The sequence below is a fragment of the Centropristis striata genome, chromosome 3 (genome assembly GCF_030273125.1).
Source record: "Centropristis striata isolate RG_2023a ecotype Rhode Island chromosome 3, C.striata_1.0, whole genome shotgun sequence".
Taxonomy (NCBI): domain Eukaryota; kingdom Metazoa; phylum Chordata; class Actinopteri; order Perciformes; family Serranidae; genus Centropristis; species Centropristis striata.
In genome coordinates this window covers 6,087,588-6,543,679 of record NC_081519.1, presented here as the reverse complement: position 1 = coordinate 6,543,679, position 456,092 = coordinate 6,087,588, and the positions used below count along the sequence as shown (strand labels likewise).

Below are 456,092 nucleotides of genomic sequence, written 5' to 3'. Positions count from 1 at the left end.
GCAGCCTTCAAATGCTCACGTGGTGAACCCCAAAATCACCATTATGTACCGTTCTTTGGTGCTGTGGTGGAGAGTCCAACCAACTCACCACATGAGTTTCAGCATCATGTAGCAGCTGTTAATGAGCAAGTCCCAGTTAAAGCTGGTATTACACGAAGTGTCCTAGAGGAAGAAAGAGACTGAATGCAATATTTTTTTTTATTTTTTTTTTTATTTATATTTTTTATCACACAATCAACAGGTTACAGAGGATATGCACAAAATTCCAACCCCCACAACTCATATTCCCTCACGTAGGGTAAATCAAAATAGCTCTAGTATGCACAGAAACACAAGCTTGCCAAAGTCAAAAACTTATTACAGAAAGTGAGACACCTTCCAATCTTAAGCGGGGGGCTGGTCCCTTTCACACCACTCAGAAAACCAAAATAATATCCAAACCTATACCCTCAACACACAACAGACATTGTTACACAGCATAAATAAGGAACAAATAAAACATATGAGAAAAAAAAAAGCATGAGAAAACAAACAGATGAGAAAAACAATCAAACAAAAAAGAACAGACAAACTGAATGCAATATTATAAAATCTTTTTAGCCATCCTATTGACGTAGTCTATCTGTCTACCACTTTGATCATGACTGAAATATCTCAACTGTTACATGGATGGCCATAAAATTTTAAATGGACATTTATGCTCCCCAGGGGATGATCCAGTTAGGTGTCACCAGTGGTGGGAAAGTATTCAAATCCCTTACTTATGTAAAAGTACTAACACCACACTGTCTAATTACTCCACTACAAGTAAAGATCCTGCATTCAAAAATTATTTGAGTAAATATACAAAAACATCATCAAAATGTACTTAAAGTATCAAAAGTAAAAGTATTCATTCAGAAAGGACCCACTCAGATTGTTTCATATATTCCAAATATATACTTGTATTAATATTATTGATGCATATACAGTTGAAACCAGAAGTTTACATACACTATATAAAAAGACACATATGCTTTTTTTCTCACTGTCTGACATGAAATCAGAGAATCACTTTTCCTGTTTTAGGTCCGTTAGGATTAACAAAATTATTTATATTTGCTAAATGCCAGAATATTGAGAGAAGGATTTTTTAAAACAATTTTTTATTACTTTCTTCAAAGTCAGAAGTTTACATACACTAACAGTATTATGCCTTGAAACAATTTGGGAAAGCTCAGATGATGCTGTCATGTCTTTGGAAGCTTCTGATAGGTTTATTGACAACATTTGAGTTAATTCGACGCACCTGTGGATGTTTTTTTAGGCACACCTGAAACACACTGCTTCTTTGTGGAACATCATGGGAAAGTCAAAAGAAATCAACCAAGATATCAGGAAGAGAATTGTGGACTTGCACAAGTCTGGTTCATCCTTTGGTACAATTTCCAGATGCCTGAAGGTGCCACATTCATCTGTTCAAATAATTATACCCAAGTATAAACACCATGGGAATGTCTAGCCATCATAGCGCTCAGGAAGGAGACGGGCTCAGTGTCCCAGAGATGAACGTGCTTTGGTCCAAAATGTGCATTTCAACCCAAGAACAAAAGCAAAAGACCTTGTGAAGATGCTGGCTGAAGCTGGTAAAAGTGTGATTATCCACAGTGAAACGAGTACTGTACCGACATGGGCTGAAAGGCCACTCTGCCAGGAAGAAGCCATTACTCCAAAAGAAACATAAAACAGCCAGATAACAGTTTTTTTTTGTCAGACCACAGGACATGTCTCCAAAAAGGTCTTTGTCCCTGTGTGCATTTGCAAACTGTAATCTGGCTTTTTTATGTTTATTTTGGAGTAATGGCTTCTTCCTGGCAGAGTGGCCTTTCAGCCCATGTCGGTACAGTACTCGTTTCACTGTGGATAATCACACTTTTACCAGCTTCAGCCAGCATCTTCACAAGGTCTTTTGCTTTTGTTCTGGGGTTGATATGCACATTTTGGACCAAAGCACGTTCATCTCTGGGACACAGAGCCCGTCTCCTTCCTGAGCGCTATGATGGCTGGACATTCCCATGGTGTTTATACTTGGGTATAATTATTTGAACAGATGAATGTGGAACCTTCAGGCATCTGGAAATTGTACCAAAGGATGAACCAGACTTGTGCAAGCCCACAATTCTCTTCCTGATATCTTGGTTCATTTCTTTTGACTTTCCCATGATGTTACACAAAGAATCAGTGTGTTTCAGGTGTGCCTTAAAATACATCCACAGGTGTGTCTCGAATTAACTCAAATGTTGTCAATAAACCTATCAGAAGCTTCCAAAGACATGACAGCATCATCTGGGCTTTCCCAAATTGTTTCAAGGCATAATACTGTTAGTGTATGTAAACTTCTGACTTTGAAGAAAGTAATAAAAAATTGTCTAAAAAAATCTTTCTCTCATTATTCTGGCATTTAGCAAATATAAATAATTTTGTTAATCCTAACGGACCTAAAACAGGAAAAGTGATTGTCTGATTTCATGTCAGACAGTGAAAAAAGAGCATATGTGTCTTTTTATATAGTGTATGTAAACTTCTGGTTTCAACTGTACGTAAGCAGCATTTTACTGTTGTCAAGTTAGGGCTCATTTTAACTACTTGATATACTATTATGAGGTTTAATTTTTTTTAATGTCTAATTACTTTAAATGGGTCATGTTTTTTATGTTGAATCTTGACATGAAAATTAACTAAAGCTGTCGGCTAAATGTAGGTGATCCACTTTTCTGTGCTGCCAGCAGGTTGTCTTTTAGTGAATTAAGCCTTTCTCAACATCCACCATATAGATTCACACAAGCAGGCATTCATCATGAATTAAAATCACAATGCTTCAGATTTTTTTAAAGTGACAACATACAACATACATTTCAACTATATTGATTTTTTTAATTGGCTTAAATTCATTTTGCTGAAGACATTCCCATCGGCCTAAGCAGTCCTTTTGGTGAGCACATGTTAGCATGCTAACACATGCAGATTTAGATTTCGAACATGGAAAACCTTATACAAGCTAAACCATAGCTTCTGAACATTAGCATTTAACTTAAAGTACTGCTGTGCCTGGAAGCAGTTTTATAGAGCAAGTAGCATGCAGTGGTAGAAAAAGTATTTTGATACCTATTTAAGTAACAGTACAAAAGTATCAGTACTTAAATAGTATCTAAAAGTACTTGTTATGCTATCATATATTTTCATGTTAAATCTTGACCTGAAAAGTAACTTAAGCTGCTGGCTAAATGTAGTGGAGTAAAAAGTTCAATTTTTTCCTTTAAAATGTAGTGGAGTAGAAGTATAAAGTTACATAAATTGGAAATACTCAAGTAAGTCCAGTACGTGAGTAAATGTACTTAGGAACATTCCACCACTGGTAGCATGGTGTCTTGCTGTCACACTAATATAAATGCAGTCAAAATATCTAATATTGAGTATAATAATAACTCATATGAGAAACCCAAATCATTTTAATGAAATGTATCTATTATAGCAAGCCAAATTATTAAGGGACTAAAACTGTTCCCACAGCAGATCACCTAACAAAAAGTTATTCGCATTTATTAGAAATACTTCGCCCTAAATTATGCAGATAAAAAGGGAATTGTTGTAAACAAGGCTGTTGTGAAATGGAGGTGCAATACGGGAAATGAGAAATAAATTAAAAAAATCTGTTCATATGTAATGCTGTTTACGTGAGGCAAAGGTCACTCTCGTCTACAGTTCAGCTCCCTTTGGAGTTGTCGTCCAATTAACAGTGTATGGCTCTCTGAGGGGGACTGGCAGGAAGACTGTGCAGTCAGTAATTAGTCTTCTCTCTCCCCAGGACATGACAGCAGTATTAGCACATGGGGCTGTCAGGGAGACGACTAAAAGCTGAACCCACATCCTTCCTCCCAGAGGGGGCAGAAATAGGTGCAGTCATCCTGTCGGTGAGCTGTCGAGCATCTGAGAGCCTGGCTGTGGAAAAAATAGAGGTGCTGTTCAACAGTTCATCGAGGAAAAAGTTGCATATCTCGCTGTACAGCACAAGTACTTCCACTATTTAATCACAGCCAGGCAAGGTTATTATAGTTAACGAAAACTAACAAAATAACGAAAACTAAAATTGAAAAAACATTTTCGTTAACTGAATTAAAAATAAAAACAAGAGTTTTTTAAAAAACGATAACTAACTTAAACTGTATTGTGTGGTTACAAAACTAACTAAAATTATAGTGAAAATGTCCTTAGTTTTCGTCTTTGTCAACTTTTTTCATACATAATTCAGTGTTTCTATTTCAACATGCAGGAACACATGGTAAATATGTTTACTGAGACTGGGATGTTTACACTTCAACCAAAATACAAAACACCCCGAACTGTAAGAGTTAATAACCTTACTGAGGCAAAGATGTATAAATCAAAGGAAATGAAGGCACATACCCATTACAAAAAAACTAAAACTAACACTAAAACTAATAAAAACTAAACTAAAACTAAGCATTTTCTAAAAATAAAAACTAAACTAAAACTAGTAAACTCACTCTAAAAACTAACTAAAACTAACTGAATTTGAAAACAAAAATTCACAACGAAATTAAAACTAAAACTATGAAAATCCAAAACTATTATAACCTTGCAGCCAGGTCCTTGTGGTTACAGGCCAAAGTCATTTACATGCTTGGTATTTTTCAGGAAGTAAAAACCCCTTGATAGTTGTAGCCTCTTACTCGCTCTCTCAGTCAGGGGTCAGGATCAGATCCAATAAGAGCGACTCTTAGGTGAAGTGGGGATTCGAGTCTCGGTCAAGGACGCCTGAGGCTGGAGCTCACCCACATGGAGAGATTTCACCTGACTCCTGCAGTGTCTCCACATCCACCCTGCTGTGGCCTTATCAGCACCAATATTAGTATGTACAAACAGCTCGCACCTGTGGTAGTCGTGACCTGCACTATTACAGGGTGAGATGGAAAGGTTAGAAAGCAACAAGAACATAAAAAACATCATAAATTTAAAGTGATAAGACATTCTTTTTTAAAAATTAAACCTCACAACTGTATATTAAGTAGTTAAAATGAGCCGTAGAATTCAAAACGCTGCTTACATAAATGCATCAATACAAATCATACTTTAAATACATTCTGTACTTTCACTTAAATATGTTTTGAAAGCAGGACTTTTACTTGTAGTGGAGTAATTTGTGTGGTATTAGAACTTTTACTAAAGTACTGGATCTGAATACTTTTTCCACCACTGCTCATCTTTGTGGAGTGGTTAGTAGAGTAACCTGACCTGCACTATTACAGGGTGAAATGGAAAGGTTAGAAAGCAACAAGAAGAGGGAGAAAAGGAGTATCTGCTTTATTTTACTGTATTTTACTGTGAGAGATCACTATGTACATATTCACCAAATCAATCTCCATTTCACCGTCTCCGGTTTTCTTGCTCCTGGGTAGAGCTGTTTATATTCACAGATGCTGCAGCGTATGAAGGAACTGCATGCTGTAAATCTCCGGCTGAATAGCATCTCTCTGCTGAGCTCTCCTGCTGTGCAGCTACGACTGTCCTCTGGAGGTAATTACTGACAAACACCTTTGTGATTAGCCACAAGATTCTCCTTTAAGTGGGAGTTAATTATAGTCCGTCTGATTGCAGTTCCACAATCACTTTACTGCGGTCAATACAATTTTGTTGTCCAGTCGCACTATTTTTCATTGTTTTTTTTGTTTAGGATATTTATTTTTGCACATTATCTGCACATCTACAGGTTTTTATTGGAGATTAGATAAAGATTAAAGAGGGTATCTGGTGTAGGATGACTGATCATTATTTGAAGATGTCTGATTACATTTATATTTTTAGACAGGCTGTGACTAGTTAGTTACCTGGAGGGTTAACTGTAAAGAGTTGACAGCTGAGAGAGAGACTCTAACCTCAAAAACATTTTTTGTACAGTGTACCAGGAGTGCCTTTTTTTTTTGGACTCAATATATTGTCATTTACATGCATGACTTTTTGTGCTTTTTTGTGTTGTGTTTAAAGTAAAGCTGCAAATGTTTGACAGGCAGTACAAATTGCTGAAAAAAACTTTATTTGCCAAGCAGCAATTCCAACTGTTTATGTTATTTTAATAATAAAATAATAGAATACATTATCTCTGATTATCTCAGTGCAATGTTTCGTTAACAGAGCCTGAAAGTCTATTTCATTTGTTTTGGTTGTAGTTCATTGATTTATGTTTTATTTATCGAGGATATTTTAATATTTCTTTTCCACATTTCAATTCCAGTGTTTAATATTCTCAAGATTTAAAAATGAATTGCTGTGGAAAAGGATGTACTTATTATGCTCTAATATCGTTATAAAACTAAAACAACATCGATGCAACAATACTATCGTTTATCGTGATAGTTTCTGAGAAAATGTATCGTCCTAAAAAATGTGTTATCATGACAGGCCTACCAATGAGTCAATAATGAAGTTCATTAATTTACTTAAACAGATTCAATCTGTTGTAAAAGAATCAAAACATTTACATTTTCCTGCATCAGATGATGAAATAACTTGTATTTTCATTTTCACACATTCTTTTTCTCTCACTTGTTTTCATTTGCAGCCCCGCTGTTTTCCTATGTGATTTGCCCTAGTACATTTTTTTATTGTTTATTTTCCATGCAACATTTCTGAATTTCTCTCGTGCTTATATCGAGCATGTCTAAAATGCCTGGACAGTGCTGTATGTGTTGCATCATCTGAGGTCTCCCACTGCCAGACTTCTATCTGTGCTCTGCTTCTGTTGTTCCTGCACAGCACAGAGATCCCTGTGTGCATCTAGCAGAACCATGCATGAGTACGTAATAGCCATAGAGATGAGTGATATTATGATAAATATTCAACTGAATGTTGTCTGCCTCTTTCATCATCCTTGCAATTGCTCTAATCTGTATTCTGCAGGCAGGTTTGATTTTTAACAGGCTGGACATGAAAGACAGGTTTGTCTTTCTTATAAGAACATATATATGTAGGCAGAATGAGAAATAGATTAGACTTTTTTCACAGAGGTGTGAAGAACACATTCACAATCTTTTCCAGCTGCTATTCATGTTATTAGTTACACCTAATTTTAACAAGTCAAAATGTCTGCTGGGAGGAAAGTCAATTTATTAAATATATAGTCGGGCAGCCAAAGTCTCAAAAGTGGGTTGAACCCGACACCGTCTGTTATAATTTTATTTGTGTTTTTTTTGTTAACTTAGACCCTGAGGACCAATAATTGGAGGGTCTGCTCTGCCGGAAATATCGCGGAAAAAAAATGTGGCCATTTTAGTGTTTGCACCCTATCTTTTTTATCAGAAAAATGGGAAAAAGGTTTTTTTCCCTCAACTCTTCAGTGGGTTGGGTAGGCTGTCAATAAATTCATTCCAGATGCACAGAACACATGTGCTGACAACAGGAACAGGAAATCACAAGACCTTACGCACGAACATTAGGAATTAATACCAGAAATAGAAAAACTGCCCAGTTGCTGTTCACACCAAAGACCTGTTTGTGTATCTTGAATATTGTATCTGTTTTTTGATACTTGCATTAAAATCCTGCACTGGGTTGTCTTTCTAAGAAACTTTTGTTGTCTGTTAAGATTTACCACAACATTGGTTTTATAATATTATAAAAAAATGAGGAGATGAGAAATAAGAAGACCAAGTAAAAGAGAATAATGTATTTTAGCAAGACACATACTGTTATTAATTGATTTTATATTTATATGTAATGCTTGTTATGATTCATTTTTGTTTCATTTATGCCCTTTGTTTATCTATTTCTCTATAAATCCAACCGACTTGACTATTTTCTCCATACATTCTTAAATCTCTTTAATTATTTAACACAATCCATCATGTATTTATATGTAATAATGCAAAAAGGTAGTTGTGTGCATCTCCCAGCCTGTATTCAGTCGACTCATCTACACACGCAAAGAACCATACTGGACTCAAAAACAATTTCCCACTGTATAAATTCACTTAAAATAGCCACAGTTTTCACATCTGGGTCTCCATAATTTAATGTTTTATGTGCTCAGTTCAGTGGTGGAATGTAACTAAGTACATTTACTCAAGTACTGTACTTAAGAACAATTTTGAGGTATGTGTACTTTATTTGAGTATTTCCATTTTGTGTAACTTTATATGTCTACTCCATTACAATTTATATTTCTTGTTAATATTGGTTGTCTCTATTTATTGTTATTTTTATTGATACTTCTTTCTATTTTTGCTGCTGTTAAACTGAAAATTTCCCTATTGTGGGCTCATAAAGGAATATCTAATCTAATCTAATTTTGGGGCAAATATTGTACTTTTTACTCCACTATATTAAGCTGCCAGCTTAGTTATTTTTCAGGTTAAGATTTAACATAAAAAAACATGATACATTTAAAGTGATAAGACATTCTTTTAAAAAAATTAAACCTCACAACTGTATATTAAGTAGTTAAAATGAGCCGTAGAATTCAAAACGCTGCTTACATAAATGCATCAATACAAATCTTACTTAAAATACATTTTGTACTTTCACTTAAATATGTCTTGAAAGCAGGACTTTTACTTGTAGTGGAGCAATTTGTGTGGTATTAGAACTTTTACTAAAGTACTGGATCTGAATACTTTTTTCTGTGGAGTGGTTGGTAGAGTAACCTGAGCCCCGGGGGAAATATTTTTCTGTTGACGCCCCTCGTACTGCACCCTGTCACCTCCAAGTTCCCAATTAGTACAACGCCCATAACCGACATAATCAGCAGTTTCAACATCAGACATTTAGATATGTCACTGCAGGAGAAGCACCCATGTACTGCATTCACTTTTAGATGTCCAAGTACCATGATGGTCCTGGTGTCACTGTCTCTCTCTGATTTAATGGGACACTTAAATGGAGAAGAAGCATTATTAATGTTATAAGTTACACTTTTGTTTTTACAGCCATAACAAGTCAAAATCTTTCTATTTACCATGTCCCAAATCCATACTAATTCCATTCAGTATGTACCACTGGTTGACTGTATACAGTTTTAGCAGCTATTGATAAATATCAACATAGTTTCATATTTCATACCAACAGGAAAATATCTATATCAGATGTCAGTGAAAAGCAACTTTGAAATGTCGTTGCCAATGTTGTGGAAAATCTTAACAGACAACAAAAGTTTCTTAGAAAGACAGCCCTGTGCAGGATTTTAATGCAAGTATGAAAAAACAGATACAATATTCAAGATACAGAAACAGGTCTTTGGTGTGAACAGCAACTGGGCAGTTTTCCTATTTCTGTTATTAATTACTAATGTTCGTGCGTAAGGACTTGTGATTTCCTGTTGTTGTTCTCAAATGATACAGTGGGATTTTCCATATCAGAGCTGCTCTTATCTTAATCAAGCAGGAGTTTCCTGTACAGAGAGACAGTGACTGTTGGTCAAATTCTGTGTGTTTGTCAAATCACATGTGATGCATTTTGAAACTGCTATATGTCTGATATTTTAATACATCTTCAAATTAATTCACAGCACATCCCCCTTTTAAAGGAGATAACCATTAACAACATCTACAGAAATTCATTTGGAAGATGTGAGTTTCTATATATACATGGGAACATGGGAGATTTCCAAATTGAGATCATACAACAGGATACATCAGGCAGATTTGGCCAGTGAGTTTTTCCTTTTGGGTGCTGCAAGATTTCCTTGTGGACAAATAGGTGTTGGGTATACTGGCATCTATACATTTTCCAATGCTTTTATCGCAAAATGAACAATTGGTATGATATTTTGAGCTAACCTATTGTTCATTTTGTGATAAAAGCACCAAATTTGGTACATATATAACTTAATATATTTAGAAAAAGACTGGATATTGGGCCATCGCATATTCACATTCTGATGAGCATGGCTGCCAAATGGCGGCCAGCTGTTACAAGTAAGTAGAACCTGGGCTGTCTCCAAACTGCTGTTCACATGTTTACAACACCACAAATATTAATTACATAAAAGTTCAAGTGAAAATATGTTTTTTTGAAAATGTAAAACAATAACACATTTTTAAAAATGCAACAAAATGGTGAGATTGCTTCTGCATGTTATAGTAATAAATGGTTCTGATGTTCCATCCGCAGCACATGGGACCCAGCCGGTGGACTCACGGGGCTGTAGTGCACTCAATTTTATCTAGTCCCTGAGGCAGCAAAGCAGTCCCAAGTCATGATGCTCCCTTCATCATACTTCACTGTTGGGATGATGTTCTCATATTGGAGTGCAGGGCTCTTTTTACACCATACGGAGTGCTACGTGTTCCTGCATGATAAATTCAGCCTATGTTTTGTGGACTGATGAAACATTTTCTCAGAAGTGTCATGGAGTGTCAGGTTGCTGTTTGGCAAACTTCAGGTGTGCAGTGATGTTTTTTTGGAAATCAGCGACTTCCTCCTTGGTGTCCTGCAAACGATACTAGACCTGTTCAATCTTGTGTGTGTGAGGTGGACTCCTTTTTACACCATACATAGTGCTGCATGTTCTTTTTGAACAATTCAGCTTTTTTTTTTGTGGACTGATGAAACATTTCATGAAACAACAAGTGTCATGGAGTGTCAGGTTGCTCTTTGGATATCAGCGGCTTCCTCCATAGTGTCACACCGTGGACACTACACTTGTTCAATCTTCTGTGTGTGGTAGAACAGAGATGTTAACCAGTTTCAATAATTCCTTCAAGTCTTTACTTGTTACTCTGGAGTTCTTTTTACCTCACTGAGCTTTCTGCGTTGGGCCTTTGGAGTGAACTTGACTGGGTGCCCACTTCTAGGGAGAGTTGCCACAGTACTAAATCCTCTCTATTTGTGGACAATTTGTCTAACTGTGGACTGGTGAATACCTAAAGTCTCTGTTACTTTGTAACCCGTTACAGTCTGAAGCAAATCAACAATTCTTGATCACTGGTCTTCTGAGAGATCTCTTTTTTGCGAGGCATGGTTCACATCCTTTTTCTACCAGCATTATGAATGTTTCATGGATATATTCAATAAAGACATGAAATATTATAATTGTTTGCATGGTATGAGGTTAAGCATGTTGTGTTTGTCTATAATCAGGACTTAGATGCAGATCAGATCACATTTTATGACAAATTAATGCAGAAAACTAGAAAATTTCACAGGGTTTACATACTTTTTCTTGCAACTGTATATTGGGAACAAAACTGGTTATTGGGCCATCACAAATTCAGACCCTGGTTGCCGTGGGGCTAATGGTTTCTCAGCACTTCTAAGAACAGAAGTGCTTGCTCTCCAATCATTGAAAATACAGAAATCTCCAAAATGACTAAGGTTTTTGAAGCCAAATCACAGCATGGATTTTTCTATGTTGTTCCAAATGTCTTATTGTATTGATGTAATATTCTGGAGGGGTTTTGATCATTTTTATACATTCTTGGTATTAGATTGATGACATTGATTTATTGAATAATTGATGATCATTCCTCTTCATTTTAACATATATATATTTAACATATTTATCAACACATCTGCCAAATTTGGTGCTTTTTTTCACAAAATGAACAATTGGTATAATATATTGAGCTATGCCGCTCCACTAATATACATTCTGAATATATTATTAGAATATTATTTTTGCTGTATTTGTGTAAGCAGCACTTTTATGTGGTTTAATTAATACAAAGGCAGAATCATTTTAAATTGATCATATGTTTTTGTTGTTAAATCTTCACCTGAAAAGTAACCAAAGATGGCAGCTAAATGTAGCAGAGGAAAAAGTACAATATTTTCCTCAAACTTAGATTAGATTAGATATTCCTTTATTAGTCCCACAATGGGGACATTTTCAGTGTAACAGCATCAAAAAGTGTAGAGCAAAAATAGAAAGAAGTATCAATACAAATAACAATACATTGAGACAAGCACAAGAAATATAAAACGCAGTGGAGTAGAAGTATAAAGTTGCACATAATGGAAATACTCAAGTAAAGTACACACACCTCAAAATTGTTCTTGAGTACAATACTTGAGTGAATGTACTTAGTTACATTTCACCACTGAGCTGAGCACATAAAACATTAAATTATGTAGGAAAAGTATAAAGTTACATATCGACACCCATAATGGCCTTTGTAATTTCTTCAGGTTTTTCTGGCGATTTTACCAGAGCTGGTCAGCGTCACGAGGAGATGATTTAGGGCAAAAAAGAGATCATTTTTGTAATAAATAAATAAATAAATAAATAATAATAATTTAAAATGACTTTGGCCACTATTTCAGGAAGGCGATGATATGTGGAAAATACTAAAGTGAAGTAAAAATGTACAATAATAATAGGTGCATGAGAATAATAATACAATCGAATATAAATAACACAGTATGTTGCCCCTAGAATAGACTATCTAATGTAATCTAGTATAATATTACTTTATTACTGTGCCTGCTCCGTCCTGTTGGCCTACAGTACCCACACAGAAGAGCAGCGGCCGGTTCTTGTATAAAAACTAAATTTATGCCGATGACAAATCCCACGTGGCTCTGCAGAGATAAATAAAGCCTAAACCAGATTCATCTTCTGCTCCTCTGTTGCCTGGTGAGCGTGAACGCGCCTGGATCCACGCGCTGCTGATGAGAGAGAGAGAGAGAGAGAGAGAGAGAGAGAGAGAGAGAGAGAGAGAGAGAGAGAGAGAGAGAGAGAGAGAGCTGTGTCGTGGACGCGCCGGCCTGTGTGTTGGTGGTGTTGGTGTTGGTGTTGGTGGTGTATATGTGGGAGCAGGAGGAGAGACTCTGCAGTGTCTTGGCAGCTGCATTAGTGCATCTCCCACCGTCCGCGATGCCTCCGCGGCCAATGCCTGCCTCCTCCGCGTCCACTTGACAGCAGAAACCAATATGAACTCGTCGGGAAACTGAGCCGGACGTTCACACTAGGCTATATATCGCCGTGTGCCCCCGGAGACGGTCCGGAGCGCTTCATTCACGCACAGAAACCCCGTGACGAGAATTGTTAATGGAAAATGGCGATAGGCAAAAGGTCTTGCAGCATCGTCTGCTTGGTATCTATCCAGATTATCTTGATTTTCAGCGCATCGTGGCCTGGAGCAGCGGCTCTCACATTCCCCCAGCAGTACACGTAAGTGACGGCCGCACTGATTGAAAACACACCGGGGCTCGTGGAGGGATGGAGGTGGGGGGACAACTTTGGGCTTGTCCACTCAGCTTTGGTGTCCAGAGATACTTGAGTTTTTATTTTTCTGCTGTTATATAATTTGGCGATTGCATCAATGTAAAAGCTGGGTATTGCTGTGTAAGGTGTAGTCCACAATATGACTGGGCATACATTGGAAAGCTATTCAGGGATGTATATGAACCATCACATTTCAGTGCCTCAGGTAAACAGAAGAAATGTTTTTTTAATCAAGTTGGCTTTTATAGGAGATAAAATGTGAATTTGAGCAAGTATTTAGCCACTCCATTAACAATAACCTTTGTTTTATAACACTGAAGGTTATAGATGTATTGACACATTGCCTCAAATCAGATCTCTGTTTCTTTTATGCAAAATGACTCTTATTACTGTGTTTTTTAAATCTGTTATGGCAAGGGTGGAGAGATGTATTCGCAGTGACACTTTTACTTTAAAGAACTGAAGTCACAGTGGAGGCTGATCCTGGGTTTTATTAGTTAAAGCAGTCAGAGGCTCATTGTATCTTGACAGGCAACATTAAGTCTGTGCAGTTGTGAAACTGAGAAGATCTTCTGTTTTTTTATTAGCATTCCCCCTGCTGTTCTTGTGCGCCACTACTAGATTTTTCCATGCAGGCTTTCTAGTTTCTTTATCATCTGAGACACTCGCTTCTCTGGCAACCTCCTGAGAACATCAACATTGCAGTAATAGCTTCTGCATGTTGCTGCATGTGGTACTGCATGTTCAGTACAAACACAGCAGCAGGCTTACCATGTTGCATGGAAGAGGAAAGGTGTGGTTTTGCAGTGAATTCCTGCTAAAAGTGACTCGAAAATGAACATTTTCTCTGTTTTTTTTAATCAATTCCGTGCTTAGTTCTTAATTATTAACCTTTAACCCATTGCTGTTAAGTACAGCTGGCACTTAACTTGAGACTACAGTTATCTGGGCCCACCTCCAGGCTCTGCAATCAGGCTGCTCTGGAGGGAGGAACAGGCCAGATGGTCCACTCATCTTTGGGGCACACAGTGAGGGATTTCTGGCCAATCACAACTGGAGATTTGAGGTGTATTTACCAATTAGGAGAGGGGTCCATAAATCAGGGAGGTGTGGGGGTGTGTGTATGTGTGTGTTTTATGATAAATTAGGTTATTTCAAGTAGGGTATAGCCGTTGCTTTCTCCACCTCCTCCTCCTCCTCCTCCTTTCCGCTGATTTTTCTGCTGAGTGCTCTGAAACCGCTACATAGCCCTCTGCCCTGGGTCTCTTCATGTAAGCTAAATGAAGCAGAATCGCTACGCTGAAGAACAGCATCTCTTTCCAATTAAGAATTAATACTGCAGCAGTGAGGATTTATTCCCCTTCGCCCTTTTCACTCCCGCCCCTTCTGTCTTGACTCTGTCTGTCTGTGGCTTTCTCTCTCTGCATACAGATAGATAGATAGATAGATAGATAGATAGATAGATAGATAGATAGATAGATAGATAGATAGATAGATAGCAACCCTAGTCTCTTCATATATATTTACTACTTAATACTTAATCCTACTTAATTGCTCTCCAAGGATGTTGTGGAGGAAGTGTAATTGATGCCTGGATTAGATTCACTGCCGATGTTTCTTCTGAGCCTGGAAATGTGACATAGAGAGCAGGACTTTGACACTGGAGGTTAGAGTTTGCATCTTGCTTTACTCGTGTTTTCAGCTACCGAAAAAACTTGGTGAAGGTTAGAGAAAGATCACAGCTCTAGGGCTGCATCTGTCGATTTTTTTTTTTTTTGATGTATCCAGTGATTCTCTAACTGGCAGGCTTGAGATTTATTCTAACAACACCACATAAAGGGCAGAGTGTGTGGAGTTTTAACAAGGAAAGGAAAGAAAGACTGGTGATGCTCGTCCAGTATCATCGAGTCAAATCTGAAAGATGACAAAGCCTGTCATGCTCTCAACATGACTGTCAATGGTGAGGGGAAAGCCTTGTGTCTGTAGTGCATATAAATATGCATATAAATATGCACAACTCATAAATATTTAATATTCTACATTTTCCATGCAGTAACTCGTGAGAAATATGCACGAAAATAAACAGTTATTTTTCTCGATAATGTAATATCAAGATAATTTCGTTAAATTGTTTCTTTTGGCTTCCAAATGGAAAGAATATGTACACAAACATTGGACAGAGCTGGGGTAGACAAGGTTTCTTTTGGCATAATCAAATCTTCTGATTATTGTAAGTTAATTGTAACTTTTTGTTGTCTAAAAGTGTTATACCAGCATTTGGTTGTAATAACAGACACTCTACAGAGTCGACTGTTCATTTTGAAATATGGATGCCAAACTCAAGGCTTCAAACCTGTAATCTACTAACCAATGTGTGACACCACCTCTTTTATACAGTCTCTGCTACAGACGTGTGAGCAGCTCTGAGACTCTGAAGTCCTAACATGCTGATGTTTAGTACTAGGTACAGAATAATGTTTATCATGCTCAACCAGTTTTATGTGTTCACATTATAACATTTTCCTTTAAACACAAAGTACAACTGAGGTTGATTATAATCTCATTATACCTGCAGATATTTGGTTTACGTTAGAGATCACAGTTTGGCCTGAGAGGGTCATGAATGTCTGAACATGCGTGGCAACTTTTCATTTAAAACCACCAATGTCGGCTTTGTGGTGGCGCTAGAAGTAAAGGCAGAGGATCACTAAAGTCATTAGGATTAATCCACTGTGGGACATGGATGGCTGTACAAAGTGTCTGTAGTTGTGAAGATATTTCAGCCTGAACCAAAGTGGTGGACAGAAAGACATTGCTATCCCCATGGCTAAAAAATAAATTCAGATGTGCTAGATGGACTGATGTATGGATTTATACTGTAGATTGATACTGTAGATCAGCTTCTCGTTGTTTTACAAGAACGGTAACACTTTACAATAACCATCATTTATAAATGGTAAACAGATACAGTTTATTAATGTTTAATCATCATTTATAAACTGTATATAGGCCGTTTAGAATGGTAAATGCATCATTTATTAATGTTTAACTAACTAGATAGTTTATAAATGGCAAATAGATGGTATATTAATGTATGTTTCTACTAAGTTACTTTACCATTAACAAACAATTAAATTATGATTAATAGTTTTAGTTGCACTCATTATAACATTTTTAACACCATATTAAGTATTTTAATGATTTTGAAATTATTCATACACCTTTAAGAAATTGGTTGAAAACATTTAACGATTAAATATGTATAGCACTTTGTAAATGGTTAATAATCGGTTTATAAACCATCTATAAACATCACTTAGTTGGTTATTGTAAAGTGTTACCCCCTTAACTAACAGGGAGACAGAGCAGGGACCCTCTACTACAGATATTGTACAAAATTGCACCCTGTTCCACTAGGCTGACGTTCCAGGATGCATCACTTCAAACCCACCGGGCTCACAGATCATTTGTGCCTACCAGAGTGGCACTGCTAAACAAACTGTAAAACCAAAATAACTGTGTGTGTTTGGATGCTACGCATAATTTTATGTGAAGTAATAACGCTGTGAAGAGGTCTATGTTGAGCTGCTCTCGTTACTGATGGTGTTGTAATCGTCCGTTTAGTTATTTATCTGACATTTGCTATAATATCTATCCATCTATTGTGTTTCATATTAAATTGGGCCTGCAGTCGACCTTTGTGCCATGTATAAACAGACCTTGTTATGGTACATACAATAGGCAATAAAATAATAACTATTGACTAAACCTAACCCAGTGTATCAATGTCAAATGATCCATTGTGGCTCACAAGAATATCTGCAAACTTGAGATAATAATTCTAACTAATTCTAAAAGCTTACTGGCCAAAATGTTTGCTAACTAGTTCCTAGTTATGGAATAGCTCATGATTGAAGTTCATCATCAGTGCTGTGTAAATTGTGTAAAGTTTTTTATTGTTTCATTTAAATAAAATAGGTGTTTATCTTTGCTAATAACATGTTGAATTGATGTTAATGTGTATTTTCAGACATATTTTAATTTTGAAGAGCATTTAAAACATTTTCTACAGTGAAGAGGGTCGGGTTTGCGGGCCCCCTGTTAAAAACCGAGGCTGTAGAGCAGGGGTGTCAAACTCAAATTCACAATGGGCCAAAATTTAAAACTTGAATAAAATCGCGGGCCAACATTGAACAAAGAAACCTTTTAATATATACCAAACATGTTTTGCTTTAACATTGAATATGGAACCAGCAACGCTTATAAACATACAATATATAACTAAATAGTGCAGACATGCAAATCAAATTTCAAATAAAAAACACATCAATGTCATTAATTTATTAAATAAAAATTAAATAAAATTCTGCCTTTCTTTTCGGGAATTTTTGGGAAGGGGTAGCTCGGAGACAGCTCTAGCTTGAGGTTGCTATGACGACTGTCACGGAGGAGCGCGTTTCTGGGTCCTGTCCTGATTGACGCGCCAAAACAACAGCAGGGCATTGTGGGATTTGTAGTATTAGCGGTAAATGCGCCGTATAATACCGGCGGGTCAAATTTGGCCCGCGGGCCAGAGTTTGACACCCCTGCTGTAGAGAGACAGTAATTGATTTTAGGGGGTATGACATTCCCATTGTTCGCAAACTGGTTTAAATGCTTAACTCCCTTGTTCACCTGCCATCCCCCCTCTCAAACATGTACTGTAAGAGCAGAGAAAGTTCAGGGCAGAGGGGATGTTTAGAGGAATATGTTAGTCTGCCTGACTCATTGATCTTTTATCTGACTGAGGTTTGTGTAAATTTGAATCTATAGCCTCCATCACTGTAATATTTGTAGCCTGTAATATCAGTAGCCTAACTGTGCTCCATATTGATAAAGCCATGACGCTGTCCGTGGTGCTGAAGTAGCAGACGGATTTATTGTTGTCACTTTTTTCCCTCTTTCAGTTGTAATCTTGGATAATTTTCGATCTAACTACACTGTAAAAAAAAACAACGTTGTTTTTACGGTTAAAAATTGGCAGCTGTGGTTGCCAGAACATTACCATAATAAATACGGTGCAACTTTTTTCTAATATTACGGTAAAAAGATATTGACACTGTTGATTTCACATTTAAGATTGCATTTATTCCATTTTTTACCGTATAAATAAAAGGTTTTTCCATCAAAAGATTTGACATATAATTGACAAGAAAATACTTTATGAATGCCGCATCAATTAAAGATTTTACCATTAAATATTACAGTATATTTTTGTTAGAGATAGGGTGTTAAGTACATTTAATAGTGAGAAAAAGTATTTTTTACAAAAAATAAATGCAAAAATTACAGTGATGCTTTTTGTTACAAACACGGTGCCAATGTATTTTACAGTAATAGAGTAATGTATTTAAAAATACTGTTCTGGCTGATATATAGATTTACAGTGTTTAATTGTTACTGAAACTGAATTAACCCATTTGGCTTTGGTAGTCGCAGGTGAACTGAATGAACCTGGTCCATCCCCCCTGTTAAAAATGAACAAATCACCTCCTGCAGACGGATATAGCACCTCGGGCTACATATAGCTGTAAATGTCTCCTCTCCCTGCTTCTTAAACTCCACCTATCGCTCTGCCGCTCCACCCTCTCAACCCCTCACTCTCTCTGCTGTAAGTGAATATAGGTCACTTGACGTAGAGCTTCTCTCGATCTCCTCCCTAGGGTGTGTGCGTATGGCAGGTAACAGAGTAGAGGCACAAGTGCGCTGTGCTGTTCAGCCGCCTCATCGCAGCACTGCGATACAGACTTTTCTGACGTCCCACAGGGCTCGAGAGGAGAGGAAATGGAGCACACAGTAAAAAACTTCGGTTTGTGCTTCAGCTGCACTGACTCATGCCGTTAAAGCTGCTCTGCAGTTCTGTTACAGTCATGCAACAAACCTGATTTATTCACACAGGAGGGTTTTTACAAGGCTTTGCAAAGGCATTTTGAATAATTTTATTTATTTATTTGATGCAGCAAGCTTGTTGACTCTATCTATGACTCTATATCTACTCTGACTCTTGTCTTTTAACAGTTTGTGTCAAAATTCTGATAATGCCAGAAATTTAGGGCCAAATTCTCACGATGAGTCTGATGCTATAAATTACAACTACAAACAAACAAGTCAAAATATGCCATAAAATGATGGCTGGTTAATGCAACAATGAAAGTGCTATTTATGTATAAAGTGAAATAAATATATGCCTACTTTTGCTGCATTTTTCAGACATGAATCATGCAGATGGATGGCAGCGTGAGTTCATGATGCGGCTCTGCCTGCATGTTCTTTTAAAATTTTAATGCCTCAAATGATACTGAGAACATCTCTTACAGTGAATACATACTTCAAAAACGTTTGACTTGGATTCTGTATTATTTAATTTACTTGTGCACTCTATGCACTTTTCTGTTTTATACGTAATTAATTAATCTGGCAATTGTTTTCTATAGTTCATTGATTAATTGCAAGAACATATTAGAAAATAGTGAAAAATGTCCCAGTTTCTCAGAGTCCAAGGTGATGTCTTTAAATGTGTTGTTCTGTCAGTCCAAAACCCAAAGACATTCAGTTTAATGTGATATAAAACAGAGAAAAGCAGGAAATGTCCATATCTGAGAGGCGGAAAACAGCATTTTATGCCATTTTTGCATTACAAATTAACGATTTAATGACATTTTCTGTTGAAAAATGATTAAATAAAACATTTCTATACTATTTAACTGTGTGGTGTTAACTCCTTTGTGAGAATCACTAGTGGTGTCCCCAAAGCATACATAAGAAGACATAACAGAATTAGAGAGAATAAAGTCAGACTGATTTAAATCTTGAGTATAATCCCAAGATTGCATTTGCAAATCTGCTTTAGGGATCTTTTTTTGCTACATATTTTACAAGAATTGTGTGACAATCACAAGATGCTGACTCACCATTGTTCTCCATAATGTTTCATCTTTGGAAATGTGTCTCTGTTGCAAGAAAGAACGGTTCAGTGATCATTATTATAAACATTTTCAATCAAACAGCCGAGGTGGTCTTTGTGTCAGGTAATAAATTGACACATTTGTCAAGGACAGATTAATAGAAAATTAAGCGTAACGACAACAGGAATGCATTTTAAAGGAAAAAAGCAACATATTTTTTTCAACCTTTGCAGATGTAAATATGGACAGAGATAAAAAGCCCTGCTTGCTGTTCACTTTTCTGTTGCTGCCTTGACTGCTTCAAGCTGAAAATAATTTCACTTTTAAATGGTGCTGTGCTTGTCTGAGACACTTTGTCAGGCATTCAATCAAATCTTCACTGGACCTTTGGAGTGATAGTCAACAACAACTAAAAAACTAAATTGCTAACATCTTAGTTTTCCACACCACTTCTTTAACTTGGCACTTTTCTATCAGAAGTCAGGCATGCGTAGTGAGGGCTGTCTATTCATTATCAGGTCTAAAAGTCTTTTACTCAAGTTCAGCTCATAATAAGTTAAAAAAGCTGGGAAACAAGTAATATTCAAATATAGGCTCCCCATTGTAAAGAGTGTCTTTCTGTGGATCTGGACAGATGAGTTGAGATTTGTGTCTCGTCCAACACAAGAAACAAGACTTTAATCTGCAATGTTGTCTCGTAACTCTGCTGGGAGCTGTCTGACTGATAATTAATCGACTCTCTGGGCACTTACAGGATCCAGGGAGATTTTCTGTGTATTGAGATTTATTTCCTGGTTCGAACTCATTTAGTTGAAAGCTCAAATAAATGTTTCACTCTCCACAAAGTCTCAAATGCATTTGACCAGGCCGAGCAGCGAGATTCTATGTGGAGGCAGTGAATGAAAGACAGATCTCTAATGAGACTGCAGTCATTCAGTGATCCTCAAGGTCTTTGAGGACCCTCTTTGAGGAGTCAGGACTTATAAAAGGAGGCTGGTTCTAGTCTTTTAAAGAACATTTTGCATCTTAAGCAATTCAGTTCCCTGTGCCTAATAGCAGGCGCTTCTACATTGATGCACTGACCATGAAACCCACTACTTCTCCTAATACTGCAGGATTCTGCTTTAGTTCTGATAAATTGTGCAGGATTGTGTGTGTGAGCTGCTCTGAAATTGCAGTTTGGGATGAGATTATGCTGTTTATCACTGAGAACACATTTAAGAAGAAGACATAGAGAGGACATACTGTATGAGTTATGGGTGTTTTTCCATACTGTATCAAAAACAAATTCCACAGAGGTAGTGCGATCGTTACAGCTGGGGTAGGCAGGTTTTTAGGAATAAATTCCATTAAAAAAAACAACTTTCAGCATATTGTAAGTCAAGTAGTCTAAGAAAAAATAGGGTTCTGCACCTCCTCTGTATTCACACTTTGGATCTGGGGTACTAAAAGTATTGATGGCAGAATGCCAATTTTTTGGAGCCAGCACATGATTGAGAGCCTCACAGGGAAAAAAAGTTGTTCAGCACAATCATTAAGTTTACGGAACAGCACTAACATTGATCACAATGCTGCCAGGAGCTTTCTACAAGCCGTCATTGCCAACTTGACAGATTCTTGTTCTGATGCGCAGTTTGACGCAGTAGTTGAGAAGTATATTACATGTAAGCTGCTACTGAAAGTAATGAAATTGACTTTGGGTGATTAAAATACAATACAGGCTTCTATTGGCTGCTCTGTAAATGCAGATTTGCATGCACATCTCTTCAGATGGTGAAAGCCTCATTCAATGTTGGGAAATCCTGCAGTAAACGTTGCTTTTCTAGTATTGAAAACAACTGCCCACACTGCAAAACAACCCAAATGAATCTTAAATAGAGTCCGACAATAAACACAATGAAACCTGTGTCAGTATTGGTGAAGAATTTTAGAAATGGAGAGAAAATGTTGATAAAAGTTTAGCCTTCTGCTAACTGTCGCCAAAGGCACCTTACTGCAACTAGCTGAGGCCTAATAGCAATAGCCGCAAAGGCTAAACTATTTATCTCCATCTCTAAAATGCTTGAAATTATATTGCAAGCATTTATTCATGAACATGAACTTGAGCTGGTTTGCTTGAGGCTCAAATTACAGTTGTTATCTTCAAGGGCCATTACAGTAATTTTCATAGAATTTCTGCTATATAACTGTATCACGATCAAAATTACGATTGGGATGACTCAAATGTATGAAGTGCGTGCATATGCTCTTGCTCGTCTGGTTGGAGAGGCTGTCTTTATCCTTTTCCAGAAAACTGCCTACCCCAGCTTTAAAGTAAAATGAAGGTTACGGTTCATTAAAATGAAAGATTTTCAGTCAAATGATCAGTTATGTGAAGGCCGTTTGAGACTGTTTCACTGTTAACTGTTTTTACTGTTGATTTAATGAGGTAAATTCATGAGTGTATTGGTCTGTTTATCAAAAAATATTCCACACAGATGTTTGAATCAATGAAAGTACTGAGAAATATTTGGCTTTATGAGTTAAATATTGATGTTACCACAGTGAGTCACAGCTGATGATCCACTTTAAGTGATTGGTTGGCTGGTTTAAGTACACAGACTCCAAAAAACTTCACAGCACTGAGCCTAAAGATCTCAACTCAGCATCTGAAAACGTTATATATCTTAATATCTTCTGTGGCTCTGAAGGGAGATTTTCCAAAGTCTGAGAAAATAAATCTGAGAAGCTTTGACAGGAAACATAAAACAGCAATTAGATATTCACTTTGATATGTATTTTTATCTCTTAATAATTCAGTGCAGAGAAACATTAAAAAACACATTAATATTGGACCATATTCAGTTCAATACGGCCGTCTGTTGTTTGCTTTGTCCCGTTGCTATCTGACCTCAGCTTGTGTTTATCCAGTGATCATTTAGAGAACGAGCTCTCACCTCAGGCCCGGTCAAGTCAATCCTGAAGTCTTGTTGATCAGCAGCAGCATGACTTTGTCTGCAGTTTCATCAAAACAGGAGAAAAATGTCTGCAGATTTCTGTTTTCCTGATATTGCAAGGACACACGTAGCCCCTGAAGATCTATCTGAAGTTTGTTTTACCTCTCTGTTTGATGTTTCTCTCTGCTCTAAAAATAATGGAATTGGTCACAAAGGAAAGATATTTTGTTTCTGAAAGACCTACTTAGACCATACACTTGTTTTATTCAGACACTCTGCAGGTCTGAATGAACAAGCATCCCAAAGCAAAATCCACATTCCTTGCAAAAGCACAGTAAGCTTCTTCTTCCTCTTCCTCTCTTTGTAACTGAAGCCCTGGGTTGGTTTGCGTGGGCTGGTAGGGAATTAGCTGCTGGAACCACATGTGCTCATACAGCGCTGGTGGTTCTGGCGTTTCTGGTGTGCAGCCGATGGTGGGTGTGATTCTGTGTTGGAGTTGACATTTCACAGAGGTATTGGTAGGAGTGCAGATACTGCCTCATACTACTGAGTAGCCAAGAACCAAAACCTTGAAAAACTTTCTCTTTTAATGTTATTTCAATAAAAATGTTGGTGCTGGCAGTCGTCCATCGTAGGATGCAGGATAGTTGTTGTCCATGTGTTTCTGCTGCTGAATTTGATGTATTTGCAACAAAACTGCACTGTGTGGAGACTTTCTCTAACAAACACAGTTCATGTTACAAAATATTGTAAGACATAAACAAAATCAATAGGATGAAACATGGACAAGGAAGGGTACAAATGGCAGATATCCATTGTTGGTATAGGATAAGTGAGCAGTCCACTGTGGCTAAGAATATTTTTGCTTTCTATTTTTTTTAATATAAAAACTACAGAATATAATCTTTTATTCTCATACTTACTATTATGCAAATATTTATCTGATTGTAACAAAATGACTTGACCTTCAGATTACTTCTCTACTGAGCACAGGATCCATGCGAACAGCTGTGCATATTTAAGACCTTAACTTATTTAAAGCTCATTACAGCAGCATTTTGTGATATGTGTAGTTCTGGGCTCTGGGGTTAAAAAGTTATAGAGAGACACATTGAAGTCGCTATGATATAAAGATTTAAGATATCTTTTCCTAGTCCTGCAATGGGGAAAACCAGCCTCTGCATTTAACTCATCCTTCTTCTTTTTTACACAGCAGGGTACACACCATGCTTAGGGTTAGGGCAGCACTTTTCTGCACCTGAGGAGCTGTGGGGGGTTAGGTGCCTTGCTCAAGGTCACTTCAGTCCACGACCTGTCAGTCCTAGGATTCGAGCTGTCGACCAACCTCTAGGCCAGGGGTGTCAAACTCTGGCCCGCGAGGCAATACCAAATTATTATATTATTATTGTACTATAAAAGCTGACCCGCCAGTATTATACGGCGCATTTACCGCTAATACTAAAAATCCCACAATGCCCTGCTGTTGTTTTGGCGCGTCAATCAGGACAGGACCCAGAAACGCACTCCTCTGTGACAGTCGTCATAGCAACCTCAAGCTAGAGCTGTCTCCGAGCTACCCCTTCCCAAAAATGGCGAAAAGAAAGGCAGAATTTATTAACCTGTTGAAAAAGTTTATTTTGATATTTAAATCAGAAGGATGCAAATAGAAAAGAGGCATACGATTTTTTTATTTAATTTTTATTCAATAAATTAATGACATTGATGTGTTTTTTATTTGAAATTTGATTTTGCATGTCTGCACTATTTAGTTATATATTGTATGTTTATAAGCGTTGCTGGTTCCATATTTAATGTTAAAGCAAAACATGTTTGGTATATATTAAAAGGTTTATTTGTTCAATGTTGGCCCGCGATTTTATTCAAGTTTTAAATTTTGTGAATTTGAGTTTGACACCCCTGCTCTAGGCCATATGCTGCCCAATAAATTATATTTCAATGGAAACATTTTTTATCAAATGACTAAGTGAGAGGAGTCAGAACCTATACAGCCGATGATCACCTGAATCTGCAGCTTAATTATTCAAGAAAATGAAAACAATTGTTACTTCACCTTGTGGTCTGTCCTCATATGTATGGGTTACAGTCCAGTTTCACTACAGAAAGATAATGAATAAATAAATAAATGGGTAATAGTGTTTGGAGTGCTGGTGCGGACAGAGATATGTTGTTAAACAATGGTTATGTAGGGTTTTTTTAAATAGTGGGGTAAATATCTCTGTAGTTGAAGACAAGGTTGGTTTATAGTTTATCTGTTTTGGTTCATTCTCACCGCACGCATAGGATGGTTTTCAGATGGAAACCCCCTGTATACTACCTGTTCAGCACCAAAGAGCAGACAAAAGCAGATAGTGACTAGCTGGTGGACAAAATGCAACACAAAGCTGTTAGAGAAACCAGATATTTCCCTCTGGAGTTGGTGGAGACCAAAAACAGAGCTAAAAGAGTGAATATTGGACTTAAAATCACCGGGTAGCCCAAAAATTAAATCCAAATTAGTTATAATGTTGCTTCATAACTGCTGGATCAGAAAATCAGTAAAAGAAGGTCACTATATCAGTCATCAAAAGATGATGATATTCAACATCGGATCTTTTTGTTTTTATTTATTTGGCATACCCAAATGGAAAAGCTTATAACAGACAAACTGCAAGGCCAACATGTATCAAGGTAACATCTTCTAGTTTCTGAAAATAGCCTGTTTTAAACACAACCTAAACTTCTTTATGTATGACATTCCAGACCTCTTGGTCTTACCTTATGGGAGCGAGAGAGTTTTTGGTTCATGGTGTCCCTGAATCTCTCCAAAAACTGTGTTTGAAATAAACACTGCAGTGTAGCAGCTTAAGCTCATCCCTTGTGGGTTTTAAGAGGTCAAGCATTCTGAATATATGCATAATGATTGTATATTTTTAGACAAAATGGATTTAGAGTAAACTTTTGGATTCCACTTGCAACAAATTGTATACAATGTGGTTCTGGCTCTGTGTCTCTGCCATACGCTGCAAAGTTATGAATGACCAAAAATCAAAACAACTTGTGGGGAGGATTTCAGCCTCTTCTGGTTCAGAAGTGATAACACAGTGTTGAATATGATGGACTGGTTTAACCCTTTGATGCACAACATATAAACACCTTCTAATGCACAACATGGGTCACCCACATTCATTTCCCATTTTATTTCATGCTGGCCGTGTGTTTGAACCTTTTTTTTTTTTTATTACAACAGATCATTATATCCATTTATCCTTTCATACATTGTGCAGAAAAATATTTTTTGTATTTTTACATCAAGTTTACACACATGGGTCAAAAATGACCTTGTGTATTAGAAGCATAGTGATACAAAAGGGGTTTTTATTCAAAAAACAAAAAGGGTTTTTAGAAGTAAGAAATGAAAACAAAAAAATTAGGACTTATGATGATCAGAAACAAGTTAATTGAGGAAAACCTGGAATACTGAATGATGAAATTAATTTATTACAAAGATATAGGATATGAAAACGTAGTTGGGTCACTTTAGACCCATGTTGTGCATCAAAGGGTTAAGAAAACAGACAAACAGAACCTACATTTTACTGCTTGTCTTAAGAGCAGCTTCACAACACAAAATCCTCACAGCTCTGAGCCGTATTCATAGACCGTCATTGCTTTCATGAATATCAGTGTGTTGATCTTAAACATTTTTATCCGTCATTTGTAGAGCCCAGGGACCGTTAAATCACTTAGCTCTACATCCACACATTAAACCTCTCCTTTATTGAATTGTCTCTGTTATTGTTACTCTTAACGCTCTCAACACAGTGGATGTTTTGTTTATGCCGCCTCATTAGTTGCTCTATTTTCGGGGCTTTGCGAGAAATTCCAGCTGCATCAAGTGATGTTGGCTGTCGCAGCAGCTTTTAAAACCTGTTTATGTACTTATGTAATAATGATGTAGCAAATTATAGATTTTTTCTTCGCTCCGGAAATATCCTTTTTACGGAATTATGATGATGAGTCAACCAAGCTGATTAGGTAGCGTTACTAACGTTTCGAGGCTTACTCTCAACCGCAACCTGTTGTCTAAGCTTCTTCTCTGTTCCTGTTGTCGCTCAGTGAATTGAATTAAGTGCTAAATTGGTGTCATCAGTGTTTTTTTTATTCTTAAAAAGATAGTGTTGTATCAAAGAGTTGCAAGAAATCTGCAAGTTTTGCTTTTCATTCTGCTGGATCACTGATGTCTTAATAATAGTGTTTGTTGTATTTTTATATATTTAGTGCGTCTTGTACAATATTCTCTTATTCTAATAAGATCCTAAATAATTAGAGATATTAATGTGTTTCAGTTAGAGCTTGATTGATATCCTGGTCAACCTGTATTATTTGTCAATATTGTCCTATCACAGACATATTAGAATCAGCATATACTTATTCCAATATGCACTAAAATGAAAACTTTTTTTTCACAACATATTGTGCAGTAAACAATGATTTAAGTTGATTGAGAAGTGGTATTAGTGATTTATTTATTTTTTTATTTATACTTTATTTAAATGGTCAGCATTTGTCTGAGACAGAACATTTTGATGATGTTGATAAAAATATTATTATTATTATTATTATTATTATTATTATTAATTAGTCAGCAATTGAGTAATGCTGAATACACAGGACTGATGTTTATTTGGGTATTTATTTCATTTTTTTGTGCTGTTATTACTAGATTACTAGTGATAACAGCAAAATAATAGATATCACTAGATATTACTCGACATATCGATATTATAGATTATATGTACAATGTATAATAATGTTGTTTCTTGTATGAAGTTATTAGTAGGTTAGAGTCCTTTTGCATGTTCATATGGGTGCAAAAATTTCAGTATTGTGTGAATTTTCCCACTCTATTGGCATCCCGCCTCTAGTTTTAGTTTTTGTTCAATGAAGTATGTTTTTATAATTTGTGTTTTAATCCATGAACAGATAACAGCTATTTTTGTTGCAAAGTCACTGCTTACTTCTGCACACACACACACACACACACACACACACACACACACACACAAACACAAAGACATATCTGTTTCATTTGTTTGTGTTGTGTGACAGTCAGCGTGTGATGTTTATCCACAGGATAATGCACTGGGCCAGGCGTATCGAGCAGGAGATTGACAGAGTCTTTCAGCACATCACTGGAGCTCAGCAGTTGAAAGGGGTGAGTGTGTAGCTCTCTTTTTATAGTGCACGGGTCTTACTCATCACAGTGCTGCATAAACTCAACAAGAAATGCACAGAGCAGAGAGGTCAGCGAGCAAAATAGCTGTAAATCCATTACGTTTAAGAGCTGGAGCTAAATAGGTGCATAAAACAAGAAGACAATTACTGCCTGCCTTTTAGAAACCATTTTCTTTCTTTTTTTTTTCATGATTTTCTGGGAGTCTTTGAAGAGATACGAGCAGCCAATAACACAATGTTTCTGTTTTCCCTGGACAGACATAAAACTCTCTCTAATAGCTTTCATATTCATCAGTTTCCTGAATGTATGCTCTGTTTTTTAGATGCCATAGCCAAATTCTGCTGGCACTTTTTTTTATTATTTGCAATAATTATCAATCTTGCACACATTGCACAATTTCTGCAAAGTGAATGAGATGCCCAAGCACACACCCACAGTAGTTGCATTCAGAATGCATGAATGTTTCATGAAGTCATGATCTTAATAACACCTACAATCAGGAATACTAATTTAAGTCTTTCATAAGCTGATCATGTAACCCCCTTTTCTGTTGTTTGTCACCAGTGGAACAATTCACATATATGAGGGCCCGTGTAGGCCATAATCTTCCCTCTCACATACACAAAAATACCTTACACATACACAATTTTACCTCTCACATACACAATTTTATCTTGCACATACACAAAACACACCTCTTACATACACCATTTTTAGCTATTACATTCACTTTTTTGTGAGAGCTAAAAATAACTACAGTCATGGAAAAAAATATTAGACCACCCTTGTTTTGTTCAATTTCTTGTTCATTATAATGCCTACAACTAAAAGTACATTTGTTTGGACTTATATAATGATAACAACAAAAATAGGTCATAAGAGTTTAATTTATGTAGCTCGTTTTCTTGATAATTATTTTGGTTATTATGAAGAAAACCATGGAAAATGTCTAGATATCAGCTCTGAAATTAAACTCTTATGAGCTATTTTGTTGTTATCATTATATAAGTCCAAACAAATGTACCTTTGGTTGTACCAGGCATTATAATGAACAAGAAATTGAAGAAAACAAGGGTGGTCTAATAATTTTTCCACGACTGTATGTGAGAGCTAAAAAAAAAAGTGAATGTGACAGCTAATAAAAAGTGAATGTGAGAGCCATAAATAGTGTATGTGAGAGGTGTGTTTTGTGTATGTGAGAGGTAAAATTGTGCATATGGAAGAGGGAAGATATGAATTATGGCCTATATACACATACCCCTCATACACGCACATGAACTGTTTCATTGCTTTATTCATGTTTCATCTTGCTTTCAATCTTTATATTACATTTTAGATTGCATGCATTAAGGTAATCTGAGTCATCGCTCTGCAGCGACCTGATGTCTAATTTCCTGTAAATAGCTGGTTTCCTCATAAAGAATAAATGATTGATTTTTTTTTCCAACTATTTCTTCTTTAAAAAGCTCCAGTAAAAGCTGTTGCCAGCGAGTTCTCCAGATTATTCAGAATAACAAGGACTTTGCCTCATTTACATTTTTTTTTATAAGGAGAAGGTTTTTTAGCATGGCGTGACTATGTAGAAAGTGAATGCAGATGCACATAGACAAGGTTACTGCAATGCAAATGTGTGATATTCAGGTCATAGTGTACAGTTTTCAACTCAAATGGGAAATATGGCGATGCTGTGCTTCAACAGTTTATCAGTTTTGAGATTATCCTTGCCATAGCTCTAATTGATCCAAACTCCATTCAGAAAACAAGCATTTTAAAAGCTGTTTGCCTGTCATCTTGTAGACAGACCTGACAAAGCATTAATTAATACTTTTTGCCCATCAGCATCATGATGTAGTTATTTCAGCATACTTTCTATTAGGGGTGGGCGATATGGCCCTCAAAGAATGTCACGATATTTCAGACTATTTTTGCGATAACGATATTCTTGACGATATTAGGAAATACTTAAAAAGATATAGAAAATATGTTGGGGTTTTTTAAGTCTGTATAAATAAATAAAAATCTAAAATGTAGTGTAAAGTGCAAATCTCAACAGTTGCCAAATACAAAAAAATTTACTCTTGACTCTTGAGTAGGAGCAAATAATAAAAATAACCATTTAGGGGTTCTGGGGGCATATTTAATGAAATTCTGTAAAGGAGAATAAAGGTTCTTGTATGTTTTATTTAAGGCATCTTATTTTGACAGTCTTCTTGTAAATTATGTGGTGGATTCTCTTAACACACTGTGCTCTTATTTTGAAAGCTGCATGTGTTTAGCGAGAGGGAGTAAGTAGCTTTTTGTGATTAAAACAACTTTAACCACTACATCAAGAAGTAGGAACATTGCCAATATCATGATATGCATTTTTTTTTTTAACCATAAAAAAAATATACCGATATTATCGTGAACGATACGATATGGCACACCCCTACTTTCTATTTTTTTATTGCAATCAAGTCATAGTGAAATCAGTTTATTTTGGGTACATTTCACGCTGCTGTAGTGGCCATCCTTAAAGACAGTTTCTGGAGAAGGTGTTGAAATATTACCAATCTGTGTTCACCTCAGGATGATGCTATGAATCCAGATTCAATAGCATTTTGGTTTAGCAACGTATTTGGGACTTCCACAACAGTTACAGCAATAATGGTTATTTGTTCATGTCGTGAACACACTGATACTCAAATTCACAAACATACCTGGTCCATCCAATCAGCTATAAAGGTTATTCCACATCATGGCAGGTGGCTGGGGCTGTCCCTGAGGAAGCAAATGCCAAAAAACAGGACCAAAGATCATCTGTAGGGGGCAAGAGAGCCCCGCTCTGTGAAGATGTGTGGGGGCGTTTCCCTCAGCAGAGAGCAGCGGCACGTGTCCTCTCTGTTTGTGTCACAGCAGAGCAGATGGTCAGCCTGCAGTAATGCCTTGATGTGAGACTCACTTGTTCATTGAGTCCTCATTAATCCCTCCGTGCTCCTGAAACACTCTGGATCTGTTAAAGAAATTGTTCCTCTTTGCCCCGGAAAGCTCAGTGCAATCCTCTCGTGTCGAGGAAACGCTTGTAATTTAAAGGGAACATGATATTCAATTGCCCAACTGATAAAAAGACACAATTTTACATTTGCAGATACAGTACATTCATTGGGCTCTGTGATGCAGCTCTTGTCTACATGAGGGTTTATTTTTTACCACTCAGACTGCAATGTGGCAGGACTGTTTCAGATGAAATCTCAAAGGTCGTCTGGAGGTTGGGCAAAATCTGTAATGTTACATTGCATTGCTAGTAAAAACCCTCTTACATGCCCATATAGTCCATACAGAGTGCACATTCATGCAGCTCTGTGAGTCTGTACTTAGGCACAGTAGTGCTTTCAGCTCAGTGCTCACAATGACAATGCTAACATGATGTTTAGCAGGAAATTCTCACCGTCTCCACCATAGTAGTTCAGCATGTTAGCTTGCTAAAGACAAAGTAAAGCTGAGGATGAATCCATGAGATAGATGAGATAATTTAGTTCGTGACAGCCTCAACAATCACGCAGTCGGCTTAAACACACAATATGTCATTTTCTGTGCTTTCAATCAAAACAATAAAGAAAGACAGAGTTGCAATGTGGTCCAGCTGAGGCCTTTAGTACCTGCATCCAGCCTCATCATTTCTTCAGTGTTCTTTCTTTCTTTCTGTCTTCATGACCCGTTGATAAAAACCTTTAAAAACACTGAATAAATTGGTATTTGCCTGAAACTGTTTGACGTCCTGGAGGGGCTGTGAGCCAAGCTGCTGCTAACATTTGCTCAGCTTGTTTCTCTGCTAACTTAAGATCCAGATGTCCAATGACTAAAATACTTTATCTGGGTCAAAATATATGTTTAAAAAACGACTAAGATGAGATAAAAAACTGACAGCTTCTGGCAGACAATGCTGGTGTTTTCTACTGACAGGCGGCTAAATAAATGGTAACAAACTGTGTCCTTGATTCAAATTACGGGTTGCTTCAGGTTTTAAATTTTGTCCCACATATGACTTACTGTGGAGTACAACCGAACAAATATGCAACTATACAGGCCTAGTTGTATTTAGACAGTTTAATGCAAAAAAGTTACATATTATACCTTTAATACTGCAGCTGGGATTGCAAGACATTTTAATTTGGTGGACTTTACGTGGACATTTCCTGGTCCCAGGTGTGACTGGTTTGCTAAAGTTTTTATCTACATCTTATCTATCGTCAGTAGTGCATCTTGATTCTGAATTTATTCTCCACAGGACCTAGTTCACAAGAACACCCTGTTCATTACTGCATGTTCCCATCTGTGCAGCTCGGGCCAATAAAGCATCTGGTCAGCGCACAACATGAGGGATGTCTTGAAGTTCATTTTGTGAAGTCCATTTATAGGGACAGGGCTGTCGTACAGTATGCAGGTCTGCCAAATGTATTCATCCAGGTCACAGTCTGTCTTCATCTTCATCTCTCAGACGAGAGTCTGATGGCCTGAAACCCATCAGGCAGAAATCTTATAGCGAGGTACTCAAGGTATCTTATTACCTGCATATATGATGATGGTGAACCTTTTGAACTCCTGCTTCGTGTGTGTAATAATGTACAGACAATGTTTGTGCAGGCAAAACTGAGCATATGTAATAAAAGGCGTTTGTTTTTTGGAGAGGTCTGAATGTGGGCAGCCGCCAGCTTAAGCTATGAAAGTTCCTTTGTGCTCCTGTTTGTGAATGCATGTGTTCTGAGCACGTGTAAGCAGGCAGCATTTCATGCCAAATGGTACCAAACTTTCCCTTCACCAAACTTTCTCTAAAGGGAGAAGTTAGTTTGAAACAAAATAGTTACCCAGACATTTGCTCATGCAGTTCATGCAGCTCTGTTTCGGTCCCAGACGTCTCCTGATGACCCATAAAGTTCTCTGGTGTGAGAAATCTTAACGAATACTTTGTGAGCATGTTGAAAGGCCACATTTCAGAAGATAACTGTGATGTGTTTCCATGTGTGGTCTAATTTAACTTCAGGTCCTCTGGAGAAGAGCATAAAGAGCAGAATCTGGGTGAATCACTTTAGACCCAACTCAAATTGAGAAAAAAAAAGGGGATTTTGTTAGATTTTTGTAGTCTTGTAGGGTTTAAATACACTGTACACATCAAGCTAAAGCGCTCACAAAGGATGACATTTAGCTTTTAGGTCAATTTGTTCACTTTTTTTCTCCAAATGCTCCATTAGCTGTTTTCAAGAGAAATTTCATTAATAGTTATTTCATAAACGTCATAAAAAAGATTATTATTATTATTATTAGAGATTACTTTTTTGTAATGTTTTTTACACAATAATGCAGAAAATGTTGCTTGGCGTGATTTAGAAATGGTGTTCGTTTTAAAAAAAAATCTGCAATTGTCTGAAACTGAACAGTATAATACTTATACTTATATACTTATTTTCTCAGTCATCATTTATGAAAATTGGCTGACAATATATAACATTGTTTGTATAATGTATAATAATAAAATGTTAAAACAATAAAAATGTTAAATATGATTTAGTTTTATGTGTGTTTTAATGAGAAAATAGCTCTCTTGTTACATTTGCAGAGTGGTGACAAAATTGGTGCACAATCTACCTAAAAAGGTCTATTTTTCCAGCTTTAAAAAAATGACCATATCTGCCACGATATCGGTTATCGATTAATTTTTCAGTATCATCATCAGTCTCAAAAAACCCATATCGGTTGGGCTCTAATTATTATTTGTTTGTGACATTTTGGTGTGAAACTGCAGTAATGTGATTCTTCACTGAAAACTTTGTTCAAAGACAGCAGACATTGTGTGTGAATAGATTAGATGAAAGGATCCATATTTAGATTTGGATTGAACACACAAACACAACAAGTGACTGTTCCCCCGTGTCCTCAGTATTTAAATATAAAAAGGATTTGCTTGTACAAATTCAAGAGCTGTGAATTTTTATTATTATAATTATTATCAGAATCATTCTGAGCTGCTGAGCTTTAATCTTTCTAATCATCCTTTAAGTGTTTGTTTTACAAGATGCAGGCTTGCAAATGATCATAACGCCACACAGATACTGCCCGTAACAATCAGCTGCACTAATGGTAACACAGATTTATGTTAAGTCAGCTCCGGCGAAGTGTCCAAGGTTACAAATAGTCAATAGCGAGATGTCGGGTCAGCAGAAACAGACTTAATAGGTTGACTCTTCAGCTGTTATTGCTCTTATTTTTTTTAACTTTGTGCATTAAAAATTTACAGATTTACAATGAAGAAAGACGACGGTTCAGTCTGGTGAAGAATCAGCCTCGGAAGATTGTGGAGAAAGTGGCCTCGGACATAGAGAAACTCCTGGCTAAGAAGCGCAAAGCACTCGATGTAAGTTTCTGACAAATATGAAGCAATTTGTTGCTACAATGTTGCATTTTTTCTACAGCTACTCATTTCTCTCTATGCTTTTTTTAACTGTAAATATTTACTGCAAGTCAACTGATCTCTCTCAAAACTACATTGAACAATTTTGAGTACTAAAGTTGTAGCTCCTTGCTTATTTAAAAGGGAGATTAATAGGATTTGTCGGTTGCAGTTTGTAAACACAATATTAAGCAGACAATACATTAAACTTTATTGAATTATTTATTCCTTCATCTGTATATGAATACATGCATTGCAATACTTGGTCAGATGGCAGAAGTAACATTTCAAATTGAATTAAATGTATGCATGTTATTCATTTTTCAGAATACATGCACTATATATGACCTATATTAATATATGTCTGACCGCTTAGGAACTGAGTTGGAAATTACGTAAATACATGGAAAAATGAACATATCTATTTGATCTATTTTGATCATCTAGTGATATTCTCAAGAGCTTTAAATGATTCCTTTACCCAGAAAATGGATATTTTGACACCAAGATATATATTGGTTCTCATAGACTTTATATGGCTGCCATCCCCGATCCACAATCTTGATGAAGTGGCTTCCATCAAAAATTGAAACTTATGGTAATAGAGAGTATGGAAAAATTTGGTGCGTTTGTCCGACGTGTTCCCATTCTTCTCAGATCTGGTCCTAAGCCGCCTGACTAAATCAAAACATTAGACATTGATAGAAAAGTATTTTTACATTAATTTTTTTTATTTGACAACATTCTTAACACTGTTTGAACATTTATTCTGTAGAACAAAGTGCTGGTTCGGTTTCATTATTTGCAGAAGCCGGTAAACTCAGTTCTGTCTCTGCATCATGTTTCAGTGTTTCTGCTCGACGACATGTTGTCGTACTGGCTCCTCTGATTGTTGAGTTTTTCTCTGTTTTCATCATGTAGAGATTAGCCAGCGAAGCAGAGCGGCTCCAGAGAGAGCACCCATGGCAGGATGGAATCAAGGTAAAGTACATTTTTCTCACTGTGGCCTTGTATTTTACTGCAATATTCACCTCTACAGAATAAGCACAATAATGAGGTCAAAGTGGGAACAACTCAAAAATGTCATTTGTGCAGAATAACACAGTTAAAATGAAATACATCATAAAAAACAAGTTGAATTTCTCTGACATGTTATTTTTTAAAAATTGGAATAAAATGGAATCTAAATATACAACACTTTTCCAAGTGCCCACAAGTGCCATGAATATTGGGAAAAAATGGGTGTCCACATGTTATACATGTTAAACTATTTGCTTACAACCTCTCCCGTCCTCTCCTCTCTGATCTATGTAAAGAGCCTGCAGTTCAGTGCAACTTCAGTGAATATTTGTTTTGTGACCATTCGTCTCAGAAGAATCGATCATGGCTTCCCAGTTGCACTGAAAATCGCAAAAAATTTAATGTTTTTAAGAGTATCTAGTTATTCCTGCCAGAAAGTTCAAATTCAGACGGCAATGTCTGTTTTCATAGTTTTTTCCTGTGATAAACAGTGTATTTTTATCAACTTTTTAAAACAAACAAACATACTTTTCAGGTACTTAACTTTTGGTGGGGTTCAGAGGGTTAAATATCATGAAATAATGTGTTTGTAACAAGGTTATAATAGTTTTGGATTTTTCATTAGTTTGAGTTAGTTTTTAGAGTGAGTTTGCTAGTTTTAGTTTAGTTTTTAGTTTTTGAAAATGCTTAGTTTTAGTTTAGTTTTTATTAGTTTTAGTGTTAGTTTTAGTTTTTTTTGTAATGGGCTATACGTTGGGTGCCAGATTGAAAGTGGTCATAATAAATTTTTCCTTTGTTGCCTTTTGTTTATCCATCTCAGCCCCAATAAGGTTATTAACTCTTACAGTTCCAGGTGTTTTGAATTTTGGTTGGAGTGTAGACATCCCAGTCTCAGTAAACATATTCACCATGTGTTGCATGTTCAAATAGAAACACTGAATTATGAATGAAAAAAGTTGACAAAAACGAAAACTAAGGACATTTTCACTATAATTTTAGTTAGTTTTAGTTAGTTTTGTAACCACAAAATACAGTTTCAGTTAGTTATCGTTTTTTTAAAAACTCTAGTTTTTATTTTTATTTCAGTTAATGAAAATGTTTTTTCAATTCTAGTTTTCGTTATTTCGTTAGTTTCCGTTAACTATAATAACCTTGGTTTGTAAGTGTGTTACATGGACCACAGTCAGTATCATTGAGAACCTCTGACCAGTGTAAATGCCACCCCAGCATGTTGCTTTTTTATGCCATCCCAAAAACTTTCATTTGTCTGTTTTGTTTTGTTTTGTTTTTTGTAATTTTTCTTTTTGAATCATCTAGTGGAAACATTGTGCAGTGAAATTAAAGCACTGATGTAAATTCAGAGCAGATGGGTCTGATGTCTCTGAGCGTTGTGACTCTAAATGGGACGACCTGAGAAAGACGGAACATTTCCACCAGTCAGCTGAGCAGATCCCTCAGCGCTCAGCTGGCTGAAACAGATGACCGAGTGCACTCAGCCGTGCTGCTCGCTTGAGTCCTACACGCATTGGCATTCCACTTTTCCACTCGGCCTGCTTCATTTGCCCAACAAAATCAGATGGGGTTAACCTCATCCTCTCACATGGCCTCTCACGTCCTTCCCTGCGGTGCCGGATCCCTCTGTCACTTTAGAAAACGCTTGTGGTTTTGCATGTTTTAGCTCATTCACTGAAAATGGTGAAGACTTTTCAACACTGTCATCCTTTTACCAAAGCATAACACGGCTTTTAGATTTATTTCTGAGTATCCAGTGAGTTTCCCATTATCTACTGGGAGTGATAAATATCTAGTCAATACAAAATTATATAAAAATCAACCGAAAATGAATTGTAAATGTTTTCTGACTGTGAAAAAGGAAGCCAACATAACTTGAAGGTTAACATACTGGCTTGATATATTGGGAAAAATATGCTTTTTTGCTTGGAGATTTATCTCATGCTTGTCTGGACTCTTCTTGTAAACCCAGATGGCAGCTTTTGTTACTGCTGAACAGATTCAGGCTAGCTGTTTCCAGACCTCATGCTAAGCTAAGCTATAAAAAAGCTTAGCTTTAAATTTGCTTTAAATTGTCTACATTTGTCACACAACTGTTGTATTTTTTAAAAAAGTGTACAGTGTGATTAAAAAAAAAGCTGATTTCATAGAAGATTGGAGACAAAATATTAGTTTTATAAAAAAAAACCAACTAGTGACAAGACATTTTGTTACTTTTGTACAGGAATAAAACTCAAAGATTAACTTGAATAAATAACGTAAATAACAAAGATGCTTACTCTCACACACCTTTGTTTCTGTCAGTCAGACAATAATCTTCATCAAGACCCTCATTCACTCACGATCCATAATCACTCAGCCTAATGAGGAGGGCAGAGATCTCTAGCTGAGCCAACACACAAACACAGACGACCACTCACACTCACATTCACACCTCGAGCCACCAGTTAGCCTCCCCTGCATGTCTCTGGACTGTGGGAGGAAGCTGGAGAACTCCCACGCTGAGATGAGAACATGCAAACTTCACCCTCAGCTGGGCTCGAACCCGGAGGCGTTGTTGCTGTGAGGCGACAGCGCTAACCGCTGCACCTACGTGCTTTCGCTTAACTGTCAGTTACGTTTCATTTGCAGCTCAGTGAGCAGAGGACAGGAGTCGATGGTTCGGCATGCAGCACGCTAAGGTGTCACAATAGCAGAATTTTAAACTTCTATACTACACTTGTATAGAAAAAGATGCTCTTACAGTCCCTCTTTCGTTTGCACAGCAAAAAGAAGATAAAAGTCCCTAGCATGCATAATTTTTTTTTTTTTATAATGTTTTTCTTTTCCCTTTTTTTTAATTTACAACCTGCACACAATAGTTGTACAGAAAAACTCACTGAAAACACATACTAACACATTTGTAATAATGCTAGTAGTTGTTGTTTTTATTTGTGCAGCCTTGGATTGAAAATCTAATTTTAGATCTGTTTTGTGTGTCTGTTTTGGGGCGGCTTTGGCTCAGTTGGTAGAGAGGTCACCCACTGATCGGAAGGTTGGTGGTTCGATCCCCGACCATGGCAGCCTACATGTCGAAGTATCCTTGAGCAAGATACTGAAACCTCAAATTGCTCCCAATGCTGCGTTCATCGGTGTATGAATGAATTCCCAATGGTGGAAGGTGGCACCAGTGTGCCCTGGTAGCCTCTAACACCAGTATGAATGTGTTTGTGAATGGGTGAATGAGCGTAGTGTAAAGCGCTTTGGATAAAAGCTCTATATAATTGCACTCCATTTACCATTTTGGTGGTTTTGGTTTTGGTGTTTAATGCATAATTAATGGAAATCGTATCATTTTAATCATGTGGTATTGAAATAGAAGTAGTATTTATACTTGTAGAAAAATTACAGCCCAGTTGAGTAAAAGCCAAAATATAGTGCTCTCCCTTACTTATTTATTGACATAATAATTATTTAGAATTTTTCTGATTATTAAACAAAAAATTGGAATAAAATGGAATTTACATATACAACACTTTCCCAAGTGCCCACAAATGTCATGAATATTCGAAAAAGAAATTGGTCTCCACATGCAATACATATTGAACTATTTGCATTATCAACCTGTAACCTCTCCTGTCCTGTCCTGTCCCCTCTGCTCTGTGTAAACAGCCTGCAATTCTGTCCTATTTTCAGTGAATATTTGTCACATGACCGTTCGTCTCAGCAGAATCAATTAACACTTCCCAGTTGTGCTGAAGGGTGCAGAATTTAATGTTTTCATTCAATGTTTTTTATTCCTCTCAGAAAGTTAAAATTCCAGCAATAATATCTGTTTTCAGCCATAAACATTTTCTTTATCATATATATAAAAAACAGGTGAAACATTTTCTGGAAGCCAGAAACACTGCTGACAGACTCAGATCTAAAGAAGCAGAGAAGTAAACATGGAGGATGAGCAACGAAACGTCTCTGAACTGATAAAGAACTCTGATGTTTTCAGAGCTGCTCTCCTCTGAGGACAGGAGATCTGCATTACTTACAGCAACAAGACAAACAGCAGACAGAGAGAGACTTGTCATATTTAGCTGAAGTGTAATATAGGCTGAGGCGCTCCGTGGAGATAAGATTTGGTAATCAGAACAGGCCATGAATAGGAGCATCGCAGGCTCCGAGTAGATGTCACGCTTATACTAAAGTATGTTAGGTCTCTTCAGAAACTAAGTCTAACAGATGGCGATGCTCTATCCAAGCCGCGCAGCCTGTCTACTGATTCATAATGTGACAGTGCTGAGCTGAAAACAATAGCAAACATTTGGTGCTTACAACTTCACAAGGATTTCAGGCTTTGCTCAGTTTTTGTAAACTAAACATGTCGAAATCAGCAACTTTTAGAAATAAAGCGGGGATGTTGTACATTCGTCATTACAGGTGCATCTCAATACATTAGAATATGATGGAAAAGTCAATTTCCAGTAGTTAAAGTCAAATGGCCCCAACCAAATATTAAGTGCATATAGATGGACATACTTTTTCAGAGGCCAACATTTACATATTAAACATACTTTTTAAAATTTGTCTTTTGGAATATTCAGCTTTTTTGAGACACTGAATTTTGGGTCTTCATTAAATGTAAGCCATAATCATTATAATTAGAAAAAATAAATAAATTAAGTGTGTGTAATGGATCTATGTAATGTGTTATTTCCACTTTTTGAATTGAATTACTGACATAAATATACTTTTCTATGATATTCTAATTTATTGAGATGCACATGTAGTGTTTTCAAGATTGAAAAAGCCTTATTGTCCATGACGTGGTGATAGGAAAATGTCTTAGGTTACGGACTCCAAACATCATAAAAACCTTGAGTATGAAAGACTCACATAAAATGTAATTTAGACACAAGCGAGTCACTCAAACAACGGAGCGCCCTGAACGGCCATTTACACATGGATTTTTTCTGTTTGTTTGTTTGTTTGTCTGTTTGTCAGGATTACTGAAAAAGAAACTACTGGCCTTGTTTTCATCAAATTTGTTGGAAGCATGTAGCATTGGCCAAGAAAGAACCCATTCATTTTCTTTTGGAGCTGATCCAAATCATGAAGCAAAACAAACTTTTTTTTCACTTCATTAAAATTACATGACAAATCACGGCCTTGGTGGAGGTCTGTGCTCTCCGAGTGCCCTTCTAGTTTTTATTTGTAAACAGCTCATGTTATCCTGAAAGAACATGTGCACTATGTCCATGTTGCAAACTAATAAGGGACTTTGAGAGGCAGATGAATGTACAAAAATGCAGTTTTTATTATTGATATGGTTTCATCGTTATTGGAGAATAATTACAATCTCTAGTTACGGTAACACTTTACAATAACCAACTAAATAATGTTTATAGATGGTTTATAAACCAATTATTAACCATTTACAAAGTGCTTTACATATTTAATCGTTAAATGTTTTCAACCAATTTATTAAAGGTATATGAATCATTTCAAAATCATTAACATACTTAATATGGAGTTAAAAATATTAAAATGGGTGCAACTAAAACTATTTATAAACAATAATATAATTATTATTATTAACTAATTATAATTTAATTGTTTGTTAATGGTAAAGTAACTATAAACGTACATTAATAGACATGTTTATAAATAAATATACATCTATTTGCCATTTATACGTGATCAAGTTAGTTAAACATTAATAAATGATGTATTTACCATTCTAAATGGTCTATAAACAGTTTATAAATGATGATTAAACATTAATAAACTATCTGTTTACCGTTTATAAATGATGGTTATTGTAAAGTGTTACCCTAGTTACAGTTACACGTGTGTTCATATGACTTTTAGTCCTCATGTTGTTTCACAGTTTCCAACACTGCAGCTTTCTCATATTTGCATCGATTTTCCCGCAGGAGCTGGACATGGCTTATTATGACTCCAAGGCAGAGCTGGATTATGTGAGTAAAAGACAAATGAACAGATTTGTCTGCTTTATTTATATTTACTGAGGCTGTTCGACAGCAGGAGGATTATTTGATTTGTTATGAATTAAAACAAATAGACTTAGAAACTGTCAAAATAATATTATATATAAAAGTTACAAGTGCTTGTTATAATACTGCTGATGAGATGATGGCGGTTACTGTGACATGTGCTTTCTTTCTTCTTCATGTTCTCAGTACTCCATGGACGGAGAAGGAGAGGTGGAGAATCCTTCACACATCAAGCTGGAGTTTGTTTACGATCCAAACTTCAAAAACAACGTCAACTATTCCTACACAGCCGTTCAGATTCCCACAGATATTTATAAAGGAGGCAAGTGAAGCTCTGTTTATATTATTTATTTACACAAACACTGGACTCATGCATTTTTCATCATCTTGAAATGATCCAAACTGTGACTCCTCTATAACCTTACAGTAAAATCTGAATGTGTTTTTGCACTACTTGCACCATGTGTACCTCATATGTATATATATATATAAGTATGCATATACATTTCTTGCAAGTATTGTATATGTCTTGGTTGTTTTAACCCTCCTGTTATGTTCATTTTTTCAGGGACAGCAATAACCCAGGGCATGTTTTTTATCATCCAAAAGTGTCAGAAACTAAAAAATCCCAATAAACGTTGTTTATATTTCATTAATAACCCCATTACTAACCATTTCAACCAATATTTAGTGCAATAGTGTTCTTTACCTCTCACAGATCATAGTTCAATGAGGATAATTCACTTGTTTTTCATTTTAAAAAAATCATGGTAAAACTTTTTTTAATCTACATTGGAAATACCTACATATAAAATGCAATGTTTTACATGACATTGATTTTTTTTCAATTTTATTTTACTTTTATTTTTTTTTAATTAAAAAATACTTTTAAGGGGCATCTCCGGTGGCACTCCTGGTAGAGCGCATACCATAGAGGCTCAGTCCTCGTTTCCACATGTCTTCCCCTCTGTCTCTCCCTTTCACTCTGAATGTCTCTCTATTATCAAAAAAAGCTATAAAATGTCTGAAAAAATACTTTAAACTATTTTATTTTTATTTTTAAACGTTGAAATGGGTCAATTTGACCGGAGACATAACAGGAGGGTTTAAATCTTGTTTTAAATACCCTAAGAAGCTGTAACAGAAAATAAAATAAAATAAAAATCTTGCTGAGATTGATAAAGTACTGTATTTATCTACCTAGTTATCTGATCACTAAATTGAAATTTTTTATTTTTATTATTTTGCACAATTTAAAATTACAAATGTAAGAAACAACAACAACATAAAGTACAGTGCAGAAAGAGACAGAAAGCCCCTAACCCTCTACTTAACCCATAAGAACCCACAGTGCCACGGGTGTCACAAACATTTTAAATGTTCTAGTAATGTTCATGTGTTTTCTTAAGTACATAAGTGTGTTTTTCAGTGTTTTGCAGCTACAGTAGGTTGTTGAGAAGCCCTCCAATGAGGCAGTTTTATTTATATTTATTTATTATTGATTTATTATCATTTTGTTACTTAAAAACAAATCTGAAATGGAATTTGTTGTCTAACATCACTATTCTGGTCACAATAATGATATATGTTATGGAGATTTGTTTTATGTATAATTGATTTATTATTATTTTGTTACTTAAAAAAAAGGAAAAATTGTGTCTCTGTAAGCAGAAAATGTGTCTAGTTTATTCATTTAAAAATAAGAAATATCATAAACATAAATACCATAACAGCCCAATGTTACGTATATATGTCACATCACAGATCTTTGACATTTAGGGGTAGTATTTTTTAAAACATCATAAATGTGTTCTATGTGGTCCACTTGGTCTGTGGTATATCCCCCATAATGTTCCATTAAGGATTACTGGGTCTGGGTTCTTATGGGTTAAATATTGTTAAAATTTAGGATCAAGTATCATATCTAATAAGTTTAACTCTTCTCCCCTCAGCTCCAGTCATTTTGAATGAGTTGAACTGGACGCAGGCGCTGGAGAAAGTGTTCATGGAGAACAGTCAGGAGGATCCGTCGCTGCTGTGGCAGGCGTTTGGGAGCGCAACAGGTGTCACTCGCTACTACCCAGGTAGACTCCAACATCTTTAGGACTTTTCTGTGCTTCCTAACCTAATGTTCAATAAGAACTTGATAGATGTCTTGATTTCTCCAGCTACACCTTGGAAAGCCCCCGATAAAATCGACTTGTATGACGTCAGGAGGAGACCCTGGTACAGTATGCTGCTGAAACATGTTTTCATACCACAGGTGCAGTAGATTGACAGGCTGACGCTGCTGCTTCCTCTCTCCTCTCTCTGTCACAGGTACATCCAGGGAGCCTCCTCCCCCAAAGACATGGTCATCCTTGTTGATGTGTAAGTAATTGGTAATAAATCAATAAGTTCATTTGGTTTAGTAATTCTTGTTTTGTTATTAAACTTTTTATTTGAAGAAAAACAAAACAGCACATACATGTTGCTCTACATCTTGTAAACATGTCAAGTCTTTTCATCAAAACATAAAAAGAAAGAAATGGTTTTAAAAAATAAAAATAAAAAAAATAATATAAATAAAATCAAAATCACATCCTTGCAAAAGCATTTAAACTCTATTACAATACTCTTACAAAGACATACTTATACCTAAATTGATAGGCAACTTGAAAATAAGAACAAAAATAAAATAAAGAAAATAATGATAATTCGAAAATCATAATAACAGCCTTAATAATAGTGAGTTTATCTGCCCAATGTAAACCTTCCTTCATCCATGTTTTAGTAATTCTTGTTTTAGATGTTTTTTATTCACAGATAGTAAAATATAGTATTGCCATGCTTCTTTGCCATATGAACAAACATAATGTCATAAAGAGACAGGAAGAACGACTAGATACATAGATACATAAAAATATAATAAATTAATATGAAACAAATAAATAAAATATATACATAAATATATAATACATGAATATGAAGTAAATAAAAGAAAGAAAGAAAGAAAGAAAAAAATAATTATAAAAATGATTTAATCAAATTATAATTCATGATAATAACAAAAACAAATAATAAAATAATAATAAGAATAGTATTACTGCTTGTATGACATTACCTGTGTTGCTTCTAAGTCTTGCTTCTACACTAAAAAATGGTGTTTATATCCATCTGCAAAATTTTCCTCACCCTTCCGTGAACTTCTTTCTCACTCACAAGTGAAGTGAAGAGACCAACTCTGGTGTTATTTCTCAGAAGCCAGCTGCCTCTTTGTGCTTCTGGTCCTAAAGGCCGGCAACACTAGAGAAAGAAGGGAGACTAAAATTGCATTGCACCTGGCACTGACTCGCACCAATACCAGCTGAGGGTGCAGCTCATACTGCTCATCATGTCTTAAGGTCGAGTTAGAGATGATTCAGACACAAGAACAACATCTCAATGACTCATTTGAGATGTTGTATTGTAGTTTATAATTGGAAAATCAATTTGGTGAGATATGAGCGTCACTATTTAAAGGAATAGTTCGATGTTTTGGGAAAGATGCTAATTTTCTTTCTAGTGGACAGTCAAAAAAAGAAAAACATTTTTGTGAATCCTGTGGGTCACAGGAGTCTATTTCATCATGGTACATGAAAAAAAGTCAACAGGAGTAGACTGGACAGGACTAAATAACAACAGTTCAGTTTTCATATACACGGCTGCCCATAAAGTTGGAATATATATATTTTTTTTACCTCTTTCCATGAAATGATTGTGAAAATGTAATTTATTCTTGACAGATAAAGTGTATATAATAACTTTACAACTTTATTAATCAATCTCTTCCGAACAAATCACATTAAAAATGAAACCACAATTAACAGAAGATTGTGTCTGAAAACTAAATTATTCCAACTTTATGTGCGACCGTGTATAAATAAAAAGACAGACTTGTGTAACAGGGATCTAGCAGCTGGCCTTAAAAAAAGGAACCCCCTTGCCAATTAGTTTCTGTCTTTTTGTGCACTTTAGTGAGGCCTTTTGGTTCCTAACACCAGAATGGGACAGGACAGGAGTAAAAATACACTACTACTACTACTACTACTACTACTACTCTAATTGATGCTACTGGTGGAGTCAGCGATTGCAGAAAAGTTTGTGGTAACACTTTACAATAACCAACTAAGTAATGTTTATAGATGGTTTATAAACCAATTATTAACCATTCACAGAGTGCTAAACATATTTAATCTTTAAATGTTTTTAACCAATTTCTTTCATGCTTAATATGGTGTTAAAAATGTTATAATGAGTGCAACTAAAACTATTAATAAACTATTAATTATAATTTATTTGTTTGTTAATGGTAAAGTAACTATAAACTTTATAAACGGTTTATAAATGATGATTAAACATTAATAAACTATCTGTTTACCATTTATAAATGATGGTTATTGTAAAGTGTTACCAAGTTTGTTGTTGTATATCAAGAGATAAATTAACAATTGGCACAGGAAAACATCAACATGGTTCATGATAATTACTGAGGCAGCCATGTGTTCAGGGACAAAACCATGTGTTGTTTTTCATTATTATTTTTCACCTATTCTGTAGAAATAGTGCACAGGCTAAAGGCCAAAAACCTGAAAATAATTTGCTCTACATTTATTTATACAGACGCTTTTAAAGGACACCTTATTTATTACATTTCCCATACTTTCTCTGGGGCTGCTTTTAGGCTTGTTGTGCTTGCAGTTTTATCAGCTGCTGAGAATTGTCTTTTGGCAAACAAACAAATAATTCATTAGCTAAAATGTACATTAGTGTTCCTCTGTGGGCTGCAAAAGATGGGAGAACGAAATGCAAACAAATAGCCACTGAAAAGGATTTATCAGTGCTGATTAATAGCTGCTGCAGGGGAAATCATGTCTGTGATTGAACATCTGGAAGGAACATATGTCAAGTTTACAGCAGCAGCTGAACACTTTGGCTGCAGGCTCAGAGGGAGAGAAAATACCTTGTAGTTAATTATACTGTTATTCAGTTAAAATAGACCTATTAAAGGTAAAAGTTTTCCTAAAAATCTTTTACAATATTTTTTTTCTGTAATTCTGACAATTTAAAATGCAATCACTGACCAGTTGTTGTGGGGAGAGTTTGCATTTATTTTGCATGAAATGTGTCTTAAACAGCACAAGATAAGTTCCTATTTAGCACCACTTTATATATATAAACAATCTATACTGTCACCTTTAGCATGACCAAAAACTCTCTTTAGAGATTTTTAAGACAGATACCAAAACTGATTTTAGAGGGAAACATTTCCCTAATTACCATTATGGCAATCAACATTGTGAATTTTCTAAGCTGAAAGTAAAAATACACTTCTTCTATGTGAACTGTGCACATATTTCTGCACTCATTTTCAAGATTCAAGATTTTTTATTGTCAACGAAAATTCCATTTGGTATTTCTCTGTAAAAAGGCTGTGCAGAAAGTGTCACCGTTTTTAGGGGGGCGAGGTAAAGGTACTCAGAAGGCTTTCTTAAACAAACATCAATGCAGAACATTAATAAACATTACACATGCAGTGTATTTCTTTATAAATATAAAATAAATTAAAAAGTAAACTAATTAAACCTCAGGACTGTATATCCAGTATCAGTCAGTTAGATAGATGGATAAATAAATAAATAGCTGACACAATTTCTAAATCACTAGTTAGACAGTTACCAGATAGTAATCTGCATTACATGTTCTGTAAAAAAGTTACTGGAAAACATATTCACCAATATGTACATGGTGGCCCATTACCCTTGGTATACCCATACTGCCTTGCGCGCTCGAATTTCATTTCGAACCTCCATCCAGTCTGGCAACCAGAGAGCTTTCTTAGCCCTGTTTTAGGGATCCAATCACAGAGCGGGGAGGGACGGCAAGACGATGACGCGTACTACTCGACACTTGGAAGCTTGTAGTTTTCTTACGGATCCAACATGGCTGCTGCAGTCGCAAAACTCTCTTTAGCTGTAGATGGTGTTTTAAATATTTTAGAGCGAAAGTTGAAAGGCGAAAGGTCTCTCGGCGGCTCCGCTGTCCCCCGCTCGTAGCGAGATCACTGCTGTTACTGTAGCGGGGCTATTAGCGCCGCGGCTAATCAGCGGCGCTACCGTAACGCCGGTGATCTGGCTACGAGCGGGGGACAGCGGAGCCGCCGAGAGACCCGCAGCAGCTTGTTTATTGCCCATAAAATCAGTGGATGTGTGGCTGAATGACATGAGGGGGAACAAAGCGTGAAAATAAATAATCTTGCAGAAAGCGAGAACTGGAGAAGCAACGCAGCAGCACCACTCTCACAGACACACACACAACAAACATCAATTTCTGTTGCTCTACTACGTCATCTGGTATAACTGATCTGATTGGCTAAGAGCTACCTACAGACGCTTTTGATAGACATTCTAAGCGCCAAATAAATGGCTCCGGAGGATCGTAAACCATGCCTCCTCTACGGAGAAATGAACGGCTGGTTTCCAGACCACATCTCATTTGAGATTAGTCTGGTGTTAGCCAGGCTAGTGGCCCATAAAGTTGGGATAAAATATTTTTTACTTCTCGATTAAATGATTGTGACAATGTGATTTATTCTTGACAGATAAAGTCTCAAAAATTCCTTAATCAATCTCTTCCAAACATATCACAATGAAAATGAAACCACAATTAACAGAGGATTGTGTCTGAAAACAAAATTATTCTAACTCTTTGGGTGACTGTGTATATGATTGCCTAATGTTGGCCAATAAAATTGGTTGACCAATATATCGGTCGGGATCAGACCTTTATGTAAAGTGATCTTTTTGCTCCTGTTTGTCTTTAGTTCTGTGATTGAGACGATGCTTGTGTTTCCTCAGGAGCGGCAGCGTCAGTGGACTCACCCTGAAGCTCATCAAAGCGTCAGTGATGGAAATGCTCGACACGTTGTCTGATGACGACTACGTCAACGTGGCCAGGGTTCGTATCTGCTGTACTCTCGACTCTTCATCGCTGATTCTCCACTATTTCACAGAACCTGGTCTCACAGGAATCCGTGAAATAGCCACGGATTCGCTAAACTCAAAATCCGTGGAATAGCCACGGAATAACTCAAATTTCCGTGAAACTGACACAGATGTCGCTACAATGCAAGTTAATATTTTTTCCTATTGGTTTGTTCCAAGTCACGTGACTTTCAAGGTCCCGGCGGTCAGAACAAAAAACATGGGGGACAGTTCTCTCATTTTTAGTGAAAAAAATCAATATTTTGACTTAGTTTCTGCATAAAAATGGATTTTGATCACATTTCTAGCGAGAAATATATGTTTTATTTTCTAAATATTCACTCAGTGAATGTACATAATCACTTTGTATGTCGGAATAGCCACGGGATATGACTGTCATTAACTTGCATTGTAGCGAAATCCGTGTCAGTTTCACGGAAATTTGAGTGATTCCGTGGCTATTCCACGGATTTTGAGTTAAGCAAATCCGTGGCTATTCCACGGATTTTGAGTTAAGCGAATCCGTGGCTATTCCACGGATTTTGAGTTAAGCGAATCCGTGGCTATTTCACGGATTCCTGTGAGACCAGGTTGATTTCACATCACTCAAACTGAATCTCCTTCTGTGTTTCAGTTTAACGAGAAGGCCGAGGCTGTGGTTCCCTGCTTCAAACACCTCGTCCAGGCTAACGTGCGCAACAAAAAGATCTTCAAGGATGCAGTGCAGCAGATGCAGGCTAAAGGCACCACCGACTACAAGTCTGGATTTCATTTTGCCTTCAACCAGCTGTTAAATGTATGTCACGTACTGACTTTCAGCAACTGGGGATGATGTTTTACTGTATTGACCTGCCCTTCTGTTCACTCTCATTCATCTCTCTCTGTTTTAAATGTATTTTTCAGAAGACAAATGTTCCTCGGGCCAACTGCAATAAAATAATCATGCTGTTTACTGACGGAGGAGAGGACAGAGCTCAGGATGTCTTCATGCAATACAACTGGCCCAACAAAACGGTTTGTTTCTTCTGTTTGTAACCTTTGAGATCTATCAGTTACATCTGCATCTTCTTCATCTTCTGAGAACTTTATTGTACTGCTTTTGTTCCTCTGAAGGTTCGAGTTTTCACCTTTTCTGTGGGTCAACACAACTATGATGTCACACCTTTACAGTGGATCGCATGCACCAATAAAGGTGAGCTCTGCCTTCTGTATGATTCATTAATTTTACTCTCGTCCTGCAGAGCAATGGTGTCCGTCGTAACACAGCCCTTCAGTGATACCACCCATCATGTTACAAATATATTCTTCTAAAGAGATTATTATCTGTATGTTTTTCATACAATGTCAGTTTTTAGGCTGCTTTGGTCAGGTTTATATTCATGCAATCGTTGTTCTTTACAACTAATTTCCCTGTACACTATTAGACTAGTCTAAAAGTAAGAAAACAGTCAGAAAACAGTCAAAATTGAGCACATTTAAGCGAACAAATATTGCATGTATTATTACAGCTATTTAAAATGAACACAAATCAAATTTTAAATGCCACTTAAATGTGTTCCACTTTGCACCGTGCATTGTGAATTTTTATTATTAAAGAAAACTTAAGAAATAACATTTATTTAAGACTTTAATTTAAGAAAATAAATCTTTGGTCACATGCCGGATTATTTATCGGATGCTTTTTCTTTAAATAAATTTGACAAGAAAGAAATTAAATTTCAGTGCAAATTATGTCAATACTTCATGCAATTTAATTGTAATAAAATAATTATAATTTCAATAATATGTTTAACCAGCTAGTATTTCTGGTGCCGACTAGCAAGGGTAGAAATACTAAAGTAAAGAAATACTAGTCGACTAATCTTCCACATCAGCTGGATGTTTCAACCATTTCTCCGCTGCTTTAAGCTCACAGTTTCAACTTTTAGCCAAATATTTCAACCTCTCTGCTTGGCTGCTAACTAGTTTTCACATATTGGCATCTCACTGGCTATCTTATGTGACTAAAAACCAGACCAAAACCAGTCTGTAATACTATGTGGCAGTTTATTTTGTCTTTAAATGTTATAATTACATCACAATTGTTATTTTTAGCTGAGTTTGGTTGATGAGTAGAGCTTTCTACTCTCCCCCTGGCAGCTGCAGATGTACCACCTGGAGCATGAGTCCCCTTGGCTTGGAATCACTGCAGCGAATCGCCCAGTGTTATTTAAAAACTGATACTATAGGAGCTTTTCAGAAGTTAAGACTGCAGTCTGTGGCTCACTTGAAATACCACACGCTGCGCCTCCTGCCATGTGTAAAGCATTTACAGTAAATTGGGTTTTTGTAGCTGAGCAGATAATCTTTATATGCATCGCTGTACAGTTATAGCTGCACTCAGTCTGTACTTTAAAATAGTCGTCTGCTTTATATTTATTAATCAATTCCGAGACAGAGGAACAAATAGATAAATCACTGAGCTTAATGTACAGTACAGTGCACTGACCCGGCTAATGACTCTGCCTCTCAGATCAGCGTTGGTCCTCACAAGGCAACGTTTACTCTGTTTGCTCTGTTTGCTCATGCAGAGGTCACTTATTCTCGTGTAGATCAGATCTGCTCCCGGCTGAAGGCTGACCGTGATCTTTCCTGGACCACTCGTGTTCGTGAGGGTGCTTTTTTTCTTGTGCAGGGACGGTGACTTAATGGCACCCAGAATAGTTGAGTCGCCTTTTGGTTTTGTTATTATTCTGATGCAACAGACTGGTTTCAAACTGAGGGAGAACAAAATGTATCTGAGGGGGAAATACCCTTTTATGAGTTAAATAAAGCTAAATGGTTGTATATGTTATTTATATTGTATTATATTTTAAGTCATGGACAAACCAGAAGGTGACACATAATATATAAGATAATTTCTTGTCCATTCTAGTACACATATTAATAGTCATTGGATTGCATTTTTGTTGTTGATTAGATAAGATAAAATAATTATTTACTGATCCTCAGAGAGGAAATTCAGCTGTTGCAGCAGTAAAAGGACAGAGCAGTGTAGACAAGTATGGAAAGTAACAGAAATAAATAATAACAATATAAATATAACAAATATAAATATCCTAAATAAACTGAAATAACAACAGAATAACAATAGAAAGTATATTATATGATTAGTCAATCAACATAGAATTAATATGCAGCTATTTTGATAACATAAATTGTTTAATTATTTTTTTTTTTTACAAAAAAATCAACACACCAAGTTGAAGCTTATGAAGCTTTGGAGCTGCTTTTCTTTGTCACATATAATTTTAAATGGATTATATAAGGGTTTAGACAAAATCATATCACAGGCATTTGAAGACACTATTTTCTGGTATTTTATAGCATCATGTAATTCATATAGTTAGAGAGTATTGTAGTATTATAAGAGTATTATTGAGAAAATGATAGGCAGAAATATTTTGATTAGATTAGATCATTTATATAATCATTTGTAAATCTGTAATTTTCTTTAGCAATTACTCTGCAGATTATTTTCTCAATTAAACGTCAATAAAATGTCAGAAAATAGTGAAAAATGTCCCCAAGTTGATGTTTTTAAATATTTTTTTTTTTCCAAAATCCAAAGATGTCCAATTGAATATGATATAAAACAGAGAAAAGGCAGGAATCTACAATATTTGCATGATAAATCATTTTTAAGATGATTTTCTAAATATCTGTCAGTTTTTCTGTCAGTAATCAATTAGTCGACTAATCATTGCAGCTCTAATCATTAGCTGCAGCTACTGCAATAAAACATGTTGGGAAACCAGAGCGTATATTATATTAGAGATAATTCAGGTTCAAAAGGTACTTTTTTTCCGCTGATCTAATGGTCTTGACTTAATTGTGCAAATACGGATACATCAGTTTAAAGCTCGGTGGTATTCCTCTTTAAGCTTCCTATCTGTGGGAGTTAAGTGGCTGAGTCACCGGTCTAGTAACATCTAGTAAAATCTGGAATATTTATGAGCACCACTCTTGTGGCTTTTTTTTCCTGATAGCATTGCTCACACATGCTCTCACTCTCTCTCTCTCTCTCTCTCTCTTTCTCTGTTTGTCTTTTTTTCTCTGTCGCTTGCCAGGTTACTATTTTGAGATCCGTTCCATCTGTGCTATAAGGATTAACACCCAGGTGGGTTTGTCTAGTGCCTCCGACACAGCTGATCCCCGTTCACTGTTTTAAATTCTCCTTGTGGAGCTCGCTCTCTCTGTAGAAACACACACTTCCATTTGTTTGCACACTTATTATCCCCGTGGCCTGATGCTGTTGTTGTTGTTGTTGTTGTTGTTGTTGTTTTTTAAGCTGCAGCCGGTCACGTACCTCTTTTGTTTTGTCAGGAGTACCTCGACGTGCTCGGGCGCCCCATGGTTCTGGCAGGCAGCGAGGCCAAGCAGGTTCAGTGGACCAATGTGTATCAGGATGCTCTGGTGAGGCTGCATGTGATCAAATATAGTAAATGCACCAAACATGCAGTATATTCAAATACACACACTAAATAAATATGCTCATAATTTATACGATTTGGTACTTTATCTTCTGACTCTGTAGGGCCTTGGCATGGTAGTAACTGGGACTTTGCCTGTATTCAATCTCACCATGGATGGAAACTCACAGGTAAAAAAAAACAAACTGGTTATTATATGATGAAGGTTGAGTGTTATTATGATTGCAGGTTATGGTTATGTTTGATTTATGTAAGATATGCTGCTACTTGCTCCTGTCTCCTGCCTTATAGGGACCACAATGGAAATAAGCCTTAGGGCTTTATTGTGTCATCCCTGACTATTTTTTATCTATTTATATTACGTATGACACAGGTTGCTGTTTCATATTTTTTATATCAAGAATGGTCAAATAAAATCAATCAATCAATGGTCACTTTCTCTTTTCTTTTTCGTTTAAAGGCAGAATAAGAAATCACCCCCATTAAAAGAATTGTTTGACATTTTGGGAAGATCATAATCTCAATATGAAGCTACTGCTAGGAGGGGGTTAGCTTAGCTTAGCACAAAGACTAAAAACAGGGAGAAACAGCTAGCCTGGCTCTCTCTCGTTAGCCTAATAGCATAGTTACCGAAGTCATATTTAAACGTTATCGGAAAACAAGAAAGAACATGATTTTTAGCAAGCACATTGGTTATTTTGAATGATATTGTAACAGTAAGTTAGAAATTACTTAGCCAATTATGCTATTAGGCTTTTAGGCTAAGGAAATGTAACATAATCCGTCTACCAGCTCCTCTAAAGCTTACCAATTAACATGTTACATTGTTTACAAAAATTAGTTTAAAATCAATTTATGGCAGGATATGTGTTTTGACTATTTCTTGGCTTGGCTGACATATTCATCAGACAGACTTTAGATCAGTATCAATTGTCTCATATAAGGGTGTTTTCTCACCTGCATTGTTTAGTTTGGTTTAATCGAATCTTGGAGCGTTTACCCCCCTCAGTGCAGTTTGTTGTTGAACACAACATCCGAACTTGCATCCAGACCAAAACAACCACAGTGAGGAGATGGTCTTGGTCTAGCAGCTTTACTTTGTAAGACTAAGCTAAATGGCTCATGCAGCCAGGTGTGTTTGCACTCTGTGATGCTGCAGAGTAACAAACTGTAGCAGCTTGCGTAGTAAAAGGAGCAGCTGGCCGGAGAATTGCATTTTTCTGCATATGAAATGATTCTCTCACAGTATGCACTAGGCCAAAACACAAGACCTGCTTCGTACTTACTTCTTGCTCCAGAGTGACCATTCTCACATGATTTGTGGTGATACATTGGGTTCGCTTGGATTTTAGTCTGAGAAAAGAAACCAAACAAAGGGGGAAATGCTCCAAGTTTACAAACTAATCAGCAGATTCACACCAAGTTTATAATAGATTTGGATTTTTCATTAGTTTTAGTTTTAATTTCGTTGTGAATTTTTGTTTTCAAATTCAGTTAGTTTTAGTTAGTTTTTAGAGTGAGTTTGCTAGTTTTAGTTTAGTTTTTATTTTTTGAAAATGCTTAGTTTTAGTTTAGTTTTTATTAGTTTTAGTGTTAGTTTTAGTTTTTTGTAATGGGTATGTGCCTTCATTTCCTTTGGTTTATCCATCTCAGCCTCAATAAGGTTATTAACTCTTACAGTTCGGGGTGTTTTGTATTTTGGTTGAAGTGTAAACATCCCAATCTCAGTAAACATATTTACCATGTGTTCCTGCATGTTGAAATAGAAACACTGAATTATGTATGAAAAAAGTTGAAAAAAGACAAAAACTAAGGACTGTTTCACTATAATTTTAGTTAGTTTTAGTTAGTTTTGTAACCACACAATACAGTTTCAGTTAGTTATCGTTTTTTAAAAAAACTCTTGTTTTTATTTTTATTTCAGTTAACGAAAATGTTTTTTCAATTTTAGTTTTCGTTATTTTGTTAGTTTTCGTTAACTATAATAACCTTGATTCACACAACAGCAAATTAACTATAATTTTTTTTAAAACCTTCTTTTGCAGCATGTAAGCAAATACAGTAAACATATATCCCAAAATGTCAAACTATTCTTTTAACAAGCTTTATGTATGTATGTTGTCTGAGCAGAATCAGCTGATATTAGGTGTCATGGGAGTCGACGTGCATCTTGACGAGATAAAGCGACTAACACCGCGGTACAATGTATGTACATCACATTAGCACCTTGATTAGTCACATTTTTCTTAATTTGTACGTGTGATGGAGAGGACAGACTGTCACATCAAAGCTTGTTTCTTGTTTTTTTATTACTTCCAACAGCTTGGAGCCAATGGATACATATTTGCAATCGATCCAAATGGATATCTTCTGCTTCACCCGAATCTTCAGCCAAAGGTGGTGTATATTTAACTTGCCAACAAATATATTTTACTGCTGATTGAAGGAAGAAGGAGGAGTATGGAGAATACTGGTTCTTTGAGGTTTCACATCATGATCGTTTATATATAGCTTAGATGATTATGATGCTGGTTTACCTGTTCAAGTCAATGTAAATGATTCTTCTCAGCTGGTGAACCTCCCTGAGCCTGTGACTCTGGACTTCCTGGATGCAGAGGTGGAAGACAGCAGTAAAGAGGAGGTGAGCACATAGTGGCTGTTGTTGTCTGACAATGTCACAAATAACATGTTTGTGACGTGTTTGTGACTGGAAAAAAAATGTATTTCTATTTCTCTTTTTTTTGTTTTCTAGATCCGGCGACAGATGATTGATGGAAGACCAGGCGAAATGCAGATCAAAACTCTCATCAAGTCGATTGATGAGGCAAGTAAATTCTTGTTCTGAAAAGCTTCACATTTTTCTTTGGTCTGACCGAAGCCACCATGTCACCTTCACAAACACGTGTAGGGATCAGATCTCATACGGGGTATGATGAAAACATTATCTATTTCTTTGAAAACCTGTTTCTTGTTTTTATTATACAATTATTGCCATTCAATTTTACTGAACAAATTGTAGAACTGATACTCACAGATTCACAGCATTGTTCAGTAAATCCAAGACAGTTAAAACAAGTCATATTTAGCCTTGTTATTTCATTTTCGAATTGAAGTAGAAGTCAAAATGTTTTAATTGAAGCATTTGTCACCATAGGACAATTTTATAGGTTGACTGTGTCTTATTCTTCCTACCACAACACTCTACTCTATGTTGAGCAGTGGTGGAAGTACATTAACTTAAGTATTTCTGTTTTATGTAACTTTATACTTCTACTCCACTACATTTTGAGGCAAATATTGTACTTTTTACTCCACTACATTTAGCTGACAGCTTTAGTTACTTTTCAGGTCGAGATTTAACATAAAAAAAGGTCAATTTAAAGTGATTACCGGGTAAGTTTTTTTTTTTTTTAAGAAACCACATAGAAGTATACTAAGTAGTTAAAATGAGTCCTACCTTTACTAAATCAAGACACAGTTTACGCAAATGCATCAATACAAATAATATTATAATATATTTAGAATGTCTGATGAGTACACTTACTTTTGATACTTTAAGTACATTTTGATGCTGATACTTGTACTTTTACTTAAATATGTTTTGAATGCAGAACTTTAACTTGCAGTGGAGTAATTTCACAGTATGTTTTTAGTACTTTTACTGAATTAAGGGATCTAAATACTGTTGTTGAGTGAGTTATGATTTAAAATCCTAACTACAGTTTCGTCTTGTTCCTCAGACTGTTGTTCCTCAGTGCAGTGAACATTCAAAATGTGTCTGTAAAGAGCGAGTTGATTGCTTGACCTCCAGTATTTCAGCTTTCTCGAAAAACTGCTGATCCGAACAACTTCACGCTCGACACTGCGCTTCATTGTGTCTCTGAGCGATATACCTGCCAAGCGTGAAGTCAGACGGAAAAACGGTTGTCTCGTAAAATGGACAGGCTGAGACGTTTAGGTCGATGGAAGTAGTGTACATCATACTGCATGTAAAGAAAAGACACATAACCATTATACATATGCAGGTTTAAGCTGAAAGTACATCTTTAATGTAGAGTAATAATGTTCAAATTTCAGTGTATTTACTTCCCAATAAGTGGTTTAAATAACTGTGTTAAAGGGAAAAAAATACATTTTCCATCCAATATAATTCTTTAAATTGAGCTCTCTGCAGATTATATTCTGTGGTTTGATATTAGTTTATTGTTGCATCCTCATATCCAAAACACCCAATAAAAAACACATTACACACTCGTTACATAAAGTGAAAGCAGGTGAGCTGTAGCCTGTGCAGAGGTGGGTAGTAACGCGCTACATTTACTCCGTTACAAATACTTGAGTAACTTTTTGGATAAATTGTAATTTTAGGAGTAGTTTTTTTGGACCATACTTTTACTTTTACTTGAGTATATATTTGAAGAAGGAACGGTACTTTTATGCCGTTCTATTTGGCTACGTGATGGTAGTTACTTTTTTTTTTTTAATCTTTTTTTTTTATTACATGCGAGATCTATTTCTACGTCTTCAGCTTTCAACCAATAAAAAACATTAGAAAATGATCTTGCCAATCAAATGCAGCTATTTGGGTCAGATGACAAGTGTTGTCATGTTGGTCGTAGCCATAGCAACAGTGAACGTGCACTTTTTAACGGCCCGTCACCTGCCTTGACTCACATATGAACTAAAGTGACATCCCATCCTTAATCCATAGGGTTTAATATGATGTCGGCCCACCCTTTGCAATTTATGGCAATATATTGTATCTTTAGTTTGAAGATTGCAGTTTTATATGTTGTTTGCTACTATTTTATACCGTTTGTGTTGCTTTCAAAAATAAATCCGGAGAAAACGCAGTACTTGTACTCTTGAGTACTTGAGTAGTCTTTTCACTGCATACTTTTTTACTCTTACTTGAGTAATTATTTTTATAAGTACTTTTACTTTTACTTGAGTAATTATAATCTTAAGTAACAGTACTGTTACTTGAGTACATTTTTTGGCTACTCTGCCCACCTCTGAGCCTGTGTACTTTGGCTGACTGAAGTGTCCTCACATGTCTCCTCTACTGCAGCAATACATTGACGAGGTGTTCAGAAGTTACACCTGGACTCCGATCAACGGCACAGATTACAGGTGAGTTACACTGTTATCAAATGACAACTAATAACCAGCCAGATGTGGCCTCATGAGGACTGCAGGTACAGATGGACTCACTCTCTCTGTCCCCTCATTCATGTGTCTCCCTGTTGGGATGCTGCCACCTGCAGTCTCGGTCTGGTATTACCCCCCTACAATGAGTATTTCATCCAGGCTGACCTGAGCGATGTGATGCTGCAGCTCCAGTGTGAGTACAGAGAGGCAGAGCGTTCAAGACTCTCTGTTTATTAAAATGTCACGCAAAGAAGAGATGAAATCACTAACATCACTGTCTGTGCTGCAGATATGCAGTCGCTGCTGCCCAGCTCCTTTGAATCCTCAGGACATGTGTTTCTGGCTCCAAGGTGATGACTAACAACTCTTTTCATCTCTTGATCTCTCACTCTTTCTCAGCCTGTTAGTAAAGGAAAAGCTCTTAATATTTCTGTGCTGTCTTTCTACAGGGAATACTGCAAACGGCTGCATCTCTCTGACAACAACACGCAGTTTTTGCAGAACTTCCTCTCGCTCATGCTGGACATTTCCCCAGAATCTGATGAGTGTGAGTGTGTTAATAGTTTAATATTAATATTTGATACCGCTGCATATTCACAGATAAGCTAATACACTTGTTGTTGTGTGTTTCAGGTGACCAAGGCCTCATCCACAACCTCATTTTGGATTCCAGGATCATCGGGCAGCTGGCCTCTCGCGTTTGGAAGAACAAGGACCTGAATTCGTGAGTCAGCTTGTTGTTGTTTTGCATTTTCACACTCAGTCAACCACGGTGAACAAAGCAAACCTTGTGCATATTAATAGTAAGGGTGTCACAGTTTTCCAAATCGGAATGAGCTTTAAAGTTCAGTTGTTGGAAGGATCAGCAATTTTTGTTTTTGGTGTTTACTGGTATAATAAGTTGTTATTTACAACATTCTAACAACATTTTTTAAATTTTAACACATGGCCTAATTATGGTACATAAAAAAGTCAGTTATATTACACACACAATAAAGGTTTCGAGAAATGGAATAAAATTGTGAGCTTAAAATCAAAAGGCTAACTGAATCGTGGCATCCCTAATTAACTGCAAACTGCTCTCATTTTACCTCAGTTAAAAGAGTTTCTAAGTAAAAACAAATTATTTCAGGTACGGCTTCCTGGCTGTATTTGCGTCCACTGATGGAGGAATAACACGTGTGTTTCCCAAGATGTGAGTAACATTAATGCACTTACTAAAGCAAAGAAATACATCATAATCCCACAGATATAAACATTGAATGATCTGTGTTGTGTTTGTACAGAGCTGCTGAGCTTTGGGACGAGGACCCTGAACCCTTCAACTCAAATTATTACAGAAGGAGCCTTGATAACAAAGGCTACATGTTCAGAGCTCCATCGAGATCCTGTGAGTGACTTTAAACTCATCTTTAAGTGCCCACAATCAAATTTTTTTAAATAACAAAGGATCATATGACTGTATAGAAAAAAATTTCATGCACTGGTCAATTGTGAGATTTTGGGTTATCTTGCTTCCATGAGATGTCTTCTTTCAGACTAGCGGAAATACAATGAGTGTGTGACATCAGATGATCTCCAAACTGTTTTTTAAATCACATTTTGTTTGTGAACAGCGTTGGACGACCCTATCGGTGCAGAAAACGGCACAATTGGGATTCTGGTCAGTTCCGCTATAGAGGTGAATTTGGGAGGCAAACTGCTCAAACCTTCAGGTAAAAAAAAACAGTTTTATGTGACAAAGTTAATGTGGACTTTTTTGTTACGTCCCAGGGATGTTCTTTGTCCAAGATGTTTTTTTTCTCCAGATATTTAAGCTGCCTCTGTTTTGTACTCCTTTCACCAAAACACTGCTTCTTGCCCTCTTTTCCTCTCTTTGCTCTGGTCCTGTGGGTGTTGCCTCTCAGTGGTCGGGGTGAAGCTGGACTTGGAGGCGTGGGTGGACAAGTTTAAGATCCTGGCCAGCAACGTGTCAGACAGTCGACAGGGCTCACACAAGGTACAGCACAGGGCCACTAACTTATTAATAATAATCACAAACTGCTCAATTAGACTGCATTTACTCATTACATACTTTGCTAAAACAGTGTGGACCATCCAGAAGCTGTGAGATGGACTGTGAAGTGAACACTGACGTAAGAATATTTTGTCTTTTATTGTCACATTAACACAACCATGAGACAGCAGCAGGCCTGATACTGCAGCCAGCCCTTCAGTTTTGTGGCCACAGCTAAAATAAAAAGGTTCTTAATACTTAATGTGTCACAAAGGAACATGTTACATTTTTTAATGCCAGAATAGAGCTGTTTTCTCTCTCTTAGTCAGTCAATTCACCGATACACGGATAACAATTGTAGAGGAGTGTGCCCAGTGTAATCAATGCTAGGGTCAGCAGCTCCTCTTGGCTGTTTTTAGGCTTTAGATAATATAACCTGTGACTGGTCAGTCACAGGTTAGGTTATGATAGAAAAGGGTCGCAGAACAGAAAATTGTTTTGCCACATGCACGGGCACCAGCTAGTCCTTATGTATATTTTCTAAAATCTCCCATATTGCTTGGATTAAAAAAAAAATACTAATAAAAAAAAGTAATAAAATGATCAGGTGAACAAAACAGTAAGTTTGGAGGAACAATAAATCACTAATAAACAGTCTCCTCGGAGCACAGAGAATAGGTAGATATCTATATATTTTTTGTTCTTATTTTGCTACTTTTTTCTTAAGATACATGTATCTTTTTCTGTGTATACTTTTCCTGGGAGAAAGTGCTAGGTGCCGTTAAAAATGCGAATGTGGGAGATCTCTTAAAAAGGTAAAAGTTAAAAGAGAGTAAAAATAAAAATAAATATTATATAATTTACATTGTATAAGAACATTTCTCTATATATGCATTAAAGTACACAAGTCACACAAAAAATAAAAAACTGGGAAAAAACATGCTCATGACATAAGTCATTTATAGTAAAGATTTTATATGTATATATTCATGTCTATATTTATATACATATATATAACATGCACATACATGCATATACATTTCCACTCTAATTTATACAAGGTTATAATTAATACTCATGCAATAAAAAAGAGGGTCCACTGTGAAGTCAGTCCTTGAAAGCAACACCCCGCCTCTCTCATGTGGAGAGTCATGCAGAAGAGAAACCAGACCAATGGCCCGGCCGCCTTGTGAAACCTGCAAATGCGAGCCGTTAATTTAAGGATAATTATATTTATTTTACTGGTTTTTAGGGTTAGGGACATTTCAGAGAGAGGGCCTTCTACAAATGCAAATTTGGGTTCCCTTAAGATGCATGAAAGGCTGATTCAGTGGCTGCCAACACTGCAAAGCAACCTGAAACAAGCCAGACAGACTTATTTAAGAGAGTCTAATAATAAATGCAATGAAACACGTGTCCATATTGCAAGTTTCAGAGATGGAGAGAGTGTTGCTCGTGGTTTAGCCTTCTGCTAACCATAGCCAAAGGCTCACTGCTGCAGCAAATTCAAGTTCATGTTATCCACAACAGCGAATAATTCTGTATCACTCGCCAGACGACAGCTGGGTGAAAAAAAAGAGAAAATTTGTGGTGGTTTGAGATTATTCCATCAGTATCTTCACATTCATACATATCAGCTTAATTTATCATTAAAACTTGACATTAAAACAATTATTTCCTTTGTTCTGTTTTGACAAGTTGGAAAAAAATGTGTCGCTTTACATATTATAAATAGATTTGTTTTGACATTGGAGTCTGGCATGCTTGGTTTGAGACTAAATGACTCATAACAAAAATGTTCTTGCAGTTTTGTATATTTTAAATAGAACATATTCATATTGTACTCTATCTTTGGCTTTTATTGTTTTTTTGCTTTTCACACTTGCTTCAGCTGTCTTCTCTTATGCTCACATCAACCTGTATCTTGATGGTAAAAAGAATTCAAAATGTAAACTGTGTTGTCTGTAGGACCTCCTCTGCTATCTCATCGATGATGGTGGATTCCTGGTCATGTCCAACCAGAGAGATCACTGGAAAAAGGTACGTCTCTCTGTGGTAAAGTGCTTACTCTAAAATAGTATCATGTACTGTCTACGTTTACAATAAAGTATGCACTATGTCTTAGTTACTATCTTTTAAAAGTGATGCAGTGATCAACCCTGCTATGCTATTGGTGTTAATATTATTCCATGTTTTACATCATATTTTGTATGTTTGCTGGCTTCAAAAATATAGTTTTTTACAGGATTATTTAAGTATCCAATTCAAATTTCTCTTATTTTTTCTCATGATTGAATAATAAATCGCACTTGATCATATTTGTTTATTAGCATAGGTAACACCCCCTGAACACAAAATACACATTAAGTTCATTTTTATTTTTATATGTTTGGTAGAGATTGATAAACACAGTTTTGAGAAGATATATATTTATCTGTCAAGAATAAATCACATTTTCACATTAATCATTTATCATTAATTAGCAACTGTGTACATAAATATGTTGTATGCCATTTTCACATATACCACCAAATACCAAAAAGGCCAGAAAAAGAAAAACTTCCATTTGTGGACTGAAAATGTGATGCTAGTTTTTTATTTATCATGGTAAAATTGCTTTCAACCACTTTGTCAACATTTTCTCTTACCTAAGAGAAGAGCACAACCAAAAAAAATGGTGAACCCCAGAATCCAATGGGTACTTACAAAACTAAGAGGAAATGTGTTTTCTGTATCGTTTCCTGCATGAGGCCCAATGAATTTTAAGTCATCTCAGCTTCCTTTCATTTATTGCAGCAGAGTCAGTTGTCACTGCAGAGCCAAATGAGTAAAACAAAACAAATACAGAAGAAAGGAACAGGTGGAAAACATGAATAATGATTATGATTATGACACTGTATGGTACTGTTTCCCTGATGCACTTTCTTTTCCTCTCCTGTGACTGTCCTTCCTTTCTTTGAACCATCACAGATCGGTCTTTTCTTCGGTGACGTGGACCCTTACCTGATGCACGCTCTCTACAACAACACAATCTTCAGCCGCCGTCAGTCTTTCCACTTCCAGTCTGCGTGTGAACCGGTCACCAGCAGCCACACTGGTGCAGCACCGAGGGGCATCTTTGTGGTAAGAGACCACCTGCCGATTTGAGATTCTGGGACAGTCACATTTACAGACATTTAAAATCTCTCATCTGTAACTTTGTTTCTGCAGCCGTCCATTGCAGACATCCTCAGCTTGGCCTGGTGGACGTCCACGATGGCTTGGTGAGACTTTGTTTACTGCAAGTGACACCGAGAGCATGTGTGCCCTTTGAAACAATCTGAGCTGTGTGCAGACTTCTGCATATGAAACCTTGACGGCTATTGTTAGCTCAATGTTGCTGTAGCCGTGACATGTGTTTACTGAAATTTATTGATGTGTGCAGATTGTATTTCCTTTATTGATGAAGTGCGATGTGAACACTTTTTCAGGTCCGTGACCCAGCAGCTACTGTATGGACTTGTGTACAACAGCTGGTTCTACCAAGGTGAATCTGTGTCTTTTAACACAATCTCATGAATGTCTTTGTGGATTAATGAGTTCAGGGATTTTTAAGGCAACAGCATTTATATGAATGTAATTCATTCTCCTTTTAGTCTCTCTCTCTCTCTCTCTCTCTCTCTCTCTCTCTGTCTCTCTCTCAATTTCAATTCAATTCAATTCAATTGAATTGGCTTTATTGGCATGACGTAACAATGTATATATTGCCAAAGCAAGCATCAGAAAAAAAGATAACAATAAAAGAAAGCAATATTCACAATCATTGAATTACAATCAACATGTAATTTATACAATCTAACTGTCCCAGCAAAAAAAGAAGAAAAAATAAAATAAAAACAAAAAAACAAAACAACCAACAGCTGTGTGTCACTCGCTGTCCCTCAGTGTGTGACAGGCGGAAACATAGACTGCTGCTAATCTAATCTACAGCTCTGTGACTCTTCCCCGAGGAGGAGCGGTAGTTTTTCCTCATCTGACCATTTTAAAAAACCTTTTTTGACGGATTCAAATTTTTGGAAATATGTTTCTCTAATTAGTTCATATTTTTTACATTTGGTGAGGAAGTGTAGTGTCTCTCTCTCTCTCTCTCTCTCTCTCTCTCTCTCTCTCTGTCTCTCTCTCTTAAAAAACAAAATGAGTGTTTAGAATGTAATAAACATTATATAAAATGTAAAATTTGCATGTGTTTGTGTTCTAGATGACGTTCTGGTGGAAGGTTTTGAGACGAGGGAGAGCAGCTGTGTGACCATCCAAAGCCAGTTCTACTTTACAAACACCACCAACTCCTACAACGTGCTGCAGGACTGTGGAAACTGCTCACGGTGTGTTTTTCTGAAAGGGTCAGCAGAATGTATTTGTGCTCTCATACCTGCTCTGTACACACTGTAAATATCCATCACTGTCTCCCACAGGCTGTTCCACGCCAAGCGGATAGAGAACACCAACCTGCTCTTCGTGGTCGCTGAGACGCTGCCCTGCAGCTCATGTGAGATAGAGAGACTGACACAGATCAGGACAGAGTGTATCCTTTTCATGCTCATATACTATGCAATGCTTTCATTTGTGCAGTGAGGTTGAAGTCTCATCAATCTTGTGTGGATGGTCAGTTCACGGTTGCTTCCCTTAACTAAAAACAGTTCAGGAGGAGAATCCATGTGAAGTGCTGAGCAACGCACGGTATCGTAAAGGCCCGACATCCTGCTTTGACTACAGTGCCTTAGTAAGTAGACACTCTATATGTGTGGCCTTATATTTGTGACTCAATCCTGAGTTTCTGATGGGACATTTTCAGCACAGCAAAGTATTTTTGTAAGCGCATAAGCTACATTCAAATTATTATAACACCAATAACTAGAAAGGCTTGGACAGCGTAGGCATGCCCTATTTGCAATGTCTGACATTAATGTGAATTTTACCAGCCTGGAACTAATTTTTCCAATTTTTCCGACACCACATGAAAGCAGCACAAATGCCCTATCTCCCAATGTTAATGACAAAAAAAAAAATTAATGTACCTGCTACAAAATTCGTCTTCCCCCACACTAGATCATCCTTGGTAAATATAATATGAGTTTTAAAGCCACGACAAGGAATTTTTTGTGATTTTTTACATTTTATTTTGGCGCCCCCTGTGGACAAAAAGTGATCATGTTTCCATGAGCGCTGCCGCCTTGTGTCATAAAGATATTGATGTGTCTACTGCGTGCATTTGTTCTGTGAGTGAGTGAAAGAATGATGTAACTTATTGTTATGACTCTAACAATCATCATAGAAGCAGCTGGATTGAAGACAAATAAGTTTTGCATAAACGATATTCTCCAATTTTCAATTTAGCTGTAATTGTGGCACATTGCATTAATGTGATTTCACTACTATAAACTATAATTCAATTGCTTGCAAAATGAAAAAAAAAATTCTCTTTACAAAGTGTTCCATCACACACTTAGAAATGAAGCACAAATGCATGATTGAAGTGCAAAACCAACCATATGTTTTTTCTACTGTACAAGCCATGAATCATTTCCTTTTAAAAAAAAGTATTTATTGTTAACTCTCGTTGCAGGAAAACACGTCAGAGTGTGGACGGGGTCATGCACTGCAGTCCTCCTTAGGAGTCCTTCTCTTTATTCAGCTCATTCTGCCTCTTTTTCATCTCTGACACGTGCAAACACTCTAACTGACATCTTTCATCTCTTTGGGTTTAGGCTCGGATCTACTGAAGGTCAGATCAAACAGAAACTGCAAAATTCTTCTTTTTTGATCTACAAATGGCACACTTGTGCTTGAAAAAAAACGGGGATCAGCTCTTAGTGTTTTTTGCCTTATTGCTTATGCATTTGCTGGTGTTTCAGGGCTTGAGTGCAAAATATAGGAAGAGAATGTGTTGAGTGTGCATGCTACTTAAACTAGGACAAGCATGTTTAACATTTTTGCACACAGGCTCAGCCATATAAGCAACCACCAAAAAGTCAGGGAGGCAGCTGAAATGTATTTTAAACAGGCCAATAAATGATCAGCCAGCAGGAACTGACGTCAGTCACAGCTTTAAGTTTGATTCTGGTGGTGAAATGATAAAAGATATAAAACTCATCTGCACCTTTTTGCTTTGTGGTGAATACACAGTGGTGGAAAGAAGCATTCAGATCTTAAACCTGTAAAGTTCCTCTAGAAAAAGCAGTAAAAGTCTTGCATTCGCGATCGACTTAAAAGCACAATGGGTATGATTTGAAACGGCTTTGTTTACATCAAAGCCCTTAAGAACAGAGCTGAGCTTTGTAGCAAATTTGGCATAATGGCCAAACAGAGGAATTAAAATCTCCTTGGTCTTTCATCTGATGCCATGAGGCCCAGAAAGACTTTTTCCATAAACTTGCATTGTGAAAGAGACGTCTGTAAATTGATTGATAATTAATCTTACTTATTTAAATCATTATTTCCTAAAAAAATGTCTAAATCACTAAATCAAGAGTTATTTTCCTTCTTCTGTTCACGTAAATGAGCCTGAAACTAAGCAGTTGGAGGGCGTGGCTAAAGGAAATGCTGCTGTGCTTGCTTTATGGGCAAGGGTCACCATAAAATCAGAGTAATTTTATACACAGAATTAATTGGATTCATGCACCACTGAACAACTCTCATAGGAATGAACGGGGCCCCTCCTCCAACACTGTTTCCAGTTCCCTTTATACATCCACAGTTTACATCCACAATTATTTGCTCCCTGTCTTCTTCTTCCCTATATTTTTCTGCCGTATTGCAGCATTTCTTGACACGGTACTGCCATGAGTAGATCTTTTATTTTCATCGTCTGAACAGCTCTGAGTATATTTATATGACTTTAGCTGTGGGTTAAACAGCATCCTGGATGGCTCATTAGATGAGTCCCACCTCAGAAGTTAACTGTTTATATGGATTCAGAATTTCCATACAACTGCTGGGTAAAGCTATCCAAGGCATTTACACAACTTTACATTGTGCACACCACACATAAAGCTTACTGCTGCAGCATGAAAATGTAAATAGACTGAATCTGCTGAGCTCAGACGCTGCTGCTGCTGCTGCTGCTTCTGCCAACTTCTGCTTTTGTTGGCTTTGTGAGATTCAAAATGAATTATCTTTGCCAGTTTTCATTTGCATGTCCGGTCCTAGTAAATGTCTTTGCACATGGAGGATCTCCCTGCACCTGCAGCAGTTTTTACATGATAGTAAATCCGGGCCTTAACCTCACATTCACTTCAGTGTCTTTCAATCCACCTCTGACCTTTGCCAAGACAGTTTCAGTACTATAAATTGTATCAAACATGACATGACTCAGAATGATTTCTCTCTGCCGTTTCAAGTCTCTTACATATCTACGTCTAAGTATATCCAGAAGTAATTTTCCCCCCTAAAATTACTTTCTAAGAGCACTTTGACAAATGAAAAAGCCAGTATGAGGAAAAATACCAGTGTTCGACCTCCAGATATTTTGTGACTTTCAACATAAAAGGAATTTCACTGATATAATTGTCAAAGTCAACATTTGTTTTTGCAGAAATGCCTCCACCGATAGTCGGTATGATCCTGAAGTGCTTCCAGTTGAAAATAATTATTAAAGGTTGTAAAATCAGACAGAAACAAACCAAAACTATCAAATGTTCACAGTGATTTTGTTAGAAAAACGTATTCCTCCAAACCACTGCATGGTTTAGTGCAATAATGCTGTGATAATCTAATTATTTTAGCAGTAATTATCATCAATTTATCAGATTTAGATTTAAAATAATGTACATGCCGTGTTAATTATCTTTGTGGTCTTATAGCACAAAACCTGCAGACGTCAGTGTGTGGCCGACGTGTTTTAAACATCAGTTGTTTGTTACAAGGGAAGCTCTCTGTTCTTTTTTGTATCTTGTATCGCCACTATTTGTCAAACCTGAATTTATGCACTTACGTATGCTTCTGTATGAGGAATGTAGCTTCTGAACAGCTTTCGGTGTTATCAATATGTTATTAGTATGTGATGCTTTTTGACCCTCTGTTGAGATTCCTCTGATGTCTCTTTGAAAGTGATGATTCGCTGCAGCAGAATATTCAGATTTTAACATGCAGACCTCATCACGGTGATGATATCTGATTCAACTTTTTAATATATTATCCAGCTGTAACACTCAGTTACTTATTCACAATGTCCAGTTTGAATGCATGGGATCACACAGGTCATTTGTTTTATTCCAAGATCAAATAGTAAGCAGGTTGTTTTCACTAAAACTCTTCATCTCTTGTTTAATTTGATGAACAAGGCTGCAACATAACTATTGTGCGATAGTAAAAATCCAGCTTTAACATAGAAAAATATATCATTTAATTTAAATTTAAAGTTTTTGGACTACAAAATAACTCTATTTGTGGAAACCGTCAAATGTTGTATTTTCTAACCTATATTTATTTGCAATGCTATTTTTGTGCCTTCAAAGCATTAAATCAATTCAATATTTGCATTCAATTAATTCGGAAATGCATTTTCATATCCTCATAGTGTACTTTTATCATATCAAAAAACACACGTGTAACTCCTGTCTTCTCTCCCCTCGAATAATAACAAGGAACTTTGAACAGAATAAATATCTGTTACAGTCACATTATTTGTGCTTTCCCTAATAACTTATTCAGACTCTCGTACATTCCTTTTCCACTTTCAGCAGATAAATGTGAAAACTCTGCACATACATCATTCTGCAGTGAAGCTCCAACACCCGAGCGAAGTAACAATACGCAAAACACATTTTCAGGCCAAGAGGGTTTTAAATTATTAAAAACAACTCTAGTAAAGAAGACTGAACAGTGGTCGAGTCTTTGGATCACTGTCTTGTCCGTGAGGAGTTATGCATGATAAAATCCTGAAAACATTTCCCCACAGTGATTCATCAGCCCCTGATGTCTCTTTGTGTTTTTGATCTGGTTAAAGAGTTAAAGGGGGATATTTTTAAAAAGCTTTTTTGACAAAATATTTGTAAAATGCTGTTTATCTCCGTCTGCCTGGTGTTCCACCCTGCAGTGCCTTGCTGCACTCATCTTGGATGGCAGGAACATTTGGCTCTTAGACGTGTAGACGTTCATCCTGCAGGGCCAAGCAAAGGACACACTTGAACTTCAAGGGTTCAGCTCTACAAATGGACTTCTTGGTCAGGGAACAAAAAAAAAAAAGAGACTCTTCATGAACTTATGAAGCATTTTAAAGGAGCACAGTTGTGAAAGAGCACAACAGAAGTGTGTGAGCAGCTGGCCTGTCCTCCTGCCTTCTCGTGGACAGATGTTTGTCAAAGCAGCGAGAACGAACCCTGCTGCCCTTCTGCTACGTGTTGTCTATCTCTACACTGTGGTTCAGCCTCGAATCAAAGCACAGACACTGTCCATCATCATAGATTTACTTCCTCCCATCTGCACACTGTATATTCTATATTTGAAGCCTGTCGGAAACATGTACTTTACCATTAGGACTGACTGAAACGAGTGAATGTTTATGTACAGTAATAGCTACTGTTGTGCATCTCTGCTGTACCCGAGCATGGTGGGAACCCAGAGAAGCAGATTAAAGCTCAACACTGTTTGGAGACCTCAGCAGAAACACTGCTTTAAAAACAAAAAAAGGAGGAAAAAATGAAGGGTTTTAGTCTGAGACCTGCAGTATTAACTTTAGGTCGTATTGCAACACTGTTGTACATTGAGGGAAAGACATTTTGTGGAAGTCTTTATAGCCTACAATATATTAACTACTGTTGAGGTCAGTGTTGTAGTTTCGTTTTGAATTACCGGTATTTATTTGCATGATATTTTGAAAATTTACAAATTTGTGTACATACTCTGATGGATATTTTACATTCCTGTCCACATCCAGCTCTCCAGTACTGTGGGGAGAAGTGGGGGCGCACTATGTGGATATTCGGGGTGAGAACTCTTTGCTGTGTGTAATCGAATGAAGCTGAAAGTTTGACTTCAGTGAAGCCTACAATAACTGTCAGTATTTGCAATTTAGGTATTTTGCAGCAGGTAAAAGCACAGAGAAGTTAAGAGTTTTGAGCAACAAACTGCCTGATTAAACCTTTGTCATTTATTTAGGAAACAAGTGACACAAAACCGCGAAGATGATTTATGCATTTAAAGGCTGTATAACAAGGCAGTGGCATGTGTGGGGACACCCCTTTATTAATTAACTTTGTTTATGAAATAGATTAAGTGTTGCTTATTTAATTTATTTCAGTATTATTTTACTTGTTTATTTATTTGGGTATTGTGAATTATATTTGTATTGAACAGAAAGGAACTGAATGTGTTTGAAGCTTGCGTGGGCACACTAAACAGTTTACAAGAAAATTGCAAAACAGACAAAAAATATATATATACTGTATGTCCATGTCCTTTTATTTACTGAGTATCAAAACATAAGAATGTTAATGTTTTTCGCTGTAACTTTTCATTTTGCTGACGTTGTCGTTTACTCGGGACAGTTTCCTCTCTTTGTGCCAGTCTCCAATGCCACCTCATTTTTGTACAGACGATGTGAAGCAGTCAGCAGAAGATGAAGGCTAACTTTGTAAAGATTTTGTCAGTCACATTACAAAAATGGATATTTAAATGTTTATATCTTTGGTGATTAAATGCTGTTGATATTTTTCACTTCACCTCTGATTCCTTATTGTTCGACACTGATCTGTTATTTTCTAGTCCATAGCTTCCTAAAGTGTGGCCCACAAGCCAATGGCGCCCTCACAAACATTATGTACATAAAATGCATGCATTATATCATCTGGATTCTGTTTTAATACTTTCAATAGGTTAAATATGATGGTAAAAAAAGACAATTAATATACCATGATATGAAAAATGTCATTCTGTAGTATTGTATGCCTAAAAAGATGTCATGTAAATGTCATAGTATAGTATGTTATCATAATATAATAAAAAAGTAACAGTATAGTATGTATAGTACATTTTATAGAAATAGGTCATAGTATTGTATGTCTTCAAGATTTCACGAAAGACGTCATAGTATAGCATGTTGTCAAAATGTTATGAAAAAAGTCTGTATAGTAGGGTATGTCGTCAAAATTTCATAAAAATAAGTCATAGTATTGTACGTCCTCAAAAATTCAAGAATAACGTCATAGTATAGTATGTCATCAAAATTACATTAAAAGTCATATAATAGTATGTCGTCAAAACTGCATCAAAAAGTCTTAATATAGTATGTCGTCAAAATTTCACAAAAAAAGTCATAGTGTAGTTTGTCATCAAAATTCCATAAAAAAAGTTATAGTGAAGTATTTCGTCGAAATTTCACAAAAAACGTCCTAGTATAGTTTGTCGTCAAAATTTCATAAAAAAGTCATAGTATAGTATGGCATCAAAATTTCACTAAAAACGTTATATGTCGTACGTCGTCAAATTCCATTGAAAAAAAGTCATAGTTTAGTGTTTCTTCATAATTTCATAAAAAGTCATAGTGTAGCATGTCATCAAAATTTCACAAAAAAGTCATAGCATGGTATGTCAGCATAATTTCATTAAAAAGTCATAGTATTTTGTCATAATTTCATTAAAAAAGTCATAGTGTGTCGTCAAAATTTCACAAAAAACGTCATAGTATAGTATGTTGTCAAAATTTCATTAAAAAAAGTCATACTATAGTATATCGTCAAAATTTCTCAAAAAAAATGAAAGCATAGTATGTTGTCAAAATTTCACAAAAAAGTCCTAGTGTAGTATGTCGTCAAAATGTTATAAAAATTAGTCATATGTCCTCAAAATTTCTTTTAAAAGAGTCAAAGTATTGTATGTCCTCAAAATTTCATTAAAAACGTCATATATCGTATGTCGTAAATTCCATTGAAAAAAGTCATAGTATAGTGTTTCGTCATAATTTCATAAAAAAGTCATAGTATAGTATGTTGTCAAAATTTCATTAAAAAGGTCATAGTATAGTTTGTCGTCAAAATTTAATTTTAAAAAAGTCATAGTATAGTATGATGTAAAAATTTTGTAAAAAACGGTTAAAAAAAAGTATGTAGCCTAAACTGACTTTCAGTCATCAAAACCTTCAGAATCCTTTAGACAAATCGTTTTAATATATAAAAATGCCCAGTTGGAAGTTTGTGCTTGTGCAGCAACGAGATCAAAGGGGGACTTTTGCCCTCTAGGCAAGACAGACAGATGAGAGTAGTTGTCCTTGCAGTAAACTGCAGCTTTACTGTGCAGTAAACTTTGTCTGTCCAGTATGTTCCACTGAGCAGACCCTCCATTATCTAAAGCATAGAGACTGTTTCTGTGTCAGCTGTCGAGGATTAAAACATGAGGTTTAGGCGGCCTGGCCAGGACCAGAAAAGAAATCCAAGAGTCAAGCAGCGTGTGTGCTCATCATTCGTGCATTTGGACATAATGTCAGTCAGTAAAGATATCTCTAAGCTGAGGTCTTCTGGGGAAACATGATAGGTCGCTGGCCGCTTCCACAGACACAAAAAGCTCTGGATGGGAGTCCGGGATGTTTTGGCTCCTGTGATTCCATAAAGCAACAGTCCTGCATGCCAGCTGCTCTCAGTGGTATTGTTTGGATTAGTGATACCTTCTATCCAGCCGGCAAAGTGCCTCGTTATGCGGCTCAAAGAGAATACACTGTCTGATTTAGCTATGATATCAGACCATCAGTGTTTGGCAAAGCACTTGGAATCTTATTGTCATTTTAATGCATCATATGAGGTATAACCAGCAGACCTCAGAGGCTCTCCTCTCATAAGTTGAACATCAGACACATTGAACAGATGAGGCTTTCAGGAGAGACGAGGTCTGCTGCAGAACACGACTTCCTTTTGGGTAAAACTGTTTTTATTTACAATTTATCAGATGAGAGATGTTGTGTCCAAATATTTGTCTTTTTTAGTGTAAAGTCTAGCAGCTTCGAAATATGATCGCATTGTTTCAGCATTGTGTGTGCATTTCTTTTTATAAAACAATATTCAAAAGGTAGTTTATTCTTGCAATATCTTTTTTTTTTTAAGCAACCTTTTCTAAGGAATAATTTATGATAAAACACTTGCGATACGGTATGTAAAATGGGCTAACAAGTGTAACATGTGCAAGACTTTGGTAATTGTCTAACATGTATATAGTATTTGGGCTCTTGACAGAATTTAAACTTGGTTATTTAGAGAAAATACTACTTTTATACAGGCTACCACTGGCCTAATGAGCTGTGTGTTGATATTTGTGCATGGGAACTGAAAAAGAGAAACAAATGTAACATTTAAAAATACAAATACCTGTCCCCTGTGTGTGCAGTAAAGAAAGATCTCTGATAATAATAAAGTAATATCCGGTGCCACAGATTCAGGAGTAAACAGGTGCAGGGTATTGGTGGAAGAAAGGCAGCTGTCTTGTTGAAGAAATGGCTCCCCAAAGAGGAAGCACACAGTACTGGATGGATGGCAGCTTTTCTCCCAAAGAATTTGTGGAATTCATTTTCTTCCCTGCTGTCAGGCAGTGATGCCAGAAATCCGTCTTCACTCCCTCACAGTTTGGATATACTGTATGTCTGTCTTAACCCTTTGATGCACAACATGGGTCTAAAGTGACCCGAAAGTTTTTATGTTCTATATCTTTGCAATAATTCATCATTCAGTATTCCAGGTTTTCCTCAATAAGTTTGTTTTTGATCATCATACATCCTAATTTTTATGTTTTCCTTTATTCATTTTTGAATAAAATCCCTTTTTCTGTCACTACTCTTCTAATACACAACATGGGTGAAGAATGAGCCATATCCATTTTTTAGCTAAGTAGCTTGTTAAGCTAACTACTTAGCTAAGTATTTAGCTAAGTAGTTAGCTTAACAAGCTACTTAACTAACTTCTTGGCTAAGCAGTTAGCTTAGCAAGCTACTTAGCCAAGTAGTTAGATATGTAATAATGCAAAAACTTTTTTCTTCATAAATTATGAAAAGGAAAAATGAAAATAATGATCTGTTGTTATCAAAAACAAGATATTTAAAGAATATTTATAATATTCAATCATAAAATAAGTTGATATCAAAAGATAGAGCACAGAAACACACACAGCAAGCATTAAATAACATGGGAAATGAATGCGGGTCATTTTTGACCCATGTTGTGCATCAAAGGGTTAAAAATGTTGCATCTAATGACTCCTAGTGTTACATTGTGAGATATTAGTGCCATGGTAATTCTAATTTTGTCTTGTTAAAGCAGTATTGGGGAGTAGTGAACTGCAATATGAATGTCATTAAATTAGTAGTTAGTATTTTTGCAGTAGTTTGTTGTTAGTTCAACTGCATTAATATTTGTGTAGTTAAAATATTTTTTTGAGGGCATTTTTATATTTGTGATAAAAATTTGTACCCCCTCCCACCAACACACACACACACACACACACACACACTCAAAGACGTTTGTTAGCTTCCCCAACATTGTGATGAATGTTGTGTTTTAACTGTTTCACAGGTAAACCTGCCCAGTGGTAAAAGTGAGAAACACCACAGACAGGATATTATGATAAAGCTGTTACTTTAATATAAAAGCGTTATAGTAAAGATGAAAGCAAGACCGATCACTTTACTTGTAGCCGTTTTGGAAAATATGGTTATCTGCCTTCTTGTTGCTAAGAGTTTGGAATGCCTGGCAACAGGTTACCATGGAGTTACTGCCCAGCCATGAAATACTCAGGCAGAGGTATTTAACACCGTAAAACGTCAGAATGTAGTTTTAAAACTTTAGTATTTATACCACCTAAACAAATGAGATATAACATGTTAATGAGTGAGCTTAAAGTGTAGCAGGTAGGTGTATTTTGTTTCTGTTGGACGGGGCTAGGCTAACGTTAGCTGTTTCCTCCTCCTGAGTTTTGAACAAAGACTGTCACACATACTGTAAATTTCCCATCAACAAAACAAACTTTCAGTTAATTGAATTGGATTAAAATAGAATGAATGAAAAAAACTAACTAAGACTATTGTGTGTTTCAGTGAGTGAGTTTCATTTGTAGATTCAGATTGCAGACTGAGCAACAAGACAGCTGAACACCATAATGAGACAATATGTTAAAGGTTACTAATACTACACTTGCTCAAGACCTCAGTTGTATCAACAACTGCATCTTTTTTCCTCTTCCATAAACCAAGTAGTAGTACTGGTATGTTTGTGTTGTGCAGAGAAAAATGCAAAGAGAGAAGACTGGCCACATAATTTATTTAATATAGTGCTACAATATTTAGTGAGAGATGTTCAATGAAAAAGCATATTTTATGATTCTCCTTGATGTCTCTCGATGAGGTTGCAGATTTTTATTCAGCCTCCTTTCCCTACAATGGATAGAAAATGGAAAGAAAAAATTAATGACAGTTCACCTATGAAACGAAAACATTTTGTCATGTAACCTGCATGTAGCTTTAGCTCCATTTAAAATGAATACAACTAAAAAACAGCACATGCATAAAAAATCTTGAGCTGTTCATGTACTAATTATGTTGTTTCCTTGTAAAATTATTATTATTTTACTGCCCAAGGTTTATGTATCACTCACTTTTCCAATGTCCCGACTCTTTACTCTCAGCTTGTTGACCTGAGACTCAGCGATGTCAGCGCGCTCCTGAGCTTCCTCCATCTCATGCTGCACCTTCCTGTACCTGGACAGGTGAGTGTTGGCCTGCTCCTCCTGTGAGGAAATTTAACACTGGAGTCAACATCCACCATCATTATACACATTAAAAAACAGTAAATAAGTTATAAAAGTTTCTGACTCACAGCCTCCTCGGCCTGCCTCTTGTAGGCCTTCACTTTCAGCTGCAGTTTGTCGACCAGATCCTGGAGTCGGGTGACATTCTTCTTGTCTTCCTCTGTCTGCAGTTAACACAATCAAAATTGATTAAATTGCACCTTTGTCAGACGACTGTATCAATCAATAGGAATAAAAAAACTGCCTACCTGATAGGTGAGCTCTTTCACTCTTCTCTCATATTTACGAACACCTTTGATAGCGTCTGCTCCTCGTCTCTGCTCACCTTCAACTTCAGCCTCAAGCTCACGTACCTGAAAAATGAACAATGTATGTTTTCACATGGAGGGCAAGATTTTCATATAAAACCAAACTGCTAAATTACATTGTAGAATAAAATTTTCTTTACCCTAGCCTCCAGTTTCTGGAGCTGCTTCTTGCCACCCTTCATGGCCAGATTCTCAGCTTCATCCAGGCGGTGCTGCAGGTCCTTCACTGTCACCTCCAGGTTCTTCTTCATCCTCTCCAGGTGAGCGCTGGTGTCCTGCTCCTTCTTCAACTCTTCTGCCATCATGGCAGCCTACAGGGTTGAGTTATATATTACTGAATACAAACCTATTGAACTCTAATGTTTCAGCTGCTATAAAACTAGATTTAGTGGAGAAACATACAATATTATGCACTGACATATTATCCTTTATACTTTGTGTTTGGTTACAAAGAAATGCGTAAAGATGACTCACATCAGTGATGGCCTTCTTGGCCTTATCCTCAGCATTTCTTGCTTCCTGTACAGAATCTTCCACTTCACCTTGGATTTGGACAAAGTCAGCTTCCAACTTCTTCTTGGTGTTGATGAGGCTGGTGTTCTATTATTAAAGAAGCAGACATACATTTTCCCATATTGAACTATAGGAGAACATTCTTGTTTGTTAACCTGTGAGCATACCTGAGAGTGCAGCAGCCCCACACGCTCGCTGGCATCAACCAGCTCCTGTTCAGCCACTTTGCGGCTTCTCTCTGTCTGCTCCAGTGCAGCTCTGAGCTCCTCGATCTCAGCCAGCATCAGGCCGTTCCTGCGCTCCACCATGGCAACCTGCTCTTTCATGTCTTCTTGGCCTCTTATGGCTTCATCAAGGTGAAGTTGGGCATCCTAAATCATAAAACATTGATTCAATCAATGTCAATCTGTCAGTCAGTCAATCAGCAACCACTTTAAGCTTTTAAGCAAGATGCTCTGCCACAAAACCTTCAGTGAGTCATACCTTAAGCTGCCCCTGCACGTTTCTCAGCTGTTTCTGGGCTTCAGCTGCCTGGCGGTTGGCGTGGCTCAGCTGAATCTCCATCTCATTAAGGTCTCCCTCCATCTTCTTCTTGATTCTCAGGGCATCATTCCTGCTCCTGACCTCAGAATCTAAATTGCTCTGCATGGACTCGATCACCCTCTGACTGTTCCTCTTGATCTGCTCGATCTCCTCATCCTTCTCTGCAAGTTTTCTGTCAACTTCACTCTTAACTTGGGTGAGCTCTAGTTGAACACGCATAATCTTGGATTCCTCATGCTCCAGGGTAGCCTGTAAACAAGTGTGACTATTATCATCTAGAGCAGAGAACAGTTCCTTTTTTAAAAAATGCAGAAACGAGAGAAAAATAGTCTGGGTCACAGGGAATTAAAAAAGCACTGAGGTGTCCAGTCCAACGCCGTGGCAAGGTGAGTCTCACACAGGTGAGCTCTAAAGCTCTGCTAATGTTTACCTCTGCCTCCTCCAGAGCAGTCTGGATCTCTGTCTTCTCACTCTCCACCGTCTTCTTTCCCTTCTCGAGCTCATGAATCGTCTTACCAGTGTCCCCAAGTTGTTCACTCAAGTCTGAGATCTCCTCTGTTGTACACAAGTATAAATTTCACCATTATAAAAAATTAAGTAAGAGACACTTTAGATGACTAAACTGACACTGAATTGCCTTACGTTGCAGGTTCTTGTTCTCTCTCTTCATTGTCTCTAGTTGGTCCAAAGCTTCTTCATATGAGTTTTTCATTTTGAACAGCTCCGTGCTCATTGAGCGAGCCTCCTTCTGAGCTCCCTCCAGCTCTGCCTGGCTTTCCTCGTACTTCTGTTTCCACTCTGCAAGAACCTGAAAGTACAAAAAAAAAAAAAACGGTATGTTTTTTTTGTCACCTTACATTCATCTGTCAAAACCACAAGTTTATACAAAAATATCTGACCTTGTCAAAGTTCCTCTGCTTCTTGTCAAGGTTAGCAGCCAGAGCATTAGCTCTCTCCACATCAATCATCAGGTCCTCCACTTCACCCTGCAGTCTCTGTTTCGTCTTTTCCAGAGAGGCACATTTTGCATTCACTGCCTCGATGGATTCCTCTGCATCCTGAAGACGCTGGGCAAGCTTTTTCCTGGAGAAATATACAGAAAACAGGTTATTGTTGAGGTACTAAATTAATGCGTGTGGAAACAGTGCGATTTCAGGACTGTTCATTACTTAGCCTCCTCCAGCTCCTCAGTGCGCTGAATGGCATCAGTCTCATATTTAGTTCTCCACTGAGCGACCTCACTGTTGGCTTTGGACATTCCACGCTGCAGCTCAGCTTTGGCCTCCTGCTCCTCCTCATACTGCTCTCTCAGCAGGTCGCAGTCATGACGAGATGACTGAACAGCGTGAGCCAGGGCGTTCTTGGCCTATGAACCAAATTACAGTCTGATTAATATTTGATACCGTCGCCTTGTGGCTTTTTCCTTTTCTTATTATCCTACTGATTTCATAGACTATTACCTTTACTTCCTCCTCTATGTGCCTCTTCAGCTCCTCAATCTGCTGAGTGTAAGCCTGCTTGGCTCTTGTCAGCTGAGAAACAAGAGCTTCTTTCTCCTCCAGCTGACGTGCATTTTCACCTAATAAAGATATTAGTTGACTTAATGAACATCAGAAACAAAGTGCAACAGCTAACATAATAATGTATATATATAATATACTTAATAGATACGTTTTTAACATTATCAGCGTAAAGGTTTTCCACTTAAGCCATTTCATTAAACAGAGATACATTTTTGCAAGTTTACAGCTAGTGACAATAGGTGTTGCAATGTTCAGCAAAATCTTAAATTTAGGGAAGGTTGAATAGGGTTGTTATAAACAAAAGTAGGTTAAGTTAATATACAGAATGTATACAACAGAAGGCCAGTTTTTGAACGCCCCAAATTATATTCTTACCGGTTTCAGTTTGAAGTCTTGCTTTCTGTGCACTCAGGTCATTTAGCTGACGAACATTTTCATCACTTTTGGATTTGAGCTCACTCAGTTGATCTTCTAATGTCCTGCACATTTTTTCAAGGTTTCCCTGGTAAAAGAGAACATGTATTAATATAAATGTGTTAGCATTATAATTTGCTCCGTGGAAGGGAAAATTAGCTTTCTCACCTTTGCTTTGGCGACTGACTCCATATTGCTGCTGAGGTCATCGATCTCCATCCTGTATTCGCTTTTCTCTTTCTCCAGCTTCTGTTTGACTCTTTGGAGGTTGTCAATCTGCTCTCCCAGCTCTGCCACACTGTCAGCCTGCTTCTTGCGGAGAGCCGCAGCGGTGGCCTCGTGCTGCAGGGTGGACTCTTCGAGATCGCGACGCAGCTTCTGGAACTCGGCCTCCCGCTTCTTGTTCATCTCGATCTGAGCAGCAGTTGCCCCGCCAGCTTCTTCCAGCCTCTCGCTGATCTCCTCAAGTTCCCTGGAGAGATCTGCCCTCTGCTTCTCCACTTTGGCTCGAGCAGCTCGCTCAGCCTCAATCTCCTCTTCCAGCTCCTCAATACGAGCCTGAAACACACAATGTTTCACTGAGAATCTTTCAAGATATGTGATTGTTCCTATTACCTTCTACGAACACTTCAAATTGTACCTGCAGTTCCTTTATCTTTTTCTGTAGCTGGATTCCAAGAGACTGCTCATCCTCGATCTTACTGAGAAGCTGGCTTGTCTCAAAGTCCTTCCTGCATGGGACAGAATGAATCGGCATATTAAAATTACATCTAAGTGACTTTCAAATAATTCATTGCAAGTAGGTAGTTGTTTAGTTAGTTGTTTTCTTACTTCTTTAATTTCTCATCTGACTGCTGCTTGTCATTCTCCAGATCCATTATGGATTCCTGGGCCAGTTTCAGATCTCCTTCAAGCTTCCTTTTCGCTCGCTCCAGATCCATCCGGAGCTTCTTCTCTTGCTCCAGAGAACCTTCAAGCTAAACACAAAATATATGTTTATAAAATTAAAAAGTCATTATTTTTTAGAAAACAAAATGTATGGTTTGCTTTTTTCTGCAATAGCCATTTACTGTATTTACATCAAGCAGTTAAAGGAAAGGCAGTCATTGAGGTTTTTGCTGTTGTGTGTAGATGTTACTCACATCATCCACTTGCTGCTCCAGCTTGGTCTTGGCCTTCGTCAGAGTGTTGACTTTGTCTTCCTCTGCCTGCAGATCATCAAGGGTCTGTTGATGGGCCTCTTGGAGGGCTTTCTTCTCTTTGGTCAGCTTGGCAATGGTGTCATCTTGAGATGTCATTTCCTCTGTGAGGTTTTTGACCTAGAAAAGTTGACATGGATCTTAATTATCAAACAGGTTTCAATCTACTGGAATATTTAGAATTGAAAAGCTTTCTTGATACCTTGTTCTCGGTGGCATGTTTCTCCTTCTCCACTTTAGCCAGGGTGAGCTCCAAGTCATCAATGTCTTTCTTCAACTCAGAGCACTCGTCCTCCAGCTTCCTCTTCTTTGCAGTCAGCTCCCCATTCATTTCCTCCTCATCCTCCAGTCTCTCAGACGTCTCTTTGAGTTTGGCCTCAAGCTGGATTTTTGCTTTAATGAGCCCCTCACACCTTTCCTCTGAATCACTGAGATTCTCAGATTCCTTAAAATCAATGCAACAGATTCAAATCATTGCCAAATCAGTGATTTGGTGTAGGATATTTAGTATACATGCTATACAGTGTGATGACAGAACTTACAGACTGCACTTGCAACAACAGGTCATTCTTCTCCTGTACGAGGGAAACCATCTTTTCCTCCAGTTCTTTCTTCTTAGCCAGAGCCTTTGCTAGATCTTCTTTGGTCTTTCCAAATTCCTCTTTCATTACGGCCATCTCCTTTTCAGTCTCTGCACTCTTCAGCAGTGGCTTAATCTTGAAGTACAGCTTCATCCATGGCCAGGTTTTGACATTCATGAATGAGCGGATGTTGTACTGAATGGCGAAAACGGCCTCTCTGTCAACAAAGAAAAAGCAAGTCAGAAAATGTTGCAAATTTGAAGACTTTAAAGCATGCTATAAAATTTTAAAATGTATCAATAACGGACACATTACCTCCTCTCCATCATCTTGACAAACTCTGTCCTCATCAGGTAAGCTCTGCAGAGAGCCTGAGTCATTGTGACCAGCTCAGCCAGTTTCTCATCTCTCATCTCCTCCAGAACACCCAGCAGACCGGCTTTGAAGAACACCTGAGAATCAATAAAAATATAAATTGAATCAATATATAAATTGATGGTAGTTAATCCTTTTTGCAAACATCTTTGTTGAAGGAAAGCATTTCTTACTCTACCTTGGTGTGGCCAAACTTATACTGACTGTGGTCCACATCAATGGATCCGAGCAGTTTCTCTGAAGCTTTCTTGTTGTCAATGAATTGGCCCTCTGGGATGACACTGGCATTCAATACTTTGTATCTAAGAGTAAATATTTCATTCAGTTAGAGACACTTGCTTGACAATAGTAAATGCTCTTCAATGACGTTCAAGTTTATATTTCTGCTACCTCTGCTTGAAGTCACCGTATTGGATTCTGCTGGGGAAACCTTTCCTGCAGATCCTGATACCTTCCAGCACACCGTTACACCTCAGCTGGTGGATGACCAGGAAGTTCTCCATGAGACCTGTGATATTTCATTAAGTAGTTGTAGATTAGTAACTGTAAAAGATCACATGAATTATTTATTATTTCCTTTCCTGACTTGCCAATAATTGTGTTGTGTTTTTGCTTTTTTCCTGTCAATACAAAAAACTTAAACATAAAAAGAAAAGATAAAACAAAAAGAAAAAAAAAACTATAATCCATAGGCAAGACTTGACCAAACAGATTAGACTATGTAAAGCAATGTCTAAGTTAGGCACATCCCAAAACTTCATTTAATAAAGCAACATCAACACAAGAGCACATACCTGGTGTCTTTGATTCATTGGGAATCAGGCAGCGCACAAAATGAGGATGTGTGCTCCTCAAATTTGTCATCAGCTTGCCCAAATTCTCCTGAAGAAGCAAAAGGAAATTAAATCGGCAAAAGGCACTTAATTAATCCAATGAAGTACAAAAAGTCCTTCTGTCATATCTCACCCTGAACAATGCAGACACAGTCTGGAAGGAACCACCCTTCTTCTTGCCACCTTTCTTTCCGCCACCGCCTTCAGCTGTCAGAGGAGTGAGGATTATATTAAAATAATTAAATCAACATATGCAATAAATTTAAATGTTTTACATCTCATCATGTAGAAATGGGTAACAGCATGTACCTTCTGCTCCAGGGTGTGCTGCATAGAGGTGAGCCAACAGTTTGACTGAAGACTTCTGGTAGAGCTGAACCACTGAGTCATTCAGGGGGTCTTTGTTCTTGTCGAGCCAACCAAAGATGTTGTAATCAACAGTGCCGGCATAGTGCACCAGAGAAAAGTGAGCCTCGGCTTTGCCTTTGGCTGGCTTTGGCTTCTCAAAAGCTTTGGTTTTACCAAGATGCTGGTCATACAGCTTGTTCTTGAAGGTCATGTCTGTTGCCTTGGGGAACATACACTCCTCCTCAAGGATGGAGAAGATGCCCATTGGCTGTCAAAATGAAAATATTAATTATTAAAACACTTCAAGTCATCAGATAGTTTTCTATGTTTATGAAAATACAGCATGTCACTGACCTTCTCAATCAGCTCAATGCAGGCAGCTAAGTCCATACCAAAATCAATGAACTCCCATTCAATCCCCTCTTTCTTGTACTCTTCTTGCTCCAGGACAAACATGTGGTGGTTGAAAAACTGTTGCAGTTTTTCATTGGTGAAGTTGATGCACAGCTGCTCCAAGCTGTTGAACTAATTAATTTGTAACAGAACAAAGTTACTTCACTAAAGTTGAAACAGACAACTTTACTTCATAATAATAAGTTAAAACAATAAATTGTCTATTGCCACTTTGACAACAAAAGCATCACCATCATAAAAAAAAAAAAGATATCATGTCACCAAACTTACGTCAAAGATTTCAAAGCCAGCAATATCCAGGACACCGATGAAATAGCTTCTGGGCTGCTTGGTATCCAACATCTCATTAATTCTGACGACCATCCACAGGAACATTTTCTCATAGACAGACTTGCAGAGGGCCATGACGGAATTGTTGACCTGATTTTTACAGATACAAGAATAATCAAACGTTGATATTGTTGCAAGAGTGAACAATAAAATAATTCAATAAAATAACAAGTTGTCAGGGGTTAAACAGGCTCCAGCGTTAAGATTCACAGGACTGTGTGAACATTTCACCTGAGGGACAGTCTGGCCTTTAGTCACAAACTCATTTCCGACTTTCACCCTCGGATAGCACAAGGCCTTCAGCACATCAGCAGAGTTCAGCCCCATGAGGTACGCGATTTTATCGGCGACTAAAAAATAAGAGAAAATGTGTTAGTTTGAAGAGAATAAAAAAAAGATTCCAATTCATACTTTTCCCTTGTTTTCAAAAGTGCAACATACCCTCAGTGCCATCAGGCTCAGCCTGCTCTTCACGCTGCTTCTGCTTGAACTTCATGGCTCCGTGATGCATCACAGCTCCAGTCAGCTTGTAAATGCCTGCCTTCTCATCTGCAGTAAAGCCCAGGATGTCGATAGCAGTCTGTGAGTATTCAAAGAAAAGTCATGAGTTCTGCTCTCACACTGAAACATTTCTAAATTCAGACATTTTTCCTTGAGTCAGTGGATTTGATCATCTTCTTACATCAGTGGCAATGAATTCCTCAATGTCATCGATACTCTTGACAGTGATTTCACCCTGACTGATCATGGGATAGTCGTAAGGGTTGGTGGTGATGAGGAGAGCCTCTGAAGAAAGAAAGCATTTGTGGTTAATTCTTGTAAGCAAATATGCACAATGCAGCAGGTAATGAATGACCTTTAAAAATGACAAATGTCTCACCTATCAGCTCAGGTTTGTGGCCTGTCATGAGCTGATAGAAGATGTGGTAGCTCCTCTCAGCAGACAGCTGGAACGTCACTCGAGACTTCTCCAGCAGATCTGTCAATCACACAGTCGGACAACAGTCAGTTCAGTGACGTGTACAAAAGCAAACTGAGGTATCTGCTTTACTATTTCTAGCCTTACATGTTTCAATGTCTGCTGAGGCCAGCTTCCCAGTTGTTCCAAAATGGATTCTGATGAATTTACCCTATTCAAAAGAGGACAGTAGATTCAATTTATAACTTTTTGCATTTTGATATTGTTTAAAAAGAGAAACACTGAACACACACTTACGAATCGGGATGAGTTGTCATTCCTCACAGTTTTGGCATTACCATAAGCCTCCAGCAGGGGATTGGCTGCAATGATTTGATCTTCCAGCGAGCCCTTATTTTAGAAAACAAGTTAGGGAAAAACGTAAATTCATGCTCCATGTCCAAGATCACATTATATAATCCAAAAACAGATGTGTTCATTCACCTGCATTTTCCCAGAGCTCGGCGAGTCCTTCTTTCCTCCAGCCACTGCGATTGTTGCAAAGTACTGGATGACACGTTTGGTGTTGACAGTCTTTCCAGCACCAGATTCTCCACTTTGAGCATAAAAAACAGATCAATTAGCATCAGAAACATCTTGGTTTAGGTGAACTGAAACATTGAAAGAAACTTGTTTGGACTTGAATTTGAGCATACTGTCCAGTCAATGTTACTGTATGCTATTTATGTTAAAAAGTGCTGATATTTTTATATCACACAGGTACATTGATTTCAGGATACTGTATGTTAGGTAAGTAATTAAGTAAATGTGCAAACTTACGTGATAAGGATAGACTGATTCTCACGGTCTGTGGAAAAAACAACAACGTTTTATTACTTTTTTTCAGATAACTTATAGGGGTGTTAGGACACATCGATTCAATGATCAAATACCATCGATACCAAGAAAACTATTGATACAAGAGCATGTGAGTGGAGCGGAGTGTCACCTTATCTTCAGCTCCCTCTCACTCCAATACCGCTCACACCATTTTGGAGTTTGGAAGCATGCCTGAGCTCAACCCCGAATGCATCTTTGTATTGCACACCCACATTATTTTCTGACAAAAAAAATCAGCTATTGAGACCTCAACAATGGAGTTCACAAAGGATTTTCTTTTTTCAGAGCAGATGGAAATTTGAGATGAGGACAGAGCGATATTGAGCATTGTGGCCTCAGCTCTGTGAGAAAAGGTTCAGAAAATCTCACCTGTCCACTCCACTCACATGCTTGGAATAATACATATCATCACCTTTAAGATGTGCCTTCATTTGACATTTCCCAATTTATATATTTATTCTTCTTTTAAATTAGGAACAGAGTGTTTCTCATTCAAGTGTCTGGAAGAGCAATCGTATTTTAGTTAATTTAGTCCAAGATATGCTTGAAATGTACACCGATGATGTGTTGTTATAATGTCTTACAATGTTAAGATATTTAAAAACGAAACAAGACTAGGTCAACTGCTAGTATAGCTGACTATTATAGGAAAAATGAATGGTAGTGTGTGTCTGTGATGTGATTTTTTTTTTTATATTACAAAAGTGTGATCACTCAGTCACTCAGTCACATACACACCCATGTGTAGAGCTGACCTCGTCACTTAGCCAAATATGAGCTTCTGTTAGCTGCTACTTGCTTAATATTTTTCACATGACATGTTTTAATTTTAATAACACCTGACATATGCTATAATAATTGCATTTAAAACATGCACATTTTCATCACACTTCCCACCCACCAGTGAGCATGAACTGATAGGCGTTATCAGAGATGGAGAAGATGTGGGGTGGAGCCTCAATCCTCTTCTTGCCTCTGTATCCTGCTACAACCACTGAATCATACACTGGGAGCCACTTGTAGGGGTTCACAGTGACGCAGAACAGCCCTGAGTAGGTCTGTGGAGAAAGAGAGGATTTTTACTGACATGTGTCTTCATGTAGTCATTGCTTCATCTGCTGCTGTGACGATCCGGGCAAACTCACGTAGATCATCCATGCTGCATAACGCTCTTTGAGGTTATACAACACAGAAGGCTCACTGAGGTGGGTCATCATGGCCATGTCCTCAATCTTATCGTACTTTGGAGGGTTCATGGGGAAGACTTCAGTTTCTTTTACAGTAAGGGTCTGTGACACGGACAGAAACAACACAGGACATCAGTTCTGACAGTAGACAGGTGATGAGAGCAAACTGGTGAGTATTCAGCCTATTACAGACAGTATTCCCATTTAGAAAACCATGAATGTTAAGGTCAGTTTAAAATATTTTACCTTTCCCTTTATTACAGAGAAATCATAGAGTTCCATCACTAGACATGCACTGGCATCCATACAAATATATTTTACTTGAGTGTAAAATAAAACATTTTAATTTCATTCCAGGCTAACCTTTCCACAGAGAGTCTCCACGGTGGCCTTGCCGCCCTCTTTCTTAACGAGCTTCCCCTTGAGGTACATCTCTGCAGGCTCGGTCACAAAGTATGCAGTTTTAGCATCAAACGGAGTGTTTTGAGCTTCAATTCTCTCTCTTTCTGGCTTCCGGAGGTAAACGGCCGCCGGGCCAAAACACTCCATTTCCGCATCACCCATGTTGACGCTTTACTGCAGGTAAGTAAAAACAGCACAGCAGTCAAGTATTGAATTCATTTAAGTCATAATATCTTCTCATGATGGCATCTCCACCAATGAACAAAGCTGTTAACACTGATTAATTTACACTAGCCTGAAGAGATGAATAATGGTATATTTCTACTTATTTATGATTGATACAAAATCAAAAAGTTAAACATAAAAGCTACATTTACATTTTTAAACAATGCAGTGACATCAGAGGTAACAGTGTCATTCATTGTAAATTATCCTTGTTGATGCCATGACTTGTTACATGTGCCAATAAATCATTGTTTAAAAGAATCAGACACAAAAGGAAACTACATCTATATACAGAATGAGATGCACAGATTTGCTATGTTAATTGACTTCTTTACCCATGACACACAAGGTTAATGAACATATAAAAATGCTATAACAAAGTCTGACATTTTTACATAAGTAATTGATGAAAAATGTCTTTACCTTCTTCCTTCCCCTGAGATGAACAGATATTGATGGTCCTAGGGCTCTGAAGAAAATAGTTTACATTAATAGCTGGAATTAAACTATTAAAAATGAACTTACTGTATGTACTCTGAAGTCAAGTCACATAAAAGTTCTGTATTGACTTTGTAGTATCTGGTAGTAAGTGACTAAGTCATGTCCTGCATTGTTCATTAAGCTGCTGCTGTGTCTCCTGCTAATAAAAGACTGTAAGGCACTCACCTTGACTGGTCGTCTGTCAGTCCTTGGGGCTGTCCAGCCTCCCTTCTTATATAGAGAGATCAGGGTTCCCTCACTAGGAAGGACTTGCTTTATTTGGTCACATACTTTTACGCACTCATGCTTGAGTATTTTTTTTTTTTCTAACTCTGGCTTCTTTTGTAACTGAACAACACAGACAGTTTATCAATCCGTCACTTTTACTTTCAGGGTGACTGCTTTGATAAAAAGGTGAGTAACAAGAATTTAAATGAGAAATACATAAAAATATTGTTCTTTGAAATTATTATGATTAATAGTGTGTGCTTTAGACTTTATTACTTTATTTCATTATTGGTGTCATGTCCAGATTAACTCAGCTTTATCAACAAAAACATACATGCACAGAGTGTCGATCTAAAGAATTTTAATCATTTGTTTTAAATAGAAGCCACAATGTCCTTAGGGGTTACAGTATATGGCAAGACAAAGCACATGAAACATTTGTCTCGTTGTAATTTTTTACAGGAAGAGTGGTGGTGCCACACATTAGACCCAGTTAAACAAGAGACTGAATTTAAAAGTGTATAAATAGATCAAGACACTCACAATGCAGCATTTTTTAACCTTGTGTAAATATTGTTCTGGCAGGCGTATCGGTTACTGAAGTTCAGACATTGTTTTGGTATTTACAGTAATCTCCTTAATGCACCTTGGCACTGCACAGGATCCGACTTTAGCCATGGAGAAGCTCTCATATGTCACTGGTATTCTGTTGCAGAAGCCTTGCAAGTCTTTCCTGTGACAAAGGAGCAGAATTGGGCCTAACAGTTGCTAATCTAAGAACCTGTGGAAATGATGATACCACATGATAGCAGAAACACTGGCTGGGGTCTGTGTTTTATTAAATCCCAATCTTAATTAGATTTGTTCTGTAGGGAAGGAAGGACAATACAAGGAAGAACAATACTCATATTTATAGCGCTTTTAATTTCCTCTGCTGTTTAATCAATGTGTCCAGGAGGTATTTATATATCCGGTAAAACATGACATATGCATCCCGTGAAAGATAACTTGTCAAACAACTGGTGATGGAATTTGCTTTGAAGTTCCTTTCATACAAAAGTCTATAATTCCCTAATTTCCGCACCGCTTTGTTTTGTATTACCTATTCCAAAGAGTGTATGGAGTACGTCCCCTGAACTGTAAGTAATGCATGGAAATGGAAATCTCTTTACAGATTTACTGGTTTGTGATCTTTGCCAGCCAGTGTTATGAAATATGCACATGGAGCATTACAAGGACAAAAACAAACCATATATTTTAGCAACATAGCTTAAATTTACAATATGTTGAATAATTAATTTTTTAAATTACAAAATAGAATGTTTATGCTAATTGGAATTTTATACTTATTGCACCCCTGTAGTGTAGAGAGAGGAATATTGCACACACATTGGAATGAATGAGGTTCTGGTTGACTCGCATACATACACAGACCTATGTGTAAATGAGAATAAATTAACAATTTAGGTACTGTTTTGTATGTGCCACCACATCTTATCAAAACTACAAATTAAAATATCACTATTTTACAATATTTCATGCTAAATATTGTATTTTTAGCCAAAAACTGCAGTGTGCTCAATTGGTAGAGTGGCCGCACACTGATGGAATGTTAGTGGTTTGATCTCTGACCAGCAGCCTACATGTCGAATAACCTTGAGCAAGATACTGAACCCCAAATTGCTCCTGATGCTGCTTTCATCGTTGTGTGAATGAATTCCCAATGGTGGCAGGTGGCACCAGTGTGCCCTGGTAGCCTCTAACACCAGTATTAGTGTGTGTGTGAATGTGCGTAGTGTATAGCGCTTTGTATAAAAGCGCTGTACAAGTGCACTCTTTTTATCTATAAAGAGGTGATGAAGCTGGACAAAGTGTCAATTTTGTCATTATCTCCTTATGAAAGCCACAGGTGGATGTTGGGGCAGGGCCAAAGTTTGAGTTAATGGGACAAGATTTCACATGCCACGACAACGCTGCATCACACTTTTTTAGTTGACATGGAGTCTAACAACAATTTTGCATGCTGTGATCATACAATAAATTTTGGCAACACAAAGTATTTAGCATTCTTGAGCAGTGAATAAACATTGAATAAATGGTTAATGACACATGACAAACAAGAGTTTAGTTAACCTCATAAAACATTACAGATGAACTGAGAAACCAAGATGCATGCATAAGGATTAATTTGAAAGGTAACATCTTCTAACCCTACTCCTAGCCTCTTCTTTCAAGAAAGGTATGTGAAATGTGAAATTAATTTTTGTTAGTGGATAAAACAAAATTTACTCTGTGTCACCATCCTCATATTAGTGATTAATCTTACATAGCCACAAATAGATATATTACCTCATCACATTATGATATTTACTTGACTCGCTTCCAAAACAAACGCACACGTTAGCAAGATTAAGATAGGAGAACTATCGCTTTTGTCATCAACCAAATCAATCAACCAAAAAATCAACAAAAAGTTCTTGATAGTTGCTTTAATTTAATATAAATATATTGGTCACTTACTATTGTACATGCAAGAGGATGCTGGTATTTAAACTGATAATGATTGACAAGATATTAAACACACCTGTAATGATATAAATTATGTCTTGATAGGAGAAGATGAAGAATTAATAAAAACAAACATTTCTGTACAACTACATGATGCATGACTACATGGCTTCATACTGCTCATAAATGCTAAAATGTTTTGCCCAAATGTCTGGAATTTTGACGTTTATCATGCAGTCACACAGCTCAAAATTTTACCAGATATTATTTAAACTGGTCTAAGAAAAGCAGTCTGATTTTATACTAATGGCATATTATCCTAAAGAATTTTTGCAATTACTAAGAATAATTTCAGACAGAACAGACAGGCGATGATTGCTGGGGTCCTCGTTCTATTTTTGCACTTACTACTTTCAGGCAGTCTGGGTCATTGCAATCTGTGTGAAATTATGGCACATAAATAAACTTGAACTTGAACTGTCTGGAGAGTGAAGGGAGCCTGTGTGGAGTTAGTTACTTGATTTGGGTCACGTGATGGAAGGAGATCTGGACATACTATATGAACGTAAGGAGTGAAAACTTGTTGCCATGTTTACACTCTCTGGCCGCTGACATTAGTATACATGACTTCTAGTGAGGTGTCTGGAGGGGGAAACGGTGTAAGGTGTCCCTTAATCCCCTACTGACAGTCCTCTAACACAGTCTGAGGCTTCGTTTTCACTATTTTGACCCACGATTGGCCCTAAAACCTCAAGCTACTCTTGCGAATCTCCAGAATGACAAATATTTCTTGATCTACAGGCTCAGATGTCTCATTTTCGCGGCGGTTTATGAGGGTGTGATGATCCCGGAGCTCAGACGGATGACAGACGTGTCCATCCTAAATGGGGTCGTCTGGCAGGGTCAAAGGGCCTCAGCTTTCTAGGGACTGTCTCTGAAATCTGATATAATGGACATCGTCACACTGTCGGTGCCACATAACTCAGAGAGACGTTAGAATATTATCACATGGTCAGTTTTGTATTTATTTTCTAACACACTGAGTTTGACTCATACAGTAACCTGCAGGGTGTTTCTCAACTGTTTATGATTCAAAATACAACACCCATGTTTACAAATAGTCATAATGTAAACAGAGTGACTGCACTACAACATCTGTTTACTCAGATTACAAGCCAAATGATAGTAATTCAATAGCCAGATATGGATTAGCCACTCTCATTTATCCACGTGTATTTCAACTTTCTTATCATCCAGTTCCTGTGAATTATATGCAAAATTCACTGCCTTGAATATAATGTGCATACTACACTTAATATTTTTTTTAAGGTACTGTTTTTCTACAATGTATATTTATTTGCTTCTTAGATTGTATTAGATTTTATTTCATTATATTTGTGTCTTTTTTTATATTTGCTGTTTTTCTATAATGGAGCCTCTCAGCAAAATTATTTCACCAGATTATATTTATACAACTGGAGTTACAATAAAGGTCTTGAATCTTAACACTATCATATTTTTGATTGTTCTGACTGTGTGAATCACTTGTTTGTGAGTATTTGTGTTGCCTCAAATTGCCACTTAAAGGACAAATAAAATATTTTGAATTAAACTGATTTGGACTGACATGTATTTTATATCAGGATCATTGATTATGGGTTCAAGATTAGCATGACAATCTGAAACTGAAAAAAACAACAACAAAAACCTGCTAATTATTGGAGGAAGAGAAAAACTATACTATACTATACTATTTTTTTTAACTCACTTAACTAAATTGTGTTACTTGTTTATTACTTAGCATGACGGCCTTTTACTGATAAACCTTTAATAAAGTTTCAGATCAGCAGAAATTTAAATGGCCTGTTACAGCAGAAACAGTCACTACATTTTAATTTAAATAATTTCTCTTATTTAACTTGAACAGTTTTATGATATATATTCTATTAAAATCTAAAATGTGCTATTATATATATATATATATATATATATATATATATATATATATAAAATGTGAAGAAGGGAGCCTGAGATTTGCATTTTAATTTGCCAGTGACAGCTGCTCTGTATGTGTTGTGCACATGAACTTAAAATGACTTTAAACAAACAATCAACAACATTAATCATTTAGTAGCCCAAATAAGGAACAACCAATCAGCTCACTTTGTCACTCTTTACATTTTAATCATTATGTTTCCAGCCTACTGAGCATTACAGCTTGCTCACATAAACAACACTAATGTTGACTGAAAATCATATTAAGGTTTCTGATTTTAACACTTTTCTCTCTCACTTATATTATTCTGATACACTGGAACATTTTTAAATGTTTGTAACTAATATCTTTATGTCACTTTCACCCGTTGATTGTCACACCTCCCCTCTGTGCTGCTAAAAGTCAAAGGTTCCAAGGTTTGCTGTTGACAACTCAACTGTCAGTATAAGACATAAGTAACGGTTTTGACCCCAGTGCACCGCCTATTCTCGTGGCTTACGTGACTCTGGACGTGGCTCTAGAAGGCCGATACGTCGTTCTCCATAAACTGTCTCGGTTTATTTGTCAGTAAACTTTATTAATGTCAACTACAGCTCTATTGTCCAATGTGGAATCTTCAGTGAACAGGTGATCAGATTTGTGTCTCCAGGTTTTTTGAGGCAGGCACTTGTGTTGTCTCGAGGGCACAGATGTATTTATAAACCCTTTCTTTAAATGGTCTTGTACTGTGTGTCCTGACAGATGAACTGAAGACAAGGCCAGGCTTGTCGCCTGACCTTCCCTCAAGACAAGTGTTTGTTCCCCATACGCGGCAAGAAGGGGATCATGTTATATGATGTGTAGTAGTTTGCATTCTTTCCTTGTTGAAAGATGACACTGAACTGGCAAAGATGGGGAGAGGGCATTAGGAGCCAAATACTGAGGACTTCACACCCCACCAAACAGGCCTATATATTCAATAAAAATGTGAAACTTGATCTCTTTTGCCCCCGGGTGTTCTTATTTGGTAGAAATACAAATATAGCTGTCTCCTCAGCAATGCTCTCAGGGCTCAGCCATTTGTCACGACCTCAAGTCTCGTTGTGGAACAACCTTTGATATAAAACAACTTCCTTGGAGGTCTAAGTCTCAAATATAACAAATGACTGACGCTAATATCAAAATATCTGAGCCTTATGACTTTTAATTCATATTTTGTTTATTCATTGTGTATCAAATCTTATTGTTTTCTGCAGTTTTCTGCAGCACTAACTGTATACACTGATATGAGATAAATAAGCAATATTAAGGGATAACTAATGAATAAGAGAGAATAGTCAGGTCCAATATGTCATAGGTCTAAAAAAAAAACTGAATAAGGATGAGGAATAAAAATACAATATGGGAATAATGTACAACATACAGTATACAAGTGCATAACTTATAGGGATAAGCCAATAAGTCCTTTAACCCATACGACCTCTTATGTCACAAACCCTTTGATACAAACCACAGGAGTGTTTCTTAAATTAGCCCTTTACAGGTGGCAGGAGATCAACACGTCCTCATACCTAAACATAGCAGTCGCAGTTTTTGTATAACCTGTCATGCCAGATGTTACAAGAAACAAACAGAGAATCCGTCATGGAAAACTGTTTGGAAAAGTTGGCAGATTGGATAAACCATCTGTCTATCATGGGCTGCCAAAGCTAGAGGGAAAATCTGTTTCCATTCAGGAAAGCTGTCAGTGCTGTTTATTGCTCTTTAGGAAAATATCACATTTTGGGTGTAAACAGGTATGTCTGTTACATTACTGAAGGTACGTATGTAAGATAACCTGTGTTAAGTACATGATGTAAATATGTTGCATGAGTTAACTTGCATGGATAAAATGAAATAACTGAACGTTGACAGGACACAAACAGAGATCTCCTGAGTCAAAGTCCTGTGCTTGTGTGACCAGTCCATCAGCCTACTTGGACTTTGTTACTCTTTATACTACATCACCTGGCTTCTTCTTTTGCTCCCATCATAATTACTTAAGCCACAAGGGGGCACTGCCTTACAATTAACCTAAATGCAGGCCATAATAAACCACTTGTACAAGTAGCAACAACCCAACCCAGATGTAATTTCATACCGAAATATCGATGTGTAGCATAATAAAATGGATTTTCCAGAAAATCTATCGCGATTTTTTTTGTAAATAAATAACCAGTTTGGTATGTCTGTTTCTGGCTAATAAACAAAATAATTTTCCTGATAAATCAAGCTCCTTCATCACATTCTTACCAAACCCTGTAAATGCAGTATTACCACCAAACATGCTTGTTCACTGCAGAGTGCAGATTTGCCCTCAATGCAACAATATAACCAGATATTAAATGTATCTTGCTTCTTTCCTACCAACATTTTAATTGTGATTAATTTGCTCCCTTCTCTTGTGATGCTCTTAATTTAACCATGTATGAACATTTGAGAGGTTAAGTATAGATGACTAAGGTATATTTTAATACAAGGCCAGTTTAAACCTTAGACACCTAAAAGTAAGTGTCAACCAAATAATGAATGTCAATTATTTTTTTTTTAAAGATTATTTTTTTGGCATTTTTACATGCTTTATTGAAAGTGAGAGACAGATAGAAAGGGGGTGACAGAGGGGAGGACATGCGGTAAAGGGAATGAATGTCAATTATTAGCTTTCCTTTTCATTTATCTTCTCAATTCACCAGTATTATAATGTTACTTCATTATGTTTTAAGTCAGAATACTGGTCAAGCATCAAGTAAGAATATAATTGCATTATATGCAAAGTGCTTTATTTCTTTATATTTTCTTTCATCTGCATTCTTAAATTACCAACATGTTGATTTACAACAAATAATTATATATATATAATTGACCTACAGTGCAGTTATCTAAGTAGAGGCATCAGTGTGTGCAGACACAGTGATGTGTGCTGCAGTTCACTAATAGGTCTATTTTCATCACGACTTGACAGGGTGCAGCATGTGTTTTGAAGCACATAAAAAAACTGTAAGGTCACCAGACTGTCAGTAACATTATCACCATGAGGCAAACATTGGCAGTTATCGTAACCTGGAGCACTTTTACATGATAACGGGCGACAGTTGACAACTGTGCTATGGTGCATGAAGTTACATGCACTGCTGCTGATCAGATTTAGATGTAAAACACACCAGACAGTTTCAAGTTCTACCACTGGAATCAGGTTTATGTTCTCCTGAAGAACGTTTGTCTGATTTATGACACTTTAAGTTTAAATAAACAAAGATACAATTAATTTATCTTTTTAAAGACTATAAATTGTGTTTGAAATGTATGATTGTAATGTTTTTAATACATCATTTGAATTAAAAATGAAGTGAAACAGCCATTCAGTTGCTTGCAGTTTTATTTCTTGTTGCATACTCAACCCATCAGACAGTCATATTTTATGATTTCTTGTCCTGCGTCTGAGTCAGACTTATATTCATTCTTCAGCATCCTTTCCCTTAAATCAAATACAAAAGAGACAGTAAGAACTTAGTGGTTAGAAACTTTGTCAAGATGTAAAAAATATTTAAATTCCTTGTGTAAATTAGAATGTACTGGTGAATGATGAGAAATAAAAATGAATATACCCTGACAATCTCACGGCTTTTGGCTCTCAGCTTGTTGACCTGAGACTCAGCGATGTCAGCGCGCTCCTGAGCTTCCTCCATCTCATGCTGCACCTTCCTGTACCTGGACAGGTGAGTGTTGGCCTGCTCCTCCTGGAATATTAAAGATGTCTTGAACAATCTTACCAGATGTTTTAGATGAAAACATCACAGTTATTAAATCACGCTACATGCTGCTGTCAGTCCTCTGGTGTCAGATAAGGTGTTGGTGGTGTGACGCCTATTTGCGTTGCATGTGTCAAATATTTCTCACTCACAGCTTCCTCAGACTGCCTCTTGTAGGCCTTCACTTTCAGCTGCAGCTTGTCCACCAGATCCTGGAGTCGGGTGATATTCTTCTTGTCCTCCTCAGTCTAGAGGCGGTATACAGTATAGTCTGTTTGAGACCGACACTCGGACAACACCGTGATCCCAACGTCTTGGGTCTTTAAAAACACTCAAGAGCTCACAGCACTTTATTACATACAGCTTACGAAGTGAAGGCGTATTAGAAAGAATGGGGAAAAAACACTGAAGATATGAATTAATGCAGCAGACAGCAGAGAATTTTACATATTTTCATCTTCTACAAGTGGTTCATCTTCTCCTCTGGTGCTGTCAATCAAGCTGCCTGTGAGAACTGAGTGTACATTTTCCTCTTTCCATTTTTTCCTCTGTTAAACAGATCTATAAATATCACATGTGGCCATACCAATATACGCACATAACTGCATGGATTTATAGCTGCAACTGTAGAGTGTTTATTTTTAGCTGTGGTCATCTCTGTATCACTTCAGTATGTCTGCCAGTCTTATGATGGGGATGTATGCCCTCTAGGGGTTTAAACTATATTCTACAGCAAAATTATCTTCACCAGAATAGAATTGATTTAGAAAAATAGAATATGATGAGAAGAAGATTAATGTTTTTGTTCTGTACCTGGTAAGTCAGTTCCTTCACTCTGCGTTCATATTTGCGGACGCCTTTCACAGCTTCAGCTCCACGTCTCTGCTCAGCCTCGACCTCAGACTCAAGCTCCCGGACCTGGACCATATAAAGTGATTTTATGGTGATGGGACTGAATATGTTTAAATAGATAAGCAAAATGATCTTTTATAAGTTTGTTAGGTAAACAAGTTTGTTGCTATGGAATGCCATTTAAAGGGAAAATAATTATAATTTCTAGGTTCATACTTGTATTTTGGGATACTTTCAAAATACTCAACTAGATTCAACGTCAATTATGGTTTAGTTACAAAATTGGAAAACAAAGAAGCAAAGACCAAAACCCCAATAATTTTCGAATTTAGTAAACTCACCCTAGCCTCCAGTTTCTGGAGCTGCTTCTTGCCACCCTTCATGGCCAGATTCTCAGCTTCGTCCAGGCGGTGCTGCAGGTCCTTCACTGTCACCTCCAGGTTCTTCTTCATCCTCTCCAGGTGAGAGCTGGTGTCCTGCTCCTTCTTCAACTCTTCTGCCATCATGGCAGCCTAAAGATGAGATTGTAAGTGATTGTAAAAAAGAAAAAGGAGCAGAATGATAAAGGAAAACTAGAAAATTTCCTCTGGGGAAATTTTGAAAGGGCCACGGGGGCTACTGCTGGTGTGTGTACACTATGATGAGACTCTTCAGAGATTTCAAACTATGCCCTTTAACCTCAAAATGTGTGTGTGTGTGTAATTAAAGTCACATAAAGTTACCTGTGTGTGTGTTTGAAGCATGTGTATGCATGTGTGAGGAGTGTGAGCGCTTCCGCGCATGTGTGTGTGTGTGTGTGTGTGTGTGTATCTGTAACTGCAATCACATCAAAGCTCAAAGGCAATCAGATCAAAGCAATCAACAGAATTAACTGACACCTGCCAGTGACAGCAGCCAGAGGTGAACAGAGGTCCAGAGGTGGATTTCTGGCCTCGAACAGAAAGCATTTTTTGGCAAAACCATAATACCTATCATTGATCCGACTTCACTTTGAGCATCCCGAGTTCTTCCTGAACGTCTACATATGATTTTTTTTAAAGAAAAATTAAAAAATAGCTTTGTTAGAGCGATCTAAAAAAACTGTTCCATCTTCCTTTTTTCCAAAATCTTCCTGCGTTTTTAATATGGGACCCAATGAGGCTGTTGGTGGTGTTGGTGGCGCATCTGTGCATCGTACGCCCAAACTATAACTCTGACAGCTTTACCAGAGGATTGTGAGTGAGAAGACAAATTTTCCTACGTTTCTATGTATAAATTATCTCTGTAGAGTGAAATTTGCGGCCTGGAGCTCAGTTTTCAAATTTATTTTTTGACAATTTTTTCTCTCCCTCTACACTCTGGCGATGATGTCACACACTGTGACACGAACATTCCATGCAATACACACCCATTATAATCTCAGAATTTCTCCAAAAATGACCATGGTCATTGAACAGGGATTGATAAAAAACTATATGACCTATCGAAACATGGATTAATACACCGATACACAAGACTTGTGTCTACTGTTTAAAGTTTAAATGCCGTCTCTAGGTGAAATTATGCCTGAGAGGTAGACGTTTAAATATCTCCAATTATTATTCTTTTTCGCTTATTTTTTGCCGGCCGTCCCATTCATTTCAATGCAAAATTTTGGGCAGTATTCTGTCAAGAAAAGTAATAGCACACCGATCCCGATCAGACCGCACGTTTTGATATATAATTTGTCCTGCAACTCTTCAAGTTGTAGGACTAGTAGTGGGACGAAATTGCATCCGGAAGAGGAATAAGAAAAAATCCACAGTATAACAGTAGTGCTCGGTGCGATTGCCCCGAGGCCCTAATAAGGTCTAATTCGAATGCCAATGTTCAGCGTTAAACATAGAACAATATAGATGTAGAGTACAGTGAATAATCCATGATTAATTATAAAGATGCTTCAGACGGATAACTTTTTGAGTTAGTGATTGTTACAGTTTAGTTATACAGAAACAATTTTAAAAGTATTACCCTTTTATAACCAAGATACATTGACCATGGTATAGCTATAGTTTCCAACATTGGATATGTTGTATATTCTACTTTATCATTAGTCATTAGTTTCATTTAGTTGTACATTATTTCAACCCAGGCTGGCTGCTCCAAAGTGATTACTGAAATTTCTTTCTGAATAAGCAGCTGGGTTTCAAATTAAATACAATAAGCACAGGTTAAAATAAAGATGACTCACATCAGTGATGGCCTTCTTGGCCTTTTCTTCAGCATTTCTTGCTTCCTGGACAGCATCTTCCACTTCACCTTGGACTTGGACAAAGTCAGCTTCCAACTTCTTCTTGGTGTTGATGAGGCTGATATTCTATACAAATAATAGTTTAAATCAAATTAGAAGTCGTGTTCAGTTGTCACATGTCATTGTTTGGATTTTTTGTTTTTTTACCTGAGAGTGCAGCAGCCCCACACGCTCGCTGGCATCAACCAGCTCCTGTTCAGCCACTTTGCGGCTTCTCTCTGTCTGCTCCAGTGCAGCTCTGAGCTCCTCGATCTCAGCCAGCATCAGGCTGTTCCTGCGCTCCACCATGGCAACCTGCTCCCTCATATCCGCCTCACCTCTAATAGCTTCATCAAGATGCAGCTGGGCATCCTAAATAAATCATTAAAAAAACATTTTCAGTGCAGTCCGACTAAAGTAAACTTTACCGTTAATTTAGTTTAATAAGCCCCATACCTTAAGCTGCCCCTGCACGTTTCTCAGCTGTTTCTGGGCTTCAGCTGCCTGGCGGTTGGCGTGGCTCAGCTGAATCTCCATCTCATTAAGGTCTCCCTCCATCTTCTTCTTGACTCTCAGGGCATCATTCCTGCTCCGGACCTCAGCATCTAAAGTCGTTTGCATGGACTCGATCACCCTCTGACTGTTCCTCTTGATCTGCTCGATCTCCTCGTCCTTCTCTGCAAGTTTTCTGTCAATTTCACCCTTGACTTGGGTGAGTTCAAGCTGAGCGCGGAGAATTTTTGATTCTTCATGCTCCAGGGTAGCCTACAAAATAAAATGTAAGGTGGAAAAGAAAGATTAAAAAATAAAGATTCTTAACTCCAAAGGTCCTCTAATTATTCCTTGATAACTAGTCATTTTGAAATACCTCTGCCTCCTCTAGGGCAGCCTGGATTTCTACTTTGTCGTTTTCTGCAGACTTCTTCCCTTTTTCCAGCTCATGAATTGTCTTTCCTGATTCACCAATATGTTCAGTCAAATCTGAGATTTCCTCTGTTGAGAAAACAAAACAATAATTATTTGCCACCAAAGTGTCTAGTTGTAATAATAGTATTGCATAAATTAATTATCTAATTTTCTCAAGCAAGATTAGGCCTGACTATAAACCCAAACCCCACCTCAGAATTTGGAGTGTTATGTTTGCAAGAAACAATTTAACCTGTGTTTCTTTTTTGTCTTTCCTTAATTATAAATCTTTACATGTTTAGTGAAGAATATATTTAATATCAACAATCACACGCAGGATTTGTGGTCTTACGTTGCAGATTTTTGTTCTCTCTTTTCAAGGTCTCCAGGTGATCCAAAGCTTCTTCAAATGAATTTTTCAGCTTGAACATCTCAGTGCTGAGAGAACGAGATTCTTTAAGAGATCCCTCCAGCTCTGCCTGGCTCTCCTCATACTTCTGCTTCCACTCGGCAAGAACCTGAAAACATATAAAAGATCCATGTATTTCAGTATGTCATAACTCCACAGCCTTCACTTCAGCACACAAGAGACAAATAAAAAACAAACCTTGTCGAAGTTCCTCTGCTTCTTGTCGAGGCTAGCAGCCAGAGCATTAGCTCTCTCCACATCAATCATCATGTCTTCCACTTCACCCTGCAGTCTCTGTTTTGTCTTTTCCAGAGAGGCACATTTTGCATTCACTGCCTCGATGGATTCCTCTGCATCCTGAAGACGCTGTGCAAGCTTTTTCCTGGAGAAACATGGGACAGAGTTATGAGTTAAAGTTCTACAGTGAAAGAGCTTAAATTTGCGACAGATGGTAAAATTGTAATGACTTACTTAGCCTCCTCCAGCTCCTCAGTGCGCTGAATAGCATCAGTCTCGTATTTGGCTCTCCACTGAGCAACTTCGCTGTTGGCCTTTGACATTCCACGCTGCAGCTCAGCTTTGGCCTCCTGCTCCTCCTCATACTGCTCTCTGAGCAGGTCGCAGTCATGACGAGATGACTGAACAGCGTGAGCCAGGGCGTTCTTGGCCTAAAATTTAGAAAAAAACATAATGTTGCAAATCAAATTCCTTATTAAGAAATACATTAAACAATAAAACATGCTGTTGTGTTACCTTAACTTCTTCTTCAAGTTGCCTTTTCAGCTCCTCAATTTGGTGAATATAAGCCTGTTTTCCTCTTGTAAGCTGTGAAACAAGAGACTCCTTTTCCTCCACCTGACGACCAAATTCCCCTGATTGGAAAATTATTATTTAGTTACTGATTTATAGTGAACTGTAATGTAATACACTGCAGGTTCAGTCAGTTTCATTTTTTTCTTATTCCAGACTCACCATTTTCAGTCATTAGTCTTGATCTTTGAACATTAATTTCATTTAGCTGTCGCACATGCTCTTCATTTTTACTCTTCATCTCACTCAGTTGATCCTCAAGAGTACGACACATTTTCTCCAGATTGCCCTGAAATTAATAAAAAGCTGTGTCATCCCAAAGTAGTGCATTGTAGTGAGCTGAATAAATGCAGGGATGTACTACAGTACGTTTTGTTGACTCGGTTGTAAGTTGTAAGATTGTTTTTTTTACTTTACCTTTGACTTTGCGACTGACTCCATATTGCTGCTGAGGTCATCGATCTCCATCTTGTATTCACTTTTCTCTTTCTCCAGCTTCTGTTTGACTCTTTGGAGGTTGTCAATCTGCTCTCCCAGCTCTGCCACACTGTCAGCCTGCTTCTTGCGGAGAGCCGCAGCGGTGGCCTCGTGCTGCAGGGTGGACTCTTCAAGATCGCGACGCAGCTTCTGAAACTCGGCCTCGCGCTTCTTGTTCATCTCGATCTGAACAGACGTTGCTCCGCCAGCTTCTTCCAGCCTCTCGCTGATCTCCTCAAGTTCCCTGGAGAGATCTGACCTCTGCTTCTCCACCTTGGCTCGAGCAGCTCGCTCAGCCTCAATCTCCTCCTCCAGCTCCTCAATACGAGCCTGTCATATAAAAAAAAAACAAATACAGTCATGTTCCAACAGCCTGTATGCCCATCCTTATTTGAAATGTATCAGGTTTTCTGCCTTGAAATGGAACCTGAGCTTGTTGTTACAACATTGGATGTTGTGTGCAAAAAAAGTTTGTTTGGTATATTAAAATTTACCTCGACACAATATAAAATTAAGGAGAAAAATAATATAGTGTAAAATTACATTATATTTGGTTCCAACACAATGAAAAATGAACTTCCATGGCCTGTCATTTTCAGCAAACATGTCACAACACATGAAACACAGAAAATTTCTCTCACGTTTATATGAACTCTTCCCATTTACATGATAAATACGACCCCATTCAAAGGCAGCAACAATCAAAAACAACCGCCAACCAGCCCAAATACACATTTACACATTACCTGCAGTTCCTTGATCTTCTTATGAAGTTGAATACTAATTGACTGTTCATCTTCTATCTTGCCAAGAAGCTGACTCATTTCGAAGTCCCTCCTGAGTTAGCAAAAGTAATTTAAAAAAAAGTTAGATGCAAAGTTATTTTGGAAAATGATTTAGGTTATAAATTAGGTTTACATTATTACATACTTCTTTAATTTCTCCTCTGACTGCTGCTTGTCGTTCTCCAGATCCATTATGGATTCATGGGCCAGTTTCAGATCACCTTCAAGCTTCCTTTTTGATCGCTCGAGATCCATTCGGAGCTTCTTCTCTTGCTCCAGGGAACCTTCAAGCTAGTGTATTCACATGTAATGTAATAAGTATCAGTGGAAAAATGAGTAGAACTTTGGGGCAATTGTTTCAATCCAAAACACAGTGTCTTACATCATCCACTTGCTGCTCCAGCTTGGTCTTGGCCTTCGTCAGAGTGTTGACTTTGTCTTCCTCTGCCTGCAGATCATCAAGGACCTGTTGATGGGCCTCTTGGAGGGCTTTCTTCTCTTTGGACAACTTGGCAATGGTCTCATCTTGAGATGTCATTTCCTCTACCAGGTTTTTAACCTTAACAGTATATACAAATACATATTATTTAATCACAGTGTATTTCTAGTAAGTATAGTTCAGTAAAGTGAAATCAGAGACATTAACCTTGTTCTCGGTGGCATGTTTCTCCTTCTCCACTTTAGCCAGGGTGAGCTCCAAGTCATCAATGTCTTTCTTCAACTCAGAGCACTCGTCCTCCAGCTTCCTCTTCTTTGCAGTCAGCTCCCCATTCATTTCCTCCTCATCCTCCAGTCTCTCACCGATTTCTTTGACTTTGGCTTCAAGCTGGATTTTTGCTTTAATGAGCCCCTCACACCTTTCCTCTGCATCACTGAGGGTTTCAGATTCCTAGATTTGATATGACATACAGTTAAAATTATCTTTATTGAACTTTAAAAACTAGAATCTCACATAAAAAGAAATCCCCTCTTTCTTCTTAACGTACAGACTGAATTTGTAGCTGCAAGTCATTCTTCTCCTGTACGAGGGAAACCATCTTCTCCTCCAGTTCTTTCTTCTTCGCCAGAGCCTTTGCTAGATCTTCTTTCATCTTGTCAAAGTCCTCTTTCATTTGGGCCATCTCCTTTTCAGTCTCTGCACTCTTCAGCAGAGGCTTTATTCTGAAGTACAGCTTCATCCATGGCCAGGTTTTGACATTCATGAATGAGCGGATGTTGTACTGGATAGAGTAAATGGCTTCCCTGGTGACACAAGAAAAGAAAAAAATAAAATAAATAAATAAATAAAATCACCACTATTCTTCTTCTCCAGTGTTATAGAATGCACACATTTCATGTTATTGCAACACTTACATGTTACTGTGTTGTGGACAGTTGACATATGTGACCAAGTCTTAGCTGATTATCTCTTGATCAATAAAGGAAGAGCCATCAGAATGCACCCCAGATATTAACCCAGAGATCAGACCAACGCAGTGTATCCATCTCTTCTCTGTTATTCCTCCAGAGTAGGAAAGATATCATGTGGTCTATCTGATAAAAAACTGAAGTTAAGTAAATATTTATAATCGGATGGTATTAATAGTGTATACTGCTGGAGCCTGAAACCTCACATGCCATGAAAAACACTGTCCACAGCTGACAACATGTTATGAAAGACAAAAAAAACGGTTTTGTTAAGATCCTGAATTACACACAGCTACACACACTGACCTTTCTTATACATACATTGAAAAGTTCACACAATTTAATTGAAATAAAGAGGGTACTTTAGCTCCCTTTGCATCAAATTTAATAATTTGAGAAGTACATGACCCTATATAGTCTCCCCAGTGGCTTGCACTTACCATGGCACTGGAGGGTGCCAAATGAGATATAATGCATGCAAAAACACCTTCCATCTAGTCTTAATTATTTCTTTTGCTCGATTTAATATCAGGATTAAATAAAATCTTGAACTCCATAATTTAAGTATTTTAGTAGAAAATAAAATCAAAATGTATGTCATCCATTCCTTTAGTCTGCAGAGCGAGAGGAGCAGACTCCTCTGTCTCCCTGGATCTTATTAGGATGTCAGACATATACTGAACAGGATTAAATATTAACCAGAAGCGACCACTTTGAAGCAACCCTAGATATCTCCACACACTTGCCCAGAGTCAGCAAAAGCAAGTCCTTTTACCTGCACACCAAACAAGACTACTTACAGTAATCTGATCAGAAATAGTTGCTGCCATTAAAATGAGTAAAACAAAACTGATATAAAATACTGTGGCATTGCATACCTACAACAAATATTTTTATAATATAAAAAATCAATTTCAATGTTTATTGTATTTGCTGTAGGTGCCATAGTATATTTGTATCTTACAAAATATTAAGCCCACCTTCTCGCCATCATTTTGACAAATTCTCGTCTCATCACGTAACCTCTGCAGAGAGCCTGAGTCATTGTGACCAGCTCAACCAGTTTCTCATCTCTCATCTCCTCCAGAACACCCAGCAGACCGGCCTTGAAGAATACCTGATGAGAGATGCAATAACATTGGTTTAACCAAAACATTTCTCTGTTTCAAGACCCACAATGATTTTACTCAGTGATGATTTAACTAAGTCTGTTTATTTACCTTAGTATGGCCAAATCTGTACTGTGATTTTTCCACATTTATGGATTCAAGCAGTTTCTCTGAGGCCTTCTTGTTGTCGATGAACTGTCCCTCAGGGATGATACTAGCATTTAATACTTTGTATCTGAAAGGATTTACTTCAATCAGATAATCGACAGAACAGAATCAACAAATATGGACTGACAGGTGGAGAGATAACTGCTGTACCTCTGCTTGAAGTCACCGTATTGGATTCTGCTGGGGAAACCTTTCCTGCAGATCCTGATACCTTCCAGCACACCGTTACACCTCAGCTGGTGGATGACCAGGAAGTTCTCCATGAGACCTTAATAAGTAACAAGCACACACAATGTCATGGCTGATGAAGCCCCTTCACAGATCAGTGGTAACGAGAGGTCTGCCATTTGGAGACATTGCCCTGATTTGTCCTCTAGATTTGTTACAGAAAATCACATTGCCCTCCCCAAGGAAATCATTTAAAGTGGAGGAAATGTCTGAGTGAAGATATAAACGGAGTGTAATGAGTTGACAATCCTGTCTGCTATCGGGTAAGGTTGATAGAAATGTCTCTTGTCTCAATATAGGGCTTCTGTCAGTCACAGACATTTTTTTTTCTGGGACCTACCTGGTGTTTTTGATTCATTGGGAATCAAACAGCGCACAAAGTGTGGGTGAGTGCTCCTTAGATTGGTCATCAGCTTGCCCAAGTTTTCCTGTTGACGAACAAAACAATAATCATTTATATTTTCCCCTAAAATCTTGATTCAAAAATGACTATACTACTCTAGAACAGAAAAAAAAAAAAACATGGTTGAAAGCTAGAAGTAGTGTGGTGCTTCTGAATGTAAGTATATAAAATGTAAAGGTAAAATGTATGTATGTTTTCTTTTTTTTAATTAATAAACATTTTACATATAATCTGAAATAAAATTTTGCTTCACTACCCAGTTTCCTTTATCAGTCAAGATGTTCATTCAGGTAACAAACCTGGTCTGAAGTTTATGGTATTAACGAGTCAGTGGTAAACTACATGCATGCCTCTTGTGTTATGATATGCTAAGCTTATTTTTATGATCTCCTATCATAAATAAACTCCCTGCACATTAGACGGTCAATCATTTAATTATTTAGAAGTGAGTGAAAATGTATTTGTGAAAATGACATTACCCTGAAAAGTGCTGATACTGTCTGGAAGGAGCCACCCTTCTTCTTTCCACCACCCTTCTTTCCACCTTTACCCTCTGTAAAAAGCATTTAATTTCTTTTAAAACCTAAATTCATTAGGTGGGGGGCACTACAGTAAATTTCCTTCCATCCTTAAAATATAATCCTTACCATCTGCTCCAGCGTGTGCTGCATAGAGGTGAGCCAACAGTTTGACTGAAGACTTCTGGTAGAGCTGAACCACTGAGTCATTCAGGGGGTCTTTGTTCTTATCCAGCCAGCCAGTAACATTGTAATCAACAGTGCCGGCATAGTGCACCAGGGAGAAATGGGCCTCAGCTTTGCCTTTGGCAGGTTTGGGTTTCTGGAAGGGAGCACTTTTACCAAGATGCTGGTCGTACAGCTTGTTCTTGAAAGTCGTGTCTGATGCCTTGGGGAACATGCACTCCTCTTCAAGGATGGAGAAGATGCCCATTGGCTGTTGTGATGAAAATATTATTTAAAACAAAAATGTTCAAGCCATCAAATTTCTGTGTTTATGAAAATACAGCATGTCACTGACCTTCTCAATCAGCTCAATGCAGGCAGCTAAGTCCATACCAAAATCAATGAACTCCCATTCGATTCCCTCTTTCTTGTACTCTTCTTGCTCCAGGACAAACATGTGGTGGTTGAAAAACTGTTGCAGTTTTTCATTGGTGAAGTTGATGCACAGCTGCTCCAAGCTGTTGTACTTGATTTGGGGAAGAAGATACAGTGTTAAATTTCCATTGTGTTGGTTCACTCTGCAAAACTTAACAACTGCAATGTGTGGTTTACTTACATCAAAGATTTCAAATCCTGCAATGTCTAAGACACCAATAAAAAAGTTTCTGGGCTGCTTGGTATCCAGCATCTCATTAATTCTGACGACCATCCACAAGAACATTTTCTCATAGACAGACTTGGAGAGAGCCATCACTGAATTATGCACCTAAAAATTAAAAGAGTTGAAATTCTGGTTATATAAGTGGTATTTGTATATTAAATAACACATTTATGTTCATAAACCTTTATTTTTATGTATATTACCTGTGGCACTGTTTGACCTTTAACCACCATTTCATTGCCAACCTTGACTCTTGGGTAACATAAAGCCTTGAGCATATCAGCAGAGTTCAGGCCCATGAGGTAGGCGATTTTATCAGCCTCTGATAAAAACAGAAACAGAAAATGATTAATTACAAAATCTATCCATTTTTCCTGTGCTGTATATTTGGAAGGAAGTCACTGTGACAACAGGCTACTTGTAGGGTAGCCCAGAAATTGTTCTCCTCAGTTTAATCCTCCAGCGCCTCCGTGGGAATCCTAAGGAATTCCCAAGTCAGATGGGTTTCAGGGCTTCTTCTATTTGGTTGTGCTAAGAATACATCTCTTGGGAAGCATCTGATCAGAAGCCCAAACCACCTCAACTGGCTCCTGTCTCCTCCTTCTGGCAAAAGGCCAGCAGTCTACTCTGAGCTCCTCCAGTTTTCTGTACTCCTTGATGGTATAGTGGAGCGGCTAAGTGCTCATTTTTGGCAGAATCGTTCAGTTTATGATACAAGCGTGAAAATTGGCATGAACACTCTCCATGGGTCACTTAACAAGAAAATTGTCCGAGACATTTGAAATTTTAAGATGGCAGCCATTTTTCAAGATGGCCGACACCTAAGTGGAGCAGTTAAGTGATATAATGGTTTATTTGGTGATACAAGCATAAAAATTGGCATGAGCAGTCTCTCTTGGTCACTTGACAATAACCCACCTACAGTTACTTGAAATTCCAAGATGGCGGCCATTTTTCAAGATGGCCGACACCTTAGTGGAGCAATTAAATTATATCATGGTTTATTTGGTGATACAAGCATAAAAAAATGCCAATTTTTATGCTTGTATCACCAAATAAACCATTATTTCAAATGTCTCGGACAATTTTCTTGTCAAGTGACCCATGGAGAGTGTTCATGCCGATTTTCACGCTTGTATCATAAACTGAACGATTATATCACCGCTCCACTAGTAAGGACAACCTAACTTTTAAAATGCCATCTCTCAATTGTGGAAGCATGGTTGAATTAACAGAAACACAGTATATTAAATCATTACAGTATGTTAGTAATAATTAATTACACACGTATGATCTTAGGAATGTTTCTCCAGCATTTACCCTCAGTGCCATCAGGCTCAGCCTGCTCTTCACGTTGCTTCTGCTTGAACTTCATGTTTCCATGATGCATCACAGCTCCAGTCAGCTTGTAAATGCCAATCTTCTCTTCAGCATTGAAGCCCAGGATGTCGATGGCAGTCTGCAGAATAAATAATCAAAAACACAGATTCATTGTGATGTTTTTTTCTTAGGTTATTAACAGTTATTTTGTCTTTTAGTAAATCTCTTGCTTATTGACAAAGATTTACTGGTTCACTTTGAAACACAGAATAATATAACAATGTACTCTGGAGAACATCAAGAATTCATAGAACCTTAGTTATATCCGTAACTCTTGTCAGTTTATTTTCTTCCTGACAGCCAGAGTTCATTCATCCAGGTATTTCGTACCATCTCTGGTAGTTAGGAGGAATTCATAGAACCTTAGTTACATTCATATCTCTTGTTTTGATGTCAGTTTCTCTCTTCTTCTTTGATCTCAGAGTAGAGAGAAAGGTGCAGTGGAAATTCGCCAATCAGTATTGCTCTCACCACCAATATTAACTATTTTAAGCTTTAACTTAACTTATTTAAGCAACTGAAAATATGCACATGTAGGCGGGAATTCAGCCATAGTGTTTAGTTAGGATTAAAAGGAAACACCTGTACTTCCTCCATGCTGCAGCACATGGAGCTTGTGTCATCCGAGGCACAATTTAGGCATCGACTTTGAATGGAAGCAACGGATCTCGTGACATCCCTACTGTAAGGTATCCCTACTTTAAAATAGGGATTACAGCTGCGTATATACTCACATCAGTGGCTATGAATTCTTCAACGTCATCGATACTCTTGACAGTGATTTCACCCTGACTGATCATGGGGAAATCGTAAGGGTTGGTGGTGATGAGGAGACCCTCTGAAAAACATTCATAGTATTTTATTATACAGACTCAGGTGAAGCATACATGTATTCTATAAAATGATATATATCTAAATCTCACACCTATCAGTTCAGGTTTGTGGCCTGTCATGAGCTGATAGAAGATGTGGTAGCTCCTCTCAGCAGACAGCTGGAACGTCACTCGAGACTTCTCCAGCAGATCTGTCAATCACACAGTCGGACAACAGTCAGTTCAGTGACGTGTACAAAAAAGTAAACTGAGGTATCTGCTTTACTATTTCTAGCCTTACATGTTTCAATGTCTGCTGAGGCCAGCTTCCCAGTTGTTCCAAAATGGATTCTGATGAATTTACCCTACAGAAGAACAGTGTGGTAATATATGTGACTCACTCTGCAAGAACATGTACATACTTGAGAGTAAATATTAGATTTGAATCATATTGAAGTTTTTTTTAATTCAAACCACACAGAGAGTGAGAAAAAAACAAAACAAAAACAGCATTTTTCTATATTATGATACTGCACTAAATTCTGTAGTGCAAAGCTGCAGGATTTAATGAATCAAAACTTACAAAGCGGGATGAGTTGTCATTCCTCACAGTTTTGGCATTACCATAAGCCTCCAGCAGGGGATTGGCTGCAATGATTTGATCTTCCAGCGAGCCCTTAAAACAATGTTACATGTGTTTGTAATAACACTTGCATACATATATAGTTATACATACAGTATACCACATTATTCACCTGCATTTTCCCAGAGGTCGCCGTGTCCTTCTTTCCTCCAGCCACTGCGATTGTCGCAAAGTACTGGATGACACGTTTGGTGTTGACAGTCTTTCCTGCACCAGATTCTCCGCTAGAATGCAGATAATTATATGACACACATGTTGGTGAAAGTTAGACATAATACAGTACAGACAAAATCACTCTGAGTTATAATCCAAATTAGCTTCAGAACTGACTTACGTAATCAGGATTGACTGGTTCTCACGGTCTGTTGATTGAAAAAGATTTGAACACTCACATTGTGTTATTGCATTCACTGTACTAAAACACTATTATTGCATTATATTTTATTATTACAGCTATATTACAGCTGTTAGAGTGCCACATTAAACTGACCACAAACTGTAGCCTAAAAACTGATTGATACCTTGGAGCATGAACTGATAGGCGTTATCAGAGATGGAGAAGATGTGGGGTGGAGCCTCAATCCTCTTCTTGCCTCTGTATCCTGCTACAACCACTGAATCATACACTGGGAGCCACTTGTAGGGGTTCACAGTGACACAGAACAGCCCTGAGTAGGTCTGTGGAGAAAGAGAGGATTTTTACTGACATGTGTCTTCATGTAGTCATTGCTTCATCTGCTGCTGTGACGATCCGGGCAAACTCACGTAGATCATCCATGCTGCATAACGCTCTTTGAGGTTATACAACACAGAAGGCTCACTGAGGTGGGTCATCATGGCCATGTCCTCAATCTTATCGTACTTTGGAGGGTTCATGGGGAAGACTTCATCGTCCTTTACAGTAAGTGTCTGCAAAAAAAACAGTGAAAAGTTAGATCTAAGAATGTGCAGCACCAAAAAGAAAAAAAGAGGGAGGATATGTAGCCATTTCCTTTACTTGTGTCTACTGTATTATATGACAATAGATGTCTACATACCTTCCCACCTGCAACTTCCACTGTGGCTTTGCCACCTTCCTTTTTCACTAGTTTCCCCTTCAAATACATCTCAGCGGGTTCCGTCACATAATAAGCTGTTTTGGCATCAAAGGGAGTGTTTTGAGCCTCTATACGCTCCCTTTCAGGTTTCCGGAGGTACATGGCCGCCGGGCCAAAACACTGCATTTCCGCGTCAGTACTCATGGCACCTCTGTAAAAAAGAATAGACTTTAGATTCATAAGAAGATATTTTAACATTAGATCCGATCAAATAAAATGTTTACAACTCTTCAGTACATTTTTTATTTAATTTGCTGTCCCTTTTCCAGCTGAGACAATGTCATTTACCTTTTTGTTGCCAAGTGATGCAGTTGTTATGTGGATACTGAAAAAAAGTCAAAGTCAAGTTATAAAAAGAAACAGATACACTGAAGCTAAAATAGCTTATCTCAAATAACTAATTAATTAGAAGCAGTGATCACTGTATAAAGTGTGATGGAGGACTCACCTTTGTTGGCAGCCTGTCAGTCCAACACTTCTGCTGAGCCTGGAAGTGCTTCTTTTATACTGAAATCTCTGGACACCGCGCAGGAGCAGTCCTCCTGTTTAGGTCACAGAGCTTGTTTTGAGAACGATATCAGATGGTGTTCTCCAATCCATCATCATAACTGGTGTCACCTTATCCTACATGATAGAAAAACAACATTAAGATTAAATGAAACCCCAGATCAAAATCATAAATTCCTGTCCTGTTCTTGGTTATGACCATGTATTTTAACATCACAATATGTTGCAATAAGTAGTTTAACAAGGAGGAATAATTAATATATACTGTATTTTTGATTTATTATAGGACTTTAAGAAAATATAAATTAATATAATCATTATTCAAAATCTTTGAAATTGTGTGCCAGAAAGTCTTATTACAGGATTTTTTTGTCCATCTGCATGCACACAAGTTTGTTATACCATCAAACAAACCTTTGGTTGTGACATTGTTTCAAACATCTCTTGAGGATTGGGCCAAGTGTTCAGATGAGGCTAATTTAAGATCCCATTATGGTCCATTATACTGTTGTGCCTTCTCTCCAAAGAAAGATGACACCTCAGACACTGTGAAAGTATTCTCTTGTGGTGCGATTAAGTTGCAATAAAAGGTGATATTCAATATGTCTGGCCTTTCTTTCCGGTCTTATTAGGACTTAAAGCAAATATAGCCTCCAGCTCACAAATGCCCAGGCTCTTACTATTGCATTTGTTGACAAATTCATTGAACGCTTCTGTTAATTACATGTCAGATGTATTTCAGCATCCTATTACTAAGCACCTCAGAAGAAATTCCAGGCTGTGAAGCTCCTTATTTTTGCTTCAGACTATTAGTATTCTGACTTGGTTATAAACGCATCAAGTACAATTTAGTTAGGTTCTGTACCATGGTAAGTAGACATCTATGGAAGTTTGTTGTGTTTGATGGGCGCATGGTGCTAGCATTGCTTATTGTTTGGTTCCTGTGAAGGGCCTCTGATGCTAGAAATAATTGCGCTGTAAATATTTGAAAAGATGTGCCACCCAAACGAGCCAATGAGGTACTGAGTCATTTATGGTACTTAGAGTTGATATAGTTTAGAAAGAGAAAAAAGCAATTAATCTATCTTAATTTTAAGCATTAGCAATGTTTGTATGAGCCAATGTGTGAACTTCAGTCAGAAAAATACAATCTTGGAAATCGTTCCGTGAGAACTTGCTTTTTCAATTACCTTTAACATTCATCATCATTTTGTGTTGAGTTTATGTTGCTGTAATGTAATGTTGTATGATGGTCTTTATTGAGTTGTGTAAGCCAGTATTGTAAAGCCACTGTTAAAAAAGTATCTTAATAGCAAACACATGAAAAATCTGGTACATGCACATTTGCGATTGTAAGAAATATCTGACAGGGAAGCTTCTGCAAGCAAAGAATTACCTATAAAAGCTACAGGTTTACTACAGAATACTACACAATGTGCTGTTTTATCTGAATTGATTCATTTATAAGCCTTCAGATGTATTAATATAATGAAATAATAGCAAAATTAGACTGCAAATACTTGCCTAAATGAAACCAGATTAACAGCTTGTTCACATAATACACCACCTGTTGGTTTTAAGTAAACATCATCCCGTCTTCAGGGTGGCCAAGACATTTTTGAGTGCCACAGCAGCTAATATTCCCTTGTGTGTAATAAATAAGACATCTTTGTGCAGGTGTTACTCAACACACTGACATTTTTGTTTATGTATGCATGCATTAGTTTGTGTGTGCATATGTGTGTGTGTGTGTGTGTGTGTGTGTGTTACCATTTACTGTTGGGTTAACAGAGAAATCCATATTACTAAGTGTAGAATGGGAGTGAGGAAAGGGGAGATGAGAGTGATGCTTTTCTTTGCCGTTTTCTTGAGTCGACATCGAAAAAGGACATGTTCTGAATTGCGTTTAACATACTGAAAGCAGCGACTTCAAGTAAGTTAAATACTTGAATAATGTTGTTATCTGTGAAATGAAATGTACTTATCATGGTATTATCTGGTGTGTATATTGAAGGGGGTACCTGTAAAGTTTAAACTTCCAATAACAGCCAAGATATTTTTGTGAGATTGCATTGATGTGTTTTGTATACAACATGGTTTGTTAATGTATGATGCAATGATGGTATGGTGCATGCTAAAACATATCTGGCCTGAGAGTAAAATGCCTTTTGGATCAACTGAAATTTCAAAGTATGTACTGTATAGGGATGTCAATGCCGGCCACTTAAAATTCCTTGTCTCCTTTTCAAGTTGTTTGTATAATTGCATATGCAGAAAGTGATAACTCTCTACATTAGTCTGAGTGTGTGCACATGTATTAATTCTGCATGCAATAAATTGAGTGTATTTTTTTGTTTACTACTACTCTAATTTAGGTTGACATATTTAGGCACAGTGTGTCAAGATTAGGATAAGGCTGAGGTAATCTTTTGCTGAACATTTAAGCCCAAGTCATAAAGCACAAATTGTTTGTATGAAGTTGAAGGTACTGTGTACACGGCCATCACAACCACAGAACTTACCAAACAACTCACTTTCTGAATGTATTGATTATGGAGATGAGGTGAATGTACGAAGCCTGATGTCAAAACATTTCATGAAATCAGCATGTCATCATAAGATGTAAATACATCGTCTCTATTTGCATTTCAGTAATGATCATCATTCAAATGTGTTTGTTCAGTTTGTTGTCATGAGAATCAGGAATGTCAGGTAACCCCTGCAAATTCCAGCTGGTTCTAGATCTCCATGAACAGAGATGTGAGTACATGAGTCTGTCAGTGATTGATGACAGTGATGACTCTGGATTAATTTATTTTGGTAAGTGTGCTGAATGCATAAGTCCTGCTAAAGTCCCCCTGTATTTGTGGGTGGTGCTTTTTAATAAAACTACTGATAAACTTTTTTATCATTATTATTATTATGCTTAAGAATGTTTGTCTTTTTATGTATGTATGCCCTTCAATGACTAAGCATTGCAGAAAGGGCAATTCTGCCTAAGACAATTAAGATTCAGTTATTTTTACACAGGATTTGTTCTACACAACATGGTATCTGGTAACTATCAGTTACTTCTCTTCACTTGCATGTTTGTTCATTTCTAAATGAGCCTTTCCATTACCGTATCCCCAAAACAACATCTTTTTTATTCCACAAACTGCCAATTAATGTGCAAATTATGTTGCTTTTTGCATTGGTTGTGCAATCTGAATGAAAATTTTACAAAACTCAGTATATTTTATGTTCAAACTGATAAACCTTTGTTTTTGCAAATATACACTCATGCATTCTGTTTTTATTTACGTTTGACAAGTCACTCCACCATTTTTGGGACCAGGGTTGTACACAGGAATTACAATTTGTGAAATATATATATATAGAGAGAGAGAAGTGTAAATGTGTCATACCAGATTTTAAAAAGGTTATGAAGCACCGTCCAGGGTGTTTCCCTGCCTTCTGTCCAAATGCATGGTGTGATAGATTTAAACATTGCCTTTGTGACCTAGAGTGGAAACAAATAAAGACGAAACATGAGTTAATTTGTACTTCTAAATTGATATTTGCAACCTAATACCAATGATAACATATTAGAAAACTTAATTCACTACTAAATGAACTTATGAGTTGGTGAGTTGGTGTAATGTGAAGGGACAAAGAATGGTAATATGAGCAGCCTATTGGCACATTTGCAACTTGAGGCTCCCTCTGGTGTTTATAAGATGTCAGTGACCCCTAACACAAACATTATTACACATATCCTTGTGACAGTCATGAGCACCAACAAGGAACTGACATAACCCCAAGCAACCACTCTCAACGTCGTTGAAAAAAAAGTTGTTCCTTCACAAAGGTTGTGAGTCAGCCGTTTATTTTCATCATACAGACGACACATTTAGGCGAATGAAATGGTTTCTTGAAGAATATTAAGCATAATTTGCTCAATGGCATGATGATGCCAAATTTCATCTATGCACATTATTTAAAGCCAGTAGCTTCCAAGATATAATGAGTGACTAATAAACCGTTGGAGTCCTCAGTCATCGTCCACGTCTCACCTCCTCACACCCTAATCCCAGAAGCTCTACGGTAACATGGTTAAGTAAACAGGTTTAAAAGTCAAACACTGAGACCTAATTTTAACCAAAGAACATTAAACGTTGTCATAAACAAAATGTTTTCTTTAAAATGACAGTCACTGTGTCCTGGAGCACTATTTCAGTACAGCTTAAAGAGAACTTCATTGAAATGTTGCAAGATAATATTACGATGTACATCATGAATCATAAATGACACCGAAGCAGCTTTATTACAGAGGTTCTTTAAAAGGAAAAATATTCTTGAGATGGTTGAGGACCTTCATGCTAAGGCTGCAAAATGAGTTAGCAAGCTTGACATAGACATACAACCCACACCTGAGTGCTGAAACTCTGAAACAGTTTACTTTACTGTTCTAAAACAAATAGTCTGACTGGCTACCATACCACAAAATACAGTCAAATCGCAGTAATTACAAATGCAATAAAAATGTTTGTACTCACAATGTAAGACATGGATGTATCGCTACTGTAAATGTATATCCATGCTCCTTGTGGCCAGCTTGTAAACTGGAATGTTACTCAACACTCACCTTGGTTTGTTATCCCGAGCACAGTTGTTGCTGCTTGATAAATGCAGAAACTGACAGACGAAGATCAAAGACTATAAAAACACAATAAGCCCCTTGAGCACTTGGCCTGAGCATAAACACAAGCCGGGTGCTATATTTGAATTTTGCCCTAATAAGACAGAAGATTTCAGAGCAGGTATCGTGTAACACATGTTTGTGGAAGACAGTGCCTCATTATATCTTCTGGGTAACCACTTCAGAATTTCTTCTTCTTAATCCATGCCGTAAGTAGATACTCTTTCCAGTGGAAACAGTGCCTAGTGGCTGTCTCCTCACACTTTTGCGTGCCAGGTTCTTGGCAAAAATGTTTGATGATGAATGCACTTGCCATTGATGAGAACATCTTCTATACCTCAACACAAACTGCAGACTTTCAATAGACAAAACAGCTAAGAAATGAATGCCCGAAACATTCTGAACTTTGAGATACACAAAATCCCTCACGGTGATGTGTGAAACAAAGGAAGTAGAAGTGGAATCCATCACTCAGCTGCTCTACATTCAGGGACCGTCTCAGTCTCCCTTGTTTATCCCTTAAGAGCAAGAATAAGAACAGCTGTTGGCAGTGTTGTGAGAAAGAATCCCTTGGTAATCCTTTCCTTTTCTTTAATGCTCGTTGGCACTCATTTCGTTTTTTAATAATTTCTGACTTGTAAGGACTCTGAAACAGTATATCAGTGACTTTTTAAAGCTTCGCCAAAGCATGGCAAGGCGCTACTGTTGTGCCAGGGGACATTAAAAAGATGCATTAGTCACACCTTTGGACTGTCTGTAACTACCAAACTGACCTTCGGCAAAGGCTGAACCAACTTCACATCTGTAGCTTATGCCCATACACAGTAGTATGAACAAGCAGAAAAAAATTAACATCTGTGTGCTATATTAAACTTAATTAATCAAACTCAATAAATCGAATATGTAGATACATCTTAACATATTGCTCCTGTCTTCACAATGTAGGACAACATTTATTCCTAAAGCCAACATAACAGCCTAATTGTTTGCCTGTAATCACAGGAATATGGATAATATTTCTAAACTCCCAACAATGAGCCAGCACGGAAGACATCCTCTTAACAGTGTAATGTGACAGCGAGAGGCAAGAACTACTGCACACGCATTGTGCCAGGCGACATGACCAAATACAGCGATACACATGTGATAGGCTCCCATCACACTATATAAAAGGCACAGCAAACCTCCAACAAGGACAGACACCCAGCAAAGGTAAGTTTCTTTGTGGCTCAGACTCATTTAGAGTCATTCAATTAATCCAATACAAGATATCATAATTGCATGCATGAATCATTTGTATCAAGTAAATAGTTTTTAAATTATAGAAGATAAAAATGTATATGGATGCAGACAGTTTGAAAAGTTTGATTAATATATTTACATTTAATTTTCCTCAATTTATTTGAAAATAAAGTATGATTGATGTAATGCTAAGAAGCAACCTTTTCTGAACCTTACATCTTTACTATTTTTTTTTTATGAAGTCTGCATTGAAGTCTGCCAGAAGAACCCCTGCTGCTCACCTGGTGTCATCCAAAGTAAATGACATTTGTTTTTGTCCCGGAGTATTATTCAAGATGAGATTTGGTTTAAAATCGAGTCTATATGCAATATACATGTTAAACTGATCCCCTGTGAACACCACACTCTTGTTAGTACTTTAATTACCTATCTGTACTTAACCAATCTTAAAAGGTAGAGCATTAATGCAACTACAGTAATTATAGACAGTGTAAAAGTGACAACATCATTCTATTTTCGTGGCATTTAAACTGACTATTGTCTTGTTTCCTCTCATACAGTTAGAGCAGGCATGTCCAAACTATTCCACAAAGGGCCGTGTGGCTGCAGGTTTTCGTTTCAACCAAGCAAAAGCACACAGTTTGACCAATAAACTGTGTGAAGACTGAGATCAGTTGATTAACTGAGTCAAGTCTGGTGTGCTGCTGCTTGGTTGGAACGAAAACCTGCAGCCACACGGCCCTTTGTGGAATAGTTTGGACATGTCTGAGTTAGAGGGTCATCATGAGTGTCGACCCTGAAATGCAGTGTTTTGGCCTGGCGGCCCTTTACCTCCGGAAGCCTTTCGGAAGCTTTGTTCAAACAGCTTTGGTCATTGGTGGAGATGCCATCATTAGAAGATATTATGACTTAAATTAATTCAATAATTGACTGCTGTGCTGTTTTTACTTACTTGCAGTAAAGCGTCAACATGGGTGATGGGGAAATGGAGTGTTTTGGCCCGGCGGCCGTTTACCTCCGGAAGCCAGAAAGAGAGAGAATTGAAGCTCAAAACACTCCGTTTGATGCTAAAACTGCATACTTTGTGACCGAGCCTGCAGAGATGTACCTCAAGGGGAAGCTCATTAAGAAAGAGGGCGGCAAGGCCACCGTGGAGACTCTCTGTAAAAAGGTTAGCCTGGAATGAAATCAAAATGTTTTATTTTACACTCGAGTAAAATGTATTTGTATGGATGCCAGTGCATGTCTAGTGATGGAACTCTATGATTTCTCTGTAATAAAGGGAAAGGTAAAATATTTTAAACTGATCTTAACATTCATGGTTTTCTAAATGGGAATACTGTCTGTAATAGGATGAATACTCACCAGTTTGCTCTCATCACCTGTCTACTGTCAGAATTGATGTCCTGTGTTGTTTCTGTCCGTGTCACAGACCCTTACTGTAAAGGAAGATGAAGTCTTCCCCATGAACCCTCCAAAGTACGATAAGATTGAGGACATGGCCATGATGACCCACCTCAGTGAGCCTTCTGTGTTGTATAACCTCAAAGAGCGTTATGCAGCATGGATGATCTACGTGAGTTTGCCCGGATCATCACAGCAGCAGATGAAGCAATGACTACATGAAGACACATGTCAGTGAAAATCCTCTCTTTCTCCACAGACCTACTCAGGGCTGTTCTGTGTCACTGTGAACCCCTACAAGTGGCTCCCAGTGTATGATTCAGTGGTTGTAGCAGGATACAGAGGCAAGAAGAGGATTGAGGCTCCACCCCACATCTTCTCCATCTCTGATAACGCCTATCAGTTCATGCTCCAAGGTATCAGTCAGTCAGTCAGCCTGATGACTAAGACAGTAGCTTTACTTTATGAGAAGTCAACTCCTAACTTTACACTATTTTGATGTCTTGCAGATAGAGAAAACCAGTCAATCCTGATTACGTAAGTGACCATTTTTCTATACTATAAGTACTGGCATCAGTAGTAAAATCAGGCAATTGAAATAACATTTATGAACACACTCCTAAACCCAGTGGAGAATCCGGTGCAGGAAAGACTGTCAACACCAAACGTGTCATCCAGTACTTTGCGACAATCGCAGTGGCTGGAGGAAAGAAGGAGGCACCGCCGGTTGCTGGAAAAATGCAGGTAAGAGGAGTGAAACAATATTAATATTAAATCTAAAATGAAAAAAAGCTGAGAGTTGTCACAGCGATTAATGTTATTTCCAGGGGTCACTGGAAGATCAAATCATTGCAGCAAACCCACTGTTGGAAGCTTATGGCAATGCCAAGACTGTGAGAAATGACAACTCTTCACGTTTTGTAAGTTATTTTTAAGATTTCACTTTGACTTAAACTTTGTGTTATTTTGTGACAACGATCATTCAACGTGACATTAATCAAGATGTTATCCCGTTTTGTATAGGGTAAATTTATCAGAATTCACTTTGGAACAACTGGAAAGCTGGCTTCAGCTGATATTGAAACATGTAAGGTTTTTTGTGGAACTCATCAAGCATTATACATTTTATAAAAAGGCCAACTTCTTTTGCTGTGCTTCACAGGAGTTTTCCCTTAATTTTTCCAACACATAAATCCCTACAGATCTGCTGGAGAAGTCTCGAGTGACGTTCCAGCTGTCTGCTGAGAGGAGCTACCACATCTTCTATCAGCTCATGACAGGCCACAAACCTGAACTGATAGGTGTGAGATTAGTAAATAATATAATACTGAGTAATATTGTCAGCTATTCTACAGGAATTTAACAACATGTGCTTATCAGTTCTAACCAGTATATACTGTTATAACAACTTTTTTTTTAATCTTTTTTTTTCCCCAGAGGCCCTCCTGATCACCAAAAACCCATATGACTATCATATGATCAGTCAGGGTGAAATCACTGTCAAGAGTATCGATGACATAGAAGAATTCGTCGCCACTGATGTAAAAACAAGTTCACTTTGCATTTACAGTGATTGCAGCTCAGTCAGATGTTCACTTTTATGATAACTGTTTTTATTACGTACACTAAGGTACCAATTTGTTATGTCTCAGCAATAAAATCCTATCATTATTTCGACTGAACTCCAATTTTTTAGGCAGTAATGCATGGAAATGTATTTAATGGTATGTATTTTGCATTGTAGGTCATTAGTACTACTAGTCAAAAATGTAGTAGATAGAACTGATATTACACCACTAGATTTACCCAAACCATACTGTTTTTTTTTTACTTTCAAGCAAAATAACTTGTATTGGACTCTAAACATTTCAGGAGGCAGGGCAACAGTTAAATAATCTAATTTTGCATTTTAAAGTGACTCTTCATTTTACAGACTGCTATCGACATCCTGGGCTTCACTGCAGATGAGAAAGCAAACATCTTCAAGCTGACTGGAGCTGTGATGCATCACGGAAACATGAAGTTCAAGCAGAAGCAGCGTGAAGAGCAGGCTGAGCCTGATGGCACTGAGGGTATAAAAACAAAACACCATGAGTAGTCCAGTATTCGCCACTGGAAAAATAATTTGTGATTTAGAAGTACATTTATGAAGTTATCCTGAAAAATGGACATGGTTTATGTTCTTCTTCTAGTGGCAGATAAAATCGCCTACCTCATGGGTCTGAACTCTGCCGATTTGCTGAAAGCACTTTGCTATCCCAGAGTGAAGGTTGGGAACGAGTATGTGACCAAAGGTCAAACTGTCAATCAGGTATGGGATGTTGACAACAATATGCAAGAACAAAACAAATTAACACTTGAAAAAGATGGTCTTCCAGACATTAAATGTATATTAAAGACAATATTTTTCTGACTTAAGGCTCACTATGCAACCATGACTCTTTTTAACCTGTTTTAACCCCGAAAATGGTGTTCATTTTTACAACACCTGTTAATCTTGTAATATTAATTTACAAAAATCAGGTCAACAATTCCGTCATGGCCCTCTGCAAGTCTGTCTATGAGAAAATGTTCCTGTGGATGGTCGTCAGAATTAATGAGATGTTGGATACCAAGCAGTCCAGAAGCTATTTCATCGGTGTCCTGGATATTGCTGGGTTTGAAATCTTTGATGTAAGTATGCTTGGCTGATATAAAACCTAATCTTACGCAGCTTTAATCAAACCAGAGAGATCAACCCAATTCATTTTTAAGTAATGTTATTTGTGGCCCTTGCTGAACTTTCATATTTGAATTTCATTAGTACAACAGCTTGGAGCAGCTGTGCATCAACTTCACCAATGAAAAACTGCAACAGTTTTTCAACCACCACATGTTTGTCCTGGAGCAAGAAGAGTACAAGAAAGAGGGGATTGAATGGGAGTTCATTGATTTTGGTATGGACTTAGCTGCCTGCATTGAGCTGATTGAGAAGGTCAGTGACATGCTCTATATTCACAAACATAGAAAACTATCTGATGACTTGAAGTGTTTTAATAATTAATATTTTCATTTTGACAGCCAATGGGCATCTTCTCCATCCTTGAAGAGGAGTGTATGTTCCCCAAGGCAACAGACATGACCTTCAAGAACAAGATGTACGACCAGCACATGGGTAAAAGTGCTCCCTTCCAGAAACCCAAACCTGCCAAAGGCAAAGCTGAGGCCCATTTCTCCCTGGTGCACTATGCCGGCACTGTTGATTACAATGTTACTGGCTGGCTGGATAAGAACAAAGACCCCCTGAATGACTCAGTGGTTCAGCTCTACCAGAAGTCTTCAGCTAAACTGTTGGCTCACCTCTATGCAGCACACCCTGGAGCAGATGGTACATACTGTTACCCATTTCTACATGATGAGATATAAAACATTTAAATGTATTGCATATGTTGATTTAATTATTTTAATATAATCCTCACTCCTCTGACAGCTGAAGGCGGTGGCGGAAAGAAAGGTGGCAAGAAGAAGGGTGGTTCCTTCCAGACTGTGTCTGCATTGTTCAGGGTGAGATATGACAGAAGGACTTTTTATACTTCATTGGATTAATTAAGTGCCTTTTGCCAATTTAATTTCCTTTTGCTTCTTCAGGAGAATTTGGGCAAGCTGATGACAAATTTGAGGAGCACACATCCTCATTTTGTGCGCTGCCTGATTCCCAATGAATCAAAGACACCAGGTATGTGCTATGTGTCTAATCTGATTTTATCAAGTCTTGCCTATAGACTATACGTGTTTAAGTTTCATGTATTGATGGAAAAAAAGTGAAAAAGCATGTCAGGAAAGGAAATGATTCATTCATTTCTTTTCACAGTTACTAATGTATGACAAATACTTAATGAAATATCACAGGTCTCATGGAGAACTTCCTGGTCATCCACCAGCTGAGGTGTAACGGTGTGCTGGAAGGTATCAGGATCTGCAGGAAAGGTTTCCCCAGCAGAATCCTCTACGGTGACTTCAAGCAGAGGTAATTACTACTGTGGTTAAAATCTTAAGAAATGTTTTATCAATTATTAATTTTTTATTCAATTTATTTTATTAGATACAAAGTTTTGAATGCCAGTGTCATCCCCGAGGGACAATTTATCGACAACAAAAAGGCCTCAGAGAAACTCTTGGGCTCCATTGATGTTGACCAATCTCAGTATAAATTTGGACACACAAAGGTAATCTGTTTGTGTGTTATGGGTGTTTTAAAAAAAATAATAAACTGCTAACCCTGATACGGAAAGTTAGCGTAACAATTCATAGTACATTCAACTTTATTTTAGGTGTTTTTCAAAGCCGGTCTGCTGGGAACTCTTGAGGAGATGAGAGATGATAAACTTGCTATCCTGGTCACAATGACACAGGCTCTCTGCAGAGGTTACCTTATGAGGACAGAATTTGTCAAGATGATGGAGCGCAGGTACTGTAGACAGTTAGCTTCATACATCAAAGGGCAACTGTAGCTTTGTAGATCACAAGTTAAATGTACATTTTCAAGTCAAATATTAACTTTGAAAACCTAATCAATACCTCTGTTATCCCCAGGGAGGCAATTTATTCTATTCAGTACAACATCCGCTCATTCATGAATGTCAAAACCTGGCCATGGATGAAGCTGTACTTCAAGATTAAGCCTCTGCTGAAGAGTGCAGAGACTGAAAAGGAGATGGCCCAAATGAAACAGGACTTTGAAAAGACCAAAGAAGATCTAGCAAAGGCTCTGGCTAAGAAGAAAGAACTGGAGGAGAAGATGGTTTCCCTGCTACAGGAGAAGAATGACTTGCAGCTACAGATTCAGTCTGTAAGATAACTAGAGCAAGACAGTTTGCTACTTTAATGGTGTACAAATTTACAAATAACTAAATATTTATTTATTTTATAATTGTATGCCATTGCAAATCTAGGAAGCTGAAACCCTCAGTGATTCAGAGGAAAGGTGTGAGGGGCTTATTAAAGCAAAAATCCAGCTTGAGGCCAAACTCAAAGAGACGTCTGAGAGACTGGAGGATGAGGAGGAAATGAATGCGGAGCTGACTGCAAAGAAGAGGAAGCTGGAGGACGAGTGCTCTGAGTTGAAGAAAGACATTGATGACTTGGAGCTCACCCTGGCTAAAGTGGAGAAGGAGAAACATGCCACCGAGAACAAGGTTGGTGTATCTTCCATAAGGCCTCAAAGTCTTATATTTGTATTATACTAACACCCCCTAAAATAATTCACAATATTGTGAATACAGGTTAAGAACCTGGTAGAGGAAATGACATCTCAAGATGAGACCATTGCCAAGTTGACCAAAGAGAAGAAAGCCCTCCAAGAGGCCCATCAACAGGTCCTTGATGATCTGCAGGCAGAGGAAGACAAAGTCAACACTCTGACGAAGGCCAAGACCAAGCTGGAGCAGCAAGTGGATGACGTATGTATATAGTAATAACAAACAGTGATTTCAGTCCCCTTGAAAATGAAAGAAATGTATAATTTTTCGTCTTGGTTAACAGCTTGAAGGTTCCCTAGAGCAAGAAAAGAAGCTGCGTATGGACCTTGAGCGATCAAAAAGAAAGCTTGAAGGTGATCTGAAACTCGCCCATGAAACCATAATGGATCTGGAGAACGACAAGCAGCAGTCTGAGGAGAAATTAAAGAAGTGAGTACAATTAGACTCATCAGTGTGATCATGTTTGACCTATTACTCCAACATATAGCAGCCAGGATAAAATCTTCCTGTGGACAAAGACTCAACTGAAATAAATGGAAAAGTTTTACACAAGAAAAATTAAATGCTGACATGCAAAGATTAAGTTAACACATCACTTATTCAAAGCAATCAAAACCAAATAACTATGCTTAATAAATATTCTAGAAAATGAATCTAGAGTGTGAATCTTGCAATGACTTTATCCTAACAATAGACACTCAAGAAATGAATGTTAATGTAATGTTTATCATTTTTTGTCCCTAAACAGGAAGGACTTTGAAACTAGCCAACTTCTTGGCAGGATTGAGGATGAGCAAACACTCTCTATTCAGCTTCAGAAAAAAATTAAAGAACTTCAGGTTGGTACAGTATGGTAACATTATCTTACAATGACTGCACTCAACTTAATTTGGATGGTCCGGATGTGCTTAGACTTTTAGACAAAAATATAATAGGTTGTGGCTATGTTTATGGATTTTTTTCCAACATGTAAATATTAGGCTCGTATTGAGGAGCTGGAGGAGGAGATTGAGGCTGAGCGAGCTGCTCGAGCCAAAGTGGAGAAGCAGAGGGCAGATCTCTCCAGGGAACTTGAGGAGATCAGCGAGAGGCTGGAAGAAGCTGGCGGTGCAACGTCTGTTCAGATCGAGATGAACAAGAAGCGGGAGGCCGAGTTCCAGAAGCTGCGTCGCGATCTCGAAGAGTCCACCCTGCAGCACGAGGCCACCGCTGCGGCTCTCCGCAAGAAGCAGGCTGACAGTGTGGCAGAGCTGGGAGAGCAGATTGACAACCTCCAAAGAGTCAAACAGAAGCTGGAGAAGGAGAAAAGTGAATGCAAGATGGAGATCGATGACCTCAGCAGCAATATGGAGGCTGTCGCAAAATCAAAGGTAAAGTAAAAAAAACAACAACTTACAACCGAGTCATCAAAACGTACTGTAGTACATCCCTGCATTTATTCAGCTCACTACAATGCACTACTTTGGGATGACACAACTCATTTCAGGGCAATCTGGAGAAAATGTGTCGTACTCTTGAGGATCAACTGAGTGAGATGAAGAGCAAAAATGAAGAGCATGTGCGACAGCTAAATGACATTGGGGCACAAAGGGCAAGACTGCTAACAGAGAATGGTGAGAAAAACATATTTAATGTATTTTAGTGATCCTAAGCTTGTATTTCCAATAAAATGCTCATATTTGCATATAGATTTATTCCAACCCTCTGTCTTTCTTCAGGTGAATTCAGTCGCCAACTGGAGGAGAAAGAAGCACTGATCTCTCAGCTGACAAGGAGCAAACAGGCTTATACCCAGCAGATTGAAGAGCTCAAGAGGCACGTTGAAGAGGAGGTCAAAGTATGTGCACATAAAAAAAAGTTTTACTTAATAAAACAACTAATGTACGTATGTTTGAGACATTCTATTTAATAAAAAATGTCTCTTATTTCTTTGTAAGGCCAAGAACGCCCTGGCTCACGCTGTTCAGTCATCTCGTCATGACTGCGACCTGCTCAGAGAGCAGTATGAGGAGGAGCAGGAGGCCAAATCTGAGCTGCAGCGTGGAATGTCAAAGGCCAACAGCGAAGTTGCTCAGTGGAGAGCCAAATACGAGACTGATGCTATTCAGCGCACTGAGGAGCTGGAGGAGGCTAAGTAAGTCATTACAATTTTACCATCTGTCGCAAATTTAAGCTCTTTCACTGTAGAACTTTAACTCATAACTCTGTCCCATGTTTCTCCAGGAAAAAGCTTGCCCAGCGTCTTCAGGATGCAGAGGAATCCATCGAGGCAGTGAATGCAAAATGTGCCTCTCTGGAAAAGACAAAACAGAGACTGCAGGGTGAAGTGGAAGACATGATGATTGATGTGGAGAGAGCTAATGCTCTGGCTGCTAGCCTCGACAAGAAGCAGAGGAACTTCGACAAGGTTTGTTGTTTTGTGCCTTGTGTGCTGAAGTGAAGGCTGTGGAGTTATGACATACTGAAATACATGGATCTTTTATATGTTTTCAGGTTCTTGCCGAGTGGAAGCAGAAGTATGAGGAGAGCCAGGCAGAGCTGGAGGGATCTCTTAAAGAATCTCGTTCTCTCAGCACTGAGATGTTCAAGCTGAAAAATTCATATGAAGAAGCTTTGGATCACCTGGAGACCTTGAAGAGAGAGAACAAAAATCTGCAACGTATGCAAACCTTTAAAAAAGCAGAATACTAAAATAGGCCACTTATAAAAAGAGTTCAGAGTGGTCTGAATGTGCAGAGTTGTACAGACTTTATAAGAGAAGCTGTGCTATAGGCTTGACTGAACTGACAGGAATGGAAAAGTGTGCCCCCCAGTGGGCCAACAGGTTTAATGTGCATAGTCTATGATTTTGAACAGACATAAAATGTCACACAAAATATTAGTTTAAAAAATAGATGTACATGTGTACAGAATATTGAATCTAAATGTCTAACAAGAGACAAAATAAATAATCATTTGTACATTTTGCTTCTTTCAGAGGAGATTTCCGATCTCACCGAGCAAATTGGTGAGAGTGGAAAAACCATTCATGAACTGGAAAAAGCTAAAAAGACTGTTGAGTGTGAGAAGTGTGAACTCCAGACATCACTTGAAGAGGCAGAGGTACTGTCTGAAAAGATATATCTCATTTAACACAATTTCAAGTGTTGCCGAGGCTACACTATAAACATTCATGTTTTTGTCAAGGCTACCCTGGAGCATGAAGAATCAAAGATTCTCCGCATTCAGCTCGAACTCACCCAAGTCAAGGGTGAAATTGACAGAAAACTTGCAGAGAAGGACGAGGAGATCGAGCAGATCAAGAGGAACAGTCAGAGGGTGATCGAGTCCATGCAGACCACTTTGGATGCTGAGGTCAGGAGCAGGAATGATGCCCTGAGAATCAAGAAGAAGATGGAGGGAGACCTCAATGAGATGGAGGTTCAGCTGAGCCACGCCAACCGCCAGGCAGCTGAAGCCCAGAAACAGCTGAGAAACGTGCAGGGGCAGCTTAAGGTATGGGGCTTATTAAACTAAATTAACGGTAAAGTTTACTTTAGTCGGACTGCATTGAAAATGTTTTTTTTATTATTTATTTAGGATGCCCAGCTGCATCTTGATGAAGCTATTAGAGGTGAGGCGGATATGAGGGAGCAGGTTGCCATGGTGGAGCGCAGGAACAGCCTGATGCTGGCTGAGATCGAGGAGCTCAGAGCTGCACTGGAGCAGACAGAGAGAAGCCGCAAAGTGGCTGAACAGGAGCTGGTTGATGCCAGCGAGCGTGTGGCGCTGCTGCACTCTCAGGTGAAAAAACAAAAAAATAAAAAATGTAAACAACAATGTGATACATTTGACAACTGAAAATGACTTCTTATTCAATTTGAACTTCAATTCAAATAGAATACCAGTCTTATCAACACCAAAAAGAAGTTGGAGGCTGACCTTATTCAGATCCAAGGTGAAGTGGAAGATTCTGTACAGGAAGCAAGAAATGCTGAGGATAAGGCCAAGAAGGCCATCACTGATGTGAGTCATCTTTACACATTTCTTTGTAACTAAACACAAAGTACAGAGGATAATATGTCAGTGCATAATATTGTATGTTTCTCCACCATATATTGTGTTATAGCAGTTGAAACATTAAAATGCAGTAGGCATATATTCCATAATATATAACTCAACCCTGTAGGCTGCCATGATGGCAGAAGAGTTGAAGAAGGAGCAGGACACCAGCGCTCACCTGGAGAGGATGAAGAAGAACCTGGAGGTGACAGTGAAGGACCTGCAGCACCGCCTGGACGAAGCTGAGAATCTGGCCATGAAGGGTGGCAAGAAGCAGCTCCAGAAACTGGAGGCTAGGGTGAGTAGCACAAGAACCAATCCTTTAATAATTACTGAAAGCCCTGACAACATTTTGCATTGTAAAATCTCTGCATTCTTCTTCATTCAAGGTCCGAGAATTGGAGGGTGAAGTCGATGCAGAGCAGAGGCGTGCTGCTGAGGCTGTCAAAGGAGTGCGAAAATATGAAAGAAAAGTAAAGGAGCTCACCTATCAGGTAAATTGTTATTCAAAACTAGGGAAAGTACTTAAGGTCATAAAATATATAGTCAACAAAACAGTAGGCTTGAGCTAGTATTTAGACTGTATTACAATTTTCTGTCATTCTGTCAGTTTGAGGAGGACAAGAAGAATATCACCCGACTCCAGGATCTGGTGGACAAGCTGCAGCTCAAAGTGAAGGCCTACAAGAGGCAGTCTGAGGAGTCTGTAAGTATTATACTATTTCTGAAAATGAGTGAATCAGTCCACAGACTTCACTGACTTTTTGACTTTACTGTTGCTTATCATACAGGAGGAGCAGGCCAACACCCACCTGTCCAGGTACAGGAAGGTGCAGCATGAGATGGAGGAAGCTCAGGAGCGTGCTGACATCGCTGAGTCTCAGGTCAACAAGCTGAGAGCCAAAAGCCGCGAGATTGTCAGGGTATGTTCATTTTTATTTCTCATCACTGAGCAGTACATTCTAATGATATTTACACAAGGAGATTCAATATGAATATATTGACAAAACATTGAACCACTAACTCCTCACTGTCTCTTTTGTATTTGATTAAAGGGAAAGGATGCTGAAGAATGAGTATAAGTCCAAGCAGGAGAAGAAATCATAAAATATGATCCTTTTTGTCTGATGTGTCGAGTGTGCAACAAGAAATAAACAAGCAAGCAATTGAATACCTGTTTTGTTTCATTAATCTGTTTGTTTCACTTTACACTTAATGAAATGGTTTCATGGAGTACATACATTACAAGCAGAAAGTTCAAAAGGAAGGTCTCAAAGAACATAGCGAATTGGCATATAATATATTTACACAAATCAAAATCATCAAAACTGACTCCCTGCGTCTTGCCCCCACCAGGGTGGTGAGAAACTTAGTCATGTTGCCTCTGTTGCCCGGTCATGCCGCTTTGCAATTTACAACATCAGCAAAATCAGGCCTTACCTAACTCATGACACTCAACTCTTGACACAAGCTGTCGTCATCTCAAAACTTGACTACTTCAACGCCCTCCTGACGGGCCTCCCAGACTGCACAGTAAAACTGCTTCAGATGATCCAGAACGCGCCTGGTCTACAACCAGCCAAAAAGGTCACATGTCACTCCGCTGCTCATTGAGCTCTACTGGCTACCTGTTGCAGCCCGCATCAAATTCAAATCTCTAATGCTGGCCTACAAAGTTGTCTCCGGTACTGCACCCAGCAAATGAACGCCCTGATTCAGGCATATGCTACCTCACGACCGTTACGCTCTTCCAATGAACGACGCCTGGCTCTGCCACCTGTTCGCCCAAGGCAGTCCTAACTTTTTGCATGTCTTGTTCCCCGTTGGTGGAACGATGGAACGTGTTCTTCTTTTAAAATAAACTTTGGCTCTAAACTATCTAGAACACTGTCTACAGATAGATCGAAAGAGATCTTCACGTCTGTTACAGCCATGTTGGAATAGTACGCGTCATCATCTCGCCCCGCCCCCCATGATCTGATTTAGCTTTTACCACACTGTAAAATGTAAAAAAGGTTTGTAGAAACAACAGTAAAACACTGTCTATTACATCAGAAATAGGACGTAAAATTAAAAATTGTATATCACCGTATTAGACACTTTTAATTACCGTAAATCAAAGAATAGCACAACATTTTCATGCAAAATGAATGGCGAAATGCCAGGATGTGTGAATGAATGACACAATTACCCTAAAAATAACAGGATTATTCAGTCTAAATTACAGTTTTTGCTGATATTTACATTTAAATTTACAGTAGAAAACCCTACTCACTGTATTTTTTATGGTGAAGTTCTGGCAACCACAGCTGTTGGTATTTTACCCTAAATTAAACAGATTATTTTTTACAGTGCAACATTGGAGAACAATGAAATTATTTCAATTTAGCCTTGCCACGCCCCTCTTTTGTAACCCTGGGCCCCCCTAGGGGTCACGCTCTGTGGCCAAACGACATTACCCCGGACTAGAGCTAACGGTAAATGCGTTACCGTTAGCGTTTACGTTAGCAAATGAGCCGTAACGTTATTGGCAACTGTAGTTTAGCTAGTTTGACATTAAGTTCAAGCTTGTTAATTAAGAACCAGAAGTAACTCAATCCTTTAACTAAATCCTTTTTCGTTTTTTTTTTACATGTTAAACCCTTTTTTATACCAACTGTTCAAGTTGAACTGCTAACGTTAGCTAACGTCCCCAGTAGCCATGGTAACGGTAACTTTAGTGTGATTACAAAGATCAATAACTTCACGCTACAATGTTAACACGGCACACTTTACAACACTTACCCCGCTTTTTAAGACATTCTGGGTTGGATCAAAGCATCTCTTCTCATCTTCTCTTCACAAGTGATAAAACCACAATACAATTGGCTGCAAAAAAAATAAAAATGTTTTCACCTGTTTCTCAAGTAAGACCATAGGCTCACTCTTTCAGCTAAATCAAAATGGTAAAAAAATTATTTTAAAACGTTCATGTCTCACAGTTTTTGACAAACAAAATTCCTACATGTGACAAATGGACTATCTGTAGGCCTAGCTTTGGCTCAAGAACATATATCTGGTAAAAAAAAAATAAATAAATAAAAAGGAATAAATAAACATATTTCCTGAACATGGTATAGGCTATTACACTGTTTAGATTTCCGTCTATTTTCCTTTTGAGGCATGTTGCTCTGACAATAATTTGTGTGTTGTTAGAGAAATGCATTGGGGTAACCTTTAAAATTGAATTATCTGACACCAACAGAAAATCCTCACCTATTTCTCTGCGCAGATCGTTTGATAGGGAATGATGAGCAGGAGACGTACAAGTTCTCAGTTTAACATAATTTCATTACAATACGTCAAGAAATGTGCATTTTACAGAGATCCCTGGGTTCAAAACTCACTTCCCTGATTTACATGATTAAGGCAGATCAGTTCATGAGGTCTGACCCTCCTTCTGTCCCTCGAACCCTTTTTTATCCTGACAATGGTTTACCAAGACATAAAGGTAGATTTCTTCCAGGAAGTGCCGCCTTCTTGATCCGCTGATTCGTCAGTTTTAATCAATCTAGGGACACGTCATGTCACCGGGCAGAGAAGATAGTTACCTCCTCTCCCCAGCACACTGTGTCCTTGACCTGGCCTGTTCCTCAAAACATTCAACAAAACGTCCTTCCTTGTTATGACTTACAGAGATAGAATTGGAGACACAGATGTTGCAATGTGCACACAAGCTATAAAACATAAAATATAAAACATACAATATATTTTTGTGATTATAAAATCTTACTAAGTTTAAGCAGTTGGGATACATGTATTTAAAGTAATCATAGTTTTAAAACAATATATAATGGTCATTGTATCAAAAGCATCTTACATGATTAATATATAAATGCATAGAGAGAGGGCACACACACAGTGAATTACACATGCATTTGATAGTGACCTTTGATAGTGACCTGCGAGACAGACAACAGAGACAGGATAACAGATTATTTTAACAGTGTATATGTTGTATTATTTTGTTGCAGTCATTAACACAACTATAAAACATTTTTTTTTTTTTTAGAAAAGATGTATCATGTTAGCAGGCTTATGTCATGTCATGTAATGGAGGTGGACCGTTTCACAAGGACTATTTCTCCAATGGGAAACACTCACATGAGATGCAGACAGTTAATCTACTTAACCCCATTGTATTTGGGCACTGATTATGGAAAGAGATCCAGAATCCAGTTTGATATTACTAGACTTTACTTGGAAATACTAATGCTGATAGTAAGTTAGGTGAACTGGTCGTTTAAGTAGCCTGGAGGGAGTTACTTAAGCCACATATTTCATATTTGGTTGTAAACATCTTATAAACATTGCCAACTATCAATAAATGCTGATTTTTATTAGTAATAGTACTTCATCCATAAAATAAGATATAGTGTGTGTGTGTGTGTGTGAGAGAGAGAGAGAGAGAGAGAGAGAGAGAGAGAGAGAGACAGAGAGAGAGAGAGAGAGAGAGAGAGAGAGATAGAGAGAGAGAGAGAGAGAGAGAGAGAGACTGCACTGCACTGTGGCACAAAGACATGAGTGTGTTATTAGTTTAGGTCACCAGAGGTCAGCATTGTACGGTCTGCAGACTGTTGCTCTGAACGACAGGAGAGCTCGGGCGCTGGCGTGTAAATAGTAGGATAGACTGCAGACCATGATGGTTTATGCTCACAGATCATGTTTCTTTTATTTTAGATTGTAATTGTTGTACTCGGTTGGTGCTGGATCGGGTTAGGGACCAGGTTTCTGAGATGAGCTCCTCGGTGGTTTGGGATGCGCAGTGCGCTTCGCTGCCGCTGCTGACTGGGACTGCTGCTGCTGCTGCTGCTGCAGTGTAAACAAGACGGTCCGAGCCTGCAGCGCTGCTGTCTGTGGGCGCACAGAAAAACGACACAGTGCCAAACGGCAGTTGACTTTTCATCTTAAAACGAGCACAGTGCCATCATGAGCCCTCGGTGGGTTTTCAGTACGCAACGACGTCATTTCTGCAGCGGAGAAACTGGCTTTCTTATTTAATTAAACTGGACATCTGTCAGTCAGCGCATCCGCTACTTCTAAGAAACCAGCAAGCGGTAATCTCGCCGGTCGGCTAATCAGATGGACTTTGCAGCGGGGGAAGTATTAACTTCTTGGATCTCAGGAAAATGAGTGACAACCAGGAAACATCAGACGCTGAGGACACGACTCCGTCCGGGAGCGCGACCTTGCCGCTCCGGCCGCCTTGCGAGCGCCTTTCTGGCCACAAAAGCAGCGTGTGCTCCCGCTCCTACTTCGTGGTAGTGATGGTGTTTTTTCACGTGTACATCATTAATGTCATAGCGCTGCTATTTTACGTTCACTACAACAGCGGGCAGGAAGACGCCAATCAGAGCCGTGATGCTCCGAGCGGTGACCACCAGTCCCGCGAGTCGCGACGTCCGCCATCAAAGCCTGAGTTTCTGCGTGATGTTTCCCTCACAAGGATCGAGGGGATAAGGGTGAGTAATGTGATGATGCATCACTCCCACTCTTTCATTTACTCCCTCTGTGTTTACCTCTCACACACATCGAGCACCACCACAACACTTCTCTGATTTATCTCTCAGGTGGGACACGTCCAGAAGGTGTCACTGGTGCCGAACAAAGTGCATGAAATGCGGACTCTAAGTCTTAAACCTCTCCTGTTTGGTAAGAGCAGAAACACCCATGTGTCAAAACAAATTTGCAGCACGAGCCTCTAGTGGCCGAAGAGGCTTCTTCTTCTTCTGGTGAAGATGATGCAAGCAAACATGCATTCACCACACACACTCGTCATCCCTATTTTCATTTTTCATCATCACCACCCCCAAACACATAACCTAGTTTACACATATGTGCATGTTCAGGTCAGGAAATAGGTCAATATGTCCTGAGGCTACTACTCTAATTAAGGGCTCATAGCTGACTAACTAAAGAGCAGAAATACAACTAACAATGCAAAAACATGCAGGAGGTAAACATTAGATGTGCTGGAGTATAACCATTTTGCAGAGGAAAAATGTAAAGTGTAGGCTATTATTTTTCCGTCTGCTCTCTGCATCATTGTTTTGAATTGGTATCAAGCATATATTAACTATAAGTTTATATGGTTAAATGTTGATATTAATGGTTACTGTAGACATGGGGTCTGCAAAACTGATTGCATAATCGTCTACATTTGAGCCTTAACTAACTATTATTTTGACTGTCTATATTTCTCAGTTAAGACAGCAATCCTTATGTGCCTCATTTTAGGTATACTGTAAATAGATGTGTATTTTTGATAGAGGAGAATAATATTGTGTTGTTTAGTCTCATAAGATCACTAAAATAGTCATAACATGAAGAAATTCACCTTCAGAAATTACTTCATTCATCTGAAGCAATGCAATTCAGAGTATTTCAGGCAAACGTTAAGAAAAAAAAAGACTAATTTCTATCATCAAATACTACAAAATAGCGAAAATATATATTAAAATGTCCAAGAACCCAAAGGTTTTCAGTTTCATGAGGAAAACGTAGCAGATGCTTAATGTGGAGAAGCTGGAAAAGTTTTGCTTTCTTGCTTTATGAAGGAAATGATGAATCAAATATCAAATTATCGCTGCTGATTAATCTTGTTTTGATTTACTAATTGACTGACCAAATACTTCAGCTTCATTCTTTTTCCTTATCTTTAGCATGTTTGTTATTTGTGATATTAGGGTGCATAAATAAAATTGACTTGATCAGAAGATGTGAAGTACGCAGCAGAGGAAATGCTGCATTCCTGTCGATCCGAGAGATTGTACTCTTGTGTCTCTGCAGAGATCCCTGGGTTTTTGTCGGAGGATGAGTGCCGTGTTGTGATGCAGCTTGCACAGCTAAAGGGTCTAATGGAGAGTCAGCTAATGGTGCAAGAAGGCCAAGAAGAGCTAGCCAAAGAGCTCAACCTCAGCCCAGAGGAGATCTTCAACCTTCTTGATATCAACCAGGACGCACAGTTGCAGCTCCATGAGGTGTATGTCAGTTTGTAGATTATGACCATGTGCTGTTGTGTAGGACATGGAGTAGTTTTTTGGGTTCAGAGTTGATTAACTCATCCTGTCTTTACTGCAGATACTGACTCACTCTCGAGTAAGAGACGGCATCTGGCTCACACCGGAGAATCTGCGAGAAATCTACACTGGGCTCAAAGCTGACAAGGACGGTGATGGTAAGAAATCAACTTTGCACAAGAAATGTATGTATTTATTTATTTATTCATATCTACAAATCTACTTTGCAAGAGCGTTCTTGCCAAGACAGTCAGACTTTTCATTCTGCCACTTAAAAACTGTTTACCATGCCATGTTGATATAATTTTTTTTAGCACAACCTCCAATACAAATATTAGTTTTTCACTTTGACTTACTGGATCCAAATTATTAACCCAAAAGAAACAAAAAAAACAACAACATAAAATCTTACTTTGAAAATGATGGGGTTTTTTTTAACTTTCAAAACAATCATGTTTAATAAAGAGTAAATGTTCAAATTTTAAATATAACATGGAAAATAAGGATAACACCTAGTTATATATTTTATACTAAATATATTTGACCATATCTCTAGTTTTACTTTGCCTGTCATAATCAAACAAAAACTGGCCTGGAGTTTCATGCCAGTACTTTAGAGGGATGTTGACGTCAAGGCTAGGTCCTGCTTCATTTTTACGTCAAGACGTCATGAAAAAGTGTGCTGTGCTTTCATGGACTCCAGAGGGACTTTAGAGGGCTACTCAAAGTTTCAGACATACAACACATGACAGTTACAGAGCACACATTTTTGGAGTTTTGGAGAGGAAATTTCAAATTTTAATTTCAATTCAGATCTGAATGTAATAACCAAAATCTTCAATTATTTTGTGGCAAAAAACACATGACATCAAAATCTGACAATGAGGGAGTCCAATTAGAAGATATGGAGGCCTGAGAGGAAATCATTTTTGGGAAATGAATCATTTTGGAGGTGGCATTTCAATTATTACCACTAAACTGTTTTATTTCTATTCATACGTTTTTCTTACGATACGGTTTGTTTCCATCCGCATATGACATATTTAATACAGCCAGAGTAAATAACCCCTATTTTTCCCTGTTAATTGATGAAAGTTTTCCACCTTTCATTTCCCTGGAATTTTGCAACCTTGAGTGTGAGTAATGCAGGAAATTCAGACTTACGCAAGGCATCAGAATAATATGTGCATACTCATATTTTGGACAGGTTTGTTGAGTCTAGAAGAGTTCAAGCTTCTGAGCAATGATGCCTTCCAGCGCTTCCTGCTGCAACGAGGAGTGAAGAGGAGTCAGCTGGTGAGGAACAGCAGACACACCTGGCTGTATCAGGGCAAAGGAGCACACCAGGTCCTGCAAGACATCAAGGAGAGGTAAACGCGTCAAACTATGTTTTGTGATTGCTGCGGTGCTTTAATAACTGTAATAAAAGGTTTTATAATTGTTCTTTACCTTTATCTGATAGAGTGACTCGCCTCACTCGGCTCCCGCCTGCGTTAGTGGATCTTAGTGAGCCGCTGCAGGTTGTTCGCTATGAGGAGGGAGGACACTACCACGCCCACCACGACAGCGGCCCCGTGTATCCTGAAACAGCCTGTACACACACACGCCTCGCGGCCAACACCTCCACCCCTTTTGAGACGTCTTGCAGGTGAGTTTACCGACATGTACAGTGTTGATTCTCTTCAAAAATATCTGTGATTGTTCAGATCTGAATTCATCTGTGCAGTGTGACTACTAAACTCCATTGTGACAGCTGGCATGTTAGTTTGTGTGACTGTCAAGTTGGAAAATGTGTGTGCTTGCATATTGTGTGTATGTGTGTGTGTTTGCACCATACATGTGTGTGTCAATTTAAATCTGTGTTGCACACCTAGGTACATCACAGTTCTCTTCTACCTGAACTCTGTTGAGGGGGGCGGGGAGACCGCATTCCCTGTGGCAGACAACAGGACCTATGATGAAGTGGTGCGTAATTGTGTGTGGGTCTGGATATGTGCAGGCGAGCCCTGCAAAGTACTGTGTACATACTGTGCATGTCTTTCATATCTGTGTTAACTCACTAATGTTTGTCAGTGAGTGCATGACCCTGACGTTTAGTAAACTGTATCACTGAGTGTGAGTGTGTCTTTCAGTGTCTCATACAGAATGACGTCGACCTTTTGGACACCAGAAGGAACTGTGACAAGAGCAACTTGAAGGTGAAACCGACCAAAGGGACAGCTGTCTTCTGGTACAACTATCTGTCTGATGGCAGAGGTAGGATCCCCATTTAAAAAAAATGCAGCACACCTTTTTAACCCTCTATGGTACGGTGTTGCCCTCAGGCAACATACCCATTTTTGGCCTGTCAAATTTCTACAATGTATGTTTTTGAGCGATGCAATACTTTAAAAAAGAGGGAAGAGTATAAGGAACCAATAGCAATGCTTTAATTTGCCACATGACCTCCAGGCGGCCATATTGAAACCCTATTTTGCAGACTTTTCCAAAGGAAACAGCTTTTCAATTTTGCGACACAAAAAAACACTCAAAATGTCATTTCCAGGCCCTTTTCCATCTGAAAAAAAAATATTTCGACTAATAGGTGAGTAAACATTCATTTTCGATAGTTTCATGCAATTTATTTTCTAATTAAATAATGGAAACTTGTTAAATGCAACTGAATTTAGACTGTTCAAGACATTCATGTCAATGGGTCGTTGGTTCAATGGTACAATGTTGCCTAAAGGCTACATACAGACAAGAAACCGGTTAAAAAAGTTCCTTTTATTATGTTTTCAATTTTTTTGTATTGTATCCTGTTAAAGCTACTGAATCTTTTACCCATGTTTATTAAATAACTAATGTTCAAATTATGTATAAATTATGTTAAAAAAATACAACACTGTCAATTTTGCCTACGAGCAACAAACCCCAAAAACTTCCAAAATATATATATAAAATTTCTTCAAATGATGTTGATTTTGTCTATTTTGAGACAAAAAAACCCATTCCAAACATTGTTTTTCCTTACTGGTATCATAATGCGTACCATAGAGGGTTAACATGTTGCAATAAAGATGCACATCAGCAACTAATGATTTAATTTTCAGTGGATGTAAAAGCATACAACCCTGATTACCAAAAAGTTGGGATGCTGTGTAAATAAAAACAGAATGCATCAGATTCAGAATTCAGAGTGTATGTATAGAAAAAACAAATGTTAAATCAGTTTGAACATTGAAAATAGTCTTTGTACAGTCTTCAATTGACTATACAGTATGATGATGAAATAATGATTCTCAAATTTTCACAGTGTGTTTTACAGTATTTATATAATCACTGTATTTACGTACAGTGCATGGCACAAAGCCGGTAAAAAATAGGCAAATTTCCCCTTTAAGTGAGAACTTTGATCTGATGATGCCACGAAATTAAAAGTCTAGGTGTCCCCAACATTTTATTACCATCCATCCTGTTGTTGCAGAGAAATTTCAATCTGGATCAAAGTCTGACAGTGGCATTATGTAGCTAAAAAATGTAGCAAATATAATAGCAGTATAGTAGTTGTATAGTTTATTTCAAATCAACATGGCAGTTAACACATCATTTTCATGCTGTGACATATAGTACAAGTCAACGTATAAAATGCAGTCAAAAGGCTGAGATTCAAGCCCATGTTGGTGTTGTAAAGATTAAAGTTAATCTAGAAAAACAGCAACATACTATACAAATGTATCAAATACACTATATAAACGGTATAAAAGTGCATTAACTCTTTGATGCACAACATATAAACACCATCTAATGCACAACATGGGTCAAAAATGACCTGCATTCATTTCCCATGTTATTTCATGCTGGCTGTGTGTTTGAAAATCTTTTTTTTATTACAACAGATAATTATATCATTTTTTCCTTTCATACTTTATGAAGAAAATAGTTTTTGTATTATGACATCAAGTTTACACACATGAGTCAAAAATGACCTTGTGCATTAGAAGTGTAGTGATACAAAAAGTGATACACTAAATTAACAATTTGGGTATATGTGTAACTATGTTTGCCTTATTTTTAAGGTTTCACTTTAAAAGAGTTGTTAGAACCACCAGATTACATTGGAAAATCACATATTTTAACATTTGAGACTTATTAGAGCCACCAAATAATAATTTCCATTGGAAAAACATCAATTTAACAAAATAGGATAGTTAATATTTGTGTCTTCTTTGTCAGGTTTTAAATTGGTGATTGGTGAATTAATGACAACATATAAACACCTTCTAATACACAACATGGGTCAAAAATGACCTTGTGCATGAGAAGCATAGTGATAAAAAAAAGGGGTTTTATTCAAGAAGTAAGAAATTTAAAAAAAAATTGGATGTATGATGATCAAAAACAAGTTATTTGAGTAAAACCTGCAATACTGAATGATGATTATTAATTTATTGCAAAGATATAGAATATAAAAAAACATAGTCGGGTCACTTTGGACCCATGTTGTGCATCAAAGGGTTAAAGTTGATTTCTGTCTGATTGAAACTAGGAATGCATGTTAGCATGTTAGCTGGTATAATAAAAATGCAGTCAAAGTAATTAATCTTGACCAACCAGTTTTGTGTTTGGTATCCATAACATCAGTGGGAACCCTAACAAATATTTTTTTTTCTCTCTTTAAAGGGTGGGTAGGAGAGCAGGATGAATACGCTCTGCATGGAGGCTGTGTGGTCACCCGTGGAACTAAGTGGGTCGCAAATAAATGGATCAACATTGATCCTGATTACCAGCGGCAAGCTCGATACCAACAGCTGGTTTCACAGCATCCAGAGGACGAGGATGATGAAGGTCTGACTCTGAACCCGGACATTCAGAGTTCTGATATCCATCAAGACTTGTAGCTTGTAAACCAAATTCATCTAAAAAAAAAATAAAAAAAACTACCTAGCCTTCTTCAGTCCTGTGCACAACTTGCAACATCCTCTGTGGCCGGTATGTAGAGACAAGATTTATTCAGGGAATGAGGTCGCAGTGGGTTTATGCAACTGTAAAGAGATGCTTTTGTTAACTCTTGCTTGGATATTGTTATCCTGTTATTTTGTAATATCCTATAGTTTCCCATTTTTGGAATGTTGCACTTGAAGCTCATTAAACGAGTTGAGACATGAAATAATTCCCTTTGCATGCATTAGCTTCACAGATTTTGCTGTTGCTATGAGCAGAAATTGCACTTGAAAATTGAAATGGCTTCTGTCAACATTTCAATGTTTGTTATTGCTGCCATGACCAAAAAAGGCTCACACACTTGTCAGTGTGATGCATGATGTCGTGTATTTGTTGCTTGAATTCCTCATTATTTTCTACCGGATTTTTCTTGAAATATATTGTTTGGATGGTTTATTTTATTAACTTATTTTTTTTCCTCTAAAAATGCACTCTGTCACTCTCCTACAATGAATAAAGTTAAATAAAGCTTCATCTGTCTTCAGTCTTCCTACTTTAAAGATATTATTTGTAAGTATAAATATTACCTAATACTTATTCAGCATCTGTTAATTTACAAATAAAATTTGATAAAAGCTTCAGATATTCCCTCCTGTAGATGTTGAGACAGTTTTCCCCTCTTCAGCGCTGAATGTTCTGTTTGAAGTCTTTAAAATTTTGTATCACTATATGTGTCCTGAAATGAAACAGAATGTAATTTAGTTTAAATCAACTGATATACACTACCGGTCAAAAGTTTTAGAACACCCCAATTTTTTCAGAAATTCAAGCAGTTCAAGTCAAATGAACAGCTTGAAAGGGTACAAAGGTAAGTGGTGAACTGCCAGAGGTAAATAAAAAAAGGTAAGCTTAACCAAAACTGAAAGATAATGTACATTTCAGAATTATACAAGTAGGCCTTTTTCAGGGAACAAGAAATGGGTTAACAACTTAACTCTATGGAGTCTTGGGCTATTTTGTCAATTTTTTAAATTCTTTTCATGTCTTTGTAAGTCATTTTGTGTCTTTTTGTGTCTTTTTTTTTTGTCATTTTGTGTCTTTAGGTGTCTTTTTTGTCATTTTGTGTTTTTTTTTGGTCATTTTGTGTCTTTTTTTAAGTCCTTTAGTCCAACATAAAATGTGATTTTGAATCTTTTTTTTACTTTCAAAACACTATCATGCTCAATAAAGAATTTTAAATGTTGCAAATGTGCATTAATTTCAGAGTACACTTAGACATTAAACTGCATCATTTTCAATTAAATTCTGGAAAAGTTAGTGTGTTCTAAAACTTTTGACCAGTAGTGTATATTTTAGTTTAATACCAAAGCATCAACAATCGACAGGATCAGGAACACTGGATCAGCTGCAAAATACTCACTGCTGACGGCACGTATCTGGGGAAGGATGTGGCTCCACGGTGGTTCAGACAGTAGAGCACAGCGTCGTGAACAGAAACGAAAAGATGTCTCTTTGTAATCGAATCACAGAAGAAATCACCCCGCTCTAATTGTTCCACCACCGAGGCTGAAGAGAAAATAGTTTACAGAAAAATTACCACCACGATGAAGCCTCGTCATGTCAAGAATGTGAGAAGGTGTTCACTGACTTTGACAACCAGCGAGGTAGATGTCCACATCAATCTCACTGAAGTCCAGGAAAATCTGTCAATCATGTAAATACAACACATTTACTCATATCAAAAGTTAACACCGCACCAACATTTAAAATCATCACAGCGATAGAGTAAAGTTATCCTTTATGTCTGACTAGGAGTTGATAAGCTCATTTTTCAGTGATCTGGGGATGCACTAGCAATGACTTTCATCTAAAAAATTAAAATTAAAAAATAATAATATAAATAATGGAAGTATAAAGACAGGGAAATAAATATGAAATACGTTAATGTTAAAAATGTTTTTTATTCATTGAACTATATTGACTCTTATGTATTTAGATCTACATATATTTATTGCCTTATTCATTTATTTTTAGGATTTTATTTCACAGCAAATATTTATAAAACATACAGTCATGGAAAAAATTATTAAACCACCCTTGTTTTCTTCAATTTCTTGTTCATTTTAATGCACAACTAAAGGTACATTTGTTTGGACAAATATAATGATAACAGCAAAAACAGCTCATAAGAGTTTAATTTAAGAGCTGATATCTATTTACCACGGGTTTCTTGATAATGATTTTGGTTACTATCAAGAAAACCATGGAAAATGGCTAATAGCTAAAATGAACAAGAAATTGAAGAAAAAGGGTGGTCTAATATTTTTTTTCCCATAACTGTATATATATATTTTTTTTTTTTTAAATAAAATTGTATTTAATATTGGCTGAAAGACATGACATTGATCAACCCTTGCCAAGGCTAAATTTAATCCAAATCAGTTTGTTTGTGTTGAAGAATTTGTCGTCCTACTCTTTCCCTTTCTAAAATTAATATATGTAAATCTATATATTTCTAAAATGTATGGTTCATAAAACTCCCACAGCAAGCAGTTTGTGTTGCTCATGCCAACAAATTTCACTTAATTATTTATTTGTGGGAATTGACACATGAATGACTAGAAAGTAAAAGGGGCTGCTCTAAGCTTCCAAAACGAAGGAAAATGTTGTGACATTTAAGGAATCTTCAGTTACATCTTATACCACTCTTTTCCCTTTAAGCACTTACATTTTTCATAGTTTTGATCGCCACTGTGTCGATGAAGTTGGCCGTGGAGAGGTCAATAATGATGGAGTGAATGTCCCAGGTCCACTTGCCCAGTGACCCAAGAGAGACCCGCTCCAGATCATGGCTCAGAGTGTCCTCGCTGCTGGAGCCCAGAGTGATGGTGTCCCCGTCCTCACACATGTACCCTAAACTGGCGCAGTCTGGTTCTCCTCCTTTCAGGTACTCCCATCTGCAGGGGCCTTCTGGTGTTTGAGGAGTGGTCGGCATGACGAACACTGTGCCATTCTCCCTCTCAGTCCAGTCCTGCTCCTCCTTGTCTGTAACACTCCCGTCCACACATGTGACCTTCCAGCGGCCGGCCTCTTCCTCCACAGAGAACACCGACACTCCAGACAGCTGCTGAGCTGCTTTCTGTGCCCGTCCCTGCAGAGAGGTGAGTGACAGAAATGATTCAGTTAAGTCCTAGAGTGTGCTTACTTTTAGTAGCTTGGCCACTGGTCCCAGTCACTTGCTGTAGATCTGTCCACTGTGTAACCTGGTCTCACAGGAATCCGTGAAATAGCCACGGATTTCGCTTAACTCAAAATCCGTGAAATAGCCACGGAATCGCTGAAATTTCCGTGAAACTGACACGGATTTCGCTACAATGCAAGTTAATGACAGTCATATCCCGTGGCTATTCCAACATACAAAGTGATTATGTACATTCACTGAGTGAATATTTAGAAAATAAAACATATATTTCTCGCTAGAAATGTGATCAAAATCCATTTTTATGCAGAAACTAAGTCAAAATATTGATTTTTCACTAAAAATTAGTCATGTTTTTTGTTCTGACCGCTGGGACCTTGAAAGTCACGTGACTTGGAACAAACCAATAGCTACGGGATATGACTGTCATTAACTTGCATTGTAGCGAAATCCGTGTCAGTTTCATGGAAATTTCAGCGATTCCGTGGCTATTCCACGTGAGACCAGGTTGCCACTGTGACAACATGCACTCTTCAGCCATCTACTTGGTATAACTTATGGGATTTTGGTGCCAATTTCCTCCACTGTAGTCCTTAAAATTAGTGTCCATGAACAATCCGTGTTTCTGCAGATATGTTATACATTTCCAGCATATTACCTCTCTCTTGGCTTGTCTTTTTGCCCGTCTCTCAGCCCTTCTCTCTTTACGCCTCTGTTTGGCCTCCTGCCTCCTTTTGTAGATAATCATTTTACTGATGTCAAGCCCACTCTGAAAACAGATAACGAAGAAAAAAAACCATAATCTGCATCTGCAAAAATGTAACAAAAGGAAAAAACAAGAAATGGTTGCTTCGGTAAAGGAGAAATGGTTAATTCTTAGACTTTAACTGAGAGATTAGAGCTTAAATAAGAAGTCAATTGGATACTTAATACGTAATTGATTACTCTATTGACAGGAAATAAATTGGCAAGTATTGTGACAATATATGCATGAAAACTGACTGAAATGATTAAACATCTCTCTGGTTCCAAACTCTCATACGTGGGAAATATGAGCTTATAGTTTACCATGTTCTGGCAGTTCTAGAAGAATATTCATCAGTTTACTCATTGAATTAATTAATCGTAGTTGTACCCCTAGAATAGATACAGTAGTATAATTAGGAAAGAGAACAAACCTTTTCTTTCAGAGCCTCAAGGTAGAGATCTGCATTGGCGAAATATACTGTAGCAGAGGAGCGAAATATAGTAACACTTGGAATCTCTCTCGCCTGCCGAACAGCAAAAAATGTATTCATTTCTTTTGCAGTGGGGGGAGAAAAGCTTAAATGTATGGTTTACCATTTTTCAGTTTCACCTCTCTGTGGGTCTCTATGTCCACGTACAGCTCTGTACCAGGAATATTTCCGAGAACTGAGTATGTTGGCCTTTAAAACACAAAAATATTATCTGTGCAAAATGTTTTTATACGTGATTTGGCCAAATCTGGCAGCCTCATTACTACTGTTGTACGACTCAGACATTGAAGTGAAAAATATACTATGATGGGGTGCAGAGGAGTCTTACATCTGAGTTCTGAAGATAACAGTCAGCAGAGCAAAGATGATCGATGCAGCAAGACCGAGATCCAGATTGAGCAGCAGTGTTGACACCCAAGTGGCCAACCAGACCACCTGGGAGATACAAGACATTAGTCATTCTTTGGTGGGTTGATGAAATGTTTTCTGGAAAAACAAATCGTTGCTTCTAAGAGTATTTTAAAATAAGTCATTATTTTGCCTCTCACCAGATCAATCTTGCTGCTTCTCCACAGTGTTACAATGTCAGAGTGCTGCTTGAACATGCCCTTCAGATTTACAAAGACAATCGCTGCAAGGACAGCCTAAAACAAGCACAACCAAGTGTCAACGTGATCCATCAGATGTGTACACAGAAGTGTGGATGAGGCAAATAAGAATCTGCAAATCTAATTAAGTTAAGTTAAGATAAGTGGGAGAGCAACAGAACCTTGGGAAGTTCCTGGAACAGCGGTCCAAGTTTCAGTATCGTCACCAAAACAATAACAGCCGAGGCGGCTCCGGCCATCTGCAAGAGCAAAACAAAGGTTGTTGTCAATGAGCATGATAGGATTATTATTGTTGTTAAGCAGAGATTGATTAAATCCATCTTTAGAGAATAGTTACCTGATATTAGAATGTGTCTCCACATGTACCTTAAAATATCACTTATGATCAGATCTCACTTCCCTGCTCTGGATGCAAACATAAACAAATAGATGTACACAGTTTCATTTTGCAAAGACCAAATTCGTTGATATTAACTAGCAAGCTGATGCAGCAGTCATTTTATACAGAGGCTATTTGTCAATCCGGGTAAAACTATAAGGTTATTGTCTAACTTAACCCCTAAAAACTATTACGTTTTGTGTCCAATATTGAAGTGATTCTGTATATTATTTAGGGGCTACACGGTGGTGTAGTGGTTAGCACTCTCGCCTCACAGCCTCTCAGCGTGGGTTCTCACCGGCTACTCCAGCTTCCTTGTCTTTTTGGAGAGAAAATACTTTGTTTGTTATGTGATTTAAGCTAAAGTGAAGAATGAGTCAAATTCATGTTTTAATGCTTATAATGCCAACAACTGAAAGAGTGTAGTTGCTGTTCAAGTGGGTATAAGATGATATAAATGTTGTTGCCATAATCTAAAACCAGCACAAAAAGCACACATATTATAAACACAAACACACACAGCAGAGCCAAATTTCACAACACATAATCATTAAAAATCTAGTAAATCATAGGCTACCTACATGTTAACCTAATGATTAGCCATGTATATCTCATTTTTGCTGTGAACTGCAGCTTTAACTTGTCTTTTTGGAGAGAAAACACTTTGTTTGTTATGTATTTCAGATGAAAGTGAAGACTGGGTCAAATTCATGATTTATGCTCAAATTATGAAGATTTAAGGGCAACTAATTTCAGTAAAATGTCTCTAATTTCTGTTAGGTTCTTGGAAAACCTGAGCTGTGCTTTAGAAATGAAACCTTTTGTGTGGCTGATTTCATATTTACAGCATGGAACAGGTGTTTGTTTGCAATGTAATGTAAAAAAGTTATGTTTATGTTGGAAAATGTCTCACTACTTCACATTAACCCAATTTTTGGCTGCTAACCCTATAGTACAGTGTCAGTTGTTCTGTCCACCAATATTTCCCCACCCTTTACCCTATGTAGGAGGCTGTACTAGTACCATCAGTTTTGAATCTCCATGTGGTTAATATATACATAATGTGGTTATATTTTATTCAACATAATTTCCTGTTTTACCCTACCTCAATCTTCCTTAAATAGGTCATATGCATTGCATATTTATAGTACAACTACTACATGTTGCATGTTCACAGTACTTGTGAGGTCATGCTGACGTAATGTTGTTACTTCTGTTGCTGCTCACTCACTTGTGTTTTTCCTCCGGTGGTCTCTTGAATGAGACTTCGAGACATGGAGGAACAGACAGAGAAACACTGGAAAAAGCCTCCCGCTGCATTACTGAGACCCAGCGCCACCAGCTCCTGCAGCAGGGTGAAGACAGAGACACAGGAATGAGCAAGGAAATACAGAGATGAAGGTGGGTAATGATAATAGTGTCTGTAGGATTAAACAGGATTAAAGCTGTAGTTCACCTGGTTACTGTCCACCTTGTATCCATGTTTCAGTGCAAATGTTTTGCCAAGCGAGATAGATATGGCATATCCAACCATGGCCAATGCAAAAGCATCACCGATAACTTCTCCAAAAATACTCACATCTGGTACAGTGGGAGAACTTAGACTGGTGCACAGGAAGAGGAGAAGAAGATGAGTTAGTATTATAAATGTTGGGAATATGACTCAACTAATAATACAGCAGTATGTTGTGACCCCATTTTGGTTGAGCGTACATCAAATTCTAGAGACTGTGTTTTCAACAAAAATAACTTTTTGTTTCAATTTGTTATATTTAGTGGATCTAGAGGAACTGGAGTGGAGGAATAAAGATAAATATTTACTTAGAATATTATTGGTGGCCTGTAAGAAATCAATAACAAAGAAATGGCTGAAGAGGGAGGCACCTAGTGCAGATGAATGGATTGATATTGTGTACAGTATCTTTGTAATGGAAATAATTACTTTCAATTTAAGAACACAAAAAGAGGTATTTATTGAAAATTGGCAAAAATGGATTACATATGTCTCTACCATAAAACCGGATTTCAGGTAATCTCAGATTGGACGATCAGAATACTTTCTTTGTACCTTTCCCCTTTTTATTTTATTTTATTTATTCATTTATTTTTGGGTGTTTTCCAATCCCCTTTTGTACACTTTTACTTTTTTCTTTGATATTTTCTGTATTTGTCTATAGGTCTTCATGTTGATTGTTTGTTTGTTCATTTCAAAAACCAATAAAAAGTAAATTACAAAAAAATAATAATACAGCAGTATAACTTAAACCCAAGTACTTACCCACTGGGAATTTCCCCAACAACTGAAATAGTGTAGTTGCTGTTCAAGTGGGTATAAGATGATAAAAACGTTGCTGCCATTATCTAAAGCCAGATCAGAAAGCACACAGATTACAAACACAAATACACACAGCACAGCCAGATTTCACAACTCGTAATCATTAAAAATCTAGTAAATCATATACTAGATGTAAACCTAATTATTAGCCATGAATATCTCATTTTTGCTGTGAACTGCACAAACGCAGAAGCCTGGGCAGCTACTGCTGATTCAGCTGCTTGGCTCCACTGTGTCTGTGCTTTTCCAGTGCTGCAACATCAGCAGCAGCACAGAGCGCACAGAGGTGATGACATAAAGAGAGGCCCGAGTGTGTCCTCTTATCAACTGACTGTGATGAGCTCCACTGGGATCGGCACTGGCAGCTTTGGACTGAGGAAAGAGTTGAGCTCCTTAGCCGCAATTAGAAACACCATGGACACAACGCTGACCACCAGTGTGGGAAGATGAGTGTGGTTCAGCAAAGAGCAAACATCCTTCAGAGTCTGAAAATAGAGAAAGAAAAAAGCAGTAGGTGGTTATTGATCACTACTCTACACAATAAAACCCACACGCTGAGCAGCACACAGCTAATGTTTTATCATTTTAAGTTATGGTCAAAACGTAAAATGACATTCCCACCTTATTAGTTTATTCTCATATCATAATAGCCATGATAAAAAAAATGTTAATAACTGACATAAGATAAAATATTGTAAATAATCTATGAATCTATGTATTATATATTTTGAGTGCAAGTCAATTCCCAACAAAAAGTTAAAGATGAATTTGAATGATAGCTTTTGTTTTATAATTTTTCTAAACTGACAATTGATTGTGATAGTATCGTTATCTGGATTTTTTTTTTTTAAACTTCCTTCTTTTGACTCTTTTGTTCATCTGACAATAGCAGGTAATTCCAGTTGTTAAATGACAGGAATTATGTTGTAGGCTTCTTAAAATAATGCCCGTTTCAAAAATTATTTTCAATATCACTCATTCAACCCAGTGTTTCTTACAGCACTTTAAAACAAACTGCAAAAATTACAACTATTATTTTGTACAAGAGATGACTTTTAACAGACTTCTTGCTTAAATAAAGGTCAAATGAAAATGCTGAGTAATGCTTTTGTAAGTGTTATAGTTGATCATCATAAATGGCAAGCTGTGCTGTAATAAATAATGCAACCAGATCAGTGCTGCTCTATCAACAATCAACACTTGACAGTACTCACATAGACCAGGGAAAAGGGACCACTAAAGCGCATTGGTGAAACTCCAAAGATGTACTTGAGTTGTGCCACCACAGCATGAGCTGAGGCAGCTGTTGTGTAAGCCCGCACCAGAGGTTCAGACAAGTACGTCCCCACAAATCCAAACTTTACCAAACCAAGTGCCACCTGTGCAAACAATTATTTACAACCAGATCAGTTTTGACAGCTGTGACAACAACATAAGAAGTATTTTATGGAGGAATGTTGTGTTCAGACCTGAATAAGTCCTCCTAGGACAGTCGTAGCAGCCGCCACCTGCACCCTGTATGAGTCCCGGGCAGTTATGTCCACAGTGGCATTTGTCTCATTTCTTATGAGGAAATCTGTGTCTGGAGCAAGTCTCTCTGTCACACTACCCACCATGATGCTGAGCACAGTGAATGTACCTGAGGCAAGGCAAGTTTATTTGTATAGCACAATTCAACACAAGGTAATTCAAAGTGCTTTACATACACATTAAAAACAGCAAGACACAATTGAAAACAGTAAAAAAGGTCAATTAAAACAGGGAAATAGAAATAAAAATATAAATAGGATAAAATAAGATACAGCAGGATAAAAAAAAGATAAAATAATAAAAAGCACAAGTCAAACATTGCGTAGTTAAAAAGTAAGGGCAGTAGAGTAGAGCAGGTAAGTGTTAAAGTTAAGAGTACGCTGCAGTAAACAATAGTGTTTTTAGTCCTGATTTAAAGGAGCTGACCGTTTGGGCAGACCTCAGATCTACAGGTAGTTTGTTCCACAGGTGAGGAGCAGAATAACAGAAAGCTGCCTCACTTGTTCTTGGGACAGGCAACAAGCCAGTTCCAGATGACCTAAGGGGTCTGGATGCTTCGTAGTGAGGGAGCAGATCAAGCATGTAATTTGGTCCCAGACCATTCAGTGCTTTGTAGACCAGCAGCAAGATTTTAAAATCTATCCTCTGACTCACAGGAAGCCAGTGTAGTGATTTAAGGACCGGTGTAATATGGTCCAGTTTCCTGTTGTTTGTGAGCAGAGTAAAAGATAGCAACATGTGTTATAAGAGAGGTTATAATGGCCACAAAACAACAGCTCTTCTTACCAATAGAGATATGACGTGATGTTCCAAAAAAGAAGTAGATCAATGCTGGATAGAGTGAAGTGTAGAGCCCAAATACAGGAGGAACCGAAGCCAACAATGCATAAGCCAAACCTGTGAAAAAACACACATTTTGTTACACCTGTCTCAGTTTATCTTTGAGGAAGCTTTGCTATGTTTACTGTAGTATTACAAGCACATCAAACAATCTCCAGATAGGCAGTAATACAACATTATTTGTCCAAAATATTGCTTTAGTATGACAGTTTTTGTCATCTACCCTGAAGTCATGAAATTCAGTTGTGGGGTCAAATCTGACCCTGAAGTATTGTTGATATTTACTCGACCATGATGGACTGTTGTGATACCTTGTGGCAGGTGCATTATTCCCACACTGATGCCAGAGATAAGGTCTGGCATGCCGTAGTCCCAGACTGAGTATTTGGGCAGCCAGTACAGAACAGGCAAACTGCTCATGACACTTCGTTTCAGTTGGGGTAGCGTACATCTGGAAGAGATTAAACAGAAAAAGAAGGTAACACTTTACAATAACCAACTAAATAATGTTTATAGATGGTTTATAGACCAGTTATTAACCATTCACAAAGTGCTATACATATTTAATCATTTAATCTTTTTCAACCAATTTCTTAAAGGTATATGAATTATTTTAAAATCATTAACATACTTAATATGGTGTTAAAATGTTAAAATGAGTGCAACTAAAACTATTCATGAACTATTAATTATAATTTAATTTTTGGTAATGGTGGAGTAACTATAAACTTACATTAATAAACCATCTATTTGTCATTTAGAAATGATGTAGTTAGTTAAACATTCATAAATTATGTCTTTACCATTCTAAATTGTCTATATACGGTTTATAAATGATGATTAAACATTAATAAACTCTGTAATCTGTTTACCATTTATAAATTATGGTTATTGTAAAGTGTTACCAAAAAGACAAAAGTGAAAACGTTTTTACTGGCTGATATCTTTAAGCATCCATTTACTGAAAATGGGTCTCTGACAATGAAAAGATCAGACCAGACTGCTACATCTACAACACAGTGTGCATCACAAGTTACAAGATCAAGCCTTAAAGTCAGTCTTTACCTTAAGGAGTCTTTCAGCCGTTCAGTTAGAGAAGGGCGAGTGTCAGAGAATGTTTTTCTCTGTGTTATCTCTTCCAGTCTCTGCTCATCCAGCACTTCCCTCTCTACTCTGTATTTTCCAATTCTGTGTGTAGGGCCCATTGAGCTTAAACTTTTTTTTTATATGCAGGAAAGCTGATTGATTCCAAATACTGTGTACTACAAACTATTCTCCAAGTTGTGACAAGAACAGGTGTATCTGCATATGTGCATCCTATTTATTGCCTAATGGTCAACTACAGTCAAGGTGTTGTGGGCAGAGCCTCTTCATGACAACAAAGGCTGACGATGAAAGATTAACTTTGTGAAATTTAAAGGATGTTTGACATCAGTTTCCTCCGTTTATTTTTCCACTGACTTGCAATAGTGAAGCTAATGGACCATGAAATGTCACAGTGCAATTTACAACAGGCAAGCAGGTTTTTATGAGGGCCACTTCTGAACAAAATGCCTTGACCACTTACCATACAAGGTCCTTCTTTTTAGAATTGTTTTTTTTGCAGTGGATCTTTAGCAGGACAACAATAAATGCCACATAGAAGTGATGGACATCATCTCAAAGCTGTGAACCTGAAGATTAATCCGAGATGCAGCTCAGCACTGTGTGTCAAATTGTTCTGGTCAAAATGATCTAATAAAAATGACTTAATTAATTAAATAATTATTTTAACCTATTAAGGTGAATAAGAGTTCATTACATTAATATGTTGCTATCTGAAGTCCATTTCCATGTTCAACTATGTTCCATAAGTTGTTGCAGCAATTTCAGGGTTGATACAATTTGTTACACACATTTGGTGCTGAATTATGCAATTTCATTCATATCAAGAATGGATAAAAATGGTCAAAAAGCTTCCACAATATTACATCAACATACCAAGATCTTTGGAACAACATACAAGAATCCATGCTATGATTTGGGTTCAAAAACTTCGGTCATCTTGAAAATGTCTGTATTTTTTAGTGATTGGTTGACGAGCACATCTGTTCTTCAAACTGCTTACTGTCAATATACCTAGGAAAGCTCTATGTCTGTTGTAACGTTTCATGAGGCTGTGATTATCCTAGAGGTCACAGCAGCTCATTGTAAACAGTGAGGTTGAGACACAAGAAATGCCCTCACTGCAATGAACTGGCTACTACTGATGATTAACATCATCCCACATGAAGAAAATTGGGCTCATTGAATCCACAAGTGTCTCAGCTTTCTGGTGATACCTAGTTTATGTCATTCAAAGCCTGTTTAGGGACCCCAGTATGCACAAATATTCAAATGCAGTAGGCGGAAATAGCAAATTTGTTCTACATGTGAAGAACTATTTGTTTTTTGCCTTAAATTGCATGTTATAAGCATAATCATGTATGTATGTAAAGAGGAGACCCAGAGAGCCTATTTTCATTAAGATAGCATGAGGTCAGAGGTCACATGACCACTTTGAAAATCACCATAAAAAAGCCTTTATATAGCCCTAACTTTGCAGGGTTATTTCTACAACTTCCCAACATGATATCCTGAAGCACATGGTGCCAATGGATGTGAAATTTAGTTCATAAAGTTTTTTATTTTTGCTGTAAAAGTCTCAAACATTATGATTTTATGAATCAAACTTAAAAAAACAAGGTCTGGTTGTTGCAACATGTGGGAAAACTATATACTGGGCCTTTAAGAGAGTGCTGTAATGAAATCTGAATCCGAGCTCAGAGCAATGTTTCACTTCAGTCATTCCTGAGCAGCATACACGTGACCGTGGCAAACAGACTTGAACAGAGAATTTCTTTAATCATACAGCACAAAATAATGGTAATGATTCAAATTAGGAAGGTCGAAACACTTCACAATATTTGTCAATACCATGGCTTAAAAACAAACTCTCTAGTGATCACTCAAACCCTTCTGACCTACTTCCCGTTGGACACAACACTGTCTATTTTTGGGTTAGCAGCTCAGAGGGCCACAGCAGTGAAGGGGGTACATATCTTTGTCTTTTGAAATTGCACAGTCTCTCTCTAAGCCCCCTGACCGACACGTTCGGCAACAGCAACAACCCGTGAAATATATGGACTTACAATTATCTTTTTAGACCAACATTAACAAAGTAGCTGATGACTATGGTAAGGCTTTAATGGGGGAATGCTATATGATGTGAACAGCTGTAATGCTAATTTAAGAGTGCATGTTACTGTATATAGACAGCAAGGGGCTTTCTGCTAATATTTGATGATAATAAGCAAATGTAGGTTATTAGAACTAGGGGTGTAGCAATACATCAATCTGTAATGATATATTGATTCAGCGATCAATGATCCAATATAATTGATACAAAGTGAAAATATTGACACATTTCATCATTTTTTTAGATATGCCCTTTATTTTGAAATTCCAAATGCATATTTTTTTATTAAAAGGATAGATTGTTTTTCATTTGAATGTATGGAAGAGCTCAGAAAAAAGGTTATTTTGGTTATTTTGTTAGTTGATATAAATTAAACTAATTGTGTTAAAAGGATATATAATACAACAAATATATTGATTGCAGCCCTCTAAATTGAATTTAATCAAAAACATGTCATGGCAGAATTTGTGATATCAGCAAATATCGTATTGTTGTCAAAATAAGTGATTTATTATTGTATTGGCTGCTTAAATGTGAACATCATGAAAATATCTGTATAGTTTTGCTATTACTTAAGCAATTATAAGGTGTTGTTTTGTATTTTGCTTGCATTTAAATTGATTTTCTATCAAAGAGAGAATGGCCATAGGGAAAAGAATAGAAAATTCCTGCACCCTGACCTTTACTTGTAATTAACTTCTATTAAGTACGACGTTTCAGTCCTTAGACCAAGTACATCTCACACCAGTCTGTGCTTGTGAAACTGTCATATGATATTGATGGTTGCTTAACATTTGTTTCTGTTATTTTCTTTCAGAGACAACCTCCTGACCAGTTGTCTAGCCTTCATTAAAATTCCCTTGTAACTTTTTAAAAATATATTTTTTTTTTAAATAAAAAAATGGATCTTACAGCTAAACATGGACTGGCGCTGCTCGACCAGCTGAGGAAGATGAGGGAGAGCGAGCATCTTACGGATGTGGTGCTGGTTGCGGAAGGAATCAGCTTTCCCTGCCACCGGGTCGTCCTATCTGCCTTTAGCCCATATTTCCGGGTCATGTTTACATGCGGCCTGCGTGAGTGCAACAGCAGAGAAATATTCTTGCGTGACACCCCTGCAGACAGCCTGGCCCTCCTCTTGAACTACATGTACTGCTCAGATCTTCCTCTCACTAACGACAATGTGCAAGGCATTTCTATCGCAGCTTTTCTCCTGCAGATGGACGACGTCTTCTATCGCTGTCAGGTGCACATGACAGAGAATATGGATGCCTCCAACTGCCTCGGTGTGTATTACTTTGCGCGTGACCTCGGTGCAGAGGAACTGACTGACCATGCTCAACGCTTCCTGAGGCAGCACTTTGTACAAGTCTGCCAAAATGAGGAGGTGCTGGAACTGGAAGCCCATCAGCTAGGGAAGCTCCTGAGTTCTGATGACCTTAATGTTTCACGAGAAGAAACCATCCTGGACGTGGTCCTTCGCTGGGTCAAACACAGCCCTCTGGTGGATGGAGAGGCCCGTTTTCTGCACCTTCCAGAGCTTCTGAGAAAGGTCCGTCTGCCACTGATAAATCCTGTCTACCTAAGAGAGGCGATGAAGAGGAACACGGCCCTACTGTCTGATGCTGAATGTCTAGAGATGCTCAATCAAGCCTTGGATGCCACATCGATGCATCCCTCAGCTGCACCGCGCAAACTGAAGCTGCGGTTCGGCATGGAGACCACAGATCTGCTGCTCTGTGTTGGAAATGACGGTTGTGGGATTAGGTCAAGATATGGTAACTTTACTGAGCGCAGCTTTTGCTATGCCCCGTCCACAGGCCGAACCTACTACATCACTTCACCTCGCTATGCAGAGGCTCTGGGCTACGTGTGTGCCGGGGTTGTAACTGAAAGAAATGACATTATAGTGGCAGGAGAGGCAAGTGCTCGCAGGATGGCCCGACAGAAGGATGCAAAAGTTGAGATTTACAGGTAAGACATTAGGGGACACATTAAACAACTCTGTATTTACTTGCCCAATACAGATTGATTGTTATTTTGGGTTGCCAGATACAAAGTGGAGGCCCAAGGAAGCTGGGAGCCCCTGACGTCAGCAGAGTACCGTGACTCATACGCTCTGGTGTCACTGGGTGACACTCTGTACCTGCTGGGTGGACAGATGAGGCTGAAGAACCAGTTTCTCATCACTAACTGTGTGGAGCGATGGTCTCTTCAAGGAGGACCCTGGCGCAGTGCAGCACCCCTGCCTATGCCTTTAGCCTATCACAGCGGGGTCACAATGAAAGACAGATTTTATGTGATAGGTGGTCGAACACCACAGGTAATGTCAAAACATCTTTATTGTGTCTGAACATTTTAGTTCTTACAGTATCTGTATTTGACTCTTCTCTGACTGCACCTGCTCTGCTTTGTCACTCCCTCCCTCCGATTCAACCATCCAGTCATACCGGATGGATGATGAGCCGGACCGTCTTAGTAACCGTCTCCTGGAGTATGATCCAAACACAAATAAGTGGACAGAGTTATGTCCCATGAAGTATTCAAAGTACCGCTGCAGTGCTGTTGTCCTCAATGGTGAAATCTATGTGATGGGTAGGTTTGATTTTAAATCATTCTTGGCATGTATGTAAAGTAGAGGTGTGAATCCCCAGAGGCCCCACAATACGATTTTATCCCGATACTTGAGTCACAATACAATATTATTACGATTTTAAGAATTTTGCGATATGGTGAGTATTGCGATACAATATATTGATTCAACTGTTTTGTGTCCACAAAATTAAATTAAATCAAGAATTGTTTTGTCATTTAGAGAAAATTCTCAGTTCTGAATTGGGAGGCAGCCATGTATGTAAAGAGGAGACTTGTGGGAAGCCTGAGAGCCTATTTTCATTGAGATAGCATGACGTCAGAGGTCACATGACCGCTTTGAAAATTACCATGAAACTTTAAAAAATAGCCTAACATTGCAGCATTATTTCGAAAACTTCCCGACACGATATCCTGACATTCTTGATGCTATATATTCCTTATAGCTTCTAGTTGCATATCATACTAGTATCTCCAGTATATTCCTAAAAGTGAGCCCGCTACGGCCTCCGAAACAGCAAAAAAACCCTGGCTGTCTGAGCCCTAAATACCCATACTATCGATGGTATTGATACTAATATTGCCATGCAAAATATTGCGATACTATGCTGTATTGATTTTTTCCCCCACCTCTAATGTAAAGACACAATATTGTGATGATCCTGCTACATGAATTGAACTTTGCATTGATTTATTTAAGAATAAGTTGATAAAAATGCTGTTATTTGGTGATAAAAACCTATTTTGCAGGAGGTATCGGGTGTGAGGGTGTGGACCATGGGCAATCCCGGCGCTGCCTCGATGCTGTAGAGATCTACAACCCAGATGCAGACGACTGGAGGGATGGACCTCCTCTCCCATCTGCACAACTTGCACTGCGCACCAACTCCTCCAACGCAGGAGTGGTGGGAGGCAAGATCTATGTGTGTGGATACTACAAAGGAGCAGGTAATCCAAGAAAATCCAATGATAAAAAAGTGTTTTTACGACGATTTCAAGTAACTGTACTGCCCTTTTTGTTTTGAAACTACCTTTAGATCGTCATGATGATATAACAAAGGACATTTTGGAGCTGGACCCGTGGGATAAACGCTGGACAGTGGTGGCTCGGCAGGTTCTGATGCATGACAACTACGACGTCTGCTTAGTGGCAAATCTCAACCCAAGGGGACTCACATCCCCACCTGCAGACCTAGTTAAACAGTGACACCCTTGTCAGATCAGGTCAAAGTCTGTGAGGGTGAATTAGAGAAAGGAAATTAATTATTAATTATTAATGCACTTACTGCTGGGCCAAAAGCATTAATTATTTTCAAGCAGAAAAGGTTTTAGTGCCTTGCATGAAAGAGGATTTGCAGTTAATGATTTGCACAGTGTTATGAGAGATTCTCATGTAAATGAGGAGAGAAAGGTCATTTGTAAATACGATATTTTTGTCTTGTTTTTTTGTCTTATTGTGTAGCATCTGCAGAGATGAATGTGTTGCGCACAGCATTATCAGCAAAAATTTATTTTGACATTAAATAGACATATATTATAGTAATATAAATAGGGTACAACAAAAAATATTGTAATTAATGATTGGCAATTATTTTCTTGGTTAATTGATTAATCATTTAGCCTATGAAATGTTAAAATAAGCGAACAATTCACAATTTCTCAAAGGTCACGAAAGATTGTTAAGTTTTTGTTTTGTCCAACAAACAGGCCAAAATGTTATATTTAATTTACCGATTTTTGTCTTTTTGCTTGAAAAATAATAACTATTGCAGAGTCTATTTTTTTTGTCAACTAATCAAGTAACCAACTCATCGTTGCAGCTTTTGTTTTAATTATAAACTTTGATACAAATCATACCAAGATGCTGGCAGAGTATTTAGTCTGTTACTGCAGGAAACATAGTAAATCAACATTAGCAGACTACATATACAGCTTAAATATAAATATTTCAAAATGTATTAATCAATTTGTTTGGTATTTTTGTGGTATGCTTGCTAAAGCATTATGAAATGTTGCTGCTAATAAAATACGCACCTTAGCAATATTATGGAGCATGGTTTGTTGATTTGAACACAAACACTCAGTTACTTTAGCTTATTTTTAATGTTAATGCACCAGTATAAATACAGAATAGTTACTGTAGAACGTCAGCAGAGACACTTAAGAGTTACAATATTTTTAAGTCAACAGAAAAACTTGGGTCAGCCTGTCCTAAACTTACAGTACCTTTTTACATTCATATAACTCTATTAAAATATGAGAAAAAATAATTGATCAGTGTTCATTCATCAAAAACTAAATAACTTTACAACTAATATAACACAGGTTTCAAGAAACAATAAATATAGCAATAAACACTTTTGGGTTTTACTCCAAAGATAGTAACAGTAATGCTTCACTCTCTGACCTCTTTACTCATCTCCTCTAAAAGCCTACATCATAATCCATGTCAAACAACTGCCAGAGGCCGTCAGGTTTCACTGGGCTTCCTCTCTTGGACTCAGCTGAGAGCTTCTCTGAGATGGGTTTGACTCCTGAGACAACAGAGCTGTTGCTGTCCTGAGACCAGCAGCTGAGAGGTGTGATGAAACGTCCTTCAGCTTTGCATCCCACCTCCTTGTTTGGCAGTACTGGACAGTCTGAGTTGCAACTCTCCTGGCTGGTTACTATATTTTGATCACGACGCTCACGGAGAGGCGTTGAAACATTTAGTCGTTTGTCACAGTTCATGAGAAGCTGTCCGTTTTCATCCGTGACAGTTTGCTTACTCCTTTGGGAGAGCACCAGTGGTCGCTTTTTGCACTTCATACGGCCTCTCGAAGCCAACTTCCTCTTTCCTATGAAGCAGCCGGGATACTGAGCGGCAGCTGCAGCCTGACTGTGTTCAAGATTGTATGAGTTACATGCCTGCGGTGTCCTTTCAAGCTTGTTGTCCTGCAGGGTGTTGGAGAATGGCTGTTCCAGCCGTGGTGATGTCTGGATGGCACTGTCTGTCACTCTCTCAGTGCTGGGTTTGGCTGAGTGCTCTGAGACTAAAGTGCTGAGCAGCTTAAGAGCCTCCTCAAGCATGCTTCGTTCTCTCTCCTGCTCTTCTCTCAGACACTCCAGACTGTTCTTTAAGCTTTGCAGATTTGAATCAAGTTCTGCTGTAGTGTCACCACTCTAATGAGTAAAAAATGCATGCATACTCATCACTAATCAGAAACAAGTATTAGCAAACGAAAATGAAACAGCAGCAAGCTTGACCATTAGCTGCACACAAACTATTCACCTTTTGCATCTTCTCTTCCAGTTCAGTCAGCATCTCTTTGTGGGAGTTCACTTTATTCAACAGAGTCTCAAACTGCTGGGAAACATCACTCTGAAGACCGTTGAGACTATTTTGTACTGGGATGAATGAGTAAAAAGATTTTTTTTTAAAAGAGTGTATGAAACAAATATTTCATGATAATGCACTGAAGTCAAGACAATTTAAGAATATATGGAACCTTCTGGATGTAAATATTTGTATTATATCTCATTTAGCTTAAGCTATCCCTTGAAAATGAAAATGACTATGAATCAATCTAAATGAAAATAAGACTGACTATATTTTATGGCACAAGATACTTGGAGATGTAATAACAATGGCGTATGGAACTTTTTAAAGCAAAAAAACAAAGATGTATGGACCCATATCCTAATTTCCCAGGAGTTTAAGGAGATTATGTCTGACCTGTGTTTAATCACTGGGCAAAGAGCACCATCTACTGGCTATAATACATGCTTGCTCACTGCTTTTTTTTTTTTTACTTAATCATCCAGATCTACAATATGCAGAGAGCGCCTCTACGTTCAATTGTTTCAACAAAAAATAAGTAAAAATCAAGAAATTAGGAAACTTACATGCTGATGCAAAATTGTCAAATTTTTCAAGAACTGTTTTGCAAACAGCAGTATTTCTCTCTGTGCCAGCAACCAGTTGTTGGATCTGAAAAACATGTCAAAATTTTTAACATCTACTAAAGCGGAGCTGTACAAACACAAAAGGAACAGAATGGATGCCTTTCATCACTTACATTGCTGAGAGTTTCTCGAAAATGAATACATTCTTTGGCCAAAATATCTCTGTTAAAGCAGAAGGACAGACGTAAAAATGTCAGAAAAGATTGGGCCTACTTTTTGAAGTAATCACACAAGTTTAATGAAGGTGAGTTACATGTTTAAAGTGATATAGAAATGTACCCGTCGGTTTTTTCTTTTGTCCTTTTCCTGTCCTCTTCAAATTTATCGAGTATTCCGAAAACTTTGCTCTTGTCCTTTATATCTCCAAACAGGAACGGTTTATTGGGATAACTGCTTGAAAACTTTGGGTCACTTCCCTTTAAAAAAAAAAGAAAAGAAACAAAAGAGATTAAGAGATAACACTTTAGGATTATTAATGTAATCTGAGTGACGATTAATAAAACAATCTTTAATTGAAGTGGTGATTTTATTTAATCTGTCCATATCTTTATAATGTTAAGCTAATGCTTTTGGGATATAAATATATATATTTTTTAAATATATTTATGTTTAAAGAACAAAAGCACAAATGTGGTAGCCCCGCAGTTAGCATCATGTCTTTTTTACTTTCCTTACAACACACCTACAAATATCCCCATCATCTGTCCCATTACTCTGATCACCTATAAATATTATACTGACTGTAACCTAGTAATTAATAATGCTATTAAACCAGAGGGGTTTATCTACACAATGTGGGTTCTCAAAGAGATATTAATGCCACATGAACAAGCACTTGTAAGATAAAAATGTTAAATCTCACCTCTGAACTTTGTTGTGATGTCCTGGATGACACACTCATATCTTGAGACGTGCCTTGGGAATTTTCAGGCCAAAACTGAGACCCAAAGAAAACCTGAGAGTCTGTGAAACTGGAGTAGCCACTGGTAGCCACATTTCTGTTGGTTGTTTTGTCCCCAAATGGTTTGATGAGTAAAGAAAACACACAAGTTGTACAGCAAAACAGAGAAAGTGTTTGTAAAAAAAAAAAAAAAAAACAAAACAAAACAGGAAGACACATACAAAGTAAACATTTGCATGTGTGGCTGATAATAGTGTTATCACATAGTTTTCAAGAAAACATATTGACCAAAGCTTCATATAGCATCATAGTTGGAAAGGAGTAAAAGCTAACTTTTCTTAAGCTAAATTAACTACCTGTTTCCAGTCGGGATGCTCAGCATTTCTTTTATGTTCTTCATGTGGTTCATTTTGTTTGGTTACCTGTTTGTGATGATAATACGTTAGTATAGAGACTGTATCCCAAATCGGACACATCTGCAATGCCGCACTTTCCGTTTTTTTCACGGTCATTTAGGATAAGATCCACCACCATTGTATGTATTATTGATTTGTACATATTCAACAATCTACATGTGACATTTCAACCCTCTGGAGTCCATGAAACAACCTGCACATTACTTCTTCATGACGTGAAGACATAAAAATGAAGCAACATTGAGTCTTGCCATCTGCCTCCCTCTAAATTTCTGGCTTGAAACTCCATACCAGGTTTGTTTTTATATATATATATATATGATATTCGACCAAGTAAACTGGAGATAATGTCAAATATATTTAGCATAAAAATATAGAATTAGATATTATCCTCATTTTACCTGTTATATGTTATATTTGCAACCTGTGTTCATTTTTGCAACATGTACATTTCTGTGTGTGAAATATAATTTTCAAGATCAGATTTTATGTTTTCCTTTGTTTCTTTTGGGTTCAAACTTTTGATCAAGTAAGTCAAAGTTAAAAATTAATTACCAGGACATATAGGTGAGGTTACGCTGAAAAAACTGATACCAACATGGCATGGTAAAGATTTTTAACAGATTTTTTTTTTAACGGACATAATAGCCCAAGATTTCGGAGGGTGAATGTACATGACGATTTACATGTCTAATTACAATATGAAAGTAAATCTGATGGGAGAAAGCAGTAAGAACGCTTGGGCGACACTCAGGCGACGATCTTAACCCTCCTGTTGTCCTCGGGTCAAGGAAGGAAGAAGAGGGAAGGACGCAAAGGGAAGTAAAAAAGGATGGAGGAAAGATGGAAGGAAAGAAAGAAGGATGGAGGAAGGAAAGAAGAGAGGAGGAAAAGGAGAAAGAATGGAAAGGAGAGAGAAAGGAAGGAAGATGGAGGAAAGAAAGAAGAGAGGAGGAAAAGGAGAAAGAATGGAAAGGAGAGAGAAAGGAAGGAGGATGGAGGAAAGAAAGGGGAGGAGGAGAAGAAAGGAAGGAGGAAGGAAAGAAAGAAAGAAAGGAGGGAAGGAAAGGGGGGGCGAGGGAAGGGAAGAAGGAAGGAGGATAGAGGAAGGAATGGAAGCGGGAGGGATGAAAGAAGGAAGGAAGGAGGAAAGGAGAGGAAATCAGGAGGGAGGAAAGAAGAGAGAAAGGAAAGGAGATGGCGGAAGGAGGAAAGAAAAGAAGGGAAGGAGCGAGGAAAGGAAAGGAAGGAAAGAAAGAAAGGAGGGGCGAGGGAAGGAAAGAAGGACGGAGGATAGAGGAGGGAGGAAAGAAGGAATAGTCAAAACAGATTGGGTCAATTTGACCCGGAAGGACGACAGGAGGGTTAAAGGTACATCTTTATTTTTACTGTACTGTGTTATTGTGACGGACAGAAGTTAGAGTTAGCTAGTAATTTAAGCTAACTCTTCCTCAGAGGATCAACTCAGGCTGTTAGTTAGCATTAATTTTAGCAAACCAAACTTGTAAATACAAGTAGTCAGTTTAAATTTAACTCACCATCGACTGTTTAGGCAGACACACTTTGGCAACATTTACCACCTGTTAGTCGTCTAAAAGGAGGAATTGGACAAAGGTAATCGTGAATGAAATACTAAATATACATATATAAATATTAATTTGACTCGCAGTTCAGGTGGTGATGAAGAAACAGCAAGGTCGCGAGGGTTTGAAACTCCCGCCGTGTTACCTTTACTCTTGGCCAGGCTGCATTCATGGACCGTCGGAAAAAAAGGCCAAAATACGACTTGCTTGATAGGACAAAATATCGTCACACTTTTTTGTCAAAATTGATTATTTTTTTTTATTTATTTTTTTTGCCGAAATCATCTCCTCATTGCCAACTATGGTAAAATCTCCTACATCCTCAGTTGATCAGATCATGTGATTTTACCCTTTTAAGATAATGACTTATGTCAAGTGTGTGACTTAAGCGGATTTATTATGCCTAAGTCAAAATAAAATGTGACTTAGGCAATTTTTTGAACATGCCTTCGTGACTAAAGCTAGATATGGTAACACTTTATTTTGAAGGTGTCCACATAAGAGTGACATGAGCGTGTCATAAACATGACATGGGATGTGTCATGAACATTAATGACACTTTGAAGTAACATTAATGCTCATGATACTTGTCATGTCATGTTTCTTTTAAGTTTAGTGTTCCCTTTTTTGGTTTTAGCTTTTGTAAAGCATGTAGCAAAACATTATCACCCAATACTGTGTTTCACCTTGTTAGTGAACTTCACTCCAACTCTGTACCACCAATTTTGCACTTATTTTTGGAATAATATGGTAAACAGACCCAATTTGCATAGCACCACCCAGTGGTGGGCAGGTCAAACTGACCTAGGAATATCACAGGTGGGGAGATATTAAATAAAATGTCATTCAGTAGTGATCATCAATTTTATTCGAAATTGGTGTAACAGAGAACCACTGTCATTTAAGGCAGTTGTATGGAAGAAAATCCTCTTTTTGACGTAAATGAAGGGTCAATTTGATAATAATAAATTGTATTTAAGGGAAACAGGCTTCCGCTTGGTCCTAGTGCCTGGTGTTTCTGTTTTCTTGGACGGTAAAAACTGCAAGGGACAAAAACGGCCTTTTGAAAAAGTGCAGTGCACATGTCCTCTGTGTCCCCCCCCAAAAAAAGAAATACGCCCGTGTTTATATATTCGTACCACTTCTATGTTTTTCTGTGTGTGCTGATATTGTTTACAAAAAAAGTCATGGTTTTATTTTGAAAACCGTACCCGGAAGTGTTGATGCTAAATCAGAGCAGGCAGCTATGAGCTACGCACTGTAGGACTGTCTGTGGTTGACCTGCGGAGGTGTGTTGATGACAAATCTGCCCAAACTGTGAGTGACTTTATGATTGTACCTGTGCTGCGGCGGACCTCACCTGACGCTGATTAAACCACACCTGGGAGTTTGGTTGAGGCCAAAGCCTAGCTAGTGTTTGGCTGGTGAGTGAACTTTTTGTTATGAGTAGCTGCTGCTCAGTCTGTGATTGTAAACACGACCCGCTCATGTATAAACAGATTAAAATAGATTAGCAGACCTACCTCTGTAAACGCTGACATCGTTATTTTAGCAGTGAATGCGAGCACAGTCACGATTCAACTTCCTCCCAGTGACAGGTGCTAGCTAGCTAAACACCTGCCTGTATCATGTGCAACTCCACTGACGTTAGCACATTTCAGGACATTTTCTGACCAAACACTGCGTTTCTGGCACATGAAACGGGCTGATTAACGCTTCACCCTCACATTGTTTTGCATTAAAAATGTAGGTGTAAAAATTAGAAGCTGTAACGTAAATTCAGGCAGGGAAGTGAGTTGTAATTTATACATTTCAATATATTGTATAGATGTATCTGTATGTTTTGGATGCTGATCAATCAAACATGTGTTCAACCTATCAGGTGATTTTATTCATTTATACATTTTAAAGTGACAGTGCACCTTAAAAAAACATGTCTGTAAATGTGCCAGCTTGAACATCTTGTGCTAATTTTCACCTGCAGTCCCTTGGCAGATGTAAAGACAGCTACAAAAGATGCATAGATAAGTTTAAACAGGAACATTAACACTGCACATATAGCAAAGTACATTTCATAAGAACATGTGAAATACTTTCAAACAGGTTTTCAAAGTGGAAAGCGGGGAGACTCGGGTTGTTTCAGGAAAAGTTATTTATATATATATATATATATATATATATATATATATATATATATATATATATATATATATGGTCACATATAGAATATGGTCACACACAAGATTGTCTTTTTTTCTTTCTTTTTTTTAACCATGATTTTAAACAAATTAAACTTGTCTAATGCATTGCAGCATTATCTAAAATAAGATCATATAAGAGACTTATGTGGTGCACTGTTTTACGACATGTGGTGCAGAGCAAAACATGTACATTAACTCTCAATAAACATAAGATCAACCGTGCAGGACACATCAAAAGTTATTGAAAAGGGCTGGGGTTAGATGCTTAAGGTGTGGTGCTACCTCAATTTCAGAAATGTAATGTTTTTTTCCTACAGTGCCCATTTTTTTCATTACCAAAAGAACCCAATCAAATACTGAATGCTGTCTACATACTGTAAGCTGTGAAATCTCAAATAAAATACAGTCTATTTACTGTCAGTAATGGGATTTAAAGCCAACAAGACCACAAATGTGACAAGACATTTGAGCCTGAATGGCACCCTGTGTTATTACCTTATACTCATTTACCAATTTGGTCAATTAGTAGCAAATTCCACAAGACAGAGCATTATCAACTTATCTAAACATGTTTTTGTCCTTCAGTGTGTCTTTTCAAAGTCATTGATGTGTATCTAATTTAAGCCTGTTTGATCTCTAAGGGTTCGAATATGGCTCTGTCATTCCTTTTGGTCTTGGCTGCAACTGTGATTCTTATCAGACCCGAGACTCCTGTGACGAAGGTACAAAATGGATGTTGCTCAGCCAAAGAGCCAGTGTGTGATTTGCTCACTGATTTGTTAATGTGTGAATGCGTTTCTGTCTGCAGGCTTTACATCAGAACTCACTTGAGTGCTGTGGCGAGAAGCAGAGAGTGAACAATTCATGTTCAAATGACACCCACTGTGAACCAGGTAATGTGGATGTTTGTTTGTTTTTAAAAAAATAAGTCAAAATGACAGCGAGGAGATGTAGTAAACAAAAAATACACAGGAAACGTACCAAGATGTACACATTTTAAGTGACACTGCAGCTGTGTTAATTTTTAGTATTTGCATATTGAAGGCCAAAGAAATGTGAAATATGTTCTTGTTTTGATTTCTTCAGGATGCTTCTTGCGTGTCCTTGAGAACAGCAACACTGTTTGCATTTTCTGTGACTCCGCAGCTGTGGATTTGGAGAACATCACAGTCTGCACCTACAGTAAGGACTGTTTTGTTTTTAAATAGATAAAAAAAATATCCTTGTTACATGTTGGTTAATTTGCCTTTTTTGTGTGCTCACTAGACTACACAGTGGAGAGGAAAAACCACACAACTGTAACTACTGTCATTCCGAAAATCGGTAAGAAAGCGTCATTATGACCTGATTCACTAATTTTCTAATGTGTAATATTTATTTCTTGCTCCTTACCGTAATGTTTCAAGTAAAAAAAAAAAATAAAAATAAAAATAAAATAAAATATATATATATCAGTTTCATGCAACTGTCATGAAAGTGAATCAGTTTTGTGAATGTGGATGATTTGATAAGCCATGACTTCAATGCCAGTGTTGCAATTTAAATTTTAAAAAAGGACTGTAGACTATGAGTCACAAAAGTGAAATGAAAAGATTGTCAGATTAGTCGTGTTTCCATCAACACATTTCTCTGTGCATTTGGAAGACTTGCATGAGAAAAGCTTGACGGAAACACCATAATTCGATAAAGCTTTCGGAAATATGCATAAAAGTTTTTTTATGCTCAAGGTGGTTTTTGTCTTTTTCGAAAAATAGTTAATGCGTTAACGCACCCAAAAAGTTCTGACGTAGCGAACATTTAACTTGCATGACTGATCAGCTGTTTCCACTCTGACATGAAAGAACAATTATAAGTTGCCCAATTGAATCCAACTCCTGAATACTTCTCTCCAAAGTTGTCCAATTAGCCACCTCTTTTTTTGTTGTTGTTTATTCTCTCTCGTGCAATCTCTACTTCTTCTCCTGTTTACTGACGGATTAGCCTCCATACATTACACTGCCATCTTATGACCAAAGTACCTTTATGCAGCTTTGTTAATTCGCTCTAAAACTAGTTAATGGAAACGTTCCTAATTCACTTTGCTTCAAAATTCTATCCACTTGCTTTAAGTAATACTGCTGCAAGAATCTGTGGGGCAGCATTTTTTCCTTTCCTTTAAGAAAGTGTGTTTCAGTGTTTCATATAAGGAGGTAGGAAGGGAAACATTGAAGCCTAAATGTCTGCAGCAACATCTCTTACTAACCGTTTCCTGTTTTGTCCTGGTGTTTGTGAGCAGGGGGGCCAGGCGTGGCAGCCTCTCTTCTCCTGGGAACACTGTTGATCAGCCTGTTCCTGATCCTCTCTGTTGCCTCCTTTTTCTACCTCAAACGCTCCAACCGACTCCCGAGCATCTTCTACCGCCGCAACAAAGGTAAGCACTGCACAGCTCGGATACACAGACTGTAATTATACAAGCAGGGATTTGTCCGCCCACCGCACCCATTGAATCCACTACAGCTAAGAAGAAAAGTGCTTGGAGAGCAATGAAACCCTTTTATTGTTGTGTTTTAGTGATAACAATTGATTTACAGTCCGCTAAACTCAAATATTTTGTGCACTTTTACAGCCTTCATATTCCAACCAAGTGAGACAGTAAGTCAAATTTATTGTTTGTTTCACAGCTTATCACACTCCACAGTTAGTATTTGGTTAATGAGTCTCAAAGGAATGGCAATAATTAACTTTTTCTCCCTCTTCTAGGCTGTCATGATCCCCTCCTCAACAGGTAAGACGACTTCACTATCTTAATCTGTGAAGTACCTGTTCTGAAACTGTGACCTTGCCGAACAGGTTGTGAGATGATGTAAAGCCATTGAGTAATGCAGAACAATCCAAACATTACACAGGAGGCTTTGTTGAGGAGTGTTGTAAAGCAGAGATGTCATAAAAAATGGTGGTGTTGGGCGTATTACTTGTCCTTAAACATTAAACTGTTGCTATCAGTTAGCTCCAAGATGCTGCGAGGGTTTTTCAGAGCATGTCTCGTCTTGTTTTTCCTCACAGTTCCCTTTTGTTTTCTGTTTGCTTTTAAAGTGCGGAAGCCAAGATATGTCAGAAGGGAGCGGCCGACTGCAACTTCACCAGTGAATAATGACACGGCGCCCACCACATCCACCACGCAGGTCTTTAATGTGTAGGAGGAGCAGGGACAGGTAGAAGAGAAAGCTCAGGAACGATGTTAGATTTTTATTATCATGTGAAGGCTTGGCGGTGCGGAGAACGACCAGGTGACTCATATTTAACTGTAGCTGCTTCTGCTGCTTTCTTGTCACTAGGGCTGTTACTTGTGATTTTGAGTAGTATCCAGTAACTATCCTGCCACTCTTCATGTCACGGTCTCTGACGTATTCCTTTTATATTCTGTTTTTTTCCCCCCAGAGTAAATCTGAAACATCACATGCCGGTTCACTCGGATCACTCCCTTGTTTTTAAGTTGAAACACTGTTTTTATCTGCTGTTTAACAGTGTGTGTTCACTTGACTTGGCTTGAAAGGTTTTTATGAACACGTGGACCTGCTAAAGTAGTATTTTGACATTGAGGGAAATAACACTTTGAGAGCACCAGCATTTCTAAAGTTCATTAATTAAACACAGGTAACAGTTTTCAATAAGGCTACATTTGTTATTATTAGTTAATGCAGTAATAAGTATTAACCAATGCTTATTACTGAGTATTAACCATTGCTTATTACTGCTGTCTAATCACGATCATCAAGAAGTTCACAGCTATTCAATTAAGAAAAAACAGTTTATATAAATGTTAATTATATTGGCAAAGGTTGAGATAAGTAGACACAGTTTATGGTCTTAATATAATAAAGACATTCCCTAATTTATAGCTTTTCCTATAAATTATTGTGCATGTTTTATATGCATTAACCCCATAATTAATCATTAGTTCATGCTCTTTGTGGCAGTTATTGAAAAATAAAAAAACCTGTATCTTGTTAATAACATTACAATAAACACTAGTTTACATGAACACCATTAGTAAATGAATATTAGACACATTAGTAAACTGTCATTTACCTGTTATTTACCTTAACTCCTATTACTGTATTAACTTATCTTAATTACTGAACCCTCATTGTAGAGTCTTAACAACACGTTATGTCTGTATTAATCTGTATAAAAAAACATAACAGGTCTCATCGTACCGGCCGAACTATTCTGGTAAATGATAATTTTTTAACCATGTCGGTTTTCGTTCAGATTAAAACAAATGTGATGGAAGTCATTAGTGAGCTTTAGAGATGCTGGTAGGTGGATTTTGTTGCCTTTAGGACCGAGCCAAACCAGCTGTTTGCAGTATTTATGCTATGCTAAGCTGAGTGGCTGGCCGAAGCCATATAAACATTTTTTCCCCAAATGTCAAACTTTCTCTCTTAACGCAAAGATGAATCGAGCCGAAGTTGAGTGACAGTGGGGGGGACAAAGGGACGGCCCAGTGACATTTAATAGAAGCCTGTGTTTGCTAACTAGGATGTTATTTACATGTGTGATATTTATTTCCATTTTGTGACCATGCACTGAGTTTTACTGAGTTTAATCAGACCAACAGACTAAATAATGTGTCTAACAGCAGTGGAGTTCTTCTGGTGGAGCGGGACATTTTAGGGAGAGTTACTGTAGGCGGCGTCTTGATGATTGTTTGATTGCTTTTTTGTGATTTTTATTATTGTATTTATTATGTTTGTGAGCTTAACCAAGGTGAATGTATTACACAAGTACAACAAATCATGCATTCCACAACCAGTCAAACATGAACAAGGGAAAGTCAACAACAAAATCATTTTTTTAATCACAGGAAGATGCTACAAAATATTTTAAAATGCCAATTTAGTTCCATGAAGTACATTTAAATATTAATTGACTTCTCTCTCAAAACAGAATTTCTGAAACCTTGTGCACTTTATCTGTCTGAGGTCATCAGCTGAAGTTGGACTCAAATACTCAAAGCAACTTGTTGCCATTGAGCGTGATTGAGATTTATTGTTTTGATGTATAGATGGCAACATTATTGTTGCATTGTGAAATTTACTTGACTACTATTAACGTTTGCCAAATGTTGTCTGAAGAAATGGCTTCTACTGTGTGCCATTACTGTGATTACTGTGCCATTATGAGCTTTAAACGCAGCCAGGAAACGTCTCGTCATGATGTGATGAATAATTGGGTATTTGAATTATATCCAGTGGCCTTTACTGCACACGATTCTCAAACAAGGCTAGATATCAAAGTTTTATTTGCCATTTAATTACAGTTTTATATCTTGGCAACGCTAAGGCTGTAAACAGTAATTTTCGTCTTCATTATGTGAAGCAAAAAGAAGTGAACCAGATAAAAAGGCAGCAATCATTCCACAAATATATATCCCCCTTTTTTGCCTCATGTGTTTGCTGTTGTACAGATAACCATAAGCTGAAAACATGTACATATTGTTTTATACAAATGAAGTATTGTTTTTGTAAGGATGTACATATTCTAGTTTCAGCGCCATGAAGAATGTTATGAAGATGTGTGTGAGAAATTGGAGAAATAAAGCACCTTTCCATAACCTCTGTGTGTGTGTGTGTGTGTGCGTGTGTGTGTGTGTGTGTGCGTGCGTGCGTGCGTGCGTGCGTGCGTGCGTGCGAGTCTAGTTACAATAAACATCAGATCATGTAAGACAGGTTTGAATCATTTTTAAGGTTCCTGCTAGTACTAAGCAATGCCTCACTGTGTGCCAGACAAGAATTAATTAATCTCTACATAACTTATTCTGCTGATTACTTTTAAACCATGTTGGTTGATTGATTAAATTGATTAATTAAATGTATTAATAGAGTCAACTGATAAATTGGCACCTACCAGCTAATCAGGAATAAAAGTACTTACAGTAGTGTTCAGAATAATAGCAGTCCAATATGACTAACCAGATGAATCCAGGTTTTTAGTATATTTTTTTTATTGCTACATGGCAAACAAGGTACCAGTAGGTGCAGTAGATTCTCAGAAAACCAACAAGACCCAGCATTCGTGATATGCAGCTCTTAATGATGTGCAATTGGGCAATTAGTTGAAAGGGGTGTGTTCAAAAATGTAGCAGTGTGGCATTCAATCAGTGAGGTCATCAATTTTGTGAAAAAACAGGTGTGAATCAGGTGGCCTCTATTTAAGGATGAAGCCAGCACTTGTTGAACATGCTTTTCTCTTTGAAAGCCTGAGGAAAATGGGTCGTTCAAGACACTGTTCAGAAGAACAGCGTACTTGTTTACTTGAAAACTTATAAAGAGGTGCAAACAATTATAGGCTGTTCAGCTAAAATGATCTCCAATGCTTTAAAATGGAGAGCAAAACCAGAGACACGTGGCAGAAAACTGAAGACAACCATCAAAATGGATGGAAGAATAAGCAGTATGGCAAAGACTCAGCCAATGATCAGCTCCAGATGATCAGAGACAGTCTGGAGTTACCTGGAAGTGCTGTGACAGTTAGAAGACGTCTGTGTGAAGCTAATCTATTCACAAGAATCCCCCGCAAAGTCCCTCTGTTAAAAAAAAGGCATGTGCAGAAGAGGTCACAATTTGCCAAAGAACACATCAACTGGCCTAAAGAGAAATGGAGGAACATTTTGTGGACTGATGAGAGTAAAATTGTTCTTTTTGGGTCCAAGGGCCGCAGACAGTTTGTGAGACGAGCCCCAAACTCTGAATTCAAGCCACAGTACACAGTGAAGACAGTGAAGCATGGTGGTGCAGCATCATGATATGGGCACGTTTCTCCTACTATGGTGTTGGGCCTATTTATCACATACCAGGGATCATGGATCAGTCAGATCAGTCAGATGCATATGTCAAAATACTTGAAGAGGTCATGTTGCCTTATGCTGAAGAGGACATGCCCTTGAAATGGGTGTTTCAACAAGACAATGACCCCAACCAACCTAGTAAACAAGCAAAATCTTGGTTCCAAACCAACAACATTGATGTTATGGAGTGGCCAGTTGGTTGACTCCATGCCACACAGATGTGGAGCAGTTATAAAAAAAACTGTGGTCATACAACTAAATATTAGTTTAGTGATTCACAGGATTGCTAAATCCTAGAAACAAAAAAGTTTGTACAAAATAGTTTTGAGTTTGTAAAGTCAACTGCAGACACTGCTATTTTTTTGAACACACCCCTTTCAACTAATTGCCCAATTGCACAGCCTTAAGAGCTGCATATCATGAATGCTGGGTCTTGTTGGTTTTCTGAGAATCTACTGCACCTACTGGTAAATTGTTTGCCATGTAGCTATAAAAAATATACTAAAATCCTTGATTAATCTGGTTAGTCACATTGGACTGCTATTATTTTGAACACTACTGTATATCTAAACTTTAAGTAAACTCTGAACAGTACTTGTATTGTCCCTATATAAAGAAAAAATATACTGACACATACTGACATTTGCATAAAAAGGTATGTCATAGTCAAAAATAATTTTAAATACAACAATACTCTTATAGCTTCACCGTGGATTTAAAAACATCAAAAATAATAATACTGATATACTCTGGGGTTACTAGGATTGTAATGACCTGCAAAGTTCTGCAATAATAAAACCAAATATTTAGAGCGGACAATGGTCAGTTAATGTAAATATTAAAATAAATAATGTGTGAGTGACTTGGTAGAAAGATCTGCCATTCGTTCAGATTTTGTCATTTCAAATAAATGCAGCATGTATATAACATTTCGAGCATCCATCCAAAATGTGTCACGTGTCCTTAACTCCTATAATATTCATTTAATGGGACTGATCATCGATCTCACCTCTAATAACTGTGGGACAGATTGTATTTAAGGGTACTGAAATGTCATACCTCTGGTCATAGAGGGACGGATGTCTGCAGCTCCATGTGACTGGACATACTACTCTATTTATAACAGCTGAGTGCAAGGCCCCAGTCTGACACATGCAAGGACAGACGGACATCAGAGCTGAAATGTCCCTGCAGGGAGAAAGTCCTGACACCTTCAAACTGGACCCATCGTCCTTCTGCAACAGGTTGGTTGTTCTTTCTACTACTGAAACATATGAACATAAATGTATTGTAGGTACCTGCTTCATGTTGGTTGTGTTGACACTGTGATAATACTGTAACAGACAAGACCTTTAATGACTTTGACGTAGAGCTCTTATTAGAAACAAGTGATCCTAATAATAACTCCACACCTGAAACATAATGAAACCTTTCACCCTGTAGTTTAAACTATACTTCAAATGTGGTCAAATATAAAATGTAAATAAACACGAACAAAGTGCCAAAGTTCCATTTTAGAGAAGACAGACATCTCTACGGCTGCAGCTCACACCAAAACAATCTAGATTGGTAAATACCACTACAGGTAAGATGGAAAATGTTTTTGATTTGGGGGTGAACTGTCCCTTTAAGGGATTATTTGGGCATTAGTAACTTTAACTAAGATTTCATTTAAATGTTTATATGACATTGCATTAATGACCCTCACTTAGTGTGTTTGTTGAGCTGATTATGTTGTGTAATAACTGTGTTGTGTCCTGACATTGGACAGCTGAATTTTTCATATCAGGTCATATGACCGGAGTATTTCGGGGTCTGTTATGGAGCTTGTGACCACAGCACTCTGGTGTTGCTCTGCTACCTAACCTCTCACGCTTTGAACTAACACAGGAGCTTGTTTGCTTTCTGCGCGTCAATTAAATAATGACAGCTGATTACATTCAATGATAATCTTCAGACAAATCCAAGATCTATATTTAACTTCAATGTGTTGATGGAGCTTGAAACAAGGATGTAGTTTGTCCAGATTTTTTATAACACCATTGCAACAACGAACACAAATACCTAGCACAGCCTGCTGGAGGGCCTGTGGAGCAAATGAGGCCAATCACTTTCATGTCTTCTGGCATTGCCCAGTACTAACTCCATACTGGCGAGAAATACACTTCCACCTAGAAGCGACTTTCAAAGTAAACATCCCATGTAGGTTTGACACCTTATACATAGGGAACATCTCATTTGACTTATGGGATCATAGAGATAAAAAGTTGTTACTTATACTTCTGGTGGCAAGCAAAAAAGCAGTCTCAAGAAGGTGGTTAAAACAAGACCCACCTACAATAGGAGAATGGCTAGATGTGGTCCATGATATATATACAATGGAAAATTTATCCTACTCCCTCAAAATTTCTAGAATATGGTCTAAATGGACTGAGTATGTTGATCATATAGGCCTAAGATCAGATTTTGTTTGAGTATTTTTTGTTTTTGTCTTGTTGTAATTATCTATGTGTATGCATGTCCCTTTTTCTTTCTTTATTTTCTTTCAGAGAATTAAAGTGAAACTCCCTCCTATGTTCGAACTGTTCATAATGTTAATACATAAAAATGTTAAAAAATTGGGCCTGGGAAGAAAACTGATGTTGATGTATATCTATGGATACAGAATGAAAATCCTGATGGTTATCTTTTCTATGATTTAGTTTTCTTTACCTTTCTTTGTTTTTCCTATGTATCAGGAACCTGTACATATAAGAGAAATTATGTTTTGTTTTTAAGAAGGGAAAATATCCTATGTTGTATGTAAAAGGTTGGCCTCAATAAAGATTAAAAAAAAAGAAGAAAAAAAAAGAAACAAGGATGTAGTGCTGTGCTACACATTTCCTCAGGACATGGTTAATTAATTTTCATGAAAAATACCTGAAGCTGCAAACTTTTAAGGCTGATCCTCGTCATGTTTTCTCTTCTTTTTTCCAGACTGAAGAGAATGTGAGGAAGAAGAATGGATGATTTAGATCACAGCCTGCACATTGCAGAGTATGACTGGACGAGTTTCTATGAGGACAGTGAGGAGTGCGGCCTGCTGCAGCCTTCTCTCGCCTGTCCTGATAGCCTCAGTGATTCAGAGGATGTGGGAAATGCAAGTTTAGTGATCAGCACAGGACAACAGGAGAAACAGCAGAGCTCCAGTGATAAGGCTGAAAGCAACGCTGCAGGATGCTGCACGGAGGATGAGATGTGTGTAAAGTATATATCAGTGCAGATTATTCCAAGTGGTTTAGATGATCTTACAACTAAAGCGGAAATATGCCTTGATCAAACTGAAGGAACCACAGAACCTGTCACAGAGGAGATATGTGACACCATTACAGTGCAAACTGAGCAATTAAATGTTCAGTCTCTGGATGGAGATTCAACAGAGCTGAAACCAGAAGATGGAGATGAGCAAATGAGGAGTGACATTCATAACCTCAAACCCTTACAGGAACCTGACCCACTTTCTTGCAACCGAACAGAGCTTAATGTGAACGAGCCGCACACTGCAGAAAGAGCCGATGTGAGCGATGATGCGAGCGGCGTTGCTTCGAGGGCAGAAAAAGAGCGCTGGTTCGTGACAGTGAACGACAGTTCTGCACGACAGCGAGTACATGCAGTGAAAAAAAAAAGAAGGCAAAAAAAAGCTCGTAAGAACAATCACATGTGCAGACCTGACCAGAAGAAATCGCTAGAAAACGGCTTAAAATTAGGGATAAATAAAGATAATAATGAATCTGAGGGAGAGGCGGACACAGAGTGCGCTACAAAGGAAAAACAAAACTTGGTTAAAAAATCAGGAGGGTGTTCAAGTGCTGAAGAAGATCCTGAGAGCGTTCAGATGGGACTCACTTCAGATTCATCACAAATGTCTTTAACGTCTGTTGAAGAAGACACTTTGTCAGAAAAAGTGATGTGTCATTCCCCTGAAGAAAAGTTAGTTGAACCAACGATAGACGCAAACAAACACGACCCAATCAGCTCAGCATTCTCAGCCCAAAACAGATTTAAACCCAAAGACCCGTCACGGCTGGACAGTGTGGAGTCTGATGAGTTCTTCTCCTCTCACAGTTTTGATTCGGAAAGCTATTTGTCAGCGTCTGAGTCAGTGGAGAACCTTCAGCATCTTCTCGCTGAACACCAACAACTGGAAAGCTCCTTATCTCTGACAGAAAACAGCCGTCTGTTCCTTCTGACTGAAGATACCGATGAAGACAACACGCAGCACGGAGAAGTGCATTCTTGTCATAGCACTCTCTCTTGTAATGCAACAGCTCCCGACTCTGAAGGTCATGAAAGCAGAGACGTTCAGCCCACCCTGACGTCTCCATCTGTTGACCAAAGTACTGACAAAATGCCAGATGACAACTCCACTTGTGGTAATGACACAGGCAGCATGCGGCCCTCAGATACACCCGGACTCCAAAAACATGAAGTTAATCTTTCAGCATCTGGTTGCTCCTCAGGAGATCAGCTTCTCCTGGTTCCTGATTTAACTATAACACCTTGCACTGTGGCGGACAGCCCCGAAACATATGCCGAAGCCGCGGGCCACGCTCGACCCGTGTATGCCATTTCAGCTTTTTGGGATGAAATGGAAAAACTGACAATAAATGACATTTTACAGCTTCGAACGGGTAGAAGCACCTCTCCCAGGGAAACACTAGAAGCAGTGACCCCAAACGCAGACGATCACAGCTCTTTGGTCGACACCGTTGAGTATAATTCATCTGATGGCGGACTGATGGACGTATCCGACGCTGCCGACTCTGACTATTTCACACAGCCAGATGATTCCAAGCCTGATCGCTCAAGCTGTGACTTTTCCACCTCTGATTTTGAAGAAGAGTACTGGCACTTTCTTGACACCAGCAGGAACCCCAGTCCTGACCCTCAAAGCAAAAAACAACAAAGTGCAAGTGACTCTTCTTTCTTAGCACGCGATGAAGACGAGTCCACCGGCTCTGAAGGAAGGGAGACCCCTGTGCCTTCAGAGGACTTTGCAGTGAATTGTTTTGAGGATCAGGACTCAAATGCTTTAACTTCAAGCGAACTTGCATGGCCCAGACAGATGATAAAAAGCAAAAGTGTGCACAACGTTCAAGCTCTCAACACAGAGGATTTCTCTTTACAGTTGCTACTTGGTAATGAGAGCAGTGTGTTTCTCAGCAGCACTCCAGCACCCCAGTCTCTGGAGGAAAACGTAGTTTTAAAAGCAAACGACAGCTTGGGATCACCTGTACCTTTTCTGGATGAACACTATCAAATATCCGTCCCAGAAGTGTTTGAATACTTTTTCAGGGAGGATAAAACAAAGAGTGACTCCCGGTGTGTCAACGTCTACAATCCAGAGGACATCTCAGTGGCTCCTGTGTTTGACTTCACTCTTTGTACATTTACAGATGAAATGTCGTTCTCTTCTCTACGTGATTCCCAGTGCATCGAGGAGAAACCCATCCCCATTTTCTCTTGTTCTCATCCCACCGTCAGAGAACTCACATTCCCAAATCTGGACTATGTTTGCTTGAGCGCAGACTGCGAGCAGGAAGAGGATGACATCTCGCCAATCAGAGTCCTTTCTCGCTCTGGATTTCGCAGTTGGAAAAGTTTGATAAGGAAGATTCAGTTCCCTGACAAAGGCAGCATCTGGTGCAGGACATCTGGGGCCTGGGAGTTCCCGGTTGAGGCCGAGAAGATCACCATCAAGAGTTCAGATCCACCAATGCTCACTGAGAGGAGCGTCTCTCCGACGACTTCTCAGATGTTGAGAGAGCTAGCAGTGCAGCAGAGCGCCTTGGAAGCCATACAGACAACAAGTAAGTCTGAGCTCAGCCATACACCAGACTGAATGTTAGGAAAATCTACCCTAATCTACTTTTCTATTGCGTGTTTACATCTCCAGCAGGACGAGACGGCATCTTCTCCACACTGAGGCAGTCGGATATGTGTTTGGTCTGCATTGCTTTTGCCTCCTGGGTGTTAAAATCCTCTGATCCAGAGGCTGCTGATACCTGGAAAGCAGGTATTAAACTTCTTGCATTCATTCATTTGAACTTAATGACAACTCTACTCTTTGCATATGAGTGCAGAATCTGTAGGAAACAGGGACAAGACTTTGGTACTGGGAACGTTCTAGTTCCATTTGTAGCCCCAGTAGTATTGAACAATCAAGTTTAAGTTAGCATTGGTTTAATGCAAGTAAACAGACCATGTGGAGAGCAAAATAGGCAGAATGCATTGGCCAAAATGCAATCTTGGAACCAAACAACAAGGATTTAACTTTTTTTGTTTGTCTGCATTTATCTGTAGATAGTCACGTCTCGACATAAAACAACTTCAAAAAGTGGAGTTGCTAATTAGACAGTTACCAATGACCGACGCACATAAGAGAAAGTTTTGGCTGAGATATCCGTTATCCGGATATCTGCTGGCTGCAAAAATATTGAGAAGGGTCTATATCCAGTCTAAAAGAACTACACGACACACCCAGAGATAATTTTCTGGAACAACTTGCTTATTTAAACCCATACTCCTTTCTTAAACTTAAACAAGCTGTTTTGGCGCCTAAATGACACCAAGAACCTGATATAAAATCTGAGTTTTTGAGTATTAATTAACTTTTAATTATAAGTTATTCTTAGTAATTAATTAATAACTAAGAATAATGTCCCTAAGTAATGCTTCAGGGGCTTTAAATATTATTAAACATGATGAGGACTGTCTAACTTATTATTCAAAGTAACCTGTCTTGAAATCCTGTTCAGCTCTTCTTGCAAATGTGAGTGCACTGTCGGCCATCCAGTACCTGCGGCAGTATGTGAAGAAGAAGAATTCTTCTTAAGAGGATCCCTGCTATGTACACACTAGAGAGAAGAAGAGAAGACTTATTTCCACAGTTTTCATTTGGGTCCATCTATTAAGATATATCTACTGTATATGTATAGGTGTTCAAGTTATAATACGGCATGTAAAGGTAGAAGTTAGCACACTCATGATTTAAGTTATTTTCAGGCTGAAGACACTGTATTTAGACATTTTTAGTTAAAGTAGTTAAAGTCTGGTGATATTCTGTTTTGGTTTTTTTTTTTTTATTGTGAACAGATTTCATAAAAATAGACAAACTCACAATTAATTGATCCTTATAACTATTGTCTGTGTAACCAAAGCCTGATACAGTTTTCTTCTAGAACAGAGACCTTAGGATCACATTGATGCCACTGTCAGGATAGGGACGTTGGAAAGTATTAAGATTTGGTCTTTTCAGGGGATTTGTTGATAATATGAAAAATATAAACTTATCACCAGTCTTTGTTATTGAAACATGAAAACTTTCAGCTGGATTTTAAACTTTTATTAACTCAAATTTTTCAGTTGTGGGTAAACTGATGTCGATATGTGGACCATTATGTACGCACAGAATCTCTTTTTTTGAACATGTGCGGTTTGTGAATGTCAGGGCTTTTTGTTTGTCGTACGGCTCCATAAAGTGAAGTTGTGATAGCAGCTTGAAGAATGAAAAATATATGTGCGGTGTTTTCTTAGAAAGGTAAAGCCGGGATTAAAACCTGAAAGAAAGTTGTACAGTAGATACTGGACTATTGTGCATGTATGTTGAAGGTATTTTGTTGTAAAGGTTCAGTAGGTGACTGCTTGCTTGAGCTGTGCATGATGGGTAAGCATTGTTTAAAACAGGCTGCACAAGTTGTGAGCAGTTGAATTATTTTCAACTTTGAAGTGATTTCATTTCAATAATTTCAGACAGGTGTCTGAATAATTTCATTTTTGTGCAAAAGTTCCATAATGACCTCTCAGCATATTGCAATAGAAGTGGTCTGAGAGAAAACTAAACTTCTGCACATCCTCTTGGTTGTTTTAATGGTTTAGAAAAGTTTCTATAAAATGTTTGCAAATGTAAGAGTGCATGGTGAAAGCCTGATTCAGTGGCAGAAAATCCTGCAGAAAAGGAAGACAGACTTTAAAAAAAGAGAATCTAATAATGCCTGACAATAAATGCGATAAACACATACCAAAATCAGGAAATCGTTTTAGAGATGGAGAGAAAATGTTGCTAATAGTTTAGCCAAAGACTTACAGCTGCAGCTAATACAAGTTCAAATCAAGTTGCAAGTTTGCAAAGAAAAAGGGGATGGCTGCCCTATTACAGCATCAGGATCCCCATTTCACAAGAATGCATCCCATGATTGATATGTTTGAAATGAATGAATAGTACTGGTACAGGTTACTGTTTGAAACGTGTGCATATATCCATGCTCGTCTGTCCGGAGGGGCTTAAGACAGAGAAGGGAGGACTGCATTTCCAAATTCCTTCTGTTTTTGCCTTAACGCAGCTTTAATCTCAATGTTGGACACCACTGGTCTAAAATAATGTGAGGTGACAAGCTCATTGTGTTGGGACACAAGTGTTCATATTCATACAGTACAGGCCAAAAGTTTGGACACACACCTTCTCATTCAATGCGTTTTTCTTTATTTTCATGACTATTTACATTGTAGATTCTCACTGAAGGCATCAAAACTATGAATGAACACATATGGAATTATGTACTTAACAAAAAAAGTGTGAAATAACTGAAAACATGTCTTGTATTTTAGATTCCTCAAAGTAACCACCCTTTGCTTACTAGAATATAACACGTGTTTTCAGTTATTTCACACTTTTTTATTAAGTACATAATTCCACATTTGTTCATTAATAGTTTTGATGAATTTACAATGTCAATAGTCATGAAAATAAAGGAAACGCATTGAATGAGAAGGTGTGTCCAAACTTTTGGCCTGTACTGTATATTAGCCTATAATATAGATAGGTGTTGCTCAGATACTTTTATGTATTATGCCTAAATGATGTTCTATTTCCACTATCATTATCACTTCTACAAGCAAATGATTGTTGTCAGAACACTTCAAACCTCTTGTCAAACAAGACTGGGTACATATGATTTTACATATATTACAGATGTTGTGCAATAAGTGATTAAAGGCAATAAAGTGATGAATACTGTGCATCTCCTTCCTCTCTGTCCAGGTTCATGTGAGCAGGAAACACTAGAATGAACTGTACTGATATGTTGTGTGTAGATACCACAGGCTGCTGTTACAGAGGAACTCCAAGTGCAAAGAGAATAAGGTGTCATTGCAGAAATATTTATTGAAATAAATATGCAATGGATACACTTTCATATTATGTCACATAAATATTGAGATATTATCTAGAAATTTAGAGGCAGTTCTTTTAAAAATTAATTTAAAATGCTTAAGATTTAGTTTCTCTCCAATTCATTTACTCTCATCAAAACAATGGAAATACATTATTCTAATAAAACTTTCTGTCTGTAGCGACAGATCATGGTCCAATTAATAATTATCTCGCCTTATAATACTATATACTGTTTTAGCTTATGATTTACTGCTTTCGTGCTGATTCGAGGGTCAAGTGTTCACATCTACTGCTATATCAATAGTACTCATTCATATAGAATATTGTGAACATGGAAATATTTACAATCTCAAAAAAATGAGCGAATAAAAGCTTCGATTATACTGTGAAAAGATATCTTGATATATAAAACTTTGTGATTTAGACAAATATTTAGCAGATTTAAGAGTAAAACCAACCTCTACTATGCTTTCAAAGTCTAAACACCACAATGCAACTTGCTACTCTAGTTTGGTGAAAAATGAAGTCATGCTAGGTCGTTACAATCATTCAAACACTGATTTAAATGCCATTCTGTACAAGGAGATCATTTAGAAATCATACGATAGATATTTAAACTTAAACCAAAGTCAGTCTGTTTTCATATCCTTTATAAGAGCAAATTCATATCACTGCATATGAAACAGTTTTGCAGTTTGATCTGAAAATCCATCACTTTTAATCTCACGTGAATGGGTGAGATTGTTAGTTATTTTTTATAATAAAACTAGTATAAAGTCTGGAGTGATATGAAAATCTCAGACGGACTTTGACAGTCCCATTAAGTGCTGAACAAGGAATGCACATAAAGATCCACAAAGATTTTTCTAAAATATATCGAAAACAAAACAAAGAAAATGACACAAATATTCTCTTACAGTCTTAAAAGTACACAGTTTTTCTAGTGGGAGTGAGTGTCGGGTTTCGGGGCATGCACCACCTGGCACTCAAGATGGCTTGTCACCTTCTTTCTTCAGACGGCTTCAGAAAACACAAAAAATAAACAAGTCAACACTTTGGACACTGGGGCTGTCAAACACATTTTAATTATGGATCCATAGAGGAGAAAATGTCAATTACCACTGCATAGAAACTAATGGATTTTATTAGGGATGCGGTGAAACGATACGCAGCCCAATACTGGCCAGTTTGACCAAGATGTTTTCTAGATAGCTGGGTTACGATAAATGCATCTACACAAATGTATTATGAACAGCTTAGTTTTTTAAGAAGGGAAATAGACAGTACTGGACATAAAAAGTGGTATGAAGACGTCCCTAGATTTGGTGTATTTTTAAAGTCCCGTTAAGCTTAATAGTTCCTTAATAATGGGATGCTTTTTAATCACTGAAACATCTGATTTTGTTTTCTCTCTGTTGTATTCTTCAAGACGGCATTGAAAAAACTCACCTGTAATAATCTTCCTGACTCGGTAGAGGGCCTCCATGCAGGTGATGCCCATGCAGCCACTGCTGCTCCATGGCCATCCTCTGCAGCTCTGCAGACTGAGCATGCATGGCCTGGAGCTGGTGAGCAGCGGACATCTGAGGAATGGGGCCCTGCAGCTCTCGTGGATACGCGGCTCCTACAGAAAACACGACCATAAAGAGATTGTTTATGGTTGTGGGATGTGAGTATGTTGAATATAATCTTATTTTTTTGGGCTGAGATTACGAACCAAACAGCGGGTGGCGGAGCATCTCATGATCATGAGGAATATCACTGAGTAAAGGGTTGGGGATCGGGCCCCCAGGGAAGGGGAAGCGGGCCAAACGCGGTCCTGGTGCCAGTGGGTCCACCAGAGGATGAGGACTTGAACCTGAAACAGGTCATATAGTAACTGAAGGTCAACTTCACCCCTTCGGATATTTGACAGCAGTTTAATTACCTTCTCAGAATCCATAAAGTCAATAAGTCAAACTCACCTTGACCGAGGGGATCCTGTTGGTGCAGGTGCAGGTGTGAGTGAATGTGAGAGTGCTGGTGATGATGCGGTGTCACATTGAGCATCTGCAGCCTGGTAGCAGGGTCGGTTGCCACAGACGCCATCCTCTCTGCGTGAAGCCGCTCTGCAGTGAGTCGCTCTGCGTAACTCAGCTCCGGGCGCAGCTGAGGCCCCGCCAGCGCCATCCTCTCCCGCTCCAGGTGGTTCAGCCCGGGATGGAAGGGTGCGAAGTGGTGGGGGGGCCCTGGAATGTGGGGAAGACCGATGGCCCCGTGTCGGGCAAAGTGCTCCATTGGGTTGGCTGAGGGGTGTAATGTTTCCATGTCTGGGGGCTTGACCTCGAAGCCCGGCTTCATCCTCTCGCGGAGCTCCCTCTCTCGGAGGTTCCTGAGCTCACGCTCCCTGAGACTGGGCTCGGCGCTGTACAGGCCAGGCATGTGATAAGCCAGCAAAGGGTCGCCAGGACTCAGTGACACGTAGAAAGGATGGTTACGGTTGGTGGGCGACATGACATGCGGTCGGGCGTATTCACTGAGGGTGCGCAGAGCAGGTGTATCAGGGCCAATGTACGGGGGCACAGCAGCTACAGTGGTGGGCGGCTGCTCAAAGGAGGGCCGTCCGTGGCTCTGGACCGTCATCTGAACGTCACTCATGCGACTGTCGTGGGAGGAGCTGGAGGCTCTCTGTAAGTAGAGAGAGAGTGTGAGATAACTCAAATACATGTCATCGTGACAGAAAAGATGTTTAAAAAAGAAATGAATGGACTGTAGAACTCACAGCGTTTCTGTCCGCCTCTCTTTCTCTCTCTCGCTCTCTGTCTTTCTCTCTTTCACGTTCTTGTCGAGCACTGAGCTCAGCCTCCCTCCTGGACTTCTCCACAGCCTCCTCTCTTTTCTTGGCCAGCTTGGAGGATGAAAGTGGAGTGAAGAACAGGTCTGTTCTGGCACAGGAGTTGTAACCGCGATCCAAATGTTTGATGAAGCTGAAAAAAGTAACAGATGTGCAATTCTTTCAGCTTGACTTTTACACACAAAAAGACGCGAATTATTCAAAGGTAGTTTTCGACACTTCTCCAAATATAATAATATTTCAAGTAGGGATGGCACAATACCACTTTTCACAAAATTTAGTTTCCACCAGTACCAATCTGATACAGCCTTTTTCCTTTTCATTTGATGCTCACAAGAAAAATAAAAGTAAATAAAACATAGAGACATCATGTTCAGTCAAACACTTCAGTATAACTGGTTTCATAACTAGAGGCGCTGCAATAACTACGCTATCAACAAACCACATCTGATGGCAAGCAACTGCCACAACCACTATGTTCACTTTTTTCTCTTTTTCCAATGAGGGTAAGCCCTTCTTGTTTAACAATTCAATGTGTTTGAACATAGTTTTACATATTTTATAAATTCTGACCAGGGATGAAAATCAGCACCCACCAACTGGCAAATACAGATTAATTTGCTGCCTAGAAAGCAGCTGGATAAGAAGTTGGGTATTATTGTTTGTTTTTCCTCACATCTGGCTGATGCCGTTGAATATGCAAGTAGTTTTCTTAACTGTCTCCCAACATACCGTGCAGACTGGCTGGCATGGCTCGCCATGTTGACGATGGTGGGCTCTGGGGAGGGGCTCCGAGGCGGAGGTGGTGGGCTCTCAACCTCTTCTATCTCGTCCAGTGGCTCTTCTTTAATCTGAATTTGTGATCCTCCTGCCGTGGAGCTTGGTGAGGGTCTCAGAGGAAGAGGTGGGAATGATGGTTGGAGGCTCGGGATGGGGCCGATAACAGAGGATGTAACGGAGGTGAGCGGGTGTGAGGCGGCAGCAGGAGAGTGAGAGGATGTCATGCTTTTTCCAGGGTGGGTCTGCACCTGAGAGATCACTGGAAGTTGGGTGGGAATCGACGGCATTGGCAAAGGCTGCGGCATGAGCTGGAGAGGGGGAGGAGGGGCACCTGGAGGATGCGGACTGGGCAGAGAGTTGAGCGGCTTTAGAGCCGGGGGAGGGGGGAGGTTTGAGGGCATCTGAGGGAAAGGTGTAGCGGACTGTTGTGGCAGCTGTTTGTGTGACGGTGGAATTGGAGTAGTAGGAGGAGGCTTGATTTGTGGGCCGGACAGTGGAGGCTGGGGGAGCTGAGACTCCCTGAAGAAGGGTGGCGGTCGCTGGGGGGCCTGAGGTGACGGGCCGAGGGGCTGCAGAGGCTGTGCAGAGCTGAGAGCAGGCGGGACCTGAAACGCTGGAGAAAGAGGAGAGTCCTGACCCAGTGCTGACGGCAGAGGTGGTGGAGCAGCCAGAGGGTGAGAGGTGGGCTGTGGTCGACCTGCAGCTGACTGAGGGGGGTCTGGAGAAGGAGGAGGGGGGCTCTGAGCAGGATCAGCAGGAGGAGCGCTTTGCATCGGCTGAGGAGTGATGGGTCGAGAGGGCAGGACCTGTGGGACTGGTGTGTCGGCCAACACAGCAGCAGGAGCAACAGGCTCCGATGGCGCGCCGTTCGGCTGGGCAGACGAGTCAGAGTCGCTCTCGTTGCCCTGCTGAGGGCTGGGAATGCTGGGAGAGGAGCTGCGGTTGTCCTGATCGATGTCTTTGGTGTCACTGCTGCCGTCGTCCTGAGCACTGCGGCTTTCTGAAGAGCTTTCCTCCTCGACCTCGGCCTCTCCCTCTGACCGCGAGCCCCGTGGATCCTGGAGCAAACAAAGCAATGAGCTCCCCGTTTCACACAGAGCAATATTTAATAACGATATAATGTACTTTATATCAGCTATTAAACATACTTTTTTTTTTCTTGTTGCACAAAATGTCACATTTGGAGAATGTTTTTCCATCCAAATAGTATTTGACATAAAGTGATCCCTCTCACCTGTGTCTTCGGCCTTTTAGGTGTAACTTTTTCAGGCTCGTCAGGCTCCTGAGCAGGACTCTCCCGAACACGCTTTGTTGTCTTTGGTGATGTCACCTCCTCTTTTATCTTCTATGAACATAGCATGACAATTACACAGTGGTGTTTTATTGACATAAATGATGATGACACAAAAACCTGAATGAGCAATCTATGGAGTAGCAGCAGTATTACATGCATCCTCAAGTGACACTTTTAAGTCACCTGCATATAATATAATACAATTATAAGCAAACAACCCAGCTGGTCTCTTAGATTATGGGCCTCCTATCTAACAACAGGTGCAAAGCAGCACAGCGCAACTGTCACTACAAGTTTCAGACTGATGTGGTTATCATTTTCACACCCAGCGACCACATCATATAAGTATGTACTTAGTCTTAAAATGAGCTGTGGTCAGGTCAGGTGCATTGCAAACTTGAGGCGGGAGAAAGCAACTGTGGAAGCACTACTTTTCCAGATCATGTGCTGTTTATTTCCCAAAAGTGGAATTGGACACACCCTAAATGCACTTGCATTATTAATTTTAGCCCATACACTATACATTGTGTAAACAGGACTCAGTGCCAGACAGTTGCATCACGTACATGTAAATTAAATGCGTAGATTATGTTTACCTTGTTCGTCTTCTTGTTGGATTCGTTCTTATTATCTGTGGAAGACGATCTCAAAGAGTTATTAGTTCCACTCGGGGAGGGCTGGCTGCTGGACTGCTGATCCTCACTGGTGGGGGAGCCTGTGAGCCTCCTGTGGCCGCTTCTTAAAGATGACAGCTGCTTTAGAGAAAAAAAAATCAATGGTTAATGTTGTTAAAACACGTGAAAAGAAGGACATGTTTCCCTCATGTACAAAAAGTAATGCAGTTAAAAAGTAAAAAGTAAAGCACTTTGACAGATTTAATAAAAGTGTGAAAATTGTTCATTGTACATCATAATGACATTTTTACTGCAAAATTGCATTGGCACAGATCATTTCTTTGAATGTTGATAAGTGGTAATAAAGATAAAGAGTGTGACTGATTTGCTAGCCTCAGGCTTACAGGTGCTCTGCTGCGCCGCGTCCTCATGCCATGCTTGCTGTTCACCTCTTCTTCCTCTTTAACAGGTTTAAACATGAATGGAGCGCCTGCAGATTTCGGAGCTGGCGGGAGACATCCATGTTTGTTTTCATATGTGCGACAAGACGTGCACAGCAACGGGTTGTCTCTTCGGCCCTGGTGCCAATCCTTAGAACCTGTTTGAGAATCCACGCTTCAGGCACAAGTTTCACAAAGCATTTAAAGTACTCTGAAGCACTTTTCAAACTGTGACTTGCATTTTCTAATATTAAAAAGGCTTTTACAGAAACCTGTAAAACACTGGTATTGCGAAACACACTGAGCCATCTGATAAATCAAACATAAAGATGTGTACCAGGGCTGCAACTAACTAACTGATTTTTTTTTTATTAACTGATTCACTGTTTGGCCTATAAAAAGGCAGAAAATAGTGAAAACAGTCCAATATACCATTCAGTATATTAGGACATGTAACAGCCAAAGGCAGAAAATATCCATATTTGAAAGCCTTATAACAGCATTTTCTGTCATTTTTTCATGAAAAATTACTTTAACAGTTGTACATTTAATTAGACAAATACCTGGCGATTATTTTGTCGGTCGATCAACTAATCGTTGCAGTTCTACCATGTACTCACTTGTTGTACCACAGTGGCTACAGCTCTTGACTTCCTGCTCACTGTCTTCACTATCAAGATCATCCTCACTGGCAGAACTTGCATCCACTGCAGATAAAAAAACATCAGCTTCAATGAAGACACGACTGCCACATTAAATAACCTCAAAAACTAAAAACATCCAAGAATAGGGAAAACATCTCAGAGGAATACTTAGTGCTCACCTGGATAGTTTCGCGATGGGGTGACAGGAACTGCCGCAGAGCGAGTCTTTGCTTTGCGGGAGGACGGCTGCCGGCGCTGCTGTCGATAAGCTCTCGTTCCTGCAGCCTCAGGAGTTTTCTTCCAGTGGTAATAGAAAGTGATCAGCTCTCCCTGATGAGAAGAACAGCAGAACTTTAGGAACAATCCAAATTGGGTTTCTAATCAATAGCACAGCGGCAAAGAAGTCGCATTAAAAAAGACATAATGTTCAATTACAGTCTTTTTGCTGGGCAGAAAGTCTTTCCGGATGCGGAAGAAATTTTTTCCATACTGTCTCAGGCCTTTGATGAAGCGTTTCTGTGGGGAAAAGGGGAGAGAGACAATTTCAAAACCAAGGTGGGCTGAAAAAATAACACTATTTTACTGCAGGAATTGACAAGGTTGATTCAACTGCCAATTTAAATTCAGTGCACTGTTACACATGTTAAGTACAGTTAAAATACATGAACAGTTTGCATCCTTTTCATCTCCCTGCACAAACTCTGAAGGACGAACAGTGACTGACCTTCAGTGCTGTATTATTTTTACATATATTTATTAGATAAAGAGTCTCACCACATCATCCTCCGACCAGCATTTCTCAATGAGCTTCGGCAGCGGTTTCTTCACCAGACGCTGGAGAGCTTTCGCTGCATCATAATGACTTGCGTGTAGCTAGAAGTGAAAAAAAAAACACAAAGATGTGTTCAAAATCTGCATTGATTTTTGCTCTTTGAGTTTACTGGATACTGATATATTTAAAGTTGAGTCCACTCACCATGTTGAGTGCGTTGAGTGTGGTGTCATCACGGGAGGCTGCTAAACATCCATCCTCTGTGGATCCACCATCACACATCCCTGCAAACGCCGCCATGCTCCTTGAAAAATAAACAGGTGAAATTAATACTGAGAGTGCATTTTTTACATTTCCTCGTTTAATTTTCAGTCCGATTGCAAGGAGTGATTCTACAATGCTTCATTATACAGACCCTGCTGTCTCCAGCAGAAAACTAGCAGTAATGATTCCCTTGTCCCAAAATAAAACCACCTCTCTCGGTTGCATGACATTTTAGAAATCAGGTGAATAAACAAAGAATAAAATAATCAGGCTGCTTTCACACTGGCCTCCACATAACTAGACTGGTTTTGTAATTACTTCCCCATTTGTGACACTTTTCTGACTACCATGTCAAAAAGCTAATAAAACTTTTTATTTGGTGTATTAATATTATTACAATAATGCACTTGACCTACTCTATATATATATATATATATATATATATATATATATATATACTGGTTTGACATACAGTGAAGTAGTATTTGTTTACAGTTAGATCACATAACAGTAAAGCAATAAATAGCGTCTGCATCTTGTTGTTGAGTAAAGACATGGTTGCAGGTTATATTATCAGGGTTCATTTTGAAATTCAATTTTTTTTCCCCCTTTACAAAAGATTGTAGCCCTCATAGTTCTCCTCAGTACTATCAGTTTTTAGCAGTATGGTGCAGACACTCACCTTGCAGCTCTGAGGTACATGAGCAGGTCACAGTCATTGACCCCGGGCGTCCACATCAGCTCCTCGCCGTCTGTCTGAGTCTGTAAACCAGAAGATGGCCGCGGCTGCAACTCTGGAAGTTTGGCCTGCAGTGAAACCCAAGAAAAGACAAAAAAACAAAACAGCAAACACTGATTAGACTGCTTCAAAGAACAGAAATGGATATAATTACTAAGTGGGTAAAAAAATAGAACAGCCTGGTAAGTTCAGAAAATGACATCACTTTACTGTAATGCAGCCTTTTAAAACCAGGAAGAAACAAGTTATCAAAAATCTTACATGATATCGACACTCATATCATGGTATTGATATAGCATTGATATATATTGTGCAGCCCTAATAACAAAGGCAAAATTAAATATTTAAAATGTAAACAGCTGTTTACATTTCGAGAAGGAGTCAACTGTCAAAAATGTGTATTATTACCATATGTCATTAAATAGATAAAGGATTTAATTACAATCAAATAGATTTTGCTGGTGACTGGTAGTAATAACAAATATAATCTGATTTGCAGGATAAGATTATCAACAAGATCTTTAAAATAAACAGATGTGATGAAAGCATACATACAGTATGAAGTGTAAATAATAAAGCACACTGAGCAGACAGGTCTGACCAGTTTCATAATGAGTCTAATAAGCCAGAAGGACCAACACCCAGAAGCAGCAGCACACAAATGTATTAAACACTGTCTTTCTTACAAATGTATTAAAAGATTTTATAAACACTTCCCTTCATATTATATTATTACTACCATGACATTCCACCGTATGCAACCTGATTCCAAAATACTTTGTAAATAAATAAACTTCTGGAGTGTATGAATTTAAAAAAAACTGTCTCCGAGTTTGAGCATTAGATCTCTTCTTTGTACAGTATTATTTTGAATGTAGGTTGCCAAGGATTTGCAAATCATTATATTGTTTTTATCATTTTTTGCAGCAATGTTTTGGAGATCAGGATTGTTCTATATTATACACCATAATACTGCTCTATAACATATTATAATATAAATATAATAAGTCATATTGTCTTACCACATCATATATTTCTATCATGCTTTATTTTTTGTTTCTTAACCATGATATATAGTATTATAGTGAACAATGTTAGCATACATTTGCTGCTATTACATTACACTTACATTTATGTATTTGTCACTTTATTATTCTCAAATTAGTTGTACATACCTCTTCTATTAGTTTTATTATTTTTCATTTTTTTATCTGTTCATAGTTCTGTCTTCGTGGTGCTACATCAAATACATTTCACCTCTGGGGATCATTAAAAAGCTTATATTATTTTAGCTCACTTTTATTCAGACGTGACATAAATAATACTTCAGTTCAAGCAGGGTGTACCTGATGACTTGGTCCCACTCTTATCTCGCCTTGAGTACTGTTCAGGCTCCTGTAACATGAAAAAATGAAAGCATCCAATGTTCATCATGTGCAATAACAATAATCCCCCCCAACAGTGTTGAGATAAGTGTTTATAATCAAGGAAAAGTAAATTAAACAGTGTTCACACAGTGAAAATTCAGTTTGCTGCAAATTGACTGTTAATTATCAGCTAATTAGGGCTGTACAGTATGCACAGAGACGTATGATCAATATGTGAGTATAAGTTGGCTGTCAGAGCAGCTGCACAGTGATTTATTTCAGCAGCAGAATAACATCCCGCCCCTCCATCACTGCTAACCAATCTCAGCTGTGACCTGCGACGTTTCCTTATATTACATGAATGAAATCCGACGCCAGCTACCGCAAAATACTGTCAATCAATCACACATGAGCTGCTAATTTTTACGGTCACCATTACGAGAACAGTGTGTGCTCCTCTGGAGAGCCTAACAGGTTGACAGCCGCCGGGCTGGCTCCGTGTCACGGTTCACTGTTAGCTTAAGTGTGCGATCAATAATAAATATCAATGTTAGCATGTTGACACACATAGCGTCACACACACACACACACACACACACAACCCTCCATGTCAGCGCACGTCAAGCCCAGAGGGAATAACAGCCGATTTATTAAGCGATGCATATGCTTAACCCGCTTTTTCTGACAGTATTCACAGTAATATCTGCATAAATAACTGTTGAAGAAAGCCATTTGGAAGCAGCAGAAGCTAGCTGCTAACGAGACAGTAACATTATTTGGCTAGCTTGTTAGCCAGACAGACACGAACTTCGTGACCACTGACACTCCGACTATTTCATACAAACGGCTCTCAAAGTAACGCCACAAAACACTTAAAGACGCAATTAATGCACAAGAAGTAAGATAAAAACCCAAAAACGGCAAGTTAAATGAAGTTACCTCCGCGGACTGAACAGGTCGTCCATGTCGAAGGATGTTTGGATGTGGCTTGTTGACACTACGCAGCGCAGTGGGCGATACACACAAAAACTATGCGAATCCCCTATTACATGGCTATTCAAAATGGAGGCGGTGTAGTGGAGGGAGTCACTCTGTTTTTTTCTCTCTCTCCCAGTGCAATGACCTCAGCAGCCACAGCTAAGCCTTCAAAGTTGTCTGGCTGTACATAACTGAGCATGTGCCGCGGATCAGCAGCACTGAGGCTGCTCATCAGCTGCTGCTGCTGCACACAGCACGGACAGGCCTCCATGAATCAAACACCGTTGTGCTTATTAAACATCATTATGTAAGACATGAGGGATATTATTAACCTGACACCGACGCAGACTGTCCTCCTCATGCAGGACCGTGCTGTAGAAAAAACACACAATTATACTGAGGCTACTGTTAGTTTTAGACTCATTTAAAGGTTTTTATTTGATTACTAATAAAACATTTAAATATCCACCATATGGCTAATGTGGATAATGTCTACAGCTGTAAATTAGCAACTTGTGACTAATATTAAATAATGACAATTATATTGTTATTAAACTGGCTTTGGTCAGATGACTGTGTGTGCATATATATATATATATATATATATATATATATATATATATAGTAATCTGATTACATGCAATCTGTTACATCTGTATTGTGTAAATATAATAAAAGGATTATAGTAATATTTATACTTACCATAAGATACTTGTTTACATTACATTAATGAAAATATAAAATTAGTTTTACATTACATTTCAAGTCATTTAAATTCAGTGTATATATATATATATATATATATATATAGATAGATAGATAGATAGATAGATACATACATACATACACACACACACACACACACACACACAGTCATCTGACCAAAGCCAGTTTAATAACAATATAATTTTTGTCATTATTTAATATTAGTCATAAGTTGCTAATTTACAGCTGTAGACATTATCCAAATTAGCCATATGGTGGATATTTAAATGTTTTATTTGTAATCAAATAAAAACCTTTAAATGAGTCTTGCTGTTAATGCAACAAAACTAACAGTAGCCTCAGTATAATTATGTTTTTTTAATTACGTGACATTAAGTAATGTAAAACTTATTTTTTAATGATATTTTATAATTAATAAATAAAATTCCATATACATCATGTTGCCAATGTGGATGCACTTTAGCGCTGTAAACAGGCATCTAATAATATATATTACTATCATCCTTTTATTATTATTTTTATAGATACAAAATAACTCAAATGAAAAACACAGATGTAACTGCTAAGATGTAATCAGATTGCAAAAATAAGTAGATAAAAATTTAACCAGCCCATTTTTTTAAAAAAATTAGCAATTACTTTACCATTACACTTACATTTTTGTATGTTAAGTCACAATTAACAAAACTTTATATATTTTTAATGATTTGTTGTCGGTTCCATTTAAAATAGTAGATGAATATTTTACACATATTGAGCTCTTGTGTTAAAGACAAAAAACCTCCATGTGGTCTTTTATTATTAAAAGACAGCAGCAACAAAATCTTATTCTAAAACAAGAGCAGACAGCAAAGATACCAAGTGTCCAGTCTTATCATTATATTTTTTGTAGTTAATTCAAGCGATGACCTGCAACTTTCGGTTGCACGTTTTTTATAGATTTTATTCCTTTGCCTCAGAAAGGGTCCTACATTTGCTTTATTGCTCAAATGATATCAGGCAGTTTTGGTCAACACATTAAAATGACCTTTAGAGGCCAGAATCTAAAATAAAAAGGTTTCTCACTTGTGGTCGTGTCTGTCCCTCTTACTCTCTGGGCCACCTAGGAGAATCTCAGTCTGATCTTCATTTAGGGTTGGAAGCTCCTGCTCATCAGTTAAACTGGAGCATTCAGGTCATCGGGCCTCACAGCTGTTTAAATCGCTGAAATAATCAAATATCAATGTGTGTGATAACCTAACAAAAGCATTTAAGGACCCCATCACAGCAAAATAAAATGAAACGGGGAAAAATAATCACCAGACATTGTTTCACTGAGAAAACTTTTTTATTATCTGTCTCCAAGTGCAGCACTTTGATTACACTTTGTCTGTGTTAAAAATATATATTACTCAAGTAAGATCTATTATTTTACTCCACATTAACAAACAAAAAAGGACAGAATACAGCAGAAGACTTGTGTGTTACAGTTTCAGTGACTACAGTAAGCTCAGTCTATTAATTCATTACCAGCTCTATGTTAACCATTATCACTTTGATGTAATTTCCATTGTTGTTTGATTTATCGTCATGGATTTGTGTATATAAATGAACTTCTGTGAAGTCAATGTTTCAACCGTTTACTTTGCCAGAGGGTTTCTGAAGTTTTTTCCAGCAAAAGTGGCCTTGTCTCCCAGCTCCTCTTCGATTCTAAATAAAATAAATAAAAATAAAAGTAAATCCTCTGTCTTTTTTTAAGTAGGTGTATTTAATAACATTCATGGTTTAAATTAAAAATGTAAAAGTCCATCAATGCTGTTAAAATATCAAAATCAAAATGATACTTTGTAATTGTTACAGTACAAGTAGTAGCAGTTTAGCATTAGCAGTACTATATATCACAAATAAAATCAGAGGATACCATATGCTCATTCTATACAAAACTCCTCTCCTACATAATAATTAGACTTACCTCAGAATCTGGTTGTATTTGGCCAAACGCTCGGAGCGACAGGGAGCTCCAGTCTTGATCTGAAAGTTCGCAATAAAATGGAAACAATGATTTTAACCAAAAGGGATTCAGTGTCTTCATTAATCTTTAAGTCATGAAATTGTGATCCTCAAAAAGTGGAAATAATCTCCAAATGTGAAAAACAGGGCAGAGGAGATAACCCCATATTGTGGTCATAAATGTCCAATTTATTACATTCTCAAAAGACAGATTCATATAATAACATTTTTATTATCCGAGTTTACCTGTCCAGTGCATAAGCCGACCACCAGATCTGCTATGAAGGTGTCCTCAGTTTCTCCGGAGCGATGGCTGACCATCACACCCCAGCCGCTCTCCTGAGCCATCTTACACCTGTGAGGACGACGAGTGAGAAACAATAAGCTTATAGATATTACAGGTCACTGTCTGGTGTATAGTAGAAATACATGTTTTTTTCAGGTCCAATTCAGATATGAATTATAAGTAATCAAGGAAAATGAAACCTGATGTGTGAACCCATTTAACCTACACTTGCAGAAAGAAAACTTTTCTTACTGTCAAAACTTAGAATAACACAAATGTCATCTTAAATAAAGTAAAGTGTCATTTTTATTCCCATGGAGTTCATGTATTGTACACACTGCTTTCTCTGGTGATGCTTGAGTGGCTTACTCCTGCCTACACTGTAATAAATTATTCTGTTGTCATTTCATTTTACTTAATATATTTGATAAAATGTATTAAATATAAATGTGTCCTTGATTTTGAGGCAGTTGTTTAAGTAACTTTAATATAAAAATGTTTGGGATAGAATCTACTTATTTTGATCACATTAAAATATAATCTTTATGAGTTTGTAATTCTAAATAAAGAGAATTTTGAATGAATCCAACACAATAGAAATAGTCTGTTTTAAATTGACAGGCACTTCCTGTTAAGTTGTTATTAACTCAACTTGTAACATAGTTAGATTTAATTAATAATATTGCGTGCAATCTGTTGCCTCAATTTTATTGAGTAGCTATTGTTTATCTTTTTTACAGTGTACTACTGCCTACTCCTGCATTTTTCGAAAAAAAAATGTTTTGTGCAATAATCCAGAGAGAAACAAGAAAACAGCTCTGCAGTAAATAAATGATTACATGGGTTACTGTTGATTTGTGCATATTATTGTATATTTAAGGCTAATTATCTGTCCATTTTATTAAGTTTCTGTCTCCCACAGTGATACGGACTTGCGAACATATCGGTTTACTGCAGGTTGAATGCGCTGAGGCAGTTCTGTGTTATAAAACAACCAATGTATGAAACTATTAAATTAACCAATGAGATAATCTGGTTTTATGTCACATCTCTGGTCCGTGTCCAGGTGACGTCTCACTGTCTGCAGTTCTCTTACTCATAACTGAAGTTATATTGAATAATTGCAAGTGTATTTTTAACGGCAGAGCATTGAGTGTTTTTGCAACTTCATCGTATTGTGAGGTTTATTCCAACTTCAGTAATATCTGCTGCATTACATCCATTACAGAGCTTTGCTTGCTGTAGGGGCACTGGTCTGTGTTTGTCTTTGATGTCTGTGCAAGCCTTCAGCCTTCATTGGCTTTAACTTTTGACATGTAACCAGTCAGGTATTGCTGAGTGGGACATTTTAAGAAGTGAAAAAGTAAAGATTCAAATCTCATAAAAATGCTTAATATTGTTGTTGAAAACCAGTCAATCCCTATGTATATATAGATGTAACAGATATAGTTTAATATTCAACTGATCTATAGCCACTTTTATGGATCAAGTGTTGACTTACGCTTTCAAGGACTCAGTAACTGAGCCAATCTGATTGACCTTCAGCAGCAGGCAGTTACAGGCCTTCTCGTCCACCGCCTTGGTGATGCGAGTCGGGTTGGTAACGGTCAGATCGTCTCCAACAATCTGGATCTCTGTGCTTCCTGTGAAGTTGGTCCAGGCCGCCCAGTCGTCCTGGTCGAAGGGATCCTCGATGGAAACCACTGTGAGTGAAAACATAGAGACGTTGCTCATTAGAAAGTAAAACAGATGATCAGTGTAGCTTAAACTGAAATATTTGTGATCACGTCCAGCTGTTGTTCCATCAAATGATCAAAACAGGCAGCTCCTAAATTGACCAATCAAAGCTTAGAATAAAATACTCAAGCAGTGCTCGTTCAAAATGTGTCTGCTCAGGATGGGCCAATTCCTTGGCCTCCAGTATTTCAATAACAGGAGCAAAAAATAATTCTGAAAGTTACATCACTGATACTTGACATGTTTGAGTTTGCTACAATGTTACATATCTGGCCTCTTTTTCTTCATTTGTTCTTGTGTAATGTGAGAGTGATGTAGAGCGAGCTGTACCCAAAATGATGTTCAGCAGTGTAACAGTTAATGGGAGTCCCTGCTCTGTATATAAACACACTCGACACTGAACCTCAAGTCCTCAGAAATACAAAGTAGAAATTTGACCAGATCAGCGGTTGCTGACAAAATTGAATGAAAGACAGACTCCCTCTATTTTAGTTTGTTTAGTTTAGCCAAATCATCTACGGTTAGTCATTTTATTTTTTACATAAAACTGAAAGTTAGTCATTGCAGAGGAAAACTGTGGGCTTATGGATGTTTACACATTAACAGACAGGGTTATTTTGTTTTAGGACAAAAAAAAGATGACAAATAGTCTCTTGAAGATTAGCTTCTGTTGGAGTTCACAATTGTTTTTGTCAGGGCTGTCATTGTGATTAAAAAGCACAAATCAGTGTAATCAACATTTTGGCAAGTGCTTTGATTGGATTTACTTGCTCCTAGAATAAGATGATTTCCAACCTTTTCTTTCCTTTTCTGTTTATACCCGTTTAAGACTTGAGCAGCAGCTCAAGATGCCAAGTGGTTCCAATTATCTATTTAAAGATGTAAAAAAAATAGAGATAAACTATGAATATTGCAGTTCTTGAAAGCTTTCTGAGTATGAAACATATGTTTTATGTATTAAACCAATGTTAACAACACACAAACAATTTGTCTGGCCCTCTTTGAGAATGAGTAGATTAAAGCTAGAAAAGATACCCCATATAGTCAAAGCCCCCTCTCCTTTATGAGAAAACGTTGGTGCTGACATTACTATGTTAGACATCTCACCCAGTAAATAATTTGTAAAAAGGAGAAAGTGTCTGGAGGTTACCTGGATAATCCTTCACAAAGCTCTTGTAGAGATCAGCCAGCTCATCAGGAGTGATGTAACGGCTCGGGTCGTCGGGAGACTTGAAGTCCAGGTCATATTTTCCCTCCCTGTAGAATTCAGACGCTGCCACGTCCATGCCGATCACAACCTCAGACGTGTATCCTGCGTTGGCGATGGCCTCCTTTATTAGCTCCAGAGCTGCAGGGTTAAACAATCAACACGAAAAATCTAAGTTGTAGAGAATTATTTATCGTGATCAGACTGGTTCGTTATTTGGGCAGGTGTGAACACAGTAATTACACACAGATGCAGATATAAAACTGCAGCCAGACCCTTGAGGCTAGATAGTCTTGGTCCGGTTCCAAACAAAGTCTGGAGCAGTTTCTTTTGTGGTGGAAACGTGATCTGACAAACTACCAGGTGTACTCTGCAAGTTTGAATTCAATAGCTGCTTCAGTCAGCAACAGTTTATGTGCTCTGCCGCATTCGATTACAAAACACACCTACCTGCTTGGTGGAAGTAGCAGCAAGATAACCACAGATATAAGAAATGACACTGCCGTTGCTCCATGTTAAATTGTATAGCAATATCTATCTCCTTGCATTTAGTGAGGCATCTGCTTGGATTACTCAGCGTGAAAAGAAACCGAAACAAAGGGAAATGCTTCAATCAACTGATTTGGATGAACAATAGGTGTGGAAATGCCTTTACATACCTTCCTTGTTCTCCAGGATGTTTGGAGCAAATCCACCTTCATCACCCACATTAGTTGCATCCTGACCGTACTTCTTCTTGATGACGTTTTTGAGATTGTGGTAGACCTCTGCTCCGATACGCATGGCTTCTTTGAAGGTGCTCGCGCCAACAGGCAGGATCATGAACTCCTGCATGGCGAGCTTGTTGCCTGCATGAGAGCCACCGTTGATCACATTGAAGGCCTGGTGGAGGTAGAGGGCAGAGAAACCAGAGCAATGATTTCACAATCAACTTGAAGGTGAACTAAATAATGTGAAAAACCAGGAAAAAGCTGCATGTAATTTGGCACACAGATCCTCACCGGCACAGGCAGGATGACCTCTGGGTTTCCTGCAAGGTCAGCAATGTGGCGATACAGAGGGACGCCTTTCTCTGCTGCACCGGCTTTGCAAACAGCCAGGGAGACACCCAGGATGGCATTTGCCCCAAATTTAGCTGTTTAGAGTGAGGAAAAATATCAACATTTATTTATCATTGCACAAGTTTCTGCTTTCCTTCTGCAAACGCCAGTCATATTTTTATTAAAACACCCTAACCCTAATCACTGCAGAGATGCTTCATAATGCAGGAGGACTACCACCTTAAATATAGAGCCAGAGAGAAAAAAGATCTTTACTTGTCAGGTTGGTCATCCCACCTCAACTAAGCAGGCGTTTCACATATCTAAATGGCCAATTACCTAGAAAATCTGCCGTCATTCTGATAGCTATGAAGACTGCACTGCAATGTATATTGTTGTTTCAGATAAACAAATCACAACAGTATGATTATTGTTACTTACATTTGTTCTCTGTGCCATCCAAATCAAGCATAATCTGGTCAATTTTCTCCTGCTCAACCACATTCTGAGGAGATGAGAACAGCAAGTTGGGAATGTTTCACATCAGCACTAAAACAATGAACAGTCCAAAATGTAGTTTGTACAAAAATGGGAAACACAAAAACAAACAGAGTGAGAGCTATATTCTTACTTGGCCAATAAGTGCAGGTGCGAGAGCTGAATTTATGTTTTCTACAGCCTTTGAGACTCCTGCAACAGTAAGGTTAGTGTGAATATTATTGGAACATTTTGTAAAGCAAATGATACAGACAGATTAAGAAACACATGCAACTTTCCTCAAACCCATATACACACATTTAGAGAGGTGCATGCAAGAGCATTTTTTTTTTACCATTTCATTCGAGATGAACAAACATTACTCTTTAAAACAGCTAGTGTTATTTCCCAGTCCATCAATCCACAGCTTAAACACCAACTCTGGAGTGAGATCGTGCTTCTCTGACAATTTCTCATGCTTCATCACATCTGGCAGATTTCCAAAAGCATTCAGTAATCAGTTGTTTTATGTAATTAAAAACCCATGTTAATTAATTTCAAATGCACAGACTTTTTGATTGAGAACCAAAATCACTAACCCTTTCACATCTGGCAAAGAGGAAGAGACAGAGTAAAGACAACACGTGTAAAAAATGAGAAAAATATCAAATGTAGTATCTTTAGCTGCAACAAAGGCGCACTGTTACAGATAAAGATAAGGTTAGACTATAGTTATTATCAGGATTAGTATTATTCTATATAGAATTAGATTCCAGTGTTGGCTGTGTAGGGTTGGTTCCAACTCGTCTTGGCAGCTACAGACATGAACCTTCAGTTATCGACTTTAGCAACTCAAATTTAGCCAGTGCAAACTGCCTTGTCGGGGTTCTGATCCCGAACCGCCCAATCGGATCAACAAACTTTCTGTTATTGTTGTCACACAGGTGGCTGGCTGCAAGCCCCTGGCACTGAGGTTTGCACTGGCTGAATTGGAATTGCTACAGTCGCTAAATAATGGTCCGTCTCCAGAGCTGCCGGACCCCCCTCTTCGACGCAAAGTCTTCCAGCGACAAGGTGTGAGGTGGAGGGACCGCGGGGTATGCTAACTAGAGAAAGAGTGAGAGTAGGGCAAGAAATATCCTGACCTAGCTACAATGAAATACCTTTTCTTTTACCATTTATATTGTAAAAGAACATTAATCAAAAATCAATATTGGCCACAAATAAATTTGATTCATCACTTAATTCAAATTGCCCATCGGTGTGCATGAGAGGTTGTCTGTCTCTGTGATAGTCTGGAGGCCTGTCCAGGGTGTACCCCGCCTCTCGCCCAATGTCAGCTTGGATCAACTCCAGCCCCCCGGTGAGCCGAGTTCGGATGAGTGATTAAGGATAATGAATGAATATATGAATGAATAATCAAACTTCACTCAAATTGAGTATTTTGCTTGATGATTATTTTTCCCCCCCGACGAAGTCATTATATATGAAAACAGAAATTTAACACTTTAAAACAATCTTTTTGTAAATCTTAAAAGAAGCTTAAAATTTTAAAAAGCGGCATTTGGTTCAGCCATAGCCTGACATTTATATAATTCCTTCCAATTAAAAACGAAACATTAAAATTGTAAACACACCTTTCCCAAGGTAGCGTGACTTGTCATTGTCCCTGAGCTCCAAGGCTTCATAGATTCCAGTAGATGCACCGCTCGGGACAGCTGCCCTGAACAAGCCTGTGAAATGTACACGGGAGAGATGACATAAAAGTGGTGACATGACAATCGCTACAGATGATGAAACTTGTTTTATTATTGAGGCAATACATTTAATATTTTCAATAAGCCACGTTGTTGCCTACCCTTGTCGGTGTACAGGTCAACCTCTACTGTGGGGTTTCCACGAGAATCAAAGATCTCTCGGGCGTGGATCTTGGTAATGGACATCGTGTAGGACCTTGAGATGAGAGAGAAGTTGAACTTGTTCCTAAGTGACGATCCTCTGGAAAAGAAGTGCACTGCAGCCAGTAAAAACTCTGATTTAAAGCAGAACAATGAATAACAACTCAATACCACATAAAAGTCTATTTGTTGTTGACACACCTCTTTATACTCGCTTTCCTCCTTGGAACTTACTTACAAAAACACCCTGACCTAGCTGCAAGCTTACGAGTGCTCACAGGCACGCCACCATCCTAATTGGATTATAGCTTCTCATCTGATTAATCACGTGGCACTGGGGATGTAGAAATTGCTGCATCTGATAAAGCTAGGTTAAACTGGCAGCTTCAACATACCTGTGTTGTTGCTGCAAAATGTATATGAAGTATTAGCATGGAGTCATGACGCCAGAGAACAGAATTACAGGATTTATGTCATAGCAAAGTCCCCCTGCCATTGCCCCCCTGGACATGACGTGGGTGATAATCTCTTCTCTTTGCATGCCAGATAAACAAGCAGCTAACCAACCAACACAAGAACTCTTCCTGCAAACTGGGTTGCACAACAGAGACAACCACAATGAGGAAACTGGCACTCCCGTTTCAACATCCTAAATTATTTAACATCAGATTATTGAAAGTGAGACAGATGCAGACACACTAAAACAAACTCTGTGGTAAAGGAGATTCACTTCAAGAATAAAGTGATCTAACCACTAGACATGCACATTGGTTAGCTGATCAATAGGGCTACAAAAACGATTATTTACGATTCACGATTAAACATCGTCAATTAATCTACAGATTATTTTCTTGATTAATGTTTTCGTCTCTAAAATATCAGAAAAATGTGCATCCCAGTATGTCATAGTCCAAGGTGCTGTCTTATAACGTCTTGTTTTTTTTCCAGTCCAAAACCTGAAGATATTTAGTTAAATATTGTGTAAAACTGCAAATAGCAGGAAATGTGCTTCTTTGACAGGGTAGAAAAAAACATGTGCTACCATTTTTTAATCATGACGCAATATTAACACATCGCAAACTGTCAGACCACTGTTTAACCAACTTAATGGGAAATTAAAACTCCATGTAGCTAGAATATTAACTTCTCTAACTTTTATCCAGACCCTAAACACGCCGTCTATAATTAAGCTACAATTAGCTAACGTTAGCTCAGTGGACCACCGTTAACTGAGTCAAACGTTAAGCTACACGTAAAACAAAAGCAGGGCTGTGTTGACAGGCTTCGCCTAGATGTCAAACAACTAAATTAAATAACCCTGATAACAAAGGTTAAAGACAGGAGAATGTACCTTTCTGTCAGCCACAGGGAAGCTGAGAAAACTTGCTGTGAACTGAAGTTGAACCTGACGGTGAAAGGGAAGGGCCAACGAGGAAGAGTCTCTTCTTCGCCGGACTCATTTCCGGCGCGCTTGACGCCTCATATGCGTGTTGCTGCCCCCGGAGCTCTTAATGTGAACTACACCAGATGAAACTACAGGTCTGATTTAACCCTATAAAGCCAATTGTATCATCTTTGATACACAAGTTTTTGAGACCTATACATCATAAGTGTGATATTTTTTTCCTGAAAAACCTGATGTATACATGTGTTGAAGAAAAAAAAAACTGAGCAACAAATTGCACAAAAATACAAGATATAGCAAAATTTATATGCAGGTTCCACTGGTGGATCAGTCATTGCTGCGTGAAAACTTCATATCAGCAGATGTATGATGTTGTGTTATATGGAAAAAAATATTTTGCATGTTTGAGGAAAATGTTAAAAGGAAGTAAAGTCTTAAAAGGTAAAAAATGTTGGGTTTTATATGTTTTTGTTATTTCAAGAACAAACGGTGAGCAACAAATTGCACAAAAAGAACTGATGTATCAAATATGATACAAATTAAAATCATATATGCCTATTGTTTTTAGATTTGTTTGTTAATTACCTGTCAGCAGGTTCAATAAACACTCCAGTTTAAAAAAAAGGAGAATTTTCTGGCAATTATTTAGTGGTTCAGGCTTTATAGGGTTAAATAAACAAGTTCAAGTTTATTTATTTATTTATTTTATTTATACATCGTCACACTGTCAAAATAATCGCCTAAGTCATTGTTTGTCAAAATTATTATTTTTTGCCTAAATCATCTCCTCATGACGCCGGCCACCTATGGTAAAATCGCCTACATCCTCAGTTGATCAGATCATGTGATTTTACCCCTTTAAGATGTCAAGTGTGTGACTGAAGCGGATTTATTATGCCTAAGTCAAAAGAAAATGTGACTTAGGCAATTTTTTAAACATGCCTTCGTGACTTAAGCAAGATATGATCAAACTTTATTTTGAAGGTGTCTATATAAGAGTGACATGGGCGTGTCATAAACATGACTTGGGATGTGTCGTGAACATTAATGACACTTTGAAGTAACATTAGTGCTCATGATACTTGTCATGTCATGTTTCTGACAGACTTTCTGTAGACACCTTCAAAATAAAGTGTTACCATATCTTGCTTAAGTCACAAAGACATGATCAAAAAATTCTCATTGTCATTTATTTCTCTTAAGTTACATACTCCTTTGTTACATCATTCTTTGAGTGAAATGATCAATAAATGCCATATGTTACACTTTTGGTGAAGTTTTTTTGTGTTTCCTGCAAAACTTGAAAAAAATGACTTAGGCGATTATTTTAACAGGGTGAAGACATGTACAATAATTACAGAGAAGCAGCAGCTGGCAATGAAAATCTTGAGTCTCAGACTCATTCCAACAATGCAAATTAGATATGTAAAAAATAAAAAAAAAGGAAAGAAAACGCAAGTAAAAACAAAATTAGCATCTAAACATAAACTAGTGCTTGTTAAATAAGGGATAATATAACATAGACAAATTATAAAATAAAGCCATATACAGTCATGGAAAAAAATATTAGCCACCCTTGTTTTATCCTTGCTTTCATGTTCATTTTAATGTCTGGTACAACTAAAGGTACATTTGTTTGGACAGACATAATGATGACAACAAAAATAGCTCATAAGACTTTAATTTTAGAGCTGATATCTAGCGATTTTCCATGGTTTTCTTGATAATGATTTTGGTTATTATCAAGAAAACCATGGAAAATTGCCAGATATCCACTCTTAAATTAAACTCTTATGAGCTGTAATTGTTGTTGTCATTATATTTGTCCAAACAAATGTACCTTTAGTTTTACCATGCATTAAAATGAACATGAAATTGAAGAAAACAATGGTCTAATATTTTTTCCATGACTGTACATTTTACAAACTGAACGCAAGGGGGAATGTGGTAGTTATATGTGCATAATAAAAGGTGTTTAAAAATATAAAAGGAGGGTAGTCTTTTAAGCGATATTATTATATGGATATAGTATTTTGATATCAATCAAGTTAATTGCGTAAGTTTCATCTGATATTGAATTTAATTGAATTTCGGGAAGAAAATGAATGTTGCTGCCGTAGTAAAGAAAGAGGAGGTGGAAATGAAAGTAAAATTATCAAAAACAGAGGGGAAAAGTTTAGTACGGAAGGAAATAAACAATCAATGGAACCAATATTGGAAGAACCAGGAGAAAGGGAGACATTTATATAAATTACAAAGTGTAGTAGGAGAGGTGGGATGTTATGGAGACAACCGAACAGAGCAAGTTATCATGAGCAGAATACGAATAGGACATAGTAAACTGAATAATACACTTAGTATAATAGGAAAACATCCAACGGGGCAGTGTAACTGTGGGGAGATGGAGACAGTGGAACATGTGTTGATAGCATGTGCTGGATATGAAAGAGAGAGGGAAGAGATGAGGATCGGGCTGCGGAGGGAAGGAATGGAGGGAAATAGTTTCAAGAATTTAATAGAATGTGGGAAAACTAAGGAAGGAAGGAGAAACATCATGAGATTCCTTATCTCAACTGGATTAATTAAAAGATTATAATAGAAGGGAAATGAGAAGGAAATAAAATCCAGCAGATGGCGGTAAATGCAACATTAAGGATGCCCACTGCCATTAAACTCCAAAGAAGAAGAAGAAGAAGAAGAAGAAGAAGAAGAAGAAGAAGAAGATATTGAATTTAATTGAATTTCGGGAAGAAAATGAATGTTGCTGCCGTGTGTTGTCCACTAGAGGACAGTAAACTACTGCAGACTTCCGCCCACATGCAGAGGAAGCGAGCGGCAACCGTAGAAGAAGAAACTCCCCGTGGAGTGAATTGAATGAATCGGTTGAACTCGGCTCATAAGTCACTTGGTTTTTATTAAAGCGAGTCTGTTTAAAGACTGCTGAAGGCTGCTGTTTGGAGTGAAAATGTCAGGGGTACCTCCGGACACGTGGCAGCCGCCAACAGTTGCTCTGGATACGACGTAAGTTTTTATTAAGACGGCAGAATGCTAACTTGGCTAAGCTAACAGCTAACGGTTTGTTGACGCTTCCAAGGATAACTTTATCACTTTTAACTCACCGTCAGAGTGCTCAAAGACGATAAATACATACTAATACGTTGCATGCTTTGCAGGATGGGGACGATCGTGGTGGAGCTGTACTGGAGACACGCACCAAAGACCTGTAAGAACTTCGCAGAGCTGGCCAGGAGAGGCTACTACAACAACACAAAGTTTCACCGAATAATCAAAGACTTCATGGTGCAGGGCGGAGATCCTACAGGAACAGGTGGGTGCATGCACTTTATATCCAGACAGGGGTAGCAAGGCTATAGGGGGCAAATCTGTGCTCTCAGGGTCCTGTGTTTCCCAGCTAGGGAAATATAAAATATACAAAATTTTCTCCCAGGGGGCCCCCAGGCCCCCTAGAAGGTTATTTTTTATTATTATTCGCTAATACTCAAGTAAGTAATTTTTTTGTATTTGGCAACTGTTGAGATTTGCAATTTACACTACATTTAGATTTATGATTGATTTTTATGATTTTTTTATTTTGTTGTACAATTTTTATGTATTTATATGGACTACAAAATAATTTTCTATATATTTTTCAGTATTTTTGATATCGTCAAAAATATCGTTATCGCGATAATACTCTGAAATATCGTGATAATCTTTTAGGGCCATATCGCCCACCCCTATTCCCAGCTCAATGTCTTCTTAATACCACACATTTAAAGGGGACATTTCAGCAATTATTTTTTTTTACTGGGTCAAATGTCTAATGTATGTGTCCTTGGGTCAATATGTTGAAATCGCCCACCTACAGATAAAACCTGATGTTATATTCTTAGAAACCTAACCTTAAATTTGTGAATCAGACAGTTTTCTTGACTTGAGACATTGAACTTTCTGCAGTGGCCTTACTAGATTTTTACCATTTAAACTGCACTTGAAAAGCACACTTCCCTTCTTTCCTTGCTGTTTGAATGGCAAAGATAGCCTATACCAATCTCTAACTATGTTGGTTTATATCAAAGACACATGGGAATATAGGACTGGGAACATAAGGAAGAAATCAGGGTGTCCACATACTTTTGTTCTTTTGATCTGTTTTTAAAAACATTTTTTTAACGATTTGGGCTTGGAATGAACTATGCAATGTGGCACTAGTTATTCAATTAGTATTGTGAAATTTGTCTACAAGCAAATGTAAATGTGTGGCCTTTCAACATTTTGAGTAAAGTAAAAATATATTTAATGCCACATGTAATAGATCATGCTGCTGTATTTGCTTGCAATGTATCATTCACATTCACTTTACTTTGTAAACTAGTCACTCTGAAAACTAGTTAATAGTCCAAACTTGACTTATGTCTCAAAAGAACTGTGAAATTGACAGAGTGATATTGAACAACACAGTTTTAATGTTCATATTTACTTGTTCAGTTAGGTCGCCTGAGAGTTTTACTGATCTTTGTTCTGCTAACAGGTCGTGGTGGTGCCTCCATATATGGTAAACAGTTTGAAGATGAGCTGAACCCAGAGCTGAAATTCACAGGTAATCACAGCGGAAAATCCCAACTGAATAAGAGGTAGTAGATGTGGAGGAGACAAATATTGGTCGGTCTGCCCTTTACAGTTAAAGAAGCCATGTTTTCTGTGAACAAATTGCCTGTGGCCAACGGATCCTTCAGGAAAAATAACAAAATCTAAGCTTAGATAATGATATTTCATCAAAATCACTTTATGCTATCTCGTTAAAAATATTGCTTAAAATAAACAATTGACACAAGACAGGAGTGACAAACCACAGTGAGTAAAATGTGACAGGAGCAAAAAAAAAAAAAGCCCTGGAGCTGCCTGAGGTTCAGAATTTTCAGGTGTTACTGTCAGTCTCAGTCTAATAAGTCCTTAATGTATTTTTTTAACAAAAATTATGGTAGGATTTATTGCATGGCTAATAAATTAAAAAGCTTTAGTTTTAGCATTATATTTTAGTATTATAAACTGGAATCTCAGTGGATATTCAAATACATTTATTAGAGTAGATGAATACCAAATAATTTCATAATTTATTGTGGTCTTGCCTCAAGAATTTTCTTCATATGAAATCTGATTAAATTGGACCACTCTAGTGTTACAGATTCCGAACATTTTATATTTATGTTATACCTGGGATACATTTAATGGTGACGAGGGACAACATTTTAATTTTCTCCCTTCATCTGTGTGTCTGTCAGGTGCTGGTATTCTGGCGATGGCCAACGCAGGACCAGACACAAACGGCAGCCAGTTCTTCCTCACTCTCGGACCCACTCAGTGGTTAGATACAAAGCACAGTATTTTTGGACGAGTGTACCAGGGGATGGGAGTGGTGAACCGGATCGGGATGGTGGAGACGAACGCTCAAGATCGGCCAGCTGATGACATCAAAATCCTCCGATGTAATGTTCCCAATTAAATGTGCAGGTTTTTTATTTTCTCACTGAATTGTTTTTTTTTTTTAATAAATGTTTCTTAAATTCAATGTCATGTTTCTAAATAACTTTATTTATATAGCATGTTTAAAGGGTAACCCTGGAAATTATGAATCCATGACAGTGTTGCAATAATACCAACTGAAAGGTTGAGGAACAGACACAAACTTCAACCCAGCTTAATTTAACTTCAGAGCTGTAATCATTAGTCAACTGAAAAGTTGACTGCAGAAACTACTAACAACTATTTTGATGATTGAACAACTGTTCAAGTTACAAGGTCAACGCTAATACATTCAAGAATTTTCTGCTTTTCTTTAGAGTAAACTGAATATAGTTTGTTGTTTGGATGAAAAAAATACATTTGAATCCTTGGAATTTTATGGCAGTTTTGCTTTAACAAAATTGAGAAAATAAATTGGCACAATCAATTATTTAAAAAAATAGCTGTGGAATGAAGAGATGTAAATAGAATTAGTTATTCTATTCCAATTACAAATAATATCAAAGCGTTAAAATGTTAAACACTTTAAAAGACAAAAGTAAAATTGTTAGTTTGAGTAGACGAGTTATACAGGTGCATCTCAATAAATTAGAATATCATATAAAGTTTATTTATGTCAGTAGTTCACTTCAAAAAGTGGAAATAACACATTATATAGATCCATTACACACAGAATAAAACATTTCACGTCCTATTTTTTTTCCTTCTAATTATAATCATTATGACTTAGATTTAATGAAGACCTAAAATTCAGTGTCTCAAAATGTTTTGAATATTCCAAAAGACCAATTTAAAAAAGTATGTTTAATATGGAAATGTTGGTCTCTGAAAAGTATGTCCTACTGGAAATGGACTTTTCCATGATATTCTAATGTATTTAGATGCAACTTTATAATCAAAAGTAAAGGGCAAATATAGTATTTATCAATATGTTAGGTTGGGTCAAGTCATTGTTCTGCAAGTCACAAGTTAGTTCAGAGCAGAAAACTCCGGAGTCGAGTCTCAAGTCCTAAACTCTGAGTTTTGAGTCCTAAATAAGTCATAATGTACTCTTTACTAAACGTAATGCAATTTTAATAATATATTAGTTTACGAAAAACATGAATGCTTTTTAACATTCATATTCATTTGTTCTCCATGGTTTTCTCCTGCAACTTGATTAGATGCAGTCAGATTAGTCAATTTCCTGGGAATTAAAAGCATTAACAGGAAATTAAGGTAAATTTATTTATTTGGGCCACTATTTTTAAAATGCCACTTTTTAACCTTTGGGCGTGGGGGAAGGTATCAAGTTTTAAAAAAAAAAAAAACACTTAAGTCCAAGTCAAGTGAGTGTTAAAGTCCAAATTAAGTATCTGTTTTGGTTTCAGATACAATCATCTGTCGATTGTTGTTTCATTTTCATTGTGATATGTTTGGAAGCAAATGATTAACAAAGATATAAATATAAGAGAAGATATACACTTTATCTGTCAAGAATAAATCACACTGTCACAATCATTTCATGGAAAGAGGTAAAAAATATTTTATTCAACTCTGTGGGTGACTGTATTAAAAACCAGAAAATGTTTTCCCTATTTTTTCTGATTTGCCTGCCACAAAAAAAGATCGTCACGACGATTAAAATAATCTCCAAACGTTCATTTCAACTCAAACACTCATTCACGTGTATTCATAATGAAAACTAACAACCCACATTTCCCCCAAAATTATTCTATTATATAAATTTAAACAGTCATGTATAAAGACAAAAGTTTTATTTATATATAAACATCAATATTGTAATCCGTATAAATACTGTACCTAATAAAAAAAGAGTTGTTTTAGGCACTGTAGGATTTCACAGCCTGAGGAGGAATATTTATTTGGGTTAACATATATTTTGAAAAACATACACTCAATGTATGAAATATAAGACAAGTAAAAAGCATTAATTTATCTTAAAGGAGCAGTGTGTGTAGGATTTAGTAGCATCCTAACCCCTCCCTGTCTAAGCATGTGGAGAACCTATAGTGGCCTTCAGGTAACATAAACATGTGAAAGGCATCTTGTCTGTTCTGTGCTTCTGTAAAAAGACCGCAGCTCAATGAAATCAATACAATTCTTTGTGATTACATTAATAAAACCATAATTAAGAACTTTATATTAAATGTGTGCAAAAGAGCCATTTAATTTTATTTATTCTCCACACTGCTCCTTTAAGTCAAAATACATCACAAAGCAAATATAAAAAATCAAATGAGATGAGTTTAAGTAAGATATTTAAAAGGAACATTCCTGTGTTTTGTTGTAGTTGGTTTTTATCTTGAGATCACATTAGAAATGTAAGAAAAATAACTTTGAGAAGATAAGTAAAAACATGTACAGATCTGTGGAACTTAAACTAGTTCTTGTATTATCTGGAAATATACTATGGCAAGTACACCTGTGAGTTGAGATGATTTTGCAACACATGATCCAGCATTGTATTTCATGTAAACTGTGTCCAAAATAAATCATGACCATGCAACCATACTACTGTTTAAGATAAAACAGAGTGATATTTGGGGATATAATGTAGTATGCATTTTTGCTTTCTTGCTGCCATGGAGATGAGAAGATTGATATCACTTTCGGCGGAGTGGGTGGGTTTGAACTTATTTTGACAAAGAAAAGTCCCAGCCAGCGGACTCTAAGTCAGCATGTACAGGTGCATCTCAATAAATTAGAATATCATTGGACAAAAGCGTCTGCTAAATGACATGTAATGTAATGTAATGTAATGTAATGTAATGTAATCATGAAAAAGTCCATTTCCAGTAGTTCAACTCAAATAGCCCCAACCAAGTATTGAGTGCACATAGATGGACATACTTTTCAGAGGCCAACATTTCCATATTAAACATACTTTTTATGATTGTTTTTTTTGTAATATTACATTTTTTGAGACACTGAATTTTAGATCTTCATTAAATGTAAGCCATAATCATTATAATTAAAAAAATAAGACATGAAATGTTTCATTCTGTGTGTAATGTATCTGTATAATGTGTTATTTCTATTTTATTAATTGAATTACTGACATAAAAAAAATTTCTATGATATTCTAATTTATTGAGATGCTCCTGTAGTTTGAAAGGTTTAGTGATGATTTAAAACAGTTGATGTTGAATGTTTTTTACAACCATAAAATTCAAATTTTTATACATTTAGTAAGAAATGTCAGTGTTGACACCAGCAATGATGTATTTCATGAAGTTTACAGCTAAAAATAAAACATATTTTAATGTGCAGTACCACCTCATAAATATAGGAAACAGAATAAGAAATGTGTGACAGCTGTTGGGTTGTTTGATAGAAATATAATAGGAGCAGAACGGACATTGAGCTGTTTGCTGTGTTTGAAGAGAAGAAGGATGGAATTAACAAAATAACTAGCAGACAGCTGGCTCATAAGCTAGCTCTCAGCACAGGCTTATTATTCCACACGAGAGTAACGGCTTTCTTACTTTCAAACCCTGTTGTACTGTCTGTACTTGTGCTCACAGTGATTGATTGTATATTTCACACCAATTCAAAGTTCAGCAGGTTCATTCGATAACATGTGAGCAGTCCTTAATCTGAAGCTACAGTAATGCCCGACATATAAAACATAAAAGATTCTGTAACAAACATAATTTAACCATTTAAAAAACCCTCCTATATTAAACATTTAATAATCTGCATTCAGATTAGGTCACCAAACCTTAAAACGAATTAATCAATAATAAAGGAATACTAACCGCCACATTTTTTACTTAAAAAAAATATTTAGAGAAAATTGTTTACTCTTTCTTGTTCTCTCTCTCTCTGTATATATATAAGGAAAACAAGATTTTTTCATCACACATCGCATTTTTGTCCATGCAGCGACGCATTGATGTTTGCAATTTCCTTTGTCATCACTGGAAGGTCATGTGCAGGCTGGGAGCTTGCCTTGAGACGCTATAGAAGAGTATTAATATTGTCAAAGAGCATGCACTAAACACAGGCAACAAAAAATATGTTTAAAAAAAATTCAAATGCTTCTTAAAATTGTAAAATAACTGTAAAATAAAACCCTGATTCCCACAAAGTTGGGCAATATGACATTTTATTGAATACACTAAAGGGACAAGATATCTAATGGTCAAACTGTGAAACTTTTGATGTAAATATACATGTAAGTATGTATATACACTCATACTAAATTTGATGCATTTTGTTATTCTGTCTTTTCTGTCTTTTTTTTTTTAGAATCGGGGTTGTAAAAAAAAATAACTGACCTGCCAGAGAGTCCCTTTTCCTTTGGCCAGTTTGCAGATCATCGTCACGGGAACCATTGAAAGAGACGATGAGGTCAGAAACCAGCCGATCCAGTACGCCCACCAAGGGTACACATAGGAGTTGTTGAACCTCAGGGGGCTGTATCTCAGGAGCAGAAACACAAGTGTGCCCTTTGAAGGGAAGCAAATAATAAGTGGTGAAAAAAAGTATTCAGATCCCTTACTTCAGTAAAAGTACTAATAGCAAACTGTGAAATTACTCCACTACAAGTAAAAGTCCTGCATTCAAAACTTACTGAAGTAAAAGAACAAAAGTATCAGCATCAAATTGTACTTGTAGTATCAAAAGTTTAAGTATTCGTTATGCAGAATGGACCCACTCAGATTGTTTTATATATTCCAAATAATATTATGATATTATATGTAATGATGCATTTATGTAAGCAGGGTTTTAATTTAGAAAAGATAGGGCTCATTTTAACTACTTAATTCACATGTATGTGGTATAATTAAAAAATGTCTAATCACTTTAAATTTATTGCGGTTTTATGTTAAATCTCGACCTGAAAAGTAACTAAAGCTGTCAGCTAAATGTAGTGAATATTTGCCTCAAAAGGCAGTGAAGAAGAAGTACAAAGTTACATAAAATGGAAATACTCAAGTAAAGTACAACTAACTCAAAATTGTACTTGGGTAAATGTACTTAGTTACATTCCACCACTGCTAATAATCACTATATAAACATTGTTGAAACAAAAGGCAAGCTGGTTTATATGACGATTAGAAATGGGTGGATGAAGTCTTATGAAGCTTTAGGGCTGTTTTTGTATTTTTGTTTTGAAAAATATTAAAGCTTCCAGGGTTCATCGTAGCAAACACAGTGACATTCTGCATTGCCGGTGAAACTTACAGCAGCCTTTCAAGAGGGGCCGAAGCACCCGAGTTTCAGTCTAATATGCAGTTGGCGAAGTGCAGGTTCGTTTTTATTATGTTAGTCTTGTCTGCCAGATTGGTCAGAACTTCAAGTTGTTGAAATCCACTGCCTTACTTGAGCCCTGGCATGGTAGATGTGCGATCTGGTAAACCTGCAAGAATCCAGCTGCTAACTGGTAAGCTAACTGTGCTGTCTATAGATAAATCCATGGTGCTGTCCGTGGTGCTGATCTCTAACGTCCAACAAGCCTATGTTCTCTTTCTCTCTGGCTCTGAACGGAGGCAGTCACACTTTTTTCTCCCCTATCTTCCCTGCTTCGCTACTCTCTTGTGTCTTGTCTACTGTCTTGTACTTTGAGAGACTCTCTCTGCACTAAAAACCATGGATTTGATCAACTGGTCTCTCAGACACTTATCTGGGTTGAGATGTGGCTTAGGAAATGGTAGAAAATACACCCCGTTGCCCAGCCTCTCGGGATACCTCGTGTCAGAGTTGCAGGTACCCCATGCACACCGTTTGACCATTTTAAACTTAAAATCTCAAGAAAAAACACATAAAAACGACTGAAAACTCCAATGCATTTCAATGGATGTGGAAGCAGAGAATGTCGGAGTGTATTGAGTTAGCTATGCGCACTGTGATTGGTTTATTGCGTTTGGGGGTGTGGCTTAGCCATAGGTGAATTGACACCATCTTCTCGACGAGAAGCCAGGGTTTGGGGGAGCCCACCTGTCGGGACGTTTGCAGCTGGCTTCACGATGGACTCGTGGGAGAGGTGGCGGGTCGTGGGCCTGGCGGCTCTTTCCGTGTAGGACGCTGAAGATCTTTACCTATTCTGAACCATGATTACAGGTCTTTTGCTGATTGGTTTAGGCATTGCCCTGGCTTATCGATCCGGATTGATCGATCCGGAGACCAGTATGGACAAGACGGGTAGCCATGTAAATTGAATGCTGCCACTCACCTAAGTCCAAATTCCAATCTTATCTGGCCCCCTCTCAACAACTCTGGCCTAAAGACTGTTACTGGAAAACAAATTCCCCTGGAAGTACACTGCAGCAAAACTGCTCTGACCCTCCTCCACCTCCTACAGACACCTGTTGACTGTCTGCTTCTGTCTGGTGCCTGACCAAGGCTGTCTCCATGGCAACTGCTGTGATATCGCTTTGACATTCTGGCGAACTGAGACACTGGCTGACTGGGTTGCAGGGCGAGGCGAGTCTCCAGGCTTACACACGCAAACTCCTATACATATACAGATATGCAAACACATTTATCAGTAATTCTCCGATCTTCTTAGCAAAGTACTACAGTCACACAATGTATTGAAACAGCACAGAAGCTTTGGTGCTTCAGTATCATCCGCCCATCTCTAATAAATAAACGTATTCTGGCCTCCTTAAAATACTTACACTGCAAACAAGAGGCGTGCCGTACATCCAGCAGTACTTGATCAGTGATAGAGGTTTGTAGCCAATCATGTCTTCAATGTTGTCAGAGAAGCGTTCAGCACCTTGAAGACACACACACACACACACACACAGCATGTATACACTAAAATTCACTTAAAAAAACATTTTTAGGTTGCTTACTTAAGCCACTTTAGGGCAAGAACATTATATATACATCCATCCATCTATTATCGTTAACCGCTTATTTGCACTCGGGTCACGGGGGGCTGGAGCCGATCCCAGCTGACATTGGGCGAGAGGCGGGGTACACCCTGGACAGATCGCCAGACTATAGCACGGCTGACATATAGAGACAGACAATCATTCTCTCATTCACACCTACGGGCAATTTAGAGTCCCCAATTAAACCTATGGGCATGTTTTTGGCGACCCTCTTGCTGTGAGGCGAGAGTGCTAACCACTACACCACCGTGTAGCCCCACTATATATATAAAACCTTAATAATCAACATGCAGTATATTAGTTTGAAATAGGGACATTGGTTATAAGGTTGTACAATTAGTGTGATGTCAATGATACATACAGTAAGGTTTGGACACACCTTCTCATTCAATGTTTTTTTTTTATTATTATTTTCAACACTGTAGATTAATACTGAAGACATCAAAACTATGAAAGAACACACATGGAATTATCGTTTTGTTAAGTGTGTTGTATTTTAGATTCTTCGAAATAGCCACCTTTTGTTTTGATGACAGCTTTGCACACTTTCTCTCAGTCAGATTCATGAATCACCTGGAATGGTTTTCAGTTAACAGGTGTGCCTTGTAAAGAGTTAATTTGTGGAATTTCTTGCCTTCTTAATGTGTTTGAGATCATCAAAGCAAGAGTTTTTTATGAAGCAACAATGCACTGTGCCCAAGCCAAATTTCCCTTTGGGGACAATAACGTTCAACCTTAACCTTAAGAATCTGAAATACAAAACAGATTCTGGTTTGTTTAACACTTTTTTGTTTACTACATAATTCCTTATGTGTTCCATCATATTTTTGATGTTTTTAATATTAAATCAAGTAGAAGAAAAAACATTGAATGAGAAGGTATGTCCAAACTTTTGACTGGTAGTGTAAGCAAAGACAGTTGTGTCTTACCATAAATCCATCCAATAACCACAGACTGGAGGATTGCCAGCAGAAGAAGTGTGGGACCGCTGCATACATAATGATCAAAGATCTGCAGAATGTATGTGCCAGCCTAAAAGTAAAACAGACAATAAAATTGTTAGGAGACAAACTGGCTATTGTTTTTTTAACTAAATAAAAAGCTCTCATTGATGTAAGTACATTAAACAAATGGTAGAAGATACAGTTTACGTGCTGTGTATTGAGAGTTATTTGATAACTCTCACGTGATAAATTACTTTCTTAAATTACTTTAAGGCCACCACACACACGCTGACGAGCTCTTGTTCGACGATTCTGTCGGCTCTCGTCGGACACAGTCGGGTGAAAAAAAGCAGTGAAACACATCGCCATGACGACTGCCGACTACACAGCAGCCTGTACGTTCTGCGCTTGCGCGAGATGCAATAAGTCTCCCTAACAACAGTTGGTGCTAGTCTCGTGACTGTAATCCAAAACATAAAAACAGGAAATGACGTAACGGAGAAACCATAGAAGTAACCATGGAGATTAAAAATAAGGCGCACACGGCATTAAGCTTGTTATTAGTTTTGAAAAGAAGTTATGTATGTTTTGGCAAAAAATGGTCACTCCGGCTGATCGGCTGTATTTCTAAAAACGATGCAAAAAACGAAACAAAATGTAGTTGTCTCTCTCGTGCCATGTGTTTATGTTTACTCTTGTCACTTCCACCCCTCCCACACACCGCGCTGATTCGCAAGGGCACCGCCAATCAGATCCGCCCATAGCTAGCACACAACCAATCAGAGGACCCGACGAGTCTAATCTCCCAACGAGGCCCGGCAGCTTCCGCGCTTCCCCAACGCAGATGAACACACCAAACAGACACGTACCCGACGTCGTAAGACTGTCCCTGACTGTCCCCAACGCCCGATAGTCTGGCCGGTGTGTTCCTGGCTTTACAGCTTACCTGTGTCACCAGAAGTAGGCCAAACGCATAACAAAGAACACACATTAGCAACAAGACAAGCTCTCTGCGATATCCTTTTCGGATTTGGGAAGGGAAGATGTCCGTCAAAGACGTCATGATGCTTTCAAGCCCAACAAACTGCAGGATGACAGAAAGACAAGTTAAGTTAACAAAAGAAGAAACATCAAAGGGCATTTTTAGGAGACATAAGGTAGGCTGAAGCTGACCTGTCCATCTATACCCAACAAGATGATCATGGCAAAGAAGCATGCGGACCAGACCTGAGGCCACGGCATAAGGGTCACAGCTTGTGGGTAGACTATAAACACAAGGCCAGGACCTGCAGAGTGAAACAACATAGAAACTGAGGTTGTTTACACCGCCATGTTGGCAGGAAAAACTAAAAACAACAAAAGTGAATGGCGTTAGTGTCATTTTCAAGCTGTCAGATTTCACTGCGCAATTTAATTCCAAGGACTTTAATAAACACTATATAGTCAGACAGTTTAAAGAACTTTAGATATACAGCAGATTCGTACCTGACTCAGCAACTGAAGAGATGTTGACACCCTGTTTTTGTGACATGTAGCCCAGAATGGAGAAAATAGCAAAGCCAGATATAAAGCTGGTCCCGCTGTTCAACAGGCAAAGATAAAAGGAATCTCTGCAAAGGAACAATGCACTGGCTCTTTATTTCTCTCTTTGAAACACAGGCCTGTTCAAGCATTACAGTAAAATAATACACATACACATAAATAGATTAAAATTTAATTAAACTAAACTAAATCACTTTTGTTTTTTTCAAGCTTGAGATTTAGGACATCGATAGTGTTTTATTTATATAATAGTATCGCTGATTATTTTGGATGCCATGAGCTGAGTTTGAATGTTTTAAAGGTTGTTTTATTTGTGTTGTTGTGTGACAACAAGTCACACCTTAACACAAATAAACTAAATAATTGAGGAAGTGAAGCAACAACAAGCAACTCCCGTGTTCAGCAAGGTTAAATTAATGTTTTTATAATTATTACTGAATATAAAAGCTTCAGTTTCCATCAGACAGGGTTGTTTGACGGCAACGTTAAGTGGTGAAAGTATTCTAAATATAGCTTGCACTTAAACTGATACTGATTATATTTATGTGAGCCTTCTTTAGGTGGCTAAAATACATTTACAATAAAATAAAATATTTAATTTGCTTCCCTCTTCCACAGCACTTCCACCATCTACTGTAGGACTGACTATGACTGACTATGGATAAATACCTTATACAACCAAATGTTTAAAAAATCTGAACTATTCCTTCATTACAACTGCAGGTAATAAATTTGTGATTTTATTCACCATCATGTCTTGAAGTACTCACTTGTAACAGTTGTTGTTGTACTTGTTGTAGCTCCCAAGTGTTGTCAGGCATCCCAAACATATGGCATAGGAATAAAATATTTGGGTTCCAGCGTCCATCCAAACCTATAAACCAGGCACACATTATTATACTCCTACTGTTGAGAGAAATAGAGTAGTCCAATGCGAATTAGAATATAGGCTGAATAAAACCTGTGGGTCGGCGAGCCGTGCAGGATTGGGGTACAAGTAGTACTTGATACCATGAAACGCTCCAGGAAGGGTCATGCCTCTGAGAAACAGCACCACCAGCATGACGAACGGGAATGTGGCTGTGAAGTAGACAGCCTACATATGACCAGAAAATGATTTCGTTACAAATTAGGCATAATAACCTACAGTTGTTGAAAGATGCTAGAGCAAATCTATTGGTATAATTAAGAGGATTAGTAATTTGGTAACTACAAACTGTCTTCATACACTTTATTATAGTTTAATTTATCCATATCTTTCATATTGTAATATAGTTTGGGCAAGCACCTTTCCTACTACACTCCATAGAATTTTGGTTCTTCAGAAACGTTTTGTTAGGATGGCAACCCGATCTGAGTCACATGCCTCATCTGTAGCCCTCTTTCAGAAATTCCAAATACTTACTGTTCATGACATCAATATTTCTCAAATATGTGTTTTTATTTTTAAGGTATATTCAGATCATGAAAACTTTCCAAAGCACTTTAAGACTTATTTTAAATGTAATTCTCAGATTCACTCTTATTCAACACGTCAATCTTTAGATCTTCATCCTCCAAGATTTCTGACATGCAGAGGTCAATTTGTTGTTCAATTTAGGGACCAAATTATGGAATACCTTTTCCCATCTGGCAAGGGACTCCATCTCTGTAAAATGCTTCAAAAGATGTCTGAAAGCTCATTTAACTGCTGTTTTGAAATTGTAGTTCACACACAAATATACTTTTTTAACATGTTCATTTTTGTTTTTAATTTGTTTTTGTTATTGTCATTATAACTTGTTGATGTTATACATTTGTTTTTTCTATTATCAGTTTATTACTTTCTAATGACATTTTAGGTGGAGGCTTTAAATAAGCCCATCTGCATCTGCATTCATTTTGAAATCTGTTTCTTCTATTAACCAACATGACAATGAACCAGAATCCAGTCCATAATGTGAATATCTGTGCACCAATGCAGACTCATCTCCACTCTTCTGAAGAATCCATCACATCTACAACGTGGATTGAAAAATAGAGAGACTGCATGGCTTGACAAAGCTGACTATCATATTCTTTAATGCTATACATATATAGTAAGTGGTTATGACTTTGCATATTAGTGAAGTTTTATAAACATTTAGAGTAAATGAGATTCATGTCAAACCTTGTTTGAGTTAACAATGTTGTTTTGTTTTTTTTTAATCTCACTGAGCTTTCTGCATTGAGCGTTTGCGTTTGGAGTGAACTTGGCTGGGCGCCCACTTCTACGGAGAGTCGCCACAGTATTAAATTGTCTCCATTTGTGGACAATTTGTCTAACTATGGACTGGTAAATAGTCTTGAGGTTACTTTTTAACCCGTTACAGTCTGATGCAATCAACAATTCTTGATCTGGTCTTCGGAGAGATCTCTTTTTTGTGAGGCATGGTTCAAATGTGCGGTGTTTTTTTACAGGTCAAAGTATTTCTACACCTCACTCAAATCTCAATCCATTGTAAGGACTCCAAGTGTGCTAATTCCTGACTCAAATTAGCTCTCAATGGAGTCATTAGCTAAAGGGTTCACTTTTTCTACCAGCATTATGAATGTTTCATGGATATATTCAATAAAAACATGAAATATTATAATTGTTTGCATGGTATTAGGTCAAGAATATTGTGTTTGTCCATATTTGGGACTTAGATACAGATCAGTACACATTTCATGACAAATAAATGCAAAAAACTAGGTAATTTCAAAGGGTTTACATACTTTTTCTTGCAACTGTATATAGCCTAATGTTCCTAAATGTTATTTTCCTTTTGTTTAAATTGTTAATACTTTCTACATTTCTACATGTCTAAATTGTTAATATTTTTTATATTTTATATTTATTTCTAGTTTATACTGCTTGTTTACTATTTATTGTTATATTTTAATGAAGCTCCTCTCTATCTTGCTAATCCTTTTGCTGCTGTAATACTGGACATTTTCCTGTTGTAATAAAGGAAATCTTATCTTATCTTATCTTAATATGTGAGTAATCCGAGTTTGATTTAAATTGCATGCGCATCATTTAATATTTGTGCACCCTGTGTCTTATTTAGAGTGGCCTTTTATTGTGACCAGCATGAACACAACTGTGCAATAATCATGCTGTCTAATTAGCATCTGGATATTCGACACCTGTCAGTGCTCACGAACACAGATTTAAACACATTTGTGAGCAAATTTTGAGAGAAATATGCTTTTTGTGTGTGTTTGTGTTTCAGCTCAAAAAAAATTGAAGGGGCCCAAGGAACAAACTTTGAAGAATCTGTCTTATCTGTGTCCAGACAGGCCGACCTTAAGGATACTTCTTGTCATTACTTGTTGGATTACCCCAAGATAAGCGAGAGCAGGTGTTAGGCTCCCCACCATGGCTGTCACAGGTGTGGCGGCATAAAGATGAGTTGAAGACATGAAGAATGATAAGCATAACAAGACAATTCTGAGTCAGGATTTGTCCTTTCAGTCTTACCTTTCCTGTGGATCTCACTCCCTTCCAGACACAGAAGTAGCAGATGATCCATCCCAGAAGAAGGTACAAAGAAAGGTCCGACTGTATGTTTCCCAAGGTCTCTATGCCAGTGGACATGTTTAGCACCCGTCGTCTGTAAGGAGTAATTAACTAATTATTTGGGGAAATATACATCACAGCATCACCATCATTCACATTATTAGTTCTTATTGCATTTAAACTAAATTGCCTTAAAGGTTTAAAAATGTAAGCAAGCCAACTCTTATGCAAGCTGATAAAAAATGAGTTCAGTGATGAGATCAGTTAACAATCTGCAAAAATAAATGAGTAGCTCTATGTGTGATTTAGTAAAAGGGTATAAAAATTAGTTAAAATGGTCAATCTAAAAGAGTGGTAGTCGCTAAAATTGTTAAAGACTCTCCACCAGGGCCGGTTATTCCTACAGGCCACCAAGGCGGCTGCCTAGGGCGCCAAATTGGCAGGGGGCGCCCCCTTGTGGCGCCCTTAAGCATACATCTTTGTTTTAACAACATTGATTAACGAAACATTTTTTAAAAAGCATGGGCAATAAAACCCTCATTGAATTAAATGAACATGCCCCAACCCATATTTCGAATGAAAATGTAATATTATATTATATAAAATATGATACGTCTACTTTACACTTTGATGGTGAAATACCACATAACTTTAACCTTTGATGGTGAAATACCATAGTACTTACATTTTTACATTTCTTAATTTTTTATATTTATTTTTATTGCATTTGTACATTTTATTTATTTTCAGTCTTTACAATCAACAGATCTGTGTTTTCTCATTTATTTATTCTTATTTTCAGTTCAGTTGTTGTTGGTAAAGTTCCAAAGTTTCTAAAAATAAAAATGTTCTGAGACCTTGTAGTTCATGTATCAAATATTAGTGTACAGCAGGGATTCCCAAAGTGTGGTGCGTGGACCCCTGGGGGTGCGTGAGCTGCTGCTAGGGGGTGCGCGAGATGAAAAATGTAATGGCGGTCTGATAATGACACAATTAAATTTTTTACCCCCACACAATAAAGACGTGTTATTAATTAATTAATAAATACAGGCTATTCAATTTTGTGTCATTTTTTGTTCATTTTTGCATCTATTTTGGTCATTTTTGCATCTATTTTTTGGTTGTTTTGTAATTTTTACATGTATTTTTGGTCAATTTGTGTCTATTTTGATGATTTTGTGTCATCTTTGGTCATTTTTGCATCTATTTTTGGTTGTTTTTCATCTTATAATGAAGCGTAGAAGAAGTTATCTTCTTGTTCTTGTATCATTTTTCCAACCTGTTTTATGATGACTGGGTTGTGTTCACTCCACGCTCATTTAAATTTGCTGCAATTTTTGTTCAACGCAGCTCAAAATATTATGACATTTTCCCAACTGATCTGCTTTCTGCCTCTGATCCTGAGCCTCTCATCATCCTCCACCTTCAATATGGCTATAAAAACTCTTATTGCATTTTGGTTTTTTTGAAGGTGGGGGATTGGGGGTGCATCAACCCAGTTGGGACGAAGAAGGGGGTGCACGGCTGAAAAAGTTTGGGAACCGCTGGTGTACAGCATGGGGGGGGGGGCGCAAAATCTCAGTATCGCCTAGGGCAGCCAATGGGCTAGAACCGGCCCTGCTCTCCACACCCACATTTTTTAATTAGTGTTTGGAATTTCATGACACCAATACACAATACATTTGTGCAAAATAAGAGTGATCATCACTACATCACTGCAAGTGCCAGACAATACCTTAAGTAGTCTGAATGGAAAAGCTCTGTTTTCCCTTTCACACCAAAATGCAAATACTAGTTATTTATCTTGTCATGCTTTGATAATCTTTAACAAATGTCTACTTAATTCTATGTAATTTGGACAAAAACTTACTGCCAAAACTCTGTTACAGAGGATGATGCATTCACAGGCGAAGTCCAGTTAGGAGTGGCATTATAGTTGTTCAATACCACACAAGAATCTAGAATATATCAAAGTATTGTTAGACACAGTTACAACTGAAAATGCATTCTCAATTAACAAATTATTGATCAGTACTACATGGTAAAGTGTTGCATACAGATCCATTTAAGTGTTGCATACGGATCCATTAACCAGTTTAGGTAATTACTATCGGTCTCTGTTGGAGAACACTTCAGTTCCTCCAAAAAGGTCTCCTTTTGCCAAAGCCTTACATCAACACAGCTCTCAAATGAGGTATCGGCCAATCTCCACCCTCTCAAGGATTTTTCTTCACTTGCTGTTAATGAGGCCAAAGACACTCCCTGTTCCTCTCTAGCCGCCTCTTTTAACAATCTATGTCCTCTAACATCCAAACCTGCTCGAAAACTACAGACCTGTCTCACTCCTACTTAGTGCACAGTCTTGAACCAAGTCTCCAGGTTCCTTTCCGAGAACAACCTGTACGATCCAAATCAGTCAAGCAGGGTCACTCTACTGAGAATGCACTCCTGTACGTAACAGAATCACTGCGCCCGGCTAGAGCCGCTGGTCAAACATCAGCTCTATTGCTGCTGGACCTCTCTGCAGCCTTCGTCACTATCAACCACCAAATCCTCATCTGCCCTCCGATGGTTCATGTCCTTCCTCTCAGGGAGATCTTTTAAAGTATCTTGGAAGTGTCCAAACTACAAAACCTGTCCACTGGGGTGCCTCAAGGATCAGTGCTTGGCCCCCTTCTCTTCTCAATTTACACCACTTCAATTGCTGCAATCATCCGCAATCATGGCTTCTCATACCATTATTATGCCGACAATACCCAGCTGTTCCTTTCCTTCCCACCAAACGACCCCACAGTCTCGGCCCGTATCTCTGCTTGCCTTGCGGATATCTCCACATGGATGACAGAACACCACCTTCAGCTCAACCTCTCTAAGACAGAGCTTCTTGTCATCCCAGCCCGTCCAGCCTTATGGAACCATAAGGCTCTGCATGGAACTTGGGTATCATGATTGATGACCAAATGACCTTTAAGTTTTGTGGTCACAATTGCAGGATCATGTCGATTCGCCCTATAAAACATCAGGAAAATCAGCCCCTACCTGACGAAGCAATCACAACAACTCCTTCATATCCAAACTCATTTGTTCAGGCCCACAAACCCTCCTGCCCACTACATTCTTTGAGTGGAAGGCGCCTGGCTCCTCCGCTGCTGAAGAGCTCTAACATCTCATTTTGGACTCTTCTCTTCTGTAGTTCCCAGATGGTGGAACGAGCTTCCAAACCCCATCCGGTCTGCTGAGTACCTCTCAATCTTTGAGAAGAGACTGAAGACCCAGCTCTTTACTGAACACCTGCACACATAAACTACACAATAATTTTTTCCATGACTGTATATATTAAAAAAAAAAAAAAAAAAAAACTATTCGCACTGACCGCTCTTACTACCGAAAAGCACTTACATCCTAATAGACTGGAACCCATGGCCCTTTCTCTTGTGTTATTCACTGACTTCATCTTTGCTTGTGTTGTATTAACTCTCAACTGCACGTCACTTTGGAAAAAAGTGTCTGCTAAATGACATTGTAGAATTGTAAAAATACATCATACTTATGAATATAATGAAATGGCTAAACATTTCCGTTGTTAGTATGTTAGTATTCAGATTAATTGTGTAAAATATGAAACTCTCACTGATATTTCTGAAAAAATGATTAAGTTAGTGGTATGTGTGTGGGAGAGAGATAGTAGTGAAAATGCTTGATATTTGTTTTTAACCTGTATTCCATGTGTTGTTACAGGTGGCCCATGGCAGCTCGCCAGAGAAGGAAGAGAAAAAGAAAAGGAGAGCCCAGGCTAAGATCACAATGTAGGTGATACTTCCATAGAAAATGATCAATTGGCTGGCGTATCCCATGCCTAGAAGCAGCAAAAAAAAAAAAAAGAAGTTGACATTTCATTGCTGTAGTATTTCTGTCTTTATTTGCGGAACTCCTGGCAGGTAGACCTCACCTTCAAACAAGGGGCAGACCTTCCTCCAGCACATGATTCCTCCCTGACTGGTGAACTGGCCCAGTGCGGTCTCCAGTACAAACAGAGGAATGCCACAGACCGCCAGGAACAGGATGTAAGGAATGAAGAATGCGCCTGCAAGCGTGAATAAAGCATTATTAAAATGATGCACCACGCATACACAGTGCACTATAATGAAAAATCATAAATATTTCGGAGTATAAAGAACCACAAGGTCCACTCAGAACTTAGGATGTGTATAGTTATGTATGTAGATACAGGTATATGATTACTATTTGTATATAGGTCTGTATATTTCTGTTAGAATTATTGAGGTGCTATGGGGGTGGGGGGTGAAGGCTGCATTTTAAGTTGTTTTTAAAAAAATAATAATATTGGGGGTTTTGGGGTTGTTGTTTGTTTGACTATGGAATGAGCTACCTTTGCACATCAGACAAGCCTCCTCACTATCCATTTTTAAAAGTAATCTTAATACCTATTTTTATTCCTTGGCTTTTAACCACGCATGAGACTCTGCTCTTGTTTTTAGTGTTTTATGGTTTGCTTTTATTTATTGTTTTTTAAATTGTCTTTTAAAAAGCAATGAATCTATTTATTTTAGTGTTTATTTCCTGTTTTATTTATTTTATTGTCGCTTGTTCTGTTTGTTTATGTACAGCACTTTGTTGCGGCTGTGGTTGTTTTAAAGTGCTTTACAAATAAAGTTGAGTTGAGTTGAGTTGAGTTGATTGTTGTTGTTGTTGGTTATTGTATCTATATAGTAACTGTATCATATTTTGATTTATGGAATACATTATATTAAAATAAATACAAAAAGTGTGAATAAAGCATAATTAACCTGCCAAACCATGCATACAAAGTTCACCATATTCACAAATATTTCTGATTTCACTGTTCTGTGTAAAGTTTATCAAGTGGAAAATCAGGTGCATATAGGCAATGTGAGGATGGAGTATAAATAACTACAGACTTAATAAGGCCAAACAAACATGGCAGAAATATTATGAAATATATGTTTATATTAAAGGTACAACAATTTATAGGGGATGTGTATATTTATGTATGTATAATAGTAGGAAAACAAAGCTGTTATTGAGGAGTCTTTAACACAGGAAAGGTCACAACTAGAATGGAAATTTCCATCACACGTCACTGACGAGGTAATCTGCCACAAAGTCTATGCAGAAAAAGTGAAACTATTATTATCTTCATGTCTGAGATGCTGCTGTTGTAATCATCAGAGATAATGTGAAGCTATGACTTTACTGTCACAAATGTATAAAAACTCATTTGACTGCTGTGCTGTAAGTCCATCTATAGATGCTGAGTTAAACCTAACAGAAGGACAACTCTGACTTGATTTTCATACGATATATGGAGATGACTTTGATAAGATTTGCTGAGCTTGATGAGTTGATATTGTAATTATTGTGAAAGGGCTAGTCATGTTTGTTTTGATCAGTTGTCCTTAACTCAGTGTAGGAGACAGATTGGGCATGTGCACTTTACTCCAGATAGAGTTGGGATTTGTATGAAGTCAAAAGTACTTTGGGAAAATCATAATTATTTTTGGAAACATTGGCGAAGGGTTAAATACACCACTTTTACTTTTAAAGAGTGGTCTTAAAAGTTATTAATTTGAAATCTCAACCATACAATTCAGTCTAACCACCACTTAACACAATCTGTGAAAACATACCATTACCATCCTGTTTACATTACTTTTTATAAATTTGCTCAGTCTGAGGGGTGTGAAATGATCCTGAGGAGTGTGGTGTTTCAAGTTAATTAAAATCTGAGGCATTGAGCAAAGAATGTGACTCTGCTCTTTGCACAAACAAAGGCGGTAGATTATTTTTTTAGCCTGTCATAACCTGTCAGATCCTTAATCATCAACTGTGAAGCAGAGGGAGACACAGAAAGTAGGAAAGATCTACCTAGATAGGGTTTGTAGCGTAAATAAGGGAATGAGTTTGTATAAACTTATAAACTTAAATAAACTTATAATAATACATCAAATGTTAACTAAATGTTTGTCAGCTTAAGAGGTGCAGTTGCTACCAGTCCACTGTGGTCCCCTTTAAAACACCAAGTCTTTTAAAGTTTTATAGCAACTTTTTAAAGAGGCAAGCTAACCAAGTGAATTAAAACAAATGCATCAACCTTATGATAATGCCTTGGTGAATAATAAAACAATACTTGCGTTTTTCTCTACACCACAATGAAAGAGTTAAAAAAAAAAAAGTTTGCATGCAGGATCTGACGCTATAATTCATGTCGAGAATAATGAACAGAAATACTCACCACCACCATTCTTGTAGCACAGATACGGGAATCTCCACACATTTCCAAGTCCAATAATCGCACCAGCCACTGACAGGATGAACTCCTTTTTGCTGCCCCACTCGCCACGCTCCTCGGCTGTTTGTGAGGCCGCCTTGGGCGAGCACACAGAGTCTGCCATACCGCTGAGGGAGAAGTGGTCCAATGGCAACAGGGGCCCTGAGTTTCTGGATTGACTTGCAGGGGATTGTCTGGTGCTGTTTTATCTGGAGGTTACCGGGATGCTTGCCAAAAGTTTGCCACTTACAAAACCACCATGCGCCTAGGGCGAGAGATAAATTCAGTGTGATGAATTCCGAATTGGACATGGTGTTGAATGCTTTGAAAGCAGACTTTAGCAGAATAAATGGATGACTGAAGATAAATTTGTTTTGCCCGAAGCAAAACAATTTTTAACACAATCACGAAGTTGAGCCTGTCAACCTGTCAGCTCAAGTTTTATTAGTAATTACATATTGAGTTGTTTTATAATATATTTTGTGTGGAGATGAGAAGGATTGTATTGTATTAAATGTTACATGCACAATTGTAATGGTCATGATGCTCAATAAAATAAAAATATAGGCTAATATATTTCTATAATAGATTCGTTTTTAATACACGGTCGCCCCTAAAGTTGGAATAATTTTGTTTTCAGACAGAGTCTTCTGTTAATGGTGGTTTCATTTTGTTTGTAATATGTTTGTAAGAGATTGATTAATAAAGTATTGAGGAGATATACACTTTATCTGTAAATAATAAATCACATTGTCACAATCCTATGGAAAGACGTAAAAATACTATATGGCTCTAGGCTTGAGAGTAAAGTCAAAGTGCTGAGTTGAGTTCTAGTCGTAAAATCGATGACTTGTGAAATGCTTCATTTTAGAGGGAAATTATCAAAAGCAAAGTAAGACATGATATGATTTAAAATGACAGATACATAAATCTTCATATACTGAAGAAGAGTTCCTGTGAGGAGTTTTCACACCTCTCTTGGTGTGAAGCCAACGGATTGGCTCCAGCTTATTTGACGGAACTCATACAGGCTCACAGACCGACCAGAGCTCTGAGGTCTGCAAATGAGTCAAACCTGGATGTGCCTAAATGCTAAAAACAAAAGGCGATCGCTCTTTTGCAGTGGCTGCCCCGAAGTTGTGGAACAGTTTACCGCTGCATATCCGGTCATCAAAAACTTTGGACAATTTTAAATCATCTCTTAAGACTCATTTTTTCTCCCAGGCTTTCGAACCTGTGTGAGAAGAAAGCTGTTTCTGTATGTTGTATTGCACATCTCATGTAATATATTATTAGATCAAATTGTCTTTTATTGTTATTTGTGAGTTTATTGTTATTCAATTATGTATCTTGTATTGGATTGGATTTTGTTGTTGTTGTTATTCATTTATGTAAAGCACTTTGGTCAACCTTGGTTGTATAAAAGGTGCTCTAGAAATAAACGTGACCTTGACCTTGACCTTGACCTTGACCTCTCTTGACCCTGATTTGGACCAGGTGTGGGAGGCCTATAGATGTAGTTGGTTCCAGTGCTCTGTGCTGATCATAAGGTGCTCATTATCTCACCTTTATAGGCAGTGAGAGCATCTCCTCTTCCCCTTTCGTGTATTCAGTGATTGCTCATAGTGTTTACTTGTGTCTTCTAGTGTGCTGGTTCTTTGCAATGGGTAGTTACCAAACCCAGCTCACTGTGGTGCTTAAAGGCTTCCTTGACAGCCATTTTTTGTGTTTTTGTTTATAAGGGCTATTGTATGCCTCCTGAGTTTGTTTCTTAAGTCAGCTTTCTTTTCATTTTGCCTCATTTAGATATTTCCTCCTTTCCCATCCAGTCCAGCAACTGTGTCCCATACCTCATCCCCCTGACAGTTCCAGGGTTGAATGATCCACCAATCATCCTTATTACCATGCCTGAGGCTAAACTGATGTCAGCCTTTTACTCAGGAATTCATTTAATCTACAGAATCTATAGAAAGAGGTGTGATTATAACACTTACGTGACAAGACTTTTGAAAAATAGCAGTTATAAAAGTCTATAATGAGCAGCTGTACTTGTTCACTCTCTAGGAATTTACCATTAAGCTTGCCCCTAGTCTATTGGCTCTTTATGCAGCTCTGCCTTTCCACCTCTTCTGCTCCTCCAGGATTATTTCTTTGCAGCTTAATATTTCATGGTCACAGCAGGGGGCACTTCGGATCTTTGGTCCTTCCTTTCACTGCTGTGTGACACCTCCAGCAGCTGCTGCACCTGGTTGGATGCTAATGTGGGATTTTCAGCTTTAACAACTTTCAGCCAAATCTCTTTAATTGGTGTTAAGTGCACTCAGTGGAGTGAAATAATTCTGCTGCCCACACAAACCAGGGGCTTAACCCCAGCAACATGTCACTACTTTAGTACCAGTGGTGGAATGTAACTAAGTACATTTACTCAAGTGCTGTATAATTTTGAAGTACTTTTGAGGTACTTTACTTGAGTATTTCCACATATGTAACTTAATACTTCTACAAATATTGTACTTTTTACTCTCTTAGCTGACAAGTTAAGTAACTTTTCAGGTCAAGATTTAACATAAAAACATGATAATGTTAAAGTCATTAGAAAAAAGTAAAAATAAAATAAACATCATAACAGTATATTAAGTAGTTAAATGAGCCCTACCCTAATAATAATAATAATAATAATTATAATAATAATAATAATAATAATAATAATAATAATAATAATAATAATAATAATAATGATAATAAAATAATATATTTAGAATATATAAAATAATCTGAGAGGGTCCATTCTGCATAACAAGTACTTTTACTTTCGATACTTTAAGTACATTTAGCTGCTGATACTTTTGTACTTTTACTTTAGTAAGTTTTGAATGCATTCATTTCACTTGTTGTGGAGTAATTTCACAGTGTGTTATTAGTACTTTTACTTAAGTAAGGGATCTGAATTTTTCTTTCACAGCTGTTAAGTGCTTCATACGAGTCCTTCATTTTATTTTTCAGATTTGTTTCTATTTTAATTGGTTAAATTCTCCATTAAAAGCTTTCCTTTTAACTCCCCGCCAATGATGAATTTGGACCTGTTTCGGATTAAAAATGACAAGAAAAAGATCAACACATAATTTAAATCCCATGGTTTTGTTTTATTTCTTCTGATTACTTTTAATATAAAACTTTTGATCATAAATATTTTTGTAGTAATACAAAATTGAAATATAATAAAATATATATATTTTTATTTATTTATGGCAAATAATCCCTCGGCCCACCTGCAGTACCTTCACAGGACACCAGGGGGCCACAGCCAAGAATATGGGAATCATTGCATCAACATTTCACTACAGCAAAAACACTTCTTAGATTTTGCAAATAAGGCACAATATGAAACACAATTTATTGATTTTTCACATCATGGATATGATTTTACAAAAAACAAAGTCCACATTAAGTCACCTGACAAAGGGCATGATTTTTTGTGATTTACTTGAGGGGGGAATTAAATGTTACATGCTAGAACAACAGCTGTCAAAGACAGACAATAAGACTAGAAGAACTATTAAAAAGCAGACCTGAAGGAGATCCTCTGATATTAATTCAGTGACATCATGTAAACTCTCATTGTGACATTTCTTACATTGACATAATACATATTATGTCAGAGCATATTGTTCCTTCGGCAGCTTTAGTGATTCATCTTCACTCTCCATGATGTTGCAAAGGAATCAAAGACAATTTTCCAGGAATCAACTGTCACAGATCTCGACAGCGTAAATAAAACAACTACAGTGGGGTCCAAAAGTCTGAATCAACTTCCAAAAATGGTGCATGTTTGACATCTAAATAAATCTGAATGTCTTGTGTCCTCTGACTGAAACCTTTTTCAAACATCTGTCAAATAAAACAGTTAGAGCCCGAGTGAGGGGCTAATGCTTTTCCTGCACTATAAAGAAAATCATATTGTTTTCATATCACTGCAAATTGGAAAATATATACTGATATACAGTCATGGAAAAAAATATTAGACCACCCTTGTTTTCTCTAATATCTTGTTCATTTTAATGCCTGGTGCAGCTAAAGGTACATTTGTTTTGAAAAAAATATAATGATAACAACAAAAATAGCTCATAAGAGTTTAATTTAAGACTAAAAGTCCCATTCTTGATAATAACCAAAATCATTATCAAGAAAACCATGGAAAATGGCCTGATATCAGCTCTTAAATTAAACTCTTATGAGCTATTTTTTGTTGTTATCAATATATTTGTCCAAACAAATGTACCTTTAGTTGTACCAGGCATTAAAATGAGCAAGAAATTGAAGGGGAAAAAATAGTCCAATAATTTTTTCCATGACTGTATTTATAAAAGGCCAATATCGGTGTAAAATCAAGTAAAATCAGCTGACTGATTCTGGGTTCCAGAAATATTTGACCATTTTTCTTCTTCTTGAACACAGAAAAACTGCCATCTGGAAATGTAATGATACTGTTGGGTTATGGTTTCTGGTTATAAACGTTTACATTTCTACACATTGACACAACTGAACACAGTGAGGAAACGTCTAAAATGGACCAAATGAGAGATTATTAGTACAGCATTTGTTTTCATTTGGGTTTTCTTTGTCATAGAAATAAAGTGCTAATGTTATTATAACAGGATATTGGATGTGCTGCTCAGTTGTGAAACATTCATAGAATTTAAGTCCATGTAATGTAGAACAATGTTTGAGCATATCCCTTGATATGATTACTTTACAGACATTACAAGCAGCGCTGTTGTCCACACTTTGGACCATTTATTCCTCTCTGTCATGACTCCTGCTTGTGGCAAGACTGACATTTTGTGCAATATCTCGTCACTTTTAACCACTTTTGTGCAATATCTCCCTGTGTCTGCTGCTGAATATTGAACTACTGGTATTCACTTGTGTTTGTTTCCATAATATTTTGTCCTTTTTTGTCCCTGTATATTTTCTATTGCACTATGGGTGAATCTTGTATATGTACAGTCATGGAAAAATATTAGATCACCCTTGTTTTCTCTAATATCATTTTAATGCCTGGTACAACTAAAGGTGCATTTGTTTTGACAAATATAATGATAACAACAAAAAACAGCTCATAAGAGTTTAATTTAAGAGCTGATATCTAGCCATTTTCCATGGTTTTGTTGATAATGATTTTGGTTATTAAAAGAGAAAACCATGGAAAATGGCTAGATATTAGCTCTTAAACTAAACTCTTATGAGCTGTTTTTGTTGTTATCATTATATTTGTCCAAACAAATGTACCTTTAATTGTACCAGGCATTAAAATGAACAAGAAATTGAAGAAAACAATGGTTTAAGAATTTTTTCCATGACTGTACTTTGTGTGTATTCAAGCACCTGCTGAGGATGGCAAAACTGCAAATTTGTTGCGCCTGCACAATAACAATAAAGTTCTTGAATCTTGAAAAGTTTCTTGGAGTAGACTCATGACTTTAACTGTCATTGATAAGCTCGGAGGCACGTGATTCTGGTTCTGGTTCCCTGGGAGTTGTAGTAGATTTATCTCCAGAAGTTTTCATAAACACACTCTTTAACCTTTTGACTTGAATGCTTTTATAATCCCTGTAGTGATTCAAACAGGAGGCTTTAATGCCTGTTAGGCTGACTGCCAGCAGGGGGGAGCATGTTGGCAATCAGCCTAACATTTTCTTTGTAGAAAAAAGAAATGGGACTTTTACTTCTGGAACCCTGGACACACTTGACATTCATCTCACTTCTCTATACATATAAACACGTCTGTAACCACAGACTAAGCAGATCAACCTCAGTGCCATATCAGAACTTAGCTAGCAAAAAAAACAGTATGACTACTCTTAAGTGTATTATTTAAAGGAGAATATCTGTACAATCTGTTCAAAGAAAATCCACTCAAACATTCCTCTATATGACAAACTGAGTGTGAAGCAGACCCGTAAATAAACCACATCATCAGTGAGATGTGATGAGTGTGGTAGTCTTACATGGCAAAGCTAAATAAAATAAAAAAAAGTGAATTATCAGAAGCCGTTTGTTTCTTGGTAGCAGAATCAGGCTCGTGGTCCCCACTGAATTATATCAAACGATAGATGATTTTTTTAAAAATGAAATAAAGATGAAAAACATATATGCAGGGAAATGAAACACAAAACTATAACATAGATATAGAGCCAAATAATAGAGATAATAATAAAATATATAAGGAAAGCCATTTCAAATGTGTACATAGTATAGTATAATAAGCTTAATATATCACAGAATAAGAATTTACCACTTACATGATTCCCTATAAAGGCATTCTGTGTTCTTGTGCGCTACCTTTGGAGCTGGGGATTTTTTTTTATTTTTTAAATGTGTTAGTCATTAAGGCTACTTGTGTGTGACAGTGCATGTTAATGGGCAGTGATAATCAAGATTGGCATCTCCTGATCCTCTGTGGCATACTGAAACATGAAAATGACTGGAAATAGCTTTTGAAAACTTCTCAATACTGTTCATGATAATGTGTGTCTGTATGTATTATAAGAACTGGTGGCACCTGTTCAGTTTGCGTTACATTATGCTGCCCACTGAGTACACAGTGTTTCTCCTGCCGGCACTTCTGACTCCAGTTTGTTTTTCACGGCTCGATGAAATATTAATGAATATAAAACCTCTGTGGATCATAAATTCGTAATAACAAGAGGCATAATTGACCTTATTAGCCGTTTGAAGTGTCCCGTAAACAGTCTCTTTTATAATTGTGATTTATGGGGAAGAATTTTCCGTTGCATTACAGCGAGTGGCCTCTGGAGAAAAACTGTTAGCTGAATCTAGTTCTATATAATACATTCAGGCACAACACTGCTTACTATGGAGGTTTGCAGATCTGGTGCAGTAACTTGAATTTATTGCTCATCATGATTTCAAAAAAAAAAAAAAAATAAAGCTTAGCTTGTAAAACCTTGAGTTCAGAATAAAAACATCACATTTAAAATATTATCAAAATTGTTCAGTTTCTCACATTTGCATCTCCATCTCAGCTACACCACTGGCTTTGTACTCGTTGGCAGCAGGAGTGAGAGTGTTGTCGGGGTTCAGGGGGTATTGCTCGGGTTGCTTTGCAGTGTTGCTGTTCGTCTTGTTTTCAGGGCGGCAAAGCTGCCGGAGGTTCTGTAGAAACAATCAGTCAGTGCACATTAGACCAAATGTTGCAGTGTGTTCCCTTAACTCAGGGGTGTCAAACTCTGGCCCGCGGGCCAAATTTGGCCCGCAGTGTAATTTTATTTGGCCAATATCACAAGGCAATACCAAATTATTATATAATTATTGTACTATTAAAGCTGACCTGCCGGTATTATACGGCGCATTTACCGCTAATACTAGATTTATTATTGTTATTTTATTTTTAAACGTATTAACCTGTTGAAAAACTTTATTTTGATATTTAAATCAGAAGGATGCAAATAGAAAAGAGGCATACGATTTTTTTATTTTTTTTATTTAATACATTAATGACATTGATGTGTTTTTTATTTGAAATTTGATTTTGCATGTCTGCACTATTTAGTTAAATATTGTATGTTTATAAGTGTTGCTGGTTCCATATTTAATGTTAAAGCAAAACATGTTTGGTATATATTAAAAGGTTTATTTGTTCAATGTTGGGCCGCGATTTTATTCAAGTTTTAAATTTTGGCCCATTGTGTATTTGAGTTTGACACCCCTGCCTTAACTGGTCAGCACACACACACACACACACAAAAATAACAATGGTATTTTCTGAATCACTGCTGTCAAATACATTTTTGGTCTAGTTTTAGTTTGTTTTAATAGAGTTGAATAGATTGGTTGAATAATCCAAACCTGAATTGGCAACTGTTGAGAATTGATTAATAGTCAAGATTATTTTTCCCTCTCAAAAAGTTTGACTGCTTTTCTTTGTCTTACATGATAGTAAACTGAAAATCTTTGTCAGAGAAGACAAGCATTTTGAAAATATTTTAGAGGTCATTTTTCACTCCAAAAACCAATGATTATTAATGACAGCCAGTCACAACAGACTTACCTGTCAAGAAAACGTGGGGGGAAAATATGAGCCTGTATGTAACACCTACAGGCTCAAACAGCGCTCTTATCTCTTAATTTTCACACTTTTGAAGTATGTTCAGCATGTGAAGCTGCATGTCCGTGGGCCCCTTTAATATACTGCTGCTGTAGGTATGTAATTGGGCTATAATTCTTGTCAGATTTTAATTAATTGTCAGTCTTCGAAGGGAATATTAGTTAACCAACAATAAGGGAGATTTTTAACTCACCATGGTTCTGATTTATAAAGAGAAATACTAAGTTGCCAGGACTCCCTTGAAAAAGAGGTTCTTAATCTCAATGGGATATTCCCTGGTTAAATAAAGGTTAAATAACATTTTTTTTTAAGTATTGGGGAAAAAATTGGTCTGCACATGCTATAGAATTTTGTTTGTATTTTTTTTATTTTCATCTAGCTATGTAATTTAAGTAAAGTATAGTTACTTATAGGTTTAAGAGGGAGGGTCGCGTATAAGCCCTTTGGGCTTTTTGATCTTTCCTGCATGTTCTTTTACTGTTTCTTGTACTGTTATTTCCTAACGATTGTATGTTTTTTTAAGTGCAAACAACAATAAATAAATAAAAAATAAATATAAGGCTACATATTGACCGATTTTTATTTTTACAACCTCTCCTGTCCTCTCTTCTCTGGTCTGTGTAAACAGCCTGCAGTTCTGTCTGATCTTCAGTGAATATTTGTAACATGACTGTTTGATTGCAAAATCAATCATGGCTTCACAGTGTGGCTGAGGAGTGCAGAATTTAACGTTTTTAACAGTATCTAGGTATTCTACACGGTTTATTTTTGCTGATTTTTTTAATGACACGTGTAGAATAAAGTGATTTTGACAGAAATATCACAATTTTAAGCTTCACTTCAGTTACTTTTTTCTAACGGAAACTTTTGTGATCTATGATGCGTTCGAGTACTGTCGGAAATTTCAAATTTCTACGACAATGCCTGTTTTTACAGTACTTTTTCAGTGAATTTCTGGGGATCTTTATTTATGTTATTTTCATTTATGTTTCTTTACGGAACACATACCTGCCCTATCGTCCCTTTCATCTGGCTGACTTTAAAGAGGATCCACAGAGGAACCAGGAAAACACAGAACAGTCCGAGGAACCAGCCCATAGCATACGCCCAGGTCGGGTACGTGTAGGTTTTGTTGAACTTGAGAGGCTTGTATTTCACCACTGAAAAGACGAAAGTACCCTGACAGGAAAAACAAACAATCAAACGTTATTTTCATACAATTTCAGTGAAACAGAATACTATGTTATGTTTAATATTTACACAAGGAAATGCTCTCCATCACTTGTCTAAAGCAGTATCTTTCTTACACTATATGGTTCACTATTTGGCAGGGGAAAGGTAAGGTATTGCAATAATACATGGACATATTTATAAATGTTTCATAGTGCAAATACAAACTAAACTTTAGAAGAAGTAGTAGTAGTAGTAGTAGTTTCAGCCCACTAGATGGTGCTGAGTGAAGATGTTTTTTGTCATTTAATTTCAATTAAATAATAAGTTACTTTTGAATTCTCCAGTTGCTGAAGGGGCTACATGCATTTTTTATTTTCTTTTTTAAACAAGCTGCTTTGTTCAAATACCTGTAAGCAGTTAAGCTGGACTGTAATATAAACAGTTCAGTTTGCAGTGGTGAAATGTAACTAAGTACATTTAATCAAATACTGTATTTAAGTACAATTTTGAGGTACTTGTACCTTACGTAAGTATTTCTGTGTATGCAACTTTATACTTCTACTCCACTACATTTTGAGGCAAATATTGTACTTTTTACTCCACTATATTTAGCTGACAGCTTTAGTTCCTTTCACGTCAACATAAATGCATCAATAATAATAATACAATAATATATTTAGAATATATAAAACAATCTGAGTGGGTCCATTTTGCATAAAGAGTACTTTTACTTTTGATACATTTAAGTACATTTTGATGCTGATACTTTTGTACTTTTATTAAGTGAGTTTTGAATACAGGACTTTTACTTGTAGTGGAGTAATTCTGCAATGTGGTATTAGTACTTTTACTTAAGTAAGGGATCTGAATACTTTTTCCACCACTGTCAGTTTGTCAGGTGCATGCAACATTTATGTCAGGTTATTTTTGACAGTGCTGGTCAGTCTCTCTGCTATACAATCCAATTTTTGCTGCTATAAAAATAATTGAAACGGGATGATGTGTTTTGCTTTGGGGATATACTCTGCAGTTATGAAACACCACCCATGGTCTTTGCGGCATCATTCATTTCTCCACCATTGTTGTTGTTGCTCAGATCTGTGTGTGACGGCTGGTCTTTGTTGAATTTGTCACGCGGCCCCTCCACTGTGAGTTAGGTATGGCCGGTTTCACACAGACAAACTAGACATTGGTTCAGATCTAGGTCTCGTCAAAGGTCAGATAGACATCGGAATTTATCCGCTGCACAATGCTGCATTGTTCTTGAATATCCTGTTATTGTAAAGGCTTGTTTTGATTGATCTTATATATGTATTAACTCGAACCCATCTTATTCCCTCTTTTTAGTATTTGATCAATAAGCAGTTCCATGTCTAAAGTGAGTGATAGGTATAGAAAATGTCAACATTTATCATGTATTATGTTTCCTGAATTCCATACCATAATCACACACAAGGCTATATGATTCCCTTCCTTGCTTTCTCTCTGCATCACATCACAGCAGGCGATATTTTTCTGTAAAACACACCTGCCTTTTCACTCTTGTTCCTGCAAACTGAGACCTCTCAGCTGTAGCTTGCTCTCTTTGCATTTTTTAAACCCTCACTTCATTCAGCTCACTTGACTTCTCTTGCTCCCCACTCCTCACCTCCCACCGAGATAACTGGTGGTAAAGTCATAACATCATTAACTCTCCTGTAATGTTGCGGGTCCACTTGACCCATTTCAAAGTTTAAAAAAAGGCATTATTATATTACATAGATTGTGTACGACAGAGAGAGAGAAAAATGAAAATGAAAATTGTTTGTAAAACTATTTTCTGATAACGGCCGGATTTATTCATTATATCTGTCACCAGTTTATTTATTTCATTTTTAACTGTACTCATTTCAATCTTCATATAGTCTTGTCCCTGATCTTGTATGTACTTTAATTGATGTTGAATGTGGTGTATGAGAATTGTGGTTGTTTGTTCTTATTTTATCATGGGGCTGCCTTCTTGGCCAGGTCATTCTTGAAAAAGAGATTTTAATCTCAATGAATTTTACCTGGTTAAATAAAGGATATTGAAAATGTAAATCAATGTAAATACATGTCATGTAAAACCATTGTATTTTATATGTAGGTCTTTCTAATGTACATTAAAAGTTTTTTAAGTGCAATTTTTTATGAAAAATTAGTAAATTACCCTCATTGAACCATGATCTGTGAGAGACAAAGAACACCATTGCACTAAATATTGATTGAAATGGTTAGGAATGGAGTTAATGATGAAATATAAATTTATTGGGATATTCAGTTTTCTTACACATATGCATAATTAAACATGTCAAATTGACCCAGGAACATTTTGGCTGTTCCTGAGAATCGAACATAACAGGAGGGTTAATAAATTTGGTGTTAATGACCGAAAATAAGTTAAAACTGCTAAAAAAAAAATAATGTATTGCCTTTCTCACATTGTTTTCTATTGTTTTCTATATTATGCACAAATACAGTACTGTGCAAATGTTTTAGGCAGTTGTGAGAAAATGCTGCAAAATGAGAATGCTTTCAAAAATAGAAATGTTGATTAAAAGTTAACAATGTTAACAAAATGCAAAGTGAGTCAAAAGAAGAAAAATCTAAATCAAATCAATATTTGGTGTGACCACCCATTGCCTTCAAACCAGCATCAATTCTTCTCTGCATTTTTTCACACCTGCCTTTTGCGCAGTACTGTATAACTTTTTTTAAAATCTTGTTGTGACTTGGAAGAATGTTACTCACCAGACAAACACCGGGGGTAATGTAAAGCCAACAGTACTTCATCAGCGGCCACGGACGATAGCCTACCATGTCTTCAATGTTGTCATAAAGACGATCGGCGCCTGGTGAACAAAAGGAAAACAATAAATATCCAGTTTTTACTTAAAATCTGCAGCAATGAAAAGGCTTTCTGCAAACTCACACAAAAACAGTGGTAAGAATTTAACGCAAATGCATGATGTGATTTGATTTGATGGGCGATATTAAATACTAACTTCACAACATGAATGTATTTGAATGGAAAATAGTGACATTTAGTAGAATAGAATAGAAATGTATTGTCCACCAAGGTGAAAGTTTGTTTGTCTTCAACACAATTAACATCAAAGTAAAAAGAAATCAAGCATTAAGTAAAAACCAGCACGTAGACAAGGTCATATACACACTAAAAAGAGTTCCTTTAGACCTCATCGGTCAGCATGCTGCATTAAGAATATTAGAGGCACTTTGAGAACTTTTTGAATATATTTTGGGTGTCAGAGAGACTCCATAGCGCCACCTGGAGTTTAGGAGCTCAGAGATGAGAGCTAACTTTTCAGCTGTTAAAAGTTAAGTAAAGGGATTCGGGGGCTTTCCAACTATTTTGATAACCACTAAGTCCTGCAAAGCTTTTTGCAGGATTGTGGATCAACAGTTTAGGGGATCAGGCAGGGAGACGAAATGTTAAAAACACTCTGAATATTAGTTTTATACACTAAGTCAATAATCTGCTCTGAGCAGCTACTTAAAATAACTGGGCTGGGTTTAAAAATTGATTAAAATCGAGCTTCATTTCAATGATCCGATATCGATTTTTAAAATCCGATCTTTTAGTAAATGCATTTTCCTGTGGATGCATGCAGTTTTAACTCTGCATAACGAGATCTGGCCATGTGAGAGACTAGTGGACCTGTGCTGAATCAAAAATGCGGGGAGCTGCTCCACTGACAAAAGTGATAAAAGTGCAAAAAGTGTATATATATATATAAGATGAAATATAGTGGAAATATTAGAACTCTCCAAAACTATTTAACATGACAACATCTAAAGATTTGGACTGTGTTGAAGTTCATTTTAAAAAAGTATAATTAAACATTAATATTTTTTATAATGCACCAGGTTAGATGGTTCCTTCACAACATTAGTTCTCTAAGAAGCTTTTTCTTATCCAAGCAAAATTGGTATTTTAAATAAATCCCCAATTGAAATCAAATCAAATTCTGACCTCTGATTTGGGAAAACACAGCATACACACTATATTTTTTTTTACAGAAAAGTTCATCAAGAGAATCCAGAACTGTGCAATCTGAGGTATTTAAAATGTATCACAATTCAACATTTTGACCATCTATTGAAAGTGGCTGTATTTTTGTCTGTGCAGATTGTTCATTCTTTTGTCTTTCTATTCTATTTATTCCTAGGTGGTTAATGTGATACCTACAGGTGCATCTCAATAAATTAGAATATCATAGAAATGTTTATTTATGTCAGTAATTCAATTCAAAAGGTGGAAATAACACATTATATAGATCCATTACACACAGAATGAAACATTTCATGTCTTAATTTATTTGATTTCTCCTAATTATAATGATAATGTCTGACATTTAATGAAAACCTAAAATTCAGTGTCTCAAAAAAAATATTACAAAAGACCAATTTTAAAAAGTATGTTTAATATGGAAATGTTTGCCTCTGAAAAGTATGTCCATCTATATACACTAAATACTTGGTTGGGGCTATTTGACTTGAACTACTGGAAATGGACTTTCTAATTTATTGAGATGCACCTGTATTTTGGCAGCTGTTTCGTGTAGAAGGCAATTTTTGTTTTTTAAATGTCTAAAATCTTCCTCATTGATCGTTAATTATTTGGTAAATAAGACACACAGGAAAGAAAATCTCTAATTCAGAGAATTGCTCATTATTAGAACTAAATTAGTCCAACTTTATGGGCGAACTCGGTATTTAACCTCCAGTGGACCACCCCACTTTACCACGTCAAATATTTCCTCACATCAACACTCAACGCCCTGTGAGGCAGCATTTGAATAAATCCCCTGTGAATGTATCGAGCTCTCTCAGATCTTTTGTGTTCATTCACATTCAGAGAGCCAAAGGGATCAAACGTCCTCCTCAAGAGGATCAGATGCCCATCAAGATTAAATAGGAGTGAAAGCTGAATGTAAAAGGGGATATGGGAACTGGCGTGTGGACAAAAGTAATCGACTGACAAAGTGCCTCCAGAGGGAGGTATTAGGTAAGTGCAGGCCGAGTTGTAAAAACACAATAAAACAGGAATGTAAGCTATGATCGGAGCGTCAACACTCATAAACAAAACAACTTAAAAACCAAAGGGATAAATATTGGTAACGGTGTTATTAAGGTACTTTTAAGCCAGAACCCATCACAAATCAGCATATAAATAAGGATTTATTTACTAAGTACATTTAGTCAAGTACTGTACTTATGTACAATTTTAAGGCACGTGTACTTAACTTGAGTATTTCCACATATTTAACTTTATACTTCTACTTCACTACATTTTGAGGCAAATTGTTTCCACATTTGTAACTTTGTACTTCTTACTCCACTGCATTTAGCTGACAGCTTTAGTTAATTTTCAAGTTGAGATTTAACATAAAAACATGATCAATTTAAAGTGATTATATATATTTTATTTTATTTTTATTTATTTTTATTAAACCTCATAACAGTAAATTGCATATTTAAAATGAGCCCTGCATTGAGAAATAAAAATGCTGCATAGATAAATGCATCAATAATAATAATAATCTAATAATATCTTTCAAATATATAAAACAATCTGAGTGGGGCCATTCTGCATAATACTTTTACAGTTGATGCTCTAAGTACAGTTTGATGCTGATACTTTTGTACTTTTACTTCAGTAAGTTTTGAATGCAGGACTTTTACTTCTAGTGGAGTCATTTCACAGTGTGATATTAGTACTTTTACTTAGGTAAGGGGAGTTTTAAAACAACACATGGTTTCAGCCTTTAAATAGGAATCACTTAACTTTTAAAGTGCAACATTGTGTAGTTGTGAGCACTCTCTGGTGGACAAATTGTATGATGGGGAGTGTTATTTAATCGTTTCTGCTGCCATTTCTTATTGCGTATCTACCCACAAAAACATGATCAGATAACGTTTATGTGTCTTTCATCTAAAAAGGTGTGTTGAAACTTGTGGTATGACTTGGATCACAACCCAAAAGAACTTGGGATGTTGTCTGAAACATCATATATTCAATTGAAAACTGTACATAAACAATATATTTAATGTTCACACTGATAAACTTTTGTTTTTTATAAGCATATACTCTGAATTAGTAGTATTCTGTTTTCATTCAATCAGCATCCCAATATTCTTTGGAATCAGCGTTGTAATTTCATTAAGATAGTTTATACTTTATGCTCGATAAACGACCAGTCAAACCCAAACACAGCTGACGGAAAGCCAATACAAAGGTTAAAAGGGTTGTCAATCACTTTATTATAGTTTTGTTAGTTGTTTGCTTCTTAGATTTTCAAAAAAGAACAAGCTTTGTCAAGAATAAAGAAATGGTAAAACCTTGCTTTGAGATCTTCTTTTTAAACTATTATTTCCACCTCATTAGGTAGCAATAATAGAGACAGAGAGGTAATGAGGGAGAGAGATTTAAATGCAACCTTTGACCTTTTGTTGCCTTTAATATATGGCATTTTAAGCCCGTAGCCACGGGGGACACTCAGTGAAGTCTGACTCTGCTATAAGCTCACTCTTTTTTTAAAGGATGTTGATCTAAATTTCTGAAGGGCCAAAACACGTCTTATTGGACTGAATTAACCAAAATGACAAGCTTTTTAAAAAAGGGGTTTTGGTGAAAAGAAAAATCTTTACTTCCATCTTTACCTACTTTAAATCATATAGAACTTAACTTTAATGTATTTTGTGCCAATGGGAATGTTGTGTCTGTGTGTCTTGGCAGGAATGTCAGAGATAACTTGATCTAAATGAACCCCCTCAGCTCAGTGAACACTGAACAATAGGTGTTCAACAGCTAAAGGAGCAGGTGTTCAGAAAACTTTACCTCATAATTAGTTTATTATTCAGATATTTGCAGGTCTGAAGTCACGCAAACCTAATCTTGTTTCCCTCCGGTGTTAAACGAGTCAATGCATGTTTTCCTAAACTAATTATGTCACTTTTTGACCTCACTTCAGTCCAAAAAGCATTTAAGTAATTTGCCTCAAGGAATATATACCATGGTGTAAAGTAGATTTTATTGCTTTTTTTTGCTTTTCACCAAAACAATTTTTTTTATTTGGGAACAAGAAATTGGTGTGCAAATTTTTGACGACAACTAATCCTAAAAATAACTAGAAAACGTTTTTTTTTAACCATGGCCAAACCTTATAAAACCTTTAGAAACTTCTAATAATTTGTCTGGAGATCATTTCAATAGGCAACAAAAGCTTTACCAAGTCCATATACACTACCACTCAAAACTTTGGGGTAATTTAGAAATGTCGTTATTTTTTAAAGAAAAGCATAATTTTTTAAGATTAAAATAACAGACTAGTCTAGACATTGTTAATGTGGTAAATGACTATTAAAGCTGGAAACGTCTGATTTTATTATGAAATATCTATTATATTGTTAGCAACCATCACTCCTGTATTCCAGTAGCACATTGTGGTAATCCACATTTATAGTGTTGAAAATATATTTATATATATATATAATATAACAATATTATATTATTATAATATAATATTTATAATATATTATATATATTTAAATATATTTATAGTGTTCCTCGGGGAAGAGTCACAGAGCTGTAGATTAAATTAGCAGCAGTCTATGTTTCTGCCTGTAACACACTGAGAGACAGAGAGTGACACACAGCTGTTGGTGTTTTGTTTTTATTTTTTATTTTATTTTTTCTTCTTCTTTTTTTGCTGGGACAGTAAGATTGTATAAATTATATGTTGATTGTAATTCAATGATTGTAAATATTGCTTTCTTTTATTGTTATTAGTTTTTCTTTTCTTTTAAAATGAATAACAGTATTATAATAATTTATTGTAAATATTGCTTTCCTTATCTTGTTATCTTTTTTTCTGATGCTTGCTTTGGCAATATATACATTGTTACGTCATGCCAATAAAGCCAATTGAATTGAATTGAATTGAATTGAGTGTTGAAAGCCTCATTGATCATTAAAACTCCTGAGCATTATGTTAGCACAGCTGAAAACTGTTTTGTGATGATATGAGAAGCAATAAAATGATCCTTCCTCAGGCTAGTTGAGTATCTAGAGGTAAAGTTGTAGATTTGTACAGGTTACAATTATTATTTCTACCCATGTCAATGTCTTTACTATATTTTTGATTAATTTTGTAACTCATTTCATGAATAAAACAGTTTGTTGACATGGAGAACAACACAGACATTTTCCGGGTGACCCCAAACTTTTGAGTGGTAGTGTATGAATATTTCATATTTATTTATTTATTTATTCATTCATAAGTTATGATTAAATAAGGAAACCTATGCTGCCTTATTAGCTAAAGATAAATAGAGAGGGGATGGGATTAGAGTTCTTCCCACTCCTTTTTGAACATGTAATTAGAATTGACTGTTTTCTTATGCACTATTATTCATGTTAGAAATAAATATTTCAATAAATGAATTTCATTTGTTTGACCAATGCAGGACAGCGACTCACCATATATCCATCCGATTGCTATCGACTGACACACTGAAAGAAGCAGAAGGTTGTTGCCGCTACAAACGTAATGGTCAAAAAGTTGAAGGAAATATAAGCCTCCCTGCAGGAAGACAGACGTTCAGTTGTTACTGCACAGCCAACACAGAAACAACACAACAGTTTTGCATAATGTTCAGATGCTTAACATTGTGCTTTGCAAAACAAATGACAAAGCAAATCAGCATGCAACAGGTGCAGGAGAGATTTTTCACAGAGATGTGCTCAATGATTATGAGCACATCTCTGGTAAACACATGAATTTAAGTGTTTTTGCTTTTGCATGATTCTTAGTAAAGAAACTCAGTTTTACAGATCTTTAGGTTTAGGTCTAATCAACTAATAAATTAGTCTACAGAATCATAGAACATTTAGTCGGCTAAGAATTTCTGAAGAAACCAATTCTGCCCTACAAAGCAAAAAGGCAGTAACTACGCAGAGTGCAGAACTGAGAAAAATGACTTTAAAGTTATCCAGCCGTTTAGTTACTGTACAAACGACTACCATTTTTCTCCAAAACGACACACATTTGAGATAAGATGTTTTGTCACATAACAAAGGATGCCTTGAAAGTCATGAAAATGATAATAACTGCATTTTTGACCAAAAATGCAGTTACTGCCTTTTTGCTTTGTAGGGCAGAATTGTGAACACAACACAATATTCAACTTTATTTATAGAGCGCATTTCATGCACAAGGCAGACTCAATGTGCTTCACAATGTATACACTTAATTACAGTTAAAAAAAAAAAATAATAATAATAATAATAATAATAATAATGAATTCTCACCTCTGTGACGAGGAGGAGGCCGAGAAAGAAGCAAACAGAGCAGAGACACAGCAGCAGCAACTCTCGGCGATAAGCTCTTCGAAACACGGTGGGGAACATGTCGGTCACAGAGGTCATCAGGCACTCCAGGCTCACAAACTGACAGACATAGACCGATTAGTTGACTGAAACACTTGTGGGGCAAAAATCTTTTGTCTGCTATTAACAAAGGTTAAAGGTTAAGGGTCTGCTGTCAATAAAGGTTAAAGAGAAAACTATTATCTAACCTGCGTATCTGCACCCAACAAGATGACCATGATGAAGAAACAAATGGACCATAACTGAGGCAAAGGCATCATGGCCACTGCACGTGGATACGCAATAAATGCCAAGCCCGGACCTGTGGATTTAAGAACATACAGATATACAATTTAGATTACTTTTAAGGGACAATATTCCTTTTCTCATTGATAAAATACACTCAGTTGCTACTGTATTGCTGCAACCACAAACATTTTTTTTGCCTAAATTCTTTCATTGCTGCAGAAGAGAACTGCTGATTTGACAGCTTTATTTATTTCCTGCAGAATTTGTCCCACAGATGTGAATGATAGGTGTGTGATGATTAGTCCAGAGATGTAGTTGTATGTTGAAAACAGCTGGCTAAGGTCACTTCACTGTTCTTATTTTTAGTTTTTTTTAGTTATCTATGGGCGTAAAATACTTTTTTTAAGCCAGTCACAGGCTCAGTATTTCAGCGCAGACAGCAGCTTGTTTGCACTACTTTTTTTTTTATTTGGTCTTGGTTGTTTGTTTGTTTATATTTTTTATTTTATACATTTTTTAAATTTTTTAATCTTTATTCTATTTAACTTTTATTATTATATTTTTATTACCTTAATCTGTTTTTACACTTTACTTGTGCTGCTGTAACACCTGAGTTTCCCCCATTGTGGATTAATAAAGGATTATCTTATCTTATCTTAAACTCTCAACCCTGTCTTTATAATCATTTTTAGTGGTAGCTCTTGATATAAAGACAAGCATTAAATGCACTGTATCAGAAGGGGTGTAGCAGCGGGCTTACCAGAAGCAGCCACTTCAGATATCGGCAGTCCTTGTTCATAGGACATGAAGCCCAAAACTGAAAAGATTGCAAACCCTGCCACAAAGCTTGAGCCGCCATTCACCAAACACAGAACAAATGTGTCCCTGAGGGAACAAATAAAACAAAAAAGTTTTAAGATCATGAATTAAATCAAAAAACACTAATGGAATTGTGTAAGAAAGAAAAAAAAGTAGAGTAGGAAGAAAACAAAAGTGAGTGAAAAACACAAAAAGTGAACACATTTGGCTGCTCAAGACAACAAACATTATACTGATATAAATCAATGCACACGGATGATGAGTGGGGTAAAATGTTAACTTGCGGTGGATCGTCTTTTATGGAACCAGGTGTTATTATTTTATCTCTGCCTTGATGAAGAGCATGCAGGTTGAAAAGCATGCCTGATTAAATAAAGGCTTTTACTATACTGTACCTCGTCCCCTCTGAAAATGTCTAACTTTGGTCGCCCCAGTGGCCGTATTAAAAAAGACACTGTGGTCGAGAGCAAAGCGTGCTGAAAGAAACACAGAGTGCAGCAGTTTACACTGAGATTGCCTCATATTTCTACAAACAACATGAATGCCAACAGATTAAGTCTATTACTGTTTAACATTTGTACTTGTAGTGTAATGGAGGGAAACTCTGTTTGCTTTGCTCAGGGGGCCAGTTAATGACAAACAAACATTAAGGGCTGCACCATCTGGAAAAATAAGTAATTGCAATTACTTGGATATTGCAACTGTGATATGATTCACAATATTGGAGGGAATTATCAAATTTGCAACATTATAATAATTTTAATTGAAAAAAATATAAAAACACTACGATAAATATCTATACCATATAACGTATAATAGTTTTTGTCCACAAAAAAGCACCATACTATAGTATTTTGACACATATGTTGTGCCTCATGCTATTTGGATACAACACTAGTCCATATTGCGATTTTGGTAGAATTTCAATTAATTTTCCCGCACCTACAGTCAATTAAAAAAATATTAGACCATTGTTTTCTTCAATTTCTTGTTCAACTAAAGGTACATTTGTTTGGACAAAGATAATGATAACAAAAATAGCTTATAAGAGTTTAATTTAAGAGCTGATATTTAGCCATTTCCCATGGTTTTCTTGATAATTACCAAAATCATTCATTAGCAAGAAAACCCTGGCACCTTATTTACATTTAAAGTACTTTTGAATTTTAAATCTACTTATTTTCATTGTGAATTAGTCAATGGTCCATGGGCTGGCGTAGTGGCTTTAAAAGGGAAGAATTTAATTTGAGCTCTCCTTCTTATCATTTGTCATTCAACGTACTGTTTGATTGAGCTCTTGCATTTTTGTATCTATTTCTAGTTTTCACAAAAAATTGCATCACAACTTTAGTAACTTAATTAGACCAGACTCCGGTTCAACTCTACAGACAACATGGCAGAGGTGGAGAAATGGAAGAGGATGTTACAGAGGAAAATAAGAAGTAAACAGGTCGAGAGTGACCGAGCAAGAGGCCGCTGGCAAGAATAAATCTCAGACTGCCTAGTAGAGAGCTTCTCTTATGGTTTAGTATGGTTCCGAAAATGAGAATAAAATAACACATACAGTTTGTCTTTTAGATGCATTTAGATATAAAGGAGCTGAAAGAAAGCACTTACTTGTAACAATCATTGTTATACTGATTGTAACTGCCCAGAGCTGTCAAGCTCCCCTGACAAATCCCAAAAGAGAAAAGAACTTGTGCACCTGCATCCATCCAAACCTAACCAGCCAAAACATGAGTATTAGTAAACTTTTCACCACCTAAACTATCGTAAGAGTGGAAGCATGTATTGTGAAAATAAAGTATTTTGACTTTGATACTTACTTGAGGGTCCACCAACCTTGCCGGGTCAGGATAGAGGTAGAAAGCTATGCCATCCATAGCTCCCGGTAGAGTGAGCCCACGAGCCAACAGAACCACCAGCATCACGTAGGGGAAAGTGGCTGTAAAGTAAACTACCTGTCAACACAAGACAAAGGCAGGTTCCTGATTTTTAATGTTGATTATTGTAATCTGACAGGATTAACAAAACAAAAAACCTCCCTCAAAAAAGGAGCCGGATTCAAACTCTATCCATTATATAATTAAAATAACAAAAATATAAAGATGCTCTAAAATCACAAAGGTCATCCACGACAGGCTCTGCATTAAAATGATAGATGGCAACATGAGTCACATGACAGAAAAACAAATGTATGACTTTCAGGGAACATGCTATTTCCTGAAAGTGCAGTTGACACACAATATTTAAATTAATTTAAATAAAAAATTGTGGCTTATCAACACCTACAGCTGCCAACACTAAAAGATAAGACTGTTGTATTGTTTTGATGTTATGATAAAATGTTATGTTGTGATGTTGTATGTGATGTTGTATTTTTTTCTTAATTGTATCGTAAGTGTTTGTATGTGTATTTTGTATATTGTACGTATTTTTATTTTTTGTTTGTTTGTTTTTGTTTTTTTGTTTGTTTGTTTTTTGTTTCGTAATTCTCTGCTTTTTTACATCATGGCCAGGGGACTACAGGTGAAAACTAGCCTTCTGGCTAACTCTGGCTTTTTTAACCATGTATAATCATGTGTTTTATGAAATTGCACTGTCCCCTTTTAAATAAACTAATAATCTAATAATATGAATTATTTTTCTTTAATTCTTAACCCTTATGTAGTTGTGGTCGTTCTGATTTATCTGCTTTGTGTTTTCTGCTATGTGTTTGGTTCTGCTAGTGTTTGTTGGGAGAATACGGTTATGGAGAGTGAAAACAACATGTCGTGCAAATTGTAATAAGTTGACTTTACTTTTAAGAAATTGTGATTCCTTCCACATTTACAAGCAAAGAAGTTAATTTCAAGTTGTTAAGGCTAAAAAGAACTGTGTTTAGGCCACACATGTAGTAAACTTCAGTAAAGTTTTAAGTCAAAGCATTCATATTACAGGGAAAATATCACAAAACTGATGCCTTAACATTTCTTAAGTGAGCTGAAAGCATGAGCTCTTGCAACATAGAGACACAGTAGTTTAGTTGGAAACCGCCAGTCTTTATGGTATGCAGTCTAGACTGAGTGATAAAAGGTCACTCTGAGTGGTGGAAGGTTTTTCTTCAGTTACAATAGGAAAGGAGAGTTCAAACCCAGCAGCAAAATACAGCTAGGGTCAAGAAATGTCACAGCTGTCTGTAGAAATCAGCACAAAAATGGCAAATACCAACATAAATCATTATGTTCTGAACAAACTTGCATTTGCAACAGCAAACCTACCTACTAACCTACTCAGTCAATGCAGTCAAGGCATGATGGGAAATGTGGGCCATAACTATAATATGTAAACAGTTAAATGAAATGCAGAGTTCTGTCGAGTTTCTCCAGATTTCCCTGATGGTTCCTAAAGCTGATGAGTTAAATTACTTTCATCGCTGGACGGTTGTTTTAACTATGTTTAATGAAAAATAATAATATTTAAACCTTTTGGCGATATTTCAAGATATATACCGTCATGGGAAAAATATTAGACCATTGTTTTCTTCAATGTATTGTTCATTTTAATGCCTAGTACAACTAAAGGTACATTTGTTTGGACAAATATAATGATAACAACAAAAATAGCTCATAAGAGTTTAATTAAAGAGCTGATATCTAGACATTTGCACTACTATGTATATATTTATATATATATATATATATATGTGTGTATATATGTGTATATATGTATGTATGTATATGTATATATATATATATATATATACACACATATATATATATATATATACTTGCAAGAGTGTACAGTTAGATCTGCATTTATTACTTATTTTATTTATAATCTATACCTATATACTGCAATATGTTTCACAATTACTGCCTAATGCACTTCTGTTTGGATGCTATCTGCATTTCGTTGCTTTGTACTTGTGACATGTGCAATGACAATAAAGTTGAATCTAATCTAATCTAAAAAAATGTTTCCCATGGTTTGGTAATTACCATAATCATTAACAACCACCGGATATCAGCTCTTAAATGAACCCCTTATGAGCTATTTTTGTTGTTATCATAATATTTGTCCAAACAAATGTACTCTTAGTTGTACCAGGTATTAACATGAAAAATTAATTGAAGAAAAAAAGGGTGGTCTAATATTTTTTTTTACCATGACTGTATACATTTTTTCAGGTTTTTTAATGAGAAAAATGTAACCGCATATAAAACATTTGAATGGATATGCACCTTAGACACGAAATGAGGAAACACATGAACACTTGAATAACTAGAATAAGTTTCTCAGATGCAACACACACACACACACACACACACACACACACACACACACACACACACACACACACACACACATTCTTGTACTTCTATCTTCGTGGGGACCCTCATTGGAATAGTGAATTCCCTTGCAAGGCTATAATAGTTTTGAATCTTTTATTAGTTTTAGTTTTAAGTTTGTTGTCAATTTTAGTTTTCAAATCCAGTTAGTTTTAATGAGTTTTTAGAGTGAGTTTTCTAGTTTTAGTTTAGTATTTATTTTTTGAAATGCTTTAGTTTTTGTTAGTTTTAGTTTTTTGTAATGGAGTATTTGTTTGATGGGGTCACAGTGCATTTTGCCTTTATTTCCTTTGTCTTATCCATCTTCATTATGTATGAAAAAAGTTGACAAAGACAAAAACGGAAGACATTTTCACTATAATTTTAGTTAGTCTTGTAACCACACAATACAGTTTTAGTTAATTATCTTTTTTTTGTAACCTTAACCCTAAAAGAAAGTCTTAAATCTCAAACGAGTCCTGAGTGAGATGTCCTCACTCTGTTGTTTAAAAATGTAGTCCGGTCCTCACTATGTAGGAAGTACAAGAAAACACACACACACACACACACACACACACACACACACACACACACACACAATCCAAGACAGCATATTGCTGTGAAGAAGGGTGTGTACCTTTCCAGTGGATCTCACGCCTTTCCAAACACAGAAGTAGCACAGGATCCATGCCAGTAATAGACACAAGGCCAACTCCCACCTCAGGCTACCAATCTCTTCAATCCCTTGAGATATACCCAGCACTCGTCTCCTGAAAACAAACGCATAATATTTCCAAATAAACGGCAGTAAAAAGAGACAAAAACACTGGGAGCATTGTTAAGGATTTACTAATATTGTTCATGATGTGAATAATCAATGTGACTGATCACACGCTGCTATTACAACATTGCACCACATTCAGGTTGAATATAAACACATTCTTTCGGCCTGGAGGAGTGAATAACCACTTCTGGTGAAAATGAGTAATTGAGATATTTCTGGCAACACTTGAATACAGTAAAGCAACTTCAAAACTAAGAAACACTTTTTCTACCTAACATTAGTGATATACTGCACACATAGCAGCCCTGAACAAACAAATAAATAAATTGTTTAATTTGTATCATATTTGCACTTTACTTGTGTGTAAATTTATATTTACATGCTGTCATTTTCAGCTTAACATGTGACATGGAAAAAGATGGATGAGTATGTTTCTGATGAACTGGCACGGCAAGTGTAGAGTACCAAGCAGAGTCAGTATCATGTGACTAAAGTCACATCATTATATTTACCATGGACAAATATTTTTTGGGCAAGGGAATCCTCACGTGGGAAGACACCAAGTTGCCCCCGCCTAAAATTATTTAGAATTTTTCTGAAAACCTGATGAACTTTGCAGGAAAGTGTGAAAGCGTCAGTTATTTTTATCACCTGAACTACATTCATAGGGTACAGCATGTCCTTAGTGTTATCTGTTGAGAAAGTTTGACCATGATTTGGCAAAAGCAAAGTGAAAAAACTCTCACACCCAGTTTTTATGACTTTGCTGCCAAATACATTTGTATTTGCCAAACTCAAAATTTCTTGTGACAGGCTGTTTCAGATGGATGACAGAGAAAATAGTGACATTTTTAACAAGCAGTAAAATATATTTGGCTTTTGTCCAGTTTCTCAAAAACAACAACAACAACCAAAAAACAGGCCAGACCATTAACAGTATTTTAAGTGACAGCTGAATGACAGCTGACTCAGCAAAAAAAAAGGTTTTTTGCTGACACATGATACAGGACTACAGCCATGCTAGCAGCTGTGTGAAACTGGAGCACTAGAAAAAATTAGCATGCTAACATGCCCACAAAGACAATGTTAACGTGTCGATGTTAAGCAGGTGTATTCGTTTTATTTAACGGTCAGTGTCAGTGCACGTCAATTTACCCTTTGGACTTGTCGATCACGCCGGAAATCATCAAATCACATGACTTCTTCATGACTCCATGACGTAAAAACGAAGCAACTGCGAGTCCTGACGTCAATGTCCCTCTAGAGAACTGGCTTAAAACTCCAAGCCAATTCAGATTGAACGATGTCTCTTTACCTTTGATTATGTCACCCCCAGACCCAACTCAGCTCCCTTTGGGCAAAGTTTGTTTTTCCACTTATAGAGGCTCAAACTCTAAAATTAGATCCTTGTTTCAAGGCGAACTCATCTCTACTCCCCCTGCAATTTTCTACTGTCCCTAACATAGATTGGAAAAAAGTCTGGTCCCTACCCCAAAAGTTTATTTTAACTAATAAAACTAAGGAAGTGTCATTTAAACTGCTACATAGATTTTACCCCACGAAAGTGCTGTTACATAAGTTTAAAGTTGACCCTGAAACTACAAACTCTGGAAGGACATTGCCTCGTTTCTTAACACAAATATTTTCACTGGTTTTACTTTGCATTATAGTAATGTCATATTTGGCTGTTTTGATCACAAAAAGAAAAACGATGATGCATATTTTCTTATGAATTTAATTTTTGTTTTTGCCAAATATCACATACACAAATATAAGTTTTCAAGTAAAAAACAAATTTCTTTTTGTTGAAGTCAGAGTTTGAAAAGTATATCTCAACTCTCTCCTGTCTACAAAACAAAAAAGCTGTGAAGACCATATGCACTGCATTGTCTTTAACATGTAATCTTGCATCTGTTTATTTTATTATTTATTTATTTGATTTTGTTTCATTCTTTTCCATTTAATAATTATTCTATTTTATTTTTTAAATATGATTTACTTCTATTTTATTTTTTGCATTGTTTATCTTTCTATAGCTTGTTTCTTCTTCTTTGTAACTGTGCATTGTATTGCTGTTTGATATAAATTAAAAATTAAAAAAAATTTTTTTTTAAAAAACTCCAAGCCATGTTTGATGATGATAGGCCAAGTAAAACCAGAGATAAAGTCAAATATATTTAGTATGAAAAAATATAGAACTAGATAATATCCTCATTTTCCCTCTTATATGTTATAGTTGCAGTCTGTGTTCACATTTGCAACATTTAAAATTCTTTATTGTGCATCATTGTTTGGAAAGTTAAAAAAATAATAATAATTTTTAAATGTATGTTATTTTTGTGGGGGGTTCTGAGTTCAAAATGTTGATCCAGTAAGTCAAAGTGTTAGAAGGTCTTATAGATGAGGTTGTGCTGAGAACATTATACCAACATGGCATTGTAAAAAATGTTTTAAGTGTTATATATACAGTCAAAGATAATTAATCATATTGATGGTTTTGGTTATTATCAAGAAAACCATGTTAAATGTCTAGATATCAGCTCGTAAATTAAACTCTTATGAGATATTTTTGTTGTTATCGTTATATTTGTCCAAACAAATGTACCTGTAGTTGTACCAGGCATCAAAATGAACAAGAAATAGAAGAAAACAAAGGTCTAATAATTCTTTCCATGACTGTTCAGGCAGAATAAAAAGTCAACAATGGCCAAAATTCTAAAAAAAAAACTCTAAAAGGTTAATGAAAAGCATGAAAACTATGAAGAGTATAAAATACACGTGTGGTCACTGTGACCCCAGTTTGAATTTTTCAGTGGGGGCTGTGTTTTGCACCATCTCTCTTTTTTTTCTTTTGCAACATTCTCAGAAAACACCTGACCGGTGAGGAGGTCAAGCTGGTAAGCTTAGATCTCATAGACAGCAGGAGGAACCTGATATGATGTTACATGTGATGCACGTTGCACAGTCACATTCTCGTCTTCTCACTTAAATGAGATGACACCTTGTAGGCTGTCGATATTGCAGTGAGCACAGAAAATGCCAGTGCCTCTTCATGTAATTGGCGTGCACAGAGTTTGACTTGTGGATGAGTAACAGACTGCATACAGAAGAAAGGAAGAAAATAATTGTCTAGGGTTGTTTGGTGCTTGTTTTTGGTGGTTTATGTTCAATTTTAATTTCCGTTTACTTTGCAAATTATTACTTTTACATCCAGAATGTTTATTTACCCTGTCAAGTTAATACAAAACTTTTAAATAACGTATCTGTTCTAGTTTCTCCCTGATTTAAGTGTACTACACCAAGAAAGTGGAACACCCTGCCTGACACAGTCAAACATGCCACATCAGTAGCCATTTATAAAAAAAAAATTAAAAACCTATCTTTTTTCAACAGCATTTGGTTGAACTGTGTGCGTGCGTGTGTGTACGTGTGGTTGTGGGAGTGGGTGCACATGTGTGAGTAAGTAAATGTGTATGTGGTGAATATGGCATAGCTTGTCTACCTGCACTCTTCAATTAATTTGTAATTTATTTTTTCTAATTTTTTTGTTTGTTTGTTTGTTTTCTGTTGTCTTGTTTTGTTTTTTAACTGTACTTATGTATATCCATTGTGAAGCACATTGAGTCTGCCTTGTGCATGAAATGCGCTCTATAAATAAAGTTGAATTGAATTGAATTGAATACTTTGTAAGTGTCCATTTACACCCATTTCATTCTGCTTTAAACTACTTAATATAGACCACTGACCACACTCCCAGCTACATTATAGGATACACATTACTGTACAGTCATGGAAAAAAAATATTAGACCACCCTTTTCTTCAATTTCTTGTTCATTTTAAACTAAATGTACATTAGTTTGGACAAATATAATGATAACAACAAAAATAAATAACCAAAATAATTTCCAAGAAAACCATGGTAAATGTCTAGATATCAGCTCTTAAATTAAACTCTAATGAGCTATTTTTGTTGTTATCGTTATATTTGTCCAAAAAAATGTACCTTTAGTTTTACCAGGCATTAAAGTGAACAATAAATGGAAGAAAACAAGGGTGGTCTAATATTTTTTCCATGACTGTATATGCATAAGGTAGATCTACTGTACATATCATACAACAAGTCCAAAGAAGTTGGGACTCTATGTAAGATGTAAATAAAACCAGAATGGATCAAGTCAATCAGAATTCTAAGTTTATATATACAAACATAAGACTTTATCATTAATCTTTTAAAACCCACTTGCCTGGGTGGGATTAGGGGTAGGGGAAAGTCTAGGATTAGACCCAAAACATTTTTAACCCAAATCTTTAAACAGCAGAACTGTAGGGCCAAAACGCATGTATGAGGCTTCATTTGAAAAGTAACATCTTTGCCAAAACAGCTGCCAAAAACCTAACCCAAACTCCAACTGTTAAAAATACCAAAAGAAATGCTTTTTGTTGCCTAATCACAAGGGATTAGCAGATGATCTCATTCTGTTTTATCTACATTTTAGAAAAATGTCCCAACTTGTTTTGGAACAGGGTTGTATATTTTGCTTGATCCAGCTGAGTCATGCCAATCAAGCAAACCCTGATACAGTATGTGTTTCTGGGACAATGCCGGTTAAAGCTGCCAACAAGTAAATGAATACATGTGTTTGTAGTACTGTACATCAACAGATTAACATTGTGTCGCCGCTCACCAGTGACCAATGTTTATAATATGTCACCAATTAGGTTCTCAGTGTGGACTCTCTTTACAGAAGGAGGAAAGACATACAAAGTGTGAGATCAGCTACAAAGTAATACAGTCATGAATTACACTTACTCCCAGAATTCTGTTGCAGGCGTTGTAGCGTTTGCTGTCCAATTGGATGATGCATTTGTTTTATCAAATTCAACACAAAACTCTGGGAAAAAAACAGGAGATGTTTTATTCGATCAAAAAGTAGATAAATATTTTAAAACAAAAGACAGATACAGTTCTATATATACTCACCCAATACGAAATATTCCTCAACCTATTACAGTGATTTGAGATGTGAGTGAGCATCTGTTGTGGCAGTTTTACTTATCTAAATTGACCTTTTGTAAGCTACAGGGCTGCTTGATCAATCAATCAAGAATGTGATAATTCTGGTATATCATTTGTATTCAAGCTTGTCGGCCATTGTCTATTGCTGCTAGATATGAGGTTATAAAATAAAGAAAGACAAGGAAAACGTAGACCCAAATGTCTGTCATGCACAAAGTTAATTTCTGCTTCCGTCTGCATGTCTACCTGTGTTCCAGGGGTTCCTACAGCTGGCCCACGGGACTTCAGCGCTGAATGACGAGAAGAGGTAGAAGAAGGCCCAAGCCTGGATGATGATGTACGACACTGCAGCATAAGCAATCACGACCTGGGTAGCGTAACCAATCCCTGAGCAGACAGTCAAGGTGTGGTCAGTAAGGGTTATTGACAATGATTGGTGGTGGAAATATTATTCAGATCCCTTACTTAAGTAAAAGTCTATCCCCAAGCAAAACATCACTTTTTTTCAATTAAGTTAATTTCAGTTTGTTCATCCCATTTCAATTATTTTTATAGCAGCAAAATTGGATTGTATAGCAGACAGACTGACCAGCACTGTCAAAAATAACCTGACATAAATGTTGCATGCACCTGATAAACTGACAGTGGTGTAAGAAGTATTCAGATCCCTTACTTAAGTAAAAGTTCTAATATCACACTGTGAAATTACTCCACTACAAGTTAAAGTCCTGCATTAAAAACTTACTTAAGTAAAAGTACAATAGTATCAGCATCAAAATGTACTTAAAGTATCAAAAGTAAAAGTTATGCAGAATGGACCCACTCAGATTGTTTTATATATTCTAAATATATTAGTAGACTATTTATCTTGATGCATTTATTTAAGCAGTATTTAAATTCCCTCAAGGTAGGGGTAATTTTGAGTACTTAATAAACTGTTAGTATGTGGTTAAATTTAAAAAAAGTCTAATCACTTTCAATTTTTCATGATTTTCATGTCAAATCATGACCTGAAAAGTAACTAAAGCTGTCAACTAAATGTACATTTGCCCCAAAATGTAGTGGAGTAGAAGTCTAAAGTGACATACAATAGAAATACTCAATACTCAAATAAAGCACCTCAAAATTGTACTTAAGTACAGTACTTGAGTAAATGTACTTAGTTGCGTTGCTTCACTGGCAAAATATCACAGCATGTAATGCATATAACATCTGCATTGTTAAAGAAAGATATCATCACTGTTATCGTAGTTCTGTCCAGGTTTGTTAGTTGGTCATATGATGAATCAAATATAATATCAGTGGACAATGCATGTAACGCAGGCTGTGTAGACCTGCTCTCCGTAGACCTGCCATAAAGAATTGTTGATTGCAACAGACTGTAACAGGTTACAAAGTAACCTCAAGACAAATTCTCCACAAATAGAGACGATTTAGTACTGTGGCGACTCTCCGTAGAAGTTGGCGCCCAGTTCACTCCAAAGGCACAACGCAGAAAGCTCGGTGAGGTAAAAAAAAAAAAAAAAAGAAGTCCAGAACAATTAAAGGCTTGTAAATGTCGCTGAATTCCAAAGAAACATCACTGCATGCCTGACGTTTGCCCGTCCACAAAACAAAGGCTGAATTTTTCATGAAGAAAAATTTGCAGCACTACGTATGGTGTAAAAAGGGCCCTACATTCTCATATCAGAACATGTCAGGTTGGTGGTAGTGCAGCTGGAGACAAAAGCGACATGCGTGCCTCACTGGTGGACTTGAGGCAAAAGTGCCTTCTTGGATGCTCCTGTGGTAGATAACACATGATGAAGAGCCCTCCAGGGTGCCCTTTCAGTCATAAAAAAAGAGTTTCATCTTAACCAGGGTTTCGAACGATTTCATTATAAATGTATGACAAATGGTGCGCCAGGTGTCCTTTTTATTATCCTGAGTCCGCCAGTGGCATGACTGCTCAGATGTTGGCATGGATCTGTTAGCTTGTAACCTTAATAGAGGTGTAGAGGTTCTTCTCACTCTGCCGGCTGGCACACTGGCCAAGTCTAGGGTTAATCAACCGTTGATATGTTTAAGTTTGTGATCTTACTGATGCGTGACAAACACTGTAACAGAATCACAGAGGCAGACGCCGCCAGTCTGTCCCTAGTCATCCAGAACAGTTCGCTTTCTGTTTTTTTTTTTCATGTTGAATGGTGAGTTTGGTGATAGTTTATATATTTCTTAATCAAGTTTTTTTTTCAAAACCAGTGCTTCTTATACAGTGATCTTATACATCTGTGCCATAGACCTTCATTGATGTCCAAAGAACAAAAACACATCAATGGGCCAAACTGTCCATTTATTTTTGATGAACATACACACCTATGGTTAATTCTTCTCTAATACACCATCCTGCTGCTGTAATTAATCACTAGAACACCAAATATTTATTAATGTATGTCTGAAAATTATTTCCCAACAAATGCACTCTTCACTCATACAAGCAAATCAAGTATATTTGTTTTGCATCTGAAGATAAGATGAGAAAATAAATAATGTAACGTATCTGCATGTTACACTATCTTGTATCAGCCTTCTCAGTCCACATGAACCTTTCACGTGCTGGACTCTTGTGACTTTTGCGTGTCTATGAAAGTTGCACAGGTTTTTCAGGTTTCCAACTGCTTTTTATGTTTGTGTTTTTCACAGTGTTTTTGACCAGTGTTTTTCCATTAGTTTTCCAATGGAGGCTGTGTTTGCTTTGCACCATCTGGGAGGAAACGTGAGCTCTTGTGCAACCTTCTCAGAAGCAACCTGACTCATGACAATGTAAATTTGTTTCTCTGGAATCTCATATACTTCATTTATTTTAGGACTTTGTAAAATGTATGACCTTTTTTATTGACTTTGGTAGGAAGCCAGAAAGTGTTGAAAAAGACTCATTGTTCCATCCATTCATGGGATTTAGTGACATTAGAAGATATGGGACTGATGCCAGCCTTGCATTGACTTTGAGCATCAGCACTGATAATGTATCTGTCCCACACACTATATAATGCATGTGCATAGTCTCCGTGACGTCACCAATCTGTGTCTGAAGAAGTTTGTAGTTTGAAGAAATTCAGTACTATTTATAGTTATAGTATTAGTATAGAAGGCAGGAGGGAAGTTGTGGTGGATTTAATGGTCAGACACAACACTTGGGGTTACTTGTGAGAAACTTATTTTTAGACGTAGTTGACTATCTGCTGTCATTGTCGGCTAGGTTGGGCAACAAAACTACTTGGTTTAATTTAGTGGAGTCAAAAGTACAAAGTTTATCATCTTTCAAATTTAGTGGAGTAAAAGTCAAGAGTTTCCTGCCACTCAAAGCACCAACAGTCTTAGTCATGCATAACTTGAAGCCTTATTATAATTTAAAGTGTTATGAAAGGGGAAATTAGCTAGCACTGGTTTTTGTACTAGTGGGGCGGCATAGCTTAATATAACATACCAATTGTTCATTTTTTGATAAAAGCACCAAATTTGATAGATGTGTTGATAAATACATTGGGAACAAAACTGGATATTGGGCCATAACAAACTCAGACCCTGGTTGCCGTGGCAGCCATTTTTGTTTAAAAATAGCTTCAAGCAGTTGGTTAAACTTTCCTTTCCCATTGGACCCAGTTGCAATTATGGACATAATCTAGATCCTAGAACCCTGAGAACCACATAAAATACTCACTCACACTTTTACAGACTTTTACAAAGTAATTGGTGATCTCATTATATTATAATATTATTATATTGTGCCATGAATCAGTAAAAACTGTAATATTTTCTGTGCATTTTTTTGTCAGATGGTGGATGCTAGAGCAAATTTGGTACAGATGATTTTTTTAAAAAGTAATTACCGCCTTATATATGCGTTACTGTATGCATGCACTTTATTTTGCATGTTTACAGACACCCCCATTCAATTTTAAACATTTCCAATTTGAGCATTAAAGGTACCAATCACCCGTGGGTACAGGGACGTTGGAACTATTCTGGGAGGGGGGACTGTTGACCTCAGAGCCTCTAGGGGTGTCAAATTCTTTTGATATTTAAAAGTGAAAATATTTGATAGGACCTTTAACGGTACAGTTGCTGACAAAAACAAAGCCTATCAGTAGGCCTACTCTACGCACAAATGCAGGCTATCTCACTTCGTCTCAGTCTAATGCTTTGCCAAAGTCAACTTTCTCTCAGCTCCTAATAAAGACTTTTATCAGGGCGGGAACATTAATGACATCCAAAATGTCATGATGAATACTCATTATTGCCAAGTGGGTGAGTCTCTCCTGCGTCATGGATTATAAAAACCACTCAAACGTTTTGAGTTTGTTATTCACAAGAAGCATCTGCTAATGTGAACCATGCCTCGTAAAAAAGAAATCTCTCCGTAGACCTGCGATAAATAATTGTTGATTGAGTGTAATTGAGAGTGAAAGGGGAAGACATGCGGGAAAGGCTCCGAGCCAGATTCGAATGAACAACATCCAATCAACAACACTTCTGTGGAAATACTGGCCTCTGTGGTATGCGCTCTACCAGGTGTGCCACCGGGAACGCCCCAATACGCAACACTTATGTGGAAATGTTTCATAAGTCCACAAAACAAAGGCAAAATTTTTCATGAAGAAAAATTTGCAGCACTACGTATGGTGTAAAAAGGGCCCTACATTCCCATATCAGAACATGTCAGGTTGGTGGTAGTGCAGCTGGAGACAAAAGCAACATGCGTGCCTCACTGGTGGACTTGAGGCAAAAGTGCCTTCTTGGATGCTCCTGTGGTAGATAACACATGATGAAGAGCCCTCCAGGGTGCCCTTTCAGTCATAAAAAAAGAGTTTCATCTTAACCAGGGTTTCGAACGATTTCATTATAAATGTATGACAAATGGTGCGCCAGGTGTCCTTTTTATTATCCTGAGTCCGCCAGTGGCATGACTGCTCAGATGTTGGCATGGATCTGTTAGCTTGTAACCTTAATAGAGGTGTAGAGGTTCTTCTCACTCTGCCAGCTGGCACACTGGCCAAGTCTAGGGTTAATCAACTGTTGATATGTTTAAGTTTGTGATCTTACTGATGCGTGATGAACAACATCCAATCAACAACACTTCTTTGGAAATACTGGCCTCTGTGGTATGCGCTGTATGGTGTAAAAATGGCCGTACATTCCCATATCAGAACATCATCCCAACAGTGAAGTATGATTAAGGAAGCATCATGATTTGGGGCCGGGAAAATTAATTCCCAATTTTATCACAGAATCCTACAGGTTAATGTCAGGTTGGCTGTCAGCAGGACAATGACATGAATTAAAGTAGGCTCATTGAAACCACAAGGGTCTCAGCTTTCCAGTTATAGCTAATGCTAATAGCTTATGTAATTTAAAGTTGATGGGAGAAATGTGCACAAATATTCAAAGACAGTGTGCAAAAATGAAAATGTTAATGCATGAGAAAAACAATGTGGTTTTTGGCTTAAACTGCATGTTATCAACATAAAGTGGACCCCTCTTTATGTCTGTAAAGAGGAGACTTGTGGGAACCCATAGAGCCCATTTTCATTCTGATATCATGATGTCAGAGGTCAAATGACAGCTTTTAAAATCACCATGCCAATTCGCCTAGCAAAAAAAAGAGCCTCACTTTGTACCGTATTATGTCAACTTCCCGATATGATATCCTGGCATGCATTTCCAATGGATTCCTTAGATGTTCTAGTTTCATAAGACAGATATGATGTGAAAATTGAGCCGGCAGCTGGCCGATGAGTCCAATGTACCGCGGACGGACCATCGGAACCCTAAGGGGTTCCATTTATTACTATAACATACAGAGGCAATTTCCCCATTTTGTTGTATTTTCTTTCATTTGTTATTGTTTTACATTGTCAAAAAACATATTTTTACTTGAACTTTTATGTAATTATTATTTGTGGTGTTGTAAACAGGTGAACAGCAGCTTGGAGGTGGCCCAGGTTCTTGTAACAGCTGGCTGCCATTTTGAAAAAAAATTGTGGCCATGATCATCAGAATGCAAATATGCAATGGCCCAATATCCAGTCTTTTTCTGAATATAATAAGCTATATATTTACCAAATTTGGTGCTTTAATCACAAAATGAACAATAGGTTTGCTATGCCGCTCCACTATACCAGGTAGTAAACATGTTTATTTTTGCTATAAAGTTTGGAATTTTAAAATGGGGCACAGACGGGTCATACCAAAGTGTTTGCAACCATCAATCAACCTGTCACACCAATTTTAGTATGTGTGTGACAGGTTGATAAATTGACTGATGGCTGCCTTCTCAGAATAGTGGGGTGGTGATTCATACTATAAATAACTGACCCTTTGGGAAATACTTTTAGTGGGAATAAAGATTTGGATAGTTTATTAAAAGTCCAATATAGTGACATTTTTGGGTGCTTTTCAGAGTCTGTCCTAATCTCTGGGTTACATAAGATCTGATATGTAACTGAGTGGTGAGTGCTCAGCATTAACGGACACACCCCTGTGTGCTTAGAGTCATTCAGGTTGTTAAACAGGACCTGTTAAGACGAGCAGGTGTAGATTAATTGCCTGTGACTCAGTTCTGTACAATGGACAATTCTACCTTTTGACCAGCTTATTTACAATGCAAATTACTTCTGGCTCCTGGTAGTTTTTTTTGTGTGTGTGAGAATGACTGTGTGCATGTCAAATGTGAACACAAAAAGATCAATCAATCATTAGAATGAATGCAGACTCGACTAATCAGGTCACTTTTATAGCATGTCGGTCTCAATAAAGTAATAAATATCTTCATGAATAGGATTAGATAAAATATCCCTTTAATAGTCCCACAATGGGGGGGATTTTCAGTGTTACAGCAGCAAAAGTGTAGAACTCATTCAGTTCAGTACTGAGTCTATTTAGCTATGCCTGTACCTTAACATGAGCTCAATCCTCCGATTAAACCTAATAGAACTCAGGGTAGCATGTTCATTAGGCTCCAAGATTTAAGGGGTAGAGCTGTCATTTCATTAATGTTAATTTCATCTGTAAATCACATTAAATGTCACAAACGTTGCTGGACACACAAAGTGTGTCCAGCATTTGCACATGTTTTGGAGAAAAGGGAAGAAAGAATCCCTCAAGTGTTCAGAGTTCAGCAGGTTCAATGAGTAGAGAGTGAATAAAGCAGTTATGAAATATGTGTTAAAACTTGTTTAGTGTTTGCAACATGTACTTTACGATGCCAGGGGCTACTTTATGATTAACAGGTCTCTACCACCTTGTACTGTGTTTTTTTCTGCAAACTGTTACCCTTTCAAAGTGTGTTTTCACTTCATCAAAGTCATCAAGTTCATCAAGTTAACTGGAAGCTAGTGTTAGCTGATGATGAAGCATCATTCAGGCTCTCAATCTGTTTCCGTGCATGTACCGGTTGAAAAAAACAATATGGCAATGGCCTTAAACCAAGATGGCAACGGCCAAAAAGCTAATACGAGACTTCAAAGCAGCCCTAATGGGGGACATCACATCGACTATATTCACTGTTATTATACAATCAATGGTTAAAACGGAAAAAAAAGTCAATTTTGGGCACTGGTAGAGCAGATATGACGTCATTGTTGGACAGGACATGTTTCTTTCCTGATAGAAATTACATTTTTCTTGGTTTAGCTCAACACGTTTTTGTACATGTGGAAATGTTTTTGTAATATAATACACCTGGATGGTTTTTGCAAAGATGAAGCAGTATCTTTACACACAGGGTACTCTCTGGTAACACAACACCATTCTGTTTAATACACTGACCTTCAAACAATGGGCAGAAGTGCCTCCAGCAGGTGATACATCCTTGAGATGTGTACTGTCCCATGGCTGTCTCCAGGAGGAACATCGGGATACCACAAGAGAGCAGAAACAAGACGTATGGAACCAGAAAGGCCCCTGAGAGAAACATGACAAACATATCAAACAATGATCCCTCTGTCAATCTGAAAAAGATCCACATCCCACATTATCATTCCTGTTTGTTTATCAATGTTTTAAGCACTGAGAATCTAATGAAAAAGGCTGATTATGCAATCATAGATTTTCCAAGAAGGTTTTTTTGCATGTTGTTGTTGTTTTGGCTTTTGCATGGAAACATCTGGTTGTCATAGTAGAGCCCTAATAGTAGCGTCCCCATAAATACTGAAGAACGGGTCTTGAAATCTGACACGTCCACAGATCTGAAGCTATAAAAAGATCAAACACTTTAAGGAGTAGCATTTAACGGAGGCAAGAGGATGACCCTCTAACAAATGTAAAGAACAATTCTTTTGATGTTAGTGGATAACTTCTGAACTCGACAAAGACAATAATATCCTTTGTCCCCTGAGTTGCATTTAGTATGAAAAAAAACCCTTTAATAACACACAGAAGCATTGTGCAATTCCTTAGCAGCTTCCTTATCACTTCAGTCTGTTTCTGAGTCATGGTTCTTTGTCCACATTTGTGAACATTACACATTGATTAAGAGCAGCTGCTTGTCTTGCAGAACAGTAAAAGCATGCACAGTATGGTTTTTGTAGTGTGGGAATCCTGCTTACCTCCCCCATTTTTGTAGCATAAATAGGGAAACCTCCAGAGGTTTCCCAGTCCAACCAGAGTTCCCGCTACAGCCAGCAGAAATTCCAACTTGTTTGCCCATTGGCCCCGATCCAGCAGCTGTGTCTTCTTCACCAGACTGTTATCTGTATGACCGGGCATCTCAAGGCTGTTTCCTTTACGGAACTCTCTTGACATGTTTAGGAATAGTAGCAGATTAGTTACTGATAGAAAGAAATCTAATCTGAAATCAGTCAAGCCTTCCTAGCACTGGGTTATGTACAGACACAAAACTACTCAGCTGATTGTTTGGCACTGCTCAGAAGCTTTGTTTATTTATTTGTTAAACATAAGCTTGCAGGATTATCAGGAATGGAAAGTTTTAACAAGCAAGTGTTTATCAGAAAGCTGCACTCAGAATTAAAGTGATGCATCTAGCAACCCAGTAAAAAATAATTAAAAAAAAGGTACTTACCCCTCCATGACAAAGCCCCCTCCCCCAAAGAGTTGCTTACAGCAAACTGATCAGTATTCCTCTCAGCCGGTAGTACCGCAGAATCTCTACACAAACAACATGTCATGAGCAGAGCCAGAGTGAGAAACAAAGTAGCTATGGTTTCCTTTGGCTCCTCTATGACCTAATTATTGCCGGATTGGTCTGCACACCATGCCGTCTCACTTGAAAAATGTCCAAGGTATACCACTTCCCTGCTGTATTTTTCCACTGAGACAGGGGCAGCTTGAGTGATTAGCACAGTTGCTAACAACTAAACCCAATCAGCTGAGCAGTCTCTGTTTTGTCTGTGGCTGCACATAGCCTGCAGTTATCTGGCAACTGGGAATTTACAGCTTTAAGTCATTCAAATGCCAGTGGCAATGTATGTATGCAGATAATCATCTGCTGTGCTGAAGAAAACTGAAAGATTGACTTGTTGTACATGCATCTTTTTTCACTAGTTTTGTTAACTGTACGGCATCTAATCACTGTAAAACAGGTACATGTAGGCACATATTTCACATGCACATCTGAAGCTCTTGGCATTCATTATTTTATACTAACTTTTAACTAAAACTTTTTTTTAGCTCATGATCTCTGACTTTTAAAAATCTTACTCACCCTCATGCTCATAAGACAACATATTTTTAGATTTTATATTTCACTGACTTCCTTCTTTTGGTTTGTATAGTTATTTTCCTCCAACTGTGCAGTGACGAATACATTTACTATGGTGGCATCATTAAAGTTGATCTTATCTCAGTGTTATCAACAGGGACATGCACAAGGGCAGGCTGAAGTTTGGCTGAGCTGCCCCTCTGGGGGAAAAGGGAAGACTTTTTTTCTCTCTCCTTTAACTGCAAAAGTGGTTAAACTGACACCCTTTACATAAAACAAGTGCAAAATGCAGCCAGACCAAATGGGAAACAACTAATAACTTATCACTGTACTCGTGTAATTTCATAATGCACTCTTCTATATGTGTGAAGAAACAGAATGTGAATACATAGATGTATTGAGGAAATAAAGTTCTACAAACAGGTAAAGTTGTACAAAAAATGAATCCTGCAAAATTAGTACATTTACTTTTTACTTTAAGTGTATTTTGATACCAACACTTTTGTACTTTAATTAAAAAGTACAAATACAGTGGAATTGAATAGAATATCTTTATTATCATTGTCACATGTACAACTTAATTAAGTGCATTCCTTGTCAGTGGTAGATTTAAAACAAATAAATAAAAGTGGAAATTAATAAATAGTATATAAAAATATAAAATATAAAAATAAAAAACAGGAGAAAAAAGCACAACTTCAACTTGGAACAGAGCATTTCCACATCATGACATTTAGTAAAAAATCTACTCCATCAACGACGTCCCTTGAGGTGTGCTGCTACCGTTGTTAACAACAGGTTATTTTACACGAGCTCTTCAACATGTCATTGGATACCTGAAGAGCTCTGCTTTTAAGGAAAACATTGTGCATATTTACCCCGAGGGGGTCTTTGTCATTTGGAGTTATTTGTCTTTGTTACCAATGTCGAGGGGACTCACCTGCTGTAGAAGTCAGTATATTTCCGTGGTAAGTAAGAGTCCGTGTTGAACCTGCTCCGCCTGCAGAGAACGCATTGTTACAGACTAAATACCCTTACAAAATATTAAGCAGTAGAAATGAACTCCAACTCAACTAACTAAAGCATTAAAATGCTTCCTACATGTGAATGTACAGTATCAATAATATGATCCAACTAGAAAATTTCCTCTGGGGAATTTCTGAAAGGGCCACGGGGGCTACTGCCGGTATGTGTACACTATGATGAGATTCTTCAGAGATTTCAAACTATGCCCTTTAACCTCAAAATGTGTGTGTGTGTGTGTGTGTGTGTGTGTGTGTGTGTGTGGCAAAAATTGCATAAAGTGTGTGTGTTTGAAGCATATGTATGCATGTGTGAGGAGTGTCCGCGCGTATGCGCATGTGTGTGTGTGTGTATCTGTATCTGTATTAACTGGCACCTGTTCCGGCTCAGTGACAGCAGAGGTAGACAGACTGGAATGAAAGAAAACTGAAAGAAAACAGAAAACTTTGTTTTTTGTCCAAAACCAAAATACCTCTCATTGATCCGACTAGAACATTTCCTCTGGGGAATTCTGAAAGGGCCGCGGGGGCTACTGCCGGTGTGTGTACACTATGATGAGATTCTTCAGAGATTTCAAACAATTAATACTAGTAATGTTATGATGCTATATAATATACAAGGAGCACACCTACAACAAGCATTCCTTTTCAAGTATTTATTTATACAGCAACCTTTGCCCTTTAACCTCAAAATGTGTGTGTGTGTGTGTGTGCGTGTGTGTGTGTTTGAAGCATGTGTATCTAGAGTAGTGTGAGCGCTTAAGCTGTAATCAGTGCAAAGATCAAAGGCAATCAGAGCAGAGCAATCAACAGAATTAACTGCCACCAACTGCCAATAAGCCGGAAGCATGCCAGAGGTGGACAGACCTCTGAAACAGAAAGCATTTTTGGCAAAACCATAATACATATCATTGATCCGACTTCACTTTGAGCGTCCTGAGTTCTTCCTGAACGTCTACATATGGGTTTTTTTAAGAAAAATGAAAAAATAGCTTTGTTAGAGCGATATAAACAAACTGTTACATCTCCCTTTTTCAGAAATCTTCCTGCGTTTTTAATATGGGAGCCAATGAGGCTGCTGGTGCGTGTTGGTGGTGCATCTGTGCGTCCTACGCCCAAACTATGAATCTGACAGGATTGTGAGTGAGAAAACAAATTTTCCTACATTTCTATGTATAAATTATTTCTGTAGAGTGGAATTTGCGGCCTGCAGCGCAGTTTTCAAATTTTTTTTTTGACAATTTTTTCTCTCCCTCTACACTCTGAGCGATGACATCACACACTGTGACACGAACATTCCGTGCAATACACACCCATCAGAATCTCAGAAATTGTACAGACATGTATGGCTCCCAGACATTGAAGACCCCTTTTCTGTAGCTCCTGTAGAAATGTGTCCAACACTATGTTTTAATAGAAATACTGGCAAAACTAATGACATTCAGCCTCAGCTGAACTTTGTCTTTTATGCCAATTGGCAAATGTTAGCATGCTAACACACTAAACTATGATAGCAACTGTTAGAGTTTGTTTTTTTGCAGAACAGATGAGAGAAGAGTAAAATCCTTTTGACTATTTATTTAAGGCAATAATGAAAGAGTGAGCATGTACATGGACCTTCTCTGTTCAGAAATCACAGGCTGCTAAGCAGTTAGCTGTAACCCCCTCCCAGAAAAGGATGTTTTATAATATGAATGTGCGAATGCTATCTGATTGGTCAAAACAGTTGGGACAGCACCATGGTTTAGACTCATTGGCACACAGGCTCATCCTATATATCTATGGTCCTAGCCTCTTGGTGCTTCAGCTTCCGGTCACCGCCCCGTGGAAGTGTTGGTCACACAATAAAATGTGTGTTCCATGCCCCGCCAAATACACCTCTAAGCAGCATTTTACTAAAGGTCATAATGCAGACCATTGCTAATTTTTATTAATCTCTAACACAACCATGGTTAACATTATCCCTGCTAAATATCAACATGTTAGCAATCTGACTGAGACCATGCTAACATGCTAATGATAGCCTAGATTCAAAGTCGTGTTTCTCGCCATCTGGTGAATGCAACTCAAACTCTTTTAGTTCTGTTTTGGTTTCCACCAGCATGAGAGAAATATCTGGTTCTGTAGCTGCTGAATGTTCCACTATGTTCACCAGCTAGTAGCTTACTTTGTCTGCCTGGTGCAGCTGAAAATACGCTATGAGATGTCTAAGCAATGAGCTAAAAGGCCATATAAAGCTGCGTCAAGCTTCAGATTAAGGAATTTACTGACCCCTTCCATCACATTGTTTTCCCATTGTTATTTAATTCACTGTTTGTATTAAAATATCTACTATAGCAGAATTATTTGGGCAAATGGTTCAGAAATCTAACAGCCAAAAGGGAAATTTTACTCTCCCCTTACAAATGGTTTTATTTATTAGCGGTTATCAAATAACACAATTAACCCTCCTGTTTCTCAGGAACAGAAATAATGTTAGTGGGTCAATTTGACCCGGGGCATGTTTAATTATCATAAAATTTCAGAAAAATTCCCAACAAATGTTGTTTATATTTATTTAATAGCTCGATTACTAACAATTTCAATCAATATTTAGTGCAATGGTGTCCTTTACCTCTCACAGATCATGGTTCAATGAGGATAATTCACTCGCTTTTCAAAAAAAAAAAAAGCATGTTAAAACTTTTTTATGAACATTGGAAAGACCTACATATAAAATACAATGGTTTTACATGACGTTGATTTTTTTATTTTTTTTTATTTTACATTTACATTTTTTTATTTTTTATGAAAAAATACTTTAAACTATTTTTTAAAAAGATTTTTTAACTATGAAATGGGTCAATTTAACCTGTAACATAACAGAAGGGTTAAATAATCATTAAAAAGGCCCATTAATTGTTTTTACACCCATTTGTTGAAGCTGACTAAAATGAATGGCTTTTTCCAGATATAGAATAAAATATGTTTTTATTTTTCTCGCGAACAAAACTAATTATTCAACGGAAGAATGCTTAGGTGTGCAAGCATGTTTTACCAGGTAAGTGTCCTGCCACCTCGGAAGGGTGTGCTGTATTTTTTTTTAGTTGAATCAAATCAAGTCAAATCAAAATCAAAATCAAAATTACTTTATTTATCCCTGAAAAGAAATTCAGTTCACTTTTTTTTAAAAATTTCATTCAAAAACATTCAGAGCAGTGAAGCTTAAAGTTGGGGGTGTTTCAGAAAATGCTGCATCAGTTAAAGTTAACTGTCATGTTTAATCTTTGCAGGAGGGGTTGTTGACAGCCCTCTTAGCTGCCAGGCAAGAGAGATGACAGCAACATTTTTGGAAACATAGTATTGGAAAAATGATCCCGTTGTTTTTCCACCTTACTCTCAAGCTTTGCAACAAAATACTCAATACATAAGTGGGGATTCAACCACACCCTCAAACACAAAAAATACTGTTTTGTGTTAGGGTTAATCTAAATTATTATCAGTTTCTTTACATTTTTTTGACAATGATTGTTGCTCGGCTCAGTAATGATTTACGATGGCTCCTTAAATCTCTTTTACTTCATGTGCAGTCCAACTTCCTGTCACAGGTTTGCACCCGTGAACTTTGTTTGTCACACAGTGAGTGCTCTGTGCTGTTTGTCGTGAAAACTCCACCTGGGAAACTGGAAATGTCAGATGATCACATGTCAGGGACTTTTGGTGGTAAGACAGAAATTCGACACTCAAAGTGTTTGGTTACATTTAAGTGAAGTGCGAGCTCATGGCGCCATGTGCAGGCATTGTCTGTCTACCTGTCCAGACTTTACATTAGTGACGCCAAGTAGAGTAGAAACAATAAAAGCTCTGCTTTATTTGTGAGGCTCCTCTTTTTGATACAATAATTCAATAATCATAAAACAAGACAGACATACGAACACAAGACAAGACAGCTACTATTTAAGGCATATATTTACAGATTGCTGTAAATCTCTAGAGCTAACAAGGACCATGCTCTCTGTACATCAAATTATTAAAATTGTTTACACACCGGCAGACACTAATTACATGCTCAAAAGAAGTTAATATTCAGCTGCAAAAACAAATGTGGAATAAAATCATGAATTAAATTCTGGTTTGGGCAAAAATTTGAAAAATGTTTACGTCAATTTGGATAATGATGAATATATCCTGGGCAGGTTGTGGAGCTAGACAGCAGTACATATTGTTGTTCTAAACAAAAAGGAATTCTACTTTAAATGGTGTCCACACATAATTTCTCTTCTCAGTGTTAAGACACACAGCGTCGTTTTTCTCAGCCGCTGGCCTGGAGGATGAAAGATTATCCACACAACAGCTTGAGTATTGTATTACACACATTTAAACAGGCCCATTTTAACGTCTGTCTTTAATGTTTCCTTAGAAAATAATAAATAGACCAGAGCAAACAAAGCATTTCTCCTCCAAAAGTGATCAGGTTTGATCAGCCCAAAAAGGTTCGGTGTGACCTGTCTTAAAAAAAGATTTTTTTTTTTTCTGATTGTTGAGCAGCCTGTTCTGGTACACTTTATAAAAATATTCTAGGAATACCTTAAAAAATATCTTGTAAATGTTGTAATGTCAAGCATTTTACATGTTAGGAACTGAAGAGCCACGTGATCCCGGAGCGAAAATGCTTGGTTTGAACTCAAATACATTTATTGATTCTTTGAGACATTAAAGGTTTGACTTAAAGAAAAAAAAATAGACACTGTTTAGTGCGCAATAAGATATTTTCATAGCTTCATTTTAATATTAGAATTACATTTACTTGTACATTTTTTTTGGGACAAATTCACACTATAATTCAGGGTAAAATTCACCAAAATGTCAGGCTCACTTTGTTTTGGGACAGGATGGGATGAAAAGGAGGTCGGATAGAACATATATCTTAACATATATCTTAACATAATCTCTGTATGGAATGAATCAAGAATGAAAATGACCCAAATGTTTCTTTTGGACAGTCCAACAAATGAAGCAAATCAGCTTTTTATATTCACCTCTAATGGCAGCATGATAGACCATCACTGCATACTCATTTATAAGCCATGGATGGAAACACAGAAACATACAACAAATATTTGAAGAAACTTTTTGTCAAAACTGAGACAAAAAACATAAATATTCCTCCTTTTTCAGCAAAAATATTTAGCATTGTTAAACCTTCAGCTGTGCATTCTTATCACAAGTAGAGTCTACAACAGCAGCGAGTCACTCGAGTCTCACTTGATGAGTCGGAGAGTACCTGCAGGTCCTCGTAGGTCCCGGATTTTGTCATGCTCGAGCATATTTGGCACTCATTCAATTCGTAAATTGATATAATAGTCACAAAGTTAGGCCAATGCAACCTGTATGGAAATACACAAAAATGTACAGCTCAGACCCGTACACGTACATCACCCTCTGGTGGTGATCACACCTTCGTACCAAACAAAACAAACCAGACTTTAAAAAAAAATAAAAATAAACACATAATAATAATCATAATAAAGAGATATTACAGTTTTATGATATTTTCAGTATTTTGACAGAGATGTATCTCATAGCATGGACAGGAAGTTGAGGTTTTACAATATGTCATTGCTGTTATTCTGAAGTTTTGAAAATGACACGGAATCACTAAAGAGATGAAGATGATGAAAAACCACTGATGATGAAGATGATGACGTGTAGCACTGTGGTGCAAACCGTGTTGCTGGCCTTTCTTCCTGCTCTTACTGTGTTCTTATAATCTGATTTACTGCTGTACACATTTTGAGTGGTTACAAACTGGAAAGGTACAAAAAAAATCTCGGAAAAAAGGAATTTTATTTTCACATTCTTCAGCACTATGAGAAGAAATGGCAGCTGATGAGGAATCATGGAGTTTTTAATGACAAACACTGTAATCTTTAATTAACATTAAATGCTACAGAACATACCAGTCATGATTAACTTTTCAGTCACACTGAGTTTGGCTTTTCTAATCCACTCAACCTATTATTAAAATCACGACTCGTGATATCTTAACAAATTACATCTCATTCAGTTTTAATGTCAACGACCTTAAAGGAATAGTTCAACATTTTTGGAGATACGCGTCAGATATTTGCTTTCTTGCCAAGAATTTGTTGAAGTGATGCCACTCTCATTAGATATCAGTAAAATGAGTAGTAAAACTACTTATTCCAGGGTTCAAGCTAAACTCATATTTAGCACACAGGTGTGAAAGTGGCATCCAACTTCAAATTCGGCAAGAAAGCAAATTGGCATGCTTCCCAAAATTTTATAAAATTCCTTTAAACAGACATAATTTAAAAATACAGTATGGAGAAAAACAATCAGGAGTTGGCACTTTTTTTTTCCAAATACAACTTGAAGTATGAAACCACTTTGACAAAAGCCCATTTCAACTTTATAATCTGTCTTAAATTCTTCAACAGGCCTTTTTTTTTTTTTTGTAGCTTTTTTATTTTATTTTATTTTTTACAACAGGCGATGAAAATGTTTCTTCAGCTTGAATATGAAAGGCACAGTGAGAAATTTCTTTAAATGGACTAAATGGCGTTCATGTTTGTACAGTAAACACAGAGCAAGCCCTTTTGTTAAACAACCAATTCAATAAATTCAGTTTGGGGAACTTAATGATAAGAGTTGTTATCTCGACTTGCTGCTACTTGCCCTGCAATCAATTTCACTGACACCTGTGTGAATTACACCTCGAGCATAAACACTGCAGGTGATGAAAACGAAGCTTCTGAGATAGCGTCGCGGCCGAGCCGATCACAATGAGTTATGGGATGTGAGCTGCACTTTATATGAACTCAAGTGCATTGAGATCACATTAATGTCATTTTCTTTTTTAAACAATTATGTAACACGTATATTTATTTGATTATTAATCAGTAAACACAGGAGTATGGAGTAATGATGCTCACTGGTTTGTTTGTCGGTGAGGTTACTGCGTTATAACAAAGATAGTTAACACATTTCAACATGGATTTCTTTTTTAACTTCCTGTATGAAACATCGCCACTGCTTTGAAAAGTTTAATACAATAAAATTTAACTACTGGCAATGGTCACCTACTGTATGGCACTGTTAATGTGACTTTAAGCAAACACAGTGTCTGACAATCAAAAAAAAAGAAAAAACAGGCATCTTTTTCTTTTTTACTTTCATAGCTGAAATTGTACTATGAAGACTGAAAAGTAAACATCATACCTGAAAAAATAAATAAAAAATAAGACTGCTGATTCACAGAAGAACAGGCGATTAAATACATTAAGCCCACAACTCTATAGACTACTATTTAAATTTCACACTTCACACATTGGTCTGGTTTAGATCGACAAAACAATAATTCACCTATTATTGCAAAAATGTAAACATCCTTCCAATGTATCGTGACAATATCTTTGCAAATACAGTCAAAACTGTCCGCTAAAAGTTGGCCTTTTTGTTATAGAAAGACTTCTTTTTTTTAATGTCATATTAAAGTATGACGATCAAACAAACATACAAACTATTAACTTTTGATTTGGGGTTATTAAAAAGCTTCTGTGTGAGGAGTCTTCATCAGAAACGCTCATATTATTGTTAACACCCAACCCGTCGCACTGATATTATTAAGTGATTACTTAATAAATGAGTAAAACTGCCAAATATCTGCAAGGATCCTTTTAATCATAATCTCTGCCTAAGAGGTCATGTTTGTTTGTCATGTATTGTGTATTATGTAAAAACTACCGGCCCAATTTCATTAAACTTGGTGGAAGGGAGCAGCCTGGACCAATGAAGAACACATTAAATCGAATCACAAGACACTCAAACTATTTTCCCTTTCATAACATTGGTAGATGGCCTTAGTGGAGGATTGTTGGTCAGACAAAACAATTTGAAGACATCAGGGAAACTGTAGCGCTTTTTAAAGACCAAACAATTAACCCACCAAAAGATTAGCCAGATGAGATGATAAAAAAAAAATCGTTTGGTGCCGTCTGAACTCATGAAATGTAAATACTTTTTGTTAATAATAGTAATAGGATTTTTTTTAACATTATTTAATTGACTTCTGATTAATTATTAATCATATACAGAAACATCTGCTGGCTGCAGCTTCTTATTTATGACAACCTTTTCAGTCATATGTCATTACGGCCATCCAGGAATTATTCATCCATTTTCAGTTTGTCTGTTTGTCAGCAGAATAACAGAAAAAGTATTGGCCCGATTTTTATGAAACTTGGTTGAAGGGTGTAGCAAAGATCTCTGACGAGCCCTTTAAAGTTTGGAGTAGATCTGATTCACGGAGCAGATACACAAAATGTTTCTTCCGTTTCGGAGGTCTGCGCTCTTGTGAATGCCCTTCTAATCGGAAACTGAATATCTTTGCTTTTGGACTGTTTGGGCATAACTATACAACAAGATCTCTAACCTAAACGACAGAGGAGGTTGTGTGTCAGTTCCACCCGTTACGACACGTATGTACGTATCGCGGCTCGTGTTTCACGGCTTCGCGGAACAGCAACGTGATCTAAATATAGAACACACGTCATTATACACACACGTACGGTTCGCGATTGTAAAAAAAAAAAGGCTGCAGTTTCTGTGAATTTATGTTATAAAACCACTGACCAAGGTTTAGGGCAAAAAAACGTCCTGGTAAGGCAGTTTAAACTGTAAATAAATGTATGAAAATGCCGGAAGTGAAGTAGTTATGAGGGTCATGAACTATACAGGTGTAGGAAACTGGTGAACATTTTTCCTAATTTTCCTACATTTCATTGACTGAACAATTTTGGTTGATCAAAAAAAATATAGAATTTGTGAAAGGACAACATCTAAAAATAACCAATTCATAGTAATAGATAGTGAGAGATTAGGAACTTTCATTGTATCTGCATTTTTTCTGAATGCTTTTCACAGTTGTTGTTTTTTTATCATTCCAAATTAAATTTTTACACTATATAGCGCTTATTGGATGCAACAACAACAAACTTGAGGCTTTTTTTGTTTTTGCCTGAATGAAATCCTCTTTGATTTGCACCTCATGTCACACAGAAGCTTAAAAAAACCTCCTAATCAGAAATTGACAATTTATATTAATGTCCCATATTGATCCCCTGAACACTCAGTTTAAAAAACTACAGCTAAATGCCACAATCTGTAAATCTGGAACACTTCCTCAGTCAACTGAAAACATCACCTTGATATGAGCGCTCAACAAAAAGATGACAGCATCAGCGGGCCTATGCCTCCGTCAGCTCTCCTACCAGACAGCCAGTTTGTCGAGAAAAACAATCGATGAATTGAAATATTGGCCAAATGAAACATTCTCTGAAATGGTACATTATATATTTCTACTGCTCGGAAATAATCTCAGAAAAACACAACAATGCTACTTCTATTAGCAATTAACATTAGGGTAAAAGATCTGACATCGCATAGGTTCAAACACGTACGTTTTCATTTTGACAAGTACCTGTAGCGTACACGGGCTACTGTTAGTATGTACATGTAGCAGCATAAAACCACCCTGGCTGTGATTATCAGACTACAAGGTTGCCGTTCTCATATCTCGCTCCTGAATGGCTGTCGATGTGGATGAGGTGGAATGTGCAGTTTTTTATCGTTTTAATTTATCCTTAAAAAGTTTTTCTAAAGTTCCTATCTCCTCACGCCTCTCCCGTCCCTCTGTTGTTGTCTATAAATCCTAATGGCACGTTTCATTTTATTCATCACACAGTTTGCAATTAAGTTTTGGCACTTAAAATATAAATACAGTCTTTTTTTCTTTAAATATAATTAAGCACAGTTATAACAGTAATACACCAGTGATAATTTGAGGTGAAACTTTGGTCTCCGTATTACCAACTGGATTACAAAACGCTGGTCATCACATGGAAAAAAAAATCCAAAATTATTACAGTTAGAAAGAAAGGAATGAACAAAATAAATAAATAAATAAATAGATAAATAAATAAATATCTGACTACTGTTGATAAAAATCCTCACTGCATGACTCTGCGACATACTCGATTGCCCTTTAAAAACAGACCATTCACACCTGATAACTGACAAATTATAGATTCAGCATTTTTATGTGAGGTTATAGCTTAATGCCACTATTTGAGGTTGTTGATGTCTCCATCAAAACATGTAAATAAATCCTATGCTTGACTAAGAATGTCGATGAAATATTTGGCCCCCTGCTTTTGGTAAAAAGGACACGGTCGATCCTGCGGCTCCAGTGGAGTGGGAGTATAGAGACAAAGAGCATTTCAGCGGCCCAGGGTCAAAAGTGCAACGTGACAAGCGTAAACCGCGCGGAACCTCCTGCAGGTCTGGGATGATGTGCAGGAGGTGTGTTTGAAAATGATATGCTACTTTTTCATTTGCTGCATGTGGATAGGAGGGAGCCAGAGCTCGTTTAATCCATGTGTGCTACTTTTACCATCATTCAGTTTCGTATAATTCTGCAAATATCACCATCTTGTCTGCTCATTTAATTCCTTTTTTTTTTTTTTTTTTTACTCGGACTGGACAAGACCATTCCCTAAAATATGATAAAATACAATTCCATAGGATTGTGTGCAAAATGCTCTATAGGCATATAGTAATAATGGTCTCTTCCACCAGCCACATTATTAGACTTGGATGCTTGTGATGAGGTATGAATATTGGCCAGTCTCTTGGAGGAACCATCCCTTCACGCCAACAACTAGTCTTCTGTAACGAGGGTCACGTTTTGGACTCTCATAGTATTTCAGTAAAAAATCATGGAGATGTAGAATAAATAAATCATAGGAACAATAATATGTGTGAGTGGAGATGGGTTCATGAAATAAAATTTGCTGATACAGTATGGCAATGACTGCTTCCACTGAAAACAGAGGTCTCTGCTCCAAGTCATAGCTAAGCATAAAATCATATAAAATTATTCATATAAGGGCTGCACAGTTAATCAAAAATATGGACTAGTGCAATATCCAAATACAAAATATGTGTCAAAATACCGGCCTTATTTAGGAATTGTGTTGCTGCAGGATGTCTTGACATACAAATTGTTTTCAACAGAACAAATCCTCCATAATAATTTTGATAATTTTCGATTAAAATAAATAAAAATGTTTAAATAAAACCAATTTGTATTTATTTTTCAATGAAAACGAGAATAAAGATGCCATCCCCTCCAATATCGTGAAGTCAAAATAAGTCGATAATTTCTTCCAAATCGTGCAGCCCTGATGTATAAATATGATTTTATGCTTATATATAAATAACAATATACTCAGCAAACAGTATTTGCAGTAAACACTGCCAATTTCTCGAGACAGCTTCACACCACATACCTAATAAATAACACAGAATAAAATGGCAAATTCTCCTCAGAGATGTCTCATTTCCTTTTATATGCACAGATAAGTTTCAGTAAGTTTCTAATTAGGTACCTGTACTGTATTAGTCAGCCCGACAGTTGAATGGATGGATGACAGTGAAGGGTCCAGTGTGCTAAGATGAGGATAAGCCTTCATCTGTCTTCATCGTTCCTCTTCAGTTTGAACACCGGTTACAGAGGCAGGTCTGTGCTGTTGTGGCGAGTCTTTCTGGAAGTCCCATCATCCCTCGGCAGAGCCTTCTGCAGGTTGGACATGGCAGCGGTCTTCTTTAGGTCAATGACTGCGTAGCATTCACTGCGCCGGGATGCCTGTGGGCCACATTTTTTGGGTGGTAGGCGCTGGTGCTGTGGCTGGGTCTGGGCGGCCCCGCTGCTGAGGGCTTGGCAGGGAGGTTCTCCCTCTAGGTCCACCTGGATGTAATTCAGCTGCCGCGATGGAGGCATGTGACCGTGCTCACAGCCTCCGACCCCTGACCTCGATCGTCTGCGGAAATCAAAGCTAAATATTCGGCCTCCTCTGTCTGGCTGACACGGCCGTGGGTGTGGGGGGCAGGCGTGTCGGAGCCGGGGCGGCTGGACCTGCTCTGTGTTGACATAGTTCTGCAGGGCATCTCTGTGGATGCCCCGCCCATCCTGGTGGTACCCATTGGGCGTCCCAGGGCCTTCTGAGAACTCATACTCATCAAAGTCTTCCTCTTCCTCCTCGTATTCCTCCTCATCCTGCTCGTCGTCTTCCTCCTCCTGTTCGTCGTCCCGCTGCAGAGCGCTGTACTCCCACACCGGCGGCAGAGAGGGCAGGTTCTCATAGTTAAGCAGAGCTGTCCGACGATGACCCCCACCCATGCCCCTCTCGCAGGCGTAGCCCTGCGGGGGTAGAGAGGACGGGCCGAGGGCGTGTGGGTGCAGGAGGGAGTGTGTGTGACTGTCCCCAGTACTGCTGCTGCTGCTGGAACCCACAGACTGGGACACGCTGCTGGGACTCAGCCGCTGCTTCCGGCCGCTCCTCAGCCCGTTGATGTTCTCGTAGGTGAGTTCGCCGCTCTGACAGCTGTCCGGGTGCTCGAGGCCCGGGTGCCGGTGTGTGTGGTGATGGAAATGGTGATAGGAGTGAGAGTTGCACAGGTGCATGGAGGGCTCGTCTCCCTCCGTCTCTGAGCCTGTTGCACCCTCTACTGGCTGAAGGTTGTGAGGATTGTGCCCGTGCCTCTCCCTCTCTCTCTCCCTCTCTCTCTCCAGCAGATGGCGTTGTGCCGGAGTGGGGCCCAGCATGAATTTGACCTCTTGCGAGGACGGCTGCAGGAACACCTGAGGATCGTTATGCTCCTCCAGGGGACAGCACCGCAGGTTGGACTGCGGATTTCCTTGGCCCCCGACAGGCATGGCTCCTCGTGTTGATTCAGGGAAAGTGCTGGGCCGCACCTCGGGCAGGGAGTGCACACAGTGACGCATAGAGAGATCCCCCTCCATACTAACAGTATTTACATAGGTGTGGGTCTGTTGAGGAGATTAAAAACAGGCTCACATTGTGAACTGGCACCAACACAGTGAACAGTAAGGAGCATGAACATGTGTTACCTGGTCTTCCAAACCCATGAGGCTATGTCCATGATCATCAGCAAGAGAGGGTTGGGAGGAATCACCTCTGATTGGATAACCAGGGTATCCGTTGGGGAAAGCCTGGACAGGGAACGCTGGAGCTGCAAACACATTTATGTGACAATATATTAAGACACACACAAAGAAATGCAAGAAATCTGATTCTGTGAGGTCGACAAACATGTCGAGAGAATTCAGTTATGACTAATATAAAGCTTTGAAAAGGCACAGAGAACAAGGAACTGGTACAAGACTGAATCTCCTACCATAGAACAATGGCTAGGGATTGTAAGAGAAATATACTGTATGGAAAAAATGACCTACCAACTTCGACTGAAGGAAGATGTTTCTATTTCAAAGTGGAAAAAATGGGTGTTGTATGACATAACGAAAGACATGTGAACTGTAAACTGTATGAATCTGATTTTGTAGAATATGGATACCCGCAGCCATGAATGTTGATACTGTTTTATTAATGTTAAGTGTTTTTTCTTTTGTTGTGTATGTCTCTTGTGTAAATGGGGAAAAAAACCTAATAAACATTACAGTTTAAAAAAAAAGAAAAGGCACAGAGAAGTAAATGTCTTCTAATCAATCAGTTACTCAATTTATTGTTTTCTGTTTATAACCGGAGAAAAAATCCATTCAAATGAAACAATATGCCATTTTTAATTAGGGCTACTTGATTGCCATCACATCAAGATTAATCGATATGTGATTATGATTTTATGATGGCAAAAATTATGATCAATTTCAATCAATATTGTTATCACAATTATTTACCATGAGTACGCATTGACTTTGGAAACATTTATGCATTTATTGAACTTAAAAATAAACTTGTCTTTAACAGTGGATTTTCTTGAACTTTGATTAAAATACAACTGGAAAACAAATTTAAAAAAGTATAAAATAAATGTTAAAAAATAAGATAAATAGTTAATTATATAATTATATGTATTGAAATAAATTATATATTAAAAATACATATATAAATAAATGATGAAAAAATAATATACTAGATAAATTAGATCAAAATACATAAAATCTACTATAATGTAATGTCCACAACCTACTGAAAACTGCTAAACTTTATATACAAATATAATACAAATAAATTAGAAAAAATCTAGTACAAGTACAAGATTCTAATTCAAAAGAAACCCCTGAAAAATTTCAGATGTCATCTTTGACGTCTTAGACTCTTATTCTATTATAGACTCTACTCTCAACAGTCTATCTTGCAGACAAAAATTTGAGACGGCTCACATCAGTATTTTTCAGTGGAACCTCAGAAGATCAAAATAAATCGGCCAAACTAAATCACAACGTGGTACTGCACCAAAAGATACTCTCCGAGGTCTCTACAGCTTTCAACAAGTCAAAATTAAGACTTTTTAAGACTTTTTAAAGACCATAATGAATACAATTTAAGACCCATTTAACATGCTGGCAAAAAAAATACAAAAGACATGAAGGAATTACTTTCAAAGTACATTAATTTATTCATAGCCCCTTCACATTGGAATAAAAAAATACTTAACCTAACTAAAAACACCAGAAGCCTCTTAACTGTAAACTATATTTGTTTAGAACTCAAAAATCAAAACATTTAAAAGCGAGACTGAATTTTATGTATTTGTTATAAAAGTAACGTTAATACATTTTTAAGACCTTTCAAAATAATTTATTCAATTCAATTATTTAAGACATTTTATGAGATTCTAAGAAAGTTTTAGACATTTTAAGGTCTTAAATACAAATATTGGATTTTAGACGTTTTAAGACATTTTAGGACCCCGTGGATACCCTATCTATCTAATCTAGGCACTTTGTGTACAGACAAAAACTCCTAATTCCAAATGAAAAGATTTGAAATTCAAATCATGAATTAAAAAAAAGATTTATCTTATTATCTCATTTTGTGTTCTGAAAAAGTATTTGTTCCCTTGTCAGACTGAACTGCTCCAGATATTCAAACAAAATTGAACAAGACAACCTGAGCAGACACAAAAAACAGTTTTTAAATGTATATTTCACTTATAGAAGAAAATAAACACCAACTGGCTGTGTTTGTGTAAGTAACTGCCCCCTTTAGTTACTCATTCTACCAAAGAGTTAAATTAAATTGATAACTGAGTTCCATTAGACATGAAAAAAAATCATGCTAGATTGACTGCTCAATCTAAACATCACTGGAATAAAACACTTTCAGCAATGTGAAGTTGGCCTAAGGGTCCCAACAAGCAGCTCAGTGTGACAGGATCAAAATAAATTCTAGACGATATGGGAAAGAACGTGATTAAATTATTCAGTCTGGGAAGGGTTGCAAAGAACTTTCTAAAGCTGAGGGACTCCAGAGAACCACAATGAGAGCCATTATCTACAAACTGAGAGAAAACTTGTGAGTAATCTTCCCAGGAGTGGCCAGCCTCCCGAAAATTCCTCCAAAAGCGCACTGACGACTCATCCAGGAAGTCACAGAAAAACCCAGATGAATATCTAAGGAACTGAAGGCCTCAGTTAATGTCAATGTTTGTGATTCCACCATAAGACAAAGACTGGCCACAGCCACTGCTGACCGAGAAGAATATACAGGCTCGTCTTAAAAAAACAACAACACAGTGATGACAACTCAGGCCTTTTGGGATAATATTAATAATGTTCTGATGTGTCCGAAGATGAACTTTTTGGTCCTGCTACATCTGGCGTAAAGCTAAAGTCAGACTGGATACCAACAGTCAAAAACAGTCGTAGTTTGAAAGTTGCTTTGCTGTTTTAGGGGCTCGGCTGCCAGAGCTGAATTCTGCTTTTTACCAGAACATTTTGAGAGAAAATGTCCAGTCACTAGTCCACGATCTGAAGCTTGAGAGCAAATATATTATGCAGTTATGTTATGTTATGTTTAGAAATAATAGTCATCATAATAAATGCAACTGTACAGCTGTTTGTTGTTGCTTTAAGTTTAGGGGGGCAATTACTTTTTCACATGGGTGATATAGGTGTTGGATTTTTCTTCTCCCTTCAATATATGAAATGATAATTCAAAAACTTTATTCATGTCGTCTGTGCCTTATACTAAATTTTGTATGAAGATCTGAAATACAACCCAGATTCCAAAAATGTTGGGACGCTGCATAAAACGGATATAAAAACAGAATGTGTGAGTGTATATTAACAAAAACTGAGGTTTGTCAGTTTGAACATTAACCCATTGACGCCTAAAACTTCCTGTAAAACATCTGGGCGATTTTAAAATAAGCCCCTAAAACCTGAAGTTTTTCTGGAAATTCAACAGAAGTGTCAATGCTTCTACTAAATAATAGATTTTTCAGCCTCTGTAGCAGATAGAAATGAAATTCAAAAAGTATTTGAGAGCTTATACAAATACTACAAAACGACGTATCCGCTTTCCAGGCTTCAATGGGTTAAATATATTTTCTTTGTACAATTTGCAATTGAGCATAAAACATATTATATATAAAAGGATTAGTGGATTACTTACAGGTGCACCTCAATAAATTAAAATATCACAGAAAGTTTATTTATGTCAGTAATTAAATTCAAAAAGTGGAAATAACACATTAAATAGATCCATTATACACAGAACGAAACATTTCATGTCTTAATTTATTTAATTTCTTCTAATTATAACGATTATGGCTTACATTTAATGAAGACCTAAAATTAAATGTATGTCCATCTATTTGCAGTTAATATGGGCTATTTGACTTGAACTACTGGAAATGGACTTTTCTATGATATTCTAATATGTTGAGATGCACCTGTATGTTTTAGACAACGTCACAACTTTTTTGGAAATGGGTTCATAGTTCAGAATGACAATTATCACGAGAAGAATACCAGGAAGGGCGCAAATACTTTTTCACACCAAGTCAGATTTCAAATGGTAAATGGCTTCATCTACAGTACAGGCCAAAAGTTTGACACACCTTCTCATTCAATGCGTTTCCTTTATTTTCATGACTATTTACATTGTAGATTCATCAAAACTATAAATGAACACATGTGGAATTATGTACTTAACAAAAAAGTGTGAAATCACTGAAAACATGTCTTATATTCTAGTAAGCAAAGGGTGGCTACTTTGAGGAATCTAAAATACAAGACATGTTTTCAGTTATTTCACACTTTTTTGTTAATTACATAATTCCATATGTGTTCATTCATAGTTTTGATGCCTTCAGTGAGAATCTACAATGTAAATAGTCATGAAAATAAAGAAAACGCATTGAATGAGAAGGTGTGTGTCCAAACTTTTGGCCTGTACTGTATATAACAATTTTCATTCAAAAAACTTTATAATTTGCTCCTCATTCACCCATCTTTGGGTTTCAGTAGAAGCCTGGGATCGAACCACCGACCACGACCCTCTCTACCTCCTGCATACAGCTGCATAGTAACATTCAACTTACTATTAATTTAAACATGTACCACAATACCTCAAGATCAGAATTTTGTCACAAAACAATCTTTCAGAGGATTATAGACACATAAAAGTAACTTCTCAACATCCATGTCTGCAGTCTGTATCTCTGATGTTACTTGGTGTTATTCGGATATCTTCTGTACCTGTGACTCAGTCGCTTCAATTTAACCTGTATCTATTAATAACTTAAAAATCTGCTAAATTTACAGCTGTATTGCTGCATGCAAGTTCTACAATTAATCTCAAGTGTATAATTAGCTTTCCTTTTGTGTGTGTATTTGTGTGTGTGTGTGGGTATTCATGTGTGTGTGGGTGGTGTGACTCACTGTTGGGAGTCTGTGGTGTGCGAGACATTTCCATCTCTGGTGTGTGACCACTGCGACTCATCATCATCGACTCCTCCACCACGTTGATGCTGTTACATTGCATCAGCTCCTGAAGCAGATTGAAGATCTCTTCTGCCCGCGAACACTTGAATGCAAAGATTCCTAATAAAAACAGGCAGAATAAAAGAAGCAGTGTTAGGCTTCAGTTAATCACAGCAACACAGAGCTACATGGCTGAAGGGTGGATGTTTTACCATAAGCCAGGTTTCCCTCCAGATGTTTCACAAATTCAGGAAAATGTGAATGAATGCCTGTTTCCATCCACTGTTATTAGCAGTTTGTTCATTGAGGTAAGCCACAGGTGTGAAATAAAATGATGTTATAAAGGGGCCAGTCCTCTTTGTTACAACTTTGAACTTCCTTCTCAAGTCCTCTTTTTTCATTCTTGACACAAATGATTTCTTTCAATTTCCATGTGAACATAATCGTTTGAATGTCTTCCAGGAGGGACCGTCTAAAAATATGCATCATGTTATCTCCTCACTGCTAAAAAGCCAACTTGTATTTTTTGGCCTAAAACAGTGATTTAATTTGGTAAAACTTGGAAATATAAATTTTCTAAAAAAAATTAAAAAAAATTAATAAATAAATAAATTTAAAAAAAATAATTTTATAAATTACTGACATTTAGGGCAATAATGTAAGTTAGCACAACAAAGCAAGCCAGTTGTCTGCTCAAAAACAAGTTTGTGAGTTGTTGTTACTTATATCTTTAGGTTGGGGTTCACAACAAGGGACAATAGTTCTGCTAACTCTTATTTCTTTGTTGTGAAATTCGGTCATTAGCGAAAGCTAGCGGCTAACTGATGCTAGCGGTTAACTGATGCTAGCGGCTAACTGATGCTAGCGGCTAACTGATGCTAGCGGCTAACTGATGCTAGCGGCGCTGCTTGTTACAGCGACAAGAGTAGCCATTAGCGTATAAATGCTAACTCAAAATTGTGGTCACAACATTAGCTGACATTTCATAGCGGCGTTACAATTATACCAGAGAAATTCAGAGTTAAGCAAACTCAAAAACAAAACTTTAAATATTTAGTTTAATTGTCCAACTTAAAATTTTATCGAAGTTTGTTGCCTTGAAATTTTGAGTTCACCCAACTTTTCTTTTTTTGCAGTGCTGTTTTAAAACAATATTGGGTCTCCCCCACATTATTTTTTGACGTGGTTGGACAGCATGTCTTGATAATTTATTCTAAATAAGCATAATCCAATTCTTAGAGTTGTACACAAAAGGCTGCTTTGTGCTCCTGTGGCAAAAGTGTTGGGGATTATTTGTCGAGATGTTGCGAGACGTCCAAGATGCTGTGTCAGGTATCTTTCACTATCAGGAGCAGTTTATGCATAAAACACAACTTTTTGCTTTTTTGACGCTACCTGGTTGTGGGGTTGGGCCATTATCAAGCTGATATCACGTGGTCTGAATACAACATAAGGCTTTTTTCAGCAGCTTTTTTAACTTGTCACAGAAGGAAAAGCACAGGTGTTTTTATAACAACAAGTCCTCTACCATTCAAGTGTACTGGTAAGTCATGTGAGGGAACATGCACAATACCAAAACGGTGAAATTGGAGTAGCTAAATGGAATAAGGCCATAATTTATTTTCTTTTATAATATTATTTTTTTTACACACAAGTGAACACAAGATGCAAGTCAGTCCTGGGATTCGAACTGGCGACCGTCCAATTACAAGCCCGATTCCTAACCTCATTGATAATGATTGAATGAGCTGATTCGGAGACATTGTAAAATGTTTCATAAACACACTCGTGGGACCATGACCAACAAAATGTCAGGATGAGAATGGTCAGGAGTATGCAAGGTTTTCATTCAATGAATGCGGTAAAAAAACAAAAAAATGCAGGTGAAAAAAATATTTGAAGCCAATTGTAGCAACCGTTCAAGAAATAATTGCATCTTTTGTTGCTGTGTGTTTACTTTTTGAAAAACTGCCAAATATTTGTAGAAACTGTATTATAAAAGCAATAAATACACTTGAAGACGTGGTTTAAATTGATTTTAGAACAGTATCATACCTAACAACGCCCCTTATTGCTTAAAGTTACACCTTTTCTTTTCCTACTGTGGAATGTCAAAATCCAATCCAATCCAATCCCCTTTATTTATATAGCACAATTTTAGCAAACACAAGGTTTCCAAAGTGCTGCACAAGCAATAAATACATAACACAATACAAAGAGACGTAGTAAACAATAGATCAGTAAGATGCGATAAGATAAAATAAATTAAAAATGGGATAAAAATAAATAAAAGAAAAGAAAATGTAAAATGTACTGCCCGCACAAAATAAAATATGCATGAATACAATAAAAACAAAAAATCATAAAATCATAAAATCAACATAAAATCAACACTCTACGTGGTGTTAAAAGGCAACGAGAAGAGGTGGATTTTAAGAAGAGATTTAAAATGAGACAGTGAGGAGGCCTGTCTGATGTGCAGCGGCAATTCATTCCACAGTTTTGGAGCTGCAATGGCATCTTATATATATATATATATATATATATATCTTAAGTGTGAAAAAAGCCCAGCATGCATCGGAAAACAGTAAATAGAAAATATACAACATCATCGTATTGCCTCTACGGCTGTGTGAAGCAGAGAAAACGTAGCTCACCCTGCCCAGTCTGACAGCGACGACCGCTCTCAAAAGAAAACAGGTTGGAGTCGTAGCCGTAGCGGCGCAGGCAGAGATACGGCCACCGGATGGCGTCTCTCTTACGTGTGTGAAGAATGAGCTCGGTCTGGGTGAGCTCCATGATCCCAGAGCCCAGCTCATTGCCCTCATCGTCCACATTGGTGACCTGGGACAGAGAAAAGATAACGTGTAGAGAAGGAATTGTAAATGCGAAGTACTGCAACACACTGTAAAATACACAAGTTTGTGAGTTGTTGTTACTTATATCTTTAAGTTGGGGTTCACAACAAGGGACAATAGTTCTGCTAACTCTTATTTCTTTGTTGTGAAATTCGGTCATTAGCGAAAGCTAGCGGCTAACTGATGCTAGCGGCTAACTGATGCTAGTGGCGCTGCTTGTTACAGCTACAAGATTAGCCATTAGCATATCAATGCTAACTCAAAATTGTGGTCACAACATTAGCTGACATTTCATAGCGGCGTTGAGCAAAATCAAAAACAAAACTTAAAATATTTATTTTTTATTGAAGTTTGTTGCCTTGAAATTTTGAGTTCACCCAACTTCATTAGAAGTTTATTACAACACATGGCACATAATAAACAAACTGTATAAGCAGTGGTGTTATATTGTGATCAGTGATCATTCTTAATGCTGTAACTACCCCTGCTCTTCTGCACCTGAAATACTGTCGTTTAAACTTATTATGTTATTAATGTACACATTTAAAGTAAATATTGACATCAACATTAACCTTGTTAAATGCTACCTATTATAAAATTGTTGCACCTGTTAGCTACTAATGTTATAATGAGATATGTTTCCGAGTAATTTATTTTCCCAAAGAACATTGTTTTTTTATTAACTTTTATTGAGTGAGTTGTTGTCGTGTTTCTAGGATAATGTGCAGTGTTCATAATGCATAGAGTTTAAATTTCAGCACAATTTAAATTACGATTTGGCTGTTAAAAAATGTGATTAACAATTTTAAATAACTTTCATAATATATGCAATATTTTCTGACAATGTTTAGCTGTTTTTTTTTTACTGTTTCCTGAGTGTTTTCTTACATTTAGACCAGTCAAATGTCCAGGTTTAAACATTAGGTAAATTAGGAACATCCCTTGTATTATAGAGGTGATCACAAGACAAAAAAATCCCAATACAAGACAGAGCTGAAGAAAAGTGGGGTTATTTACCTTAAATTTGGTGAGATGGTTGTCTCGGATGGGGTCTCTGTACAGACAGCTCCAACAGCTCCCCATAGCTTCAGCAGGCCAGCTGAAACCTGTCGTGGAGGCAAACATCATCAGCCACTGTCATCAACTGTTTCAGCAGTTTAATGCCAGTTATCAGACACTGAACAACATGCAGTTGCAGGTAATAAACTTCTTACTCAGTCCAGGCCATCAGTGTAAAGGGATTCACGTCTCAATCCCAGGATCTTCGACTGGGCATCGTCGTCACAAGCCAGTTAGTTTTCTGGACTGACATCTTCAAGAGAAGCATCATATTCTCACCCCTGAAACAACATGCAGGTTTAGACCTCCAACATACATAAATACATACACAAACCTCCCCTGCAAGCAAACATAAAAACATACATTTTGTTTGTTTTAGTGGAACTACAAGTGGCCTGAACCTGTTGCATGCCATCCCTCCTCTCTATTATCAGACATCTTTAAATTAGCTCAAAATTAAGAATATTTAAAGTCATGCTGACCAAACATTTAACATTATGAATTTTAGTGACAAAGGTAGGGTGGCAGTTGAGTGTTTTTGAGCTTATCCTCGTCTGTCAACATTATGAAATATCCCCCATAACTAAATAATTAAGAAAAATGTCTTAATTTCTTAATGAGGACCATGAATACAATAAAACAGTATCAGCACAAAAACTGACCTCACTGAGCATATTGGGTATCGACCATCACATAACCAATAAGGAAGCAACTGACTATTAATATCATAATCGATTGACCTGCTGAATATTTTCTCAATTAATATTGTGGTAAATTAAATTAATAAATTGTTAAAAAAATGTGGGATGTGTGATAAAGATCCATCACAGTATCTCAAACTCCAAGGCAATGTCTTTAAATGTTCATATTCAGTTAAATATGGTATAAAACAGAGAAAAGCAGGAAATATCCACATTTGAGAGGCTGAAAACATATTTTTTTGTTGCCATTTTTGCATGAAAAATTACCATGGAAAAATGACTACCTCTCGACCTTTAATAAAAGTTGCCATTTTTTATTGTTTAAACAATCAAAAAAAGTGTTTTGTCAATAATCTGATGCAGCTCTATTAACAATCTGCATTTAAAACTTTTTTGTCAATTTTGTCATGAAATTAATCATTATTTGTGTTCACTGTGGACGGCTAAATTAGAATTAATCCCAACATGTTGCTATAAATTAGAAGAAAACCTGAGCTGAAGTATCACCAGGAGATAAAGTTGGACTGGTTCATCCCTAGTTGAAAAGTTAGTAAATGGATTTTTGAGTTATGTAGACAATTTTTTTTTAAATTAAATTACAGTAGGTTTCCTGTACAGTTAGTACTGGAAGTGATTGATTGATTGAGAATTTATTTGAACACAAATTAAAAGATGAACAATTAAAAACAAACGAACAACAATAAATACAAGACAACAACAAAAACAACAAGACTCAACACTTATGTGTGCTTAATAAATCCCACCCCTTCTCCCTATGTTAATTTACTTTATTCAGTTATATAACAACAATAGTTATATATATATATATATATATATATATATATATATATATATATATATATATATATATATATATATGTATGTATGTATAACACATAGTAATGTAGTATATAAACTTCTTATTAACATAAATAACTTGTTATAAACTTACAAACACATAAGTACACATACACCCATGTAGTCACAATGAGACAACAAACAACAAATACTAGATAATCAGAACAAATTTCCAAAAACAATCTTCCACATGTGTTCTTTGAGCTCTGGGCAACAACAACAACAACAACAACAACAGCATCTACTCCTTCTCACGCTTCACATCTGCACCAGTAATCCCGCTGTGCTTCCTGCTCCCTGTCACCCTCAGACAGCCAGGCTCCCAACACATTTCACATCAACACCGCCGCATTATGTGTGCTCTAACCTGGGCCTCCACATCTGACTGGAGATGCCAGGCTGGACTCCACACCACCAACTCACAGTTACCTCTCATCAATGTGTTAAAAGGGAAAGAAAAACCACAGGAGCTAGGCTACATTACACACACTTGTCATAGAGCCCGGTGATTGAATGGGCTTTCCCACCATCTGGGCTATTTACAGCAGAAAAATCACAGGCTTTTTTTTTTGCTCAATTAGCCAAGCCGACGCAGAGCCCCCAAAACAAGCCGACAGCGAGGCTTCATCTGCGGCGTCAGTGTGCAGAGGCTCGAGCCCAGCCACCGTGAAACAAGCACACTGGCACTAAATGCACAACGACACGGTTCAATGACCATTTGTTCTCATTGGTGTGAGGATACAATAGCGTGAGCACATAGCAGTCAGGACGACAGCGATGGTTTGCTACTCACATGTCTGGCACGGATTTTTTTTAAATATATATTAGCTCTGATGCGAAATAGGCATTGAGGCTGCGATCAGTGGTCGGCGGCGGCTGCTGCTGCTGCTGGTCGCGGGGATGTGGCACTTGCACGGCAGAGACGCGGATAAAAGATGCAGTGAGAGCAGTAAAAAATGTTGTTATTTTTTCCTCCTATTACGCCCCCCTACTGCAGCACGGGCCTCTGCCTGTATGACATTTCCCAAGCAGCTGGGGTGAGAGTTCACCGCCAGACAACGAGGCTGAGAGGCGCGACAAGAAGGTAAGAAACGCTGGAGGACCGGAGAGGAAAGGTGTGCCTCCTGACGGCCCGGGAGGAGGGGCCAAACCCCCGCTCAACTGTTAGGATAGAGCACCTCGACCCGAGACTGCTCATTTTAATTCTATTTTACAACTTTATTCTATTCCTGTTTTCTGTTTCTACCATTTTAACCTACACTATTTAACTTGCACTAAAGGTATGTGTAGTCATAGAAAGCTGTGCTATATGTTTTTATATTTTCTTTATTTATTTTCCCATGCAACAATCTATTTTCACTAATGTGCAATATCTGTGCAATACAAAATCCTATAGGGAAACCCTGTGTGCAATATTCCTGTTTGACTGTTTCTACCACTTTAATCTACACTATTTAACTTGCACTAAATGCATTTTAAGTATGTGGAGTCAGAATGATGTGCTATATGTTTTTTACTTATTTTCCCATGCAACAATCTATTTTCACTAATGTGCAATATCTGTGCAATACAAAATACTATATATAGGGAAACCCTGTGTGCAATATTCCTGTTTGACTGTTTCTACCACTTTAACTTGCACTAAATGCATTTTAAGTATGTGGAGTCAGAATGATGTGCTATATGTTTTTATGTTTTCTTTACTTATTTTCCCATGCAACAATCTATTTTCACTAATGTGCAATATCTGTGCAATACAAAATACTATAGGGAAACCCTGTGTGCAATATTCCTGTTTGACTGTTTCTACCACTTTAATCTACACTATTTAACTTGCACTAAATGCATTTTAAGTATGTGGAGTCAGAATGATGTGCTATATGTTTTTATGTTTTCTTTACTTATTTTCCCATGCAACAATCTATTTTCACTAATGTGCAATATCTGTGCAATACAAAATACTATATATAGGGAAACCCTGTGTGCAATATTCCTGTTTGACTGTTTCTACCACTTTAACTTGCACTAAATGCATTTTAGGTATGTGGAGTCATAGAATGATGTGCTATATGTTTTTATATTTTCTTTATTTATTTCCCCATGCAACAATCTATTTTCCCTAATGTGCAATATCTGTGCAATACAAAATACTACAGGGAAACCCTGTGTGCAATATTCCTGTTTGACTGTTTCTACCACTTTAACCTACACTATTTAACTTGCACTAAAGGTATGTGGAGTCATACAATGCTGTGCTATATGTTTTTATATTTTCTTTACTTATTTTCCCATGCAACAATCTATTTTCACTAATGTGCAATATCTGTGCAATACAAAATACTATAAGGAAAAACCCTGTGTGCAATATTAACAATAACGTTTTCCATAGTATTTTTGTCATATAATGTGTGCATAATGTATGCATATTAAAATGTATCCTTTATTAATCCCACAGTTAATCCGACAATGGGGAAATTCAATCTCTGCATTTATCCCATCCTTATGGGTATTTATGTATTTATATAATATATAGCCTACATTTAAATTATTATGCAATTACACTTCTGTACACTCTGTACACTTCTGAAACACACCCAGAGATGAAAAAGGTCTGAAATAGTTTGCTGTTATCTTTCCCGTAAAGTCAAACTGAAATCACATTTAGTCAGAGCAGTCTAAAAAATGGAAACATATTTTTTTTAGGTATTGTTAATAGTTTTTTTTATTAATAAAGAAGAAGATCTTGATATATCAGGAACACTCTTTATATCCTAGCACAAACTTTATTCTGGGGTTTTACTCAAACCAGGTCTGTTTACTCTGTCCCACCTCAACACTCTTAACATGCTCCAGCTCGGCCAGAAAGTCATGAGAAAAGTATCTAAAATTTTCCATTTGAACCTCCCTGAATGAGTCATTTTTAGACTGCACAGACACATCTCTGCCCTATTCAACTTTGCAGAGACTGCACATCTTTCTCAACAATTCCTCAACGCACAGCCAAGGTGAATATGCAAGATATTACAAAACGAACAGACAATATTCCTATATTAAAAAAATTCTGGTGGATATTATATTTATCCTGCTCTTCCACTTTATGACGATACCAAACAAACCAAAGCTAAACATTCATATAACAAGACTGACTGAATTTATGTGCCCACCGATTTTCAATGGTGCTGAATATGTAGAGAATATGTAGATTGCTGTTCTATGAATGATCTGATTAAAGAAATGGAAAGACAGAAATGTAAATGTTATCACTTTTTGAGTTCCACTGTCCAGTTGGTGGCAGCACAAGCTTGTTTAACTTAAGTTTTATAACGCATGCTGGGTCATAGTGCAGTGGTGTTTGTATAAATCAGGTATTTATCATGAGTGTGATAGCTGGCAACATGCTGCACTGTCGGTACCTGGCTGTTTATTTAGTGGATTCATTGGTCTCGCTAAAAAGTTGCAACACATCCTGAAGGTTTCCAGTCTTTATTTTAAACCTATTTCTCCTGTACTGGGTTTACAATTTAGAGAAATTCTGATTTTATTGATATTTTAAAAGTAGAGAGCATTGATTGCTGACTATTTTGTCAGCACTGAAATTCATTTGCACAATCCTATATACTATACAACATGTCACCAATATGTACAATGTTAAAGTTTCATAACATATATTTTTAGTTCAAAATCAGTGATGTTTTAAACTTTTACTTATAATGGAGTATTTTAGAGTACAGAATTTCTATTTTTACTTTAAGGTACACTATGTGTTTTTTATAATAATATAATAATATATATATTATAAGATTTTCCCACAAAGCAACTAAGTTGCTGCATAGTATGCCTTTAAGTAAACTTTACTTAAAGGCATACTATGGCATACTATGCAGGGAATTTAGATAATTACTTAGTAAAGGATCTGAGTACTTTTTTATTTCCTAATTTTAGAAAAACAAATGTATATTAACAGTATGTACACAAAAGTTGATCATACAGGAGTACATATACAAAGTTAAGATAAATAAAAAATAAGTAGGCCCATCCTATGATGTCCATAAATGTTTATAAAAACATAGTTTTATGGGATTCATTTGAGCACTTCACCACTGTTTAAAGCATAAAATGGTGCAAACAGTCTAGTGACTGTATACCCTTGCATTAACATTTTAATGGGGTTTTGTTGTTGTTTTTGTAATAAAAATAATAATAAATTATACAACTTTTGATCCCAAAGGCCTTGTGATGGTACTGACCAAGTTTAAAGTTGATCGGGTAAAATCTGTAGGAGGAGTTTGTTAAAGTATGCAGGGTGGAAATGGCATAAAATGATGAAAAGTGCGATATTCAATCCAAGATGGCCGACTTCCTGTACGTTTGAGGGAATGGATTCTTGAGACTTTTTGGTGCGTCTTCCCATGATCCATGTGTGTACCAAATTTCGTGTCTCTACGACATTCCTGCGCGAGGGGCTGAATTTTCTTGACTTTCAAGGGGGCGCTGTTGAGTCATTTTGCCACGCCCATTCCCGGGACCACTAGAATACGTACATTTCAGTGGAGATTTATGTATATTCCAAAAATGGTGAGTTTTTGAATATGATAAAGCCCCCAAAAAGGCGATTCCTATAGGGTCCTCGCACCGTTAGTGCTCGGTCCCTAATAAACACCAGAAACAATCGTAGAAGTCAGTGTTAGCAGTAAAGCGGGCAAACTCACTCGCCTTTCTCAGGTTCTGTAAACATTTCCATGGTTACAGAGAGCTCCACCAATCAGAAATGTCGCTGTTACACTGTAGGATTGTGGGTAGTGTAGTACTGCTCTATCACGAAGAAAACATGTTTTCTTGAAACAAGGTTCAACTCATACGGATGTGTGGCTTCTACAGGAGTATATACTATCGTTTCGCAGCCTCATAACTTGTGGTGAGTCTACCTCAGATGGTGACAAAATCCTGATTTGGAATATAAATAGTATTTCCACTTCGGTAACCTCTGTTGAACTTTACACGAGAAACTATTTTGCCGGTGTTATGTCCTTACTGGTTTCCACACTAACTGGTGCCCGTACTTGTGTGTGCAGCTGTTTTCTGCCTCATTTAGGAGATTCGTCACATATTTAATAAACATGTACAATCATGGAAATAATTATTAGACCACCCTTGTTTTCTCCTTGCTTTCTTGTTCATTTTAATGCCTGGTACAACTAAAGGTACTTAAAAAAAAAAAATAATGATAACAAAAATAGCTCATAAGAGTTTAATTTAAGAGCTGATATCTAGACATTTAACATGGTTTTCTTGATAATGCTTTTGATTATAATGAATAAAAACATGGAAAATGTCCAGATATCAGTTCTTCAATTTAACTTTTATGAGCTATTTTTGTTGTTATCGTTATATCTGTCCAAACAAATGTACCTTTATTTGTACCAGGCAATAAACTGAACAAGAAATGGAAGAAAACAAGGGTGGTCTAATAATTATTGCCATGACTGTAGAGGTGATGGGTTATGCACAATTAAATTGTGTCGAAATGAATTGGTATCCAACTCTAACCGAACTTGCAAACATTATATTTTCATGCTTTCCTTTTATGTACAGGTGGCTGTGATGCACAACAACAATAATATCCATAGTAAATAAGAGATGCGACCTGTAAATCGCCAATCGCCATTTGGGAGTCCGTGGCCTAGAGGTTAGGAATCGGGCTTGTAACTGAAGAGTCGCTGGTTCGAATCCCGGTACTGACAGGTCTAGGACTGAAGTGCCCTTGAGCAAGGCACCTAACCCCCTCTCTCCTGTGTAAAAAAGGATGGGTTAAATGCAGAGGTTGAATTTCCCCATTGTGGGATTAATAATGTACTCTTCTTCTTCTTCAAATGTTTAATAAATATGTGACGAATCTGCTAACTGAGGCAAAACACAGCCGCACAGACGAGTACGGTAACCAGTTAGTGTGGAAACCAGTTAGGACATAACACTGGTTTCGTCACCGCTGCTGTTGTGTTTGTGTTTTGTAATGTCATAACCATAGGTCATAACCGGTCGAGCAGGAAGTAAGAAACCCCAAGTGTATTTTGTGACCTCTGGACTTTTTAAATAGACACCTGGGTGATTATACGACATTGTTATTTAACATTTACTAGCTACGGAAACAGTCTACCAACCCTCGGTGTGACGTCACAGTGTTCGTCTGTTAGCTCGGGGAGTGTCGCTCACTGCCCGCTCCGATAAGACTGCCCTGCCCGCTCTGCACACTTATATCACAATGAAGCAGCATGCCTAAGGATCCCACTGTATATGTGTAGCATTAGTTAGTCTGACAAAGCAATCGTGCACACTGTGTGGAGTAGCTGACAACTGACTGAGTGAGCGGTGAGTTACATGTTGCAGCTTGCAACCTGCCCACCAAATAACTGTGACAGTGAAATGATCTTTAACTGCAAATTTGCGCTGCTAAAACTTAGACCTAGCTATTGCCTGTCAGTGATTGTTTATTGTTTATTGTTTATTGTTTATTGTATCCTTTGGATCCCCATTAGTCTTCATAGAGATGAAGACTATTCTTCCTGGGGTCCACATTAAATCAAACAATTATTACACAATTACATCATTACAGCATTTACACAGATAATAACATGAAGTCATTCATCCTAACATGATTATAGTGTATATTAACATGATTATAATATAAATTAAGTAGTACAAGGTATGATTATGAAAAGAGTTACATGATTATAGAAGAGTATACGAGGTAAGCATAAATTTTACCATGATGTTCAATGCAGATGTATTAACATATTTGAGTTGAGTGATGCACGACCCCTACAAATAAGTGACTGTCTTTAAACTAGAATGTTTTCCTGCTGTTTTAAAACTAATGTGGTCATTTGTATGAAAAAATATAGCAACCTAATTCAGGTCTGTGATAAGTACATATGACTGATTGTCCATGTAGAATCTAGAAATGTATCACTTGGTTTTTATACTTTCAAGTTAATATGAATATGTGCCCCGTGTCCCACATCGGACACCGGTCTACTGCTTTATCCTTCTTACTTATTTATTTAAAATGAAATTAACCATACTCGTTCTGTTTCTTTTTTGTTTTTTGTTTTTTTGTTTTATCTGTTTATTCTGGTTTTATCTGTTCAATGTTGTTTATCCCTAAAGCACCTTCTATAGGTGTCTGTACAATGACAATAAAGGCTATCTTTTATATATATATATATATATATATATATATATATATATATAATGTATTTTGTAAATCTCTTAGGTGACATTTTTTGATAAGCCCATAGTGGTTTTATAATTTGCCTGCAAATTTATTTACTTACTTTTATTTACTGATTCCATGGCTTTTGTTTTAAATGTGATAATAAAGAACTAAATAACTAGATTTTTATTGTTGACCGCCAGTCATGTAGCTCTGTGAAGTTTTGCCAAATAATCATACCTGTTATCTAAAGTGTATAAATCTATATATATGTTTATAAGTGCTCATACCTTCCTGAGCAATCAAACATTATTCTTCGTAAAACAGCATAAAATCTATTTAAATGAAACACTTACTTGAGTTTGGTTGACATTAAGTCAGTCTGCACCATGCAGTCTGTGGTCTGCACATTCAGTTGAATTACCATGCAGTGATATGCAACACTGCAGAAATGTTAGGACAGTGAAGGTCATGACCTAAAATGACTTCAGATACAACCCAACCAATGCAGGATTAATGGTACTGCTGCTAATGATGATGTTAATATTTGTGTTTTTTCATGCAGCTACAATGAATATTTCTCATATGAACAATGGATCACCTGACCACTTGTATGTGGACGTGATATTGCTACTTGTGCTGAGTATCACCTGACTTAGCAGCGTTTCTTATCTCTGTAGAACTTTACAACGTCTTTCAGCTCATTGTTTTGGTCTTCTGTTTTGCAATTTTGTTCTCATCATTGTTTTTTTGGGTGTAAGTGTACTCTACCTAGAATTAGATGCCGATAAGTTATTGGCTGATAATGGGAAATTTATACTTAATACATTTATAAGCCAAAAATACAAAAACAGATCTATTTCATTTACTTAAAAGTGCAGCATCCATACTTGTAGAGCAGCTATTCTCAACCTTGGGGTCGGGGTCGCGAGATGATTTCTGGGGGTCGCCAAATCATTTTGGAAGTCAGCTCTGTCTCCACTGTGTTAAAATGTTCATGTGTTAATGTCTTTTTTTGTGTCTTTTTTTTAAAAATCATTTTGTGGTCAATTTGTGTCTTTTTTGGTCATTTTGTTTAATTTTTTGGTCATTTTCTGTCTTTTCTGATCATTTTGTGTCTTTTTTTGGTCATTTTGTTTCCTTTTTTTGATCATTTTGTTTCTTTTTTGGGTGATCCGAACTGTGCATGTGAGATGCTGTTCAGTGAGCGGGGGTCGCGGACAACATGCATGTTAAATTGGAGGTCGCGACTCAAAATGGTTGAGAACTACTGTTGTAGAGAACAACGGCAGAGTGGTACATCAGCCATGAGGAGCAAGTAGTTATCAGATATCATGTCAGGGGAAAAACAAAAACATTTTGGGCATCCCTGGAATAAGTTAAGGTTGAAACTCAGTGACACATTTTGATCAATACCAAAAAAAGAGGTTTGACACCCAGCCCTAGCAGAGGTTAAACAGCTGTTTTGTGTCCTGCTCTTATCACAGATCATGTGGCTGCCTATGCTCGGGATGACCGCCTTTCCACACATCGGAGGGCTCTATGGCGGTTACGTCACGCGCAAAGAGGTGAAGACCTGGTACAAGACCCTGCAGAAACCATCATGGCGTCCTCCAAATGTAGCCTTCCCTATAGTGTGGACTTGTCTATATACAGGCATGGGGTAAGCATCATCGTGACAGGCTCCGACAGTCTCTGAGATTTACATCTAGTCTTTTCTTCTCAGTGATGTAACCTCCTTATCCAAATGATCCTTTTTCTTTTGGTATACAGGTATGGCTCTTACCTGGTGTGGAAAGAGCTGGGAGGTTTCAAGGAAGATGCACTGGTTCCACTGGGACTTTATGGGGTGCAGTTAGCTCTGAACTGGGCCTGGACTCCTATCTTCTTTGGTGCACACAAGCTGAAATTGGTACGTTTCACAAATCAAAGCAATTATTTCTTTCAACTGAGATCAGATGGGAAGATCATGAAGTACTACTGCTCAGTATCCTACATCCACATGTCAAATGTCCAATTTTACACTCTCTCACTGCCCTTTTCAGGCTCTAATGGAGATTGTGCTTCTCACTGGGACCGTGGGAGCCACCATGGTGTCCTGGTATCCCATCAGCCGCACTGCCACACTGCTGATGGCGCCCTACCTGTCCTGGCTGTGCCTTGCCACCTCTCTAACCTACTGCATATGGAGGGACAACAAAGAGGAGAAAGAAGAGTAGGAGACAGTTCTGTGTGCTTTTCTTTCAAATCATGTGTCTTTCTTATGAAATTGCAGCTATTTCATTGCTTGGCTTTTGGCTTTAGACAATTATAATACAAGATTTTTAAAGACAAATCAACACTTCCATATATAGTCGGCTGAGTTGCAAAAATTGCATTAAAAAATCATTGTTATGAAGAGATGATGTTGCCATATTCGCCCAGTAGCTCCTGAGATGGCGGCATTTTACATCTGAGCAAGGACTTTTCCAGTAAGCTCGGCTTATTTTGTAAACTCACTATTTGGAACGGTCCTCAGGTGTGTTACTCTGAGAAGGAAAATGTAACATGACTCTGATCGTCTTTGTCATTTTGTTTACCCAAATTGAGTTAATTCCGTCCTAAAAAAGTGCATTCCTTCTAAGCATATCATCAGGGTTCATCACTATCCATATCAGGCACTGAAGTTCAATATTGCTCAGACTACTGGTCTAAGTTGAAGTGTGTGTTTTTTGATTGAAGTGTAAAACTGCATTTATTTGCCATTTATAAATAAAGAATGCCTTATTTAACACGTGTGCATTTATGATGAGTCTTGTTGGAGTAACAACTACAACTCAGTTTATCACTTTTCTTTCCTTCAATTTGTAAAATAAAGAGTGATCATGTCTTCTGAGGAAACAAATGTTTTGGATCCACTATGTGCACATTTGCAATATTTTGGCAAAATCATTTGGGAAACGTACTAAATGCAGTATGTTGTGGTACCAGTATGTAAATAAAATCATAGCAATTGAACCAAAAAAACTCTGCTGCACAATCCAAGAAGTGTATTCTCATAGTAAATCGACCTGATTAACTGCAAGAGACCATCATAGAATAGATGTGACTGTGAAGGGTTAATGGAAAAATATTTTAAAAAGATCTTATGTTTTTTCTTTATATATATACAGTACAGGCCAAAAGTTTGGACACACCTTCTCATTAAATGTTTTTCCTTTATTTTCATGACTATTGACATTGTAAATTCATCAAAACTATTAATGAACACATGTGGAATTATGTACTTAACAAAAAAGTGTGAAATAACTGAAAACATGTCTTATATTCTAGTAAGCAAAGGGTGGTTACTTTGAGGAATCTAAAATACAAGACATGTTTTCAGTTATTTCACACATTTTTTGTTAAGTACATAATTCCATATGTGTTCATTCATAGTTTTGATGCCTTCAATGAGAATCTACAATGTAAATAGTCATGAAAATAAAGAAAAACGCATTGAATGAGAAGGTGTGTCCAAACTTTTGGCCTGTACTGTATATATATACATTTTTTTTAATGTTATTTTCTTAAAAGGACCAGTAACTGAGTTATTATACTCTGTCTTCAGTTTTCACAAAGTTTCATTAAAATCCTTCAACACATTCTTCAGACGACCTCATTAACTAACATGAACGTAGAAACAAACACCTTCATGGTAGACATAGATATTATCTTTAAAAAAGTAATTTTAAAGTATTTATTGTTGTATCTAATTTAAGTGTAAGCAATTCCATGCCAGTCACCTTTCTTTATATATTTTGTGTTTTGATCGCTCGAAAAAAACAGGAGACACAAATAATTTACACCTGCAGAGTTAAACTCATTCCATTATAATATATTAAAAAGAAATGACAACAGTCCTTAAAAGATAATAACAATACACTTTATTTCTATTCATGCAATAAGAAAAGAAAAGGTAGGAAAGAAAGAAAGAGAGAGAGAAAGTTATTTTTCAGGAGCTTTCTCTTTCTCCGGAACGTCTTCTGGTGGTTTGGAGAATCTCTCCATTAACGTTTTCCACAATCCCTTTTTCTCATCGTCCATCTTTTCCACATTACCTGTTCAATTAAATCAAAATTCGCTTTTTAATAAATAACAAATGTACTGCAATAAATGTAAGCATACGTATGTTTCATAAAAAGTCAAGAACATAAATGAGGGTCCATACCTGACAAAAGCAATTTACACTCTTCCACTGTAACTCCAGTAAAACTTGTGTCTCTTACACGAGGAAACTGGGAGCAGATACAAACACATGTTTGAAATAAATATCAGCACATTAAATACTCACAAAGGAATACACACATACAATAGCTGAGTGAGTTTATTGTTTGCAGGATGGTTCTTTTTCCTTGTCATTTTCTGCATATTTTAAATGTTTTTAAAGTACAAGGGAAAAGTGTGAACTTCAAACATTTCACATTTGTGTGTTAAATTCAACTTCATCTGTGTTATTTGTGACCAAAACACACACGTTTAGATCTCATCACAGAATAAATTCTAAAATGTAATTGTCATTAGGTTTTTTTTTTTTAAAGTCTTGAACATGACAGTAAAGTTATTCCTGAGTCAATTCACTTTATTTAACACTGGCGGGAATAACACATTATCTTTCATTGTTGCACTTAAAAGGAAAAAAGGCACTTAAACAGCTCATAATGCAAAGATGTAGCAGATACATTTACAAAAGCACATGTGATATGTGAATATTTACTGTACTCACTCGTTGTCTGTAGTAGTTGCCGTTAATGCGGGCCAAGCTTTCATATATCTGGTCGCACTTCTCTGGATCTGAGATCTGGTGGAATAACATGTTTTTACTGGAAAAATGCCAAATGCTAGGATGATAATTTGCAAATGCTAGCATATACACATTCCATTAAAAAAATACAACTTCAGATATTTTACAGGCATTTTATAAGGGAATAAAACAGAAATTATTCACACATTATTAAGTGCAAACAGATCACATTTTTTTTATTTTGTTGTACAAGTTGAGTGTTGTGATTGTTATTAGGGAAATTAATTGACGAGTTGATGCTCGACAACCAAAGTTGATTTTATCACACCTCTGTTGGTCTGCTTGGTGGATTAATTCATATTCATTTAACCATTTAAGAGACTGACAACACAGGCTTTTAAACCAGTGATGTCAGTATTCAGACCTAAATAATAATAATAACATACCAACAAACAATGCCAAAACCACTAATTTCTGCATTCAAAATGTTACTGAGGTTTAAACTTCTGTACTTTTACTCACGTAAGATTTTGAATGCAGGACTTTCACTTGTAATTTTGTATTTTTACACTTTGACATTGCTATTGTTCCTCAAGTAAAAGCACTGAATATATGTAAGTATATACTAATAAAATGGTCTGTGGCAATACATTCGTATAGATGATATAGCTATTCAGTGATCAATATCATACAATATCATCAAACTTCATTTTTAAATCCACACTTTATATACATATTTAATTTACTGTTTCACATGAATATCTGGAAGAGCTCAGTAATACAATTGTGAAATAATTTTAGTTGCCTTTTGGTAAAAAAAATAAAATAAATATAACAGATTATGATAAACAGGAATCGAATCAAATCGAAATCGTATCGTATTGTGATGAAACTTGTTATTTACACCCCCAAACATGTAACCAGAACTAGTGAAGTACCTCAGTTGTACTTGTACACTAACGCTTGTCAAACACTTGTTTACATCGTGAAAGCCTCTCTGGCTGGTTCATGAGAGTTATATGTTGGGTTAAGTTAATAAGAAGTGCATGTGTACTGTTGTTAAACCTCTGAAGTCCAGGAAATTTTGGTTCAAATTTGTCAACTTCCTATGCATTTATTTCTGTCTCTGTTTAGCATCTTTCAGTCTGTCCTTACATCACATGCATGGCTCCTTTTTCTCCACACAAACTTGGCTATCAGTCAGATTTTTCCATTTTATTTTAATTAACAAAGTATAAAGCTGCCAGGAACCGAAAATACAAACAAAAGACACAGGTGTCTATGGAAATGTACCTTTTTTTTAATTTTTTTTTTTTATCATTTATACACAAAACAAAACAGCCGAAAAAATAATAAATAATAAAACCACAAAACAGTCTATTTGCATGTAAATTAAAAATAGTAATAGTTTTCATTGTAGAAAGAAAATTCACAATATAAAAAATTGTCTACAAACATAAATGGCACACTGTGAAAGCTCCTATGATTGCACTGTCAACTGGCTTTCTCAGCTTGTCTACATATCATATCTAAATTAAGTTACTACTGTAAATAAAACATGTTGTTTTCAATAAATAGATGGACTCCAGAGGGTTAATTATTAAGAGGCTCAGTCAAAACCAGGGCAGACAACAAGGTCGACGGTTAGCCCTTCTAGCTCAGTCTGTTGTGTAATTAGCTGTGTGTGTTGTGCGTCAGTTAAATAAACGTTACCTGTGTGTTTTCACCCTCCCGGAAAGCTGAAGCTACTTTCTGCCGCAGAAACGTGCCCATATCTCGGGCTTTCTTGGCCTCGTCCCGGGGCCATTCCTCACACAGCTTCAGGAACCGTCGGTACCTGGTGGCAGACATCTTTGGACGTGAAGATGAGCGAAGCGTAACGTTTTTTGAGCTTCATCGTGCTCCGTACTTGTGTTACAGCGTAACTCTTCCCTCTCTTCCTCCGGTGTGTCTTTTGGTTCCCCTCGTTCTGTCCTTTCGTTACACCGCACGTTGGTTAGCAAGATGAGCGCCGCAAACGGTAAAAAGGGTCCGTCCTCCGGTGTCGTGGAGTGGGTCGGCTCAGCGTTTCGGTTCGCAACGGACAGAAACGACTTCAGAAGGTGAGTTTAGGTCGATAACATCTTGTTTAATGTGCTTGAACTGTGTGGTTTTTAGCCGCGTAGCTAACGTTAGCACACACCGTGTAAAGGAGATTTGTCCTTGCCTCGGCCAGTCCATCTCTGATCTCTGGACCAGTGAAACCAGTTTGTTATTATCAAGGCTGTATTACCAACCAGCCTCAGTGGGATACTGCCCAGTCCAAGAACTCCAGGGGCCCCAGAAATATCCAGGCCCTCAGTGTCTGTCAACTATTAATTAACAGCTAAATATTCACTGGAACAGGCAGGCCTCCTCACTGTCCCACTGTGGTTATTAAAATTAAGATTGATTTTAAAACCCACTTTTATTTACTGGTTTTTACCCAGCACGAGACTCACTCTGTTTTAGTTGTTTTTATTTGTTTTCTGTTTTTATCGTTGGTCTGTCCTGCCATGTACAGCACTTTGTATCAGCTATGGCTGCTCTATAAATAAAGGTGATTTGTTTTGATTTGATTTGAACATGACCTCTGTGTGTCCGGCTTTAGCTCCTCGGTTTTGGGGGCCCTGTGTGGAAGAGGCTCCTGTGTCAAAATCTAGTATAAAGACATAATTTGTTTCTGGTTTGTGATAATGTGGTCCATGTCCAGTATGTATTAGAGACAGTGGCAAGAAGTAAATGAGTAAAATGTCTTCAGTAATGTAGTTAAATACAATTTATAAAAATGGAAATATTGTACCTCCTACTCTACTGTATTTATTTGAAAGCAATAGGTGCTTTTGTTACCAGTGGTTTTATTAGAGTTCGTTTTTTCGCAGAACAGATGAGAGGAGAGTAAAATCCTTTTGACTATTTATTTAAGACAACAATGAAAGAGTGAACATGTACATGGACCTTCTCTGTTCAGAAATCACAGGCTGCTAAGCAGTTAGCTGTAACCTCCTTCCAGAAAAGGATACCTAACTTACTTTATAATGTAAATGTGCGACTATCTGATTGGTCAGAAACTGTTGGGGCAGCACCATGGTTTAAACTTTGACCTGCCCATTTCGTTGGCACACAGGCTCGTCCCATATATCTATGGTCCTAGCCCCTTGGTGCTTCAGCTTCCGGTCACCGCCCTGTGGAAGGAAGAAGCTAACCGCACACTTTTGTATCTTGTCTAGTGTTGGTCAGTGCCTATCTCCACCTGGCCCGTGACCTTGAATTGGAGCACAAAGAGTGCTTCAGTTTTTCATCTGCTTGCCCTCAAATATGTGATGATGTGCAAAGCGTTATCAGTGTGTCCTTTCTGTTGATACTCCTTATTTCTGTGTGCTGTGCCTGGCTCATAAAATGTGTGCTCCATGCCCCGCCAATTTTTTTTTTTTTTTTTTTTTTTTTTACAAAACTGTACATACTTCCTCCAGAATCTACAGCAGTAAAATGCTGATCACACACTGATGCTTCAGTATTTATGATGTCATATAGTATGTCAGATAGAGGGAACAAGCCAGTACTTTTACTGAAAAACTTCAGCTACATTTTCTGCAATATTTGACTTTGGTAGGATTTTTCTTGCAGGACTATTACCCTTTTAATGGAGTTTTATTTATTTTTCTACAATACTTTATTCATACTTGGGTAAATGATCAAATGTGCTTCTTCGGCTACTGATTAGAGGTATATAAAGAAATTGGCTAATACTGGCACATTATGTCTTACTAATGTGTCATCACTGGTGCATATGTAATATGTCAATGAGTAGCAAGAAATGGCAGGACAGAATTGTATCTATTGTATCTTTATTTTATTATAATTATATCTTTGTCACACACATACACAAACATTTTCAATGACAAGTTCCATCATCTGTGACTTACTGCATGTTCTTATCTTATTAAACTTTTCAGGAATCTTCTGGTCAACTTGGGTTTGTTTGCAGCTGGTGTTTGGGTTGCAAGAAACCTCTCGGATTTTGACCTGATGGCTCCTCAGCCCATAACATAACCATGTCAAAATCCATCACTGCGTAAACCAGGATGATGGTGAGTTCTTCTTTATTACAGCCAGATAGAGGAGTTGATCAGTTTACATTACTGTTGACCAGAATAATGTGTGGCATGATAGCAACTTTGTGTATTATGAAAATTTCAGCTACAAGTTACACTTGATACAGTTCATATGCAGACTGGTGCTACAAGTTATTTGTTTAAATTGGTACATTTGTAATATTCGGTATCTCTTTGTTCCTTTAGGTGTCTTGGACCAACAAAGAAGAAACAAGGGACACGAATAAATGACTTTTGTACGACTAGTTTTACTCTTATATCATCTTGTTGACCCAAATCAGCTTCTCCTTTCTGTAGAATGTTTTTTTTGTCATGTCACTGAACAGAAATTATTATATTAAACAAGTATCTCCGTTCTTGTTTTTGGAATAGCTTTAATTTAATTTTTACATTTGAATAGTGTGCGATGTGATTTCTGCAGCGATGTCCACTCAGGAGCTCTTTGTTGCTGCAGCTCGTAAATGTCTGTCTGCTGGTAGGAAATCTCTTTCCGTCCCTCAGAGTCTGGACCTGGCTGCTCAGGTCTCAGCTGTAGATTTTGGGTTAAAACCGGCTTTATTGTACGACAGCAACTGCGCCAGCGCAGATCAGGTGCAGCAGTATTTGAGCTCCTTGCAGTCTTCCCAGCTGGTGTCGAATTCACTTCTCACACTGGATTTAAATGGAAACGCTCTCATTGTTAATCCAGTTAGAGTCAGATCAAACGTAGAGCAGCTGTTTGGTGATAACAAGCTGGCTGTTATTGATGTCTGCCACTCACTGGAGAAGCCCGCCGTCACCGACCCGCTCAGACTGAAGAGCATGACACGTGATTTACTGCTTCTCCTGAGAGAGGCTGAACAACTGCAGCCGGCTGAGAAAGCTCATTATGTCGGAGAGAAGGCAGAGGAGTGGAACCTGTGCACAGTGTTTGGTCTTTTACTGGGTTTCCCTGTCACTTACTGGTTCGATCAGACCGAGAGCTTCGAAAACTGTCTGTCCATGACGCCCCTGATGGTGACGACGGCTTCAGCAACGTGGCAGGCAGACCCCGCAGGTCACAGGTGTTGTCTGTACTCCTTCAGCGTCCCGGCTGTTCTGGTTAAATCGTTGCAGTCCAACCTGGAAAACTGGAGGCTTTGTTTACAGGAAAGATTTGAGCAGCAAAATGTCCTAAAGGATCTTACAGTTTGTCAGTCCACAGTCACTCTGCCCTCAGTCTGTTTGTGATGCTAACATCAAGTCTTTCTTTAAAATAAACTGTTAAAAGAAAATGTGGGTTTTATGTTATCACTCAATTAAACTGTTAAAAACAGCTGTTTATTTCTCTACATGCAGTGTTTTTCTAACTGAACCACAGCTGATTGAAACAACACACGCAACTGATATTATGACAAAAGTTACTGATAAAAGTGACTTCAAGCTTCTAACAGGTGGACTAGTTTCATTTTATATTTATTTGATAGGGACGGATGCCGTTTAAATAGAGAATTATTCAATGCATGGTATTACTAATTGATTAGTCAACTGATTAGATTTAAATAATCAAATAGTTACAATAATATAATGTGAACATTGCTGGAAATGCCTCAATTATACAGATTTCCTGCTCTTATTGGTTTTTATATCAAATTGAATATTTTTGGGTTTGGGGCTGACTAAACAAGACATTTATATACATGTCTTTGGACTTTGGGAAAGTGATGGTCATTTTTCACTGTATTCTGATATTTTATAAAACAAATTAAAAAAGTAAGTCTTTCAGACTCAAATGGTATGACATAATCACAAATTTCCACTTGTGCCTCAAATGTAATGCTTTAAAAAGGTCTGTTACACTATCATTGCATTCAGTCTGTAAACTTATAGTCTACAGCTCCAACTTTGAGGTAAATTGATAACGTACACTGTCATGGGACTCATTTACTAAATTATCACCACTTGTAATAAGACTTGAATATACATCTGTTGAAACTGCCACACTATACATTTGTGGAACATACAACCGATGAAGTCCACCTTGACATGTTTATGTATAAAGTTGCAATGCTGTGAAATAATATAAACAAAGTCAAACTGAAAATGACATGCTGTCTTTATGACATAAATAACATTTGCATAAGTTTCAGGTAAAACATGATTTACTGTTTGACAGGTTGATTAAAAACACATTTCAAGCCTTGAACTCATATACCTAGATGGTTGACCACGTTGGCAAAAGGTCAATTTTAATGACTCTTAGCACTTAGCTGTAGATCCCATAAATGTCAGCACCAATATATAAAAACCTGAGACTAAATAATCCCAGGATAGAACAAATGAATCTTTAAAAACTAGATGATTGCAGTACATTTAGTATTATCTCTTGTATTTGTTGCCAAATTGTTGTGAAATCACCTCTCTACTGTCTTACCCACAACATTATTTTAACCGTTTGGCAACAGCAGCTTGCAACTTCACAGACGTTTTGTAGTCTTACCAAAGAAGAAGACAACTTAAAGGGACAGTTCACCCCCAAATCAAAAATAGATATTTTTCTTCTTACCTGTAGTTCTATTTATCAATCTAGTTCGTTTTGTTGTGAGTTGCTGAGTGTTCGAGAAAATGAATGTAGAAATTTCTGCCTTCTCGGGAGTTAATGTTGCAATCCAGCAATCATGACCTGGTTCCTCAAGATGATCCTCAGACCTTCTTGTGAGCGGTTAGGTTTAAATGGAACTGCTCACAGCAACAACAAAAAAAATGCATTTCTAATTTTAGGATCTGAATTTTTTTTTGTCCAATAGCTCCGCCACTCTGAAACTCACACCAAAACAATCTAGATAGATCAATAGAATAAAAGGAAAGAGGAAAAATATGTATCTTTTTAAATTTTGGGGTGAATTTTCCCTTTAACCGTGTCCCCCCCAATACAATACAGTTTAATTCTGAGCTTATTTCATTTAAATAAAAGCAGCATCAGTAAACAGCCTGAGAAGACAAACCCTGGGGCTCCCTCCTCACACTTGTCATTTCACAGCCTGCAGCTTTAAACTCTGGGCCTTCACACAGTGAACCACACATGCTGCATCATCAACCGCACATATTCTGTGAAGCCAAAACCCAGAGCGGCGAAGCCAAACACAGTACAGCTTGAGTCTTTCTGTTTCTCCTGGCAGAGTGAAACGTGTCGCTGTTTGTTGATTCCCTCGCACCATCTGCTGCTCGCAGAGAAGTTGAATCTCCAAACAAGCAGACTTTTCTTTACTTCAGCATAATAGGTGAGAGTAGATTTGTCAGTTCGACTTTGATGATAGCAGCAAATTCTTCTATTGCAGCTGAGACAGTCAATCCTGAAGTTGATTGTTTTGTTAACCTGCTTGAATCTGAGGTAGTTTTTTACCATCTTAATGTAGAATATCCAAACTGCATGCCCATGACAGTCAGAGATGTTGAAGGACAGAGAGCACTTCGCCACAGCGGCCGCTCACTTTCAGCTCGGCCAGGTGATCTGCCCTCGTGGATCCAATGTTCAGGATGGCGACTGACATTTTCCGATCACTTGCAGCCAGTAAAAACCTGTATCCTGAATAAACCTTGTGGATAACAGAGAGGGACACAATTAAACACAAAAGTCCGGAAGAATTGTATTGTAAACTACAGTCATTTTGACCAATGTTTTTCATGAATTTTTCTAAAAAACCTACCTGTAACGATGACCCCACGACTAACACCGCATCAGACTCTGCCAGCCTCTCGTGCACAAAGTTCACTGTCTCTTTCTTTACAGTGTCTCCAAAAAAAGTGACCTCTGGCTTCAGTATCCCTCCACAGTCCTCACAGGAGGGAACTCTGAAGTGGAGGACCTGCTCGTCCTCTATGAACACGTCACCGTCCGGAGCCACTCCGCCTGCATGCGCCCTCCAGTCTGGGTTTAGTGCCACAAATCTCTTCTGCAGCTCCTCCCTCGCTGAGATGGCACCACAGCCAAGACACACCACCCTGAGGATACAAATACGATCACAAATAATTCATCTTTTAACACATTTTAGTAGATAGGCACGTGGACAGCAATCTCAGAAATTTCTGGGGGGGAGTCGACATCTACATTCTGATTGCTCTTCTACAGCTAACAAAAAGTGAACTCATCATCAGCTGTTTTCCAAGATTTTGTCCAATCAATTCATCCTATTTTGCTCTCCACACCAACTGTTTACCTGTAGTCAACCAAAGCTTGATAGGTCAATACTACTCAGACTACAAACTAAGACACGAATGCTTCTGATAACAAAATCGTGTCCCTTATCCTACAGGCTAATGTGCTAATGTGTTTATATGGGATCTGCTCTTACATTTCATTTCAAATATAAGGATCTTTGGTTTATGTGAGTGATTGTGTAGATGGAACACTAGATAATGTGGAAAAACATGATTTTTTAAGGTGAATATATTTACTCAAGCATATTTCTGTGCTTCAACTTAAAATTAAGCATTTTCCAAACTTTCAAAACCTCTGACATAACTTTGCATGTAAAGAAACCCTGCATTTAACATGGCTTTTATTTTATTTTTTGATTATTTTGCATGTGCATTAAAAACAATAAAAACAGAAACTATCAGAACAGGTTCATGATTACTGTGTCAGGTGTTTCTCACCTGTGGGTGCAGCCGTGGAGCTCAGTCAATCTTTTCTGTCCTGCCTTTGAATGAAGAGCATCCACATTCTGAGTCACCAGCCAGTGCAGCTTGCCTCTCTCCTCCCACCGCTGCAGGACCCGGTGTGCAGAGTTTGGCTGATGTGAGGAGAACTGCGGCCACCCAACAAAGTTTCTGGCCCAGTAGCGCTGACGGGACTTTGCACTGCGGACAAACTCTGCATGCTGCATGGGTCTCCTGTCAGTGCGAGCATACAGCCCGACGCCCTCTGAGCGGTAATCTGGGATCCCTGACTCGGTGGAGAGTCCAGCTCCAGTGATGACAAACAGGCGTCTGGCTCGGGACACAAAGTCCTGCAGCAGCTCCATGGAGTGGGCATCAGTGGTGCTGCAGGCGGGGACAAAGCTCACCATACCGGCAGGGACTGAGGACGCTCTCCTCACAGGGGATGTGTGCAGAGTGAGGATCCGCCGTGGCAATCTCATCTGCAGCAAGAAAAACGATGAATATAAATAAAACCATGCATGTTCTTTACACCATCTGCTCCACATTTATCTGCAGAGGGGCGGTGAAAAGTCAATGTGCAACTAATAAGAAGCTGAATGAGAGAGAGCCAGTGATGGATGAATATTCAGATCCTTTACTTGAGTAAAAGTACTCACAACACACTGTAGAAATACTCTAAAATAATCATTAAATATAACTAAAATAAAAGTATAAAAAGAAGTATTAAAAATAATTGCATCTGACAGAAGCTGATGATTTCTGTCATTATGGATCAATTGATTGTAAAAATTGAGACGATTCTGATCAATAATGTTACAATTACCCAGAGCTCAAAAAGACAACTTCACAAACCTCAAAAATATTTAAATTAATTGAAATTATTTAAACAAATAAAAGGAAAAGCAGCAAATAATCACATATGTGAAGCTCAAGTCATGAAATGATTTTCAATCAAAACAGCTGCAAATTAATTTCTTAATCAACTACTTAGTTCAGCTGTGCTTGTATAAAGTATTGGGTAGTTTAAGTTACAACAAAACATGACATTTTATAAGCTCATTGTATATTTTGTGTGCAAAAAGCTTAACACCTCTTAAAGAAATGCATTATATCAGTACATTATTTAGTTCGAAATAGTAGAAATGTAGTGCACCTTTAATTAGTACTTAAGCACAGTACTTGATGTACTTTCCTGAACAGTCAGGTAACGTTAGCTAAGCAACTACACGACAAATAATACAAACTTTAACCACATTATTACTATGCCCTGATAAAAGTCAATGCCAAAACGCCGAATATATGAAAGATGAATATTAAAATACAGTAAGACAGTTGAAAAAGTCTCTGAGTCACTTTCCTACAGCAACATTTCAGCCGTTAGCTAACAGCTGGCTAACAGTCACAATGTCAGCGAGCTAACTGTGTACAGCTCCGTCAGTTAGCTACTTTACCTTATCTGAGAGTTACTGCGGCGGTTATTGTTTCAGTTTAATGTTAATATAACAATAACTGGAACAGCAAAGTGTCAGCAGATACTAAGGGTTGGTTGAATAACAACCGGCTGACATAAGATAGGAACCTTTACGTCACAGTAACAGAAACAGGAAACACCGGGTTTAACGTTACACCAAACACAACCGCGCTGCAGTCTGGGAGTTGTAGTCAACAGTGGAGCGGATAAGCTTATTCTGCCCAACAAAGCCTAACTGCAGTAACTACGCAATGGGTTAAACTGAGAAAAACAGCTTTAAACTTTTTAAACTTTTTTTTAACTGGCCAGCCAAATGGGTTATAGGTAGGTAAGTGATATGACACTTATTTCTAAATGTATTGAAATGTCATTTCAAATGCTCAAAATTCATGAAGATTTATTTGCCCTTTGACCCCAAAAATGTAGTTACTGCACTCTGGTTTTGAATTGCTGTAAAAGGTTCTAATAGTAACTACAAAGTGTAAAAAGTTAAAAAGTGTTTAACATCTCTATTCAAATATGTGTGTGTGTTTTAGACATACTATTATAAAGTAATGTTATATTTTAGTCTTTATTATTTAATTTTTTTAAATAAAAATGCAATTTTTTTATCCATTTCCCTATCAAATAAACTTATAATTTCTATTATTCTTGTCTTCACTATTCAACACAATGAAATGAATGAAATACAAGGGTACACTGTATCACAGTGGATTCTGTAGTTAATGCAATTTTTACATTATTATTTCTCTGAAATAAAGCAAAACTGAAATCTAAAATGTTGTCACAAGATAAAACGGACATAAAGGAGTTCATTTTTAGTTATAACTCAATTTCGACCAAAAATGTAGTTACTGCAGTTAGGCTTTGTAGGGCAGTATTGTCACCCTGTTAAAAATAATCGCCTAAATCATTTTTTGTCAAAATTGGTTGTTTTTTTTGTCTAAATCATCTCCTCATGACGCCGGCCACCTATGGTAAAATCACCTACACCCTCAGTTGATCAGATCATGTGATTTTACCCCTTTAAGATATTTCACTTCTTTCACAATTTGCCACATTCATAGGCATCAGATAAGAACCCAGCAAAGAAGAGCTAGAGGGAGATTGTTTAGTTATCAGTTTAGTTTATCAGTGTTTTATTGTTGACACTAATATTGGTAACACTTTACTCTAAGGTGTCTACATGAGAGTGACATGCGCGTGTCATAAACATGACATGGGATTTGTCATGAACATTAATGACACTTTGAAGTAACATTAATGCTCATGATACTTGTCATGTCATGTTTCTGACAGGCTTGTGTGACTCTTATGTAGACACCTTCAAAGTAAAGTGTTACCATATCTTGCTTAAGTCACAAAGGCATGTTAAAAAATTGCCTAAGTCATTTATTTCTCTTAAATTACATAATTTACACACAGTGTTATTACTATGCCAATAGCCATCCTTTGTTACATCCTTTTTGAGTGAAATGATCAATAAATGTTATATGTTACACAAAATGAAATTGACATTAGACGTAACGTTTTAAATTTGACTGAACAATGTTTTCATGAGTGCATCTCTTAACCCACGTTACAATGACTTAAATAATTTTACTGTAATAACGTCTTTTTAAAAAAATATATACTTTTTTTTATAAACTTACTGTTTATGTCTCATTTGTACCATTTGGTGCTTGGTCATTTATTTTAATTATTTTTAAAGTTATTAACTGTATCTAAATCAAAGTTACAGTTAATTTTACTGTACATATTTCCGATATATATAAGAAACAGTGAGTTTATTATATATATATATATATATATATATATATATATATATATATATATATATATATATAATAAACTCACTGTTTCTCATTTTAAACATAAACCAGGTAAATTACGGTGAGGTCAGACAACGGTCCCCGTTAAAAATAAAATAAAGAAATAAATAAAAATAAAGAAAATACTGTTCTCCAGGTAGTTTTCATTGTCCTTTAATCTGTTTATGACATTTTTGGTTGTTTCCTTCAAATCAAAATATTTCATCAATATTATACACATTCTTAAAATAAGAACAAGACCTCAAAAAATCTATATATTAACACAACACAAACATTGGTTATCATATTATTTGATTATGAAGGTAAAAAGGAAAATGTTACATCAACAATCACAAAAGGTACGTGCCCCTTTCCAGCACAATATGACTACTTCATTTATAAAAATGTCAGAATTCATTTTACAGTTTTATAATACAGAAAACAGGAAATGTTAGTTGATTATCAAAGCTGTTGGTCAACCAATTGATCAATTAAAGGGATACTATGCAGGTGTTGTCGGCTACTGTTTTTTAAACACAACATTCAAAGTTGGCCCCTTCTCGTCAGATTCATCCTTGTTTTGGAAAGAGCATTTAACCTACCTGCGCTTACTTGTTTTAAGCGTTGTTTGCTTCGGTTTGCCTGTCAAAGCCAAAGATCCCGACCACGAGGTGTGTCCCTGAAGGTGTCAAATTTATCTTTAAACTGAGCAGTTAGACAATACTCAGTAAAAAGCTAAACTAAAAAAATAGGTCTTGCAATCAGGAGAATGATCGGGAATGATTGGAAATGGTTCGCTATGTTGTTGTTGTTTTTTTACATCGATTTGCCTCGCCATTTACATTAAAATTGCCAAAAACTGCGGTAAATTATAGTTACAAAGTAACTATATCTTAGTAGCTTAGTAGAAAAAAAGCATGAGTGATAACTGTGGCTAAACAGAAAACCCATAACAAGACTGTTTTCAAAATAAAAGCCCACAAAGTAACTATATCTACAAAGTTTAGTAGAGTAAGCCTGAGAGGACACTGTGGCGAACCAGGAAACCCAGAACAATGCTGTTTTTCAAAGTAAAAGCCCAAAAAAAGTAACTATATCTTCGTATACTACTACCACTATACAATATGTTTAGTAGAATAAAAGCCTGAGAGGTCACTGTGGCAAAACAGGAAAACCAGGACAAGACTGTTTTCAAAATTAAAGCCCCACAAAAAAACGATATCTTCAAAGTTTAGTAGAATAAAGCCTGTGGCTAAATAGGAAACTCATTACAAGGCTTATTTGCTGTATTGTAAAACTCTGGCACACCGTCAAAATTTCTGCAGCAATTTTCTAGTTGTTTTTTTGTTATACTGTAGATGCTACGCAAAGACTCATTATCTATTTCTTTGCTTCTACAGTCACCGAGACCTTCACTGATGAAATCTCCAGTGGGACATTAGTCCCATTGCTAAAATATGGAAACATCCTCTCAGTGAAAGTGTGTGTGAAGGTGTATATGTGTGTGTTAGTATCAGGATCAGAGAAGGACAGCTGTCCTCTGTCCCAGTCCAGATTCACTCTGATCCTCTGGGGCTTCTTCTCCAATGGGAGATCAGTGGGTGATTGTGAAGGGTGCAGCGCTCTGTATGTACCACTATGGAGCCGTATTCTCCATAATCCAGACTTTATGTGTCCCTTCTTCTGGACAGACTCTGCCAATACACCCAGTGCCCAGCTTGTATTGTCTCCAACCTCGACCTCCCAGCTGTGAGTCCCTGAGTTAAAGCCCTCAGAGCTCAGGACAGGGTTGCGGTAATCAAACCTCTCTGGATTATCAGGAAGCTGCTGTTCCTCTCCTCGTCCCACTCTGGTCAGATCTTCAGACAGGATGAGTTCTGCACAAGCAGTGTTTGGATCCAGGATGACAGGCCTGTAGGAGACCATGTCCTTCATATTGTTCCAGATGTTGAAGGTCAGGTTGCCCAGGTGTTTGGCCTCGTCTATCAGAGCTCCTGAGGGCAGCTGTGGATCCTCCAGCAGGGGGCGCTGCTGGACTCTTTCCACTGCAGCCTTGTAGTTGTGCAGGAATGAGACGTGTTCAGCTCTCAGCTCGTCCTCTGTGGCTCTGACTGTGTCTGAAAGAGCTGCTGTCTCTCTGCTCAGAGCCTCCATCTTCTCCTTCATCATCTGACTCTTCTGCTCCTCTTCCTCCCTCCAGCCATCCTGGCCTCCTCTTCCTCTTCTAGAAACTGGTGAAGCTTCTTAAACTGCTCCTTCATCTGCGTCTCTGTGCGTCGGGCCTGGACCTCAATGTGTTCTGCCGTTTGATCAAACTTCACTTTAACTTCTTTATAAACCTCTAACTTCTTCTTTAAAGGCTCCAGAGTTTCCCGAAGTTCCTTCTTGTGTTGTTGTGCAGCTTCATCGATGGGTCTGAATCTGTGGTTGGTGTGTTCTTCTGAGTCTCTGCAGACGACACACACTGGCTGCTGATGGTCCAGACAGAAGAGTTTGAGTTTCTCAGAGTGCAGACTGCAGAGAGGCTCTGATGCTCTCTCATCTCTCTCCTGTGAGAAACTCTCAGACACATTCTGTAACGCCAAGTGAGGAGGTAAGAAGTACATTGAAGATCTTCTCTTACAAAGCGGACACTCTTTGGTTTGTTTTTCTGTCCACCGACTCTGCAGACAGTCTTTACAGAAGCTGTGGTGACACGACAGAGTGACAGGATCTTTAGAGATGGCCTGACAGACCAGACAGAGTTCTTCCTCTAATCTGGACGCCATTTAGTCTCTGAGTGAACACACAGGCAGTTCTTGTGGATTCTGCAGCTGAGTGAAGTGTTAGTATTCCAGTTTTCCCAGTGTTCCCTCCTGTAAATGTCCTTTGTCTGAAATGTGGTTTTGGTCTGAAGGTGAATCTTCCCATCTGTCTCACACGATGTGTGTGTGTGTCTTTAATCCAGGCAGAATGTCCAACGACCTTTGGTTTATCCGTGTTATAGAGGGAGATGATTCCAAAATAAACAAAGCTCTAATGTGTGTATGATTTTCATCAGGTTATAAACCTGCATTGATTAACTTTGAGGCCAATGTTAAGTGAACTGTTACTTAGCCTCCTTCTGAAAGTCTTTCACTATCACAAACGTCAAAAATACAATCTACAATCTACAATCTACAATCTACAATCTACGTCATTTAGCAGACGCTTTTATCCAAAGCGACGTACATTTGAGAGATCATACAACACAAGCAAGGATAAAGTCAAGAAACAACACAAGAATAAGCAAGAATAAGTGGCATATATTACAATGAGTCATGTTAGGACGTAAGTGCTTTGAGGATGCAAGTGCAGGGTTTTTTTTTTGTATGTGTGCTGTGTGTTGATTATGTGTGTAGGTGATCAGTAAAGAGCTGGGTCTTCAGCCTCTTTTTGAAAATTGAGAGGGATTCAGCAGATCGTATGAAGTTTGGATGGTTGTTCCACCACCTATCGGGGCTCTACAGAGGAGAAGAGTCTGGTTTGGGATGTAGAGCCTTTCAGCGGCGGAGGAGCCAGACGTCTTTAACTTGAAGAGTGTAGTGGGCGGGAGGATTTGTGGACCTGAACCAGGGAGCTCAGATATGTAGGAGCTGTTCCCGTTGCTGTCTTAATACAATACAAGAGTCCAGAAAGTGCTGTTAAACTTGTGTCCTCGTCTAGCTCTTTGTGATGAGCCTCCTACTCTATGACTCAGTCTCCTAGTCACTCACCTTGTCCCCTAGTCCCTGAGTCCATCTGTATTCCAAATGTGGACCTATCTCTAACCCTTTATGCTGATAACATGCAATATCAGGCAAAAACCACAGTTTTTCCTCATGTTGCACAAATTTGCTATTTCGACCAACTGTATGTGAATATTTGTACATGTGGGGTCCCCAAACAGGCTTTAAATTACATAAACTGGGTATCACTAGAAAGCTGAGACTCTTGTGGATTCAATGAGCCCAGTTTTCTTCATGTGGGATGATGTTTGTCATCAGTAGTAGCCAGTTTATTGCAGTGAGGACACCAGTTGTGTCTCAACCTCACTGCATAAAAAGAGCTGCTGTGACCTCTAAGATAATCACAGCCTCATGAAACTTTACAACCATAAACTAGAGACCTGGAGCATTCAGAGGTTCAGAGTGCAGCTTTGAAAAACAGAAGTGTTCGTCAACAGTGACCTTCAGTTTATTAGTGTTATAGAGAGGGAGATGACTGAAAAATAAACAAAGCTCTAACATAATGTATGATATTCATCAGGCTATAAACCTGCAATGATTAACTTTGGGTCCAGTGTTAACCCAACTGTACAATTTCAGTTACAGTCTCCTTCTGAAAAACTTGTTTCCTAATTGCCTTGTACTGTTCTAGCATGGCTTTTAATATAACTTTATTTATTTGTATATTTGTTTAATTACTTACTGTATTCATTTTTTTAGTCTGGTCTTTAATTAGGTTTTAGAGTAATAATAATAAGTATTATTTAATTACTATGCATTCGTTTTTATATGTATAATTATTTATAGTATTTTACTAAGAATAAAGCAACTTCTAAATCTCTGTAGTCTCTCAGCTGAGAATTCATTTGTTAACCGTTAAACAGAATAAGATCAGCAAAGCAGCTATACAACACATACATGGTTTAAATCCACCTTCTTTTATTCTAGATATTGTGGAGAAAGAGACACACGTGAGGGAGAGTCTGCCAGCAGTCCCTGTGGCCACAGGTAGACGTTATAATCCAGATCATCATCACCGATCTCTTACTATAGCTGTTATTTTGAAAGTAAAAAGATTTTTTCTGCAGGTCTGCCTGTTAGAAGGCACCATAGTTCCACTCAAGCAACTTCTGTAACAACAGGTAACAATGTCAGACATATTAAGTGTGATTTTAATGAACTACAATCAGTGTTACTGAGTATTATGAATATTTTAAAATGTACTTTTGTTGATTCATCAGGGCGGACTGTCGGTGCCACAACTAACACTGGTAGCTTTATCTCTACAATCCACACATCAGTGAAACCAGAGACAGGTGAAATAAAGTTCTCAATAATAAACACTGACTTTTCAGTAAAATGCTGGAATATTTGTCATTTAAATCTGAATGTTTTTGTGTCTTTCATCACTGCTGACACAACTCTTATGAATCCTGCATCTGGAGATAAAAGAACACGTTTATTAGCACTGACTGAAGAAGGTAAGAGTCTACAGTATGTGTTTTTACACTGGCCTCCGTTCTGTCTGTTTTTAGTCTTGATGTTGCCTCGTGTCTAATTTCAGAGTTAATGGCCTCTTCTCTTAAAGTTTCAGTTTCTCAAGTTGATCAAAGTTTCAGTACAGTTTGAGATTCACACTTTTTAATGACATCATTTAGATGTTTGGGGAGAGTTTTACAGTTTACTCATCTGAAAATATTTAATGTGTCTTTGCTTCCCTCCGCAATGCTTACAAAACCTTTTTTTCCCACATTATTTTCCATATAGACCAAAATCAATGTCGCTGGTTTGCAGGCTGGTTATGATGAAACCTACAGTGTTGTCACCTATGAATGCAACAACTGGTGAGCTGCTTTTCTTTTCCTGAAAGGAGTTAGAGGTTCATAGTCGCCACTCGGTGGTTTTCCTTGCACACACACACACACACACACACACACACACACACACACAGACTTAAGTTGATCTAATCTACTTGTAATATGGAAGAAACTGTAACAGAGCTGCTGTTTTTCGATCAAGCCACAGAAGTGATGAACAAATATACTTACTGGTATCTGTGGTATCTAAATAAAACACATAAGCTTTAAAAAGGTCACATCTGTATTTCTGACTCTTTGAATGCTATTCAAGTCTGATGCTCGCTGTGGTTTTCCTGAGAGCTTCGGTCAAAGTCACATGCAATCTTTTATCTTCCACTTTGCTTTTTTGTACGTTAATTGATATAAACATTATTACATTTACATCAGAATGTTGGTCCATCTAATCATTAATTATGCAGAACTTTAAGCCTTAATATAATTTAAACAGACCACAAGCTGCAACAGAGCTGCTGTATATAAACCAAGCCACAGAAATGACGAACAAATGTACTTGGTGGTTTCTGTGGTGTCTAATTAAACACATACGCTTTAAAAAGGTCACGTCTGTATTTCTGTCTGTTAATGCTATTCAAGTATGAAGCTTACTGTGGTTTTCCTGAGAGCTTCAGTCTGCCAAAGTCACACAAATAATACCTTTTATCAGGACAGTCTGAGTGTTCAGCTTCATCATGGCTGGACGTCTGCTGCTCATCATCCTCATCTGTGAGTTAAACCTCTTATAGATTTATACACTATTAATGTAGATTATTACAAACTAATGCAGGTTTGCATTTGCAAACATGACATTAATATATAAGGACATTATGTATCGGCATGTTGTACCAAAGTTCAATTTTATCTTTTTATTGGTTGGTGATTTAATAATAATAGTGTGTTCGACTCCACCTCTGATGACACTGAGTGGAGTTTTAATCTTTCTTGTTAAAATGACTAATGAGTTATTATTATGTATATTTACCTTGTTAACACATTACACTTCCAACAGATTCCTTTCACAAGATTCATGCACAAGGTCAGTCTCTGATCTGTTTTCTTTTATTGAAAGTTTTGCGGTTTTCACTTTCAGGGAAGTTTATAATAGCCTGTAATTCATTGGATAGTACAGTAATATTTGTCCACCTCCTAACCAGTAAATTTCAACTTCTCATTTGGGTTAGGGTTATTATCAGGATTATGTCATTATTCAGCAGTTGATTTAACATACTGTCTGTCTACATCTGTATTTTCAGCTCTTCTTCCACCTAAACTGGAAGTCAAATCACCGGTGATCACAGAGACAGACTCCGTCACACTGAACTGTAAGACTTCATCATCTGTGTCTCAGTGTTATTTCTTCACTGTAACACTGAGTGAAGAACGTATTGGAGGCTTCTCTTGTCTGCAGACACTGACAGGAACTGAGCTGCTGCTGAAGTCACATCAGAGTCCACCTGCTGAGGTTAAAGTGAAATGTTTCTACACTGTAATGTTTAAAAATTTTATTTATCCATCTCCACACAGTGACATGTACTCCATCATCATAAGCAGTGAGTGACTGTTTTTACTTTATTCTTTCATATGTTGTCATATAGTGTTAGTAGAAGAACATTCAGTGACTTTTGTGACTTTTGGTGTGTTAAAGGGGTGAAATACCTGAAACCAAGAGTTCTTGTTCTTACCTGCATAACTGCGTCCAGTAGTTAGGTGTGGAAATAGCTTTTCTTTTTTAGTCCAATAACCCTGTTCTTTTATTCTTACCCTATTTAGATAGTTTTATTGACGAAACCGTTTCATGGAAGTTTATTTTGAAAAGCCACTATGCATGTTACTAGCAGGAAGTGACACACCATGCACACAGTGCCTAGTGTGTCAATATCAGACGCCAAGGGCCGTGACAAAGCGTCAGTATCTGACAGGTTGGGTTGTAAATGTGTTGTACACACAAGTATAGCTGAGGCTGAAGAAAATGTCTCAAACTCTACAGGTAATTGGTCATAAACAACAAAATGGGACAAAAACTGGAATAGTGAAGAGATCATTAAAATTATTACTCCGAAGGGGACATAAACGTGTGAATTAAGTTAGTTTTATGAAGTTATCTGTTTGTATTACAAGAGCAGTCCAACATTTACAGTGTAGAGCCGTTAGTTTGAATGTTCTCAGACAAAGGCGTTCATTCTGTGGACTATTCAGTTCATCTACACTTATAATATAAAAATATATATATGATATGAACCCAACAGCTCTAGTTCAGTTCTTTCTGGATAGTCTGCAGCAGGCTAATTCCAACTTTACCATCTTAACTACTTTATTTCATACATAATCTGGAAATCATAATTTTGCACCATCTCATAACTGTAAGCTAAAAAAAAAGCTCAAGCTTCTGCTGGTGCTGGATGAAAAATGAGAGATTCACCAAAATCCTTGAGATTCATTCTCTGGGAACCATGAGTACTAGTACCAAATATCATAGCCATCTATTCAATAGTATTCAAGAAATTTCACCAGAGCCTCCTTTAGTCCCGTCATACCTATTGCCATGTGTGTCATAGTTGAAAACATAGGGCTGCTGACCAAGCTCTATATTTGATGACTTGTAAATGACAGCGGGCTGAAATTTCATGGTAATCCACAAAATCAGCATTTACTGTGACCACTGGGCGGAAATTTTATACATCTAAATTGCAATCCAGAACATCATCATATATCACCTTAAGATTCAAAAGTTTTTTCTTTGTATTAATTCACCAGAAAGTGATTCCACAACTCAAACAACAACTCTGAAACAAGCATCAGGTAACTATAAATTATAGATGTATTATGTGGGATGTTAATTAATCACAAGTTATTCTATCATTGCATTTTTTAGTGCTGCCTGCACAGTTGTAAACACATGAAACTGACGGCTACTAATCTATCTTGTTTTATCATAGATAATGTGGAAAAAGAGTCACATGTCCTGCAGACTAAGCCTGAGTCTACTATGACCACAGGTAGGAGGACATTTTTAAAATACAAATCCAGATTCATCACTAGTCTCTAATCAGTCTCTCATAATATCAGTGAAACCAGAAACAGGTGAAATAATTCCTCAAATTCTTAATAATATACACTGACTTTTCAGCAAAATGTTGGAATATTTGTCATTTCTGGATAGTCTGCAGCAGGCTAATTCCAACTTTACCATCTTAACTACTCTATTTCATACATAATCTGGAAATCATAATTTTGCACCATCTCATAGTTATAAGATTTAAAAAAATCTCAAGCTTCTGCTGGTGCTGGATGAAAAATGAGAGATCCCCCAAAATCCTTGAGATTCATTCTCTGGGAACCATGAGTACTAGTACCAAATATAATAGCCATCTATTCAATAGTATTCAAGAAATTTCACCAGAACCAAGACCAAGCTCTATATTTGATGACTTGTAAATGACAGCGGGCTGAAATTTCATGGTAATCCACAAAATCAACATTTACTGTGACCAATGGGCGGAAATTTTATACATCTAAATTGCAATCCAGAACATCATCATATATCACCTTAAGATTCAAAAGTTTTTTCTGTGTATTAATTCACCAGAAAGTGCTTCCACAACCCAAACAACAACTCTGAAACAAGCATCAGGTAACAAAATTATAGATGTAATATTTTTGACGTTAATCAATCACAAGTTATTCTATCATTGCATTTTGTTTTGTACTGCTGCCTGCACAGTTGTAAACACATGAAACTGACGGCTACTAATCTATCTTGTTTTATCATAGATAATGTGGAGAAAGAGTCACATGTGACGCAGGCTAAGCCTGAATCTACTATGACCACAGGTAGGAGGACTTTTTATACTTTTAAATACAAATCCAGATTCATCACTGGTCTCTAATCAGTCTCTCATAATATCAGTGAAACCAGAAAATGTTGGAAAATTTGTAATTTTAATCTGAATGTTTTTGTGTCTTTCATCACTGCTGCAGGTAGTTTGACCCCTGCTGACACAACTCCTATGAATCCAGCATCTGGAGATGAAAGAACAGGTAGATGATAATTAGATAATTAGTGCATTAAAATGTGAACATGTTTTGATGGAAATGTTTATTAGCACTGACTGAAGAAGGTAAGAGTCTACATTATGTGTCTTTACACTGGCTCCCGTTCTGTCTGTTTTTTAGTCTTGATGTTGCCTCGTGTCTAATTTCTTTCTGTTTTCTTTCTGTTTTTCTTTCTTTTCTGTTAACGCTGTGGGCAGACACACATTAATGGCCTCTTCTCTTAAAGCAGAGAAGATGACGATGATGATTGCAGCAGGTGTGACTGCAGGTGTCCTCTTTCTTGGATTGGTACTTCTCTTTTTTCAAAGCAGGACTGGTAAGAAAAAAGAAATCCTCACCAAAGTTTATTTGAATTTGAATGTTGCTTCAAGATGCTTGGTATCAATAATCACTTTTTTTATTTTTTTAGAAAAAAGTGTTTCTAAGAGGTAAGAAATCTGATTTTTGAAATACTATCAGGTCAGCTTGAGTAAGCACCAGTGTGTGTCTTCTTTCCATCTTTTCTCTAGTTTACATTCAAAGCTTCAGACAGCAGTGATGATTCTGGTGGGAAATCAGCAGATTAATAGCCGAATTTCCCTTCGGGGATGAATAAAGTAATCTATCTATCTATCTATCTATCTATCTATCTATCTATCTATCTATCTATCTATCTATCTATCTATCTATCTATCTATCTATCTATCTATCTATCTATCTATCTATCTATCTATCTATCTATCTATCTATTTATCTATCTATCATCTATAGTAGCTGTCAGGTCGGAGAGAATCTGTCCATATTTTCCAGCACAGTTTGAGATTCACACTTTTTAATGACATCATTTAGATGTTTGGGGGAGAGTTATACAGTTTACTCATCTGAAAATGTTTAATGTGTCTTTGCTTCCCTCCGCAATGCTTACAAAACCTTTTTTTCTGCACACTATTTTCCATTTAGACCAAAAATAAACGTCGCTGGTTTGCAGGCTGGTTATGATGAAACCTACAGTGTTGTCACCTATGAATGCAACAACTGGTGAGCTGCTTTTCTTTTCCTGAATGTAGTTAATGTTAAGTTAATGTTCATAGTCGCCACTTGGTGGTACAAGTTCATTCTGCTGAAATGTTTAAAAGTGATCAGAATTTAACATGTGCAGTCACAGTCATAAAATTGTACATTCTCAGATGTGAAAAATCCTATTTGCAACATGACAAAAGCTAAATTAGCAAATAATTTATCTTAATAAACATTTCCACTGCACTGAGAGTGAAATCAAATCTGTGTCTGTCTCTCCACAGAGTGACATCATCAGGACTCAGAGAAGAGTCTCCTGAGAGACAGCAACCAGCAATGCAAAGTCAATTTGAAATCCAAACGTTTTTCTTGCATCTTTCCACTTTGCTTTTTTGTACGTTAATTGATATAAACATTATTGCATTTACATCAGAATGTTGGTCCATCTAATCATTAATTATGCAAAACTTTAAGCCTTAATATAATTTAAACAGACCACAAGCTGCAACAGAGCTATGTATACAAACCAAGCCACAGAAATGATGAACAAATGTACTTGGTGGTCTCTGTGGTGTCTAATTAAACACATACGCTTTAAAAAGGCCACATCTGTATTTCTGACTCTTTCAATGCTATTCAAGTCTGATGCTCTCTGTGATGTTTCCTGAGAGCTTCAGTCTGCCAAAGAGACACATAATATCTTCTATCTGGACAGTCTGAGTGTTCAGCTTCATCTGTGATTTAAACCTATTATAGATGTATTCATTATTAATGTAGATTATCATAAACTAATGCAGGTTTGCACTTGCAAGTATGACTTCATTAAATAATATCAGCCATTTCATATCAGTTTATATCACTTTGCACCAACATATCCGTATTACATACATTGCATCACATATTGGTGCAAAACATACATTGTGTTACATAATTTGTACAAAATAAAGCATAATGCAGTAGTCCTAGCTGCATCCAGCTGTAGTACAGTATATCCTGCTGTTTGTTTTCAGAGCTACTTTAGGACTAGTTTGAAAAGGCATATCATGATTCCCACACTTATTTTTATATGCATTAACAAATACAGTGATATAATCTGTGCATGTCAAAATGTAACATGCCCATATTCTACACGCATTAATTTCACACCAAAATATTTACAACTGCAGTCATGTCCTTTGGTATCAATGCTGTGTGTCATCTTCACTTCTTTGTGTGAGGCTTTATGTTTGCACTCTGCTGTAAAAATGTCAGGAATTGGTGTTCATAATTAGAAATACAAAGCAAATGTGACACAGATTATATACAATAAAATATAGCACCTGAAAGTTGCTTTTCTCTCCTTTATCGTGCTTATTAATAGTAATGATTGAGTAAGTTATAGTTGTCAGGCTTTAATCTCGGCTGTGAACGGGAGGATACCAGTGATGGTTTGCAGTCATCAGACTTGGATTAGCAGCACAGAGAAGCATTAAAATATGCTACACACGTCCTGATTACAGAACTCCAGGATATCTGTTGTAAAGAAAACACATGTAAATATTTTCAAAATGTTCAACAAATGTGTTTGATGATAGGTTTTGAAAGTGAAGCAGGTGGATTTGGTTTCGGTCGTACCAGAATGTGTGCAGTTGAAGGCAGTTTCTAAGTGACTGTAGAATTCCTCTCCGAGGATGGAGCGGTAGTCCATGTGGCTTGTGTGAACTAAACACTGAGTCGAGTCTTTGAACAGCAGATCACTTTCTCCGTACTGCTGAGACTCAAAGAGCCTGAACTCTGCATTTGGGTTGGCTGCCAGAGTTTCCTATAAGGTAAAGAAAAATAAAAAAATAAAAAACGAAATATGCACCAAAACACTCCTCATTAACTTTTTGCAACGTCAAATAAAAATCACAATTTAACTGTCAGTTAGGATTTCTGTCAGTTTTCACCAGAAGGAGTAAATAACTGAGAGATGCTGTTGAACCCCAAGTTGGTACCAACTGAAATGTGTCTGGTACATTTAGTCAAGTACTGTACTTAAGTATAATTTTAAGGTATTTGAGGTACTATTTCTGAGTATTACCACTTTATATTTACACGGAGGAGGAGGAGGAGGAGGAGGAGGAGCACCATTGGCATTGGGTGAGGCCGCTGTATTGAATCTGTTGAAGAACTGGTTGAGTTCATCAACTCTTTCTACATCACCCGCCACTGGCTGTCTTTTCATGTTGTTGTAACCAGAGATGGTGTTGATTCCTCTCCACATTTCACAGATATCGCTGTTCCATCTCTAAAAGCTGCCTTCTTCTCATTGATGATTGCCTTTAAATCCCTAGTAATCCAAGGTTTGTTATTGTGGAAACAGCATAGAGTCCTAGTTGGTATGACTGTGTCTCTACAGAAGTTGATGTAATCAGTAAAGCAGCCAACCTGTCTGTCAATGTCCATACTGTTCTCCTCTGTTTCCAGCAACACATTCCAGTCTGTACATTCAAACCAGTCCTTTAGAGCCTCAGTAGCCTCTGGTGTCCATTTCCTGACTTGTAGTTTAGTTGTAGGCTGCCTCCACACACAGGGTTTGTAACAAGTCTCCAGAAGAACTAAGTTGTGATCCGATCGTCCTATTGGGGGCAAGGCAGTAGCTCTGTAAGCTTCTTTGACATTAGCATACAGCAGATCAAGGGTTTTATTTTCTCTGGTGGGACAATTAACAAACTGTGTAAATCCAGTCAGGTGGGAGGAGAGGGAAACATGACTGAAGTCTCCTGATATTATCAAGAAGGCTTCTGGGTGTTTAGTCTGTATCCTAGCAACAAAGTCATGTAGAACTTCACATCTTCTCCTTGACAGTAACATGTGCAGGACTGCACCATCTCTGGTTCACAAATAAAGCCAAGCCCCCACCTTTTTTCTTGCCACTAGCTTTAGCATCTCTGTCTGATCTTATGAGAGTGATGCCAGGTAGATCCACATTGGAGTCTGAGATGTTTTGATTCAACCATGTTTTCGTAAAACACAAGACTACACTCACGGTATTCTTTCTGAGTCTTCACAAATATCTCCAGTTCATCAGTCTTGTTGGGCAGAGAGTTGACATTCCCTATGATGACTGACGGCAGAAAAGGCTTATATCTCCATTTCAGAGCCTTAACTATTGCACCAGCACGGCAACCACGATAACACCTCTTCAACTCAGCAGGAATAGGGTGATGGTGTCCTCCAGACTTGCTCCGTTTCAATGAAAAAAGTTCCTCTCTTGAATAAACACTTCTCTCCACAGAAGTATCCATCAAAATATTGTAAAAAAACATAAAAAACGTAGTAAATTTGTGCAAAATCAGGCCATTCATTATTTAAATAAAAATGTTGCTAATTTAAGATCTTTTTACTCAGGAAAATAATCTATCAAGCATGCTTCTCTTGAGACAACTTAAACATTTGAGAAATATGTCATTTTTAGGGCCCGAGCAGGCAACGACCTGCGAGGTCCCTATTGTATTTCGAATGATTATTTATTTTTCTTTTTATTATTATTTTTTTTCTTCTTCCCAAATGATCGCATTTTTCACTGCCTGAACATACCCCAAAACTCATGAAACTTTAAATATAAGTCACACCTGGCGAAAAATTTTATAATCTATTGTCATCCTCAATTTTCAACACTAGGTGGCGCTACAATAAAGGAAAGTGCGTTTTGGCTAATAACTCCCACATACTTTATCGCACATTCAAAAAAATGTCGTAAACCTACTTTTTCGAACTCCTCCTAGGAAATTTCATCGTTTTGCACCAAACTTTGCACACAGCATCTATGGACCCTCATGACAAAAAGTTATTAAAAGAATTTTGATTACCCAAAGAATACTCAAGTTATTAAATAACAACTTCCTACAGGTGGCGCTATTTTCAACACAAAACACAAAGTGTTGCATATCTCAACATTGGTGTGTCTGAATGACATGAAACTCAGGTTACTACTTCCCCGTGAGACCCTGAGGCTCTCTGCAAAATTTTGGCCGATGACCACTAGGTGGCGCTCTTTAAATTGAAGTATTTTATATCTCCACATCGATCGGTCGGATTAACACCAAACTTGGTATACTTATTGTCAATGCCCTCCTGAGGATAACCCTTGAATATTTTATTGATCAGCCCCTAGGTGGCGCTCTGGCGGCAGTTTAATTTAATAAGTGTCACTGTGCCCAGACCATAACACTTAAGGCAATGAAATTCATAGGGATGGTATAGACTGGCCCCTGTAACGCACACACCCCGACGGCAGCATGCCCCAAACGCGTGGACTGCGAGGGCCCGTTCAGTACTGCGCGCAGTCCTAGTTTGTGTTTATAATTCTTAAACTAAAGCATCAAACTGTGACCTGAAATAACCCTGTCCTTAATGCACTGGCAAACTACAACAGACTGTATAAAAGAAGTGGACGTAGCCACCTTGAAGTAGCCTTGAAGGTTCGTTGACTAGCGTTGTGAAGCCTTAAGTTTGACATTTTGACCTTCGACATCTTAGCTAATTTGGAGCAAGAAATGACCATATTTGGACAAGAAAGAAGATCTGTGTGAGGGTATGAAGACTCTACGCACGCCCAACTTTACCTGCAACCTGACTACTAACCTACTTTGAGTGGTGGAGGTGCTGCTGAGCCACAGGGTGAGCAAACTTGAAAAAAAGCTGTGCATTATTCTTTAAGAGGCAGCAGAGTTTTATGTCGTGTGTACAAGGAAAACCTGGTTTAAAACACTGTTGACATGAGCTGACCTGTGACTTCATGAGGAAGTCATAAACTCGTGCTGTGAGCACCGGCCGTGTCATGATGGTGTTGGGAGGGATGACTCCGAGGTTACAGCTCTCCCACTCCGACAGCGGGGCCCGGCGACCGTCACCACACAGCAGCTCAAAGTCTGACGACCTCCACCCGTCCGCCCAGCCGCTGGAACTCAAACCTGAAGAACAACAAGACCAACGTACAAAGTAATACAACAAACATACAGTTTATGTTTTCGCATCAGGGTGAAACTTCATCTTTGATATCTCACTGAGGATGTTGGTAAGAAGGTTGTGTTGTTCAAGGAAAGCCACGTCCCCGTAGCTTTTACCGCTGGTATCTCCAACCAGACACCTGTGAATAATCAGAGAAGGACTAAAGAGTCAGCCAAACTTATTCTCACTCAGCTGTGAAAGCATTGAGCCTCTTCAATTCAATTCAATTCAATTCAATGATTAGTCCCACTAGGGGCAATTAATTAAAAGCATCATGCTAAAAGATAAAAAGACAAATATGTAGCACAAAAACCACTATAACAACACATAGCTGCATTCATAACATGCAATAAGGCAAGTGCACCAGGAGCCAAAAAAATGGAATAAAGTGCCAATAAAGAATAAAGTGCTAGTATTTGATATAATGCACAATATAAAAGTACAATACAAATCTTACATTCAACAACAGGTGTACAGGAAATTTAAAAGTCTGACTGATGAAAGGATAAAAGATGAGCAACACAGGCAGTTTTATTTTTTTTTGAGATATGGATCTCTAAACTTCTGGCCTCCACTCCAGTCAAACAATATCCATAAGAACTACTTCCTACCAGAACACCATAAACTTTTTTTGCACGTTTGTCTCACAGTTCTGCTCTGTCTCCTAGTAATTTTCCACTCAGCCTGCATCCTCCACACTCAGCTGCCTCTGATCACTAATCAAGCCACTTTAAATACTCCTACCTCTCAAACACTCATTGCCAGATTGTTCTTTGCTACTTGATGCCAGACTATCCAGCGCTTAATCTCGGACTGATTTCCTGTTGTTGAACCTGCCTGCCTCCGATCTGCCCGTCTCGCCTTATTCCCGGTTTACTCACCAGCCTTCTTTCCCTGACTTGGTGTTATTCAGCCTGCCGTATCAGCTGCGACTTTATTGAGAGACTTTTCTGTTTGCTGAATTTGCTTTCAACCTGTTCTGTGTGCATATCAATGGGATTGGCCTGTACCTGCTTTGTTTTCCATTAAAAGTAATTACCAACAGTTCCTGGTATCCTGTGTGCTGTAATTGGGTCCTTATACAACCCTTTACAGTTTTGCAGGAAGGGGAATAATAGAGTTGTCGAGGTGAGATTTCAAGCAAAACTGGAAACTGTCTTTATGGCTGGATACTACCAAAGATAAATGAGTCTTCAATGCTCCACCCCAGCAATCACAGACAAACAGAAAGATGTAGTTCAGGGACTATACATACCTCAATGCCCCCATGTTGCCGTAGTAACGCTCATTGTGGTTGTCAGCGCAGCGTTTGGTGGCCGCCTCCCCGGTGCCTCCCAGACACACTTTGCACAGATTCCCCTGTGAGCCAGGAAGGCAGCCTTTCCAAAACACGTCGTTGTACACTATGGAAACACAGAGTGGAAAACTGCAGCTGCTACACTGTGTGTGTGTGTGTGTGTGTGTGTGTGTGTGTGTGTGTGTGTGCTTTGAGCAATTATAACTTTTAAAACAACAACAGCAAAAAGGTCAAGTCAAGTCAAGTCAGATTTATTTATATAGCGCATTTACAGACGGCTGAGCCGCACCAAAGTGCTTCACATAAAAGTGCAAGAAAGTGCAATAAAATACAGAATTGACAAAATTGACAAAGGTAACAAAGAAAACAAAAAACAAACAAAATTTAATTTAAAATAAATTAAAAGAAGATGGGATATTTTTTAAAAGCACTGTGGGATTACTAGGGTACACTATTCCCTAGCACTTGCCAGAGGAAAAAAAAAAGGTCAAGAGGTCACAGCTCACAGAGCAGAGGACTGCAGGTATAAATATAAAGTAGCAATACCTTGGTCTGGGTCACAGGGGGAGCTGCTGTTGTGCTCGAGGCTTAACGTGTGTCTGTGTGGCAGCAGCCAGCCCGCTGGGCTGTACATGTGGCCGTGACAGGAGCGCCGACCTCCGAGGTTCCCCATCAATATGCTTCTGCTAGAGCGCTTTGCCACTGCCACACCCACCACCGAGGGCAACACTGAGGAGAGAGATGGGGGCATGCAATTAAAGACAACAATCACGTCAGATACTAAGATAACTGCAAGACGTTTGTTTACTGTGCTGACGTACCGTCCATCTCTAAGTGTGTTGATCCTTCAGTAGGAACACAGTTTCCTCCTGAGAGTCATTAAGAACACAATTGAAAGACTAGACTTGGGTACATGAACATTGTAAAAACATTGTGAATACATTTTATCTGGTTTATGATGCTTTTTTACTATTTTAATGTTATTTTATTGATGCTTCTTTTATTTTTGCTATCCACTGTTGCTATAATACTGAAAATGTCCCCATTGTGGGACTAATAAAGGAATATCTTATCTTGTCCAGGCATTGCAATGATACTTATTTATTTAGTTAAATGCCAAAAGAAAAATGTGAAAAATTCTGCAGTTAATTGCAGTATCAAATGTGTCCAAAAAGCAGCTAATGATCCTATTTGAGCAGCTAAAACCAGCACATGTTGGAATTTTGGTTTCTCAAATAACTTAAAATACCAATAAATTGTCTAACTTTGAAAAAACGTCAGTCAATCTCATAACAGATTAAGTAACAAATTGTTTCAGGACTGTTGAAGATCATCAGTCAATTATATGTAGTAGAAAAGGCTCCTTTCTGAGTGAGAGAGTGAGTGAGTCATTTGATGATTTAAACACTAACCATAATATTCTGTAACTACGGGGACGAGACCACATCTTCCTGCGATGAAAGAGTGAGTTGCATCCAGTGAGACAGCGTCCACCTCGTCCCTCTGTAAGGAGTTCACACAGGTCGTCAGGTCGACAAATCAAAAAACACAACGACAAATCAGAAACGACAACGACATTAACCAAACCGCAAAAGGTAGGTACCCTCGGGCGACATGAGTCGTCACTGATTGGACTGGTGGCGACGGACCACCAGACCAATCAGTGACGATGATTTGCAGTTGTGTTTTCTGATTTGCCGTTGTGTTTTTTGATTTGTCGTTGTGTTTTCTGATTTGTCGTTGTGTTTTTAGATTTGTCGTTGTGTTTTCTGATTTGTCGTTGTGTTTTTAGATTTGTCGTTGTGTTTTTAGATTTGTCGTTGTGTTTTTAGATTTGTCGTTGTGTTTTTAGATTTGCCGTTGTGTTTTCTGATTTGCCGTTGTGTTTTTTGATTTGTCGTTGTGTTTTCTGATTTGTCGTTGTGTTTTTAGATTGGTCGTTGTGTTTTCTGATTTGTCGTTGTGTTTTCTGATTTGTCGTTGTGTTTTTAGATTTGCCGTTGTGTTTTCTGATTTGTCGTTGTGTTTTCTGATTTGTCGTTGTGTTTTTTGATTTGTCGTTGTGTTTTCTGATTTGTCGTTGTGTTTTCTGATTTGTCGTTGTGTTTTTTGATTTGTCGTTGTGTTTTCTGATTTGTCGTTGTGTTTTCTGATTTGTCGTTGTGTTTTTTGATTTGTCGTTGTGTTTTTAGATTTGCCGTTGTGTTTTCTGATTTGTCGTTGTGTTTTCTGATTTGTCCACTGTACGTCACAGCTTGAGTACTTGTTGTTTTTAAAGTGAGATAAAACTTTAATATCATGAAACACTGTGATTTATACTGCTTTAACACTTACCTTTATTTTCTCAATACAGTCGCGCATTGAGACGGCTCTGACACAGACCAGCGGGTCTGATTTTATGTTGAGAGCCCACTGCTCACATTTCTTCTGCTCTGCGTGGCTGATGCAGCACCAACGCACGACACTGTCCTCCAGCGAACTTCCTGCATACAGACGCTCAGTGAGGTTACAGAATCACTGCCAGCAGGTTTAAAATACATTCAAATAAACAATGTGACACCAAGTTTTGGGCAGTGGCTTGAGGGAATGTCTCTTTATTTAACTTTTAAAAAAATGACATACACATTTAAAGTTAAACAAGAAAACTTTTTAAAGTATATGTGGCCCATTTAGAAATGATTTCAGGGACAAAGACTCATCTCATATATCAAGTCTGACAAGTCTGGGAAAGGATAACTAGAGCATCTACAATAAAGATCTATTTACTGATTTATTTGTTTACTTTTTCATTGGGTTCATTTTAAATAAAAAAAATCTTATTTTCATCTTACTTTTATGGTATATCTATTATATTAAGTGTGTTTTATTAAGTAAATATTATTTTACATTATTATGGCATTTTTTATCCCTGTTTTTATGTTCATTCCATGTCTTTTTATGTTGTGTAATTTTCCTTATCGTAAGGCAATTTATGTTGCATTTCTTGTATTTAAGGTGATATACAATAAAGTGTATTATTGTTGTGGATGCATTTGGAGCAATGTAAGTGTTGTATATTTAGGTATTGTGAATGTTTATATTGTAATTTACCCCCTCTGATGTTTTATTTATTTAAACATATAATGATTGCTAGTAAGATTATTCATTTTCACCATTTATGTAATGGGAGTTAATTTTATTTATTTATTTTTAATAATTTTAATACTGTTTGTTCATGTATATATATGTATTTTATGTTGATATAATGTAATATAATAATACTGGATACTTGTAGGCATGTATGCATATTTTTTTTATTTGATAAAATGTTGAAAAATCAATAAATATATTGATGAAAAAAGAACAATGTAAATATGAGCACCTTCGTGTCCGAGACCTTTGAGGAGTGCCACATAATCGAGCCCCAGCACCTGACTGACATCCATGTCATCCGGCAGAACAGCGAGTTTATCCGTCACGTCTTTGAAGAGAAGGTCGTTCTCTCCAAAAGAAGAGGAATTAAAGAGCTGGAAACGCTGCCTTTCTCTTCCTCGTTGGCCAAACAGCATCTAAACAACAATAGAAAAAATCCTTAAAGAATAATTTATCAGGAGACTACAAACATGTAGAGTGTAAACAAAGTGTGTGATGTTTGTGGGGAAATTATTGAACAAAAAATAAATAATACCTGCACTGTTGTTAGGAATTTGCGAGCAGTCTTGTGAAAGTTAAACCTGGTGACCATGCCGCCTCCTGGACCGCGTCCCAGATTACAGTTTCTGTAGTGGCTGAGAGGAGCCTGTGTGCCGTCTGTGCACAGTAACCGGAACGCTTCTCTGTCACTGTCTGAGAGCACAAACACAACATGAAGACAAAGTACAACCATTACAAGTACAGTAAAAGAGTTACAAGTAAGCAGGATCATGAGTTCAGTGGTGGAAGTACTAAGTACATTTATGTGCTGTGTGTGAGTCTGAGTGTGTGGTTGTATGCGTGCGTGTCTATGTGCATGTGTGTGTACATACAGATGTGTATGTGGGGATGGGAGGGGTGGGTTTTGTCATTTTTATTGTCTGTTTTTATCCTTATTTTTTGTAAAGCACTTTGTGTTACATTTCTATGTATGAAAAGCGCTACATAAATAAAGTTTGATTTGATTTGATTTACCCAAATACTGTACTTAAGTACATTGCAAGGTAGCCTACTTGTTCTTTACTGGAGTATTTCCATTTAATGTAACTTTATACTTCTACTTCACTTTTACTCCACTACATTTAGCTGACAGCTTTAGTTACATTTCAGGTCGAGATTTAACATAAAACATTCTCACATTCTCGTTTGGCTCTCAACAAAGGTGGTCGCATTTTTCTCTCCTCTCCCCTTCCCTTATCTTCCCTGCTTCGCTCCTCTCGTCTGGTCTGGTCTACTGTCTTATACTTTGAGAGACTCTCAAAAATCATGGATTTGATTAACTGGTCTCTTAGCGCAATTGACACCATCTTCTCGACGAGAAGCCTGGGTTTGGGGGAGCCCACCTGTCCTGCCGGGATGTTCGCAGCTGGCTACACGATGGACTCGTGGGAGAGGTGGCGAGTCGTGTGCCTGGCGGCTCTTTCCGTCGAGGACACTGAAGACATCTACTAATTCGGAACCATGATTACAGGTCTTCTGCTGACTGGGTTAAGCATTGCCCTGGTTTATCAAGGAGTACAGAAAACAGTGACAGCTGTCCAAAGCCCCATAAGGCTGCCCAACTTGATTGTCGTGCTGGGCAGAGCTGTTGGCAGACTGTGACTATAAACTGCAACATGGATAACATCATGGAGAAGCTGACGGCTTTGCAGAGGCAAATGGATCGAATCGGAGACCAGAATGGACAAGAAGAGCAGTCATGTAAATTGAATGCGGCCACTCGCCCTAAACCCAACAATTCCAATCTTATCTGCTTTCAGCCCCCCTCAACCAGCTCTGACCTCAAGGCTGTTGCTGGAACAACAACTCCCCTGGAAGAACACTGCAGTGAGACGCTCTTGCTTCCCACAGACACCTGCTGTTTGTTGACTCTGTCCGGAACCTGACCAAGGCTGTCTCCATGGCAACTTGTTGCGTTATCGATATGACATTCCCGCGAACTGAGGCACTGACTGATTGGGATGACAGGCAAGGCGACTCAACAGGCTTACACACATGAACTTCTACATATATGTTCACACACAGTCACATATACAGATATGCAGCCACCCACCCTACTACCCCCAATCCCACGCCTTCGCTGCTTTGTACCCCCAGTGTGACAAGCAGGTCTGTGACAAGCGGGTCTGTGACAAGCGGGTCTGTGACAAGCGGGTCTGTGACCAGCGCCGCCATGGCTGCAGGACCGGATGGCTGCTTGCCTGCAATTGCCTCCATTCCCCCACCCCCCTCCCCTATTGCAAGTCACAAGTTTGTCATGGTGTATTGAGTATGTGTTTATGTTGCTCCTCTATCCTCATGTTATGCTGTATCTCTTCCATTCCTGTCTTCCTGTCTTGTCCACCCCTTTGTCATATTGTATGTATGTTTATGTATATGTACGGACGGGTTGATGGTCATTTCGTTATCCTCTGTTCAATGACAATAAAGTTGAATCTCATCTCATCTCATAATTTTAAAGCAGTTACACTTTTTTTTTTTATTTATCAAACCTCATAACATTATATTAAGTAGTTAAAATTAGCCCTACCTTGAGAAAATTAAAAGCTGCTTCTATAAATGCATCATTAATAATAATCCAATAATATGTTTAGAATATATAAAACAATCTGGGTGGGTCCATTCTGCATAACGAGTACTTTTACTTGTGATACTTTAATCCGAATACGAATACGAAAACTTTATTATCCACTGAGTGGAAATTCCTCTTTGGTTTCACCATAGAAATGTCTCAAAACAAACAGAATAAATAGTAAAACAATAAAGGAGTACATTTTGATGCTGATACATTTGTACTTTTACTCAAAGAGGTTTCGAAAGCAGGACTTTTACTTGTAGTGGAGTAATTTCACAGTGTGGTATTAGTACTTTATCTTAAGTAAGGGATTGGAATACTTTTTCCACCACTGCTTGTGTTAAAAGACTCACCTTCAATACTTTCAAGAGCTAAATGATCCACAAATGCAACATCCCCTGCACCACTCCTGAGACATCTGTGACAGAGCAAAAGATGCAATAGAATAAATACATTTCTACATGTTCGTGTTGAAGAAAATCTGCATTGTAAGTTGAGAGCTTTGTTGTTTCTGTGTTGAGCCTAACCTGAGGGCCCCTTGGCTGTTGTAGAAGGGCTCACTGTGAGACGTTTCACAGTGGTAATTCTTCTGGCGTATGTAGGACTTCTGGCCTTGGCACAGAGAGCACAGAGGTGGTGCCATGGCAGCGGCTCCGGGAACACAGCTGGCACTGAAAAACGCACTGACATCTGCACAAGAGGAGAAAAACAAGTTAGGGGAGCATAAAACCAGAAATGCCCAAATAGAAAACAGATCAGAAACATCCACTGGCAGCTGATTATTAATATCTCGTTACCTTGACTGAGTGGCTGCTCCTTGGACCAGCTCAGGTAGTTGCGGGACAGCAGGAAGCCAAGAGGAAGGCTCCATCCAGCCGTCCATCGGACCCCGCTGTGACAGCTCCTGCGGCCCTGCAGGGACCGTATGTCCAGACTGCTGTTTGTCACCACAGCCACAGACAGAATACAGCCTCCTGCAGGACTCATACACACAGACAGGTTTATTGACTCGTAGACACTCAAGCTGCAGAGACAAGCTGCTGGAGAAATCTGAATAAACCTACCGTCACTGTAAATCTCTTTGGCGATGACAACGAGGCCAAACTGCTTCACAGCAGAATAAACTTCTCCTGCGTCCAACGTCACGATATCAGCGCGGTTTGCCTGAAACAAAGAATGAACACAGTAATAGTACAAGTGGTAGCTCAAAGAAGACCTTACTAAAGCTAATCAAGGAAGGTTTTTCACTCTGAGACATTTTGTCATGATGGATGCCTTTAAGGTCTTTCTGGTTTTGATATTTTCTCTGGTGGTATGAGTGTATATGTTGGCTGATAAGTAACAAAAAATGCAAATATGCCAAAGCTGAGGTAGCCAAAGGTACTTAGAAGTAGTGTGTCCATTACACAGGCCCATCCATCAAGTTTTTTTCTACTTTAAAAGGTGTAATATTCAACGATTCCACATAAAAATGTCTAAAAACAACTCGACACATGTTGTATATATTGTCTAGTTACATACTCACTTTATCTAATCTAATAATAATAAAATAAATAAAAGTAATTGCTTAAAAAAGCAAGTATCAGTCAAACACTAAACAAGAACTGTTTGATGTTATTCATTCAACTGCCTGACCTGAAGTAATCTGAGAGACTTTATATGACACATTTCTGTGTTGAATCACCTCAACAACACTGAAAATAGTATTTGATTAAAAAAAAAAATCAAAATCAGTCTATGTAAGAGTATGTCTATTGTTTTCCAATTTAGGTTTTATTTTCACTCAATCTCAATTAATTTAAGAAGCCCTACTCTACTACTATTTTTTACTAAATGACAGTTTTCTTGTGGATTTAAAAATGTAATTAAATTAATTTAAGCACAAAATCATACACAAACCTGACTTCATGATTGTTTTCTGCAACAGCGACCTCTTTGCACACTTTTTTGCTCAGTTGCAACCTGGGCTCGAGTCATAACATTTCACCTAAGAGGAAGGACGTCTCACCCTGATCCTGTCGATGCAGTCAGTCGTGCTGGATGCTCGAATGCATGAGAGTTTGGCGAAAGCTGTCACAGCAGTTGGTGGCAACACTGCCACCAGAGCTTTAGCTAACTCTGCACACTTCCTCTGCTCAGGATCTGACACTGTGCACCACCGCATCTTCTTAGCTAACATGCAAGGAATAGTTCAGAAGAATAACATACATTCTGTACTGCTGTCAACTTCATGCATATCATTAAGTATTTAATGCATTTCTTCATGCATTCATTAGAAAAACTTTGCATTTTATTAAACTGTGAAATGACTTTACAACATTTATACTGTTTAAATCAGTTTTATTAATTGTCCACCAAAAGCCCCAGAAAGAGAGAATCCAAAATCCAACATCTACAAAGATAATAAAGACTTTGAACTTTAACAGCACATTGAGACTGAATATGAACATAAAATAACTTAACAATGAGAGTAAATACACTAGTTCAGTAACATAACTCACCCCTGATGCAGCAGAAACAGATGAAAACTAGTAAAAATCCTCGCATTCTGCCCTGCTTTAGATCAAAGACAAATGTGTCTTCTGTAGTTTGCAGAGCTCAACAGACAGCTGTGCTTTCTGTTAGTCTGAAACTCCTGCATAGACTTCTTAAAGTATTAAAGACACTCGTGCTTTCAGATAAATAGAAAGCCTGTTGTGTAAGGGCAGCTCCTCTGAAAACTGTAAAGTGACTTTTTGCGCACATATGGAAAATATTTAGCACCATCTGTCACAAGGACGACCCCTATCCAATGTTTTTGCAGGTTTTAAGTGAAAGCTGCTGGAAGGAACTTGGCTTTAATGGTTGTGGATTTGCTCAGTCACTTTTAACACTGTTAACATAATATTCAACAGGAATTATTTAACAGCATTATGTGGACATTAAGATATCCAGTTTCCAGCTCACCAGTTCAGTGCAGTCGCAGTATGAATGTTCATCTAAACTGTGAAAATTATCCCAGTGATTCTTGTGTTATTTACAGAACTGTGATATAAGCAGATTAACAGTCCAAACAAGGAGCAGGTGACATTGCTGTGTGTGAGGCAATATTTCCTGTCATGTTGTAAACACACAGCGATCTGTTTCCATCTCTTTTGTTTTCTGATGGAGAAGAAAAGCTCCAGAAGCCTCGAGGGCGGTCTGTAGATGCCGGATCCTCTCTGCATGTAGCAGCATTGTTGGTTTCTGTTTTGCCAGTTCAGTGGACAGTCTGTTGATGCGCTCCTCCAACTGTAAACATAAAAAAACATCTACTGTTTCACAAGTAAAATAACGCAATGATTGTATCCCTCTTCGCCTCGTGTGACCTCCGGCTCCTTCAGAGCTGATGATTTATGGTTCAGACAAGACCTCAAAAGAATGCATGCAAAATTTAATCCATCAGTGTAAAAGCTTGGGAAGTCACCTTTAAAATGTTTATTGTGTAAGATTAAGTGGCATCTAGAGGTGAGGCTGCAGACTGCAACCAAGTGAATACCCCTCCCCTAGCCCCTCACCCTTTTCCAAGCAGACTTTGCATTGCACAGACAAAAAAATGCACAACAGCTTTCCCCCAAACCAAGACAGCGATCTTGTGTCATCATGCTGTCCTCCTGAATAGTTCCCCCTAAATCCGACACACTTTTAAATAACCTTTAAATTTCTTTTCTCATGTCAGCACCACAAAAACCCTGTCTTGCTCTGTAAGGAAAGAAACTTGTACTTGTTAAAGTGTGAAGATGCAACATCCATTTCTTTCATTTGCTGTTTACTTATTTGTCACAGATGTGTAGTTAGAAATGGTAAAACACTTTGTAAAAAGGTGTGAGAAATCCTGTTTCATGGACCTAAATATTACCAAGAATTGATGGTGACACACTTGATTGATATTCTCCAAACTCAACAATGACAGATATATATATATAGATATTATAGATTTGGGGTGAAACAAATAAATCAGAACTGTGTCTTTAAGGGCATATTATGCAGGACATGTCCGTTTCTGTTTGTAATCAGACAATTCAAGGTAGGTCCCTCCTTTCCAGCTTAATGAGCCAGAGAGAGAAAAACTGTGGTCGAGTGAGCTTGACAGTGAATGAAAAGAGGGAGCGGTGCTGGCATGATGAATCAGAGAAATAAAACGTTATTTTCTGATTGTTTCATATATAATAACGCAAAAATAAACACAAACACACTCTGCACAACCCTCCAAGAAGGTGCAAAACTGCTGGAGTTTGTGTGAATATAGCTGAAGTACAGGCTTCCACCTGGTCTCTTTTTACAAAGTCCCAACCTCACCTGTGCGCAGTTATTGGCTGTTGGATGACACACCCAGTGCCCAAAGGGGGACGCCAAGAAACAGCCAAAACACAGCATAATTAGAAGAAATGAGAAAATACAGGCAGAAAGTCGGTGCAAATACAATTACCACAATCACATTTCTTGGGGATCATAAGAGATGACTAAGAGGATTACTCTTCATTAATTGTTTTTTGGGACAATCTTGGAGTCATACTGTTTGCAGCATTAACTTATTTTCTTACCTCTTTCAAATCTTGACAAACAGCATATTTTTCCATTTGTTCCTCCTCTCCGCTGGTCTGCAGCCAACTTTGTAACACCTCTTTTAGTTGTTGCCACGCCCTGAGACACACATAATCCAATATTACTGCTTACTGACTAACACAAGAAGAATGGAAAAACAGTTTGTGACAGATTGTGTCACAGATTGTGTACCGTAGCTGCTTCCTGTCCTGTCTGTATGTCTTCATGTCCAGCTGGATGCTCAGCAGTTCTCTGGTCAGAGCTGCAGTCGGATCCGTCGCTGCATCTTCTACAGTTTCTCTATTGGATGTTCGCAGATGTTCATCTTGAAGAAGCACAATAATAATTTATTTTAATAATATTTTTTTTATTGTGAAGAAAAAAACAACCCACACTGGGGAAGATAAGTGAAGGAATGATACCTGAATAAGCTGATGATTGTTGTTTAAAGGGAGGCACAAACTGATGAGGAGACACGAGTGGAACATCCCCAAAACCTGAGCTGTGTCCCCCCTGAGGAACAAATAAACAATGTTATAATCAAAAGGTAATAAGTAATTTAATTAGCTTTTAATGCATTACTGTTATCTGACAAACGTGTTTATTACCGTATCTTCGGTCCCAGTCGTCATGAAAGCAGAGGGGGGTAAAAGAACGTCTTGGCTTTGAATCTCCTGAGGAGAGTCCACAGTGGATGTGTGTCGTTCTGAGGGGAACACGTTAGACATGATGATGCTCTGACGTGTGGAGGTCACAGCATGGCGGCAGGACGGCGCTGTACGAAGGTCTTCCTGTGATGGACGACTGAACTGTGAGGGGTCTGGAGCTGCTTCAGCACTGGAGCTAGAAAAAAAAGATGCAAAGTTTTTATGAGGTTCTTCTGAGGTCTGCCCAAATGGTCAACTCCTTTAAATCAGGACTGAAAACACTATTGTACTGAAGCGTACTCTTAACTTTAACACTTATCTGCTCTACTCTACTGCCCTTACTTTTTAACTACACAATGTTTGACTTGTGCTTTTTATTATTTTATCTCTTTTTTTATCCTGCTGTATCTTATTTTATCCTATTTATATTTTTATTTATATTTCCCTGTTTTAATTGACTGTTTTTACTGTTTTCAATTGTGTCTTGCTGTTTTTAATGTAAAGCACTTTGAATTACCTTGTGTTGAATTGTGCTATACAAATAAACTTGCCTTGCCTTCTGTTGAGTGAGAAATATTTCTAACATGGTGTTTCAATTACGCTAATTTTTAGTTTGAAATACATGTCTAGGATTAAAAACAATGTAGTGTATATTGATTATGTAGAAAAAACTTTACTTTATTGTCATTGGAGACTCAAACAGTTCCTCGCAGCGTCGTGGCCGAGGTCGAAGCGTGCGTCTTAGAGCTCTGCAAAAAAAAATGACAGACTGTTAGACTGGGTCCAAGTGCTGAAGACAGATTCACAGCAGCCTGTGAGGGGCTCAGACTCACAGCTGGCTCAGCACTCCCTCTTCAACTTCCTGCTCCTCGGAGTCAGACTGTGAAACACTCTTCAGGCCAGGAGGTGTCGTCAAACAGAAGGTCACGCTCTTTTTGGTTGGTTGCCCTTTGACCTCTTGCTCTCTTCGTGGTTTAGACAGCGCTCGCTGCTTCCACCGCATCGCACAACGCTTCACCACCCTCTGGAGATGTCGAGACCTCTGCAGGACACAGGCAGACTCGGTGAAATGATAATCAAGTCAAATTCTATGGGAAAGTTTGAAATGTTTTAACCTGAACCCCGTTTCCCATGCTTTTGGGTTTAAGTTATGAATGGGGAAACATTTTTTTTTATTTTTTAAATTGGGCCACAAGGTCAACTGCATACGATCAATGTAATGTTACGTCCATAAAAAGTGCTTGATATTGGCACTGACAGGCTCAGATTGTTATTATATGTGTCAACATTATGGACACGTCCCTTAAGAGAATAAAATGTTTTTCTTTACTTCCTCGCTTAATCCTGTATGCTTGTTATTGTGTCTAATGAAGTCTTGCTCACAGAGAAGTCTCATTCTGAAATCCTGAAGGTGACTTGTTGCCAGAAGAAAAGGGTGGAAACGTGAGTAAAAGTCGGAGAGAGGAGTTGGGAAGAGTTTGCTGTGTTGGGGCATAGAAAGCATAGCTTAGTGTCATCTAAAATATTTTTAAAAGAAATGGGGTAGAGTGGATCCTCCGAATCACGAACAATGGATAGAGATAATAGAGGAAATCTATATAATGGAAAAACTGACACATCGCTTAAGACTGCAGGAAACGCAGTTGGAGGACAAATGGCTGAAATGGACATATTTCAGGACCTGGAACAGCGACAAAGACTGGTGAAAGATCATTAGATACAGAGGACGAGACAGAGAACTAACGAGTGACCAAGAAGGAATGTGATTCCCAACAGGACTTTAATTTGTTTTTGTTTTTTTTGTTTTCTTATGTGGATGTTATGTTTGTGTATTGTGAAGTTATGTTTTTGTGTGTTGTTGGATGAAAAATTAATAAAAACCAAAGTGAAAAAAAAAAAATATATATATTTTTAATCATGTCATGGCTGAGTACCGGTATTTAGAAGATTTCAACAATATTGATGAGGTCTTTGAATTAGATGGCTGTCTGTACTTATTTGAGCCAGAATATATGGATGAAAAGCTCCTACAAGCGGAGCGGATGAGGAGGTAGAGAGAGGAAGGCAACAGGCAGAGGAGGGTGAACCAGCTGCTGTAAGGCCGTGCAGCTCAGGACTCTAGTGGCGTTCCTGTGGGTGCTGTGACCCTGAGGACCCTGTTGCCCACAGAGGAAGAGTGCCTGTGTTGTAAGGACTAGAATCTGTTGCTCCCTATATTCAGATTTCAGCCTTTTTCAGAACTTGTTTAGAAACATCAGGCAAAATAAAGTGAAAGGGCAAAAAAAAAAATTCTATTTCTACATAGTCCTGTAATGCTGTCAAACTTATAGTCAAGTCAGGTCAAGTCAAGTCAAAGTTTATTTATAGAGCACATTTAAAAACAACCTCAGTTGACCAAAGTGCTGTACAGTTATTAAAATAGAATAAATCATACACAACTGGGTATAAATAAAAAGAATAAAATACTAAAAACAGTAAAAACAATGGAATAAAATAGAATAAAATAGTAATAAAAACTCAATCCAAAATAGAGTTAGAGATACAAAAGACAAATAAAAGGGTAAAAAAGTAAAAAAAGAAAGCCAAGGATTCTTGCCTAGCTGGGACTGAACGCCAAGGAGAATAAATAGGTGTGAGGCTTCCGGCGGAGCGACAGAAGCGGATGGTCGCATAAATATTCCCTCCCGGTCGGTCGGAGTTTATTCCCCAATTGAAATACAAATACTCTCTAAATTTTGTCCTAATTAATGATGGAGGGGGAAAAACACAAGAAGGGCAAGGGAAAACAACCGGAGAAAGTGGAGAATGACGACATATTCGAGTCTGAAGAAGAGGCCATGGACGAGGAACAGGTTGACCGTAATGGCGGACAACGCGCTGAGCTAACAGCAGAGGATATGGAAGCTAACATTGCTATCATCCGTGCAGATTTAAAGTCCATGGTCTCAGAGGTGAAGTCTGAGCTTGGTATTTTTCGAGACAGCATCAGAGAGGATTTGAAAAGGGAGCTAACTGACATAAGAGAGGAAATCCAACACAAGCTAGGTGAAGTAGCTACCGACCTTAAAGCTACAACCGAAAGACTGTGCGAAGCAGAAAGCCGCATAGCCGACATTGAAGAGTGCTCTGTGGACTTCAAAGAGGCGCTGAGTCAGTCACTGCAAGCCCAGGAAAGGCTACAACTGAAACTAACTGACTTAGAAGCACGTTCGAGGCGTAATAATATACGCATTTACGGCATCTCAGAGGGAGCTGAGGAAAACAACATCCAGCAATTTATTGTCAAAATGATCAAAAAGGAGCTGCAGCCCCTCGCCGGAGTTGAGCTTGGCATACAACGGTGCCACAGAGCACTCGGCCCTAAACCCCCAAAAGAGGCACAACCCAGGTCGGTGGTCGTCTACTTTCAGGAGTTTAAAACCAAAGAGCTGGTGCTGCACTCTGCATGGAAGAAGAGAGAGATTTACTACGACGAAAGGAGGATTTATTTCGACCATGATTACCCCGCAGAAACACTGGCAAAAAGAAAGGCGTATGCACAGATAAGGAGACTTCTACGAGAGAAGGGGATAAGGTTTCAGACACCACCGCCAGCCAAGCTACGAGTCTTCCTCGACAGCGGACCGGTAACGTACGAGAGTGCTGCGGCGGCAGCGGAGGATTTGAAGAAGAGAGGCTTCTCGCTGGAGCGCGGGAGCACGGCTGAATCCGGACTCACGGAGAAGGCACGGAAAAACACCTGGCAGCGCGTAGCGAAGACAGCCAGCAGCACCACGGCCAGCACCCAATCCCACCAAGAGAAGATCAAGGAAAGGCTGCGAAACTTTCAACGGTCGTGAGAGATCCGACGATAACGGAAACGGGAGGTAACAGATTGTGTAATGTAAGGGCAGAGTCCCGACTGAGAAAAGTTATTAAAAAGTGGGGGGGAAAAAGAAAAAAAAAAAAAAAAAAAAAAAAAGGAACCGGTAATGACATTGGGATCGCGGAACGGAGGGATAATATTACTGCTGATGGGAGTAGAATCTGTATCACCTGTTGTTTTGTAGTTGTCCCTCCCTCCGCCCCGTAAGACTGAACCTCACCTATTTCTGTTTCTATATTTTTTTTATTTTTTTTTCATTTATATACAGCCACCAGCTCTTAATTTCAGTCTTTGATGTATTGCTGTGTGAGATCGTCCTTAACCCTAAAATGATTATGATTGACCGACATATACGGGAAAGAGTTTGGGGTTTTGAAGAAGTTAGTGCACAAATACACCCTTGGAGCAGGGACTTTACAAGTTGCACTGAAGAGGGGGCTCTGGTGATTCACTAGACTACTCCCCCCACCTTAAGAAGTATTAGATTACTTCAAAATGGAGGTTCACTTGAGTTTTTCCTTACTCAATGTTTCAAGTTTGTTTTACAGTTCAAAAATAGTTCAAGTTTGGTCACCAAAAGTATTTCATTCACTTACCTGTGTTAACTGTGAGATTAAATGCAATGTCAGGAATATAGGGTAGCTACTCTTAATGTAAACGGCCTACACAATCCGACAAAAAGGGGCAAGGTTATTGCAAAGATGAAGAGGGAGAAACTGCATTTGATTTTCTGGCAGGAGACCCATCTCAACCAGATTGAACATGAAAAGCTAAAAAAATATGGTTTTAAAAATACATTTTACTCAAGCTATAAAAACGGGAAAAAAAGAGGGGTAGCAATCTTGATTCCTAATAGGGTGAATTTCCAAGTGGTTTCTGAACTCTGTGATAAAGAGGGTCGGTATGTAATTGTTAAGGGGTATCTTGAACAGAAAGAAGTTACACTAGTGAATGTGTACATACCACCTGGTCAGGAAATTTCCTGTATTAGGGAAATTTTTAATTTGATTGCCACTGAAGCCACTGGAGTTCTAATATGTGGGGGTGACTGGAATACACAGCTACAATGTAAACTAGATTCCTCTAACACATCGAAGAGACCCGCTCCCAACGCTAGAGTAATAAAGAGTTTGTTGACAGAGCTTGGGATGATTGATGTATGGAGGGAGCTCAACCCATCAGCTAGACAATACACATTTTACTCAGCAAGTCACAGAGTGCACTCAAGAATTGACTATTTTTTTACCAATAATTCGGACAGGCATAGACTCAGAGATTGTAGTATAGGGATTCGTGATGTCTCTGACCACTCGCCTGTTTATCTAACCCTGCACCTAGACAACAAAAAGAAAAACACTCTTTGGCGACTTAATACAAGTACCTTAAATGATATCACGTGCAAGAACTATGTACAGAAGGAATTTAAAGAATACATGGATAATAACAATAATGGGGAAGTATCGCCAAGTGTTTTGTGGGATGCAGCTAAATCAGTGATCAGAGGGAAGCTTATTGCCTACATATCACATAAGAAAAAGGAAAGATGTAAAAAAATGTCTGATTTACAAGAAAAACTTAAAGTACTAGAGAGTGAACATGTAAAAGGGAAAGATCCCCACACCCTAAATAAAATTAATACTATCAAAAAGGAATTAAATGGCCTCTATGAAGAGGAATTAGAGAAAAAAGCAAAGTTTGTTAAGCAGAGGTATTATGAGAGTGGCCCTAGGGCCTTAAAACTCTTGTCATGGAGGCTAAGGAAGCAACAGGCAGAGAGCTCCATATTTGAAATTAGAGACCCTAGAACAAAAAAAACATGCCACAAATTAGAGGACATACAACACGTTTTTGAAAATTATTACAGAGAACTATACAGGGAACCAAATTCGACTAGCCCTCAGGAAATAAATACATTTCTGGAATCACTAGATTTGCCCTCCATAGGTGAAGAACAGAATAAAACACTAATGGCAGATATCACAAGGGAAGAAATAGAAAAGGCAATCTCTAAGTTGAAGGCTAACAAAGCACCGGGAACCGACGGCTTTCCAGCCGAATGGTACAAGACCTTTAAAGAACAAATAGTACCGATACTTTTGGATTGCTTTAACCATACACTTAAAGAAGCTGAACCACCAAGAACATGGAGTGAAGCAATCATTTCAGTTATTCATAAGGAGGGTAAGGATAAAAAAGAGTGTAGTGCATATAGACCAATATCTGTATTGAATATTGATTATAAGTTGTATGCGTCAATACTGTCTAAAAGATTAGAACATATTATACCAGAACTAGTGGACCCAGATCAAACAGGCTTTGTGTGTGATAGACAAACGCAAGACAACATCAGACGGGTGCTGCATATACTCGATCATGTGACTAAAGGGAAAGAACAAGTTGTAGCACTCAGTCTAGATGCCGAAAAGGCGTTTGATTCGGTCCGCTGGGAGTACCTATATTTGACGCTGAGAAGATTTGGATTTAAAGAAGACTCTATTAGATGTTTTAAAACCCTATATTTTTCCCCAAATGCCAGGATAAAAATCAACGGACATCAGTCACAGCCTATTGCCCTGGAGCGAGGCTGCCGACAAGGCTGTCCTCTCAGTCCAGCTCTTTTCTCCCTATTCATTGAACCCTTAGCGCAGTCAATCAGGGATGACCCGGTAATAAAAGGAATAATGGTCAGGGGCTCGGAGCAAAAGATTTGTCTATATGCGGACGATGTTTTATTGCTTATAACAGAGCCAGAAACTAGCATCCCTAGGTTGATGTCTGTACTAAAAGAATTTGGAACCTATTCTGGATATAAATTAAATGTGCAAAAAACTCAAATTTTAAGTTATAATTATTCCCCGCAAAAAGACATGTTGAATAGATTTGACTTTAAATGGAACTCAAAGGAGATTAAATATCTGGGGATCCGAATACCTAAAGATTTATCCAAAATATACGAGGCCAATTTTGGGCCTGTAAATAAAACCATCAAGTCAGATATCGACAGGTGGTCTCAATTGCCCTTGGACATGCACAATAGGATAGAAACAATAAAGATGAACCTACTTCCCCGACTCTTATATCTCTTTCAATCCCTCCCAGTAATGATCACACAAATGCAATTTAACGAATGGGATAAGTGGATCTCAAGATTCGTATGGGCAGGGAGAAGGCCAAGGATTCAATTCAGAACACTACTACTGGCCAAAGAGAAAGGGGGCAGATCACTACCATGCCTGGCAGACTATTATAAGGCAGCGCAATTGAGACCACTGGCGTGCTGCTGTAACCCAAATTATTCAGCAAAATGGAAGGATTTGGAAACTTCACAATTAGAAATACCATTACAATCTATTCTGGGTTGTAAAACACTGTATGAGCAGCATTCTAGTGGCCTGAATCAATGGTCTAAAGTTTGCCTTCGTATTTGGTTTAAGGAATGTAGGTCACCATCACTTGAAAGACAGTCTAAGTTATTGAGATGGGTTGTCTTTGACCCTGACTTCAAGCCCACAAGGATTGATGGAAGGTTTAAACACTGGTATAGCAGAGGAATTACCTCTTACTGCTCAATTACGTCCAAGGGTGAATTTGATAGTTTTCAGAGAATCTCGGATACATATGGGCTGGAAAAAATGGATTTCTTTAGATATCTTCAAATTCGGTCTTATTATAATGACCAGATAAAACCACCAGCAGAAAGTGAGACCAACTTAATTGACATATTTATTGACATGTACAAAAAAAAGGACAATAGGAAACTTGTTTCGAAATTGTACTCCTGTATTCAATCTAACAAGAAACACTCAACAGATAAGATTAGACTAAAATGGGAGAAAGAATCTCAGACTGTCATCACAGAAGAAGAGTGGATGAATATATGCTCAGTGCAGTCAACTTCCACTAGTTCAGGTCTCTGGAGAGATTTCTGCTGGCGGAATCTGGTCAGATATTTCATAACCCCTAAGTTAAAATGTGTGCAAACAGGGGAGACAGCCAGGGGACTGTGTTGGAGGAACTGCGGTGAACAACTAGCAGACCACTTTCATATATTTTGGAGCTGCTCAGCTATTCAGCCATATTGGCAAAAGATTACACAAGTAGTAAAAAACATTTTTGGTGATGTAATCAACAGCTCTTTTTCTTCAATCTACCTGGGTAATATTGCACCCCATATATTGGGGCGAGATAAATATCTTTTAAAAATATTATTAGCAGCTAGTAAGAAAGCTGTTACTCGCAGCTGGCTGCAAACTGCACCTCCGGCGGAGTCCGACTGGATCAATATTGTGACCAATATTCAAAATATGGAAAGAATGACCTTTTCGTTAAATCTACAGACTGATAAATACTTGCACTATTGGGAAAAATGGATTGTGTACATGTCCGAAAGAGATGCTCATTGAGCCATCATTGTATTTGTAACTTTACCAGTATAATATCTGAATGAATGTATAGGTGACCAACTGTTTGTTCTATGTATCTCTGTATGTTGTCTATGTTTGTTCTATAAAAATAAAGTACAAAAAAAAAAAAAAAAACAGGAGAGAAAAGAGAATAAATAGGTGTTTAATAATGTTTTAAAGTTATAATAACTATCTGAGCCTGTCAGCGGCAAAAACAAGCACTTTTAGTGGATGGAGCACGACAATGATGTGTGCAATTACACTGAAGGGTTACATGAAAGCTGCTGGTTGCAGCGCTCTCTCTCAATATTGGACCAGTTTCAAAAATTGCTGTCCCATTAGTCACTTAGACACAAAAACATGTGAAAAAATAGTTTTCCTTTAATGTCTAACCTGAAATTAATTAACAACCCACCTGCTCTTGGCTGTGTTGTGTGATGCTAGTTGTGAGATCGTTCATGTGAGCAGCGTATGTGAGGATGCAGGTCACGCCCTCCCTCAGCAGCTGGTCTCTGTAGACCTGCGCAGCTCTGGCCGCCTGCTCTTGTTTCCTGCGCTGCTCTGTGACCCACAGCCTCCATCCCAACAAAACCTGCAGCAGGTTCACAAAACAACATCAAGACAGTGTGAACGCCAATTCTGCAATTCAGTGCTCAATTTGTGCACCGAAATAAGAATGTGCAGGCAGGTGTTACCTTGGCCTGAAGAGTGAGGGACCAGTGCCAGAGCGCTCGCTCCGTCTGCTTCTCCTCTCTCCGTCTGTGCTGCAGCTGTTCCCGGGAAGGAAACTAAAGTTACAGCCAGTTTTGACTGCACTGAATCAAACCACATATACACTACCGGTCAAAAGTTTTAGAACACCCCAATTTTTCCATTTTTTTATTGAAATTCAAGCAGTTCAAGTCAAATGAACAGCTTGAAAGGGTACAAAGGTAAGTGGTGAACTGCCAGAGGTAAATAAAAAAAGGTAAAATATAACGTACATTTCAGAATTATACAAGTAGGCCTTTTTTCAGGGAACAAGAAGTGGGTTAACAACTTAACTCGATGGAGTCTTGGGCTATTTTGTCCATTTTTGAATTCTTTTCATGTCTTTGTAAGTCATTTTGTGTCTTTTTTTAGTCATTTTGTGTCTTTTGGTGTCTTTTTTTGGTCATTTTGTGTCTTTTTTTAGTACTTTAGTCCAACATAAAATGTGATTTTGAATCTCTTTTTTACTTTCAAAACACTATCATGCTCAATAAAGAATTTTAAATGTTGCAAATGTGCATTAATTTCAGAGTACACTGAGACATTAAACTGCATCATTTTCAATTAAATTCTGGAAAAGTTGGTGTGTTCTAAAACTTTTGACCAGTAGTGTATATTGGTCTGATCTTGATCCATATATAGTTGAACAATTAGAACCATAAGAAATATCATACGTGCTGATTCTCAACCTTTTCCTCTCTTCCCCCTGGCTTAGATTATCTCATTTAAAGTGGTACAGGAGCAGTTTTATTATGAAGTATTGGCAGGGGGAAGATTCAAGTATTTTTTTTAAAAGCAGCAGTTAAAAAAGGTACAGAATTAGTAGTGTTTATGAGGCTACAGTGTTCAGCATGCTACAAAGAAACCTTTATCACCTTTATCTTCCACTGTTCATAGTACGTCTGGTACACCTTTAATCTCAGCAGCAGGATTCCCTGTCGTTTCATTACCTGTAAAATAATCAGATTTTTAAAAACCCATGTTGAAAAGTCAACAGCGTTGATTTCTAAAACAGTTAAGGGAGGACAAATTAACAACCTTATTTTTATGACACTGGCTGTGATGCTTATTCCAGGCTTTCAATGCTTTAGAAAGGAGTTTTGCGTTGTGGTGCTGCCTGGCTTTTTCCATGCACTTCCTCTCGTTCCGAGCCTTCCTGGTCTTCTTCCTCCATTGTCTGAAAGACCGCAGCAGCCGCACTAAACACAGAAAACATCAAGCTAAAAAGTGTAGAACAATTCAGGTACATGTGCCTAATCTTAACAGTATGCACTGCAAAAAAGGCGTGTCTAAAAACAAGATAAAAACACTAAATTGGAGGGAAATGGTCTTGCTGCATGGACAGATAATTTCACTTGACAAGATTTCTTAAATTAAGATTGTTAAATCTAGAAATAAGCATGTTGAACACTTAAAATAAGAAATTAACTATTAAAACAAGATAAATTACCTAACACTTCTAAATCTAAGTTCTTTTATCTTGGTAAAAAAACAAATAATTTGCAGTGTGCCAAGAAGAAAAAGAGAGAAAGAAGAAGAAAGAAGAAAGTAAGAGAACAATAACTGAAAAGCTGTCAAATCTGAGGTGGAATAGCATGAAAACAGTGATGTAAGTGAGGAGGATAAAGAAGACAGTGGCTTGCATTTGCCTGGGACTTTTCAAGCATCTTTATTATCAGGTGTCAACAGAAAGTCTAAGAGCAGATATAACGATATGAAAGCAGTGCAGAAGTACAGTACAGGCCAAAAGTTTGGACACACATCTTCTTATTCAATGCGTTTTTCTTTATTTTCATGACTATTTACATTGTAGATTCTCACTGAAGGCATCAAAACTATGAATGAACACATATGGAATTATGTACTTAACAAAAAAAGTGTGAAATAACTGAAAACATGTCTTGTATTTTAGATTCCTCAAAGTAACCACCCTTTGCTTACTAGAATATAAGACATGTTTTCAGTTATTTCACACTTTTTGTTAAGTACATAATTCCTCATGTGTTCATTAATAGTTTTGATGAATTTACAATGTCAATAGTCATGAAAATAAAGGAAACGCATTGAATGAGAAGGTGTGTCCAAACTTTTGGCCTGTACTGTATGTTATTGTTATCCTTTTTTGGTATTTCCTGTTTGGAAAATGCATTCTATTCTCTCTTTTGGGTATTTTAGAAATATTTAAGCATGTTTGTAAATTAGTGTCGAGCATATGCAGCTGTCTACAATGTTAGATGGGTTCCTTAAATAAGCCATCTGAGTTCTCTCACCCAACCTGTGCATTTTCTTATGTTATTGTATATTTCTTCTCTTTTGTTTTATTTTTTTATATGCACAAATAAAGAACTAACCAAACATACTAAGATGAATAGGAAAACAAAATTATGTGAAGGGAAGTGACATTCACATTAAAAACTTGATTTGACATCAGAAAAATAAATATTAAAATGGTCCTCAAAATAAACTGCATGTGGTCAGTGTAAGGATTTATGTTGTCACCTTCATTTATTGACCTCTGAGCCTGGTTGACTGCTTCCCCCTGCTGGTGGCGCTTCGACACTGCATGTGCTGTTGCTTCTCTCCAAGCAAGAAACACCTTGACAGATTTAGTGCAAGACAGCATTTAGTAAAGAAAAACTGTGATAGTTTTTGGTAACACTTTACAATAACCAACAAAATAATGTTTATAGATGGTTTATAAACCAATAATTAACATTTACAAAGTGCTATACATATTTAATCTTAAAAAAATGTTCAACCAATTTCTCAAAGGTATACGAATCATTTCAAAAATCATTAACATACTTAATATGGTGTTAAAATGAGTGCCACTAAAACTATTAATAAACTATTAATTATTATTTAATTGTTTGTTAATGGTAAAGTAACTATAAACTTACATTAATATTCCATCTATTTGCCATTTATAAATGATTTAGTTAGTTAAACATTAATAAATTATGTATTTATCATTCTAAATGGCCTATATACCGTTTATAAATGATGATTAAACATTAATAAACTATCTGTTTACCATTTATAAATGATGGTTATTGTAAAATGTTACCTAGTTTTTTTTTATATGAAAGCACTGGACAGCTTTATAACCTTAAGCTGAAGGAAATGTTGAAAGTGACTCTGTGCTTGTTCCTCTGTGAGCCTGATCTCTGTCTGCAGCTCTGCGTTCTCCCTCCAAACACATAGAGCCGTCCTGCACAGATATGATTGAGGCAGAGGAGATGAAGCTGATGTGAATTATTCAGATGAGGAAAATGGAAGCAGATGTCAGAACTCGTAAAAGAATATACGCACAAATTTGTATTCAATACCTGAGAAAGTTCTGTTTTTGTAGCCTGTGAAGTTCCTCTGCATGGGCATAGATCTGACACGTCTTTAGGTGGAGTTTCTGTGAATACAGCAGGCAACGGTGCATCAGCTTTATCTTTATTACTCCAACCTGAAGAAATCATTACACCATTGCAAAAACGTATGTACCTTCCAGGCGACAAACGTGCGTTTGAGGAGTTTAACTTCATGGTAACGCTGCAATTGTTTCAGCCGGCTGTTCTTCTTTCTCTGGCTCTGAACAAACTGAACAAACACATATATGCGATGATATTGAGCAAAATATAAAAAGGCCAGGGACAATATCCAATAAGTGGCTATGCTACTCACTGAATAAAAGGTGCATTTGAACCAAACTTCACATGTAACTCCAAAACACAACTACTCAAATTGAGAAAAAGGAACATTCCCAGGCTGAATATGGAGTTGTAAAAAGAAGAAAAACAAGTTGGGGCTTTTTAGTTTTTAATTTTTTTTGTCAAATATGTTTTTCTCACACAAAGTTATTGCATGATGGTGATGTACACTGCACCAGAAATAAAGGGTAGATTCACCTGAATCATATGTATAACATTTGATACGGTCTGAAAGAAAACGCTCAGAATTTACAAAAATATAAAACAATGTCCGGGTGTTTCCTTGTGTAGGCTTTAGAAGGTTTTAAACCTTGAGCTAAAACAACAGATGTCTGTCAGATATTATATGAACAGATGTTGTGCAAACTGGTTAACAAATGTTACCTTTTTCCATTTACCCACAGCCCATCTCATGCAGCACAGGTCCCCCTGATGACAAGACTGCTGCTCCAGATTTCTCCTGACATGCAAACAAAAGTGTTCAGAAAACGTGAAACAACTAGTTTCATCACTCTGTTCAAACACTTCTGCAGCACTACGTTTGCTTCACCTGTCTCGTATCTCTGTGCTGTTGCCCTTCCACTGTGTCATGGTGTTGTGGAGCAGTCTGTGCAGGTACAGGCGGTCTGAAGCCTCTTCTTTCTCCTCTTCATCGAGCTGCTGCTCCGTCCGTTCCCTCCAGCGAGTCCAGGCTCTCTGCAGGCGGCAGCGCTCCTCGTGTAGGATCGCCTGACAACAGCAAGTTATCCGTCAGTCTCTGATACACAGCTGTGCTCTTAACCCATTGACGCCTGAAACGCCTGTAAAACCTCTGGGCGATTTTAAAATAAGCCCCTAAAACCTGAAGTTTTTCTGGAAATTCAACAGAAGTGACAACGCTTCTACTAAATAATAGATTTTTCAGCCTCTGTAGCAGATAGAAATGAAATTCAAAAAGTATTTGAGAGCTTATACAAATACTACAAAACGACGTATCCGCTTTCCAGGCTTCAATGGGTTAATCAACAACATGAAGTAGTGTGTGTTTCCATTTGAGGCTAACATACCATCCGCTCAGAAAGCATCTGCTCCTTGTGTTCCTCTGATTTTCCCCACCAGGTGTAAAACACCCAACTGTACTGACGCTGCCTGTTAACACAGTTCCAACAAACAGACAGGTCAGCTCTGCTTGCTTTGGAAATTTTGGAAAGGGGGTAAAAGACTTACCTGTTATAAACTTCTGCCTGGTGTCTCCTTTGTTTATGGAGTCTTCTCTGCAGAGTAAACTCAACCCACGCGTCAAAACACCGAGGCAACATGCGTTCAGCAAACCAAATGTCTGCATGATGCTCCAGTTCCTGCAGAGAAAAACATGTTTTTGAGTCTGCAATTAAACTAAACGTAGGAGTTAGTATCACACAGATATCACTCATATTCTCACCTACATCCACCAACTACTAACCCTAAAAACGCTGAATATTAATTATTAAAAATCTGTGTTTCTCCAACGCTGTTTGGCGGATATCTCTGATAAATTGAGATCCAGACAAACAATGAATAAAATCCTTCCTCCAGTTAAAAAACAACCAAGAAAAAACAGGTTTCATTGTAAAAGTGTGTTTTAAACTGGATAAAAAGTCAATTTATGACAACTTCATGCAGACAACCACAAGCTGTTGATGCACAATGTGAATACTGACAGGCGATCAAATGCAGCACACCATTACCTTGATAACAGTAACAGATTTTTCTACATCTGAAAATTGTTGGAAACATTTGGGATAATATAAGCACAGAACTCAACTAGATTTATAACATAAATATAGTCCTTTTTAGCCATTTCAATGCAGAAAACTTACAGATTAAATCTTTTATATTGAGTGTCCTTTATCATGTATTATATCTATTAAATACCTGCATGTGTCTCTGCTCAGAAAGTTTTTCTCTCCAGTGGTGAAAGCCGCTGCTCAGCAGGGAGGTGCTGTAAAGAGATAAAGTTTAATTGTATAATATTATGCAAACAGCAACAATGTTTTATGAAATATGTTTGTAGCTCTGATGCTACAACGTAAAGCAATTGTTTTTTTCACTGCAGAGCAAAAAAAGCACCTGTGGTTAGTCCTAGCCATTTCTGTTAAGTGTTGAAAGCTCTTGTCTTCAGCTTCCTCCAGACAGTCCTGCCACTGCCTCCAATACCTACATGTCATCTACAAAAAACACAAGCATTAAATCTTTAGTAACAATAAATAAAGGGATAGTTTGTCCATATTCAGCTTGTTACCTCGAGTAGATGGTGGTCGGCAGCTTGGAGCAGCAGGTGGGAGCGTGGAAGCTAAGCAATAAACTGCTGTGGACAGGGTCTAAGCTATATTTACAATATTTTCACTGCTTTACTTTGTCATCAGAGAGCCCTATTTAAGTGTATGCAGGGGAACTTGAAGCTGTTCTATGCTCTGATCAAAGCCACCAGACTTAATTGACAAGAACAGCAATTTTACTTTGCAGGACACAGGAGTTGCTTGCCTACTTGTTTTTTCAGTTCATTTGTCTGTGTTATTGTGTCACTTTCGTGAGGCTGAATGAACCCTTCAAAACATCAAAATAAGTCACAAATTGAGGCAGTGGTAAACCAGCAACTCGTGTGTTCTGTAAGGTAAAATTTCTGTTTTTTATCAATGGAGTCTGATTACCTTGAAGAAGAACACAGATGCAGAAAACAGCTAAGTCAGGTGGTACTGGAAAATCTGTAAAAACATTCTAAACATAAGGTATACTTAAACTGATATTGATTGTTTTTAGGTGGCTAATATACATTTAACTGCTGCCCCCACAGTAGCGTCTTTAGTTTACGTGATGGTGCTCGTGCCTGCTCCTCCACAATGGGAGTCTGCCAACTGACATCTACTCTTGCTAAGTACCTCATACAACCGCTTTAAAACATCCAAATTATCCCTTTAATGCAGCTATTCTCAACCTTGGGGTCGGGAACCCAATTGGGGTCGAGAGATGATTTCTGGGGGTCGCCAAATCATTTTGGAAGTCAGCTCTGTCTCCACTGTGTTAAAGTGTTCATGTGTTTTAGTCTTTTTTGTCATTTTGTGTCTTTTTTCTTGGGTCATTTTGTGTGTTTTTTTTTGTCATTTTGTGTGTTATTTGGTCATTTTGTGTCTTTTTTTTATCATTTTGTGGTCAATTTGTGTCTTCTTTTGGTCATTTTGTTTCCTTTTCTTGGTAATTTTGTGCCTTTTTTTAGTCATTTTGTGTCTTTTTGGTAATTTTGTGTCTTTTCTGGTCATTTTGTGTCTCTTTTGGTCATTTTGTGTCTTTTTTGATCATTTTGTGGTCAATTTGTGTCTTTTTTGGTCATTTTATTTCCTTTTGTGGTCAATTTGTGCCTTTTTTGGTCATTTTGTTTCCTTTTTTTGGTCATTTTGTTTCTTTTTTGGGTGATCTGAAAAGTGCGTGTGAGATTCTGTTCAGTGAGCGGGGGTCGCGGACAACATGCATGTTAAATTGGGGGTCGCGACTCAAAAAGGTTGAGAACTACTGCTTTAATGTACATCATTGATCATGCATTATTAGGATTAAAGTGGGCTCATCAATTACAGTTTGATGATAATGTTGGACAGCCATGTTGTTGTTCAGTCGGTGTGTTTTGTTCCTGATGACATTAAGAGAAAGTCCCTGCAGTCCAGCACGCTGCAACAAGAGCACACAGTGATCAGCCAGTGGTGTCAAACTGACCTATTAAAGAGCCGGGGTGTCTGCAGGTTTGTGCTCCAACCAAGCAGGAGCACACCTGAAGCAGCTAATGAACTGAGTGAAGACAGTTCAGCTGATTGAGTGAGTTGTTTCAGGTGTACTCCTGCTTGAATGAAACCCTGCAGCCACACCGGCCTTTTCATGAATCAGTTTTACACCCTGCATTAAATGATCAAACTCTTTACTGACATGCAGTCACTTCATCTTACCAGCAGATGATGATGATGATGTTGACTTGCAATCCTGTTTCTTTCAGCCTCTTCTCTGCACAATGTCACATCTAATGACAAGCTCAAGAATCAAACAACTCTTCTGATAACTAATAAGCCCTAAATATCCCTCAGTTGACTACGTATGATGCTGTAAATATTGGCTGAAAATAGAAAGTATGTTTAATTTGTGTTTGTGTTTGCATCAAAAGATCATTCCGGTTATTTTGAGCATGGATCAGATTTTTCTGCTTTTACAGAAAACTTTTTTGCCTTGATTTGGAACTCTTAAATATTAAAAACAAATATATAAAATATAAATATAATATAAAATAGTCATAATCATACTTTTTTTAAAAATTAAATATAATCACAGCGAAATAAATCACATTTTTCCAGTAAAACTATCTTACTTTTATACAGAGTATAAAAGGATACAAGCTCTCCAGTGCTCCAGTGCTCCGCGCTGGATGATCCGTACGGCCAAATGCCCCACAGCTTGCACACGGTCTTCCTCGCTCCGTTTATGATGCAACACACTGCTCCATTTACTCCAACAAATCGTCATGAGGCTAAGGTTGTGTGCACGCCGAGCCACAGCTAATAAAAAAAATCAGACAAGGAACCGTCTTTAAATATGTTGTTTTGTCCAAAACCAAAATACATTCCGTTCAATATTATATCAAACAGAGACTAGTATAAAATATCCACATTAGAGAGGCTGAAAACAGGATTCTCTGCCATTTTTATATGAAAATAACTTTCATGATTAACTGATTATCAAAACAGTTGGTGATTATTTTCTGAAGATCAACTAATCAAATAGACGACAGCTCGTTACAGGTCTACTTAAAAATGAAAGAGGTACAGTATGAACTTGTGGTGTATACTAAAGGAAGAATGATGGGTACTTTATAATGACCTTGAGACTTTTTCTTGGTCTGGAGAGTAGACACATAACTTTTCCAACGATGTAATGTTTTTCTTTTCAGTCTGAGGATGAAGTGGAGTTCAGCTCTGGATTCTTTCTCTTTCTGGCAACAAGCAGCTGAGTGAATTTCTTTCCACCGAAGCCAAGTCTTTGACACACGCACACAAGAAAATAAATGTTCACATATTGCCATATCACAAAGGAAGGAGATCAGTATTCATCACATATAAGGTTGAGAGTATATGAGTCATGCATTGTGCCTTTACCCTGCTCTGTAAAGCCAGAGACCACTGTTTCAGGGCTTGATCCTCTAAAGTGTGAAAGTCTTGATGCTGCTGCAGCCGAATCCGCCACACACTCCACGCTGACCTGCACAGGTGCAAACAAAAAATAAACACAACAGCTTTAAAACCAATAACCCACTAAGTATTAAAAGTGTAGGTCTGATTTGTAAATATGTTATTATCTTACTGCAGTGTTGTCAGTCTGTTCTGTTCAATGGCAGATTGAAGCATTCTGTTCTTCATTCGCCTCATTTCTGTGAAAACCTCCCATCGTTCCCAAACCAGACGCATCCTTTGCCTGTCAGCTAGAGATGGAATAATAATAATAATAATAACAGCTGCTGATATCTAACAAAACATAACGCTGTATGGTTGCATAAACTCTCATTGTACATGCTAAAATCATACCAAATGATTGAGCATTTTGGACCTTGATCTTCTTTTCCCTCTGTAATAACATGAATGATTGCCAGCTATGGAACGCCAAGTTATACAGATAATACCTGAAACACAGAATACATCATGAGCAGACGCAGTAACCATCAGTGAGCAGCTGACTGAGGTACAGAACTATATATCATGTACTTGTAGTGACACTCGGCCCGCATTGAAAGACTCCACTCCCTCCTGGACGTCCACCACTCGTCTCTCCATCCGTCAAAGGCTTGTCTCAAAACCACACTGTTATAGTGGGACCTGCAACATGCAGACAAGAACTTCAGCTTAAGGACTATATTTAAGTTCAAATCTGAGGTACTTGTACTTTACTTGAGTTTTTTTGTTTTTATGGTACTTTATAACTCAACAACATATTTTTTACTTCATCAATCTGACAGCTTTAGTTAGTAGTTATTTTGCTAATTTAGATTATTTTGCACATAAAATATATGAAGAATTTGTCAAATATTTTAGTTATAAATTAAACTAGCCAACAGAATAGATTAGGACTGCAAATCCAAATCACTTTTGTTTTTGGTTAATATTTAGATCCCAATTATTTAACAAAATGATTCAATGACTTTGTAAATGTCTTGCATTACTTAACTTTTTTTAAAAAGTGGATTTTACTTACTAATAATAAAAAACAATAAAAATAAATGTAAAAAATATGTTAAATATAACAAGACAAAATGAGAGCATTATTGTGAAACACAATGCAGCACAATAATTGTTTTATCTCAATAATTGTTTTCATAATCGTGAGAAGGCAAAATAAAAAATAAAATAAAATTTCATTAATTGCCCAAACCTGGTATATACAACTCCAGGTAAAATTACTAGTCAATTAATAATCAATTACTCGATTAACAGAACATGAATCAGCAACTGTTTTGATAATTGTTTGAATCACAGTCACAGGGGCCACTTTTCTGCAGTCATTTTACTTTTAAATTCTCCTGATTATACTAACATATGTTTACTTTCTGTAAGTATAATTTTCAATGCAGGACTTCTACTTGTAAGAGAGTATTTTAAGTGTGATAAAAGCATAAAATAAAAGTAGCTTAGTTTACTGAAAAACTTATATAAATACTTCATCCACCCCTGACAACCTGTCCCTTGGATCATAGAAACTCAAGAGTCAGATGATACATTTAAAAGTGGCAGACTCTGATCTTAGCTTTGAAGATAAAGTCATTTGTTATCTAGACGACTTCAAAATGAGACAATATGTTAGGCTACTTGGCTTTTTGAGGGAGAATTCGTCCAAAGGTGTTCTGCATCCATATCTTCAGGAACTTCCTCGCCAGGTGCCTGCAGTGGTTGGAAAAGTTGAGTTAAAGATTATAACATGAAAGGTGGTAACACGGTAAAGTAACTATCTTAGCACCTTATTCTCAGCTCCTTGAGTCTTCCACCTCTGTTCCAGCTGTATCCAACTCTGTAAGGGATCTTTCTGGTGTGAACCTTGCGAACTTGTGATACACTGTGTGGTCCGGGTCTTACTGGATCCGGCTTCCTGGCGTCACTTTGCATCATATTAAATAAGACCACTATAACACATAAAAGCAACAAACACCCAAACTTCCCCACAGTTTTAAGCAAGTAGCCCTCTTCAGATTGTTTGTGTCACTAACCATTTCACTAACTGCCGCGCTTTGTTTTTCCTCGTCACGTGAACGCGGGTGTGACGAGGGGGCTGTTCCAGTTGTCAACGGCAACAGGCTGCGCCGACGATCTGCGCAGTTCACACCGCTCTGAGTTCAGGCTGGGGCCGTTAAATGCATGTCTAAATGCATGTCTATGGTTAAATGTGCTTCTCTGCCCTTTTCATACTGTTCATTAATATTTTCAGAGTGGAACTGAACCGATAGTTATCCTCTATACAAGAGTTTTAATTATGATATATTTATTGTTCAGGAACGCACCCAGAGGGTCCAGCCAGAGTTAACGGGTACGCGCAATGTTGTCCTGGACAGCCCGTGAGAGCGGGGTCTAATGTTTTCACAAAGAAGATCCAGGATACAAATCCTGTTCTTGATTTAGATTATGAGTATGATGGTTATTATGAATACTATGATTATATAGTATAATAACAATCATAATAGTAATAGCAATAATAATAATAATAACAACAATAATAATAATAATTATTATTATTACTTAAGTTTTTTTTTGTTTTTACGCTACTTTATACCTCTACTCGACAACAACATATTGTAATTTTTACTTCATCAATCTGACAGCTTTAGTTAGTAGTAACTGCTAATTTAGATTTTTTTTTGCACATAAAATATGTGAAGAATTTGTTAAATATTTTTGTTATAATTTAAACTATCCAACAGTATATATTAGGACTGCAAATCCAAACCACAACTGATTTTAGTTGATATTTAGATCACAATTATTTAACAAAAGCAGAGTAAAATAATACAAAAAATATGAAGAAAAGGGTGATACAGATTCAAAATAACTGACCAACATTTACCAATTTACCATGTAAAATAATGTATCAGCAGTCCATAAAAATATGTCACTTTTTTTTTAATTCTTATTATCGTTCAATCAATCAATCAATCAAACTTTATTTATATAGCGCTTTTCATACATATAAATGCAAGTGTGCTATATTGATCCAGTTCTTGATTTTAAAAAAGCGTTGTTTTTTTTGTGAATGCGGGTTTTTTCACAATAATAAAACCAATAGTACACATAAATATAATTTCCCTTCTCACTACCTTCAAAACAAATAAAGTTAGGTGAGGTAGGCGGCTAGGCGGCTATGATTGAGTCGCAAAACGAGCAAACCCCAGGACAATGAGTAGCTGCCCCCTATAATGCCTTTTGACTATTCTAAATTTGATGTTAATTACACCCTTAAACATAAAGGTAGATTTTGTTTAGCATATTTTTATAATTTTACACACAAAAACTTAACTAGTGACCTGTGACTTCTTTACTTTGGTGTTTATAATAAAACGCACACCAGTCAATATAAAATTCTACAAAGGCGCGATGGGCACAATGTAATCTTTCCTAGGACCTTTTTAAAGCGGTGATCAGAGGAAAATTGCTGCTACGACTTAGAAAACAGAGAAAGAGCAGATAATAATTTGAGATTACACAGCCTCCGCGTGAATTTATTTGTTACTTGGACCTGTGTTGTTTTGTTTAGTTACCCCAGTACAGTGTGTGTTTGGTGAAATTACTGTTAAACTCAGCCGGCTTAAGGTTTGGTACTCGCTGGGTGGGCATTATCCCCATTGCCCCAGCTAGCTAGCTAGCTAGCTAAAGGTGCTAGGTTAGCTAGCTAGCTAACTAACGTGAACTGCCGCTGCTCGGCCGTTAGTGACCAGTCTTCCACGTAGCATTTAAACTGAGTAAGTTTACCCTTTTGTGTTTCTCTAAATATACTAGTGAGTCAGTCGTTTGTACACATTTTACACCCAAAATTAGGTTTAGAGTTAACTGTGTGGGACGCTAGCTTAGCAAACCAATGCCTGGGGTAATTGTTAGCGTACATTTTCCTGAAACAGTAGATATAATTCATAGATTAAGTCGCAACGCTCTGTAACGTTTATTATTGGGTTTAAAACCCGCGTCGCTAACAGCCCATATGATAACTGGCCAGGTAATTTGTTAATTATCACTAAGGCTTGGTAAATTATTGTAATTGACGTGTCACGTCATATGTCAGCGTCTCTGGCTGTTGTCAATTAACTTGCTAATTGGCGAGCAGCGTTTGCTACAAAGGACCCAGTGAAGTTAGCTCGACTTTAGGTGAAGTTTATTGTTGACCTGATTATAATTTTTTAGGGGTTAGTTTGTTCATGTTTGAGGCCTGCTCTCTTTGCGTATGTTTGGCATTTCCATACCAATAAGTTTAAATTGTAAGCATTTTTTCTTCACATATCATTAGATTGACTCTCTGTTGCTTCATTTTTTAAAAAATGCTGCCATTGATTAATTGAACCATTTAGTTAACGTACAGGCTATATTGTGCAGACACTACGAAATGAAATCGGCGGAGCTGCTTGATTAACTTCGGAATATTACATTTGTTTCCAACAGGAACAGAGTCATTGTTGGGCTGGAAGCTGTTTGTTCTGTTTCTCAAATCAGTCATGGAAAACGATGCTTGTGTCGAGCAGAAAAATAGTGATGGAGATGCTACTGTGGACCAGGCTAAACAACAGCCAGCGGCCACAGCTCCTTACAGATACTCCAAGGTGATGAGAAATGCCAACTATATGGTGATACAAAGGCCAAACAGTTTTCCTGACATAAAATCACTATTTTCTATTATTATTGTTATATAGGAAGAACTTCTGGAGATAAAAGAACTGCCAGTCTCCAATGAAAGGCCAGATTGTCTCTCTGAGAAATATGACAGGTAAGAATTAATTTCTATGACCTAATCCACACTTTCACAATCCATATAACTATATTCAGATGTGATGAAGGCCAACAAGAGAAGACCAGATTAAAATGAAAAGAGCTTAAGCATTAATTCTGAGTTTACAACATTAGTGGGTTTCATTGGCATGCTTGAAGACACTATTGATGGACATTCGTTGATAACCTTTGTAATTTCACGCCAAGAAATTATCAAAATTCCTGGATTATTAGGATATTTTTCTGTGGAAAAAATTGCAACATTTTCACATTTGCTCGAGCTGTGTCCTTACATGACTCTGAAGTTCAGTCCACATCTCTGCATGGAGATCAAAGTATGCACTATGCATCAAACAAAAATACTTTGACTGGGATTTCGATGTAGAGCTGTAAGACTCATGAAAAGTATGTGCTCTGTTTTTTGGGTTCTTACAAAGTACCTCAATTCTAAAACTATTCAATTTATTTTCGCTTGAGAATAAAGGCATCAAGTATTTGTCTGCAGATCACTTGAGGCAGTGTCTTTATATATCAAGGAAAACATTACTTCAGACGCCGTCTTTGGTATGTTTTCACAGCCTCCTATACATTCTGTATGACATACATTTAGATTAGAATAAATGACAGTAAATTTTCAGGACCTCTGATTAATTTAATATTGATGCTTGTTTTGACTTTAACCAACCAAGGCTGTTTGAAATATAAAGCAAACTTGTGCTTACGTCAGAGTCTGACATACCTTTTTTTTTTTTTTTTTTTTTTTTTTTTTTTTTTTTTTTCTCTCTTCTGACGCCTAATCTATAATCAGTCTTTTGTCAATCCTGCCGAGCCCTGCTGCTAACTGAATCTCCCCTCGGGGATAAATAAAGTAATTTTGATTTGATTGATTTTTGCTTGTTTTGGTCCACTCAAGTCTTTAATTGTTGCTTTAAATTATGTTTTGGTACAGTGATGGTGTCTGGGACCCTGAGAAGTGGCATGCCTCACTGTATCCTACTTCAGAGCGTAGCTCTCCGGTGGAAGGTTTTAAGAAGGACTATGTGGATGACAGAGTTCCTTTGAAACGAAGAATCCCAGGTAAATTACCCAAATCTTTAAACCAAAACATAAGTCATGAAATTATCTAACTTGTCTTGAGAGATAACAAAACAATATAACTGATGCAGAAATGTAATGAAAATTTGAAAGATACTTTTAATCCAGGTTTACTATGGATTGTTTATGGTAATGATGTGAACGTGGGTCTTGCACATCTAAAGCTGAACTAATCTGCTGCCTTGTATTCAGATCCTCGTGAGCGGTTAAAAGAGGATGATCTGGATGTTGTACTGAGCCCGCAGCGACGCAGCTTTGGAGGAGGATGTCAAGGCAACGCTGCACTTGCACCCCACGCCCGTCGCCCAATCAGCCCCCTGGAAAATAAGGAGAATGAGAGTCTCCGTCTAGGAGGAGCACGCAGAATCGGCAGCGGCCGCATAATTGCTGCCCGAGCCTTTGAGAGAGAAGCCCGTGCAGAGAAAGAGAGGGAACGCGAGAGAGACTTTAAGGATAAAAGATTCAGGGTTGGTGTTAATTGCTTTCAGTCCGGCCATAAAGTATTTCTTTTCAAACAGTCCAGCATTCAGTGCAAGTTCACATTTCTTTTATATGTTCGTAGGAATGTCAAGAATGAGTTCTACAAACTCACAAAAGTGTATGCCCTTGAGTTTCTTTCACCAAACTACCTATGGAGATTGAGTTTTATTTTTTCAAGATAAACTAGCTGAAAAATGTCCTGGTGATATGTAGTCCTTGAGCTTTTAAAAAATGTTTCAGTGTGCTCTCTCCATACAGAACTTATTTCAAGAATGTTAACATTATTTTTATAATTATCTTTGTTTTACACACAGTGATACTGGGTTGTTCTTGTCTCACCATTTGCAGAGGGATTTCGGTGATAAACGTGTGTTCAGTGAAAGGAGAAGGAATGACTCTTATGCCGAGGAGGAGCCAGAGTGGTTCTCAGCGGGTCCAACCAGCCAGTCTGAGACGATTGAGCTCATTGGGTTTGATGACAAAATTCTGGAGGATGATAAGCGCAGGTCCAAGCGGTCAAGGAAGCGGGCAGAGTCCTTAAGAGAAGGCATGTCAGAATTGCAGCACAATAACGGAGTTTCTTTTTCATATGTTTTGATCAGTGATTACTAGGGACTACAACTGCGATGCTTAAGATTGCGATCTTTGTTGTGCAGAAGTGGAATGTAATGGTGGACAGGCAGAAGAGCGAGGTACAGGTTTGCAGTCGACTGCTGATCAGGAAGTTCCCCACCCTGATGTTCTGCCTGAGCAGACGACTGGAGACTTTGACTTCAATGAATTCTTCAATTTGGAGAAGACCATGCCAGGCCTGGCCTCTGTAAGTACTGGGGTGCACTGTGTGGTTTTTGTTGGTATTTTAAGGTGTGAACGTCACACATTGGATGGCACTTACAACACCCGTTTCCTTTTTATGTAATCTCCTAATCAGTATAAGCTTTAACAGTAGAGGTTTTCAAGTGTCTGTTCCTCCCCCTCAAACAATCTCGCAGGTTATTTATGTATTTATACAATCATTAAGAACATTGTTGAGACTTGATTGGCAGCTGGGGCACAGTTTATTTTTTTTGTGCACTCAAGTTCATGTCTCATAAAATAAACAAGCCTTTTTAAAGCCAAGTATTAAGTTTTAACATAATGCATCAGCACAAGATTACCTCTTCTGCACTGGCTTGATCTCATTGAACTTGTTCTGTGGTGGTGGGTATTGTCACTGAATGGTGCACTTTCTAAACATTTTTGTCAGCAGGCTACTGCATGGGATTTAGGGGGGTTAAAAAGGTATCAACAATCCAAATTTATGCCCATCATTATAGCTACATTAGACCTGCTAATTGGAGAACTAAGTGAATCAGTGTACAAACTAAAATTGTGTACAGATTAATGGCATTAAATCAACACAAGGCCAAACAGCAGTGCATTCAATGACACTGCCCTCTACCTTCTAGCACATTTTGTGCTAAAGCGATGGAAAACGCCCTAAACGTAAGTGCCACCTTCGCCCTCGTACCTTTTGGCCTGCTGTTATTTGTGTCTCACTCTGTCTCATCGGGATCTTTTTCTGTCTTGCAGATGATAGAGGATGTTTTGGGGGAGGGTCCTGTATCAGCTAGCCGCTTCAGTCAGTGGTTCTCCAGTAACCTGAGCCCTTCAGGCAGCCGGTCCAGCAGTCTGAGGTCCACTCCCCATGAGGAACTGGAAAAGCTTGCAGGTGAACAATTTAAACCACCAAAAAAGCCTCATGCAATGATTTAGTTTAAAACCAAACATAAGCACTCTTTGATGAAAGTGTGTTTTGGCATGTGTTGGTATAAAAATGTTCTTTAAAAGTGGAGTTAAAGATGTGGAGTTGGGTCGATTTCTGGTTTTGCCGGTCCAGTCCAGTGTACGAGCTTTGAAACCTGTTAAAGGTATATTGTCTTCTTGTAAAGTTTTTAAAAAATATATTATGTTGTATTTGTCTATTACAATGAAGCAGAAAGCACATTTTGCTGGAAGAGATGCCAAATGTTGGAGACTGTGTGGGTTAAGGGAAATCAGTCACTAAAAATATATGGAAATAAGAAACCTGAAAGAAACCATTTACATCTTGATCTTGGAATCTTGATTTAGTTAAAGGAGGCTTTAAACTTTGGCAACACCAAACTGCTGCTTTACTGCATCAACCCAGTGCTAGTGTGATGCCTAGCCTGTTAAATTCTTGCCAAAATGTTCATGCCCTCAGAACGCCTTCTGCATTGGATATACTAAATCTTGGGCTGTTTTGCTCCTCTGAAGGGCTTGAGCCACACAGCACATCCTCTAGCCAAGGCCCTGCCTCATACTTCACACCTATTCAATCATCAGAGTGCAAGGAGAAGGTGGACATCCTGGAGCTGCTGCACAAGGCCAAAATAGACCTGAAGCCTCTTCTTTCCACCCTGTCAGTCAACAAGGCTCGGCTACGGGAAAGCAGTGAGTGCCAGTTCACTAAAACATTTGCACAGTCAAGTTACACCATGATTCAACTTTTACTGGGGATATTTCCCAGCTTGGGATAAATAAAGTCTATCTATCTATACTGAGACAAATTTGAACACTATCTCTAAGTCGTTGCTCATCAAGACACAATTCAATGATTGTCCCTATAAGCCTCTGTTTGAGTGTCTGAATAGATCATTGAGTGTCATTGCTTATGAAACAGAATTTCTGATTTGCATTTCATTGTCTCATCACTACCTGTAATAACAAAATGGCCAAGAGGAAGTGCAGAAGTCTAATTTCTCTCACATCCCTTGAATTACATTATGCAAGGATTTTTACAATGATGCCAAAAAGTACCTTTTCCAGATGTAGTCCTTCAGTTTACTTGTAAAGCATTGAGCTTTGAATTATGTAAACCCTATATAGCAAACACAGCAAAACCCTTAAAAAAACTATTTGTCCCCAGCTAACTGTGGTGCGGTGCTTTCGCTGGAGGAAGTGGAGGGAGGGATGAAGGGGATGAAGCTGGACTCAGAACCACAGGTGCGAAAGATGCCGCCTCCACAGAGGGGAAATGGCACGCCCTTCATGGCTCAACATTTAGAGGAGGCTTTGACTGGTGGCCCCAGTACCCGTCCACACTCACGTGACACAGACATGTCAGCTTTTAATAAACTGGTCAGCAGCATGAAGGCAAGTGGAACTCTGCCAACTCACCCCAAAACCAACACAAACAATGTAAGTATTTTCATATGTATTTTACCTATATTGACACAGGCTTTCACTGGTTAGTAACAACATTGTGTATGTTGGAATCGAATGGGTATTCATACAACTGCCCTGTTGTGATGCTGCATGCAAGCCTTTTCAGTTTAACCAGGATAACCTACTTCTTGAAAATTTCACGAATGCACTAGAAAGTGATGGGCATAAATTTGTTTACATTTGTCTGGAGCTTGTTTTTTTGAATGTTTTGTAATGTATGCGTGCTGCAGGTGTCCTTTTTATGCAAGTCAGTTTCTGTATTTGAATTTTTTAATTAAGTCCAAAGGCATACCTGACTTACATAATGGACACTTTGATTGCATCTGTACAAATCCATCTCAGTGGGCTTGTGGGATTGCAGTTTGAGGAGATTTCACCAATTTTTTTTCTTCTTTGAAACATGGTCCAAATTGTGGCTCAAGTGATCACTTATACTGGAAGGCCAATTTCTGTTTCGACTTACTTTAAAATGACTACCCCTTTACCTACTGGGATGAGTTTTTACAGGGACAAGGTTGTTTTTGGTTGCATTGTAGCCACCACAAATTTTTTTTCTCTGTACAATGCAGCAACCTTCAGACCCAGCTGTGGTGACGATGTCTGAACCTCAGATGCCTCCTCAGCAGCAGAAAAACATATTTCAGGTCTGTATGCATGAATACATGCTAGAGGTCCTCATAGGTCGACTCCGTTCCTATTAACAGTCTGATGCAAGTTGTGAACAGTCCTGTTGGGTTTCGGTGTAGTCCTGCTGTACTGCAGGTCCCGAGGTTTGATCAGGTGGCGTGCCAGAACGGGTGGTGTTTTTGCAGCAGATGTAGAGTGTAAACTGAAGTACGGGTTGATTATGACATGCTGTTTTCAAAAGAAGCTGCTTATTTGTGGCACAATCATCCTGCCATTCTTGTCTTGATATTAAAATCATTTTGGGAGAACTTCATTTTCAATTGGGCCCTGAGGTCCAAACTATACTGACTGTCCTTTGGTCTAAATGGGTGAGTGCTTTCCTTTTTTCTCAGAATAAATGTTCTTAAATATTTTCTGTTTTTCAAATGGTGAAAGGATTGTATTTCCCCAGCTGGGTCAATGGCTAAATGCACTGCTGAGGGTAGATGCACAAACCCTTCGATGCTGCCACATGTGGTGAAGCACTCTGCAGACCATAAAGCAATTATTATCAAGAGTTTGAGAATCTCAGAACCTCAAGGCAAATATCAACTGGAACTTTGCAGTCTGCCGCTGGATGAAAATTAAACTTCAAACGCAGTATTTTGCCCCGTTGCTGTCAGACAGGCAGCATGAGATCAATACTGTATGTGAACTAGTGGCAGTGCCTGCAGCTAAAATGTAAATCGATGCCAAACGACAGTCTACAGAAGATGTTTTATAGAAACGAGATAAACCCCAACTGCTCCTAGAACATAATTATGTCTAATAACACTGTGCTATATCTACGTGTCTTCATAGCTTGTGAAGGTTGCCAATTGGCAAAAAGCCATGGTGAATTTATGGTGGGGGGTAAAATATCTGTGCACGTTTTGCACTTAAATCTGACTGTCAGACCAATAATAAAGGGAAAGTATATGCATGTTTGCATCATAGGAGCTCCTGGGAGGTCCTGCTCGTAGTGGCTCTCCTACGCTACTTGGCAATCTGTTGGGAAGTGCTGACGTCCCACCACCCTCTGCCCCTCTGCATGGCCTGCTACACAAGGGCCCGTCCCCCCCGCTTTTTCCACAGAGGGCACCCTCCCCGGACTACTTCAACAGTCGGTTGCAACCTTCAGCAGGTAGGTTAATTGCAAAACTGACATGTAGCCTCTAAAGACATGTAAACCATAACTTTTGAATTGGAACGAATGCATACTGTAAACATTGACTCTGGCTTTACCCTCAGAATTAACCCAGTCTTGTGGGATTTAAAATGAATAAATAAATATATATATATATATATATATATATATATATATATATATATATATATATATTTTAAGGTTTGTAATCAGTCTGCTGCCTCAGTTTTTAATGGAATTGATCCAACATTTATTGAGAATCAGCACACACTGGAAAGCTTTTACAACTCTGACATGGCGTTGATGCATTTGTGAAATTAAGTAGAGGACTGTAGGAGTGAAACAATGCTCAGAGGCTATGTTACACAGGAAAGCTCAACATGGTGAACCTTTTTTAAAAATGGTGTTTTAAGGTTTGACGATTATCTCCTGCCATAAGGGCAAAGTGACACTATTTAGTCGCTGTGATCATGGATCAAACTGAGGCTCTGGGCCTTTTAGCCTCAACATACGATATATTCAGTTGAATTTTTTGTAATTTCATGTAATTTTTTTTTGACATGATGGTTTTGTTTTTTTCCAACCTCAAGGGTTTCCTGGTCAGCAGTCCGTGCTGCCAGAGCAGTTTGCTGACATCCACAGGTCTATCAGCCCTGGATCTGCTGCACAGCAACAGGTAACCTAAATGTTTGGACATGGTGAACTTGGATTAAAAGCTAAATTGTTTGATAACTGAACATATATTTTACACACAATAAATCTTCTCTCTATGTAAATTTATAATTAATTTGAAGAACCTGATTTTATAACATGAAGTGCACATATATCTCCATTGACAATATTTCTTAGAAAAATCACATTGACTGTTCAAATAACAAGCTACTCATAGTCTTACTTTAAGCTTATTAATGGACGTATAGGGCTTATTTTGCTTTATTTTACAGAATGTGTGTTCATGAAAAGTAATTAATATAAAGCAACCAGTGGGAGATCTCATGAGTTGTGTTTTGTTTGACCAGATGAGGGCACTTTCAATGCCAATAAATCAGGCGGACCTGGAAGCGCTGGCATTTCAACAGGACCTTGCTCTACACACCCACCACTCATTCCAGTCCGGATACAAGCCACCACAGGATAAATCGTATCGAAATAGGTTGGTAGTTGAAATGCATTTAAATACTGCACAGTATGTATTCATGGACACATTCAATTGAATTTGATTTTAAAGTCTCCTTAGCTAATCATTGATTTCTCATATGCTATGAAGAATGCATTTAATGTTTACTGCTTGTCTGCTGTTAATATGGCAACTGGAATTATGGGAAATTGTCTTGCATGTTATAGTAGTGCAACTGGCAACAATTTGTTCTGTTCAAATAATTTTATTAGTAAAACAGTGACTCATGGAAAATGTTTTGCTGCATACTGGCATGCATTGCTGCACTTAAACTAAGGTTGCAAAGGGGTGGAAAATGTCCAGAAACTTTCCATGTGAAGTTAAGCTGGGGAATTTTGGAAATATTCAAAATAATAAAACATAACATTTCAACAGCTTTATTTGTAAGTAGTAAGTTTGTAAGTTTTTATTGAACAACAAAATGTTGAGCTCAATATAACTTGTCTGCCCTGACCCCACCGATTTTAATAACAAAAACACCCCGCCCCTCCAAACAAGTCCCTTTCAACTTGTAAATGTAGAATTGTACATGTGATGGATTGCACAGTGCATGTAGGCAGCACGGCCTAAGTAGCCCTGCAGTAAGTGGTGTGCTTTGTGCATGTGATTGAAGAATAGCATAGATATTAAAGTGTACTTGCACGAAATCTGGTTGTTTTAGTCAAGATTATGCTAAAATATATTTCCCCAACTATATTTAAGTTCCATTTTAAGGGCCAACCCTAATTTGATAAATTCCCTGTTTATTCCCATGGAAAGTTTCCAACTTTGAAAATTCCCCTAATATTGTAACCCTAACTGAAACTAGAAAACAAGGATTGGTCTGTATTTGCTAGTTAAGCATGCCTAACGTGTTTATGATTCACAGACTGCAGCGTGTTAATCGTTCCCCTGGTCCAGGCCCTCAGCCTGCTGGTAGAAACTCTCCAGGCAACCCTGTCACCAGCATGGTGAGCATCAACTTTATCCTCTCAGCTGTCATTGCTCAGAGTCCTCATGAGAACGTGGACTCTTAACTTTCTGTAAATTCTACATCTCTTGATATTGCTAGTGTTAATGCTTTCTTTTTTTTTTTTTCTTTCTACAGTTGTCTCCATCATTTACACCCACATCTGTGATCCGCAAAATGTACGCAACAAAAGAGAAAAGCAGAGATGAGCCATCAGGTCGTTCGGAGAACAAAGAAGAGGCAGCAGGACACTCTCAAGATGGTACAGAGCATTCCTTTAGCTGCATCTTCCTGGTTTAAATTGAAGGTGAAAACATTGTAATATTGAGATTTTGGTTATGCATTTACAGACGGCAGCTCCCCAAATCTATACCTGGAGGCGATAGAAGGGAATGCTGCCCAGTCCCTGGGACTGAAGGCCGGTTCACAGAACTTGCCAAGCAAGGACCAGGAGCGTCTCAGGCCTGGCTCGGCTGGACACCATGCACCCACCATGGTACCTCCAGGACCCTCCTCATCTTTCCCTCGTCCCATCTATCCGGTACCGCTGCTATCCCATGTACCTATGGTGCGCCCTCCTCCCCAGCTCCACCCTAATGTGGTTCAACGAATGCTGGCACAGGGTATCCAGCCTCAACAACTTGGACCTGCTCTTGTGCAAGCAGGTTAGTGTTGGCATGGTTTTTTTTTCCACAACTTTTTTTTTTCTTTTCACACAAATTTTAACCTCATGTTAAACCTTTGACCTTAATGATCCCTGATGGAAGTCTTTAATTGTACACACCAGGTATATTTCCATCACACGTTGACCTTGCCCAGCTTCAAGGCTTGCCTCCTGCCCTGCTTGGACAACCACTGTACCCTCTAAGTGCAACAGGGCATCCACTTCTACCTCCCAGAGCCAGTACTCAGATGCAGTTAGCAGTAATGCAGCAGCAACTTCAGCAACAGAGACCAAGTGAGTGCAAGTATTACCAGTAAAGGCATGTGCTAGTAACAGCATTACCAATTCTCAAAGGTTTTGATTAATAAATGCTGCCAGAGGGAACATAAAATAAAGTTCAAAGTTACGTAGGATCAATAACAGAAAATGCAATAAGTTGCATGCTTATTCATAGTTGATCACATATTTACACTTATCTTTTAAAATGTACCTTACAGGGAGGTTTTCAATACTGTTATCAACATGGGAATGGACAAATGTGATTTCTTTATGCAAATGCATGTAGATTCATTATTGTAAATTAACAACATCAACAACATTGCATCCAGTGGCTACCATTTCCCTCTGCTAATTTAAATAATGCACTCTCACCCTGAGTTAACTGATTACTGAGTGAAGTCTCTCGTGGGAGCAACAGTCATCTGTTCCAGCTCCTCAATCACTTGTGCGACTTCATACAAGTTTCGTCCTGCACTGTTAATTGACCTGCCATAAGTTAGACCTTTCTAACGTGACTGTCAGCATTTACTATACTCGACTAATGGTATTCAAGACTAGAAGTACTCCAATGGGAACTCTGTTAACATCGACAGTAACTATACTGTAGCTATATTTGACATTATCCACTGCTTGCTAGTTCCCATCCAACTTTGAGCAAAAGTGATAACACAACATGCATTAATGGGTCAAAACTGTTAGTGGCGTTAAAATGTTTTTTAACTTTTTGGTTAAACTGTATCTTTGTCTCATCTTGCAGTGCATCCAGGCATCCCAGGCCCTCAGTCACAAGGCCAAGGCCCTCACCGGACAAATGGCTCACAGCAGCATGGTGGAAGCCCCCCTCTAGGCCTCGCCAAGTGGTTTGGATCAGACGTGCTAGAACAGCCACTCCCCTCCATGCCAGCCAAGGTCATAAGTGTAGATGAATTGGAGTTCCGACCATAAAAAATGAACACTGCTGGATAGCAAGAGATTTTTTGTTTCCTTTTTGCGCATCTCCACCTCCTCGTTACCATAAAAATGTGAACTTTAATTTGAAAGACGGTGCACAGACCTGGACAGTGTAACCATGCCATGCTTTGTCTTCAACCTTGAAGTCACTGCTTTTTGAAGAGGCTTATCAGCAGAAAAGGGAAGGCGAGTGATGGCGATTTGTTTTGCTGACTGAGTGATTTTTTTTTTTTCTTTTGTATTAGGCTCTGCACAGTAAATAATGTATAGGCCCAATTGTACAGACCATGGGAAAGAATCTTATTCTCCCTGTATATAGCTTTTTTTTTTTCTTCTTTATTCTTGGAATGGGGAAGGTGAAACTATCCTGCAGTTCAGCTGAGAACTGTGAGAGACAGTTACAAAGAGCTGGTAGCATTCCTTTGTCTTGTCCAACTTTAATTTCCCTGCTGAACCACACTGAGAAAGGGCTACTGCTGGTGAGAAATGTTGGTTTTATGAGTAACCTCAATGTATACTCTCCCCTTTTGTGGCATGGCTCGTGGCCCTTTTCTGTAGTTGTGGCTAGCTAAAGCATTTCAAGACAACTCCAGAGGATGCAGCTAGCGTTGGTTGTGCCTTTCTTTGTGGGGTTTTTTGTTTCCTTTAAACTGTATCCTCTCCCATCCAACCTGTCACTGAGGGGGGGCAGCACTGCTCACATTGTCAATTTTTGAGGGTGGTTGGGATTCAGTTTATGTGCTATTAAGTTATAAAAAGCACAAATAGAATTAATAAATAAAATTCAGTAAAACACTGTTTGCTTGTTTTCAATGGATACCTATTCATGTGCTGAATATATAGTTTCAGCTGCAACTTTATTGGGTATGCATGTGCAATCCAACACAATAGCTCTGCAATACATTCTGCCATTGGAAAGTGTGTTGGGTTATTTACTGCCAGAGATGCTACACTGGACTGTGTCCACTAAACCACTCATTGCATATATGTAAAAATGAACCTGGTGTCACAGAAATCCGTGAAATAGCCACGGATTTCGCTTAACTCAAAATCCGTGGAATAGCCACGGAATCGCTCAAATTTCCGTGAAACTGACACGGATTTCGCTACAATGCAAGTTAAAGACAGTCATATCCCGTGGCTATTCCATGGATATTTTTTCCTATTGGTTTGTTCCAAGTCACGTGACTTTCAAGGTTCCGGCGGTCAGAACAAAAAACATGGCGGACAGTTCTCTCATTTTTAGTGAAAAAATTAATATTTTGACTTTGTTTCTGCATAAAAATGGATTTTGATCACATTTCTAGCGAGAAATGTTATATTTTCTAAATATTAACTCAGTGAATGTACATAATCACTTTGTATGTTGGAATAGCCACAGGATGTGATTGTCATTAACTTGCATTGTAGCGAAATCCGTGTCAGTTTCACGGAAATTTGAGCGATTCCGTGGCTATTCCACGGATTTTGAGTTAAGCGAAATCCGTGGCTATTTCACGGATTTCTGTGAGACCATGTTGGTAAAAATACTTGGCACTTATGCTGTATACAACCTGGTAACTCATTTGAGTTACCATGTTGTTCAGTAGCGGTCTATATTTCAGTGTAGCACTAGGCCCTGGACCATTGTTGGCTTGTTGCAGATATTGCAGCATTTGCAGGCATGTGGACTAAAAATGTATAGGACAAATGTCAGAAATATTGTCCACTATTTACATTTTGAAAATGCATGTATTGGTCACAATTCTTAATCAGTGAAGGATCCTTACAGTTTGTCCAGTCAGATTTTTTTTCCTTCCAGACATTTCATACATATACATTTCTTCTCTTTCTTGTAAACCTAATAAGTTTTGGTGGGAGTTGCATAGTGTTGGGGATCAACTGTAGAGTTGTCAAACGTCTGTTCCATGGAGGAACTATGGGGGGAGTGACACTACTCTCAACAAGGTCTTTGATGAAATCATGACCCAGTTATCAAGATTATCCAGAGACATTTTTGTTGAGATTTCCAAATGTATTTCTGCAGGCTTTTAATACCTGGTGCCATATTGTTCCAATAAATCTGAAAGACGGCAGACATCTCTGTGGCAGATATCTCCAACGCTCAGCAAACACCAAAACAACCTAGATTGATAAATAACACTTGCGGTAAGAGAAAAATGTCTTTGATTTGGATGTAAACTCAATTAGGTTTTGTTTCCTTTTTTAAATTATGTGCCTCATAAGCTCATAAACCTATATTGATCAGTGTGTAGTTCAATGAAGTGAGCTGCAATAAAGCTTGTCTCTGGAAAGCTTGTAATATTCAGAACAGAGGTGTTGGTTTAGGAATGGTTATTTTCCAGTGGTGGTAATAAAATGGGCTTTACTATTAAAGTTTACAATATTTTTCCCCTCTCTTGGGGTGGACAAAATGATTGGTAAAGCAGTGTCTTCAGGTATGATTATGAAAAATACAAAATAAAACTGATCACCCTGTTTAAAATGGCAAAACAGATCCAGAATCTTTTTAATGTACATTAGATATTTCCATTAATTTTACGGGTTTATTGTCTTGTATTGGAGCCAGAGCTTACCCTCAGTGACTTGTACAGTATAATAATGCGCTCACACAGAGGAAAAGGGTTTTTTGTGGTGTGTTGGGGGAGGGGTTTCATAAACAGACCAGGCAGGAAGAGACCTGCGTGTTAACGTTTTGGCATAAAGACACGAGACCCCTGCGGTGCTGCTGGGCTCTACTCCTCTAACTGACAGCCATAACAATGAGACAATCGTTAAAAAATATACACATGCAACACCAAACCCTGGTGAAACAATCTTCACAAAACAAGAGCGACCCCCACCCCTCAAGAAACCAGGGTCAAAGTTCACAGGAAGCTGGGGGGCTGCCATTTTTCCCTGCTGCTGCTACTGCTGCTAACGTTTAACGTTAGATGCTAAAACGACGGGGAGGGGCGGTTGGTTTTGGATTTTGTAGCTAGCTGGTGTCAACCGACCGAAATCGTTACACAAAACCCGTCATTTCTCCGCCCGTTGTCGCTAACAACCATTGTTATTTGGATGAATTCGGCATGGAGAAGGTAGCGGAGCCGTCTTGGACTTCTTCGTACACCTACCAGGTGAGCAAGCACAGTGCGGAGATGCTACACAACCTCAACATTCAGAGGAAAGATGGAGGCAGGTTCTGCGATGTGATCCTGCGCGTCGGCGAGGAGAGCTTCCCCGCACACAAGGCGGTGTTAGCGGCATGCAGCGAGTATTTCGAGTCGGTCTTCAGCCGCCAGACGGAGGGCGACGGCGACGCCAAGGAGCTGGAGATGCACACCATCAGCCCGAAAGTTTTTAAAGACGTTTTGGACTTCGCTTACACCTCCAGGATCGTGGTGCGACTGGAGTGCTTCCCGGAGTTGATGACAGCTGCCAAGTTTCTCTTGATGCGGTCGGTGATTGAGATATGTCAGGAGGTGATCAAGCAGTCCAACGTACAGATCCTCGTCCCGACCTCACGGGGAGGAGACGCCAGCCTGTTCCAGGCCACGGCCGCCACGGAGCTGGGCTTCCCGGTGGCGCAGCAGGATCTGGTGAACGGCACGGGCATGCTGGTGAACGGGCAAAGCTTTGCTAACAATGCACAGATGCATGTGGATGGGGGTGAAGACACCGCCGCGGTGTTGTTGGAGGACGGCGGCGAGTCGTCCATGCCCATGCTGGAGCCTGTGGAAGGACTGACCGTGTCCCCATCGACGGAAATACCGGGGAGCACGTTTCAGCACGACGCTGGCTCCCCTGGGTCGAAAAGGAACAGGGGGAGACCAAAGAAACCTGGCGGGGTTGTGGAAGCTGTACACTTTAATCACAGCACGCAGAAAGACAATGGGCTGTTTCCGTGCGGGACGTGCGGTAAGGCTTTCACAGAGGCTTCCCGGTTGAAGAACCACGAAGCGCAACACGGAGCCCACACAGGCGGTGTAAACAACGTCGGTGACAGCCTGTCAACAGCCGGCGGCATGTCTTTGATGTCTCAGCCCGCTCTGGTGGAAAACGGCGTGCAGCTGCACGGAGGGCTGACGCTGGACAACGGCCGCAAACGGGAGAGGACCAGACGGCATGTCGGCTGTGATATTTGCGGTAAAGTTTTCCGCGACGTTTATCACCTCAACCGACACAAGCTCTCCCACTCCGGGGAGAAGCCGTACGCTTGCCATGTGTGCGGGCTCCGGTTCAAACGCAAGGACAGGATGTCATACCATGTGCGGTCCCATGACGGCTCGGTCGGGAAACCCTATGTGTGCCAAAGCTGTGGAAAAGGGTTTTCAAGGTGAGTTCAACTTTGTTCACATTGACAGTATGTCCTGTGTTGTAGAGTGTAGAAAACATTGCCGGGTCTGTGGTTCTCCAATCAACCTACACACTCTTTGTATTTGCATGTCAGTGGTGGAAGTAGTACTCAGTGTACCACAGTGTAGAAATGCTCTGTTGTAAAAGTCCTGCATTCATTTTTTTTTATTAAGGAAAAGTATGCAAATTTGTTTTATATACCAAAAGCAAAATGAATCACTATGCAAAATAGCTCATGACAGAATAACATCTATCATTGGATTATAATTAGTCATAGTTCAACACTACATTTTGCACAAGCTTTGGTTGCTGAAACTGAAAATATGGTTGCTCTTTTTAATCACCCTATATTTAGTGTAATGAATACTGTATAGCTATACCGCAGTCTAAAAATGACAATGTCACAAAAGAGTAAGCTTACAGTAACCAAACAAAACTCTTTGTAGTTTTTTCGTTGTCTATCTTTAGTGTAAACAGTTTAAGTGTTCATCTTCAGTTCCTGGTATAAAAAAATACCAATCGTGCAATAAATATTTATTTTATAGCGCACCTTTTACTGTTTGGTGTACCATTTTTTAATATGTTAAAAAGTGGTTTCCACCGATGGCCACCAAAGACCAAGAGTTGGCCAGTTTTTAAAAAATGTCTGTCAGCCCTGTTAGTGATGCATTTATGTTATCACTTTATGTAGCAGCTTGTCAACGTTAAGCTGATTCCAGCAATTTAAAATACTACTGTAATTAATAATCTAAATTTGCAGAGCACCTAAAGCTGTCAGACAAATGTAGGGTAGCAAAACAATTGTGTGATATTTACTTGCAAAATGTCATGGAGTAGAAATAAGTATGAAATTGAAATAATAAAATAAAGTACAGGTACTGCACAATTATATTTAATTACAGTGCTTTAGTTAATGTACTTGGTTACTTTCCAACACTCTGTATATGAGATAAAGTACCTGAGGAACAGAAACTGCAGGTACAACACTGTGAAACCACAGCTTTGCAACAGAGAAAACACTGATGATGCAGTCAGCTACTTCATCACCAGCAGCCTGGATCTCGGTCAGAGGTTCAAAAACAAGTTAAACTTTATAAGCAGTCATTCTTTGAGATGGTACGATTTAACAGAGGGGGCAGAGTTCAAACCTTGAAGTGTGTGTAGGAGGTAGTTATAGGAACCTTCCACCTTCTGCAACCCTGACACACTTAAGTGTTGTCATATCACACGAACCTCACGCTTTCTGTTGTGAGAAAGCTGCTGAACCGTTACAGTGACTTGTCATCTGAGTCATCTTGCTTCAGCCACACAAACTAGTTTCCCAGGCTCAGCACTCCCAGGCCCTGCTGCAAACTCACTGTCACCCCCTACTGCTCTGGAGGTTAAAATACATGCAAATAATGAATGTAAGGAAGCCAGTTGTTGCATGTTTTCTGCTTTTTTAAAAATCCAAGTGTCTAGTAGGATAGCTTTGATGTTAATACAGAGAGTGTTTTTAGATTCTTTATTTCAAGTTTTCTTATTGACCTGTTTTTGATGAATTATCATCATTCTGGCCTGAGACCCCCCCTAAATGAATAAATTCTATGCTCCTAAAAACATGCATTTAAAATAATACATTAAGTTATACGTACTTTATTAATTCCATGGTAAACTGACTGGGGAAATTTTCTTTTATTACTTCTTTTTTTAAATTTACCCTTTTTTTTGTTTTCTATATTTACTAGACGTGACATCCTCACAACTTATTCAGTACATCAGTCAGCCTCTAATATTTTTGACAAGTAGATCTTGAGCAGTCCCCACAGGAAAAAAAAAAACATTTGTAAAAGTGGCACCACACAAATGAAATTTAACGTTTTTTCCATTTAGAGTGTGTTTAGAGTGGGTGTAATTCCATTCTCAACACCAAACGCGCATGAATGACAAAGTACTTGATCGTAATAGAAGAACGTGTGCACAGGAAGGTCAACAACGCCCACCTGAGTAGTACTTGCTTGTGTTGTGGTTGCTGCTGTGAATTAATTAAGAAATATAAATATGTCTTTCACAACCAAATGTTCAACAACAGCAGCCATATTTTCTTGCAGTTTCAATGAGGAATACTAATGGTATGAGATGGCATTTTCAGCTGTGTGGAAATATATCAGAAATGTATCACAAACGCACATCAAATATTATTTTATTTTTTTCCTTCCAGGCCAGACCACCTGAATGGACATATCAAACAGGTTCACACAACAGAGAGACCCCACAAGTGCCAGGTAACATTGAGGATCTATATAGAGTGAATAAATAACCCATATCTACTTATGGTTTTAAACCATGATATGTGAGAAAGGTGTCAACATGTTGCTTTCTGTATTTCAGATTTGTAATGCCTCTTTTGCTACAAGAGATCGCCTCCGGTCACACCTTGCTTGCCATGAGGACAAAATCCCCTGCAAAGTTTGTGGCAAGTTTCTGCGGGCTGCCTACATGACAGACCACCTCAAAAAACACAGCGAAGGGACGCATAACTACTGTGGCATTTGCAACAAAGGTAATTCTTTAAAACACCTCAGCATGCACTGCACTGTTACAAACTCTGACACAGCTCTGTCCCTGTCCAGACAAATATTCACATGGTACTGAAGTCATTCAGGACATTCAGAGGAGAAAAACCTGGTGTTATCCCATTTTGGTATTTGTTCTGGCTCCGCCGTGTGTTCTTAGTGAAATAAGAAAGGTCTGGAGTTATGATCATTCTATTGCTATTAATTCTTTTCTTTTTTTTTGTGAATCTTTTGACTTTTTTGTAAAGTATGATTTTAACCGGGTCCAAAACACGTTTACCTGTCATGAGTGGGCCATGACAAGATCTGCAATAATTAGCCAGTTGATAGTTGATGGACAGCGAAATATTTGCTGTTTTGATAATCAATCACTCGTAAAAACAAATTTTCATGCAAAACTGATAGAAATTGCTGTTTCAGCCTTTTATAATATATAGATTTCCTGCTTTGCCATTTTTTATTCCATGTTAAACTGAAAACTTTTTATTCATCTTATAAATAATCTGTAGAATAGTCAATAATAAAAATAGTCATTGGTTGCAGCCCTGCCTGCGACTGTAAAGCCTTTGTTTTGGTTACTTAGTTGACCATTATCGTAATGTTAAACAGAAATGTCAGCGCAATGTCTCAGCCAATCAAATATATGGCTGCACACGTAGGACTATTTTATGTCCTAGCACGAAAAAGCAAACATTTTTGCCACTACCGAGATAGAAAATTATTCCTCAAAGTGCACCCCTCTTTTGTTTTGCTGGAGTGCTCTGTGTTGTCACCTCCATTGTGTCATTATTTTCTGTTTGGACACAGGAGAAAGCATGAACGCCTCTTATATTTCCCCGAGCGTTGTTCAGCCTCCTTATTTGATGTTGCCACTCCGGTGCAATTTTTGTAAAATTGTGATTGTGTTTTTCAGGGACAGTTTGCATTGACTTGTACCAAAATATTTAGAATTCTCTGTTACTAGACATGTTTGGTCTCTAGACAAGGTGAAATGTGCATACTGAATGTGACAAATGTGTCTGAAAGTCGGCCTTTACCTTGTGCATATCGTCTTGATACTACATGCTGAAAATGTTTTTAGGCTTCTGCTTTTTTTGTGCCTTTAAAGGACATCCCACTACAGTCCAATTCCTTTGACTGTGGCAGCCACTACACCAAAAGTCACCTCACACCCTCTGCTTTCCTCCTTGAGGCTTGGTTGCCTTCTGTTTTTTAATGAGTTCAACCTTCATCTGTACTGCGAGATCCAATGAAATGTGTGTGTTCTGTTTTGCATGGGTGCGCTTTTTACACAAGACGATAACAGCAAAAAGAACACAATGAAAATGAAATGTACAAAGCTGCAACTGAAATAATGGATAAAGTGGATTAAAGGGTAAAAGGCTTTTTTTTTTTAAAAAAGCCATCAAACACCGCGGTAAATAAATTGAATTGAAGATACTGAGTTACAACATCCTGCAGATATAGTGAAACTTGGCTGAAGGTACTAGTTCTTAAACATACTGTTCCCACTACCACTCAGGAGTAGTATTTATGCCGCATCAGGTCTCAATAAAAACAATAACAAAAGATGGATGTAAAGTAGTCAAGGATCATGGGATAGTTGTCTTCATTGTTAATTCAAATTCAGTTAAAAAAAAAAAATTACTATTTATCCCTGATGGGAAATTCTGTTAGCTCTTGAAGAATTAGACAGCCTGATGATTAGGAGCGAAGGATCTTTTTCATCTCTCCATCCTGCAACGGAGAGAGAGGAGCCTTCCACTGCTGTTTTTTTTTGTCCATAAAAAACAGCCGTGATGAAAATCTGACGTGCAAGAGTTAACGTGGTAAAGTGTACGTTACATTTATTCATGTTATGTACTGTCATTCTAATAAAATTGGCTTTTAAGTAACGTTAACTTGCTCACTTACCATTATATGAGTCTACTTAGCCTACTGTAGCTAATTCTATTGTGGGGTAACCCAACGTTGTTATCTGTCATCAAATGACTGTCCTAAAAATAATTTAGTGAGCGTTTGTAAACTTTATATTGTTACTGAATGCATTTGCTTGGTGGCTGGCTTGAGCCACTTAATATGCATAGCAAAAGCTGTTTACTAATATCAATTATAATTCTGTAATGATTCAAAAGTAAACTCTCAGACGCAGCATTTTGTGTTTCCCGTGTTTCTCTAAACGAGGTGAAGGGAAATGACGCCATTGACAGGCAACCAATTGAAACACCATTAGCTTGAATAAAATTCCTTTTTTTTCTGGGTTTGAACATTGGAAGCACACAACACAACAAAATATATAACAGGTCTGGTTGTTTTTACATTTTTTTAAATCTCTTACAATTTGAATCCCTCTTTGTTTGCTTGGGGTGGGAAGCCTCTTGCTTTTAATATGCTGCTCTTAGTTATTCTGGTCAAACCAAACATGGTTTCTGTCAGATCATCGACTTGGAATAGCCAGGGAGCCCCTCGTCATAGTCAAGGCCTTGACTGTGTCAAACAACTGCCTTGTTCTTTGTTCTTCTGGTCCCAGGTTTCTCTACTGCCTCCTACCTTAAGGTGCATATAAAGACACACCATGGCTCTCCACTGCCCCCCTCTGCCACAATGCACACCTTCCCTGAGCCAAGGGGGGAGCTGCAGATGCACAACGGCACCCCTTACCACATGGGACGCCAGTGCTCAGTGGAAGGCAAGCAGCCGCCCGCCCCATCCCAGACTTTCATGTTTCTGGCTTTCATTTGCTCTGCTGCTATTTGGAGAAACATGCTGCTGCATCCTTTTTGTGTATGTTGAAGAAAACGTCAACCTCTGCTTCCAAGCTTTGCGCTCAAACATTTTGTGCAATTTCATGTGCTGGTTGTCTTTCTGCTGGCTGACTGCCAATGTCTTTCATTGTGATGGGGGCAGTGCACACCGAACCTCCCCGAGGTAATTAGGTAGAAGGAAAACCACTTACAGTGTTCACCACTTCTATGAGGGCATCTTCTAAACTGCAGATTAAGTAGTATGATAGGCAGGAAGTCAGTCACATAAAGAGCTGGGGAAGTGTTGGAAATACTAATGTGTTCTCAGAAGATTCACTTATTCGTATCAAAGGTTAGTTGTGCCGATGTGGCTGGAGGAAAACCTTTTTTGCTGTACCTATGAACTGTGCATTTGTTACTAAATGAAAGTCAACAGGCAGACCACATATTAAGTGGTTTACAGAAGTGAAACTGTAGTGTAAACTTCTCTGTAGCTTGACAAGTGAGGAAACCCTGATACTATGTTACTGAAACACTACACTACGTTTGTTACAGAGTTAAGGAAGACCAGGGTTTAAAAATTCCAGTTATAATCAAGGTGGAAATTTGACATGGGGAAATAACAGGAATAAAATGGAAATATAGGGGTTACCTGCCCAGACTGCATTAACCATGTCATACAGTACAGGCCAAAAGTTTGGACACACCTTCTCATTCAATGCGTTTCCTTTATTTTCATGACTATTGACATTGTAAATTCATCAAAACTATTAATGAACACATATGGAATTATGTACTTAACAAAAACGTGTGAAATAACTGAAAACATGTCTTATATTCTAGTAAGCAAAGGGTGGCTACTTTAAGGAATCTAAAATACAAGACATGTTTTCAGTTATTTCACACTTTTTTTTGTTAAGTACATAATTCCATATGTGTTCATTCATAGTTTTGATGCCTTCAGTGAGAATCTACAATGTAAATAGTCATGAAAATAAAGACGCATCGAATGAGAAGGTGTGTGTCCAAACTTTTGGCCTGTACTGTATATAGATAGAAACAAACTGTTAAACATATCAAAAGTGGACATTCTACATTCATTTGCCAAAGAAATCCTTTAATTTATCAAATTGAAGCAAGTTACCTATTTGGGGAAGGTACAATTTGAGCCAACAAGTGGAGGCTGTGTGCAAGCTTAAGTTTTAACAATTCATTTAAAAAGAAGTGCTGTACAATAAAGAGAAATTTAAACTTCTCAATTAGCATGCTTTATCAGCTACTATCTGCTGGTTAACTGAGATAGTTCTCTAGACTTCAAACTTGATTGATCGAACTTTGATTGTTCTTACACATGACCATGTAAGAATTTGGAGTGCTGAGTCACTTTTTTTTTTATTGTGTGTGTCTGTCAAGCATGGCCATGGCATCATACAGCGTCTGTTTCTGCTTGGCTGGTCCATCCGAAGTTGTCCGGCAATGCACAGTGTTGCATGAGTGTCCTAATGTGTGCTCCATTTGCCCTGGATTCATTGAAACCTTTGTAGAACCAGCAGCATAGAGACAGTGAAGTGTGAGCCACAACCACAAGTGATTATATGAAAGACACTTTTGCACTTAAATGTGTAGAACATTTAAAAAAATATGCCATTTGTCTAATTATCAAACTAAAGTTGACTATCAAACTTTGTTATAATGAGAGCTGCTTTTGTTTCCAGAACTGATATAAGATTAAACTATTTAACTGATCTTGGTAATTTTGTTTACCATCTTTTTCTAAATTGCATCATTGTAGACATGTGGCTGAAGGTGCATTAACAAAGATATCATATGAACTAGAGTTATTTTGGGAAAATGTACAAGCCTCTTTTTAGCGAGTGCTATTATCATTTAAAATCAATAAGGAGCAAGTGGAGACTTGACAAGCTGATAAGGAGTTAGTTGGTCAGGAGTTTCCTTTGAATCCAGGATGTTAAAATCAATGTTGTTTGCCAGCAAGTTTGTGACAAGAACAACATGAGGCTCTACACTTATCACAAGTTGTACTTCAGGGATTTGGTATCTGCTGGAAGAGAAAAGTTAATTATTTAATCTCAGACAGCTTTAGTGATGGGACTCACCCAACATGGATTCATTCAAACTAGCAGCACTGTCTAGTCTACTTTGTTTACAGACATACACTACTGGTCAAAAGTTTTAGAACACACCAACTTTTCCAGAATTTAATTGAAAATGATGCAGTTTAATGTCTCAGTGTACTCTGAAATGAATGCACATTTGCAACATTTAAAATTCTTTATTGAGCATGATAGTGTTTTGAAAGTAAAAAAAAGATTAAAAATCACATTTTATGTTGGACTAAAGGAATAAAAAAAAGACACAAAATGACCAAAAAAAGACACAAAATGACTTACAAAGACATGAAAAGAATTCAAAAATGGTCAAAATAGCCCAAGACTCCATAGAGTTAAGTTGTTAACCCATTTCTTGTTCCCTGAAAAAGGCCTACTTATATAATTCTGAAATGTACATTATTTTTCAGTTTTGGTTAAGCTTACCTTTTTTTATTTACCTCTGGCAGCTCACCACTTACCTTCGTACCCTTTCCTGTTTACCTGTTCATTTGACTTGAACTGCTTGAATTTCAATAAAAAACTGGAAAAATTGGGGTGTTCTAAAACTTTTGACCGGTAGTGTAGTTCAAGCACTAGTGATGAAATGAAGGTAATTCTGTGCGTATGGTTTCCACCGGCCTGTTATGTCTGCCCCTCCCCTTCCTTTCTCCCTGGCCGGGTGTTGTGTAGACCTGTGCGCCAGTCGCCAGCTGCTTCTCACCTCGCCTGAGGCAGAGGGTCGCTATCATGGGCTCTCTGGACACCCAGCTCTTCCCCAGCCCGGCCCTCCAGCCTTGGGCCTGCAGCCTGAGCTGCTCATGGGGAAGGCAGGTGGGGCTCCATATTTCTGGGATTGCCGCTCTGGCGGGGTGCCCGGCTTCCCCGTCCATGGGCCTGCTGCAGGTCAGTACAGTCCAGCAGGAGGGTGGGTGGGGGCATGGTGCTAGCACTGCCCACTGGTTGGATGAGCACAGCAGAACTGTCAGTGGAGACTGGGCAAATGGACTGAGATAGATGATTTTATAGTTAAAATGCTGTATTCACATTTTTCTTTTACTATATTTAGTGATTGATGTGTAAGATTAAGTGTCACAAATTGTTCTACTTGTACTTGGTGCTTTCTCACTAAAGTTCTCAAGTTAAATTTTGCAGTTTTTGCAGGTGCCAACCAACTACAGGATTAAAGTTGTATTATATAATCCATGTGTCCTAATTCCTGCCTCCTTTTCCTCCCCTTTTTTTCTCTCTCTCTCTCTCTGTCTCACACTTTCACTTTCTATCCCTGCTGAATTTACTACAGACGGGCAGGAAAACTCTGGGAAGTGTCCTCATCTGGAATCAGAAGAATCAGATCCTTCATTCGGGGAGTTGTCCAATGGCGATGAGCTTAAATCTCCTCACAAACCTGACGGGCCGGAGCTGGAGATGCCCTCATTAGCCTGTAACGGAGCCTCTGCGGGGGGCTTGGGCTCTCCAGAGGGATCTAAAGCCAAGACGGACCCTGAGAAGAAGTTTACCTGCGGCATCTGCGGTCAGGCCTTCCGCACCAAGTCCTACCTCAACAAGCACCAGCACAGAGTTCACAAAGCCCAGAAGACCCAGGGGGTTTCAGGGTCGGGCTTAAATGAGCTGGCTCCCTCCCTGACCTCTCCCTTCTCCCCTCAACAAAACATGTCCCTGCTCGAGTCTTTTGGCTTTCAGATAGTCCAGTCTGCTTTCGCCTCTTCACTGGTGGATGCCGAGGCTGGACAAAGTGGAATTGACTTTGGAGGGAAGTGACGAATTTGCAAAGCTTCTCATTCTTAGGACAAAGCCGGGTTGCCCACAGAAGATGCTCTGTATTTGGGAATAACTTTGCCTCAAGGCTACTTTTTCTGTTTGTTACGTCACTTAATGTGTATCTGATATTTTTGTCACAGACTGCCATACGATTCCTACTTTTTCTACTTTTTTCAGAGTATAAAAAGTGCGCGCACGGTGTTTAAATATTCTTTATAAAGAAACGACATGAAGGTTTTACTTCCTTTATCTGATGTGGATCTGTTGATGTTATGTTTGGTAATCTTTCATTTGTTTTTTGGCTTGTGTGTTGTTGAGCTTTCTTGGCTGCACAAACGTTTCTGGACATGAGACGAATTATTAACTGCAACTTTAAAACCAGTAATTACTTATTGTCTGTTCGCCCACTTTAACTGCTCTGATGTACCTGGTAAATCGACCCTTGGCCGTTACAGTGATTTTAATGCTTCGTACTCCTTCGTGTTCCCTTAAAGGCTGTAAACAAACTTCTTTACCTCAGAGCAACAAGAGGGCTTGATTCTGCATTAATGTTGTTCTTTTAAGGAAGGTTTTTGTTTTCGTAAGGACAGGGATTTAAATTGGCCTCTATTTTGAAAGGTTTTTGATTTTATATATTCATTATTCTGACAGACATTCCTAACAAGCCCATGGCATGTTTCACAAAACATTTATTTGAAGCAATTTCCTTTGGAGTCATAGAGAAAATGTCAGTTTTGAGTAGCACTGACAGCTGTCAAGGACCTTTAAATAATTACTACTGAGAGAATTACAGCTAAGAAGCACTTTTAAAACAAGTATGGATAAAACTTTGTATTTGAACTGTTACAGCATCCACACAAAGCTCACCTGGCATCATACAAATGGGGCAAAAAACTATTTCAGCTTAAAATAAATAAATAATGAAGCTACCTCACTAAAAAAAAATCAAGAAAATGGTTCTTTGTGTAAGTAACCAAGTTAATTCTTGCAGCAACTTCATTAGATTCAAATAATACAAAGTCAAAGCAAATTCACAAATGAAAACAAGTGCTAGAAACTAGAAATGCCTGTATTCAGGGTTTTTATTTTTCTCTTGAAAGTTTTGGAAATGCTTTATTTTAGCTATTATATATTCATGGTTAGTAATATGCTTGAATTTAAATATACTCCTTTAAAACATCTTGACATTCTACGTAATGTGGTGCTTTAGCTATACAATCACTCGTGTAAAACAAAGATATGATAACAATCCCATCAGATTTGTTATATATTGTTATATCTCCTGGTGTCCAGACGAGTCCTCTGTTGACCTGTCAGAGTTATTATAAACAGATGGGATAATAAACGCTCTGAGAATTTAGAAATTTTAGATTTAGGTACCTAGGAATATGCTTGAAAACTGCTTGAATTTTACGTTTAAAAAGCTGAATGAACCTTGTGTATTTATAGTAAAGCTAATTTTCAGATCCAGGTCTTTAAAAAATGCTTGTAGAAACATATTAATTGAAAAAGAGGACAGAGCTGCTACACAGATCGCTGGTGGGAGTCCTGCTCTAAATGAACCAAATATACTGGCAGCTTATTTGGATATGAAGAAGTTGGTAAGCAGTTTTGATTTGTAAATGGTTTCTACAAAAACATGTAAAGTAAGGAGAAGAAAGCCATTATTATTATTACGATCCACTGTGTGCTGGAATACTTTTGAAAACAATTTTTTTAACATGTAAAAAGTCTTGAAACATGCCTTGAGCCTGTTAGGAATGAGATTTGTTCCCCTCTCTTCAACAATCACAAAGTTTCCAAGCCTCTTTTGTTTGGTATTAAATCAGCTGTGTGCATTTAACAGGGACCAAGGTCAGGTATATTTTCAGTATATATTTTGAGAAATGTAGATTATATTTTATTAACTTATTCATGCCCTCGGTTTTGTGTACAGTTTTTTTTAATTGTCAAACAAAAATCTTGTGGTTTGCTCGTTTTGATAATTTTTCACTCTAAATTATGTTAAATGGAGATGTGTGGTTATGTGTGTGTTGTGCAGCAGCGTTAGGGGTTAGAAGGAGGAGTCCCACCCTGACCCGCCAGCCTCTGGACCGACCAAACATAATGCTACTTTTACATTAAGCTTGCTTTATTTCTCTGGTGTTTTCCTCTTCATCACCTGCACTTGTTGTATTGCTCACCCTGCTCACTTCCTGTCAGATTTGCTTGTGTTGTTAGTGACATGTCTTGTGTTTGCACTAATAGTCACTAGGCTGAGGCACCTATCCATCCAAGTGGCTTGCAGTGAAAATGTGTTTAATCCAAAATGTTGCACCAAGACATTCCTGTAACGAGGACAGACTTAACTGAATAGTTTCTCAAATCAGAACACAATGAGAGCCTCATCTCCACTTTTTTTGCTTGTTTTGTTTAATTTGAAGTCTCGCTCCTCTTCCACTGTGTTGAAAAAGTTTTTTTTGCCACTGAATTGGTTTTGCATCTTATGGTAAAAACACACCAAGCTGCCATGCAATATCCATGGAAAGCTGTGGCCGCTTTGAACTCAGCGAGTTGCCACCATATGATTCTGTTGCAGATATCAGCCATAGAGATGTCTGCCTTATCTTGAATTTAATGGGACTATATGCCACTTCACACGTGGTCCTCAAAACACACAAACATTTAAAAAAATAAAAAAAACAACAGCAGTGTTTCTTTCCAGAAATCATGGGAACTAAAGATGATTCAATTTTGTTTGATTTTTAGCGCTTTAGAGCACCGCAACCGTATAGTGCCATAGAGTTCCATTATAGTCAAGAGAAGGCAGACATTTCTACAGCTGATATATCCTCTGCAACTCACACCAAAACAATCTAGATCGATGAATAGCACTACAGGAAGAGGCAAAATATGTATTTTTGATTTTCAAGGGAACTCTCCATCAGGATGCAACTGGTTAGAATAAATTATGTGTAAAGATCAAATATTTATAAGTAAAGATTAATTTGGTTTTGGTTGAAACGATCAGACCCCTTTTACAATCATTCTTCCTCTGTATATACTGAAAGCAACGAAGTAATCACTGTTAGAAAATTGGTGACTCTGCTGCCATTTGTGAGAACAGATCAGATCAGGTCGGTGTTTTTTCTTGTGTTGTAAAACCTGCATCATGATGCAAATCAAACATAGTCCAACTGTGTGTGTGTGCGTGCGTGTGTGTGTGTGTGCGCGTGCGTGTGTGCATGCATGCGTGTGTGTGTGTGTGTTGTAGGACGAGAGAGTATACGTGTTTCTGTTTTCTGATGTGTTTCTTGCTTTCTGTTTAATTATTATTTGTGTATAATTTAGTCTGTTAAATTCAGTACATTCCTATATTATTTATGGTTATGTTGTGATTGTAACAAGTGTATATACCATTCATATACACATTCTATAAATATATATATATATATATAAATATATATGAACCAACCAATATGATCAGTGTTTGTCAGTGGTGGTCCTGTACATATAAAGATTTTCTTTCTTCTCGTCCATCATGTGGAGGGATAAGTTAAGTTATGGCCATTTGATTGAAAGCGTAAACTGCATGTTCTGGCATGCGAGCTGAGCTGGGGACTGAATGTCGATCACTGGTTGGTGGCAGTGATAGTTTCATTGTTCACCGTACTGTCGCTCTGCTCTGGTAGCACTCACACTGCCAGCTGCACGACTCACGTCTTTGACCAAGTTTTTTCTCCTTTTTTGATCCACTCTGCACTAGTATTTACTCCTTAAAAGGTGATAAGGGTTGTTTTTTTGTTGTTTTTGAAAACAAGTGGAAGATGCTGTGAGGAAATAATGTTCCTTTTGTTTGTGTTCTTCACCGGGATGTATGATTTTTGTTTCACTCATGTTGGTACTCAAGTGTAAAAGGTGTTTTGGTTGAGTATTTAGGCTTAAATGTTTTTGTTTTCTGCTTTTGGTCTGTTGCAAAGTGCCTTCCAAATACTGATTGTGCACAGCAGTGGATTAAAAAAGGTCCTCTTTTCTAAAGGTTAAGAAATTGTACAGAGTGACTTGCATTGACACTTTTGTATAAAAACACACACAGAAAATGTACAATATGTTAACTTGGTATTTTATCATCATACTCAACAAGATTGCTCTTAAGACATGTGAGCTACATGTTTTGTTATAACGTCTTTGGACATATTTCAATATAAGCATACTTTTCTATAGATATTTGTTTTTGTACTCTGTTATTGAGTCTCATCTCTCTTGTTGGTACAGAGATGAGCAACGAATAAATTGCAATTGAAAAATCCCAGAACTTTTCTCTTGTTTTTACTGGCGGATAATCAAACAGTCAATCAGTTCAGGCCAGGACCGGACATCAGGAACAATTTATCAATTACTCTTCTGCTATAATAGCGGGTGCTGTGCTTTTGTTTTTGTGTTAAAGCCCAACTTAAACTGGTAGACAAACACTGAGCGCAAGTCAGTATCAAGTCAATGCAGAAGTGCCTAAACTTTCATTATTTCTAATGGCCACCAGGGGGCGACTCCACTGGTTGCAAAAAGAAATCTGATCATATGAAAGTCAATGACAGAATGACCTACTTCTTACTTGATTTATTACCTCAGTAAACATTTTTCAAATTAGTTTATTAGTTTCAAATTAGTTTCTCAATCGGTAGTTTCAAGTCTTACAGTGTTCATTTTAAATTACACCAAGCTTACCAAGCTAGCTAACTAGTGCATGCTTAGCACTCTGTTGTCCAAATATGGTCACTTCTGGCTCCAAAAACCCAGATAGCTACGGGTAATATGAATCATTAATTGTGTAAAATTCATGAGATTTTGCATTCCTGTATTAGTAAAATAACTTGCAGGGGACGAAAGGCCAGTTTTGAAGTTGTGAAATTAAATGATCAGCCAAATGACAATGTGGGACCAGTGTGGAACCTATAAATGCTGAATCATTGTTGGGACAACTATTGATAACAGAAAGCCCTGCAGAGGTGTCTTGGAAACCTGGTAGCTGAAATGTATAGTTGCCAGAATTTGAAGCTGAAAGGCATCACCTAAAGCAGCTAAAATCCATTGCTTTGTTTATTTGTAAAGGAAAATGCAAAAAATAACAGGTCCTAATAACATGATACAGGATTTCAAGCATGTTTCTTACATGCTTGAAGTGACATTCCCATACATGTGGCATGATCTTATAAAATGACAGTATTTACATCCCTTTCCAATGATTTTGCATGAGTTGCATATGTGCATGTTTGTAATTCATTGCAATATACAGTACAGGCCAAAAGTTTGGACACACACCTTCTCATTCAATGTTTTTCCTTTATTTTCATGACTATTGACATTGTAAATTCATCAAAACTATTAATGAACACATGTGGAATTATGTACTCAACAAAAAAGTGTGAAATAACTGAAAACATGTCTTATATTCTAGTAAGCAAAGGGTGGCTACTTTGAGGAATCTAAAATACAAGACATGTTTTCAGTTATTTCACACTTTTTTTGTTAAGTACATAATTCCATATGTGTTCATTCATAGTTTTGATGCCTTCAGTGAGAATCTACAATGTAAATAGTCATGAAAATAAAGAAAAACGCATTGAATGAGAAGGTGTGTCCAAACTTTTGGCCTGTACTGTATATGTACAGTTTTTATGGTTGTGTGTGTGCACATTGTCCTGTGTGTGCGTATTTGTGTGCGTGATCACAGATCAGCAATCGCACGTTTGGTTTCAGCCGTTTCACCTTTTAGCGTTTCACATGTTATAATTTAGTGGCAAGATCAATGTCAGTCCTTTCAATGTCAGCACTCACACACTTCTTGTAATTCAGTTTGTTGAAGTCCTCCATAATCTCTACCATCATCTTTCCTTTGGTCTCTGGGACAAAATATATCACAAATGCTGCACTGAGAACTGTGTAAGCCACGAAAATCAGAAAGCAGAACTGTCCGAGTCCATCCTGCACGCACACACATAAAACATAGTGTTAATTAATATAAAAATAGAGGTATTATATATATGCATTTTCACAGCAGGTATCTCACCACAATGTATTTGAACAACATCCCGACGAGGAACATGCCGAGCCAGTTGATAGTCCCGCTGATCACATAAGCAGCAGGACGCCAGGCTTGTAAGAAGAGGTCAGCACAAAGAGCCATAGATGTGCCAGCTTAGACAAGATTAAAGATACATTAACAACAAACAAAAACAGAGAAACAGTGAAAGGTAAAGCTGTGAAATTATTCAGAATATAGTGTACACTTTAAGTGATATTCATATTTTTGGTTTCCAAAAAAAACGTTGACCTGCGGCCGCACTCACAGCATCAAACACACACACACATGTTAACTAACTAGTGTTTGTGATGCTAAATGTGACTGTTGGTGTGTAAATATCTGGTGCAAGAAACAGAAAATATAAATAAAATATAAAATGCTCCCCTAGGGAGGAGGCTACGCCCACTGAGCAGACAGGAAGTGTTGATGATGTCATATCGCTGTGAAGCGAGGCGTCGTCTGTTTATCATAATATCTATAAATGTGTAGATCTTTGTTTTGACTCTGCAGAGGGACTCAGGAGGCTGATGACTAAAGAAATGATTATTTATCAAAGAGGAGTTAACATGAGTACACAGACTGTGTTTCCGTATCGGCTGAATATTTAAATTAGATTAAATTCGATTAAAATAAATAGCTAGCACCATTTTCTAAATCCCCAAAAAGCATTTTTCTGCATTTCATGTTCTTTTCCAGGTGAAGCAGCTGACAAACTGTTTCATTCTGTCAACTTCCTGTTTGTGTGAAATAAATAAATCAGCTGTTTTTTCATCACAATAAACAACAACAAACAAAAACATATACGTATTATATACGTTTATTTATATATAGTCATGTTGCGAGCAACAAAGACTCACCAGGTCCAAATCCATAGATGCTGATGACACAGAAGATCAGAGCAATGTTCACATAAGGGATCCATGAATTCAGATCCTGAGTGAAAAAAAGAACATTTATATTTGATCCTCCACAGCAGTAGTTCTCAACCTTTTTGAGTCGCGACCCCCAATTTAACATGCATGTTGCCGCGACCCCCACTCACTGAACAGAATCTCACACTCACAGTTCAGATCACCCAAAAAAGAAACAAAATGACCAGAAAAAGGAAACAAAATGACCAAAAAAGGAAACAAAATGACCAAAAATGACACAAATTGACCACAAAATGATCCAAAAAAAGACACAAAATGATCAACAAAAGACACAAAATGGCCAAAAAAGACACAAAATGATCAGAAAAGACAGAAAATGACCAAAAAAGGAAACAAAATGACCAAAAAAGACACAAATTGACCACAAAATGATCAAAAAAAGACACAAAATGATCAAAAAAGACACTAAATGGCCAAAAAAGACACAAAATGACCAAAAAAAGACACAAAATGACCAGAAAAGACAGAAAATGACCAAAAAAGGAAACAAAATGACAAAAAAAAGACACAAATTGACCAAAAAAAGACATAAGATGACCAAAAAAAATACACAAAATGACCAAAAAAGACACAAAATGACAAAAAAAACAAACAAACACAAAATGACCAAAAAAAATACACAAAATGACCAAAAAAGACACAAAATGACAAAAAAAAAAAAAAAAAAACACAAAATGACCAAAAAAAGACATTAAGTGACCAAAAACACATTCACACATGAACACTTTAACACAGTGGAGACAGAGCTGACCTGGCGACCCCCAGAAATCATTACGCGACCCCAATTGGGGTCCCGACCCCAAGGTTGAGAATAGCTGCTCTGCATCACAGGGAGGAGAAAGGTGCTCTCTATGAGTGGTGTATTTACCTTAATGGACAGCATGACTGTGAGTGCACACATGGTGATGCCCATCATTAAATAGCCGTAGCCTATCAGCCTCTTTCTGCCGGCCTGATCTATCAAGAAAGACTGAGAGACAACAGACATGCTGAATAACGCCGACATATGTTGTTTTTCATCACACAGGACAATCTCTTTTAACCCATTTCTCTTTTGTTGTCTAAATCTTTTGAATTTTCCAAGTAATGCACTAAAGTATCCCAACATACAGGCAAGAAAACCCTCAAAATAATATCGCACAGAATATGTCCATCCTCAGACCAAACCCTCCCTGCAACAACACATGCACAATATAAATTAATAAACCACTGGGATCACAATGCAAGTTATATATAATTAATAATACATAAAGTATGCAAATCTTTTAAAATAAAGACCATGAAGAAATGGGATATAAAAGGTGTCCATGTTTTCCTAAATTTAGCTGATTTCTTCTTCAGTTTCTATTATGTATTACTCATTTACTCATTTACATTTACTTTATGAGCTTCATGGTTTGTTTGGTTGTTTTTTTTTTATCTTAAAGCAAGAATGCATTTATTTAATCAGTTATTTCATGAAAATATTATACAATCTAATCCAAATAATAATCTTTTTTTGTTTTGTTTTAAAAAAGAAAACTTCCTCCAAATCCTCCCCACAATTGTACTGAATATTAGTTTCCCCATAAAAACCTTGTCATATCATGTAAAGTGTAGGAACAGTTGAACTGGGATATAATTTTAGGACCATCTCAAACTCTTGATTTCAGACTCTTTTACTTCTAAGTTGCTTCTGTACTGTATTTCATGTTTCAGCTTCATGCTACTTGAAGAGATATTTACACAAATCATTGCGGTGAAGAGCTCTGTTGCTCCAGTACCAATAGCCAAGTAATGCATCTGGTCCTCCGGCACTCCAGACTCACGGAAGATGTCGAAGGCGTAGAAATACAGCTGTTTGAGCAGAACATGTTGTATGAGACAGCATTCAGTTTCTAGTGTTCAAAATAATAGCAGTCCAATGTGACTAACCAGATTAATCCAGGTTTTTAGTATATTTTTTTATAGCTACATGGCAAACAATTTACCAGTAGGTGCAGTAGATTCTCAGAAAACCAACAAGACCCAGTTCAGATCAGTTTGCATATGTCAAAATACTTGAAGAGGTCATGTTGCCTTATGCTGAAGAGGACATGGCCTTCAAATGGGTGTTTCCACAAGACAATGACCACGAACACACTAGTAAACCAGCAAAACCTTGGTTCGAAACCAACAGCATTGATGTTATGGAGTGGACCTTAATCCAACTGAGAACTTGTGGGGTGACATCAAAAATGCTGTTTCTGAAGCAAAAATAAGAAATGTAAATGAATTGTGGAATGTTGTTACAGAATCTTGGAGCGGAATAACAGCTGAAAGGAGCCACAAGTTGGTTGACTCCATGCCACACAGATGTGGAGCAGTTATAAAAAACTGTGGTCATACAACTAAATATTAGTTTAATGATTGACAGGATTGATAAATCCTAGAAACAAAAAAGTTTATACAAAATAGTTTTGAGTTTGTAAAGTCAACGGCAGACACTGCTATATTTTTGAACACACTCCTTTCAACTAATTGCCCAATTGCACAGCCTTAAGAGCTGCATATCACCAATGCTGGGTCTTGTTGGTTTTCTGAGAATCTACTGCACCTACTGGTACCTTGTTCGCCATGTAGCAATAAAAAATATATTAAAAACCTGGATTAATCTGGTTGGTCACATTGGACTGCTATTATTTTGAACACTACTGTATATTCACATGTGTTGAGGGGAAAGCTCAGCTTACAGCGTTGATGCCGCAGAACTGAATACCAGCACAGGGGATGATCAGAGTCAGGAGTTGCCATCTCACACAGCGAGAGCAGAGTACGTCCTTCACAGTCTTGGCCTTCTCTCCCTGAGCGCTCTCTCTCTCTTTTTGCATGTCATCCAGCTCCATCTTTAAGTTTTCCTCCTGCCACAGCCACTGCAAGGCTTTCACGTACATAAACATACACATCCTGGATCATACTGGAGGTAATCTGTCTATGCATGACCTGAAGTGACTCAAAACTGTTAAAGATACTATATGAAATTTTCAGGAAATCCTTGACTTCCTTGCCTCAACCAAAGGAAGATTTCTTTAAGAAATCACCCCAAATATACTGTTTATGGCAGATAGAAATTATGCAAACAGGCATTCTCGTCGGAATTTGGTTGGATCATAGGTTGTGAACATTTTCATTTTAGCTACAATAGTAGCTAAAATAAAATTCAAAATTGTGATATTTCTGTCAAAATCACTTTATTCTACATCTCATTCAAAGCATTACAAAAATAAACCATTTAAAATAACTAGATTCTGTTAAAAACATTAAATTCTGCGCTTCTAAGTGACACTATGAAGCCATGATTGATTCTGCTGAGACGAACGGTCACGTGACAAATCAGACAGCACAGCAGGCTTTTTACACAGACCAGAGAGGAGGGTTCAATGTGTACAGCATGTGGAGACCCTTTATTTCCCTCCAGTATTCATGACACTTGTCAGCACTTGGAAAAATGTATATATAAGTCAAATCTCAGGTTTTTAATGTTACAATTTGTTCACCCGTTGGCAATACAAGGTGATAACTGTATATTGAACCTTTTAGCTTAAAATAATAGGGAGAAAAACAGGCGTAGCTGAATAAGATGTACGGCACATGCTGCTGCAGGAATAGATAGACATTATCAAAAACAACACTAATGCAGGCCATCATTTATTTCTGCTACCATGGAGTCGACGCTACCACAACACTCATTATAAAGACAGCTTCTGTTGCCAGGCAATAAGATTTGTCAACAGTCTTTATTTTTTTTAGTTGGGATGAGGCGATCAATAGCAGATAGAAGTTGATTTCACAGTTAGGTGAGGCAGAAGACATATTGCATCCAAACCAAGGTAGTTGTGGATTTTTCATTAGTTTTAGTTTTAATTTCGTTGTGATTTTTTGTTTTCAAATTCAGTTAGTTTTAATTAGTTTTTAGAGTGAGTTTGCTAGTTTTAGTTTAGTTTTTATTTTTTGAAAATGCTTAGTTTTAGTTTAGTTTTTATTAGTTTTGGTGTTAGTTTTAGTTTTTTTGTAATGGGTATTTGCCTTCATTTCCTTTGGTTTATCCATCTTAGCCTCAATAAGGTTATTAACTCTTACAGTTCTGGGTGTTTTGTATTTTGGTTGAAGTGTAGACCTCCCAGTCTCAGTAAACATATTCACCATGTGTTCCTGCATGTTGAAATAGAAACACTGAATTATGAATGAAAAAAGTTGACAAAGACGAAAACTAAGGACATTTTCACTATAATTTTATTTAGTTTTAGTTAGTTTTGTAACCACACAATACAGTTTCAGTTATTATCGTTTTTTTAAAAACTCTAGTTTTTATTTTTATCTCAGTTAACGAAAATGTTTTTTCAATTTTAGTTTCCGTTATTTTGTTCGTTTTCGTTAACTATAATAACCTTGATCCAAACTTGTAAAAATGTCTTTGTGATGTTTATAATCCAGAGTCTGCTCAGTCCACTCACCTTTTTTGCAGCCTTCGGTGTCTCCTTTGTCAATGTAAAGGTATCGAGGTGCTTCCGGGAAGAAAAGCAGCCCCACAAACTGCAGGATGGCAGGAACACCACTAACAGCTAAGAGGTACGGCCACATTGCTTCTGTACCCATCATCTCTCTGACAGAGTGTAAAACAAACACAATCTGTTAAGTAGCAAGGAAAAGGGTGAGAAAGGTATTAAAATAGCTGAATGTGCTGCTCATCATGACTTATTAAGATAAAGTTAACAAGGTGTTACACATTGATCTGGAACAAGAAAAGGTTTTTGATCTTGCACTGCAAAAAAGGTGTGTCTAAAAACAAGATACAAACACTAAATCTGAGGGAAATTATCTTGCTGTGTGGACAGATAATTACACTTGACAAGATTTCTTGAATTAAGATTGTTAAATCTAGAAATAAGCATGTTGAACACTTAAAGTAAGAAATTATTAGTAACACTTTACAATAACCATCATTTATAAATGGTAAACAGATAGTTTATTAATGTTTAATCATCATTTATAAACCGTATATAGGCCATTTAGAATGATAAATACATAATTTATTAATGTTTAACTAACTAAATCATTTATAAATGGCAAATAGACGGTATATTAATGTCAGTTTATAGTTACTTTATCATTAACAAACAATTAAATTATAATTAATAGTTTTAGTTGCAATCATTTTAACATTTTTAACACCATATTAAGTATGTTAATGATTTTTGAAATGATTCATATACCTTTGAGAAATTGGTTGAAATTTTTTTAAGATTAAATATGTATAGCACTTTGTAAATGTTAATTATTGGTTTATAAACCATCTATAAACATTATTTAGTTGGTTATTGTAAAGTGTTACCAAAGTATTTCTTAAAACAAGATAAATTATCTAACACTTTTATTTCTTTTGGTGAGAAGCAAATAATTTGCAGTGTGCCAGGAGAGAATGACTGTAAATGGACAACTCGAAGGCCTAACTTGGTCCTTTATAAGTGAGTAAAATGTTGTTTTTGTCTGTCAGGGTTTTCTGTTATAGATAGTAATGTGTCAGTTCTTACTTGATGCCAATTATTTGACCCGTGACTTTTCCAAATGCCATGAAGATTGCGCCTGTGAGAGTCATAAAACCTCTGAGTTTCTTTGGAGAACTCTCCCCGAGGTACATGAGGTGAACACTCAACCCGAGACCTGTGGACAAAGACAGGATGCAGAGAAGAAGAGGAAAAAAAAGAATAATTAAAAAAAAGAAGGTAACACACAACATGTTGTCAAAACATACCAACGTTATATCCATAGAGAAATCTTCCCAGAAAGATCATCTCAAAAGACTTGGCCGTGCGACTGAACAGCATGAGAAGAGCAGCGACCATCGCCACAACGTTGTTGATCAAGAGAGCTTTTTTCCTGCCAAATCAAAAGGAAAACAAGATTTCTTTTTACAACTTTTAGGTTGCATCCACTTGATGTCAACCAGCAACATCTACTTCTATTGACATTTTGGGAAATGCAATTATTCTTGCTTTCCAGCTGAGAGTTTGCCAATAAGTGTACCCAAATCTTCAATTGTATAGATTAAATGTCATATAAACAGTACTAGCAATACTTTATCTGCTTTTTGGCTTTGAAACAGTTAACTTTTAGTTTTGAAAAAAACAATCTAACCCTCCTGTTATGTTCATTTCTCAGGAAGAACAATAAAGTCCATGGGTCAATTTGACCCGGGGCATGTTTAATTACCCAAAAGTGTCACAAAACCAAAAAATCCCTATAAACGTTGTCTATATTTCATGATTAACCACTACACCACCGTGTAGCCCTCTCTATTTATTTGCCCAAATTAATTCATTTATTTATTATTTTTCCTGATAAATGTCTTTAAGAAAGAAAACCTGTGAGATCAGATCAGATTAATGTCGGACTACAGGTAAACATTAATGTTTTTGGTTTCCAGTTTGCTCTGTAAACTTTTTTTTGGGCTCCAGAACAAAAACGTGACATGTCAGAGAGGTTTGAAAACTGCACGTGTCAGCAAGTAATAGTTGACTGTTTGATATTAATTAACAACCCTATCTAACCCCAAAGATGTAATTTCAGGTTATATAAAGTTGTAATTACTGTCTTTACGTGTGTGTGTGTGTGTGTGTGTGTGTGTGTTCTTGTATTTCCTACATAGTGAGGACCGGAACACATTTTTAACCAACAGAGTGAGGACATTTTTGCAAAGTGAGGACATTTCGGCCGGTCCTCACTTCTGTAAAGGCTTTTTTGAGATTTAAGACTTTGTTTTAGGGTTCGGGTTACAAAAAAATTATAATTATCTGACATTGTATTTTGTGGTTACAAAACTAACTAAAACTATAGTGAAAATGACCTTCGTTTTCATCTTTGTCAACTTTTTTCATAAATAATGAAGATGGATAAGAGAAAGGAAATAAAGGGAAAATTTACTGTGACCTCTTTTAATCTCCCACTCAACAAATACCCCATTACAAAAAACTAAAACTAAGGCTTTTAAAAAACTATAAACTAAATTAAAACTTACTGAATTTGAAAACAAAAATTCCCAACGAAATTAAAACTAAAACAAATTAAAAATCCAAAACTATTATAACCTTGGTAGGGAATTCACTATTACGATGAGGGTGCTCACAAAGATAGAAGTACAAGAATGTGTGTGTGTGTGTGTGTGTGTGTGTGTGTGTGTGTGTGTGTGTGTGTGTGTCTAACCGGCCGTAGGTGACAGGAAGGCTGCCGCTGTGAATGGCCCCGGCCCAGGCTCCCAGACTCAACACAGCCACGATGAAGGACCAGATGAGCTGGTTGGTGGACTTGTCCACTGGAACGCCGGACCTCAACAACCTTGTCTGGTTCACAAAACTCTTAATGTGCTGCAGAAAGGTCAAAGAGGTCAAGGTACATGTTAAAGTGAGCTTCCTGACCAGTGTTGACTGCTAGGACCACTGAGTTTTTCCTTTCTGATGGCATCCCAAACAGGGACAATTAAGACTATTATTAACAGGGAATTGCAAAGAAGGGAAACAAAATGTAAAGTGAGAGAGCTGTGCTCCAGTTCAGACCGCAAACCTCAAGTTCTCATGCATCCAACTAAAAGGAATCTCACCTCTGCTGGAGAGGCGATGACAGAAACTTGGATCCCGTACTGAAAGGATCCCCCGATCCCCAACACCAGCGACAGCAGGTAAAGTCTCCAGTACTGCAGCTGGAAGATAAAGAGGAAATTATCAATCAGTTACATCCCTGGTCTAACAGTAGATATTTACAACGACTGTTACACGTTATTTTAACCTGAACATGTTCACCTTGTTGTTCTTCTTGTTAAAATGGTTAAACTTTAACGATTCATTAGGGATAGTATAGCACAGCCAGTTATGGCCACAGCCATAAGCCAGCTGTTTTTTTTTCCTTCCACTGCATTTATTTGACCAATATAATAGTTACTTAATCGTGAAAATTCAATTTAATTCAACTTTTATTCAGACTCAGGGTCCAGATTAAGAACAACAAAACAAGAACAAACAAAACATTACAATACATAAAATAAGTTTCATACAAGTCACTATAAATCATCATGTTTAAAAAAGAAACATATATGAATTAATGTACTACAAGGAGACTATACCAGCTAACTAGCTATACTAGTGTTTCCACATGTGTTGGTAACATGTAGTGCTTAACCTTATATTTAATAAAGTAAAAAATAATGCTTTATTAGAATTAGCTCCACTTTGATCAACAGTAAAATGTCATTGCTAATATGAGACATACTAATAAACACTCGGTGATAATTTGATAAAGTACATTTTGCTAATAACAGTTAGATTATTTAAGTAAAGTGAAATGTTCACAGCAGGACTTTAACTTGTAATGGAGGATTTTTTTTATTTTGCAGAATTGGTGCTTTATTTTTGTGTGTGTAAATAATCTAATTACAGCCTCCACCACTGCATGTTTGTTCACTTCTGTTGCTCCATGCATTAACCATTCTTGCACTGAAATTTTGCACAAATTTGCAGGTAATCATAAATACTGTGGATCAAAGGTAAATAGAATATTTTTTTCCACAAAAAGCACTGCTCACTAGAGGTGTTAGAATATATTTATTGTGATATTATGTTTAAAAAAAAAAAAAAATCAATAGTTTACATGTAGAGAGGGAGACAGCCACAGACATTTTTTCTTCTTTTTATGCTGGGACAGTTAGATTGTATAAATTATATGTTGATTGTAATTCAATGATTGTAAATATTGCTTTCTTTTACTATTATTAGTTTTTCTTTTCTGTTAAATATAATCATTTATTGTAAATATTGCTTTCCTTATCTTGTTAACTTTTTTTCTGATGCTTGCTTTGGCAATATATACATTGTTACGTCATGCCAATAAAGCCAATTGAATTGAATTGAATTGACAGCTTGGAATAGTGTTATGATGTTCAATGTTACAGAGACTGTACTAAATGCAAATGATGTCACTTTTTTCACTCAGATTGTATACGTATGATGGTGCGTTCTTAATACTTAAACGCTTTCCTCTAAATTAGATTTAACATTTTAGAGCCTTGCTTACAGAATCGCAGGATGTCACAATATGCTGAGTTGCAACCCCAGGTTCATTATGCATATCACCAGATCACACGCTCTACTATTCACTTACCTTTGTTGATGAAAAATCCATTTTATTTTGCAGGCTCCCTGGATGCTGGCTGCAAAATGAGCAGCAGAGGGCTATCATATATATAACGGATGCCGCCTGAAGTTACACATCAATAGACTTTGGCTGCCCATTAATGTTCATTATAAATTCCTGTGATTGTGACAACAAAGTCCTGATAGCTGAGTTAGACATTAATGAGAGGGAGGTGTCTTAATAAAGCAAACTTTGAGTATACGTTTTTGGAAGATTATAAGGGAAAAGTCAGAACAAGAACATGCATTTTGGATGGGAGGATTATTTGCCGCATATTTAAACTCATGAACAGCTTGTAAAGTGTACAGAATTAGTAGCACATGCACATGTTAAAGAGGCACTTTACACATGAAGATCAGGTTACTCATTGAGGGAACTGCAACTCAGGATCCAGCGCCTTTAGACCTTGACCAATACCAGATCAAACTAGTTTTATTTGGTTAAAATCTGTCTCTTGCAAGTCCTTGAACTGAGGCAGCAAAAGACTAAACACATTACTGGATTAGGAGCTATTTTTTTGTTGTTGCAAGAATTCACCAGATCTTTAATCATTTTGAAATATGAACTTACGAATACTTTATTACGAATACAAATACTTTATTTTTGGATAGGGACAGTGCACATTAATGAACATCGATAGACATCTTTGTAAATATGCCGGATTATAGCAAGGCTGCTAGTTTGCATCCGTAGTCCCTAAAAAATTAAAAATAAATACAAATATAAAAGACAGCAAGTACATAGGTAAGATACAAATAGAGGAGACAAAACACACATAACACAACACATACCAGACCCAGACAGGTTGTAACTATGCAATAAAAAGTAATGTTCAAGTCCAGTTAGTGGTCACACTTTTGATGTGATTTGAGCCATTGTTTCAGATTTCCTTTAAAAGAAGAGAAAGTGGGACATTCCCTTATTGTGAAGGGAAGACTGTTCCAAAGTCACACCTCCCAGAGTCCTTTTCTTTATAAATTCATTCAGCAGCGGTGGAGCTACTTGGAGACACTTGTATACAAAACAGGTAAATCTGAAAGTTTTAAAATTATGGAAACTTAAAAAATTATGTTTTTTAAGGGTCTTGCAGATATGGAAAGAGAAGGGGTTTTATTCAGTCTTTAGGGCTTTATTATTTATAGAGAGATTCTATGGGTTTGAGTTGTACATGCCAGTGACCAGCTTGTTAAACAATAGTCTATGTGTGAGAAGATCATACAGTGTAAAAACATCAAAACTTGACTCCATCACATCCAAATACAGTCATGGAAAAAATGATTAGACCTTGATAATAACCAAAATCTTTTTTAAGAAAACCATGGAAAATAGCTAAATATCAGCTCTTAAATTAAATTCTTATTTTTTGTTGTTATCATTTTATTTGTCCAAACAAATGTACCTTTAGTGTTACCAGGCATTAAATGAACAAGTAAGCAAGAAGAAAACAAGGGTGGTCTAATATTCTTTTCCATGACTGTATGTCTTTGTTTGAAAGAAATGTACTGGCTCAATGGAAAACCCAGTTGTCATCTTTCTCATTTTCTGTCACTTCCTTCTTCTTTCGTCCTATCACAGTGAAAAATTAAATACATAACATATGTCAATACAAGATCATTTTATTGGCTCAGAGTTAAGTCATTAAAAACAAACAAAGAAAAGTCAATATTCTGCATAAGCAATGACACATACATGTAAAAACTGTAGAATAAACTCTCAACATCAACATACTTTATTTAATGAATAAGATGTGCACATTGATGCATGTGGTTTATTTTTCATAAGGTGCAAATTTAGTAGTTGTTTCTACCTAAAAAGCATTATCTTTGCTTTGGTCGACCACCGGCTGCACAGCAAAGACTTCAGTGTTGTGCAGGTTATTTCACTGGAAGCTCTGATGTGCAGCTTACTTTGACCTTTGACCTCCCAAATGAGAAGATGAAGTTAAGGTGTGCTATAGTAGCTAATAATTCTGCTGGTAACATGGGCTACAACTAAATTATTTGTCCCATTAAACGAGAAAAAATGTAAAATATCTTAATAAACTGTATAACTATTTATTTGCAAGGCTTTATTTACTTCTTTAAGAGGTAGCAAATGACTTCTCTTCTTCTCTTTTATGATAAACAGTAGTTTTAATTACTTTTGTCCAGTGTCAATCAGTGACACAAAGTGGCAAAGCATAAGTGCAACATGTGAAAGATAATTCCTTTAAATTCTCTTTATAGACAGCACACGGAAGATAAAGTAGTAACAATAGGACAAAGTTGCTTTCGGTGATGTGGAAGTGAACACTCCCCGAGTTCATGACGTCTTCCAGCTCGGGCCAATCGGGTCAAAGAGAGGAATACCGAGACTGTGTGTGTCTCAGGACAAAAAGTCTACAACGACGAGGACAGACACACTTCGCCCAGCTGATACTGAGCTTGAGTCGACACACACATTTCATCCTGGCCTTTAAAGTTGAGTTTGTGGAATTCACTTGTGATGGCGGACAGAGACTTCCCTTTGGTCTCAGGCAGAAACAGGCCGACAAACAGCGCTGACAGCATGCAGACCACTCCGAAAGGCACAAAGCAGTACTCACTCAACTCCCTCTGGGAACAGAAGGGCAACAGAGAGCTATCAGAATAATGTAAGACGTGATACAAGTCATGAAGAATCTGACACATTTTTTAAATCTAATTTTTTTTTAAAATGTTATTGCTTTTTTTTCTTTTATAGAACTTTGAGTATTTGATTTTATTTGTATTGTTGTGATTGCAAGATTTTATTTTAATACCTGTGCAAAATCTTTTTGTTCCTGTTATTTTGTATATCTATATTTTTTATTGGAAGCCAAAAAACAACAAAAAAACAAATAAACAATAACAAACAGGACAAGGACAGGAACAATAATACAGCTCAGTTAATAAAAATGTCCTCAGGAATTAATACAACTAGGATGTTAGTTGTTGTGGGCTGAGTTGCATGTGTGTGTGTGTGTGTGTGTGTGTGTGTGTGTGTGTTTCTTCTTAGAAATCAGTAAGACAAGCAAGAGAGCAATGAGCGTCCTAACAAGTACTGCTTTTATTTCCTCAGTTTCAGACTCTTAACTCTGGGGGGCGCTGTCGGGTGACTTTTATTTTTTCTAACCTGCCTACTCGTAGGCCTGAACCTACTAACTAGAATTTAATAGGAGAGGTTTTATGCCAGAACTAGACCTCTAGGTGAAACTTGTGGGAGCTCGGGAGTTTTTAGCTTGTGGTGTCATCAGTGTCCCTGAACATCTCTTTAAATATCAAATGTACACTACCGGTCAAAAATTTTAGAACACCCCAATTTTTCCAGTTTTTTATTGAAATGCAAGCAGTTCAAGTCCAATGAACAGCTTGAAAGGGTACAAAGGTAAGTGGTGAACTGCCAGAGGTAAATAAAAAAAGGTAAGGTTAACAAAAACTGAAAAATAATGTACATTTCAGAATTATACAAGAAGGCCTTTTTCAGGGAACAAGAAATGGGTTAACAACTTAACTCTATGGAGTCTTGGGCTATTTTGTCCATTTTTGAATTCTTTTCATGTCTTTCTAAGTCATTTTGTGTCTTTTTTTTGTCATTTTGTGTCTTTTTTAGTCCTTTAGTCCAACATAAAATGTGATTTTGAATCTTTTTTTTTACTTTCAAAACACTATCATGCTCAAAAAAGAATTTTAAATGTTGCAAATGTGCATTAATTTCAGAGTACACTGAGACAATAAACTGCATAATTTTCAATAAAATTCTGGAAAAGTTGGTGTGTTCTAAAACTTTTGACCAGTAGTGTACATTTAAAAAATATATACGTATATCAACATAAATATACAACTTAGGCTTTGTTGCCTGCAGGCAGCAGGGTTCAGAAAGGTTTAAATGTTGAAATGTATGTTTTTGTTGACTTTCACTGCATGTTTGTGAAGGGGATGGATGGAGATGTAGCGACAGACTGACCACTAGAAATGGAAAGAGCATCCCAGTGATGAAAAGGTTGATCCACATCATGGAGCCAGCGATCATATAGGCTGCTGGCCGCGCTGTCTGATTGAAGATCTCTGTGGGCAGAACGCCCGTCACTCCAGCTGAGAATACAGAAATATCAACATGTATTAAAGCTATATCACAAACTGACAGTGTTGCTGTATTATGGCAGTTAAAATAACACACTTAAAGTGCAAGACAGGAGTACACACTAGCTTTGAGCTTAAATTATTTCAGTACTTTTAGGTTTGAGGTTAGGTTTAAAGATGCTTCCAGTAGTTAGTCGTAATAATTCCTGTCATGTCGAATATATATATAAAATTATGTCCATGGAAGCTCTGAGAGGTGAGTGAGAAAAAAAAATCCTGTTATCCATTCTTTTAAGTCTGATCAAAATTGTTCTGTCTCCTGTGTTAATGAGCAGTTGTGTTTATGGTTAATATCAATGTTAAAATAACATTCAACAACCAACGTATCCGTTTTAGGTTGGGTTTTTTTTAGCATTTAACTCATAAATCTTAAGACATTTTGTTTGCATGTTTAATATAATAAAACCCTGATATAGAAACATTTTCAAAAAGTTAAACTGACCTGGTCCCATTCCGAAGCTGAGAATGTAGGTGAAGATGCAGGCCATGCTGAGGTACGGCATCCAGGATACATAGTGCTGTTAAAATAAGCACTATTAGCAACACATATGCAAGAAGAAAAGAAACAGGAAGACTTTTATATTTCATAGATTGACCATAGATTTGTGAAACTCATTCACTGTAGAAAACTCACATAATTACCACAGGTATGAATTAATCTTCATCATTACCTTAAAAACTAAAGCTACATGCATGATTTGTTACTGAAGTTGAATATGTAATATGTAATATTACTATTATTATTATTATTATTGTTATTATTATTATTATTATTATATACCGTCTAGTCACTATGGCATTGTTGCCATCATATCACCAGTTTAATTATTACCATCATCTTGTCAACCATCCTACCAACTGATGTTCTTTTTTTAACTTCTTAAGTGTCCTTGTTCTATTCTGTGTTTTTTTCTATTGTTGTTTTTATTTATGCTACCTCAGTATTTTATTCTATTGTATTTTATTGTACTTGAATACCGAACTGCTGTGACAACCGAATTTCCCTTCGGGGATGAATAAAGTAATCTATCTATCTATCTATCTATCTATCTATCTATCTATCTATCTATCTATCTATCTATCTATCTATCTATCTATCTATCTATCTATCTATCTATCTATCTATCTATCTATCTATCTATCTATCTATCTATCCATCCATCCATCCATCCATCCATCCATCCATCCATCCATCCATCCATCCATCCATCCATCCATCCATCCATCCACCCACCCATCTATCTATCTATCTATGTAGATTATTGCGCGGGTCGGTTAAGTGATACCTCAAGAGACAGAGCGATTGTGAAGACGACAGCCCAGACAGTCATGAGGATGTACCCTCCCATCAGCATGAACCTCCGACCTTTGCGCTCAATCAGCAGGTTCTGAAAGTATAGAGGCTCTGTTATTTTATACATTTAATGATAACAAGTGATATCTAAGACTTTGCAGTGAGGTACATAAAGTCTAGGCTTGGGTGGTATCACAGCATTATGGTATACCAGGGAATTTAGAAATCCAGACAGTATTTTTTTTGGTTTATTTTTTTCAGGAATGTTTGTTTGTCTTATCGAGTGTTTTCAAATGTATGTAAAACCAATTGTATGTACAGTATGAGGGTCTGTTCTTAGTCTTTGGTCTGTGTTAAAGCCTTAAGAGGAATGCAAACAACAGTTGCCTCGTGCTTCTTACATAACATGAGCTGCAGTGGTTGAATGTACTTACACACATTATACAGGCTGTGAATTCACACGTGCCAGTGCCAATTGTGATGTATTGGATTTTTTCATTAGATACTCCAGCCTCTTTGAATACATATGATGCATAGAAGTAAATCTGAAAGAAAAAAGAGCATTAAAAAAACAATTAAAGTGCTGCAGAGCATCATTACAAGGGCTTCAGCTGTTAATAAGCGGATTAAACCAGCATTTTGTACAAAGACTAACTATGTTAATACCCTGCCCACCTCCCTGGAGCTGTAAAGCATGTGGTTAAAAGCCTTGAAACACAGTCAGCAGTTTCTGAAACTTGTTGAGACGAAAAATCAGTTTAGAGACATTATTCATTAATATTAACTCTCATATATACACAGCAAAACTGACAAGGAGATGACAAAGCCTTTCAGTCAAAACAGTAAGCTGTCTTCACACGTTATTCAGTGTAGATTTCAGCTTCACCCCCACTATACATTATTCATATGACCTGCAGGAACGTAAAGAAACCCGGACACGACACACGCCGCTGATGGATCGGCTCAAATTTCTAATCAACTTTGACATCACAGAGGCTAAAAGGACATGTGATACTGTTACTGTAGCTCAGTATCAGTGACACTGATCCTCATGGGTTGTATAACAATATTTTCTATAGAGACATCCAAGCACACGTTCAGGGATGCCAAACTGCGTATGCCATTCTTTTTCCTCTCACCGAGTCATTCCCGCAGAGCTGCATGGCGCTGCTGATGACCATGACGCTGATGAGCTGCCAGCGCACCGAGCGGTCAGTAAAAAGCTCCCAGGGTCGACGAGGCCTCAGGCCTTTGGTTTCAGCCTGTTCCTGCAGGATCTCATCGAGCTCGCTGTTCTGGACCTCGCAGCCTCGCAGCCGTCTCAAAGCTGACCAAGGAAAAAACAAAACACACGGCTTAGATGACCTGAGATTACCTTTTTCTCTGGTTATAATTTATTATTCTGTACAGTACAGGCCAAAAGTTTGGACACACCTTCTCATTCAATGCGTTTTTCTTTATTTTCATGACTATTGACATTGTAGATTCTCACTGAAGGCATCAAAACTATGAATGAACACATATGGAATTATGTACTTAACAAAAAAAGTGTGAAATAACTGAAAACATGTCTTGTATTTTAGATTCCTCAAAGTAGTCACCCTTTGCTTACTAGAATATAAGACATGTTTTCAGTTATTTCACACTTTTGTTATTTGTTAAAGGAAACGCATTGAATGAGAAGGTGTGTCCAAACTTTTGGCCTGTACTGAACGTTACTTAGACATAAGAGATGTTAAACATACAGTCATGGAAAAAAATATTAGACCACCCTTGTTTTCTTCAATTTCTTGTTCATTTTAATGCCTGGTACAACTAAAGGTACATTTGTTGGACAAATATAATAACAACAAAAATAGCTCAAAAGAGTTTAATTTAAGAGTTGATATCTGGCCATTTTCCACGGTTTTCTTCATAATAACCAAAATCATTTTCAAGAAAACCATAGATTTCTTCCATGACTGTTATTTAACAGAAGCGAAAGGTCACTCAGATCCTTTTATTTCATTACAAATCCCAGTATAACATTGAAAAATACTTCACAAAAGGAAAAAGTCTAACTGTTTAAATAAAAGTATTGGTATAAAATTCTCATTTCACTTTAAAAAATATTCCTTATGCAGTAAAATGTCCCCTGTGAGTGATGTATATATTACATTATTCAATTTTCAGTGCTGATGCAATATTTTCATTTTAATATTCTAGCTGGTCAGTTGAGCTAATTCTAACTAATTAATACACACTTGGGGTTGGGATGTAAGAAACGGGAAAGGGAAATGACAAATCTGTAATTTTCTTTTGGATTTTTCTTTGATGTATGCTTTTTTGTGTAAATCAGATCATTTGAACAGTTATTTACAGGATTCTTACAGCTAAAGGCATGTTAGATTTAAGACCTTTTAATACGTTTTTTAAAATTCCACTCGAAACAACATTTAAACCAAAAAACAACATGTCCGAACATCAAGTTGCGAGGGTAAAAGGAATCTTAAAACCCATTTTTATTCACTGGCTTTTAACTCAACATGAGCCTTTGTTCTGTTTTTATTTGTTTTTATTTGTTTTTATTTTTTATTTTTATTTGTTCTTTGTGTTTTTTTTTTAATTAAGATTCATTTTAAAATTAAGACTAATTTTAAAATTGAGATTCATTTTAAAACCCACTTTTATTTATTAGTTTTTACCCAGAATGAGACTCGCTTTGTTTTAGCTGTTTTTGCTTGTTTTGTTTTTATTGTTGGTCTGTCCTGCCATGTACAGCACTTTGTATCAGCTAATGCTGTCTTAAAGGGCTCTATAAATAAAGTTGATTTGATTTGATTTTAACAAACAGTTTTGAGCCTGTGCTCTGAGTGACTATGACTGAAAAAGCACTATACTGCTCAATAGTTCTTAATTACACTGAAATAGAAGTATAAAGTAGCATAAAATGGGAAAAAGTAAGTACATTCAAATTGTACTGATGTAAAGGGGAATGGTTGACACATTACATAACCCACCGTTTATACAGGCCTCCTTGTCTCCCCTGTCGATCAGCAGGTATCTGGGGCTCTCTGGGAACCACGGCAGCGTGAGGAGCTGGATGAGTCCAGGAACGGCATTACTGGCAAGGAGATACTGCCAACACGGCTCGCTGCCCAGAATCTCTCTATAAATAAATTATCTTGCCTGTTACTGTGGATATATTAGAAATCTACAGGACAGAAATTTTCTTTTCAGTGAGACAACAAATCTCCTCGACAGCGTCCATACCTGAGTCCGACCACCTGTCCCAACACGACACCAAATGCTGTGAAAACAGCTGATGACAATGAGATGGCCCCTCTTAAGTGCTTTGGTGCACTTTCTCCGAAATACATGGGCTGCACATTCATGCTAATCCCTGCAAAACACACAGCAGGTTTTCTGTGAAGTTCCTTCTGAACTGTTTGTTTTTTAGCAGGTCTGAATACAAACATGTACATTTACTGACACAAATGACGTACCAGCATTTATTCCAACTAGGACACGCGAGATAATGATCATCTCGAAGGACTTGGCTGCTCTGCTGGTCACAGCTAAGAGTGCTCCAGCCATGAGGAAAACGTTGTTCAACAGCAGGCATTTCTTTCTTGGGAAAGGAAAAGTTATAGATTGAAATTAATACGTTGTTAAGTACTGACTTCTGTTTAGCCATATTGCAACCTTGTTAATTACTCATTCATGTGCATCTATATCAACAGGTTGTTCATTCACTCCCAATGATAACAAAAAATAAGATAACAAATTGAGATTTATTTGTTATCTGTACTCCACACATTTGCAAACAGCAGTATGATGCAGCATTTGACATTACCTCCCGAAGCGTATGGTCATTGGTCCCGCAATAATAGCCCCCGCAAATCCCCCCAACGAGAAGATGGAGACAATAATTGTCCAGACTAGAGTAACCTGGTAGTCCTCCAACTGGATGTCCCAGCGCTCCAAGAATGTCTCATTGATAAATGTTTGGATAAACTGTGGTAGGGATAAAACAGTCAACCATTAGAGTGTCACTGACTTAACAAAACACACACAAGTAAACACAGCAGGAATTAAAGCTGACACTTATTACCTCAGTTTAGGTGTCTGTCTGCTAAAAATGTTGAGAAGGTGAAGAGGTGAGAAGTTTGACCTTAATTAACCTTGTAGGATAGCTTAGGTTTTTGCAACAGGTTATCGCAGGTCAGAGCAAGATGTAGATGTAGCAAGATGTGGGAAAAAATGTGTAAACATATTACAGCATGCAGAGTTGAACTGGTACATTATGAGTTGGGATATTAAACTGTCAGAAGTACGGCAAAAACATTGTACTTTTGATATGAAGTTGATATGTTGATATGTTTTATTTGAGTGAAAATATACTGTTCAACTTGTTTAATAATGACACCGAGCAGGCCAGCTACTGATTTTTTACAGAAATGCCTTGACTGCGCTCCTATTTCTACATAACATTCAAGACTGATTGTTGTTTATTTGTCTCACTTTTAGGCAATAGGGACACGTTGTCTCCCTGACATCACTCATAGGTTTCTGAAGTGTCATTGTAAAGTGTGGTTGCTCTGGCAGATCTTGGCGGTGCCCGACTCCTTTACACTCCCGACTTATTGAAAAATCAGGCAAAGAGGTGAAGCGTGGGTGAGTTGAGGCGGGCATGATGGCACCCTCCTGTCAATCAAACTTAATAATGCATTACATTAAAACTCAATAACATTTAAATGGATGAAATATATAAAAATCACCCCTGTGTTGTTGTCATAAACAGGAAAGTTTAATACCAGTCTGTAAACGTGTTTTTTTCTGCTATGAAGTTTGTCATTTTACTATGGGTTTCTATGGGGATTGACTCACTTTCAAAGCCAGCCTCAAGTGGCCAGTTAAGGAACTGCAGGTTTTTGCTACTAAAGCTTTGCTTGTTCCAAAGCAGAGGGGGACCAGAAGCATCTGCCAGAGCAAATAAAACATGAGCTCACAGATTTGTCTGGTTCCCAGGCAAGCTCTGCACAGCTCCGATGGGGAACACACACACACATACACACACACAAAGTACCCTTACAGATATCACAGTGTCAGTTTATCACAATATGAATGTATGTTCACACTGAAAGACGTAAGATAACACTTTTTGAATGCTAACCCTGCAGTGTCTTCTCAGCTCTGCAACTAAGTAAATATACTATATGTACCTTTCTTTCAACAGGTGGAAACACTGAGAGCTCTGCTGCTTCAACACAAGCACATACATGAAAAAGTTAGACTTAACTCACTGTTGTTGGAGCGTTCATTATGGCGAGGTTGTATCCATATTGAAGAGTTCCTCCAATGGAAGCAGAAGCAACCATTAGCACCAAAGTCAGAGGACTGCTCTGTTTACACAAACAGATACATACATACAGTCATGGAAAAATATTAGACCACCCTTGTTTTCTTCAATTTCTCGTTCATTTTAATGACTGGTACAACTACCAGTACATTTGTTTGGATAAATGTAATGACAACAACAAAAATAGCTCATAAGAGCTGATATCAACCATTTCCCATGGTTTTCTTGATAATGATTTTGGTTATTATGAAGAAAAATATATACAATATACATTTACATATTGTTGTAATGATTAACATCAATATTATAATACAATTATTATTTTATTGGCTCAAAATGAGTGGCACATTGACAAATATTTATAGCTAATTTTCAGTACTTTATATATTGTTGGGTGGTTTAACCTCCAATAATATATCAAGTTCATTGATATTTTGTATTAGTAATCTAAATCTCCAAAGTAACTAAAGCTGTCAGATAGGCTAACTGTAGTGAAGTGAAAAGTACAATATTTGCCTCTGAACTGTAGCGGAGTAGAAGCATGAAGTAGCAATAAGTGGAAATACTCAAGTTAAATACCTCGAAACGGCCCTTTGGTGCAGTAACTATAAGGAGTCTAGTAGGTGTACTTTGTTTCAGTTGTTACTTCCTTTAAGAACGGTCATATACAACATAAAATCATAATAAAAAACAAATACACCTCAATTTTGCAGGAACTACACAAGTAGCAGGTAATAAAACTTTCCTGCACAGAATTAAACTGTAAAATTAGTTTTTTTTAAATAGCTTATTTACCTTCTGTGCACCAGCAGGCGACATCTTTTAACTTAAGATGTAGTATAACGGTTAAAAAAAAGAAAGAAAGAAAGAAAGAAAAGAAAAAAGAAAAAAAAAGTGACTTGAAGAAGTCAGATGAGCCGCACAGCACAGCTCAGCTGTGCCCACCTGCTAAATAATGATCCGCTACAGTACGAACGCGAGCACGCGCTTAGAGCGTGCACGCGGCGGCCTCTTCTGATTGGCTGCAGTTGTGCAACCCGCTGAGCTGATGCTTTACCTGCACTCTTTAAACGCCACAACAACCATCTACACACTGTGTGAGACAGCAATGGGTTTAATTGAGTGTTGGGTGAATAATTAAGAACACAGGGAGTTTAGTGAGGTGGATGCTGACACGTAGGCTTTCACTTAATGAATAAGGATATGCATGAAGGGTTAAATCACCTGTTGACTACAAGTGCAGAACGTGTAGTCAACAGGCTGTAGTGACATTATTATTATTTCTTTAAATCTCAAAAAGTCAAGCATAACCATCTGTACCCTGTACATCTATAAACATTATTAATCTCCTTATCAGTCTATGATTGTAACACAAGTGGCACAGTGAAACTAAACACATTCTATCTATCTTAATCTTTATGTCCTTTTTGGTATGCCAGGACATTTAGTTAAAAAAAAACCTGATGGGGGTGTGCAGGAATTCTCTATCTGCCATGTGACATTGAGAGAAAGAGGATTAACTTAACTGCCCTGTGTGGGAAATCACAGTAGAGAAATAGAAAGAGGATGTCTTGGTAATTAACTGAGGCAGCAGAATTTTATTTTGGACTCTTTCCGGGTGAGGGACTGAGTATCTGACAGGTACAAGTTAACTTGTAATACACAGCAATTGTATAACTTTTAATTCTTCACTTTTATGGTTACAACTAATTTATTTTCAATTAATAACTGACTTGGAGAAGTTGGAAACATTGCTATTTATATTCGAACCAGCTGTTCCCGAACATTTTGTGCAGGGCCCACCTTTTGTAAATAAAACTATATTAAAGCTAAGATTCATCATGTGTTTTAGGTTTACTTTGCAGGCCTTTAAGAAACTTTTCCACATTATAATTGTCCACCCCCAGTTTGAGAACCACTGTAGTTGAAAAACAAGAGTACTTTGTGGCATTATTTGAGAGCTCTAACACACAAAATTCAGCAAGTTATAAGGTGGTGAGAAAAGAAGTGTTACAACCATACCAGCTCTTTTCCTGTCTTTTTATTAAGGAAGTGAAAACAGTGTGCAGGTGTCCCCTCTTCTTTTAAGCAATCATTTCATTAGACATGTTCAAATTAATAAAAGCTAAAGTTACAATCAAGTTTTTGTTTTCTAATTCAGTCAAGTTCTAGCTTTTTCCCCTCTCTTTAAAAAGATAAAAAAGATAAATAAAAAATGCATTATTATTGTATTTAAAATGCTGCTCTTCAGGTACAGGCAGATGTATTACATGCCCTATTGACCCTCCACAAAACACATGATGCACCAATCTATGTCTGTAAAGAAAATATATCTGAAAAGGAACTGAAGGAAATGTTTGCTTGTTAATGTCCAGCAGATGGAGCTGGTTTGAAATGTTTCTCACTCTGTTCTGTTCATGTTGTTCATCTCAACATCAGAAACTCATTCCAAAAAAACAATTAACTTAACAAAAGCTGTAATTAGTGTGACAAAATGTTAGTTTGATTGTGAACTGATTGGAATTGAAAAGGCTTCTTCATCATTAAACATTTTGAACTTAAGATGATTCACCTTTTGCCTTTTTGCAGAAGAAAACAAGTTTTACTGGTTGCTGCATCACATTATTGTAAGCTGAGTGTTAAAACATGCTTTAGCTACTTCTCCTCTGCAGCAGTGGAGCTCACGAGGCCTCAGATAAAAGAGGGTAAGGAGACACATGTTGGCACTCTTAGAATGAAAAACATTTTAGCTTTGTTAACACAATTTGTGTTTCCCAATGAGTTTATCTGAAGTCTGCAAATCTTCTTGAACCTGATAAAAAATCTGAGTGGAAACTAGTGACAAAAGGCCGGAGAATCACCAAACACATCATTTAAATTCCATTAATGCACCAGATTTCACGGGACTCTGGCCAGTCGTTGAAATATTTCACTCTGGACCAAAAACTGTTGGACAGATGACTGAACAGATGGACCAACAAAGCTATTATTAGGCCTCACAGCTGAGCGTAATAAGTACATTTGTGAAAATAAAAGTTTTATTAATTTACAGACCCCATGTATTCTCAGAATGTATCTGAGGCATTTGACAAAGACATTCAATGGGAGGATATATTATTGAAAAATAAAATAAAATAAAATAAAATAAAATAAAATAAAATAAAATAAAATAAAATAAAATAAAATAAAATAAAACAGGTTTTTGCCTTTGCAGCAATTCTTCCTCAGAGAAGGATTATTTGTGGAGTGGATATACAAAATATAATATATATATATATATATATAAATATATATAAAAAAAATTCAACCTACAGCCTCGACTTGGATAAATGACCTGATACTTGACGAGAGTCAACACAAAACCAAAAAAAAATGTTATTTGTAAACAATATATTTTTCTTGATTAAAAATGTGTATAAAAATTTAAAATAAAACCCCAGTTATGAAAGGAAATTAGAATTTCTTTTCTGTTCAGTCAGTTTTTTTAATATAATATAACAACAACTTTGCCATAAAGATAAATCTACAATACACCACTTAAATATATATTAAATAATAGGCAAAGTGGTAACAATAATAATAGTAATAATAATAATAATAATAATAATAATAATAATAATTTTACTAACAATATAGTCATGCGGTTATACTTTATCTTAAATTACTTTTTCTTAATTTTGCCAGTACTATTGAGTTATCTAAAATACTGCACACGTTTGCTACAATGTTATTTTTTATTTTGAATATTATTTATTTCAAATATATGAGTGCCTTGCATTATGTCTCGCAAATGGCACACATGAAATAATAATAATAATAATAATAATACATAAATAATTAAAAAAATGAACAAGACACACCTTTTTCATATTAAATTACTCTTAAAATGTTTTCAAACAATCAGATGCGTACGAAGACGCAGATCATAAACACAATATAAACCAAAGAAGAATATAATACGATATTGAGGACATAATGAGCTGGCAGCCCCTCCCTCCCTGTCTCTAATTGGTCAGCCTCTGACAGGATTACACGAGTTTCCTCAATTGAACACAGTGAAGTTAAACGCTCTGACATCCTGCTGCTCACTCTCGTTGCTTTTGGATTTAAAAGAAAAATAGATTAAAAAAAAAAAAAAAAAAAAGGAAGAAACTCGACCTCAGTTACCTCTCTACGACAGTCGATCAAATGTGTGTGAACTTCATCAGTCGGCAGGTCTGCGCTGGGATCTCTGGATTAAATGTTTTCTGTGCTGATGGCCGCTGCTGCTGCAACACTAATGACTAATGTGGTTTCTTAACACCCGCCCGAATTCAGGAGAAGCTGCTGGTCAACTTGCGGTAGTTTAGACCACAACTCGACATGATGACTCGGATTTTCTGGGACACTATTTTCCTCATAAGCGGTGAGTAGCTAGTTTTTCAGGAAAATCAGCTTTTTTTTGTGTGCATGTCTTCTACACTACAAAAAAAAATGTTAAAAGTGCCAGTGTACTGTGCCCTATTTAATTATATTATTTAATATTAATTCACTTGATCACTTTATGACTTGCAATAACAACCACAACAATAATATCAAAATATTAAAAACAAAAACAAAAAACATACAACATATATATATATATATATATATATATATACATATATATATATATATAAACATATATGGTACTCCATATTCATCTTCTTTGCTGTATTTTGCCGTCTTAATGATCCTCTAAGCTGTCACTGATTATTAATAGTATAAGTGTTATTTCATTTAATTTTAGTGCCATACATTTATTTTTATGCTTAGAAAAAAGGAGGAAAATTAATCACATTTGTTATCTATTTATTTATTTATTTATTTTTACAACACACCAGCCTCCCCTGTGTTGAGAGCTGGTTTCAGTCTGTACTTGAGATCGCGTGTCTTCACAGGACCTGCTGTATGTATTTATAGTGCTTTGGTCTCATCCTTTTAATGCTTGACCCTGTTACTATTGTTGGGTAGCAGTTACTCAATGAAGCATCGATATCACATTGAAGAACGAGTCACATGACGGTATCAGCAGCACACAGAGGCAGGTTACTGGGACTCACCCTCAGGTTGTTCAGCAGGATATGTGACACCTGCTTTTCCTTATGTTGGAAGACTATCACGATACAGTGATCTATTTTTTTTACATTCCCATAGGTACTTTTAGTATGTCTGTGGTACTCAGTGGTACGTTTACAGTGAACATCTTGTATTTTTGTCATTCCTGCAGTGATTTATTTCCTCTCTGTAGGTTCCTTCTTCACATTTGGAGCAGGGCCGAGCAATTCGACGATTATTGAAGCGAGTATATCCATCGATCCAAACTCCACCACTGCTCCGAACACCTCAACAAGCAGCTCTGCAGCAACCAGCAGCAGAAGCTCCACAACGGCTGCACCTACTACAACAACTAACATCCCAATAGTTACAAGTAAGTCTCAGCACGATCATGTCTAAATGGGAGCAAAAGTTCAAACTCATTGTCGAGACATTTCAGAAAGAAAAGGTATTTTATATTACCAAAAGTTCTTAACACTTGTGCAGTAAGTCATCTAAATCTGATGATTTGTTTTATGTATTTATTTTCTCACATGAAGACCATATTTTATGTTGACAAGGGCATTATCGATGAATTGTTTGTTCTATAACATGTCTGAAAATATACATCCCAGTTTCTTAGAGTCCAGGGTAATGTCTTTAAATGTCTTGTTTTGTCAGTCAAAGATGCGCATATTCAGTTAAATTCGATATAAAACAGAAAAAATGGGAAATCCTCATATTCAACAGAATTATAACCGCATTTCCTGCTTTTTTTTGCAGTTATTGCTTAACTGATTATTGAAAAAGTTGGCAATAACACCTGTTTATTTTCCTCTCTGCAGGTTCCGTCTTTGCATTTGATGCAGAACCGACTAGTTCGACAATTATTGAAGTGAGCATTCCCATTGATAAAAACTCCACTGCTGCTCCTAACACCTCAACCACCACCACCACCACCACCAGCAGCACAACTACCACAACTGTTACACCGACTACAACAACTAACATCCCTCCAGTGAAAAGTGAGTCTCAGCACACTCATGCCATGTGAAAATGCAGGGGAACGTTTGGCTCGTTGTCACGCTTTCACCAGGAAAATAGATTGTTGTATTTGAGATAAAATGTGTCCTTGTTGCAGCCCTGATCCCTCCCGCTGCATGGCGGCCTCCACAGCAGGAGTCCTCAACACTGTAAAGCTTTCCATTGAGCTGAAGTGCATCAACACATGCAGACAGTGTGGCGCTCGCTGATAATTGATCCTCTTAGCGTGAGTGAGGGCAGAGATTGTAGTAAATTAAAGATTATGAGCAAAATATCTGAGCAGAATGTTCAATAATCTCACAAAAACTGCACCTACAGTATTAAATTATGCTCTGGAAGGCACCTTTTACGCCCTAAAGGCCAGTTTGTGTCTCAATGTTGCTCTCGTCCGACTGCCAAAATCACATGGAAAGGGAGAGGGTTTGGTAGGCAGATGCCTCAGGGACAACAGAGGGCTTTCACAGAGTCTGAAAGAAGGAGACAATACATGTAGGCTGCAATCCAAAAGCCCATTTACCGTTGGAATGGAGTGTGTGACGGAGGCTGTAATGCAGCTATCTGTCTGCATGCTCGTCCTGCTTCCCACCCTGAATGCAACACTGTGCATCTGTTTGTGCTGCTCTGGGAACACTGACTTTTGTCTGAGTCAGTTATGTAGGAATTTCTCTGACTGTACAGCTTACGTGGAAGAAATGGCCTGTTTTGTCTAGGTGTTCATTTAATCAGATATTTTTGTCCCGTTGTTTTGTCACAGTGGAAACCGAGATAGATGGAGGAGAAGAAAAAGCTGTTTTAAAGGCTTTAATTACTGCGAAAGAGATGTGCCTGCAGGGATGTGCTCTCTCATGAGTCCTAATGTGGGTTGATGGACAGAGACTTTTGTTTGCAATGTCTCACCAGGACTTTTCTTGACTCTAATTGTCCCTTCCAGGTACACTGAGAGATGTAAGCCACCACAAATCCACACGCAACTGGTAACAAAAGGCTTCAGTCGACTGTTGGTGGCGTGGGTGTCAGCTTTAGGATTTAGTACATGCTGTTGTTTCAGGTCTCTGCAGGCTTAGGTTATTTTTAGATTTTTTGATATTTACCTGTATCATGTTGTGCATTCGGACAAAATGCACTTCGGATTAGCCTACATTTGATATTGTAATTTTCTGGTAGATTTCATACGCTGATGCATGATAGTTCTTAAAGGTGTTGCAGTTGTCGTGTCATGCAACTGCACTGTTGTTGTATGTAACCCACCTAAGTATTAGCAGATTGTGTCACACGTTTTAGAGCTTGTGAAACCAGCAAGAGCACAGAGAAACTGCCAGATTTTACTTATATTCAGTTAAAACTAATTGTTCATTACATATATAGCTACTCAGGAAAATATTCGATACTCGATACCATTTTCGATACCACAATGATAAAAACAAAGACCCCAAAATTTAACAGAAATATTTTTATTAACAAGAAAAATGCAACATAAACATAAAATTAACAGAACCACAGGTTAAATATTTATAATAAAAAACAGTTGTGCAACAATAAACTGCAACTATGATAACAAGCTTCAGATACTCGATACTTTTGAAAGTGATTATTGTATCCGGATACAATGTTTTAGTATCGATACTTTTTTGAGTATCGATACTTTTGACAACCCTAGTTTCAAGACATGCTTTATGTTATTAACTACGCCAACGAGGTTATATTTCACTGCTTTTACTTTGTCTGTTTGTAAGCAAGATTGGTCTTTGGTTTTCATGAAACTTGGTGAAAAGGTGTAAAATGGGCCAAGGGAGTCGTTTTTCACCTTCAGCAACAATGCAAGACGGGGCATTTGTGTTACATTTATGTGCTGTCAGACTAAAGGAAAAATTAGTTATCCAATTATATTTCAGTGCTCGCCTTATCTGTTTCTTTTGCTCTTCAGTGTCATGCAAATACTACAAACAGTGATCTACATGTTGTTTAAATGCTTTGAACATCAAAATACAATCTTCTTTCGACTTACGACTTAGCTCATAAACACACCAAAGTCGGAAGAACTAGTTCTAGTTGTGACATTTTCTCGTTTAAGAAAATACCAGATGATTCCTTTTTATTTAAAGACAGTTTTTTTTGTAACAACATCACCACATCCTGCTATGTCATAAAATATTGCTTTTGTTTCACAGAACTGATGAAGCTTGTTTAAAAGTACTTTTTTATTATCAGATCCCAGTGACTGGGCTACTACTTGACCAACGCACTGGAGGGGGGATGGTGGTGGCACTGAATATTTTTTGCTTATTTAGTTACATAAATAGAAAAAAAGGCATATAGCCTAATGAGGAACAGTATGCATGTGGAAATGAAGGGTAGGCAGAGAGAGGGACTCTGCACAATGGTGCTGATGAGAGAGAGATGCACTGAACTGGATGCACATCAAAGTTTACGATACTTTCACATATGCAGTCAAGTACATGCTTTCAGTAGGAAATATTAGAGGTTGATGGGGTTTAAAAAATCGACATGAATCTGAAAATGGCACAATATCTTGTCTTATAACCTCACAGAGTTTGTGGCAGCAGCTGTTCGCTCTCATTTTGACGACTGTCCGGACTCTCACCGCCATTTCTGCTTCCACGGAACATGTCGCTTCCTGATATTAGAGGAGACGCCTGCATGTGTGTAAGTTTGTACTGTTTTAAATCTAATATGACTTATGATTTTTGGACCAGAGAGCTGATAGTTTAAACAAAGCAGCTGACTGAAATCTGAGAAACTGTACTGTAAAGTTGCTTTGGTCATTTTTTTGTTTTGTAGCGATTTAACACACTTTGATGTTGGAGCACAATGATGTTGGAGCACAATGATGTCATACTTCAAAAGAAACATGACTGAAATCTTTACATCTGAAGCTATTTGGGGCAGCAACCTTCTCTGTGTTTCTGGAGAAGCTGCAGATAAATAAATAAAGAATAAATACCCATGGAAGGTTAAAAAAAATTCAATACTTTTTAAATAATTGTAATATATTTAGTCTTTGATACAACCAAGTGACTGTAAATAGTGACAGATTAATATCATAAATAGATATAATGCATGTCTAGACATTTATGGAGTTAATTTGCATTTTTGCTGAGTGAAACTGTTCCCTTTGGTTTTTTTCACCTATGTCTGATCTTTTTGTCTTTTTATTTTTAATCTACTGGAAAAGTAAACTCCTAATTATTTCTCAGGTACTTCACATCAACATGATTTTGAAAATACTTGATTTGGGACTTCTTCTGACAGCCAACAAAATTGTGATTTGAGCAACGTGTAAAATCTATTAACTTTTTTTAATTAAACATTTATTTTTTGCAACAACTCTATTGTCTTTAACAAAAAGGAACAATATTATAAATATAATTTTAAAAATGCCCTACAAGATTGTAAATAACCCATAGAAGTAAGAATAAGGGAAAAATCATTCGTGTCATTAACCTCCAGGAAATTGTTAAAAAAAAAAAAATTTCAAGCATGGTTTTTATTTATTTGACTTTTAATCTCATGCACACCTGATTTGATTGTGCGTCCTTGCTGCAGGTGTCATCCAGGCTTCGTCGGGATGAGGTGCGAGCATGCAGACCTGCTCGCTGTCGTAGCAACTAATCACAGACAGCAGACCGTCGCCACGGTGCTGGTGTTGTGTGTGATCGGGTGTGTTCTCATCATGGTGTTGTGTACCCTTTTACAGTAAGTAATAATAATAAATAATAATAATAATGCATTAGATTTTTATAGCGCTTTAAAGGTACTCAAAGTCACTTAACATAACAGAATCGAGACACACACAAACACAAAATGCAGAGAAAACAAAAACTAAACAGATGAGACATTATGAGTTCAGGTTTTGTAAGCTATTTTGAAAAGGTGGGTTTAGAGTTCATTTTTGAAGGTGTGAAGTGAGTCTGATGTCATGTCAAATTAAGTCAAATTTTATGGCCTTTCTTTATGTTCTATAAAATCAGTATGAGGCCAGTGAGTTTTTGAAGTGATGAACTTGATGCAGATTTTAAGGATTTTGAGTGCTTGAGTTCTTTCTTGTGCAGTTGCTGGTGGAGGCAGGACTGTCGCAGGCGGAGCTACGCTCATCACTACGTCCCAGAGAAGCACGGAGCATCCCGCCATCCTTCTGAGAGTGGTACTTTATTTATGTTGTACACTTTACGGTTTAAGGCTGGCATCAGTTTATCTTTTTCTGGAAACCCATGAAAAAAGCAAAACCAACAGCGTCCATTTTCTTCTTGCCTTTTCAACTCCCCTGCTCTTTCTCTCAGCACCAATCATAGATATATAGTTTCATCACCAAAAAAACATTTTAAAACAGCTGTGCACTATAGTTTTTTTTAGCAAACTCACTTACTGTTTACTAGAATAAACAGTGCATGTGTTGTAGATTATTTTCATCTTTTCAGATTAATCCACATTTGGTGCTCTAGTGGTTATTTTCCACATCATGAATCTGCCGAGCTCATGTTTTATTTCCTCTGACAGAAGAGTCTGGTGTCTCTCCCATCAGATAGATTTCCAGCTGCTCAGATCCTGAACAGGCCTGTCACATATGTTTATCTAATACAAGGCGGGTTTGATAGTGTGACTGATGTCCAGCGCAACTCATGAAACTCAGGTCAAACTGTCAAACTAGACAACGCTGATCAAATATGAATCAAGATTCTGTGTCTGCAGAAAGCCTTTTTAACAAACTGTTTACCTGTAATACAAGAAAGTTTGTGACTAGGCAACATGTTTTTTCTGCTTGAAAACAGACCAAGCAGCGCTCCAACTTACCCATGTCACTCAGACATGCTCTGCATTGCTCTGATTGGTTGATGGGGTCTATTCAGTATATTTACTCAAGTAACTTGAGCACAATTTTGAGGTACTTGTACTTTACTTGAGTATTTCCACATATGTAACTTTATACTTCTACTCCACTACATTTTGAGGCAAATATTGTAGTTTTTACTAGTTAAATTTCAGGTCAAGATTTATCAATTATTATTATTATATTATTTTATCAATTTAAAATGAGTATGAATGTTTATAAATTAAACCACAAAACAATATATTAAGTATTTAAAATGAGCCCTACCTTGACAATAGTAATTAAATACAGTAAACACGAAATTGGACATTTTTCGGATGCAAAAGCGTTGCAATTTTGCGAATATTTGTCCTTAAAAAAATGCAATTTGTCCCTCTCCTTCTCTTTCTGCTCCCCTGCCGCTCCTCTTTCTATCTCTTCCTCCTCCTGGTCTTTGATATTTCTGTGTGTTCTATTAACAATTTTCTAATCAGGAAGACGCTGTGATTGGTCAGATGTGTTTGTGTGCGTGCAAAAAAATGAGCTTGAACTGAAAAAAAAAAAGCGCCAGATATTCATCTTGCCAATTCTGCAACTAATGTGACGACTGCATTAAGAATACATACAAATTATTTTTAATGCACAAGATATTTGCATGCATTTCATGCATACGGTGTGTAAAGGCCTTTTATAAGAAACAAAAAACTTACCTGTTTGATTTCTGTTTGATATGATTTTCCTTACAGTGGTTTGAGAAGACATCTTGCTGGAATATGAGCCTTTGGATCATGGCGTGTTTAGTTTTTCTCCTCTGTCCGGCCCACAAATCTTTAGGATTGCATCCAAAGTGGTGCACATGTTCTGATGAAGCAACCCTGGCTGGAGATGAGGGAGGAAACATTATCGTCGGTGTGGCTCAGGTAGGCCTGCTGGATGTGGGAGGTTAAATGCTCCATGACATTTTTGAGAACAGTAGGAACGTGTTTACTTCACACTTTGATTCTGTGGAAATACACGCAGAACTGCAACAGTCTCTTTGAAGCTCTGAGGATGAAGCTCAAGGGGAAAGCTCGGCGTGTCCTGATTACTGTTTATGGCTGGCCTAGTGGACGAGAAATAATCTACGAGGCCATTAATCATCCTGTGTGGATGTCCAATAGGAAATGTGTTTATTTTGGGCTGCCGGACAACAATAATTCATTCAAGTCAGAAGACCCCAATTCCTATTTTTGTCTTTTAATAACTTTGAGCACTTTTCATCTGAACTCTACAAGCACAGAGGACATTTTAAAGAAATGATGGTGGGGGGGAAACTGATGCTTTAAATAAGTTTTAGTGTCTGCTTTTAAAGACTCACTTCACCTGACAGGAGTAGGAATTGTTAAACGGATTGACTTCTAATGGATTAAAATCCCTGGACTTATAGAATTTAAAATTGTTCCAACATGGTTTTGATAATTTGATGACTCCAGTATTGCTACTGAAGAGGAAATATTTGTCAGTTTTTTATTATTTTTTATTCCTGAGCTGTACTTGAATGTGTTCATGCATCAGAGGTGTTTTTGATTTGCGAGCTATAACTGTATCAACACATGCACATTATACCACAGTCCTCTTGTATTGTCGCACTTTTTTTGCAAACTTGCTCACCCTTCATCAAACAAACTGCACTTATTTTATAAAGTAGCCATTTGAAAAAGTGTCCACATAATAAGAGATGCCAAATAGACTTTCTGACTTTGCCTGAATGAGCACTGAAGGGAAGAGGCACGCAGTTTGTACACTTCCACCTAAGCATTCATGCTCTTAAATCACAGCTTACATTTAAAAAAAACACACAAAACACTTTTTATTTCCACAAGGGTGTGTTATAGTGTTGCATCTGCTTTGAATTTAATTAATTTTAAAGAGAGAAAGCGCCTCTGAGGGTTAATTTTAAACATAGTATTTAAGATTTTCTTAAAAACTGAATAATACTCAGTGAGGGAATACAAAATAATGATTACAAACTGACTTGGAGATAAAGCGTGTGCGCGCTTTGTGGGATAAAACGGAACAAAATAATAAAAAAATGAATGTGATAGTATTTCTATGCCAAAAAGACTCTGAGGGGATGATACACGTCTTTGTTTACAGTGTGTGACAATATTTCCATTCAGAATGTGTGCTTTTGTTTGTTACTATGTGTTAATTATCACAAAGACACAGAAATATTCAGTGTAAATATACATTGTCGATACAAAATAATCTGAAAAGGGTGATCTTCTCATCGATCTTCTTAACCTGTCACTCTGTCAGATTTCTCTTTTCACAGTTGGAAAGCCTCTATTATCTGCGTTTGTTTTCCAATGAAGAATTAAAAATTCAAGTGTTTGTGTGTGCATATTTTTTATTTATGTGCTTATTAGCTGCTGCTCCATCTCTTGAGTCTGGTATCCGATTCATCGCGTGACCTTCTTTTCACTACTGAAGCTCTTTCCTTTTTTCCCCCTCTCTTTCTCTCTCTACAAATACCCCGATTTTCTGTCGCTCTGCTCCTCTATTTTTCTCTCTCACTGAATATTTCAAGACACAGAAATGGCAATATGAAACCCTGAACCCCGGGCACAATTGAACAAAGAGCTGAACTCTTGAGTGCTTTTATAGCTGAAGGAAATGTTTCAGCCCTCTTTTCTATTGCCATTCAGTTTATTTGTTTGTCTTTTTGAGAATCCACATCCATTCATGATAAAGCTTTTGTTTGATACACCACATACGCACATCCTGTTTTTTTGTTTTTTTTATGTCCACTGTATGATATTGCGTTCCTAACATGCTGCATCTCCGCTGCTCTTCCCTTTCGCTCTCTGCATGAGGAGCTTCGTTTTGTTTTAAAATCCCATTATGTCTGCAATTGGATTTCTGTGTAGCCCTTTAGAGCCGTCTGGCTGAGCTACTAAACCAGATTTGAACTAAGCAGCTCTTGCGGATGCTTCCCTAAAGAGACACAATACCCTTTAACATACAAAGGAGCACAAGGAGAAACAAATCAACTGGGGAAAAAAGGCAAAATAAAAGTATCAAGACTTACACAAAGTGGGGGGATGTTTTCCCAACAACAAATTCTCTTGAACTCTTTATATCTGATTTGGACACATGTCAATCCTGATTCCCCATAAGAGGCTGGAGCTCTGCTTTGAATTGCAATGCCTTTCTGGTTTTTTTTTCTCCCGCTCTCTTCCTCTTCTGGCTCTTTTGATCCTCAGCCCAACATTCCCAGTATCTGCCTCTGACCAGATGGTTTGAAATAAGAGTATTTACAAAGGTATTAGGGTTAAGCAACTCTGCCTTGTTCTCCTCACTGCTAAGCACTGAAACAAATCATTAGGAACGATGAAAGCTCAGAGCTTCAGTGTACCCAAATCACATGAAAAGGTCAAACTGGTCGCTGATTCCGAGTGCAGCTCAAATTACTTTGTTTTAGTTACAGCATGAATGTCATGTCATATTTAAATTCATGGTTGTAAATTGATGATCAATGGAGTTTGTATTTAGTAGTTAGAGTTTGACACTCACTCTGTCTTCCACCTCTCAAGTCCATCCATCTGTCTTAAATGCACAATATGTCAATTTTCAATCAAATAACAAAAGCGGGAGTGTGGTCAGCGTTGCATCATGGGAGTTGTTTTCTTCAACACTATTGTTGTTATTCTCCTGGTTAGGATTCCTTTAGTGTTAATCATTCAGGGTTTTTCAAATATTTTTTTTTTTTACGAGAAGCCAGATATTCCACAGAGGCCTCCTTCTCTCCAAAACAAACAGATCCTGGGATTAAAACTGGTAAAAGCACAAACTAAAGCAGTTTCAGGTAAAAAAAATAAAAATCTGTTTCTCTAATGCTGTTTGGCGGGCAGTGTCTGTTTGGCCAGCTTTCTTCTCTGATAACTTAAGATCTAAATGTCCAGTGACTAAGTTACTGCACTTGGTTAACAAATACAGTTAAAAAAAACACCTAAAAGTGTCTTGAATCTGGTTAAAGGTCGGTTTGTTACAGCTTCTGGCAGACAACCATAATTCTGATGCATGCACAAAACAAAAATGACATCAGTGACCATTAGCTTCATTAAAATAATGGATTTCTGCGTGTTTCAAAGTTTTTTGGAAACATTTGGGATGATGTAAGTACATCACTCAACATACATAGGTCTAGAAAGGTGAGTGTCCAAAGAGTGGCCACCACTCAAATCTGATTGGTCACACCATTATCCTAAAGACATTACTTTTCTTTAAGAAGCTGTAGCAGATGAAGAAGCTGTTTTAATGCTAGACTAAAAACATTCGTATCATATATGGATTCCGGCATAATTGGTGGCATGAATAATAAATAATGCCAATTTGACAACAGGGAATACACCACAGCTCAGGAACAGAAGCATTTACATGTGGTTGGACACTGACCAGGTGACATTAATCTTCAGTGTCGATCTTGACAAACATAGATCTTCTGTGAGGCAGTAATTCTATTTTTCTCTTAGTCAAGATGCTTGTTAGCTGCAAGGTTATTACATTTTTATTATTATTTCCATTAGTGCTTCAACATGTATTGGTAGAATTAGCAATGTTTGTTGTTTTTCAAATACTGTCTCAAAATCCTTTTCATCAGATGAAAAAAGGCAATGGGTCAGTTTTCTATGATAGACTCTGTTGATCCCAATTTATTTACAGTAAAATTGCATGATAATAACACACTGTACATTTTACAATTTCTTTATCACGACCCATGATTACCACCCATACATTTCTTTTCGAAGCATTTCATTTGAGCTCTAAATTGGTTGAGGCCACTCACGTCAACTAGGCTACATCCCATAAATCAGTTCCTAAACAGTTAGGCTGAGTAGCTTTGCACTTTAGCCCATGACTGCTTGGCTTTACTCCATGTGCTGCTGAAGCTTTGCCAGCAGCTCCTCCAGGGAGCTGAGCCGATGCTCTCGAGGAACGTCAGTTTGGTCATGCTTGTGGTGTCTGTCCAATAGGAAGCCGTTGATGCCCACATAGCGAGAGGCGATGTAATCCTTCACATAGTGGTCCCCAACATGAGCTACACTAGCAGCTGGTACTCCACATTTCTGCAGCGCCTGTTTAAAGATGGCTGGACTTGGCTTTGCTACACACGCTTGCTCTGATGTTATCACAAAGCTGAAGTGAGACAGCAAGCCACAAACACGTAAAATCCCTTCCAGGCGGCTATCAAAGTTAGATACTACACCCAGCTTCAGTCCCAGAGAAGAGCAGCGCTCCAGGGTCTTGTTGGAGTCTGGAAATACCTAAAACAAAGCGACAATATAAGAAGAGTATGAAAGCAAGATTGCATTTTCTCTACTTCACTCACTACTGTACACATTCATATAATAACGTCATAATATAAAAAAACAAACATCTAACAAGGCTTATTTTTCTTTTTACCTCCTTGATGTTTTCAAATTAATAATGTGTTGTATGTCTGAGGTATTGTTTAGCTGATAACATCAAAAAAGTAGGTTTTAAATTGTGAAATTAACAACTTTTTCATTCTATGTGTCATCTGTCAATTACCTCCCAGTTCTCTGCATTGCTAAAGTTATGATAGAGGTTGTGGGCCATAGTGTTTAGCAGGGCTGGGTCCTGAACCCCGCACTGGGAGAAAGTGACCCGCACCACCGCCATCCACCACGTCTGTCCATCCAGGCCCTGAGCGACGCCATAGTTCGGGTATTTTTTGGAATGATGTCGATATGCCTGGAGGAAAGCAGCTTCAACCTCCGCAGGACTGAGGCTCAAGCCCACTCGTTCAGACTCCTTGCAGTACTGCTCTCCCACAGATGCACGCACCTTCAGCAGGGTGTCTTTCACATCCCATAGCACCCAGCGCAGAGGAGCTCGCATTACACCTACAGAGGTAAAACCAAAGACATAAGACAGATTAATGTCCAAGTAAAATGTGAGAAATCAGGTTGCTTTTTGAGGCATTATAAAGCTAAAAGCCTGTCAAAAATCACTGAGTCCCTGAGGGCCTTATTCATAGCAAACATTTTGACTTCAGACTCTAATTGCCAATCAAAATGGTACATTTATAAATCTTCCAGCCCTAAAAGGTGACATATAGTCAGGTAAATTATATTACCGGTATATATATTATTATAGGTAGAAAAAGCCACAACTGTGCTGTTAGTCAGTCCTCGGCTGCAATGATGGTGCAGAGTTGTCGAGAACATAAGTATGGATGGCTTAGAAATATTAAACAATCAGAACAGACTGGGCCCTTTCTTATTTTATTTATTTGGGGTAAGAATATCAGAGTGAGGTAATCAAGGCGGAGTAGGGTAAGTGAGTGAAGGAGCTCTGATGTTACAGCAGATGCTGCTAGAAATAAAGAGATGGTGTCTACTCGGGTGCTCGGATGCCTTTGAAACCAAACTTTCTGCCCCATGTTCTATTATGGTGAGCCAGCTCTTGTGCCTTTTGGCAAGTCCACACCAGATTTTACTGCATGTTGTAGACTGTGTAAATGTAAAGACGTGATATGATACCTGGCTTCTCTGTATCTTAAGGCTAATACATACTGCGCATGAACTGAATATTTTTCTCTCTCCCAGGGCTGCAGGAACAAAATGACATCATTTTTTTCTTGCAGCCCTGGAAGAGAGAACAAATTTCTCTGTTCTTGACACATTGTCTGGACGGAACCTTTTGTGTGTGTGGTGTCCGACAACTATTGTGTAATAGGTCAGAAACTTGATTTTGATGTGCGGAATGAGGAATTCTGCGTTTGAGTTTCTCGTGAAGTATGAAATGTCCTGGCCAGAACTAAGTACTAATTTAAGACAGGAGCTAAAATAGAGCATTTCAGACCAAGGGAAAATACAGATGTATTAAGATAAACATTCTGAAAAAAATAATGTTTCTTGAACATTAAAGCATGTACACATGTTCTGGTAGAAGGTAGAAACCCAAAATACAAGTAGAACCTGAAATAGGCATTAGTCCTATTGTGTTTAGGTGTCCTAGTAGGTCATAACAGCGTGATAATGTAATTTGCACACCTGTGATTTTACTGCTGTGACGTGTTGAGAATGTATTTAACCTCATACTGCCCTCTACCGGACACATATTGTGCTTACACTGGTGCTTACACAAGTCTTGCTGTCGTGTTATTGACATTTTGCTTTATAATATGACATGTTATTAGAGACCATGGTGGCTGAAGTGACAGTTTACCAGACAACCCTGTGCTCTGCTAAAACCTAACAAATTACTGACCCGTTTAGCTTCAATATCGAACCGTAACCTGGCTGGTTGAAATGTCCTCTGAATTGTATTCTGAATCACCACTAGCTACCATAACACTCGTTGACAATGCATTATTAGCCTTTTTGCACATGAAGCGATGTCAGAAAGCTACTCCAGCACACACTGCAGGTAAAACATACCGGTTGGAAACGTTGTTTACTTCAGTTAGCCTAGCCTAGCCTAGCCTAGCCGTCGGAGTCTGTCTTCTTCTTCGCTGTTTTTTGAACGGTGGCTTGTTTAACTACTTCGGCGTCCATTAACTCCACCTATCAGTACTACCTAGTGATGGGACGGACTGTGACGAGCTTATTTATATGGTGCCGAGGCTTCGGGGCGTGTTTCGAGAAATCCCGGAAGTGCGTATCGAGGCTTGTTTCTTTAAGGGCGAGTGACGCCATTGATGACGTTTGAAGCCTCGCTGGTTCAGAGAATGGTTTGAGTGTTGGCGTCAGGTTGGTGTGATATATGAACATATCGTCACCCTGTTAAAATAATTTAATTTAATTTATCTTACTCATTTTTTCAAGTTTTGCAGGAAACACAAAAAACTTCACCAAAAGTGTAACATATGACATTTATTGATCATTTCACTCAAAAAAAAGATGTCACAAAGGATGACTATTGGCATAGTAATAACATTGTGTGTAAATTATGTACCTTAAGAGAAATAAATTACTTTTTGAACATGCCTTTGTGACTTAAGCAAGATATGGTAACACTTTATTTTGAAGGTGTCTACATAAGAGTCACACAAGCCTGTCAGAAACATGACATGACAAGTATCATGAGCATTTATGTTACTTCATAGTGTCATTAATGTTCATAACACATCCCATGTCATGTTTATGACATGGGATGTGTTATAAACACGACCTAAGTCACATTTTTCTTTTGACTTAGGCATAATAAATCCGCTAAAGAATCAATGAATGAATGAACCACATAACATCAAATTAAATTGTTCTTGGCAGTGATTATTCCCATGCTGACACTACTGCAGACAGACAAGAGGCCATTACAAATAGTTGAAATGACAATAAAGACTTCTGCTTCTGCTTTTTCGATTTCAAACCACACATAATGCTGCTTACCTTATTTATCCTTGGGTTTGTTCATCCAATACAGCAGGCGGCAGTACATTCAGACAGTAGCGACCAAAACCTGCCTTCGACAGACATGTACGCATGCGCGAAGGTTACCATGCAGTCATGTGTGAGTGGAGCTAATCAACCCACAACAAACTAGTAAAAGTCCCAACAGATATAACCTTTTTTTTCTCTCTCAAGCAACCGGGATGTCCTGGTGTTACTAACATAATGGCAACTCCAGCTATTCGGATGTTTCGGCGGTTGGAGGGTCTGTTTTGTGTGTACAAGCCGCCTGGTGTTCACTGGAAAGTCGTCCGGAATACCATCGAGACAAATCTACTGAAAGGTGAGGACAACATTTCCTTAAAAACACACTCCCTGATCCATCAAATGCACTTGTAAGGACGTCTGCAGTCAGGCAGCTAATGTGAATACTGACATTTAACAGGAAGTCACTCAACCTTTTTATTTAACCTTAAATTCAGTGTAAATCTCTGTATCCTGTTGACCTCTGAAGGGTTCATACGGATGCTTGAAACCATTGAAAATACTTAAATTTTAATGTTGTTTCTTCAAAGTTTGATAAGTGCTTGGATTTTGGATAAAGTGCTTGAAAATACTTGAAATTCTTACTGTATTTCTCTTGCAATCTGATTATAGATAATCACATATTCAATGAAAAAAAATAATAAATTGAATATTGAGATTAGCAAACTGTACTTTTGGTTGTTAAAAGTGTAAATCCATCGCTGTCGGTATGGTTGAGTGAAATTACCCCTTTTAGCATGTAAGTAGTCATCTAAAACATGCAACTTACAATCGTTGTAAGGTCCTGGAAAAGCTTGAAAATGGACCTTGAAAGTCCTTGAAAAGTGCTTGAATTTGACCACTCAAAGTGTATGAACCTTGCCCCTGGATGTGTCCCCTCATAGGTTTAGATGCTCTACCGCCCCAGCCTCTTCCTCAGGAGGTCCGTTTCTTGGAACAGCCAGTCAGTGAGAACGAAGCAGCCAAGGGACTCACACTGACTGCAGCCTCTGTGCCAGTCCTGTCCAAGCATCCTCTGGGTATGTGTGTCCACTCTACTGCATGGCTTCATCTCCTGGACCACCTGCTAATTGTTAATACACACCACACAAAGCCTAGGCTCAAATCATTCATCTTACTTACTACAGTGCTCTCCACAAAAAAGCACTGATTGTGTTTATTATGTACAATTTACTCATTCACTTACTCATGTAATGTGATTTTAATTTGGATGTTAGTAAATCAATTACTTTGTTGACATTCTCACTGTCCTGTTGTAGACATGATAATGCAGACATACTGGAATTTGCTTTCTGCAAAGGCATCATGCACCTAAGTTATCAAATCAAATCAAAAATCAAATCAAAATTACTTTATTTATCCCCAAGGGTAAATTCAGTTAGTCTGGTAGAATCTCTTGAAGAATGAGACAGCCTTTGGTAGTTTATGGTAGTCAAAGCAATGTAACGCTCTACATGTAAAATAAGTGCAGTTTTGTCAACTGAACACAAGTCAGATTTAATTGGATTAATATAATCAAGAACATGAACTGCATGTTTCTTCCACTTAAAACACTTGAATTTCAATGTGGTGTTTTATGGTTTGAAAAGTGCCTGAATTTTTGCCAGGAAAGTTCTTAAAACTACTTAAAATTTTGGTTATATAGGATACCAAGTCTTCTTACAAACAGACACATTTTGAATCATGAAACTGCATGTTTTAATTTGTCCTTCTTCCATAGAATGCTCCCATGAAATATACTTTTGATTGTTTATAGGACTATAACATTTAATTTAATGTGTTGTGCACTTGTAATGATATGTCATTTACCACAGCTGTAAGGTGCTTCAATTGCTTTTAAAAGTGCTTGAATTTGACTTCAGAAAAGGTGTAGGAACCCTGATTTTCGTTCATTATTTAGATTAATAAACTGTTGTCAGAGTCACATTGTTATTCTTTTTTAGTTGTCCCCATGTCTAAATGACTACTACAGTTTTTTACAACCGCTATGACCCGTTTGTCAGAACCTTAAAAACTTTTTCAAAACTGTTAACGCACATCACACCTGAAACACACAATTCCCCAAACAGTTCATTTCATGCTCAAAATCACGCAGTGTAACTAAACACAGACACACACTTCCAAAATACAATAATACACTAACACAGTTCACCAAATCTACCAAAACACTGACACACGTAGTCAGTCACAGCACAGTGTCATAAAAAACACTGACGACTGATGGAAGAACACAAACTCAATCACTTTGAATGTGTCAAATCTACTTTTTTCCCTTTTTAAAAAACAAATCAACAGATTATTGTATTGATCATACTTGTACATTAACCCTCTGGAGTCTCCAAAAGCTCCAAATAATCCAGACTTGTTGACTCCATCCAGACTAGAAAACAAAGCAGCGTGGAGCCCTACTGTAAATTTACCTCTAAAGTTCTGGCTGTAAACTCCATGAGGCCAGTTTCAGTTTGATGATGATATACCAAGTAAAACTGGAGACAAGCTCAAATAGATTTAGTATAAAATGATAGAACTGGATGGAACCCTCTTATATGTTAGATTTGACACCTTTGTTCACATTTACAACATTTACGTAAAATTATTTATTGAGCATGATAGTGTTTTGAAAGTAAAAAAAAAGATTCAAAATCACATTTTATGTTGGACTAAAGGACTAAAAAAGACACAAAATGACCAAAATGAGAAGTCAAAATTACCAAAAAAAGACACAAAATTACTAAAAAGACACAAAATGACTTACAAAGACATGAAAAGGATTCAAAAATAGACAAAATAGCCCAAGACTCCATAGAGATATTGTTTGTGATGATGTTCTTTATTTTTCATTTGTTGGGCATGAATTTTGTTAGTTTTTTTGTACAACACTCACAAAAAAATGACCGAGCCATGTCAGAGGAGCTTTGCAGAAAGTTTATGAAAGAAGAAGACAGTAAATGACAGGATTTGCAGTAAACACTTTACTGTATTGCAAATGAAAATGACTTGCAGTAGAGTAAAGAGGGGAAAAATAGCTGTCATTCATTACTGTATTGTCAAAAGTATTGAACAACGGGTCATAGCGGTTGTAAAAAACTGTAATGCCGTATCGCCTGATGGCTCACTAGTGACTTAAGAAGGTGACGAAAATTCAGTTGTTAGTCAACGTCTGTGCACATTGACTTTATATGAGTGAATCAAATATGCTTCTTTTGTGTGTTTTAGTGACTGGACCAGAGTTTCAGCATATCAAAGTTGGAGTAGGACATATTCTGGACACATTCTCTTCTGGTGTTCAGGGTATGACTTTAGAGCTGATCACGTCAGAAAACAGATCTGCTTCAACATGTTGTATTTCATATTTTGTGTGAAGTCTCTCAGAATATTCACACCTTTTCTTTTTACTCTAGTTCTGGGTGTTGGGAATGGAAACAGAGCCTTGAATGATTTCCTCAGAGCACCAGTCACAAGGGTAATTTAACATTTCTATTGGTTTTATATCAGATACAATAAAGATACAATGTCCACAGGATTAATGCTGTTTGATGTGTTTCAGGATTACACTTTGCAGGGTGAATTTGGAACAGCAACACATGATTTCACTCACACAGGCAGAGTTATCGAAAAATCCACCTATGGTAGGATACCTGAATTTATTCCTGTGATTCCACTTTCATCAGTTTATTCACTGAAAAACATAGATTTAGATCATTACAATTGAGAAACAGTATTATTTTATCCATAAAGCAACTCAATGACTTTACTTAGTTGTCTTATTTAGCTCACTCCTGATATTCAATACTATGGTCTTATAGCCATTCAGTTTGTCATACTGTAACTGTAAATAATAGTATTTTTATATTTGAATTCCTCAGTTGGTATCTCTAACAAGCATACTCATATTTGTAACTGTGCCTTTGTGTCATTTCCACTTTTTGAATGGAGGACACATAATGTATTAATCATCAGCAGCTCACTGCATCAGTTATTGTCTTTCTGACTGTTTCTGACCCAAAAATATTGTTGTATTCAACAGATCACATCACACAGGATAAGCTGGACAGAGTCATGGCGATTCTGGAGGGAGCCAATCGAAAGGCCATGTTGATGTAACTACACTTAATATTCATAACATTTCTATAAGCATAATATTGATATGTTTTTTTTTCTTCTTAAAGGGTAAATTCAGAATATTTAAATCTCTATTTTATTATCCATAGTCAGTGTATTACCTACAGTAAATGGCGGACAGCACAACCTTATTTTGAAGAAGTAAGTGCAACATGCTAAGCAATGTACTGCTGTGGATAAAAAAACACATTTCATTTTACCTTGCAGAAACCCTGGAGTTGCTGCTCTACTGCTGCCTCAATTGTTTAGTTTGTCTGTGTCATTGCGTGACTTAATAATAATAATAATAATAATACATTTTGTTTGTAAAGCACTTTTCGTTGTTAAAAGCAATCTCAAGGTGCTACAGAGTACAACAAGATTAAAAACAGGTTAAAAGGCCAAAGCACAATGTTAATTTTAATAAGGTAAAGACAATAAAAAAAGACAAAATGCACAGTTCTCCTTCCTGATAAGTCTGAACTGAACAGCAAAGTCACACAATAACGCAAACAAACTAAACAATCGAGGCAGCAGTAGAGCAGCAACTCCAGGGTTCTGCAAGGTAAAATTACTGTTTTTGTTACAGGATACGAAGAGAGCCTAAATAACAGCTGAAGTTCTGTATCAGAAAGAGCTAAATATTCTAAATATTCTAGCATAAAACTTGCCCCCATCGACAGCAGTACATTGCTTAACATGTCTGCTAATCCAAACTGGGGGTGCGCTGAATGCCATCTACTGTAGGTAGACTGACTCTGGATACGTACTTCAAAGAACCACACTTTTCCTTTGTAAAATGACTACTTATTAGATTGTTTTTTCTGTGTTTTACTCTGAATAAGACATCATGCACATATAAAAAGTCCACATGGTGCTTCAAGCAGAGCTACAGTAAAGTGCTCAATGATTATTTGTATAATCAGGTAGATGACAGCTTTTTTTTCCCCCATGCAGATATTCAAATGTCGACATGCACTCACAGGAGGCTTATGAGATGGCTGTGCACGGTTTACTGCGACCCCAGGGGAAATCGCAGGCTATTTTGACCGGCTTGCGTTGCATTAACTTCCAGCCCCCCAACTTCACTTTAGGTAAACAATCTTCCTCTTTTCACAATTAAGAGTACTGACACGGATTTCGCTGCAATGCAAGTTAATGACAGTCATATCCCGTGGCTATTGGTTTGTTCCAAGTCACATGACGGTCCCAGCGGTCAGAACAAAAAACATGGCGGACAGTTCTCTCATTTTTAGTGAAAAATCAATATTTTGACTTAGTTTCTGCATAAAAATGGATTTTGATCACATTTGTAGCGAGAAATATATGTTTTATTTTCTAAATATTCACTCAGTGAATGTACATAATCACTTTGTATGTTGGAATAGCCACGGGATATGACTGTCATTAACTTGCATTGTAGCGAAATCCGTGTCAGTTTCACGGAAATTTGAGCGAATCCGTGGCTATTCCACGGATTTTGAGTTAAGCGAAATCCGTGGCTATTTCACGGATTTCTGTGAGATCATGTTGTACTGATATATTTTTTCTCTGTTCTTGCAGAAGTACAGTGTATTAACGAAACGCAGAAATATTTGTGCAAAGTTGTGCATGAGATAGGACTCGAGCTGCGCAGCACAGCAGTGTGTAAAGGAGTGAGACGGACCAGAGACGGCCCCTTCACCCTGCAGGATGCCCTGACCCGAAACCACTGGAGTGCTTCTGATGTTAAACAGGCTATCAGACAATACCACGCCTCTAAAAAACGATCTAAAATACCCCCACACACAGAGCAAGGACCCAGCAGCACATCCACCAGAGGGGAGTATGACAGTCAACAAAATGAAACCAGCGAAAAGCAGCAGCAGGCTGAATGAAATAAGCTGCTGTTAATATAAGTCACAGAACTGCTCCACAGTGACTCCATGAGCCTGAACTTCAGTTGGAAAAGAGAAGTGAAAGACCACAGATTCTGCTTCCTAGAAGAGAAAGTATCAAATTGAACACAACCCATTATTTTAACATGCAAACTTCTCCTCTCCATCTACAGAGACACCTGCTGCATCTCATATGTGAATGATCCACCTTTTCTTTAAAATTTTGTTTAGGTAATATTAATTATTATATTCATTTACCAACCTTGATATGAGTGTTTATTTTTGTCATGAAATAAATTGAAAAAGAATTTGACCACTTTTTTTTTTGTTCCAGATAACTGTTGTTTGGTTGTGCTTATGTGATGTATTATGTCGACATATTAAACTGCATCAGTACAAAGTGGTTGGTGCCATAAATAGAAGCTTTTGCATGACGTGTAAAGTTAAATTAACGCTCTTAAACGTCTGTAGATGACATGATGCATCTACTTTATTAGCACAACACAATTAGTACTCCACCAAGTGGAAAAATGAACTAAATGTATGTTACTCGCCACATCCTGTTAACCTGTTTAACAACCTTCTTTTTAATCTGCTGTCTTTGTAAAAATGTTTTAAAACAAACAGGCAGCAATTCATTCAGTACCAATTGAACACTGTTTATTTTCCCCGTTTTTAAAAATAAATAATTTTTTGTTGCAGAAAACGTATAGGAAATTATTCAAAAATTACAGCCCAGAAACAAGTTACTATTCATTTGTTCCTGTCTAAAACTGAATTATCTGAATAATTGACAGCAATAAGATTCATTCTCCTGGTGGGGAAATGAAATCCGAACCAATCACTAATATTGGATTGGGTGTAATGGTCTGTCTCTGATGATGTCAGAAGATGCTGTCTCAGTGTTTCTGTTCCCCACAAAAGCTCTTTAGGGATGTTATGAGGTTAAGGCAGTGGCGCCATTGTTGTCATGCTCCTCATACCATTGAAGGACTTGTTCCCGTGGGAACACTGTTGTCTTTGTCAGTCTGAAAATGCAGAACTACCACAAGGACACAAATAAACTACGTGAGCACTCGTTCTGGAGGTTTATTAAGCGTTAGTCATGACATTGGAGCAATTCAATTATAGGTGTTTAGCGAAAAGCTACAGGGAAATACACAGAAACAATGAAAATAGTTTACATGCATATTTAAAGGTCTGTTAATTATTTTAGTACTGCTGTCTTGAATTATAAAGGCATGAAATGCATTTGTGATTGTGTGACAACTGCATTGGTGACATTAATTTACAACACGGGAAACAAAAAAATCATAAACTTAATATGATTACTGAATAACACTGTACAAAACAGCTACAATAAAATATATTATCTTGTTCACAGGCCTATTGCACAAGTGACTTGAAAACACTGAAATGTTCTACAAAAAATAATACTTAATATATATAAAATACTAGATCTTTGGTAATATCAATTTGGTAGCATGTTTCGCAGCTTCCAAGTGGTAACTGCTAATATTCAACAACAGCAAAATGTACAGGTACAAACTATACACAGTTAATGTACACTACCGGTCAAAAGTTTTAGAACACCCCAATTTTTCCAGTTTTTTATTGAAATTCAAGCAGTTCAAGTCAAATGAACAGCTTGAAAGGGTACAAAGGTAAGTGGTGAACTGCCAGAGAATTAAAAAAAGGTAAGGTTAACAAAAACTGAAAAATAATGTACATTTCAGAATTATACAAGTAGGCCTTTTTCAGGGAACAAGAAATGGGTTAACAACTTAACTCTATGGAGTCTCGGGCTATTTTGTCCATTTTTGAATTTGTGTCTTTTTAAAGTCATTTTGTGTCTTTTTTTAGTCCTTTAGTCCAACATTAAATGTGATTTTGAATCTCTTTTTTACTTTCAAAACACTATCATGCTCAATAAAGAATTTTAAATGTTGCAAATGTGCATTCATTTCAGAGTACACTGAGATATTAAACTGCATCATTTTCAATTCAATTCTGGAAAAGTTGGTGTGTTCTAAAACTTTTGACCAGTAGTGTATATTTGTAACCATAATTATTACCATAAAGTATTGACACAATAGAACAAATAGCTGTACAATACAGAGGAATCAGAGGGCTTTACACACTAAGAACTGACCCCGGGTTACTATTCATACACATGGTCAACTCAGGATTCAGCCTGCCCTCGGTTAACCCTTTATCAGGCAAAGAACTATATTTGGTAACTTCAGTGGATATAAAATGAGGTCCCCATGTCTCTCTGTTTGGTCGTAGAACCACATGGATTTCTTGCAGCTAATCAGCAAAGATCAGGCTACATCACAGACAGTGACACCATGACATCTGACCAATCAGTAGGATAATAATATAATAGTATTAACTTTATTGACCTGGACCTCCAATTTAAAAGGGAAAAATTTAGAAAAAAAATCTGCAAGAAACTGTCGTGTTATTCTTCAATGACTTGTACCAGGAGAACTTGACTATGACGGCATATTAGGGCCAAGTATGATTAAAAATAAAAATACAAACCCGGGGAGAGGGGGGTAATATTTTGAGAAAAAAGTTGCAAATTTACTAGATTAAAGTGGCAAATCTACAAGAAAAAAAGTTGCAGATTTAAGGGATTTAAAGTGGCAAATCTGCACGAAAAAATTTGCAGATTTACGAGAAAATAGAGGGAAAAACAACTTTTTTCTCGCAGATTCACCACTTTAAATCTCATAAATCTGCACATTTTTTCCTCATAGATTTGCCCCTTTAATCTTGTAAACTTTTTTCTCAAATTATTACCCCCCTCCCCGGGTCTGTATGTTTTTTTTGTTTTTTTTTACACATTCTGGCTGTATGTAATATCCTCCAATATTTTCTAGGGTTGAAATTTGGAATTTGCAAGTATTTCAAGTGTCTGTGGAAACATGTGACTAATGTTTAAAGTCTAGAGTTACTTTGTTTACTTCAGTCCCGTTTCACACTGGCAGCCTTTAGGCCCGTGACTTTCAGGGGATAACTTGACCAGGGCCATTGACTTAACCCACCAAACTCTGTCAAAGAGCAGTGAAATTAGATTAAAAATGTAAAAAAAAAATGTAAGTAAAAACACATCTTTTGACTAGAGATGTTGTAAAGGTATAAAATTAAAAAAAACAGTTTAAGAAAATACAAATTTGGGTTAGATTATGTGTCTACGGACAGTTTGTGGATCAAGAATACTGAAGAGAAATGGATTATTTTTATGCATTTTGATTATTATTGTAAAGAATAACTTGAGTAAAATGGATTATTTTTATGTATTTTGATTATTGTATAGAATACTAATGTGAAACACAACCTATTATGATTTCTGGGGACATTGAGGTGAAGTGGACTGTTCATATATATTTTGACAATTGAGTGATGAGGACCATACTATGATTTAAAATGTGTTGAGAACACTAGATGTGTTCTGGTATTTAACTGTTGGGTGCTCGTATGGTCTGTGCATATGTTTTAGTCTAGTTTTTGCCCAAGTCGAACAGCTACATTAGCCTCGAGCTAAGTGCAGTTTTTTTAAAAGCCCTTTGTGGAAACTTATTTTTCCCATGACAAGTACCTGAGAACGTTTCTAAAAAGAGAGTGCTACAGTGCTAAAAGTTTAGTTTCTCAGTGAGATAAGTTAATGAATCTTTAGTCTGAAACAAGACTGATGACAAATATTGACGTAATGTGATCATTTTAAACTGCATTAGTTGGATGGGAAATCAATCTAAAAAGATAGAAAACAAAATAAAATAAAAAAACTATTTCCTTGATCACTTACAAATGTTCATTGACCAGTCTCTAAAGAAACCTGTAACAGCTTATATAGTATAGTATATACATGAAGTACAAAGTAAGTAAAAGCCTCTCTATGAAAATGTATAAGCTCCTCTGAAAATGCTGCACTTCCAGTCAATATATCATACTCCTAAAGTTTCCGCTTAATCAATAATGTATGGCATGTTAGAAATAATAAAACACCCAAAGGTAAAGTTTAAAATTGTGAAAAGAACATTTTGCATGAATTAATACAATTGATTTAAAGAAGTAAAGATGTTTTGAGTACCAGTTTTAGTTGTGATGAACAAACTGTACAAAGTCTCTGAAAAGCCGGTACAGCACGTCCACTGTGTGCAGGATTTCTCCACTGAGTGTTTACACGCACATCTTGTTCAGCAACATCCTGATGATTTTTTCTGCTGGGGCTCTTTGTGCAACACCACGGCCTCCTCTCTTGTGTCATCTTTTTGGCTCAACATCCTGTCAGCAACGCGACAACAACACAATCAGCTTTGTTATATTACATTGCAAACTTTAAAAAGAATGTCAAACAGGTGTGAGATGAAAGAAACTGTCAGTGACATGATTTACCTGGCGACGGTTTCCAAAGACTGGACCACATTTTCACCTGTGGCCGCACTGCACTCCATGAATTCAAAGTTGTATTCCTGAAGAGGTAAAACTTAGTCTGAGTATTTCACAATCACAACTATTAAGGTATATTCTGAGATAAAAGTGTGTCAGGAAGTAATACAGCAGATCCAAACCTTAGCAAGAATTTCTGCCTCGTTCATTTTAACCTTCCGTTCTGCACAGTCGCTCTTATTGCCAACAAGTAAAATAGTCACGTTTTCTGCAGCCCCTTCCTGCAAAACAAAATAGATTAATTATTATTTGGATTAAATTCAAATATCTTTCTACAGATCAATGTGACTGTCCCATGTCATGTGCTCTAAAGTCTTAAAAATCTTTATTACTGCAAGATTTATTTAAATTGTTTCTATTGTTGATGCATATATATATATGTATATAAATCATTTTTATAACATAGATGCCATATATTTAGATATTGCTTATGGTGTAAATATGTGCTGCTGTTTTAAATACAGAAGTTATCATATACAGAACTGTGAAAAAGTTGAAGAATTGATGCTGGTTTGAAGGCAAAGGGTGGTCACACCAAATGTTGATTTGATTTAGATTTTTTGTTTGTTCACTTTGCATTTTGTTAATTGATAAAATAATAAAACTATTAACATTTCCATTTTTATTAGATTTTTTAAAATAGCATTTTTTTCACACCTGCCTAAAACTTTTGCACAGTACTGTACATTTTGAAACAAAGCTTGTGGAGTGGTGAAAACATACCTGAATACAGCTCGCCCAGTAGCTGACTGCAGAAAAACTCTGAGTGGAAGTGATGTCATACATCAACAGAAATGCGTGGGCTTTGTGGAAAATCTGTTTTGTGATGCTGTGAAACCTTTAAAGGGTCAGAAAGAATGTGATCAGAGACAAACTGGACAGTGATTCGACATCTTTTCTTTAATCAGTATCGTTAAAACCCATAGGTGCTTAGGTGTGTGTGCCTCTAACAGCTTTACTGATACTGGTTCAATGAGTTCGCCGAAACTTCCCTGAAGCTTTTTCCACGAGAAGCATTCTTGACATCCTTCATGGAAAAACGCAGTGATTGCATTATTGCCTCAACAGTGGCAATTGTTGTAACACACAAAACAAGTTGAGTGAATCTCTAATATATGCATATGGAAAAAAATAAATGAGTAGATGGCTGTCATTTAACTGTGTTGAATGAATTTACATATCAAATTATGATTTGGTCTGTATGTCTCGGTGATGAAATTAAGAAAGCTCTCTGTAAACTCGAGACGGAAATGAGTGAACTGCATAAAACAGCCTTTTCCCTGTTAACATGTATTTCAAACATGCAACATGTGCAGTGAACACATGTCCGTCTACATTCTGCATGCACGTTAGGCCCACCTCTGCTGGAGGAATCAAATCTGTCATGCTACCTCCTGTATGCAAAACATTGCTGAGGTGCGGCAAACCAGTTCTGAAACAAGTTACAACCCGACCTGAGGGGAGACCACTCAAGTGTTTGGAATACATAATCTGGCACATGTTCGGGGAGGCGGCCGCCTCTGGCAACTCATACTGACATCGGCATGGCAATACGACAATAGATGGGATTATGTAATGTCAGGGGTGCTCATCAGAGGTCTAGAATGACTGACGTCAAAACATTCAGGTCCTCATAAACCACAAAACAACCCCTTGTACTTTTCACAGTGATGCCTCACTCTCAGATGATGACTATGAGTTTGAACTATAAAGTTACTATACCTACTAATCATCTATACAGTTATTATCAGTGGTGGAAAAAGTATTCAGGTCCCTTACTAAAGTTCTAATACCACAATCTGAAATTACTCCACGACAAGTAAAAGTCCTGCATTCAAAACTTACTTACTAAAAGTACAAAAATAACAGCATCAAAATGTACATAAAGTATCAAAGGTAAAACTACTAGCAGAATGACCCCACTCAGATTGTTTTATATATTCTAAATATATTATTGGATTATTTATATTGATGCATTCATGTAAGTTGAAATTTAAGATAAGGCTCATTTTAACTACTTTATATACAGTTATGAGGTTTAATTGAAAAGTTTAATCATTTTAAATTGATCATGTTTTTTATGTTAAATCTCAACCTGAAAAGTAACTAAAGCTGGCAGCTAAATGTAGTGGAGTAAAAACTACAATATTTGCCTCTAACATGTAGTGAAGTAGAAGAATAAAGTTACATAAATGGAAATACTCAAGTAAAGTACACATACCTCAAAATTGTACTTAAGTTCAGTACTTGAGTAAATGTACTTAGTTACACTCCACCACTGGTTATTATTAATGTTGGATGTAGTTTATGGTAACAACTCTACACCACTACTAAAATGTGTTATTTTCCAGACAAACTTCCTCTATTGTTTCTATTGTTTGTTTACAACAGCAATAATTGGTACAATTACCGATGTTCTGCAAAAAGTAAACTTACCTTTCCTGACCAGCTGTATCCCACAACCGCAGCTCCACAGGTTTTCCGTCCACTACCACATTCCACATGCAGGAATCAAGTCCTACAAAATGTATTTATGCTACATTAATCTGTATATATTTACACATTTGGGGACATGATGGGATGGAGATCAGGATCTTACCAACAGAGGCAGGTATGTCCATAGAAAACTTTCCACTCTGAGCTCTTTTCATGAAGGAGGTTTTACCCACGCTGCTGTCTCCGACCATCATCACATTGTAAGCATTTGCTCCTTTGGTATCACCTGCTGAAAACACAACACTTTCTGGTCACACATTATATTTCTGTTTTACCATAGTATTAAACATCCCTCTCTCATAGTTTGTGACTGTTTTGTGTGTTGTGGTTTCATTTACCCAGAGAAATCTTCTGGTGACTCTCTGGACCCAGATGGATATTAGTGTAAGGGTGTTGAACTGGAGCCACTGGTTTAAGTGTTTTCTCCCTGTGACAAGAGACAAAACACAACATATACAGAGGGATACCAAAAATGAGTCACATTTAGGCAAGCTTTTATATGTCATCAGTGTCGTGCATCAAATGTTTGCATTTCTTTGCTTTACTTGTCGTCTTTACCTTGTAAATGAATAATCACATTGAATAAACATTACAATTCTGATGGTGATTTATAGTAAAAATATTTTCCAAAAGATATAATTCAACTTTGTGGTTAAATCTGCTTTCATTGCCTCCCTCAGCACAAAACTGTCTTGTATCAAAGGAATTGCTGCATAAAATTAAACATGTCATAAAAGGCACTTAGAAAATCATTGAAATAATACTTGCAAACACACAAAAAATGTGTAGCAAACAGACTTAAAGAAAGCAAAACAAGAATCCAAAAACATACACTACCACTCAAAAGTTTGGGGTCACTTAGAAATGTCCTTTTAAAAAAAAAATGAAATAAAGGCACATTTTCAAAAAATTTAAATAACTTTAAATTGATCAGACATACAGTCTAGACATTGTTAATGTGGTAAATGATATTAAAGCTGCAAACGGCTGATTTTCATATGTAATATCTTTTATATATTCAACAAAAACCATCACTCCTGTGTTCCAGAGGCTCATTGTGTTAATTCACGTTTATAGTATTGAAAGGCTCATTGATCAATAAAACACCTGAGCATTATGTTAGCACAGCTGAAAACTGTTTTGTGCTGATTTGAGAAGCAATAAAATGATCTTTCCTCAGGCTAGTTGAGTATCTAGAGGTAAAGTTGTAGATTTGTACAGGTTAAAATGATTATTTCTACCCATGTCAATGTCTTTATGATATTTTCGATTCATTTTGTAACTAATTTCATGAATAAAACTATTTGTTTTCATGGAAAATAACACAGATATTTCTGGGTGACCCCAAACTTTTGACCACTAGTGTACCTCCCTTGAGAAATTGAATAATTTCCTAGCCTACACAAACACATCTCACTTCATGCCTACAAATGAAAACACAATAACAACAACAACCAGTTATCTCTCTGCACATATCATTTTATCTGTCCTCCATTATTTTTCTGTTAAAAGTTGGTCCATATTGACAAAAATGAAGCTTCGCACAAAGATTTTAAGTTGTTTTGGAGGGATGTACTATTTGGGCTCTTTGACAAAAATAAAGAAAAACTCAATGAAATATTTATTATAAACCTGATTATACTGATGGCGAAATTTCATATTCATAAATGCAAATTTGCTCGAAGAAAGCCATCTTTTGTTGCCTTTCACCATGAGCTCAGGCAGTACATCGCCTCTATTAAATTGTCCAACAACCAAAAAGCTATCAAAACAGTTGTTATTTGTGAACTATTAAATATATTATTGTAAGCCCTTCCCCCCCGGCATAGAATATACATGTGAAATGAATTTGTAATGAATTGTATGCTTTTGATGTTTGTGAAACAAAGTTATAATAAAAAAAATAAAAAAATAAAAAATGAAGCTTCGTGTCAAAGAGTAACCCTACCAGGTAGACCAACACTTTACTGCGCTAAGCTAATGAGCTGTAGAAACCTCGGAGGCTTCAGTGTTTATATCTCTGCTCCTCACCATCAGACTCACCTCACAGACGGCTCTCCTGCCTTTGAGCTGCTGATGCTGGTTGACGGTTTCTTATCACTTTTATCAACCTGCAGAGACAAAACATTCTCAATCATGACTTGACAGAAGGGGAGGTTCTACTTTGCAGATTTCATCTTCAATCAATTTGAGATTCAAAATATTGTTTTCTCTTCTGTTTGCCAAATGATAAAAAGATAATCTTCATTTGCAAATCTAAACTCTGTATTTGACAGGTTTCCTGGGAAACTTCCTACAGGAAGTGGGGTATTTGTTTTTGTGATGTTTTATATGAGGATGTACTCCTCCTGATATGTGATGGAACAACAATGTAAATTTACAACTCAAAGGCCAATATAAGGCTTTCATGTAAACAAATGTACACGGATAAAGACGGTTTCTATACTAAATAAATGCATGTAACAAAAAAAACATCAATGTGAGGCATTTACTCTGCTGTTAACATTTCACTTTGCATTACATTTTTCTTTTTCATTCTTGACTGGCTGTCATTGAGGCTCCGCCAAGTGCATAAAAACCAGCTGACTTATTTCAACAAATAAACACCCCGGATGAGATTAAGAAGCAAGATATGTGTTTATGTTCTGCTTTTCAGTGTGTGAAACTTGTTGTGTGGCCCACAAGTTCCTAATTTTGGTTCATTGTGTAAGTTGGTTCTTCTCGGAACAGACACTTGCCCAGTGTGCAAGAAGATTTATGCCAGCAAGTACATCACATTATACAGTACATGTCATTTAGCTGACGCTTTTGTCCAAAGTGACTTACAATAAGTGCATTCAACCTGATGGTACTAGACATAAGTACATAACTTTAAGAGCTAACTGTCATCGCTACAGGAGTGCTATATGTTCAAGGAGAAAAGAAGAAGAGAAAAAAGAAGCACTTTTTTTTTTATAAAATAAAAGTACAGCACAACAGACTTATAGTGTGAAAAAAGATGTCTGATAAGAACTGGTCTTAGATAATAAGCTTATTCAAATGCATAACAAACTGCTGCAGTATCTGTTCATCAAGTAAAACTCGAAACAATTATAATTCAAGATTTCTGCTAGAAATTCTTTGATTATAATAAAGAAAATGACTCTTGTTAGCTTACCTCTGATGTTTTGTCCAGGCCTGTAGATTCTTCTCTTAGCTCATCAGTTGTCTCATCTGTTGATGCAGTTTCATCGTTTTGGTGTCCACGTGACTTTCGGTGAGATCCCATTTTTCTTCTTCTCCGACCAGACTCTGATTCTGACATAAAGTCGTATTTGGGAGGAGTGGATGGTATTGCGGGGACATAACTGGGAGTAAGTTGAAGCTCTGTTTCTTTAAGTTGATCCTGAGAATCTGGATTTTCTTCAACTGTCTGTTGAGGTTTGACATGAGACTCCCCGGTGTGGCTGTACTCCACTGTTTCTTGTCTTTGTTCAGAGCCGCTGTCTTTGTGCTCTATCTGAAGTTGTGGCTCCTCTTCTTTGATCCCAGTTAGACTCTCAGTCTTTACATCTACAACACTAGCTGCAGTTGTTGCCTCATCATCCCCTTCCTGCTTTTGATGCACGTCTTCTCGTTTGTTTCTTGATACCAGATTCCTGCGGGTGGATCCCAACTTTCTTCTCCTGCTGGGTGAATTTAGATTTGGACTCGCATTCTTCATCTTGAGACTGTGGGCTTCTTCATTCACGTCGTCTGTCCCTGGTTCACCAGCCTGTGCACTCATGCGCTCTTCTGCAGCACCTCCTCTGACAACAGATTTCACTATTTCCAAATCTGCCACAACTGACACTCCTGCTGGGTCCTGTTTTACATTTCCACTCTCTGACTTTTCATCGTCACTGTGAACAACACTCTGTGTTGTCTCACATGAGGACTCAAAGCCCCCCACTGGGATGCCAGTGTTGGTGGTGTCTTCAGTATTAGCAGACAGCGATGGGTTTATTAGGTTTATAAGTTTCTCTCTGATATCCATCTCTGTGGCTGTAATGTCATCTTTCTGTGATGGCTCTGAATCTACATTCCTCTCACTGCCCATTACATGAACAAATACAACAGGATTAACAACTTCTTCATTGTGGGAGAAAGATTGCTCAGGAAGGAGAGCCTTTGAATAATCTATGTCTGGGATCATGTTGCTCTGTGTATTCCATTCCTGAGGACCATTGTTGTCAAGAGTGTTGGTTTCATTAGTTTCTTGTTGTTCTTTATTCACAGGACTCAGTGATGGATCTGCTTTTTCTTTCTGTGACACCTCTTCAAGATTTCTTGGTTCAGCTTCTGTGTCACAGTCACCATCTTCTGTTTCACCTTTCTTTTCCTCCGGTTTCCTACTGAGTAGACTTCGGCGGGTAGAGCCCATCTTTCTCTTCTTCTGTTTGGATTTTCCGTGCACATTCTCACTGTCTTCAAAATGAGTTTTTTCTTGCATCCCTTGTTGGCTGTAAATTCCACTTTCCTCAGACACATCAACAGCTGGCTCTGCTTGCATGTTTTCCTCCTGACCAATATCAAATGGAGCCAAAGTGTCCATTTTTTGGTGTGCAGCAGAAAACAGTTGTGTGATCTCCTGTGAAACATTCATTTCTTGGACTTCATATTCTTTCTTTGTAGTATATTCAAAATTTTCTCCATCTTCATCCTGTCCAGAAACACGTCCGACAGTTTGTGATGTCTCATTTGTCTGTTGCATTTTAATTTCTTTGTCACAAGATAAAGCTTCTGTGTTTTGGGCTTGAAAAGCTTCCTCTTGCTCTAGAACATCCGGATGTAGTTTGTCTGAATCATTCTTCCAGACGGAGACTTCTGGTGATTGTATCGCATCATTTTTAACTGTGTCACTCCCTGTAAGCAGACTGAAATCCTCAGACTCTTTTCTGAGTTTATTTTCATCATCATTGACTTCCTTATTTGACCCCACAAAGTCATTTTTGACTGAGCTTAAAGTAATGTCTGTTGTCACTGTTGTGCTGTTGTCCATCACATTTTGAGTAAAAACTATGCCATCATCCAACAACTTTTCCTCAGTTTCTCTGTCACTCACAGGTGATCTAGTTCTTCTTATTTCCCCAGTGGGTTTGAAGTCTATGTTGGTTTGCTCTTTTAATTCTTCTTTCCTCACTGTGTCTGTTACTAATGATATTTTTGTTGTGTCCTTCACATGAAGTTGTCCTTTATTTCTTCGGCTTGACCCCAATTTCCTTCTGCTCCCTGTGGGGTTGAAGCCTGCGTGAGTTTGCTCTTTGATACTCTGAGACTTGTCAAGAGGCCCTGAGTCCAAAGGATCATTCATTTCTGACAAAAGTGTCTGTGACAGTTCCCTTGCCTCAATCAAGGAGTTATCGATTTGTTGCATTTCTTGCATTTGTGTTGGCTTGACCTCCTGTTCATGCACTTCATTTACAGTAGACGGTGAATGCTGAGCTCCTCTGTCTTGAGATAAGTCCATATGCTCTTTTTCTTCCTCATCTGTTGGCAGCTTCTCTGTTGATGATGAAAATGCTGCTTGCTCAACACTGTATTCAATTTCAGTGTGTTCTCCAGGGCTGTTTTTTTCTGTGGTTATCTCCGGTGTGGTAGAAAACTGTATATCTTCTGATTTCACATCAGTCTTGGCCGTGTCAAATTGGTCCATTTCCTCCAGCATGGTTTCCATTGATTTTTCTTGTTCTGCTGTCTCTATTGTTAATGATATTTCTGTCTCTTCAAAAGGTTCATTATCCCTGGTATTACCAACAATGTCCTCTACAGGTTCATGGTGTGATTCAGCAGCAGAGTCCTTAACATGACGTCTTCCTCTATGTCTTCGGCTTGACCCCAGTTTTCTTCTGTTCCCAATGGGCAGGAAGCTGGTGTCATTTTCCTGAGATTCTGAGTCAAAAGGAGCATTTATTTCTGATTGCAGGGTTTGTGAAGAGGATTCACTCTCCACAGTTTCAGAGAAGAGTCCCTCCTTCTCCTGATGACCTGTTAGTTCAACACTGGCTTTTATATCATCTTCTACTTGGTCTTCAGTGTCATATGCCTGACTTGGTGCAGTGTCTACTCTTTCTGTATCACTGATCGTTGGCTTATTGGTGTCAGAAATATGACGAGCCTCATCTTTTTGCTCTAAAGGCTCAAAGTTATTTTCATCTGTAGGATTTGAAAGTTCCTGATTGGCAGGAGAATCATCAGTACTTTTTACAATCAACTCTGATTTATATTCGTCATTGTCTTCAGTAGGCTCTATAAGTTTTGCAGAAGTAATTTCAGAATTTTCTGTTGTACCATGCATCGCACTTTCAGGAAAGTAATCAAGTTGAGGCATTTCTGTAGGCTTAACCCCCTGTTCATGCACTTCATTTACAGTAGCATCTGACTGATTAGCATTTCTTTCTTCATCTAGCTTCTCCCTGACATTTGACTGGTCAATTGTCTGTTGATCTCCTGTTGAACTTGAAGGTATAATTGAACCCGACAGCTCGGAGGTGCCAACATGTGTATTTTTTCTGACATGATCGCCAACATCTTCAGACTGAGCAGTGTCAAATTGGTCCATTTCCTCCAGCATGGTTTCCATTGATTTTTCTTGTTCTGCTGTCTCTATTGTTAATGACATTTCTGTCTCTTCAAAAGGTTCATTATCCCTGGTATTACCAACAACGTCCTCTACAGGTTCATG

General features: G+C 37.5%; 31 protein-coding genes and 1 long non-coding RNA gene across 45 annotated transcripts; 15 read left to right on the top strand and 17 right to left on the bottom strand.

Annotated features, from left to right (window-relative positions):
* Positions 1-12,759: 12,759 nt before the first annotated feature.
* LOC131966115 (voltage-dependent calcium channel subunit alpha-2/delta-2-like) lies at positions 12,760-71,092 on the top strand. The gene is made up of 38 exons (XM_059328546.1): positions 12,760-13,162; positions 28,230-28,311; positions 34,604-34,720; positions 35,678-35,737; positions 41,695-41,739; positions 41,962-42,097; positions 43,728-43,859; positions 43,944-44,001; positions 44,095-44,145; positions 48,651-48,750; positions 49,411-49,572; positions 49,680-49,790; positions 49,890-49,968; positions 52,886-52,935; positions 53,142-53,231; positions 53,353-53,418; positions 55,379-55,453; positions 55,571-55,645; positions 55,818-55,889; positions 56,001-56,072; positions 58,320-58,381; positions 58,516-58,592; positions 58,689-58,749; positions 58,849-58,946; positions 59,033-59,123; positions 59,532-59,594; positions 59,686-59,789; positions 60,016-60,114; positions 60,307-60,398; positions 60,487-60,534; positions 62,364-62,435; positions 63,366-63,518; positions 63,606-63,658; positions 63,866-63,921; positions 64,633-64,756; positions 64,847-64,956; positions 65,072-65,154; positions 65,998-71,092. Exons 1-38 carry the CDS (start codon positions 13,047-13,049, stop codon positions 66,091-66,093), a joined length of 3,291 nt encoding a protein of 1,096 aa, XP_059184529.1. The 5' UTR covers positions 12,760-13,046; the 3' UTR covers positions 66,094-71,092.
* Positions 71,093-75,648: 4,556 nt separating this feature from the next.
* Positions 75,649-87,081, bottom strand: LOC131968257 (myosin heavy chain, fast skeletal muscle). Of its 2 annotated transcripts, none has more exons than XM_059329052.1 (39): positions 86,881-87,081; positions 86,476-86,619; positions 86,232-86,388; positions 85,271-85,298; positions 84,935-85,046; positions 84,749-84,841; positions 84,599-84,662; positions 84,413-84,511; positions 84,215-84,318; positions 83,974-84,112; positions 83,764-83,882; positions 83,473-83,622; positions 83,143-83,313; positions 82,750-83,056; positions 82,574-82,647; positions 82,402-82,489; positions 81,998-82,115; positions 81,786-81,909; positions 81,548-81,684; positions 81,194-81,449; positions 80,854-81,096; positions 80,595-80,771; positions 80,284-80,429; positions 80,093-80,183; positions 79,621-80,010; positions 79,414-79,540; positions 78,976-79,094; positions 78,685-78,881; positions 78,415-78,598; positions 78,158-78,323; positions 77,946-78,070; positions 77,456-77,764; positions 77,140-77,343; positions 76,934-77,059; positions 76,600-76,770; positions 76,400-76,504; positions 76,220-76,315; positions 75,999-76,130; positions 75,649-75,777 (listed from the first exon to the last, which is right to left on the bottom strand). In XM_059329052.1, exons 1-39 carry the CDS (start codon positions 87,079-87,081, stop codon positions 75,760-75,762), a joined length of 5,811 nt encoding a protein of 1,936 aa, XP_059185035.1. In that variant the 3' UTR covers positions 75,649-75,759. The 2 variants fall into 2 exon arrangements, with proteins under 2 accessions (XP_059185035.1, XP_059185036.1); XM_059329053.1 differs by having other exon boundaries at positions 82,574-82,641.
* An 8,747-nt stretch (positions 87,082-95,828) lies between these two features.
* Positions 95,829-111,345, bottom strand: LOC131968255 (myosin heavy chain, fast skeletal muscle-like). Of its 2 annotated transcripts, none has more exons than XM_059329050.1 (39): positions 111,142-111,345; positions 110,870-111,013; positions 110,626-110,782; positions 110,439-110,466; positions 110,217-110,328; positions 110,045-110,137; positions 109,763-109,826; positions 109,575-109,673; positions 109,384-109,487; positions 108,590-108,728; positions 107,473-107,591; positions 107,225-107,374; positions 106,964-107,134; positions 106,573-106,879; positions 106,405-106,478; positions 105,863-105,950; positions 105,445-105,562; positions 105,238-105,361; positions 104,998-105,134; positions 103,597-103,852; positions 103,257-103,499; positions 102,993-103,169; positions 102,756-102,901; positions 102,572-102,662; positions 101,766-102,155; positions 101,511-101,637; positions 101,292-101,410; positions 101,010-101,206; positions 100,737-100,920; positions 100,482-100,647; positions 100,092-100,216; positions 99,680-99,988; positions 99,392-99,595; positions 99,185-99,310; positions 97,317-97,487; positions 96,937-97,041; positions 96,276-96,371; positions 95,980-96,111; positions 95,829-95,849 (listed from the first exon to the last, which is right to left on the bottom strand). In XM_059329050.1, the coding sequence occupies exons 1-39, from the start codon at positions 111,343-111,345 to the stop codon at positions 95,829-95,831; spliced, it is 5,817 nt and encodes a 1,938-aa protein (XP_059185033.1). The 2 variants fall into 2 exon arrangements, with proteins under 2 accessions (XP_059185033.1, XP_059185034.1); XM_059329051.1 differs by having other exon boundaries at positions 106,405-106,469.
* Positions 111,346-111,655: 310 nt separating this feature from the next.
* On the bottom strand, positions 111,656-118,618 carry LOC131968654 (uncharacterized). Its single transcript, XR_009394050.1, has 3 exons — positions 118,584-118,618; positions 115,116-115,210; positions 111,656-111,825 (listed from the first exon to the last, which is right to left on the bottom strand). It is a non-coding gene; the product is annotated as an uncharacterized LOC131968654 (long non-coding RNA).
* LOC131968651 (myosin heavy chain, fast skeletal muscle-like) lies at positions 118,546-129,473 on the top strand. 2 transcript variants are annotated; one of them, XM_059329631.1, is made up of 39 exons: positions 118,546-118,802; positions 119,064-119,207; positions 119,295-119,451; positions 119,545-119,572; positions 119,665-119,779; positions 119,863-119,955; positions 120,059-120,122; positions 120,238-120,336; positions 120,473-120,576; positions 120,969-121,107; positions 121,228-121,346; positions 121,559-121,708; positions 121,839-122,009; positions 122,096-122,402; positions 122,505-122,578; positions 122,663-122,750; positions 122,924-123,041; positions 123,117-123,240; positions 123,346-123,482; positions 123,608-123,863; positions 123,967-124,209; positions 124,297-124,473; positions 124,556-124,701; positions 125,021-125,111; positions 125,253-125,642; positions 125,759-125,885; positions 125,991-126,109; positions 126,210-126,406; positions 126,496-126,679; positions 126,766-126,931; positions 127,250-127,374; positions 127,459-127,767; positions 127,852-128,055; positions 128,152-128,277; positions 128,441-128,611; positions 128,703-128,807; positions 128,924-129,019; positions 129,105-129,236; positions 129,369-129,473. In XM_059329631.1, the coding sequence occupies exons 1-39, from the start codon at positions 118,602-118,604 to the stop codon at positions 129,387-129,389; spliced, it is 5,817 nt and encodes a 1,938-aa protein (XP_059185614.1). In that variant the 5' UTR covers positions 118,546-118,601; the 3' UTR covers positions 129,390-129,473. The 2 variants fall into 2 exon arrangements, with proteins under 2 accessions (XP_059185614.1, XP_059185613.1); XM_059329630.1 differs by having other exon boundaries at positions 122,096-122,411.
* Positions 129,474-132,929: 3,456 nt separating this feature from the next.
* Positions 132,930-140,467, top strand: p4htmb (prolyl 4-hydroxylase, transmembrane b). The gene is made up of 9 exons (XM_059329634.1): positions 132,930-133,814; positions 133,923-134,004; positions 135,142-135,332; positions 135,433-135,529; positions 136,579-136,741; positions 136,834-137,019; positions 137,246-137,336; positions 137,504-137,627; positions 140,034-140,467. Exons 1-9 carry the CDS (start codon positions 133,482-133,484, stop codon positions 140,249-140,251), a joined length of 1,485 nt encoding a protein of 494 aa, XP_059185617.1. The 5' UTR covers positions 132,930-133,481; the 3' UTR covers positions 140,252-140,467.
* Positions 140,273-151,821, bottom strand: slc26a6l (solute carrier family 26 member 6, like). Its single transcript, XM_059329633.1, has 19 exons — positions 151,489-151,821; positions 150,735-150,874; positions 150,370-150,480; positions 149,523-149,692; positions 149,268-149,432; positions 148,386-148,538; positions 147,997-148,079; positions 147,175-147,322; positions 146,950-147,063; positions 145,501-145,578; positions 145,280-145,375; positions 145,060-145,166; positions 144,851-144,920; positions 144,672-144,764; positions 144,152-144,262; positions 143,023-143,445; positions 141,943-141,997; positions 141,715-141,860; positions 140,273-141,030 (listed from the first exon to the last, which is right to left on the bottom strand). Exons 1-19 carry the CDS (start codon positions 151,626-151,628, stop codon positions 141,004-141,006), a joined length of 2,430 nt encoding a protein of 809 aa, XP_059185616.1. The 5' UTR covers positions 151,629-151,821; the 3' UTR covers positions 140,273-141,003.
* A 2,720-nt stretch (positions 151,822-154,541) lies between these two features.
* Positions 154,542-157,575, top strand: kbtbd12 (kelch repeat and BTB (POZ) domain containing 12). Its single transcript, XM_059330126.1, has 5 exons — positions 154,542-155,614; positions 155,693-155,963; positions 156,085-156,235; positions 156,983-157,180; positions 157,270-157,575. Exons 1-5 carry the CDS (start codon positions 154,542-154,544, stop codon positions 157,437-157,439), a joined length of 1,863 nt encoding a protein of 620 aa, XP_059186109.1. The 3' UTR covers positions 157,440-157,575.
* Positions 157,576-158,435: 860 nt separating this feature from the next.
* On the bottom strand, positions 158,436-163,183 carry LOC131968680 (interactor of HORMAD1 protein 1). Its single transcript, XM_059329665.1, has 8 exons — positions 163,033-163,183; positions 161,435-161,500; positions 161,040-161,175; positions 160,457-160,593; positions 160,291-160,339; positions 160,118-160,202; positions 159,504-159,619; positions 158,436-159,394 (listed from the first exon to the last, which is right to left on the bottom strand). Exons 2-8 carry the CDS (start codon positions 161,485-161,487, stop codon positions 158,657-158,659), a joined length of 1,314 nt encoding a protein of 437 aa, XP_059185648.1. The 5' UTR covers positions 161,488-161,500; positions 163,033-163,183; the 3' UTR covers positions 158,436-158,656.
* A 1,104-nt stretch (positions 163,184-164,287) lies between these two features.
* Positions 164,288-168,690, top strand: c3h1orf159 (chromosome 3 C1orf159 homolog). The gene is made up of 9 exons (XM_059330224.1): positions 164,288-164,501; positions 165,920-166,000; positions 166,087-166,171; positions 166,365-166,460; positions 166,545-166,601; positions 167,554-167,688; positions 167,884-167,909; positions 168,018-168,042; positions 168,351-168,690. Exons 2-9 carry the CDS (start codon positions 165,929-165,931, stop codon positions 168,452-168,454), a joined length of 600 nt encoding a protein of 199 aa, XP_059186207.1. The 5' UTR covers positions 164,288-164,501; positions 165,920-165,928; the 3' UTR covers positions 168,455-168,690.
* A 4,443-nt stretch (positions 168,691-173,133) lies between these two features.
* Positions 173,134-178,981, top strand: LOC131969155 (PPARGC1 and ESRR induced regulator, muscle 1). The gene is made up of 4 exons (XM_059330325.1): positions 173,134-173,351; positions 175,084-177,956; positions 178,043-178,162; positions 178,905-178,981. Exons 2-4 carry the CDS (start codon positions 175,109-175,111, stop codon positions 178,979-178,981), a joined length of 3,045 nt encoding a protein of 1,014 aa, XP_059186308.1. The 5' UTR covers positions 173,134-173,351; positions 175,084-175,108.
* Positions 178,982-182,205: 3,224 nt separating this feature from the next.
* rereb (arginine-glutamic acid dipeptide (RE) repeats b) lies at positions 182,206-192,162 on the bottom strand. Of its 2 annotated transcripts, none has more exons than XM_059330059.1 (17): positions 192,005-192,162; positions 191,045-191,093; positions 189,642-189,766; positions 188,900-188,999; positions 188,698-188,796; positions 188,359-188,439; positions 188,103-188,253; positions 187,900-187,986; positions 187,244-187,437; positions 186,822-186,980; positions 186,166-186,276; positions 184,884-185,989; positions 184,080-184,284; positions 183,283-183,985; positions 183,036-183,176; positions 182,768-182,942; positions 182,206-182,338 (listed from the first exon to the last, which is right to left on the bottom strand). In XM_059330059.1, the coding sequence occupies exons 1-17, from the start codon at positions 192,028-192,030 to the stop codon at positions 182,305-182,307; spliced, it is 3,546 nt and encodes a 1,181-aa protein (XP_059186042.1). In that variant the 5' UTR covers positions 192,031-192,162; the 3' UTR covers positions 182,206-182,304. The 2 variants fall into 2 exon arrangements, with proteins under 2 accessions (XP_059186042.1, XP_059186043.1); XM_059330060.1 differs by having other exon boundaries at positions 186,822-186,977.
* Positions 192,163-194,074: 1,912 nt separating this feature from the next.
* On the bottom strand, positions 194,075-202,894 carry eno1b (enolase 1b, (alpha)). Of its 2 annotated transcripts, none has more exons than XM_059329656.1 (12): positions 202,755-202,894; positions 201,364-201,458; positions 201,143-201,238; positions 199,660-199,718; positions 199,470-199,533; positions 198,990-199,123; positions 198,648-198,870; positions 197,932-198,129; positions 196,546-196,747; positions 195,005-195,113; positions 194,721-194,779; positions 194,075-194,458 (listed from the first exon to the last, which is right to left on the bottom strand). In XM_059329656.1, exons 2-12 carry the CDS (start codon positions 201,446-201,448, stop codon positions 194,389-194,391), a joined length of 1,299 nt encoding a protein of 432 aa, XP_059185639.1. In that variant the 5' UTR covers positions 201,449-201,458; positions 202,755-202,894; the 3' UTR covers positions 194,075-194,388. The 2 variants fall into 2 exon arrangements, with proteins under 2 accessions (XP_059185639.1, XP_059185638.1); XM_059329655.1 differs by having other exon boundaries at positions 201,364-201,503; positions 202,755-202,868.
* Positions 202,895-205,565: 2,671 nt separating this feature from the next.
* ppil1 (peptidylprolyl isomerase (cyclophilin)-like 1) lies at positions 205,566-208,377 on the top strand. The gene is made up of 4 exons (XM_059329455.1): positions 205,566-205,829; positions 205,982-206,136; positions 207,340-207,408; positions 208,091-208,377. Exons 1-4 carry the CDS (start codon positions 205,774-205,776, stop codon positions 208,309-208,311), a joined length of 501 nt encoding a protein of 166 aa, XP_059185438.1. The 5' UTR covers positions 205,566-205,773; the 3' UTR covers positions 208,312-208,377.
* A 2,746-nt stretch (positions 208,378-211,123) lies between these two features.
* On the bottom strand, positions 211,124-234,191 carry LOC131965684 (sodium- and chloride-dependent GABA transporter 2-like). Its single transcript, XM_059328518.1, has 15 exons — positions 234,125-234,191; positions 227,466-227,582; positions 225,141-225,275; positions 224,907-225,047; positions 223,062-223,149; positions 221,153-221,285; positions 218,630-218,764; positions 218,439-218,542; positions 217,612-217,736; positions 217,300-217,412; positions 217,073-217,210; positions 216,112-216,214; positions 214,961-215,061; positions 212,615-212,785; positions 211,124-212,294 (listed from the first exon to the last, which is right to left on the bottom strand). The coding sequence occupies exons 1-15, from the start codon at positions 234,189-234,191 to the stop codon at positions 212,193-212,195; spliced, it is 1,773 nt and encodes a 590-aa protein (XP_059184501.1). The 3' UTR covers positions 211,124-212,192.
* A 333-nt stretch (positions 234,192-234,524) lies between these two features.
* Positions 234,525-268,044, bottom strand: LOC131965658 (sodium- and chloride-dependent GABA transporter 2-like). Of its 2 annotated transcripts, XM_059328517.1 has the most exons (16): positions 268,029-268,044; positions 266,450-266,535; positions 265,977-266,164; positions 265,198-265,332; positions 257,638-257,778; positions 257,185-257,266; positions 252,227-252,359; positions 249,106-249,240; positions 248,897-249,000; positions 247,221-247,345; positions 246,421-246,533; positions 246,155-246,292; positions 245,324-245,426; positions 239,572-239,672; positions 236,638-236,808; positions 234,525-234,677 (listed from the first exon to the last, which is right to left on the bottom strand). In XM_059328517.1, exons 2-16 carry the CDS (start codon positions 266,455-266,457, stop codon positions 234,525-234,527), a joined length of 1,830 nt encoding a protein of 609 aa, XP_059184500.1. In that variant the 5' UTR covers positions 266,458-266,535; positions 268,029-268,044. The 2 variants fall into 2 exon arrangements, with proteins under 2 accessions (XP_059184500.1, XP_059184499.1); XM_059328516.1 differs by lacking the exon at positions 268,029-268,044 and having other exon boundaries at positions 266,450-266,700.
* A 3,896-nt stretch (positions 268,045-271,940) lies between these two features.
* On the bottom strand, positions 271,941-292,455 carry frs3 (fibroblast growth factor receptor substrate 3). Its single transcript, XM_059328515.1, has 7 exons — positions 292,192-292,455; positions 289,995-290,120; positions 289,798-289,886; positions 288,580-288,766; positions 285,881-286,042; positions 281,084-281,205; positions 271,941-281,002 (listed from the first exon to the last, which is right to left on the bottom strand). The coding sequence occupies exons 3-7, from the start codon at positions 289,861-289,863 to the stop codon at positions 279,680-279,682; spliced, it is 1,860 nt and encodes a 619-aa protein (XP_059184498.1). The 5' UTR covers positions 289,864-289,886; positions 289,995-290,120; positions 292,192-292,455; the 3' UTR covers positions 271,941-279,679.
* Positions 292,456-296,171: 3,716 nt separating this feature from the next.
* Positions 296,172-301,508, top strand: tspo (translocator protein). 2 transcript variants are annotated; one of them, XM_059328529.1, is made up of 4 exons: positions 296,172-296,313; positions 300,096-300,271; positions 300,382-300,520; positions 300,654-301,508. In XM_059328529.1, exons 2-4 carry the CDS (start codon positions 300,099-300,101, stop codon positions 300,825-300,827), a joined length of 486 nt encoding a protein of 161 aa, XP_059184512.1. In that variant the 5' UTR covers positions 296,172-296,313; positions 300,096-300,098; the 3' UTR covers positions 300,828-301,508. The 2 variants fall into 2 exon arrangements, with proteins under 2 accessions (XP_059184512.1, XP_059184511.1); XM_059328528.1 differs by lacking the exon at positions 296,172-296,313 and adding an exon at positions 297,430-297,764.
* A 982-nt stretch (positions 301,509-302,490) lies between these two features.
* On the bottom strand, positions 302,491-305,255 carry LOC131965866 (ubiquinol-cytochrome-c reductase complex assembly factor 2). The gene is made up of 4 exons (XM_059328531.1): positions 305,084-305,255; positions 303,353-303,427; positions 302,798-302,864; positions 302,491-302,687 (listed from the first exon to the last, which is right to left on the bottom strand). Exons 1-4 carry the CDS (start codon positions 305,219-305,221, stop codon positions 302,575-302,577), a joined length of 393 nt encoding a protein of 130 aa, XP_059184514.1. The 5' UTR covers positions 305,222-305,255; the 3' UTR covers positions 302,491-302,574.
* Positions 305,256-305,313: 58 nt separating this feature from the next.
* Positions 305,314-307,859, top strand: tomm6 (translocase of outer mitochondrial membrane 6 homolog (yeast)). The gene is made up of 3 exons (XM_059328530.1): positions 305,314-305,472; positions 307,345-307,479; positions 307,690-307,859. Exons 1-2 carry the CDS (start codon positions 305,375-305,377, stop codon positions 307,439-307,441), a joined length of 195 nt encoding a protein of 64 aa, XP_059184513.1. The 5' UTR covers positions 305,314-305,374; the 3' UTR covers positions 307,442-307,479; positions 307,690-307,859.
* A 67-nt stretch (positions 307,860-307,926) lies between these two features.
* On the top strand, positions 307,927-308,797 carry c3h1orf74 (chromosome 3 C1orf74 homolog). Its single transcript, XM_059328522.1, has one exon. It carries the CDS (start codon positions 307,927-307,929, stop codon positions 308,710-308,712), a length of 786 nt encoding a protein of 261 aa, XP_059184505.1. The 3' UTR covers positions 308,713-308,797.
* Positions 308,798-309,569: 772 nt separating this feature from the next.
* sirt4 (sirtuin 4) lies at positions 309,570-313,714 on the bottom strand. The gene is made up of 4 exons (XM_059328521.1): positions 313,575-313,714; positions 312,118-312,602; positions 311,169-311,463; positions 309,570-311,057 (listed from the first exon to the last, which is right to left on the bottom strand). Exons 2-4 carry the CDS (start codon positions 312,600-312,602, stop codon positions 310,905-310,907), a joined length of 933 nt encoding a protein of 310 aa, XP_059184504.1. The 5' UTR covers positions 313,575-313,714; the 3' UTR covers positions 309,570-310,904.
* A 6,316-nt stretch (positions 313,715-320,030) lies between these two features.
* Positions 320,031-326,406, top strand: LOC131965808 (uncharacterized). The gene is made up of 13 exons (XM_059328526.1): positions 320,031-320,272; positions 320,372-320,446; positions 320,576-320,611; positions 321,654-321,712; positions 321,996-322,022; positions 322,240-322,536; positions 323,741-323,785; positions 324,758-324,817; positions 324,965-325,024; positions 325,266-325,355; positions 325,449-325,467; positions 325,979-326,056; positions 326,320-326,406. Coding segments are annotated over exons 4-13 (711 nt in total). The 5' UTR covers positions 320,031-320,272; positions 320,372-320,446; positions 320,576-320,611; positions 321,654-321,678; the 3' UTR covers positions 326,321-326,406.
* A 269-nt stretch (positions 326,407-326,675) lies between these two features.
* On the bottom strand, positions 326,676-340,614 carry sxph (saxiphilin). Its single transcript, XM_059328532.1, has 17 exons — positions 340,554-340,614; positions 340,061-340,224; positions 339,117-339,216; positions 338,850-339,026; positions 338,580-338,742; positions 338,406-338,470; positions 335,974-336,131; positions 335,668-335,854; positions 334,641-334,789; positions 333,719-333,809; positions 333,128-333,175; positions 332,853-333,035; positions 332,265-332,412; positions 331,066-331,148; positions 330,788-330,972; positions 327,650-327,836; positions 326,676-327,547 (listed from the first exon to the last, which is right to left on the bottom strand). Exons 1-17 carry the CDS (start codon positions 340,597-340,599, stop codon positions 327,504-327,506), a joined length of 2,178 nt encoding a protein of 725 aa, XP_059184515.1. The 5' UTR covers positions 340,600-340,614; the 3' UTR covers positions 326,676-327,503.
* On the bottom strand, positions 340,372-363,217 carry sfi1 (SFI1 centrin binding protein). Its single transcript, XM_059328507.1, has 31 exons — positions 362,978-363,217; positions 362,830-362,901; positions 361,732-361,842; positions 361,555-361,649; positions 361,334-361,451; positions 361,129-361,231; positions 360,854-361,010; positions 360,370-360,531; positions 359,932-360,002; positions 359,567-359,659; positions 358,070-358,167; positions 357,875-357,941; positions 357,188-357,318; positions 357,028-357,109; positions 356,532-356,710; positions 356,366-356,441; positions 355,776-355,871; positions 355,610-355,686; positions 355,389-355,491; positions 354,780-354,876; positions 353,319-353,479; positions 353,156-353,230; positions 352,226-352,300; positions 351,946-352,122; positions 344,096-344,304; positions 343,940-344,011; positions 343,224-343,458; positions 343,038-343,128; positions 342,808-342,940; positions 342,615-342,714; positions 340,372-341,322 (listed from the first exon to the last, which is right to left on the bottom strand). Exons 1-31 carry the CDS (start codon positions 363,124-363,126, stop codon positions 341,149-341,151), a joined length of 3,639 nt encoding a protein of 1,212 aa, XP_059184490.1. The 5' UTR covers positions 363,127-363,217; the 3' UTR covers positions 340,372-341,148.
* A 1,381-nt stretch (positions 363,218-364,598) lies between these two features.
* On the top strand, positions 364,599-377,393 carry eif4enif1 (eukaryotic translation initiation factor 4E nuclear import factor 1). 5 transcript variants are annotated; one of them, XM_059328512.1, is made up of 19 exons: positions 364,599-364,967; positions 365,659-365,816; positions 365,907-365,980; positions 366,932-367,059; positions 367,270-367,544; positions 367,906-368,104; positions 368,214-368,377; positions 369,130-369,268; positions 369,904-370,011; positions 370,487-370,758; positions 371,355-371,429; positions 372,388-372,574; positions 373,168-373,253; positions 373,597-373,730; positions 374,623-374,704; positions 374,842-374,965; positions 375,054-375,368; positions 375,491-375,661; positions 376,404-377,393. In XM_059328512.1, the coding sequence occupies exons 2-19, from the start codon at positions 365,712-365,714 to the stop codon at positions 376,589-376,591; spliced, it is 2,826 nt and encodes a 941-aa protein (XP_059184495.1). In that variant the 5' UTR covers positions 364,599-364,967; positions 365,659-365,711; the 3' UTR covers positions 376,592-377,393. The 5 variants fall into 5 exon arrangements, with proteins under 5 accessions (XP_059184495.1, XP_059184491.1, XP_059184493.1 ...); XM_059328508.1 differs by having other exon boundaries at positions 369,835-370,011; XM_059328510.1 differs by lacking the exon at positions 364,599-364,967 and adding an exon at positions 365,005-365,367 and having other exon boundaries at positions 369,835-370,011.
* A 2,127-nt stretch (positions 377,394-379,520) lies between these two features.
* Positions 379,521-394,412, top strand: patz1 (POZ/BTB and AT hook containing zinc finger 1). 2 transcript variants are annotated; one of them, XM_059328513.1, is made up of 6 exons: positions 379,521-380,915; positions 383,136-383,199; positions 383,306-383,477; positions 386,021-386,179; positions 389,036-389,248; positions 389,646-394,412. In XM_059328513.1, the coding sequence occupies exons 1-6, from the start codon at positions 379,669-379,671 to the stop codon at positions 390,122-390,124; spliced, it is 2,334 nt and encodes a 777-aa protein (XP_059184496.1). In that variant the 5' UTR covers positions 379,521-379,668; the 3' UTR covers positions 390,125-394,412. The 2 variants fall into 2 exon arrangements, with proteins under 2 accessions (XP_059184496.1, XP_059184497.1); XM_059328514.1 differs by lacking the exons at positions 386,021-386,179; positions 389,036-389,248.
* A 1,475-nt stretch (positions 394,413-395,887) lies between these two features.
* LOC131969152 (solute carrier family 2, facilitated glucose transporter member 11-like) lies at positions 395,888-406,303 on the bottom strand. The gene is made up of 12 exons (XM_059330321.1): positions 406,283-406,303; positions 404,730-404,828; positions 404,336-404,496; positions 402,888-403,012; positions 402,667-402,796; positions 401,590-401,738; positions 399,829-400,016; positions 398,843-398,953; positions 397,986-398,087; positions 397,043-397,118; positions 396,171-396,298; positions 395,888-396,085 (listed from the first exon to the last, which is right to left on the bottom strand). The coding sequence occupies exons 1-12, from the start codon at positions 406,301-406,303 to the stop codon at positions 395,888-395,890; spliced, it is 1,488 nt and encodes a 495-aa protein (XP_059186304.1).
* A 1,612-nt stretch (positions 406,304-407,915) lies between these two features.
* Positions 407,916-417,972, bottom strand: slc2a11a (solute carrier family 2 member 11a). The gene is made up of 12 exons (XM_059328519.1): positions 417,885-417,972; positions 417,034-417,132; positions 415,584-415,744; positions 415,234-415,358; positions 415,001-415,130; positions 414,748-414,896; positions 412,888-413,075; positions 412,183-412,293; positions 411,741-411,842; positions 410,897-410,972; positions 410,279-410,406; positions 407,916-408,909 (listed from the first exon to the last, which is right to left on the bottom strand). The coding sequence occupies exons 1-12, from the start codon at positions 417,906-417,908 to the stop codon at positions 408,694-408,696; spliced, it is 1,509 nt and encodes a 502-aa protein (XP_059184502.1). The 5' UTR covers positions 417,909-417,972; the 3' UTR covers positions 407,916-408,693.
* A 3,193-nt stretch (positions 417,973-421,165) lies between these two features.
* Positions 421,166-429,633, top strand: tgfa (transforming growth factor, alpha). Its single transcript, XM_059328523.1, has 8 exons — positions 421,166-421,304; positions 421,407-421,494; positions 422,359-422,538; positions 422,990-423,169; positions 425,738-425,852; positions 426,753-426,902; positions 427,259-427,350; positions 428,760-429,633. The coding sequence occupies exons 2-8, from the start codon at positions 421,452-421,454 to the stop codon at positions 428,765-428,767; spliced, it is 768 nt and encodes a 255-aa protein (XP_059184506.1). The 5' UTR covers positions 421,166-421,304; positions 421,407-421,451; the 3' UTR covers positions 428,768-429,633.
* A 2,914-nt stretch (positions 429,634-432,547) lies between these two features.
* hdhd3 (haloacid dehalogenase-like hydrolase domain containing 3) lies at positions 432,548-435,640 on the bottom strand. Of its 2 annotated transcripts, none has more exons than XM_059328525.1 (3): positions 435,462-435,640; positions 433,588-433,922; positions 432,548-433,319 (listed from the first exon to the last, which is right to left on the bottom strand). In XM_059328525.1, the coding sequence occupies exons 2-3, from the start codon at positions 433,915-433,917 to the stop codon at positions 432,924-432,926; spliced, it is 726 nt and encodes a 241-aa protein (XP_059184508.1). In that variant the 5' UTR covers positions 433,918-433,922; positions 435,462-435,640; the 3' UTR covers positions 432,548-432,923. The 2 variants fall into 2 exon arrangements, with proteins under 2 accessions (XP_059184508.1, XP_059184507.1); XM_059328524.1 differs by lacking the exon at positions 435,462-435,640 and adding an exon at positions 435,292-435,446.
* A 698-nt stretch (positions 435,641-436,338) lies between these two features.
* trub2 (TruB pseudouridine (psi) synthase family member 2) lies at positions 436,339-442,743 on the top strand. The gene is given in 9 exon segments (XM_059328520.1): positions 436,339-436,755; positions 437,342-437,476; positions 439,674-439,748; positions 439,859-439,920; positions 440,005-440,086; positions 440,485-440,557; positions 441,516-441,652; positions 442,122-442,318; positions 442,320-442,743. Coding segments are annotated over 9 exon segments (1,011 nt in total). The 5' UTR covers positions 436,339-436,637; the 3' UTR covers positions 442,452-442,743.
* The last annotated feature ends 13,349 nt before the right edge of the window (positions 442,744-456,092 follow it).

Coding starts and splice junctions, on each gene's coding strand:
- LOC131966115 (XM_059328546.1), top strand. CDS start 13,047: ATGGCGATAGGCAAAAGGTCTTGCAGCATCGTCTGCTTGGTATCTATC. Junction 56,073..58,319: donor TCATCAAGTCGATTGATGAG/GCAAGTAAATTC, acceptor CCTCTACTGCAG/CAATACATTGACGAGGTGTT. Junction 58,382..58,515: donor ATCAACGGCACAGATTACAG/GTGAGTTACACT, acceptor TGCCACCTGCAG/TCTCGGTCTGGTATTACCCC.
- LOC131968257 (XM_059329052.1), bottom strand. CDS start 87,081: ATGGGTGATGCGGAAATGGAGTGTTTTGGCCCGGCGGCCGTTTACCTC. Junction 78,324..78,414: donor AGCAGAGGAACTTTGACAAG/GTCAGATATTTT, acceptor TTGTACTTTCAG/GTTCTTGCAGAGTGGAAACA. Junction 76,771..76,933: donor CCAAGAAGGCCATCACTGAT/GTGAGTCATCTT, acceptor TCAACCCTGTAG/GCTGCCATGATGGCAGAAGA.
- LOC131968255 (XM_059329050.1), bottom strand. CDS start 111,345: ATGAGTACTGACGCGGAAATGCAGTGTTTTGGCCCGGCGGCCATGTAC. Junction 103,500..103,596: donor TGCAGCTACAAATTCAGTCT/GTACGTTAAGAA, acceptor TATCAAATCTAG/GAATCTGAAACCCTCAGTGA. Junction 95,850..95,979: donor AAAGCCGTGAGATTGTCAGG/GTATATTCATTT, acceptor ATTTGATTTAAG/GGAAAGGATGCTGAAGAATG.
- LOC131968651 (XM_059329630.1), top strand. CDS start 118,602: ATGGGTGATGGGGAAATGGAGTGTTTTGGCCCGGCGGCCGTTTACCTC. Junction 119,956..120,058: donor ATGACAACTCTTCACGTTTT/GTAAGTTATTTT, acceptor CGTTTTGTATAG/GGTAAATTTATCAGAATTCA. Junction 124,210..124,296: donor AACATGCCACCGAGAACAAG/GTTGGTGTATCT, acceptor TTGTGAATACAG/GTTAAGAACCTGGTAGAGGA.
- p4htmb (XM_059329634.1), top strand. CDS start 133,482: ATGAGTGACAACCAGGAAACATCAGACGCTGAGGACACGACTCCGTCC. Junction 135,333..135,432: donor CACAGTTGCAGCTCCATGAG/GTGTATGTCAGT, acceptor TCTTTACTGCAG/ATACTGACTCACTCTCGAGT. Junction 137,337..137,503: donor ACAGGACCTATGATGAAGTG/GTGCGTAATTGT, acceptor TGTGTCTTTCAG/TGTCTCATACAGAATGACGT.
- slc26a6l (XM_059329633.1), bottom strand. CDS start 151,628: ATGGGCCCTACACACAGAATTGGAAAATACAGAGTAGAGAGGGAAGTG. Junction 147,323..147,996: donor GTTGGGGAAATTCCCAGTGG/GTAAGTACTTGG, acceptor CCTGTGCACCAG/TCTAAGTTCTCCCACTGTAC. Junction 144,921..145,059: donor GTTATCTTCAGAACTCAGAT/GTAAGACTCCTC, acceptor TGTGTTTTAAAG/GCCAACATACTCAGTTCTCG.
- kbtbd12 (XM_059330126.1), top strand. CDS start 154,542: ATGGATCTTACAGCTAAACATGGACTGGCGCTGCTCGACCAGCTGAGG. Junction 155,964..156,084: donor TAGGTGGTCGAACACCACAG/GTAATGTCAAAA, acceptor TCAACCATCCAG/TCATACCGGATGGATGATGA. Junction 157,181..157,269: donor TGGATACTACAAAGGAGCAG/GTAATCCAAGAA, acceptor AACTACCTTTAG/ATCGTCATGATGATATAACA.
- LOC131968680 (XM_059329665.1), bottom strand. CDS start 161,487: ATGAACCACATGAAGAACATAAAAGAAATGCTGAGCATCCCGACTGGA. Junction 160,340..160,456: donor ACAAAAGAAAAAACCGACGG/GTACATTTCTAT, acceptor CTGCTTTAACAG/AGATATTTTGGCCAAAGAAT. Junction 159,620..160,117: donor TGACAATTTTGCATCAGCAT/GTAAGTTTCCTA, acceptor CATTCATCCCAG/TACAAAATAGTCTCAACGGT.
- c3h1orf159 (XM_059330224.1), top strand. CDS start 165,929: ATGGCTCTGTCATTCCTTTTGGTCTTGGCTGCAACTGTGATTCTTATC. Junction 166,001..166,086: donor CCGAGACTCCTGTGACGAAG/GTACAAAATGGA, acceptor TTCTGTCTGCAG/GCTTTACATCAGAACTCACT. Junction 166,172..166,364: donor TGACACCCACTGTGAACCAG/GTAATGTGGATG, acceptor TGATTTCTTCAG/GATGCTTCTTGCGTGTCCTT.
- LOC131969155 (XM_059330325.1), top strand. CDS start 175,109: ATGGATGATTTAGATCACAGCCTGCACATTGCAGAGTATGACTGGACG. Junction 177,957..178,042: donor GGAAGCCATACAGACAACAA/GTAAGTCTGAGC, acceptor TTACATCTCCAG/CAGGACGAGACGGCATCTTC. Junction 178,163..178,904: donor TGCTGATACCTGGAAAGCAG/GTATTAAACTTC, acceptor AATCCTGTTCAG/CTCTTCTTGCAAATGTGAGT.
- rereb (XM_059330059.1), bottom strand. CDS start 192,030: ATGGACGACCTGTTCAGTCCGCGGAG. Junction 189,767..191,044: donor GAGTGGGACCAAGTCATCAG/GTACACCCTGCT, acceptor GTTTCACTGCAG/GCCAAACTTCCAGAGTTGCA. Junction 183,986..184,079: donor GAGAGGCGGACAGAAACGCT/GTGAGTTCTACA, acceptor CTCTACTTACAG/AGAGCCTCCAGCTCCTCCCA.
- eno1b (XM_059329656.1), bottom strand. CDS start 201,448: ATGTCCATTACCAAGATCCACGCCCGAGAGATCTTTGATTCTCGTGGA. Junction 201,239..201,363: donor TGACCTGTACACCGACAAGG/GTAGGCAACAAC, acceptor TACATTTCACAG/GCTTGTTCAGGGCAGCTGTC. Junction 194,780..195,004: donor TCGGCTTATGCACTGGACAG/GTAAACTCGGAT, acceptor GCGAACTTTCAG/ATCAAGACTGGAGCTCCCTG.
- ppil1 (XM_059329455.1), top strand. CDS start 205,774: ATGTCAGGGGTACCTCCGGACACGTGGCAGCCGCCAACAGTTGCTCTG. Junction 206,137..207,339: donor CGGAGATCCTACAGGAACAG/GTGGGTGCATGC, acceptor TTCTGCTAACAG/GTCGTGGTGGTGCCTCCATA. Junction 207,409..208,090: donor CCCAGAGCTGAAATTCACAG/GTAATCACAGCG, acceptor TGTGTCTGTCAG/GTGCTGGTATTCTGGCGATG.
- LOC131965684 (XM_059328518.1), bottom strand. CDS start 234,191: ATGATCCACAGAGGTTTTATATTCATTAATATTTCATCGAGCCGTGAA. Junction 218,765..221,152: donor GAGTGAGATCCACAGGAAAG/GTAAGACTGAAA, acceptor GGTCATATGTAG/GCTGTCTACTTCACAGCCAC. Junction 217,737..218,438: donor TACAACAACAACTGTTACAA/GTGAGTACTTCA, acceptor GTTCCTTTGCAG/AGATTCCTTTTATCTTTGCC.
- LOC131965658 (XM_059328517.1), bottom strand. Junction 265,333..265,976: donor ATGCTACAAAAATGGGGGAG/GTAAGCAGGATT, acceptor TGTTTCTCTCAG/GGGCCTTTCTGGTTCCATAC. Junction 234,678..236,637: donor TGAAAGGGACGATAGGGCAG/GTATGTGTTCCG, acceptor TTGTTTCTACAG/AACCTCCGGCAGCTTTGCCG.
- frs3 (XM_059328515.1), bottom strand. CDS start 289,863: ATGGGGAGCTGTTGGAGCTGTCTGTACAGAGACCCCATCCGAGACAAC. Junction 281,206..285,880: donor CACACCACAGACTCCCAACA/GTGAGTCACACC, acceptor ATGTGTTTGCAG/CTCCAGCGTTCCCTGTCCAG. Junction 281,003..281,083: donor TCATGGGTTTGGAAGACCAG/GTAACACATGTT, acceptor TCTCCTCAACAG/ACCCACACCTATGTAAATAC.
- tspo (XM_059328529.1), top strand. CDS start 300,099: ATGTGGCTGCCTATGCTCGGGATGACCGCCTTTCCACACATCGGAGGG. Junction 300,272..300,381: donor TGTCTATATACAGGCATGGG/GTAAGCATCATC, acceptor TTTGGTATACAG/GTATGGCTCTTACCTGGTGT. Junction 300,521..300,653: donor GTGCACACAAGCTGAAATTG/GTACGTTTCACA, acceptor TGCCCTTTTCAG/GCTCTAATGGAGATTGTGCT.
- LOC131965866 (XM_059328531.1), bottom strand. CDS start 305,221: ATGTCTGCCACCAGGTACCGACGGTTCCTGAAGCTGTGTGAGGAATGG. Junction 302,865..303,352: donor GCAACTACTACAGACAACGA/GTGAGTACAGTA, acceptor ATCTGCTCCCAG/TTTCCTCGTGTAAGAGACAC. Junction 302,688..302,797: donor GTGTAAATTGCTTTTGTCAG/GTATGGACCCTC, acceptor TTAATTGAACAG/GTAATGTGGAAAAGATGGAC.
- tomm6 (XM_059328530.1), top strand. CDS start 305,375: ATGAGCGCCGCAAACGGTAAAAAGGGTCCGTCCTCCGGTGTCGTGGAG. Junction 305,473..307,344: donor GACAGAAACGACTTCAGAAG/GTGAGTTTAGGT, acceptor TAAACTTTTCAG/GAATCTTCTGGTCAACTTGG.
- c3h1orf74 (XM_059328522.1), top strand. CDS start 307,927: ATGTCCACTCAGGAGCTCTTTGTTGCTGCAGCTCGTAAATGTCTGTCT.
- sirt4 (XM_059328521.1), bottom strand. CDS start 312,602: ATGAGATTGCCACGGCGGATCCTCACTCTGCACACATCCCCTGTGAGG. Junction 311,464..312,117: donor CTCCACGGCTGCACCCACAG/GTGAGAAACACC, acceptor TTGTATCCTCAG/GGTGGTGTGTCTTGGCTGTG. Junction 311,058..311,168: donor TCGTGGGGTCATCGTTACAG/GTAGGTTTTTTA, acceptor GTTATCCACAAG/GTTTATTCAGGATACAGGTT.
- LOC131965808 (XM_059328526.1), top strand. CDS start 321,679: ATGGCTGGACGTCTGCTGCTCATCATCCTCATCT. Junction 322,023..322,239: donor TCACAAGATTCATGCACAAG/GTCAGTCTCTGA, acceptor CTGTATTTTCAG/CTCTTCTTCCACCTAAACTG. Junction 325,025..325,265: donor ATCTGGAGATGAAAGAACAG/GTAGATGATAAT, acceptor CTTCTCTTAAAG/CAGAGAAGATGACGATGATG.
- sxph (XM_059328532.1), bottom strand. CDS start 340,599: ATGCGAGGATTTTTACTAGTTTTCATCTGTTTCTGCTGCATCAGGG. Junction 335,855..335,973: donor AATTCCTAACAACAGTGCAG/GTATTATTTATT, acceptor ATTGTTGTTTAG/ATGCTGTTTGGCCAACGAGG. Junction 327,548..327,649: donor CTTCAACTGCACACATTCTG/GTACGACCGAAA, acceptor TCTTTACAACAG/ATATCCTGGAGTTCTGTAAT.
- sfi1 (XM_059328507.1), bottom strand. CDS start 363,126: ATGATGCAAAGTGACGCCAGGAAGCCGGATCCAGTAAGACCCGGACCA. Junction 361,011..361,128: donor CTCTGGCTTTACAGAGCAGG/GTAAAGGCACAA, acceptor CGTGTGTCAAAG/ACTTGGCTTCGGTGGAAAGA. Junction 342,941..343,037: donor ACAATCATCAGCTTATTCAG/GTATCATTCCTT, acceptor TGCTTCTTCAAG/ATGAACATCTGCGAACATCC.
- eif4enif1 (XM_059328508.1), top strand. CDS start 365,712: ATGGAAAACGATGCTTGTGTCGAGCAGAAAAATAGTGATGGAGATGCT. Junction 367,060..367,269: donor TTTGAAACGAAGAATCCCAG/GTAAATTACCCA, acceptor CCTTGTATTCAG/ATCCTCGTGAGCGGTTAAAA. Junction 367,545..367,905: donor TTAAGGATAAAAGATTCAGG/GTTGGTGTTAAT, acceptor CACCATTTGCAG/AGGGATTTCGGTGATAAACG.
- patz1 (XM_059328513.1), top strand. CDS start 379,669: ATGGAGAAGGTAGCGGAGCCGTCTTGGACTTCTTCGTACACCTACCAG. Junction 386,180..389,035: donor ACGCCAGTGCTCAGTGGAAG/GCAAGCAGCCGC, acceptor GGTGTTGTGTAG/ACCTGTGCGCCAGTCGCCAG. Junction 389,249..389,645: donor CGTCCATGGGCCTGCTGCAG/GTCAGTACAGTC, acceptor AATTTACTACAG/ACGGGCAGGAAAACTCTGGG.
- LOC131969152 (XM_059330321.1), bottom strand. CDS start 406,303: ATGGATTTTTCATCAACAAAG. Junction 403,013..404,335: donor CTTCCTGTCACCTACGGCCG/GTTAGACACACA, acceptor TTGATTTGGCAG/GAAAAAAGCTCTCTTGATCA. Junction 398,954..399,828: donor AGTTCTGCGGCATCAACGCT/GTAAGCTGAGCT, acceptor CTGCTCAAACAG/CTGTATTTCTACGCCTTCGA.
- slc2a11a (XM_059328519.1), bottom strand. CDS start 417,908: ATGTCGCCTGCTGGTGCACAGAAG. Junction 415,745..417,033: donor TAATGAACGCTCCAACAACA/GTGAGTTAAGTC, acceptor TCCCTACCACAG/TTTATCCAAACATTTATCAA. Junction 410,407..410,896: donor CAGCTTCGGAATGGGACCAG/GTCAGTTTAACT, acceptor CTGTATTCTCAG/CTGGAGTGACGGGCGTTCTG.
- tgfa (XM_059328523.1), top strand. CDS start 421,452: ATGATGACTCGGATTTTCTGGGACACTATTTTCCTCATAAGCG. Junction 423,170..425,737: donor TAACATCCCTCCAGTGAAAA/GTGAGTCTCAGC, acceptor ATAACCTCACAG/AGTTTGTGGCAGCAGCTGTT. Junction 425,853..426,752: donor GAGGAGACGCCTGCATGTGT/GTAAGTTTGTAC, acceptor TCCTTGCTGCAG/GTGTCATCCAGGCTTCGTCG.
- hdhd3 (XM_059328525.1), bottom strand. CDS start 433,917: ATGCGAGCTCCTCTGCGCTGGGTGCTATGGGATGTGAAAGACACCCTG. Junction 433,320..433,587: donor GCAATGCAGAGAACTGGGAG/GTAATTGACAGA, acceptor GCTTTGTTTTAG/GTATTTCCAGACTCCAACAA.